This window comes from Homalodisca vitripennis, chromosome X (genome assembly GCF_021130785.1).
Source record: "Homalodisca vitripennis isolate AUS2020 chromosome X, UT_GWSS_2.1, whole genome shotgun sequence".
NCBI classification, from domain to species: domain Eukaryota; kingdom Metazoa; phylum Arthropoda; class Insecta; order Hemiptera; family Cicadellidae; genus Homalodisca; species Homalodisca vitripennis.
This window is the reverse complement of record NC_060215.1, coordinates 54,545,783-55,089,929: the sequence shown is the minus strand read 5'-3', so window position 1 is coordinate 55,089,929 and position 544,147 is coordinate 54,545,783. Positions and strand designations below refer to the sequence as shown.

Here is a 544,147-nt window from a genome sequence, read left to right as displayed (position 1 = left end):
TGGACAAGGGCGGTATCCAGACCCGTTTACATGAACCAACTTCCCAAAATAGCAATTGGACCATTTGCAATGTTAAAGGTTTATGTATACCAAGCGTGTTATTTTGACACCTTTATCTCACTTCGTCCAGGTGGTCTACTCCCATAGCCCTTTTTACTTAGTTTAGGAGCTGTTCCATAATTTTTCTCTTTGACAAAGACCAAGTTTCTTTACTGTGGGTCCTTTCGTCAAGAAAATGAAACAGGTCCACTACTTTTGTGACTTTTAGGGTAGAATTGTCTAGCTGTGGTTTAACTGGGGTATCACCTCCATCCCCTTAGCACCAGTTTGTTCCTGTGAAGATGACGTAAGCTTCTATTCCCCCCCCCCTCCTTCTTCATGGGGTCCTCAAATAACCTTTGGGCCTTCTTGTTTAGGTTTAGCAGGATTTTCCCAGACTTGTAGTGATCCAGGAACTCTTTTACTCAAGTTTCGCAGAAGCATAGTCTATTTCAAAAGTAAGGAGAGCCGACTTGTCCTCGTCTCTCCTATGGAGGATATTCCACTCTCCCACCAACAAGCCCATGTTCTGTGCCTTTACATGACCAAGAATTTCATTAGATCCATTATATTTACACGGTTTGGAAAGTAGGCAGTCTCAATTCTTGTGTAAGGGATTTGTCCTTCAAACGAAATCTGCTGATTCGTCCCTATCCATGGCTTGAAGAACTTCTGTTATTCTGTTAGCCAGTCAGCTGTCCATTGATTTTCATATGTGATAATCAAGAAACTGTAAAAGCTTTCACTGGAAATGTTGCGACAATGTGACTGCTGCAACGAATGCCTGGACTGGTACTGGAATAGATAAGTGACACAATATGTTGCAACAGTTTCAGAAAGGCTATATTTATTATTCCTGTCTTTCTTCCCCTCTCTTCAATCCTGTTTGTTGTAGCTGATGATTTAATATGTATTCAGAAGAATTTTAATGTATAACTTAACATCGTTTTGAGTTTTTATTTATCCAGAAGAGATTTTATTGGTATTCTGAAGTTTATACTATGTACCTTACCTTTGCTTTTATAGTTTTTATTTAGCCAAAATTTTAATCTAATTTTAAAAATTGTTTAAATAATTTTCACGTTTTATATCATCATCAATATTATTAATTTTCTTAATCAAACATATATTAATACTTTTAATATATTATATTTGACGTAAGTTAATACTTTTAATATATCATATTTTATGTAAGTTAATACTTTTAATGTATGATGTTTTATGTAATTTGTAATATTAAATCAGAACAAAACTAAATAAATATTTTAATTTCACATGTTTGTAAACATTTTAACCATTACTTATTAACTGGTACGATACGTCCTTTAGTTTAGTCACATTGCATCAAAACAAGTCCTATATATGCAACATGATTAATTGGTAAGAAAATTAATATTGCGATCCATTGCATTCCTCTTAACTCAAATCACTCCATGGCTGTCAAGAACTTGTTGCAATGGTTCCACCACTGGTACATGGCTTGTTACATCTGTAGTAACAAGGTACACTAAGGAGTACATCACACCATGTGTCACATAAATAAAAACGTTTATGTAACATGTGAGCTACAGTGTTGCTTTGCTGAGGTTGTTTACAAAATTTCAAATCTATAGCTTATTTAATTCTCAAAATGTCCTGTGGACAGAAAGACAGGCAATCAAACAGAAAAGAAATTGTTACATTTCCAGAAGACAGGAGAAAATGTGTCAGCTTTCTGAGTGATGCGCTACAATGACGCTCTGCAAAATTTAACAGTTGGACGTACGCTTGATAGAACTCATTCTTATCTATGTAGAAATGGTTTCATGCACAATTAAAAGTTTACAGATGAAATCTTTCTTGAGATATATTTCCACATTACACATTCAAATTTTTGTTCATTAAGTTAGGTTTCATAGCAGTGTTCAAATAATAAAAATTTTGGTGAATTAAGGAGAGTACTACAATGTAAGAATGCGCTGGAATCAAATCTTGCCACCGAATTTAACATTGGCTTTTCACTCAATTATTTGTTCTTTTAAGCCTATGAATAGAAATGGCACATTTTGAAACTTCATATGATTGTACTCATTTTGTTTACAAATTTATTTAATCTGCTATTAAATCTATTAATCTGCTCGTTGCCATCATGATTACCCATAATGTAAAAATATTTGCTAACGCTCAGCCCAATTCCATGAAGTGACATACACCATCACCGAAGTAAGTCTTGTTTATATAAAAATGAAACTTCATGCACACTTTCAAGTCTATACGTTAGTTCGTGTTGAAGATATTATGCTGGGAGAGAGACAGAAATGAAATTTTCAGCCTCTCGATTGATTGGCTTCACTAACTCTCACCCAACAAAGAAATAGTTTTCTAGATTCCTAAAAATAAGGAGAGATTTTTTGCCCTGCTGGCAATGTAATTCCTATGAAGGCTTTCATTACAGTGCAAGTGTAATCTCTGCCCATCAATCATACAGTGGACATAAGGGAGTGCCGATGGCCGTGCGGTCTAAGATATTGGACTTTGAGTCTGAGTTAGAGATAGCGCAGGATTGAATCATGTCTGTGACCCTTGCACATTATCAGTACCATCGACTTTGTACTGTATCGACTCTTACCCTTATTCTGTTTGATAAGATCCTCGCACAGGCCAGCTGCCCATGAGGACAGGGAGAATAAGGCTTAAAAGGGATTCGGCTTCTCCTTAAAAAATAGAAGGTGAGTTCAGTATTCATAAAAACTTGCTGCTCTGAGGCCAACTAAAATCACTTTGAAATTTTAAGTTCTATTGAATTGCGTCACACAATACGACTGTGAAAATGTTTTAAATGTTTAATGAACTTGTTTTGATATAATTCCCTATTAAATATTATAAATTAAATCTGAAAATGCTCTTGATATTGCACTTCTTGCATGGACAGTATTAAACATTGGTTGCAACATGTTGATGATGCTGCAAACAGGTACTGATTGATACCAGAACAATCAGATTGGTTATGACTAATGCAGGTCTGTTCATATTAGAGTGGCATTCATATAAGCATGGATAGGTACAGATATTTGATAAATAGAAAGTAATTGTAATACAAAATGTAATACCAAATTTCAAGATGTGCAATCCAATCTCTGGAAAAATCAGATTGAAAAATAAGCTAATATAGTCGAAGATTACAATAAAATTAAATCAAATAAAGTACAGATGTTTTTTTTGTGGATGTGAAATACAGCTTACATATCGTATCATAGTGCTTTGTCATGATCTTTTTACTTCACCTTGATAATATTATGAGCTGTTTGATTTCTTTTCTGATATAGAGATTGGGTTACATATCACAAAGTGTTGTGTTTCTATTTTTTGTTACACTTTATAAATGGCAATTTTCCTAACAATCCTTTTACCTCATTCAATCCTGCACTGTCAGATATAAACTAATCAAAAAATGTTTTGTATTTGTTAAATATTTATTACATACATAATATAGTAGCCATGAGTTAGTTAAGTATAAAGGGTGTGATCTTGAGATGACTGTATATGTACTAAAACCCCAGTACACTGTGAGATAAGTTACTGCCCACAATTGACCTGTAAAAATTCCTTAGTTCATAAGCTGAGGATTGCTTGATGCTAGATCCTTGTTTTAGTGTATGCTTGGAGTATATAGCCTCAGTCTTAACTCCGTTAAGTTCATAATTATAACTTCGCATCATAACTGCTACTCCTTGTTTACAGATAAATGGTTATGTATTTTATTTAGTTATGGTGTTTGTGATCTTTTATAAAGTACTTATTCGTACATTTTCTGCCAAATTTGTCTCAAATTCATGTATAAATTTTATGTTCTTATATTTAAAGTATGTTAAGGTGTCAAATTAATATAGTAAGTGCCATATATTGGACATTGAATGAATTTGTTTATTTCAGTTATATAATTAGAAAATGTTTCAGGATAAGTTTATTGTATCATTCATAATAAAGATTGGTATTTTATAGAGTGAAAATTTCCACCTCTTAAAATGAGAGGAGATACTACGCTTTCAGAGTGAAACATTTATTTCAACTTTATTTTTTTACATACCATGATTAGCTTTGTAGTGTAGAAATTAAAACACCAAGAAACAACAAAATGAATATACTTAAGTCAATGTTATTACATCATAAGATATAATACTCGTATAATCTTGTCCTGTAACAAAGAGATAGTTTTTATGAGTAAATAAAGCATTGAAAAGTTTTATTGTTTTTTAATAAATTAAACCTGGAGAATGGTATGCAACAAATCAGCAATTAGTGGTGAGAACCCTGGGCGATTGGTGTTCCATCTCAAACATAGACTTGATAAAAAAATATGTCTTTTGATTTTGTTTCGTGTAAGAAAACTTGTAATATATAGAAAATTGGTCTTTTTAGATGCGTAAATAATTAACTGGTATATATATATATATATATATATAAAACCAACTTCTATATATATAGCAAACTTCTATATATATAGCAAACTTCTGTGTATATAGTATTCATCAATTTTTAAACAATAAATGTCATAAACATAGGTGTATAAATGTCTTGTATAGCCACTAGCCGCCATGTTGTATTTTTTATAAAAAACTATTATAGCTAAAACTAGTAAAGCCAAAGAAACCAAATTTGCCACAAAGGTTTGAATAGATAAGAGGAAAATTCAAACAAATTATTGTATTATTTTCTTTAATATCAACTAAATGGTGTCTGTAGAAAATTTTTTAAATTGAATAACAAAAAAAATCAGTATAGCTATAAAAAATTTACTAGACATCAACTAGTTGAAAAATTTCATTACAATTCCAAGGATATTTGTTTCAACAAAATGTGTCAATTTATAAGCGAGCTAGATTTTCAGGTAGGCTTGCATTAGCTGGGAGCAGCACACATTTTGTCTTTTGATAGGGATCAGCTGTTTTACATAGGTTATACAAATTTTACAAGATACCAACTATTTTACAATTTTTATAACAACCCCAACTGTACTTTTTTCAATGAAATCTGTCAACGCATAAGCAAGCATGACCACTCTAAAGATATGCTTGCACAAGCCGGGACCAACAATCAACTAACATCTCTCAACTATGACATGTTTTTTTGCTATTTGGCTTTTAAAATTTTCAACAGACTATTTTGTTAATATTAAAGAAAATAACACAGTTATTTCTTCAACTCTTTCTCCTATCTATTCAAACTATGTGCTAAATTTGTTTCTATAGCTTTGCTAGTTTTAGATATAATATTTTTTTTATAAACAATACGTAATGGTGGCTAGCGGCTAAATAAGACTTCTATGACATTTATATAAATATTTATATGACATTTATTGTTCAAAATGATGAATACTATCACCCACAAAGGTTTATGACACCCTTTTGTGAACACCCTGTATATATTTACCCTATTATACCTGAACTTGATGCAGAAAATAATTAAAAAATCCAAAATTATGATTATTTATTCACAATTCACACATTGATATAAGAACAACAACTGTCTAGATACATAAGAATTAGCTCTTAAGAGAAAACACTTAGTACCCAACAAGGTACTATGCACGATCAGGTTATAATCTTCCTTGCTCTTGAGCATAAGATGTATGTTTAAATCTTAAGAATGTATCTTAATATATTCCAAGAATGGTGGTCAACTCCGTAATTTTTTCTAATAAAATGTCATATGGTAGGTATACAATCAGCTGCTTTTGCTAAGCATGATTGGTGCTAGTTATCCCTTGCAAAAGAATTTTTGCCACTCCACTGCCACAAGTTTTGTAAGATGAAGTTATAAGACAAAGTATCTCAAAGCAATGGAAAAATGCAGTTTTTATGCAAAAATCAGTCTAGGTTCCTTGCTTGTATGGGCTGTTGTATCCTATTTCAGTCTTGACAAACACATTTTCTTAGTTTAAAGTTCATTGTTGATGACGGATAACTTGGAAGGATAACAGGATTACCGATATTTGCCCTCGCCATGTGTTAGCATAACAGAAGCAATACATAAAGAAAATGGTATCTACCCCCTTCTTTGGGTATAAAATCTCATAAGGTTAATCATGTACCAAAAGAGATTAACATTTCAAGACCTGGCTATCCCTCTAGTCTGAAAAGTATCATATGAAGTGGGGTGAAAACATCATAATAAGTTACGAAAGGAATTTTTTACAAAAAAGTTTTCTTGGAGTGCTTGTGACAATGAAGGGGTTGATGGTGACAGCTGGACTGCATACTTAACAACACGCCACATTACTTTATCGTTTCACATGTTGCTTACACACAACACTATTATCTCGTCTTACGTTTTATGGATTAAATAAGTAATCATGAGCGAAGTTAATAATTTTATTTGCGAAATTGAGTTAAAAAAGTTAAACTTGTAGTAGTCCTTTTATTATTTTGCCTATTATTATTGTTTTATCCTTTTCATATTATCTGTCTCTCCTTTATCTGCACCTTTTTGCCCTCCGGTCCCCGCACCAGTCCTGCTATTGAGTCAAAAAGAGTAAGAACTTTTGTCCTTATTTTTAAAAGTCATTAAGCTTAAAAGAATTTTTAACAGCTGTTATAGTTGGCCTATTAGAGTAAGGTAAAAAAATATTTACCAAGACTATGTTATAAAGTTGTTTCCCTAAAATATTTAATTAATTGATTGGATATAAAATATAGGCCTTGTGGAAACTAGACAGTAATTCTGAGATAGAATTTTGTCTCCTTTTTAATTACCGGGACCACATTATTGTTAAAACATCAGTAAAGTAAGAATATTATACGTACTCAAAACTAAATAATCTAACTACATAAAAAATAACTAAATACTCAATGATGCTCTAAATAATCTGATTCTCTTTTTGAATAAATTTAACAAATTTAAGAGTTGTAGTCTGGTTATAACTGGTGACTTTAATTTGGATATTCGTTTTACAGATAAAAAAATAATTAATTTTCAGAATATGGTAAGATCTCATAACCTGTATTGTTTAAACAAAAACCCAACTCGATTAAATGCCTGTCTTGATAACATTATTACAAACAAACATAATGACGAATATTCATGTGAAATAATTCAGCCACATCTCTCTGATCATCTAGGATTAAAACTTAATATTAAATTGAAAATCAATACCGGAAGTTATAAAAATAATTGCAAGGACCAAACAACAGTAAGTACTTTTAGACCTTTGAATAATTATTCTGTAAATAGTTTTATAAGTAGATTAAGCAGATTAGATTGGCTTGGTGAACTGTCAAGTTTTTGTTCTGTTGAACAGGCTTTTCAATTTTTCTTGGAGGCTGTCTCTGATCTTTATAACCAATTCTGTCCTATAAAAAATAAAAAACAATCAAAACCTAGAGATTTTCGGTCTGTTTAAAACTGGTACACTCCAAAATTAAAGCATATAAAAAATTTACTTTTACTTTATTTTGACAAATCTAAAACCAACACAGTGTACAAAGGAGCTTATGCTAGATTAAAAAAATCTATAGTTATGAAATTAGAATAGCAAAGTTGAGAGCTAATGATAATTTTATAACTACTTCTGTCAACAAGTGTAAGGCATCTTGGAAGGTCATAAATTCAGAAATGGGGAGGGAGAGCAGCAAAAAAATCATAGTTTTCCTTTCTCAGCTGAAAATTTTAACGATTACTTTGTAAATATTTGTAATGATATTATACCAAATTCAAACCCAGCCAATATTGTAAATGTAGACAAAATGCTAGAAACAACACATGTTAACATTGTAAATAATTTTAAATGGAATGATGTAACTGTACTTGATGTAGAAAGATGTATTAAAAAACTCAGTAATTCAAAGCCCAAAGATTTTTACGGTTTATCAAATTATGTATTAAAGCAATGTTTTGCTATGTCCTTTGGCCTATTTGATAAACTGGATGGTTTGTGTGGGTATCTATCCTAAGTGTCTGAAACTTACCATTACAATACCTGTTTTTAAGAAAGGAGATATTTACTCTCAAAGTAATTATCGTCCAATATCACTAGTCCCAGTTATGTCAAAAGTTTTAGAAGCTATAATTAAGGAACAACTCAATAAGTACTTTGAAATAAATAGATTTCTATCATCAAGTCAATATGGTTTTAGGAAAGGTCTTTCTACCATCAATGCTGTAGAAAATATAGTGTCCTATGTATTTCAAGGATTGGAAGAAAAAAGTTATACTCATGCAACCTTGTTGGACCTAAGTAAATTGTTTGACATTGTGTCTCATGATATTCTTATGGCAAAACTTGAATTTTATGGTATTGTGCAAAATGAGCTAAATCTATTACGGTCGTACTTGATGGATAGATATCAAATGGTTAAAACTGGAGAACAACAATCAAGCATGCAAAAAGTATTAAACGGGGTTCCCCAGAGCTCAGTACTTGGGCCATTTCTTTTTATTATTTTTACTAATGACCTCCCAAGTTTCTTATCCAGGATTGTGTTTTGTATGCTGATGACACAACATTGTTAAATGCAGGAAAAGATCTTAATATATTACTCGAAGACAGTGAAACCACATTTAAAAAGTGTTGCATATGGCTTGAAAATAATAAATTAGTACTTAATAAAAATAAGACTGAAAGAATTGTTTTTGGGCTTAAAAACACTGAGAATAGATCTGTTAAACTCCTAGGAATAAATCTAGACTGCAAGCTCACTTGGAATGAACATACAAATCAATTGTGTAAAAAATTGGCTAAAGTTCTTTTTTTATTAAGGAAACTAAAAACATGTACCAGTATGGAACTTATTTTAAATGCTTATTACTCTTTTTTTCACTGTCACCTATTATGAATACGGTACAACTCTTTGGGGAAAACTCCTCTGGGGCTCAACAGGTTTTTATATGGCAAAAGAAAGCGATTAGATGTATAGTAGGAATTGGGGACACTGAATCATGTAGACCGCATTTTATTGATCTGAATATTCTAACATTACCCTGTGTGTTCATGTTTCAGTCAATTATGTATGTTAAAGACCATTATGAAGAATTTAATTTAAGAAGCAGTAAACATGTATATAACACCAGAAATAAAAACCTTATTGATGAAAAATTTGTACGTCTAAGTCAGACGAAAAGTAATTACATATATCGCTACCTCAGAGCAACAGTGGGACATGTACCAAACACCCTACTTTCGGGAATCAGCGATCAAAGTTTTTCATGTTAGATGATAGCAGTTTACTTCTTAAACATTTGCCTAATTGAAACTAAAAAAAAATACCAAAGTGTTTATCTGATACATCTTTAAACAGTTTTGCAACAGTTACTTGTAATTAGTACCTCAATTATGGACATAAAAAATATAAAATAAGACCTGGCACAGATGTCCCACTGTAGCACTAAATAAATCATAATTTTCCAAATCCATGTCACAAGTATATATATTTACACTATTATTTAGAATAATTATAATAAATAATGATAAATTAAAACAATGTATTTTAATAATTTTTTTATTTACATTTTTAGGAACTTTTGTACATACAACTTTAAAAAAGTATTAAATTTATCAAGAAAATATTGTTTTAATCATCTTCATCACTGCTGTCCTGGACTATTAAAATGACCTTCTTTGAGCTTTGTAAATTAACAAAAAAATTGGTAATGTGCTTTAGGAATTAAGTTTGCTGAACACAATGATAATAGATCCTTTTTCTTACTATCTGTAATAGGAGGTGCTTCGGTTATAAGATTTCTTCAAAACTAACTCCTTTGCACTCTTTCTAGATTTGTTTCTTGTGTCAATTTCTTTGAAATGTTCGGACGTCTTGTAAAAACAAATAATATTCATTTTATTTTCTAACTTCTAACTATCTTTACATCGTTCCATGTACATTTCTCATCATCCTTGTTTACAGAAAATTTTTTGGCTATGTCTTCAGAAAGCTTCTTCCTATCGTATAAGTCTAGAGTTCCAATTCATTTTACATTATACGGTTCCCCTGACTTTTTGGAGGTCATAATAAGCATGGATATTTTCATTAGGAATAAAATTTGTACCACTTTTCAAAATTCTTTGTTTTTCTCTTTAAATGAATACTGTCTGCTTCATTTTCCGAATGACCGACTATTGGGTATTTATGTGTAATACTTTCAATATGCAATGGTTTGAATGCAAAATAGGTACATGGCAAAGACATACTTGTTCTTATTTGTTATCACTTGCAAAATATTAAATTCTTGTTGTTCTTACAGTGTTCTTTAATGAATTCATAAACGCAGCTTGCAATTTCTACACCACCTTCGGTTTGCAATACCTTCGTGCCATAAATAACAATAACCTGTTCTTTGTGAAGTATCCTTATTAGAAACGTAAAATTATACTATTGTAAAATTATAAGCATTCAATGTAGACTTGTAATAAAATAGTGATGCTTTTACCCTGTGGCAACTGGAAGACTGCCTCTAAATCGTACACTGCTAACATCAGGTTTTTGTCACTAGCACATTTTTCCTTATCCTTCTCTTTTTCCATTCTCGAAAGTGAAACTTCTTCTCTGTGCTTTTTCAGATGATCTTCCTTTTCTATTTTTTCTTCATCGTTCAAGAGTTTGTACTCCTCGCATTTCACACATAAATCCTTCTTTGGCTTAAAAAAAACTTATATTAAACTTGGTATTGAAAATTGATTCATACAAATGTTTTTTTACGTAGTTCAAACCTTTAGTCTTGTTTTCTTCTTCATACACCCTATACATCATTGATAAGTTTAACCCAACTTCCAAGTATTCCTTATTAGTTCTTGCCCTATAGTAATGGGAAATTATTTTATGTCTTCCATTACTGAATTTTCTAATGCATCTTCAGTTTTCTTCTGTTTCTCATGCTTTCCTCTTGAGTCTCCCCCAGTAACAACATCACTCTTTTTCATGACAGTAGATATAAAATTGTTTATAAATAGCAAATGTAGATTTAAACATTAATTTACAAACTCACTCTCTTCTACCATCTATCTCAAGATGAAACGATGCGTTGCGTTTACGAGCTAGTAAGTGGTCGCTCATTATTGTTACTGAAAAAAGAAATGGGTTTTTGGTATGTAATCTCTTTTTCCTGTAATGTCACACAGATTGTAAAATTGATCAAAGATTGCCTTTCTACATGCATTTACCTTTCACAAGTCTGATTTTTTTTTCTTCAATATCAGCCAACCTTTTGGAATTATTAATTATTAATGTTCTGGAAGAAAACATTGCACAAATTGTGTTAAGAAAACACTTTTTATCATAAGAATAAACTAAACAGTAATGATCTTAACCTTATCTCAACACAAAAACAGCTGGTGTAATATTGGGACAACTTCAGTGCACTGAAGACAGAAACAAAGGAGTAAAAGAGCAACACTGGGACAACTCAGATATCCCACTGTTTCACTATAATATAATGGAAAAACAACTAAGTGTTACATCAGGATATCTTTTATATTGCTTTAATTGTTCTAGATATCTTGGGAAACCCACTGTAGCACTGAAAATCTACATCTTCAATAGAATCAAAACCTATCATAACCTCAAAACACTAAAAATCTCAGATGTCCCACTGTTGCACTGAGGTAGCGATATATTGGCATAAAGCTTTTTAACAAATTACCTCTAAATGTAAAGTCTTTGTCTGTAAATAGTTTTAAATTAGTTCTTAAGAAATGGTTTAAAAAAAAAGCTTTTTATAGTTTAGATGAATTCTACAATGTTTCATTAGATGACATAATATTTTAGATGTAATATTTATATATCATAATTTATTCTCATATTTTGTAATTTTTTAATTATTTGTTGTATTTATTGATTGTTAATTTTATTAATTGTTATGTTTGTTAATTGTTATAGGTATTTAGATTAAAACACATTGATAAACAACAAATTATCTTACATCAAATTTACACTGAAGTCAAATGTCTACTATTTTATTTATTTATATCATTGTGCTACCATTTAATTGAGTTATGTGACAAAGCCTATTGTAACATATGTTATTTAACGGCAATAAACAAATTGAATTAATAAAACATGGAATTTGGTCAAATAATTCATTATTTTTTAATGTGATTGGTTAGCGACAAGTAATGATTAATTACAACTCGAAAATTATAACTCAAATCAAATCGTAGGTAAATTAGGAAATTAAAAAAGAAATGCATTTTACTTTATTGTTCATGAACAAAGCCAACATTGCCTACAAAGAAAATTACTGTATAATTAAATTATTTGTACTAAAAATGCATCACTTCTTATATGTTTTGGCAAAAACTATCATCTTACTATAAAATGGAATTTCAATGAAACATTTAGCTGTATGTTCTGTCATCTAGGTTTCCCAGGTCAAGACTTGGTCAAAAATTGCTAACATTTGTTTATTGAAGAAGGCTCTTCACATCAAGGCTGAAATATTTCAAGAACAGAATTGTGATAGCAATTTTTCAACACTTTGAATCGGAAAGCCTTGATGATAGTCATGACATTGGCTACATAACCTTAACAATTTAGAATGATGTGTGTACATGAATCTTTAACAAAAGAAGTCTTTAATTATCTCATGCACTGGTGTTTCTATTCTCTCAATGAATATCTTGCAAACATGTAATTACTTAAGCCAATTGAAATGAGGTGTTAACAATAGTATACCTTGAAATTTTATTTTAGAATTTGTCTAGGTAAAGTAACAGTTCTCTCCTGATTCCATCTTGATGTAAAAATATCACTTCCATATATACCTAATAATAACATAAATGTATTAACAAGTTATATCCCTGTATTTGTCAAGTCGATGATTAATAAGGAATTTATTACTCAGTATGGTACTACTAAGCAAAATATTGAATTGTATATGTTTGTAGCAACTTTGCTTAATACAATAAGGTACTGTACTTTGAACAGAAACATAGGAGTATATTAGTGTAAATATTTATTTTAATGAAAAAGACTAATTATATTTTTGCAAGCCATAATAAATGGTATTTTGTATGTTTATGATAATATTTTCTTAATAATTTCAAATATAAGAGTTGTGTTCTCAAAGGGAAGGAAGAAAATGTCCCTATCTAGACTAGAATTAGCCGAACATGTGTTTTGAAGCCAACAAGCATTTTCCAGGTAATATTTGAGCCCTATTCTGAGAAGGCTGAAAACATTCCATATTCACCTACTTCCCTTATAAAAATTATAAGTGTTAAATTCACTTAAATATTTGAATTTTACATGTTGTACTTCAAACATTATACTTAAAACTCATTCAAGATTGCATTGTCATAATATTTTAAAGGAGGATTTTCAATAATAAACTGGTACGAGTATATATCTTGATTAGTTGATGGCTTTTTTCCAATAAATGAATCTAAAAGTTCCAGTTTAGAAATATCTATATATTTACATACGTATTATATATTGTGCATTTAATAAACATAAAATAATCTTATATATGTATCAACTGAAAGATAGCCTCTTACACATAAGTGGAAAAACTTTATACTTTATATAAAAAGCAAACCCTTTTTGGTAACCTTGAGCATTTAATCTTAACTTTGTTGATTATGGCTGAGATGACACGTCTGCCATGTTGAGCGCAAGCCGTACTTTTGAGTGGTTACCACTTTATGGTGCTTTCAGCAGCTCCCATAAAAGTTTATTGTAACAGCCTTTTACAAACGTTATTTGTGCAAAACTTGAAACATGAAAAGGTGTTAGTGACGGCTGTTAAATGAAATGTTGAAATGTTTCACAAGGTCACTCGATAATTCATTTTCCTGTAACATAAATGAAAAAGAATGTTTTATAACACAAAATGAAGTTCTGAGAGGGCTTATTATTCTCTGTCTTGAATGTAGGAAAGTGGAGTAGAACATGTTGTAAACACTGAAATTTATTTATTCTATCTAAACTGATGGAGTATAAAAAATAAACTAATACATGTGTTATTATTAATTGGTTGAAAGATTTTGCTCTAATTTCTTTCTATGCTTTGACCATGAGATCACTTTAGTATTCTTCTCATGAAAATATTTCCTTATATCTCAAAAATTCGTGAAATTCACACTTTTCAACCATACAGGCCTTTTTTTGAAGTTTGATAGCAGGTGAACCGTTAGAGCTAGCTTGTATCTAACGAAAAATCGTTAGTCAGGAATAAGGTGAACTATAAAAAAGATCCGGTACTCTATCTCCATCATTTTGGCCGCAAAATGTGATTAAGTGCAAAATTTGTCTAATTTTCCTTTGAGAATTTAGCTTTCAGGCTCAATAGCGGTCAAACCGTTGGTCATAGCTTACACAAATTTTCTAAGAGAATTGGAAAATCATGTGATCTACAGAAAAGGTGTGGTAACATTTTGCTCTATCCTCAGTGGTTTAGCCGTGAAATGTGTTTAAATACATTATTATGTGATAACTTTGCTTCTGGGCTTGATAATGGCTGAACTGTTGTTCATAGCTTAAATAGAAATATTTTAATAACTAGACAATGATAGAATCTACAAAAAAAGATCAAGTAGCTTTTTGTAGTATGTCCTTCTGTAAGCCTTAAACACTATCAATGGCAAAATCTTTGTCGTGAATTGGTAATTTTAGGGAGTTTTAAGTTTTATGTGACCACAATTTGTGGAGCTCGATCCAGTTCAGAATTGACCTTGTATTACTATGTAAATGACATAACCCATAGTTGTATTGACATTGTATACAATGTTGGTATAATTCATCTGGTAGCAAATAAATGTTTTATGTAATATTAATATGTAAAGATTCCTTCTTAAATAGCTCAGGTCCAATAAAACTATTTAAACTTCTCACTCAATATAACCCCCGGAAGATTTATTCTTCAGGTAAAGACCTATCCTTTTGTTTACATTCTCATAAGAGACACCCCCCCCCCCCCCCGGTAAGAATAAACTTCCCCTCAGAATCTCTCTGGTATGGAAAGATAATCTCCTATGTAAATAAAAACCCTTGATCAACTGATAAAGATTACTGTCTTAGATGAAAATCTCTTTAGGTAATAAATAGGCTTGTTCTTACTCTCTATGGCACTCAGTACACAGAATCCTGTTATGCTACAAACTTAAAATTTGCCTCAGTTCTAGTTTAGTCCATGTAACCTCTAGAAAACGCCTAAACGTCGCAATCTATACACTGTAATTACTCTAAAAAATTCAGAAGAGCTGACCTGTGCAGTTTTTTCTCCTAAGCTCTGTACCGAGAAAATCAGTGATCATAAATTCAATAGCAGAATCGAATGAACTTTTCATTAGTTAAATTCGGAAAATGAAACAAACTAAGTTCTACTTTTAACTTCCTGGAAAATATAATCTCGGACTTAACTTATCGCCAAATTCTTGTTGTCTCCGAGTTTTTCTAAAATATCACTTAAGGGCCTGGGTGGCTTAGGCTAAACACCTAAAAGTTGCAATTTATTCGCTTCAATTAGTCTTTTCTCCCGAGCTCTGTAACGAGAGGTCGTAGCACAAACGGCAGAATCGTTTAAGAGATTTACATTTCCTACAAAAAAGGTCCCTCAAACGTTAGCCACAAAACCAGTTTAAAGTAAAAAATCTAAACAATTTTCCATGTTAATCTGTGTTCAAAGGCCAATTTTGAACGATATAAAGGTCAGAACACAAATCTAACGCAATACCTTTATTGGAAATTAAGTGATCTTTTAAAAAGGTCATTTGGAATTTCCTTGTATCTCTATTTGTCGTCCCGAAAATACCCCTCAAGTTCAAAACTTGTAAATCCTTGTCAATTCCATAGTTTAAACCATTCTTTTACTTTGTTATACTAGCACATTCCGTCCAATTAGATTCGGTCTCTAGATTAAGTAAAATTTTCTACGAAATGCATTATTTATTTATTTATATCACACACCATTTGGCTGAGCGTTATCGAAGCATTACGACCCGCACGATTCTCAGAACGGATACAGCTGTGAACATGGAATTTGGAAACCTCATCTCCGAATTTAACTAATCACCAAATCCCTCTTATCCCCGAATCTGCCGACACCCTATCCAGGAGGCTGGGAGCGCAGGTAAGTCTTACATATATTTTAAGTCTTACATATATATTATTGCAGGTAAGTCTACACGTCATTTTAAATATGTCCAAAATTTAATCCGGTACGGACACTCGCAGTTAACCAAAATTGCATAGAGTATGAATTTATGCATGAAAAAACTATCAAATATGCATGAATATACTACATAAATGCAAAAAGAATATTGATATGTCTGTACTGGAGGTTTGTGAAATTTACAAGACAATAAAACGGGGCTCAACTGCCATCGTGAATGCCAGGCCAACTCACTGTATGAAATAATGATGGCAGACAGCAGAGACGCCAAGAACACCTGATCCGATCCGACAATCGGTCTCGACTAGCCGACCATCACGCACGTCTCGACTGGGGTAGATAGGCGCGTTTCAAATCAAGGAAGATAAGCTCACTTTCGTGAGCAGCTTTAATGCAGCCACATATTTGATTGTTGATGGGGTTTCCCTTAAGTGATTCAAATGATTTTATTAAAGCCATTCACATACAAGGAATAGGGAATGTCAAATATACATAATTGAGATAAAATACAGTTAGCTAGAAAGCAGTTAAAGTGTAATAATAAATTACACGTTATTTAAGAAAAACATGTTTCCTTGCTATAATAATAATAGCATACACAATAGTTATACACCATGTAAAAACGACATGCTGCACGCCATACAATTAAGTAATGGAAGTAGGAATAAGATTATACTTACATTAGTTATTCTATAGATATGATGAGATATTAGCATAGTTACTGTCCAAAAATTCTTTTATGCTATAGAAAGAATTGTCTAAAAGCCAAGACTTCATAACAGTTTTAAATCTATTCAGTGTTAATATTTTAATGGCTACTGGCAGTTTATTAGAATATTTCATACCAGTTACCGGTACATGAAATGATTTAGAGGTTGGGTGCAGTCTTCATCTATGTATACAAATGTTTCCTTTAAGCCAGGTATCATATGAGTGAACATCACTATTGAGAGGTAATGATCCTTTTTAATAGGTAACATGCACAAATATATAAAGGTTATGTATTGTTATAGTGTATTCTTCAAATAGGGGTTTACAATGCTTTAGAAAATCAGCATTACTTAACATTCTAACAGCCTTCTTTTGCAACAATAATATCTTATGTACATGGTAAGAATTACCCCAAAGTACAATATCATATGCTACAAGGGATTGTGAGAACGCAAAAAGCCTGTCTTACAAAGCTAATAGGCATATCAACACTTAGCCTTCTCAATAAAAACAAGGCTCTACTAGGGTTACTGCATAACAGTTCAACTTCAAGATCAAGAGTAAAACCTAATAACTTAGCAGTAGGCCTAATATTATCAGGTGGGGCATTTATATTATCCAGACAAATACTGAAAAACATAGACTAGTTTTTAGACGGGTTACAAGAGAGTTTGCTACTAGCGAACTAATCAGAGGCTCTTAAAAATAAAATGGTAACAGAGGCCTCAGGTTCCCTTTTAGTTGAAAACAACGTAACATCGTCAGCAAAGAGTACTAATTTATCATCAACACAATATAATAAAACGTTTATTGTTCCCATAAATAAGAATGGGCCCAGGACAGAGCCCTGGGGACACCATGTCTTACATTAGAAGAGTTGGAAGTAACACTTCCCCAACTTATAATTGTATTAGCAATTATTGTAATCAAGCTAATAGGACTATAGCTGGATAATTCATCTCTAGGTCCTTTATTGTATAAAGGAACAGTCCTTGTAGTCTTTGGTATGTCTGGAAAGTAAAAAAATTCCTGAATATTAAAAATACTACCATTACAATATATGTTTTTCTGCAGTGTAATGCGACTGTTCTATAATAGTAATGGTAACTTATCTCATAATATTAATGCATACAAATATAAACTTAGGAATAGAAATGCATTTTTGTCCCAAAACCTTGTACAACCTTTTTTCAAAATTCTGTATGCTATATTTGTTGCATCTAGAATTGATAATAAATTACCAGACTGTATTACAACTACCAAAAAAAAAGAAAAAAATACTCTTAAAAATATTTCAGCGTTAGCTATTTAGAATAGAAGAAATTAAAATACTGCTCGGTATTCTTGGATGAAGCAAGCTAAAGTTGTAATAAAATACATTTATATTACAGCACGATATTGTTGATTAATTCAGTAATTTCCTATATTTTTATATCCGTAATGACTGTATTAATCTTATTTTATTATTATAATATTGTACCTTGTTTTATTACTATCTATGTGTGTATGTGTGTTTTACAAGCAGTTACTTCATTTTACAATATAGAGCACATTTAAAGTGTATGAAATAGATACGTGTTTAAAAAAATATTTTTCCGAGGAATTTATTTTTAGTTTTCTGTTATTCTGAAGCAGGATTTTTTATATCTATTGTCATAATATAATGATGGAACCTCAAAACAGGCTTAGCCTTAGAGACCCCATTATTTCCTCAAAAATAGTAATACGGCCCTTTTATTTTGTTTTAAAACTGTTAAAGTAAACTGTCAGTGTGTAATGTTGACAAATGTAATTTAGGTTTATTCTTAAGTCAAGGACGTAGCCAGCAAAGGAATCCAAGGGGTATTACTCCAAATCCAAAGTTTTAAATTACTTTTTAGTAAACGATTATTATTATTTAAATAATTCAGTACTACTGACATGTACGGCTTAAAAATCGTTTTGAACAAAGAAACGGGCCAAGAACTTTTTAAGGAACAAAATGGGGAACTCTCTGTCCACTAAGGGAAAATATCAGTTGTCTGGATCCCCACCAAATTTGTTCCTGGCTACGTTCTTGTCGGTAGGACTTATGTAACCTAAAATAAACCTGGCAACAAGATAACTGACTTTTAGTATTAATTAAATTTTGATTTAAAATGAATTACGTGTAAATAGTTATTGTATTTTGAGGTAATAAATAAATTATACTTATATTTCTAAAACCTCCCCATATCAGACAACAGTTGATTAGATGAGCCTAAAGGGGGGCTACAGTACCGATCACGCGTTTTAATAAATTGATGGACATATAAAAAATGTCCTTGCTTGCTGATGGCTTAAACTGACTTACTATATTTGCAATATCAGAACTATTTACATACCACCATTCAAAAGAAGAGTTTGCTGCAGGAGCTAGCCTAAGATACACTTCTGAAGGGCAATGCTTTATTAGGCCTACTTTGAACAGGTTTTAGCTTTCCTAGAAAATAATTATCAAAGGTTTGCTTAAATAAATTAAAGAAAAATGTTAAAACTGCACCAGGAGGCAGTTGGCATGCAATATTAAACCAATATACTGTTGAAGTGCTAAATAGTTATTAAAACTCTGGCACTTATCCTCATTGACTTGCCTGACATATACCTTTTTGGAAATTATAGTTGCACTCATATACTGTTCAGTAACAAACTCCAATGTTGTTAAAAGCCCTTTCAGCGTCCAATAAGATGATTGTCTTACTTAGCAGTTGCTGTAACGCTTTTTATACCTAGTGGACCAATTGAGAAATCACAAGATTTCCCTGAAATATGTGTATGCTGGTTCGCTTTCAGGCGTATTAGAATGCCCCCTTTAAACCTCTCATGCAGACCTCAAAACCAGTTTCTTCAGTATTTAAAAGAAGAGGACAAGACATACCTGCTGAAAGGATTTAGTTTGGTCCACACTAAATCTCCTCCTCGCTGTGGCATGATAGTCACACCAAACACCTTTAAAGATAGATGAATATATTTGAAAATTTCCTATCTCCACAGGCGAGTTACAAGGAATAAACGATAGCCCACTCCACCGTACTTAGGGTGTGCCGTAATAATCTGGTGCGTCATTTTCCATTGTGAATGATTGGCATGCCACACGGAACCCATGCATAATTAAGAGATTGACCCTAGTTGTAAAACATATGTTTTCTAGAAAGTAAGTACTTTCTATCGGTACTTGCTCAGGATCCCTATAATAGCCTTGCACACCATCCTGGATACTTTCAACATCAGTGCAGAATTTCTTCCAGGTTGCCAAACATATTCCGGTTGTACAATAACAGCACTTCGTGATATGTCGAAGTCTTGGCACTCTTAAATAGAGCTTTAGCTTTTCTCCTCATCGAGGCAAGTTACCTTGGACTTTTCTCTCTTAAAAACAGGACAGGTCTCTCAAAAACGTTCACAGTTTCTAAAGCTGATAGTTAGCAGATTAATCCAATTAAACTGTATTGTTTATCCTACCATTGTTAAAAAAGAATATAATTATTGCTTTTAGATTCACCTACAAGAAAACTTAATTTTTGTTTATTTGGATTTGGTAGGTAACACTTTCTTAAAAAGTGAAAATTGAAAAATGAGAGCATGATCAAAGATTGATTGCTTGCCAAACATATGTATTTTTTCAACCATGCCTTCCATCATTAAAGATATGCGAATTATCTCTGTTCTAGATCTTAATTTCACTCAATTACTAATGTCCATTGGGAATGAAGAACTCTAAATTTATACTTACCCGCATTGTTGCTATTAGTGTTGTCTCAAATCTCTTTGCGAGTTGGCATTACAAGTTCAGATCCAATTCACCCGGCATGATCTATCAAGGCAGCCAGCTCCCTGGAGAGTGGAGGATACTCGTCATCATATGGCAGATTTTATGACGAGATCATCGGCAGTCACTCAAAGTCAGTCCTAAGTAGAATGACGGTAGAAAGGTTCCTAGAAAAATGATCGGATATGGTGATATTCTAACTATTGCCAACAACTATGCGTGCAATTTGGGAATTTTTAACAGGGGCTAAAATAGCATTACTTCTGTCGCCTTGCGTTGACAGCCCCGATCGCTTTCCCTTGCTATCCTTCCAGGATGCGTCTTCGGGGCAAATGAAAACAGGATCACCACACGCAAGCCATAACTAGGAGATGTAGAGCACAGCCAAAGAAATTCTATACCGACCTCATTAGAGTATCACAAACTAGGATACTCTGGGGAATTACATTTTTATCCCTTGGGAACCACCCAGGCAATCCATCTCCGATACTCCAGTCTTATCATTAGCTACACGATTTGTTCAAACTTCATCAAGACTTCTTATTTTACATCAAAGACCTTCCATGGTGTTCAAAGGAGTAGCAGCTCTGGATAAGTGGCGGTTTGAGGGAACAACGACCTCTGCCTTGATAGTTTCGTTCAGAAAGTAACAGCACGTTTTAGCTTTATATAAAGATAAATTGATAGGGTCTTTCATTTCTTGTTTCTTACTAGTAGATGCCTATTGATCTTAAACGTCGATGCTTCATCGCATGAAAAATGATTTATCATCATAACGTATAAGAGAAAGGTGAACTGGTGCTTCTGCAATTTCACATTGAATAAACACTTCCCACCATAGCTACATGTGTAGAAACTTCGGTTGCTCCACCGTGCTTAGAGATCGAAACATCGTAGCGCACTCATTTGTGTACCTGATGAGAATACCTCTTCACCTAGATTATACTATATTTTGCAGTCTAGGTGTTCTTAATGTCGATCTATGTAAATAGTTCATTTTAAGCTTCTTCTTTGTCGATTTTTTGGATGTCTTCAGAAGAACATGTCTCCATATTTCAGGAGTCAAGTGTGTGCCAGCGTCAGATTCAAAAGGTGAACTGAAGTTAAACTCAACATTCACATATAAGACCAAGATGACATGACACAATAGCTGATGGTGTGCCTAGTGTACAATTTGACATGGAAACGGTCTATTATTATCACTTGCCATGTTCCTTGCTTCCTCCGCAAGTAAACGTAGTTTTTACAAATATATTAGCTTGCAATTACACTTTGAAGAAGTTTCCTAAGAAAGTAGCACTGTTTAATATTATTTTTAAAATGTTGACAGGTTGTTTGTATCCAATTATTAATTTTGAAGTTAACTCTTAAGCAGAATTCAAGGTGAACGGGTAAATATACTGTTACGAGTTGCCTTCCATAAATATATAATTCACGGAGCCACTTGACAGAGAGTCCTGGCTCGTGCATAGAAACGTCACCAAATCAATTCATAATTCATATTTTGTTATTGATTACGTATTTAAAATTTACTTCATTAAAACTAAAAACTTAACAACAAGAACGTAACGAATTAAGAAATTTCTACATTTATGTGTGCTGTAAACGTACGAGAGAGGAAAGGATATTGTACACTAATAACGATTGATCTTTACGTAAAATTAAATAATTAAGAGTCCTGAAATGGTGTTGACATAACCGTCTTTAGAATTATGAGTATCCTTGCAAATAAGTATTGGATGTACTAAGAGTCTTTGATTACACTATACTGAACAAGCGTTACATAAGTTTCCTCAGAAACCGTGAGTGACCTTCATGTCAAGAAGTAAAGTCTACATTAGTTCTTGATTCTAACTGTGACGGTGCTATTTGTCACGTTGAACTGTGTGTAATGTCTACATAAGTTCCAGGTACGTCTGAAAAATTGCACATAACTTTCAATTTAGCGCCAATCCTATAATTTAGTTTCTTTATGTCATTATTGACGTATTTTACATTTTTAAGAATAGGTATTGCAGAATATCAATTCTGCAGGTTACTTTCACATTAGCAGATATGTAAAACATTAATAACAATCATGCAAACTAATTATTTTATATTATTTTAAGTTAGTTTTCATAAAATGTGTGTCGTTTAGTTGTAAAGTTGTGTGCTCTTTTGAAAAATTTACAAACCAACAGGAGGCTACACAATTAGAAACTTAATTAAAATATACGTCAAATATTAGTTTACTTTGCTGTTCGGTAGTTAACACTCTTTTAGAGTTTTAGCCCAGTAAAATTTAATCACAAACTATTTTAGAGACTAACTTCACTGGCTTAATATCCAACTTTTAAAATTATTCAAACATGAAATCATCATAAATATACGTATTTTGGAATGTTTTGAGAAAATAATTTGATTAAAATAACATAAACTCATAACATTGAATCTGAAAGTTTGATTAAACCTACAAGAGGTGCAGTTAATAGTGTAGCGTTATTTCTGCTCGATATTGTTTAGTTGTATTTGCAACCGTTTCTTCAAAAAAATATTGAACATAAAGACATTGAATTATGTGCGGTATTATTTTTTGAGATTCCTTTATTTTTAAAATAAAATAGCAAAGTTGTAGTTCTGTGAACTCGTTGAACTTTGTTTGTGCTTGAAGTTTTAATTAATTGTTCGTAACTTTAATACAAATATTAATTAGAAAAGTTATATTTTAGTCTGATTTATTTCAAAATCCACCAGCTTTTATAAAAGTAGGAATGTGGGTGCAACAGTTATAAGACCTGATCTTTTTTCAGTGAAGCTAAACTGACAGCTTTCAACAGACATGTTGGATTTCTTGGTATTGTCTATACTCGTCGCAATACTACCCAACGAACTGGTAATTAATTCTACGTACATGACAAGTATAACGTGTCACATCTTATCTACATCTCCTTTTTCTATGATTACATAATTACAAAATCTATTTATTGATGAATATTTAAATTTAAAATGTAAATTTAACTATTTCTATTGGCCGTTCCGTTTAGAACGGAAAGGTTGGAATTAACTTGCTCTCTTAATGTGATGTAATAAACTGTAATGAATCACAACCTTTCATGGATTAATTGAGCTTATTTCCAACATTTATATACAAAATACGAAAAGTAAAATTAAATATGTTTTTAGGAATTTATCCCCACATGTACATCAGCCAGTATGTGGGGAAGAGAGTTTATCAGTCTGCAATAAAGTTATACTGCAAAACTCTTAAATTAAGAATTCAAGGAATCGAATTAGTATTATTAGAAGAATTCTCATCAATAAATGACTTAATCCCTAAAATTAAACTTACAAAGAAAAGATACGAGACAAGAGCATGCAATACTTCTATTCATACAACCTATGCAGAAATAAAAACATTGAAGTTAGAAAGGATCATAGCACACTTAGAAGATGAAGGTGGAAAATAATAAAAAGTAATGTAAATTAATAGCGTAAACATTAGTACTATTTTGTTGGTCATTTTATCAGATATACATATGTAAAAATATGGCAATCAAAAAGAATACAATATAAAATTTGTCTAAAAATACCATATCAATTCAATTTATTTCTATTTAAATTGCATATAAATTATTGGACAATGGTCTAATACCATAGTTGTATTTTGAAAATACTGCCTATATGTTTTGGTATTTTAAGCACATATTTCAGAACCACATTTCATAAGAAAATGCATGGATTTTTGTACCCTAATTTGTTTTAGGCGTAAATAAAAATACATTTAATGTATGTCAGTGATATTTATGCAGCTGCATGTTTTATTTACCTTTCAAATGAACGTAATGTTGACCAAGTGAACTTCAGCCTTGTTTTCATCTTTCCAACACTTTGTTTAACGTAACTTAACGATAATAATAAGATTTCTTAATTCAGGTAAAACCACTATAACGTTTGGAAAACAAAATTATATGATATAGGTCCTTTTAAAAAATGTATAGGAATAATTAAAACATACATTCAATACCACTCTATCAGTCCTCAAATACCTACCCCAACAAACCCATAGTTGAGAATTAATTTCTCAACTAGATTAACATGTTTAACAACTAATCAACATATATTTTGAAAATAGGAAGAGATGAATATATTTATGAATTACAAACGACAATGAATTGTAATGTTAAGAAAACAAAGATAACACTTAAGTGAATTCAGCGAGATAGGAAAGGATGATAACTTACCCTGTTACCGGAAAGTTGGACGAGTTGTTCATACCAAAGATTGATATTACCAACTTTAAATTCCGATCAGGAGTGACGTAAGACAAACAGTTTTGAAGTTGGTATCAAAACAAAGGAACTTTAACTCAGTTGACTAATAAATAATTAGTAAGTGTTTCATCATTCATGTCCATTAGCATATTAACCACAGAGAGCGTGGTTCAAGAAGTATGAGTGTGCTGATATTATTCATAAAATTAAATTCATTCATTAAACATTATTAAAAATCAAAGGATATGTTCCATACGTTTAAGACAAAATAGTATATGTTTTCATGCACCTAAATTGCAATATATATATATTTTCTTTAATTAAATATTTTTATATCTGTCCAATTTTTAAATATTGGTAATATTAAATATAATATGGGCTAAGATAAGACCTGCATATTTACACATTAGTTTTCCCTGTTAATTTATGAGCCATTAATGAAGTAAGATGTTATTAAGTTACGGCATTGATAGCAAAAGTATTAGTGTATCGTTATTTGTGACAGATTACTAAATTAATGAAGAATCAGAAATGAATAAACTCAATTTATGAACTTGTAATACATTTATTTATTCATGAAAAAAATCAAAGGAAATATTCCATTCGTTTAAGAGAAAATAGTATAGGTTTTCCTGCTCATGAAAAATCCTTCCGAAGTGTGAGCATTCCAGTAATCTTAGTAAAATGATTTCAGGAGTTTCCCTCTATTCGTGAACTCTTTTGAACTGTTCAAACGAGATGTTGACCAACTTTGAACCTGTTTGTACACAACTTCTTTTCGCAAAGATTGGTTGATTAATTTACATGCAATGCGTTGTTCCTAGAACTGGAAGAACATTTCGAACTTTCGATAGTTGTTTGAAGCACGTTTGACAAATAATTCACGAACGTAGAGTAATAACGAGTATTTAAGTTCTGGAGTGGCGCCATGACATAAGTCCAGCAATGTTCTCACTGATATCGTCTGTACTACTGACACTAGTTTCACATTATTGACATACGACTCTCATTTATTACCAGTGATATCGAATATTTTACGCAGATAGTGGTATTTTTTTTACCACTGCATGAAAGGCTATAGCTTACTTAGCTATATTATTAGCTGTTTCTGGGTTGTTTTAGGAGGACTTTAATTATTATCAGAGCGTACCAGGTATATTTAGATTCCTTCTCAGTTGATGGCTTATGCATTTGAATTGTTATCAATTATAAGTGAAATATATTTTATCTACTTTCTAAATCGATATTTGGCAACTTTTACAGTTTTACTATCAAGTTTATTTTTATTTATTAAAAAAACACTGATGTACTGGTTTGATCTTGATTTTAGCTTGAACTATGCCAATCTTGAAACAATTTTATGATTTTATTTTTAATCGTAAAAATTATAGAAACTATCTCATTTTAAATATATTTATGATTAATGCGTATCCAAACACTATGGGTGTTTCCATATTTTTTAATGGTTAATTAGAAAACAACGAATTTTGTGTTGTATTTCACAGTTTAAATATTAAAAAAGTACACATTTTACACGAAAACTTAAAAGTAGTTAAACTTAACGCTAGTTAGTATTTCTTTTTTATAATAGTGTATTTATCAAGAGAACTATTTTTTATCGTTTTATTTTTTAGTTTACATGTAAGTAATAATTATTCACCATATTTACCCTGCATAATTTCAAACGGTTTCTGTTTTAAAATGCTAGATCTTAAGCTTTCTTTAATTATCGAGTGATATAGGGTATATTAGAGAGTTCATGAAGGTCCATAAACACATATGGTGTTTCAATTTGCTTGTCTTGTTGCTTGATTAATTTATCTATAACATTTAGGATGATCTGTATTGTCATCTTGAGAACGTTTCCTATTGGCATAAACTCATTTTGTTTTGATTTCTTAAAATAATTTATTATTTTTCCAAGGTTTTTTTCAAAGAGTTCTTCACGTTCCCCCATATTAATGTGTGACGTATTATCAGACGGAATATACCACTTTGGTGGAATTGTCATTTGGTCTTCCAGTAAATAGACAGTATGAGTGTTATAAGCTTCCCATTCTATGTTCTAGTATTACAAACTTTTGGTGATGATATCAACGATGTTAGCAGTGTGTAAAGTATGACTATGTATAAGACATTAGGTTACACATATTTTAATCTTTTTGGTATTTTTACTTGGTGGACGGGGGATTAGTGACTATGGTTCTGAGATTTACTCTTAGAACCATAGAACTCTTTTTATTTCTAAGTTTACTTCCAAGTAGGAGAGCCGTATCTTCTGCCCTGGGGATTTTATTACATATCGGATATCAAGAATGTGTGGTTTTCACACTGATAGTCTATTCCTGGAAGTGGTTTACCATAAAATTTCACATTAACAATAATAATTGCAGATCGTTGGAAGCCCGATAATATCTTTTTCATTTGACTATTGCAAAGACTATTGCATCTTTGACTATGGGTGCGTTTTTGATACTGGTTTAAAATCTACAGCGATTCATTGGTGAAGTAATAATGAAAGTATATAATTGAGATCGAGAGCTATAATATTTATTTGATTATTAAATTAAAGCAATTGAATATCCTGGGAGAGTTGACGCAATGTTTTGTATTTAATTAAACGTATACGCCAGTCACGTATTGATTACTGTATTGATTTATTTAATACAGATTTTATTATTAAATTAATTAATTTATTTACTTACCTATTTATCTCTCTATCTACCCACCTATCTACGTATTTCCTATCAACAAATGTAATCTAAGTATTAATAGTTTATATTATATTATATTAATACGCATTAATTCACGCATTAAAAAGTGTTTAATTGGATTTGCTTTAAATATTTAAATTAAATAATCATTGCATATAATTCATAGTCATAAAAATAAAATTACGTGATTTGGATATTTGCGATGGTAAACAAAACTAACTACGAATATATTAACCACCAACAGTCAAACAGCTGAGTTTGTGACCATCTAGGTGTGAGTTTGTTACATTATTACATCTGAATAAATCACTCAATGCAATTTAGGCCTGATTCTAACATTCCCATTCCGGTATGCAGCTGGTTGGTAGCTGTCAAGCTGATTAAATGCAAATAAGTGGGAGAGGTAATAGAAAACCTATACTGCCCCTGTCAATTAAGAGGCTAATTAATGAGAGCAAGTATCGATACGATGTGTCACCGAAACACCCATATGATTGCGTAATCCGGTTATTATGTACCGATTATTGGTTACTTACTACGGGAAAAATCACTCAATGCTATGTTAAATTACAAAATTGTGTTTTTTTTTCACCTGGCCACAATACTAGCAAAAGTGGCCAGGAAATTTCCAGATGATTTATGTATGTATAGAACTATGTAAAAAATAATTGGAAATAAATCATTATTTCATTATGTAGGTCTCTTTCTACAATTCCCATTCCGGTATGCAGCTGGTGGCTGTCAAGGTGATAAAATGCAATGTGAATGGAGAGGTAATAGCAAACATGTACGGCCCCCGTCAATTAAGAGGTTAATTATTGAAAACTCAGATCGATCAATAGTATCACCGAACGGTCATATCACTGGGCAATCCGGTCATTATATATCGATGGCTTGCACCATAGAGTAATGAGATAACATCGTTACTCTACAGTTTGCGCAGTGTATGGAGTAAAACGAGACTCAATCAGAAACTCATACTGGCAATATAATCAATAATCGTAGAAATTTAAATAAAGTGACGTGCACAATATATAATTGCTATTTGGGTTATTTAATTTGTATGACTAAGTTGTCTTACTAATTGCACTTTACTTTTTATATTTGTGGAGATTGAAGTTGTTTCGTTGGTTGAGCCTTGCAAACACGAATAAACTGGTGTATTATGTGGATAATGGTTTTATTTCTAATACTGATTAGAACGAAAATTTACTGGAGCTAGACGAATGAAAAGACTATGCTAAAGAAGTTCATTTAGTGTAATAATTTGTCTTCCTTCAAACTAACTCCGTTTTCTTCTACGGAAACCTTTTTCTAATGGAAATATAAGATGTTTTAATTAAATTAAATTCAGAAAGAAATATCTCTGCCGTAAAACACACAAGCACGTACAGAACACACATATATTTCATGTCTTAAAAAAACACAACACGTGTTCTAAAGCATTGATCCCATTACTATACGCTGAGCATATTAGCACTTGTGGAGGAAAGGTCCTCCACAATAATTTATTAATAAGCACATTAAAACCGTGCCATGTTGTTTTTTAATAGGGCTTTGGTAGATTTGTGTATACACATTATAGGCATTGATTAGACCGTTGTAAAATTTCATTATGTTACGAAACAACAAAAATTTATATTGATAGTGTTAACCCATTGATATAATCTTTCTGGGAATTTGACGATATAGTTGATAACTTAAAAATATGTGATAAGTATTAAAATTTTTAAGGAACCATGAGCGAAATAGATCCGCTTACACTCATCGCGACTTCAAATGAGGACAATTCTTAAAATTATAAACAAAACAGTTAATCAAATCAAATCAAATCATATATGCCTCGCCAATGTGAGGCATATATCAATTATTTATTGCCTTTGAAGAACGTACTATATTGTATAGCAACAGTCATTAGTCAATCTACTCATTCACACACAAAAAGTTCCTCATCCAGAAAAACATGAAATTCTTATATCAGATCCTGTTAAAACGTGTTTCGATTTTAATTTTGATTTCCATGCGGCTTTCTATGAACTCACCCACCGTGTAAAAAGCAACTGACACCAATAGGCGTTTAAGACGATGTTTAAATTGTTTGGGATCTGCCAATGTTTTAAGATCCTCAGGGAGCCTATTGATCAACCTAACACCAGCCTGCGAGGGCAAATGAGACACCACCGTACGATGGAGGTGACTGCGTTAGTTGTCCCTGCCTTTTGTCTCATACTGGTGAATGTTCCTTCCCTTAGCCAATGTGCTCTTTGATTTACAGAACACAGCCACCTCGAAGATGTAGAGGCAGGGCAAAGGAAAAAGATAACAAAACTGAGATCTAATGTTTTGAGATCAGGATCATCAAGAAGGTGATTATATCTGCCAAACACCAAAAATAAGAAATTCACAGACACCATTGTTAATGAAGTGGCGCTGCTGTGGATTGAGATAGTTGGGTTTAATAAATGGATGGAATTTGATACTGAAGTAAATTTAAAAAGTCAAATAGAGGAAGTAAGTGAACAGTGAGAAAAAACACTTTATGTTTGATACGAGGAAAAACGGGGTTTAAAAGGAACGAGACTCAACACCTGCATGTGACAGTAGAAGCAAAGCACTCACAGAATTTCTGATTTATTCATCAATGGTTTCCTTAACTTCAAAGAATCTGAAAAGTTTCAATGTCTTTTAATAAATAAACACACGTTATAAAGAATGAATAAGTCCTGAAGGCCTTCGTTCACTTGGGTACTGAAGTTTCCTTTTTTTTTACTTAGTCTAGAATTGTTAATTTTTATTTAAAAATCTGTCTTTTAAAATAAATAAACCATATAATGTATACCAATATTAATACTTCCTTTGAAATTTAATTTATATACTTTGAAATTGAATTATACGTTTTGAACGTGTTTTAAATGCACTTTTTTAGCTTGTAGTGAAACTGCTCATTCACATATTCATTCTATTAAAAATAAGTGTTGGCATTGTTATTGTTTGGTTCAATAATTTGAAGAAACTGAATATTTTTACAAGTGTTATTTTTTATTTAGAATATATTTTTGATATTACTGATTAACCGTAAAATTGTTGTACCAAACTTAACGTAACTCGAACTCGAAATATTACATATGTATTTTGTGTTACATGTCTTAAAATTGAATTGAATATACTTCAATTTCAAAACCAATTTCGAAATCATTCTTTCGTTTCTTTAGTCAACTTATCCCAAGGGACGTTCCATGCAATTAATTAGGACGAATTAAAAAATATAAGCTCAGTTCGTTGGGATGAAATTAAAATAACTGCCACAGACACCTACTTCACTAATTACACAGGTAATGTTTTCTTAAATTGAAGATTTTGTTAAAATTGGATTTTCTTGGAAATTATGGTTGGCGTTTGTAAATAGTTTCTTCAGTTATTCAACAATCCAAAGTATCGCAACTATTTCTGCTTTGCGCCAGAATAGTTAGTTAAAACTGCCAAAATGCCTTCTTTGTACATGTTATTATTATTTATACAGGCACAAGGTTTTTTTTGCATAAGAAATGGGTTGATTTCGAAGAAAATAAATAAAACCCAATGCAGTGATATTTTTATGGAGTATTACTTGTATTCAATGCAAATATATACTGTCTGTTCCACTATTTCAAAGCAGATACTTAAGTACTGCCGGTGGTACTATGCTTACTGTAAAAAATGAAGTTACATATTAATATCCAAATATTTATCTAGATCAGACCAAATACAACATTACTAATTTTCTGTGAACGGTATTCAGTAAAATACTAGCAGGGACTAATTAATTATTTACACTAATATATAAATATATTAGACAAGACTAAAAGACAAGTTAGGGACAGAAAAATATAAAATAAAACACTTAAAACTAATTAATAAAAATAGCCCACCAAGTTACTTTCTGAAATTGTTCAAGTACCCTTTGTACGTACAAATAATAAATAAACAAACGAAGGACTTCTGATTTTGAATTTTTAGTTTTAGTTAATGGGAATTTGGTACTCTAATGAAAAACTTGGTTGGAGGCACTTTTCTCCTAAATCTGTTTCAACCGATAACGATTACAGTACTTCACTTTATAAACATAACAAATGTACCGTCGCCGAAGTAACATTAATGAATACAGGGTCAATACCAAGACCATATTTATGAAAGAATGAACAGATGAAACAGGCTGCAAGCTGCTTAGTGCCATTAACAGTAAAAGCTGTTAATGCCATTGGGTAGGAAACATGTTTTCAATCATATATGCTTTCATATAAAACGAACAGGTTACTTCATATACTCATGTACAAGATAGTAAATCGGTAAATAAAAACGATCCATACGACATATAACACTGTTACATCCTTAAATTGTAAATACATTTTTAAAGACATATTTCCGAATGTTAATGTAAGTAATATATCGAAAACGAGTTCACGTAAACGACAAGTTAGCATTCTCAATGAATTTAAAACGGAACGCAAATTTATTTCAGGTGCCTGTTAAATATTTCAAGGGTGAATTAAGCGATAGTATTTTGAAGCAAACATTAGCCAGTTTATAAAATGGCGAGTTTAAGTAATTAATTAGGAATATTTTGATGATACGCCACATAATGCAGAGCAAAAATCTGTCCTTAGAAGAACAATAACAAATTCCCAGAAGAACATCCGAGTTGGATAACCAATTTCCATTAACGCGAATTCAGGGCTTTCGAATTATTCCTACAGGACAGGCAAACGTTCAGATCTGTAATGAGCTTTACATTAATAAGCATATCTACATAATTTTCTGCTTTTTTGGAATCGTTCATTACTTGAAAGTGATATATTTCAGAATACAGCGATAAGGGCCCATATCAAATAGAGCACGGGATAATCCCATACCTAATTAAATGTCCCAAATTAACTCTGCGTTGATAGGTTCAGAAGAGTTTTCAGTATCAAGGTGAGGTATCATGATTGTCAGACGTGGCTTTTGGAGCAGGAAGTGTATGCCAGTTTCTGATATCAATAGTTTCTTATCCCTGATTGTGATTTGGTGAAGGAGGGTTATTAAGGAACGAAAAGGAAGAGTAGGAGATTTATTTTTAATAACTTTAAACTAATGTTATTTATTTTTACGGTGGTCTTATAATTTAGTTTGCCGAATTTACACTTTCATACTTCCCATTTCTATGTAAGATATTTTTGCTAGACAAATGTCCAAGTTCATAGTCTGTACTGAGTGCTGATTGGCCAGACTGATATGACTACAGACATGGAGTTTATCATATTTCCTGAAAATCTAATACTTACGTGGTATTTAAAGTGCTCAAGCACATTTCGCTGTAGTTTTTTAGCGAAAGCGATCTCCAAATATCAATGGTAGTGTAAAGTAAAAGCATATTTAGAATAAAAATTAAAGGCCGTAATTTAAACTACGTAATAAAATAAAATGTATATCACTCTTGAATAAATAATACGGAACATCAATATAAATGAGTTTGCATTGTTAATACAGGTTAATACAATAATGCCAGTTTTTATTCGTTATGAAATTCCCCGATGATTATACAAATGACTTTCCATTATCCAGCTCAACCTTTGGACCAGCCATGTTTGATTCTGAGAAACACATCCAACAAATATTGATAAACAAATAACGAGACAGAATCACCATCTCTTCAATAGTATATTTGTCGTTTCCTACGATATTTTGACATAAATCAATTATATTCATGTATCTGTAGCTGGGTTTCCTCCACCTTCATCGTTATACGCAAGTACGTTGTTGCATGCAAGTATTCATTGTATTCCTTACATACTCTGAACATAATAACCCACCTCATCCCATCTTGTATGATCATCAACTATTGATAAGAAGTCATCGAAAGCGACAGGGTTTTTAGTTGGTATTGCTAATAAACTCCTTCATCGTCTTTTATATATTTAATTTTCCAAAGCCAAGATTTCCGTAACAGTTCGTACCTTAGCTAACGAAAATAAATATAAATAAAATTTGAGTTCTTCAGTACACGCACTAAAATTTTTGGCAGTTTAGTGGGATAAAAATCTTCTTTTCAAGTTGGTTTTATTGTTAGACTGGTAAATCTGAAATAACAAGCTTCGTTTAGCATTGAAAATGTACTAATCTCAAACATCGAAAAACAACTTTTCTCTATTTTGATAGAGGTGTTTGTATAGCAAATTCAGCTTCAGTTTTGGACTTGTTGATTTTAATTACTACTTTAAAAACTACTTTTGTATTTCCTATGGGAAAAACATTATGGCAAAAATAAGTTAGTGTTTAAAGCTTTCTTAAATTCAAAAACCTTTTTGAAAACACTCTCTTCCTTTGGTGATATTGCAATACGAAATAAAATGCTTTTTTCGAAAGAAATCTCTGTGGGAAAGTTGTAATGATATAAGTTATATTCAGCATCTTTTTAAGCTACAATTGCTTATATTCTTTTATTTGTACGAATTAAAAATTAAACATACGTTGATGTATGACATTTTTACCCAAGCTTAAGTTTGAAATATTATTTAGTAATCCTTTTTGTTACTTCAGTTCGTAATCTACTCAACTACATTTTGGATGGAGACTATTTCAGTTACCTCCTTTGCTGTTCCACATATTTCAAAGTTCGTCCATCTGGGCCACTATCGAACACCGTCCCACTTTAGAAACCAGGTCAGATATTACAAATGAACAAAAAGCATTGGATCTTATTTATAATGTCAATCATCTTTCTATAAATTATTTACAGTAATCTTCGTTAAAACTTTCCGATAAACTATTGTTTAGCGCTGCAACTACCACCTTTTTATAACCATAATTTGGATAGGTAAAATAAAAAAATATTATTTGACACTATTACTTGAAAAGTTAGTTTTTACTAAATACCTGCACACATAAGGCCAGAAGATGCTAGGAGTTAGAAAAGAAAGAGTAGCGCACTATTGTTATTTAGACGTTTTCATGACAAGGAAAAATTAATTCAGCTCGACGGCAATTACGTCCAACGTATTGCCTTAGTTATATCGGTTACCACGTATACTACAATGTCGTAGGTTTGAGTTTACTTTTATGGGTCATCATAAAAAATCAGTATAAATGTACATCATTATGGATATTAAATTACCGACAGCAAGTAATATTTGAAAGATATTTTGCTATTAATCTCCATATGTATTTTCACGCGAGTTTTGTTAAAAAAACGAATGAAGTTAAATACTTCCCTAGGTTACTTAAATATCCTAAAATTCAGAAAATGGTGGGGAGGGGAAATCAGAAGAAAGCGAATCGTGGACTTTACACATTTAAACATTTTACAACAGGGGAATATCCAGCTCTACAGGAGATGTTTCCAACTATAATATTCATTGCCTGGATTGCAGCGCCAAGAGATAGAGAATACCACAGTGGTGTTTACTGATAAAAAGTGGTACAATAAGGCCACTCAAGTTAGTACAAATTCCGACAACGGCGAGGGCTCCCCAAAGGATTTTTCAACATGCAGATTGGAAATAAAGTCCAACCCCCCTTCCTCTAACTTTTTATCGCGTTACAATATACCGGGTGTCTTAAAAGTCCCACCCCCATTAACTTTGTTATGAATATAGATGGAGTGATTTACATTGCGGGATGTTTATATAACCAATTAAGGAGTTTCTTGATGTGTGAAAATTGTTTACTCCTCAAAAATGGGGTATTTTAAGTCCAAATGTTTAAATAACAGGTGACACCTCATTTTAAAGGTATTATAAAAAATAGAAGAATGGTACAAACTAGAGGTCTCTAATGTTACTGTATCAAATTAAGCGGGCAATTAAAGTTTTAAAACAATAAATTTAAATGAAATTTAAACTGTGAGGTTTTGTAACATAATTGAAACTAAATCTAGATGAAAAGCAGTTTACCAGTCAAAAATCTCAACATTCAAACTATCCCAAAAGTGATTTAATGTACCGTTTCGTGTGAAGAATGTTCCATGTCATAAAAATACGACTTGTAGGTCCTCGTTTATTTGTTAGGGAATAGCATTTTGACTTTAAACCGTAGCTCTTGAATACCAGCAACGATTTTGTTTTCTTTTTTTAAATACACAGAAAAGCTCAACATAAGTTTGATAAAATGACAAGGACAGACTTTGCAGAAGGTAAAAATAATTATAAGAAGAAAAATCTTGAATATAAGGAGATATTACAACACCTAACCGTATCTCAGGAAAGTATGATGCATTAGTAAATTTAATCTCTCTCTCTCTCTCTCTCTCTTCTCTCTCTCTCTCTCTCTCTCTCTCTCTCTCTCTCTCTCTTCACTCGATATAATTTAAGCAAGATATCACAAGTGATTGGTTTAGATTTCAATAGAGACATGATAGTCTATTTTTATTATTTTGGGGCTGTGTCAGGATGCTCAGTTGCAATCGTTGTAAAATTTTTCCGTAAGCTGGATATGGAGGTGTTTCTGTATATGAGACGGCAGAAGAAAAATGCCAGTTTCCGCGAATTCGGCTTCATGGAAGGGAAGTCCACACCGGTCTACGTGAACGAGAGTCTTACGAAGGCGAAGAGACTGTTGCTGAATGCGGCGCGTCAAGTGAAGGCAGATAAACATTACACTTTCCTGTTCGACATTCCTCATCCTGCTGTACACTGTATATTTCTATGTATAGTGTTAAGTTGCACTCGAAAATGCTATTTTCGTTTTATGCCTTTCAAGTGTCGCTCTATTTGTATACTTTAAATTTATTGTTTTTATTCTGTGTTCATTTATATGAGTAATGTATTATTTGTTGTGTAGCTTTTTTCTTTACTGTTGATGGAAACAAGTGAGGAAATGTAGACGAGTGAAGGCATGAGTCCTTTAAATGAACCTAAAAGACCTAAAAGTTACTTTTGTACGTCTAAAAAACTTTAAAAGCTGAACATATTAATGTTGACAGTTTGAGCATACACATAGAATCTTTACTTCAACTATTCTATGATGACATGTTTGATATTATAGTGGCTACAGAAACATTTCTAGACCCAGTTATGCAATTGGGACATTATATGCTGGAGGGTTATAATAAATAAATAAAAATGCCTTTATTTCTTAAGCGTTTCTCAGTACATACAACTGTTTTTCAGAATAACTTGCGTCAAATGGTATATGCTTAATGAATACTTATCAACTACATAACATACATTACAACACAAAACTAAAACAAAGATTACAAAAACAGTTATAACGCTATAAATTAAATATTTTAAGGTAAGTCAAATACATAAATGAAAATTATATCAATAAAATATATAAAAGTTTTAAAACCTACAAACTAATATAACAAAATCACTACTTAATATGCAAATCCTTTATTAACATCTTAGTTGTTGCTGTTGTATAATGTTGTCATTTTATTTTTAAACATGCTAAAACATAAAACTATATGGTGTCAGGAAGGTTATTATACAAGGTTGGGCCAAATTAGGTGAAACTTTTCCTCCCGACCTCAAGCCGCACTTGTGAAAATGAAGCTTTCTGTCTTAATAATGTGATAAGGCATGGCATAGAAGGAAAAGAAGGAGGTGGTATACCTGTGTACCTTTGAAGTAATGTTAGTTATAAAATAATAGCCTCATCCGACCCCAAATATAGTAAGAAAGTTTAGTATATCGTATAGGAGGTTACGTGTGTCTGGAAATTATTATTATGAGCAGTATACCGCCTCACAAAAGCATCTAGGATGGCCGAGCTGTTTGATATTATAGCTAATGTCAAAATAATTTAATGACATGATAATTTATTGTTGTTGGGGGATTTTAATATTGATCTCAGCTCTAATAAAATGTTTTCAGCAAAACCACATTGTTGAACCACGTTGAAACTCTTAATGTAAATATTTTAACACTGAATGCAACCTACCATTTACGGAATAGCGTTACACTGTTGGATTGAATTATTGTAAATAAGGTAAAAAACATGGACCGTTGGCCGTCTCAGGGATATCTTCCCATGAATTGATTTATGTAGAATTACATTTAATAATTAAGTTCAATTTAAATAAACATAGATTGATGAAATGATCAATGTGTTTGAAGAGAGATTGTTGGAATGATTTTATGTTTATCAACACGTATACACACGTAAAAGATAAACCATACATCCATGAGTCACAGTTTTGTTAATAGCACAAAGAGACTCTAAATGTAAGCGGTATGTGAGAAAAAAGAGAGGGACTAGGAAGAGTATAGACAGGTAAGAAATAGAATTAAGAGGTTTCAGAGGGATGCGAGGAATCGACATTTTAGGTTGTTACTAGAGGAACAAAAGTCAGGCAAAGATATATGGAAGGTTTTGAATAACCAGGTTGTTGGTAAGGAACAGAAAAATATTTCAGATCCCGTTAAACATTAATGACCTTAATAATTATTTTTGTGGTGTTAATAATGGCATAAGCCTTTAAACTTATCGAATATTATAAGAGTAAGAGAGAACAAGGAGAGCCTCCGAATAATTTTGCTTTTACCGATGTCAGTGTACAATTGATTCATAGTGAGATCAAAAACATTTCCTCCAATGCAGTGGGGAATGATGGTATACTAATAAAATTCATCAAATTGGTGTATGATGAAAGACATATGTTCTATGTCACATTTTTAACTACTCAATTAATAGTAGTGTTTATCCTAGTTAGTTGAAGAGATCATTAATTCTGCCTTTACCAAAGATTGATAATCTTTTAGAATGTCAACACTACAGGTCTATAAATATACTGTGTGTTCTAGGGAAAATTCTTGACAAGCTTGTGTATGAACAGGTTAGCGCATATGATAGTGTAAATAATATCCTGTTCAAATACCAGTCTGGTTATCGCCCTGTATACAGTACTCAAACTGCCCTGATTAGAGTAACAGATGATATCAGACAAGCGATAGATCAGAGGAAGATAACAATATTGATGCTCTTGGACTTTAGTCGAGCTTTCTAGTGTGTCAACCATAGACTACTATTGTCTGTACTCGAATCCTATAACTTTGATGACATAGTTCTAAATGATTTTGCTGTCTTTTAGAAGATAGAGTTCAAAGAGCTAAAACTCAAAGTGGTATAATGTCTGAATGGAAGGGTAACCCTGTAGGCGTGTCTCAGGGGTCAACCATGTCTGCATTGATATTTAGTTTGCACGTTAATAGAATAGATGAATAAATTACTTTTTGTAAGACAACGTTATATGTTGACGTCATGCAAGTGCACACGCACTTTCAGTTGGATGATATCAATACTGATGTTGACCTCGTAAATGCTGATCTTACCATGTTATATAAGTGGTGCACTGACCATGGGCTAAGCCTGAATGCAGCTAAATGCAAACCAATAATATTAGGAACATCTCGTCTTTTATCTAATGTTAATTTTAATGAGATTTTGCATGTAACAATAAATGGGTTGCACTTAATTATTAGCAGGCTGTTGTTAACCTAGATGTTAGAGCTGTCATTAACCTAGACAGCGCGCTGTCATTGTCGGAGCAAATGAATTATACTCATAAGAGATTGTACCATAGTTTGTATAAACTTCAAAGAATCTGTTTCAATCCAACTGTAGATATACAAAAATTGCAAGTATCTACACTTATTTTTCCATAAATATTTCGAATATGCTAATGCCATATTTTGTGATTTAAACAATGAAATATTACAGAGGCAACAAAAGGCACACAATGCACGTATTGGATTCATTATGGATTTACTAATATATGCTCATATTACTGTTTATTTTAAGGAGCTATGTTGTTTAAAGAATTTAGTAAAGTGTTTTGTTACAGATATATACAATTTTGATGTTTGAGCAACCAGATTATGTATTCCATCACTGAACCGTGTTTTGAACGAGATTTTATAATATGAATTAACAATTTCCAATTCATAGAACAGTAACTTATAATAAATCTTATCATGTAAGAAGTAGAGGATTAAGAAACAACTTGGATGACAACATAAAATATGTCCCTAGTATGACTTTGTCTAAAAAATGCAAAAGAATGGTTTGTAGAATAGATATGAGTAACTTCTGAACCCAAAATTGTACATTATATTTGTTATTTATTATATAAACCTTCGCGTTTGTAAATAATCTCTCTCTCTTTCTCCCCCCCCTTCCTCTCCAGAGAGATGGAAGAATGAAATTTCCTAATGCATATTTTTGAGTATGTGACAATTTGAACAGAAAGATCTCGTGGAAACGGTTTTTATAGATTCTTATTGTAGATTTTTTACCATAAATGGTTCTGAAGAAAATTAAATCTAGCCAGTGTAACTGTATACTTAAAATCTTACCTAGCTAGTCTAACGTTGTTATTCAAGTTCCTCAACATCTATTCTTTGTCAAATGTTATGGAAAGTATTTCAGGTTGTATAGTTAGAAGTTGTCAATGAAATCTAGACAGACGTGATTTTATAATTTAATATTTTTTAATCGCTGCCCTTAGTTTCTCGGACTTTAAGGATACGTAAATGGTTTGACAATTGTTTATGAAAAAAAAGTGGTAGAAATAGTGCTTTTGAGGTTTTCAGAACACTGGTGTCAGCTATAGGAGGAATTACATGTCTTCAGTATTACTGATCGTGGGCACCAGCACTGTTGCTTTGACCGTGGTAACTTGTCACGTCTTTCAGGAAAGTTTTATTTAATTATTTAATTTTGTCTGTTCACAACGGTATACAAGACAAATTTAGGGCAGTTTTTGAGTAAAAACAATTTAATAATAAGAACATAAAAAAAGGAAATTTAATTAATGGGGGATCCCACGAAGTATAAAATAACCTCATTGGGAATCGATGTCATTAAATTGTACATATGAAACAATCAGCTCAATTATTTCCAAATTAGTCTATCAATTTATTTACACACCTATTTGACCCTTCCCATGGGGGGATAACAAATAGCATTTTTTCGACGATTTTCTGTTTTTAATTCAGTTTTATAGAACTAAACTTCCTCTTTCGGGATCTGTTCTTAGATTTTATGTACGATGACTCTAATTATACTTGTTTTATATAACAACATAGTATGTCTCAAGTTTTTTGCTTTATGGTAACGCCATTAGTAGGTCTCACTGTACAGTAATACTTACACAAAAATGTTGGTGTATTTTGATTATGCTATGTTGGTAGTACATCTGCTGCTAACATCTGTGATTGTCATTAATACTATCTAAATTAAGGTACGTTTTCAATAGTATAACATAAGGGTTTTCTACACATAACGCAGCTATGGTGAGAAGGGCTGATTCAATGCGAATGTTGAGTTTAACTCCAGTACATCTTCCTCTTACAAGCAGAGTCTGAAATCTAATATTGTTACAGACTTGATTCCTGAAATCTGATGTCGTGTTCATGTGTAGGGATTCAAAAATAGTCGGCGTTGAGGAATGATGTTTAAAACAACACCCCGCACCGTTTCGACATCAGAGACACCCAGACTTTAAAGAGTAATGCAATCTAGTTGAAGAGGTATTTTCATTGTCTCATCAGGTGCATGATTGCGTTCATAATACACAGCCTAAAATTCAATTTGCAAAGAATTCTGACACCTTTTGAGTTTTCATTTAGAATATTCCGTAAGACAAATGTGGATGTATCAGACCAAAGTAGGCCGTTTTTAATACATCAAGAGAAAATGTTTTGCAACGTTACGCAAAATATAAATGCCAAAAGCAAACGTTCAATGCGAACGATTTGTGCCCGCCTTTGATCAAGGTACGCATATTTCAAGGAACTTAACGGATTAGGCTTCTTCCAATAGAGCATCGTCCATCATCACCGCAGGACGTAATTCTTGATCTTTTTTATGTTCGATATAGCATTTGCAATCCGCACATATTGGTGTCTCTGTCTTTAAGATACGACGAGAGGAAATCGTACGGCAAACCCCTATACCACATAACTGTCCAACAGTATTGCATGTTGCACAGAGCCAAAAGCTTTAGAGATGTCGAGAAATATGCTCTTCACGCCTTCCTTCTCTCCAAGCCATAAGCAACATTATGAATAAGTTCAGTTAATGCATCGATGGTCGATTTGTTTTTCCTAAACTCGAACTGTTAAGGATAAAGAATTTCGAAGCGGTCAAAAATTGTTCCAACTGATTGAGGAAAGTTTTTTTCAAAAACTTTGCTAAGAAGTGGGAGAATGGAAATTGGACGATAGTTGCTTGAGATGCAATGGCCGATTTTTTTATAAATCGGATTCACAATAGATAACTTCAGTGAAGACGGAAAGAAAACCAGCACAAACTATTGATCAATTTTGTAAGTGATGTTACATTGTACTCGAAGCATTTTATTATTAACCACGCAGACATGTTGTTTATGTCACAAGACTTTTTTGGTTTGAGATCTTGCACTATATGGGCCTCCTTTACATCACTCACATGACGAAGGAACATGGACAAGTCCGATCTAGTCAATAACCCCCAGCAGGGGATATTCTAATTATTAAAAGAACTGTCGAGTTCAGCTAAGGTTGAAATAAATTATTAAGTACACTTGCCTCTTTGAATGGATCATCAATAATTTCATTATGAGTTTTAAGTTTCGGAGTTGAAAATTTGGAAATATTTTGTTGTTTTGTGTTAAATTTAATTATGTTCCTGAACTCACTATCTTAATAACAGGACTTTCCGCATCGTATTAAATAATATTCTTACTTAAATATTTACGTATATTCTACTAAATAACTAAAACTAAAACAAGTGCTGATATAAAAAATGCATTATTCAGTGCAATAAATTAGAATAATTTAGTTTATTATTTATTTTTATACATATATATATAAATCATTTACAGAAAAGCAAAAACTAAACTAAACTGCAAAATTTATAAATTACACATTCAATTTTACTAAGGCGATATAAAGAGTAGAAGATAATACCTGTCTATTTACATTTGTTTAGTATTTAGAAAATAATAGATGGAGTTTTAATGGTTTAACCTAACCTAAGTAATGAAATGTTTATCACGCGTTACATAAATGAAAACTTTACCTGAAACAAAAGTGTATTCCATCCCAGTTTTTTCATATGTTTAATTCAGAATAGGATAGTAATGTCAATATTGTATACGTTACTTATTCTATTTACATGCTAGTTCCTATATTAAATAAAAAATGTAATTAAGATCTTTGAAAATGATTGAAATTCAAAATACGGAATCACTGTTACAGCATTAACAGTTTATCTACCACTGGTGCGCCACATTTGCTCTGACGTGACCTCTAAGTTCATATCAGCTCAGTTTTTACATTATTTATAGTTCGGTTGGATTGAAACAGATACACTTCCAGGAAGAAACGGCCATTGCAGCCTCAGGATCGTGGTCGACATGACAATCACTCGTGCGGTAAATATTTTTCTTTTCCTTAACATAATTCACAGTTTCATTGAATGGGTTTGTTTGATATTGAGGACCCTTTTGCTCCGCTAAACAAAAGTTACCGCGATACCAGTTATTTTGTAGTGCATTGTGGAATTAGTATCGTCCACGTGGTGTATTTTTGGATATAATATTCAAATTTGAAGTTATGTTAAATTTAAACTCTAACTTTTTTACACTGCATTGTTTTATAATAAGTTATTTAGATGTGTTTAATTTTATTAAAAATCATCTAAGCATTTTTTTTTTCAATTTAAAGTGCCCAAAGTTCCTCACTTTTTTGACATTAGTTATAAAATATAAGTTATTATATGTAGAATATTAAAATTTTTCATACATAATTTTATTTTTAAGTATCGAACTTTTTGAAATATATCGATTTATATTGATTATAATAAATAATTCTGCTAAAACTCGTAAAAAATATAGTAAGCTGAAGATGTACACGATTATCGCCATAGTATCGCTGTTATTATCGTCCGCTTATTATGGTTATTGATTAATTTTGTCAAAGCTTTTATGATTATACTTCAGCTCATCTAATAACAATTATATTCTATTTATACGCGGAAGACCTGAGATATTAAGAAGTTTTCATATCTATCAAATATGACAAACATAACCTTTTCATGTTTTTTTGTAACATTTTTTCTGGACGTGACGAATTTGAATTAATAATACTGAATTTTCAATTTGTATTATACATTTTATAACTAATCTTTAGTAATAATTCTTGCTGTACGTAAAGGTATTCTTGCTTATGTATAAATTTACTTTTATAGATAAAAAACGAGATATTTTTAAAAAGGACTATCCAAGTTGTGCCTTTGTGGATGTATATTATTATGTCAAACCCAGTTTTCAGTGCCAAACGTTATGGACGGTACTGTGAATTAAAATGGGTGCATTATGCAGCTGCACGCTGACGTCATTACGAACGCATGTCGAGCTCGAAATTCCTCTTCCGATGTCCGTGTCACGTCTGGCATAAAGTGACATCGATAACAAGGGATACGCCATAAAGATCGTGGCTGGACACAGATTGCCCATGTAACATATACTAAACTAAAAACCAAAAAGAGAGCTTTACGAAAGATCATATATACTTATCATACGTCACTGTCATAACATTGAGAGATATAATGTTGCTATTCAGCCTGGTGTTTCGAACACTTTTCAAATACAATCTTAGGTTAAACTAAATTTAATCTTAAAAAGTCGTATATGGGCAGTGACAGTATAAAAATGGGCAGTGACATGTTTTCAATATTAACATGCCACTTTTTCTGCCATTGTTCAAAACTCTTTTAATGAACATTTTTATCAAACATGAAATCGTAAACGTTTCTCAATGAAGCCTCAGCTTATAAACATATTAAACCATACATACAAATCGAACCATCTCAAAACTAACAAAGAATGGATGCAAATTTAACTACTGCAAATATTTGGAATATTATAATTTCATTTAACCTTGTCTTAAGGTTGTTCTCTGTAGCCTTAGGATCTTGAAGTAGCAACACTTTGAGACATAAAATAGGACATTAGAAGAAATATAAAATAACATACAATATGAAACAAAATAGTGTCATTTCAAATTATTTCTTAATATTAACATGACTTTTTTTTATTAACACAGGCTAGAATTATATTACTGTTATGAAACCATGTATAGATTATATTATTTATAGGTCTAGAACTTTAATTAATAGTATGAGGGGAAATTTGAACTGAAGTGCCATAAATTAGAAACCTATACATAACGGTTGGAATTTTTCTAAACACTAACGATGAGTCTTCCTGGAACATACGTAAAAATAGTCAAGATATCCCACAAATTATATAATTTTCGAAAAAACGAATTCTTACTGCCATAATAATATTTTGTCATGTTATATGTACATAAGAACATTAAAAAGAATGTTCATTAGTTGTATACTTGTCTTAGAAGTAGTTTAATACTTTATTAATTTTAATGATCATATCCTTTCCAATGTGGTTGATCATATTCTTTCATCAATATGCAAGGTCAAGTTTGGTCTGTCATTTTAAACGTTTTTAAAGAAATAAAACATTTTTTAAAGTATATTATTTAGAATTTTAATTGGAAATAACATTACAAAAAGCTTTATTTTGAGACGACGTTAGAATTGTTAAAGTTCCTTTTTATTTTATTTGATTTGAATAAAATTAAAGCTTAAATAATGAAAAAATCAATGTAAAAACTCTGTGTAATTTATTTGCTAATTTGCTAACCGAAAAAATGTAAGAAGCTTAAATTAATAGTATAGGGTTACTGAGGAACACACATCTCAGACCAAATTCTAACAGGTTTCTAACAGATTCATTCTGGTTTTATTGGATGGTTAGTGAAAGTGGGATCGACAATTCCTTTGGTTAATCGCATACTTTTGACATCTTTTGCCAGTTCTAATATTGGCTAGTAACGTTATAATACTGCTTTAATGTTAATTAAAATATTTTAGTCCGTTTATTCACAATCAAGAATGAGGCTATATATTCCAAGTAGTATTATTTCTGAATGTGCTTTTAGTTATCATAGAGAAAGTAGTTCCAGATGCCTGGTAGTTGTCACAGTCCAATAGTCGTAGACAATTGGGTTTTCCTCTGGAGATCCCATAGCTAGTTGTTTCCAAATACCTGGCGGTTTCTAAAGGCCAATCATTCTCGTGACCAGATAATTCTAGATGCTGAATGTAAATCATAGAATGCTGAGACAAAAGACATCCAGAGATACAAATCACGAAAAGTATAACGTAGTTTTACTCAAAGTGCACAATGTTCCTGAACCCAAGCTTCCTGTGACAGTATCTCGTACAATATTTGTAGTGCATTCTGATACCATAGAATCGTATAGGCCAGTTACAGACATATGACACCTGTACAAAACCGTAGGTCTGGCTTTGTTGATGGGTAAACATCGTATATAATGCACTTGTGATAAGAGTTGCATTGGCTGATTTTTCACTCTTTTCCAGGAAACGAGTCTTTGTTGATCTACGGCAACCTTATTAAATTACGAGGAAACCACTCTTGTTTGATAAAATATGTGGTTGTTTATAATTCAGGAAACCAACACAAGGCATATAAATACCACTTTCTCATAGGGACTCATCCTTCTGGTAAGAAGTTGATTATGGTACTCAATAGGAAATGAATATCTCAGAGATCGGAGAACAGTGTCCTAGCACTAGATAAACCTAAACACCTATTGGATCTAAGTAGTTTAATTAAAAGGATTTGACGTGTTAAAGAATAGTGTAAACTAAGACAGGATTCACACCTCCAGGAGGGTTCACTTCTGGCTGGGTTATATATGAACGATGATACGTTCCATGATACGTACACTGGCTATAGAAAACCCAGAAGATGTCACTCACACATAAATAGCCTTTGCATGTTTATGAGTAGCACGTGACTAATCACAACAGTCAAAATAAGGGAGTAGAGTTATAACTGAATCAAAAAGGTCTAGTATACTGCGGAGGACGACCGTTTGAATACGTGTGACTGCATTATATTTCATATTTAATAGGGATGATTGAGTTAGATGATGGATAAACGTTGGAACCTCAGCAGGAGATGCTTCAATTCACACCCTTACTCATTCTGAGTATCTTGTCACTCCGATAGCTATGCCAAAGATGTCATAGGTTTAAGTGTAGTAGTGGTTTTCTCAGCTTATTGTCCTAATGACAAAATAAAACCTAAGTTAGGGTCATAAATTGTGTGCTGGGCTTTAGAGGTCCAAGAAGCAGGACGTCCGAGTTTGTAGACATATATATGACGCAAGGGAGATAAAACATATTGATCCTAGTTTCAGAAACGTCCATCAAATTCTCAAGAAAGATTAATATATTAACTGGTTGTAACAGTTGCAACGTTGATTAATTTAGGGTCGACTTGTTAGGATCTTATTTAACATATTCTGAAGAAATGCATTAACAGCTTATGCAAAATAGAACCAAAGACCCCATGATGCCTCTAGGGAACTTTGTTTGATGATTATCTTTCCTTTGATATCCTTGAGGTTTTATTTTAATGTATGGTTACAACACAAATAAGTAGGAACAGCTACAGAATACAACAATATAGTTTTACTTTTAATTACATTTCTCTTCGATAGCTAGTTTCAGATCAATAAATTGGCTCCAATAATTATTTGAGGCAGTCAGTTCAAAGTTTAATAAAACGTACTTTCGAGTCTAAAATGCTTTGCTTTGTGGAGAAGAGCTCCTTTAACAACACGCTGCCACTGGCGCTGGCGCCATTAACCTCTGTTGACAAGGAATAATACTTAAAGAATGATTTGATGAGAAAATGAATTAAATTAAATTATTCATTAATGGAATGTTAAATTAGGTTTTAATAGTTTTTTCATGTTTGTGAATGCAATGTTTAGTGTTCGGTAGCTATAAAATCGTAATTTTTGATTAGTTTAGAACGAAGGTATGTTGCATGTTTTGCCACAAATATGAAACTAACTTAGAGATGAGAATGACTTAATAGAATTAGTTACATCATAATGTTATTCATTGTTTTGTAGCTCACTATTTTGAGGAAAAATACTGTGGTTACCACAATGGAAACATGTTTTGTCATTTGATTAGGGAGATAAGACAAAAATATACAGCTTATTTTTTTTCTAAAATGGCAAAAGAAAACATTCCATAGAATAAAAAGATATTCTATGAACAAGGAGTACTAAAGGAATTTTCCTATAACGGTATGTGTGTGTTTTTGATAGATGGTGCAAATAATAAAAAAGTAATTGACTATATTAAACATATGTATTAAAACTAAGTTCTTTATCATTTACTAAACGCCACAATGCCTTGGACCTTTTATCAATACATTAAATTGGAAAAGTTTTTGCTGAGTAACAGTGGCCAATTATATTTATTATTATACACAGTATATTAGGTATATACTTACTAGTAGTTATGTGCTTGAACATCCCCAAAAGACTTGGAGTCTTACTGAAACTTACAACAGATGTGTGCGTTATCGGCATCAAGGCATTTATTATATCGTAGGCATTTAAAGTATACCTAATTTTAAAGTTGCTAATTACCCTCTGTTACAGAAAGTTTTACTGCTGAGTTTTTACCTACTGCAGAAGACATGGTTATCTCCTCCATATGTTTATAATAAATTTATGGAGTAGTTTAGTCCGTAATAATATCCCGCAGTATGCCAAGTGTTTATCATCCTCCATTGGTATTGGATGAAATATAGTATTAGGTAGATTTTAATTATTTTGTTAATTTTAATTTTTTCAACCATATTGAAACGAAATAAACAAATATATGTATACAATATTTTCAGAGTATTTTAAAACTGCCAGAGAGATGGTCAAAAGTAAATATTTTGGCTATATTACGTTTTTAAATAATAGTTTATTTAATTTTGCTTTGTAAACTTACATGTAAGTTTTATATTGCTTATTTATTTGCCGTTAAATAGAATATTACCTAAGGTTTATATCATTATTAAAACTTATGAGCGGCTTGCTTTATGTTAAAATTACACAATAAATTAATTGGTTATTGTTATATTAACGTTTTACTGCATTGAACATAGTTATATATCCTGTTAGAAAGTAATATACTACAGAAATGTGAGTAAATAAAGTTTGAAAAGATGAACTGATCGCTTCTTTGGCGCATGTGCATGTCACAAAAATACAATTTAAATGTTAATGGCAAAAGTTAAATTTATTATAGTTATTTTACATTTAACATCTAAAAGAACCACTTTATAGTTGGTAATCGCTGATCTCAATAAGATGGTTACGGCTTTTTCATCTAGTAATGCAGCACAAGACATCGATGAATGCTATCTGCAGAAAAGAAGGAGGAATCAGCCAAAATTAGCGGTTCGAAATTGGACCCATTCAAGTAAAACTAGAGTACTTATTTTTTGAGAAGTAAATTGGTATATAAAATAATTAATTATTGAATCCAGAAAGAATATAGTAGGTGTTTATGGAATTTTAAATAAAAAGAAAGACAGTTTTATGTGAAGGCGATAGACGTGAATTTATTCAGTGAACTTTAAACAAGGAAGTTCAAGACAATGATAGTTCTTTTGTTAACAAACTTTCTGTCTCAAACAAAGTTTAATAAGTGTTTCATAAATTGCTGCACAATATGGTATATTTACATTATAATTAAATTACTGAACTGAATATGAAGTTAACAATATATGATAAAAATACTCTAGCATACCAATGAGACTAGTAATGATACATTACTTATCTGGCCTCACTGGTTTCATTTTAACCCAACATTTAACAAGCTCTGCTTATATTCCCAATAAATTCGAAACCATCTTGAGTACGTATTAATAATAGAGTAATCCATATCTTGATCCAATTAAAGTTTTAGCATTATTACACCGGAATCAGAACATTTACTTATTGCAAACATACAATGCAATGTTTAGAAATAAGAAATACAATTCTAGTACAGTAGATAACATTTGTAATAAAAGATACATAAAATTTTAGACAACTAAAGGGGAATCAGAGTCAGTGAGTCAGAGCTGCTACACCACAAATTACTCTAATTATCATTTTCTGAAGACTAAAGATCTTGAGGACATCCCATGAGTTACCCCACAGAATATTACAATGTATAACAATCGTATGCAAATAAATATGTATCTTTTCATGATCTTTCATGATGAACTAACTTTATCGTTATAACTTTACAAACAAGCCCAAAGACATCTTCAAACAAATATGGAGAGATGTACCCAACATGGACCCCTGAGGCATACCACGCTTCACAAGTTAAATACATGGTTGGTGGACGTCAGTGCCTTTTGATATCTATCGGTTTATATAAGACTTTATTTATATACTCGTGCTACAAAATTCATCTAGGCAATAAAAAATTAAGTTTGTAAACTGTTATTTTCTGTTTTATTCTGTCCAATGCTTTTACCCTAAATGAAAATTCTTTTGCCGTTATTCACTTTAGTGTTTACCGTATAACAAATACCATTAACAACGATAAAGGGATATGGAGTATTTTTAAAATGTATTGTTGACATAATGTCATGTTAAACTAATTTTATCATGTCAGACCACAAACAGGTTCATCTAGATCACGTTGTAAATTAAAATGTCGTGACTGTTCTCTTATAAATACGTATAACTGCTTTATAAAATTTTAGTTGCAGAATATGCACCAATCGTATCAGACTAACTAGATTTGTCTTGACCTGGTCGGTTTAAAGTTCAACTGATAACCCGACTGTTATCACTTTAACGTAATATGTTCTTTGTTTTATTTATAAATCAATAAAAACCAATTTAGCTCCTACTGGATTAAATATTTGTCTTATGAAACATTGTATCAAGAATTAATGCACTATGAAATGATTACATGGCGTGTTAGGAACTACTTCCTTTAGTTTAATCTTTCCGTTTCCCTATCTATCTATCTATTTTGTGGAGAATGTATTATAAGTACTGGTATTACTACGTTCGTAATATACAAACAGATTAAATCTCGCAAATTTAAGTTTTCGTGGCTCCTTATTTTTGAAAAAAAGATTGGTGAAAAAACAAATTATACTTTCGGAATGTAATTTTATAAGATCGGTTATAAAATAACTAACTCAGTAGATCTTTAGTATTTTAAAGGTATGTGAGTATTCTATTTAAAAGAAAATTGAGGAAGGTGTGTTTTCACTAGCAGCGTACTGCATTTAGTAGCCACTTTCCTCCAATATAGACTGTGCCAGAACGACTTTGAGTTTTATAGACTAGACATACACAGTGGTGTCATATAATTTAATGATTTCGAACTGTCATTCGGTTTTCAGTTTAAGTTTTCTCTCAGTCCAATCTTCTCAAAGTTCACCGTGTGTGAATTTGCCACTACAAGTGACAATGGTTACTCTCTAGATGTTGCCGTCAATAACAAAATGGAAAAAAGTGGATTGGAGGCATATAAGCCTTTAGCCGATGCTCTGTTTATTTTGAAATTTTAACTTCGATAAAGAGAAATTAATTCTTAGGTGCAATAAATAAATAATGTTCATAACATCTTCATGTCTTATGTTTTCAATGACGGGTCTTGTAATGTCTAAAGGTTGAATCGATTCCTACACAATCAGATAATACATTAGAAACGTATTTCGCTGTTAAATGTTTTTGGATAAGTTGATCGGACATTAACAGGTATCATTCGAATGCCTTATTCATGCTATATAGGAAGCTCTAACAGTAGTGGTGATTTTTATTCAGAGATAATCCAGCCCCTATATGTTTATGTTGGATTTGATTGATTTATTTACTAATACGAGGTGTTACTATCGTAAATGAGGTGTTACGTTAGTAGGAATTTTTAATTCAATTTTCTAAGGTCTTTGTAGTATTCGGTTTTAAGGTCCATTATTAGTTATCTTACTGAAATTTATCTTTTTGAGTGTATAATTTCATACTCTAAAATAAAACCTTTTCTTGGAAATTTCACTTCTCTGCTTATATTAAACCTAATTATAATATTTATGCTAAAATGGAAATTGAAAAATAGTTTATTATCCAAAATTGATCGCTTTTGCGTTACCGACGTACTGACTTAAACCGTAATAATTTTAAATTATAGCTGAAACAAAAATGGTGATTGTACTTCGCAAGGAAAAAGCGAAAGTTCTGTTCTACAATAAAAAGGGACAATCTCGGAATAATTCCATAACCCTCAAGATGGATATTTGAACAGAATAAATCGTCTCTGTCCTTGAACTAATTCCGTGAACAGGAAACATATCCTTCTTTTCATTTGTCAGTGGTTTTCTTATCACTGAGACTCTTGTAACTCATGGTTAATACGTTTTATGTGGTAAATTAAATCTATAACTGCTGAATGTATATTTTGAAAAATTACACTACAGCACCGTGAAAGTGAGTTGGTGAAAACATAGTGATAACAGAGTGAGAATATAGCTGATAAAGTGAAAATATATAAATATTGATTGTTACCGATGGATGATGTAAAAGGATTAATTTTCGGCTATACACCATCCTTATGATGTACATTACAAAAATAGAACCCAACACTTCGAGGACTGGAATCCATCCCATTCTTCAAGTGTCTAAAAGCCTGACAACCAAGCTCAATAAATGCAAAAAATCAAAAGTGATGATGGCCTTGCCATAGTCTATCTTGACAACAGAGCAAGTTATTTGCCAAGAACAAAGCATAAACCTGAAAGCTAAACGCATACTACACATATCAGAGAAGGTGAGAGGAGTATGTAAAAAATGTAATAACGAGATATACCGTAATGTAGCGTGATGGTGCATCAAATAAAAAAATAAAAAAAATAAATAAACAGGATTGTGCGGGGAAGGCAAAAGAGGTAGTCATCTATGGCCTTATATTTCTTCTTAATCCCATAGTCATAATGTGAGTTTGAACTATATGGGTTAAAGTAATTGTTACAATTTGTTAAAAAGCATGGTTAATTACTTTTTAATAATTGTAATCAAAGTGGCTTAACTTAAACATACATTGACGTAGCAGTTGTTCTGCTTAATGTTATGTATGAAGATCCCATTGGTTTACGTTTAAAATGCCCTTAACTGTTTAAATTCATAACACTTTATGCCATGATTTTCAGGCAGCAATGTTGAGTAATGTTAAACTTTTCCAGTATCCATTTTCTGGTATTGACTTGTATTCTGTAACTCTCACATTTAGAATGGGCTTGCATCTTCTATCACATGAGCACGTATAACTGTAAGTAGTATTTAACATTCCTGACCGTTATTGTTTGGTTTCATTTTTATCAGGCTTTTTTTCAACAATTTTGGTTGGTGTATTATGTCTAATATTATAAATCTGCGTTAATTCTACCAAAAAGGATATGACATGTAGGTAAATTTATATGAACATAAAGGTATGTGCTTTTATTAGAGCTGAAGAAGAGGTTTGAAGATTCACAATTTAATTTATTTACAAACGTCATAAGTATACAATGTTTTTATTTAAAATATAATGCTATTACTAAAACAATTTTTATAGTTGAAATTAAAAGTTAAGGGTGTCTTGTTTTACCAAGCAAAAATAGAATTAAGAAGCCTAAAGGGCACTTTCAAAAAGCCTAGACACTTGTTAAAAGTGCCTTCTCTTTTGTTACTATTGAAAAGGATAGCAAGGTTTCGGACATTTGTAATCGTTATACCTGAATGTTACGAAACAGAATGTTAATTTTCGAGTTCTGAAAATCTGGCATTTTATTTATGTTTTAAAAACCAAAAAAATAAGGTTAAGCAATCGTAAAAAATTAAAAAAAAATCAGTATATGGCCGTGAAATTTCCCAGTTCAAACTTATCAACAGAGAAAGTTCAATTATATAAACAAAAATTTAAAGTACATAACTGAATGTACAGAACAGGAGGATCGCATACAATACCATTGCACACCATATTACCTTATTTTACACAACCAGAAAGGAATTTAATTGGGTTTTGAAGAAAAATTGCACATTTTATAATATATTCGTATCACAGAAATATCGAAAGTAAGGATATATGCCAGCATATTTAATAGCCAAGAAAGTAAGTAATCCACACTACTTCCTTTTTTCACTTTTAAACATTGGATGTTATGACGACAGCCTCCTTTAGTTCGTCCAGAAATACAGATTCAATTAAAAAAAGTTAAAAAGTCACGACCTTTGGAAATAAAATCTTTATGAGTGTAGGGCCGTCTATTTTTGGTTTAAAACAGTTGATCTATCATTTGTCTTTTAAACAGATAATAAAATGGGCTCGTTAATTATTAGATAACATACGAGTAAATGTAAACTTAAATGTTACTACAAGTGTTGGGTTAATTGTTTCATCATGCAGGTAAAAAAATTTGCTATTGATTAAGTACATATTTGGTTATCATTTGAAGTAGTGTTATTTGTTTCAAAGCTGTTATAACATATATAACACCTTTTTTCTTTCTGCCTAATTAATAACTCCCAAGAGGCTTTAGATTTACTCTAGCACTATTAAAAAATTTTCAAATAAAGCCACAAGAATAAAAATATAAATACATATATCTGTTTCAGTGTTGTTTCATTTTATGTGTTAAGTTTGTTAACACTTTTGTATTGAATCAAGATAAAATAGAAGTTTCAAATAATATGACTAAACATAATGAAGAGTTTCTTGGAGACAAACGGAAAATCTATTGTCCAGCACGCGGCCGTCCTTGAGAAGGTCATAGCGATAAGAATGTGGCGGAGCTCACCGACACCTAACTTGTTCTTAGCCTCTTCTGCAGAGATTATATTATAAATTGTCTCTGTCCTTCTCCACCACGATACACTTATCCGGTGTTAATAAGCTTCTGTCCTTTGCACATTACCCTTGAAAAACCTGCTCATTGGAAGTTTCCATGGGCTTGGTTATACTTGCTGTAGCACTAACATCGTCTGGAAAAAAACTATTAAAATACTGTTCTATTTTGTACTCGTCAAACAGATTGCTTCTTTGCAGTAAGTTAATATTTATCGCAGCAATAAATGTATATTTATAGAATAATAATCCATCCTTAGTTTTAGAAATACTGAAAATTTACGACTGATAAGTTACCATTAATAATAGTTAAATTCATATTGATTCAACCTTTGTATTAATAATTGTATTATTCACTTAAATTATATTCATTCTTGTAGTTTAAATTCAGGCCACTACCAGTTATTTTAGGTACAGTCTTAAGCGTGTTGAATGGTAGATGAGTTAGTCAAGGTAATGTGCTCTGGTATTTATATTATACTTATTGGATAAAATATGAAAATTATACTTTTATGAACGATGGCACTGTCTGCAATACACATATTTGAATTTTTTTATTTTATGCTAATACAAAAATATAAATTGCATTGCTTCTTTTGTTTCTCCAAATGTTTTAAATGTGTTTCATATGTGCTTTGCATTACTATACATCTCATGGTAATCAATAATTATTTATGTTCCATTTATTTGATAAATCCTTACTTAAGAATTTATCTAAATACTATTAGTTCTCCTTTATACTTAATTGCAGGTAACTTACAGACATTTGTAGTACTTACAAAGTGGTGTCCACTGCGGTAACCATGTTAGTACGAAATGCGTGCTAGATGAAGTTAACGTTTAAACAAAGGTTACATTAAGATTGTTCAATCAGAATTCGGTTGGAAAACTTTTTTATGTTTAAACAAAAATTTGGTCACAGTCCCTTAAGATAATTTTTACGAATACAGAAAAAACATGTTTTGATCATTCTCCGTGTAATGGTAGGCATTTGAAACAGATTTTAGTTATGGATAAAGCCCAAAGAAAATCTGTTGAAGATAAGGATATGATTGTGTTTAAATGAAAGATTGCTGGAGGGAATATCACATTTATATAAAAAAATAGAGTTCTGTTAGAAATATTTATCAAGAACACATATATTTAAATAAGTTATACTTTATTAAAAAAGAAAATTTTTGAAGTCAACAATAAGTGGAACATGCCACTTCCCGACCCTAAATCAGAGTAATAAATACGAGTTCACCGCAACCAAAGCGCAGATATTCATGCATCTTTATTTAAAAGGTGAAAATAAAGTTATTGAATATTGGTTGTTTTCAGGTGAAGAATCGCCTGCGACAATCGGATACTGTATTCACGGTAATACAGTCTTCTGATTATTCCGATTCATCATAGAAGATGACACGTCAGTCTGTCATTTTCAAACCTACCGCTCTAAAAGACCCCTCAACATGGGAAGTGCCAGAGCCAATCATCCCTGGCAGATGTGACATGTCAGTGAATGAAGAGAAATCACAATTAACTGAACAGAATTCTAATTTGGAAACCCTTCAAGAGGATGCGCCATTCGAGGATCGCATTAAGGGATTAAATGACATAAACGTTCATCTGAAAGCACTGACTAGTCTCAAATTGACACCATTAGATAGTTATTCTGTAAATAAAAATACAAATTTGACCACATATGATGTGGATGTAAACGTAAGTACTAATAATTATGACTTGACAGCTATCTTGGAGTTTGTAAATATTAGTTAGTAATAAATCTATAAACATTCCATCTCACGTGCAGACCTATTGTACATATGTTTTGAAATATGTTTTGTATGTTGCTTGCAATTCCAGAACTTATATTGTGAGATATGGTAAAAAACATATCTCATAGAACTTGCCACATTTTAAAACATACACCGATGTGTTAGCCTGATAAAAACGAATTTTATCGATGTGTGCTTGGCCTGCTTCACGTCATTGAATTAATTACTTGAAGTTAAATTCAACGTGTTGATTGTCCTATGAAGGCTTTTAGGCAGTTTTAAATTCGGGAAATAACACTGTTTCACTGAAAAAACTGCTGCACACTTTATTATAGCACGTATTGGGAAGAATTTGTTTCCCTATTCAGAATATAGAAGATTATAGAATAAAAGTAACCATTGTATGCATGTGTTGACCATTTAACTAGTTTCAGCCATTAAATCTAGTTAAGTTTGATTTTATCTAAGAAACTAGATTGTATTTATTTCTCATATTGTTTAACATTGACAGTAAAATATAATTTTGACCCCTTCAATAAATTTTTGAGAATACAATTTTAAATGTTGATGTATGGTTTCGTATCCTTTTAACCTACTTTGTTATATGAGCACTATTTTTTGGTTGTTATTTCGGATTTCAAACAGCGGTTATTTAATCGTCCGGAAAAAATTAAAAATTGAGTTATATTTTATTGAATAATTCAACATTATATTTAGTTTATTGCCGTATTAAATTATTGGTTACATGTTTGAAATCTATAAATAAGATTTACTTCTATTTATGGTATCCATTTTGAATTAAAAGTGGTCGTTTTATTCTCATATTTAAAATGTTAATAGTTAAAAAATACATACAATTTACTTCACTTAAAAACTTCTAAAAGTTTTAATTAAAGATTTTTAATAGTTGACTTGACTAAATGAGGGTCCAATTTAACAGAAGGTTTTAAATCAAACATCCTGGCTTATAAGTTAGTGAATAGGTTTTAGTAACTCGTACATAATGCACTCATGCGGTTTAAATTTGTTTTCCAGAAATCTAAGGGGATCAACAATAAAAACTTTCATTTACCTCAGAAATAAAGTCTCATGAGGTGCACTTAGAAGAAAAAGAAAGAGGTAATGTTTTACTCGAAAATGTTTTGTTTATTATGAAATAATATACTCGAATATTCTGCTGAATTTCTAATCAATTGCGTTACATACACATTATAGACCTTTACATATTTTCAGATTAAACAAGATCGGGAATTTGGAATATTTACTGTTAGTTGACAGAAGTATAAACCTAAACGAAGAAGTACAAAGATAAAAACAGGAAAGTAAATGTAAGATAGCCCATGCACATGGACTCACCAAGAATTCTGTGATCTGAGATTATAAAATTCCACGCCCAATGATTGTGCATGATGAGGGTTTTGTTTTTTGGTCTCGATATATACTTCTGACATAGGGCTAGCCTCTGTAATTGTCTATTTAATTTGATTACTTTATCAGTGTGCAGACTAATGGAGAAACGACTAGCATACTCGCATACGACATTCTTCCTAAATGACTGAAGCCAGTATTAAATTCTGTTTCATTTTCATATTATTTTTTGTTTAGTCCCGTAATAAAGCAAATTAAAGATAGTGTAGGACCAGGCGTTTTTTTAGTGTTAAAACTCGTACTAGGAGAGAGCATGAGTACACTATCGTGTTACACAAGGTTCAATCGACGGTAATGTTAGAACTAGACGTTGCATCCGATTACGTTGTGTTATAAAAAGCTGTCCCAGAGATATCTCTATTTTTTTCTTGTCTGTGCATCAAACCGTTGGGTTAATAAGTGAAACATCAAGTTGTGTTGTAACCAACTGTAGTAATCAACTGCGTAAGAAACCACAACACAAGCTGGTTTGGTGTTTTACTTTCTGAGGTGGGTACAAATCAACAGTATGTTCTGTTTTATTTCATTGTGTGACATTTATTTAATTAATAATCGAAAAAAACAGCTACAGGTATATTAAGAGCTACATTAATAATAATAGGCATGGTTATGTCCACTTAACAAAACTGATGTTAGTGTAAACCGGGGTCGTTGATGAAAACAACACAATAACTTCCTACCCAGTATCATGAGTTATATCTAAGTTTTCCGGTTCACATCATGTGGAAGCATTGCTTACAAATTGAATTCTTGAAATATTTCGTCCTCATCGTGTGTTGATATGTTAAACCGAATAAACAGAGTGTTGGTTTAATAATATCTGTCGACTGAAGATGTTCTCTGTTATCCACAGCTAAACCAAATATTATCTGGAGTATAATTTTGTAAGCAATTTTCGAAGTGATGTGAACCGGGATACTTAGATTTTAATATGTAAATTTCATTAACTACTAATTTTCAAACACTGACACTCTATAGTAGTAGTGCGTGAAGAAATATAAGAAAAAGTCAATGAATTACAGTATGTTACCTATGTTCAAATTGATATGTATTATACATTAATACATATACACACAAATACATACTGTAGTATCCAGCTATTAATCATATTTAATGGTAATATTTTATCTTTTATGTTTTCGGGTTCCAATCGAGTCAAAACATTGCTAATTTTAAAATTTAAAAAATCTAGAATCAATCTGAGTTTGACGTATTTCAATTGAAGACGGTTCTGCTTAGTGGGGCCGCAGTATTTAGACATTTTACGTATGTTAGCAATATTTCTAATAAGATTGAACCGGGAAACTAGAATGATAGTCATGACACCAGCCGCGTCAGCCGATGAACTAGGATTAAATAACTAGTAGACTATTAATAATTATTCAAAAGGTATGTTTTATTTAATTATATTTTTTAACCACTAACCTTTATGGTCAACATTATAAATAATATTATTAACTTTACTATTCAAAATAAATATAAAAAGAACTGCACTAGTAGATTTCTGTTTGCTGGTATGATATTAGAAGAAAATCAGTTATATTTAATCTTAGTTCTTAGAACGATGTCATAACTATCATCGTTATGAGTTTTCCGTCATAAGTTTTCCGTTTCACACCGCGGAGTAACATTGCTTTCACATTATTGACATGTTTCGACTTTGCCGTGACCAAACTATATACGTTACTAAGTTCCTGATCACATTAATAATATAATACTGTATTTGTACGATGTGATTGTTTCATCTATGTCACCACTTGTAAACCAACACAATGTTTACAGCTGCCTCTTATGAAGTGACACTAAGTGGGTCGGTCAGGGCTCAACTAGAAGAACCAAACCAAACCCTACACGTCCTGCAGCCCTTCCCCATTACCCCTCATGAAGGTCATATCACTGCTCAAGAACTGCTCAGCATATTTGCTGATTCCTATGTATTGAATGTTTCACATGTTGGAAAACCTACTCAGATAGCAGGAGAGATCAATGGTGGTATAAGAAACGAAATTCCAACAAAGTGGAAGATAACAGACTACTATAATATTAATAAAGTAAGTGTAACTTAAACAATAAATAGAGGTTCTTTAAATTGTGTCAACAGTTCGTTACTCACACTCTTTACTACAAACACAGGTTCTGTAATTTCTGTTCACTTACTACAAATGTATGATCATAAAATATAACATGTAAATCCGTATGATGGGCCTTATATTTTCAAGATGTCAGTTAATACAACAGGAAAAGTTTCATGCAAAGTAAACTATTTACATCAGCGAAAAAGGTGCTTTTTTGGTCAGTCAGCTGCTGTTCGCTTTCTCTGACCCGCTATAAATTGAAGAAAAGTATATAGTCCCAGACAAAATGAAACTTCATTTAGAGTATCTACACGAAACAAGGAAGGGTCACAAGACAGTTCAACTAAAAACACAAATAATGAATTTCATTGATGAGAGCAAACTTAGGACAGAACAAAACGGGTTTAATAAAGATTAAAGTATTGTAGTTTACTGATGCTCTAAGAAACTTTGGTATTCGTGGAAACGCTGCTTGTGTCATATTACTTTTTGGTTGTAACTACCCAGGTTAATCGGAGTTTAAACCACATAAAACAAATGTTATGATATATGTAGTATCCGAAATTCTATATGTGTAAAATAATATGCAACTTGACTTGTCCTGGAACATAATTTACTTATAGCTACTCTTGGGGAAATTGGTATTCCATAAGATTTATTCTGATAGAAAAAAAGTTGTAAAAGTAAATTAAAGAATGTCTTATTTTACCAGGCGAAGTTAGGGATAAGAAGCCCTCTCTAACACTTAACCTGGAAAGTTGTGTACGTTCGTAAGAGACGCTTGTTTCTGGAGTAATGGGCTGAGGAGAAAATACTTACTATTGAAGAGTGCATGTTAGTTGGGATGTAATTATATTGTCTGGAATAACAAACAATATGTTTCAGAGGTTTTGTGATCTTGTAGAATATGTTCTGCGCAATTATTTTCGTATAAAAAATGAAAAAGTTTTAGAACAAATATTTTACTCGTACCGATTGAAAAATTCTAAAACTATAATGTTTATTGACATAGTTTTACTATCATTATAAATTCTGAGTTAAATGTCTTACAAATTAACAGCAAGTTTTTAAAAGCTGTTTTTTAAGCATGATGTTCGTTTCAAAAGCTTTATTTGTACTAAAAGAAGTATACCATATGTAAATGTTGGAAATTGAACGTATTGGTATAAAAGATTGATCAGATTATTTAATGTTCAACCTATTAAAAATCGTTCTGTATAGAATTATAGTTTACCTATCGGCCACGAATCTGAGGTTCCACATGGGGCTCAAATTTAAAACTGTGTTGTAAATAAGAAATTATTTTAAATCTAAAAATGTCACGTATAGAACTTAGATTTTAGCGTCACAATGCAAATATGTTAAACATACGATTACTTGTTAATAGTAATGGTTTGTAATTCGTATTTGATAAAAATACAAACAATCTTTATTGTTTGGAAAAATTATACAATTGTATTACAATCGTCAAAATTAGTAGTTAATATTACAATAGTAAACATTTGGATCTAGACACCAGCATAACTGTGCAATATTTATTATAAGTAAGACTTTTGCCACAAGAAAATATATACAGGGTGATTGAAAAGTAAGTTGCACCCCCTCTTAACTTTTTTGCTATTTTAGATATATAAAATCTGTTTTCGGCAATATTACTAGCTACAAAGGACTACAGTAATAATGGTAGCTTTAAAATTTTTAACCCTCAGCGAACAGGGGGATAGGGGTAACTGAAAATGTTCAAATATCACTTATAGTCTTGTAACATTTCATTTTAAGGTCTTGGTTAATCAATCAATATTTGAAAATTTTTAGTGAACTTTTTAGAAAGTCTTTTAACAGTACGATGTTTCCATTTCCAGGAAGTTGATCACGAGTCCAAATTTTATATCCATAAATCAATGGATCTCTCAATGAAGACTCAACTCAAGTTTAGAGATCATGCATCTCCTGCAGCTTCTTCTTCTTCTTCAAACGATGGTGACAGTGAAGCATCTTCTTTGAAGCGAACGAAGCGGAACGGAAGCGACGATGAACAACGAGAGAAGAACAACTCTTCCTCAAGAAAGTCCAGAGAGAAGAAAGCAAGAGTTGAAAAGGAAAACGAGAAGAGGTGCTGGGAGTTGGAGAAGGAACACGAGTCTTTGAGCCGAGAATCAGAAGAACTGAGACAAACGATTGAACAATTGCAGGAATACCACAGTACGCTGTTGAAAGAAGTGAGACAACGTCTGTGGAGTGTATTTTAATAATGAAACATTGAAACACGTTCTTCATTGTTCGTTGTCAGCAACACTTGTTGAAACATTAAAACTAGTCCATTCTCAAACAATCTAAAATATGAGAGTTTCTAAAATAATGGTATAATTATTACCTTTCACATAATACTAAAAAGGCCATGAATAAATTGTGTTGTTATTTTTAAAATAGAAAACCTGTCTCAAGTGATGACAATAGGTATCCGTGTAATAAGTCTTTACCGTATTATCATACATTAAGCCATTTAAAGTAATCATATTTCTAACTAATCTACTGATATGTTTATCTGATACAATGTATTGGTTGGGAAGTTTAGAGTTAAAATATTAATTATAAGATGGACAGTTTAAGGTTATTGTACTATGTTATCTGGTTATTAGTAGTATAAATATATATTAAAATAGTAGTGCATAGTAAAACATATTAGGAATATAATTGATAAAACAGAAGATACTATGAGTAGTGATTGTAAACAAAACCATGTTAAACTTGCCAAAGTATGAAACAACCAGTTCCAAAACGTAAATAATAAATAGAAACTGATAAATACAACTTTATTCTTATTTGTTGTTTGTTTCGGTATAAAGTATTGCCGTAAGGTAATAGAATGTTGAATTGTGAAGTATTATTGTGATTTTAAAATGTGTATTTACAATAAATACTTAACTAAACCAAAAGCTGTCGAGTTCTTTTTTTGTTTTTCTAGTAGAAGGCGGACTTGCCTGAAGGTGGAATATTTAAAATGAGAATACAACTTTGGAATCCACACTGATCCGCCAAAGGTGTGTTGGCATAATTATTAGATAGCCTCACCTTGGACGTAGATACAGGACCAGATCTTATCAATTTTTTGCTGGTGGACAGAATTTGCCGTCGCGTGCAGGAATCCAGCAGTCGCTCGCCGTTTGGACCTGTATGTTTACCGATTGCTATGGCCTAGGGTAAGTTATACGTGAGCCTGTAGTTTTATGTTCATAAGTAGATTATATGTTTCATCAATTGTCATAAACATTTACTACGGTATTGTTTTATTAGCTAACTAGTTGCTGCCACTTGGTGCGACAATTCTATTGACTTTTAACGTTATTTGGATTATAAGCACAGAAATAGTAAAATGACCAAAACAGTTTAAAGTCAGTTTCGTTCAAGATAAGTTTCTGGGAAGCCCTAAACTCTGAAACCCTTAATCCAAAAGGTTGTCCAAAAGTTAATTTTTTAATATCTCTAAAGGTTTAATCAGTCAGCGGCTGATTACAATTGAGAGTTAAATGGTTAAAGTCGTAGAACCAAACTGTGAAATCTTTTAGAACTATCATGTAGTTAAAAATAACTTTTGTTGTTATGCTTTATTTCGTGTTGTAATATTTCGAGATAGTGGTCGGGAGCAGTTCTTAGGAAGTATGTGGATGAATCTTAAGAACAGTGTCACTTTGGAATTATGATTTTCAAAATATATAAAGTACTAACTTTGAATTGTATATGTGCACAATCTGTTTCTACTCAATTGAAGTACAATTTCACAAAGGAGAAATTACTAGCTTCTTATGCTTGTTGAAATTACTGATTATATATATATTTTTTTAATGCTGTAAATGTTACACATGAGTGAAATAAATTAACACATTTATTTATTTATTGATGATCAACTAAAATGAACTTTAATAATTAGAGCAAAATTCATGCTAGATTTGCACGTGCATTGCAATTGCAGAAATAAACACTGGTAGTGGCGGAACAAGGAACAAGGAACGCCTGATGGGAGGGGGTATTTATTCTTGTATCATACCGATTGGATTTGGGTAAGGACATCGACTGCTTCTGAATCGAAATCATACAATTCAATCACACTATATGACCAGTGCAAATTTGTTAGTTAGGAACATGAACTTAATTTTAAGAGTTAAGAGACCGGTTTTATCAGTGTTTATAATTTGAAATGTAAAGATAAAATAAAACAAACCTGTATGCTGATATTTTTGCTTGTAAACTTTAACAAAGTGCCAATTTTGATACGTAATTTAATACATACATTTTATGGTTTAGTTAAGATAGTTTAATTTGGACCCCGCTGACAAGTGTTGTACTTAGCGGGGCCATTGAAATGTAAGCTTTTGGAAATAAACCAATTCAATTCAATTATATATATATATATATATATATATATAATGAATGTTTGTCTGTATGCCCTTTATAGAATCGTAAACTATTTGTCTGATAATTATGAAAATGTGTATGTATATGTATTTTTCACGGAGAAGGATTATATTCTATATCCATTGATGTAAATCACCTCCAGGCGGAGCTGCAAAAGATAACAGGTTTCAAAGCGCACGCACACTATTAACTGTGATTACGAGACAGTTACGTATATTAAATAGCCAAACTTTATTTGAAGGCGGTAAGTTATAGTTTATATTTGTTTTTAAGATAAATGTCTGGTTGAACTTAAAGCTTGAGTGTTAGAGCACTTTGTAATAAAGTACATTTACGTGTGCAATGGCTATAAACATTCGCAGATTTTCTTGATCATGGCAGCAAGGCAAACTCTACATCGGCGTTGGAATTATAATTTACTTGAACCAAAAGTGCACATACACAGGCAAACCTTACGGAAGCGTGCGAAGCCGCGGGAAACAGCTAGTTACCAAACAAAAACAGTTTTACTCACAGAGAAATGGTGAATCTGAAAAGAGTTCCACTATTACAATTTAAACGTATCCGTTGCTATACAAGTAGAAAGCAACACTAGTAACAAGTAATAATGTTACTTACTATTACAACTACATGTAATAATGTAGTTGTAGTATTGAAAGTTTAGCAATTATACATTTTATTTAATTTGCCAGTACGCAACGTTGAAATTGTACAATATTGTTTGTAAACATTACAAATATTGTTGTTGAAATTGTATTGTATGTTGGTTGGTTGATGTTTATTTTATTATAGTTTTACGCAGGTATCTATAACATTTAATTTTAATTACACTAGTGTAAGCAAAAAATAAGGTTAATGATGCTCTTGTTGAAGAATTGTAATATATATATATATATATATATATATATATATATATATATGATTTTATATAATGTTATAGGATTTTCTGAAGAAATAAAAGGTACATAGTATTTGATAGAAATATGATGATCCAATTAACTTAAAACTCATATTTATTTTGTATGTCACCAAATAATTTTCTTTAATGGTTTTAACTGCAATGTTAATAGTTTGATTTGCGGCTGAGAAATATTGGGGTAGATGTATTTATTGCTTATGATTACACCATTTAATACACTGTAATTACTTGGGTCATGTATCATGTTAGTTAACAAAATTTTAATATCAATTTTAAGAATGTTATTTGTCGAAATTCTATTAATTCATTGTGTATGTATTAAATACTGAGACACTGGGCAATAGGTTTGATATTTACGGTTTATAAAACAAGGAAAATAGTATTAAACGAAAATATTGTTTATAACATATTTAGGATTTCATAACAATCATTTATGATAAAATATATTTCCTAGAATGTGTTTCCAGACAGGGGAGGGAGAACAAGAGGAATGACACAATTTGATTTATATTAACATTCTTTACACTATTACACCCATTCATTACAAATAGTGGTAATTAAATTGTTCATTGAATATTATGGTATTAAACTATTCACATTACTTACTCTGCTATATCAGCCAGAGGGATGAGAAAAGAAATAAAAACAATCTAGAACTTTCTGAAACAAAGTATCTTGTAACTTTTGTTTAAACGTATGGAATGAAATCCTCTGACTAACCTATCTAACATTACAGTTTATCCTGTACAAAGCGCTGTTTTAGTAAGATTATGCTACATTCACCTTCCTCGTTTGGAGGGAAATTTGATACAGGGAATGAGAAAAAAGTGACGTATTTAAAGTATATATTATATAATAAAATTTAAGAAGTACCTTTGAGCTATATAATTATCAAGGACATTAGTGAAATAGTAAATAAATAATAACATTTAATTTTGATAATACATCTTAGGAAACGATATGTTGTCTTGATATTGGGACAAAACAGCGAATAAACTTTGATCTTTAAATCTCAATCAAAAGTTTAGATAACATACCTGAATATGGCAACTATATGGGATAAATAATGCCTTTATTGGTACTAAATGTAACGCAAGTAGTATAATTTTATTTTTTTACACACATATGAAAGAAGGACTTGCTGTCGCTGTGAGTGATGCTTTAAAATATATAAAATATATATAGTTAACTAGATGAATAGTAACTTTATTAACAAATTTTCGTGGATATTACATCCACGTGAACATTATAAGTAAGTCAGTGGTTGATATAATGTTTGCTAAACACACACACACACACACACACACACACACACACACACACACACACACACACACACACACACACACACACACACACACACACACACACACACACACACACACACACACACACACACACACACACACACACACACACACACACACACACACACACACACACACACACACACACACACACACACACACACACACACACACACACACACACACACACACACACACACACACACACACACACACACACACACACACACACACACACACACACACACACACACACACACACACACACACACACACACATACGTATATATATACAGGGTGTCCAAAAAGTCCCGGGTCGGTTAAATATTTTTAAAAATATTTTAAATAGAGCTACAAAACCTTACACAAAGTTACTGGACATAAAAATCTATTTTATCACATATTCAGTGATCGGCTACTTCCTCAGGGGGGCGGCCCGCTAGGAGTCAGAAGAAAATCTTAAATGTAAGCATAGGTTGATATGCATATCAAATTAAAGGTCTATATTAGTAGAGTACAGAGCCGCAAACCCGACCTCAAACGGACAACCGAGTCAAAAATGACAGCTGTTCAAAGATGGCTAAGAGTTTGCAACTTAGGTTAATGTAACAAAATACACTGATGAGCTTTTTGATTTTAACTTTACTAACCCAAAACTGTTTACAATTTAATGAGTTATTCAAATGACCCTCAAACACCTCAAGAAACACCTCATGTCCATTTTTTAATGTTAGGAAAGTTAAAGTCAAAAATCTCATCAGTGTATTTTGTTACATTAACCTAAGTTGCAAACTCTAGCCATCTTTGAACGGCTGTCATTTTTGACTCGGTCATCCGTTTGAGGTCGGGTTTGCGGCTTTGTACTCTACTAATAAAGAACTTTAATTTGATATGCATATCAACCTATGCTTACATTTAAGATTTTTTTCTGACTCCTAGCGGGCCGCCCCCCTGAGGAAGTAGCCGATCACTGAATATGTGATAAAATAGATTTTTATGTCCAGTAACTTTGTGTAAAATTTTGTAGCTCTATTTTAAATATTTTGAAAAATATTCAACCGACCCGGGACTTTTTGGACACCCTGTATATAAAGGAAACATATCAAACAATGATGTACTTATAATGTTCTCGTGAATGTAATATCTACGAAAATTTACTATTCATCTTGTTACAACTAATTGTTCTCAAGTTAATTTAAGAACTTAAATAAATATAAGTTGTGCGTAATTAGGTTTGTTCCTATGTGTTCATATTTACAATGCATTAACAATACAAAATACTAAACCTATTTGAATTTAAATTTGAATTAAGGAAAATATAAATATTTTCAGCGTTTAATAAGGGTTATAATTTTACATGATATATCTGAAAATAATTACTTATCTTAAAGGAATGAAGTAAATAATATATTCAGTCAATAATATACATAATGTACTCGAATTAATGTTAGTTACAATTATTCACTAATAAAAATATTATATTAGTTTAATTTTACAACTAATGTCATTCCATTTAGGTTAAATTTATCACTCTTCATTTAAGACTTACACATAAAAGATACGTTTATGTGCTTAAGTGCACTATTTTAAAATTAGAGGATTAAATTCTCAGTTATGTCTGTAACCTGATAACAGACTTTGGTGCTATTTCCGGGAATTAAGTGACTACGGGGACGGAATTATCACCTAGTTAGTAGAGGTGTACTAAACCATTCCAGACGCGGAGTTTGTGACAACCGTGAAGCGGTTCCGGCTAACAGTCTGTAGCATCGCGTATATCGGACGTGTAGTATTGCAACGTTAAAACAAGTGCCAATTAATAATCTGTGATCGAAGATTTGACAACCTTTACAAACATAATATTAAATAAAAATATTTGTGTTAAAACTCTTATTTAGTATGGATTTCATATTGCATACTACATTAAATACAGTATATTAAAACTATTAATGCCTAGTTTAATTAAGATCAAACTAAAATGTTGATTATTACATAACACAGTGAAATATTATATACAAACCTTTTTTAACTAGTGATTACAATTTGAGATCAATAAAAGCTACCAAACATAAAGATGCGTTAGAGATTTAAAAACTGCTACATCCACGTACATTCCCAGTCGATAACAAATACTATTGGAAGGAAAGGAAAAAATTTAGCGTTCTGGACTTGTATATGTATAGCGTCGCGTGGTTCTCATCGTTCCAATAACAGCCTGGAATACGTTGCGACGGTTGCATTTGTCGTGACAACTCCAGTAGAACCTTCTATTTCTTCGTTTCTACGGCAGGCATTCGCTGCAACAGTCGTTATGTAGTGACCACTCCAGTAGAACCTTCTATTTCTTCCTTGCCACGTCAGACATTCGCTGCAACAGTCGTTATGTCGTGACCACTCCAGTAGAACCTTCTATTTCTTCCTTGCCACGTCAGACATTCGCTGCAACAGTTGTTATGTCGTGACCACTCCAGTAAAACCTCTATTTCTTAATTTCTAACGGCAGTCATTCGCTGCAACAGTCGTTATGTAGTGACCACTCCAGTAGAACCTTATATTTCTTCCTTGCCACGTCAGACATTCGCTGCAACAGTCGTTATGTCGGGACCACTCCAGTAAAACCTCTATTTCTTAATTTCTACGGCAGTCTTTCGCTGCAACAGTCGTTATGTCGTGACCACTCCAGTAGAACCTCTATTTCTTAATTTCTACGGCAGTCTTTCGCTGCAACAGTCGTTATGTCGTGACCACTCCAGTAGAACCTTCTATTTCTTCCTTGCTACGTCAAACATTCGCTGCAACAGTCGTTATGTCGTGACAGCTCCAGTGGAACCTTTAACTTATCGTTGTCACGGTTCCATAACCGTTCCAATTACGAAGAGTCACGACGAGGCAGTTCCAGATGGAACAATCCACCTCGATTAGTTGGTGGCTCACATTATTATAAATGCTTGGGACCCAAAAATGATCTTTTAGGCGCCATTTTAGACATCTCATAAAACGTTTATTTTGGTTAAAAACTTCCTTCCTAATTTGTAAATTGACATCTAAGTACTGATTTTATGTTAAAGACAAAATAAAAAAGCAGTTGGTCGGTTGAGATAACTGAAAACATCTGTTTAGTCACTATTATTGAGGAGCATAAAGCGAAAACACAACATTGAATATTGTAATAATGATTTGTATGATAAGCTGACCAGAACTGACAACAGTAGTCTGCGTATCCTGCGCACGCACAGACACGCGCAGCCACCACTGTCACCGAGTGATTGGTGACATCATATAAATCACCACCAACCCCGCTTCATCCTATCTTTCTTTGCCAGCTTTGCAAAAACATTATGTATGCAAGGCAAGGTCGTCTGTACTTTACATAATTACTACTCCGCTTCCATTATTAAAGTATTATTTTCTATACTTCGCAATGCATGGCATACGAGAAATTGCTTTCATATCGCGAAAATTCAATTTCGGTTGTAAAACTATCCGTTTTTGGAACTTTTGAGTAAAACAAGAGTATGTCCTCATGTATGTGTGGGTGCAGGCACACACATGAATGTAAATTACATACTATGTGCAAAACACGTATTTCACTGAGTTGAAGTTGTTAGATTTGTTTCTGATGCAATAGAAACATCAACAGATTACAATTTGAAAATCATAACACATTTGAATGACATACAGTATGTCAAATCATAACACACTAGAATAGCATAACTAAAACGGCATATCAAATAATAAATTACAACACAATCTGAACCATCTGGTGTGGGATGCTCTTTGCGAGCACTTTGTGGCTTATTGAAGCGTAAGCATAATACGTATACTGACGAAGGTCCCAAGCATTATCCTCTTTGATCGTTAAATATATTTAATTGTCTATACACGTTTTCGCTTCTTGTATACAAGATGGTCCAACATTGCTAAGTAATACGGCTTCAGTTTTAACAGTTACTTCGTAACAAGTGTTAGAGAATTCAAATGTTTATCCAAGGTTATCTACCAAACAAGTAATCTTTCTAAAAAAGGTTACAGTTGACAATTTTCAGCATATTTTCACTTTTTATTTTTACCTCAAATTTAGCTTATGTCAACCCGTAAAACCTTAACAATTAGTAGCAAAGTATGACTTTCGTTACACCTATCAATAGCTGTCTTAAAAATAGGGATTCTTTTATATAACATTTTTAAAACACATTTCGTATAAACGTAAGAGTCCTTGCGCTGAAACCGCCGCACTGTCACGAAGCTCGAGTGACTGAAGCTATAGGGGCGGGGGATAACTATAGGCGGGCGAAACTGTTGGCTAGTTGAAGTTGTACGCAGTTTATCCTACTATTATTAATTTACATGCAACATAAAGATAATGTAACGCAGTCTGATATAATGCGTAAAAATAACCTTGTCAGAGTAGAATAAATATAACTGATTTTTAGTAAACAACCATGATTGAATTAATTTTATATTTAATAAATTAATCTAATATTTAAAATTTTACAGAACACCTTAACTTCAATTTTAGAGGCTGGTATAGTTTTAACAGTTATGTGTCATTTGTAACGTTTACATAAATCATTAGGCAATACAAACTGCGATTATTTTTTTCTGGATATATCTTAACAAAAATTCATCCTGGAAACAAAAGTTTAATATGTGCAAGAAACTGGCATTCAACATATTAACCAGAATATCTCCCAAAACAATGCAACTAAATCCCTTATGAAATTGATCCGTAACGACTGATTTTCCATATACCGTGTATGGATTTGAAATGTTGGGTAGTACGAGTTCGGATTATAAAAGATTATTCGTTTTAAAAAGAAATTAAATAACAAAACACGAAGAAATAGTAAATAAAATTAAGAATTGAGGAGGAATTCTCCAACGAAGTCGATTTTCTACCATTACCTGAATAGGCGAAATTGTTATGCCATTATAGAGTAGTGTTGAAGCAGGACTGGAAAATCACGTGTATCTTATATTTTATTAGGTAAGAGTGTGACGAGAGTCAAGAAAATTCAGTTTTGTTGTATAACCTATACCGCTTACCTTAGATAGGTATTAATTAAATTGTTTGACTTCCAGTAAAGGTATAATATAAACTGTATATATAAAACCAACCTGCACTTAAAAATTCATAAAGATACGTCTTATTTCGTGAACAAGTTTGGAAACGCGAGTCATGAACATCAGGGAATACAGGGGGATTCTTCGAGCGTTCTAATCTCATTTGCTCAAAAACTACACGTTACACATGTTTTGAGCAATTCACCTTGCAGTTCACGACGAAGTATACTCTATAAGTAGCAGATAAGTTTTGTCATTTAAATATTCTGACATAAATACTAAATACATTCAGTTACACGCGCTTGTGTAGTATCATATAATTCAATATTTTTTATAATAATTGAATAAATACTATTATGACTAATTAAAACGTTGATATGGTATCATTATATCATTACAGGGGTTTTGGTACTTTTGGTCAAGAATTTCCTAAAGCTAAAGTCTGTGAAGATTGATCAAAATCTAATGGTGCACAAACAATTTTAAAGGCGTAAACAAACCAAAGGCGCAATAGACATGTCAATTTGAATTAAAATAATTAAGCGAATCACATAAACAACCTATATACTTTTTTCTGGTATCACTCCACTGCCAAAAAGGCATAAACATTTTAGGATAATATGACCACTTTTACCTAGATGCACGTGTTAACGAGCGTTAAACACGTAAACAACAATATACATACAGGTAAGGTTTCTCGTATTATAGCTGTATCGTGGAACTTTTGGCCTTCTTTACTTTTTTTGACACACTACGGCCGTGTTTGACCTTTAAAACACAACAATAAAACAAATTGAAAGAGCAGGAAGGAGTGGTTTCTGTTGAAACTCTACTCATATCAGCTACGGACATTTCCAGACCATCCACGATCAGAATTTCCATGACTAATATTTCTTCTTCACTTAATAAGTTTGTGGAATCCTGATCCTCGTTGCAGGCAAAGTAATTGCTGGTTGTATAATCAATGTAATTAGGGTTAACGATCTGTAGTATGCGTATACGTTTTTGCCGCAGAACTACTTGGACGTACAGACTCTTGCTATGAGGTAACGAAATAATGTCCTAACCTTGATTTTCCAGTTCTCCCTGGTTGACTGGTAAGAGGATCATACGATTTATAGTCTGAAAAATAGTTCCTACCATATTTTAGCAATAATTATCTAGTCTATTGCCCGCGAAGTGTAGACAGCAATTAGTGCTGACGTAGTAAAATGTTAAAAACTGTATGGAAATAATAGGTTTTTTGATAATATTTTAAATCATGCAAATTTCAAGTTCAAATCCGTCCTATTCAAGCGACATATCAAATAGTAACTTTAAAACGGGAAGAGTAATCGAAGATTAGACAAGTGAAGACGCGTATATAAAACAGAAACATCCCAGGAAATAATGGGATACTAGAAAGAGCCAGCAAGCTCTGTAAGACGTCAGAATATAAATCGCACTTAATAACGTGAACACTCCAACAACAATAAATTAGCTTTCACCTGAGGGGAGAATTTATAGGTTTAATTACTTAGTGACTATGGAAGAGGCCGTAAAAATATCTTGGCGTGTTTCACGGTTATTACATATTTAAAATCGTATAACACAAAATATTTATTTAAATAATGAAGGACTGATATCAGATTTCCTTATACGTATTTAGTTTGCACTTAATGTAATTAGGCCTGAATTGGTCACTGACAGTCAAACTAATTCTTTCACGAATTAATCACTGAAATAATTATTGAGATTTATATACTTACTCCAGACTTATAATTTGGCGTATAGATGTAGCTTAGTGTGCAAGTAAATTCTGAAAAACCACAAAACAAATATTTGTAATTTAATCTTAATTCATTTTCAATAAGGTTAATTTTTAAAGTCATTTTAAGTCAAATTTTTTTACTGGATTTGATTTAGTAAAGAGTAAAAAGCAACCCAATAATTCTAAGGAGGTTTTTGTACTGCAATGACATTTTAAAAGATTTATTATGTTCTTGTCATACCGGAGAAAACCTCGCTTACTGCAGTTATACCAACCTCACCCTCTCAAGCTATCCGATCACTGGAATAGGGACAAGAATAAACGTGAATGAATATATTATTTATTCAGTGCATATGACGTTTTGCAATAGTTGGTTTTTGTATTTAAATAAAAATTAAATTTAAATGACATTTAAATATTTTTCAATATATTAACGTATTGGTGATATACGTTTTTTAAGGGTTTCTAATTTTTGGTGTATTGAAACATGTATATAGAAATATTGTACCCCCTTTAAATTTTGTACAGTTGGGTATAGTTAAAATTACGAATATATAACATACACTTTTTATACTACAGCATTGATATTTTTGATAGATACGTCTCTTAATGACGTAACAAAGGGCCATATATATAGTTTTGAAGATAGTGACCACATTTACTATATATTTATGTAAAACATTAGATAGAATGTGTTTATAGACTAAAATTTTTAAAATAAAACTATCAAATCGGTATCATTCAACTTTTGGATTTTACATTGATGATAACAATTAGGTTAGTAATGTTTGGTAGCCTGCAATAACACGTTGTTGTAAAACATTTGTTGCTTATTATTAAAATAATTGTTAGGTAACTGTATTTTATAGGCTGTGTATTAACGAAACACAATTGTATTGGAATCACGTAAAATGCGGCAGCATGAATACAATATAGACGGAGTGAAAGTGAATTTCACTTTTGAGTCTTGCCATTGCCTCGAAGCGATATGAACACGACACCAGAAGGCGCTAATATTTAATCTCGATCGATAGCGTTACACCATTTCTTTATTGATATATCCCTGGGTTATTTTACAAAGAAGATAAAAACTTTCTCCTTGAGAAATATGCCGCAGATAAAGTGTTACAAAATTCGATCCTACGTCCAATTCGAAGCTAATAATTTCTCCATACTGTTGTATGATATCACAACCATACAGTTATGGTAGACTGGCGGTTATCCTCGTAGGCGTTAAGTTAACTGTGCGTTTCCATTATAGGGCACATAGATTGAAGAAGTTGTAGTTTCACGATGCCATTTGACTAAACCAGCGTTCGTGTAAAGGATGTAAGAATGAATTTAGCATTAACCATACTCATGTTTAAAATCTGAAAGAGGATCTCAACAGGAGGCAGCTCCCACTCGTAACCTTGCCCTTTGTAGGATTGATTGCAATCAGACGGTGTTTTAGCTTCTTGTCCCAAGTAAACAGAAATATATTATTTAGATTTGTTGGAACTTAATCGGCAATAAAAATTATCTGTAGTACATTGGTATTTTAATCCATACATAACCCTAAGACCTACAGGCCTTTATACTGGTTTACCTTACTTTCCGGAGTTTCCTGCTGCGCCAGTATGTTGGAACATATGAGTTAATCAAAGTTGAAGACACATATTTTGCGAGAAGTATGTAAAATACAGTTTACCTAAACGGTAATAAGTACTCAAAAAACAGGTAATAAGTACTCCACCGATATAATAATAATACATACCATTAATTCCATCATTAAATAAATAATGTCCAGATATGAGTTTTGTTTCGTCTATGGTCTAGGGACAAATGTGGAGAAAACAAAATTAAAGGTAATTTGTTTATTTGTTAAAATCAAGTGAAATTTTAAATAAATGGACCATTTAACCGTACTTAATGTGTCTGAAGCTAATCACCATAACTGAGCTGCAATCCCCATCCATAAATTATCAGGCCTAGCCGTATAATGCGGTCTTTCTCCATACAGTTGGATCAGTTTGCACGATATGATTTCTTTTATACAGGTACATTGTCACGTAAGCTATATTATTAATAAAACTTATTAATCGTGGCAATTGTGAAGAATACGTAATTAACTTAAAATCAATTAGTCATCCGAATCATGCATCCGAATAAAACACACACTAGTAATTGCAATTAATTGTGCACTTCCTCAGTGATTATCCTGCCCTAGTAGGGTTCATTTCTGGCTGGTTTAAACCTTCCAGTTGAACCTACACTGGGTACAGAAAACCCGATGTGTCACATATAGCCAACCCCATGAATATCCCAGACCGGCAAATGTCGAGTTCAATAACGCAATTTAAGTCAATAACATTAATGCAAAACATTACTAATCGCAGAAGTCGAGATATTTGGGCAATAGGGTGGTTAAATAGGTATAGTATCCATGGGTGTTGGTAACAACCTTCTATTGGTCAGCATTTACATTCCTCTATCTAGCGCTCCTTCGATATACAGTGACCTTAGTGACTCTGTCAAAGAGGGTACTTCAGTTGACCAAAGATCTAAAGAAGATTTTTATATTCGGAGACATTAAGCTGCCCATTTTCACTTTGGCACAGCAGCTTCATCGGGTATCTATTGTCAGGCAACAGAGTACATCCACGATCTGTTGTCTCTACAATCACTCTTTCAAATCAACCACGTGCGCAACTTTAGAGGGGTTTCGCTGGAGGTGATATTATGCTGATATTATGAGGAAGTACAGGTCAGCACATCATCTGATTGCTTGATTAAACCTGATATCTATCATCCACCTCTAAGTGCGGTTCTAGCAGGATACTTTTCTTCAATAACTGCTGAAATCTATGTGGGTCCTAACCTGTAGAAATGCAACCTCCCAGATGCCTTTTTGTTTACAAAATACCGACTTAAGCTTCGTGCACCAACCGATATCAATTGATGAAAAGTTCTTTCGCTTGAGGGAAGTATTAGAACTGATCACCATCAAAGCTAGTCCTACGAAAAGGTTTGGTGTTACTATCTATCTAAGGTGGTTTTCTGGCTACTTAAAGAAACTTATAACAAAGAAAAAGGTGGCTCACAAACACTGTAAAAACGTCTTAATCTTGTCGATTACTATGAATTTTATAAATTCAGAAAAACAAGACAATATCCCGTGATTGTTACAGAGCTTACATGTCTGATGTTGAATTGAATATATCTTCAAACCCTCGAGCTTTTTGGGGCCTAGTAAAGGCGCAGAGGTGATCGTCGGATTTGCCGTCTAGCATGTATGTCTTTTTTACCTACTTCAGCTCAGTTTATTCCCCTCCTTCACAAGATTCATCATACTTCGACTTCTTATCCATAGATTGTCTCAGCACTGTAACAACGAAAGACGAGGTGCTCCGTAAACTAAAAAGCTTGGATACTTCAAAGGCCGCCGGCGTGGATAATATTCCTCCTTCTATCCTCCGTTATTGCCGTTTTCTTCTTGTGGAACCGTTGAAGTTACTCTTCAATGATTCTCTTCAACAAGACATTTTCCCAGTGTACTGTAACAGGGATATATCATTCCACTTCATAAATGGAATGACCGTGGTTACATGAAGAACTAACGTCCTATAACTATCCTTCCTGCCATCGGGAAATTATTTGAAGGAATCATTGTGGACAAGTTTAACCATTTCTGTTCTAAAATGATCCATCCGTCTAAGCATGGTTTTGTACGTGGGAAGCCAACAATCTCAAACCTCCTTCTCTTCCCAGAAAACGTGTTGAGCGCCTTCCGCAAGAGTGAGCGAGTTGACGCAATTTATATTGTTATGGCGAAGGATTTCGATAAGGTCAACCATTCAATTCTTGCATCAAAGTTAAAGGTTACGGGATGGCTGATTTTCTATTGTATTGCATCTCCACTTACCTTGAAAATCGCTCTCTTACTGTCAAGATTGGCTCATCTACCTCGGCTTCATTTGCACCTTCTTCTGGAGTCTCGCAGGGCTTCTTATTAGACCCTGGACAATGTCATCGTGGATGCCTTGCCATGTTCTGATGACCTGAAGAGTTTTGCTCAAGTTTCTTCAGCTGAGAAATCCCGAAGGATTCAGGAAAGCATATATGCGGTTGAAGATTGGTGCATTGGGAACAACATGTCTATGAACCCCGCCAAGTGCTCTGTTATCACATACCACGGAAACAAGTCTCCTATGCTTGCATTTTACTTCATCTCTAAAGCACAAATATCTCGATCCCAAAATGTGAGGGACTTGGGTGTTTATTTTCAAAGTGATATATGGGTATGCACGTGGAACACATATGTAACTAATCAAACAAGATGCTGGGGATTGTATCACGTTTTTCCAGAGGCATCAACAGTCCTGCAGCTCTTCGCTTTTTGTACTGCTCTTTCGTGAGATAGCTTTTGGAATACGCCAGCAATGTGTGGTCCCCCTACACTTTTTATCCAAGGATGAGGCTGGAGGATCTGCAACGACGCTTTGTTCACTTGGTTGGGACGCGGCTGGGATATGACTTCCTGGAGGTCCCAGTGGGAGCCTTGTCCAGTGAACTGAATCATCCATCCCTTGCCTTGCGTCGTGATGTGGCTGATGTCATACATATGCTGAAGTTCCCGAGATCTGCTAAGTTGCAAACACCACAAAACGAACTTCGGCTTCTACAGTCATCTAGCGAGGTTCTTTCGCCTTGGGAATCGTATGGCTTCTAAGTGTGAATTGACCCTCAGATTCGCAGGCGTACATTTGGTATTCTCTCTACTGGTGCCTGAAGTGTGTACGGAACTTATACGCATTTTCTGCAGCATTCATCCATTTTTCGTTTTTATTTTTTTATTATATTCAATTTTTTTCTGGTTCTATTTATCTTTTTACTTGTTGTATTTATCGTGTTGTGTTTATCGAACTTACATGAAGCAATGGTTTATCCTCCCATCAGCGTATTTGTGGTTGTTGTAATCACTGAATCACTTGTTATGGCTTTTAAATCTTTACCTCTGTTATTTATTGTATAGTCTATTAATCTAAATATTTATCACTATAGTAGGTAAATCCTATGATCATATTACTATGAGTATTGTTAACTTTCTAATATTCATTATTCATTATTGTAATGAGTTATCAAGTACTATTCTAAATGTCCATCTTGTTATTATTTGTATAACTGGCTGTTTGCCGTTGACTAAATAAACAAATAAATAAATACATATAGCCTAGTGTGGAGAATTACTATTGGAGTGGATAAAGGGTGTTGCTAGCCTAAATAGTATCTTCCCATTACCCACTTTAACTGAAGGATAATAGCATCCCCTTCTTTTAAGGTGACAGTACTTAAATACAACGTCCGCTATCCCTCCTCATAGGATATCTAGAGGAGGTGGTCCCAACCACCAACATTAGTCTACCCATCCTGAAATTCTGGAACCAAGCGCAGATATCACTTTGGGACTAATTATAATTGAGGATGTCCTCAGGCTATTGTCCTAATTAAAAATCTTTATGAATCGTGGACTATGAATGAAATTTGAATTGAAACTGTCACATCCGAATATAGTTTATCGGGTGTTCCAAAAGCATTCTATATCAGTCCTTCTTTTTTATAACTTGTTCATTTAATAACACAGTGAGTACGATTCGGGCGAAGGTGATAATATGGTGCTCTGAAAACTCTTGAACCCAAAATTATGCCCAGTGCTCGTATATAAAAGAAGAATACAGTATATCCTTGATGGACCCTCTATTAAACGGGACTCTGGATTCAGGGACTTCAGGGAAAGATATTTTAGCTTCTCTCCTTGTTGAATATGGTTTCAGAAGAGAAAACTGTCTCCTTACTTGCAATATTGGGTCTACAAGGGACATTACAAAAAAATTAAAGTGTTGAATTCCATATGCTCTCTCATAAACTGCCTCTGAATTATAATTTTGGAATCCAATCCTCTGTTGCAGTTGGTTGACCATTAGAAAATGCAGAACGAATAATGGACAGTTCTGTACAGTTTTTGGAGCGAGAGGAGGTATCCATTACTTGAAAGTAAACACTATTGAACTCTCCGATCAATTCAGTGTGAGGTCTGTTAAAACTCGTCGTACTCTGTCCGACCGAACTGCATAAACAATTAAACAAGCTTGACTAACCTAATCTTATGGATCTGATGAAATACAGAGTACCTTAGGTTACATTATTTCTAAAATTGGTTGATCACATCAGTCAAAGTGTTAATATTACACATTTTTACAAAAGCATTTTTAATAATTATTTAATTAGTGTTCTTGATATCAATTTCCCATAAAGTTTTTATTTTAGCATGTTTTGTTCGAATGATGAGTTTGTTCTAATACACTGCCATTTAAAATCTAAAAAACTATTGTAAGTAAAATTTTAAATTGTTTTTGGCCGGAAATAAATAAATAAACAGCTCAAAAATGTTATCCATTTAATTCTATATTCTGCACAAGGTGTTTTAACTTGTGTTTCCAAAGATAATGAAGGATAATGAAATTGGGTATAGTTAATTGGTATACAAAACCATTTAATGTATAACCTAATATTATGAGATGAAAGGTAACTAAACAAGTTATAAAAATGTTACATCGTAAAAGTCTACTTGATATGTTTTCACTCTGTTAACGTCGAACTAATTTTGATATATAAAGGTTACAACAGCTGCGTATATTGGTACATAATAAACATTGGTTAAAAATTATTGTTGTAACAATGCGTAGTTTCTCAAACAGTTTTGTATGATTAAGAATATGTATTGATGTGTGTTATATCTCCGTTACCAAATGCTTTGTTATATATCTTATAGATTATCATATAGGTATAGATTTAAATAGGTTTTACATAGTTTCTGTACATTTTAACAGCATCTATACATTTAAGAGACCTATACGAGAACGCTCGCTTAAAATATTTGGAAAAGATTACGAAGAACGAATTAGCTGGAAGTGCAAATCTGATAGAAATAATTGATGATAATATAATTGGTGCAATAATAATACAATTATTGTCTACTATGATTAATTTCTTACTAATACACGCTTAAGTTGTTCAAGGATGCATAGAGAAAGAAATAAATGGTGTGCGGTAAGACTAAATATTAACTGATAATATGGGTATTTTATATTTTTATACAGATACCACTAGGATACTAAACTGAGTAAAGTTTTACTAGTAGAGAAGATAAAATCCCCACTGTAATGAACGTGTACCAAACCGTCATTTGCAATTCAAAACGTTTCAACCAGAGCTCAAACGTCCGGTTTAGTAATTTAACATTCCCCTCGATTTATGATGTTTATTTAAGTACCTTCCCTCTTAGAATAGAATACTTACTTCTCAGTAACAATACATAATAAAGCAACCACTATTCCACTGATAAAAATAAACTTAAAAGTACTTTGCGTGGTTAAATGTTTTCTTGTGCTGCAAGAAAAACGAGGTATTTTATTTACGAAAACTACTGTTCATTTCAGAATTTGGTACGCTAACTTACTAACTTAGAGTATAACCAAACACAGTTTTGTATAGCAGTATTTTTCTAGCATATTTATTTCTCTTTATATTTTTAACACGAGGAAACCAAAACTAATTTAGGCGTCCCATAAACCGGCGTCATAGTTTGTTAGTGAATTTTCTTTTATTAGCGTTATAATTACAGAATATAATACATGTTATGGACAAGATTTATACTCCAATATAAAAAGTACAATCACCCCATCGTACCGTCATCGGAACTAACGGTGTTGTCAGTTGATGTCATGTCTTATATTGCTCTAATATTGATAAAACTATTCATAAACACACACACACACACACACACACACACACACACACACACACACACACACACACACACACACACACTCACACACACACACACACACACACACACACACACACACACACACACACACACACACACACACACACACATGTATATATATATATATATATATATATATATATATATATATATATATATGTAGTATAATAATTTCTTAACAATCTTGTGATGTGATCAAATTAATTGTCTAGACGATGGTTACGTTATGGTTCTATTCGGTGAGTTACACGATTTGTATCATCAAGATTGATAGATAAATGCACCAATAAATGCATCAGCACAGCAATTTTCCATTATAATAGAGCAAGACATCTGAGAAATCAGCGGAAATCCGAGGCAGTTGATCAGAACAGCTTATTTATTGCAGGTTAAAAGCCTGCTAACAGAATATCTATGATACTTTTAAGCTACTTTAGAGATACCAGGGTCAGTTTGGTATTATAAGAGAACTCAGTAAACGTGTATGTCAGCAAAGAGTGCATTATAATATTACATAGTAATAACATATGTTGCCGCTAAACAGACATGCGTAGAGTCGATAGATAGGTCGAGTACCGAGCTCATGACGTCACCGCACCTTAGCGTCATCAGACCTGAACATGACACTGATTTAAGTTTTACTTGTAGAAAGTCCCCCTGTAAAGATCGTGTGCAAAACTGTCATTTGCCAGATCCCAAACATCAGGTTTAGTAACGTACAATTTTCCTCGATTTAAGATAAAAATTATCATCCTGTAATAATTGTGTAAGAATTCGTCAATTTCGAAGTTTCGTTCAACCAAAGCTCAAAACGTCTGAAATTCTAATTAAAAAGTTTCCTTGATTTAAGATAAAAATTTCCCTTTAATCATCATGCACCAAACCAACATTAGCCAAAGCACAACCGTCCTGTTTAGTAACTTATCATTCTCCTCGGTTTAAGAAACGATCCTTCTCTAATTATCGTGTATAAAACTGTCATTTGCAATCCTAAACGTTTGAACTAGAGCTCAAACATCCGGAATAGTAATTTAACATTCTACTCGGTTTAAAAATCGTCCTGTCATGATTGTGTACCAATCCGTTATTTAGAAACCTAAACGTTTCAATCAGAGATGATACATCCGGATTAGTAAATCATCCCTTGTAAATTTTTCAAATAAATATCAAAATTAGCATTAAAAAATGTGTGATAATTTACTAGTGGTATTAAATTAAATCTTTCCATTGCTTCATCAATCTTCATTCAGATTAATAATTTAACATTCTCCTCGATTTCAAATGTTATTTCAGGACATTCCCTCTTAGAACAGAATACAGTATACACCTCTCAATAATTATTATACATATAGAAAATTATACATCACCATATCACTGTTAAAATAAAAATAAAAATAGGTTTCAAATAAAAATATTTATTCATACTACATACTACAAAGGTTACTTGATGTTATTTTAGTAAATCCACTTATTTTTTTAAAATTTGACATTCCTAAATAAATCTAATGTAACTTAAAATAATACTTTACGGAACTTTTTTCTGCACTAATTCTATCCTTTAACTGTGGTAGTAAGTCATGGAAATAAAAATATTTATGCACCATTGTATAAATTAGTTGAGGAATAAATACTGCCTAAATTTAGAGTATCAAACTTTTAAATACAAAATTATAGATCTTATAAAAAGTTTACTAAAAGTATTGAACTTCCATTTAAACTAATTTTTGGATAAGATTTTGAAAGTTTGTATACAACTTAATAACCAAATGTACCTGGGCTTACACCTTGGCTGATTTGTTCAACACAGACAGTATGACAAATGCAATGGCTGGCATGTTAATAAACTCGTATCACTTTCAAACACTTACACAGTTCCTTACCTTGAAACCTTACACGATATCAAGGGACATGAAACAACAAACAATGTTGTAAATTACCTGAGAGTTCTAAAACACATTGTTTTATACTATGCGATGAAAACCGAAATATAAAAATTCCTTTACCAAATGTTGAACAACCAAAAAGCATTTATATTCCTTGAAACATATACATGGAAAGTGAGTAAGAGTAATAATCGTTACTTAAAATTAACTAAAATTTCAACATATTATGTTATTTTTGTCTTAAGTTATCAAATAATGGAAATAAATATATATCTAATAAAATTAAAATGCCCACCATTTTGAAAATTTTGATAGTCGAGAAATTTTGTTAACTAACTAACGAATTTGTAAAAGTCATTTGAATGAACTATCTGTGTAACAAGTGTAGCTTGAATCAATGAAAATTACGGTAAAATGTATAAACTATTCAAATTGTGGTGATTTTAGTTTTAGACGGCCATGATCGGAAAATAATGTTAAAAATATCTCAGAAAATTTCAATGGATTTTTAAAAGTAATTTGCACGTAAATCAGTGAGGACCGTGTGATAAAATACAGCATAAAACAAACTTAGGTGTATTTTAAATGCATCATCATAAATCTGAAGGCCCACTCCACGCTTAACAAACGTTTTCTCAATAAGGACAGTTTTGGATAGTATTCCGTACAATCCGATTTTTCATTTCACCGAATTACCTCGGTTGGATAATACTAGGACAAATGAGAATCTTGTTCTGTAGACGAAATTTTACTTTTAAATCTTGCAACAAATATCGTTTTTACAATACTGAAAATTCAAATTAAATTCATCCAAACCTACTATAAATAATATATTTTATTTTAATATTTTGAAAAAGTTCAACAGCTGTACACTGGAAACTTGTTTAATAATTGTGACCTTATGGAGGAACTAAATAATATTTTATAATGATGGATAATGATAAGAGTGAAGGCATAATTTCAACTAGAAATGAATTAATTCACATATTATATATCGTAAATAAATTCTTAAAGTAATAAATATGTTTTCCTGACACGATATTTTATAAAATAATAAATAAAGTAAACTCACCACAAAGCCATTTTAAAATCGAGTTCGTTTCTATTACACATCTCTTGAGAAATTATACCTTAATGCAGCAACGACATTTTTGCTGTTATATTATGCTTAATAAGAGATTTTTGTGTTACTTTTTCACTTTCACTAGATTTAACAATAGGCTCTTTTTACAAATAGATAAAATAAATAAATAACCATCCTATATAAAATAAATGAAATTTACTTATCGTAATCCTTTAATCGTAAACCTTTCCAAGGTTTTGGAATTCTATGATCACGAGAATTATGAAAGGATTACACTGGAAGAGACGCATACGAAGCAAAAGTTGTGTATTTCATATGTAAAGGAGATAACAAGAACATTTGGGGACAGAAGTATACGACATTTGGTATACAGAAATCCAACACAAGATTCTATAGGAGAATGGGTAAAATCCAACACATATACAAAGTCTTTGGTGATAGAAAACTAGGGGAACTAACTATGAAGATTTAACGATCAAATCACAGTTCCAAACAAAAATGAACATACTACACTTACATATATTGATTGAATTACAGGAACCATATATTGATTAAATTACAAGAAGAAGTAATAAAACAGGTAGGACATTTGTATGTATTTTTTTAAGGACAGGCCGATCTCCTTTTAAGGTTTATTCTGTCCAATTGTCATGAGCCACTGGCCTGTGCGTGGATCTTATAAAGCAGAATAAGGGGAAGAGTCAATACAGTAAAAGATCGATGGTACTGATAAACGGTGCATCGGTCACTGACAGGATTTGAACCTGCGAATTGATTCTAACTCATTTAAAGTCCAACGTCTTAGAAAGCTCGGGCATCGGCACTCCCATATTAGACATTAGAGAGACATAATATAAAAACGGCATTCATGTCACCTCAAAAGCTGTGTGAAGCCGGTGAGCAAATGACACAATAATGGCTCAATTTACACTGGGTAAATATACATGTTTATATATACAAATACTTAAAAACATTTGACACACAAAATAACTATAGGAAACCACAGTAACAAAGCAAAATATGGAATAGAATGTATCAAAACTACAGTATTTATAAAACTTTTGTGCTGTTAATCAAGGATAATAAACAATATTTCCAAACTAAGCAAGAAAGAGGAAATTCAATAAACAGAAAAACATTAAAAATTTGACATCCTGTCTGAATAAGTCAGTATTGATAGGTGGATGGTTGACCTTTATCCCACAACGAGATAAATTCGCCCTTCCCTTCATTTTTAATAAGCAGACGTGCATTGCTTGTTTAACCAGTTTCGTTTTAGAATTTGAAAGATCAATCTCTACAGGTAGGCCGAAATATCTTAGAATATTTAGGCTGCTTAAGGCTAACAGCTATGTATACAAGTTATGATTTAATTTAATAAATAATTAGAAAGATAAGTCCTATTTGAGACAGGGCCCGAAAGCACATTAAACACTGACTCATACAGAGTCTCAGTTACCCAAATCTAATGAAAAATACCAAAATTTAAATCACTTTAAAACAGATCAAAAGAAATAGTTTATTACCCTCGCCACCATACATATAAGGAGTGCAATATTATATCGCAAACGTACAGTAGGGGAGTAGAATGGAACTTAGTAATTTTAAAAAATCATCAAAGGTTAAATCTTCTGTGTAATGATACTGATTCACTGCAAAGTTATAATTTGATCTAAAAGTCTGTAAGGATTTTTAATAAATATTAACCTGATATTTTTAATGTTATTAAAACCAGAAAAGGGATGAAGGAGTGATTTTACTTATTATTAAATAATGTTAAATGAACAGTGATGGATGATTGCGTGACAAAATAACGTCATAGAAAAGTTGAAGTAGCTGTAACAAGATATATTGTGACGAAAGCACAGCGTGTATTGCTGCAAGAAAAGCTTGGATGAGGGGTAAGCCAGCACCCCATTAAAGGTCGATCTGCAGTGAATACGATGTGGGAGAGCAGGTGCGCGACTTAGAGGCTTTACTGATAAGCAAATTGGAGTAAAATGGAGCACAACCTCGGGGTAGGAATATGAGGGATTTGTTGAGGTAGAAACATTCTAATGTCCTGTTTCTGCTAATTAATTTTTAAAAGCGTACTTTGTCATCTCAAAAATGGCAAAACGCATTTTACTGTAATAATTCAAAGACTTTTAGGGCAATACAAATCCCCAAACCAAGGTAATCTAGATAGCGTAAATTGATTTAACTCTGTTAATTGTCCTTTACAATTGGCAGATTTCTTTAATGATGAGATCACAATGATGGCTTACGCCTTTCATTATCCAAGGATATATTTCCGAAATAATATAACTTATTGGTTTGAATAAAATTAAGGGAACGGTTATAAAGGAGAGATGTATTCGCGTAACTTACATGTGGGTCACGATCCTATTTCTATGGACGGAGTGATCCACCGTCGTGATTAGGTCACTACCTCTTTACACATGGTGTCCACGGGGAGGTACAACAAACTATTTAAAATTCTTTCTAAATACTATTCGATAACGGTTTAAAATGTTTGAAGTGTGTTTACAATAGTTAATAACCACTTTAAAAAAGCGTGTGGTTAAATCACGAAAACGCGAAATAAAAATAATACACAGGAAAACAGTAAATTACAAGCAAAATACTACAAATCTAAAATTAAATACTTTTAAATTTTTTAACCGAAAATGTACACAATTAACATTGAAATAATATAAAATTACTGTTTTACAACAGATTTACTTATCTGTTTTCAAACAAGGCTTCGTAAGGGACTGCATAGGCAGTTGTCAATTTTTAGCCATGTTTTTACTTCTTTATCCCTTACTTCCTCACCAAGGGATGAAGGGATATATATATATATATATATATATATATATATATATATATATACCTTTTCAAGATTTCTATCACAAAAAGCTGCGACTCACTGCGGTTAACGGCCCTTCAATAGTAGTAAATATTAGAAATCCGTTTTGCAATCCAACGACAACTATCATTCAGGTACAATATCCTTTTAGGTTTCATTGGAGATAAGTCAATAGTAATACTATTATAATTATGTTTAAAAAGAGTGGTAATAAAAATACCCAAAGGCCTCTTTGATATTTTGTCGAAATTTGACCGTCATTTTTATATATTACGATAGTTATGAACTTGTTTGGAAAATAATTCATTCTTAATCCATATGCATTTGGATGCGGATAGAAAGTAAGACAAGAAATCGGTTTCAGAAACTAGTTTTGATGCCAGAGGAGTGTCTGCAACAATGTGATAGTTATTTACTATCAATATTTCAATAGTAGATACATAATATACAAATTAAGTAGGCATATCAGTTCGTAGCAAAACAACATTTGATTAAAATCTGCCACAAACAATTACATTTATAAAATGGAAACGTATATGTTTTTCCACAACAAGCTCAAGGCCACCTAACTGTTAAAAAGGTGTTATTTAAATACAAAAAATGATCGATTTCCAACATATTACAGAGTTTAAGCTTTGTGGCAAGCACCAGAACTATACGCTTGAGCTATACTACTATACATTTACTTTCCAACACTATAGGTGTTGTACGTGTTACATATCAATATCTCATTAGTTGTCGTACACGATGTTAAACTATATATAGCAGTGATGTTGTATGATTGAATATATGAATGGATAAAATCGTGTGTTTACTGACACAAGTCTTCATATTTACATAACAACTCCACGCAGCAATCCGTAGCAACCTCGCAGTTTATAGCGATGGCTGAAAACAGTCGTTTACAAGGTAGATGAGTAGTTGCTTTAAACAATTCAAGTTTTAAATTATACAAACTCTATAAAATGAACCTTTTCTCGTCTCATAAAACAGACATAAACTAAGGAATCTAGTTCCCTTCTTTGCTGTTTTATGACGCTCACTTTGTAACAGTATTTGTAGAAAATATAAATGAAAATAAAACTGCTGAGTTTAAAACAAAATCATTTATACGTTGATTTATGATCTTATATTAAGTATTTATAAACAAAGGATGATATATAAAATTAAACACAACACACTAAATATAATAACACTTATACAGCAAATATACGATAAATCTTGTGTGATATCAGTATTTGTATTTAAGGCCAGCAACACATATAAATAACATGCAACTCTGAAGGAGCTTGTTTGAGCATTATTTTGTTCTCTAAGTTGTGACAGATTATAAACATTTTATATTACTAATAATTAAATATATAAGTTAGCCAAATAACACAAATCAAAAGTACCTATTTTTGTGTAATTGTAATTACGACACCTTTTGTGAGATGTCACTGTGGCTAGTTTTCCAAGATGTAACAGACCAGTATTTTATTCTCTAGAAAGGTTTCCTTCTGGCTGTAAAGTAGTAAAGTAAACACTGCACACGTGTCTGGTTCTGTGTAGATGCAGGAACTAAAAAAGGACTAAAAAAAACTAAAAAAGATGCAGGCTACAAAACAACTATGTTCACACAGAAGCTATCCACTGTCATTTTTGACAATGTCAGATTCCAGACGCTGCACTGAGAGTAAGGTGAGCTGGTTCTAAACTCAACAATCACATTGGATTAACTTTTCCAACCATAGCTACGTTATGAATATATTTGGGGTTTTATGAAGTTCGCGTTAAATATCTGGGGTGCCCATTACGGCTGCCGGGCGCATGGGACGTTTTACCGATATCACCTATTAAAAGGTCGTCGGTCTTAAAACAATTACACTATTCAATTTTGTAATCGCTTTGATTACCAAAGACAATATTAGTCTCATAGTTCATTGCAGACACTCATATCGCCAAAGTCAACGTCAAGGGTCAGTTTGTAATGATGATAAAGTGACTACGGGGCTGCCCTCATAGTATTCCGACGGATCTCTTCCTGTAAATTTGCTATATATTTAATACTCAGAGATTTCCTCCCTTTAAACTCAAAATTACACTTGTGTTTTATTTTTTAAACTACAATTCTAAGTAAGCGATATTCACATTTTTCACGACATTAGACACAGTTTCACAATACATTGAGAATTATTCTCAAAGTCTAGAAATATGTATAGTTATTAAAAACATGATTCGGAAAAATAACACATAATTGGGTGTGTTTTAGTGCAGGCAGTTTTTTAAACAACAAGCGTTTACTTTCGACGGATCTCCAAATGTTCACCTCATAACGTAATTGTCCTGTAAAATGTTCACCAAACTATTCCATACACAATTTTCAGCAAGTTTTCCTAATTTTTCTTCTTGGTATAAACGGTTTTCCTACAAAATGAGGTAATAATTACTCATTTTTCACAAATCATATGTTTATCTCATTTCAAGTGAAAAGTTGCTTTCGCGTTCGTCGAATTTACTTAAAAGTCCTAGTTTTCACTAGACCATTTCAATTGTGTGGTCATATTTTTATGGCCTGCACCGTATGAAAATAACTATCAAAGATAACTGCAAGAAGTCAATTGCTGATTCACACCATGCTGAAACCAGCTTACAAAATAACACACCATCTTCAGTCAACTAATGTTAAACAAAAACTTCTAAAATACATTTACAGGAAATTTTGCCAAATATAGTTTGGCAAAAGCGTGGTCGAAACATTACAAGAATTTAATTGAGTAAAATGAAGTTAATGTTTCACGGTGGAAACCCGAAAACGTTGAACAGTTTTTGGACTAATAAAAGCTTAGTAGCTAAAAATTAAACGTTCCACGCAGAAAACATGAAAGGATATACCTCTATTTTAGGGCTAGTATTATAGAGAATCTTTGTAGCATTTGAAATCCGCGACAAAATCTCGCATAAGGCAGTTTGAAAACTAACTACCATCTAATTTTGGTTATACCAGGACTTATTTCAGGATTAAATTAAGAAGGAAAAACAAATTTTTTATCTGATAAACACTCAGAGTCGAATGAAGTTTGTTAATTATCGGTCAAGTAGCACTATCCACATTCTGTAGACTACAGGCTGAATGTGTTATATTGTTCATGGCTTCTATGTTAGGAATTTCAATATCGTGTCGAAATTTATCAATTTCGTAAATTAATAAGGGAAGCGATTATTTTTGAAATTGATTGGCTTTCTCTCTGTTCGCACCTCACAATAACTGACATAGAAATCTGTATTTAAATTGGAACAATGTATATAATTACATTGATTAAGCTGATGCATGTTTTATAGGAGGATAAATGGACCCAAAATGGAGTAATTGTCCACGACTGTATTCTGAGACCTTCTAAAAATGTATAATCCTAATTTTGGAACATAGTGCAAATCACTTCACCCCCTATAGTTTATGCTTTATTGTTAGGAATATTTTTCTCGTTATTTACTATTTCTTTCGTAATTACATTTCGTTCATCCCATACTTTGTTTTAACCTAATCCTCTATTAAAATGTGAAGCTAATTAACCTACTGCAGAGTCAATACTTTCGTTCACTTGAATATCAAGCTGTTTATTCTAGATTGACTCTCCAAATCATATTACCCCTTTACATGATATATTTAGTGTCACAGTGGTGCAGAGCCATTCCTCAAGTGTCTTATTCTCATCAGTTAGTTCGGATATCCTTCAAGAAAAGACAAATAAATCTCCCTTCATACAAGTGTTTTTATCAAAAAAATTGACAAACTGGAAACGAAAGACCATGTGTTTTAATAACAGTACTCTTATTTTCCCCTTTCGTATCATCACCAACTTATCGTTTGTGTTTCCACGTAGCAAATGGTGTTTTTTACATTCCAAGTTTCTCAAGGAAATCAGCTGAAAAAGTTTCTATTGGTTCAGTATGTGACGTGATAATATTTGTCGAACTTTTACACTGCACAATACGGATTAAGATTGGTTGCGTTTTCATCAATGGCTTTGAAATTATTATAATACCAGTTCAATAAATCACACGATCTCAAAACCGATGTCATTCATAGAAAAGGTAACATTTTTGAAATGCTTGTAAGTTTAAATAAACACTACTGCAGAGTATACAGAAACTTGTGACCTCTAGTGGGAGTGTCAGGTTTCAGTTATCTTTGACCTTCGACGCTTTATCTTCTGTCCGATACAACAACTGTGCCCTATAGTCTTTATTTTTCAGTTCCTTTCTGTCTGTGTTTGTTACAGAGTTTGTATAGGTTGAAGCAAAACTTAAAGGTGTGTTTTAGTATTTAGTCAGTGTCAAAATCTTAACAAACCAGGTAAACTATAACTTACTCCTAAAAAAACAAAACTAACTACTCCAGATGTTCTATTATTGGAAGTAAGATATATTTTAAGACTGAAGATTATAAATAATGAAATATTGTAAATAACAAATATTGTATGTATATGAAAAAATAAAGAAGATAGCATGTAGAGGCGTAATAGAGTTGAATAATATGCTATATATGTATAAACCTTATACTGTACTCTGGAATTATATTAAACAACCTAGAAATGTTTTATGTAGTGATTATATATATATATATATATATATATATATATATTATATATATATATATATATATATATATATATATATAATATATATATATATATATATATATAAACTATTTTTATATTCATCTGCTGTACAAGATTTAGCATAATCTATTATTAATTCACTTGTAATAATTTGTTTCTTATATTTCCGATTAAGTTATTTTAGAATACTTTAAATTTATTAAATAATGAATGCTTTTCATATACTATGATCTACGTATAAAATCAAAATTGACTAAGTTATATTTAAATTATTGGTATTAAATTTAATACAATGATAGTAACGAAGGAAGTACATTTAAGATAACGTTAGCGTATTGGGTTTGACAACATAACAATTGTAAAATAATGTATCCGTATAGCTACACAACACAAAATCATTAAAATTAAATGCATTTTAACAGTTGCATGTACATTATTTACTCTATCACGTAACTAAATGCAGTAAAATAAAGTCTTAAAGTCATAAATATATAAGTTATATTCATTAAATTGTATAGTAGCAAAGTATAAAGTAAACGGATTAATCATTGAATAAGTTTTTAAAGTAGTTTGCAAACCTTGATGGATTTATAATAAATAGGTTAGTTCTTATAAATTTACAAGTCAAGTTTGCAAATGTGTGTTTACATTATTTTTTATCTGCGGATTGTAAACGATAATTAAGATGCACGGTGTATTATGGTGAATAACGCACTGTAAAAAAAACAGTATCCCTTACGTAATACATTCTGAACACTATCTTATCACTATAATACACTATATTACAGTAACTTATCGAATTTATTTTTACAACATTAACTGTATCTTGTTAATGTTGTATATTGTATGTTGTATATGTGTATATATTGTATATGTATACAAAAACAACACAACAATCTATCTATCTTTTTTTGGTAGATAGATTCAATTTTACATATCTTATGCGCCACATGAATTATATCTAATACTGCGATTTAATGTTTTATTAATTATTTCTGTAAATGACAAATTTCACTTTTAAAATTTCCCGTTTAAAAATGAAGAGAGTTACCGAATAGCTAACTCCAGTTATTTAGATAACACATAAATGAAAAAAGTAAAAGTTATTTTGGTAGATTTTGAAATATTAAATCACCTGCGAGTAGCCTTGAGTAACGCGTGCAGAGTTTTAAATAGATGATTATATTACTTAAAGCTATTCGTTTCCTTTAGTGTGGTAATAAAGTTGAAGCTTGCTTACGTTAAAGCTCTCAGGGTTTTAGGTTTCTATAAATAAATTAGTGATGAGCAATTTTATTTAACACCATTTTATAGAATTTTAATGTCAATACTGAATGGTACACACATATAAAAGTTCTTAATTTATAAATGTAATAAATCAGTTATAAAAGATTATAGAGAAAATAAAGCTGGATTAGGGGAAGTTGGCCTTAATCGGTGCATAATCCACGTTCAGAACGCATTACAACAGTGAATTACTGTGTGGAAGGATTTAGCTATTGTAAACTTCTTTAAATTCAGTGGATTTGCCAGTTTATTTACTACAAATTTATGAAAAAGAAAAATGTGGAATTATAAAAATTGTTTTTATTGTACCAAATAATCTGCTGATATCTAAATGGTCCAAAAATGTAAATGGTATTAAAACCTCCAAGTAAAATATGAGATTAGATTTGATATGACACTAAATAAAATCAAAACAATTTTAATAATATCGCCTAAAAAGTGATTTGGCAATAGTCAGGTACTATACTTAAAGTAAATCATCGTACGTTTTAAATATTAAGAATAAAATTCCCAGTTCTTTGCTACGTATATTTGTATACCTTATATATATATATATATATATATATATATATATATATATATATATATTAATATGTATTGAAAAGTATTTTTAATACTAACTTATTTTGTTTTAATATTTAAAAGATGCGTAAGTGATGATTTTTACGGATGTAAACCTTTATTTGCACAAAATATTTTTTTAGTTATGTATTATTTCAATTTCACCGGAATAAATTAATTTCTTCGTACGTTCATTAATAATTATCACACTGTTAATGTGTATATATATCCGGTGAAATTGAAATAATACATAATTAAAAAAATATTTTGTGCAAATAAAGGTTTAAATCCGTAAAAATCATCACTTACGCATCTTTTAAATATTAAAACAAAATAAGTTAGTATTAAAAATACTTTTCAATACATATTAATAAGTGTACATTGCTTATCCTCAAGAATAGACTTACGTAGCCGGGTACCTGTGTATAAGCTATATCGATATTTGCCTAGACTAATAACCGAGATTATTTTTCGAGCCTGTTCTAATCTGGAATTGCAGATGATTAGTTACGATTTAAACTATGAAATGGTTTAGTGTGGAAGTTTCATAATGTAAAAGCAACAATTTATTAGGTCAGTATTATTGCATGCACATATAATTATCAAGTGTAAATTTAAAACTACGTTGTTGCAGAATAGTTGAACATGTCTAAATCACATGTTGTCTCTAAAGTACTGTAGGCATGTTTAAGTCAACGATTCATTTAAGATAAACATTCCCTAAAAAGAAAATCGTCACTGATTTTATGGAGCACTTAAACAATTGAGTGATTACATCCATTGTGCAATAGATTAAATAACTTCTGTAGGAAGTCAGATGTTCTTGTTTTATTTGCAATCCACTCGGCTCCATGTTATCGTTAAAGATAAAAGATAAGGCGATAGTGTTGGTTATAAACTTCTTGATATTTAGATATATAGTGTAGTATATTACTTGTGCCTGCAACGGTCTCATCAGAGCTCTTTGTTCATAGGTTAGTTTGATTTTAGACCGGCTTGCTGAGTTGTTTTCACAGAAATGGCGACAAAGATAAAATCTATTTTCCTAACAGCGACAAACATGAAGATGCCGGTGGTCGGGCTTGGAACTTGGCAGGTGAGCAGTATTTTTACATGAAACAATCAACCTTAGTTACAATAAATACTTAAGTAATGGTATAAGTAAATGATGCAAATAATTGTATAAGTATTAATGCTATGAATGGTATAAGTAACGGTTTATTAGCTCTTAAAAAATACATTATGGAACAATATTCTGACATCAATGTCATAAAATCATCAATGTACCTTACGGATGAACTAGTATTGCCACTGACAACAGTATGAAGAATTATCAGGCATCATAAAAATGCTGATTTCATAAATGGTACCTTTATACTAACACATTTTCCGGTCAATGGTTTATTCAGGGTTTTATGAATTACAATCACTGTTTGGAAGATAAGATCAAAAGAGGATACCTTCAAGAAAAGTTATATGAAGCAATCGATAACCTAAATAGTAACTAGTGTTATAATATAGTAACAGTAACCAATAACCAATGGGAAGGCTTATGATGGTTTCTATAGAAAAATTACACTTATCTAAATTATTTAACACTCTGCAATAGTTCTTTCGCTCAAAAACGTTAATTTACACGTAATATCCTTAATCAAAAAATGCAAAACCTTTGGTATAAAACCCCATGGTGGGAGTGGCAACACTGGACTTAAAATTCTAGATTTAACACTCCCCATATGTCTTATGAAATGAAAGAAAATTTATAATAAAAATGTTGGGCCATAAACAGGTTATTGTTTGTGTGACTAGATAAAAATCATACATTTTCAACAGAGGGAATTAGTAATGCATTTGGCGTGCAAAGTTTTCCATTATTATTTTTATAGCTATTGCCTGCATGAAGAATATCAACTTAATACCAAAATATTAAATTTGAACCATTACTCCCCAGTTTCTTTTGTAGAGAGGTAAGGTAAAGGTTAAAAGAGATGCAGTTCCTTTTTATATTATTCAGTTTAATGGATTACAGGTAAATCGAAATTTATAAGAACATAATGACACATGTGATGTAATGAACTTAAGTAATTGAATTTTACTTATAATTATTGAACGGTTCTAAGACAGATTATTCAACCATCCTGTATATTTAACATATGTTGTCGTTGTCTTTAACTTCCTCGTCATGTTCAGTTCACCAAAGGTTTGCTTGCAGTAAAGCTAAGAGAACAAGGTTAAAAGTCTACGTGGTAGGAAAGCCAAGATCTTATGTAATAAACGTCCGCCGAGTTGGATAAAATGTAGGTTTTTATTACAGCTGTACTCTTACAGAACTATCCAGTCCATGTTCATTCCAACCACAGGAAAAATATATTTCACGAAACATTTGGTCTGATCTAAATTTGACTGACTTTTTAAGATACAGATAAACTATATATATAAGACTTACATATATATATATATATATATGTATATATATATATATATATATGTAAGTCTTATATATATATATATATATATATATATATATATATATATATATATATATATATATATATATAGTTATTGTCTATAGTCTTATATATATTGAAACTGATGAAATGCAAATATCAAGAAAGATTGTTATATAACAGGAATATTTATTACTCTGATCATCGTATAGTTAATAGTACAAAGTAAATGATTCGTTCTCTCGTACAAAGCAAATTATTCTGTTTATCTCATAATTGTAATTCTTGTTATCATATTTATTTTATATACTTACTCGGTATCAATGTTAACTAGAACACGGAGAAGTTTGTATTTCTCCAGCAATGAGCTGCCCATGAGTGCCACCAGAAAATGTTGTGGTGGCATTTAAAATTAGAGGAGGGGGTTGGGAGATATGGAATATACGAGGATATGGAATCCCTCGTATATCAGGGATGGGGGAACCAATGCGTACTCCCTTGAGAGCATTTGAAAAAAATAGACGTCATAAAAATTGACAATTTATTCTATTGAAGTGTTTAAATAGGTAGTTCCTTTATATTACTCTGTGAACATTGAAAGCTTAAAGTTCATGATAGTGGGGTGACGGAAAGTGCTGTTTAACAAGGAGGTATAGGTGCAACTCTTTGTACGCTCCTGCGCCGCCACTGATGACTAATAAGTTATATGAAAATTAAATAGTAGGTATCATTAAACCATAAAACTTCTTGGTAATGGCAATTACAAAAATTATTTTTTTCAGAATCGAGTTTCTTAAGGTATAATTTCTTTCCTTTATATAATTCAATATTTAAAGCGTCTTATTATTTTAAAACTACCAATTACAATTTAAAAAAAAGTATTGAGACACCAATTCTTTTAGTGTATTTAGCCGTTTAATTTATCTATCGATGTGAGACATGCTTTGTTTTAAGAATAGAATATTGTATGCACAGTTATTATATATTCATCTGTTTTAGGAACTTGTCAAAAGTGTTTACATCTAACATACTCAATTCTGCGGCAGTGTAATAGTTTAAGATATTATCTTCATAATTGAAGCAACACAATTTTAAATGGACTAGTTTTATTTGACACTATGGAGTAGTCTCGGACGAGTTATAGCTGCTTTTGAATACTCGTTTGATGGCTAAAACTTCAAATGCTCTCCAAAACCCTACTCTTTTTGCCACATTTTACCCGGTTTTCGAATTACGTGCTGAATTGCCCTACGACTAAATAGAGCATATTACCAAAACCTATAAAACATGTTGACACAAGTTTCTTGACTTCCATGCCTTTTTTGCAACATTTTTGCCAAAACTATAAGATGACATACATTTTACGATGTGCAGTATTTTCAGTTATAAATTAAAATAAATATCTTAAATATAAACACTCTTTATATATGGACTGATATAATTATACAGGCAATTAAAAATTGTGTAAGTACTAAATGCATTAATCGGGATCGTAGATAATGTTTTACAGTAATATAACTCATTACAAATAAATTCAATTTCTTACCAAGTATTCTGTATGTAAATCTGATATGAGACACTTGTTTTAATTGTCAGATCGCTATTTATGGAGATATTATGCACACTTGACCAACACAAAGTACCACGTACTACATCCACTCCAACGTTGAAGAGAAACTCAAACTCCTAGAAATGATTTACATAACCGATGCAATCTAAAACGGAAATGCTACGAGGTAGTAATAACTATTAGAACTCTCATGAATGTTTGCCATCATCTAGAGTAATAAAAACTTGACTTTTCGAAAAATGGCGTGTGTTGCGTTCTCTAGTTGTAAATAGTATTAAACATTCATGCTTAAACAAATATTAATATCCTGTTGTTTGTCAGAACGCAAATGATGCACAAGTCGAAGCCGCTGTGGATGCCGCTCTAGCAGCAGGGTACAGACATATCGATACTGCCTTCGCTTATCAGAACGAAAAGGCCATCGGAAGGGCGCTGAAGAGATGGCTTGACGATGGAAAAATAGCTCGAGATGAACTATTTATTGTAACGAAGGTAAAACTAACAAAAACCAGTTTGTACAGTATATGTTGATAGAAACACTTGAACTATTGTAGTTTTACTGGTTTTGTATGAACTATTCATTTATGTATGTTCTTTACAGTTATTCAAGGTTGGCTGGAAATTAATAAAGGACGTAGTTCAGACTATTAGTTATACAGAATAGACAGCTCTTTAAAACCGTGGTAAACTTTATTGAGCCAAGTGTTTTTGAAGTAAATGAAAGTTGTTTAGTTATTTTAGGGAAGGACATAAAGTTGGTTGAGGAAATGTTTTACGTATCTGTTTAAACTTACTTTCAACATGCAATATGTTATCATAGAAAATAACTGTCCCAAAGTGAAAGTTAATTTATTTGTATAGTTAATAATGGTTGAACCAGTAAAAGATTAACTTTAGCGGTAAAGTGTGTCATTAAACATTCATAGGTTTTTGACTATGTTGATCATGAAATATATATATATATATATATATATAATATATATATATATATATATATATATTACATAATTATGGCATGAAACATTTATCTTTGTAATACATTGATTTATATTATTTCAACAAGTTAAAATAACAATAGGCTATCCCACCTACTGAAAATAAAGTAGTTACGTATAGCATCCATCAGTGATATGATCTTGGACTTATACTATCGAAGGTGGTGAAATACACTTTTGGTTATTTTATGTTAAGAAACTTTTCTCGGACACGTTAAAATTAAAGTTTTTTTGATCACTCCAAATATTAATTACAGGCATATAGTGTAGGATGTTTAAGCAATTTTTGTAATCAGGTCCAATTAAAACAGCTGAAGATAAATATGTGTAGTAAAAACTTACGTGTTCCTACTGTAAGCACATAAATTAAATAGTTTCAGGGAAAAAATGTTGTTTTCATTTTTTCAATTTGGGGAAATATTTTTTTAAATGAAATATGATAAAGGAAGATTACCAGTTTTTGCTAACGTTTTTATCAATGATGAAAGGATAAAATACATAATTTCCTCAAGTCATGTTTTTATGTAAATACTGTACGTTCGTATTTATCATTAACAATATTTATTTCAGCCTGTTATAAGATTTCCCACAATTTTGCGTCACATTTCTAGGAATCCCCGAAGAGAACTAATATAAATAAATAAAATAACTTTATTAACAAGCGTTTCTCGGTAATATCTGTTTCCCAGAACAACTTAAGTGAACTGATGGCATAACTAAAAACTAAGTAAAAGATGCAAGTACAATATAAAAGAACAAAATTAAAACATAAAAATCTAACTAATTTTATTTATTTAGAAATACTCACTTATCTCGCTTATTCTAATTTTACATAATGTCTTATAAGAAATCATTAAAACCACAGGCCTATTAAGAGTAGTCATATTTTACTATATCAAAGATTAGATCCAAATGCACAATTTACTTAGATCTACGGGGAGGTCTTGCACAAATGTGGACTGAAGTATGAAACAGTTTTTCCTTCCAATTTTACGTTTTACTTTCCGAAAATTTGGCAGATAGCCATGGGAGATGATGCGTTCGAGACCTCGTCTCGAAACAACAATCTCTCATTCAGGTCATACAGCTTCCTACATACGGCTTCAATGTTTAACAAGTTGACAGCATCGCGATAAGGCGACACGTGATCGATTCCAAGCTGAAAATGAAAAAAAATAACAGAGTTCTAAAGTCTCTGAATCCAATCCATGTCATTCCATAAGATGCTGCTGCCGTACGCAGGATAGAAATTTAGTAAAGGACTGAAAAAAACCATTGCTTGCATGAGCTTAAGCATAGCAAATTCCGGCAGCAGACTTTTATATCCGTACAAGCCTCGCAGCCTCCTGAGAGCACGCTAGGTAGCTTGAATAAAGTGATCGAAGAATGTTAGATTGCTATCAGGCAAAACATCAAGAATTATGACTCACCGCCAAGAGCGATTCTAACACCTGTATCCGTCAGTGCTTGTACAAAATAGTGTGGAACAACATGAAGGACATCTAACTTGCCCACATTGAGCCTTAAGCCAGTGTATACAGAACATTCACTGATATTAATAAGGTTTGAGTTTATACCAACAATAGCCTCCCGATATACACCAGTCTCATATAGGTTTGAGAAAAATTCAATACTGGTTAGTGAGCTAGTAGCTTAACAATTTTTTACAGAACACCTCATGTAGGACTGAAATGTAAGTATGACCACATTTTAAAGTCACTAATAAAAATTACCAAGTGAGAAGTTTTATTATTAATTAGTTTACATAACGCTTGATAGCAACTTGGGTTTTGTGTATTGTTACTAGTTTAGCATATTTTGTTACAATAACAGCTAAAAAAATACGGACATAAGTTAAAGGAATATTTTATATATATATATATATGCAATGAAAATAATATTATCTGTATGATTTATTAATGCCAAAGAGTATCCAAGCTGAGTTTTATATACCACGGAAAGATCTTAATCCAAATAATAGCTTTAGCTGTGCTCAATTTCACTATTTTGTTTTAAGTGATTTGTTACTTCGAAATTCAATATTATTATTCGATACTTAAAATCTTTTATACGTGTGCTCTGAAAATGACATATCAATTATGAATATTAAATTCAGTTGAATGTCCAGTTCTATGAAGAAAGCTTGTTTCAGCTGCCCAGGATCGCCATGCATGAGAAGTTCGTAGAAGACTATCTGAGGCAATCGTTATCAGCTCTCCAACTCGCATACGTCGACCTCTACCTCATCCACAATCCCGTAGGCCTAGTCCACAGTACAGAAGCGGTTCTGCCCAGAGATAAAGACGGCAACTTAATAATAGATGTCAAGACAGATATAGTTGCTATTTGGAAGGTATGTCATTTCCTAAGCTTTATATTTGTGTACAATACATGCAGTGAATAACACAAGACAAAGGACGTTTAAAAATTTGATTTAGTCTAATTTTATTTTAGGACATAAATTCAGACAGAATATTGATTTCGGTAAAAACTCTTGCACTGATATCTATTACGATTTTCACTCCTCGAGAACAATGCAACTTATTTTTGGCCGTGAGTTTTGAGATATGTCTCATCAGGCAATGATAACTTAAGAGGATTTTGCCCTAAAAACGATAGGTTTTTACACTATGAACGTTTTAGATTCCTCTCTATTATTATTGCCTTCAATAATCAGAAGGTGCAGGTAAGAACATACTGAGGGAAAAATTACCCACATTCAGGCCGTGGGAACAAAAACACAGCCCTTACCAGTTTAAAAAATATAGGGGCGTAACGATTTTTTTACGTCTAAAAACTTTCAAATACCAAGTAAAATACAATAAACTTTTATTTATTTTCATAAAAAGCGGTGGTCTGTGACAATAAGTAGTTACAAATTATTAAAAAATAGACGTGTCCTACTTTAACAACTCTAATCATACAACGGATCAAAGACAAAGTCAACTATCCCATCAAATGTGATTATGGTCCAGACGGCTCAGGTAGTGCGGTCGGCACACGCAGCGTTGACGACTCTAAATAACAAAAATATACTGGAATTATTTTATTTCCCTCCACAGTAATAAAGATATACTATAAAATAAAGGACATTACTCGAATATAATTTAAAACCCTGTGCGTGTGTTCAATTTGAGTACATGTGTACAACGCAAAAATCTACTTTTTATTTGTCGTCTCATCGCCCGCGAGGACCACAAATGCGCGGAGGCCTAGGTACTGCCTTATTCCTTAGATACCTATTACGGATACTTATTAAACACACTACAAGTAGGATGCAGGTATCTCTATGCTACATTCCATATCTAATCAATGATTCAATTAGAGCATCAGAGACATGCTCTAATTGAATCATTGATTAGATATGGAATAATTACATATATGTAGGGATGCTAGTGTCAAACCTGTAGCATGTCTAATAAATAATGGAATTTTACTATTAAAATCAAGTTTTGCCTCTGTAATCCAAATATATAGATAGAATTACTAGATTTACGATGTTTAATTTGTATAACAATATAGCAACTGCTATTAAGTGCAGTTTTAAAAACTTTTATTGTAGGAAATGTTAATTCACACAAAAATTTCTCCATTTGTAATATGTTTTTATAATATGTTACTGTAAGTTTATTGTGTCTTCCTTGATAATTGTAAAAATTATTTATCATAATGTCAGAACAATTTTAAAATTAGAAAAGAATTATTTAAATTTTCAGAGTCGTAAACTATTTGTATACTTTTTGGCTACTTAACATTTAATGGAACTTTAATTTTCTACAAATGAGTAAAGATTGATATGTATCTCATTATCTCACCACAAAAGCCTAGTGAGTTGCTAGCTATATGATTGCTTGCAAAACGGGTAAATTGCACCTTAAAGCATCTGAATATACCACTACAACAAGCGACTGGCAGTCAAAGAGCTTCCTGTTCCCTGAAAGCCTTTGTACAACATAGAATTTTCTGACCTCTGGTAACGCACAACTTAAGTACGTTCTTGGATTTTTCCGACCTTGAAACTTCAGGAATCTGAGAGCTCCCAGCGTCTGGAAGATCTTGGGGTATGGAAGCTCACCACTCCTGGAAGGATTGTGACTCTGCAAAATGTTAATTTCTGGGAGTTCCTAGCTCTTGGACGCTGCCGCGTTCTAGAAGCTTACGGAAATTTGTTATATTATTCTGACGTTAGGAAAATTTCGATATATGGAATCTTAAGGAGAAATCGTCGCTAATGAAAATGTTTTAGCATCTGGGAGCCTCTAGAATCATTAGAATAATAAAAATTATTTAAGTGTTTGTTTATAATTGAACCTATCAACCATATTATTTGGACAAAAAATACCTGGAAAACGATTTCAGAATGTTCCCCTTAACGCTTCTATAATATGGATAGTCAAACTATCCCAAAAGCTCTAGTAATCTCAATTAAGTATGTTATTATTACCACTTTGATGACAGGCTATGGAAAAACAAGTAGACAGCGGCCGAACCAAAGCTATTGGTGTGTCCAACTTCAACATTAGCCAGCTGGAGAGAATACTGAAGATAGCAAGAGTAAAACCAGCCACCAACCAAGTGGAGTGCCATCTGTATCTACAGCAGAAGGAGTTGATAGCTTGGGGAAAGGCCCATGGAGTAACAGTCACTGCCTATTCACCCCTAGGCTCGCCGGGTACTTCTGAATCCATCAGACAGGAAGGGCGTACTGTTAAAAGGCAAGAGTTTCATTATGTTAATAAAGAATATATCAGCATTTGCACTTTTGGTTATACGGAGTGGAGGATTCAACCTGAATACGGAAAACTAATTTGGGAATAAGTTTTAAATAAATTATCATCGCTAAGATTGCTAAAAAATCTATGAATAGAATTAAATAAAAATATTTTACATTATTTTACACAAAACGTTCCATCAATGAAAGATTACAGGTTTGAATTCAGTGATTCCTATAAACACTGTGGAGTTTTTATTTTATTACGAATATATTTATAAGTATTAAAAATATAAAAACAAAACAAAAAACAATCATACAACACAACAAACATAAAATGTAAAAATAATCCGTTTTAAAATAGTAGATATAAGTGTAGCATATATGTGTAAGCTGAACATAAAGCGTCACTGTACAATTTAAAATTATGCACAGTACATATTTAGAATCAGATAAGCTGTTTATCAATGTATACATTATAAGACGACTTGAAACAAGTATTTATTTGTCTAAACACTGACTTACGTAAGAAAAATATATATTAGCTTAGTTATAATATAATAACAGGTATATGTATCTAAGAACATTAACTAGTTACCATTTTGGACAGGATAAACAATGAGACTTCTACTTCTCACCATATAGTTGTTACTCTTATACTAATGTGTTTGAAATAAGGTAACACAGGTTGGGGTAACATTTAAACATTTTCATTTGCTTCATATATCAAAATTTCGAAAGGAGGAAAAGTGTATAACTTACGAGGAAAAGCCATGTAGATCCTATAAATAATCATTGAAGTAAACGTTTCTACTGTGTGTATTATTGAAAAGGTTAGAAGAGGCCAAGACTTTGTGGTCACCTAATATTCTTGCCTCAATTATTTTTCAATGCATACAAACATAATATATTGAACTAATATTTATTATAAATGAGGGTTGAATTACAGGAAATCGAGTTTAATTTGATGGGGATGTGATTAGTGTATGTGAACTATTATAACCCATAACCAGATCGACATATCGTATGTTAATAAGCATCTAGAGTAAAATTTCTTCTCGTGTCTACACTTTGCTTATTTCGCAAATGTGAATTTACAGCAAGTTTGTGATTGTGTTATACAGGTTTTTGGCATGTATGTACGTTTTTATTTAATTACAATAGGTACATGCTTTGTAAAGAAAAATCAGTTTGCAATTTGGAAGTCTAGAGTTACTTCGAAGATTCGCCAGGAGAGATTATTGAATTAATTCTTATCATGTTGATAATAATTCAAGTGAATGGTATTTGGCGTTTACAAAAATATAAAAAATAATGACAACAACCTTTTTAATGACAATCAAATATCGATCTATAGTCATTTTACGAGTCGAAGGAGTGTTTGAAACGAAACATTGCCAAAAAATCCATGCTTAAAAGGGACCAATTTAACTGCCCTATTTGCGATTGAGCAAATTTGTTTTTGTATGATATATCCTAATATTGTATTCTCAAATTTGCAGATCCCATTATTTCATCTAAGAAAATGGGAGAAGCATAGGAAAAAATAAATCTTAAAACAAAATCTGCCAGCCTCTAGCTATAAAATGTGACGACCACGAGATCGACTAATGTTGGCTTGAGAGGGAATATAAAAGGGTCAACTACCTCTTCCGTACTCCCACACCAACCCTTTATAATCATCACTTCCTCCCGTTTTGGTCCGTCTTAGCAAAATCGTGCTTGCAATTTTTACCTACCGTCAAAACATTACAGAAACGAAACAGGATATCTTCCTGCTTGATAATAAGACATCATATGTTTATTGTCTTATGAAACCCTAAATATTTTACTGCTAACGGATTACTTAAATACCAATTTCAAACATGATATATTACAGCTAATTGAACCATGTTATAAAGTTAAACAATTGTATAGCTTTCATAATCAAAATCAGGTAACATGAAGTTATACTCAAAATTATTAAGTTAAGCATCAATACTAAGTTAAATTCCAACTAGATTTTACGCAAATGGAAAATATTTCAAGCAGGGGGATAGAAAAAAAACTGGTGATACGCATATTGTAAACCATATTCTCTGTACTTTATTGTACATAGTCTTAAAATTGTTCTTGTGTTATACCCACTTTGTTGAATTTAAGATTTGGAAACAAGTAATCTATCAACTTAACAAGTATTTATGTCTTTTTTCAGTCATAATCCACTGGAGGAGCCAGCAGTCATACGAATCGCAAAAGCCCATAAGAAAACTCCTGCCCAAGTTTTGCTAAGACATCTTATTCAACTAGGAGCCGGCGTCATCCCGAAGAGTAACAGTCCCGACCGTATACGTGAAAACTTTCTCGTAAGTTTAGAGTATTTACACCTTATAACTCACTGTTATATATTTATTAATGTTACTGTTTGGCACCAGGCAATCATCTGAAATAGTGACTCTATTTTATTGCATGTAGGCTTAGCGTTAACTTATGTAAACTACTAGCAAACGTGGAAGTTAATACAGTAAAAGAACGAATTTGGTATACCAGAGTTTCTATTGAGTTTAATGAGTTAGGATTATATTGTTGTTGTCCATAAAGTTCTTTAATTAAATCTTAATGTTGTTTTGGAAGTTCCTGGTGTGCTCCTTTAAGGATGCTTGGATTCGTTATCAAGATTTAAATATACCTTTCTTTATTCACTATCTCCTAACTATAGAGTTCTTGCAATATATTTATGCCAAGGCACACAACTTTTTAAGTTGGTGTTTTCTTAACTTTTCATATAGTTACACAAATATTTAAATAAAACATTATAAACTATTGCTGTAAAAATATATAATAGTTACGGTATTTTTTTTGTTTTTTGGTTTTTATTCATAATGATGAAATTTGTGTGAAGGTCGAAATCGTTATTTTTCATAAAATACAGATTTAGAATATTAAGTAATAAAGTTAATATACTTAAAAAGTTAACAATAAACGCCAACCATATAATATGCAGTTATATATTTTATTTGTGAAGTACCATAAAATGTATTCTATTCGGTTTTGAACGCAATCAAGAACTTGTTCTTATTTCATATTATTATTTATTTAGTGTGTGTCTCTAATTTATGTTGTTTGCAGGTGTTTGATTTTGAATTGAGTGATGAAGAAATGTCGGAACTGAACTCCTTAGACAGAGGAGAGAATGGACGCATTTTTGGAGTATCTGAAATGTTAAAAGGTGTTGACAAACACCCTGAGTATCCATTCCCTATACTAAAAAAATAGTGTATAAAGTTATTTAATACCATACTTGTTAAGTATTTAGAGCAAAAAATATGTATAATAAAACAATGTTAAAAAATAAAAGTTGCTTGTTGTTTTTATTTCGATCTTTGTTTATTGTTGAAATAAACATCGGAGATTGTGCTAGCAAAACTTTTAATATTTATAAAAGTAGGATATTTCCATTCGCAAACCTGTAGTTAGATGTTAGCCTTGAACACCAATTCCATTTGATAGTAGACTCTGAAAATGGAAATATATCAAAGTAAATTTTATTAGACATTATTTTTCTATAGCATTTGCTAAACTAATCAATATATAAAGCAAAAAATGCTATGAAGATCATAAAAACATTTCATAGCTCTTTTATGAGAGGATAAAAAACCGTCATATTGAGAGATAATGTACAACCTATGTGATATGTGGGAATATCATAGAACATTTTACTATTTTTTGACTTCTCATTAAATCATGTCTATTAAAAGTGTTAAATTATTTGGAGATTTCCTAAGCTAAGTGGAATTCAGAAATAATTCCTATGTGAGCACTTAAACCCAAGAATAAGTTCCAAATTTTTTATATTTCAAATCTCAGCAATTCAATGGTTTAACAATTTTCTACTTAATATCGTGATTGGACAAATGGAATTAAAAAAACTTTCTAATGTGTCATTATTTTTATTAGAAAGCTGTAAGATATTTTGTACGATTAGTGATGTATCACTAAATTAATATTTTGTAACTTCAAGAAGCACACTAGAGAAATATCTCATATCGTAATGGTCAATGGTGGTAAAACAAATTACAGAATAAAGAAATATTTGTTATTCTTAGTATTTTCAATGTTTTGTTAATATGTTGAATCTATTAAGGTAAGTACATTAACAGCTGTTAAATTTTAACAGGACATTTAATTCAAGGTAGTTATAAAATAGAAGATCTCGTAAAACTGACCTAGGGCTAATTTCTCACTATTTTTCACCAAATAAAACCCATAATAATATATAACATTATATAATTAGTTTTTATTTGTGACATTTGAATGTAATGTTTATGTAATATACAGGGTGTTCCAAACCACCCTGCCGCAATATCCTGTGGGTGAACCGTTTGACACAGAGCGATGCAATAAACTGTAACCCTAATAAATCTTAGACGGCGAACATAGAAAACAATTTTTGTCACATTTAAAATACAGGATGTTACAGTCAAATGTTAAAATCTCAAAAATGTAATTTTTTGTAATACATTATAAAATTACTTTTCTTCAGAATTTAATAATGTTACATACATTTGATAGCCACAGCATAGTCTCAATCTATAAATATTTAGTCTCAACCGTTATTGCTCTTAATTGTTCTACAGATGAGAAATTCCTTTCTCAAATTAAAAAAAAACAACCATAAAAAATCGTAGCTGGTTTAGATGGGTAATTGTAGTAAATGCCATTTAAACCAGATAGAGTTATCAAGAAATGTTAAGCTATCTAACTTAATACAAACAATTAACAGTTATTATCACTATTAAAAAGTATATATGGTTTTTGTTGTGGAAAGATAAGCCATACTACACGTTAGTTTTACCTGTTAGATAAAATTAACCCACTTTAATGACCCACTTGTATGGTTACTTGAAGTTAACCTTACTTCAAGTTTAGTTCTTTCCATGACTCTTCCAGGTAAAGTTATTTTTATGGATACCTTTCTTTGTGATGAAAAAGTTTGTTGAATATAAATGACACATAATTGGCATAGGATTGACGAACCTGGTCCAATTTTACCACTTTAGGAAAATTGAGGATTGTCTTAACATACTTACATTTACGTGTGGATAATGGGTTTAAGAAAGCAAAAGCATTTAAGTAGTTTAACCCAGCTACTTCAAATTCCTAATAATGTATAAATCATTGGATTTTAATACATTTAATGAAAAAAAGTAGCATAGCAAAACACAGGTTTGGGAAAACTGGCTAGTGTTACGATTATGTTTGTTATAATGTACTCGTAAGCACCTTCCTGTTAAAAGCGAGGTGCGTAAACATTACTTTAAATGTATTATAAAGAAAAAGGCTGATGATAGGAGTTCCATTTTCCATTTTCATATATCACAAAATGTACAACACACTTTTCGAGGACTGAAATCTACCCTTTTCGTCAAGTGAGAAGATAATTAATGCATAAAATTTAGAACGTGCGGCAATGGACTGCCATTAAAAAAAGAAATAAAAGAAAGAAAACCAGTTAAGGATTGGGGTCCAGACAGGATAAAATGAACCCAGGCGTTGTCACTGCACTGGAGACAAGTCATGAGGACAAGCCACGAGCACGAGAAGTCAAGAGCACAAACACTTGTCGCACCAGAAAGGTAAAGTGGGGCACTATCAAGTAAAATCAATGTCGGCACTTCTTGAGGCATCGCGGCGTGTCATGTGACACAATGAGACAGAAAGCCGATGGTCGTGAGGGGGGAGGGTAAAGACAGCCAGCCGCCTCTGGGCCTTATGTTTTGATTATAGACCTTTATGTGTGTGTTGGAATTTTATTAGTTATGGTTTGTTTGATTCTTAAAATATTTTTAGGTTTCCTAGTTATTTCTTTTTTAATATTGGTACCCAACGTAGCCTAACCTGAACCGAAGGTTGACTTAGTGATTGGTCTGCTAACATTATGCATGAAACCTCACTAAGTTTACGTTTGAATAAATTCTTCCCGGTTTATATAATAAGTATTTAAGGCAAGTTCGGCTCCATCCGATTGTTTATTTTGATAGCTTTTCTTTTTATAATATTTTTCTTTTACTTTGCATTTTTCTGTTAAGGATCTTTCCACGTTAGATTCCAGGTTCTTGCAATAAGACCACTGCAAGATAAAAATGAGTATACATCTAATTTGTAATTTCCAGACATGAAACTAATTGTTTGCTTTTTTGTACTGATACTAAAATGATTTTTGTACTACTTACTTTCAATTTAACCTGATTAAACAATTGAAGAGTGGAGATGTATAACGAACCAACTTGGAAAAGCGAAGACATTATTCAGGAAATGCAGAGAATCTCAAATAATAAAACAAATTTTATTGCATAGTAAAAACCAATTTACAAAGTTAATACGATTTTACAATCGTATCGTTTTAAGTGTTAAAACGTAGAACGAGTTACGTGCAAATGGATTTTCCCTTTACAATGGGCCGAATATCAAATGTATCTGGTCATCACTTTTCCTGTCCTTGCAAGCGTCGCCTGCCTTCCCGGCCATTGGTGGTGGTTCGGAAGTCACCTTTAAGCCGTTGGTCCCCAGGTTAAGTGTTAGAGAGGGCTTCTTAGCCCTAACTTCGCCTGTTAAAATAAGACATCTCTACTTTTCTTTTCCTGGGTTGCATTTGTTAATTGTAATGCATCAAACTGAAGAAATTTGGAGATTGTTTGTTGTGAGAGTAATCTTCAGGAGCAGTTTTAAAACAGTTAAAATCTATATTTTCATTATACAAGCGATGTGTGGATGTTATAGCAGAAAAATAACTCTAAGAATATCTAGGCGCACTTCACAAAAGGATTTTCATTTTATTTTTTTTTAGATTCAAGCGAAGTTTCTTTTATAACTCCAAAACCAAATTTGCATCTTCTGCTTTATGATGGTGTAGTTGAATACGTTGTTTGGCGTTGTTTTCTGTTGGATTAGTCTTCATTAAAGCTACATGCAAATCGCACATGTCACATGTATAATTGCGTGCCTTGCGAAACGTCAGTTTAGAAAACGTAAGCTTGGATATATGAAAAACATTTCCTTCCTACTTTTACCTGAATGTTTCGCGTGAAAGACTGATCTAACCTACTAGGATTTAGATTATAAAGTTTACGTTTTCTATAATCCGTTCCTAGTCTTTAGGAGTGTAACTTTTTCTACCTAAATTGCATCTTTTTGACTGTATATAATCACTGTTTGGTTAGCTATGTAGTTTTTGCAGTTCTCATATTCTTACGGGCAGTTTGCCAAGACGCTTCACCTTTTCTTTTCCTCTGAGGTTTATTCTCTACCATTTATCTAGCACAAAACTTATTTTAGGTATCCTACTTTTAGGTTTGGGCGTAGTAAAGTGGCGTCATAGGTATAAGAGTAATTTTATTTTGGGAGTAAGTTCTATTATTATTTAGGGGAATTCACGAATTTTTTGACAGTATTTGTCAAATCGACAGTCTTCTGGACTTGTCTGAACCAGTTATGACAGTTCTAGGGGTAGAAGAAAGTATAGCTGTGGTTGTAACTATTAGTACTAGAAGCAGTTTTGTACACCGAGAGTTGAAAACAGAAATACTGTCATAGTTGTAGTAATAGAACGGTGGAACACACCGAAAGTTGAAAACAGAAATACTCTGATAGTTGTAGTAATAGAACAGTATAATACCCTGAGGGTTTCAAACAGAGAAATACTCTGATAGTCTTAGTACTAGAAACGGAAACGGTTAATCCACCGAAATGTACTGAACAGCGAAATACTCAAGTAACAAGTAAAAAACAAGTTTGCATGGCGTTTTCTTGTTTCGTGCTTTTCTTCGGCGATCTGGCGTCTCTAGGAAGGCCTTGCAGCATAGATCGCAATTTTAATAAAACAGCAATTTAAATCTTTTGTCACTTATCCCGTTATATGTACAGGGTGTTTCGCGAGAGGTTGGCACAGTTTCAGGATTTGATAGTAGATACAAAAACAAGCAAAAAAGTTCATATGAACACATGTCCTATCTCGCTTCATTTGGTGTCTGTGTGTAAATATCTATTATCACTTTCCATTTAAAAATGGTGGCATTTAAAACTTTTCTAAGATACTCCAAAAATGTTAACAACTGTTAACTAACAATCCTAAATTTGTTAAAATTGGTTGAGAGATAAAATAATTACATTAGATTTAGTTGGTTGAATGTTTGTGCTTTCTTAAATGTAGAAAGAATATTTATAATTAAGTACAATCCAAAGTGTTCTTATTTTATATTTTATTACTGAACCTATTTTATCACATTTGGTATTGTTAATTTTTTCAATAAATTTGCAATAAATAGGTATTCTTTCAATTTTTACGTTTTTGGAAAAAAGTTTGAAATATTTTAAATGTCACGGTTTTAAAATTAAAAATTACTATAGGTACTTATTTGTTTTCATTTTTCTTTTAATTATATTAAAATAACTGCCACGTTTTATGTTATTTGCTTTAACGACATCTGATATACGATGTTTAAATAAAAAACACAAATGGACAGACACTAAATAAAGTGTGATAGGACAAATGTTCATATGAACTTTTTTGCTTATTTTTGTGTCTATCACATCCAACCTCTCGCTTGTTGTGCCAACCTATCGCAAAACACCATGTATATGCATTCTTGAATGATAATAAATCATTTAGAAGTCACAATAGAGGTCAGGGTCCCTTGAAATAGAAAATTCTGACACATTGAGGGCATAATTTCAGCAAAGACACAAGGGAAACCTTCTAATCAGAATTGATAATTAGTTGGAAAACGGTTATTTTTGTATTGTCTACCAATCAGTATGGATTCGCATTGGTTACCGGCGACTTTAGGAGAAAAGACGAGTTGAACGAACTAGGCACATATCATAGGGGGGGGGGGAACAATCAATCTCAGCGCTGCAACTTGACGTGTCCAAACCTAACTTAGTGACTAACCGGTACATTAATAAAACATTTGTACCCAACCCGACATGAAAAAACGATCCAGGTGTAATCACCATATTTCACAACGTACTGTCCATGATACACACTTACAATCGCGGAAGAAGGATGCCTGAAGCGATCACGTCAAGTAATTTATCATTTCGTTTAGTTTAAATAGTTTTAAGGTCGAAATTTATGACTATAGGAAATTTTAAGCTTTGCACCTTCATGTAGCTATCAATTGACATAATATGATTAACTGAGCACTTTAGTGAAGAATAAGAAAACAACCACGTATACATAACTATAAACACGTCGTTAGAATCATTGAAGGCTACAACGGGAGTAAACGTGATTGGACGTACTATTCTGTACCAGAATATCCGCTTTCTATGGATAAAATCTGATGAAATATCTTAATTCATGACGCTCTTCCTAAACCGTGAAACTCATTACTTTGCAGTGCCTTGCATCCAGAATTACCTCATTGTTTACTGAGCTATCAGCAATGTTACTTGACAAATGTATTTTTATATGCCGAAGTTCTATTTCATATAATGTAGGGGATATACATTGGAAGATTTCATTATAGGTGTCTGGGCCTAAGTTCGCGTACCTGGATGAAAGTACTTATTAAATTTACCTATGTATTTTACTTTATCAGAACGTACTAGACACTTGACAAATCGACACCATGAAATATAACATCTCGATGATCACAGTTTTCCAGATATTTCTTCTATTCTAAGGTACCAGTACGTTCTGTTTTATGTTTAATTCATTTATTGAATATATCATAGTTTACAAAAGTTATAATATTCTCTACTTCATCCTGAAGTCGGCTTTTGTCCTGGTTGTGTTGTATCAGTAATCAAAGACAAAGGACAGTCCTTTAAAAGCAAACATGTCATCAGTACTTCGCTATAAATATCTCCCGCCACACTTCCAGATCACTCCGATTGGGCAAAATAATTGTTGCCAAATCAAATAAGCACTTCTCTTGTATAATAATCTAATGTCCTAAGTATTAAATAAATATATAAGTACATACAGGCGTGACTTGAATAGCAGCTTTCTTCGAAATGGTCCATTGTGCCTGTCTCTTGTAGAACTTATGAAGCATACATTCTCAAAGTCCGTTTATGGATTGATATTCTTTTTAAAATCATCCTCTCACATGGGTTCTTAGCAAAAGTTTTGAAATATCTACGAGAAAGTCAATTGCTATTTTATAGAAGCACTATAACCTCCAATAGTGATTTTAAATTTATGTTATAACTTGATAAACGCATTGTTTTAGATCCGTCAAACTCCTTATAATATCCTACATCAAAATTATTTTCTGTTGAAATTACACTATTTTTTGTTATTTTCAACTGATACAAGATTAAATTACCATAAAAATATTTTATCGTAAGTAACGGATCCGGCCACACTGAACATTTTAAGTTTAATTAATATTGCCTGCATTATTTTTCTCAGATTTGGATCTATCTGCAGTTTATAAACTTAAAATAATTGAACTATTATTTAAAAAATACGAGTAGTATTGAAGTATACTTATATAGCAATAAAAAATTTGTTATACAGTTAAAAGCGTTTTCAATTATTTACAACTATTAAATTAGGCGCGCTTCAGGCCAGATTATAAAAAAACATTGTTTTTTGAAACGGCATCTCCAAATAAAGTTATTTCGTTCTCCACATAATACGCTTCATTCACTGGCACATTATACTCTAATACATATTCTGTACAGCTTTTTTTAACAGCTATACAGTTATATCAAAAATTATATTTTTCACAAGTACATACGTAGACTAATAAAATAAATAACTGCTTTAGCTGATTTGTTTCTACTTCTAAATATATTTGGAAACTGACAAGGTATTATATTCATAATTTCCTGCCAACTCATCAGAAGACGTCTTCTTAGGAATTTTCACAGAAAAAGTAATTTGTTATTTCCTGTGACGATTTGCGAATTTGCAGTTTCGTAAGTTCTACTTTAAACCTTTTTAAACTGTTTCGAAACTCTTTGACACTTTGTATGGTTTGAAATAATAATAAAAAAACATTATTAAAATTTATGAAAATTTTTCATACACATTTTGATGCCAAAAGTATGGCTTTTGTGTAATATCAGTTGGTATATAAGTATATAAAGAAGTGTGTATCCTCTTGCAACACACAAAGATATTTTTGACGTGACAACGTCTTAAATTAGGTTGCGGCTCGGAGTCACTCATGAAAAAGTGTAACGCCCGGTAACGTTACGATGCCCGTCCAGTGGGTCCGCCGCACGGGATCCGCACGGGATAAAGCAGATAACTGTGGGTCCGCCGCACGGGATAAAGCAGATAACTATGTTTATTCGTGAAAATGTGGAGTGCTTAGATTCGTCATTTACAACAACTACAACAATAAAGGTAAATAATTGTACACTGATATTTCATTATCGTAAACTATGAAAAATTTTGTGTTAGATTGACACAAAAGTTGAGAAACTGAGTTTATAGGTTATGTCATACTATTGACAAATGTTGATAGTGTTAAGTAAATTATTAGTTTAAATCACTCTGCAATCAATCGTAATTCAGTCGATTGAGAAGAAACAGCGCGTATTGCTAGTCAAACATTTAAAATAACAAATTATAACCTCTAACCTGTCATAACAGTGCGACCAAACAAACGAACTAAACCGACCAATCACCACGCGCGGAGTTAGAATTTAACTGTGTTTAGCAAGAATTTCAAATTCCAATTTTAGTAAAATAATGTTTTATTCAACTTTACCATTTACAATAACAAATTTTAATTAATTTCAAATTATGTACAATGTTTTAGTAAACAAAATATATTTCTATAGTTAAAATTTGTGCAATTCTTATTTTCATTCAATTCCTTGTTCCTATTGTGCAATTTAATAATATTCATATCAATAAATATTCTACCGAGAAAAAGACGTTGTCACGTAAAATCTTCGCCCGTAAAACCGACTTTACAGGCAACCATAATTTTTTTGCTCATAGTTCTGATATTTTCATTGGGTTTTAAACAACAAAGAACTTAAAATAAGTTGGTATTTTTAAATACAATACTAATTAATTTTAAATATTTGCTCAAAAATATATAGTAAAACATGGTTAATTGATATAATATCCAAATATGTGTATAAGCATCAAAACGCGGAGAAGTAAAGCAATTTTGTGTCTCTGTTCAGATATCTTGCGGCTTGCGTCACACAGTAAATCTATTTGTATAGTATAAAATAGATACAATGTTTAAACTGGATTAAACCGTAAACATTTAAAAGGTTTGATACATGAAATAGTTTTGAAAATGTACACATTTATACTGTATAGTGCCAATTTGAATAAGATATCCAGGACGAAACATTAGATTTACAAAAAGTTGAAATGGTTAAATAATACTGCAGAACAGGTAAGTTATTAACGATGATTTATTAATTATATACATTGATTCAATTACACAGTCCACCGGGTATGTGGAAAGTGACTGATTAAACAACGACAATAAACAATAACCAGTGTGGCATAAACAACGGAATGGAACACAACAAACAATACACATATAATAGGTACCTACTTTCAACTGAGGTGTATAGCAATACTAATGCTCTACTTCTTATTGCGAGTCAACTTACATAGAACTCTATGTAAAACTGTATGTACATAAAAATATGTTTTATATGCCAGAGAAATAAATAGTGAAAACACATTTCTAATGAGCTATGACGTTAAAATCGATGTTTACCTTATAAATAATTGTCGATGTCCTTTACAATTATAGGAAAGTTTAGTGCATTTTACTGCAAGAGTGAATACTAATGTAATAAAGAAATCAAATCCATGTATTTTAGAATCATGTACACATTAGTCAGTACTATAGAGTTAGATGTTAGTTCTAATTTCTATATTATTGCTTTTAAATAGTGCTTTTATAGTCGCTTTAAAATGAAATGTAAAATTTAAATTTCACTAAAATATATTAATTGATCTTGCAATGGTATAAAAATACTATAGTTAATTTTGATATTAAATTAATAGGACTATATTAGTACCCATCATTCGTGGATTATTAAGAAAAATAACGATATTGATTTCCGTTAAAGTGCATTATATATGTTTGATACAAGTGTCGATAAACTTTAACTGTGGCATTTTAATATGAAATTGTGCACAGAGTACAAAATTTCAAAACATTTATGCAACGTAGAGTTTTTTTTACGGTGCATACTCGAAAAATAGCGATATAACATGATAAATGACTATTTAAGTATTCAAAAACAAAAAAGTTTAAATTAAACCGACGAAAAAATTGTAAATGAAGTATTCGTGAACTTGGGGAAATAGTGACTGAAAAAACATTAAATGGACGGTTTTCTCGTGTGATGGGAAAATAATGTTTGTCTTAAATAGAGTGTTTGTGCAAATTTACAAAAACTATTGGTGTATATATGAACAGTTGCATAACACTCAATAGACGCACTTGCATATTAAATATCTCTGGAATGTACAAAGTATAGTCAATACTTTAGTGCAAATCTACTAATACAGTTGAAATAATCACCTAGTTATGTAGTGAGTGATTACAAATTATTAAATCAGATATCAATTAATATAACATTATTCCTCATATTATTTCTCGCCACTGTCTCTGAAACAGATATTGACTCCGTGTAACAATGTCGTAGAGTTAGGTTTCTGAATTCAGTATTTCCATTATCTCTAACCCATAGAAAATGTAGTTTTTATAATAGGTATTGAAGTGGAATTTGAAAGTGATTGAATCCTTAACAAATGTTTAACACGGACTGGTTCGCTGCTGACAACCTCAAAAAAAGAAAACTCATCAACTTTAATTCTTTGACTCAAATGTTTATTTAGTTCATATAATATACCAAGTTATATTCTTACGTACCAGACGTTTTTGTACTAAAAGTTCAAAATTTGATTATATGTTTAAAAATTCCCTTTTTTGTGTAACTCTACAGTTAAATAGTGCGTTAATTACAAACGCTACAATACATATAGTAAAAAATTTCTTACAAAATGTAATAAAACCTAGAAAATTGTTTCAAATCCGAAGTACTTCAATTTAAAATTATAAGAGAAAATAATAATAATAATCTTGAAAGGCCATTTAACCTCTTAAATTGATAACTTTTATTAAAAGTGTAGTTTAATGATGAAAATGTTGGATAAATATTTATAGCAGCCTTTGCTCGCAACTAGCAATTAGCTTAAAGTATTGTAGTCTTTTTAAAAGTGGTTGTTTCATTAAAAAGTATTGATTATGTTTATTAACTTCTACATTTGTATAATAGGTGGAAATCATTGGACCGAACATCGATATCAAACTTCAGCAATAATACTGTTGCTCAAATAATAATTTAGTAATATGGTGTGTTTATATCATATTTAGTTCAGTAAGCCTTTTAGTTTAGTGAAAGAAATCACATTTCAAAAATATTTTGTGTATTAATTTAAATTAGGTGCTGTCCCGAGGAAATATGAGTTTTGAATGGGATCATTGGCAAATGTTTTGCTATTTTTACAACGAATTTGAGTAATCTTTGCCAGTTAGAAATATTTCTATATTAAAGATGCTTAGCTTTGAAGCTCACAACGAAGTACATTACAAGGTTCTGGAAATAAAGTAAATACTAGGAAACGGTTTGAATTTTACAAGGAGAGTGTTTTTGAACAACTAAGGATATTTAAATAAAAAAGTAAGTAATACCTACATTTTCAAAATTATCTAAGACTTGATCCACGAACTTTGTACTCTTTAATGTCTTATATGAATACCATAAACACTTCAGTCTGTAATGTATGTAATTTTAAAATAAAATATATGTAATGGAAGATTTTTGGATGGTTAAGCTATTATCTAAAGTTATAATAAGATGCAACCTGAACATCATAAAAACTTGTTTTTGCAAAACCTACATATCTACGACTTTGTTTTGCAGAGATTTTGCAGACTTTTACTTTCTTATGATAAACAATACCTAAACCACTAAAAAAATAGCTTTTGTCTATAAAAATAAAAACAACACCATTAACGAGTTTCTACTGTATTAGTAGTATTAAAATTGGTAAACCTTCATAACAATCTCACACCAGGGATACTATAGTAAAACAAAAGCAAGACAAACACTTAAACATTTCATTTCTAAACTATGATCTACAACTGAGAAGACTACATCAACACAGAACAGAACTAGCAATTGGATTATTATGTAAAAAGTCAGAATTGTCTGATAGCAAAGCATTGAGCACTTCCTTAATCTAACTTGAGAAACGCCGCAAGCCTCCAATATCTAACCTTAAATCTAACTTAACAACATTGTTATAGTTTCTGAAATCATTAGTCTGTCAAGCTTTCCATATAACTATTCCGAAGTTAAATTTCACATGGCTTGTCATGATTGCTAGTGCCAAAAATGTTCTTGTCCTAACGTAAGTGTTGCTTTGAATTTAACAACGTTCATTATTTATTTACAAAGAAAAATGATTTTAGTAGACATATCTCACGTAGAGTAAACAAAAGCGTATATGTATTATATAGTCAAAGATGGGAAAATTATAATCTTAAAGGTTTGTTGACCAGCCAACAAGTAATTGATGAGCAGCACATGAAACAAGAACATTTGTAAATTAAAACAAGGCTTTCAATTTCAATTTTAACTTCAACCACCATTTTTCACATTCTCTGTTGGTTTTGAGCCCTCTCTCAACATTCCCCATAGGGCCTTTCTGTCCAAAACCAATACTTTTTCACTCGTAGATTTTGCCACAGTTGCAGATTCCTCTAGCAAAGATGGCCTGGAAGTGACTATCTCATCTTTTATTACAGATACACCATCGATGCTACTGTGGTTAATACTTTTAAGCCCATTGGCAGTTTCTGTATTGTTAGTAACTTCTCCAGGTATATCCTGTTGTTTTGGATCTTGAATCACAATTTCTCCTTCGTCAGATATTGGCTTTGGGCCCTTCTTTGGAACTGACGAAGTGAAGTTGCTCGGTTCTTCTCGAACAACGAATACTATTTCTTTATTGATAAATTTATCCTCTAGCTGTTTAGCACTTTTTGTTAAAGGCTTGGTTACTCTTTTTTTGTAGTTTTCTAACTTCACCTTCTTTACGTTTTCCTTATTCTCATTATTCTTTTCGGTCTTTTGAAAAACTTTGATTATTGGTTTCGGCGGAGGCGTGGTGTCTGGAGGCAATGTAGTTTGTGCCTTTGGTTCCGTTATGATAGTCTGCTCTATTGATTTCACAGTTGAAGAAATATCTGTGGATGGAGTTGTTACGTGCTCTTCTGAAATTGCCAAGTCGGAAGTGAGTTCCTCAACCTTTTCAGTTGTTTTGGTTTCATATGTATTTGTACTGACTTCTATTATAGAAGACACGGATTGATCGTTGGTTGATATACTTGAATCATCCGGTGAAGATGTTGTGTTTGTTTCTGAATCCAAATCGCTAAGTATAATTACATCTGTCAAGGTCAAATCATCATTAAATGCTTCCGGATTGCCAGTAACAATTGCTAGCTTTGAGGCTAAGCTGTCTTCTTCGGGCAGCCCACACTCTTCGAGCTCTTCCAGTTGGTCTTCCGGTGGGCCTGTAACATTAAAATAATGAAATACAGCATTAGCATTAGAGCATTAGAGTATTTAATACAATGTGAAATAGGATCACAGTATTACATATATCACTTATAACAAATTATTAAGCAGTTGCTGTAGTACCAGAGTGAGTGTTGAACCAGGTAATGTAGTCTTCATCTGAGTCCGTCAGCAGGGGACTAGTAAAGAAAGTCTCAACGGCTAGATCAGGGCGCAAGGCGGGGTAGACCCGTGCTAGAGCAGGTCTGAGGCCGTGCACCACGAAGTCGCTATGGATAGTGAGTCTTACGCATGTAGAGCAGGTTGAGTTCACCTGCAAAATGTGTTTCAAAATCAAACAATCAATTGTGATCAAATGGTAAATCCTACAGTTGTTATAATGTATTAGAATGTTTCCTAAATCTGGATTTTCAGAAAGCACATATTTTTATCACTTTAATATTAATTTTTCGTTACTCATCATTAACAGGAACTTTTAACATACTATGCAAAATGTAATTTCTGTATTTTTGTACGTTACTAATAGTGGCATTACACCAATTTTCTACCAATTTATACCACTTTCACTGTAGAAGATTTTTTAAATAAAATTCTTTCTTGATGTTTAAAATACGACTTGTCATTATATTTTCAAAGATTTGTGACAAAAAAGGTAAAAGCGATATTGGTACATGTATCCCTTTTCACCCTTTTTAAAGAGAGGTTTTATTATAGGCAATTTAGTTCTTTCGGAAAGTTGCATTTATTACACCTGCCAATAGAACAGAAATCAAAAAGGCAGACTGTTTAATGAAAGAGGTTGGGATGTCATCTAATCCAACCGAGTTTGTACTTTTAAGGCTCATTATAATTCAATGAACTTCCTCAGGGTCAGTTCGGGAACAAAATCATTGTTGGGTATGTCTTTCCTGTTTTTCTGCAAAAGCATTGCAGAGGTTAAGTAATATGTTTTTAAATATTTTGCAAAATGTGTTGAAATAGTTTTTAATTTCAATAGGTTTAACGATTTTCTCGTTTACTACCAAAGTTACATTTTCTTGCTGTTTACTGACCTGTTTGCCTGTTTCACGGTGAACAACCTCCCATCCAGCCTTAGATATATTTCTGTCACCCAAGATGTGCCTGTCGTGTGCAATCCCCTTAGCAGTACTGATTACCTTTTTTGATATATTACAATATTTCTTATAGTGAGAGGTAAGCTCGGGACAGTCGACGTGTGTGTTTTATAGTGTGTTTCATATAAAAGACTTTCGCTCACATGTTACTTTAATTGCCACAGTCATCTAAGAGCTTGTTTTTAGTAGAGGTTTCAGGGGGAAAGACTCACAAAAAGCTACACAAGCAAAATTATAAAAAATTGAAATTTATAGAGAGAATTAGCCCAACTTTGTTGTTTTAAATTAAGTAGTTATATACATATTCTAACATTTTCTTTGTAAACATTTCTCTTGAATTGAGTTTTCTTATATCCAGGAACGGTACATGAAAGAAATAATATTTTGTGATCAGGTAAACTGGGTTATAAGGTATATGTCTGGGCTGGGGCAATATTATCTATAATTAAATATTTTAGTATAAAATTGTATCATGAAAAATATAAAAAATGTAATTAAGATACAATTCAGCTATACGCTCAAAAAGGCATTCGAGTAATTTATGTATTATTTTAATTTTCACTCAGTTACACATTTAGAACACTTTTTGTCCTCATGTGGTCTATTTGAAAACGCATCAAAGACCGTCCTCGATTCAAATAGAGCTAGTGCACGAGAGTGTTTTTCACGTTCAACAAGGCGTACACTGTCTGTCCATGATTCCGTAATTCTGGAGCACCCATATGGTCTGGGCTGAAAACCATTAGGTTTAATATTCCCTTCCATTAGTGATAAATTATTGGAAAACTAGATTCATTTTATTTTTAAAACTGATTAGAAATTGGGTTTATAGTAATATTCATGTAACATAGTAAAACTGAGATGTATTGTGTATGCATATCAATAAAATATTCAGTAATATTCTCTGTAAATAAGGAGTGGATTATTATTTTATATTACGTAACAATATTATTATAATTATATATTATTAATAGATATTAAGTAGGATATGTATTTAGCTGTTAAAGAATACTGGAGTGTTGAAACATTGAATTGACACATATGATCCAATTCGCTGATAAAACAGACGAATTGACATATAATTTTATATCGTATTATTTTTGTTCGCACTTCAAAGTATGCTGTACATTAATATAATTTATCCCCTCCTGACTTCTTTAAATCTTAACAAGTTATTTTTTAACAATTATTTATATCCTGACTGTAAAGAAATATTTGTTTAAACTGATTTTGCGTTGTTTTCGAAAGGCAGTGATGATGTTCCTATAATGTTAAACAGTTTTATTTGATACTTCAAACTTACTTACTATAAATACATTCACGCATTTACCATTTGGAACTTAGTGTACTTTTCTTATTGTAATTATTAAAATTATTAACATATAATTATAAAATAGTATAACAATAGTATATGAAAATCCTTATGTACTGCAAAATAAAGTATTTATAATAAGTGTACAACTATCCTTAATAAACTTGAAAGATTTTTATGTAGAATTTTAACATTCCTTGATACTCGAAATGCTAGGAAGGGAGCCCCACAGAGATGGGACCTAAGGATTCATTCATTAGTATCAGTAAAAGATTATGGAACTAGTATCGATCATTGTTCAAATAGAGCACCTAATAATAGCACTTACGTAAAACAAACATTTTAAAAGTAGTTACAAAAGCTCCGTAGGATATAAAACAATTTATCACAGCAAGTGTTATGGAATACTTGAAATTACGTATCTTGAAACAAAATACAACCGTAGACAAAATTTATATTCCGGAAATTAGTTCCAAAACGTACTTATTATTTTAAAGTTAATTATTAGTATGACTCCGAGAATGAAGAAACCACTGAACCACCATTATTGAAGGTTATCGTATATAGGTTTTCTAGCTAGCCCACTGTTGATTTGGGTGAATCATCATCCCTGGTCTTTTTTAAGTTCCCGATCTGGCTGTCTCCAAAAGCCAATTGCTTGAGGCTCGGAATTATATTCTTAACAAGCAAAGCAATTCATATTCTTATCCGTTCTCTACTGTGGTGCTAAAAGTTCTAAAAACTGCATATTGAGATGTGATGGACTACTAGAGGGTTTGACGGGACTTTATCAACTCGTGTTTGTTCGCTTTTTTGTAGTTGTTAAGGCTATTTGCTTTTCTTGAAATCCCGGAAAGGCTTTATTCTCAATTCACTTTTGGAATTCAAATTCATGGACCTGAAATTTCAACAGTTTGGAAAAATTATGATTGGGGAATTCAGTGCATTACATACAAATGTCATATTGTTGAACAAAAAGAAAATCAAAATTGTTGGGACTATGCAAAGCCCCAGAAATTCAAGGATTCGTCCACTATTCCAACGTTTGGGAACGGGCGAATTCAATGCTACCCCTATAATTTCTTTCCTTCCCTGTTTCGTCATTACTCACACTCATTGTCGTTTTATGTAAATAATGCTACTGAAAATGTCTGAGTTACTACCATAAATCAATATTTTTTAAGGAGTTACACATTTTGTGACAAACAACAACATGTTTATTTAGAGTTTACTTTAAGGGTATGGGTGTAGTCACATTAATATACAGGATGTTTCAGACGACCCATCTCAAATGTCTAGCAGGAAAAGGCAAACTGCGTAGGTTTATTTTAAACGAATTTACAACGAAATTGACCCCAAAGAATTAGTTTAAAATAATTTAAACTCTGTAGAAATACAGGGAGCCCAAAGACAGAGAGTCGCATGTTCTAATCTAAAAAGTTTAAAAAGCAAACATAGGCCTAGTTGTACACTATTAAAACAATATTTGTATCTGAAAGGTTTTGCACAAGAAAACATTACAATTATTTCTATTTGTTTTAAAATAGTGATCAAAAGTTTAAAGTATGTAGTGTTTTTATTTGTTTATTATTACCACTCCTGTTATACTAACCAACACCATAACAAAAACTTTTTTCAATACTTAATGACTCCAGATTTCAAATGATAGTATGCATGCCATATTTTTCAATATATTAATGACTGTTAACCAAAAATTTAAAATAGTATGAGGTGACTTATCTAAATCAATTTAAAAGCCGCACAAAACTAAAAAAATGTAATTTAAGATTTTTAAATCTATAACCATTAAAACTGCGGCAAATAAACTATAGTTATGGGTACCAAGTGGAAGTGTACATTGTCTCTTTATAATTAGTTAGGCAATTAATATGCTAATAAATAAAATAAAGTATTAAAATAGCTATATTTTGTACGTTAGTAAATACTACTTCATCCATGCGCTCGAACCTAGCGACATTTCTAGCGTATATACAATGGTAAGTATAAAAACATTGTATTACTCGAATTATCAATAGTTATCAGCCTTGATACCATATATTATTGTGTAACAAGACTGAACGTTATCCAGGTCTAGATTAATTTCAATCAGTATAGTTTAATTAGAATATAGAGGATATTAAAAGAACATATATGCTCCCTTACAAAATATCACTGCACGAGGAGTTTCAGGAGGGTGATCATCAACGTCTTGATCTCAAGACAGACGTAAACACAATAAATCATGGTTTAATTACGTTATCCGGTGCGATGATGCAACCTTTGGAAGTAGTGGGAGAGTAAATGAACGTAACGTGAGGAATTGGACCGTAGACAATAAACACTGGATGAGAGATGTAAACCAAAAAGGATATTGGAATGTGAAAATATGATGTTTAGTACTTGGAAACAAAATTATCACTACTAAAGTACTCCAGGGATCGCTTATTAGTCACGTACAACTATTTTTTCCAAAATAAACTGTCAGGCTGCTGAGAGATGTTCCTTGAGAGGTGAAGGAGAAAATGTGGATTCTCCAAGATGACGCGCCTCCTCACTACGCTACAAATAATCGGGAAATCCTCAACTGTTAATTTCCAAACAGGTGGATAGTAAGAAGTGTCAGTGTCTTGGCCTCCTAGGTAACCCGATCACAATTGTGTGGACTATTTATTACCTGTGGGGACGACTGCATAGACAAAATACGACCAATAACTGGAGAGGACATGCAAATGCGGACTGTAAATTCAATTACTGGGCTCAATGGAGAAGTTTTACGGTCTATAACGACAGGATTCAGCTATGCCGGGGAAAAACGGAAAGAACTTCGAGCATTTTGTGAGGTATGAAAACACCTTTATGATTTTTCATTAATTGCACTGTAGATTGCTCTTGCTATACATTTGCTGAATAAGTGTAGGAGTATAAATAAAACCAAAATTGTAACCCACTGATATAACGATAAGATATAAAAGTTTTCGACGAAAGGTTGAAGTAATATTATTAAGGTAATATATAAAGCATCAATAATATTTATTTATAATAATAATTTATTTTTTTGCCTTTTAATTGCCAATATACTTATAAAGAAATATACATTGCTTCTTCCCCTTGTTACCCGTAAGTACAGTATATTTGCTACGGTATAGTAATGACTAGAGATAGAAAATAACTTGAAATATGAAGTATTTAAGGCATATAAAATTATGAATGGACAAGATGACGTATGTTTGTATTTTTATGTTTGAGATGTGTACATAGACCCCTCTGAGTTTGAGCAACCAGTATTTTTAAAAAGTTAACATTATTTTAAGCAAATTATTTATGGTCTATTTAGAGGGAAACCGTTCAAACTAAATTTCTACAGTCATCGTTTTGGCCGCTAGTTTGTGGTGGGATGTCTGAAACAACCTGAATATAAATTCAGTTGAAAATTCAAAATTCGTTATCAAATTTAATCAAATTGTAATTGAGGTACAAAAATTTACAGTATTCGTTGCCTCCAACCATTCTGTTGTTAAATTAGGGTTAATTTTAAATACCTTAATTGAATTGAAAATAATCTATGATTCATTCACCAATTAAAGAAGGGCATAAATGTGAGTGACCTAGAAGTGGTAGGTATAAAAGGAATTGAAACAATGGTCATGCACCCTTTTATTATGAATGAGTATGGAGTAATTGTGTGGGAGCAAATAGGTCTATTAACGGTTAAGTCCTAGATACGTCCAAATACATAGGCGCGTGGTAATAATTGTAACCTACATAAACTACCTTCTGTATCCTTAGGGCTAATAAGCAGTATATATGTATTTTAAAATTTCAATTTCTTCTTCTCTTAAACATAGTAGCATAATAATGAACGTAATGTGACATGAGTATGTGATAGTAACTTACATTGAGAAGGGAGAACCACACTTTGTCCCCATCCGCTCCGTAGCGTAAACTCTCCAACTGCTTGCTGGGTTTGAAACAGGTCAACTGGAACCCGGAAAAGAGGTGAAGTTCTCCTCTAATCACTCCAGAAGGATCGGAACCTTTCCACCTAAATGCAGAAACACTAAGTGTTTAAATAAAGTCTTTATTTAAGATTTTATAACAAAGAACTTAAGAGCTACAAGGATTAAATTAAATTCTTTAATGAAACAATACAATACAGTTGTGGTTATAATTCAGTCTAGGAAATAGCTACTTGAGAGGGAAAACTAAAGGTCTTCTTACAGATATACCGTACATACATCTAATCTTTCAAAAGCACTAGTAATAGTAATAATATTCTGTAAAAATATAACTTTATAATATAGATAATAGTAGTTTTATCAATGGTTAGAATTTTAAATACCATAAACAATCATAACAACAATTTTGATGAAATAAAATAAATAAATGTATGGTGCTTATATGAACGTATATCAACCTATTATATATATATATATATATATATATATATATATATATATATATAATATACTTTTTGTGATTTAATGTTTATTGAAATTAAATAAGGCTATTGCCATTTATACAGTTTAATGTAAATAAAAGTCATTTGACAGGTATTTGGTCTTCCGATCATATGTTAGTTTGCTTATTTAAACGCATCTGTGACAGATAAGGCCAAATACAAAATAATTTAATCGGAAAAAGTAAGCGCTCTGTGGTGTAATGGTAGCACATTCACCCGGCAATTGAGAGATCCGGGTTCGACTCCAGGCGGAACAAGTATTTTTTGTGATAAAATGTTTATTGAAATGATATATACGATATATATGATAACTGATATATATATATATATATATGATATATATATAATGTTTGAAATCAATTCTCAAAAAAAAAAAAAAAAAAAAAAAAAAAAAAAAAAAAAAAAAAATCTCCAAATAAATCACTGGTGAACTTTCTAAATCACTCTGTGGCATTTTTTTATTTCAAAAATTAAGAAATATTCACATCAAAATCAACTGGACTATCATCAGTATACATAACCTCAATGTAAATAAAGCGTCAGAACACAATAAGCAGTATGAGTCAGCTGATGCATTATTATTTATAATAGACAGTAGAGCTGACACCAACAGCTGATCATGCAGCTGGAACATTGTCACTTTCGTATCTTTCGTATCTTTGTGACGTGGTGAGTTATTAAAATTGTTTTGGTAATACTGGCTATTATTTCGGATTAGGAAAGAGATAGCAATCTCTGGTTTTCACTACTATTTAAGTTTTTTCATGCTCTTTAAAATGAGGGGTCACTTGATAGGGGTTTACATTTGAAATTTTTGGGTTGCCCCCAAAATTTCGCATTTTTGGGGGACAAAAAAAATTTTCAATGTCATAAAATGAAACTTCCTTTCCACATTGCACCACTACCCAAAGGATATCTCCTTATATTACCTATAGAAGAAAATAGAGGGGGGGGGGTCCTGACTTTATATTCACCCTGTATATATATATACATATAAAATAAATTAATCAAAATTGTATACGAGTCAATGCATCAATGGAAGTAATAATGGTAACAATTACAAATAATTTCAGAGAAATGTAATATTTCTCTTTACATTGTATTGGTTGTACAATCTGTCTTTAAGCTAGGCAAGTATTAAAAATAATCGATAATAGGTTAAATTGAATTAGTTGTTTATAATAATTCTAATTTGGTTTGGGTATACAATTTTTCTTGTTTTTATTACAATATATGTACACTTTTTCTTTTGTATTTTAAGTTTTAAATTCATTTTAATATGTAGAATTTACTTTTAGCTCATTTTTTTGTATAGGTTAAGCGATGATGTTATTTTTTATTTAAAGAATAAGTTAACAATTTAACATACCATAATTATACCAAAGTATTGTAAGTTTACTGTATACAATATGAGGTTGAGTGGTATAGAGGGCTTTTAATAGTCCTAACTCCGCCTCTTTAATAAAGGCATTTTTCATTTCATATATTTGATTGTTTTTTTGGGAGAATAGTACTAATTTCCTTGAGTCTATACTATATCATCTAAGTAATCAGTCTTATTAACCATTAAGTCTGGTTTTAGTGTTCTGAATGCTTTTCTGGTTTTTTTTGTTATTTTTTTCAAGTAATTTTTATAACATAAAGCTTATTATAATTATATTAGAAAAGTGAGTTTTAAACAGTTTACCAATGAAAAAGAATACTTCAGATATATTGTGTTTGGAATAAAAACTTACCGTAATACGTAAATAAGAGTAATGAATAATGTTTAAGTATACAGCTGTTTCATTATATTAGTGTTTTTCATTAAGTTTAATTACGTTTGTGTACTTGTAGTAATAAAGACACACGTTGGATTTATACGACAGTAGGAAGCCCAGACATTCCGTTAAATATAATAGGATATAGGACATGACAGGAAATCTTGCCACCGATGCAAATCACCAGGGAAATGGGAAAATTTGTGATGCGGTGATAGAGACCAAGTACTAACAAACAGATGAGGTGACTAACAATAAATGTCACCCACACACCGCCGTCTAGGTCTGCCAAATAGCCCACCTGGTAACCTATAAAGAGTACCATTTATGTTCGTGTAGCTTGCAAGGTATATACTAGGCTCAAAGCACTACAAAGCTTCATACTAATAAAACTTAATGATATTTAAAATTAGCATTAAATTCCGTGATGTCTGCAGCCAGGAGGTTATATTGAAATTTGTTTCCAATTAACAAGCTCAATTAATGCTACTATACATTTATTATTTGCAAATGACAACAAAGCCAAACAATAACGAGTCCTGTAATAAGTAAGTTGCATACTCCAATCATTGAAGTACCTCTTGTTACACTGGTTATCTTCCTTTCTAGGATAAAGTGCTTTCTCAAAATCCTAATTGGATTTTTAGTGAATCTGATGCTTAGTATAAGCACTAAAGTTTATAACTCATGTACGTATATAAAAAATGTGATGAAATTAATTAAAGTTTCAATTTACGTAAATATGGTTAAAGTGCAGTTGAAAATTCCTGTTAATTTTATCAAAGGTTTTATAGGTATTGCGATCATTATCAACGTTTTAGAAATTGTAATTTAAATGTTACACGGCAAATTAAACAAACTTTAATCCAGTTTCATTTAGTGACCAAAATAAAAATAAAAGTATTTACTCCCTTTAGTAGTGAGGAAGATTTCACATTAAAAAACTAAAGTATAACCTAAATAAGGGAACATAAAATATATTATTTGCAACATAGTTACGTTAATTATTATTCACAAAGCATACGACAAACCAAAACAATGTTTGTCTTTTAAGTACGTTTTTCAAATTGTTATATAAATGTTATATTATTTTACAATTGTTTCTAGTAAAAATCCAAAAAACTAGTTTTTTAAAAAGTGAAAACTGTTGAAAACCCATATTAATGTTTGTCGAATTTCCCGAGAATCGTAGGGGAACTTGCACCTGTGCCTAAAATGCACCACTGGTGTTGTGGCAAAATGAACATACATACAGCGCTCCACGAGGGACCAAGGTGAAGCTCTAACAGTAAAAAAGTCACGCCACTCACTTGGGTTAATGAGGGAGTTGATTGCTGTTCGTATAAAAAACTTTTGATTTTTCACAGTGCGCCTGTTATTTTTTGTGATTTTGACTTTATGGTGCCACGATCCTGTGAAGGGTGAATAAAATTCTTATTATATCACTATATAGTAGGTAATCATAGCTTTTAAATGAAACGTAGTTCGATTTAAAATATGCAAAGTTCGATCAAACACGAAGTAGTTAATTTCAATATAGCGATTTGCCTAAAATGCACCGCACCGGTTTCCCTAAATTGCACCACTTTTTTACTGGTGCAATTTAAGCTAATATTTTGTTCATTTCAGATGGCGAATAAAGGCAGAAAATACGGTATATGGAAGAAGAGGGTATGGAAAGGGCGATTGCGTCATTCAAGAACGGTGATATGGGCATTAATGCAGTTTGTCGGGTGTACGGGGTACCGAAAAAAAACGTTAAAACGTCGCCTCGCCGGAACAAATACCTATGCAACTGATTCTAAACGGGTGTTCGGTCGTCCCCAAGACTTGCCAGCTGAGTTGGAAAATGAATTGGTACAGCACGTATTAGATTTAGAGAAAATGTTTCTTGGAGTTACCCGAGATTTTAAGAAGTTGGCGTTTCAACTAGCTGAGGCTAATGGTCTACAGCATAGATTCAATATGGGAACTAAAATCGCAGGGGATAAATGGTATTATTCTTTTATTTCAAGGCATCCACAGTTGTCTTTACGAAAACCGGAGGCAACATCAATGGCTATGGCCAGTGGGTTTATAAAGGAGAGAACGGATATTTTCTACGCTACCCTGACAAAAATAGTTGATGAAAACAAGCTGCAAGCCTCTGACATTTTCAATGTCGACAAGACTGTCCTTTCAACCGTCCAGAGGCCACGTAAGGTTTTGGCTCAAAAAGGCAAACATCAAGTGGGTGGGGGGGGGGGGGAAGGGGCTTGATTTTTAATATCGTAAAATGGGAATTTCAGCAATATCAATTTGAATTTGTGACCATCAAAGACAATCTAGGTAAGATCTACTATTTTCAACACTACCCATTCATTTAGATCCGGGAGGAGTAACTTAACATTTTATACAAGACGAAGTTTTAATACTCCTTTAATTAAAAACATTGAGTGGGAACCATGAAAACGTAGTTAGACTATAGAATAATAGTTGACTACTAGGTGTAAAACCACAAATATGAGTTCTAGAAACATAGAATATATTAAGAACCCCTTTAGTCCTACGTATTTTTTCGGCTCCATGAATATTTCTACGAATATTATAGTCAACGTAGTTGTACTGTTAATTGTTTTTGGCATATATTATTGCAAGTATTATTTTATGAAAACATTTATACTTGATTGTCATTGCCGAAATAATCAAGAGAGAGACATGTTTGGCTTAATAGATTATAGTTTTTACACTTGGTTTTAAAATATTCACTCTAATACGGTTTGAAGAAAAATTTAACGATTGACTTGAAACATGGCACTGAAGATACAAATAGTTTTGGTTAAGCCACAAAAAGCCATTATTTGACTAATATCTATCTATGGCTGACTAATAAGCCGATAATTTTAACACCTTCAAAACATAATTACTAATATGAGATGAGACAGGGAGTTCATGGTAGAAACAATAACGAACGGACATGACACTTCACACTTTGTGACGGTGTTTGCAGTAATATTGACGCGGGCATAGTTCAAACTCTCATGTCAATATCTCTCACATTATTGGCAGTAATATTTTAGTAAATCTAGATGTTCATTAAAACAGTCGTCATTACATGAGTGTGCTACTTTTAATAACGTTGAAAATATATTTCTAGCATCAGCAATAATATTACACATTTACTGCACCCTTCTTCGTAGATATTATCTCAGTATTTCTCATGGGGTAATACATGGCACCAAGTATCGAAATATATTTTTACTTCCATAACTATAAGGCGGCCTGGTATAAGGTAGCGGTTCGTTTTAAACAATGTTTCCCTAGTGTTTTCACTACTCGGTCAACGTAATATATTTTTAAAAACCTTAGAAGTGAAAATTTTCTTCATACCTACCTATTACTATTAACAACACATACAATTTAGTCTAGAAACTATTATGAATATTTTTTTACCGAAAAAGTCTAGGTACACATTTGTAATCAATATTGGTTTATATTAGTGTAACTCTGAACATGCTTTCTTCAATACAGCAATCGTAATTTACGAAAACACGCATCACATTTAGCTCTCAATAATCACTAGTACTTCGTTTATAATTTATTTTTTTGATGGATGATTAGAAAGTATAACAGGATTTCGGTCATTTGCTATCGTTATATGTTAAAAAATAGAACACGACGTTTCGAGGATTAAAACTTTCTGCTTCAGGTGTCAAAAACATAAGCTTTTGCAAGCACAAACCAATGATAATGAATTGACCAAATTTGTTCGTCCAAAATGTAAGTACACATCTGAGATTTATAATAGTTAGAAGAAGCACAAGCCAACAATACACTACTCTACAAACACTTACTCTACACACCAGACTTGGTGAAAGGTTTAGTTTGACGAGTAATTGCCTTAAATTCATTTTTGCTTGTATAATCTTATGTATTTGACCTTATGAAACCTGGAATGAAGAAAAGGATAGATTCTTATTCTTGGAAAATACTGTGCTATTTTTGTAACAAATAACGGTGCAATATGTCTGAAGTCCTATTATGTTCTAGCAATCTTTCATCCCATCAAGAGGACAAAAGTTTCAGACATTTTAAATTTTCGGCATATAATATATTGTAAGATTTTAATACTATGTTGTTTAAATATGAGCGGAAAAAGTGTCGCTTTGCAATATTTTATTAAAATTTTAATCTTATGGAGCATAACGCGGGCTCTTACGAAGGAGATTTTAGAAAAAAAGAGAGATTTTAGAAAGAGGGTGTCATAAGGTTATTTACACAAAAGGGTGATACAAGATTCATAATTTTATGTTGCAACTGGTATTCTCGTAATCTAGAAAAGACTAATTATATTTGGAACTCAGAACTTTATATTCACACGTCCCAGTAGGAATACTCTGAACAATGTACTTGCTAACGATAATGTCACATATAAGCGGCAGTTTCCAAAACGTATCAGTGCAGTTTCAAATTCTCTACACAAATTTTGCTTGCCTTGTAAATGGTGGTAAATAATGTTTGTTATATACTAATAAAAAGCCATATTGTCACTATATATAGTACTTTTACTAACCTAAATAGTTAAATAGTAACCTTAAACCCCTAGACAATGTATATTTCCCTCTGATTTCCAAATTTCTGTTAATATATTACTATGACAAACATTCGTTCCACATTGACCTGCGGGTAACCTTGACTGCATGTATTTAAGCAATAAATCGGATACCAGCTTTGAACACCTGATACTGCTCGACGACTTTCATGACACGTGACTTGAACACCTGCACTTGTTACGTCATTAGCATATAATCTATTGAGCGTTCTCGTATCACCTCTCATGCTCTCAGTTGTACTAGTATGGCGTACAGTATTCATAGCTAATGATTTAATACCTTATGTGATTCTTAGCCACCACTGTTTGTTGACAAACTGAAATTAAAACTGAATTCTAAATCATATTATTTATTATTTTTAATGAATATATTTACACTACATTGGAGTATTAACGGAAGTTATTGAACACACCGAAAGTTATGTTATTAATAAGCATTATTGTAATTGTCAACATAAAAAACCAGATTGAAACATTATGGGTAAGATTGACAAACAAATTTTAATTGTAATAAGCAAATCGTAATAAATTGATGTAGTTGTTCATAGTACGGGTATGTATTTCAAAAGAGATATTAGGGCTTTAGTGTTTGTTGAATGTAACAGTTTAAATGATAACTGTGTGCGTTTTAGTGAATTTAAATGCATGTTTTTAAATACAAATAAATGCATTTGGACCACAATATCTTTAAAAAATTTCGATCCTTCTATAACTTGGCAGGTTATTCATTGAACTCATCATGGTTGATGATTGAGTTGTTGTCAGGCAACATACAGTATTCTCGTACACGTAGTTTCATGGAAGGCCTCATTTTGTGTTGATCCATTGCACAGTGAGTGTGAGGAATCAATGAAATGTACTGATAAATGAAAGTCTCACTTTATGAATCTTTAAAACCTATTATTAGTTTTTTGTATTTATAAACACAATTATATAAAGAACGCAAATAAAAAAAAAATGGCGTTGAACACTAGTAATGCTGCAAAGCGAACTGTTAAAATTACATCTAAAACATATTGTGAGTTAATTTCTTTACTTAGTAACTATTAAAAATCATGGATTTTATTCAAAAACAATAATTTTCTTCAAATCTTATGGAATATGTTTAAAAGTGTAAATCAATTAAAATTCATATTAAAACTATTCTTTAGAATTTCAGTATTTCTTATTATGGAGGTTTATTTAACGCACTTAAAACACAAATACACATAGAACATAGTTTCCTTATATTTTAAATTATGCTGAAGGGGGAACAAACCTGAAGCAAGCCTTAATGTCGAGTATCGGAAGTTTTCCGTCCATTTCTTGAAGAGCCGGAAGAATCTCTTGCTCAACGACTGCTGAGACCTCTAGAACTGCGTTACTCTTCGGCGGAGAATACGTGGCGAAACTGACTCGACCCTGCACGAGTTATAACACAAACAAATCAGCAACATTTCTTCAGAACCAGATATCAGAACCTAACATATGATACTTACAACTACTTAACACACACACACACACACACACACACACACACACACACACACACACACACACACACACACACACACACACACACACACACACACACACACACACACACACACACACACACACACACACACACACACACACACACACACACACACACACACACACACACACACACACACACACACACACACACACACACACACACACACACACACACACACACACAAACAAACATTTAAATATGCTCAGCGATGGCAGTAAAGCTCCTTTTGCGATATCACTATTAAGAACTTAAAATCTGGGTGAGCTATTACACAACTCTTCAAGTAATGTGAGTCTATTTTTAAAAGCCTCAGTTGATGATTCTCGATGACATCTATGATAGTCAGTCAGGGTACATCTCTGATTGAGGATACTTCAAAGTGACTCTGACCATGTATAAACCGAAGGAAAACCCAGTTGGAGTTATTTGTGAGTTAGTAGAAGTCACAACTCAAGATCAATGGCACATTTCCTATCAAGCCTCCTGTAGTTTGTTCTTAGAATACATAGTGTATTTGTTAAACTAGTCATATTCTGAATAATTATATCACAATAATGATTGCACATTGTGTTTTCTTGTGTTAGTTTATATTGGTGACAATTGCACTACCTGAACGGTGGCACATCCGGCACCGGTGGCATACACAAACACTTTGGTGGGCAAGGACGGAAGCGGAAGTCGCTGGAGACCTGATTCCGCTCTCAACTCGATAGTGTCTGTAAGTTCCATGCCGGATGTGGCTAGAGATAGAGTCAAACTGCGGTGAGGGTCAACAGCCAAGGAGTTGAAAAGGTGGAATGCCTTCAGAGCCGTGAACACCAACTGCAAACGGAAAGATAGTTATGTGTGATTATTCGTCTGAATTGGTTGGAATGGTTCACTAATCGTTTGAGTCTTGGTGTATATACTGGTTATGTTCATAATCTAGATTTTTAAAATTAATTTTAATACTTAGGTTTTGTAATTTAATACCAACAGACGAAAACAGTAACAAAACAAAATATATTAAAAGATAACAAGAATCGGATATTTGCCATTGTTATAGGTTACAAAAGGATATGTTACCGTTTTTTAACAAATAACGAAGGCAAATGTCCGAAATCCTGTTATCCTTGCAAACCTTCCATCGTCAATAACAAACTTTAAACAAAATATATAGTTGTTGCACTCACCTCCATAGTAGTACAATAAAATACTGGATTAGTTATATTTTTTTTGTAAAGTTACTTTAATTAGAGAAGTTTATTTATCACAATCTCTTTTACTTTAGAAGCCATAACATACAGTATAAGTAACACAAAACTATGAAAACACGTTTTGCAATATGATGAAACAAATTTGCTGTACTTTTAACGATAGATGACTTAAGTACAGCAAAATTGCTCAATAAGTATAGTCAATAATGACACAGTTATGGAAATTGTAACGTTATTAGTATTACACCACATCATACATTACTGTAGGTGTAATTTATTCAAGCGAGATCAGTTTAACTAAGAGATAATACTCTCGCTAGAATGTAATAAAAGGAAGTGTGCCGTAAAACAAATACAAAGGACCATAACTGATTTAACGATGTCTTGGGAAGGTGCGACAATCATTACCAATGTAGAGCGTGCTTTGTAGTATAGACGTACAACAAACTTTACCTCGAGCGTCAGAATCGTTGTTTCTGCATTACTAAGGCAATGTAATTATTTTAACATTGACTTCGAAAAGCGACGACGTCTTTATTACAAACTAGATTATAGTGGGGTTGTTAGACAGTATTCCTTATTAAAAGTAGTTTAATTTTAAATTACAAAACCTTAGTGCAGATCTTCAAATTAATAAAATACAAACTAGTCTACTATTTTATAATTCTGAAAACGCAAAACACACGACGCATTTATGAGATTCTACGTTAAAAATTTGGTTTCAATTGGAAAAATGTGTATACCCTTGTTTTAGCCAAATAGAGGTTTAATTGAATTTATTTTCCACTAAAACGAACAAAAATTATTGAATTTGACAAAAATTAACGACATTGAATTGTATTGCCAAACACCAGCATTTAATACTAAAAAATAAAAAAATCTAACAAAGATTGTTTTTATAGTTAAAGCCTTTCAATAGTTTAAAACTATTCATAGTGCATTTCTCTTGGAATTTAAATTTGGAAAAGAGCTCGAAAACAATACAAATTTGATTTCTGTTTGTTTTTAAGTTTAACTAAGCTTTGGTAGATATTATATATCTGGTCCAATAAAAAAATAGATAAGTAGATCTAATTTATGACGAATTTCAAAATATCTTTTTATTGTAATATTTCAGGAAAACTGGTCTTTTTGTATTGGAAGCTTTCTTATAAAAAGGTAAAAATGTGTTGTAGTAAATGTTATGCACTTTTATCATGTATTATTACACATTAATCTAAAAATCACCTCCCAAATTCCAATGGGTTGCCTGCTACTCGGGGTATATGACGCGAAAACAAAACTTTTAAAAAGATATTTAATTTTGTTTTTGGTAAAAGATTAAGACTGTTTGGTTGAGATGATGCGGAGATTGTTTCCGATATTGAATTTCCAGTCCTCTAAGGCAGTACGTATGCATGAAAGTACGCAAGGCAGAAGGTTTCCACTATGTCTTGACACTATTTGTTCAATGCTATGAACCTGTTTTAGAACACAAACGCACAGTCGGTCGTAGGAAACCACCAGAAATGTTTTCTTGACCTATCTCCTAGACCATGTACGAGCATCGTAAAGGCACACTACACATATTTGTTAATCTTAATTGTAAAATTTTCTGTAATTAGTGAAATATATTCTATGGTTTAACGAATTCAATCATATTATACTGGTTAATAATATTTCATTGATCAAAGAAGCTTAGGATTGGGGCTCTCGCAGGCTCAATCATGAAAAAAATAAACGATAATGTAATAAAATACATTAACCCTTTTATTATATTAATGGGATGTAAACCTTTTTTATACTTATAAAATTAATACTTGCCACCTTACAGGAAGGGAATGACAAGAAAGGGTTGCTTTCAGCCCAAATAACAAAAATAAGAGTTGAAATTGTAACATTTAGCACAAATTAAACTTAAATTATACTATTTTAGAAGATATACGATCGATATCTTCGATATTACTTTTGTTACATTATTATTTTCTTAAAGTATATCGTTTTAAAATAATGTAATTACTTTTGATTTGTATTGTTGGTTTAGCACTACAATTTTGAACTGTTTAATGATAATACAAAACAACAAAGCTGTAACAACACAACAATGTTGGATATAATCAAAGCTCCACCGGAGAACCAAGTGATTCCACAATAATTCTAAAACTTTTCACCTTGCAACATTAAACTAAGTGGAAGAGAAAGTTCTAGTGGAGGATAACATCTGCTCATATTGTCCAAAGTTAGGACATAACTAAATGGAGAACTGTGTTAGCGTCGTTTCGCCGAATTCCCCCAAACTCGCCCACCACAAACCGAGTTGATTACATTATATTTATTCATCACAGAAATTAACAATTACCATTTCCACTGTACGGGGAGTATTTGTTTCCTGATGATATGCAATCAATTAAGATTCATTCAGTAATTAATGACAAATTGTACCTGTTAGCTACCACATTGATCTTGTCCAATGCGTGAGGTAGCAAGTTTTAATTTAAACATATTTAAGATAAAAAACTAATATTACTAAATATTAGGGGTAAACATTTAAATTAAAATTTATAGTAAAACCTACGAACCCATAATCTTTTGAATATTATGATATATTCATTAGGTTTTTATACAATATGTAATAAAACTGGTTCCATACTGACGTAAATAGCATTATTTCTAACCCGAGAATTTGTACCAGTTTTCGTATTTCACCACAACGAACACTAGGATTCATACGCATAACTCGTACTAGAGTCCTAACTAGGTGAGATACATAATCTCTGTCCTAAGACGATGGTTTGTTTACTCATACAAATTTTAATGCTTTCCGTGACTAAATCACAATAGAGCTTGGAAGATCGGTGGCTCGGGCAACAGACTCATTAAACTAGGTAGATTTAATATAGTTTAATACCAATCCTAGTAATGGGCAAAGGACATACCATATGTATTTGAAACCTCAGGAATAAGCGATGCCTCCAGATTAACATTTAAAAAATTTAAAATAGAATTGTTGAATTCGGGGTTTTTATATTAGGATCGATGCCGTTAAATGGATCCTTCTCACATTTTGAAAAAACAATTTTTTTCTCCAGCTACTATCGGTATTGCATTGATATTTTTGTTAGTTACATTGAACAAAATGTAACACTAATAATGATGATCTCACGGCTTTCCTTCTACAAGGGGATGAGACGGTTTGGTGGCATGGGGGACGAGGGCAGTTGATGATCCACACCTAGGAGGGAATGTAAGTTGTGTCTGGATATTATGTAATTCTGTGACTGATCTTGGTGAAGTAAAGATGTCTATTCTTGTTCCTAACCTCAAACATGAGTGAATTTATCGTTTGTTTAAGATGTTGTTCCTTGAGAAGAAGATGAGTACGCTTAATATTTGGAAATTACACTTTGAATGTGCAGGCATGTCCGATCAGACCTGGACAAGCATGGGACTAAAGATATCTAATTGGCAATGCAGGATCTGTTCTTCACCACCCTCTACAGGTATTGTTGCAGATTTGATGAAACATTGAATGAAGAGAGTACAATTAACCCTCCAAGTGGTAATTAAATCACTTTAAAGTGCTGGGCTGTTTTGAAGCCAAATTCAAGGTTTCTTAAAAGCCACTTGTTAGATACAAATATACATTCAAAGATCATGTGTTATATATAATTCTTTTCAGAAAAACATGCTTAAGGAAATAATGATGCTTAAGGATAATTTAAAACAATTACCACTTTCTCTAAAAAAAAACGTCTTGATGAATAGTAATTTTTTTTTCTTTTTTTTTAGATGGTGAGGTTGTAAATGATTTTAAAACATGGTTATAAATATTTTAAAATATACAAATTGTTTCCAATTTCATTGTGAACAGTAAAAATGTCATTTCAAAGCCTTTTGAACAGAAACTACACACACAAAATATAAAAACTAAAAAAATGTTTGCACACCAAAATTTGCACAATGGACACATTCAAAGTAAACACTTCTCAAACAATATTGGTTTGGGTGTACATATAACCTCAAAAAAGCTAAATGTCTGTTATAATAATTATGAATAGTAAAAGAAAATCCTATTATGGTCCGTTTTGTGTATACATATGTATATATACATATTTACATTTGACTAAAGAAACGTAGTCAGAGTCAGATTGTGATTGCTGCGCTACCCTCTTTCTTCTGCCTCCCCCTACGGGCCTCCTGAAGTGCTCTAAAGCACTGTAGCAACTCATAATAAAATAGAAAATACACACACAAGAAGCAAGAATCTATCGCACAGTGAATAATAACACTAATCAAAACAATACGTCGCGGCCGAACGATAAATAACCTAGACGAAAACTACAACAAAGTACTGCACGGCGAACGCGGCAGCAGCTGACAAAATCAGCTGACTGTTATTTTCCATTCTACTCAAAGGCTTACAAAGTAGAGCCAGTGCGTAGAGAAATCTCTCCTACGTTGTACTATGAAAATCATGGAATAATTAAATAAACAATTTTACGGCAATTTAACAAAAACGAACATATCGCACAGTGCGATAGTAGCACTTGGAGGGAGAACAGCTAATGTTACATACAAAAGAAGTAAAAATGGAAATTGAAGAAAGTTTTACTTATATTTTTTCTGTCAAGCTTGATGAATATAATAAAGAAATAGTTAGTTATACATCTAAAGTTAGGGAAGTTGATACACGTAATGATAAATTAAGTACGGAGAACAAATAACTTAGAGAAGATTTGGCTGTAGTGAGGTTGAGATTTGAGGAGCTTGATTAGTATAATATGAGTAGAAAACATAATATTCAACTTTATGTAGTTCCAGAAACAAAGGGTGGGAATATACATTACATTGTTAGTAAACTTTCTGAGATTATTGATGTTATTATTGATTATAAGGTAGATATCCAGACGGATACAGGGTCCAGCAAAACAGTGGAAAACGAGCCTAAAACCAATTATTTTGCAGTTTCTTAATAGTCAAAAAAGAAATCTGTTACTTACAAACACTAAGCAGAAGAAATATCAGTTAAAACCAACTAGTTTTGTTGCTGGTGTGCCTGATTCAAAAGTGTATGTTAATGAAAATCTCACTGCATATAACACAATGCTTTTGTACTGTGTATAAATCTAAAAAGTGGCGGATACCAATTTATATGCGTTAAGGAAATGCACATTTTTGCTAGGAGGTCTGCTGGAGAAACATTGATCATAAACATTCCAGGCTGATATTGATAAATTATTGGTGTAGAGAAAATACTAAATCTTCTTTACGAATAGACAGCCATTCATTTTCTTCAATATTTGAATAGAGCATAAATGTCTACATTACATTTTGTGTACGACACAAAAGTATTTTAAATCAATATAAAAAGTATTCGCAAACACTATAATTAACTGAAATTATTTATACAATTAACGAAAAAAGTTAGTATTTAATAATACTGACTGAAAATGGATCAAGGCTGGAGAAGAGCAACAGTATGTTATTCCAGGTTACATCATGTTAATGCAACCAGGACTCGATAACCAGTGGTGGTGTGCTTATCTATGTGGACACACAACTCACCTTTGACCACCAACTGATTGCTTGCTGCCGAGATGATCAAGCTGGAACTGCTTTTAGCCACTAATACGTTTAAGTTAACAGTTTAACTACTTTCAGATCCTTTATATATATATATATATATATATATATATATATATATATGTAATCGTATATACATTTAATGAGTAGTGAAAATAAATTGAAATTATCAGAAGATCCATTTTTAATTATAGGGGGCGTGAATATTTGCAATTATAATATACTGGTTTCGGACGGAATTATATTATCATGTATTTACGAAAGTACTTAAGATTATATAAATGAAAAAAAAAAAAAAAATTATTTAAAAACAGTGTTTACAGTTTAGACCATTTATTAGTTCACAATACAAAGCCAATAGAAATTAAATTAAATAATCTGAAAACTAGTATTACTGACCCCTATGCCTTAAAATAGATATATAAAATGTAAAATTAAAAGTTAATAAGATTAATTTTCCAAGGTAGTTGATCATGATTGGCTTTACCACAGTTTAATTCAAGCAGATTGGCAGACTTATAAAACACTATTAATATGTCAGGAAGAGTCACGAAATATAAGTACATTTCTAAAGTTATATGACTGTATTTCTAATTAAAGAGAAAATATACGCAGAACGACGATTGAAATTATAGACGATCTTGCTCTTGAGATTTAATTAATCACGCATAAGATCGAATATTTAGAAGTTTATTTCACAATTATAAACTGTGTTCTTCGAATAACAACTTGCTGGCTCAAGTTCAAAAAGAATTTCGGGTTATTTAAACTTTCCTCAGAAGTATGAATCATGCAAAACCTTCCTGTAAACATCATTCTTTAAGTTTGCTCTTTCAATAAGGTGATCAGTTTTTCGTGGGGGTTTATTTTGAATTACTGATATCTGCACTTGTGAAATAGACTCATCTTCAATACTTTACAGATAACTTCAAGTATTTTTAATGGGACAATGGAAACATTAATTCTTAATATGTAAGTTATGGAGAATATGGAGATTAAGAATAATGTCGATTTTAAAAATAATTAATGTATGTAATAGTAAACGTCGACTATGATGATATAATTGTGCAGTCTTATTACGACACTTAGCCATAGCTTTGGGAAGAACATAGATTTCTAACAGCATGACTTTGAGTTAAAACCTTGAAAATGTTGTGTAAGTTCATTGACGATGTTTAAGAGCTCCACATAATGAGTAAAAATATTCGAAACTGAATTAACTTTCGTTCAAACACTTTAAATTACTCTCAATTAAAGCAATCAGTTGACATTAAATTCAATACAAAATATTTCGTTTGCGTTTTTATGTTGACGATAACCGTTGGTCATAATAAACGCAGTTGATTTTTTTTAAATTTTGTCACATTCTTGCGACTAGTTCAAATAATTAATGAAACTTGTAAAATATGGGTTTAAACTAGAATCTTCTTGTGTTGTATATAAATAAAAGACACTGTAAGAAAATGTTTTCTATGTATTCTATCTGTAAATTTCCAGCCTCCATTTATTTCCCCTACCGGCCATGTTTACTTTTTGTACGAAGGGAACGGTTCCTTTCAGAATAGCATTTTATAATGCTTGGAAGAGTCATGAATGTATAAACATGCCCTCTAATCCCATGCTTAGGTTCATGAAAATTCCAGTAAGGTAGAACGTGTCTTAGCAACAGAATGATTTATTATAATAATATTTGTATATTTATTCAGCAGGGTTTACTTCTGGATGGTTAATACCTTCGGCAAAACCCGATTTGTCACTTACATCTAAGTAACCGTGGATGTCCAAGAGTGGTACCTCACTAACCGAAAATGATGAGATATAGTGGTGAAAGGTTTGATCTATATGTCTAGTTTACTGTGGAGGATCTTTGAGTAGGTTGCGTTATTTAGTGTTAAACATTTTTACGCCTAAACATAGGGGAGTAGCATTCTCTATCCCCGTTGATTGAAAGTTCGAAATAGAGCTAGCCTAGACTTCTGTTCTTCCAAGGTGACATGCCTGAGACATAGTGCCCGCTATCCCTCCTTATGGTGAATGTAACTTGAGATCTTGACAGGAGACGACCTCCACCCATCCAATGTCACTCCGGAAGCAGTGCAAATGTTATTTTTGGACGAAGTGATAATAGCTTTCCTGAACTTATCGCCCTAACGGTAAAACATGTTGGTGGGTTAAATATGTTATGTACATATATAGTAGTAGTTTAAAAATTATAGTTGGATTATAGAAATTGAAATGGTTTAAGTTTTTCTTATAATTTTTCTCCCAACATTTTACATTTTAATTAGATACCGTAGTTTTAACTCAAACAAATACTACTGATTACAATGCTAAGAAATGTTTATATACACATAGAATTGAAGCTTGAAAGTGTATAAAAAGATGAAGAAAATGAGTTGAATTATTACAGATGCAGATAGCGAGATAACATACCTCGGGATGCCTGTCCAGAACATGTGAGCGGTAGAAGAGATATCTTGCCACCTGCTCAGCGGACTTTAGGTCTGACTTCAATGTGTAAGCCATCAAGGTAAACAAGGATGCCTTGTAGTCTGTCACTGATGCTGAAACACAAATATTGAAATTTTAATGCAAAAAAGGACTGAACAGTTAATCATCGACTTCAAATACATATTTATCGACAGAAAACTAATCTTTGCACAATATAAGTTTTTACTAATTTAACATAATGATTCTTGCCCAGTGCAACTCTATAGCAACTCAAGTGTCCAAAAAAGGCTAAGGCCTAAACATACAACACTTGAGACAATGAGGCCTTACTAAAAACTGTGCAAGGGTTTGTGTGTCTCACAGTCACATCTCACACGCCCTTTCACATTTCCTGAAAACTTACTAAAGTTGTGTTTGAAAAGATGTTTGCGATGCAGTGTCTCTAATTATTCTATTAAATTTCCAAAAATAGCGATTAGTAGACGGATTTCTATGAGAAATGTTTCATCTAAATTTTAATACCCATACTATCCCTTTGGTCATGGGAAACGTAGAAGGAACCCTTGAAGTCAACAATGTGATAATGTAGATACATTCCATAGGTATCGTGTACGGTGTTGAACATGCCAGTTAGTAAACCTAAAATAGTTCCATTGAAAATGAATGTGTCACAACTGTACTTTTCAATGAAAACCAATTTCTTAAATTTACACCTCAGCTATAAGATTAAAAAAATATTTCATAACTATCTTAATCCGTTTTCAAGAGTGATTATTTTTAAAGCCGCGGTACACTCTTTTACTCAAGATTAATTTATATTATATTAACATACACTCGGCGAAAGAATAATGCTAAGATTTAATGCCGATCATGCAATAAGTATGATTGGAATTCCAGGCTTGGCATCAAACTTTTAAATAAACAGACCACGAGGATCGCTTTTAATAAATCTAATCAATATTATAACGCGGGGGCGTGGCTACTTTGAAAACAAATCGTAAAGTTTTGTGTTACCCAATATTGCATACTTGGTGTTGGGCTTGTTGGCCCCGAAGTGTTATTTGTTTTTGTACAAAATATACTTCCCATGATGACGTGATATAATAAGATTACTTCAAATCAAATTTGTTAATAAAGATACTTCTTTATTCAAGATTTATAAACAATATCCTAAGAGCCTGCTGCACTTGTATTTATCTTAAGTGTTGCCTCATAAGAAATATGTTAAACTCGTACGCTTTTACGACCTCATTTATAATTGTGAATATTGAGTTTAGCTCCAGGTCACCTTCCTCGTAGTGCAGCGTTTGGAATATTACGCTGTCACAGACTTTTGACTGCTGGAATCTGAAGCCATTTTCGCCTGAAGAGATAAAAAGGTAGAAACTATCATTTCATCATCAGAGAAACCTAGACCACAAAATATAAAAATATAGTGTATTCTAGGTGAAGAGGCAAGATATATTGTCAGATTCACGTAATATGTTGTCTCATTAGGTATGGCTAAACAAAATGAATTATTCCCTCCCACCGTAGGTACCTTTTTTAGTATTAGAAATAAAAGAAATTTCTCACTTTAAAGATGTAATTAATATGCACCTAAATAATGACGTTTTTGATATTTTGAAATGTTATTAAAATAATCTCTCAATCCTTTGGGTATTCTATCATTTAAATATTAAAAAATTAAAAAAAATTAACAACCTTTTTTATGCGTATAGTTCATTTCTTTAAAATGAGATTTCACCTATATTTCTCACAATAAAAATAAGGTGCAAAAATAAAAGTGCATGAGGTTTAACATTTTCCTTATAAGGAAAAACTTAAACTAGTTTTATTACAGCCGGTTTTTAATACCACATTCTGGAAATATCTGGAGCACAATCATATATCAATAGAAAGACAATAGTCAGAGATACCCAATTTGGGAAACAATTATTACTACATAAACACAAAATCCAATTTTTAATAGTTTCTTTAAAAATACCCCGAAGAAAGATATCAGTCAGCCGCTTTGGTTTTTATGCATGTCGAAGTGGGAAGTGTAGTAAGAGATATAACACGGGTAATCTGTTAGAATAAATCGCGTCTAAGAATAGTTCAATCAGCATGATATAATCAGAGAAGAACTCAAAAACTGTAGTTGGTTTTTATCTTGTTTATTAGGGCTGAACAAAGTTTTGGTTTTGGTACACTATAAAACATATATTGCATAAATGTGCATAAATATATAATTTAAAAACAAGCCTTTTAATACCCCTCCAGGAGTTGGCCCACCAAAAATAAAGTGGGTAATTACAGATTTCTTTCTTAGGAAAATCCCACTATGGAACTAACGAAAAACTAGATTGTATGCGTATGGAATCCAAATTGTCTCTCGGGTGTCTGTCTGAGATCGAAACTTACTTGTCAATACAGGTTTGCTAGTCTGTGACACTCCCTCCTCGTACAGCCAATCGGTGTTTTCAGGTGGACGAGGCCAGCCGAAGTCCCCCTCTTCATTAGTTGAGACGTTACCCAACCGTTCCATAGCTAAGCTAGCCAACTCGCTGTTGGAGAGGACCAGGGCATGGCTCATCATAGCCAGAGGACAGCCATCATTTACATGGTAGATGTTTCTTTCCAGAAAATATCTCGCCTTGAGAACCAGTTCGTTGTCTTCCTGTAAAAAATACAGTTTTTATTATTTATCCGTAAAATAATTGCCGAAGTTTATCTGGCCAAATTAATATGCTCTTACCTCACTCTCCACCCCAATTGTGATCATGGTGCTCAGTGTCTCAGCTGTCGTTTGGATCTTCTGATTCATCTCTGTAGCATTATCAATACTCGCTTCGAGAGCACACGGGGAGATACTGCCATCTTTCTTTTGCCTTTTCCTTATCCATTCCTTTACTTGAGACAGAATATCAGGATCTATCCCCAGATAAGATTGGGCCTTAGAAAGGATGTCCAGACTTTGAAGAGTTGCCCTGGAACAACGATTTAATAAGTGAAAGATGTGTAAATTAAATAAGCATTAGACTCATAGTGGTCAAATAAACACGAACTACGTTCCAAGACTACCAATGGAACTTTTGTCCGTTTTACGTTTTATGTTTGTTTTGAAGAACATTTTTTGGGTTATTTAAACCAGAGAGTTCAATCGAGTAATATACCCAATGAATGTTTTAGGTTGCCGGCGGGGACAATGCACTGAAGATTTCAATTTAAACACCATGATTACGTGATTTTATTAAGTTCACCATGGAAATAGGTCGTACAGATGATTAATTTGTCCACTGGTTTCATTCAAGACGGGGCTTTGTCGTCAAGGGACTGTATTCATTAAATGGTTAATTGGAACAGGAGTTGAAGTGGTTGTACTTGGCCCGGGATAAAGGGCAAATTAAATTAACCATGCGATTAAGATGACCGACGGATAAAGTTGACCAGAGCGATGGACTAACGAGAGAATTAGATTGAACAGTTGTGCGAACGGAGGTGGTTTGACGAAGGAATTAGTTAACCAGGGAGTTAAGTTAAAGTTTCTCACGTAGTTGTCTTTATTAGAGAATTTTAATGATGTCAATTAAATATGCATAGGTTGTCATTAATTATGAACCATTTTTTACAAGTGACTAGGTTGTCGGGAGGAAGTGATCAAATTGACCAGGAGATCATATTAATAACAAGATCAGTTTTACGAAAACGTCTTATAATTACACTCAGTAATACATGAACGCAAATTGGCTAGGAGTAGGAACGTGTTAAATATTTTTTAAAGTACGAAACTGTAAAAATAGCTTGTTGGAAGTTTTCAATGATTTTACAGCATGTATGTCATATTTGTTTACTAGGTCAAGGTGGAAGTCGGTGTGATACGTGATAAATGAGTCAACGCAAACATTTTCATGTTATTTTTTATATTTGTGCGAGCGAGCTACATGAATATAGCTTTAAAATAGTAATGCCTACATTAATTTACATGCTTATACATGAATATATTAATAAAAAAATATCAATTTCCAAATAAAAATGTTTTGCCTATTAGGTAAAGCTTTCCTCAAGAAGAAACGCACTTATAGAGATTATAGTAAGAAGCTAATTTAAATCTAAAAATCGTTAATGTAGTAGTTTTTATTATTATATCGGTCAGGTGATATTTTGAAAAATTTATAACTGATATAATAATAGGGTTTTGGACATTTGCAATCGTTACACGTTATTAACACAGAGCACTAAGTTTAAAAGATTGACCGTCTTCCTCAAGTGTCATTATCTTCCACCTTCCGTAGTACGTGCGACATGTGTTGTGTGGTGCTCTTTGTTCAGTTCAGTGATATAGCTTGTGTTCGTTTTCACTAGTCTGGACATTGTGTTCTTGTTTTACCAGTCAAGTTCATGATTGATGTTTTGACGTACAACACACTTTATTGTCAATTTTAGTTTATTTTGTGTCAATGTCATCGTCACATCTTTATTTTTTTGCTAGTTTTTTAAAACTAATATCTTAAGATTAACATCTGATGAAGAGGGTACATTTCAATCCTCGAAACGTGGTGTTCTGCGAAAACATATGACGAGGGTGATTTGTTATCGTTTAACATACAATAATTACAGTGAATTTTTTGCAGGGCTGATTTAATATTTAGCGTATGTCACAAAAAGAAGTGTATTAGGTTACTCCTGTCTGATCTAAAACAAATGCTGTAAAGTCAATGCATACCATTGAGGCATGCTAATGGCTAAGTTTTATTGTAAAATACAAATATGACAGGTTATACAAACCAATGGCTTGGCACGTTATAATGGTCTCCAAAAGAGCCATCGGCTTGTCTGAAGACCAGCAAATTCTGAATGTGGGTAGAAAGCGTGTGTAGTTGGTCATCCGAGGCGTTACTGGAGATATTGCCCAGGATCAATGGGGCCAGCCGCGCTATCGCTGTTGCCAGGCTATAAACAACCAATACACACAGATAATGAAGGAGAATAATGAATAAAAACTCATTAAGAAAAGAAACGTACTAAACTTTGTATATTATAACAGATTTGGACAAATGAGTAGCCTATTGTTAGCTTAATTATTATCCGTTCAGCCTTTAAAAAGAATACTTTGATTAACTCAGGTTACACGGAAAGACCATTTTATAGAATATACATAGAATAATAATATGTGAATATATAATAGAAGTGGCATATATAGCAAAATTTATTAATTAAAATTCTCGTTATCAAGTTTGTAGATGTTGATATATTGCTGCAATTCTTCGATTGATTGATGTTTTTTAACAGTATACATCTTTTTAAATATAAGAAATAAACATAAGTAATTTTGTATTTTTAAAATTTTAGGTACACTCCATTTTCAACTAGAACGAGAAATATTTGCTATTTATTTATTCTTCCAACGGCAACCGCCAGTTTACAATAGTAGCTTATGAAAAGACAATACAAATATAAAAACAAGTCATTAGAGTCAACAAGTAACATTATATAACAATATAACAGTGATACTATTCAATAATAATTGAGTAATAATATAATGCAACTTGATAAAATCCATTCAAAAATGCTAATAAATATAGGTCTACAATAAATGAATTAGTAATACATTCTAATTAAAAAAAAAACAATTATAAGAAACTAGTTTATAAAAAAACAGTAGGCTATATAACAGTTTGTACGTGTGTGGCATGGTAAAACAAGAATAAAAATAGAAATGCAAAGGCTGAAAAATAGCAAAGAAAAGAACCACTACAAAGAAAATAAAACCAAAGATCATCATAAATAAATGTTTATAAATGTACCAATATATCGTTATATCAATTATTTAAACTATTGAATACAACATGAAAACTAAACTTAATAATAAGTAATAGTAATAAACCAATGACTGACAACAATAATAAATATCTAAAAAAATAACAAAAGGTTTAACAACCTTTCTATAGATTTCTTAGAAAATTATAGATTGAGTTAATATACATTTGCTCTCTTCTGCAGGACTATCACTCGTAGACTATTCTTAGAACTGCGTGTCTTGTCTGACAAACTATTTTTCGTGTAAACGTTGTGTTACTATTTTTAGCAAGAATCTTTTAGTAACCAACCGACTAACTAAAGAGGGGCAGGGGAAATTTAATTTCATTCGAGATTTTTTTTCGTTCCAGGCAGTTAAGAAATAAAATATATAACGTATTAAACATGACTTTTTCATAAATTCCTTAGCGCACCTCCCTGATTAGAGTTTTTGTTTTAATAGTTATGACTCAGAGACAGATCCCATAGTAGATCAGCTGAGTTTCAGCTCTGAACAAACTAAAGTGACCCAACACTTGAGTAATTGGTTCAAAGTTTGTAATGGTTTTGATATATTCTCCTGGGATTATGTATTGCAGTACTGCTGGTATCGACTAAACGATCTAATTTAGTTTGTAATAAGTGAACGTCACATATGCGAAGATTAAAAACATCCGATCCAGCTTAGTATGAACGTGGCTTAAAATATATCTTAAAGAGTAAGCAATTCAAATGAATCATATTTTTTATCCATAGAAACAAACTCCGCTCTTCTGGAATTGACAATTGTAGATGAGAATCTATTATAGCGAAGTACCTAAGTATATTATGATAACAAAGAACAAATTCGGAACTACTGAGGCTCTGAGTAGGGTTTTATTTATATAATAACAATAATTTTAAAAGTATAAATATCAACACTCGTTTAAAAAATTAATTTAGGTATTATGCATGCATATTTAAAAAAAAGTTCAGATACTTAGATGCAGATTTGTGTTGGAGCTGTATCGTTTCAAAAATGCAGGTATGCATGATAGTTCTATTAGAGTTTCTTCTAATCCTGTACAGCTTAAATCCGAGCTAATCACCAGTACAAAGTTACTAGAAGTCTTTAGTTTAACAATTATCTTAGAAGTACGTCGTGCGCTTTACTGCATGTTTCTATCAGACCGTATAGTATGTAGTTGTTTTAAAATGTCGTGTAAGAAACATTTTAAATTGAAGAATACTTTTAGAAAATTATGAAAAAATAAAATTCCTGTATTATGACAAACATCATTGAACTACCAGAACTTACATGTTTTATTAACCATCTCATTAATAACATCAATCCATCATTCAATAAAGATTTTCTTATCCGTTTTAATGTCATGCAAAAGTAGACACCTTTCATCAACTTGTTTCGATAGACGCTATCTAATAATTAACAATAAAGAATGTACCTTTATCAACTTCGAAATAAAGGCTATTAAAAGTTAAAATATCAGACTTCTGTTATTAGAGTTCGGTAAGGCACATAAACTGAAGCTGAAGGCTCAATTTACTATTTAATTTGTTTACATTGTGAAAATTATTGCTAGTATAATAAAGTAAGATGGATTTTAGTTTTATTTCAAAATTCCCTTATGTACATAAGTTACTTCGTGATTTTGCAAAGCTTTGCCGAATACCTCAGGCCAATCATATGTATACGCTCATAACACTAGTCTCTCTAAAAAAATAATTCTAGTTTCTTACATTTTGCATACTGGTATTGAGTTTACACTTTTAACATGGGGGCTAAAGTTTAAAAGCATATTATAAATAGGACTTTGACTTAAATACAAATAAGTTTTTTCACCATATAAACATAACTTTTGTAACCTCAGTGCTAATAATTGCAAAAAATACAATTATCTTTTATACTACAGTTTATATTTAGCATATATTTTCTCATAAGAAAGTCCATATTCAATATAAATTATAAAACATTGGTATTAACATATAAGATAATAAAATCTAAATTTCTACAGTGAAACAAAATTTAAGTTTCAGCCACATGTTAAAAGAGAAACCTCAAATGCACGGGCACTAAAAGGACTAAATGTCCTTTTAGTTTAGGTTAGTTATTAGGTTAGTTCTTTACCTGAAGAAGAGATCAGATTGCAGATCTCGAAACGTAGTGTTACTGATTTCTTGTTTCACTGAACGATGGCAAATGTCCGGAAAAATCCTTCAGGACTAAATGTGTTAGTCTAAGTTTTAAAAATCTATTCCAAAGACAAAAGGGGCCCTTAAATTAGAAACGCCCTTAACCTGATAATAGTTTGATTGAATATGTATAATTTTTTACAGTATTATGCCCTTTATTAGGTATCATTGTTACAGTATTATGCCTTTTATTAGGTATTTAAATAGTTCATAACGTTTTCAATCTACATCGGCCCTAATCTAGGCTAACATGTACCTATTTAGTTTCTTCAGTCACATTTACATATTTTCTTTCAACAAATCCAGTAACAAGTTTATGCGCTTTTGGTTTAAATTTTACCTGCATACTGACTTTGTACTATTTACATCGTTAACTCTCTTAAGGGGATGTGTTTATGACACGTCACAGATGTGTGTTGATCTGAACACGATATATCACATGTATACTTAAAATTGAAGAGAAACACACGATGCTGACCTGCTGTACTCGACCAGTGACTGTGGGTTAGTGGAGGGGAGACCGTCGAGGTATAAACCCCCGTTCACGAGAAGAGTGCCGACCTCAGACCCCGGCAGCACAGAATGGGGCACGTCCAGGTGCAGGACTTGGGAGAACCCTGCCTCGTCGTTGTAGTTCCATATTCTGTGGAGACAAACATACATTTGCCTCAGTGAGAGGTAGTCAACATACATTTAATCTTGAGTCGGAAAATAACGTAAAATATCACTTCATAAATTAAACGTAACAGAATGTACTGGCCTAAAATAAAACTGTTATTGGACATGTATTTGGAGGATAAACTTGAGTTGAAAAATTATGATTTAGGGAAATTCAAAGAAAAACTTCTATATGCAGGTGTAAATTACAAGCAAACCTACTTTTGTTTTAAAAGTAAGTTAAAATAAAGATCAAACTTATTAGTCTATACAAATTTAAAACGTGAGAAAATAAAACTGCCTTATTCTTTAGATACAAATTCTCCGTGTATACGACTTATATGGCTTGTGGTGTAAACAGTTGTACTCAGTTTGTAGAGGGTGAGTTTTGTTTGTACAAACTATCTTAACCATCAAAGGAGATCACAAAGTTCGGGATTTCTTAATTTTACAGCCTTGTATAGAACCAGTATTACGTTATAAATTCAAAAGTCTGTCCTCCGCAAGGAAGACTGTAGTTGTACCTCACTCTCTGTTATTTATTCAAGACTGTTTCTTGTTTCAGAGCACCTTTTTATGTTTCTGCTACTGCAATATTAAGGCGGATCCACGTCTACCTGGTTATAAAACACGCTGGTTTATACATGTCCCAAGGTTTACTGCTGCTGTTTTGTTTTCTTCCATGAAGTTTCTGCTTTAATGTTTTCTTTAGCCACGTTTATAATACCATTAAAAGATCAAATGCTTTTGTAGTTGAAGTGTATCTGAATGTTCAATTTAAAAATTATACCTGGAATCAATTTGCAACATATGTTTCTTGGTACATATGTTGCACGTAATTATAACGTCTATGTCGGAAAATTTTATTTTATGTTATTATAATATTCATCCATGCAATAGAACACAGACACTGTATAGTTAGTTTTCAATAACTGATCAGCCAAAACTGTATATTTATTCTCGTATTGATATGTAAATTTTGAAGGGAACTAAAAAGGATACAAAGGACCATTACGGGTATAACAAAAGCAATAGCTTATTACACATGAATATATTTTACATTATGGATATTACTAAGCATAAAGTAGTTTATGTCCAATGAATATCTTACATTGTAAAAAATAAACATTATTGGAAAAGGCGACTTCCAATAAAGTTATACTTGAAGTTAGTCTTAACCACAATGTTATACCTGAAGTCCGCCTTCTGTCTCCAAGAAGTTGCAAAACCAACGAATGCGACTTTGGTTTTCTTATCCATCTTCCACTTGAGCAGCGTGTTCGCATGGAAGACGAACCCTCTTCCACAGGATATAGCGCCGCGCTCCCAGTTTATCCAGAAGGTCCTGCTCTCCTCGCTAGATAGAACTCCACGCGTCTCGGCGCTTACCAGATGGACGCCGTATACTGGGACAAAAACCAAATTATCATATAAATATGCAAAATGAGATTTTATTGTGCACAATACAATACTTCATAAGCGGCGCTATTGCCATAGTAAAATTGTACTTTCTTAAATAAACTGTTTGTAATCTTCCAAAAAACGTCGTCCATTTTAATGGTGGATGATTTTAAGATCTTTTTCCTGGAAACATACATGAGAATTTATTGTCTTTTTAGAGGAATACTACCAATTATACCACTAATTTACCAACTGCGTATGTGTTTAAAGTTTTATATAAACTCATATACGTTTTTATACCTATTATTATTGTCGTTGAAAGTACTTTTTATATATTTGAATTTTAAATTTTCTATCATTTTAAATTTATTGTTGTTATTTACAGCAATATTTGATTGTTATTATTCGTATTAAGAGTCGTTTCAGAACACCTATCGAAATGTATTATTTCGTTTTGTTTCAGTGGTATTTCTATAACAGAAGTTCATCGCATTTCTTCACGTTACAGTTAATTGCAGTTTATTTTATTTTCATTTCATCTAAGCTTTTTATCAGATTTTATTTTTATAAACAAAATTTACAGGATACCAACTATTTTGAAATTTTCATTACAATTTAGTAGTTTTTTAAACGAAATCCATCAACGCATAAACTAGCACCATCACTTTAAAGGCATGCTTGCACAAGCCGGGAGCAACAAACATTTTGTCAGTTGAAAGGCATCAGCTGTTTTAACATGTTTGTTGCTCCCGGCTTGTGCAAGCAGACCTTTAAAGCGGCCGTGATGGCTTATGAGTATGGGATTTCGCGAGAAAAAGTATGGCTGGAATTATAAAAAAGTTGTTAGTATCTTTCAGTTTTTTCTAATAACACTGTTTTTTTAATAATTTGACATAAACATTTTTGAACAGACGTAATTTCTTTTAAATATTAATGCTAGTCACAATACTATTTTAACAATTTTCTCTTATTTATTGCAACCTATGTGCAAATGTGGTACCTATAGGTTTAATAGTTCTAGAGATAATAATTTGTTATCAAAAAAACAAAATGGCGGCTAGCGGTTGTACGAGACATTTCTCAACTTTTGTTTATATGACATTTTTTTTGAAATGATGAGGAATGCTATTAGACACAGAAGTTTGTGGCACCCTTAACTGAACACCTTGTACTTAAGACCTTATACGTACATGAGTTTAAAATAAATCGAATTGTTGTGAAGTGCAAACAAGTATTAGTATATTAGTGGAAAATTATTTATTGCACTCAATATACTATGTAGTATAATATGTAATTATTGAATAAAAGGGGATCAAGCCTAAACTAGGAATTAGTTTATTAATTAAATGCAAAAAAAACCATATACTACATTATATACTAATAACATCATGGACAATAAGATAGTTCCAAATATTACCCCTTATTTAAGACACAGTAGTGGTGTTAGTACACGGTATTGCTGACAGCACATTCACCATGAACCATGAACCAGTAGCCAGTTAGTAATTAAAAACTTTCAAAGGGAAGGCCATTGTAACCGTCTTTTCATGGAGCGTATTATGGAGTGAAAACTCGTGTTCCATCTGTACAATAGGCAAACTCACAATAGGTCATTTCTATTTGCAGACTTCGTGAAGTGATATTCTAATCAACAGATGGAGAGAATATAACGCTGAACTTAATATCCATAATAAAATGCATCATGGTATTAAAAAGTTAATATTAGTTAATTGAACAGTTGATATTATTTTAATTTCATATTATTTGTACATTTTATACCAGTTTTTTTAATGCTAGAGAAAATACATGGAAATGCATCGATTACTTTTTCTAAGGAAGTAAAAGCATGAAACTGGTCTAAAAAGAACGTTACTTTTAAGTTTGGACCATCTGTTGGTACCTTAAAACAAATTCACCCAATTAAACTGAAATAAAATTTACTTAAACATAGTTGAATTGATTTGTATTACAGGTCACCTCTTTGGAGAGTCAAGTAGCATCCGGCTTCTAGTTAATATAACAAAAATGTTAATATAAATAAAATAACTCATCATATATACAGCATACGAAGATGAATTGAAACCGAGATCTCGATATGAAATCGAATAAAGTATAATATCCAGTATGATTCTGTAGGAAAAGTAGAATATTCCTTTGAAGGAAATGTGTTACAAAAGAATCGAATCAACAATATTGATTCCATCTGAGAAGTTTCAATCATAGTTTTAATAGTATCAGTAAATAACTTTTACTTCAATCTAAAGATCAAATTTCAAATATAGAATTAGTAATACACGAGTTCTACTGTACCTGATTAAATTATAAAAGGTGTATGTGATCTTATATTTTCAATATTATTTAACTAATAGATTGTGTATAACATATAATGCAGTCTATTACTCTATTTTAAATTACATTTCATACATATCCAAATAATACTAATTATTTTTTATAACATAACTCATTATAACAACATAAAATATGTATATTTCAAAATAACTCCAACTGGTCAAAAATTTAACCTTGCTAAATGTGGTGTTTGTTTAGTATTGGTTATTCTCGAAATTTAATGCTATTTGTAAATTAAAAATATTTTTTCCAAACGAAATATGATTTGGCAACGACAAAATATGCAACATAATTGATACGAAACTGGAGCTTTTATTAACTAATAAGAATTTATGTTAATATAAAATATACTACTGAGAATGAGTTATCTGGTAAAACTGATCAATGCTATATCGATCTGTTTTTTGCTATTACGTGTTTAAGCTGGATATGTATTTTTAAATAATTAAGATTTACAAAAAGAACTTAGACCCACCAGTATATTGGTTTGTAGTGGGCTTGTAAAAGATAAATTTGTAATATACATGCACAAAATTAAAGCTCAATTTAAACAGGTTAAAATAAAATAGCATTGGACCGTACACTTGGCATTACGTCTTAAGTAACTGCAGAACAATTAAATTTAAGGAAATATTCTTTAGCTTGTAGTTAACATTGGAAAATTGAAGGGAACTGTACGAAATTAGAACATGTATGTACAATATTTATAGCATGGTCTTAAATTAATAATAATACAACTTGAAGAGAAAATGTTGACTTGATTATAATATAGAAGTACGCCGTTGTAGGTTAGGCTAATTAGCTACTGAAGACCGTGACATGGCATACGAGAGTACACTTTGAAATTTAACATTCTAGGCTAGTGAATCCTTTCTGAGAATACCTACCATCAACGCCCTTTGATGTAAAGATACACAAAACCACTCAAAGTGTTATATTTCAGTGAATTAATATGATTTGAAATAAAGCTAAACATTAATTTAATTTGGTGACAAATAAGTTTAAATATTACTATTAAAGTTGGACTACAAACTTCGGTATTTAATCTTTCCTAGGGCCAGCGATACGAGGGGTTTAAATGAAACAGCATGGACAATGTCAACGAGATGAGAAGGAAAATAGATGAACATCTTTACTAGGAGTGTAATTTTTTATAATAAGATATAGGTCAGGCTTCATGTAGAAGTTATATGAGGTTTTTCTTTTCCAATTGCTTTCTTGAATTTTAATTAATAAAGCTGTATGGGCTAACAACGATATTTAATTAAATACCCCATGGGTTTTCTTTGCTTATTCCACATATAAAACTGTTTACCTTCACTAAGCCTCTATATTGAGTGATTTTGATTACTCTCAGCTTGTCTCCGCCCCGCACCGTAAAGCGTCTACCACATCAACGTGTTAATCAAAATCTGATAACAAATTCTAAGTCTTCGTATATTTAAATTTCTAGTAAAATATTTATCAAAACTTGCAATAAATATTAAAGGGCAAAGGTTTTTTATAGAAAAAAAATTTATAAAAGGGTGACAAACATAGCAATAAACATAGAAAATATAAACATAGCATATTTATAAGATACTAACCATGCTTTCCCCTTGTAATATAGCTGACCGAGTTGTCCAAGTCTCCCAACACAACCTGGTACATGAGGGGTGTGGTAGCCTGATGTTCGCTCAGAGCGATGTGGATCCCCCCGCCAGACCTCACCTCGAACACCAGACCCTCCCTGTTGCGGGGTGCCGGCACAAAGTCGTACCGGAATTTCTCCGGTGATGATATAACCATTTTCTCTGGAACACATAAACATATGCTCGTAGCTTTTATTGATGATAAACATTAAATATTAAACAAGAGAATAAATATTATCTTATAAGATTGGTAAGCCCACACAACATATCAACTACGCATAAACATATGAGCAACTCCACGTTTAACATGATTTGGTGAAATGTTTTCCAATACAATTCAATATAAAAAAAAGTACTTACACATCATTTACAGTCAAACCAAACACGACGTTAAAATAAATACCACCATAATAATATAATTATCATTACAGTCGAGAAAGCAAAACACCATCTTGGTTTAAAAGCTTAAAACGGTAGATAGTTTAAATTTACTTATTTCTGGTATATAATAACAAATAAGGAACTGCATAGTCACAAATATTCAATTGAGAAAATGTATCATTAATAATCCAGGACTAAAAACCTTGAATGATATTTTATATGTTTACGAATTTAAAATATATTTAAAATCTTTTATACGCACTCATTATACACATTGAAATCACAATTTATACGTTTTGTGGACCTGCCTCAGTAAGAGAAACGCAGAACTCACGAGAGCTAAAACCTTTGTGCTGTACTCCCTAACCAGTTCCAATTAAACCTCCCCTTGCCATATGTGGAAACCTAGAAGGCAACCTCATCCCGTGATGTCTCATTACGGTGCAGCCACATTTTGTCCTGCAATATCTATCGTCAAAAAAGTCTGTAAAATATTTAAACACAGGTTTATAAATATGGGCGTTCGAAATTTAGAAAACCTTTTGGGATATGGCTAAATATGTGAAAATAAAAGATATTCCTTTAACACTATGGTCTTTTCCCTTTGTTTAGCCGCTATCTGTCTCTCTGTCTACAAAGCAACACCACATAATAGACAGGTTGCACAAACACAAACGAATTAATATCTTATTTGTTGTGAACGGATTATAAATAATGGAATAAACGACTGTTTAATACTCCGTTCAATCCATTTGAGTCAATAAATGTATGCCTACAGATATACAGCAACACACACACACACATACAGATATACTGTATGGTTTTACATACAGTCGTGACAGTTTTTTCTCTACTCATCAATTTTCACAAACATTTGTTTGAACATATATACAATGTTACTCACTACTTTGAAACTATTGATAATATTTTTTTTATTTCAGCACGAAGTAACTAAAATCATGCAAAATTTCAACACCGCAACTTAAATAATCAATTAATACACTCAAAGGACAGACATACATAAGCTAGATGTGAAATAATGTTAATGTTAAAATGATGTATTTTCATGTATTGAACCATATCCAAAAATATTTTCCTACTTTTTTAACACCCTGTTTAGTCTTGTCATAAAGGATATAAAAACAAAAAGATAGTTCTGCATAGGAAAGAAAAACATATTTTATTAAATTTACATATAGAATATTCGGACTATTCCTTGATTCCTTGTACATTTTTTATATAATCTGTTATATATGAAGTGTGTATGTGTACACATACCTTTAATTACGTCATTGATATACATACATAGGAGTGATTACTTTTTAAAAGATAATCTATAAAATTTTAAAACAATTCTAAACTACAAACAATAAAAAGTTCACTAAGATCACTTTATATTCAGTTTTTCCATACACTCATCATTCATTCCAACTTATATGACTACCTTATTTGTGCAGCATAAAAATGGTCTAATCGATTCTAAAGAATTCCTGCAGAATGAATAATTTAGTTTTGAAATTCGTTTGTAAGTAAATTTAACAATAATGTTTGGAGGGCATTCAAACAATAAATAAAGATTATTAATAAAAATACGTTATGTGAAAACTGATTTAAGCCTAATTGTTTCACGAATAGTACAATAACAAATTGACAAAATGGGGCGTAGAAAGACCCTCTAGAAGTATCAAACGTTCCTAAGACTGCATTCAATTGGATTTTACTTTAGATTAAGAGGAATGTATTTGGCGAGTTTTACGTCTCTAGGACTCCAACCGAGCTTTCGCATTGTTAGACATAAGACAACTACAGGGCTCTAAGAGCAACCTGTCGGTTCGGCAATAATCACCATTAGCTCACCATTAGCGCAGAAGTAAGCACTCTCAGTGTGTGTTCTGATGAGGCCTTCGTGGTACACCATCAGACTCCCAGAGCGTACCACTGTCCCCACGAGGCTGTGGTTGCCTCGGTTGCCCCCCGAGTCGCTGATGGTCTGGCAGGTCTCGCTGATGAAAGCTGACACTTCAACTGAAACACGTTCAATAAAATCAGTCAAAGTCCACGACCAAATTACAAATGCACAGAAGTATTAACCATAACTATAGTTTCTTCATCTATGGAAGACAGTACAAAACGCCTTACCTAGACTAACACGATGATAATCGTATACCTTTAACGTACCTTGGATATCTTTTGTTTTATTTAATTTACAACAAACGGTTTTAATAGATCAAAGCTAAATTTTCTGTTTGTTATGTATGTGTAATCTCATACTTTTGTACTGTACGTGAGTGCCAAAATAAAGAGATTAAAGAAAAATTAAAATCTAATAGTATAAGCTAATAGGATAGATGAGATTTTGATAGAGTTTAAATTATATAAAACTTTATGAAAAGTGTCCTTCTTCTGTTGTATGTTGAAACAGAAGTAGGATGCTTGAAAATCAGGTAGCTCGTAATAATGTATAGGTTTTGCAGCCTATGGAATTGCAAGGGTTAAAACGCAATTTGTCCTAAATATAAAGAAATACTTAAATGATCAAAAGGTTTCATGTGACGTTAAAACTTCATCAAATTGTGCGTGTCGAGGGTTAACTGACAAATTAGTCGTTGTAGGAGACGTTAACCCTTAGAGGGGTACACAGGGATATGTTGCGTCTAGAAAGGATTCATGTGATTAAAATAATTATAATTATACCGTGATGAGCTAAAACAGGGACAAAAAAAGACTTGAAAACTATTTTAACATTTAACGTAAAATTCGTTAATGTTTTCACGGTAGAAGTAGATAATAGACATTTATAGTTGGGTATGTCTGAAAGTATCGAGCTTTGATGTAAAGTAAACAGATACAAACTAATTTATGAAAAGGAAATGACCAATTTAAAATCACCCAGAATGACATCGAATCAGAAAACATATTTCACTTAACCGTTGAAAATAGTATACAATCTGAGAGAGAAGCAATTAAATTAAATTTACTAAAAATCGCACTTTGGCTGAATAGGAAGAATGTCAAGGTGTGGTTTAATCGAAATAAATGTCTCAAGTACATATACCATCACTTTGATTGAGTTAATAGAGGAGAAACCGTCTAGTTGATCAAGGTGTAACTCAAAGTACTTGACTAATGGAAGAACAGCACACGCTCCGAGAAACTCCCTAGATACTTCATTTAACTTTATTGCACAATGGGGTGTGGAAAATGTACCGTCGCGATCCCTAAGGATTTGAAAAGCCAGCGCTGCACCGAGTTTATTTGTGTCATGCTTCATACCAAAATTTAACTAATTTAATTGGTTTCTACTTAAAAATTTAAAAAGTTCTTATGCGCTTTTGTAGTACCTATGTTTTTGGTGGGGTAAAATGTTAAAATAAAATTATACGGAAAAAATAACTTGCTTTAACATGTTACTATGTTTTAATCGTTCTTTTACATAAATATGCGTATTAGGGTAATACAATGTGATTTGGCGAGAGATCTTTGGTTGTTATAAGTTTTAAATTTGTGTTTCTTGACCGTTGAAGGAAAGTCAGTTATTTTAGTGTGATAGTATATCCCCTCTTTTCTCACAGAATTTAGTATAACACTGGAAAACTAATACATTGAACAAAGATTCGTGACTTATGTATATTTCATGTAACATTTATGTAACACGTAACATTATGTATAAGTAACATTAATGTATAATTAATTTAAAATACATTAATGTTAAATAACAAAATACATATTTAATGGGGTGGAGCTTTAAAATAGCAAGTAGGTCATATAACTAAAAGAATACGGACTAAATAACCGACAAAACCGCATAATATAACCTGCTGAAAGACATAGATAATAAATTTTAAAATGTAGACCGTCCCTGTAATATAATTATTGAGGTAATTGCTCCATTTTTGGTATTTTAAGAGTATATTTTCCAAGAATGAGATCTTTACAAAATATTCTTATATGCGATGTACGCAGTGAGCTGTTAAGCACTTCGCCAACCTTATATAAAGAATGCGGCTTTGTCAGTTAAATAAAAATGTTCTTTGACTGTAGTATTTAATTGCTATGATCTTAGCTGAACAGTATTAAAAATATTACATTTGGTTAAATAATTATTCTGAATCTTTGTAGCACATTTTGTAATAATTTATTGCGTAGGTTTATGATAATTATAGTGTAATAAATGGTCTTTAATAATTCTTTCTTGTGCTTTAAATGTATGTAAACAAATAAAACATTAGTCACCGTGTAATTAAATCAGATTGAGTGAGTCCAAATAAGTAATATCCATTTATTAGAGTGTATTGTTAGAAATGTCGTCGTTGTATACTGTATTATATAAAAGTCGTCTCTGCCTACTATTGTTGCATGTCACTGCCTTGTATTTATAACAGTTGCCCACAATCTCAAGTAGTACCACACATGTGGTTGTATCAGACCAAAGTAGGCAATTTTTAATACATCAAGAGAACAAACTTTTGCAAAGTTGCCAAACTATAAATGCCAGAAGCAAACTTTGAGAAGACGCTGTCAATGTGAACGTCCCATGTCAGCCCTCGATCAAGGTACACCCCATGGCCACAGATTCGGCTTCTCCCGAGAGAACATCGACCATCGTCACCGCCAGACGATATCATTGATCTCGTTGATCAAATCGTTGATCAAACATTTAGCCATTTCAGCTCTTTGTTTGAGTCTTGAGAAATTTTCCATGCATGAATTTTACTTCAAGACCATTTTTACAGTTTTGATTTCGATTTGATACAGTGAGTCGTGTCATCAGCATATTATATAAACTGTCTGGATTGATAAATTCAACGTGTGGAGATGAATAAGGAAGAAGACTGGGCCTAGTATTTCTTCCTGAGGAGCATTATAGGGCATCTCGATCCTGTTTGACAAAGCATTCGTAATCGGCATGTATTGGTATTTGGTATTCGGTCTTTAAAATAAGACGAGAGCCAATTGTAATGTAAACCCCTGATACTTACTAGTCCATGACAGTGCAACGGTATTGGATGTTGCACACAGTCAAAAGCTTTGGAAAGGTCGAGAAACAACTCCTTATTTACACACACTACAGATGCCTTTTACACATTTGATCTGAGATTAGCTCAAAATAATGCTATTAAATGTATGGAATACTGTATTCGAATGCTTTTGTCAGTATTAAAATACGAAAAATAACATCTTCAGATTTCTTGTGATCTAACCTAATTGGTATATTAAAGACGAATGAGTTTGGAAGTTGAAATTTTTAATTTATATATTCTTTATTGTATAAATTACAAACGATATCTTGTTAAATTATCACTATTGCACTATAGCTATAGGCCTACTCTTAATACAATATAGCTACAAAAAATTTGGAAAATATTATCCATTAGGTTATTTTTGGCCACTATGGTTTATCAAACTCAAAATATAGCTACGAAGAACAAAGTTTACACCATTGAACCTGAGCAGTTTTCTGAAACACAGTAAATGTTAGTGTTTTGAAGATACATTGGCATCAGAGTTTGCAGTAGCTGACGGGTGCATCGATTAATCCACTAATAATCCACTTAATTAATTACGTCTAGTTGCAGGTGTATTAAGATCACACTCCTATTTAAATAATTAATGACCACACTCCTATTACTATTACTATTTAACTACTTTATGCTTAAAATGTATGTCATGTCGACTGATTATAAAGCCGCACAGGTTAACCATACATCCTTGTTACTAATCATACTGATAACATCATATCTCATCTTTTCATTAATTGTTAATGTATTTAATCTGTGGAATCATTTTCTCTATAGTTATATAATTATCTGGTGACACATATTCATACATTACATAAGAGTACTTAGTATGTAGAGGTTTGTGAAGTTGGGAGCTATATTATGTTGAAGACTAATTACTGCATATGTTCTCTAACTTATCTCAAAATGCGTTTCGCAGGTCTCAAATGCGTTTTATTCTGTTAAAGAGTTTATGACATGCGGCTGGGCAATTCATCAATAAAACAAGACAACGGCACAGGTGCTACAGTTTGGGTGTATCGTATGAATGCCTTGCAACGTATAATGGAAGATCAAGTGATATAACTATACGATGGAGTTTGATTTATTTGTTAATATAAATCTCATGATTAATTTATTTTAACTTAAAATTCAGTATATGACTATAGTAATGAAGTGTTAATATTTTCAACAACAAACATATTTTTTGTTATTAAAAGTTCCCTTAAACCGCACATTACAAATTAAGAGTAAAAATAGTTTTAACCAGACAGATCTAACAATGAGCCTTTGTATTACGCTAGAAATTTATATCGCTAAACTAAGGATCTTTATGGATGATCCAAGCTAATTTTCGAACAAATCTTACTGTATTCAAACCCCACATCGTACACCACACCGTTTGGAAGAGACACATTACTTAGATTTCAGCTTTATGACAGAAGTATGAAGTTCATGACGTTTTTATTTTGACAGAGAGAATGATCATAACCCTAGTTAGATGGTTTAGTTTAGATGGTAAACGCTTAAAAGTTTACTTCTATTCTCCGGGATCAAATGTAAAAGTGGATCTCCAGTTTTTCAGCTACATTATTACTGGCTTTGTCCTGAATTCTATGTTAGTCGTGTGGGCATGTGAAGTACAATGCATCTGGTGAGTTATTCATCTAGATATTCCAACAGCCACGTGCAGATTTAATAATTATTATTCATCGCTGAATGTAGAAAATAATCTATAATATGAAATTATAATATCAAAGTTTGGTACGAAGCAATATCCAGGCAATTTCGCTTGATTTGATTGATCACTAGGAGAGATGAGTTGCATTCCATCCATCATTCAGAAACAAGTACTGCAGCATCACGTACAAATGAATGAATAAACGTACATACGGCGGATGCTTTTATCCTGGCTATCATCTGTTAGACAAAACCAAACCGGACAGGTACATTAATCTTAGCCTGTTGTAGTGCACTATGGCTGAAGCCCATTTTTCAGTGCCAAGGCATTCACTGGTACATTTTTAAATTAAAAAGACTGGTTGTGTTGAGTCCACAAATATTACTAACATTTACAATTCATGTCTACTCTACTCTAAGTGAATAATAAACCAAAAGTTACGATACAGAAATCGTGTTTCTTTATTGTTCACCAAATAATCTATTGTAAACTCCAATAAGAGGGCGTGAATATAAAGTCATTCAAACTTTAAAACTTGGTCCTGAGTAATTAGGAATTGTTTTTATTCCATACACCTGTAAATAAATATAGAAAGAGGATTATATTAACTATAAATCTGACAAATATGTTTCATACCCAATAAAGAACACCATTTAGTTATTTGACCACAAGTTCACGTTATTTTATCATAGTAGTTCGTGAGTGACCTGGGATTATGTAGGTTACCTACAAGCATAAATACATTGGTTTATACACTTGTTATTCTCCAGGCACACTCAGCTTTAGCTGCAATTGGCTTCTGTAACTCTCTAGTAACAGTAACTATCCTCCAGCTTCTACGACAAATCGTACTTGTGTTCATTATGTTAATAGCAGGTTTCGAAATGCTAGAGTGGAGATATGGTTCCACCAGACTTCAATAGGCCACCATCATGTAGCATCCGGCCCATGGTGGATTCCACCAAAATATGAGATCTAGTGTTCTGAATTTGAGTAATAAATATGATCTAAAATTATTCGATATTTAGAAGATTTAAGGCTATAGAAGTGAGCCTCCCATAATCCGGGGGCTCCTAACTTCTAGGAGGTCCATACCTTTAGAAGCTGCTGGTCTCTAGAAGTTTTCAGTACCCAAAGGCTTTTGACTTCTACAAGCTCTCAACGTTTGAAGTTTAAATCCTTTAACATTTGAAAATGGGTAGATGCTTTTATTTTCTAGAAATTTTCTGATCTTAGAAACTCTCTGTACAATAAATATTTTCATTATCTGAGAGATCCTGACTACTAGCAGGTTCCGACATTTATAAGTTGTAGCACAAAGATTATTCCAGCCTCTGTAGGCTTTTTATACATGGAGGCGTCCAGGTTAGGTAAAGAAATATTATAAACCCAGTTTTATAAGAGAAATATGTTTTAGTATATGCTTCCAGTCTCTAAACATCTTCCAACTCTAGGATCTTCCATTATCTACATATTCTTTCAATCTGCGGATTTCCTGTCCTATGCGACTATCCGCTCTTGTTTTGTGGAAGTTATCGATTTATGTGAGTTTCTACTCTCGTTCTTTGGTTATTGGCCTTGACAGCTATTGAGCAATGGGAGATTATAATTTAGAATTCCAATCTAATGAAGCGTTCGAGCTATTGAAATTGTATTTTGAAATTTGTATCTTTGAAAGTTAACAGAATGTTTCAAAATACGACGGTTTGCAAATGCCCTCACAAATATTTTTTGAGATCTAAAACTCATTTCCTCTTTTGAATTACTAAATAGCCGTTTTGTTTGACTACTTTAGGAATGCGTTCGACGTTTTTAATATTTTTTCTTGTGAAGGTAGCAAACACTAGAGCAGCAGCACAGCAAGTAGTCTGCATTTAACTGCAGGCATCTATAATTTATCGCAACTATTCCCTGACATAGAAATCCTCGAACAGACATCAATGAATGTTATCGTGAACGTTAGCTTTGGATGAATAGCTAAATGTCTGGCCAAACTGATCCATGAATACGTGCGGCCATTGTGTAATTTGACGTTGTTTATATACGCCATTGTAGCAAGAGAGCAAGTTGGCAGAAATAGTGGTGAGCACAGTGCTCATGATGATGTTGGATGTTGTCGAAATAACTGCAAATATCTATTCTCCATTTTGTATATTTGTTTGAGACAAACTCCTTACCCTCACTTTAGCTGTAACTGAATATAGGCTACATTACGGGAAAAACTAGTATGACCTATTCAATACACATCATAAATAGGCCATTATTAGAATGGTAAAAACGAGAATAAGTCAGTCATCTCTCTAAATTATTTAAGATCAATTTGCAATCCACATAAGGATCATAAGTACTGTTAATTCCATAACTATGTCAATCCTAAGGAGTATATAACTTAAACAAAAAGGTATGACATTTTCTAAATCTAGACTCCTCAACTTTTATAAAAGGGTTTTAAGTTTACGCCGTCACCTCTATCCATGGTGCTCCTGTACATGGTGTTTAAAACTAAAACCATCTTAATATTTTATCTAATTTAAAAAACACTATATCCAATTATTACAATGGTATATATCACACTTTTTAAACTAGTATGAAAAAGTCCGTCACTTACAGGATGCGTGATTATACACTCAGCAATCGAAATAGGAATTTTATTAAATAAGCTGGAAAATAAGCTGGAAATGAATGCTTTTAGTCAGAGCTAACACATGGGCCAATAGAATAATCTTCAAGATTATATTGTGAATAGTAACTGCTACAGTATATATTAAATAATATATTTATAGTACATGTTATAAGCATATAAATAAATGAGATATATACTCATTGCTGTTTGTTAATTACATTAGTATGATACAACAAATAAAAGATGTGTGTTTTGGTGCAATATTGAGTGACGTGGTCACTATGCCTAAAATTGAAAATAAATGGATGCAGTAGAGCAGGGCTCGCTGAAGCCTGTCTGAGAGAGAAACATCCATTTCACTGTTTACTGTGACACAGTAATTGAAATGGGGTGAACCTACGGTCTTTGCAAGCATCATATTTACACCACGTGACAGGTACAGTGCATATCGTATACGAATACCAGAATACATTTCTCTGTACATGCTAGTAATTCGGTAGGTTAAAACAAGTTTTTTGTTTGAAATTATCCAGCTTATTTTACTCTATTAATTGATTGTAAAGTTATAAAATATATTTAGGTCTACCAATTGATATGGTAATTATACAGGATAATGTTCTTGGTGAGACAAACTTCTTGGGGTTATAATACAATGAAAATGTAACACAATGTTGGATAATAAGGCTAATCCATAAATTAGTCTTTGAGTAAATAATTTTTCGTTTTTCTAGAGATAAAAGTGTTTTTGTATACTAATCCTGTAGGCATTTATAAAGAAATTAAATAATGTTTTCATTCTAGGTTAAAAAGGGTAAGAAAAAATTCATCTTTAGGTTTAGTGGAAAATTTCTGTTCTACAACTTTAAGTTAAACAGTGAAAAACATTTATTCTGCCTTGTTTACAAGAGATAATGTGAAATTTAAAACTTTGCTATTTAATATTTAAAAAAAGTTGTATACCACATATTTAAGGAAGGGGAGGTACATTCTTTCATTTTTCATTCATTTACTTAATTAAAATTTAATACAGAGTATTAAACATCGCTGTAAAATGGCATCGGCTTTTACACAATAGTATATATTCAAATTGATTTTATTATACATCCAATATTATATTTTATTTCTGTTATGGAAGCCATCAGCCACATTTTATATATATACATTCACCTATAAAACAAGGACCTTCTAAAAAGTGTTTAAATGGCATAACACAAAATCCAAATGAAAGTAGTAACAATTGAATCTGGAAAAGGTTACCAATAACCGATTTTGTGAGCCCAATAATCCAATATTGTGGTTCAATGCAGGATCAATAGCTGTGGTGAATTTCTTTAAACACATTGCTATTGACCCTGGTAAATTCACGATTAAAGGAGCGACAGTCACTGAATTAAAAATTCCAATTGTTTGTCAGGAACAAAATAGAAAAGGGGGATAAGAAGAGTGGTTCCCATAAAGACCCAGAAAGGAAGTAAAAAATTAAGAAAATGAGTATTTTGTTGGAGCATTTTAAGATCTTGATAATACAAGTGAGCTTTACATTAATGCTTTTTGTTCATTTTCATATACTCTGTTTTCCCGGAATTTGGATTTTTCACACTTTTCTCCAGAATCGTTGGGAGTAGTTGAATGAAATTCGTTGTGCTTCTGTACATTCATGATATGCCTATTAGGTTGCAGCTATATAATCGTAAATATAAAAAAGTATTATGTTTAAAAAGTTACAACTTAGAAATATATTAAGGCAGTGTTCAAATTTAAGTTTAGAGGTTTATGAGAAAAATGCACATAAACATTTCGTGTTTTCAAATTTAAATAACATAAGAACGAGAATCACGTTTAACTCCCCTAATGTATTCGGTTAAGTACCTTTAGCATACACAAATATATTGAAAAATAAACTATACAGATGTTTTATCCTTTTTTCATATTCTGGGCTTGCTGTATTCATCGTGACTTATAGAAATATTTTAATTTATAGTAATTTTACTTCATAAATGTAAAATAATAGTATAAAAGTACAGTTAAAGTTCAGCTTTATGTAGCAAAACTACACTACAATGAGTGTCAAGAAAATATTTAGTGTCAAGCATTTAGCGAGGAACTATGAAACAATGGCGTACTAACAACAAACATGCTCAGGTGGTCATTGACCATGCTAATGTTAACAGAGAACCCAAGCTGGGATATATTTACCAACATGGCCGACATAGAGAGTGTTCTACACGTTATCCGTACCCGATACAGTGGGCTCTAGGGGATTCCGAGAGAGAATTCAATTAGTGCTTCAGTCTGATCCCTCATAAGCGTTACTCACATTTCTAATTAATTTGCTACCTTAATCGTTTTTCCTGAATGATTTACTAGTTAGAGTTAGTATTATCTATGATATTTATCTGTCTGGAATAAAAATTCTTTGATTTAAACCGCAATCAATCTATTTCAATTAGCTCTATTTTTACACTAGATGTAACTAAGCAGCATTTAAAAACACCCGTGGATTATGAAATATCGACATCGACAAATAGTTAGAAAAGTCAGGGCTGATAAAATGATGAATAAAAATACACTCTCTCACGCACGCATTCTCATGCATATCTTATGGTAAAACTTATTATTATAGAGCGTAATACGTTCTTCTATGAAGACTTAAATTTTAAATATTATTCTTTTCTTATAATATTATTTTAACTGTAACATTCAATATGATGGTTGATGTCACATTGCTACGAATGTTATTATTATAAAATAGTGGTTAATTATTTAGTGGCCACTCTTTGTATGAGCTGTAGATCAATACTATCAATTTGGCCATGGCATATATATATATATATATGTGTGTGTGTGTATGTGTGTGTGTGTGTGTGTGTGTGTGTGTGTGTGTGTGTGTGTGAATTTAAAAATGATTTGCCATCGCTATAAATAAATACATTATATAAATAAATATCAAATATTATATATAAAAGTAAAAAGTAATTCGGGCCGTTCTAAATGTTTTTGTCTAAGCGCACGCGCGTTTGTGTAGATTCATAACCACATGGTTTCTCTACAAGTACGAGTTGTACGGTTTGACATCAAGAAACAAACAAATGTGCACGTCTTTAGTACCAAGCGAATTCATTCTGTGTTTTTCACGTTAAATTCGTCTTGCTAACGAACCTAAATTTGAATTTAATATGAGAATAAAATTAAAATTCTAAAAGTATGATAAAAATAGTGGAAAGAGGAGTAAAGTATGATAATTAAGAAGAACAATAAGTATAATTATACTACATTCAAAATAGTTTATTCTTATCGTGATCCTAAATCCCTATTATGTTTGATAAATTCCTCACACGGACCAATAGACCATGATGACAGGCACAGTGAGTCTTAAAAGGAGATTGAACTGTTTTGTTAAAACAGGAAAAAGGAAAGACATAATAATGAAATATTTGATAACTGTAATCTTCTAATATAATACGAATTACTGCACACGCTGTTATCTAATTGTAGGTTTAAAACTAATAATACTTTAAGTCTTAATGCAACAGGGTAGGTCATTACACAATTTCTTCCCAAAATAGAAGAAACCATTTCTACCAACTTCAAGTCCCACTTGGAGAAACTGCAGCTGGTCCTCCTCCTGAGTGCTGTGGAGAGTGACCTTACCCTTTGATTGGACCCTGTCCACAGATACCCTCCCAATGTCAGCAGACGACGAACAAGGAATTTCAAGGTTCTGCAAACCAGCTCTGTCGCCTTTATGTTATACCTACTCGAGACGGAGATACGAGTCACGCTCACATAAATTATAAACAAAAACTCAAAGATTAGTCTATTGAATAGTAAGCCACATTGAAAAGAAGCATTTTGCATTATATGCTAATGGCGTGGCCCAGCGGATACATCGGTTATGGAATAGTCAATTATCATATCTTCATTGCAGCAACAATTCAATTGTATAGCAAACGTCATGTTAAAATAACTTAAATTAAAATTTGGACTTTCGCTGTCACATACACACATTTTGTCCCTTTATTTACCACCTTTTACTCTCATTTCAATCCGGGGTTATTTTAATGATTATACTGTCTCTCAGTGTATTGCCAAAAATATTTAACACAAACAATAGAATTACAGTACAAAACAGTAGAACGCTAAACAGTGTATCAATCGGGTCTTAAACGCTTTGAGCGTCGGGGCAATTTATCATTTGCAAATCCGTTCATCAAATGAACTCTAGCCTGTGAGGGCAAGAGTTCATGAACCCCGTCCTTGTGCCTTAGAGTCCGGTTGTTCTCCCTGCCTCTAGTCTGGTCCTAGTGTATATGTCTCGACTAGACATTAATGCACATTTCAACATACAATATAATTATGTTTCTAGAATGTAGAGGCTTGGCAGAGTCAGCACTTTCAAACTTTTAAAAGCTAGCCCTCACGAATCTCTTAACAACTTTCCAATAACGTGAATGGATTGCTTTTACAATTTAAACATTCACAGGAACTGTGTGTTGGAGCAAGGACCAAGATAACCGAATCAAGCATCTTCGAGCCTGACTGATGCTTGGACGGGTGACGATGAGTGATCCTGCCCTAGCAAGTAATTGGTGATTACCCACAGGTTGTGTTAGAAAGTAATTCTTAGCTCCAATTTTGCCTGGTACTTTTCACATTCTTTACTTTAATTTTAGACGAAAAGTAATTACAAAGGGCCGAAAGTAGATGCTTTTTGACCGACGTATGATTCTCAGGCATATGTATATATTGTATGATATTAAGACAATTAGTTTGTAGTGGAAATAAAACTAGATAGAATTAAGAATAGCCCAGTAAATAGAATAAGTTTTATAGGTATTCAAATAACATTCAATGTCATGAAACACGCTATCCCCGATTTTTAATCAAACTATTTTGAAATATATAAATTGTCTTAATATAAACATAATTCTATCCCATTAGTTGATTTAACTATAGACAGCTCTGTCCTCTCCAGAATGTTAAATTACAACAGAAATTGAACTCAGATAAGCTCCCCTAATTAAACCTTCCTTAATTCTAGTATTAATAACAATGGAATAATAGAAAACAGTTATAAGCTGCATAATAATACCAATTCGTTACTAAGTCCCAAGTAATGTCCTGTGAGATGTTATCGTTTAAGCTTCTATACCGAGTTGCCATTCCTTGTGTATTTTAAAAGCGTTTTATAGAATAATTTAGATATTGATTAAGAGTGACTGCAAGTACTTGTTGGGAGGCTGATTCTTGTTAAAAGCACTGAACTTTGAGCTCGGGCGTCATACAGCGCAGGTTCAAATTCTGCCTTTGACGTGAAAGCTTTGTATCGGTACTGTACGTTTGTCTCTCTTATTCAGTTTCATAATATGTTCACATGGCTCGAGAGGACAGGCAGAACAAATCCGGAAAATAATTCGGCCCTCATTGGGAATTTTTAAAACAGCTCAGGCAGCACCCAAATTTTTAAAACATTATTGAAAAATAACTTGTAGATACAAGTAATTGTAGTATTTACGTGAATCATCATATAATGAACAAAGTCCTGATATCATGTTGTAATTACTATAAGACTAAAGGAAACAATAACATTTACAATATCACTTTTATTAAACAGCTATAAGCTTAAATTTAAATTATAATTACTATTATTAAAGTACAGGTTTTCAGTCTCATATGCTGTATCTAAGTACATTATTTAAAGAATTTCTAAATTTATTTATCGCAATTTTAGGAATCTTAAACTGTTGTTTTATGAAAATATTAGGATCAATCGAAAGCGCTTACACTTTAGATGTGCCTTTTGTGGACTTAAATGAATCCGACTATTATGACTCTGAGCCATTGCCTTCTAAAGTTCTAATAGTAGTGTTATGATAGTATTTTTGTTTGGTTTCAAACAGAGATTATAAAAAACACACTTCACTCAGGTAGTTACTGTAAATCAACTAAATAAATTAATATATAAGATATTTTTGTATGATGATGTATATTCGAAATTGTTATAAAACAATGCAATATGCGATGCAAGGTTTTTTTAAATGTTATGGAATGAGGTGTGGGCTACTATAATGTTATGCATATGATCTATAGTGCTTACTTTCGTTCAATACAAGTATGGCATTGGGAAGTTGCGTTATATTGCTATCTATTTAAGAGTAAAAAAAATACTTAATACAAAATAAACCACCAACAGAGTATTTTATACCTTGTGAAATTGAGTTAGGTTTTCAAGTTTCAACAATGTTTCCTGTATTGTTAGTTGTAATTAAAAATACACACGTTTCCTTTTTGCAAAGAAATAAATACAAAACATGATATATTGAGATATTCAACTGATTTGGTTGATTAAAGTTTGATTTAAAATTACATGGATCCAAATATACGTAAATATAAATATAGTTATAAAATATCAGTTCATACACAAATGTGAATTTAAAGGTTTTCCAAAAAATGGGTAAATATTTTTGGAATATAGGTGAAAATAAACAAAATATTCGCTGTAACGGAATAAATGGGTGTTAATGACCGGAAAAAACGGAAGAAATGACCGTGCGCTACTCGACTGAAGTGGATTGCACTAGAGTTGTAAACACGTTTATTCCGTTATTGTTCATCCGTTAATTACAATTAGAATATTCCAATTATGTATTGTAAGAGGCTATCTTTCATGTGTCTTACATTTCTTTTTCTGGTGGAATTTTATAAATTTATGATTTGAAAAAAGGCTATAATATAATCTTTGTAACTATAATTAATAGATATTAAATTTTAAAATTTTTCTTTTTTTGATAAATAATTTTTTTATAAATTTTTGATTGATTATTTAAGCAGCAGATAATTATACTCCAATAAACACACAAAAGTGCAAGATTGCAACGCCATACTTAATATTTTTTACCATACATTTTTACATAAAAAAAATAGAGACAGGCACTAAGCGAAGTAAAATAAACCTCACTCATAAAGGAAAGATTTGGTTTATTTTTACCTATTTAATAATATCCCAAAATATTCCCCAAGTATTTTAATACCGTGTATAAATGTAAATAATTAATAAAAATGGTACTTATAAAACTAATAGAAATGTGGTGCGTCAGCGTTCAGTATAGTTTGGAATCCCTGTGCAGGTTTATATCCAATTTGGCCTCTTGGCTGTACCGCTTTGATGGACCTAAGCTGTATTGGATGTATGGGACATGCACGTCCCTAACACCCCCTGAGTGCAGCTGTCGGCCCAAACAGGATTTTAGCTCCCAGCTATAGGTCACGTTAAACCGGCGCTTCGACTTTAACACGTTTATTCTAAAATTACCCTTTACAACATAATTATGTTTTAGTCAAAATTGCGAGGTACCAAGAACTGGATTTTTTATTGTAGTTATGTAATTAATCGTCAGCAAGGAAACGAATAAACAAATAACTTTTTAATGTATATCTGAGATAACGAAAAGCTTTAATAAAAATATTTAAATTTTCAAAACCTTTTAATAGGTAATATTGGAACTATTCATACAAACATGAAATAAGCTTAAAATGGTGAAGATAGAGCTTTTATTGGTAATTCTTTATTTCAATTACTACATTGAAAAACACAAGAACCAACATTTATAACTTTTTTATTTTTTTAGACCTTCGATAGCAAGGATATCTTCTTCAGACATGTCACAAAAAATCACTCTTGTATTTTCCAATGTAGTAATTGAAACGTAAAATACTTGTTTTTCTATATTTTTTTTTAAAGTTTCCAAATTTTTGTTATAAAAAGTATTTTAATACATTAAAGTAACAAAATGAAACGGTAAACAGAAATAAAACAAATCTTAATACAGTTATAACTACGCATTAACGTATACAGTTTAATTTAACATATTACATCGTTTTAATAATGTAATAATTAAAAATTTATGTTTTCAGGTACTTTACAAATACCTTTATTGAATAACATTTTTAAAAATGTCTTTGATGGCTAAAAGTGTGCTGGAAAGGTTTCGTCTTGTTTTATTACAAGAAAAAATATTATTCATTCTTAAGTGCAATCGGTTTGTTGTCAATCCAACACAATACATTGCACAAGTATTACATGTTAATAAATAAATTACATTTGTAATTGTAAAGTTAGTTTCTCATCTAACTAGATAAGTGTTAATGGAATAATGCTAATAAATATATATTAAAATATTAGAACATTTGTTTTTACAGGGCTGTCACTTATAATATTGTTCTTTTTATTTTCTAAATTCTGTTTTCATTAGGTGAAAATCTGGACCGTGCCAGTAGATATTTTCTGGGTGGCTTTGAAAATAAGCTTTTTTGGCATTTGTCAATATTCGAGGATTTTGTACTCAGTACTTAGAATGTTTTTCATACAAAGTAGGAAAATATTTTGAATGTCTAATTTGGCTGTATAAGAACTAAGGAGCTTCATATGTTCGTTTGACAAAAACATTTTCTAGCTTTAAAATGTAATGTTGAAAGTCTGTACTATCATACGTAGTTTTAAGTCTATGCATTTTTAAACTACACCTAAAATGTTTCTATCGTGATAGTGATCGAAGTCTACCTGTATTGTAAACGACGTACATTAGTTTCAGATGTATCCCTTTCACTTTTTGTGGCTCTAGTAAGCTTTAATTGCTGAGAATTTATATTTTTTAAATGCATACGATTTAAAGTATTCGTTTATAACTATATTTCCATGAAGTCTAGTTACATACATTACAATGAAAATAATTATTCACAAACAATCTTTATAATGTGAAGGAGGGTTAGGTAACTATTAGCTTCATGATACTTTTATTATTCATTATTATTAATAATATTGTTCATTAATATTATTAGTAGTTTTAGATTGATTAGATATTTAGTATATTTAGATAGATAAGTAATATTCATCAACTAATTAACTTCATTATAGTTTTATTCTTATGAGGCCACTACCGAAAGTACACGTGCTTCGCACAGGTATAATAGCATACACGATGCACGTGTGACGACAGATTATGGTCCAAGTAAATAATACTGTCACTTACACCGGCGGGAATATGAAGCTTCTGATTGTGAACTGCTGAAAAACAAATTTCATAAAACCCCTTGATAATAATGTTTGTGTTTTCGCCTCAGACTGCAACACTGCCAGATTTTCATGACAACTCACACATTAAAAGGCTACTAACAATTAAGCCTTGGGAAAAATAGTAAATCCTTAAACACTCCTGCCGCTTTCGAAGATTGACATTGGGCTTTGCTATTGTCGCGACGATACATAACTTAAAATAAAACTGCAGCATTCTTAAATTGAAAGTGGTAGCCGCATGGAAGGCGAGTCTAGATAGAAAAGAAAAATCGTGTTTCCTCTTACCACAGCCTGTGAATATAGTTGATTCAATAACGATTTAGTGTAAAGCCTGCAGTAACGACTTGTAGTCGCGTGCAATTACAAAGTTTCGGAGGAATCAGATTTCGCAGAAGAATTAATGGAGCACTAACTTTCAACTGAAGATTGTGAGATGGAATTCTACTTGGATTTAGAATGTAGATAAACTCTACAGGATAGTGAATTATGTTCTCAAGTTCCACATCAGAGTTCACAGATTGATTTTTCGCAATCTCAGTAGGAACTTAGTCCAATAAAGAATCACTAATGCTTGCCACCGTTTAATGTTTCGTGTAAGAATAGCTCTTTACTTCATTTTTAGATTATCTACATGTAATGTACTTAAAATAGGGGAGAACATTTGCATTTAAACTGTTTAGCTTCTTGCCGACTGTACATTATTTTTTGGGACCTTTACACTTTCTGCATTTACGCACCTACATTTACCTCCAATATTAAGGAAATAAGATGAAACCTCCTCTACTCCAAATACGCCTTATATAAAAACCCTTATGTTGGCTCCAGAGTATCTGATTTGCTCTTTCATCTTGAGGTAGTATGCTTTAAGTTTATATTAAATAATAACTTTGTGACAAAACTAAAATTTCTCATCAAAACCGGTCTAGTACAATACAATTAAACAGTACATTAATATGTAATTCAAACCTTTTGCTTGAAATGTTTTAAACATTTCTCCTCAAGAACACTCAGAAAAAATAGAATAAAGCGTATATAAACAATCGTAAAGTTCATAGAGTAAAGTACTTGACGAGAAGTAAGAAGAAGAGCATTGCCACCCGATATCTTTTATATTTTATTCATTTAAAAATACAATATTGTGGAATATTTTCCTTAAAATTAACGTTATATATTTATATGAAAGTGGATATTATCAGTGCTGTATCACGATTTTTTGCGAGATTCAGCGACAGGTACGAAAACTTGAAAAAGCTCGTTAGTTTACGTGAAGAACTTATGTGGACTTACATGACTATTCAAAATTTGTATTAATCCTGAATGTAATAAAAATTGTCTTTCGCAGGTTTAGAATTTCTGCGGTTAGGCTGCGAAGGTTTCAAAATAGTTTCTTAGTAAGCACCTAAGTGTTAAAGACGGACACGTGTAAAAAGTTTCATAAATATCTGTTTTTTCAGTTCCGGAGATTTCGTGATGATGAATATCAATACACCTTAGGCAGTAATAAAATAAATATTTCGTGCTTTAGATAAGTGCCCAAGTTTAGTATAATTGAGAAATCAATGATCTAGGTATGTGTAGGTTTACCTTTTGAGTAATGTGTCCTATGTATTTATTTTACGTGCATGTTTTATGATTTCAGATAAAATTCTTACCAGTCATGTTCTTGACACCAGGACCTGTTGCTATTAGTTTGACAACCAAAGACGTTGCTCCTTGAGGCCCCAAACGGAGCTTTTCTGCCACAAAAGGCTGGTTAACTCCACCAAAGTGGGCTCCTTCATTCAGCGACAACAGGGCATTGACCTGTCACATACACGATGCTGTGAGGTATGATAATAGTTATACGTTCAATTTTAATTATAATAGGTCAGAACAATGTTAGTGGCTTAATGGATATAAAATAAAATGGTAAAAAATATTTCTAAAATCTGATTTTTGATATCTCAGGTTAGATATATGTATTTAAGACGTATATAAATTCCAGTTAGTTCATTTTAAAATTATTGTACGTTTGCTGAACAATACCAGTCACTCAAAGGGGATGGAAATTGTTTAAAATGGTCTTATAGTTGTACATGATGAAAACATGAAAATTGCATAGTAAATACATTTCAAAAGAAACTGAGTACAATAATAAGAAATTCTAACATAGTATCACATTTATTCTAACTTTATGAATGAAATTATCTATAAACTTCAAATTTTGCACACCTTTGCAAAGTCTGTTACACGACACGTAGTGTGGTTTACTCCTATCATGCATATACAGTCATACATTTGGTGTAATTAGTGCAAATACAATCGCAGAAAAACGAATAAAGTACATTTAATACAGATATGTTAATGAAAAATCGAGGTTAAACGATGATATATTAATTATTTATATTGTTATATTAATAGACTAATAATTACATATACCTTATTCCATCGTTTAATAATTAATCATTTCTTTAATTGGATATTATTTATTCGGAAAAAAACATAAATATTATAAAATAAGTAGAAGATATTAAGAACATTGTTTAGTAAATAATAATTATTTTGTTTGAAGATTTATTAATTTTTGAAAAGCGAAAACGGGAAAATATTTGAGAACGGGAAAACTTCTTAAATTTGGTATACATAGTACATAATTTAAAGAGTCTCTAAAGACGTATAAATTCGGAGCGTTATAAAATTATATAAAGTTAAATAATGGTTATTTACATATAAAGGGTGTCGTAAAACATTGGCGATTTTAATTTATTATTAATGTTGTAAGGTGTTACGTTGTGGTTTTATAAACGTTATAAAGATGTATAACAAAATATAAAATAATGTATATAAATTGCTAACAATTCACACTTCTACCATATACTAGGATTTATACACGTAGTTGCGGCTTCGCCCACTACAGTTCAAACTTTAGGATTGTCAGGAACGTTTAGATTGGTGTCGACCAGTTCCCTACATCGATAGAATGTATGATATTCATTAGAATAAGTTATCATTTTTGCACCCTTCTCATTGCAACAGGGACGTCATCTCGTGAGTTCAAATCTGAATATTATCGAGCACCATTACATTCATCATTCAAATGCTTTTCTATCCATGTATCAACACTTTTTTCCACGAGTTCTTGTGATTTGTTTTGAAATCATGAAAAAAGGCTGTTGTGAGAGTACCTATGGGACAACGACCCTAATGCTGTATTTAATTTTAATACTTCTCAGCCGTTTTACGCGCAATTTTTATGGTTGTAATGCGGAATTTAAAATCCGTTTCTTCTAGGATATTCATGATTCGATTAAAATGAAAATTTAAAAAAAATATATACATTACGATTTTCGTAAAAAACAAATTAAGCTGTTGTAGAGATTAATTATTTGGAGATTTCAATGGTTTTCCGTTGTATATGAATTGGAGATTGTTGTAACAGATTTATTATGCTTATATTTAAATAATTTAAAGACCCAATTTATGAAGATTATTTAAATTATTTTACTAATTTATACAGTTGTCAATGTCAATCATCAATGTGTTTGAACCATCTTATTTTAATGTACTGGATGTTAAACGTTTCTATATTTGTACATCGCTTAGAAACTTTGTATTGTAGGCTTTTATAAAGTGTTCAGTGCCTCCGTATAAAAAATAATTCAAATCTTTCTTTCCGGTTGAATAATGTATAGGTTATCGAGTAAACTCTAGAATAGACTATGTAAAACTGACCATGAGAGAAACATTGAGTCCTAAGATCCATTCCAGCCACTTTCAGTCTGCCACTGAAAGTGAAATCTGTTGGGGTCAGAGGAATTATTGGTATGGAAACAGTTTTTAAAATAATTTATGCGCGTAAAATCGTGGCTTGGTCATCGTGTTTCTTCATTTAAGTGTGATGATTCTATGACTTTGGGGGAGGATTTAGTTTCCGTAATTGCATAATTAGTGCACTAATCTTGGGATGAAGGATACAGGTGTACCGCTAGTGGATTGCAGTATGCGAAAATTCCTCAAGGTAATGTACAAGATCCTCGACTTCAGTTACAGAACCCATGTATTGGTGCTTCACGAGTTCAGTTAGACACTTCTTTAACAGAAAATTGTTGATGCAGATGGACGAGTGAGACCCATGAAGAGCAATCCGTGCCACCCTGTTGAATGTTTGGATATAGTCTGTCCACAAAACCAATCATTTGCTCACAAAATCAGAAAGATTACCTGAAATAATCCACCCATTTTTTAGATCCTTTCCACCCACTTCCAAAGTTTGCCGCTGCCGAAATCGAACAGTAAGATAACAAATTTCTCTGCCCTCAAGTCATGAAGGAGGTGGGCATATGTCCACTGTCAAAGATATAACTTATAGATATAAGTAGGATGGCTCGAGGCATGTCCTAACTCCTTATGATTTTGGTTCCTTATATCCTGGAGTGTTATGTCAAGAGCCTCAAAACTTCCTTTTAAGTCATGGCGCGTTCATCCCACACCACTACTTTGACTTCTGGTAAAAGCATATCACTCTGCTTGGCGATGTCACACATTTATGTCTTGAAGCAATTCAATGTTAGAGATAACTTGAAGGCAGGAAGCCGTTTTCCCTCCATCGATCAAAGTAGGTGCAATGCCTGAGGATATAATGATGAAACATTTGATTCTGATTGTAGAAAATAACAGATCATACGCTATTCTCTACCATTTGATTAATTTTTAAATACTAACGGAAACGGATTTAGATAATGGATATTACAGTTAACTTGAGTATGTACGGATGACAACAAAATTGGTTCCACATCATAGAAATCACAACACTCGAGACGTATCAAGCATTAGTTGGAAATGATTTAAAGCAAAAATTGAACATCCCGACACTCTCCATTTGCCATTCAATATTTTTTCAGGTACAAGTTCTCGGTATTTCTTCAATAATGGAGTTTGAATCTTTACAAAAATCCAGCATAACAGCAAACAGCTCACGAATTTTGTTAGGAGTGTGGAAGATTAAGGCTTTTTCCAGAATACGGTCCAAGCATATCGTCTGCAAGCAGGCTAAGTACTCTAGACGCTGTTTGAGGTGTCAAGTGGTCCATTACTTTAGAGCATCAAATGAGACTGAGCTACAAACCTCGTGCAAAAAGAGACGCAGACTGCAGCACACATCATTCCCGTGATGGACGGTTTACACTACCCAAGAAATTATCTGAACACCTCGATATCTTGGAATAGGCCTCTCTTGTCTCATACTGCAGAGATTATTTCTATTCCATACTGAATATCCTTGTACTTTGCAACACATAAGCGTCCTTGCAAAGAAATCAACTGCCAAGCGATTGTTTTTGGTGAATTATTTATTTTATTAGTAATGTTATCTTGATTAAAATAAACTCTCTGCATGGTGAAACAGAGAACGTTCCAGGCTGCTATAGAAATGCTTATGTATCGTATGAGAAGATCAATATGAACCATAAATCACAGTAGTCTTAACAATTTCATAGAGCAATAGATCTATTTTAGGGTCATATACGTCTTAATTTATCGATGAACTCAGGTCTTATCCTATCTTCTAATCAGAGGAGAATATAAAGGACGAGTAGTCCACGTTTCTGCCATTCAACAGAGTAGGTGTGATAACTGGAGGGGAAAAACTGCAATATTTAGTAAGCGACTTTAATATGTGCTTAGCTTAAATATCAAAACCCTCACTAGTACACCAGGTGTATAAAAGCCCGTTAACTTTGTTTTAAGAGATGTGTGATTTCTGGCCAAATCGAATTGCAGTTAAATGTAATGGAAAGATAAGGTCATTCGAAATGTTTCATGCATACAGCGGGGTTCTCCAGTAAAAGGTGATTGGAATAAAACTATTTTTTGTTATGGAATCTATCATTTGCTCGTACTTCTCACCCTTTTTTTAGGCAAATCCTGTTTACTCTGTCTAAATTTTCACGTATATATCAACCAAAAACTGATAAAAGAGTTACAGAAGAGTATTCTTCGTCATCACGCTCCATTATTCTATAGCTATAGAAATCTAATGCAGATATGGTCTTTTTAACAGATGAATTTGCTTTCGGGTCGCGTTGTGGAATATTCATACAGTAGCTATCTTACCCACGGCAGAACATCAGAGGATACTGCAGTGTCACAGACATGGTGAGTCTCACTGGTTCGTACTACTTTATTGCCTCCATTTTTAATAACGATATACCCGCTTTCAAAATATTGAGAAAAATTGAGATTCGCTACCTCTTTAATCGTGCACGCATTGAAACGACAACGGTGCAGCCCAGGAGGTGCCCAGAGTTAAGGGCCGAGGTCAAGGATGGGTTTGGGTTTTGGATTTTGCAACTACCGCAATAGATTCCGGAGGCATCTTACTTATATTTCATTGCACGACACCAGGCACAGGGAGACCGAGGATCAAGATCAACATTCTAATCCTTGGTATAATCAGTCTGACATAAACCAGGCCGAAATTTGTCAGTACAAGGCAGTGATCGTTTTCATTGCATTTACCTGAAGCTCGGGGGCATTATCACTGCGGTTGTCTTCATCATAATATATGTAGTACATGTTTTGTGTACCACCAGGTAGCAATAGTTACAATTTTGAACAGCTTTCGGACTTGTTTACCTTTTTGAATCTGTAAATGTTTCTCTACGTTTTTCTCTTTCTCCCTGCAACTGGCACTGTGGAAGGAACAGATTCATTTGAACTGAGGGTCTCTTCGTATGGGTTAAGTTGGGGCTGTGATAAGACATAGAAGGAAAGAGATTAAAATTCCATAGTAACTGGGGATGTGAGAATTGCCGGAAAGTTATCCGAGTTTATTGGAATAAGGACATGCAATTTCTCTCTATTAAAATGCTTTGTGAACCTACCATGAGATCTGAAATTGAGTGTCAGGTCTAGAGATATCTTGAGATATAGTGCTTACATAGTACGGTAAGGGGCGCTGGTCTATAGCTAAGGCATTGAATGCAACATTTGACAGTGTTTGCTCACATGAAGCACAATATCAGCCTAAATTCGGCCTGCCATTGAGCTGTGTCCGTGTATTATGACAGAGCTGAGAAGATTCACAAGTCAGAAACACGAATCTTTGGTACTTGAATAGTAGGGATCTCTATGCCGTTAATAACAATAATTTCTTTCTCCATGTCATCACGTTGGTTTAATCGTAAGAAAAATAGTAAAAGATTCATGTGGAACCAAATAATGGAAAAAGGAAATAAAATATTTCTATTAGGACTAGTGGAATTAAAATAGAAAAACTGAAAGCTATATTACCTGATAAATTAACTTTTGTAAAGTAAACATAGGGAAAATCAACCAATTTGAAATACGTAACGTATATACATAAATACACACATAAATTAAATTCTGAAGGAAATTAAGGAAAATAAAAGAGACTTGTAAAGATAGAAATAATAGGGACAAAAGTCAAAAATTTACAGTCTTAACGAAATAAAACCAATGTAAGATCTCTTGCAATAGGCTGATACATCATACTACAGCTGAATGTGGCCGGGGGTTATATCTGGTAAAGAATAAAGTGACTGTGGAGAAAGGAGGAGCGAACAAATAAGAACTTAACAGAATAATCACTTTCTAAAAGTCAAAATAAACTCCAAAAGATAGTAAATTAGGTACAGGTCTCGACAGTTCTGCCAGAGTGTCACAACAGGACACGATTTCTTAACAGTGTGAACAGACACATATGGTCAAAGTCGGTAAGGTAAGACGGGAAGGGCAGCTGAGTAGACCTTGGGCTCTACCAGTGAATACTAAAACTTCTGCTCATCAGTTGTTGCAGACATGCACTTGAACGGTTTATTGTAGTTCGCTATATATCGGGAGAACATTCTGTTATAAGGATAAGAAAATTGTTCGTGAAGAAAGTGCTTCACAGGAATTACAAAGAGTCTCGAACGAAAGTTGCATATGCTGAGTTATTCCGAGCAAGAACACAATGTCGCTTGCTTTCATGACAATGCTTTCAACTGTATGTTTCGCATGCTCAGAAGGTTGCTGCACTAACCCCAAAATCATTTGACTTTTTACTTTAAAAAATTTGCAGAGCCCTTTTGCGCTACAGTCTGAGGTTGGTTTATCGTGTTACTTCAGAGGGAAACGATAGGTGTGAACTATTTTCACTATTCTTCTCTTCAGTGTTTACTATGTGCTCCTACTGATCCATCATCCTTGTTTTGAACTTTTCATGACTGGTTCCGGAGTTATCTATCGGATCACAAACTCATCGTAGGTTCGCCGGATCTTTTTCGGAGGAGTTCTGTGCCTTATCTGGTGGGCCTCAGGGATCGAACTTGAGTCCTTTACTATTCCGTCTCTTTATTAACGACATTAATTCTTCAATTAAGACTGACTTTATCCATTTTTACACGACGACATCAAGCTTTTTTCAGAATTTCCAGCATTGATGATTGTAGGAACCTACAGGATAGCTTGGTTGCTATAAAAACTTCAATAGATTTGTTCTTAAACTTGGAACAAATGTGTGCCCTTGAACTTGGGAAAGAGTATTAAAGGTAATCGAGTACAAGCATTACCTTTAATAGAATAAAGTCTCCGATTGTTTGTCATTACCACCTCAAGGGACAAGTACTCGATCGATCAACTTCCGTTCGTGACTTGAGTGTGATTTTGACCAAGGATCTAAGTATGGCTGAACATATCGACCCCATTTTTTCTAAGGCATACAGAGCTTTAAGGTTTTTAACTAAAACTTCACGCTACATGGAAAACCCTTGGACACTAATGTTGACTTCTTCTCACTTGATCTACCTTCTTTTAGCACATTTGTAATATTTAAAGTGTAGGAACCTAATCTGTGATCATCGATCGGAATGGGCAGGCTTTTAAATAGTTGGCACAGGTTGTTGCCGTAACCAACATAAATGAAAGTTTAACCTGTCTCACTTGAGTTTAACATTCATTGTAGTTTTTCAATCAGCTTGCGTAGTAACTGTTTAACATTAGATCTTCTTTCTTGAATGTCAGGCTTGATGGTCTTGTGCATTGTTGTGCTTATTAGATCTTAGCCAATTAGATCTTATTCTCTTAGTCAATTAGATCTTATTCGGTCTAATTTCTGGAAAATTAATGTTTTTATTTTTGCACGACGCAACGTGTACTCATAGGATGTCGTTATGTTAAGTTTTCTCTTTTATTTAATCTTGAATTCAAAGAAGTGTTAGTTTATATAATTCGTTATATGTTCTTGTTACTTATTCCCATTAACTATTTAGTATGTGGTTCTTGTTGTGTATTGCTATTTACGGTAATTTATTCTTTAACTTTTTCACAACTTGTTATTTGTATTACGTAATCATCTCACTGTGCATGTTATGAATGTGGGCAGTTCTTGCCTTTTGTCAGAATATTGCAATGACTTGTGAAAACGGTTATGACCGTTGAATAACAAAATTAAGAAGTTTATGTAAAAAATAAAAATTTAAACGTACAAATATCAAGAGATTATTCAAAACAAACTCAACATTTCAAGTTATGTTAAAAATGTTTAACAATTTTCTCTTAAGATCAAAAGGAACGCCTAATAAGAGTCTTCCACGTTTCAGGCCGCAACATATGCAATATTGACTAAGATTTCGTGATGAGTTCATCTATGAGTATCGCCAAGCTTATTCGTTAATGTATGATATAAATTTTCGCTAATGTGCAAATGTATATCTATAGAACTCATGTGGGTTCCAAAACTATAGAAGTTGTTTTAATTTAGTTTAACGAAAATTAGGATTATATTTTTGTTGTTTTATGTTACCAATTGTAGGGAGCAATTAATAATAAATTTTAATTTAACTTTGTAAACTTACGTCAACACAGGAGTTGACATTGTTCCCTATCTTGACGTCAACTTCTAGTGATTCGCCTACGTTGATACTGGGTGCCAATCGAAACTCGACTTCTATTGGGCGAAACACTGATAGACTCGTCGGTGGGGAGAATTGGAGTGAACGACTGGAAGAGGGCGACAGAATCAAGGCGAACAAGGTCCATTTTCCCGGTAAAGGGGGTGCTGGCAGTGAAAGGCCAGTTGCCTCGACTTCGGCTCTGAAAGCATAAAAAGGAATCAAATGATAGAATACAAACTTATTCTTAGGAACAATGAGTTAATGTGTGTTTAAAATAGTGCAACTCTACAAGATAGTAAAACTCGGGTCGTGGTCGCCATACTCACGTGATAGGTTAATGTTAACTCTACATATTTCATTAGTTATTTCGTTCCATTGAAATGGTTTAACACCTATCTCTACTGTCTGATTCGTGACTTTGAAACACCTTTATTGTTATTTTTGAATGTATATTCAAGTTTAGTAAAAATAACTACAGATATTTTAAAATATTAATGACTAGGTAAACCTATCCCAAATATTAGTAACTTACAGTAGGAATGTGTGTTAAGTGGGTTTTTTATACCCTTTATATCTAATGCCAACTATCCTTATCTCACTTTATCGTTAATAATTTCACTTTCTTTAAAAAAAAAAAAAAAAAAAAAAAAACATCAGAGTAGTACGTACACGGACTATCGGCAAAACATTGGTTACATCACTGAATTTACAATGTCTTAGTGTAAGTTAGAATCACAAGTTAGTCAATATTGAAATATATTTTCTCTTATCTGTATATGATAGCCTTAAAGTTAATAAACTGTTCACTACGTCACACAATTTAAGCACAGACTCTACTATAAAGTAAGGTTTCAGAAACTTTCAAATTTCTAGGAAGTATCGAATAGATTTAATAAACTTCTAAATAATATAACTTATTAAAAGTTATCAGAAATAATAGAAAAACCTGTTCCATATATTTACCTATTATTGGATATTTGTATTTACTATCGGCACTTTTTGGGGTTATCTGCAAATCCCTTATATATCCGCGTTGGTCAACTTCGCAGGTAATGGAGCATACACGTATATCTAATTATTAATAATGTATTTATTTTGATTATAAAACTAATATTTTAATTTTTAATACTTAAAATATTTGATTTTGCCTAAACTGCTGACGATCGATATTTTTTAAGGTTTGCAGTAAAATGGTTAAAATCTATAGAAGAATGTCAAACATCTAGTCAAAAACACATAAAAATTACAAACTAAAGGTTAATAACTATAGTGGATTAGTTATGTGAAACATAGATATATTTCTCTTATAAGAAACAATACAATAATATTTATATTATTTTAGTTTTAAAAACAACGAAGTTTATAATAATTACTTAACACAGTGTGAAAAATGTTATAGTTAATAATATATAAAAAATATATAGTTAATTATAAGTTGTAGACGATATTGCGTCATTTAAGGGACAGGGCTTTGTACATTTTGTTATAACTGTTATTCTGTTAAGCATTGTTATACACGGTAGTTAAAGGACCATATTAGGCAAAAATGTTAAATTTTTAATATGTATTCACGATAAATATGTATAATATATTTGGAAGGTAAAATAACACACTTATTTCATTGTATCAAACTTGCTATTTGAACTTTAATTCTATTTTATTGACGACTATGTTTAAAGTACTATTAAAACTTAACTGTTTAGAAACGTCAATTCCAGACCTTTAGCCATTTTATGATTTGCTTACTGAATTTATAGAGATAATACTTCTATGATATCAATCTTAGAACAAATTAACTGTGACTCAATATTTGGTAATCAGTTCTATAATCATAGATTTGGGCACAAAGTACGGCCTCATTGGTTTTACAAACGCCTTGTTCTCTCCATAAAAGAGCAAAATATTTTAGTGCAATCCACGCTCCCATGGTATATCCATACCATATACCGGAGTTTTAGCATTAGTTTACAATACACCTGGGTATGTTACATTTGGGAATACAAATTGAAACAACATGTTTGTTTCAATGGGAATACAAATTGAGTGTTATATGTTGAGTTTGCTATGCTACGTTCATATAGAGAGAATCCTAAAGAGGAACCTTATTTAGGGGAATCTCCGGGTGAAAATATTCACATTTTATATTGGTGTTACTATAATCATATTATATGAGGACTTCGCATTATTGCCATAAGCCTGGTATATACTCCTTCAAACCTTGAGATACATACATCCTTGCGGAAAATTGGAATACCTTTGCGAAAGAGCATTCATTTGGTTATGTAGGTTTAAATAAACCTGATGAACTTAAAAAAGTGAAAATTGCGTCCAAAATCGGAACCAGGGAAATAGCCACGATGCCAGTGGTAAAAGGGAAGTTTACACTGATTTTATGTCATTTTAATCCAGTTAAGACTATTCCATTGCTGTTATCGGGCTGATATCCTAACTGGCTATGGTGATCATTACAGTTCTCAATAAGAGGATGAGATTTCTGAATGTTTGCAAGTATTGAGTCAGTTCACTGGCTGTTGGTGGGAATGTGAAGGTTTGTTATATAGTTGGTAGATATCGTCAATGCAGCTTTTGTGGTCAATTGATATATCGTCAACGTCCTGATCACGTACACGGCATCGCCACACTATAAGCCCTGTGAGTAAATAGTATTCTAACGCAGTGTACTGCTTCTTGCACTGTTCTAATATCATCCGTAACGAATTTCTGGGGAAGACGTTTCTGATAAAACATACCTACATTTGCTTCAATATTATCTGGGCCTGAATAAAACCTGTATTTATTACACGATTACTATTTTTTATATAGTAATAGTGGCACCAAGATTAAGCTACTTAAGTTATTGTACAAGATTTATTGTTCCCGGTAGAAAGGAATGCGCCCGTTATTTTTACGCATATCGATTGATATTTAAAAAATGAGGGAAATTAAAGAAATTTTAAATCCTTGTTTATATGGCTCTATAAGGACCTACATCGGTTTCTGGATTATACAATGATAACAACGAATTTTAGGCCATATCTCTCTTGTGTTAATGTCAAGAGGACGTCAATAAATTCAAAATTAAAACTTAACATACGCTAGTCTACCTACATACGTTAATTTAATAAACACGAGTTCCCAGTCTGTTAACGACACTTACGTGTAGTTAAAACATTTCCAAAGCCAGAGTTGTTCCAAGCCCGAATGCAGCATGACTGTACGACGGGGCTCCTGGGGTACTGGATGTCGGACGGTTCTCGCCCTCCTGCTGTTGGTGGTCAGGCAATCGTACTGAGACAGAGACAGTCCGGCCTGGGAGAAGTCCACACTCTCCGTCTGTTTGCTGGAAAAAAAATTTTTAATGTAAATAATATACAATTTCAATTAAAAGTATAACAATTAGAACGGCCGAAAATACAGTGGGCAATAGATAGTTCAGAAGTAAATATAAAATTAAAACCCGAACAATGTTGCGTGACTTTATATTTTGACAATTTTATTGCAAATTATCTACATTAAATACGCCACAAGACTTAACTAAACAACTGCGATTTAATATAATCAATATATCTGAGATATGATAAGTTCTGAAAACTTTTAGGATTAAACATAAAATATGAGTAAAATACGAGTATAATAATTAAGAAATCACGAGAAACAATAAGAAGGCAAAACTATCGATCTGAGATAGTAAAAATTATAACTTTTAAATGCATTGATTTATTTTGTGAGCGATAACTAAAAAAGAATAGATTAAAAATTTCATTTCTGATATAAGCTGAACAATGTGCTATATTTTACTGATCTTGTCTTTTAGATTTTTTAAATTAAACAGCACTTGACCTGCGCTTACATTTCAGATTTTTATCAGAGTCCTCGAGGCCGAGTGGAGGAGAGTCATTGATCATTTACTTTGATCAGAAGAATTTTACTTTTATCAATGATCCCTTGTACAAAATAGTATGCCAAGCCGGTATTTTTATACTTATAAATAAATTAGTATACTGAATACTCATAATTGTTAACAAATTATTATTTAATTTAAATAAGCTAAAATGCTTACAACAAATTCTCTTAAACGTATATGTGTTCTTTCAGTAAACATTGAATCATAAAAAGTACTTGATCTGCAGGGACTCGAACACGGATCTATCGCTTGCCTGGTGAGTGCGCTACCACACTCAATGCCCTTAACTTTTACTATTAAATTATTTTGTATTTTGCCGTTTCTGTCACATATGTGTTCAAATTACTAAAGAAATCAATATAATATTCTATTTCTATGTAAATAAATCTAAATAAGTATTCATCACAACACTAAGCATATTCTTATGTGAAGATTATAATTCGAGTTTCTCGCATAATTATTTTATACTAATTATATTGGATAGTAATATGAATAAATTACAGTTTGCAATATTTTACTATTATTTGAAACAAACAGATTGAACTTATATAGCCTATAACTATACAATTATGATATTGCGTTAAGTGAGAAATAACCATACATATAGAATAAAAGAGTGGCCATTAATATTATAGACAGTGCATACTTGAAGTAATTTTAACAGTTATTTTTCAAATAAAGAAAATATAATAAAATTGTATTAGAATCAAGAATATATAAAATATATTATGATTCGCCCTTTTTATAATGTACAGCATAGACTAGCTAGTTGCATTAAACATGGAATTTAATCATCTAAATTATAACAATTTTGAAAGAATGAAGAAGCCAATTAGCTTAAGGCTTTAATAACTTCTTGTTACTGATGAACGATAGAGGAAGACAATTATAAGGGCATTTTGAATCGGTATGGAATTTCATTATATTTTAAAACAGCCGAGCACAAATAATGAACTTCATTTAATTCTGAAACATCGGTTTTGTTATCTTAAACAGGATATTTCTCTTTTCATAGATGGGTTTCTTAAATAAGGAGTTAACTTATAATGCTCATGAATGTGAATCATTTAAAAAATGTATTCTCAAGTAATCTTCCCTTACTCTTTCCAATGACGAGACTACAAAATGATGATAGATGAAAATTTTTATGATTGATATAACAGCCAAACTGTAATACTTATTTTACACTCAATTACTAAACAGGAAAATATAAGTTGATTAAAATGGTTTAAAATGTACGAATACAGTTTTTAAATAACTTATTACTCTAAATCTAATTATAGACTATGGAAAATATGCATAACTAAGTTGGTAAAGGTATAAAATATGCATGGCTATCAATACAGGTCAGCGTATCTAGCTTTGATGAGTTTGTGAATAAATGAACAAGTTTACCTTTAAGCTTTGAATATTTGTATTGAAATTATTATAGAAACTATCTCCGGGATATGTGCTGAGCAAAAATTTCCGAGCAAAGCAATAATAATTAAACAATATAAAATGACAAAATAATCGAACACACATTTTCGGAAGGATTTACTGCAGCTTTTTAGTCGAAAAATATATAGTATTATCTCATGGAATGTCTTCAGAGCAGATTCCTTTGACATTTGATATATCCAAAAAGAGCAATTTAGATAATCTGATGATTGGATCAACATGACACATGTAGCAAGTTATTTTAACCAACTTGTACTTTAAATCTGGCAAACATTTTTTCCATATTTACATTTTCCATTTCCTTGACGTCAGTCCATTCCAAGAAATGTCGCAGTTGGTCAATAGTTCAGTGAATACAATAGGTATATGCGAGTATATAATATTAATATAACTGTATATATATATATATATATATATATATATATTTATATATGTGTATATATATATATTTATATATGTGTATATATATATATATATATATATATATATATATATATATATATATATTGCCATTATTCTACTTCATATTAGTTGAGTACTTAATTTTTACACTTGTTCAAGGTTATTGGTAATCTGGTGCTTTAGTTGTTTGCTGATAAAATGGTCTTGTTAATACTATATTTTTTTATTGGTTTTAGTTGCTTTTTTATTGTTTATTTTTAGATGCATTTATTTAAGTTGTTTGCCCAATGCCTGCTTTATTATAATACCACATAGTTATGCGCATGAGGAAGCAAACTAGAACATAACCATAAAAGTTGGTAAACCTGAACATCTTCTTACGTTTTTTATTTTAATTTCACATTTTATTTAATTTTGTTAAAAGCTGAAATGATAAAATTTTAAACGGGTAATATTAAACCATATTAAAATGTTCAGTAAAAAATATAAGTGAAACGAGAGAAAAGATATAAAACTCTATCTGCAATATAAAAATTCTGATTATGCAATTGAAAAGGGATTACTTCGTTTTGTGTGATGGTGAATTATATTCTACAAATATTGTTTACTTCTAATTTGTTTTGAGATAAATTAAACAAGACAAATAATAATTGATATTCTTATGAATATCACGTGTTAGGATTACTAATTAAAGCAAGACAACTAATTCACAGCAGTTTATTACCATGCTCGTAAATACAAAGTGTAATAACCGGTGGGTAAATACAATAACAAGTACATTTTGTATCTAATATTTCCCTCAGACTCCATACTAAACAATTAATTTGGCATGTAAAACCTGAAAAATTTGGAATGAAATGTTCTTGAGGGCTTTGGTACCTAGCAAATGGGATGTAATAGTAATATGAGAAAGTATGTTTTAAAAATATTTAAAAAAACTATTACAAAACTAATTATTTTGAGAAATATTGCAGTACAAGTTTTAAACAAGGCAATCCAACCAACACATTTACAAAATATTTTTAAAGATATAAACAGATTTTAAGCTACATTTCCATTAATAATATACTACACAATACACGCTATTTTGTATATTAGAATAAATGCTCAATTTAAAATAAAATAAGGATTAAGAAATGGTATTTTACAACCGGTATTCGAGTTATTAATGATTAATTTTTCTCTTTAATAATATATTTTAACAATGGTTATTAACAATTTGTATTAAACATGTTATTTAATTGTTAAGCACTACTCTTAAGAATTTATGGAGAAATAAATCGGCCAGTATTCCTATGTTCAAAGCATATTTAAATAAAAATAAGATTTTGTACTTACTTTTCCTGTATCTCTCCCCCTCGACCACCAATGAGGCAGAGGATGGAGCCGACATCAGTAACGACCTCGACGTCCATCGTGTCTCCAGGGTACCATGCTTTCTTCTTCTCGATGTTGACACTGGCCTGTGGGAAAAATTCAACATTTAGCAGAGTTTGTGAAGCCTAAGGGACTAAAGATGTTTTCTGCCTCTCACTGAACATGATACCTGAGAGGTCGCAACCTGTACTTTCAATTAAGACTACATTTATTACATAGTGTGTAATATACTTAGTAATGTGTAATATCCATATTTCTATAAATATTGTTTTGCCGTGTATAATTGTAGCCCAGGAAAAGTAAGGGTTGAAAAATTTTACTAATCATTAACACAATTTAAAATTAATAGCCAAGTTGATTATGGGTTGAAATGTACTTTTTTCATAAATATGTGGTATCAGATATTTTCATGAACAACAAAAAATAATCAAATGGAACAAAGATGAATGAATTCCAATTAGTTTTGGATAAATGGCAGGACTTTAACAGTTCTGTAATGTTTTTAAATAGCAACATACAACATAGTGAACTTTGAACACAGACAATACAGAAAAATAGTAAATGAAACATAGCTGTAATCCATACTTCAGTCTAAAATTGTTTATTGCTCGTACATTAGCATTAAAAGGATATCCATTAGATATGCATAGCTGTAATCCATATTGCAGTCTAAAATTGTTTATTGCTCGCACATTAGCATTAAAAGGATATCCATTAGATATGCATAGCTATAATCCATATTTCAGTTTAAAATTGTTTATTGCTCGTACATTAGCAGTAAAAGGATATCCATTAGATATGCATAGCTGTAATCCATATTTCAGTCTAAAATTGTTTATTGCTCGTACATTCGCATTAAAAGGATTTCCATTAGATATGCATAGCTGTAGTCCATATTTCAGTCTAAAATTGTTTATTGCTCGTACATTCGCATTAAAAGGATATCCATTAGATATGCATAGCTGTAATCCATATTGCAGTCTAAAATTGTTTATTGCTCGCACATTAGCATTAAAAGGATATCCATTAGATATGCATAGCTGTAATCCATATTTCAGTTTAAAATTGTCTATTGCTCGTACATTCGCATTAAAAGGATATCCATTAGATATGCATACCTGTAATCCATATTGCAGTCTAAAATTGTTTATTGCTCGCACATTAGCATTAAAAGGATATCCATTCGATATGCATAGCTGTAATCCATATTTCAGTTTAAAATTGTTTATTGCTCGTACATTAGCATTAAAAGGATATCCATTAGATATGCATAGCTGTAATCCATATTTCAGTCTAAAATTGTTTATTGCTCGTACATTCGCATTAAAAGGATATCCATTAGATATGCATAGCTGTAATCCATATTTCAGTCTAAAATTGTTTATTGCTCGTACATTCGCATTAAAAGGATATCCATTAGATATGCATAGCTGTAATCCATATTGCAGTCTAAAATTGTTTATTGCTCGCACATTAGCATTAAAAGGATATCCATTAGATATGCATAGCTGTAATCCATATTTCAGATTAAAATTGTTTATTGCTCGTACATTAGCATTAAAAGGATATCCATTAGATATGCATAGCTGTAATCCATATTTCAGTCTAAAATTGTTTATTGCTCGTACATTCGCATTAAAAGGATATCCATTAGATATGCATAGCTGTAATCCATATTGCAGTCTAAAATTGTTTATTGCTCGCACATTAGCATTAAAAGGATATCCATTAGATATGCATAGCTGTAATCCATATTGCAGTCTAAAATTGTTTATTGCTCGCACATTAGCATTAAAAGGATGTCCATTAGATATGCATAGCTGTAATCCATATTGCAGTCTAAAATTGTTTATTGCTCGCACATTAGCATTAAAAGGATATCCATTAGATATGCATAGCTGTAATCCATATTTCAGTTTAAAATTGTTTATTGCTCGTACTTTCGCATTAAAAGGATATCCATTAGATATGCATAGCTGTAATCCATATTTCAGTTTAAAATTGTTTATTGCTCGTACATTCGCATTAAAAGGATATCCATTAGATATGCATAGCTGTAATCCATATTTCAGTCTAAAATTGTTTATTGCTCGTACATTAGCATTAAAAGGGTATCCATTAGATATCCATTAACCGAAATATGTGTGTATAATTACAAAAAGTTTTAAATGTGATTTGAATATGTTGCTGAAGTTTTATAAAAACTACTATCTATATAGTTGTTTTTAATTCAGTAAAATGTTATTGTAAAAAGCTATATTCTAAAAAAAATCGACAATCATGGATCACTAAGCACTGTTTCACCAGAATTGTCACCTAGAACAAGATATTTTCAAGTTGAATTTATAGGTTTTCATGTTTTATTTATGAAAAAAAATGTTAGTGTTTTGTTCTAGCTTTAATATAATTTTCTTAAAACATTTTTGTAAGCACTGTCTGTAAATATTAAAGAACAAAGTACCTTATAATGTCACTCTCCAGACATTTCATCCATAAAATTTTACAAATATTTTGTATTTCATAATGTTTTGACAAGTGAAATAACTATGTTTACCCACTTGTAAAATGGGTTTTCAGATCTAAAGCAGTATTTTGGCGTTTTTCAGGCTTACATATTTTGAAGTAATGTCACAACACTTGTCCGTAGAGGGTTTCCAGATATACTGAAGCGATAATTTTCACCCGTTCTTAAGATCATGTATAGGTTTATTCTATGAAACAGTAGGGACTATAAACTTTATGAAGTATACGGGAATAAAAACAAGTTACGTAGTTTCATTTTTGGTTTTTGGTTGATAATCTATCATGAAAAATAAATAAAAGTAATTTATTATTTTGCAACCAACCGGCCATCTCCACTACCAATAATTGCAGTTTTGAAATTTGTTACAGGAAAATAATGTCTTGTGACACGAAAACTATGAGCTGGAGAGAAAAATAAAACAGGAGATACTGACGGGGACACATATGGAGAGGAATTTTTGGCCGGTCTGTCTGATAAAAACACATCCCCGAATAGTTAATAATGTTAATTGTTTTTTTTTTTTTTTTTTTTTTTTTTTTTTTTTTAACAAAAGGAGATGCCGATCCTCCTTTTATGCCTTATTCTGCCCGTCCTCATGGGCTATTGGCCTGTGCGAGGATCTTATCAAACAGAATAAGGGGGAGAGTCGATACAGTAAAAGGTCGATGGTACTGATAAAAATTGCAAGGGTCACAGACAGGATTCGAACCTGCGCTATCTCTAACTCAGACTCGAAGTCCAACCTCTTAGACCACTCGGCCATCGGCACTCCCAAGATGGAAAAATCATCTCTGGATGGCTTATTGTGTTAATTTTACAGTGTTTTACAAGTTTGGTTGCATATCCAGGGATCTTCGACCAACCTTCCAATGGGTGGAATCCTGGATTTGGTGACTCATCTTTGGAGTGATCTATACCACTTGTCAGGCAAGTTAGGACCACCCTTTTTACGTCTTATAATAGTGACGATAAAACATTTGAAAAAGCCAAGTATGATAAAGAAATGTAAACAAAGCAATATGTAAAATAATAATTTTTCATCAGTAACCCTAATACTAGTACATCCTAATTAGTAGCACTAATGCATGATGCACAATTACCAAATACTATTGATTTATTCGATTAGTAGTTACACTTTATTATTTTCATAAATAAACTAATTCGTTTTATTCATCATCATCATCATCTGACGTTTCCGTTATCACGGGTCGTCGTACACAGCCTCCTCCACTTTTGTCTGTCATTCCAGGTCTCCTCTTCCTCCACCTGCATTTTCTGTAGTCCCCTTCTCTCTATGTCTTTCCACACTTGGTCCTCCCATCTTCCTCTCGGTCTTCCTCTTGGTCTTCTTCCTCTTTCCTCCTTCTCCAGTGGTATTCTAGGCATTCTATTATCTCCCATCCTCTTCACATGCCCCATCCACTGTATTCTTCTTCTTTCCATTGTCTCTTGCAGTGAAACTACCTTCAATCTTTCTCTGGTTATTTCGTTCATTATTCTATCTCTTCTTGTAGTCTTCTCTATCTCTCTTAAAAATCTCATTTCTGCAGCTTGCAATCTGCTTAAATCATCATCTGCTTAAGTCCACGTCCACGTCTCTGCTCCATATAATAAAATTGGTTGGAGATTTTATTAATAATTAATAAAATTCGTTTTATTACGCCTTACACACAATGATTTCGATCAAATATCTCGTTTTAAAAATAATTCTAAATCAGAGGTTATAATCTACTGTTACGACTTAAAAACATTGAAAAAAATGAACAGCATCTGAACAGTTTTTTTTTATAACAGAAGCTGAAGCGACGCCTTTGACTGTCGCAATGGGCCTAGTGCCTTAAAAGAAAACAAATCAGAAAATGATTCAGAATTTCAGAACTCCAACAATGAAAATGAAAACAATTGGACTAATGAAATATGAAAAAGGTAAAAAAAGTCTTAAAATACACTTTTTAGTGCGGCTATCAAGCGAGAAGCCCGAATCCCTTTTGTTTTCACAATTGTCATAATATTGTATGGGTTTAAAAAGGCTTTTTAGAAGGCATGGCTTAATATAAATGAGTGTTAGGAAGGTGCATGGAAACTTTTATTTCAGTTTTATTCTTCTGGAATCAGGACAAATACTGCCTGTAAACATAACACTGTTTATCGCTAACAAATTTACCTACTACCGTATGCATTGTAAATTTCCTTCTGCTGTTGTATTTTGAAATAAAATATATGTTTAATTGATTCCCTCATATTCTCTTCTTCTCGTTGGCAAGACATCCATGAGGACGGACAGACCATATTATTACGAGGCAAGGAATACAGTGCGATAAATAAAGATTTGCTTTTACTTGAGAAATATGGAGAAGATTCTCAAAATGTTGTATATAATAAGGTACATAATGTCTTTATAAATGCTATTCTATTCACTGGTTGAAGGATTGTTAAGGTGTAGGGCTTCGTGGAATGTTCAACCTTACTCGTAATATATTTTGAATAATCAATATTAAGAATTAGTTTAAATGCTTCAGTGCAGAGCTTTTCTTGACTAACAAACATTTTAGACTGGAAACGATTTTCTGGAACCAGAATATTTGTTTCAAATCGAATGTTACTCGTATAAAGTGCGATATGAAAAATAAAAAAATTAAAAAAAATATATAATAATAGAAATCGAGGCATCAACGTTTTGAAGTTACGATTTGAATATTATTCCATTGCTTTGATGAAGTGTAAAGCAAGAAGTTAAATTGTGCTATAATAAATTTCCTGGGCAAACATTTGAAAAAACCTTTTAAATTTAGAAGTTTTAAATTAAAATATTTATGTATATACAAGATGCTTGGTTTTACATGTTTAGACTTTAATATAATAGTGAATTATTGCTAGTTAACCAATACTGAAATTGCCGTTTTTTATGCAGCATATTTTTTTCTTTTAAGAATGTATTAGTGAAAAATCACAGGCTAAACTTATTTCTTGAAATGTTGAACTCATTGGAACTCAATATGAAGACATTTAGTGTTAGTAATCCCACACTATAAGAAGGTAAAATACAAGAGATTTGAAGCATTCTAGTGTTGGCTTTATTATGAATGATTCAATAAGATCTTCAATGAGTCGATGGACGCACGGTCTTAAACGTTGAAGTTGAAGTTAATAATATCCTGCACAAAGCAAAGTGGGCGCTCATGACGTCCAGGAGACTTGCAGGAATCTCATGGGGCGTAAAAACCCCATATAGCACTATGGCTTTACAAAGCAGTTGTAAGGCCTCAAATCACTTATGGTTCATTAGTCTGGTGGACAAAGGTGAATCAGGTAACTGCCAAAGCCAAGCTTGAAAGCTTACAAAGGCTTGGCACAATCTTTGTAACCGGAGCATTTCAGGAGCAGTCCCTCAGCGACCCTCGAGGTGGCTTTAGGACTTCTACCTCTTGATGTTCATATAAAAGCTGAAGCGCGTAAGTCAGCTTATCGGCTGATGGTTGCTGGCTTGTGGAGGAATGGCGCGTCTAACGCGAGCCATGGCGCCATCACTGAAGCTGTAAACCCAAGCGCTATTCTCGAAATGGTCTCCGACACAATGAGAACGGAGTTCGTATTCAATAAGCCATTCTCTGTTGACTTCTACTCCAGAGATGAGTGGAAATCGCAAGACAACATCCCAACAATAAGAAAGAGCTTTGTCTGGTACACGGATGGCTCGCTTATTAAGGGTAGAACTGGATATGGAGTGTTTAGTCAATCCCCTAGAACTGCCCTTAGCGGCAGTTTGGGTCGGGAACTGCTCCATATTTCAAGCCGAAAATCTATGGTATCCTAGCCTGTGCCAACCTAGGCCTCACCAGAAGGTACCAGGAAATGAACATCTGTATAATGTCAGACAGTCAGGCAGCTCTTAAAGCTCTTGACTCCAACAGCATTTCATCCAAGCTTGTGTGGGAGTGCTTTAATCACTCTCTGCAAGCTTGGATCACGCAACTGTGTGCGTCTTGGTTGGGTACCGGGCCACACAGGCATAGGTGGCAACGAATGCGCCGACAGGCTTGCCAAAAGCGGAGCAAGCATACCATACACCGGTCCAGAACCGAGTTGTGGTATAAGCAAGTCAGCCGCTTATCAAAGTATAAACAAATGGTCCAGGAAGACACACCGCTTGCGGTGGCAGAGTCACCAAGGACAAGCACTCGGCAAAAGACTGCTTGCCGATTCTGCTCCGGATTCACCAGATGGCTGATGGGGCTGGGGAGGGATCGGGTTAAGCAAGTGATTGCCTTGATCACTGGACACGGCCACTTCAGGAAACACCTAAAACACTCTAGGTTTACGAAATGAGGACTCGGAGTGTAGACTCTGCAATAAGTCTGAAGAGACTGCAAAACACATAATACTGGACTGTGAGAGACTGGGAGCAAGGAGAAGGGCTCTTTTTTTCGGTGATAAACAACCAGGCGACGAACCAGATGCTAGTATCGGGGAAAAGCTTCTTAGCCTAATTAAGGGCACGAAGATAGGCTTACCCCTCTAACATCAAAGGGGCACACAATAAGCTCAGGTTGACGTGTGAGGATCTAGGAATCCACCCCAATATCCCAAAGGAAAAAAAAAAAAAAAAAAAAAACGTTGAAGTTGAGTCTGAATTAGAAATACACTATCCTTCAATATGCAATTCACAAACAAATCGTACTAAAGAAGTGAGGGTCTTGACTGCACTTTCTCAATGCAATGTGGTACTACGTTTCTTTTAGGAAGACTAACTATAGTGCCACACTCCACTACAAAAACCGTTATCTGATCTGACAGAGGAAAAAAGTTGCAAAAAGGAAAATAGGATAAGAGATGGACATTACATTATGCTTGCTTTGGAATTTTTTAAAACGAAGAAAGGTTATCTGTTATAAGGAGAGGATTTGTAATCATTATATATGCGAATTGGAGGAATGTTGCTTTCTTAACCTCTTACTTGAAAAAGATCCCTTATATTTCAACTTTATTCTTCAGAGCACATCATTCAATCTTTATGCTAAAGGCTTGCTTTTTAAAGAAAACTGAACTTTCTTTGTGCATCTATAAAATATCTATACGGAAAGCAAGTTCTATTCATATCCGTTTCTTTTTTGCTTGAACATTTATAGGATTGAAAAAATATTGTATAGATTGTTTGTAGTACAATAAAACCATTACTGTCTTCGCACCTTCCTTTTAAATTTGCGTTACCATTTTATTTTATTTTAAACTTGCTCTGCCGTGTAATTGTATTTTAAAACCGCGCTACAATCTCAATTACAATTTTTAACAGTGACGGCGTGGCTTCCAGCTAATCTATGCAAATTTGCATGTATTACTATCATACATTGTAATGTTGCGGGTTTAATGATGTTTTATTTACAGAAGTTAACAATCTATGTTGTGCTGTTAAAAGTCAAAAGAAAAGTAAAGATGTCTTATTTTACCAGGCGAAGGTAGGACTAAGAAGCCCCCTCTAACACCTAACCTGGGGACCAACGGCAAGTAACTTCTGATGTTGGTTTGTTTAATCTATTTTTTGTTTTGTTTTTAAAATCTTAATCGCGTTTAGTGTTATTTTATAAGTTACCAGGTAACAACTAAAGAAGAGAGTTGATAGCAATGTTTCAGAATCGAATATAAACTGGTTATGTTACATTATTTAACGAAATAGATCAGTTTTATTATAGAAGTGTTTTATGTTGTCAAACCATCTGCAGTAGTTAATAAACATAAAACGAAGAATGTTTCAGTATATCGTTATTTTTTGTGTGAGTTAATAATGATAATAATACCTTTCTGTTTCAATGTCTCTACTGGGTCTGAATTATATTTTTCATTGTGAGCATTTTTTTATATAAATTTTTCATTATATAAATTCATTTTATTTATAACAATATGTATTTACCTAGACTAAAATTGAAGTTGAAATTCAAAAATAAATGCGATGGTAAAAGTGAATGTCAACAAAGGCAAATATTGTGGCTTCAAAATATTACGTAATGGAACACGTAAGGACAGTATAATATTTCAAGATTAACAGATAGAATGAATAATGTGGCATGGGGAATGAACAAATACTTATAATCCCCCTCCTTTCTAAGTACCACCTCATTACGAAAGAGGATGACGGTGAGGTATTTCACGCCTCATTAATCTGGACAGTTTTGTTCTTTTCAATATTACTCCTTATGAAAGTCGGAAAGAGAAACTTATTCAGTGGTGGTTTTTTGTTTGGCGAGCTATTGTTTTATTGCAGTGAATACAATCATCACCACCATGTAGGTTTATTACTTCCAAACTAATTAAATTGAAAGCAACTACAATAAGAAGACCTAATAGACGTGATAAATAGCAAGTTAAGTTCTGCGAAGTTATAACATTCAAGTGCCATCAATAAAACAAATCGTGATAAAAGTACAAAGTTTGTAGTTATTAAAAGTACCTCACCTGCAGTCCGTATTGGCGGAACTCACTCAAGATCCTATTCTCAAACTTTGCTTAGATTTGTATGACTTTTAAGTTATTTTATTTTCATCGGTAAAATGCATTTCAGGTTATTTTATGTGTATGAATCTATTGTAAATACTTTTTAATATATTGTAAAATAATTAGGTAGAAACACGTATTAGGATACTCATATAATAGTATGGTAAATATGATAGATATTGTTGTGCCAAAACATTTAAATTTAATTCTCAACTCAGAGTGTTCAGTGTTTGCGTGGTTAGAATATTTAGGTGTTACCATAGATAATGAAGTACTTGAGTTCTTTTTATTTCTTCTAAAGATCTTTTTTTACATAAATTTGAAAAAGACAGAGACCAATAGATGTTCTGCCATCCTCACAATAAAACATGTCAAAAATCCAATACCGTATATGCCGCCTTTTCCAGAACCGTATTAATTTTATTTAAACGCTGTTTCTCAGGCACTTTATCCTCGTATCCTGTTTTCAATACTAATAAAAATAAGACAGTTAAAATGACCACACATTGTTAAAACTGTAACATATTTAAAGCGAAATAATGCACTTTTTCTATTAGATTCTAGTTCCACAGATACTTTGTTACTTAAACAGTGTTTTAATTCAGTAGGCTTAGTAAACATCTTAATATGGCTTATTTAACAAAATCGCTATAATAAGGAAACTACTTAGCCTAATTCATACGATAATAAGAAATATTGATTTTGAAGTAGTTAATAAAAATACGAGTAGTAATACGATAATAAAAGTAAGTTGCCTATGTTCAATTCCGTCTTCAAGTGTTAAGTTTCTAATTTTTTTAAAATAAATACGCACAGGGAATCCAAATTTATAAGACGAGAAAAATTATGAAAAACCTTACATACTTTTTGTTTTTATCGGTATATTTGGATAATTCTAATTTTACGGATGGTGATATGTGAATAAGTAATACAGAGAATGTTGCCACAAGACTTGGATTTCATCTAAAGTGCAAATTTGATTATAACTCTTGACTTGGAATTTGATATATGCATGTGTCTGGGAAGTTATACCACGACAAATATCGCTATACCAAATCATGCCTATTTATTTCCATGGTATATTCTTAGAGCAATATATCTAGCGAATTTGGACCAATTGATTAGTAAATGTTTAAGTGAGTGATGGTCTGATTGGGAATAGGAAGCTCGTAGTAAAGGTTGCAGAGTTGTCTCTCGAGACAGTCGGTCGATAGGAGTTGTCTGGAGTGTTATTGGCAAGTCGGATTGGCCGATTGCTGAAATTTTCAGAACAACCGTAAAAGCGAGTAAATTAGTCTAAAGTTCAAAATATAATTTTGATTTATATTATTAAAGACACATTAGTATTTATAATCACGTGTAACTAGATATTGTTATTTATAACGGATGTTTAACGGCTACGCAGCGGGTTGAATAATGCATGATTTATTTATTCACTTATTTATTGACTAAGATAAATTCTTAAAAGTAATTGTTTAATTGTAACATTAACATTCACTTCTAGATTTCGAGTCTCTGGTAATTTGCACGATTGTACCTTCACTTGTCTGAATTGCAGTGGTGGGGGTACAATAATAAGAACCAAAACCAAAAACTGCTTGATTTTCCATCAGCTAAAACAAAAATTTTTAATCAAATGAAATAATAGTCACTACATACTTGCGGATGATAAATTGAAAAGTACTAAGTAGGAATTATTTCAACTTAAACAAATAATCTATTCAATTTGGCAAATAACAAAAATGCCATAAGTGAGTACTAAATTGATTTAAATTTTTCCTCCATTACTGAGGAATGTAATGCGTGTCCCTTGAACCCAAAACATGTTAGGTCTATTTAACTTTAATTGATAGATTAGTCAATTTCAGAATTCTACTCATGACTTTTACTTTTGTCAGCAAGATACCAGTGCAGACGTTCCTATTTATGTAAAGTTTCAGTGTACTTATTTACTTATGTTTAAAAACTGAAAATAATCATACAAGGCATAAACTGTAATCCGTCGTATGCCCTCTTAGCAAAAGTTATAAAATGGCAAAATGTGGAGTTTGTCCATCCAAAATAATTTCAAAGCAGCTACGGTTAGCCTGTGGTGATTGTTAAGATATTGTGGTGATGTAACCCTTGTTCCACCGTTGGACGAAAAAGTATGACCTTAGATACAAATAATACTGAGGGTAAAGTGACGCTGGAAAACTTGAAGCGAGCTATTGAAGAATTCAAGACAGAAAATAATAAGCGAGTTTAATAAATCATTTGAACTCATGAATGAAAGGTTAATTGACCTAAATAATTTTGTGAACAGTCACAGTAAGAGAGCCTGGAAAAGTACACAACCTAAATAGATAGACTAGCCCAGGAAAATATAACACTGACAAAGAAAGTAGCTCAGCTTGACAGAAAGAATTGAAGATTGCGAGCAATACTCAAAACGCAATTGTCTAGAGATACACGGTATCCCATATCAAAAAGATGAAAATATTATACAAACAGGTAAGCAGGTAGGCACGGCACTGGGTATGGAGGTGGACGAGTCTACGATTGACGCTTGTCATGGGTTTGGAAGAAATACTGACAATCGTGGTCCACGTGGTATAATAGTGAAATTTGTCTGAAGGTTAGATAAGGAGAAAATACTTCGTAAGAGGTGTGAGAAGAGTGATTTGTCAACTCGCAACATAGGCCTAGCCTTAGACTCGCCGAAGTATCTCAACGAGTTCCTGTCACCCACTCGGAGAAGACTGCTATGCTTCGACAGGAGAAGAAAGAAAAGAATGGCATCAGAATGGCAAGATTTTTGTAAGGGAGAACGATGGTCATTCGGTTATTCCAATGAGCTGTTCAGCCGACTGAATAAAATAAGTTATTACGCCTAAATTAGCTTGATCTAGCTTATATAAAAAAGATTGTTAATTCCCAGTGTAATAAATTTTTGCTATCTGTTTTCATTTTATATGGGGATATGTAATGTACTTTATGTAAGCCTATATTAAGTATATAAGATACCATCAATAGTTTAATAGTTGCATTTTTTATATTATGAATAGCCTGGCTTATGGCAACAAAGTATACATGTATGAGAGAATTTTGTGAAGATTAACATTGTTATGAATTTACTTACCTACTTATAATGAATATTTTGCTGTCCTGCATTTTTATAGGTATGTATTGTTTACTCTGCTTATTGGTTGAAATTTAACATGTGTGTGTATATTATAACTCATTAGGGCCTATATAAAGCCAAACAGATATGAAATACCTCACTAAGTTGATATTTTTGTAGTCTCAAATTATTAATAACTTGGCCATACTTTTAATCAGTAGCGTTTAGCGATTTGAAAGTTTGTTTATAACTGTAAATTGTTATGCGAAAACTAAATTCATGTAGCCGACTTAATAAAATGAGTGTTTTGTTCTTTTGCGGTTTTGTAGGTATTTATGAAGTCATTTCTAATTTTATTTGGTCTCAATTTAAAATGTGTATATGTAAAATGTTTAATTTAGGCCTATGTTAAGCCAAATTAATATGACCGACATTATTTTTCAGTTGAATAATATTAATAACCTGGCCTTCAACAAAATATTAGGAGTTTAAGAACAAACCTTGATGTATTTGTAGCAGAGATAGAATGCCGAAAAAAATGTCCTGACATTATAATTTTAACAGACATTTGGGTTAAAAATGAAGAAAATTTTATAACAATTACCAAAATCAAAGAATTGTTCAAATGCAACCAGAGTTATAGAGCAGGTGGAGTTGTGGTGTTTGTCAATATCGATATAACTGTACTGTACTGTAATATATATGAATGTAGATCAGCAGATATACTTACATCGAATATTAACACTAAAAGCACACAATTAGCATCATAGCACTATTCGTTGGACGTTTTTATGGAGGAATTGAAGGATCACTTTAATTCACAACCTAATTATACAGACTAAAAACGTTGTATTTATCGGAGACATAAACATAAATTTACTGGGTAATAGTAAGACTGCGGACTCTTATGAAACACTACTGGCATGTAATGGATTGGAGCCACTAATAAATACTGCAACAAGAATAACAATAGGCACAACTACGGCCCTGTGGCTGATCGGTGCTGAGGTCTGCAAAGATACTATCTGTGTCTGGCACGCAGACTACAACAGGGTTCACCGGCTCCTTGACTTGGCTCACTGGTTTGCTGTATACAGCTCATCGGACGCTTCCGTCGCATTTGAAAAATTGAGTAATATAATTAACTACTTAATTTTGAAAAGTCATAAAAAGTGGAGACAACATAAATTAAAAACGTTTACTCATTTGCAGACGTATAAAATACAGACACAATTTATTGAAATAAATAAAATGGCAGTTAAACAATTTTAAGTTGCTGAATAATTTTAAAACTTATAGAAATAGATTAAAAATTTAAATAACAATGGCAAAAAATGACTACTGTTCTAAAATGGTTTTGGAATGTCATGGGGGCTCAAAAAACACCTGGAATATACTTAATGAAACAACTGGCAAACATGAAAACTTAAAGATCCAATAAAGTCTCTCATATTAAATAATAACTTTATTAGTATTAGTAAGGAAGTGTCAAATGAATGAAGTAAGTATTTCATATCGGTTGCAGATTGTGTTTGTATAGAAGAAATTAAACCAAATATTTTGATATTCTGAATTTTAAAGACAACTTTTCATTGAAAAATGAAATGATATCTAGGCTACAAGTATGTTTTTACGATATGTTCATGAAAATCGAGTTCAATAGGTTCTGGAATCTTTAAAGAAGCGAAGTCTCGAATAGATCAAATTAGTTCTGAACTAGTAAAAGGACATTTTCCTAAAATACATTGTATATTTATTTTAATTGTAAATTTAAGTTTTAAAACTGGAATTTTTCCAGATGGAATAAAGAAAGGTCTAGTGATACCTATCTAAAATAAGGCCCTAAACAGTTATACAACAATAATTACAGACCCATACATTTACTAACATGCTTCTCTAAAATAATAGAAACAATTATGAAACGCAAACTTATAACTTACCTAAAAAACTGTTTGTTTAGCCACACTCACTTTGGTTTTACAAGTAAACAGAGTACAGAATCTGTTCTAGTGCAATTTATAAAATATGTATCGGCAAGAATTAATGAAAATAAAAAGGTCATGGACCTGTTTCCTAATACAAAGGAAGCCTTCGATACAATACTACAGATCGTACAATACTACTGCAAGAATTTGGAAGCGTCTGGAATTCGTGGAAAGGTGCTCGACTGGTTCGAAAGCTATTTATCAAATAGGACACAAATGGTTAAAATAAACGACGAAATCATTGGAGAAAGAAAAAACTAATATTGAGTACCACAAGGATCTGTATTGGGAGCCACTCTCTTTTTATTATTTTTGTCAATGAACTTTGCAATAGAACTTGTTAAGGTAAAGTAACAGCTTTCGCGGATGATATGCCGGAGACAGTTGGGAATAGTACAGAGGTTCATATCTAAAGTTCTACGCCACTTAAATGGTGGTTTACCAAAAACAATATTTAGTATCTAAGCCCAGAGAGAACAGCTTACATAAATTTAGTCTAAGTGGAAGTTATTCTTTTAATGCATCTATTAAATACAGATGTATATAATGTTTGTGTAAATACAATGAATGTGGTAATAACTGTGTGGAAATAAAAAAGTGAATGACATTAAACATTTAAGAACCATTTTGCATAGAGAATTATATTGCTATTTCACGTGTTTTAGTTTAAGGGAAATTAAATTCAAGAGTTTTATACCATCAAATAAAAAATATCTCTTATTTTGTTTATGATGGAACACAATTTGTATAACACCAAGATTGTATTGTCAGTTATATGTTCTTATTTATTTTTTAATAAATTTTGAAAGTAATTGTATTACTTTTTTAATTGTAACGAAAGTTACACCGTACTTTTCGATAGACTTAAACAAATTTAAATATTTGTCGTCAATTTAGATTTCTCTTGAACTACATTGTGATGTACTTGTATATTAATATTCGTATATATTTCTATGCCTCTGTTACATTTTCTACTTACCATAAGTACTTTACGAGTGGTATTGGTATTGAAATATTTCTTCAATTTTCAGTTAACCAAGGGATTAAAATATTTCTTCACTTTTCAGTTATCCTAGCGATGAAAATGTTCCTTATAGAAATCTATAGTCAATATTTTTATTGCCTGTTGAGCATTTAATTAAATTTAGAATCATCGTTGTCTGGTGTGATATTAAGAAGACATGTTTGGTCTCTTTTACTATATTTGCCTTTTTGGGTCAATGAAGTCTGCCCGTGATGCGGAATACAATTATTTAGCCATTTATGTTTGTATCAAATATAACATTCGACTTGTAAACAACCCTACAATTTTTAATTTTTTTATTAGTGTTAGGAAGATTATGAATGTGATAAAGCGGTGCCAATCTTGCGTTAAGAATTAAAACATAACTATTTAGAGTAATTTAGATTTGTTCCATAAATAGAAAGTGTATCTTTCCGTAGTCTTTTTAAGGGTGACGAGGGTGAAATATCTGTAATGCCTGGTTACAGCATGATTAAAATCTTAAAATTAAAAGTTATATAAAATTAAAAACTTTTGGGACTACAGTTAGAGTAAAAATCGTAAAGGAACTCCGATGTGTTACTTACAGCAGTGGTTCCCACCAGGCGGTCCCATCGAGGTCCGCAACATGCTTCAGAGAAATTAAAATATTTCATATTTAACTTTACTTTCAGTAGCATTTATTGTAATATAGTTCCCGTGTAAGTCAGAAGACCACTCATCATTAAAGTCAACTGGCACTAGCTCTATATAGCCACAATGCTAGTTACTACTTCTATTAAGTATTATTTTTGTCAATTCCCACTAGATATCTTGCGTGCATCATAGTTGACATGTCTGTCCACTTCAGGCAACAACACTGTTATTTACACTTGCTCATAGCACACAATTTAATTTGTTGGGCGAGGTTCTTCAAGTGACAATGTATCGTTGGTTAAAAAGTGGATCGTTAAAACGTGATAGGCATATTAACGAAGAGGATGAAGAGTTATTTTATGTGAATGTTCAATGGGATACGTCATTGTCTGTTGAACCTAACTCTTTCACATCTAAGAGTTACAGTATCTGTAGGCTTACTGTGAAAATAAGGAAATACAACAGTGAAACAGTGATTATTTGAAGATCGATTTTAAATATATTGGATCTGTACATGAACCTAATCCTCAATGTGAGTTTTTCTATGAAATTCCTTTTAATGATCTTATAAAGCCTGCAAAACGTCGTCGGGATTCAAAGACAAAGCACTCGGAAGAAAAAAGTACGTTAAAATTATACTATGCGAGCTCAAATCATTCTGAAAAGTTATTTAAAATACATTCTCGTACAAATTTAAATGATAAAGCAACCCTTGCTTCGTATGAGGCATCTAAAAATATGGTAAAACCCATAGCGGGAGCACTTATATTACCATCGGCGGTAATTATTTGTAAAAGAATATTGGGTGATGCAGCCACTAAGGTAGTAACTAATGGCCCAGTTTCAAACAATACTGTCTAAAGACGAATTACAGGTATGGTTAGTAACGCTGAAAATACCATGTTGGTTAGGCTATGCTTAGATGACATGTTTACTGTTCAGTAGGATGGCAATACAGAAATATCAAATAAACCTATTGATGTTAGTTTTTGTTCGTTATTTATAGGAAGACCATATAGGAACTATTTCATGAACTTTCATGAACAAATATCACGACAGTGTGATATTTTCATTGCATTAAATGAGCTTTTTACTAAACATAACATTGACTAGAGGAAATGTGTGGGTTTGTCTACTGATGGAGCAAAATCCTTGGCTGGATACAGTACAGATCTTCAAGCTCGTATCAAATCTGTAGCTACTAACATGCGATAAAAGCACTGGCCAAGTGGCCAAGAGATTGCCTGAAATGTTGCATCTTAACGAAGTAGTTCAAATTATTAACTACATTAAAACTCAACCTCTGCAGTCCAGATTGTGTTCTTTTTTGTGCAAAGAGATGTGCAGTGAGCATGAACATCTTCTTATTCACACCGAAATAAAGATTCCTCTCGAGGAAGTTTCTAGACAAGTTTTTTAAGCTCAACGATAAGGTCAGAATCTTCCTTCTTGACACCAAGTATGCAGATTTTCACACAGATTTTTCTTGGCTTTGTAACTGCTTATTTAGCTAATGTGTTTGGACATTTGAATGTTTTGAATATAGGCTTACAAGGTATCGATATACACATGTTCAAAGTTGAATATAAAGTTAGTGCCATAGTTAAAAAGTTTTCAGTTGTTGGCAACAAGGGTCTATAAATGCTCTTTTACAAATTTCCCCACTTTAAAAGCATTTTTACAGTCATCTGATGAGAATTTAATCAACAAAATAAAGGAAAACATAATTGCTAACTTCAAAGTTTAGCAACCAGTTTGAGGGAATATGTTCTCGTGCCGGAGCCTAATAAAGGTTGTATTAGAAATAAGTTTTGCTTCATAGAAATAATGATTTCAGAGTGAAAGTGTCTTGTACGGAACCGACCAAATCAGAAATCATGGTTCCAACAGATAGATTCTACGTATATAACTGAAGGGTTTATAGATTTTAGTATTGCTTTGTTTATATATAATATTTTTTATTTAATAATATTATTCATTATCTTACTAGTATTTATATGTGTAATCAATAATTTTTCTTTATATATCGCAATTAGAATAGACTTGTGATACTTCATTAACACCTTGTTCTAAGTTTATTAATAATATAAAAAAAGTGTACTGTATTTTGCCTGAAACTATGCGTTCTTAATATTGATGCTATTACGTGTTTATTTCTTAAATAAACATTATAATATAACTTTCTTTGAATAAAAAAATCAATTTGTGCTAGAATCAAATTAAATTTTCGTAAGAACAGTTTCTATGTTAAAGTAAATGGGTAGCTCGTATATTTTATTTAGTAACTAATGCAACTCAGATTATTATGCGTGTAGTCTACCATTTAAGTTTAAGAATTTGAGGACTCTTTGTCAGTAAAGTGACTAATGAGAGGTCCTTGAAAACGTTTGGTTGAGAACCATTGACTTAAGAGTAAAAAAATGACCGGTAATTTTGAACTATTATAGTATCTACGCTGACGTGTGTTCAGTTACACAATCAACGTGTCTGTCAACGTAGTTGGCCTTCCAATGCTGGGTTGTACATAAATCACTCAATGTATACACAACACATTGCTGACGTTTGAATTTGCTCAGTTGTTATGTATTTCAACATCATCGGTTGGTCTTAATAGCTAGATATAACGTAAAACACATTTTTAAAATGATTTAATTACACTATACGTGTATTCCAAATTTATTATAAAAATTTGTTATATTGACCTTATATAAGTCGCAAGGTTTTAAACTCACAATAATCTTAACGTATCAGACAGAGCTCGTAGTATTTGATTACTGGATTATGCACATATTGTTAATTATTCCTTGCGGGGAGAGGACCTGTCACTGGAGTATGAGTATTACAATTGACTGAAATTTTAACTTATTCATAATAATAACTGTTTACTAATTTTCTGCTTTGAAATGTTTGGTCTTAATTAAGTTACATTATAAATAAACTACAAGATATAAAATAATACAGTGAATGGAAAATTAATATGGGTTTAATAGAATAACGAATTATAAATTGTACAGGACTAATTTTTAGTCCAAATACGCTTATAGTTATGCTTTGACGTGATGAAGATTATCGTGGTTTTATAAAAGTTTAAGCATTAATGTATGGAAAATGAACTACGTGAAACTGAAGTTTTTTGTTGAACCAGATGACGCTATAGGTGAGATATGTTTGACTGTGTGTGAATGAGTCTGAGATGTGTTTTGTTTACATTACTAAAAGCTGTCACACTGTACGTTGCTATGTAAAAATAAAAAAATAATGTAACCCTGCCAACTAATTTACTCTCATTACAAACAAGTTACCAAAATCAAGCTAAGCATCAAAGAAATTGTAAAACCAATAACAAAGATAACCAATGCGTTACTTTTATCGGACTAATGTAAACAAAATCCTTATTTCTTTACGTAGATCTGTAGTGAGTTCACCACGACGTATTTATTAGTTTACTAATTTCTAATAATTTAATTTTTATGTATATGCTTATGTTTTTTTGGCATCTGATGAAGAGGACAAATATTGTAACCCGTGAAATACAGTATTTATTTTTGTAACATTAACGACGGCAATTATACGAAAATCCTTTATCTTATTAAAGTAAAAACTTTGTACAGGGAAATATTTTTATCGAATAATAGTCGAACTAGGCTTTATCAACCTCCTATAGCAGGGCGGTTAAAAATCCATCAAATTTTTCAATCGTAATAAATAGTTAATTAATTTATTACATACATTTCAGTTGGATATTAGTACCTTAACCCCAATGAGGAACCTATTTTAAACCAATGGGGGATCAATGAAGACCCCTCGGTGCCCATTGGAGCACATTTGCTGGTTAAATACTCGCACTGACCCACAAAGACTATTTTAAAATGAGTCGAGTTGTGGAAAACGATCGTGCAAAAATGCATCAAACTTATGATGAAAAATCATCACTGATTTGCAAATGACGCACAACAAAATAAATAAATTGTTTATATTCATAAAACACGGAAGTTTTATATGTTACATAACCAATAATAAAACAGCTATTCGTCTCTTACACTTTTAATAATTATCTTTGAAACTATATATGGTAATAAACTATCAAAAAATAGGCAATAAAACATTATAATTCAAGTTAAAGACGTGTTGTGTGGGACTCAGAGAAGAGAATAAAGCAGAATGACATGTTTCTCTCGCAGACCGTGTTTTTAATGTCTCTGGCTCAAATTGAATAACTGTCAACATAACAATGATAAATGAGCTCGTAGTCAGTTCAACGCCTCTCGCAGTAACAGGAAATTATTTTTTATCTCATGTTGTATTTTGTGGCCTCTCTTTTGCTTTTGCTTGTTTTTCCTTGCAATGTAATCAAACAACACATGAAATTTCACATTGTCAAACTACAAAGTACAACGTAATATTTTACAAAGTAAAACTAATTAAAGCAATAAACGTATAATATGGTGAAAAATACTGCATTAGCTTCCTTTACCTTTTCATACGTTTGTTTGGTAATTGAAAGGTAGTTATTTAGGCTGCGATATATTCATGCAGTTTTTTGATAAAAAATACAGTTATTTAGGATATGTCATTTTCGTACATCTATTTTTTAACCCCGTTGTCATTTACTATAGTATGCGGTAGGATATAAAACGCTGTAAAGATAAAGCCACATTTTCTTGTTTACAATATAACTAATATCTAAATAAGGCATATTACAAACAGTCTGAACTTTTAGAGAAACAAACATTAATTATTGATATTACACACTGATATACGTAAATGCTTTAAACACTCAAACGCATGAATGGTAACTGAATGCACGGTTAAAAAATTAAATATTCATAATCATTTTAAAAATTAACAAATAAAATAATACAATTCTAAATGATTGCAAGCGAACAGGTTCATCTAATAAATTATGTATCAAACTTAACATAATTTTGAACCAAACACGAAATAACTATACTTACACTGAGAAATAAAAAAGAAGCGTAAAATAGTACCAGCATAAATTCTGAATCTACTGCAGTAGTGTTTAATCTTGATGGTTTTTACATGCCAGTAGAACTTTCACTGCTTGAAGACTAAACTAATATTTCACTTAAGTCTTGGACAACCCAATTAAAGTCTTGAGGGGCATATCAATAACAAAACATTTTGAGATATTAGGTTAAAAAGGGGTATTTTATAGGTCTAGTTTACTACGGAGGGTTGCTGTTAGAATGGGTAGGACTCCCTTAATCTTAAAAACCTTTATCAAGCTTAAATATGGGGCAGTATTGTTTTCAATGCTCGCTTTGATTGGAAGAAGCTGGAATAGAACTAGCCTTCCCTTTTTCCAGGGTGGCATTACATATATAGTGCCCATTGCCCTTCCTCTTGGGATCTTGACATCTCTAGAAAAAGATATCTAGTCCCCTACCTTCCTCGTAAATATCCTGTCACTCTGGAAGCAGCGCAAAGGCCCTTTTAGGACTAAGTTTAATGAGAAGTTTCCTGATATTCTTGTACTAAGACTAAAGGTCTTATTTAATCTACAGATAGGCGTGCTGGGCAGTGAATTTTAAGTCAAATAAAGAAGAACAGGCTGCAGTCGAGAGTTATATTGGACCGATCGAAGCGGTTTTCAAACTATTTACCAAAAAAAACTATTGTTAATTTAAGATTTATTTTTGTTGTTGAGGACTTCACTTGACTATATGGCCAATTGATGATTAAATATTGTTACCTGATTGTTTTAATTTTATCAAAAGAAGTATTCTATATTTTATTTTAAAACGTAATGAGATTGTTATCACACTATTGCAGAGCACATATTAACAATTTATGTTTTGTCACGTTACTACGTTGCCATAGAGATACATTTTATGATTTTATGACATCGTTGGAGATCGTATCATAAATTTATTGAGTGAAAGTGACGGGCTTCCACTCAACTTTTCTCTCAGTATTAATTAGTCTAGAAAGCTGATTACTGTATGAGATATTACCTAACTTGAATACATATGTAAACTTTGCAAATCTTCACGAAAAGAGAATATAATCATTCCTGAGTATTAGTTTCCATATACGCTTTAAAATTGTAACTTGTTGATGATAGTTCTGCTTGTGATCCTTCTATAACATGATTTACACACAAGTGATAAGTTGAATCATGCAGAGTTCCTAATGCATGTTATACAAAATGTATAGCATAATTGAGGTGTCATTACCTTTTTCTGTAGTAGTTTTACGTCAAAGGTTATGACATCAGAGATGGGTTCCCCAGCTCTGGTGACGTAGTAGACAAGCAAGTGACTGACGGGAGCCATCACCGTCTGTACGGTAAAGCTGAAACAAAGTAAATTTCTGTGTTACTAGACAAATAGGCTCCATCACTCTGGTGACACAGTAAACAAGCAAGTGACTAATGGGAACAATCATAGTCCGTGCGGTAAAGCTGAAACAAAGCAACTTTCCGTGTTACTAGACAAATAGGCTCCTTCACTCTGGTAACACAGTAAACAAGCAAGTGACTAATGGGAGGAATCATAGTCAGTGCGGTAAAGCTGAAACAGAGCAACGTTCTGTGTTACTAGACAAATAGTTTCCTTCACTCTGGTTACACAGTAAACAAGCAGTAGTAGACGAGAAAGTGACTGACGGGAGCTATCACTGTCTGTACGATAAATCTCAAACAGAGTAACTTTCTGTGTTACTAGACAAATAGGCGCTTTCACTGTGGTGATGTAGGAATCAAGCAAGTGACTGATGGGAGCTATCACAGTCTGCTTGGTAAATCTGAGAATGACTGTGTTAATAGACTTATAGATTTCCTTACTTTGGTGTTGTAGTAAACATAAAAGTGACTGACGGGAGCCATCACCGTCTGCACGGTAAGCTGGAACAGAGTAACTTTATGTGTTAATAGACTTATAGCTTTCCTTACTCTAGTGTTGTAGTAAACATACAAGTGACTGACGGAAGCCATCAAAGTCCGTGAAGTAACGATGAAGCAGAATAGTTTTCTGCGTTAATAGTTTGATTGCACTTTACTTCAGCCACGTCCACTATAACGATATGAAACTATTTTCAGCAATTTCTTATGATAGTATGTTTTTATTTCTAGAAAGAAATTGTAGGCGATTGCGATCCGTAATTGCATAGTAACTGATAATATGTTTGAAATTTTAGGTTATATCTGGAATAGTCTACTTGTCAGGGAGACCGAGGGAATAGGAGTTTCTGGGGCGGAGGATAACAAGGTACGGAGGGGTAAAATGGTTAAGGAGGGGCTAAACGACCACAACACAGGACAACAAATATGTGAAGGGGGAGTACTACCCTAAAAAATATACATAAAAAGGGACAATAAGATTTATTACAACACATCACATTGCTATATGCCTTGGTACGCATGATGAACACGATCCATCTGGTTTGCCTGCCATTTAAAAGTTTTGAAACCCTCATTGAGGTTTCGTACGCAGTCTATAAAATCACTTTTAAATCCAGTTATCAAAGTTACTCAACTGTCAAACCCATGGAGCACATCTAAAGAAGTTACATGCAGCTGACGTGATTAGTTCGCGCTTCCGACAAGAATATGGATCGGATTGTCACATTGTCATCAAAGCACACTGGTGCACTGTAATTACGTGATTTCCTCATTCCGCTGCGCCACGATTTTAGTGATGGAGATACCTATTAGGCCGTATTATTAATATAGTTCTTTATTGCAATAAACAACGTAAAATCATAGTATTGCAACCGCCATCTATAATCACTTATTACCCACCTTCAGATTTTGTTTGTGATAGGTTTTAAAAATATAGTTTAAACAGAAAAATCCGTCATAACAAGGAAGGAGTTTCAATAAAAGATCTGAATGAAATTATTGTATCTATGGGTTACACCAACAAATCTCGATAAAGAAAAACACGTATATTGTATATGACGTCCTTGTAACATTCACTAGATCGCAGTGGAACGCCAAATCTGGCTTCTAAAGAATGGGTAAATATGCTTTGATAGGATTTTATACAGAGGTGGTGGTTGCCAGTATGTGGGGTGTCCAATGTAGGGGGTGTGTTGGGTGCGATAGCCCTGTGATTGGTCATAACAGTTACGGGAGAAATTACCTCTGTATTCGCATCATTTGACTACCGATCCATTCACATATCGAATATAATTCCCAGTATTTCATCCTATCCCCCAGCCTTACCACTTTATTTCAGTGGTTAGTGAGATAATAGCCCACCCTCGATTGATACATTATGATACGGCGGAAAAGGCGTAGCATATTTTTCCATGCCCTCTCCGCTAGAAGTTGTCTAAAAAATCTCTTATTAGTTGATTCTAGAAATCTATTTTGTCGGGGCATCGATATTAGTCGACGCTACACAGTACATCCGTACGACAAACGCTATGCATCTACACCATTCATTATTATTTTAAAATGTGTGTTTTTAGCCATTTTGTTGTTGTTTTATTCATAACAACAACGGTAAACTACAAACATTTTGAAACCCTTATTATCGATTACAGCAAAAAGGCTAATCATCATTTTAAACATATGTTGGAACCTTGTCATTATTGACGTGGCAACGTATTATAATTCGGTGGAGCCGGCTGCACGCACCAAAAAACATGACTCATGCAGCGTTACCTAGCTCTGAGGCGTTCCATTTAAGGCTTGAAGTGCAAGCGAGAGCGCGGAACGAGCGACAAAGAGGCACAATCGTCCCCCGCGTTCAAATTCAAATTCAAAATTCAAATTCAAATTCCTTTAATGTCGTAAGACAACGTTTGTTGTATGACAGAGTCAAGTACATGCTGTATATACATAGGTTATAAAGTAAAAACAATAAAAATACAATGGTTATACAACAGTAAATATTATACTAAATATTTTTTTATTAGTCTACATAATTATAATTGTTGTAAAAAAAAAAAAAAAACTTAAAATTTAGAATTTAAAACGTGTCACAACTTTACACTTGTTAGTTTATGCCCGATTTAAAATAAGTTTACAAATTCCAACTAATAATGCAAGAAAAACAAAACAATAAAAACAAAAATATCATTATACTAGAAACTCTCCCACCGTGTAAAAACAACCCGCCACTAAATGCTCCTTTAATTTTTTTTAAAATTCTTCCTTATTTTGGATGCACTTCAGCGGTTCAGGAAGTCTCCAAAAGCACCTGGCACCGACATTGTGCGGTAAACTCGCTGCCCAAACTGTCTGGTGTGGAGTTTGGCGGAGGTTTACTCGAGCCCGGGTGTTGTGTTCGTGTACTGCGGATCCATCAGTAACTGCTACACTGTTAAATTTTGCAAACATTATTGTTTCAAAAATATACAATGACGGTAGCGTTAAGAGGTTCAATTCTTTAAAAGCAATTTTGCACGATTCTCGTTTTTTCAGTCCAGCAAGTACACGAACAGCACGCTTTTGCAACACAAACACTCTATTAATTTGTGCTAGTGTAGCTGAGCCCCAGACCAGCAGGCCATATCTCAATCGAGACTCAACGAGAGAGCAGTATACAAGTTTAAGAAGAAACTTGTTACGGTATTTGGCAAGTTTGGGACATGAGGAATACAGTCGAAGACAGCGACTGGCATACACAGTTGATATGAGTTCGCCAGCTGAGGTCATCATCTATTTGTACCCCCAAATATTTGACACACCTTCTTTGTTGTACTACTGAATTATTAATTAGAATAAAAGGTGAATTATCTTTCATACGTTTTGAAAATTCCAAAAAAAACTGTCTTTTTGAAGTTTAAATGCAAATTTAAATTATTTAAAAATTGGTACAGCTGTGTCAAAACTATATGACTATTAATTTCTAAGTCCTCGACTGTCCCGCTAGAAAACCCGAGGGCTATGTCATCAGCGTACATAACAAGCTGGTTATGTGGGATCGCTTGGGGTAAGTTGTTTACATACAGGTTGTAGAGTACTGGTCCCAAGATCGAACCCTGAGGGACACCAAAATTGACTGGAGCCCACGATGAACGACTACCCTCGACCTGCACACACTGCTCTCTCTGAGTTAGGTAAGAGTTCAACCACTGTAGAGCCAAGCGCCCCAGACCGAGACACCTTAGACACTCCAGAAGCTGTGGGTGACCGACACAGTCGAACGCTTTTGTCAAATCCATCATAACCCCCACAGTCCGCCGATTTTGATCCAGCTCGGTCACAATATCCGACACGAAAAAAACTTATTGCCTCTCCGGTACTTTTACCCGTCGTGAATCCAAATTGTTTCTTATGTAGAAGTTCATTCGAACTCAAGAAAAAATTTAAAAAAAAAAAAAAAAAAAACGTTCGGCAGCGTTGGACATCAATCGGCCTCCGCGTTCGGCAGCGTTCGACATCAATTGGCCTCCGCGTTCTGTAGCGTTCGACATCTGTCTCTCTCCTACTTGAGTGAGCGATGCGTCCGGATGGACAGCTGCTATACAATAATACATTTACATGTTTTCGTCAAGTATGAAGTGCAGTGAAAAGTGAATGTGGTGTCAATTGTTTATAGCAACGATAATTGCGGCGATAAAGGTAATGATTCTTTCGATATTAAATATATGTCCAGTGATATATTTTCGAATATTCGTGTTTTTATCATTAAAATAAACATCATCGGTCCGCTAGTTCAGCGATTGTAGGTTATGCTATAATTTACAAAACTATAACAATCAGTTAACAGAACTATTTAACGATGAGTAAAAAGTCAATGGCTTTACTATTCGATCAAAATAATTATCGAGCTTAGCTATGATTTAAAAAAATTAAAACATAAATGCTAAATCTTCCACATATCATAACAACGTGTCTGAAATGACAGGTTGGACCAGCCAGCCGTCAAAGGGAACAATTTTCTCCTATATCAAACACATTGAGGCGGGCTTTTTAAAAGCTAGAGTTACAAAGATTTAATGATGTTTCCAAATTTTAAATTTAAGATGTATGAAAAATAATTTAATCACAGTTTATCCTTATAATAAATTATTCCCAGTTATTACTTTTTTACAACAAATTACAATTAAATTTGCAAAAATATAACCGACTTTACGGACAACGGGGTTTTTTACTTTATAACTTTTAAAGTGGTGAATACCCAAACGATAAAGTATACAAATATTGTGAGGTTTCCTCAATAACCAATAAAAATATCGAACAATCTGAAAAGAAATGGGGCATATATCCGTTTTTTAAAATAGCCATCTTACGTGTTCGACAAAGCGTGAGGGCGTAAAAGTGATTGAAAGTTAAAATTGCTGTTGTGGGGCTAAAATAAAGATGCGCCTCAATACAGCTGGCTCGAGTTAACGGAAAGAGGAATAAAGGAAGTATGTGGGATGGAATTTGTAATCATACTATATCAGTTTCAAATAATACTAATTATTTATTATTCTTTCACTTGAGTTTCATGCCAATGTGAACAAAATGCTCTGTAATATGAGGAGACCAAAATAAATGGAGTAGAATATAAAAAAAAACTATACTGTTTAATAAATAATAATCAAACTTAAAAAACGAGCCTCGATAAGTGTGTACATGACTAATGTAATGCGTAAGCAACTTTTTGTTCTATTACGCATACATGTCATTAGCAAAACGTGGAAATGTAACTTTCTTTCATTAACTCCGTATAAAAAAACTCTTTGATAATTAAATATATGTAATTATATTAGATGCAGTTTTTAATAATTAGTAATAATTGACCAATCCCGATAAATGTATAGCATTTGGAATGGCTATTTTATCATCGTGAAATAGACCATCTCGTATGTGTGTACTGTACAAATACAAAACTAATTACTCTTCAGATCTCCTACCAAAGGTACTGGAGAACGAGTCAATACTGCGAAACACGTTGATTGCCTCGGTTAACTCTAAACTCAAAGTTTAAATAATTTTGGAAGGACAAATTTAAATATGAATATGAAGAATATAAATATAAAGATAAGTAGGAGTATAGTCCATATGTTAAATATAGTCTATACTGTGATAAGTCTTGCCCAGCAAGTGAAAGATCCGGGTTCGAGTCTCAGTGGGCGGAGGGATTAATTTTGTTCATCAACGTTTCTTTAAATGAAATTAGCATATTACCAACAAAAACATTTATGTATGAATATATGTGCATATATTTTATATTTATAATATTTCATATACAAGTATAACATAAATTATTAAGTTTAGTATACTTTCCTAAATAAAACATTTCTCAATTACACTGGATTAAAAGGTATTGTATTAGATTTTATTGGAAACAATATATGGCAGTTGATTATAGATTTTATGATCGTCGTAAAACTATGGCACGACCACCGCTAATTAAGTTTTAACTATTGCACACATACAATATAATTTCTGTTTTTAAAAAATATGTTTGAATTACTTTTATACAAAATAAGATTTTATTAGTTTTAAATTAAATTTATACTAATTAATCGTGTTTTTTTCAATAAATGTAGTTTATTAGTGCATATAAACATACGTTCACAGAAAAAAAAACCAATTGCTTGTTATTTTTGTTTACATTTGACATTGCAATACGCCTGAAAAATGCGGAGAAATTTTCAGAAATATGATTAAGATAATGAAGTAAATACAACTGTATGCATTACAGTTGTATATTTTAAAATTCTAAATGTTTAAATATTCGAGATTTTTTTAATGTATTTTATTTGTAGTTAGTTGAATGAGTAACACAATCACATTCAGACAAAATAAATGTACCTGACAAAAATCAATAGTATTGATGAAAGTTTATTGTATTTGTATTAATGGTACTGTTGTTATATTACGTTTATTGCAGTTATTAATTTTTCAACAACCGGATTTAATTGAGAGTCTGAAGTAAGAGGTTGTTTTCGCAAACAAGAGGATTACGAGTATCCACATTATTTTAAGCCTCATTCTTATCTTACTTATACTAATTTACATATCCACTAAGGATAATGACGTAGATATTAAACACTGTTAATAATTAACGTATAGTTCTAAAAAATTGAGCATTTCTTAGATAATATATTTCAGGACTAAAAATTGGTCTAAATGCTGCAAAAAGGCAGCATACCAATGGTTTATTCTTATTACAAGAGAGTTGGCTTTTACATTACATGGAAAGAACCGTAGAGCAGAGACAGAATCATTAAACACTCTTGAATAAATAATGTGGGACAGGTGTGAAATACATTCTGGGTTTCAAAAGTAACGTGTTTGTTTTAAATTTATTCTACTGGACTTACTGACATGTTTTGAAAGAGGTTAATTTATGAAAATTATTTCAAAGAGTTTTTCATAATGATAAGTTAGTATTAAAATTGTTTGTGTTATTTTTGCAACACGCCATTCTTCCCAAGCAGAAGTCCACGGTAGAGGTATTTCTTAAATTGAGAACAATAAATGATTGTTGCCAGTTAGTAAACGAAATACCATAGGGTCTGACAGTTACTTTGATGTTTACTACCTAATTGCTTTGTACTTCTGTCAGTCTTCTGGTCTCCTGTAATATAACATGTATTGGTGACAAGTATTAAACACTGTGTATTGATACCTATATTATACACAATTTTTAGATGAATTGCAGTAATGAACTATTATGTAAATCTAATCATTATAAAACAATAAATTTTATATAGTTCAAAACAATATTTAATATTTTTCATTATTTGTATAGATTACTATATCATTGTATAAATATCACTGACACATGATACTCCGTCAAATTTTTCTTGAGTGAATTGCAATAAATAAATTAAATGGATTACAATAGGTAATTTAGTTGATCTCTACATGCGTTAAGTATAATATCCCATTCAGATTTTAAAGATTTAATACATTTATTTCTTCTTCAACATATTTTTAATCCTGTGAGTGTTCATTTAGGTTTCGTCAAATTTTTAAAATAAGAACTTTTAGATTTAATTTTTTACTTGGAGTCCTCCATATCTAAATCATCACACATACATACATACATATTCTTTTCCAATATCTTAAAACAGAAAAAATGCATACCATTATAAGGCTGACAGTGTGTACAGATAATGTACATTTGATTATTCTTCAATTACCTTCTTCTCAGTATTACATTTACAAAGATAATCAAATATAGTTAGAAATTACAAAATAAACTAAAAGTTTATTAAACTGTGTGATTATCACACGGCACGTGTATGTTTAATATACATTGAAATTTAAATGACCCTGTATGTTCTAAGATGTAGCGCTTAAATTCCTCACGTCATTTATATGGGAAAGAGATAGAGATAGTAATGTAATATAGGGATAAACAAATTGCTTAAATAGAAAGATTGACACTAATGTAATAAACCAAATATAAAGCAGCAAACTTAATAACGGATTCCCGCATGTTAGCCTGTTTATTTCACGACTAAGACATAACGATCTTGGTTCAGTGCATGGCAAGACAATTGTGATATATTCTAAATTCATTCTATACCTTAGGCTATACCCACGCGAAAGATGCAAGTATATGGACTCCATCAATTTCAAATTGCTTAAATAGAAAGATTGACACTACTGTAATAAACCAAATATAAAGCGGCAAATTTAATAACGGATTCCCGCTCGTTAGCCTGTTTATTTCACTACTAAGACATAACGATCTTGGTTTAGTGCATGGAAAGACAATTGGGATATATTCTGAATTCATTCTACACCTTAGGCTATACCCACGCGAAAGATGCAAGTATAAGGACTCCATCAATTTCAAATTGTTTAAATAGAAAGATTGACACCACTGTAATAAACCAAATATAAAGCAGCAAATTTAATAACGGAATCCCGCATGTTAGCCTCTTTATTTCACTACTAAGACATAACGATCTTGGTTCAGTGCATGGCAAAACAATTGTGATATATTCAGAATTTATTCTTTAGCTTAGACTATACCAACGAGAAAGATGCAAGTATAAAGACTCCATCAATTTCAGTTCTCAGTATTTGGAAATATACGCCAGATGAGTATTCCAAGTGCTGTAACGAATAAGAAGACGATGGAAACCTGTTTTTGTTGTTTGCTTTTCTTCAAGAATATGAAGAAAGGCACATCATGTTCACCGACCACATGATCAAAGACAATGTGGTTCTAAGTGGAAAACGGTAATAATTTCGTTATTTTGTTTCTATTCATAATTCAGCCTTAATTATTGGATATTTGGATACTATACTCGTTTACGTACCATATCAGGCTTCCAGCGTTCTTCTCCACTGTCAAAAAACAGCTCATGTGCCTTAGTGTAACGAACACAAACAAATCCAGTTATACTGGATCGGATACATATCCTGAAACTTGTTGTGACCTCTATGATTTTCGTAGAATATATGAGAGCGGCAAATCTCAAGATGATCCAACCAGCTCTGCACTGGAGGTACGATTTTGGTCTTCTTTATCCATCATATCATGTTTGTTGAGAGGTACTCTAAGCTGTGTTGACTAATGAATCGTGATTCCTATTATGGATTGAGTGGAAACTAGAACCGCCGATACAGTAGTGACAGCGACATCGGAATTGCCATTCAAACCACTTTTTCTTAGTTTCATAAAACTATTTTCCTCTGTTACGAAGGCGGCCAATTTAGGTCCAACTAATATATTTCTCAAATCATTTGGAACGGATCACCACTGTAACCACTGGGAATGAAGACTCTTAAAACCTTTGCAGCCTGTCAAGCTTCCAACAGAGATGGTAAAAGCCAGAAAGGGACGCTTAGTATACCACCAAGTATAGTATTGTGGTAAAAAGCAGTAGAAACATACTTTAGCAGTTGTATGATAAATACGGAGAACTTGCAGGGAGATCTGAACTTTCCGTTTCTTTAAAATAAATCAAAACTGTGATAAAGATAAATCATAGTTCTGCCCGTAAACCTGGGATAGGTTGTAAAAGCGGTACCATCACTCATGAAATTGCTGATACTTCCGTATACCAATTCCTTCTAGTTCCGTTCATAAATCCTTCTAGTATATTATAGCAATGCATATAAATTTGTCTGTACACTCATGCCTAACAAGCTTCAGACCATTACGCTGATTTTCACTGGAAGAAATCTTGGTTTCAGTTAAGAAGTACATCTTTACGAATTATATTTTTCTAGACATCTTTATACTGCCCAGAGAGAAGAGGGTAAGAATAGTAACTTTTTTATTAATATACCACAGTCTGAGGAGTTTCTAGTTACGCATGATACTATTACATGCAGATAATACGTGGAACTTTTTTTGGCTAAGATACATGTAAAATTGATAAAGTTTGGGTATAAAAAACGTTTTATAAACGGCATATTCGAATCATACACGTCGAAAATGTGTACTTGGGTAAGATTTAAATACAGGTCATAACGTTTAAAGGATGCTCCCGTGTTTATAAGGACATTTTGAAATAAAGTGTACTTAAAAGAACGTAGCCGATCACTATATTAAAGAAATGTCTGATAAATACTTGAATTCTTCCACGTGATCAGATTCTATTAGAACGGGGATTTATATAGTTGATTTCTATTTAAAAGCGTTCTACTAAATCACAAACAGTTCGATATAACATAGCTTAATTTGTTGAAACTGTTGGTATATTACAATACTATCGGATTATATAATGATCGATGTACCGTAATCTCACGAGTTAGTTGTGTAAGTAGGTCACCAACAATCATCATGTAATTTATTAGCAAGATTACCATTGTAAACCTGCATCATCACATAGCTTCCATGTGGCTGTATTTATGAAGGATGTAACCATCCAGAATGTATAGGAATTCTCTAGGATAGAATGCTACTTCTAACATTAAGAAATATCCATTATTATAGAGATTTTGCCATCAATTATCATAAACTGACTATATAACAGGTCATAATACCTCTGCCTGCAATAACCAACTAATGGTAACTGCCCAGAATCCAGTCGAATAGTAACTGGATATTGCAACTTCAGAAGCATTTGTTGTTTTGAATATTGAATTTTGTTCCAGTTCACCTTCCTTGTATTGCAGCGTCTGGTGTCTGACGCTGTCTCAGATTTTACTCCTAGAATCTGGAGTCATGTTAGTCTAAAGAGATCCAAAGACAATCGACGATGATGATGCTCGAAGCGAACCTTAAATCGTTTCGACATCAGAGACACCTATACATAGGTGAAACGCAGTCTCATAGTCTCAATGCACCAGATGAGACAATGAGACTGCGTTTCACCTTAAAACCCTATTGCGACTGCGTGTAGATTTATTTGACCCATCTACTTTGTTCAATTAGTTAGGTTTTATTTTTTGTTCGTGTTTCAGTGTCGGCAATCAAAGAAGTCTAATTTCACCTGAAGTTTGATTAATTGGTTAATTTAACTTATGAAGCCTTCATTAATTTTCTTTTTTAAATGAGGTTTTCGATTTATTATGCCAGCTTAATCCCACTAAAAACAAAGCTAAGCTAAAGCGTTGACAGTTGCTCCTCATTGTTAATTCTAAAATCATAATTAATGTTGTTGGTCGAACGAAGGCGAATTAATATATCTGATGTGTATTGTTTGTATCATAAAGCTGGTAATACTCAGATCACATAATAAATCAGTATATAAAAAGATAGCAAAGTGTTTAGTTATCAAATAGAATGGCGCTACTCTGTAATCATTCATTTTCACCAATTAGTCGACTGGTGGTTCGGGGAAAAGAGTTTGTTTTTAATTGTCTCTAACATCTGCAACAAATTACTGTCGTATTGTTTAAAGACATTCATTTAACAGTGTGGTGCAAAACTAACAGTGATATGGAAATATTTTTATTGTATTACCAAAACTATTTTAAAAGTGAAGTTATGTCTCGAAATTACGAAGTTTTGAAGAACTATAAACAGCTTTTCAATGACAGAAAACAATAAAAAGCATTTTAAAACGTATTATGGACACGTTATACTTTTTTTAACTCATACACCGTGTGCTCAATGTAAGAATAAGGTGAGATTTCATTTGATACCCATTCACATTTTAATATGTTTTAAAATATTTGGGACGCAACATAAGTCATCATGTCGATTGGCTCAGATCATCAAACAAGTCTTTCCAGAACAGCCACATTATATACAAGAAAATTTTAAAGATTTATTATCTAAGGTAGACGAATCTGAAGAGACCAAAGGGTTTGAATAACAACCTTCCAAATTTCGTGGATAATAAAACAAATCAAGATTGAATTAAGTATATCTTTGTATTTCGTTGAGAATTTTAAAACGTTTTAAAAAAAGTAGAAAGCTAACTAGTAGACCATTATGTTAGGCAGCAGGCACAAATTCTTTCTGCTCATTCAAATCCGTGTCCTTGGATATTGGGTAACGGAGATGGGAAGTCCTGAAGGAGGGAACTTTAGGTTGGCGCTTGGGCACATGCTTTGAAGGCCAAGTGTGATGTGAGAAGGCTGTGGCGGCTACGAAAAATTGAACCACATGAAAGTTGGTAAGTAGAGAGGAGCTAATTACAGTATTCAGAATCGCTGAATATAAAAGATGAAATTCCTTATCTCAGTGTTTTTTTGTTTACATTATAGAATTCGAAGCAAATAAATACCCGATAATAGAAAAGCGTGTAAAGGAACAATTTTTTGTCATAATCATATAAAAGCTGGAAACATATACCGAATATCCCTTGTTTTAATATGGAATGAAAGCTACTTAAACGTTAACTAGGTTAAACGTGTTAGAGCTGAAGTGGTGTGGGATAGCGCAGGACATGGTGAGTAGCCTACCTATCGTGTCATATATAAAGTCAACTTGCTTCCAAGCATCCTCCAGAATTTAGCTATACCTTTGAGTCTGTCCCTATGGTAGTAATTTAACACCGATTCTAGTCTTTGTTGTAATCTTATATATTAATAAAATAATCTTATAATTATTTAATTTAAATGTAGCCACTCTATATCATCTTTATCTGTTTTAAGATTTTTTCAGTTTCTGTATGTATGTATTGCATGTATGCTGAACATTCTCAGCAGGTTGTATATTAGGGAGTACGTTGGTCTCTCATCAGCCTCATTACCATGCCATTTTCTAATAAAAAACTAATTATAAAATTAAATAATTTTCAATATGTATATATATATATATATATATATATATATATTATATATTAAAATTTATAATAACATAGTAATAAATAGATAAACAAGTAAGTAACAATATAATACATAAGAACAGTGTATAAAATGAAAATGTATTACTTGAAATAATTTATATACTAAAACAATATTTATAATAAAAACAGTACACTAATTTATTAAGTTACAATAAGTTTTTTTGAGATATTAACATTTAATTTCTGAGTAAAGATGTAATATCTCAAATAGAAGGGTAATATATACTATCAAAGAAACGCACTGTGATGGACATGATAACTCTTTATTTAGTAAGTGAATTAAACGATCTTATGCGAATATAAGCCTTAATTATGTAACGAAAATTATTTTAGAGCTCGGTTTGTCTGGCCGCAGCCTAAGCTGAGCGTGAACGGCCGAAGCAAGATTACAGTGATGAGTGGGGTGTGAGGGAGGATGGGCGAGGGTGGAGATAACGGACATGTACCCTCACTGCTCAACGGTAGGCCGAGCTCCGTCCCACACAGGGGTAAGGGTGGAAAAATTCAATTTTCTGACAGTGCTGATTTAAGATATCATATTCGTGTTTCCACTATGGTATATATATTAACATGAGAATTTATTTATGCCTAAGAAAATTACCTTTATATTAATTTTTTGTCTCTGAGCAAGGTCTGCAAGCCAAAATAATACATTTTTAAGTAAGTTAGATTCAGTACGTGCTAATAAATAGGAAAATAGGGAGAACATTTTAAACTTTACTTTTATAGAACGTCCAACCATGGTGTAAACACTCCACACTGCAGTCATATTCGGCAATTGAGTAAGTGCATTAAAGAAATAAGTTACGGATTTGTAATAACTAATTTATTAATTATAGTTTTGAAAATTAAAAGTAGGGCTAAAATAATTCTAATCTTGCCCGTATAATGATTAAATACTAAGTGTATAAAGTAGAAGTAAAGTTAATTTCAACTGCATATAGATACGAGTTTGGATTCGCTGCGTAGGAGGTATTTAAATAGTACGTGTTCAAACGCCGGGCGTTGTTTGATTAACTGGTCGAGGTTCATTGGTACAAAGTGAACTTCTTTGAAGATTATTTCTTTAATCATCTGGATCAGAAACGACTCGGTGAAACGTTAAGTCCGTTAATTCAGAGAATTCGTAATGGAGCCCGCTAAACCACATTTATCTCTGTGTGAAGTGTTTCTCGACGAGGATCATGTACAGCTTAATTAGAAGCACAAACGTTTCGTTATCACAATTCAACAAAACCTTGAAGGTTAATTAGCCTTTAATAATGTTTTCTGCTGATTTTGGATACAACAGTTTTGACTTCGAAAAGAAAGCGTTTAGAGTAAGCAACCGGACTAAGTGAATTTGTTCAAAGACATTCAAACGATGATGAATACAAATGTGAACCATGCACAATTTTTATGTCTATAGGTCACTCTGTTTTCGATTTATCTTGCGAACATTGAACAGAAAGACATACAGATATGAAGTATTCCAAGTCTCTCAAGCAATATGCTTCGCTGAAGCTCAGCTAATAAATTGAGAAAACCGGTGTGGCCATCTTAAGTTAAAACTTGCTAGTTGGACGTCATTTCGTCCAAGCCGTAGTGGAAACTTAGTGATCCAGCAGTTATTTAATTGCCTTGATCGGCATTTGAAATGATGTTATTTTGTATTTTTATACACTTAATTCTTTAAGCGTTCTTGGGATGAATACGTCTTGTACTTAGAAAAAGTTACATTTTGCATTTTTAGTCTCTATATTAAGACGTCATAGAGGCCTTGAGGCTATTCAACAAAGTTGAACAGGAGCAGGAAAAAGCGAAGCTCTGCCTGTACGCATGCACGAATATGAATTCACGGAATAGATATTACACTTACTTACAATCGGAATTTATAGCATTGTGAAACTCAAATCATAGTATCGGAATAAGAGGCAGAGAATAAATGTACTCAACGGGAATTTTTCAATGTTAGAAACTCAAGTCGATTTCATGAAACATAGTAATAGCTCATCCAACACAAACATGTCCCGTATGTTTCGTTAATCAAGCTTTGACAAGAGATATAAAAAAGACGAATAACCGATAAAACTATGCGCAGCCATCTTGTCGGTAATAAAAATGTTTCCAATATCAATTCAGATACATTTGGATTGCATTCAAACTAAACTGCACAATTACCAAGTGTACCATTCTACCCCATTGTACGTGGGGTCAATGGTCCCGCATTTGAGCAATGTACACATTTACATTTGGCGCAGTGGACTGAATATTACAATTGTGCTTCAAAACTTAAAACTAACAGGTGTTTGTATATTTAAATAACTAATATGTAATATTTACTATTAAATGACATTTTTGAGTTATTGAAATTAATTGTGAGACATTTGTTAAAATAATAAATTTTTTTTAGAAAAAATGCTTTAGTCAATTTTATATATAAAAATAATGGATATTCCCTTAATATTTTACTTAAATATTCTGAACGGTTTTAAGCTGTTTTTTTAATGTATACATATGTGAAACTTCTAATAAGTATTGCGCTCCATAATAGTTTTAAACTAAATATGTTTATTATCTGCATTGTGAGGCCTTAATATAGAGACAGAATGCAAAATGTAACTTTTCCAGGCAACAAGGCGTATTCGTCCCAAACAAGCTTAAAAATTACTTTATGAGTTACCATTGAAGTATTTTAATTTGAAAACTACTAGTGATTAGTACTACTATTATAACACTTATAAATAGTGTAGTATGTCTGCAATGAATGAAAAATACACGAATTTTAAAGCTTACTTTTCTGTAGTAACACAAACATCACTTAAGCTTGTGGTGACATTGGACCGATTATTTCTCTAATTAAACCTTTCAAAGAAGGAAAATGTACAGAGATTAGACTTAATTTGCTAAAGCGTGGTCGAATATCAATGACTATGACGTTACTAAATCAGTAGTTGAACAATTTGACTATCGAGTTGCGTTGCATGTTGTATCTCTTACTGCGCCACGTGGTCGGATATTCAACTAAGTGACCTACTAACCGGCAGCTACTAAAGTGAAAACGATAAAAATAACCACTACCAAGGAAGCGACCCTGTTGAGATATCGCGCATTGAAATCTGTTTTATTGTTAACAATCTTCTGTAAAATGTTTTACATGAAAGAAATTAAATATACTGTAATATTATTAATAGTTAAATATTATATTTATGTAGATATCGGATCAGGGTTGGTGTTTTATAGTAGTAAGAAATATGAACGAGAGATATACAGCGATAAAAATATTTAATTAATTAAAGATATTTGAGATAATAATTGTGACGATTCTTTAAGAGGAAGGTCCACCTAATTCATCGGGTAAAATAAGACCTTTAGGAAGATATTAGTGATCGATAATTAATTTAATTAGCTCAATATCTCACTTCATTCATTTTCATTCAGCATTAAAGTTTAGGATATTAGTATAATTTAATGCATAGAAAGCCAAGATGTCATAATCTAGTATACATTTGAATAAAATACAACCTATTTGAATTATTTCAAAAGCCTGTAAATCAAGTTATAATTAGTTTTCCTCTCGGCATAAACTGTCACGCTAAGCACCTTTTATAATACACATTCAAATACAACACTGATGAAATATATACATATTTAGTCCAGAAACAGATTCAGCACAGTTTCAGCAGATTCAGATTTATACATTGCAATTCTGTTCTACTCAATGAAATAGTATTATTATTATACAACACTTATCACCAATTTAATTTGAAAGATATGACGAAATTATTAAGACTGTCTGCTTCCTATTACTGAGGTGACAGTTGTAACATTATCACTAACTTAGAGTACTAGATCTAAAATCGCTATCTTAGTTAAAATACATCTTGAGCATTAAGTATTCTTTAAATCGAGATTGTGTTGTTCAGGATTCAAATATTGCAAAATTTTAGTGTAACTTTATAGTAATAATACGATTAAATTTTGTTTACGTTGTAAATTATAGAACCCAAGGTATCAATAGTTCATGGTTACACATAACGTAATCTCAATCATCAAACTTTATTATACAAGTAGGTTATTAGTGTTCTGAAAAATTACGAACTAATCTAATGAAATATAACTTTTTATTTATTTAAAATACAGGAAGAAAATGTTAAAGGACAACTATGGGAGTAACTGTGTAGCGTGCTATAAATACATACATGAAATATCGTGTTGGAAAGTTATGTTTATTCAAATGTAGGAGTTTAAAATAGTTTAACTGTGACTAAAATCAAATATCGATATTACTTTAAAATACCTGAAATTCATTCTGCATATAGCTGCGCCGTCAATAGCAACCGAAGGTGGGTTCTGGTCTTCAGTGCTTGCTTCTGATTGGCTCCAATATGTCACGTGACCTTCCGTAGTTATCACATAGTGCAGGTCGTGGTCACAAGGGCACGAAGACAAGATTGTTGCTTTTGCCACATCAGTTGGCTGAAATATACACACACACACACACATATATATATATATATATATATATATATATATATATATAAATATTCATAAATTTTACGATTAAACTGGTTACGGATAAGAAAAACAGAAAGTAATTTACACAACAATCTACAGGAATATTTTTGTTTCACAGACTTTGAAACAGACTTTGACAACAGGATAAAATTTGCTTTCATGGCCTGGGAAAGGCAATCTTTCTGTAACTGCACTAAGCTTAACTTCCTATCCCGCGCTAGTAGCCTTTACTCGTTCCTCCTCTACAAATTCCAAATAGTAGTAGAGCAAGTAGTATTATTCAATATATATATAATCAGTCAGTAGTCATAATTTGCCTCACTAAAATACATTTATAATAATGTAAATTTAGTAAGAGGTTGAAGACTTGTTGATGAAATTTGAAGTTATTAGCTCTTCTTATTCATGAAATCACCAGTGGAGTAAAGGAGCTTGAACAGTAATACCTTCGAAGTAAAAATGGCTTTGATCTTTATTATTCTTTAGGTCCACAGAGAGATAGTTACTTAACATAAACAGAAGACTTCTCTTGCCTCTTACTTTACATTGGTGCCATAGCTTAATTAACGTTTACTGCACAGTCTTAGTCACTCCTAGCTTCCGACATATCTACACGATATGGGGCCTCTAGGGTTAGGGAACTATGCAAACATACACATTTTCTGTGGCTCAGCTATATTTCCCATGTGCACTTGTCATATCCTCTGTAGAAATTAACATCGTAATTTATTTTATACCGTTTAACGTTATTGTAGAACTTTTGAAGTACTGAAGTCTCAAGTTTAAAACGCTCAATAAATAAGATGGTATTCCTTTTGTTTGAATAATATTTTTAATTTTTTAAGTACATTTTGGCTACAGCTCCTTTAAGACAAAACTTCTGACGAGAAAAAGAATAGTACACCTCGTATTGTTCAATTCTATTGAATCTTATAAATTTTAAGCACATACATTTGGGACCTCTTCTAATGAATCCTAAAGAGGAACTGTTTAAAATAGAGTTATAAAAGTGTTTAGTGTGTTCCTACTCGAAATGCTCATAAGAGTTCAAAGAGCTCATAGAGAGATCAAACGTTACACTACAAATTACTTTATGAAATTAGGCCGTGAACATTAGATTACACTAATATTTGACTAATTATATGGACTTTAAATCGAGATCATTTATATCAAACATATATTATCAGAGCCAAAGAACAAAAGGAACATACTACTACTCATCAGCGATATTCGTAAGTACCATAGAAGTTTAGAAACCATTTTTAATAGTAACAAAACAAAATTAAGAATAAAGATTGAGATGTATGCCAAGTCGCATGTGATTGTTGAGAAAATTATGCTTAAGGTCATTTTTGCTCTGAATAAAATGAAAAGGTCCACTCATGTACTTCATGGTTAACTATGTGTTCCATCTTGAACTTCAACAACTAAAATCAGGTTAATAAACCTTTTCCTTTGGCATACTCCTGCCGTCCTTTAACTTAAACTGATTTCATATTTTTACAGTCACTAAAAAGTCCAATTATAGAAACCATGACAATTCGTTCTATGAAAATACAAATATTTCATCAGTGTTACAAGATTTTACCGATATAAAGGTGATAGTTTTCCATAATTATCTCTCGTTATATACCATAAAAAATGCCTGTAAAGGATGATATCGTCATCCCTTATTACTAACAAGACCTAATATATACTGTACAGGTAGCTTTATTCGTAAATACAGTATAAATGCAGTGATACAATACTTACCTAAATCAAAACATACATAAGAGTTGGTATCGTTTTGCTGATACTCATTTTCAATTTAAAAAAGTAAAAATTCTGTTATGCTGGTATTAAAAATACTAAGATTTTGATGAAAACCAAACATATGCCCTGAGAATCAATGTCAGTTTATAGATTTTTACACTGTATCTTATACTAAACATGATGAACCTATGGACTGATTAGTTACATTTACATAACGAAAACCATTAGTTAAAATTTTACAAGAAAATACTTGAGTTCGGTAATTATAGATAAAAATGTATAATCAACAGGAATAAAAATTAGTTTTGAGTACTGAGTATAAATTGAAGTTAGAAAATTTGCATAAGTAAAATATTAATACGGCATCAAAACATTAATGCAAGTAGTATAGCGTTGTATATAAAACATATCCCAAAGTTATACTCTGTTTCAGAAATGACAAATGGTTTAGATACTAGATGAAAGTTTTTATATTTAACTATATGTAAATGATTGAAACCTTGTATTCGATCTAAAAATGTAGTTTTATACTCAATTACCATTCTTTCATACCAATTAAATAGAGCATACCTCCATAAAAAAAAACAAATATAAAAAATGTTAATATGTTTGTTTTCTTACCTCTAAAGTCCTCTCCATGCCTTCAATGAGCAAGTAACATGAAGAAGAGGAGTTCCACTTGAGAATGGGTTCTTTAGCCAAAACGTAGTGATTGTCGGTGTCCTTCCCGGCCACGGACACGAGCTCCGCCTGCAGGACAGATCAGTATTAGTTACTTGCTTGTAGCCATATTTGGTAGGAAACATTTTGTAAAACTGTTTGAGTTTAAAATTATGAATTCTTTTCAAACTAAAACAAAACAAGGACCTGTGAACTCGACGATAAAAAACAAACGAGGATTATTTCAATGCATGTATCCACATTATAAAACAGTAATTAAACAAATATTTATAATTATAAAATTAATGAACTTGAATCATAATAAATTATTATATTCAATATTTAAAACACAAAATTGCATAAAGTATTGCCAACAAAAGTCTATAGGATATTCAGTATACATTTGGAAAAATGTAAATAACATAACAATTGAATTAGCACTTAAGGTAAAGTGCTGATTCAGAACAGTTTATTATTTTAATAATAAATAATTTTTACAGCAGTTTTTAAATGTGTAATTACCAAATATACACTTACCCTCTATTTTAGTTGTGGTTATAGAGACATCGGGTGAAATAATTAGGTAATTGTAAGGTAAATTACTTTGACTAAGTAAAATTGTAATTCTTGTAGGATCAACAGCATTTTACATATATTTATTTCATTTTATTATCCTTTACTGTCAGAGCTACAATAATAAAACTGCATGATTGTATTCTGCATTTTGTATTGCTAAACGCTAAACACTGCACTTTATTGCCAGTGGCGATGTATAAGTGATGTATGTAATATAACAATTTGTAAATCATTAAACGTACCTTTTGTTTAAAATTAAAACATTAAAATTCCAAGGCGATTTATAAAATAATGCAGGCACTTGGTTATAAGTAAAAGAAGAGAAATAAATATTTTACCATCCAATTTTTATTAGTAATAATCCTAACTTTTATTATTTATTTGTTGGTAGACAAATCTAAGGTTACAACTTTAAAGTTACATCTCTGATACTGCATGAGCAACTCTTGCATGAGTACAATTTTAAAGACGTTACTTTGAAATTCACCTTTAAGCATGTAGTGCATTATAGATTCATTACTAAATTCTAAAAGTCAATCGCTTTCACTTTTCAGCAAAAAGATTCTTTTCCTTCGGTAATTTACTTTGAAATTTGGTTTGTGCCTGTAATAATAAAGTAAGTAATAGATATATATATATATATATATATATATATATTATATATATATATATATGTACATACATATATACACACATTATTATTATATATACATAGTATTGTGTATATATATATATATATATATATATATATATATATATATATATACTGATTTTGAAGAAATAGTTGACACAATTTCAAACTTTTTTAAATAGTTTTTGCAGTCTATGTAAATAAGGAATACATTATTTTGGTAATGTAGATTATTTATACTGATTATTAATATAATTACTACGCCAAATGAGCGTTTGGCCTTTGACAGTGTACAATTAATTACGGTCTATTATCTTCAAAATGGAAATTATTACTAAGGAATCCAGTTCACTGTCAAGCGAGAAAAGTCAGTAAAGATGCAACTTTTATTGCTTATATGAATTTAATTAAAAACGGCTATCAAGTAATAATATTCTGGATGCTCTTTTGAATACTCTCAGGTTAACCCTCCCACTTGAAGTCTCTTAAGAAGAACTTCAAACAAATGTCTAATTAATTTAAAGCCAGTATTTTCATAACTTTCAGTGGTACGGCTTTTCACTTTATTCCGACTTGATAAATACATTTCGTTTTAAAGTGAATAAATCAACGTCATTATTCAAGTACAAAAAAGCAACAAAATTGTTACTGCATGGTAAAGCATAGAAATGTAACTTTGTAAATTGTTTCGTTCCGTTGGATATTTCTTGGATTGAAAATGAATTAAATTAATTAATATATCCACAGAAGTTTATACGCAATAATTTATACCAAATATGGAATGAGTCATAACAACATGTGGGTAACAGAATGGTTTATTGTAACTACGCAACGATGTAAAATCATTTAGACAATACAAACATTTTCTCACACATTCAAATGTATTCATACATTCAAATAAATTCATACATTCCCTCACCTAAAGACCAGGCAGGTTAGGGAAGGTTACATGAATGTAAATTTTACTAGACAATTACAGACTGAGAACTTGTAGTTTATTTTTGCAGAGTGTACACAAACTGGAACTAGTTAAATAATTTTAAGAGTGTATTCTACATAATATAAGAAGACAAAACGTAATAATCATAAATTTGCATTATGAAAGAAAAAAAATTTCTATTTTTTTTAGCTTAATTTGGGAATAGGTCTTCAATTTAGTGCAAGATTATGATTTATTTCCTTGCATACAAAATAATAAGAACCATTAAAAAAATTCCACGTTTGGGAACAATTGCAGTAAATTATAACTTATAATAAAAGTGTATGGTCATATGTTATAACCATTGCATATTCGAGCAATATTTAAAAAAAATAAGGATTAGATGTATCGTTTTTATTTATCCTAAATTTATGGGGGTATGCTGTTTTTGTTCAAGTTATCCATATTTTATTTATAAATTAGTAAATATGAGTTGTTGCAAACAAGTGGTGGTTAAGTGTTAGGTATGGAAGGAAACTTGAGAAAAGTGCCTCTTTAAATGTAAAAATAAGTAATATTATTCGAAAATATATCCCTATTCATACAATAATTTTATTTTCAATAAATTTTTATAGTGTGATGCTCTCATGGTTTTATGATGTTACGATGTCCTTTTAATATTTATTCTTAACAGGACATCGTAACAGCCATTTGAGTTCTCCATTTTCCTTACAAACCAATATTTTCTAGAATAATTTCTAAGAATAAGTCTTTTACTGTTTCCTTGAATATAAGAAAAAATCTCCGAATCTATCTGTATTCGGAAGGATATCCTTGATTAAATCTACAATAATTCTATTTCATTATTCAAATTACTATGAAGAGTAAATGGGAACAAATAAGAATTATATAATGTCACATGTCGAGGCACCATCACATCTTAAGTTACGTTGTGTCGCATAAGTTTAATCCTCTCATGATAATTTAAGGGAAAAAATGTTCGTTATTATTTGTACATACAGTTGCAAGAACTATTTACATAAAACCTATATGACCGAACTAGCAAACATTGTTAAAATGTTTTATATGGATCCTTGTAAGATCGTGTCCCTGGGACGTCATTTATACAGTTTTGCTGTATTGAAGGATGTGGAAAGAATATACAGAATTAATATAATACCAGTTTATATAAAATACGCAGAACTCCAGAGGCTGATAGCGCATTATACAACCAAGTAGAAAAAGATTACTTTTTTATGTGACATATTTTTAATTTTGAGCTTGTTTATGAATGAAAAGGTCAGATAGAAGCTAAGATATAAGTCATCCATTTAAAATTAGAATATGTCTTCTAAACCTGCAAAGACTAAAGGTAAAATGGCAATAAATATTGCTTTTTAAATTATTAGATTTTAATCATTGACTATTATTAAATTATTCATGATTTTCGTTAATAAAATATTATATAGTTGAAGGTATATTCAGTGCTCTTTGAGTTCTTTTTTAATAATAATAAAATAACATACGATCTCATTTAATATTTTGGAAAAGTTTGTAATCATCTACCATTCAAGGTAGACAAACGAAGTGTACCTCTACATGAAGTCTCGATTGTTTTCACATCGAGTAAGGAAATAATTATAACAAAACTTATATCCATGAATATTAAATTGACTATCCTTTTTCTGAAAAAGTTAAAACTATAAATTGAATTAGCATATGATTAGAACTTAATTACGTAAATATTCTGCCAATGATTGTTAATCGTCTCAATTGTTGATACTGATATTTAATATTGACGTGATAATTGTTTAAGTATATTATTAACTTTTGAACCTAATACGTGGACAAATATTTAAGTAATAGTTATAACTCACCGTATATAAAATTTACTACGTATGTTTACAATGTCCTATGTCCATTATGGCATGGCTTAGAACCCATGCTGTATCTGAAGCTGAAATGTTCAATGATTATAGATCTATTAAACTTTGAGTTTATATTCATAAATTGGTACTAAAATGACAGTTCATAACAAATTTGGTTTAAACACCATAAGAACCAATGTTAATCGAGTTGAGTTGTTGCAAAGTAAAACGAAAAGTGTTCACAAGAGAGCTCTTCACTCTCAGAGAAAATACTTTGCAAACCAACTTGCATTGGAGCGTTTGCAGAAAGAAAGTTAAGGAAGTGCTGCCAATGAAAGTACTCAGTGCTTTAGTTTATTACCGTGTAAAATAGAGAACTCATTCTAACACGAATATCGGATGATGGTAAAAATTCAAATATTGCTTCAATATTGCATAAGTATGTTACTAGAATTAGATGTAAGAACGACTAAAACTAGAGAGGAGATGCTACCGCCAGATGGTAATTAGCGCTAAAAAATAGATATTATCGGTTGAAGTTAAGAAAATTTTACTTACATTGAACAGTGATTTAAAAGACATTATAACTATTTTTTCTTCTGTGAAGAATTATTTTACATTATTATTATAAAATGTAAAATATGTTTTAGAATATATTTCTGGAACTATTATACACCACAATCACACATACTGTACTATCAAAAAAGGGATAGAGTAACTTCGGTGTTTCCCAATCGATGGTCTGATTCTATAGGAGCCCTCTATTGGATTAAGGCCATGTCACACTGCCGTGGCGTCGCGTCCGTCCATCCATAGTATGAACGTCCGCGTATGCCGCGACGGTCTTGAATCCCGTCAAACTACCAGACACGCGTCTGCGTCCGCGGCCAACGCCACGTCTTTCTAGGAGTTGCTTATGCATTTCAACTACTTTGAATTTGTTTAGTTATACACTGATAGTGGAATTAATAGTTTGTTATAGCTCTACAAAATTAATTTATTGTTCTGGAGCGTATTCATTAATAATTATTATTATCAAAATTATATTTTCGTTATTGCATGCAATACTATTTCTATTATGACCTTAGTAATTAGGGCATTCAATACTTTGATATACCTTTTTAAAACTATTGGTTTTTATATATAAGATGCACTTGAAAGGATTATTTTGTAATTTTTGTGTTGGTGTTTTCAGTTTTGTAATAAGTCTTTATGTTTTTAAAATAAGGCCTATTTAATTTTGTTATAGATCAAACATAATATGAAAAATAACAAATAAAATGATTGCATATAAACATGACACCAGAGTATTCAGTAACCCTAGAACTGGCGGTCATTTCATCCTGGAGTGTCGGGTTGTTTTAGAGCTTTGCGCAAGGGTTTTTTAAACAAATTATTAAAAATATAAAATAAAAGGATTACAAGAGCGCGCGGTGCCCCGGTGAGGGGGTTGGGGAGGTGCTTTATGCGCATGCGCGAGCGAGCCTTCGTAGCATCGCCGACGTCGGCCAAGGATCGCTCCAGCCGCATAGCGCAGCAGACGGTGGCCGACGCGACGAACGTTGCGCCACGTCGGTTATGTCAGTGTGACTTATCCTATTTGACAACATGGTCAGCGATTATTTTAAAAATCCATCCGCAGATGGACGGACGCGACGCCACGGCAGTGTGACATGGCCTTTAATTAGGCATCCTGTTGAAGTAATGCGGTAAGCTGTCTCGAGAAGAAATGGTGCCTGGGCAGGTGGGATTTTTAGTGGGTGCGAGTCCCCCACACACCAGCGAATTTTGCTGACGGTGCATTAGCATTTCCCCATCGATAAAAATCTACTACTATTAAAACTACTACAAGTAATACTACTACTACTACTATTAATACTACTAATACTACTACTACTACTATTACTACTACTAATACTACTACTAATACTATTACTACAACTTCTTTGGAACGTTGGACGGACCTCGTAGTAGGGAAGTGACGGCAGGTGCTGCCCAAGGCTCGATTCTTGGCCCAGACCTGTGGAATATCATGTACGACGGGGTTCTTCGTATGGAGATGCCGCACGACACCTTCCTCGTTGGTTATGCAGATGACATTGCCGTAGTCATAACCGCGAGAGAGTTGGATGAGGCGCAGAGATTGCTAAGTCTAGATCTGAGGCGAATACTCTGATGGATGGGTGAGCATGGACTGTCTTTGGCCACCGAGAAGACAGAGATCGTGCTTCTCACCAGGAGGAGGATATATCCCGTCGTGCAGCTAAACACTAACACTAAACACGGAGCTCATCGATACCAAACGCTGCGTCAACTATCTAGGAGTGAAGAATGGATTCCCGTATGACATTCTGGGACCAGATCACCTGTGCGGCCGAGAAAGCTGAAAGGATTGTGGCCAATCTGAGTAGGCTCATGACCAACGTCGGTGGACCCGCGGAGGCTAAGCGCCGAGTCCTCATGTCAGTGGCGAACTCGGTTATCCTCTGCGGTTGCGAGATATGGGCGGATGCCTTGCGGCAGAAGCGCTACAGGAGGTTGGTCGTGGCGGTGCAGAGGAGAGGAGCTCTCCGGATTTCATCTGCCTATCGTACCGTTTCGGAGCCGGCCGTCCTTGTGATTGCGGGGGTAATTCCCATCGATCTTCTTGCTCTTGAGCGGAAGCGTGTCTACGATGGGAATGGCACTGTCAGCCGTGCTGCTGCCCGTTCGCACACAATGGATGAGTGGCAAACTCGATGGGAGACGGAGAGTCGAGGACGTTGGTCTTTTAGGCTCATAGGTGATCTGAGGGGATGGACCGAAAAAGAGCATGGAGAGGTAGACTTCTACCTTACCCAGCTTCTCACTGGGCACGGTTGTTTCGGCTTCTACATTAACAGAATGGGGAAGATCCCGAGTCCGGAATGCCAGTACGGGGATTCGGATTCGGACGATGCCCTGCACACCTTCTTCAAATGTAGAAGGTGGGAAACGGAGAGAAGGGAGCTGGAGGCAGCTATCGGGCGTGTTTCGCCGGAGACCCTTATAGAAGAGATGTTGTCCAGTCCCGAATCGTGGAGCGCTGTCGCTGCGTTCTGCAAGAGGGTGAATACATAAGAGTCTATAAAGCACCAGAATAGCTAATGTCGGTGGATTTTAGAATGAAATAATGCCCATTGTGCGGACGATGGCACCCTCTTGAAGTAGTTGCAGAGATGCGTTCCCGAGAGGGTTTCCAATGTCTGGACCGGTAGGTTTTTAGTGGGTGAGAGTCCCACACACCAGGGCGAACATCTGTCCCTGACGGTGCATAATGCATTTTCCTATCGTAAAAAAAACCAACTACAACTACTACAACAACAATAACAACAACAACTACTACTACTACACCATTAATATGTATAACAAAATTAAATATATTAAATTAACAGGTGCCTTTAATACCTGCAACGTAATGACGTCACTGTCAGATAAGATTGCAGGCACAACGAAAGCACCTTCCCCTAACGTCATCTCGATGTCTTGGCTGTATATGGCAGTCTGGTTATCCAGCACTTTAACCCGTACTCGCACTGCTCGCTCTGAGCTAACCGCTTCCACCTACAAGCATCATGAGATTTATTACTTGAAATAGTAATAAATTTTAAGTAATCTGATTATTTTTCAAGTTAAGTATAACCAGTTTTCAACAAATTCTATATAACGTTTACTTAACAGCATTTGTTATCACAAGAAAATACGCTGCTTTTAATTTAGAACTGTTTTTTGTACTCGTATATTAGTTGCAAAATGTCTAACCATGTTACAATCGTTCTCTTAAGGTTCTCTTGGAAGCCACAAAAACTTAAGGATTCTTATAATAATTTATTCCTTTACAAAAGCCAAATGACGCCTTCAACAACGCTCGATTTTAAGTTTCGAAATTGTTTGATTTTGAATAGGTGATATTGACCTCTGAGATGTGTATTTTGTATATCAATTCAGAAATAAATGGATAATTGATTGATTTAACTTCTTCGCAATATATTCACAGATCCAAAATATGATCATGATAAAAAACGAAAGAGTTACATGTAAATCTCTTAATCACTGTATTAAATCCTTTTCCGATTATCATTATACATAACAAAATCTATTCCTCGATGCTGTCGTATGAAACATTTAAGTTTGACGTAAAATTCTCATTAAAATCCTACTTTTGTTTTTTTTTTTGTTATTAAATATTATTCATACTATATTTTGTCGTATACATAATGTTTTATATACTAGTAACAGTTTTTGGTCATGAAATATATCGCATTTATATTTTACGTAATTCGGAACTATATTTAAGTAATTTAAATATAATTTTAGTAGGTTATTCACTATTTGTTTTAGTTCTCGATGTTATTCGTTGAGGTTCAAAGCGTAATCCCAATATTGTTATATTCAAAATTTGTTTTTTGCCTGTTGTGGAGTGATTAAAGATAACATACTTTCTTTAGACCTTTAAGTAAAACTAGGTATGATTTGAAATTATTCAAGCAACTTTAGATCGCTTATTATGAGGTTAACAAATTGACTATTATGTATTCTTGTAATTATTCAAAACTATAAGTATGTTTTATATCACTCTTAGAAACCGTGATCTATTCCATATTAGTCACCCCATTTAAATGAGCACCCATTAACGTGAATACAGTCTAATTACTACTCACGATTCATTGAAAATTAGAATAGTTGAAATTGATTGCTCAGAACTAACTATAAAATTCTCCAAAGGTTATTTTTTACATACAGTCTCGTTTCTATCAATAAAAAACTTTATTTTAAAATCGTATGGTTAAAAACATATTGTAAAATAAAACTTGTTTATAATAGCTCATAATATTATTGTATGTTCGTACAAATAATATTTCTAGACAAATATTAAAAAAGGGGTTGTAGGAAGCCGTCATTAAACTGTATAAAATTTTTATATCTTCTTATGAACAAAAAAGGGATATATGGATTCCGTCCCTAAATGTTCATAAGCAGATCTAGACTGGACATAAATTACTAATACTAAGGTAACTGGTTCTTAAAATAATTTACTTTTTTACAATAAATGAGATCGTGGATATTACCTTCCCAACAAAAGGTAAGCCGGGCTTGTATCTACGCCGCATTTCCGGTGCAAAGCGAAGCTCTACAAAGTGCTCTTCGGCAATGACGAGATCTGGAGTGAGCGGATCCCTGCTCCCTCGAGACAACGAGACGTTGAGACTGTACGAGAACACAGAATCTTCGACCTCCACTCCTAGCGTCCAAGAACCGGGGGTAGCAGATTGGGACAATGGGACGGAGAACTTTTGTACACCTGCGAAACAAAAAATATACATGTCGTCATACTAGGATTATATAAACCATTAGAAATTTCTAGCCTCCATTAGGTGTTCGACATATCTGGTCATATTGTTAATGAATTAAAAGATTAATACTATATCGACTGCATTCAAACAAACAAGTATAAGATCTATTCCTTAAAATAATTATAATCTCTCACCAATTACAACCCACTTTCGGCACTGGATTCTGTTTTTTTTTTCATGCGGTGGTACTTTAGTCAAATTCTAGAAACATGTCAATGTTGTGAAATTCGTACTCGTATAATAGCAATAAGAAATTTTTAACACATAAGCCTTATAGAATTTTTAATCGAACTTGGAAATGTGTAGACAAATGTTTATAAAGAAGCGTTTTGTGCATCCCCGTCTGGTAATTATGACCCTATTCACGTATGTCCTACCTCTGAACCACAAGACATACATACAACGTGAAATTTGGCGCGTTAACTCTCGATAACTCATAATAAAGCATACCTATGTAACCTTCAGTGTAAAAATGCAACACAATGACAGCATAACACTCAGTATCAACAACGCAGTAAACAGTTCAGTATTTCAGGTTTTGATGAGTTTATTTGAAGATTGATGATATTGACATTTTAGGCAAAAAGGTTAAGATAAAAAACGACTGTAGGTACTAAATCTGGAATTAGATTTTTCATAAAATTAACATTTTCGTTGACAAATTAGTGACGTGTCTTTACGCCATTAAAGCGGTAACACTCAGACGCAATTGGATTGTAATTCATGAAATTAAAGCAATGTTTTGTGGTCTACTAAAAACATATAACGGTCAATAAGTCACTCTATCTACTATATAACAATATCGATATGTTTGTTGTCAACTTATTTTGTGTAAACGGATTTTCACGTCGAGTTACACGTTTTGTGTAACGTCAATGCCTGAAGGAGATTATAATTTCACAATTCTATCTCCTCATGATAGTACTAGGATATTAAAATACGAAGAGACATGGTACCTGCTTATGGATGTAAGCGCCACTACTGAATCATTTGAAGTTTAATTACAGTATTCGTGATCTTTAAATGATTAAAACTACGCTAAAGCTCTACCAAGAAACGTATGTTCAACCCAAAATAGATATTATTTTACAAATGAGATTTTTAATAAAATTATATGAGTACTATATAAAATTATGGAAACTTAAATTTAAAAACTTTTGCATTTTTTAAAACTTATGGTTTATTTTTAAGATATTTTAAACAGAAGTATCTAAATATCAAATTTTAAATATCCAAAATGCTTTTAAATGATTGGTTTTCAATTTAATATGTGAAAAAACGTGTTTTCTTGTATTTTCATTATTGTAATAAGTATTTATAACAAAATAATAAGTACAAGATTTAAAAAGAATCTGCGTAATTAGATGGAAAATTTGTCTGCTCTAAACGGTAATCATGTAAATGAAACTTACGTCATGAGAATCACTACCAGTTAAAAAGCTTAAACAAAGGAAAAACCAGCGAAGTACTCATAATTTAACTCGTTAAAAACTAATTTAAAGAAGGAGCGCTACCATAACTTTTGATTGCAAATCAGATTTCTTTAACTTCCATCTCACAGAAATGATATTCAAAGTCAGTTTGCAACAGATGTGGTTAGTTTTCCAAAATTAACGTCACTCAGTTTCTTGGAAAAAAAACGTCACACTTATTTCAATAAATTACGTAACCTCATAGCTGAAGATGCTGATACAACCAGTTAAAAGATATTTAGGTTTAAAACAGTATAAAATTAATAAATAAACGAAGTAAATTTAGTTATTCACGTTGGCATTACCACTTAAAACACAAACAACTAGAAGTGGTCTGTAAAAATACTCATAAACATGTAATTTGTTTCTCGAAATGCATTACTCAGTACAGTGTTTATTATTCTCAACTTTACTATCATATTTTATTTTGTCCTTACACTATCATAGTTTGTAGCATGGTCATATTGTTTCATAATATAAATTTTATGTACCTAGCTCTACATCCAAGTTGAAATATTTTATTTACGATAAAAAAATAAGTTTGAAAAAAATGTCCACTGCTCATTATTCTTGGAATTATGATAAACTATGAATACGAAATATTGAGAAATTTACACATTCAGAATATTAATGCAACGTTTTATAAAACATGATCTTATTTAAATCTAAATAGTATTTTGATCTAGAAATCCAAAAGGATTATATTTAGTCTAGTATCGATTTTGTTTAAGACTTTGACAAAAACAATGTAAAATGGAGTGAATAAGATTGACTTGAATGGCAGTCCTGAGGGAATGAGCTCCCGTAAGGGGAGATGTCTATGTTTTAAGTGCTTGAAAAGTGATTATATTTCTAATATGTTCTTATTTATATGTGAATATGTTTAAAAATTACATAATACAAAGTCTTTGGAAAGTTTTTTAAATATTAATTGTATAGTTAAAATTAACCCCTTATTGCCCAGTTGACCACGCGCAGCATCGCTACATTAAATGTGTATCATCAATATTTATATTTGCATCCGTAATATACAAAAAATAAAAGAAGTTAACATTGTATAAATAATCTTACATTATTTATAATAGACTAATGTACTTTGCGAAAGATTTACGATAATGTAAACACTCTTTAACAGAACCGTATTTTTGTTGTATTATTTGACACTTCTAGTATTTTAATTTTTTTAAACAGATGTTCATATTTAGTTTAATTTAGTCAATGATTGCAGTTTTTGGCACGAGTGCTATAAACTCTTCAATTATTTCTTAAAGCATACCCAATACTTATGGGCCGGTCAATTTTAGTGAATTTGTTAGATTCTTAGCAGCAATATAGTACAATCTAACAGGGTTAATTGTAAGACAGGGCCTTATGGCCCTAAATTCGCCTTTTTGTATATATGATACAAATACAAATAAAGTATCAAAACCTTTATATCACAGTCATATAACGTTAATTTGTAATTGGTTTAGCCTGAAAGATTTGCGAATTTTTAATAATTTTTTATGGGTTTAATATGTGCACAAGATAGAACGTAAATAGTAAGCAAAATCCTCAACTACACTTAGTGGCCTGAAGAAATAGTCGTAATTAAATATTCAGTGCCTACAGACAGAAGTAAAGTAATTATTTTTTGTTTTGGAATAAAGAGATTTGAGATATGTGGTATAAATCTATGGTACAGAAGTACTTGTCAGTAATGTACTTATTAGGATATTGGTTTTGCTATAATTGACAATGAATATAAAAATATGGATATTTTCGTCCCCCGTCTTGATGAAAACCAGAGCCCAAAATAAAGCAATACATTGATAAAACACGGACGTCTGAATTAAAGCAAATAATCTGAGGGTAAGTGATTTTAAACAAGTAAGATTTGTTACCGCTTATATGTTTGCATAAATTATGTATTCAGACAATAAAAACATATGTGCAGCGTCTTACAAACCAAAGAATCAAACAAGAAATGATAAAAACGTACATCAGAAATCATTGAACTCAATAATGGGTAGTCCCTAATCACTATGTAAAATATGTATACAGTTATTTCTTTATATCTTACTAGCACCTGCAGTCTTTCAGTTTTATAACTTGCATTACCAGGTCAATTATCCAGCATTGAAACACAAAATCCCTTTATATATTTGAAGCTTAGAAACCGTACTTGTGTAGTTATCTAAAAGGGCATTCTAAGGTTATTTATGAATAAATTACTAATATTTTAAAACTCTGGATTAATATGAAATAGAGAATTGAGATACCTTGATCTAAGGATATTTCTTCCCAGACTGCAACTTTGGTCCCTTGCGGATCTGCCATGAACACCTTTCCTCTGGCATCTGTTGTAAGTCCAAGATCGTGATCCACGGCCAGAATCCAAAACTCGACTGCAAGCATTAGGAGACTCAAGATAACAAAAAATATAGCGCGTTCTGATGAAGTTCTAAACAATAATCACCATATCAATAACAAAGAAATGAGTTGGTCAGTTCCTAAATGAGTCTTGTCCACTTTCCAAAACTTTCGATAAAAAAAAAAAAACGTTTAAAATTAATTCTACGATACAATTTTTCTTGAATTATTTACTAAAATATTTTTATGCATGATCTGAACATTTTATATAAATTTTCAGTGGCCTACATATATATATATATATATATATATATATATATATATATATATATATATATATATATATATATATATATATATATATATAAAGCAGTTATAGCGAATTGTATATTGGGCAAGATTCGTTTTGGAACGTCACTTTGGACAAGACTCGTTTTGAAACAGCTGGCTATGGACAAGACTTACTATGGAAACAAATACTATTAAATACAGGAAAATAAAAATAGTAAACAAATCTAAAGTTTTTTGTAATTTAGATTTCATACTAGGTAGAACTGATTAATAATTGTGTGATTGTGATACTAATATTATATCTACCACCATGAAATATCCTATAAAAAATAATTATACATTATCATATTACTTTTTATTTGGCAGTTCTTTAAGGCAATTGATCTTTTTGAAAACCTTTTCAAAAGATTTCATTATTAAGTAAGTTTTACTCTATATATTACTGGAACAGATTCCGCTAAAACTTATACCTTCGAAAACATATTGTAGATCAAATATATAATACTACTAAATACTAAAATTGTATAAAACTTAAAAAAACTAAATTTACGGGAATGTTTTCTTATATTACCGGTACTAGCATTATTGTAAGGATTCATTATTGTAAAATTTATTCATTAAATGGCGTAGCCCTGCAAAAGTGGCATCACTGGAAACTCATTGAGTGGTAAGATGTCTTAAGTTATCCCTATATCTGTGTAAGAAACTCCTACTTCAACTTCTCCTTTTTGCTGCATTAGGTCCAAAAATTCTTAATATCTAAGAAGTCCTAACGGAATCTTTTACTGAACGGGGAATAGCATCCCTTAGGAGCGACTATCATCACTGTATCCACCAAGTCCTCCAATATGAGTGTATTTGAAAAAGCATTTCCTTCACTATGTTTCAGAAAATTTCTTAAATCTGCAAAGGCTATGGTAAAACCCCTGTATGTACTTTTTTCTCATTGAGGAATTCTTGGAAGTCATAGCCTCAAAAAACACGAAAAAACGCATTTTCATCTGTTTCCAAACAACTCGGCAGGTCATTAAACGTTAAAAAAGATAACTTTTCCTGCAGGACTTTCAATTACATTACACAATGGAAAACGTACTACCGGTTGTATTAAATGCCTATCCATAACAGCGGAAGCATACAGCTCCTTTTTGCTGAGTTTATGAGTTCAGAAGGATATCTTAAAGACTGTCTGGACATAAGGCATTTCAAGGGCTTTATGAACAGCTGATTCGAATGTCCATCCTATATTATGACACATGTTATTTGTTTATTTCTTCCGTCGTACCTACACTCTACCCTTAATTATAAATTTCAAATAGAAATACTTTCAGTTACTAAACGTATAGCTTTAAGACGAAAACTAGATTGATATCCTTATTTTAACCAATTAGCTATCTTCTACTGGAAGCCATTTCCTTAATTTCCACAAATTATTTTTATGATTCTAAAATAGTATGATTTAATACTTATAAAAATATCAGCCATATGGAAGTAGACATATGAAATATTTCCCGAGTAAATAATGACTTTGTAGTCTCTAACGCTTCTGTTATTATTATATATGACTCAGATATAGGATCCTTTCAAAATGTTTTATAAAGTAAAAGAATTTTGTCATTAATTTTGTAAAAATTGTGTAAAACAATTCAAGATAAATGAAGTTTAAAATTCTTCAGAATATTTTGAGAAGCAATTAATTTTATGTATAGCTTAAATTTTGAAGTTTGCAAGACATGATTTAATTAGCTTTAAAAAAATATTATATAACATATAATTACAAAGAACCATGAGTAAAGGTCTTTAGTTTATATTAGTCAGTAAAAGTTTTAGATTATTTTTATTTCAGAGCAGATTTTGGTTTATATAGTTTAAGTATGTGAGTGTAAATTTTTCCTGTGAAATACTCTTTTACAAAATTTTGAAAGAGATTTCAAGCTTGAGATGAAAAATTTTGTTCTTTCATTTTTTGACAAACATAAAACTCCTACTAATAAATTAATTGGGTTAGTAGCACAAAATGTATTAATTCAATTTACTTTAGCTGTGTAAAACCTCAGGACCGGAAATATTTTGCTCGATTGCTCCATATCTTGCGGTCTAAACTATTTTGAGACATATGATTTAGAGATGAAATGTCCCGAGAACTCCTGAAATCTGTTGTATTGTTTTGAATAAGTTCTGAGATTAGTACCCCATTCCGCTTTGCTACATAATTTTGTAGTTATTGTATGCCTTGGATGAGTACCATTATAGGTAAACAAATCCCAAGCCATTCGTGAAGTCTATTAACATTATTGTGAATAATCTCCTTCATTGAGGTGCAATGTTCACTATTGCACCAATCCAGTCTTAAGATCCGCAGTTGAAAGTTTGGAGTCTCATTAGACTCTTTTCTGGAGAGATAAACATTCTTAAGCCCCTCTGAAGTGAGTGGGAATTAATGTCAGTAATCTCCAGCTATATAATCCTCATCACTGGAGAAAGTTCGAAAACCTAGCCTGTAACTGAGGAGCTACCGGGTATTGCAGTAATATTACTCGTGGTAAGAACTCCCATATCATAATTACCTTTACTGGGAGTATTTTCATTCTTATTGTAACAGAATTCACGAGGTTAAGGTAACTTATTTCTGAGTTTCAGCGAGAAGGAATCCTATTGCTTCAAACGAAGTATCATTGCAATAAGTTGAGATTCCATCAACAACATACATTCATGTGTAAGACTGAGATGCCTAGTACAGTATAAATATGTCTTATTTTATTTATTTTGATCTAGTTCTAGATTATGTTACTCTTAACTATGTTTGCTGCTCCGATTAAGAAGATATATACATATTACATCTTAGTAGCATATTTAATCAAAAAGTGTCTATTTTCAGGCTTTTTCAAAAAGGCTACTGTAACCTTTACGGTATACGTTTTGTTGTCAGGGTCATGAAAATACGTATATCAGTAGGAATAATGAGATTTATGATGTCAAAAAGAATTTAATTCAGCCTTTGTAATCTATTCTATCTAGTTAACACTCCGACTTCACTCCCGACAGATGTTTCCGCTATTTCTTACTTAACATTCAAGAAACCAAATTCAGTGCTGAGATAATATACCGACAAATCTTCGTACACATACAGACACACGCAACCAATAACTTCTCCAACCGATTCGATTTACTAATTCATTAATTATTAATTGATAAGGTTAGTGATAACTGTTGATAAAACTCATAACCACTACAAATAATCTAATCGGTCTCCCCAGAAAAGTTTGCTTATATGTAACTCGATGTTTATAATAAAGTTTGATGCCCAAACTGAAGTACGAAATACGTGTTTATAGTTGTTATGTACAAACAAATATTGTGGGTACATGCAATAGATGATTCGTAAAATTTAATGAAAAAGACTCATTGCAATGAGGTAGTACGGTAACATTAACTAGTAACTGACCACAGCTGCCAGTGAATATCAAGTATCTACATAGACCACCATTTACCACACTGGTTTGATTGAAACAAGACGAATACAAAAGTTCTATGTCAGAATTTGTTGATTATAAATATTCTTTTAGTTAAATAGATTTATAAATCGTGACTTTAATCACATTCAATCGTGTCTGAACTAGTCGTATCAATATTTGGATGCCTCAAAATTGTATATTTTGGCTAAAATAGTAACAAACAGAAAAAGTAAAACAGGAAAATGGTGTACCAACTAATTACTCAAGGAATTGTCTTTAAATTATATTTACAAGGCAAGCATCAGAGGAACAAATTGAAAGATCAGATAGATAAAACTATTGCTCTGATTGAAACTAATTCTAGAGGATTAGGTTTCATAGAGGTTTTCAGTACTCGAAGATTGCGAAGATATATTTTTAAAATGACAATAATCTTTTCCATTAAATAATATAGTGACATGGATGAAAACACTCAAGCACTGGTTACATTTTAGAACGACACTTATTAGACTACCTTGGTGATGATCAACACACAAATAGATTACTACAAGCTTAATAATCTATATTATCTTATTAGTAATCATACATAACATAATAGTAAAAGGAAAACATTATTTGCATACATAAAACAAAACGTAACAATTCCGCTGCTTTTAAAACAGTATGGTTATATTAAGGCAATATCTATCAGAATGATTAACAATATTACGTAATGTAGGTACATAATGGTAAGTCAGTAGAGAGATCTTTATATATATGTACAGATAAAGAAAACCATTATTTGCTTAAAATAATCTTTTGGAGAACCTTCTTTTCAAACTACACAATATAGTTCATAAACACGTCTTTCACCGTATGTGCTACCTCGCTACAAGTGTATTCACTGGTCATGTTAAATACAAAGAGTTAGGAAATATTAATATTAAAAAGTCAGAAAAGCTTTTTGACTACATTTTCTTACCTTCCCTGAGTATTCCTTCATTTCCCCCTACCCAGCCATCCCTTATCCCCCGCATCTCTCTCCTTGATGAAAATTGGAAACTTGAGATTCGCAGAATGTATTATGGCCTCCTACCACCTGCATGTCCTCCAACACCCATTACTTCTACCACTATTGTTGGGTTTTGTAAAATGTCATAGGTCATGGCAGTTCACGAGTTCTTTTCTAAAATATACACGTGGTAAAATTTAACACAAATCTTTAATGCGCAAAATTATTTAGTGATAGACATTTAGTCTTCACGAAACTGAACAAATATAACTTCCTTGATATAGTGGACTCGAATGATTGTTTTACAGAAAAAACCTGGTGATACTTGACGTTAGCTGTGTTAATTTTTAATTTAACGTTTGGAGTATGTAGCTCGATCAAAAAAATACTTTTCATCAATAATTGCAAATTATTTATTCTAACCATTGTTATTCAAAATTTATCTTTACAATTCCCAAATTACTCTTTAATTTTTTAATAATTCTTAATCTATCATTTACTCAATATTAGACGTCACCAAATATACCACTTCTTTATAAGTCATTTTCTGTTTCATATTTTGGATAATTTAAGTTATTTACAAATAAATTTCAAAGAACTTTTCTATACTTGCGATTACCAATAAAAAAATAAAAGATTTATATTATTATTTTTTAAATTATAATAGAGAACCTATTTGTTTCCTGCGATAACATGCCAAACCTAATATTATAGTATTCCTAGGCCCGTTAAAAAAATCTAAATAAAGATTTTTATTTGACTGAATTTATAGAAGGCAATTGATATTATCCCAAACCTTTCAGCAAAAGGAGGAGAGTACGGAAGAACACTTTAAGATAGTAACGATTTGTTTATAACTCATAAGTACTTAATTAATATTCAAGTGGATTTCAGAAACATTTGATGTTCATTACACATTTTGTAGAAAAATGAAATATTGAATATCAGTTCCAATTGTATCCACCATTTGTTTGCATATGAATACGCAAATAACGACGCTATTGCAGCGCTTATTTTATGTGTTATTATGAACTATATTGTCATTCGTCTTTTTTTAATAATTCAGATTGTATGATAAGTATTAAAAGTAATTATGTTTTATTTTGTATTCCCATTAATTAATTCTAAATTATAAAAAATAAGTAAAAAATTTCAATAATTTTTATCTGTTTACCTTCACCTTTTCTTAAATTTCAAACTCATAGTAAGACTTTATACCAAGTATCTTTTCTCTGTCAAAATATTTGACAATAATGATCAATATGTAATAAATCTGATATGATACTAAAACTAATTTATTGTTTACAACAGGTAAAAATAGTAAATATAATGGCTAATATAATAAGCTAATATGTATATTTTAAGCAAGTTACACTGTAACAATAAAAGTTCAACTACATTTGTAAGCGTTTCTTAAACTGAAACTCACCTGTTTCACCAGGCTTGTAAAACTTGCTCATGGGCCTAACTATGACGTCACGCACCATGCCCACCACTTGGATGATTGAGGTGGTCTTTACATCAGTAGTTCCGTCCAGAGTCGCCTGCAGAAGAACATTTCCCGAGACATCCCTTGGAATCATGAATGGAATGATACCATGATCTGAAATGGTAAAAGATATCTCAGTGAGATGTAATAATTAGAATAACAATACATGAACTTTGATTAACGTCCTGAATTTTGAGTAAAAGTGTGTATTCCTACAAAGTTGGAAAATATAAGATTACCATTACAACTTTTTAAGATGTTTGACTCAGAAACCACGCATAGTAAACCCCTATAGCATTTGTGAGGTGTATTTATAAAAATGAGGTTTTAATACTTATCCATGGCTTGCATTCGCCATTGTCACTGAATTTCATTGCACTACAACAAAAAATTAAACAAGTCCCTTTATTGAACATTTTGCACCAGGATGACGTGCGTACAGTATTAAGCGTACTTGCTCGTAGACTAGCTCAACCTTTTCTATTTTAAATATAATACCTAGATGACAGAAAATTATCATTTACTGTCTACATGTTACACGTTTAGAAATATTTACATACAACTAAAATCATTGATGATACATTTGAGAATTTTAGAACACATATTAGGTGTGTAAACTGTCTTCTTGTAAACTATTTCTTATACTTGGATTTTTGCCAAAGTTTTTAATTTTTAGAAATATATGACATAAAATAAAGTTATAGAACACAGCAGATTTTATATTTTACAACATGAGTCTAACAGGTTAAGTTATGACTGAATAAATATATTTTATATGTTTGGTAAGCATGTACGAGTAGATGTTTTGACGACAGGTATAGACATATCGGCAAACGCGAAATCCACCACAAACGCGTACTGCTCATACTAGTCAAATATGAATGAGAACATGTAACTGTACACCATATAATGGATAGCACCACCCACTGACTAATGGTTGTACTTCAAGGACAAACTAGACTACTGACTTAGCTATCTAGATTTCTGCCTGACTGTCATTACTGTTTGCTACTAGTTTAAGTTAAATTGTATTTATAATTGATGATATTCCATTTAATTATAGAAAGTGTATATTATTAGTACGAACTTTTCACTTAACTATTCCTCTGTATATTCTCCTCATATTGACGACTGTTCATTGTAAGTATATGGTAAAAATTAAGTTACCAAGTACTTCATGATCAATTCATTCCATACCTCGATTATGCCATTGTATCCATGCTTGTGCATAAAATGTACCAATTGGAATATTAAATTTATAAAAGCTCCAAAAAATGTTTTAAGAGGTCATTTAAAATAGTACTACATTTATATTTACTATATTTCTTAATTTAAGTATCGTAATAATTGTTTACCGCTTCATGCAAGTCCATTAAATTGATATAACAATCAAGTATGGAGCTTTCATATAGTAAAGGGATTAGCATACAAATTGAATTATGACACAATATTTATTCGCAATGTTCTCATTCCCGATAGCCATTAAATTATCTCTTGTTTATTCCTCTATATTTGGTAAATCCAAATTACAGTCGTACGGATTTTTTCAAATACTTGTACTACTGCAGTTTCTAATCAATATTAAATTAGATTATAATGTCATTTAATTTTAAAGTTAGTTCTAATTCATATAAGTATAATATTTCTCTGTTCTAAGAAGAAAGTTATATCTAGTCTTTCCCTATTTAGGATCGGCATTGTTTTTATATTATAAAATCAAACTATCACTATCAAGCTATGAGTACTCTAATAATATTATCAATATTAATGACAGAATAAATTTAACGGGGTTTTCAAAATCATAACTACATTTAACTATTATACACATAACATCGATCAACTACATTCAAAAATTAATTGGGGTTTTAATTAATAGTTGCAAGGTCTTTTAATTATATTGCAAATATGATTCGAATGTTGTATATTGAAATATTATACAGGAGATATATTCTATTAATAATAGTAATGATTAAAATAATGTGTTAATAAACATAAACATAATTTTTAATAATGTTTTTGAATATATTTTATTAATGTACAATAAAGTATACTGTTTAAATATGTTATATATTACGTAAATACATGACTACTTTCCATTCACCAATTGTAATAAAAAAAGTGTATAATAAAGATAAAAATATAACTTCACTATGTTGTGTACTGTTTTTTGTACTGTAACTATGTGAAAAGCTGTTAATCCTTTTATTGAAGGAGATACATCTGGAATCTCGGAGTTTTCTTATTACTCGTATATCAAATATATAAAAATATGCCTTGTTTTTTCATGTAAAAATGTATCAAGAGGTCAAAAAACAATGCAGAAAATTTATGAAAAAAATATTTTGAATATGTATGGAATTTTAAAATCAGCTTTGTACATCTTGATATTGTGTTTAAATTGCGATTATTGGCGAATACTAAACGGAAAAACGCGAGTATGACATTTATACGAAAAAATTATGAATATGTTATCTGCATCCAGTTGTCATTCACCTACATCAAGTATGCCGAATGATGCTAAATTTATGGAATAAATATTATTATTTATTTTAAGCATCACTGGAATTTAAAATAAACTTTTTTGGCTTTTGAGTAAAATTTAGAAAACGCCCATAGTTTTGTACGGTCATTACCAACAAGTTCTCTTATTTAATACAAATTTAAAATAGTTCTTTTCTTATAGAAGTCAAAACTAAACACTTTTAATTTTCCAAAGTTTGTAATGTTTTTAATTTATTAAAGTATTAAATTATATGCAACAATTATTGTTGAAGCACAATTTCATACAAAAATAAAACAGGATAATTGAAACGTGCCAATCAACTACTAAGGGGGTTGCGTTAATGAATCAAATACCTAAATAAACGACTAGAGAGGTTTTTCTAAAACTATGCGCTTTGATGATACACCGCCTTGGCAGTCCTAACTTGTAGAGTAAATAATGTTAAGCATCGATAAAGTTGATAGCCCTAATTTTAAAATAGTAGCAATGTAAAATAGGGGTGAATGGTGTTAGGCCAGTTATAAAAATAATTGAATTTATTACACTTATTACTCTCAATTGGTTCTTTTAAATATCGATATTGGGTTTCATAAACAGTCTTTTGCGTTATGAGGATAAAATATCAAGTTCATTTTTATTTTACTACAGGAGGTAGTAATCGTGTGTATTATTTTTTGAATATACTTAAATACGTTTTAGAAATATTATCTTTTGTGATATAAGTATATAATTTTAAGTTATTTTATAATTTTAATTCAAATATAATTATAATAATATGTCTCGAAGTATTTATTTCACAATTTACATTCAAATCGGCACAGTATATAGTCTATAATTATTATCTTTCGTAAGGTCTGCAAGTGAATGAGAATATGTTAAGAAAGAACAGTAGTAATTTTTATATAGCTTTTTAAAAAGTTATTCTTATTTATAAACTTTATTAAATGTTTCGTTTGTGATAATACAAAGCTTATTCTTTAAATTATTTAGTTATTAAAATGTTATTTATTTAATTTTTCGTCAAAATATTAATCTTGTTTTATAAAATCTCTATGATAGGTTTTTTATATTTAGTTTAATTCGTATCGTACGTAATAGTGCATTTTAAGAAAAGTGTAATATATTTATCAATATCTTCAAATAACACGTCTCCATTATTAATTTATGTATAATGTGTTTCAGTTCTCGTTGATTTTTTACACGTTTACGTATGAACTGAAGGAATTTTTGTGTTTAAATACTTACCAAATGTGCAATATTATTCATACTTAGGATAAAATTATCTGTGCATAGCTTTAATTACTGCATGTATAAAATGACTGTTTAAACACTAATTTTTCGTTTATTTTACTGCCCATTACAATCAGATAGTCCATAGTATTTCAAGTGGACAGGTGGTCCATAGTTTTAAATATTCCTCATGTACCTTTAAAGTTTTTTCAATAATACGAAGAACATATACATCAAGACTCCCTAACTTAATTATTTTATAATAAATAAATATATATATATATATATATATATATATATATATATATAAACTTATTATGTTATAAACTAGATTTAAGAATTTAGTAATTATTAAAATACGTGTAGTTGGAATATATATTATTTATTTAAGAAGCACTAACAGAATGTTATTTGTTTTCACTTGCTACTACTTGCTGAAGTACAGCTATAGCTCGTTCCGATGAGTCTTAAACATTCACTCAAACATTCACTCAAACAAAGGCCTACATCATAAGCGTTTGTATAAAGGATTAAATTTTTGAAAACGTTTCTTAAAAAGACCTTTATAAATAATTCAAGTTGCATGATTAAAATTTAACTATATTTATATACGCAATCTACATGGTGTATTCACAGTTAGAGTTGTGATATACAAAAACATAAGTTTTTAAGCTCTGCAGTAAGCTTTTATAAACAATAATATTGATGTCAAATATCGAGTTTAGGAACTGGAAAATGTGTTAGTTGGTATTTAATCTTGACATTTAAAGATACAGGACTTAATTATAATCGTACTAGCACAGTGTTACTTAATACTGTTGGTAATAAGACTGCCATTATGCCACCAATCAAGTATCTTATCACTTAACATATCATAGCCTTTTGATTAATAGTATACCAAAAGAATTTTTATTTGTTTATTGGAAGCCAGTGTTTTATTTCGAAATATAAACTTTGTAAATTTCTAAATATTTATCAATAGAATCGGACCAATGATGCTTCCGCTAGTACACATTTAGTTCTACATCCTTTACAATAACTGTCTAACTTCGTTAACCGATCTCTTAACTACCAGGAAATTTGCTGATACCCTTTTTTCTTTAGTAAGCTAATAATGTTGTAAAAAATTTTATAGTCATTTTCAAACTTCAATAAAAGTAATAATTACCTGATTTATGCATACATTTCTTCATTTACAGAGTTATTACTAGGAATGTGTAGCGGTACATATGAATATACTTGCTTTTTGAAGTTTTTCAAAGAAAGAGGGTGGTGGTTATTTTTAGAATTAATGTGATTGCCACAATTTTTTAAATATAAAAATATTTAATTAATAAATGACCTGCCTGTAAACGAACATGGCAAAGGAGCATAAATATAAGATCTTCGATAAAGATCGCAGGCATACCATAAACCAAAAATGTAAAAAAATAACGAATGTCTTATTTTACCAGGTGAAGTTAGAGTTAAGAAGCCCTCTATAACACCACCTAGGGACCAACGGCTTTTAGGTGACTTTCGAACCACTACCAATGGCGGCGCAGGCAGGCTACTTGCAAGGACAGAATCTCTCAGCGGTCACCTATCCAAGCAGCGACCACACTCGTCTTTGCTTGACGTGGTTATCTCGCGAAAACCGCATTACTCGTTACACTGCGCCATTGGCAAAGGTGAGTGAGTTTTTAGGTTCTTGATCGCTGACTGGATGTATTCCCTCTGCCATTCTATACATATTTCGTTATATCAGGTTCATTTCACAACTGATATTCATAAAATATGGACACACGGATGTACATTAATATCCTTGAATTGTGTTACCTTGAATGTAAATATTAGTCTCTGCGACGGGTCGCGTAGCAGCATTGTAGGGGGAAGAAGCGTCTGGGAAGAGTCGCAATGTAACATTGGCAGCGTCGTGGTGGCGGGAGTCAAGCTGCTTCAGCGTCACCAGCACGGGCGTCGTCTTGGCGGGCACGGCCACCTCCGGCGCCACCACAGTCAACCGCCTGCAACAGTACGGGTTAGTTCTCCCTAGACTACACAGTACTTACAATTGTAATAATTTAATAGGCTTAATTTCATTTTGTGGAACTATAATTTAATTTTCTGTAAAATAACGAGTAAGAACTCAGCCTTTCATAAGTTTCAGAACAGGCAACAGGATTCGAAAAATTAGTAGCTCATATACACCTATTCCAGACAAGCTTCACTTAAACGTATCCGTGACACCTAGCCTTGAAATTTCATGATACCATGTTCCTCTAATTATTTATACGCTAGTCTATGGAATAAAAAATAATAAAATTTAGGGCCTTGAATTTTATATCATACATTTTGTTTAAAAATTCCTTTAAAACATTCTTTACTCTTATTGGACTAGAGCAGTAAGGCCATTAATCAATTATATTGTACTAAACATTCGTTAATTACTATTTACATAAAGTTAATCCGAATACCTTATCATTTAGGCACCACTATCTGCAAATTAGTCTCATTAGAATTAATTATTTCATTTGAGGTAATAATTACTCAGCTTATTTCAGTGAGAAAGTGCAAATTATTGAACACAAAATTGAATCGAGTATTTAGTTTGCGCACTGCAAGTATTAACACTCTTGAAGGTAACTGGTTTTAAGCCACTAATTAATTACCACTGTAAATCTTTACTCAGACTTAATCCAACTACCCAAGAATAATTAAACGTCTTCTAAGCACTGTAAAATTTTATAAAAAGCGTGACATCTTTATATTCTAAAGGGATAAATACACAATAAAAATTAATTTCTTTGCATGATGTTTATTTAATATCTCACTTTTTTTAATCTTAAATGATTAAATGCCAATTTAAGTGTTAACCTTCTAACGCCTAATTTGACAGCAACCAATATATTGACACGATTGATCGACTTAAATAGTGTATCGTCAATAGTTACTGTCCTATAGACAAAACTAGAAGGGTTTCACATGTAAGACGTTCATAAAAATGATTGTATACTCACAGGAAGACTGGTAAAGCCAGTTGCTTGAATCGATTTTGTATATTTTTATTTTATGGAAATATTATTTTCACAAAGTATTTAGATAATTTCTACAAATGTATGATGTAGTAGTTCTTAGAGTAAATAATGAATTCTGCAACGGAAGTGTTTGAAAATGAAATGACAGAAAGTGAAAATTCATTAACGAGTATTTTAGTTCACACTTGGAGATTCCAGTAATTACATATTGTATATTAAGAATGTTTAGACTAACCATCAAAGCTACATTTCCTTAAAGATTTTATGAAACAAGTAGCGCCACCCATCATTTTACTGTACCGCATTGGATCTTTCTATTGTTCACTGCACCGAACTAAAATAACTTTTCCAATGGCCATATATTAATAGTAATGAGGACTCCAAGGTTCAAAAGATACAACAAAAGATGTAATACGACGTTAAATAATAATCTCTGTTTACTAGTGTATTTAGAATAATTTTCATATCCTGGCAATGCAGATAATCTGGCCTCGCAGCGTCTGGAGGCGGGTTACGCGTGTGGTGGTTTGTCAGACTTGTCACTTGTTTCACAAGTATTGACAAGCGTTGCGGATTCGCTCAAGTCACAAAAGATTAAACAATTCCTCTCGAAGTAAAGTGTCATTTTATTTGCAAGTACTTGACAGCCAGAGATAACAGCCAATTTGAAAGTTATGTAGATTATATTTAACATATATTATGAGTATCTAACAGAGAGAATGGATTGAATCTTTTGAGATCTGAATAAGTAAACTTTTATAAGGCTCACTGAGATTTCAGTTAAGACAAAATTATTAATAATTATCCGATTACCAAGGATATTAGAAATAATGCATAAGAAATAATTAATATAATGAAATAATTGCATAAGAAATAATGCAATTGCAAGGCACAAGTTGTGAGCTCTGAGTATAACATATATGTATATGAGGCTTTATTAGCTTTCAATATACATATTGTTTATGGCTTAGAGAACTATACCAACACAGTGTAAGAAACAAAAATATTGCAAATTACCTGATATTGAGAAATAACGCAAATTCAAGGTACGGGTTAAGAACTCTGACGATAATACAAGTTTCAGGCTATAGTACATTTCATTATAAATATTTTGTATGGCTTAGAGAAGTATACAAACACAATGTAAGAAACAAAGATACCAAAAATTACCTGATTATTAAGGATATTAAGAAATAATGCAAATGCAAGGTACGAGTTAAGAGATCGATAATACAAGTTTCAGGCTATAGTAGCTTGCATTATAAATATTTTGTACGGCTTAGAGAAATAGAACAGCACAGCGTAAGAAAAATACATATAGCAGAATATAACAAAAGGCATTAATAACAGTATTATTAAATAAGATATCAGAAGATAAGTATCGTGAGAATTCAGAAGCTATTTTTTCTGACTCTCGTCGGTTTATAGTTGGATTCCCAGGTTCATCACGCAATCTGGTGAATGTTCTTCTAACCCTGATGTAGTTACGATGGTGGGGCATTGAAATTTATTCAGTTTAATTTTTTTGTTGCATTATGCTGTGGTATTTTATAGGGCGTTTCCGTAGTCACAGCCGACTGAATCAGCATCTCTCTACTTGCGTTACAAGAAGGTTTTTTACATGTTCAGTTCGTATGTATTAGAACAATACAAGATTTTATTTTAAAACTAAATCAGTCTTTCAGTATTAGAACAATACAAGATTTTATTTTCAAACCTTTAAACACGAGTGAATTATTACAATATTTTATCAGTTAGTTACAGGTACTGCAAGGTTTTTTAAAAACTACATATTAGACTACTACATATTTGTCAAAAATATAACACAGAGATTTTACACAGTGTTTGTTCGAGCTTTGAAACTTTGAGACCAAGAACAAAAACTTAAGGCCGATGGCCATTGCTTTTTACTCCTCCCTCCTTAAATATCCTTTTTTGTTTCAGATGACGTGCTGCGGTGTGAAAGGAAGCCATATTGATTCTAAGCAGTGCCTCACCTTCTATGGTGTGTTCATATGAGTTTAGTGTGCTTGTTCTTGTATGTGACATCGTTGGGGCTTGCTTAAGCACTCTGGACTCTCTTGTACGTGCTTGAGTGTTTGACGTAAAACGATATCGGTTATTAACTGAGACTCGGGTGAGCTTATCACCATATACTGGTTAGCTTTTTATTTTTCTTGCTTAATGTTATCGTTTCGCATCCTTACGATTTTTGATACCGCCTGCTTAGGATGGCGTAAGCGCTATTTCACGTCATTAAAACTCATGTTTACGATATCGTTGGCTGGCGTTCGTAAGTTGAAACTCGTAAATAAATCCGATATTTTCACTCTGTTGGTGTATCTTTTTAGCAAACTGCAGTTTATTGTTCTTTAAGGCCATTTAATTCCTTAAATTCTTTCTCGTATTTTGCGGTTAAACGTTTAATCTAATAGTTTTGTTATTATGCTGATAAGTTTACATAAAACCCAACTACAAGCCATTTGGTTGATGTTTTCTTTTTCATGCATGTAAACTTTATGATGTTTGGGGAAGGTAAATCAGTATAAGGTTTGCTTTTCTTTCACAGTTATTTTTAAGGCCCATGCAATTTAAAAGAACACTAATTATTGACTCTATATAACATAAAAAAAAACTTAAACTATATAATATATAGTGAAACTGGAACATTCATAATAATTATAGCTTATAAAAAAAGAAGGAAATAATATGATGAATACTAAAATGCATGTATACAACGTGTGAATAAATCTGTAAAACAAAATATCGAAAAGCCTGAAGTTGTTAAACGAAATTCTTCTCAAACATTCCAACAAAGTAACTTTGTATTGGTATAACATTAGTATAGAATAAACTGTTATTCATTAAAAGAGTGGTTTCAATTTTAAGCTTAAATGAAGAATGCAATCTTTTTCCAAGTTATACATTAAAAAAAACTAAATTGTACAATTACAAGTAATATTTAATATTGACTCAGCAACATATATTTAACTTAAAAAAGGAAACGTAATATAATTTATTGGGAGAGTTAAAATAAAGCCTGCATTTCAATTGATACAACGTTCTCCCTATATTCTACCAAATTCTGGCTCAATACCGATTTGGCTTCCTTTCAGACAGACGAGGTCCGTTTATCAAGAGGTCGCTACTGCCTCTTCTTGTACAAAACAAACTACCTCTGTTGGGTTCAGGAGGACTCCACTTCAAGGCCGCATAATATATTATAGCCCTTGCTTTCTACATTACGACCTTATCGTGTTTGTTTCATTCGATATTGATAATCTTCCTCAACTTCTGTAATAACGATAGTAATAAATGTCCTTAGTATACAAGTTGTGCGTTATAATAACTTCATATATACGAACAGAAATTATTTTTTAAACTAGATTTATCCTGAAAAAACTTTGTCTTATGCTAAGGTTGTGAAAAAATATATTTTTCATGTCTACATCCAAATTAATGCCTATAATATCAGAAAAACCATAAAATTTTCCGACCTTTCAGGGGTTGTAGCCGCTTGGGGGTCCTTTCCGCACATATATTCGTACAAAGAAAATTTTATTTTAATTATAATACTAGTTTTATTCCTTAGTTATATAACGTAGTAATAAAAGTTTTATAACGTTACAGACAATTATATACAGATAATTTTAATTTCATGAATTTTAATGAGGGAATGGTGTCACTGGAAAGAAAGAAAGTCATATGAGGATTGTGTGATTTTGTCTGATTATTGTGTTATTATATGATCTATAAAAATATCCTTATACTATGTACATATTCTAGAACAGTAAAGAAGAAGATATCTTACATTCACACGGGGTATTGATGCGCAATCCTTTAAGCTCTTCGTACATTCTGGGTTCTAATTGACTATTAGTAAATATTCTCGGTAACTGATTTTCGTCATATGCTTTTAGATTTCCCAGCTGTGTCAATTACCATAAATGCGCCTTTACGACCAATCAGCATCCCAAACAGCAGTTGTGGTTTTGGATCATAGTTTGAGTTAGATGGTGGTTACAGGGATATAGACGTATAAGGAGGACTCGCCTTCGGCTCGCTGGGGGCTACGCCCCCAGGCCCCCTTTTGGGTGTTAGCCAAATTGGGGGATAAGCGGTATTAGGTGAGAGGTTAATCAGAGAATTAGATTAGGGGTCTGGGAGTTTCAATTAGACCAATTTTATTGAATTTTCATGTTTTAATCAAAGTTTTGACTTTAAGGGCATTTTGTGGCTAAACCGTTAGAGATACAAGAAAAAGTGACTGGACCTTTCTTGTTGGAAATTTAGTTTTGTCTTTCGATTATATCCTCGGATTTGAGGTACGATCTCTGTTTAGTCGGTACAACGCTTGGGATAAAAGTCTGCACTGGTCGGCTGTTGTGAAACAGATATAGTGTAAATAAATTAAAAACTACCTTTATCAGATTATTAAGTTGATCAGGGGGTTTAATTTAATCAGGTGTTCATCAACCAAGAAAGTCCCGGGAGAGGGGGTTTTATGTTCTCGGGGGTTAAAGAACGCGTGGTACTTTTATAGTAAATTTGTGTCTGGGCACGAGGAATTTTTATAAAAATAAAACGTTGATCAGGGGGTTTTAAATTAGTTCAGAAATTATAATTCCACGCCAGAGTTTTGACAATGAACTAATATTTCATAAAATTAAAAAAGAAACACTCTGTCCCTATCTACTATTGAAGCTTCACTAACGTTCAGCCAACTCCCGATGTGGAGGCGTCACTTGTTAACGTAGTAATACAAGGTCAATATGGAACCAGCATGAATCGCACTAATTATAGTTTTATAGCAAATTATAGCAAAATTTAAAACACCTAAAAGTGACGACAAAGAATTAGCCATTTAGAGCATTTATAAGGCATACGGAAAGATAAACGATAGAAAGCTGCTGGGCCTTTTTTGTAGATCCTATCAATAGCTACTTACAAAAAGTTTTACATTTAAGCTAGGGCCAACGGTTCGGCTACTATCGAGCACGAAAAATAAGTTTTTAAGTGAAATTTTCAATATAATCACGTTTTACGGCTAAATCATGGAAGATAGAGTAAAAGGTCACTGGACCTTTTGTGTAGATGGCATTATTTTGTATTAAAATAAAATTTTTAATCTGAGCTAGAACTAAGATTTTGTCTGAAATAGAGCCCAGAAAACAAAATCTCACGTAAAACTCAAAAAATCAAAACTTTAAAACGCGTTATGCGGCCAAACCGTTGAGGATAGGGCAAAATGTTACTGACCCTTTTTTGTAGAGCACGTCATTTCCTAATTCCCGTTGAAGATTTTTTTTGAGCTACGACCAACCGTTTTAGCCGTTATCAAGCCCGGAATGTAAATTTGTAGGCGAAAATTTCCAAATATTTTCACTTAATAGCGTTTTGCGGACAAACCAATGGAGATAGAGTAAAATGTTGCTTGAACTTTTTTGTAGATCACATTATTTCCTAAATCTAACCTTTGATTTATTTTGACCTCCGACCAATGGTTTCGCCGCTATCGACCTCAAAAACAAACTTTTCACGTAAATATTACAAAAAAATTGCACATAATCACGTTTTTTCGGCCAAAACAATGGAGATAGGGCAAAAGGTCACTGGACCTTTTCTGTAGATCGCACAATTTTCTAATTTGATGGGTCAATCAGATTTGAGCTACGACCAACGGTTCGGCCACTATCGGGCTCGAAACATTATTTTTATCGAAAAAATCTCTGGAATTTCAAATGTTCGAGCGTTTTGTCGCTTAACCATGGAAGATAGACTAAAAAGTCACTGGACCTTTTTTGTAGTTCACTTCATTCCTGAATATTGATTTTTCGTCAGATCGAAGCTAGCTCCAACGGTTCGCCCGCTATCGGGCTTACAATAAAGGTCTGCAAGGGTAAAGAATGCGCGATTTTTCGGGAATTTTTTTTGAGGGGTTTAAAAGTAAAAAAGTCCGGTTTTCAGACTTTTCTTGTTGGTTATACGGCAAAAGGTACCTGCGTGCCAAATTTCAAGTTTCTAGCACTTCTAGAAGTAGGTTAGAATTTGTATACATCCATCAGTGAGTGAGTGGTTTCACATGCGGCTGTATAGTATATTAGATAATATAGTTATAGGTCCTTATAAAAATTCTACGTCCTTATACATAGAATAATATCCTTTCTATCTGGTGCCCCCTGGAAACCAGATGGAAATCCTGCTAAGCGCATCACTTCATATGTAAATATTTCAAGTAGATCCAGGACAGTTTTTATGATTTTATGGTTGAAACATATTATAATTTTGGTAAAGAACGATATCTTCTTCTACCAACTGGATATAATACAATCATGGCCAATAATTGTATACTAGCCCTGGAAATAAGAAGCGAAATACAAAATATACTTTTACTTCCTGCTCCAACATAGAAAGTTATAACGTAAACTGCCAGAGAATATATTACATGATGTATTCTTTATGATATGATTGGTTTGAGTTTTCTCTTATTATTAGAGGTAAGCTCTTCTAAGATTATTTTTATTTTGAGGTTCATAGGCGAAGATCCCTGCCACGACTAATCATGTTTTAAAGCTTAAGCCACTTAGGATTACTAACATATTTGCTTCTTTATCTCATCACTCAATTTGTGTATTACTTCCTTAGGTTTTTGAATGACATTCTATATACCTCACTAATAACTCGAGAATCAAAATACAACTCTATCTTGCTTACAGTCAGTCACAAGCAGGTAATTTTGAAGCGCGCGCTTTCGATGTTTAGGGAAGCAACATTAGAAGAATATCATCGGTTATTGTAACCATTGGTACCCAGTATAATTTTGATCAGATTCGCCAGGCAGAAGTCTCGTTGCTGTAAGAATACTTTGAAAATTCAACGTCAATTTTGAGAATGGCTAACTAAAATATTTTACTCGTAATATTTAGGGTTTATGGTTATAAAACTGTAAATACAAACATTTTGATCCATTATATTTGTCGATCGATCATCAGGCTCATTAGAATTGGAAATAATAATGATGATAAGTAATTGATATAGACTTTGCGTTTTCTTCGAATAATTAGTTAAAATAAAAAAAATTACAAAATGCATATAAAATGTTCATTCGACTTATCTCGTATAGGTTGATTAGAGTTTTCCAATTTTGTCGCTGTTTGAAATTCACAAGTAATATAAGCTGTTTTGTTTTTGGACTGCTGATGGCCCAGCACCTAAAACGTAAGAATTTGGAACTGAGTTAGAAATAGCACAGATTCAAATCCTTTATATAACCGAAGCACGTTTTTCAGTACCAACGACCTTGCACTGTATCGACTCTCCCCTTTATTTTTTGATCAGCCTCGCACAGGCTAGTGGTCCATGATAGTGGGCAGAATAAGGATTCTCCGGACTCTCCCTTTTATTTTTTGATCAGCCTCGCACAGGCAGTGGTCCACGATAGTAGGCAGAATAAGGATTCTCCGGACTCTCCCTTTTATTTTTTGATCAGCCTCGCACAGGCAGTGGTCCACGATAGTAGGCAGAATAAGGATTCTCCGGACTCTCCCTTTTATTTTTTGATCAGCCTCGCACAGGCAGTGGTCCACGATAGTAGGCAGAATAAGGATGCTCCGGACTCTCCCTTTTATTTTTTGATCAGCCTCGCACAGGCAGTGGTCCACGATAGTAGGCAGAATAAGGATTCTCCGGACTCTCCCTTTTATTTTTTGATCAGCCTCGCACAGGCAGTGGTCCACGATAGTAGGCAGAATAAGGATTCTCCGGACTCTCCCTTTTATTTTTTGATCAGCCTCGCACAGGCAGTGGTCCACGATAGTAGGCAGAATAAGGATTCTCCGGACTCTCCCTTTTATTTTTTGATCAGCCTCGCACAGGCAGTGGTCCACGATAGTAGGCAGAATAAGGATTCTCCGGACTCTCCCTTTTATTTTTTTATCAGCCTCGCACAGGCAGTGGTCCACGATAGTAGGCAGAATAAGGATGCTCCGGACTCTCCTTTTATTTAAACACACACAAAAATTACAGTAAGTTTAATTTTCACGATTTATGGTTGAAACATATTATCATTGTAGTAAAACTGTTTAATGTTCCATGATTTAACTTAAAGTGGGCATTATATTAAGCCTAACTATAAATTTCAAAACACTTGTTAATAAGGAAAATGTTTAAGAAACAACATTACATGTAACACAATATAACTGTATAATATCATTAGTTACGTTGAAACAGTAAAGTAAATGTTAACGTTCACAGTACGTACACATAATTAGAACTATTTAAAGTCATTTAGATGTGTTCCTCAAGGATAATTTACCGCTGAAAAACCTTAGGCTACGTTACCTGTAAAGAAGTTTTTTGTTATTAATGTTTTGCTCAAATATTATTCTTAAATAATTTGTATGTAATTTTGCGACATTTTAAAAATTCTCCAAAAGGACTTCCGTGCAGCATTGAAATAGGATTTTGAAAAGCAAATTAGAAAATTTCAGTACATCATAATTCTTTATGAGCCATAAAAATATTTTTTACACAAAAACCACAGACAGACAGTTACTAAACGAAGCGGGACAGGATGTATGATTTAATGGCCTTTTCGTTTATTCTAACCCATTTAACAGTGCCTGAAACGTTAATTCGCTCTTTTCAAACATCCATTACTTAGTTTCTGTCGGTTACAATTGGTTATTATCTATACTATAAAATACTACATCTAGCTACGGTTGAGGCAGTAATTTCGGGCATGTGACAACAAAGTTTAAAACTGTAAAATTCCCCGCTTTAAATATTTATGATTTAATTAATTACAATGATTATTTGGCTGAAAGTGTATTTGTTTAGTTTTTATGATAATTAAAAAAGTTCTAATTATTTCTCAGCGTTTGTAAAAGTTCTAAATGTAATAAAATTGTAATTTTTAACCCATAAATTCAAGTATTACATATGTGAATGTATATAAATAGTAATATTTATAACGTTATTATTAAATCAGACCAGTCTGAAAAATTATGTTTTCTTATACCTCCATAAGCCATAGTTTGGCATTTCTTTGTTACTCATTTCTTTGTACTGGAATATTATTAAAAAAAAATTCAAGATACCGGTTTTCTGTATAAATTCAAGAATCAACTGTTTCAAAAGAAGCGATCTTTTTGGAATTGAGTACAACAATAAGCAACTGAGGATTATTATATATTCATGAAAAAGAAATAAATAAAGAAAACTGTAACAATTATATATCACTGGCTGTGGCATATTCAGGCCCTACATAAGGAAATCATGTTACCCAAAATCAACTATACTGCTCACTATTGCGTGTAGTTTGCAAGTTTCTAAGACGACAAAAGGGATTTACAAAATAAGTGTCTTTATATGTGATTGGGACAGCAGAGCAAAGGATTGGTACTGTTCCACAAAACACTGACCTCCAAGAAACACCTTATCAACTTGAGAGAAGAAAACATACTACACATTTTAGTAATAAAACTGTTTATAAAAGACTTCGCTAATGGTTGTGAGTTGTTTTACGTATTTATGTGAAAAGTTTCGTCATTAATGAGACGCCAAACAGAATTGTGAATTATACCTGTAATTAAACAAAAGTTCATCAACTAGGTATTTATATTATCGGCATTTTGTGAGAGAACTTATAGAAGATTACGCTAGATTTGATTTTAGTATCCAAGCATATACAACATGCACCTTTATATACTTCATAACATTTTTGTAAGACGTTGTTTTTTTCACTCAATGTCACAACCAGAGTAAACCATAAGACATTAAGAAATGAGATATACAGAATAAATCTATATTTTGAATTACGGTAATTTTCAATTCAAAATTACCAATCAAAAATCGATTTATTCTTTTTAGATTTTATAACGTAATAAAATACAATTTATTTCATAATAGTTTATTTATTAGTGTTAAAAATATTCTAAGCAGTGAATGTTCCTACGTTTATTGAGTTGAAACAAGAATATTGTGTATAAAAAAGGACAATTACAATAGGATATGTCGTCATTCTATGAAATGTTTACAAGGACAACACATGACCATATCATGTAATATGGAAACTACTTGTTGACTACACGTAAGTTTCTGTTATGTAAGTTATTGTGCAATACCTCTTAGAAATAGTGCAATCTTCTAACCGTTTCCTCGAAGATTTTCATTTTAATACTTTTAATATGAAATGTCTTATTAAATTTAAACCTTTCAAGCTGCAATGACAATAATCTTATCATATCTGTATAAGAATTTAATAAAACCTTCAAAGTGCTTTTATTTTTGTAGAACACATTCAAGTATCTGTAAACGAATATTTTCGTTAATACGCTTCTAGTTTAGAATTAAACATACACAACTAAATTAATTAAGTATGTTGAACATGGAGTTTGTATTGGCTACTGTTAACTTATTTACATGTAAACACTTAAACCAATATTTAAAACTTTTATTTTTTTAGGCCTTTCGATAGCAAGGCTATCTTCTTCAGACACATCCCAAAAGTAAATACAAAAAGTAAATTTGATTTTTAATAATAGTTCAACATATAGTATAATTCCAGTAATGATTTAATTTCATTTACACACTACACCACACATGATAAATTAATATTAAAATCACATATGTTTAACTACTAGCTTGCTATCAAAAGGTCTTACAAAAATAAAAGTTTTAAATATTGGTTTGAGTGTTTTAAATGTAAATAAGTCAAATCATTTAAGCATTAAAAAGGTTGTAAGACTCACATTGTTAAATAGGCAAGTAATTTGTTTATAATAGGTATGGCCTGACCACATAGTTCAAGGGCGAAATACGCATTTATTATAAATCAGTATAAAAATTTCCTGGTGTATGACATTTGAATGCTGTCCATTTAGGTGGATTTTAAAAGCAACAATAATTAATCATGTAATAAACAAGAAAAACTAATAATAAACTAGCAAAACAAAACCAAGAAGTTAATTTATTTGTACACTAAAATATCAGTTGAGAAAGACGAGATGGAATCGTATATTCATTTTATCTATGAAATAACAATACTTCTCCTCAGTTGTGGAACCCAACAGTAAAAATTGTTGCCTCGCAGGTTAGTAAGTTAGTTTCAAAGGTTCATGTAGTCAAATCGCGGTTTTTAATTTATTTTAATAAACATCTGAGTCATAGTTTCGTCTGATAACTTTCCAGAAGACGGATAACTTAAAATAGATCTTTTTGAAAACTTATAGGCATTTTAAGTAGTAATTTTTGATACTTTTATAATCAAGACCAATGAAATACGGGTAAAGATAAAAGTGTGAACTTCTACATTATGCACATGAATTACGACTTAAAGCAATTATATTTTTGTATTGAAATATACAAAAATAGTGCTGTTATTAAAATAAATCTTCTTAATGATTTCATGAGTCATGGAATGATTTCTAATAAAAACTATGTTATTCCCCTCAGTTCTATTTTTAATAAATACCATTATTTCATACAGTTATAAAAATATTACCTTAGATGTTTGGAATTCTTCGTTAAATGTTTTCTTATTTACCTGTCCAAGGAAAGTTATCTGAAAACGCTGTGATATTGTTTTAGTTCTAAAAATGTTACTAGAATAAATACCGATTTAGCAACCTTAATACTATATAATCTTTATTACCAAGAGAGATATAAAGTGTTAACTAAGCCTTCCGCCGAATAGCTGTCACTTAGTCCTGCAGAGAGTCTCCCTCACCAGTATGACAATCAGAATCCAGGGAAAAGAGACTCTTCACTTCTGAGTGTAATTCAGAGTAAATAATAAAAAGAAACACATAGTGTTGTTTTTACGATTTATAATGGATCAGAGAAGAACCTATACGGGCAATTTCGGTGTTACGTCCAGGATTAGACTTTTTATTTGAGGGAGAGAGCCACAACTTCTCACATTTCATCATTGGGGAAGAAAGTAGGTTTTTATCTCTATGATTAATGTGGTTTAAGAAGGGTTCCTTATACAGGGTGTTTCTAAAATGTAGATTAACAGTTTGAGTCACGGAAGGATCCATTTCATTACAATATTTCTACGTCGTATCCCCCATAGGAATTGCTTAGCCTCTGTCCCTCTCTGGTACGTAGCAGTGTCCTTTACTGGCATACGCTTCAATAAGTGCTTTCTTGTTCCTGAAAGTCACATATCCTTCTCGATTGAGAGAACTATAACTATATCCTATAACGCGTCCAAGATAATTCAATTAAGAAAAAAGTTCTGAAACTAAGATAACATCTAAATATAGTACATGAATGCCTGCCAACCTTAGAAGGAAGTTATTGTAATCACCAACAGCTTTCCTGAATCCTAAAAACCTCATTAAAAATTCGATTGAAGAGCTTCTTCATACCAAAGGCCTTATACTGTTCCTCAAAAACTTTGGCTCGATCACAGTTTGTCAAGCCAGGTGTAAGAACAGAGTAAGAGAGCCTGGTATATTTTGTTTGTCTCATTTACAAGATCTCACAAACTATGCAACGCCTCTGATTATTTTCGCTTCAGAACCTAGAAATGGATTTTCTTGGATATGGTTTAAGAGTAATGGAATCAGGTTTATTATTTTCCGTATATTGGAAAAAAGTAGCATGGGTATAGTATATGTAATTAATCCGAATAATTTGAAATATAAAACGAATTTACAATTCAATGTTATTAACTGTGTCAAATAATGCTATTGTGGCTGTCATGTTAATAAATGTATGAAATCGTTTCCTTCGAGGCAAACAAAGGCGGAAACGGAGTGCATGTTCCTGACGAAAATTGCAACCTGACACTTTGTCAAGTTGTCACTATTGATATTTATCGACTTGTGTGAGTTTCCTGGTTTATTTAGATTTATAGGAGAAGGCAAAAGAAAGGATAAGCAATGTAAAGGGTGACCTAATTTTTTTCAACATATATAAAGCAAAAATATTACAAACCAGTAATGTTCAGTAAATCTTCAGGAAATTAAACTATTAAATATTCCATTTCGTAATTTTACTTTGTTTTGAGCCAAAATAGCATACTGACCTTAATGATCATAAATTGAACATTTCGGTCTAAAATTATATGGTATAAGCACTTTACATTTTAAAAATGTTCAGTGATAGTTAATCAAGAAGTATTCATCAACAGCTTATCATTTGTAATTTTAGATCAAACGTTACGTTATCAAGGTAGGTTTGAAAATTAAATATCAAAATTTTTGTACTAATTTACCTAAGATAGTTCATAAATCTATACACATTTAAAAGTAAAGACATAATAAATTACACTTCTTTGAAATCTGCCTTGTAAAAAAATTTCTAAAGTATACGTACTTTTAAGAGGCTTCTATTCAAAACTTTACCAGCGCAACTGAAAAGTTTTTAAAGAATAGTGTTGAAGGCAGGTACATTAAGCCTGGCTTTTAACTTCCAGTCGAGGTGTTCGTGAATCACCAAGTGCGTTGAATAAAAATCCAATTTAAAATCTCTGAAAACATCCAGAATTCTTATTCCTTTTCAAGCATTACCTCCATGGTTACTTGCAGTTGGCGGTTAAGGTCCCATGCTCCATTCATGTGTTAGCGATTATGAAGGTAGTTACAGACACACCGTTTCTGAGTCTATAGGAATTATAGAGTTTGGAAAGTTCACAACTCGCAGTATTTTTTATAAACTTCATTCATTAATGAACTGACTTATTAACTTTTAAGAACGAAAAGGAAACTTTGTAGGATATACACGAATAACAAATATGTATAAGACCTCAAAACGATAATACTAAACACTTTGCCTATATTAAAATGTTTTATATGTGGGATCGAGAAGCTACAAATATATTTGTATTTTTGGAATATTAAATTAAAACTGTGTTTTGATTGTTTGTTACCGATATAACAATAACTGTGGGAATGATTCTATATCCGTATGTTGTTTAGTTTTTCCTCTTATATAACATCCTCAGGTCTTGATTATTACCTCATGCTCGAACTTACTGGAGAGGTGGTACGCGAAATAGAGTGATAAAATGGGAACATTAACTGAGTGTGCTGATTGGAATGCATGAAAGCAAATCAGCATATTAAAAAAAAGGAAAACGTGTGACAGTAGGTAATGCTGCGATGGATATCCGTAAGGTGACAATCGTTGGTTAAGAGAAAGCGATATTGTCTGATCTTGCACTCTTCTGGTTCCATTTTACCTTTCCGGCCATTTTTCAACTTCAACATAAGTAATCAGGGCAGCAGTTCTCGATGTTTCCCAGAAAGACACACAAGTCGCACATCCCCTCTACCAGGTAGATGCTACAGACTCGTTCCCTAACAGCTTTACTAATGACCGGCAGTGACCACTAGACCCGAATTCTGTCACCCTACAGTCACAAAGCAGGCAGAACCTCGCGGTCATAGAGAGAAGCCATTGGCAGAGCAGTGACAACGGCTAGAGATTAATGGCATCAGATTTGCGATTTATGCTATGATTTCATTTTCAATAGGTTTAGACACTGCAGACTCGTATTTTCCAGTACATACGGGCGCGTGCATGGTCAATTTGATTTATCGTGTGAATATGATGACTCATGAGTTCTCATATATGTCTACAGGTTGTGCAATACAAAATATAAACCACTGTCACTTTCTTAAAGTGAAGTGAGATCACTTGAAGGATATACGAGTATTTAACACGTTGACTACGGCAGATGCCCTAATGCGTACTGGATTGCTAAGAGTAGTAGCCTACTGTGTATCACTCAGTGTAGAGCCGCAGTGAATGTGTTGAAGCCAAACATTGTCAGAATAAATGTATTTAATAGTTAACAGATATTTTCTTTGTTAATTCACTGTGCATAACTTAAGGATTAAAATGTATTCTATCTACACTGTTATGAACAGGAAACATTTAGGAATTCAAAAATTGTGAACCAACGCCGATATCCTGCCCACAAATCTTCAACGATTCATATTGAGTTATTGTTAACGACCGTCTTTTTGCTTTTATACTAATTGCATGGTATGTAATTTATCTCAGGCTACTTCCGACACACACCTTTAGATCTTGATTTCAAGATATAAAATAATGAAAACTGTAATGACTATGATTATAATAAATTGGTCAATGCAATTGGTAAATTCGTCAGAGCATTAGCAAGTAATGCAGAAAGCTTCAATAGTGCTACAATAGTTGGTGCTACTATTATACCACTAGGTTTACTGTAGTAAGAACAGTAATATAAAGTCTGAACACATCTAGATAGAGTACTGACCTAGAATAAATAAGTGGACAATGTTTGCTTAAGTTTTCACCTGGGTTTTATTCCCTTCATTAACTAACGAAGCTTTGTCTTCGAACAACACTTTTCAACCTGAAAATTTGAGTAGAATAATATTTGCAGTTTTGCTTGGAACAAGTATTACAGAGTTTTCAGACTTACAAAGAAATCTGTTAGAGTTATCTAAATCCTTTTTTATAGAACCACACAGATGTGCCTTTCTGAATCATTGATTGGTTGTATATATACAGGGTGATTCGGTTAGTGTTACCGGCACTTTCTGAGCTGATTGTACTATAAAAAATAAAGAAAAAAGTTCATATAAACATGGGTCCGGAAATGCTTCCTTACTGGGTTATGGCCAATTGAAGATTTCACCCAAAATTGTGTGCAGGAGGTCAAATGATGATTTGCCGCGTGTTTATGAAGAGATATTTATAGGCGAATGCAACTTTTTCTAACGGGTTTTTAGATGAGAAATTGAATAAAGTTCATCTCATAGCTGTATCTCATTTAGTTTTTTTGTTATACTACAAAAAACATAAATAAAATAATTTTGAAAACACTTTTTTTAAGGTTTAACGGACAATTATTTTGTTAAATAGGCATTGAAGACCCACATTTTTACAAAGAAAATTGCAGAAAATTTAATTCTGAATAAAATTATGTGCCACACGGCTATTAACAGCGAAGTATTAGTTTCTGGAATTTAATTTTACAACAAACATTCTACCAAGCAAGAAATACGTATTTAGTAAATAAACACCGTAATGTAATGATATAAGGTACACAAATAATTGATTAGCATACAATTGTAAATACGATTTTAATAGATTAATGCTCAACTAAAAAACAATAATACTATTACTTTTTAGGACTATCCAAATGGTTACATCATGTACCTACATATCTTTGTCACGTTAGCTTTACAGAAGGTAAATTATGTTTTTATAAGTTGGTATCACAAATCAGCTGTTCAACAATACACTGCAATTTATTGAGGAATCCAAATTATTTGTTACCAATTCTGTACTAGTTTAATGAGTGCAATTTAATACAATTAATTTACTACTCGTTTGTTAGTGAAGTGTATTTTGAAGTAACTTACTATCACAATTGCAATGCCTTTGTTATTTACAACGGAAGAATATGCCGACATGGTATTTGTCTTAGGCGTTTGTGACGGAAATGTAACCGCTGCTACTGCAGAATACCGAAGACGATTTCCTAATCGCAGAGTTCCAAACCCAAAAACGATCAGTGGTTCATTTCGTACCCTAAGAGTAACAGGTAAACTTCCTAGTAATTATAATTATCGGGATCGCCCTGCCCAGAATAATGTAGATATGGAAGAGGCTATAATCATGGCTACTGAACGCAGTCCTGGTGTCAGTACACGGCGTCTTTCTAGGCGATTCGCAGTGTCTCAGTCTGAAGTATGGAGAACTTTGCGCAAAAATAGCATGTTCCCTTACCATAAACAACAAGTTCAAAGTATTCAACCAAAAGATCGTCCTCTTCGATTGGAATTTTGCAACTGGTTAATTAGAAACCGTCAACATCATAGAACCATTTTATTCACTGATGAAGCTCAATTTACCCGAGATGGCGTCAACACAACCTTCACAATGAACACACTTGGGCAGAGGGAAATCCACATAGTACAATCGTGCGCAACTTTCAACACAGATTTAGTGTAAATGTATGGTGTAGACTCATTCATGATCGATTAATAGGACCATTCATTCTCCGAGGACATCTAAATTCCCGCATGTACCTAGAATTCCTTACAGAACAACTACCACTATTATTAGAAGATGTTCCATTAGCAGCAAGGTGCAATATTATTTATCAAGATGATGGTGCCCCTGCCCACTTTTCCCATAATGTAACAATGCACTTAAACGAGCAGTTTCCCGGGCGATGGATTGGTCGCGGTGGACCACACACTTGGCCACCAAGATCACCAGATCTAACTCCATTAGATTTCTGTATATGGGGTTGGATGAAGAACCTGGTGTACCAGGAAAAAGTAAATACACGTGAAGAGTTAATAAATCGAATTGAAGATGCCACCGCACAAATCAAAAACAATCGTGCAGCGTTGCGGAGGATAACTCGATCAATCAGAAAGCGAGCTGCTAAGTGTGTTGAAGTACAAGGACTGATTTTTGAACACCTGATATGAAAGTGGTACGTAGTATTATAAACTTTAGATGAAAAACAATAATTTATTTAAAACTTAATTTAAATTACATCCTAATAAATCTTATGTGTAGGCTACTCTATGTCATTAAAATGCGGTTTTCCTTTGCTTTGGAATTTCTTGCTTGGTAGAATGTTTGTTGTAAAATTAAATTCCAGAAACTAATACTTCGCTGTTAATAGCCGTGTGGCACATAATTTTATTCAGAATTAAATTTTCTGCAAGTTTCTTTGTAAAAATGTGGGTCTTCAATGCCTATTTAACAAAATAATTGTCCGTTAAACCTTAAAAAAGTGTTTTCAAAAATTATTTTATTTCTGTTTTTTGTAGTATAACAAAAAAACTAAATGAGATACAGCTATGAGATGAACTTTATTCAATTTCTCATCTAAAAATCCGTTAGAAAAAGATGAATTCGCCTATAAATATCTCTTCATAAACACGCGGCAAATCATCATTTGACCTCCTGCACACAATTTTTGGTGAAATCTTCAATTGGCCATAACCCAGTAAGGAAGCATTTCCGGACCCATGTTTATATGAACTTTTTTTCTTTATTTTGTATAGTACAATCAGCTCAGAAAGTGCCGGTAACACTAACCGAATCACCCTGTATATATATATATATATATATATATATATATATATATATATATATATATATATATATATATATACAGGGTGTATATTATGTCTGGAAACACCCAAATATATCCTTTAATAATTTAAATATAAATTTGAAACCTCTTACAATCGTGATAGAGATTGGGCATCTACTTTTTGGAACAATGTTTTGTTATGTCACACCAACGGGGGACGTCCTGCCGAGGGTATCGTGAATATTCTTAATGGAAGCCTATACCTTGTGATACATAATTTTAAAGGTAATATCTTACTGAATTGAATGCCACAAACCGCATCTCAAGGGAATTATTCTATCAGAAAATAGAGCATTTTTAGTATTGAAAATTTACTGATGTTCAACAATGTAATTTTAACATGGTTCTTGCCACAAAATGTGTTACACTAATTTTTTAGCATTTTATTAAATGTTCAATTAAATAAAACAAAAATTTCATTTTAAGCTGGTTCTATTAGCACAAATTTGCCAGTTTTTATTACAGTACAATTATGGAAATACTTATGTTATTGATTTCTTATTACAAATAAAAAATAATGTATGCTGTTAGAAAAGTCTTACAACAAACGTTTTACCTGCATTTGGTGTCAAAGCAATTGTTCGAACTGTGTTCCTTCTACGGTTTGACAATGAGCCAATCTTGTGTAAAATGATTCGACAGAGTTGCCTAACATTTCTTCAGTTATCAAAGCAATCTCCTCTATAATCCTGTTTCTTAGGTCTTCCAAATTATGAGGCTTTCTTCTATAAACATTGGATTTTAAATGACCCCATAGGAAATAATCGATTGGTGACAAATCCGGAGATCTTGGAGGCCATTCGATTTCTCCTCTTCGGCCAATCCATTTATGAGGAAACCTTAAATCCAAATACTCTCTTACCTGTCTCCCATAATGGGGTGGAGCACCATCCTGCTGAAACCATACATTATCAAAGTATTCTCCTGATGCAATTTGAATAGCTGGGATTATTTCATTTTGGAGCATATTGTAGTAAAGTTCGGCATTTAAATTTCCATTGATGAAAAAGGGTCCAACAATTTTGTTACCTAAAATTCCACACCATACGTTCAGTTTTTGTGGTTGCTGTGAATGGGACTCAGTAATACAATGTGGGTTTTCACTAGCCCAGTAACGGCAATTGTGCCTGTTAACATTGCCATTTAGGAAAAAAGTTGCCTCATCAGAAAATAGTATGTTGGTCAGAAAATCTCTATTGTCATCACATTTGCGCATCACAAGTTCACAAAACTCAACTCTTCTGTCGTAATCATCCTCACTTAACTGTTGGACTAAATGAACTTTAAATGGTTTGTATTTATTAATTTTCAAAATCTTACTCACAGACATAGGGTGCATATCATGTTGCTGTGCAGCTTTTCTGAGCGATGTATGTGGGTCTTCAATAAATGTTTGCAAAACATCTAGTGCATGTTCTTCATCTGTTGCAGATTGTATCCTACCCGACTTTGGCCGATTACGTACACTCCCTGTCATTTCAAAACGCTCAATAGTTTTTGATATTGTTGAAACACTTATGGGATTCCTTTCTGGGAAAGTGTCATTAAACAAATTACAAACTTCCCGATAAGATCTTTGACGTTCGCCATATCCTCGCATCATCAACAGAGTAATTCGTTCTCTTTCAGACAATTCCATTAAAATGCCAAATAAAAACTGAACTACTGTAATTAGATAACTTGTTGACAGCAATGCTTCAGAGACACTGATTAACTCGACAGGAATGATATGACCTTTGTCCATTTGTAATTCCCAAGCTTAGACCTGTCTAGTGAAAGCTCCATGCTCAACAAACTGAAACCTGTAGACCAGATGATTAATAACACAATAATGTTTCTCATAGGCTAGTGACCTTTGTCTCTTTAAACCTTCCTGCTGACTGGAAAACACCAAGTACAGATTCATAAGTAATCAGAGAAAGTGACTCATAAGTTTTATTCATTGTAATAAAAACTGGTAAATTTGTACTAATGAAACCAGCTTAAAAATAAATTGTTTATTTTATTTTAATTGAACATTTAAAAAATGCTAAAAAATTAGTGTAACACATTTTGTGGCAAGAACCATGTTAAAATTACATTGTTGAACATCAGTAAATTTTCAATACTAAAAATGCTCTATTTTCTGATAGAATAATTCCTTTGAGATGCGGTTTGTGGCATTCAATTCAGTAAGCTATTACCTTTAAAATTATGTATCACAAGGTATAGGCTTCCATTAAGAATATTCACGATACCCTCGGCAGGACGTCCCCCGTTGGTGTGACATAACAAAACATTGTTCCAAAAAGTAGATGCCCAATCTCTATCACGATTGTAAGAGGTTTCAAATTTATATTTAAATTATTAAAGGATATATTTGGGTGTTTCCAGACATAATATACACCCTGTATATATATCCTCTAGACGATCATGAATTGCAAAATGGGTTTTGTTGTAGACAGGGATATTCATCGAGGAAAGGTGATAACCAAGGTTCCCTTTACCAACACAAATAATTAGCACCCTGTGAAGTTTCAGGACCACAACCTAATGTAAGGCTGATCAATATAGTTCCTGAAACCGTACAGTATATTATTTAATCAGTTAAAAGCTGTGCTGAAACATATAGTGACGTTAAATGAGGTTTATTCGGTGATGATCGCATGGAAAGTCACTGGAATTGGTAATTTAATCAGGAATTGGACAAGGTGGATTTAATGGCAATTGTAAGTGAAACAGTTAATGATGAAACGATTTATTTGTTAGTTTTAATGTACTATTTAATTGTTTATAGAGTCCTACTGGATTTAAATTTCAAACTAGTAATACTAGTTTTACACATGTGAGCCTCAAGTATTATCTTCGTACTCTAAACCTTTTACAAATTGTTTCCTAGTCTAAGCTGAAGAGTTTTAACGATTGGTGAAGTCAGACAGAATACAAAGTTTACATGGGTACTTCGCTTAGTGACCAGCAATGTCTAGGGACTGCTAAAGGACTTCTCGCCGGCGATTTAAGGCCACCGATGATTTTTCTATTGAAGCTACAGAGAGTGCAACAGGATATAACTTATTATAAAGCTATAAGAAGCAATGTGAATATTATTGCCATGGTAGTAGGTTTTGTAGAACCACACACATATGCTTTTAAAACCATTGATTGGTCGTGTCTATATCCTCTAAACGATCCTGAAATGCAAAATGGATTTTAGTGTGGCTAGGGATATCATCCACATGACTTGCAATAAAGTGCAAGAAAATTTGGCATGGTCCTCTGGTGGTGAAATAGAGTCACACAACAAATTTTAGAGAATGCTTGTGAGTATATATTCTATACTTTTAGCTAGTATGTGAATTCCTCTGAATTATTATCTCTATAATACCAAATTGAAATGTAGTATTATAATTAACTCGGTAGAAATCAAAACAATGTTACGAGCCAGATAATGAATGTACTCAGGATTTGATTGGACAAACAACAGAATGATGCTCTTTCCGAGGCCGCAGGACAACTAAACCAGCAACAAGAAAAGTTTTGATACGCAAAGGGAGTTTTCGGCACCAAACAGAAAGTCCCTGTTATTCACAAGTGTGCTCACTGTCAGGTTTCGTTCCTCAGTGGCATTTAATTTTAAATACTCAATGATTCAGAAGGGCTTATTAAATACGAACGACAATCAAGTATCTTAGGAATCTTTAAGTTACCATTATAATGGGTTTGGCAGTAACCCTGTCATACTGCGTGCGAAATCACGGGTGCAACATATGGGGAACAGGTAACAAGTCTCATTAATATCACTCAGAGAAATGTAAATTAATTGGTGAGTGGGATGAAATTATTATATTTGTATTATACGTTTTAATAACCTGTAACCATTTTTGTTTGAAATTGAAGCGAAATAGTTTTGGAATATTGTATGAAAAAATACATATCAAGTAAGTATTGTTATATGTTATTATTACTACAGCTATTAACAATATCATTTCCGTACTGAAATAAAACGATTCTAGCACAAAAATGTAACATAAAATAATGCAATATGTCACAAGATAAAATATCCTATGGACATAATAGAACTGCAAGGACTATAATAAGCAATCGAGCTGTAGCAGATCTGAAGGAATTTCTAGTTGGAAATATAAATACTTACTGTCCTATAGAGTAACATTTTGGCCATAACAAAATTAAGATAATATCTTAAATTATTTCTTTTAGTAAAGATCATATAGGCACTCATTTTCTACTTAATTCTATCAAATAAAAAAAACACTTGTTATTAGTAGGCACAATTTATATCCTCTTAAATTTACTCATTGTAGTATAATTATTATAACTCCTACCTACCAATAGAAAACTCATCCAATAACGTAATAAAGTAAATGTACGATTTCGAAAATTTCAATAACTTGCTATGTTAAATATATACATCTGTATCAAATAATACAACGTAGAAAGAGTAAATGAAATAAAGGAGTTTTGAACGTAAATCATGATATCAAGATATCAAGTTGACTATATTTGAGCATTACCAGAAATCATATTACAGTGTATCAGTAGAGGAGAGAGCCAGATCACTGGTAATAGCAGTAAGTATCATTAAACTTAATGAGTTTATATGAAGTGTCAGTATCCACGTTTGTACCTAGGGGAGGGCAATAATCCGATGGAAAATGACCCGTACGATCCATTGTTCACGTCCAATAACAACAACAGCTGTGCAGCAGCTCGCGTTCTGTGGCTGGCAAAACTACGCTATTTATAGAAAAGAGACATTCTAAAATATTCTATATCTACATTTGTGAAGGGAAATTGCTTTACCTGGTTCTTGGTTGAAACAACTTAAAGATTCCTGGGTCGGTAATATTTACATATGATTTTCACTGGTTCTCTGAATACCATTATATTAATAATTTTTATAATAGTATATTAGCAGATTGAGTTTCTGCTGTAGATTACAATTATGTCTAAAGATAGGAAGATGCGAAAATAACAAAAATTCAGTACGAACACTGACAGAAAGGAACAAATGTGACAGAGTTTTCAGACTTACAAAGAAATCTGTTAAATTTATCTAAATCTTTTTTTATAAAACCACACAGATAAGCCTTTATAAAGCATTGATTGGTTTTGTATATACAGGGTGTATATTATGTCTGGAAACACCCAAATATATCCTTTAATAATTTAAATATAAATTTGAAACCTCTTACAATCGTGATAGAGATTGGGCATCTACTTTTTGGAACAATGTTTTGTTATGTCACACCAACGGGGGACGTCCTGCCGAGGGTATCGTGAATATTCTTAATGGAAGCCTATACCTTGTGATACATAATTTTAAAGGTAATAGCTTACTGAATTGAATGCCACAAACCGCATCTCAAGGGAATTATTCTATCAGAAAATAGAGCATTTTTAGTATTGAAAATTTACTGATGTTCAACAATGTAATTTTAACATGGTTCTTGCCACAAAATGTGTTACACTAATTTTTTAGCATTTTTTTAAATGTTCAATTAAATAAAACAAAAATTTCATTTTAAGCTGGTTCTATTAGCACAAATTTGCCAGTTTTTATTACAGTACAATTATGGAAATACTTATGTTATTGATTTCTTATTACAAATAAAAAATAATGTATGCTGTTAGAAAAGTCTTACAACAAACGTTTTACCTGCATTTGGTGTCAAAGCAATTGTTCGAACTGTGTTTCCTTCTACGGTTTGACAATGAGCCAATCTTGTGTAAAATGATTCGACAGAGTTGCCTAACATTTCTTCAGTTATCAAAGCAATCTCCTCTATAATCCTGTTTCTTAGGTCTTCCAAATTATGAGGCTTTCTTCTATAAACATTGGATTTTAAATGACCCCATAGGAAATAATCGATTGGTGACAAATCCGGAGATCTTGGAGGCCATTCGATTTCTCCTCTTCGGCCAATCCATTTATGAGGAAACCTTAAATCCAAATACTCTCTTACCTGTCTCCCATAATGGGGTGGAGCACCATCCTGCTGAAACAGTACATTATCAAAGTATTCTCCTGATGCAATTTGAATAGCTGGGATTATTTCATTTTGGAGCATATTGTAGTAAAGTTCGGCATTTAAATTTCCATTGATGAAAAAGGGTCCAACAATTTTGTTACCTAAAATTCCACACCATACGTTCAGTTTTTGTGGTTGCTGTGAATGGGACTCAGTAATCCAATGTGGGTTTTCACTAGCCCAGTAACGGCAATTGTGCCTGTTAACATTGCCATTTAGGAAAAAAGTTGCCTCATCAGAAAATAGTATGTTGGTCAGAAAATCTCTATTGTCATCACATTTGCGCATCACAAGTTCACAAAACTCAACTCTTCTGTCGTAATCATCCTCACTTAACTGTTGGACTAAATGAACTTTAAATGGTTTGTATTTATTAATTTTCAAAATCTTACTCACAGACATAGGGTGCATATCATGTTGCTGTGCAGCTTTTCTGAGCGATGTATGTGGGTCTTCAATAAATGTTTGCAAAACATCTAGTGCATGTTCTTCATCTGTTGCAGATTGTATCCTACCCGACTTTGGCCGATTACGTACACTCCCTGTCATTTCAAAACTCTCAATAGTTTTTGATATTGTTGAAACACTTATGGGATTCCTTTTCTGGGAAAGTGTCATTAAACAAATTACAAACTTCCCGATAAGATCTTTGACGATCGCCATATCCTCGCATCATCAACAGAGTAATTCGTTCTCTTTCAGACAATTCCATTAAAATGCCAAATAAAAACTGAACTACTGTAATTAGATAACTTGTTGACAGCAATGCTTCAGAGACACTGATTAACTCGACAGGAATGATATGACCTTTGTCCATTTGTAATTCCCAAGCTTAGACCTGTCTAGTGAAAGCTCCATGCTCAACAAACTGAAATCTGTAGACCAGATGATTAATAACACAATAATGTTTCTCATAGGCTAGTGACCTTTGTCTCTTTAAACCTTCCTGCTGACTGGAAAACACCAAGTACAGATTCATAAGTAATCAGAGAAGGTGACTCATAAGTTTTATTCATTGTAATAAAAACTGGTAAATTTGTACTAATGAAACCAGCTTAAAAATAAATTGTTTATTTTATTTTAATTGAACATTTAAAAAATGCTAAAAAAATTAGTGTAACACATTTTGTGGCAAGAACCATGTTAAAATTACATTGTTGAACATCAGTAAATTTTCAATACTAAAAATGCTCTATTTTCTGATAGAATAATTCCTTTGAGATGCGGTTTGTGGCATTCAATTCAGTAAGCTATTACCTTTAAAATTATGTATCACAAGGTATAGGCTTCCATTAAGAATATTCACGATACCCTCGGCAGGACGTCCCCCGTTGGTGTGACATAACAAAACATTGTTCCAAAAAGTAGATGCCCAATCTCTATCACGATTGTAAGAGGTTTCAAATTTATATTTAAATTATTAAAGGATATATTTGGGTGTTTCCAGACATAATATACACCCTGTATATATATATATATATATATATATATATATATATATATATATATGTATATCCTTTAGACTATCATGAACTGCTAAATGGAATACTGACAGAAAGGATACTTTGTTACTGATCACAGGCAAGAACTAGTGATAGTTATTGTTTACAACCCTCTTTGAAGATCTTAATCTTTCAGCAGAGAGAATGGATTGGATATAGGATAAGGATTTTTCCCAACGGCTCTCAATGTTATCAGATATACTTCAGTACATTTAATTATCCAACAAAGCAATAAAAGCATTTCTATTTCCCTCTTTAGACGTCCAGTTTTTCGTGACCAAAGATTGTGGTAATTTTATAGTTACTTACTAGTTACTCAATGACTGAAAGTAAGCTTTAAAGTAGCATTCGCTTTTCCACCAAGAACGAATAAGAACGATAATTAATATTTTTAGACTATACGTCCATCGAAGGCTAAAGACTTCCAAGATATTCCAGGCGGACAGATGTAGTCAAGAGTGACAGAAAAAGTTTCTATTCCTTCTAACGACAAGGCCTGTTATTTTGAATTTCACACTTACGTAATATTTCTTGATGACAGCTCATACTTGCTGCTGGGGTGGTACAGGGAAATGGATGGAATTGCCTTGAGGAGATGAATTTGCCTTGTAATGACCAAATTAAAAAGGTTTAGTGTTAGTTTTAAAAGGAGTAAATTATTATATTGGTTTACAACACAAAGAGATTTTCTTAAGAAAATAAAAATTGGAAACGGGTACCGAATTACAAATTTTTAGTTTAACGCATGCCATTGTACTTGGTAAATTGCATTGTAAAGTTACAAAACAACACGAAATTATTCAATTTCATACTTTAATATAATTTGTGATAATGTTTCTGGCATTTCTAGTACTTAGGATCTGTTGAAACATTTTTAACAACTCACTAACAAGACCAGTTTCTCAGAGCGAATGTTTCACTTCAAGGACTAAAAAGCATTTGAGCTTTACTAGAACTGACGACATTTCTAGTTGAAAATAGATCTTTGGTTTAAAATTACAAAGATCTTTGTATTGTTCCAAAAAGTAAAACATAATTGGTAAGGCAATAAGAACATTAACCGCAGACCAGTTAACAGTCAATCGTCTACCACCATGAACAGTATAAAAAAGGCTAGTTGCTTAAAGGTAACAGCCGAAACTACAACAAATCTTTGGTAGAACGACAATTCGGAATTTATAGAAATTTTGTGAAACCGATTGATAAGAAGTCTAAACCGCTATTACAAAACCTGGTCCCAAGAATTACCTTCACGAGAGTCGAATGGACTAGTATCATATATCACCGTAAGAACTTAAACATTTGGCTTTCATACAGATTTTAAAAATTTCATCATTATCAACAATTTTTTATTGCTCCCTTTACTGATGGGGATGTCATAATATTCTGTCTACACCTAACATTTCTTTGGGTTTCTTGATTTATTATTTTCAATCTATGAAGCATTCTGAAGTTATTCAGTTTACATGTGAATGAGGACCAGCTTCTCCCCACATATTTATGTAACTGAAAAGCATCCATTGGGTTAGTTCTTTAACTAGTTTTTTTAATAAACCAATCGATTCTTCTATTGTATATACCAATAAAATATATGTTTCTGTATAAATTGTAAATTTAGAAAGATTGAAATTTAATTTTGAATATTAATTCGTTAAATGAAAACTCTGACTATATAAAAAGTCCCTTATATTCACTGCCAATATTGAGAAACTTAATTATAGCATTTTGGTTTTATAATTACGTAGGCTTTCTCTGCATTTATGTCATGCTTGAATGCAGTTTCTGAGAACAATCCACTGTTCACGCAATGGATGTTTCACATATTCTTTTGCAATTAAGTAATAATAAACCTACAACAGAAATATTTTTAAGATGGGTAGTTGACAAAATTAATCACAATTTGCTTTTGTGTAATATTTGGTAACGTATCTCAGCCATGTGGTTCCTTTTCTGCCTTTCACAAACGTAAAATTGTGTTTGATAAAAGTGGCCCTTTAATTTTCTTTCACATGAGATATAGCGTTATTTTGTCAACTGAGGCTTAGGTTGAAATAAATAGGCAACAGTCTAAAACCTAAAATACTCATCGATTCTTAAGAATAAAATTAATTACATTCGGCATTGGTATAGTGCTATCACTTCACAAAATATAACTATGTTGTTACAATACTTTAATATTAGTTTGGTTTCCTGCAGATGTCACAGCCATTATAATATAATGTAGTAATTTAGTATAAGCTTGTGGTAAGACTCAATATAAATGCAAGTAAGGTCTACGTGGTAGAGTTGGACACTCGAGTTAGATAAACGATGTTCACTTGTGGTGGCACAATTCTCTCCCTCTTTCTCTCTCCAAAGCAAGTCGATTTGTCTCTTCGCTTCCCTTAGCTTCACTTAAATTGTACGAAATTCGGAACTTTTTGGAACTTATATTCGTGAGTCTTGTAGGCGCGATGTATATCCTATCTCCGGCACTCTCATTCAAGGCCTTACAAAACTAATTCACGTTTTGTGCACTGGTATAATCTCATGACCTAAACAGTAACAAACAAGTAATAGATATTAAGATACACGTTTTTATAAATTTATTACATTTATTATTAAATTTATTAACACTATTGCATCACATTCATTACATTAACTGCCGATATTCATTAACTAGTCGTATGAAAAGTGACTTGTTACTGTACATGACTTTACAACCTCATATAACTGATAACACATCAATCACAAGAAAACATCCTTGTCCTACAAGGTACAAGGTACAGGGTTTATGAACTCTCCAGATACCGTTGGGTACTTGTACAAGTCAAAGCAATATAAAGTATAGTATAAATATGGATCATAAATGCTTAGTTTTCATCCTTGTCAGTAGGCGTTTTTAAAATTTATTTTTCATTTCCGAAACCAGTAAAGATAAAACATTGTTTTGCAGTCTCAAATCAAGCAACAATTCATACCACGTTTCAAGATGTTGGACGTAAGGAATTTAAGAAAAGTAACAACATAAACACTATTAATATTATAAAAGCTGTGAAAGAATAAAATCAGTTCTTAAATTTAATTTTAAAATTATTTACACCTGGAAAAAGAACTATTCAATAAATAATGTAGTAGTGCAGGGTTGATCATGGCGTAAACATGTAAACAATGAAATATTTTCTGAGCATTGCAACAGTTAAAAACTTACATCTACATTACTTATTGTAATGTATCTCCAAAACATATCTTATATCTTAAATATCTTTTTTTGTAATGTAGAAGATATCTACATTACAATAAGTAATGTAGATATTTTCTACGTCAAAAGTTTTGTACGTGAATTGGACTAATCGTTGCAAAGTTTCATTATCTAATTAAATTTATGTTATTTAGAATTATTACGTTGTAGCATGTCTATATTACATTTTTCGTTTGCCTTGATCCGAATAAAAAATTCTCAACATAACTTCGGAGAGTTCTTAAACACCCTGCAAAAGTAACTATCACCGAACATACATAAGAAATTTTGTGAGATAACGGTTACCTAACACTTACTTGGTTAATGAAAAACAGTACGAGGGAATGAGCTATTAAATTAAGAGTTCAAAGAGTGTGTATGCAATGGGTAGCATACATTTTACCACATTTTATATAACGCCATATTGAAATTTTTTTCTGGGTCCGAATCCAGGTGGTTAAGGTGATTCAAATTCACGAGATTCCTCACAGGCTGTGTAAGACCAGTTATATCTGAGTTTGGTGGTACCATGTAAGTCGGAAATCTGTAAAAATATCTTTTCTCATGTCATAACAGTAGCAGGAACTTTTGAACCTTAAATATTTCCAGTAACCACGAAAATTAACTTCCCATGTTAATGTGTTATACTAAACTAGAAATCAGTGATTTATGACTAATGTGTTTATGTGTCATTAAACGTGTGATTAATAAATTACAAATAGTTAGTAGAGCGTGACTACTCTTTTCAATTTAGGAAAGAGTTTTCCGGATATCACGGTGAGAGTAAGAGCAGAGTGAGTTATTTAGCGTGGTGATTATGGGTGGGTCATTAAAAATAAACACGACAAATATCAGGCTCGCTGTGGACGTTGTGTAAACTCAGTGTTTTCCCTCTGAGCCAAATTTCAATTTCTTACATGTATACTTATGTATATAAGAACCACACACATAATGTATTCGGCAAAAAAACACCGTAATAATATAAATATTGTTATGAGAATGAATTAAGTATTAAATAGAAAAATCACTATCACAGTAAAAGAGATTCAAAAACTAAAAAGCAATAAATTAACAGAACCTGACGTGGGCTTTAAGAAACGGGAGGAAGTATCATTCTAAGTGTCGCGCTTTTCCGTTAGAATGTTGGTAATCTCTTGGCAACGACCAGGTAGTCAGAATTTACATCCACTTTGCCCGAGTTACATTTTTTCTGAGGAAAGTAAAACAGCTCTTGCCTGTCTCACAATGTTCTTTGATCAATCTATACTTTCTCTTCTATAAATATACTATCTACGGCTCGATTATATAATGTCATTCCTCAAAATGTAATGTAACCATGCTTACCAGAAAACATGCAAATATTCACATCTAGTGCACGTCAAACCCTATTCATAACATTGTAAAATAATATTGCTTCCCAAAAATACTGGTTATTTTCTATTAGGATGCTTTAACCTCGTTCAGTAATATCAGAGCTATATTGCCAACTACATAATAAGTGTATTGCTCCATGGCTCATTCTGTTTTTGGATAATAGCAGCATTTCGATCTGTCTGATGAATACCGTCATATATTCAATCCTTATAAAAATAAAAATACTCAAAAGTTATAGGGACGAGTGAAGATATCCGAAAGCAGGTAATTCAAGTTATAGGCAATTTTTAAACAGCAACCATAGTTATCTTGGATGTGATCTTGGTCCGTATTTAAGGGTCAGTACTTGTCACAAAGCATGTCTGTAGTAGTGAGTGTGAAATATAGAGGGAAAGTAATTGTCATGAAATGGAGTGAAGCTCTGGTTGTTTCATGTGATGAGGGTAGGAATGCATTTTCTTCACATATCATTTGACACACATTAAGCGTCACAATACACATGTGTAACCTTACAAAATATTTCTCAATTAAGGCTGTCAGAAGTAAGTAGTGATATTTTTAAATCCAGTTCTTTTCCGAATCAGTGAAAAGAATTAATATTGCATATATTAAACTAATTAGTATAACAGTTATAAATAAATAAATAAACTTTCAGAAAGTAAATATATTTTTTCTCTGTCATCACCGATTCCAAGGATCAAGATAAATATTAAATAAATCGTTTTTTGATAATATATTTGTGTAGTAACTTATTGTTTTAAATATTTAGAATTTGTATAAATGTTTTAACATTTGTAACTGTGATCACCACTATGATAAAAGTTGACTGAAGATAAAACGATGTATTTTTAATTGTGCTAGGATTTAATATAATTACTGAATTTAATTAGATGCAAATACTCTAAGAAATAAGTAATCAGAATTGACATATTAACTTGGATAGTGACAATATATGAATTAATATTATATTACGTTTTAAGAAGGCAGACAGTGGAAAGTTTTTACAGCCTTATTCCGTGAAAAATATAAATATTTTGGCACATATATAATAAAAATCGGGCAGTAAATAATGTAACTGTAAGCTTTTAAATGTCGCAATGCAATGTTAATGAAGCCGAAAACATGAAGCAAGAACTATATTCGTGTATAAAAGTTAAACGCTTATTTCTACATTAGTTACTGGCAGATTTTTATTATCTAAGAATCAGCATGTTTGTGCTTAAATTTATTATCTTATATTATTCATCCTATATTTTGTGTAGTACATTTTTCATTCTTTAAAAAATTGCATATTCGTGTTAGAGTTTACGTTAATAATCTATAAATATCAACCGTCCACCGTCTTATAACGTGATATGATACTTTTCTTGATTTGAGACTGCAATTGTTTCCCATTTGTTATAATCGGTTGTTCCCAAAGTGATTGTTTTATCTTTACTGGTTTCTGAAATAAAAATGTAATCTAAAAACACATACAAGCAGAGAGTCAGTTGACTAAACATTTCTGACTCATGGCTACATTTTTAGTTTTCCTTGACGAAACTGGCAGAATATCCTATGGGGGAGTTTCTAAACATTCTGTGTAAAGATAGCAAATGTTTGAAGTCCTGTTATGCTTTAAAATCATCAGTCGTCAGTAATAAATGTAAAAAAATGAAAATTGTTTTACATACTATTTGTTTTGGAGAGTTTGAACAAATTTATTATTTTTTTGTAGATGGTAAAATGCAATTTCGATGGAATAGTTCTGCTAGTCTAACAGTTCACTTAACTTTATCTGGTAAATGATGAAAGCCTTCGTGGCTACGAGGCGGCATGTCACTACACACCTCAGGCCTGAAGTCTAGCTACTATTGCTGTCTCAATACACAATAAATTTTGTTTTAATTCAGATCGGAGTATAATAGAACACTTTTAGTCATATTTTTAATCATGAATATACTTAAAATTTAGTATACACTTATGCACAATGGAAAAGAAAATATTTTCCTTGAATACATTAATCATAGTACCGTAAACTTAAAAAGCAAACTTTTCCTTTATATTTTTGTAAATTCAAGAATTTTAATAAAACTTTGAAAGTGATAGGTAGTTTAAAAGTCATGCTAATCCATTTTTATATATCCAATAAACATTTTACTGGCTTACAAAATAAAATACTAAAATATAACTCGTTATTTGAGCCAATAAAATTATTTTCATTTATTATGAATTTTGAACATTTTACAATTCAATAACAGATAGAAAATTGAGAGAAAAGATGGAGATGTAAGGGAAATGTCCACGAAAAATAAAGTAAGGAAGAGCTGGTGAAGAAGTTGGTCTTCAGAAATTACCCCCACGTTCAGAAGCATAAACTCGGTAACAATAGTCTAACAAATGTATAATAGCTCGCTGAGTTACAAGTAGCCTGTGATTATCTATAGCCGTTGATAATTATTTAGACATAAATATTTAGACTTAAACAGGTCATAACTCCAACACAAATAAAGATATCTCAAAAATAGATTTCACGTTTGCATTTCTTAGAATGGTACCACATGACTGCCTTACTCTTTTGAAATATTCTACCCAGATCCAAGATGTCAGATCTGAAGAAGGCCGCCACTGTCACCATACTCCTAAAAGTTGTTCCTCTTACCTCCAGTCACCCTATACCAGATGCCGTTATGATTCCTCGCACAACTGGTCTTTTATAGGGGTGTATCAAGACATTTACTCACTCTGTAGAACAATTATTGTCCATTTTATAAATACAGATATAAGTGAAAGAGGATACATAAGTGAAACTACTAAACAAGTACAACGCAGAGACTCCATATTCCATTTTATTCTTGAGACAAGTTGTTTATTAGTAATTTTTTGTTCAGTTATAAATCACCTAATTAAGGTGTTAAATATTTAACAAAGGGATTTTAAATTTCTTAGAGAAATGAGTATTGCCTTCCGGACATACTTACGTAGTAAAACTCAGAGATGGAGAATAAGTTTTAATTTACTTGAATTAAATAATATAAAATCAATCATCTTGAGTTGTAGTTTGTAATATGTTTATGAAGACCCCTTACAGTTCGATGTAATAACTTTGGAACAATAAATCATCAATACTCTAAACGCAATAGGATTTACTATATTTTCTTCATCCAACTTTTAATCCATCATTTACATAAAGGAAACCCCCTTTAATTTATTTCACAAAAATAACCCTACTACATACCACCCAACCATAACACCGCGACTTATGAAAAGGCCTCTTTGAATTACTATCTACATTTGTCTTATCCTAAAATAATGTTTGAAAATATATAATTTTAGATAATCTAATACCCTACTTGTTCATTTTTAAGCACATTGTAAACAACACAATAATTAATTACAATAAGCATCAAAATATAATAAATATTATAAATGTCAGACTACTTAATTGTTATCGACTTTGCCATGTTACTATTGTATTATTGCACATTATATCTTATTTGGATGAGATGATCAGATAATACTCAACTTATTTGAAGACGCTTTCCTTATTTTGCTGACTGAGAGGATGTTGTCATCCAATAAGGGAAAACAAGAGCGAAGGAGGAAAAGTCTCTACAGTAAATACACGAACACGATACAAAAACAAATACAAGACAGTATTCTCAGAGACCTGTATCTCTCAGTTGTATAAAAAATCAAGGATGTTGTCGTTTGCACGTGAGAAATAAATTCAATTTTATAATGATTAGCAAAGAATTTTACAAACGACTGATTAAATTCTATCTGTATACAGATTATACTCACCATGATATATATCAAGTCAGTATCTTTCAAAGGTTCAAACAGCGTTTAATACCACCTCAAACATACCTTAATGTATTAAGATGTCAAAATTGTGGACGTCCTCATTTTTAAAACCTCTCTCGGCTTTCATTATTTAGAAAATTGTAAATATTTTTTAACTCTTAATATTCTTATGAGTTTTACAAAATCGTGCAAAAATAACAAAGGAAGTGTGTTGAAAAAAGTTAAATTAAATATAACAAATTAGGTCAGATTCTGTCTCAGAGGTACAACTTTGAGGCATATAAAATTTCATTTTTGTCTTGCACTGTTATTTGACACGATATAGCCTCAGGGTATACAGTTTGTGATAAGGTTCACTACATGTATCGGTTCTTCAGAGAAAGCACCATGAGGCCTGTCCGAAGCAGCTATATAAATATTTCTAGTAGGAATAATCCAATACATGGGACTAAACAAGAACCTGATAGAACCTATCCTGCAATGCTTTTTATTACAGTGTTGCTTGCAAATTTGCTGCTCTTTTAAATGTTGGCCCTAAGATTGAACCAACAAATTTTTACTAAACCAAGATTAGCGTATGTACTAAGTTAGGACTAACTAACTAGGACTTTTCTACCAATATTTATTGCACAGACAGATAGATAAAGCCACTGACCTTTCGAGGCCTTAATACCACCAGAAAGGGTTTCGTGGAATTAGATAGTCCGTACAGCTGTCCAACATGTTGGAACTGGAATTAAGATACGCTTATTCTGTAAATGAAAGACCTCATACTAATACTCTGTTCCTCTCCTATTACTAGCTCATTTTTTGTATAAGTCCGTTTTTGTTAATTGTAAAAATCTGAATGTCGATATTTCTTTAAGTCGAGGCCGATTTTCTTCGAAGCCTTATTCTACCCTTAGTCATGGGCCTCTGGTCAGTGTGAGGATCTTAGTAAAGACAATAAAGAACGAAGAGCATGTCTTAATCTTATTTGGACACGAAGATTTTTAAGAATCATTATCCACAGTTTACAGCTTTAATCACTATCTTTGACATCTTCAAAGATTAACTTTAATATTCAGTCTTATATAGAAGCTATATTTTGCAAAGAGTTAAAAGGATTAAAATAAAGAGTCGTAAATCCCATAATAGAACATTAAACGACAAATACATGCAAGCACGTAACACCAAACATATTAACGTGTCTACAAAATGCGAGTAAATTAATTTAGACGCAGTGAAAGAGCAGAATGAGATTCACAGAAACTCATTTAGCGCACAGCCTGAGTACATCTGGATCATGGAACTAACACTAACCTTGATTAAGGCAGTGCACATTGTGAACACCGGTGTTATATTAGCTACAGTTACAGTACAACTAAACTGTTCTATACATACTACTGCCCATTTCATCTTGCGGATAATCTACATACATTACTCAACAATCAACAACTGTGTTTTATATACCCATTTAACTGTCAATAATATAATATAACTTTGTTAGAGGTGTTTAATTCATTCTTACTACACTATTTGAAAACAAATTTAAACTAAATAAGTAAAAAAATGTTACGTATTCATTTAAAACCTATTATTTTACGATTATTCGCTGTCGTGAGTTATATGTTTTATAACGGCTAAACACAGACCTTCGCTATAAATGACGAGAGCTAAAGAAATCCGGTCAAAGAACCGCACTTCCTCCCATTTCTCACTTTTGAAAGCAAGGATAAGTCTTTTCATGCCGGGAAGCTCCGATAAACACATTTCCGTAAAAAGACCTCGAAGATAAGTTAAAGAGAGGATTATTCACCACCACTTTTCAGAAGCTTTTCACAAAAGAAACTTTCAGAAATAAATGGTACCTCCAGACTGACACAAACTTTCTTCCATTCATATAGTTATACGAAAACAACAAAGGTGAGATGGTTGGATAGAAGAATTATAAAATAACGACCAACTTTCTTTGGGCTTACTGAAATAACTCGGATTAAATGTTTAATTTAGCTGTTACGTATATTATGCTATGTGCACCTAGATCTAAAAGGTCCAAGAACGAATAGTTTTGCTTATAGTGTTTATTTAAAGTTTTACACAAACAATATTATTAATTAATGAAATTAACAAAATTTTCAACACAAGAAAAGTAAGATATGGTATTAAAACTTTAGTGTGTGCTAAGTTATTAAGGACTTTGGATCTGTGCTAAGATAGGCTCATGAAATCCAGTTTCTGACTGTAACACTTCTTATCAACACAATCGACCATGACTCCCTTATTTTTATTGATAATTGTCTCTTACATGAGGATTACTTTCTCTTTGTAGTACGTAATTACTAAGAGGACGGCCTCCCTAGCCCCCCCCACCCAAAAAAACTTCGTCATATTATATTAATAGTTTGTTTTCTCGTGAATTTAGGGGAGTCGGTTGACAAAAAAATCTAAAAAACCCAAAAAACGTTTTATTTGCTTTTATTAATCTTTAGACCCTCCTGTTTAATTTGGTGCAATTTTTATTCAAATCGGCCAACAATATCACACCCAAATATAATATTATATAAATGGCTTCAGTATATTTTGGCTCGTAAAATTCATGTACTCTGCATCATTGTCATACATAATCCTCGTTGAAGCGCATATTTATTATTAGGCTTATGTTAGCCAACCTGCTTTGTGCTGCTTTGAATATACAGGGTTGTCAACCCATCTGTTTACAGTCAGTTGAGATTTGACATAACCCTAATTGTTGTTTGTTTATTATTGTCACATACATTGTGTTTCTTGCTTTCATTCAGTCTAAGTTATAATATTTAGTTATACTGTGTAGTTTATTGTTTGTGAAAATGCCTAGAGCACAAACCTTCAAAAACAAAGCAAAGTGCTTTACCGGGACAAGAAATCCAGGTGGTAAAAAAGTAATTGTGCCTAGTGAATGTCAAGAACCAGAACCAAGTACTAGCCTGATATAAGTACTAGCCAAGATACCTGGTGTAAGTACCAACTAGCTAAAATAAATGATGAAACTTATGATAACAACAATCACAAACACATAGATCCTGCTGTCATGAAAGAGGTGAAACAAATATTTAGAGATTTATCAGATCCATCATTGTTATCAAAATGTTTGCAAGGTGGTACTCAAAACCCCAGTGAATCACTGAACAATATAATTTGGTCGCGAGTTCCAAAATCAACCTTCGTGATGAAGGAAACATTAGAACTAGGTGTATTTGATGCTGTGGCAAGTTTCAACTAAGGGAACATAATAAAATGTGAAGTGTTGAGCAAACTAGGGATCACACCTGGATGCTATTGTTGTGAAACAATGAAACAATTTGATGCCACCCGAATCAACAAAGCGCAGAAAGCTGTGGAAGAGATCGAGAAAAAGTGTCGCGAGAAAGTAAGTGCAGCTAAAAGGCATTTAGAAGACTTATAAGAACAAGAGGAGGATCCTGACAACCCTAGTTATGGTCCTGGAATGCATTAAATGCTGTTATGTTTCTGATTAATGTATATGCGATCTTTAAAAGAGTTTTCTGAAAATTCTTGTTTTTCTTTGTTTAGGAACACGTTTCTCTAGAACCATTCAATATATTTTGATGATTTTTTAAAATTTTGTTCCTCGTAATTAGAGCAATGTTTATAGCACAGCAAATTGTTGTATGTAGTCTAATAATAATTAAAAAAAAGTTATGTATTAAAAAAATTGATAAAAATTGACTTTTATAAAACAAAATATTTTTAATACTTATATTTATGCTATGGAAATTTGCTGTGCTGTAAATGTAGGTAAGAAATAGCAGATTCAAATAAAACAAACCTTATCTTGATGTGTTTATTGGTTATTGAGAAACATGTTCCTAAACTTATCTAATTTAACATGTGCGCTATATAGTCAACCGACTCCCCTTCCTTTAACTTTTTTTACCGATAACACTCTCCATTATCGTTGAGCCAAAGGTTTATGTTTTGGTTAAGAAGATAATCTGTTGGAATACATTTTCTGTTCCATAATATTTAAAAACAACGGCTTGATGAACAAGTTCTCCAACTCATCTTTATGATTAAAATCGCAGCGCTATGCTCTGATTGCTTAGCAACTTGTACAGCACTTAAAAATATCTTGAAAGATTAAGAAAACTACAAACAAATGTTAACAACAATTAAATTACGGCTCGAGTTTTGAAACAAAAGTTGATAACTCAATATTAGTTTGGGACACGCTCCAATCAGCGACGAGTCATTCAACAAATAATTGTCTTTGAAACTTTAAACATCTGTAGAATGTTACGTTAATGTAATCCAAGAAAAGTTTTTCTTTCTTGGTTTAGTTTTGACTAGAATATTTTGACTCACAATTTTTTTAAATGTAATCTAATTTGTATGTGTTTGAAACGCACCCATACACGCGCACAAAGTGAAGCAGATATTTTCTTAGTTTATTCAAACATCTATACTACGAGAGTTACTTAAATCTCTTCATGTCAAGTTTCAAAACAGAAATCTGTTACAGTTTACTGAATAGTAAACCAATGAATGTGAATGTTTGAAACCAACAATTTAACCTATTTTGAGAAGATAAAACAGATAAAATTAAGTATAATATAAAGAAATTTTGAAAGTATATAATACACATTGCACGTGTTGTTCATAGTACATATTTGAATTTAAAATTAAGAACTAAAGTTTATATATATATATATATATATATATATATATATATATATAAACTAATATATATATATATATATATATAAGCTTATATATATATATGTACATATATATACAGCTATATATATAAGTGTGTGAACCAGTGATTTTTACGTAAAATAATTATATTACAATATCCAGTAAACGAAAAAGGCGATAAAGATTGGCACAAAGAAAACTCAATGTCCGAACGTAGCACATAATACAGATCAAATAACATTAGGAACTGTGATTTTTAGGCATCATGTTCAATTTGTTTCTAATACAACAACTAACAACTTAAGTATAACTTTTAGTGAACTGAAAGAATTAAATCAATGTAATAATAATGTTATTGAAATTTGCAGCTTAACTGAATTATTGAAATAATATGTAAAGCAAAATTTCCTTTTACACACGCGTTGAAAACTGAAAATTAGCCCTTCATTACAATTCGAAAAGTATAGAACTAACAGTTTGCTGTGTCATTAAACATCAAACTCACAATTAGGTAGTATAGATACACGATTATAAAAACATAAATGTGAGTTTAAACAAATGTGAATGTTTGAAACCAACAATTTAACCTATTTTGAGAAGATAAAACAGATAAAATTAAGTATGCTATTCATTTCCAAGACCATACAAGTTGATTTATGAAAATAACATGTTAAGTTATTTATTGTAACTTTATATCAAATATGTTCTCTTGGGGAATGGCACGGTATTTTCACACTTCTATTCCCTTACAACTCCAGGATCATTGCTGAGCTCCTCTTCGCTTATCACACAGCTTCCAATAATACAACCAACTCAACCGTGAATGAACTATGATTTATTTAGTGCATTTAATTATTATATCTATAATTACATTTATATTTTAATAGATAAACATATTTTTATGAAATTATTAGTTTAATACATACATTCAAATTTAGTTCTCTTTAAACTTTTTCTATAATGCCTGTTAAAAATCCTATCGTTCTCTTAAAATACTATACAGTGTGTTCCAAATGTTATGCATACTAAAGTTATCTTGGAAAACTATAAGAGATACAGCAAAGATGAAATGGACAAAGTTGTGCGTAATAACAAGACCAACAATTTAATGTGGCCAAGTTGATTATTGGTTGCGGCCTTCACTGGCTGCTCTCAAATAACTGATTTTGTAAATTTAAAACAGTCAAAGATAAAAATCTATATTAAAACTTTTTTACGTGAAATCTCCATGAAATTTCTAATAGATTTTAAATATTATAGTCAAAACATTTTCAAGATCAGTAAGCAGGAAGTGTAGGGTTCGAATTAATTTATTTAAATACAACGATCCATTTTTTAAATTAAACCAAACAAAGTACATTTTTTACTAATTTCAAGTGTACCATATATTACTTACCTCATGGTTTTCATCAAATAATTCATATAACCCGTTTTTGAATGGTTGTGTGAAGGGGATTTTTACTATACTATTCGAATAGTTATTAGACCTGACTGATATTTCCCTGACACAGGCATTAGCTGTTGAGTGAAATATAGAAAATATCTGACAAGATCATTCTAAAGTATTAAGCATTTGCTTTATTGTTAGCTACCTAATAGATTACATTAAATATTCATCAAAGAATACAGAATGTAAAATTAACTAAAAACTAAAAAACAAGGTTTCTTTGCTTAAATTATTACGCTCTGAAAAAAAACAAAAATTTTGATTTATAATAGAAATAATTTTTTTTTTTTTTTTCAGGTAAACCAACAACATAGGATTGTGAACCATTCCACTGGGGTGTCAGGACTGTGGCAGAACGCCCACTTGACAACTTAACAGGTTGTTACTAAACTGTCGGAGTAAAAGTAGTTCTACTCATGTACTGTATGTTAAGTTATTTCTAAATTATATATTTATTAAAGTCAGTATTGAACTAAATATGTGTTGTATATATAAACCGCAACTTATTTGTTTAATTAAAACCTTTATGAAACTGGTACTCGTGCATTGGCAATTGTGGTATAAATATAAACTATTACCATAAACCGTAGAATTAAAAAAATTTAAAAAAATAAAAAAATAAGGAAGAACTACGATATTTACCTGATAACCAGATACAATTCTTTTAGAAATTTAACTTTAACAAATGTTATTCCAATTACCATTGCATTATAATTGACGTCCAACTATTACAACAAATCGAATGTGGTGCGCTGCATAAACTAGTGTGAAAAGAAAACAACTCACAGCTTAATAGAAGCAAGAGCTTATCTAACTAACTGTACGAAAATAACTTCATCAGGAGCTTGTCGAAAGTACGAGATAGGTACTGACAGCGTTCTGCTCTGGTGTTGTTAACTTATATGGTGAAAACTTTTTACTATCTTGTCTTTGATGATTGTTCACTTTAGTTGCTTAAAATAAACTTATACGCAAAATAAATAAAGGACTACTTCTTTGTTACTCTTGATACCCTACTCACGTAATAATTATGGGCTGTAGAGAAAGAATTATAAAATTGGCTATACCCTAGTTAATTTTGCTTTTACTATAAACGTACTTTTAAATGATCCATACGCGGTGGTGGTAGTAAAACATTTATATAAAACCTGTACCGATAAACATATTTGTTTTAAATAATTCTAAGTACGTTAGGAGTAAAAGAAAATATACATTTTTCCCTAGTTATTTTCGCATTATAACATCAGTATAAAAGTGGAAAATAGAGTAGGATGGTCATTGATGGAGAAAACGAGGATGAAACGTGAGATGGCACAACTCCAAAAAACTATTTACTTTAAAAATATTTTATTTCGAACTTGGATAAATTATAAAATGATAATTTATATTTTTAGGATAGAGATTTCAATCCATTGCCCACATATTGTCCATAATATTTATTATTTGAAAATTGTAAATTTTATTATTGCTTGTCAAATATATTAAATTTTTTAATGTTTCCAATATTTTAAGTGTTCATGTTTACTCGTGGTAGAGTATTTACATCACTAGATTTATTAAAATTAATCAAATGATTGGTGGCCAATTTGTGGGTAGTACCAACGTCCTTGTAGATCTCGATATGATAATACGAGAGTGTATCATGCGTAGTAACGTATCCAATATCTATCGTAATAATGTTATAACGGACATTTTACCGCTTTCAAAATACTTTCAAGAAAGTAATTATTAGTTTCCACGAAATATTCCAGTTGTTATAGTGTGGAGAGTTAGTAATAACAATTTTCTATGCAAAGCAAACTTACTTCTATAAGAAGAAAGATAATTTCTCTGAAGAGAATTGATATTAGGACAATTTGCCTTGTAGATTTTTTAACTAAATGGCTAACATAAATGTATGTTGTTTATGTATTCAAACCTATCCAGGTAATAAAATCACGTAAACTCAGAGGTTTGGCGTAATCTACGCAATGTTTTTTAACCGGTTCGCATCCGCATTCTTGGCAGACCATATATTTTAAAACATGTCTTAATTCTATATGATTCGTGATTTAGTTCATGCCATCAAGCTACTTTTACAGAAAGAAAATCATGATAAAAATTAATTGGTGAAATGTTAACCAATTAGCAGCGAGATTCCACTACTCAAGGTTTTCCAAAGATTCTAAACACGACTTTATAACCTGGCCCGCAGTAATCCGTCTATCCAGGCATCTATCCAATGAAAACCAATATGGTAGTGACACACGAGTGACACACGATAAGTCAGCCAATGTGTGAAACACTATAATAGCATTCGGTGCAATTATAAACCAACCATGACAAAATATTTGCACTCTACCCTTCAATACTGGTAACCGGTCTACTGAGTGTCGCATTCTGCAGATTTAGTTCTGGACTTATTCTTGTTGGTATTTAGTTGACTATAACTTGAACAGAATGACTACTATACAGGCTCAAAAGATTCTCGAGGAAAGAGTACATTAAATATGCCAATGAGATGGGTCTTTTTGTGTCTTCCTTTATAAGCCACAGTTTTTTTACGCCACAATGAGCTAAGAATTGCCTTAATTATGCGCTTCTTGGCGCAATATGAACAGATAGCAGAAGCAACTAAGGATGCAAGCTTTACAAAATCCATAGTATCAAAATTAGGTTGTCGAAAGCAGGAGAGGAAGTTCACCTATTCCGCCGCCAGGTTAGAGTGCATATTTCAGTTCATATTATAAAACAGTTCCCATAGGCATATTGTGTAGGTAACCAGAATCATCTCTGTACTAAGTATCAGAAAATTAATGATTGATGTGAATATTCCTGATGAGACATCGTTGGAATATGACTTTCATAAGGTGGATTATCGATAATTCTGGATTTTAGGAAGCCTTTACTGTTTCTGCTTCGAACATCGTTATGTTTGACGTTACAGCGAACACGTGAGAACAAAGATCTTTTATTTTGCTCGTCTGAAATGTTTAAGTTGTGAATAAAATGCTCATAGAGGGAATAAAAAACAATCGTAAGTTCTAAAATAAAAATGGTTCCCCCATCGAAAGTCTTTATGGCGTCTAAAATACGCAATATAAGACAGTCAGAAGTTTATTTTGACCACATAAATCACACCAAACGCTCATATTCCAGAAATACTTTGAGATTATGACCACCAGATATCAGGCATATCCATCAGCTTAAGTTTTAAAATCCTCACTGATTCACTATTTGTATGAAATAACCTTCAAATTAAAACAAACATCATCATCATAGTTAGAAATTTTTAGACACACACACACACACACACACACACACACACACACACACCACACACACACACACACACACACACACACACACACACACACACACACACACACACACACACATATATATATATATATATATATATATACATGGGTCAAACTATATATTATTTACCAACTGCACAGAAAACAATATTTAAATTAAAATTTTGTCTTTTCAAGTAGTGCATCATTTCCTAACCGGATGTATCATACCAAAAATTTAAATTTAGATTTTATCTTATCTTACTATTATAATTCTCTATAATCGGTTGAAGACTGGTATTTGGATTGTGAAAAAACACATCACAGGTTCTTATAGCATACATATACATTTTTAATATATTATGTTTATGTTTAGATACACAGAAAATTATGTGAAATGCATTTATATTAAACTCAATATTCTAACAAATTACAGGACGAAAAACTTGCAGTGTTTAAGTTATTCATGGCAATGTTCCATATGAAAGAGCTCATCTACATTTATATAGCCTTCACCAAGAAGTGAATGATGAAGACATTTATTCTGCCTTTGAACCTCCGATGACTATAGTCCGTTCCACGCCGAGAAAACACTATTTGAAACGCATTACTGGTGCTAACGTAGATAGAGGAGTTCGAGGTACGGTTAACCTTGTTGTTAATTGAAAATGACAAGTAAATGTTTTTACCTATTTTAATTAAAAATGTATTTCGAAATAACATTATGAAATACAAATATAAACTAAAGGACTGCAGTAGAATATTATTTCTTGCATGTACGGGAGGAAAATGTTGGACATAAAAGGTTTGAGTAAAACACTACTGCGGATTCTATTATTATACTCAGCAAGTGTTTTAAATTTTATTATGTGTATGAAAAGACCATATTATGACATTTGTTTTGTTATATATTCTGCTATAGTTTAATTCAAACATAACCAGTATGATTGTTCAAACACTGAGAAAGGGGTATATTCGGTTTGACACGTTGTATAAGCGATGAAGTTAAGATATTGAATAAACGAGCAACACTACACATTTAAATAGAAAAGTTACTAATGGAAGTGTCTTTGACAGTATTAATATTTTAAATTTATTTGATCTATTCTCAAACGATCCAAGTGCCCGACTTGGACATAATATCCACTAGCACTTTATTTGTTCTACTAGAATATTTTACGGTTTATTTCTACGACTGCATTGCTCACACACTAACGATTACGTTTCGTCACAACATCCTCCCCAGATAAGGCTTTACATATTTAGAATTAAGATCAACAAAAGTGATTTGTAGTAGGGTTTACATGTCATATATCGTTGTTCTTACTGCTTATATTTACCATCAATGTCCGATTTACCACAAATCGCATTGAGAATAGCGTAGTTCAATAACTTTTAAGAGGTTTATTTGATCAGATTTCCTAAGTTAATAATATCGATAAAGTTGACATATTAAAAAAATATATTACACATAAGATTTAAAGTTATGCATGAAGTTCTAACTAAGACGGTCTTACTACGTAACAAGAAATCTGTGTATGGATATCTAATGACGTGGGATTTTTCCTCTTTGTGGCCTATTGAGGTTTATCCTTACCTCAGTTTTTGTAAATTTTGGGGTTAAGAAACAACAGACCCTCAGAGCGACGGCTATCCACAGGGGATATTCTCTCGTGTCCGCCGTCCTTGCATGAAGGCAGTTCTTTACTAGTAGGACTTTGTAGCAGCAATTACACAAGTACAAGTACAAAGTCAGTTTAATCGGGAGGGCGAGCAAATAAAAAGCTGACAGATTTAAATTTTAAAATCATTTAATTTTAAAGTATTAACATAGATGAAATTGCAACATTCTTCTTTAAAGACATCAATATAATGTACAGTATACTGAAGAGACTACACAAAGTCTTCTTTAATGGATTCCTAAATAAATAACAATATTTTATTACACTTTTAATGCCCAATTACGAAGTATACCTTTTGAAATTATTCTGATTACAAGAGGAGGCAGACGAGTAAGTTGGCCGGGGTATAAAGCCGTCGGAACAATCACTGATTAGTTGACTTCTAAGAGTAAATTTGTTCCTGTAAAATCAACTTGATATCTATTGATTTTTAAAATTTGTGTCTAATTACGAATTTTAAAACGTGTTAAATATTTTAAATTATTTGCATCTAACCCACTAATATTAAACTTTATGAACATATCACAATAAAACTGAGCGATTCAAAGTTAAAGAGGGGACACAAATGTTTAGATCTGTAATAAACCAATAAAAATTAAAACTATCTTGAATAAACACTCGGCTGCTGTTTGGAATACTTCTGAGAAGTTGTTAATGTGTTAACTGTTTGTTGTCACATATATCGGCTTAAAAACTTTCACTTATTAATGTATGCAGCTCAGTTACAGAAGAACTAACTTACATTTACAGACATAAAACTCATAAATGCATTACTTTCACATGAGTAATGGCTACGCTGTATATCGTAAGAAACGTGGCAACGTAATAAATTAGTCTCTCAGCAACCTAAGGCTGAGGAATATAATGAATGAATAGCCTTCTACAAAACGTATCAGAAATTCCAATGCCCACATGTTTACTAGACGATGCGTGACATTGGATAGTCCTTGATAACGTAATTAGTCTGTCAGAACATGTTACCCATGAGTGAGTGTTCACATGTTGAGGTATAGAACACTGTTCTGTTCCTTCTCTTCTAGTTGTTGTTGGGTTAACAAATCTGCAAGGGACGAATTACATGTATTATTACATTTAAAAAGAAGAAAACAATAGTGTTTATGTACGTGTTAAATTAAAATTATTTAAATTTAATAAAAAACATTTGTAGTAGATAGAACTTCAAAATACGCTATTTACCACTCCTATAATTGTAACAACGTCTTTAGTTCCAAATCATTTGCCGGATTTTAATCCCACAGCGGAAATGTTATACATACAAGATTATGAATGCACAATTCAAATGTAGTATAGGCTAATGGTTAATACTATTGCATTTCACAGATCGTAGTAAAACACAGGAATGGTAGGTACTAAGAGAAAATGTTTATTTTAATTGTATAAAAAATCCAACTTTTAAGAAGTTAAGTTATTTTTCTACGTTTTATCTAAGTCATTATTTTATTCTGTATCTGTTGTTAGGATTCGTACAGTAAGTTGACATTTTTAGGAGTATTCAGTTTTCAAACAGATATGTTACATCCTGTTACATATGACGCGAATTACGGCTGATAGATTGTAAACATAGGAAAGGTACATAGGTTATTTAATGTTGATTTTCGGATAACAGGTTTGCAGTAAGAAATTCTTCAAATTTAGGGTACGTGTAATTAGAACTATCCCTAGATACAATTCCTATTATCTATGAATCTTTCCTGAGTTTCAGTATTCCTCATTTACATCAGACCTCTTCTTACAAAAATTGTAAAGAAGTAAAATTAGAAATAGTTATTTATTACTATAAATAGTTTGTACCTTTGTAATTGTTAGAATTCCTAGGAAAACGAAAACTATGAGAGTAAGAAATTCTTAATAATTTCAACCAGATGTAGCAACAGAAAAACTAGATATGACAAAATTACAAATATTTCGCAGGCATCAGTATTCATACGAGCAGCAGACGTGAGGTGGATGGCCTAGGCGGCGGCGTCGCGTCGTAACGTCACGGCCGCTTTGTGATGCGTAGTGATTTGAGATCGAATCAGTTATCCAGTGAAACGTATAGTCTGGTCTCGGCTAGTGATAGCAGTCACGTTATAGTTGAAGACTTATAAACGACTGGCTGGGATCGAATAGGCAATTTAAAAATGTAAGTAGGGTGCAATGATGTTACAATAAGGCCGATACTTATAGTTTCCCATATTTAATAATACGTGATATGGCGAACGTAGTAGAAATGTAACACGCAGATAAAGCTAATGGTAGACCTTTTATTTTTTATATGGACAATGTTTTAAGTTTCTACCAAGTTCCAACCTTTATTACAACTCTAATACTTTAATACTTTTAATATTAGAAATATTGTAATAGAATAAAAATTACACTAATCTTTAAATTAATAAAATTAAAAGAGAAACAACGTATTTAGTAAATGTAGAAATCAGCTATAGTTAAAAATTACTTTTAATAATTTAATACAAGAAATTAATATAATAGTTCGTTTTTTCTCAATTGACCAATTGGGTTTGGTACAATTCTTATAACAAAATGCAAGAGAGAGGAGAGACCGAAATAATTTATGACAGTCATATATTACGGTTTGATAATAAAACATTAATAACTATTATGTATCTTAAACATATCATTTTAGGTATCAACAGCTTTATCTGAAACTCTTAAGAGTCAGATGGTTTCCGAACACTTTTATGCCTTTTAAGATGTTATATACGGGGTGTTTTGCCAGATATTGCACAGCTTCGTAAGACTTCATAGAATATAGGAAAACAGGCTGATGCCTCGTCTTAACTCGCTTCGTTTAGTACTTTAAATCCATATGTTTGAAAATCGCAGAGCGTTCTATTAGAATTGTCTTCTAATACAATAATCCTGAAACTTACCATTTATTTTAAGCTAATTTTAAAGACTTTAAACAAGAAATTAAATAAGTAGTACTACTTTCCGTTTGAAAATTGAGGTATAAAATAGTTGTTGAAATCAAATATCTCAAAAATCGCCAAATGTATATAAAATATGCAGGAATATTGCTTTGTGTTACGTTTTGTAACTAATGTATTTGTATATTTAACACAGTTTTATTTTATTTTTGTATATTTTAATAGTTATATGTATTTGAAAATACATTTCTTTGTACATAGAAATGTTCTATTTCAATTAGTATATTTTTAATGCTGAACAAACATTCATTACAAAATTCAGACATTGCATACTTAGGTACCTTTTTAACATGCTAGAAAGCATAAACATTAAACTGAAATAGCCATCCCTCTATTCTTATGCCTATTCACGCAAATAGGATACCATTGTATTTGTCATTAGAATTGCAATAATCCATTCTTTATAAAAGGTTTTAGTACAATTAACGCTTAAAAATGTAAGTGCCATCAATATTAAGTGGAAAGTATTATGTACTTCATTTGTTGAGAATGTCTCTTTCAAGCTTGAAGTACTTGTAAATGCCAAGTTTCAAGTGATTCGCTTTCACCGTTAATGAGATGCGATTTTGTAAATAAAAACCTACTGTATGGAGAAACATACAATAAAACCTAGATTTTACTTCTGTTTATACAAACAATCTTTCTTTTTTTCGTTTTTAATATAATTTTTTCAAGTCGTGGAAACCTCTCGCAAAACCCATGTATATAGCAAATATCCTATTCCAAGGATGTTTGTATTGTTTCTTTTTATATTCTTAAATATAAGTATATATTAAGATATATTACGAGATTATTATTATAATATACCCATTTTGAGAAAAGAATGTCGACAAACATTTTCAAAAATGTTCTACAAGGTAATCATTATATTTATGGTGACTAGTGATTGTTACTAAATTAATCTTGTATTGCAGATGATTTTCAATGTTGTATATGATTGTGCCTTCAATTGTTTAAAAACATGACAATTATAAATGGAGAACATAATGCGACCACCTCTCATACCGCATTGGTTTTTATGTAATTAAGGTTTCCACTAGACTGAACTAATATTAATGAACAGTTATTTATTTGTCGGATGAAATTAGATTAGCTCTAGATTAATTGGCCTCATGTTATTTAAAAAAAAATATTAATTGAATACTTGTTTGGCCTGCAGTATTTTTGAAACGCACTTTAATATGTCATAAGTATTATTATCGTACAAATATTGTTTAATATAAAACAATAATCTACTTCCTTTTAAGGAAATTGTATAATAATAGATAAACCAGCATGGGTGGAAAGGTGTTTCCGTAAGGAAATATGCAGCAATGAACGAAGTCAGCATTCCAATCTGCTTTTAGTAGCTTTCGGTTCGTTTAGCTCTATTCAAATAAAACGATGTGGTGGAATTCTTCAAAATGCGCTGCTATGTTTATGCAGCTACAAAATAAATCGATTTATCATATACAATATGCCTTAACAACGTATTTATTAAATAAACCAACGATATTTCTATTAGTACATTAAACCCAAACCAATTGATATAAAGATCGTGTAAATAGCTGTAGTATACTGTGGGTACATCTTAATTTTGTTCGTCTGTTGTAATTGTAGACAATAGAACTGATAGCAAATTAATTCGTTTTTTGGAGTTCTAATATCTCTTTTGTATTATTACGATATTTTATTCAACTGTCCATTCAAACAGTTGTGGAGCTTGATTTGAATTAAACGACAACTAATTATTGTGTAGCCTATACACTAAAGGTAAAAATAAAAAACACATATTTCATTGTTCAAATTCTTTAACGGAGAACCAAAATCAAGAAAATCATTAAATGATGAAACCAAAATCCGTTCTAATACATTATGTGCCAAAAAACTTTGCCTGACTGTTCATTCTGGTAAAATATTATTTTAAAATTAACAGAGTATCCCCGAACCTGAAGTAAAGAAATAAAATTATAAGTATTTAAATATTAAATAGAATATAAAACACATTAACGTATCAAACTACTACTTAGATAAGTGAGTATTTAGTACCTAATTTGTGTGTACATTGAAACTTTAAACTTGGAATACTACTTTGTTTTAAACAAAGTAATATTTTGTTATTTAGATCTTACTAGTGAAATAAAAATATGTTTAATGAAAACTTGTATATTATATTTAAACTACCTAGTAGTTCTTATGAAATTACAAGACAAGAGATAAAACCAGGACGTTTATAGATGAAATTTATTACATCTGCCTGGTTTGCCGTACATTAATATTTACAGTCCATTTCGTTTGAATATCTGTTGTTTGATTAGTATTTCAATGCAATTAAAACGTGATATTAAATTCACAGACGTTTGTTTTTAATCAACTGTTAGCTCATCAGATAGAATTTTGTTGTTAGAATCTTTATATTTATATGTTAGTTATGCATACAATGATATATATATATATGTGTGTGTGTGTGTGTGTGTGTGTGTGGTGTGTGTGTGTGTGTGTGTGTGTGTGTGTGTGTGTGTGTGTGTGTGTGTGTGTGTGTGTGTGTGTGTGTGTGTGTGTGTGTGTGTGTGTGTAGACAGATTCAAAACTATTCTGTTTAGTGAGAGAAAATTGTCCCATATTTTATTCCTGTATTAAAATAAGCTATCTTTTTTTGGGGAAAGGGGTCCATAAAATAATACATATTTGCTAAGGATACTAAAATTATAATACTTATTGCTATTTTTAATATTAAATTTTGATAATCCTCATTAATATGGATATATGCAATATATAGTTTGAAATATTATACAGTTTTAAATGTCTAATACTTCATTTAGGGGTTGGATAAAGTTTCTTTTAAATCATTGATTTATTTTCAACAAGGCGTTTAAAAAGCTTGTGTTTACATTGGCAGTTTTACACTCATTCTGTCTTAGCCTGTAATGATGACACAGCAGATAATTTAAAAAAAAACTTTTGAAGGACCTTTATTGATGTGTATAGTTAAGTTTTAATGGTCCACCTCTAGTTTGGAACTATAATAATAGCATGACATGTTACATTCCAAAAAATTAATATATTTAATAGTGGAATAATTAGTAAAAACTCTTATTTGAGGATTTACACGTTTAATATCTAATAGAATTGTACATGTGTATCGAGCACGTCTGTAGACTTAAGTCACGTCGTGGCCGGTAAATGGATTTATTATAGGACCCAATCCAACTAACTGACCAATCCAAATAAAATTCATGCACTGAGTGACATTACAGTTTACGAACACAACGCTTAGTTTAGGAAGCAAGCAAACGTTGGTAGCCTGGTGGAACGGCTTCTTACGCTTGTCAAGCAGTTACACATCTCAATCTCAAGGTAGAATTCCCTCTTTCTATAGGTCCTCAAATCTCTTTAGTCTGCGAGCAGTCATTCATTTTGAGAAGCAACAGATAACTGTTCCTTTACAGTATTTTATCCTTAATTCTACCTGTCTGTTTGGGTATCCCGTTAGGACTGGTGGAGAAATTAAGGTCCGACTTGAAGTGATAAGTGTGAGGCTCATGAAAAACAGTTACTATAATAGTAGTTACTATACAATCACGATTACAGTCGTATTTTAGAATCCTAAAATTTCTGAATGCTTATCTGAAAACTTCAGTGGTGCTATGTTTATTATTTTGAATCCTGAGTGCTCTTTTCGAATGCAGAACTGTCCATTGGTGCTAACTGTTTAATTATAGACTATACACTAAAGAATAATTGGATAAATTTCTTACCTAATTGACTTAAAAAAATTTTGATGGGATACTTGAAAACGCCCTCTAACTCTACAATAGAAGACTAGATGTTTACGCTGTATAAATACAAAATTCTAATTAGAGATAAAAAATGTAAAATGTCTATCATATAATGCAGGTTTTTAACTTTATAACTAAACCATTAATAAAAGATAAGCAATACAGCATTTTTATCGTTTAGTGCAGGTTTTTAGCTCTATAAATGTTCCATAAAAGAATCTTCTACTAAATAAATTGTTCTTATTTTGCACAAAGAAAATTCAAATTGCTTGTAAATCTTACCAAAATAAACCTTTTCACTCAATCATTACACCCATTAAGAAGTAAATAAGTATTGTTATAAGTAACGCGTTAAAAACACTAATCTTACCCATTCTTTTATATGACATACTTATCGTAAAAAGACTTGGGTCTTAGGGAGAAAAGCTCCACGCCACTGCATTACTTTATGTTTTGGAAGTAAAAATTTCAAATGCTTAAAAACGCGTTGTGGAAGGATTGTTTCAGCAGCTTCACGTCTCGTAATGATTGCGGGTGAGACACGGTTGCTGCTAAATCTGTAGTATTGGATATTTTAACAATGATTGTAACAATGATTAACTGTTCCATTTAGATTTAGAATCTTTCATGTTCAATGTGTGAGAGTTTGCACGTACTTTATTTTAAGTAACACAAAAAAACTAAATTATGACAGAGTATGTTACGTACGAACACAAGATTTCCATGATAGTTCTTATTGAAAATTTTAATATATGTAAAATTTTTTCATATGAGAGAAGAAGTGTGCAAATCCATACGCTGATACTACATAATCTTCACTAGATTGTATTTTCCTGTTGCATTACGATGTTAGTTTAAAACCACATAAATGCTTGCTAAATGATATAAAGATTAAAGGAACCTAATTAATAAAGAATTATTAACATACAATTATACAATAATTATCCAATTAATTTAATTATATATTCTCCCCGCAATTCAAATTTAGAATTTATACAACAGCAAATTCTTGGTGTTTACGATTGTTTTATCTGATCCTACGAAATCCAAGAATGTGAAAGTTTCGTACAAATCAGTGAACGCTATCTTGATTTATCGTAACAGATAGACAGATAAGTTACACAAACGACCTGCCTTGCGGTAGTCTTTACCAGTCTTGTTTATACACAAGTCGTTGTATCTACGTATCTTATAGTGTAAAATATAGGTAAATTAAGTAGTAAAAATAGTAATTAAAAGTTATTAATTGTGAATAGGCCAACGAGTTTAGTGCTACTATTGTTATAAACGTCAATAATGCATTCAAAATTATTATAGAGAACGCTTATTTAATTTTATTAAATTTTACTCACTTATTATCTTTCCAATAGTTATAAATTATGATTGAAGAGGTTATCGATTAAAAGTGAGTCGTGATACTTTAATAATTTATACACCGTGAAACTATTATAAGATGGCCTAAATTGATAAGGATAATGAGATATTATTCAACATTAAATTCACGATTAAATGTACCGTTAAAGAGCTGTTATGCCTTCTTCTATAGCCTCAAAGATATTTTTCGTATTTCAATAAATATAATTTATTTACATATCGTAAGGTCCATCCTCTTTTACACTCAGTTAGTTATACTACTCATATTTTTGTGCTGTAGTTTAAGAAACGTTTTTAAACAAGTTTTCCTTCAAGTTAAAAATTCTTATCCACTAACATTTTATTTATTGTTCTACTCTCCAATAATTATCTACAAGAAATCTCCAATTGGTAAATACGTATACTTTATGGAACGAGCGATGCTTATAATTCTGGAATTACAATTTCGCTTTTTAACTTCATTTTTATTATTTTTACCTCAAGATCAAATTATTCCTATTGCATTATTTGTATAGTGTTATTTTTACAAGGGCAAAGATAAGGAAAATATTTGTTTTATTTTGAAATTTAACACTCTTAAGTTTAAATAACGTGTTATGGTCCTTGTTTTCGTCACCTACGATTCACCTTGTTGGACAACTTCAATGCAGATTATGTCAGACCTTAGAGCTCGTGGGATCTAGCCCGACCAGAAAACTATCATCTCGAAGCTGCGGCTTGAAACCGTTGGGGATCGCTGCAAAAGCGGAACACCTTCCAGCGGGGGACTAAGGTACTAGGGATTATAATTACGGTGCGGCTGACTGAAGAAGAGGAAGACTGCGCTTCGGAGACGAAGAGGCGCCGGAGAAAGCCGAGAAACCCGGCTGCCTCACATACCGAGATCTACGGAGGACAAACCGGTCACCCAGAGGCCCAGAGCGACGCCGAGGCAGAAGTTGGAGTAGCGACCTGCCTACAATTGAAGAGACATCGACTGCCGACCCAGAAGCGAAGAGAACCGCTCCCGCTCAGCGCATCGTCAAAGTCATCATGGCTGAGATCGCTTCGCAGTTGACTTCCCTCACCCAGCATTTCACTAAGGTAATCTCCCATCGGCTGCTACACAGTCACAGTGACTAAGGGAACTCAGTCCACCGATGAACCATTGGGCTTGTTGCACAGAAGCTTCCCGAAGACGTGGAGGAAAGCTCATGAAACCACCCGGAGACAATGGCACTGGTATGTGGCTCTCATTCCCATCACACGGTATGACGCGCTCAAAGTCCTCGCCGTATTGGTTCTCTTAGCCCATACTCGCTTTTGCTACATGTTCTGAAACCTGCTGAGCCACTTACAATATAGACAATAAATAATATTTATAACATTGATGGCTGTTAGAAAAAGTATTTTACATAGAAAAAAGAGCAACAACAATAACTAAGTAGTTAAATAAGATTATAACTTTTTGAAAGTTAGAGAGTGTGTACGTTAATTTTTTTTTTACTTTATCGTATATTTTCGAGACCGCTGGGTCGCTTGAAGTACGTTGGCACCAGAAAGAGCAGGTATCTCTTGAAACTTTTATTTCAGCTTTTTGTTTCTCTTGGAAATGATAAATAACTATTACACACTTACGTAATTTCTGTATCATTTAAAGTATTTTATAATAAACACTGTAAATAATTTTATCCAAGAAGATAATGAACATATTTACACAATTATACAATTTAGAACAAAAAGAGATTGAGAAAACAGTCGCATAAATACTTAATTCTTAATCACTCACATAATTTTTCATTAATCACTTAAAATTACAGTCAACTTGACATAAACATACTTACAGTTTTCTCTGAAAACCGATGTGTAGTTATGATGCTAAACAATAGTAATATATGAATATATGCTATGTTCTTTCTTAAGTTGACTAACTGTTATAAAATCAGTTAGCCTGTCAACTTGGAAGGGAATGTTTTCGACCTCTATATTACATCTCACACTCAGAAAATTTTAATTTTCCAAAGCACTACGAAATATGTATTTAATGTCACTAGAGAAACAGCTCATGTTAAGATTGACCGTGTTCCAGCAGTCTAACTACATATATATGAGAAGCGGATAAAAAGTTGTAAAAACATATTATGAGATTTTTATAACCCTATCTCTGCTTCTATTCTTGTTTAAGTATTGTATTTAAGTAAAACTTTAATCGTAGTGGAAGTTTTCTAGACAGGAGCAAGGAGATACAGTGCAGAATAAGGAAATTTAATAGGTTAAGGTGAGTTGAAGTGGGAAGCTGGGAGTGGGTGTAATTGACATACCCTACGGGACAGAGAATAGTTGGTTGTTGCCTGGACACAGATTGTGCAACACATTCACGTTACCTTGTTCTATTATTCTTTATTATGTATTATTCTATGTTTTACAATACAATCAACACCATACATTGAAATTTATAGATTTTATGTTATGTTTTTTGCACAAGTAATATATGTGATTTTTATTATTTTGATTTGTAAATCGAGCTATATTGAGCCAATATGTTAGTTTGGAGACAGGCTAATTAACATCCTTGTATAATCATAAATCACCGAAGTAACATACTGTACTTCAATTTAGCTTCCAGTTAAATATATTATGGTTGAGTATTGACACTTACTATTTGAGAGTGTAACTTTCAATCACGTTGAGAATATTGTTTTTGGTTTTGATTACAAAGATTTTTACTGAGAATTGAATTGTATGGTCTGCTTTAAGCAAATACTTATTTTTAAATAATTAAATTAAATTGTATGCCACACAACATGTACTACATATTACAATTTTAATTATAAAGGAGTATCATAAAACCTAATGATAAGAAGGTTAGACATTTATAAAAACCCTTACGTGTAGCTGAGAAACAAGACTTTTCGAGAACCGGTATCTGCTCTCCTCTTCAGGTGTCTACTCTAAAAAATAATGTTAAACCTGCAATAAAGCAAAGAAATCAAACACGCGGTATTACACATACTACAGTTTGTCATCTTGAAACGCAGCACGAAAGTATCGCTCAGAGTACGTTACGAAATTACGTCACGGAACGTCATCATCATGACAGCCTGGTTTGGTAACTTGACGAAATTCCTGAATGCTGAAAATGCAGGATGCCGTAGCTTGGCACATAACGATGATAAATATCTAAAATCCTGTTATCCCTTCAAATCATTCATCGTTAATTATAAAACATAAACATATAAAAAAATTAATATAATATAATTTTTGTCAGGTTTTTTGAATTTATTCCTATATTCCATCTATATGTACATATGTCCATTTCATATTTAGTTTGTGTTGTATGTACATAAATGGTTCATACAACAAATCAAAACTTTTTGTTTTCCATCACTACAAAATATACTTCTGTATATACTGCCCGTCTGTATAATAATATTTGTTTAATTTACAAATTATCACCTTGTGTATAGTAAATTAAATATGTATATACATATAAATAGGTGTTTATTAATATATTTGAAATTTATTGTAATGGGTAATGTAATTAATAGACAAAAGATAAGTAACATAAAGCACTTTAATCTATTTTATTATATGACGCATATTTTGGCAATGAATGTATATTATACAGTATAAACGTCGAGGAATAACGAACCGAATTCGTAATTTTTTATTGTAATTATATAAAACAATGAAAAGAAATGAAAACCAATGTGTTTGATTAAAAGAGTGAAACATTATATTGGAAATAAAGTCGTCACATTGTTATAAATATAAAATAGATTCAATTAGTATCTTAAAAAGTATGAATTTAATAAAATAAAAAATATTTGATTTAATATTAGAATTACATTATTATAACAAAATCATATCAAATTATTAACAAAGACTTATAGTTCATTCCATACTATGAACAAAGTATAGTTAGATTTTGGGAAGTGAAGCTTTCAAAATAGTATTGTAAAAAATAATGCGTTATAACAATTATCTTTATCAATGTCGATTTATGTACCTAAGTTTTACATTTTTATAAGCTTAATAACCAATAAGATATAGGCATTAATTTGATGATTTTGTGAAGGTACAGTAAAAGTGAAACATCCAATTGATTTTTTAATTTTAATTTTTTACAGCTAAATGTGTGTGTGTCCTTACAAATAAGTCCCAGTTTAAGACAATACAGGTACCTCCCGCGAACAATTCTGACCCTTGCGAGATAAGGCACGAGAGGGAATAAGAGCTCTTCTTCCAGGCAAAGTCGCAGCATCTCCTCCATACGTTGAGATTTTTACAGTCAATTTATTTATTTATTTGCGTTATAGAACATAAAAATATGTTTCGACATAATAATGGTAGGAAGTCGAATGGGTTATACTGATAAATAGTTACAGACGGTGAGGTTTAAACAATATTGTTGCAACATTCAGTGTGAGCTCATAATCAGAAATAGGAGTGGTTGAAGTGCACTTTGCCATGAAAGAAAACGATGAACGATGCAACCTCTGAGACAGTGCGGAATGGGAGTAGAGGTGTGCTCGTCTGGCACTACAGTAAACAGAGATTAAAGTCGGTCAGTGCAGTGCATTTCCACCCCCACTCAGTACACCTCACACGTCTTTTCCACTTACATTCATGCCAGGTTTCCTTTTTCAAACAGTTTTAAGGAATTTAAAATTCATCTGAAAATCTGGTCGTTAGAATAACTTTCTATAAATCTCCAGAAAGTCTCCCCACACAAATTGTTTTTTTTAGCATTATGAAAATACTTATGGGTCTTTATATGAGTTTTAAAATTATAAAGTCTTACTTCGTATGTGTTTAACCAACGAAACTAGTGATATGATGTAGTTGGTTATGAATGATTTGATAGATGGTGCGGACACTTTGAAATATCCCTTTTCTATCCAATTGGTTACTGCATTTATAAGGGACAAGTTATCTTAGATTTTGAAATTCATTTTTACATGTGCCATATTAAATCCTACAATCAAAACATAGTCAATTTCAAATAAAAAGAAGGGCCAACATGTAATGGTTACGTTAAACAAGTTCCTTCGTAATAAATCTTATTAGTATTCAACAGATATACACGAAAGCTATTTAAAGTTTTATAAGAGTCCTGCACACAGAAATAACTTGAAATGGCGTAGTTTTTATACAATATTAAGAGTAGTAGTAACTGATTTAATGGATTCTCAAACTGTTTTTGAAAACAATTAGAAAGAATGGAGGAAATGGATATTGGATTAAATGGAAGTGATGGGCAATTTCTCATAGTACAAATTGTTTAGTACGTAACTATGAGGCGAAAATTAGTTTTTAAATTTATTACTACAATTATAATTACGAATTTTTTGAATTTATACCTAAACCTATAAAATTTGTTTGAGTCTGTTTTCAAATCATGGAAACTTATGTTTTAGATAGCTTTCTCCAATAAATATACAAATCTCCAAATGTGACCATAACATGAAACAAAATAAACTACAACAACATCATTTGGTGTCGTACACACAAAAAAGATAAGGTCAAATCGTAAGAAAGTAGTTTAGATAGAAGTGATTGTAGTTGAAATAAGGGAGCCAAAATAAGTAAAAATAGGTTTTGCATTTAAGGCAAGGAGCTGACGTAACTTATTACTGCGTATAGTCAAATAATGACTTCTGCACAACTTCCGGAGTAACAGGATATTTTATGATCGGTAAGTGTGAGGTCAAGTATAACCGTCTCCTGCCAAGATCTTACATTGAATCCAAGTGGAGGGATAGTGTGCACTAGCTCAATAATATTACTCTGAAAGAATGGGAAATTAGTTCTGTTCCAGTTAAAGCGGGCAAAAAATTTCTTTCTAACGCTTACTCGTATGTTTGCAACTTTAATGATACTGAAACACACTCACACACTCCAACAATAAATCTTCATAGTAAACTATATCTACGGATCTACCGTTTATACAACATATTTTCTGCTATTTATCTATCATTCATTGGATTGTCTAAACCCAAGAGACCAATAGACTTTTATTGTATCCAGTTCAGGATATCCAGGCATAAACAAGCCAGAAGTGGATCCTTCAGAGGAGGGTGTGATATATAAATTATTACTACTTGTAAAATATTAAAACTAAGTTTTACCATAGTAAGATTTAGTTTCATTACTTATATATGCTTACACTTATGCTTATATACTTATAATAATTTATTCGGCATTTGTAACCCAGGTGTAAAAATCAATAAGCTGGCCTGAATTATACCTTGAACCCAAACGATAGATTGGGTGATCGTTTCCCATTAGCCGATTGACAATTAACATGGCGTGATTGTCTGATCGTTTAGAATAGCGTGTGCTGGACGCTCCTCGAGTAGTATCCCGCTGGAGTGGTCTATGATATGACCTAGCTAAAGATTTGTGGAGGTCCGCTAGCCATGTGCATTTCTTTCTACCACTTGTCCTACCCCAATAGCAGTGACTTTTATGAAGTGATAGCGTTGTCGCCAATCGTCCAAGGCCCTGACAGAAAATGCCAATCAGACGTACCGTCCGGCGCGTTTGACCTGAAGCGAAAACTACACCGGTGAGTTGACATCGTTCCATATAAATCCTTTTTATACCACTACTCTTGACCCATGCCAGAAGATCCATGTTTTTATTTTTAGTTTAAATATCAAACACCATAAGATTCACTTATACAAAGATATCATTAATATTTATAGCTTTGTATGTCAATAATAATACAATTATAAAAGGCTTTTTTAATTTCGAATAATAATTATTTTTATATAAATTCAAAGGACGGGGAAACAAATTTTAAGCGAATAATTTGCAGCTTTTTAAGGGCTTTGTTGGAAAGAGCTTGATGCACTTACAGTCACCACGTCCTAAATTTTCAATTATACCACATGGTTACACCACATGCGGCACATTATTATAGTGAATGAATAATGTCCCATGTTATTGGAATAACCCTCAGGGCAACTTAATATCTGTGGGTTTTACCATTCATCATTGTTCGTTGCCGTCACTAAGTGAACCATAATCTATTTTATGGCGTTGGACCAACTGAACAGATGTGGCCACTAAATTACAAAAACTCCTCTAACTTATGCATTTTACCAGTGAGCTAACGTCACTTTCAACTTTAATCTATTTGAACTGATTATTTTGGTACAAGAGAACACGGCAAACGTGTAATATCACACTTCTCTGCATGTATATAGTGGACCTGAACTAGTTGTGTGACTTAAGTTTTAACTTAGCATCTGCATGGTCTAAAAAATTCTAGATTCTTGAGTTGTCCCTATGCCCAACTTTTCTGATCTTTTCTCACATTTAACTTCTAATCACAAATATAGAAAGTATATTTAATATATTTTCATTATTGAAAACAAAAATAATTTCCATCATACAATGTAACTTGCATGTAGAAAAGCATTGCATCTAATGACAATTCCACAGATACCTAGCAAACTTTTTTTGAGAATAATAACAAAACAAGAATAGCTAATCTGATCATGCAACTGGGTCGACTTATTCTCGTGTAATAGATCATTGAGTGGACCAAGAATTGTGTAAAAGTGGACCACTGTGGCCACTGGTGAAATTGACACAGTTCGTGATGAAATAAGAAACTAACAACTACAACAACAACATTTGACAACCTCTGTTGGTGAAATCTCTTTTTATGTCTTATTTTAAAATACTGCAACTATGTGTTCAATGGTATGACGCTGGTGCTCTGGGAAAGCCCCAAACATTCAAAATTACTGTTTATGTGATGATTACGATTTGAAATTTGAAGAGAACATCATGTTGTACTACAGAGCAGCCACAATTTTAAACATTACAAATGGGCAAGAAGTGGTCATTTTTTAAATTAGGTTTTACTACTCTCAACACGGGATTTCTGAATATTTGTTTACTGATTTTTAGTAATTTTTTCATCACGGTTCAAGAAGTACATGCTCTACTCATATATCTATTCTAAATGCCTAATCACAGACTGCTTTCCTTTACATATGTTTTATAATTTCTGCATGCTGCTTTTAGGATTCCTTCGCTCTCTTCATCATATTCTATAATCCATCATATCCATCATTAAGAAGTTGTCTCCATCATATAGAGCGGATGAAAAAGACCTGCCAAAAGTGCCCTGGCCTGTATCATAGACGGGTATTTCCATGTGTGAGTGATTGAGTATGGTATTTTCTATTTTTTGATAAATGGTTTTATTGAAATATTCTAGTTTAAATTTTTTTTATTTAGTTTATATTATATGCGGTTTTAGTTGTTAAAATATGTTAAATCTACTTTTAGTTTATAACACAATTTTAGCTTATTCATTTTATTGTGATGGAGGTTAAGAAAGGGCCATTGACCCTAATTGTAACTGTCGGGATAAAGAAATTTTCATTTAACTTTCATTTAATTTAACCAAAAATAGCCGAACATATGAAATACACAGGGGCATAGGAACAATTGGAACTTATGAACGATATAAAAATATATGAAATAATTCAAAAAGTTTAAGAAGAAACAATTCCACTCAACCAAACCAAAAATAGCCTAAAACATTATTGAATTATACGGGGAACAGCTGTTTTAATATTATTACATATTTAAAAATGTTTTCTATGCATAAAGTTTACAATGTTTTAAATGTTTCTTAATGTAATACTAATGAATATTCAATTTGAAGATATGTTAAACATGATATTATTCTTTATTGCATTTCATAATATAAATTGCCAAATAAATAAACCAGCAGATGTAAAACTGCTGAAAACATGGCTATTGTTTAATGGCACTACGTTGATATAAAACTGTAGTAATTTGCGTGATTGCCTACTGTGAACATTAGAGTCAACGTATATGAATTGCCTTATGTATTAGGTGATATGAGACACTTAATACATATAATGTATAATACATCTAGTGACGGATATTGTTCACATTATCAAAGGAAGTGGAAGGTAAACGTTAAATGTTTGTGTAACGTAAAACGGAATTAGTCCACATTGTGACTTTCCACTTACGTATTCAAACAATACCATTTGTTCTCATCACTTCTGTCAGATGAATTATTCGGCAACATTGTTACGATCCAACGTCGTTTTGTCGGATCAATACACTAACATTACCATCGTGTCGTGTTGGACTTTCCACTTGCAATGATGGGCCTACTCCCGCTTTTTTTATTCAGGGTTTTTTTTTAGATCTACTTTCCTTATAGAGTTTAAGAGGTGTTCTATAATAAGAACATCATTTTCCAACAGATCTATCAAAATCTTTAGTACATTTAAACCTTGATATTTAAATGTATATACATAGAATGGCTTTCATAATTTATAAATTGGAGCTTGGTTCAATATTTGCAGCATAATGTAAAGTTATGAATATTAAGTAGAGAATTACTCAGTAGTAATGTTACTAATATAAATTGAAATGTTATCTGTAAAATATTATTGCTAATTCATACAGATATTATAGTACATTACTCAAACCTAACACCTTTTTTTCTTAGAGTTCTATTAAAACTCGTTAATAATTCTTAATCATAACAATTTACAAATACAAACAAGGAAATCAATGATATTGACAATAACAAGGTATTGATGGTACTTTAACGTAGTAAATTTGAGTACCTTCATTATTGTTACTTAAAAGAAGTAAATATTTAAACGTCAATAAATTAATAAATAAAATAGATTTTTATTTCCAAGCATTTCCCAGTTTATAGACTGCTTTATAGATTAAATAGACAAATAAATGAAAGTAAGACTTCATACTACACGAATACTAACTGAAAATTAAAAAAAAAACTAAACGAGCAAATAATGGTCCCAACTATGTATAATCTATTTATTATTCTTGTTATTTATAATTTAATTAGGACCTGCTGTAAAAAAAATTTACATAATAAATTTAAATATGCAAAAAATTATTCTTTTTACAAAGTTAAAATTTTAATTCCAATTTTAAAGAGGTTATAATGGAGAAGTAGGATAAATTTCTCCTCTCTTACTCCAACTTAAATTTATAAAAGTGCAGCGAATGCGCGAGATGGCGGGTCCCGCATAGAGAGACCTTCTTCTTGTACAAGTCTTCCTTTCTGATACTGTGACAGAACGTTGTGGATCATAATGCAGGTCTGCATCCTGCATATGGCTTCAATAGGCAAAAGACCAACAATTTTGCGAAAATGAGGCACATGGTCGAATTGTTTCAATTTAAAAACAAAACGAGTTTTGCAGTTTCTGGATTCGTTCGTGTCTCCCTTAGAGATGATACTACCACAAGCAGAATAACAATAATAAATATCAAAAAATGCGAAAGCCTGCATTACCTTAAACTTTTTAGAATCAGGCAGCAGATCTCTAAAACTGTAGATGTGCCTTAGTCTAAAGATTGTACGGTGAATAGTGAGTGTAACATGATCGGAGAGTTAGGTCTCAGTCCAGCACGATAATGAGAGTGTTCACACTTTTACACACAGCCGAACTCTTAACACCAACAGTGACCTTGACACCTCTACTACTTAGGGCATTCACCAATTTTGGAGGAGCTAAATGAGAGCACAGAGCACTTGCCCACACTAATTTTAATGGCATTATCTTCAGACCACGTATTGATATCGTGATATATTGATATTACCAAAGAAATTGGCCTCATCATAGGACAAGTGTATCTTTGTGTTGTCTGCATAAAAATGTACTCCGCAACTCCACACACAAGTAGGAAAATCAGCAGTGTATAGGTTGTAGAGCAAAGGGCCGAGACAACTCCCCTGAGGCACCCCTCTCCGTTAAAAAAAGAAACACATGTCCTCGTTGCCAGTCTTGTCACCAGGCTTCTATCTGCCCGATACGACTTTCGAATCAAAGTGCTTGTGAGTAGTTCAGCATTAAAATTGAATATGGGAATTGCAGGTTCTATGGCCTTTTCTGAAACACGATTGTGTGGTTGGCAAAATGCGTTCTCTTTCATTGTACTTTACTATAATATATAGAACTGCAAATCTTTCCAATATGTTAGAGATAGCAAGCAAAACGAGATGGACCCTAACCGTTGGACACTTTTGGGAGCTGCTACTTTCGGTAGGTAGTGCACAAAACTTCCAGTCCTGTGTAAACAGCACAACTAGCCAACGATTAATTTATGAAATGCGTGATTGTGCCATGACGTACTGACGCACAGTCTTGATCATGCCATCGATATCTCATCGTTTCCAACTATTGATTTTATCTCGCTTACTGGAGATATTACTTCATCAATCTTTGCTGAAAAAATGAAGTCTCTTAGCACTCCATTCCACTTTTTCTCGTTTTAAACATATTTAGTCTTAACTGACCTCTTTTTTTACAAGCAATGTTATTAAAATATTAAATAATTTCATTAATATTAATATGGTGAGGAACAACTTCGTTTTTTGTATTCCCAACAGCTACAAATATGACCAGAATAAAAAAGGACTTCTTTCTTCTTAACAGAAAACTATGAAGTCGATTTCATGCCATGTTAATTTCTTCCAATTGACACTGTTCCTGGACATCCAATATTTATTTAAACTTATAACATATTCATTCATATTATTTAACTTTGCTAGCTGTACTTTAACATTATTTTTCCACGTAACTTTTTCTTTAACCCTCCAATTAAGAACTACTGGCCTCATCATCAAATAAATTTATAATTTGGGTGGTAAGAAACTTTTAAATTTTATCGACAACTTGACTTTTGAGTGGCCAGTCAATATCACCGATCGCAGCGACTGCTCGGTCTGGATCGAACTTAGAAAAATCGCTATAGGTGATCATTATTGGTTCGCTTTTTTTCTTTTCTTAAACTTTAAGATGCAGTGTATCATTCTGTGGTCTGTTATCTTCACCCTATTGTGGTCTACTACACTAGGTGCATGAATTACGCCGGTCCTCTTGACCTCAGCCGACCTGTACAATACAATGTGGTCTAACAAAGTGGTAGAGGTAACTTGTTAGCTCGCTAATTAATGCAATTAAATTCGTCTTTTTAAAGAGTCGAGGTGATTAGAAAGATTATTAATATTCAAATATATTAGAATTACTGTGTAATATAAAATGTACTATTGTGAAAATTCCTATTAGTTGACTTTATTAAAAATTAAATTTTTAATTTTGTAAAAAGAATAATTTTTTGCATATTTAAAAATCATATTAAAAATATCTACCTCCAAATCCATATGCAATATTATGACAGTATAGTTAATTGAATTTAAATAGGTGAAGAAAATGAGTATAAAATAATATAAATAGTATATTAATAGTTGTTGTGGAGAAGTCAAGTAGTAGACTTTATTAAAAAGTAAATTTTTTATTTGGTTAAAAAATAATTGTTTGCATCATTAAAAAGCATATTAAAAAATCTGCCTCCAAGTCCATATTTAATATTATGAGAGTATAATTAATTGAATTTAATAAGATGAAGAAAATTTTAAATATAAAACCAAGCAATTGTCAAATTTAAATGAGTTAATAAGAAAATGTGCCCCTACAGATTTATAAAAGATGAAAAGTTTCAATGGATTTGTCTAAGCAGAACCCAGCGATAAAGAATACAAAAAAGACACAAAAAAGGAATAAATAACCTAAAATTGTCCAAAATCCCAAAAGTAGATTTCATGTAAACGTTTTCAGACTCGTATTACGTGTTATCAGTCTGATAACATTGTAATTCTTTTCCATGAGTATTATTTATATATTTTCACAACCCCGTTACTCGTTACTGGTTATTAGTATATTCCCGATGTTCTTGGAACTAAATTTATGGCGGAATGATAACATAATTAACATGAGTAGTAATCTTTGCTCAACTGAACTTTGTTGTTGACAACCTGCCTACCGGGAAGAACCTTGTGTGCCTTGCTCGTAAGTAAAACTAATGTTTTTCGTATCATAAATTAGTCGTTTTATGCAATACATCTATAATTATGTATTATTATAAGGTAAATTCATAAATAATAAAGTCAATTACGTGGAATTACCTTTTATTTCCTAGATTAGAAGAGTTAAAATTGTGGTGATGTACTTCTGACAAGACCACTCATATAAATTTAAAGTGTCTCGATAAATGGCTAATCCCATCGCGATTTTTTTTAGGAGGGTTCGTGTCCTGTTCTTCACCCTTGTTCGTGTTAGAATATTCTTTCTTCAAGTTCACCGCGATTTATTTGGACTACAAACCTTAGAGGTCTGATGTAGAGGGTTAAACGTTTCCATTTAAGGCAAGTCTTAGTGTTTTATTCATGATTGATTTCGTAGGCAATATTCTAAGGAACAGTGGAATCACTAGGCCTTCCTCAGTTCGTTTTTATTCATTTTGGCAGCAAGGTGGCAATGTTCTATTTGTATTTGAGGCCAGGAAGTGGTGGGTGTAAACTTTTCTTGCCACAGTTAAACTTGTATGTAAAATTTGCAATTTTGGTCTTTATTACTACGACCTCAGACTTTTCTACTCCATATGTAAAATAGACTAACAATTCGATACTAATAATAATTGTGCGAATCTGACGGCCTCAACCGCCACAAAACAGGGAGATACTGAAGGATAAAGCCGCAATGCCTGTCATTTAGTTAGAATATTTACTAAAGGATGAACTAGTTTTCGAACTGTGTTCTAGAAGTGCCAAAGTAGTTGAAATTTGCAAAGTAAACGAACTTATAAAGTTCCTGAGATAATGCTTAAGAGACACAATTTTTAAAAACTCTGTGTTTTGTATTTAAGGTAAATCATTTGCTAAAAACATTTACGATAAAGAAGCGTCAGGTGTACTAATTAGTATAAAAAGACATAAATTTGTATTTATACAATAAGAATGTAAGCAGTAAAATTAGGATACTTTTGCCTAAACAGTTAGTCGGTTTAATGTATGACTTCTTTTACAGATTTATATATATATCCCAGACAATTGGCCCCATATTTATTTTGACAGTGATAGAAACTACGTAACAATGGAGAAATGTATTTCCGATTAATTTCTATTTACTCTGTAAGAGGCTAGCCTACCGCGTTCAATAAAATTCTTAAATAAGAATTTTTTAAAATACAGTTATGATAGTAGGCAGCATAGTCTGACACCAATATTTTAGGCACAGAAAAGTTGTTAAATACTCGTATAATGCGGTATAATTCATTTTACCTTTTTGCTCTCTTACATTACCTCAAAAGGGGTGAGTTATGAAATTTGCTAGCGGCATTTGCGGCTACTAGTAAATATACATTACGGTATCTAGTTCTTACTAATGGGCCTAAAGATCTAAAAACAAGTCAATCGCTGTTGAACGGCACTGACACTAGTTCATATATATACAGTCACTAAATACTGAACTAATGCCATTCATTATTCTAATACTAATAGAAGTAATATATATATATATATATATATATATATATATATATATATATATAAGTAAGCTTAAATGCATTCAATAATGAAAGTACAGGTTATTCTGCCTTGGCTAAATAAGAAATGTCTTCCCAAAATAAACTTTTATTTAATCTTTGGATCTTCGAATGATTATTAGTACAACCTGAGACGTACCCCACGGGTTTCGTTCAATCGCTACAAAGAATATCAAATACAGGTCATTAATGTCGGTTAACTTGTTCGACCTGTAGGCTAAACGTAAGAAAGGCCAGTTCTACGTACGTACAGGCGTAACGGACACCAATTCGTGATTTTACTGTCTCCGCTTAGAATGGCCTAAAAGATTATATAAATTATATACAAAATTTCTCTTAAATAAAGAAGGGTAGCGTCTCGCCAAACGCGGGCGCATTTATTACTTAGGTCGTAATAACACAAGTTTTGATTAATCGAAAAATAATCTGACATATTTAAACTTAATGGTCATTCTAAGGTGATTTTTAATATGAAAAGAAAACTCAATAAAAATAACTGAAAAGCTTGTTTACGTATGATATATTTTTTAAGGTATTAAATTTATTTTAAAACTATCATTTATTTCTGTATATTTATTTTATTGTTATAACTGTTGTGACCACACAGATAGAAGCACAAACATAAGTACTACTACAAGGCTGTGCGATAGAATATGCAAGATATACAGAGTAATCAACAAACAATACTTCACCAGTACGAAATCATGTTGTTCTGTATTCGTATATCGTAATGGATGTTTGGTTGATAACAAATTTGTATTTCATTGTGACCACACAGATAGAAGCACAAACATAAGTACTACTACAAGGCTGTGCGATAGAATATGCAAGATATACAGAGTAATCAACAAAAATACCTCACCAGTACGAAATCATGTTGCTCTGTATTCGTATATCGTAATGGATGTTTGGTTGATAACAAATTTGTATTTCATTGTGACCACACAGATAGAAGCACAAACATAAGTACTACTACAAGGCTGTGCGATGGAATATGCAAGATATACAGAGTAATCAACAAAAATACCTCACCAGTACGAAATCATGTTGCTCTGTATTCGTATATCGTAATGGATGTTTGGTTGATAACAAATTTGTATTTCATTGTGACCACACAGATAGAAGCACAAACATAAGTACTACTACAAGGCTGTGCGATGGAATATGCAAGATATACAGAGTAATCAACAAAAATACCTCACCAGTACGAAATCATGTTGCTCTGTATTCGTATATCGTAATGGATGTTTGGTTGATAACAAATTTGTATTTCATTGTGACCACACAGATAGAAGCACAAACATAAGTACTACTACAAGGCTGTGCGATAGAATATGCAAGATATACAGAGTAATCAACAAAAATACCTCACCAGTACGAAATCATGTTGCTCTGTATTCGTATATCGTAATGGATGTTTGGTTGATAACAAATTTGTATTTCATTGTGACCACACAGATAGAAGCACAAACATAAGTACTACTACAAGGCTGTGCGATAGAATATGCAAGATATACAGAGTAATCAACAAAAATACCTCACCAGTACGAAATCATGTTGCTCTGTATTCGTATATCGTAATGGATGTTTGGTTGATAACAAATTTGTATTTCATTGTGACCACACAGATAGAAGCACAAACATAAGTACTACTACAAGGCTGTGCGATGGAATATGCAAGATATACAGAGTAATCAACAAAAATACCTCACCAGTACGAAATCATGTTGCTCTGTATTCGTATATCGTAATGGATGTTTGGTTGATAACAAATTTGTATTTCATTGTGACCACACAGATAGAAGCACAAACATAAGTACTACTACAAGGCTGTGCGATGGAATATGCAAGATATACAGAGTAATCAACAAAAATACCTCACCAGTACGAAATCATGTTGCTCTGTATTCGTATATCGTAATGGATGTTTGGTTGATAACAAATTTGTATTTCATTGTGACCACACAGATAGAAGCACAAACATAAGTACTACTACAAGGCTGTGCGATAGAATATGCAAGATATACAGAGTAATCAACAAAAATACCTCACCAGTACGAAATCATGTTGCTCTGTATTCGTATATCGTAATGGATGTTTGGTTGATAACAAATTTGTATTTCATTGTGACCACACAGATAGAAGCACAAACATAAGTACTACTACAAGGCTGTGCGATGGAATATGCAAGATATACAGAGTAATCAACAAAAATACCTCACCAGTACGAAATCATGTTGCTCTGTATTCGTATATCGTAATGGATGTTTGGTTGATAACAAATTTGTATTTCATTGTGACCACACAGATAGAAGCACAAACATAAGTACTACTACAAGGCTGTGCGATAGAATATGCAAGATATACAGAGTAATCAACAAACAATACTTCACCAGTACGAAATCATGTTGTTCTGTATTCGTATATCGTAATGGATGTTTGGTTGATAACAAATTTGTATTTCATTACAAATTAATCTCTGTCACCTTATCATTTATGCCACAAAATATAACTACTATATTACTGCTTTAAAATGTTTATACAACATATGTCTTTGCACTGATGACGCAACCAATAATCGGGCAAATAACATTTATACAATAATGTCATATTTCAACCATGTTATTGGTTCAAAACCATAAAGACTACGTAAAATGATTTAGTAGTCAATTTATATGATATAGTCAGAATCAATAAAGTATCTAGTATCTATGAATAGGCTTTTAAGCCGTTCCATTTAGAAAAAAAGTACTTTTAGCTTTAATTAATCTGTGACAAACTTTGGTGATATTTAAAACGTTTTTAAGAATAAAAATACAAACATATATGTATATATATGTTTGTATTTTTATTGTAAGTTTATATATATATATATATATATATATATATATATATATATATACAAATTTAAGGAATATAAAAACTAAACACTTTTAACGTATAATTGACCCTTTTTAATAAATATTTCTTCAAATGTAGAGGCACATTAATAATAATAAAGTAAAATAAATGTAAAAATCAAATTCTTAGATATTTCTTTTCTTCTTATAAAGAGTTGAATTCTATTGTGCAGTATTGGTAAAGAAGAAACTTAATTTTTTTTATTCAGGTTGAACATATTCGCATTTAAAAGATTTTCCAAGAAAATAATTAAAACTGTAACTGCTTCTCAAAAAAAAATAGTTCATGAAGGAATGTAAATATTTTTAAATTATTAAGGACTTTTCAAAAACGAAGCATTTTGGAAAGCAATCCTTTCCAAACATAAAACTCGGTAGGTGGGAACTAAATGAAAATAATTTCAAAGTAGAAAATGAGCTTAATAAATTTTTCTTTTGACTGAGGAAAACAAACTCACATTGCAGACATACTCCTTCTTTGTTAAATAATGGATGTCAGGTTCTGCCGTGAGAGTGAGGACCTCGTGTCACGCGGAGACAGAAATAAAAAGGACTCAATGGAATCTCAGTTGGCTGCTCAAATGTAGCTTCCGGCACATGTTGACGCCATTCACTAAGCTGATCAATCTTTCATTGTAACAGATACTTTGGCTTTTAAAGACGTTTTTACAAATAATTTAAATATTTTACAACAATCCTTGACAATATTTTTATAGGGGCTTGTAAGTTTTCTACAGAAATTTTGAATCAAAATAATCTAGGTTTTACGAAATATTATTAATACGTTTAACAAAGTTTTTGATTTTGACGACGATTTTGAGAGGCAAGAATGGTTGCTTTATCGTTTATAAACCTCCATAGAACTTTTAACATTTTGGACTATGAGACATAATATGTTCGTTATAAATATAGTACTTGTGTTTACTAAACAAATGACCTGTTTTTAACTAAAGGGGAGATAAGAAATTTAATATTTGTTATATTAACAGACGAAGTTAGGGCACATGTACTTTTCTTAAATTTAACACGCATTTAATAAATTAAATAAATTACAACTAATTTTCTATAATTTGTTGTTAAAAAAATATAAAATATAAGAAAATCATAACAGAATAAAATAAAAGATTTGATCACATAGATAAATAAATTAATGCGTGATACAATCACTCAAACATGTACACATATGCGTCAATAGCACAGTCCAAGGCATTTAGGACGTACCCTTTCCGGTCACCTGCTCTACGTATATCTACCTTAGTCCACCTATAAATCTTGTACGGCCTTCATTAGATGTAATCGACAGAGGAAAGGCTTAAGTGGATAATTGGCATGGGATAGCTGAAATATTTGTCAAAAATTGCAGATCCGTGGTGAAGCATACCTGGAAAGTATGAGACAGAGCAAAATTCTTGAAATGTTAGAAATTTAAAATATTTTCCAAAGTATTTAAAGGTAAGGCCGTAGCGCAAAGATCTTAGATGGGCTTTTCAAAAATGTTAATAACCCACGCTGTCCACCGGGGGGCCCAGTCTTTGAACTACGTCACAGATCGAAGATAGTAGCCCAGGATATAAATGTTATACAATATGTTGACGATATATCAATCGGAATACAAACACTCTGCATCCCAGTACCAGAGTAGTGTAACTGGATAAAATAGATTTACCTTTTAAAGGTCATGCACAATATCATGATTCAATGTATAGGATTTCCTTAGATATACACTTTGGGAATCGGTCCAGGCTGTTTCTTGTTCATCTCTTGCAGTTCGTATTCATAATTATTGATGGCTTTTAAGTATAAACATGATTTAATTATTCTATGAACGTTGAATATTTTTTATTGGATAGACCTGACTTATCTTGCACTCTTCAACATAAGGCCGCTTATTATGCTTATGTTTTGGTGCTTATTTACTTTATCCCTTTGCCCTATGAGGAATTTTATCTCTGTTTAGAGTATTGGTTACTTAATAACTGTAACAGTCTAAACACTGTATCTTATCACAACAACTTTACTGCTCAAACTGGGAAAATGAGGATTTGAGGCTAACAATTACAGCTATGTAGAATAGAGCTACAAGAGCGAAACTCTACTCTCTGTACTTTGGGAACACGATAATTGTCCGGACTGTAACAGAGTTACAGCGTTCTGGTTTATATACACAAGTGGAGGTGTTTCAAACCGTTCTAATTTTCTATGGGGTATTTTGGGAACTAACGTTGTTGTGGCGTTACAGACTTAATCAGAATGTACATAAAACAGGAAAAGTAGTAATCTTAAGAAATATATGGTTTTCAACCTACGATAAGTTTAATTTAAAAAGGCATCCCTGGAATCCGATTGAAATGGGAAGAAAAAAAAATTCAGTAGAAAACGATAAAAGTACAGTACACTAGTTTACTTTACCATCATATGGCTGTCTACACAACCTAGAACATTCCCTAAGTTATATCTGCTAAACTGTAAACATTGAAATAAGCTATACAAGATCCTTAAAAAACAAGTTGCATGTTATGGGAAGAAGTGACATGTAGTAGAGAAGAAATGGGGGTAAGGGGGATAGCTCTATACAATTTCGAGCGTTTTATATTCAGCCTATCCCAGAATGTTGGAATAACACAGTTTAATTTTATAAATTTAAGAAGTGATAACTTTATTAGTCTCTTCCCAATGATGTGAACATTTTAGTAAGAAGTACTATCAGGTAAAAGTCGATCAGAACCTATAAGTATTTTTACAAATATAATTCTTCCATATGATATCGTTCAAAAACTAGGTTTAGAATGGATGTTATGTTAATATAGTTCGAACGAAGAACAATATTATAATAGTTTTATTTGTTATTTTAAAATTCTATCGAAGAGTTAACCTAATTCTATGTAATCGTGCTAAAATCCTCAAACATAATTAAAGCTAAATACAACACAAGTGGTTTTTCTTACTACCTCTTATCAAACTTATTACAAACATTATTTAGGTACCACACCGTTACGACTAAGTATTTTCAAAATCGTAAATACAGTAATTACTTTCAAATCTTAAGGTAGTATCTTATCAGATTTGTATTTCATCATAGAAAAATACAATGAAAACACATCTTAGTCTGCTATTTTCTTAATAATTGTAAAACAGTGAATTGAATTTTGTTTTATTTGTAAGGTAATGAAAGAGGTTTTGGTAATATTTCAGACAATTTAGTTTCTTCCAATTTATGATTCGATTAATAGATATCATGACTCGGTTCTTAGAAGTTAAAGGATTAGATGTTAAATATTTTAAACATTCAGAGCTTTTTTGTGTCTTACTTGAACATTCACATAAACAGATACAACTATTGAAAGTATCAATACTTTTTTGACAAGAATTCAATAGATACACGATTCACAAGGATTCGGAAGGTTTACTTCCAGAATAAGTATTGATTTCCACCTCTACAGCAATAATAATCACGTTATCGATTCAGAATGATCTACAAAATTATTGTATCAATTATGTTATATTACGGTTGAATTAAGATTTATGTATACCAACAAAGAAATTGTAACTATTCAGACTTTTTTCCAAACATATATCAAAGACAGTCACACGTAAATCAGATCCAGACGATAGATCTAGTTTTCACTGTTAACATTTACCAACAGCCCATCGTGAACTCATCAGCAGAGTAAAACACATTTAGCACCAGATGGCGTTCACACGTGCCCTTGAATTGTTTCGAATCGTTCTAATATATGACTGCCACAGGGAGTTTGTTAATTAGTTCCATACAACCTGCCCTATTAAATGTTCTTAAACCTTAAATTTTTAACCGGTTAGTTCTCTTAATAATTTTTGTATAGCAATGACCGTGCCTGCCTTAAACTGAACTGTATTTAAAATGGCAAGACACAAATAAGTGAAAACATATGACTAAGGCGAAGTCGGAAATCCATGCTTCCTGAATATGTATATCTGACCGACTCCTTTAAATTTTACTTAGCAATAATTCTGTGGTCAATATTTTGTATTCTGTATTCTGTTCAAAAATTTGGACAACCTGTACAAGTACTACGTCGGATTAAAAATGTAGTCAACCATAGTAAACTATATGACAGCTGTGGTAGATTGTTTTACGACTTCAAGGGTGTCTTTACTACAAGTCTTCGCTGTGTTACGTAAAGGAACATGTTAGAGTCAATGGCTAAAAATTATGTAAAACCAGTTTCCTGAAACAATACTCAAAAACTTTCTTTACACAGTTTACCCTTTTATACCCTTCTTGAAAAAAATTGATCATACAATTTTATTTCGATTTATTTGTTTTCGAATTTAAATAGTAAAACGTTGAATAAATAAGTTCACCTCAATAGATAATTTTATTTATAACTATATAAATCGTTCCTCCTACACAGAGAAGTCAAACAAAATATAGATTTATATGTATATCCTTGGTGAACCAAGAGTTAATCTCTTGGAACACCACGGCTATTTTTTTTTTATTTTTATGCCCGGCAATAATGTTCAAACGGATCTCGAACTTGATGTGTAAAACCTACGTGTACGGCAAACTCTGAATATCAGATTCACAACATTTCCAGTCATTTACCGACTCTTATTTAGTGACGATAACCATTTTCACCCATTACTAAAGCTATATACACTACGTCTTTACTTCGTTTCGGCATTACACGTTTTATTAAAATTCGTATTTCTTAATTTGGTTTAAAAATGTGTTGATTTAATGTATAAATAATTTTTTATACATAAAATATTTACTTTCTTATTTACTCGTATTGATGATTCTTTTATCACAATAATTTAAAACATGTTCATACAGTAGTTGCTTATTAACATGCCAGGTAAATGGAGAATATATATTTTTTAATTTAAAAGAAACATACAAGTTTAGTATTTATATGAAATAAAAAATAGCAATTTAATTTTTTTACTTTATTCATGAAATTAAAGCCAATTTACTTTTAGGCACTTTTTGGGTTTCGTGTTTTATCTTTACTACTTAGTACCAATGAACACTCCCATAAATATTAACTATAGGCATACCAAAAAAAGACTTATAAACTAATTTTTTTTTAACTGTTTTACATTTTGGCAAATATAAGTAGTTTTTATGTATTATAAAACATATGTTGTGGTGTGAAGTAGTACATAGTTCAAGTGTGTCATTAAAATAATACTAATATTGTAATCATAAAAAGTGTATATCATCAACAAAAAAGGTTTTATCAGAGTTAAAGGACATATGATAAAATTTTTGAATACAACTATTGGTTACAATAAGTATTATATTACGTTTGTTAATACTGGGTGTCCCAGAAAGGAATGCACTTTTATTTTGGGGAAAGCCGAATGTTCAAGAGAGATAAGATAAAGAGCTTATCAGGGCTTTGTAGCCATGCCCGCAGAAAATCATTTGCCATGGATCGCTTTACCGGTGAGCAGCGTGCTTTCTGTGTACGCGAGTATTACCATACGCTTTCTTATGTGACAGTTCGACGACACTTCCGCGCTCAATACAGACTTCATGATCTCAACCAAACGCCATCAGTGAACATAATTAAATGCTGGGTGCGCAAATTTGAAGCTACAGGATCAACTATGAACCCTCGTCCCATCGGTCGCCATAGAGAAGTGCGTTCTGAACAAAATATCGAGCGTGTCCGAGATGCTGTGGAGGATAATCCACATCGATCAGTAAGAAAACACGCTGCTGCTTTGAAAATACCCCGAACCAGTATTCAACGCATTTTGAAACAAGATTTGAAGTTACACCCGTACAAAATCCAGTTAGTACAGGCATTGAAATAGACTACTACCCGCTTCGGCTTAACTACGCAAACGAGATGCTTCGTAGTTTTAGAAATTTCAATAACATAATCTTCAGTGATGAAGCACATTTCCATGTCGATGGATATGTGAATAAGTAAAACTGCCGTTATTGGTCTGCAGAAAATCCAAGGGAGAAACACCAACGCTGTTTACATTCCCCGAAGGTTACTGTCTGGGCGGGAATGACTCAAACAGGCATCATTGGGCCGTATTTCTTTGAGGATAACCAAGGGAACACTGTGACAGTAAATTCCCAGCGATACATAACAATGATTAATGATCATTTACAGCCGTTCTTGCAGACGTTACCTCGGGCAAAGATTGTGGTTTCAACAGGACGGAGCTACATGTCATACAGCAGGAAACTCCATGACTGCAATAAGGCAGCTGTTTCGTGGGAAAGTCATTTCCAGATTTGGTGACATCAACTTTCCTCCGAGAAGCCCAGACCTAACTCCACTGGACTTTTTTTGTGGGGGTATCTAAAAATTCGGGTGTACAACAACGCTCCTGCTACCCTCGATCATCTGAAGCAAAATATTCGTGAGGGAATTGAAGACATCCCACCAGAACTCTGCCGTCGAGTTTTCGCAGATGTAAGGTTTCGTTTGGCGGAGTGCCGGCGCCGGAGGGGTCTACATCTGGATGATGTAATCTTTCACAAGTAATTTCCCTGAAGTGTAAAAACAGGTAATCCTGGGATAATTGCTGTAAATAAAGCCATTTTTCTGTTTTTTCTTTTTAAAAGTGCATTCCTTTCTGGGACACCCAGTATATTTGGTAACCAACAGTAAAGTATGTTTCATTGATATTCTTGGATACGATGATTCCCATAATAACGCATTATCTATTCAATCGTCTCCATTTCATTATACCTTTAAAATAAATGGTTTTTCATCATTATTTTTCAATATTTCCCAAATTATTTCACAAGTCGGTTTTGTAGACAATGAGAACAAATTAAACTTTTGTTATACTTTTAGGACACTATTAAAGTTATATATTACCATAAATACCTAAGGGCTGAAACACTACTGTGGACAAAAGTTAAATGCGAGCTTGTTACGCATGAGTGAATTGCACGAATATACCCTAAGGGCACACGAGTGAGTTTGCCGCCGACAACTTGTATAACTAAATGACGCTGTTTAACTTCATACCATAAAGAAAGGGTTGTTAAGCACACACTACTTAGGACCATACAAACATTAGATACAATTGTAGTATTATGTAACTGAAATGTGTTTAGGTTAATTTTGTGTAACGCAAAAGTAAAATATTACCGTGTACGAATTACTGCCTACAATCGATACGGCGTGGAACCTATAACATATTTATTGCTTTTGTGTAAGGGAAGGAAATGGTGGAAAGGAATTCTTCTCTGGAGGTATAATAAAAATGAAAGATAGCGTTTGTAAAAGCACAAGTGCATGGAGAGGTCTCTAAGGGATAGGAAGTGCGCTCTCTCCCCCGGATGCGAAGTAACGGTATGATCAGTGTGCTTGTAAAGGTTTTTGAACTGTACTCCGGGACAAAGGCTACAGACTCGACATGAACATGTTAATATTTTAAATTTCTCAAATCAAAAAGTGTTCGTAAAATTAACAATTCTAATAAGCTTCCACCTAATAATTAAAATTGAATATTTTACGACGTTATAGAAGAATTCCGTCTATCAAAAACCATTCGAGTACATCATTTCAACACGCAAAACTATCCAGTAAGTTATGTATTATATATTTTATAATATCTTGTAATAGTGAAAATATAAATATACGTATTATATTTTCAGCGGGTAAATTTAATAAAATTATTATTACTGTTAGAGTTAAATATTTCAAATCAAATCAGTTTTATTATCGTATGGCAGTTACATGCAGTGACATAGTCAAATTTCAGTCAAATGCCTCGTCAAGGAACTATTAATAAGTATTAATAACTTATACTTAATTAATATACGTAATTTTCAACATAATATGAGTAAGCGAAATGTACCACTGGTTTCATACACATTGTTGTAAGCCGGGGTCCTCCATTGTCTTTAATTTTGTTTTAGCTTATTGTGGATATTATTTTGAGGCGGACGAAGGTCTTAAATAGCTTAGGATCTGTAAAGGTTGCAGATTCAACTCAGCCTAGTAAACTGTTTTAGACTGTAGCGTATAAGTTGTTGTTCTAAGCAAAAGAAGGGTAGCGCACAGTGTTTCCAGTATGGTTTGTAAAATCAGGCCATTGATAACTCATTTGGAGTTACAAAGCTGAGTAGTTTGCATTCAGCGAAAGTGGCTAGGATTAGGTATTAGTGTAGTATAGTATAGGACAAGAGTCATTACGACCGCTCTGTATAAAACGTACAATGGCGATGTAAATCTCATCGTCTTCTTGCAATGGATGACCATGTGACGTGTGTATCAGAACCTGTCTCTCCAGAACGCGGAATTCTTGTTGAGTATTTAAATCAACATCTCGGCTGATTAGGAATATCTCCAAGAGTCATATGAACTGCAGTTACTGGAATGCAACGACCACCAGTGCTAGAGAGGATGTTGAGGTTCAGTTATCTTTTCCTCGTAGTTTACGATTACGTGAATTACACAAGGCGCAGTGTGAAGAATTTAAGGAATCATCGTTTAACCTATTTCAAACACCAATCAACTTCTAAAAATTAAAATTACATCATGATATGTAGTGCAAGAAAATGAACAGGAAACTATTTATGGTTTTTTTTTATATAATAAAAGCTGGTTAATGGTTTCTGTACATTATAGAAGTTAGTTATTTTCTGACACTATATTGTGGGATATTTATAAAAATAAATTGTACAAACTGTTCAACTTGCTGACATACTTCGTTGGTTTGTTGATATATAATTACACTCGATTGTGAAAGCAAACAAATGTAATATTTATTTACTTGACTTGAACTTTTAGTTCAAGGTACGCAGACTCCAAGTCTGAGCTTGAACAATTTTGACTGTAAATGAGCCCAACGGTGCCGGGAAGAGACTGAGTTAGCAGGAAGACTAGTTAAGACATACTGAAAACTAAAATGAGGACCAAAGTGAGTGGGATTACCTAATTTCCAATTCATTTTCCACGAAACGTCAATATTTTTAAATCAGAAAAACTCTGAATCCGTGACCAAGCATCACAGCCAAGAATAATATTCTGATCGTGATCAACAATCGGTACAAGTTAACAGGTGAATCAGTACTCGAATATTGAATCCAAGTGCTAATGTGATAGACCCTACACAATGTGGAATTCAAGCTAATTAGTATTGTGTAATATCATGTTAACGGTTTTTTCATTCATAACATTTTAGAATAAAACACTACTTGATAAATGGTTTACCAATTTATGAACAAGAGAGCCAGCTCGTTGTGAAACTTAAGGGGATAAAATGTTTTAGGTCATATGTCTGGCATAGCGGTCCACAGTAGGAATCGCCACTTCTTTGAGCTAGTTTCGTTTTTGAAGATTTAGTTGTCTTGGTTACTGGAAAATCAGCTGGGAAGCGTGGTAGAGTGTGTGGAACTGATAATCTCAGCACGAGAACACCAACAATTCCATTTTAAAACTCAGATAGAATTAAAAAACTACTTTCGTCAGCAACAACAGTTGGATTGTGTGATGAAGAGCTATACAATAACTTATGTGTGGACAGCGCCTTTGAAGTTAAAGTTTTAATTTTCGAAGTGCTTTTTAGCCAAATAACAGTCACAATCTTTTCTTAGAGGATTAATCAGTTCTAATTCACAAACAAGGTAAGTGTAAATGTTTACTCATTTAATATACAGTAATATCTTATGATGTCTCTAGTTAAGCATAACAGTTTAATGCTCGATGACTTGCGCTTGGTGCATTTATCCAATGAAATTAAAATGTCATCAGTGTTTATTTCTTTATGTGATTTGGTAAACAGATATGAAATTTTATTGCTTTTTGTTTTACATATTTTAGAAGGTAGAAGCTAATAATCATAAAACTAACCCGAATACAGCTTGGAGACTAAGTAAGATGAACATCCTTAAAAACCCTGCTGAAACCGAACTATTACTAAATCTTACCATTTTGAATTTCAAATTGAACTCTCGATCCATTACAAGTACCGCAATTTTCCAACTCTGTTCAGAAGTGTACCGTTAGAGTAAAATGTTTTCTCGGCATATTCTCGTATCAGAGCAGAGTGCAGAGCAAACTGGAAGCGTTTGTTTATACGAGAACATTGGTAAAAGCTTTCAATTCCATTATTTAGTCTGCTCAACTTGTCAATTACTTCAAATGCCATGCTTTTAATTTAATAGATGGTTCAATAGTTTGTAGGGATTTTTCACATGTTTTTCGTCTATTACTAAAAAAATAAAGATTAAATTGACTCATGCTATAAAATGTTCAGTCTCGTAACAAGGGGCCCATACCAAATTGTATTAAGGCTTGATTGAAGTATAATCTACTATTGCAGTTTTGACTCACAGTCAGTTATGCTTAGAAATATTTTAGAAAATCTTTTGATCACATAAATACAAAAGCTTTTATAGTATTTATCAAAATATTTCTTATTATTAAGCGACCTTTTCGGTTTGCCACTAACTTTGAAAGAACGTAAAAACATTTTAATTCATTTAGATCAATTAAAAATACATGCAAGTCAATGCAAAGTTAAAATGATTTATCCTATGCGTGATGTAAACCGAATGTTCTTAGTGGTGACGTAGCAAGCGAGTGACATTTTGGGTTCGAAAGTATGTTACCACATGTATTGTGAGTGAAAGATTATTTAAAGCTATAGTCCGTGTACTTAAATTACTCTGAAGTGAAATTAACTGCTACCATTTCGTGGGCTAGCCAGGTCCACATTTTGTAACAATTTAACACCTGATTTTAATAACACTTTACTTAATTTTACAACTCAATGTAATTTAAAAACTCTGACTTAACTCATCTCTGAAGTAACAGGTTTAATATGATTTAGTAACTTATATTACGTATACCAAAAGGTATAAAGTTTTAATAGTTGAGTTTAAATTATCCACATAAAGCCCAATAAGATATCTCGTCAAAGAGTCCAACTGCTTTTGCCAGTGAATAGTATCATGACTTCGAACCCTGAATAGGACGGTAAAGTATACTTACTCAGGAAGTCAGTCTTCGTTTGAATGACTCCTTCACAGTCCCGAGCCTAATATGTCTGACCCCATTTCAATTTGCAACATCCTTTAATCAATCAATATTCCCTAAGGAAATTTCTCATTTCATCGTGTTCTTTGTTCTATCATCGAGTAAATTTACCTCTTAAATGACTTTCTCTTATTCTTCCAGTTGGAATAGAGAGAAAATTGGGTATGTGTAGCTGTGACGTTGATGTAAGAGGTATTTTAAGGGACAGGGAAGAAGATCTTGCAAAATGGGAAGATTGAGTGCGGAAAGATCTTATAAGATCCTCCTATCAAAGTTTTCTTGCATCTTATACTCTAAAAACTAATTTACATGGTACAGTTACTAACCGAGAACCGATTATAATTTATATATTTATACTCTTTATAGTGTTGTTAACATTTTATGCCATACTTTAATTTGTTTAATTGCAAGCAACATAAAATGAAACTAGAAAGAAAAAGGATAACAAGAGGGAACATATTACAGAAAAAGTACTATACGCCAACAATACTAAACAATATCTAATGATCTTAACTCTAATTGTCAGAAGAATAGGCTTAACCACACTACCAATCAGGTCAAGAAACTATTCTCAATTAATATTTCAACTGGCTGACGTTACCGTGTTACATTTTTACATCATGATTATAATGAGACTACCAAGCGTCACGGGACAACTTTATAGTACGTTCCTTGCATTCCCAAACACGTCATGACAATTGCTAATGTACAGTATATTTAAAATCCTCCTTTTATTTTTTCTTCTCCACGAACGGTGCAAACATGGAGAAACTGAACAAAGTAGAAACTCAATTCCAAGTGAATTACAGTAATACAGACTGTTGAGAAGGTGGCCCTTCAGTTATTATCGAATCCACAATTGACTGTTGAACTAATTGAAATGATTTGGCTCACTAACATGCCACACACATTTAATAAACATTGCTCCTACACAATAACAAATAATAACACTCCCAACCGAAGCAATTTACCTACCAACCGAGATATCTCGATCCATAAAAAGGAAAACTGCTGTAAAAACCTGACATTATAAGCACAAAACTCAGATATATAGAATATCTGATTATATTAAAAAATGATTTTAACCTTGAACCATCAATATTTTTATACTCCAAACTGTACAAGTTAAACTGTCATTGGTTAAAAGCATTGCAGGGATCGGTCACAACTGTCTATTGTAGGAAAGAATGTAATCTTCTGACATTATTAAGACGCTTATAACCTATATACATCCCAATAACTCAAATTAAAATTACGTTCAGTTTTATACCGAAGACTGGATCGAACAAGTGAAATCTCAAAGAGAAAGTCCTCTAATCGAATAAAGTGATTGGTTACAACTAAATCAAAAGTAAATAAAATATTCAAAATTTGAGGGAACTAACATAAATTGGTATTGTATTTGTGGTTGTAATCATGGCAGTAGCCATTTCTTGCCGTCACTTTAGAGGAAGTCAGTCATTCACTTAATTTAGCAAACACAGCCATTGGATTTGTTAATCATCAAAGACGCGACACATCAGACAGAATGCTGAAGACAACATGAATCCTTCCTTTTTAGTGGTATTATAGGCTTTATACTAACGGGAATCTGAGTGTTGTCTAATCATATTGTATTCTCTAGAATGCAACGTTTCAGCCTGGAGATTGTGTAGATTGTTCACCAGGAAATCAGCTTTTTCTGAAAAACAATACTTACCGGTAACCTTTAATTTACGACGCTGTAAAAACATTCTAGAAAATGCTATGTTTCTCCGCGTCAGTTGTATAATCCACTAATCGTATCGCCCACAATGTTGACTATCATAATCGTAATAATGGACCATCCATAAATTTCTCAGCTTATTTCTCTATGTGACAGCAATTTACTGTAATACTCGACTAGTTCAGCGCAGGATTGTTTCGAAAGGTCGTCTTTATATAGTTGTTTTTATATTTTTGAACGTGAGAGGAACAACTTTATCGCGATGGATGTATTTTAGAGTTCTCGCTCTTCGTTCTACAATGAATATCCAGATTATGCAGTAGTTCATAAAATATTTTCGTAACTAAAAACAGAGAGATATGAAACAGGGGTTTAAATATGTATGGTAACAAATCTTACGCCCTTCATTCTCATTTTATGAAATTTCAGTTATTCTATCCCTTATTTTTTATTTTTATTAGAAGATTTTAATTTTTCGGTAAAATAATGTTTTTAAGGATAAACACCGAATTTATGTTATGTTAGGTTGTCGATTCAATTGTTTGTCTTTAGTTCATCCCTATGAGCTGAAGAGTTGTTTGAGGCATTCCACTCTCTCCAAAGTGTATATAGCATATTCAGTAACAATTTTTATTCTTAGGTTATACAACCGCCATGACAATTGCGTGTTTACGTATACCACGTATGATTGTTTTTCAACAGATCTAATTTTCTTGTGTTTTTTCGTTACTTTTTTTTAACAATAATGTTTTCTAACTTCCATAGCATTTCTCAATATGTTTCTTACAATTGTAAGTTCTTAGTGTCTCCAAATTGATGGATCTCCTTTCCAAAGCCAAAAAATAATCTATTTCAATCATATATGTGCTGTTTATCATATTGTTATATTTCAAATATTGTAAGCATGGCTTTTCTCTGTAAATATTTCCACTTTTTTCTAAGGTTGAAAGGTTTTCCCACATTAGTGAAATTTTCATATTATAAAAAATCTTCGACTCCTTTACTAAACTTATGACAATTGTCTAAAGCCCACTTTTAATTATCGAACTTAATTTTTAATAAGTATTTGCTTTATATATATTTATTTTAATTTTTCATAATATTAATTCTATTTTGTTTAATATTTCTATTGATTCATTTTATTTAAAATAAATTTATGAATAAAACATTATAACAAAACAACCTGCTCTGAATTAAGGTCTGATAAAACTATAAATTCCTTCTTCTAGGCCACTTAGTGATATAACAACTTCATGTGAAAATTAGCCATTGAAATCATTATTCTCTTGTATGTTAATATTTTTTCTTATCAGTAATATATTGGAGTTTCTACTCAGTTACGAGAGTTGAATTTCCTTGATGTATGACCTAGGGTTGTGGAGGGATCTGGGAGATCTATATATGTTATCAATTAAGATTTAGTAATGTCCGTTTATCAATTTGTTCTATCATACGCCGTGATGCTTTCAAAAAGGATAGGTTTTCTTACTGAAGATGGATCTCCACAACAAGACCAAAATATGTTTAAGAAGTCAGTTGTGTGAGTAATGTTTCGACTCTGTGTACGGGAACACTCTGATGTTATAGTTACATATTTGAATGTTGATGCACTTTTTACAATAATAAAATACCGTTAACACTTTTATTATGTTTAATGTGGATTCAGTGGATCCATCACCAGGACCCTTTAGTGGGTTAAGATAAATATAAATAAAACAAAAACAAATAATCAATATCAATTATCATGTGATAGAACTAACTTCATGGCCAACTATTGTATATCGTTTACTTGTGATTAACTGCTTTTCGTTTTCCACATGACACTGTTGAATTCCAGGAGAGTCGTTGAACACTCTAAACTATAAGGTACTTATAAATATATCAAATCGTTACTCGTTGTTGATATTGAACAGAACAACGCATATTTATCGTTATTTCGGTATCATTTAAGTCCGTCTCACGAAATTACTGAGCCAATAGCTAGATATTAAAGAAGGTGTCAATGACAGATACTCTTGTGCGTACTACCTGAAAGGTTGTCTGGAATGGTTTGTAAACCAACAAAGAGTTGTAATAAAAGCGTTATATGATAGAGCACATGACGCAGCTATGGTGGAAAGGATCAATTCTTTTAAAATTTACAATACACGACTATGGTGGGAAGGATTGATTTCTTCAAAATTTACAACAAGGGATAAATTCAACATTAACATATGCTAGGATATTGCTATAATAAATACCTAAGTATAGACAATAGAGTTATGTCAGTTTAACAAATCTTCGTTACAATACAAGTTACAGATAGGAGAGTTATGTTATTTTAACAAATATATGTACGGAAAAGAAAGGGGTATTTTGCAAGTTCTGATACAGAAAAGAAAGGGAGGTTTCTTTGACAAATGTAGGTACAGGCAAGACGAAGAGATTAATTTAATAAATCTAGGTGCACAAAAGCGGAAAGGTATGTTAAGACATTTAAGCAAAGCCAAGTAAGGGTTGAAATTTGACCAAATCTATGTACAGAAATGTTAGGAATATAGTGGTCATCATTTGTCAGGAGTCATAGGATGTCAGAGAAGAACAAAAAAGAAACTCTACCAGTAGAAACTTTTTTGATTTAAGGAAGAAATGCATAGTCAGGTGCTAAATAAGCTTTTAATTAAACCACCAAGTGTTACGACAGACATATAGACAAATTGTGAGAAAAAAGGAAGACATGTATAAATTTAGTGAAGGGCTATATTGTCAGATTGCACTGATTAAGTAAACGGTTTTTGTGTAGTGACTATCGTTGTCTCGTTACTTATTGATTGACCTGTGTATGTTGATAACATTCTGACTCATGAATATTTCCATCACTTTGAAATCATAATAAAGGGGTTAGTATGATAACGCAATTTCGCTTGGCAGCAAACTGTCCAAACTAGTATTACAATCGATTATTCATCATGGAGTGGGCTTTGATATTTAGAGCCAAAGGGCCTATCAATTTATCATCAATAAAAGCATAGTTTCCAATCAAATATACAACAAGAATAAGATTAGAACATATTTTGATAAAACATCTGTTTTGAATGATAACTCTTTCATTAATATGTCAGTAATTTAATAATACATGACAACAAAAGTACTAATGTTATGATTTGGAAACTGGACCGAAGTAACTAAATATTAAACATATTGATTTATCGAACACGAACAATTTATAACATCACTTGAAAGCCAAGAAAAGTTCAAAACATTTAACGTTGAAAACTGAGCAGGTGAAAGATTTGAGCGGGATCTTGTTCAGTTTTTCGCGCATGCTTTAAAAAAAAGTCCGAACAATACTAAACTTTATAGGTTACTTTATAATATAATGAAACCGAATAATACATTTTATTGAGAAGTAGTGTTTAGTACTTTTTCAGATGGAGATAGAACACTAGTTATTTATTGCTGTTAAGCCCGTTATACCCGGCTCTGACGGCTTAAGATAGTTCAGAGATTAAGCCAACCGTACATTTTAGTAACTGAATGCGTTAGTGGAATTACGTTTTCTGACCTGGTCTATCGTCGAGAGGTAGGAGCCAATTGGCAGCCTTTAGGTTATTATTCTGAAACGCTACCACAAGACCAACGCATTTGGCAGCTTTATACTAGAATCAGAAAATAATCGTCTTTTAAATGAGTCTCAAATTAGAGTAATAAAGATAAATGTGAGATCACGTTTGTACTAAACTGTTTTCTAACTATTAAGATAATAGCTAGCAAAACTGTTTATTACTGTTACATGTATGCTCTGATGCACTAAAAGAAACAGATACTATAATAAGTTTAATTCGTTGACTCATCTGCATAAGTAAAATTCTCATCAAAATTATAAAATAACTAAATATCGATAGAATGACTGGATATCCTTATTCAACACAATATAGTTAATTACAGTAAATAATAATATTATTATTTAGCTATTAAATTAAAGATTCCTAAATACGAATTATTGGTCAATAAATAATGTTTAAATTATATATTAGAGTTTATTGCATTATTTGGTGGTTTAAGTGGATTAGATTCAGCCCCCAGTGGTTAACTAACCATTAAGTAAGGCAGATGTAGAAAACGGGAGGCAGATGAGGGTAGCGAGGAGGTAGCAATCATAATGAGAAGGGGAGATGGAATTGAGTGACCCAGTGTTTGTTCAAACGACTACGCCATTTTATTGTCATGTTTTATACCACTAGCTTAACCTTATTAATACATTATTCTCTAGATAAAAACGGCGAATATCTAAATCTCAGCAATATAAATGCAAAGAAATCTTGTATGCACATTTAAATTGCATTAAATAACAACATTGCTGGCCGTGTAAATGTATACAAAAATTCAACGTTTCAGAGTATAATCATGCATATCTCACATTAGGAATACGTATCAATTCTTTTAAAATATACAAAGTATTATTATTAGAAATAATATATCTTTTTTAAGATTGTCATCCTTTGAAATGCAGTTTTGTCCTTTAAGACCATTGCTGGCTAAATATTTTGAAATGCACTCATTGATTTCGGAATTGTTGGTCATTTTATCTCCGTAGGTGAATATTAAGTTTATATATTTTTCCAGTCGATAACATATTTTCAAGAGTAAAACATTTACCTTATTGCGCTATAAGGCCAACAGTTAAAAGATTGTAGGGTGTAGATACTTTTGATTATTTTCAATTATTATGATTGGTAGGTAACGTGTTATTCAATTAGAATCTTTCTTGAAGCTATATTATTTGAGTACGATAAAATATACCATGTATTAATAAATTTAATTTAATATGGTATTAAGTTACCGTAATGCCATTATTTAAGGGATTTCGTAATTTTGTTTGAAAATTCGACAACAAATTGTTATTGATAGTCCTCAGCAACATAAAGAGTTTACCAAAGTTGGATTTAAGTTGGTTGATTAGGTTTTAAAATGTGATTTTTTTAAACAAAACGGCAGACAGACTATTAACGTAATTTGACACACCATTGGTTTCACTTGATTTTTTTACTTCACTTCATACAATGTAAAATATCTTAAAGTTCGCGTAGAAGGTTTTGTTACACTCTAAATATGTAATCATATCACGGTCTTGAGAGCCAATTGCCGAGCGGTCACATGCCTAACTCAGACTCAAAGTACACGACCTAGACCGCTCGGCAATTGGCTCTCAAGACCGTGATATGATTACATATTTAGAGCGTAACAAAACCTTCTACGCGAACTTTAAGATATTTTACATTGTATGAAGTGAAGTAAAAAATTAAGTGAAACCAATGGTGTGTCAATTTACGTTTATAGTCTGTCTGTCTTTTTGTTTAAAAAAAATCACATTTTAAAACCTAATCAACCAACTTAAATCAAACTTTGGTAATCTCTTTATGTTGCTGAGGACTATCAATAACAATTTTTTGTCGAATTTTCAAACAAAATTACGAAATGGGGGAAATTAAAAATATTTACACTAAAATATCTAAAAAAGGTTTTACAATAAGTAGTCAAGAGTAACAGTTTAGTCCATTTATCACCCGTGAGAAATGTTTAAATCACTGACTTATTAACAAATAACTGACTAATTGCAAGTTTAGTTCAACTACGCATGTCCAATCTCAAATTTTTTTCACAAACAGTTTGACAATGAAACAAATAACAGACAAAATACAACAATGAACTCTTACGTTACTGTGAAGAAAATTTAGAATGGAACTGCATGTTTCAATTTATAGAAAAATCGTCAATAAAGTTAGTAATATCAATTTATTTAAAATGTGTAGTTTTTGGGTATTGTATTTTAAATGAAGATGCCATTTTGAAATGTATTCTTTGAACTTTTTTATTGATTGACCCAAGAAACATAAAGAGTTTACCAATGTTTGTTTAACATTGATTAATTATATTTTTAAATCTAATTGTTTTTATAAAGGAAAACACACAGTCAGACCGGTAAACGGAAAAAGACGAAAGTTCCATTTAATTTTTGCTTCATTTCACCCACGAAACAATACCTTAAATTTTGTATAGAAAGATCTGATATTGCAAGAATTTTTTGTAGTTTATTTTATGTATGATGCTATTATAAAATGGTATATTTTTATTTACAGAATTTCACCACCACCATTCTTTTCCAGATATATAAGTACTAAATTCTGTACAACACAATTACAGATTACAGGGGTAATAAAAATATTTTATCGTATTAAGCAATCCGGTCTCAAACTATTGAAACAAACGCATCGCTGCTGTGTATTTGGTTTTGAAAGTTTCAATTTATAAATAACAAAATTTGAAAGACACACAAACATTAGACACTAAATTGATTCCAAAACCAACACACTGAACAATTATTTTCAAATTAAGTGATTAAATTAACCCTAAATTAAACAGTTAATGTTAATCAGATTTGATATTATTTCTCGGTTTTGAATATCTATCGATAATTTAAGGTATTAACTTTAGTAAAACTTTTTAATTAATTTTGATACTTTATGACTGAAACATTCTCTACCTATAGGCATATTTGTGAAAACTTATAAAGTACAGTTTTCTTCTGATTTGCATAATTTAGATAACACATAACACAACACAACAACAACATATAACATTTACAACACATAACACACAACACACGATATAACATTTGCAATTAATTTAAATAAAATTACTATTGAATTGGACAATTTATGATACCGTTATTAAATTGAAAATGTTTGATAACCGTTTTAAATAAAGGTTGTATTAAAAAAGCATTATAAGCCACATGGCACCTGTAGATTTAGTTACTGATTGAGGACACATAGAAAATAAATTTAAATTTAGTTTATTAAGTAAAATGTTTTCACCATTATGATGAAGGACCGAATACACATTTTATGATAGGAGCAATTGTAATACACTCTTAACAGTACAGAGCTGTGAACGGTTATAAATTGACACGGTTGGCAGCAATGCGCTGTTCCCGGGCAAACAAACAACCTTTGTTCCTGTCCTCCCGGCCTGGCGCCATCTGAAAAATGGTGCCAACGTACAGATATTATTTATCTCCCTGTTTCTAGTGTGTTTTGAATTTCCGTCTTACATTCCACACCCAAAAATTTGAAAACATCACAGTGCTAGTTCATAGGCTTATACACATATCGATATATGTGTGTTTTGTGAATATGTACGTGTGGTTAAATAAACTTTCTCTGAACTTAAATGTAGTATGAATTTCATTCTATTGTGCTTTATTTTATTGTTTCTAAAATTGTATTTTAAAAACACTGTGGTAGTATAATCATAGCTATATCAATAATTCAATATTATGAATAAGTAAGTAATTTATTGTTTATGTGGAGCCAAAAGGGCCGTAGGAATTAACTTGAAATAAAACATTGCTTAATTTCTTAAGCAATAGTGACTTTTAATTAAATTTGGCCAATGTTTAAAAAATTATTACTATAATCATTATTTTATCCACTCATAATGTTTATTGCAAGGCTTTACAAAAGTATGATTTCTCTATAGAGCTATATACTATTTGCTGCTTAAAAATACTTCAAAACATATAAAAATTATACGTAACGCTTAAAAATAGAATGCATTATGATATAAAATCTGTCATTAATTTCTCATGATTAACGATTAATATTTTAAAGTTGATTTTAACCATGCTCTTGGATAAAATTTTGTTGACATTGAAAAGACACACTTTTCAATAAAAAAAGTTATGTATAAACGATAAAATTACTCCATCTGCCAAGGTCATTGACAAGTGCAGTGTCAGTGAAAGTGTAAATTTTACTTCTGAGTTAGTGGGTATTTTTAATTAAATGTGTGTGTTTGGTTATTTGAAAATATTTCTGCGTTAATATTGGTTTTCCTACGGCAATTTTATTAAAGTAGAGAATGTTTAAAACGGATCTTATAAGCGTTAAAGTAACAATAATAAAGTAGCGACTCACAACAAGGAGATGACATACAGGACACAATGTCTTTGCTATACACAATTTAAGAGTATCAAGGTAAGCCTATACGACAGATATAAGACAGATTTATCCAAATATAGGAAAACATAAGCATTATAAGCAGTAATAAAATAAGAATCAACTTCACCTCGATAAATCTACATGCGATCAATCAAGTTTGAACTTCAACAGAGGTACCCCAAGAAAGATTATATATCTAATATTGGCACTTCAAATTTACACAAGTTGGTTGGTATTTTCTAAGGAATCTAAAACATACAAAATATTAGGTATTAAAATAACAATATCAGTAATAAATATGATATTCTCTAGAATATTTACTATATAAATAATTAAGGGCATAACAGAAAACTTATTTGAAAGTTCTAGTTATTTTATCGCGTGTGAATAAACCATTTAAGGTTATTGTTGGCAATTAAGCACTACCAAGTTATCTACTACAATAAAGTACACTCCAATAACTATTTCTATAAGATTACCGACAACTCCTTTAGATGGGTAAAGTAGAAGACAAGACAGTGGTCAAGAATATAGATGTCTTTGTGTTATATCTTAACACAAAATCTAAACATAAAAATATACAATATAATCTTCTTACACGACCCTGTACTATCCTCTTGCGTCTCCATATTTACAAAGTATCGTTTTATTTATGCACTAATAATATAATAAAAAAACTTTTCATCTGTATGTTATGACACATTTACATATAAACAAGATGTTCTTATCGTTTTTGAGCTCTAATTTCCTTTTTTTTAGACAAATGCTCTCAAACGATTGATTGGAAAATCCCCAAAATACCTGACTTGTACCGGTTAGCTTTATTGTTTCATCGTGTAAGCGAAACAATTTTCGATTCAAACATAGACATTAAAACGCTTCAATCAGATTTCAACAAAGATAGTAATTGCTCAGAGCGCAATTTCATCTCTAACCCTGTCTTTGAGTCAAAGAAAAAGCCTCATCATCTGTTTTAAATTACTTCTCGGCTGTTTGAGTTGTTCTCCTCTTACACGTAATTTTGTATTTTATACTGCAATCATTTAAATTATTCGGTAAAAACTAAGAACAAATATATAAATGGAGAGAACTGTAAAAATAGACAACTAGAACTTATAACATGCCTAAAACTAAACTGTTCCTGTAATAGTTTCAAAGTAATAAATTTGTATTTAACAGTAGGAAATTGCTGCAAATGTTTTGTAACAATGACATTATAGTATTAGATAATATTAATAGTAGTAGTAGATAATATTATAAAAAATGTTCGTTTATGACTGAGCAGAAATCCCCTTATCGCATGATAAAAAATAACTACAAAGAAAACGAACACATTAAACATCCAAATAATGAAGAATCAAAAGAACTGTGATGGTGGGGGATCAAGTTACCCCACCTTTTTAATCCGGAAAATAACAATACACACACACACAAATTAATATACGTATATATTAACTCGAGAAATATTGTTGACTTTGCGGACGACAATGATCCATTTATGTATTAGTTTATTATACCAATGTTTACTGTCCTGAATGAGCTTTGTTCGCACACTGAAAGTATTCAGTGCTTATGAGTAATTTATGTCTCGAATTTGATTGAAAAGAAAATATTTATAATTATAAATGTAATCTTAGTGATATTTATATTTAATGTTAAGAATAAAATAAATGAGATAACTGGTGACTTCACGCATAATTATTTGTTCCAAACGGTATTACCAACATTCTTTAGATAATGTTTTATATATGGGTTATGTTAAAAAATATAAATAACTCAATTGAAAGACCAGTGGACTAGCCTTAAGGTCGGGAAGCAGAGCTTTTCTCAATAATCACCAATTAAGTGGCAAGAATGGTTATGCTATTACATTTGGTTGACTAAGTTCAATTTAAATAGTTGGCTTTTATATTTTTCATCATACAAAAATAATTTTCTGAGATTTGATATAAAGAAATCTGTAAAATATTTCATGATGTTTGTTTCAGTTTTCTAATACCTCTTTGAACTCTAAAATATATTTAAGGAAGATATTTAGTCAGACAGTAGTCCCATTTTTGTAAACATCTGTAAGGTAAGGCTTATAGATATTAGGTTTGGTAGTTTCAGAGATTGATGAGTGAGTCAACCCATGAGTTCAGTTATAATTTATGAATGATAAATTCTTTACTTAATTCCGTGTGATTTAGGCTAGCGTTATAGCGAACTTTTACATGAAAGTATGGACAAAACCTGTGACTACATGCCTGGTACCCTTGATTATGGAACCTCCCGAGGGGTTTAACCCTCAGAAGGTTTAATAATCAAGGCTGGTACTGAGAACCTAATTTGTGTCCCAAACAAAAGCTTTTCGAGCTCTCTACTTACCCCAGCCTGCGGCCTCGAGAAGAATATCACTGCTTGTTAATATATCCAGTACAAGCCTTTGCATGACACTCAGAATCACAACAATTAAACTGCTCGCTATTCAGCCTGAAAACATGTAGAGCTCGAAACCATTTCAAACTGTGTGTGAAGTGGTATATTTACTAAAATTGTTTAAAACATTTTTGGAATAGACGTAAATTATTATACTAACAAATTTGTGGTTAAGGTTGATACATTATTTTAGTTATTATGAATAATTTCAAACACAATGTTACGTCATATTGTTACTCTAATTTTGTAATATAATTCACTATTTTCGCTTCAAAGTGCCATACAAAAACCTCAGATAAGTATAGAATAAATGTTAATGTTTAGACGACGATGTTTACGTTTTATGGTAGTTAATACCGTCATCGAGCTTTCTGATCAGTCTAATTCCACCTTGCGTTTATGTAAATGTAATGTCAGAGTGCGATGATGGGTTAAAGATTGCCTTGCCTTTGGTTTCATACTGCAGAACGTTTCAACTATAAAGGAAAGCACACCTTGATCTGCATAAGCATAATTGCGTCTAAGATTTAGAGGAAAGGCGAATTCACCAAAATCCAATTTCTTCAAACGAATCCCCACAAAACTCAGTATTATAGAACTGTTAATTAAACAAAAAATTTGCAGGATATGCCACATAAGTTTTACTTGTGAATAAATGTTTTGGAAGAAATCATACGTAGAGTGAATGCTTTTTTTTATTACCTAACTCTTCATAAAACACCAAAACTGCTGAATGTTGATTTTACGGCTTTTCTCGTCAGCTTGTCTTTACATTTCTTAATAATGGGTATATAATATTTTCAGAGCAACATTTTAGTTTTGATAAATAATTTTTGTACAACCTTTTTATCTGAAATAACTCTTTCTGTACGACTACTTTTACAATTAAAAATATATATTCTCCCTCTTAACAGGTTGCGCCTACATTGGATGACAGGCACACTGCGAGTGTTGCACTGCCATTCTATATTAAGATTATAACTATAATATTTATTAGATTTATTTCAATTATCTTATTTGCTTCACGTTGTGATATCTCCATTGTTTTAATTTCATAAAATAGGCAAACAAACCGTAAGGGTGAACCAATTTGTTACGCTCGTTTTCATTCTCGGTTTGCATCCAATTGTTTTTACCAGGGATTTGAAACCTCAAATCAACCATGTATGTGGATGTCCCCTATTGTTTGCCCACATTGATGGTTTGTGGTGCTGGGAGTGGAGGGAACAGGTGGAGAGAGGGGTCTGTTCTCTATAGTTACCCATACAATCTGAACACCCTTTACCGTGGCTAATTTCCCCATAGAGAATAGTAATATCAAAGGCTGTGTTCACCACTACTACAGTTACAGTGCTACTACTTATGAAAACGTTACTACTTGTAGTCAAAATTTTTGGCTTTGTAATGTAATAAGTGTTAGTAAGCAGCATGAGTTATTTTCATACTTACATAAATATTCGGTGTTATCTACGGGATTAGTTATCATCGTGTTTAATTTTAATTACTACTAAAGTTTAATAAGTATACTGTAGGTCAAATCAAACCCCTTTCATAAAATAATGTGTAAGCCTTGCTTACGTATACTACAATATATTGTATGAGTGGTGATCTTGAACATAATTTTTATCTTTTTAATAGTTTAGATCCCAAATTGTAACGTTTTTATGTTTTGTAGAATTTACACATTACATCAAGACTGAAAGAGAGAAATGATGGCCATGTACAAATTTAGAAGCCTAATTTAAAGAATTACTTAAATGAAAATATAAACTTGACAATAGCTCTTTACTTATGGGACGTTTACTATAAGTAATTACGTAAATATTAAATCTTCACATATAGGTGTCGGTAAAGGTGCAATACGTTTCTGAAATAAAGTCCGGATTACAGAAAAGCTTAATTAATAATATAATGCACTAATTTAAAGCTTAAATTTGGATTTACCTTAATTGGTTCATTAATGTAAATTTAATATGTCGTAAGAAATAATAATAACTCTATTAACCGTTTATTATTGTGTCCTCACTGGCGTAAACTTTTTCCATAAGCTGGGAGAGGTTAAAATTTTACGTGTAACAGTTTATTAAACAACTAATTTTAGTTGAAAGCTGAAAATAAATTAGATGACATCGTTGTTATCATTATTTTCTAAGTGCTTTAGAAATAATAATATTTTAACTTCCTGACTTTGGAGTAGTTATCACTTCATTCTGAGAAATCGATCTATTTTAGTGCCATATGAAGTATGCACTGCCGATATTAATACCTTCTTATAAAATAGTATTAGTTTTAATACCTAATTTTCGAAACTTTAATCAACAAAAATTTTACATGCTCTTCTTATCAAATGCTGACCCGCGAAGGGTCATCGACTTCTTCAGCAGTTCTCTATTTAGGAGTCCGTAAGTTGGATATGCATAGGCAATCAATGTTTTATTTTATTTTTTCTGGAAGGAGACATATACACCGAATTTGCCATTCTGTATATCAGCATCTTTAAAGAAACAGTGGATATACACATAAGCACATAAAGCACATAAAGAACCATCTCGTTTTCTGGGGAGAGACACGTTGACTTTGCAATTCTCTATTTCAGCGTCCATAAGGAAATAGTGGGCAGACGTAAACAACCATATCTCTGTCTTGATTTGCCGGAAGGATACATACACCGACTTCACAACAATTCTGTATGTCACCGGGATTGCTTTGACTGTTTATCTGTCAAACATCAGGTGTTTGTGTGTTTCAACTAAATGTGATTTATTATAAAACATGCACTATATTCTTTTATTCTAAAGCTCTGTATTGATTATTACGTGCCCTAAGTAACTAAGAAGACATAAGTTAATGTACCGTATACACGCGCTGTGTTTTCACGAAGTAGCCCTAAGTCCAACCCACATCCAATTTTAACAGAGCACAAGTTATAAACAATTATTAGAACGGAAAATAGTAAACATAACTTACGTTAAAACTATTGAAAATTCTAATACGTTAAATCCCAAATGGGTATCTAATTTTTCTTATTTCAAGTAACTAATTTTTGTATAATGCCTTATTTTAGATTTACAGTACATAAAACCTTTACAAATGTACAATAATGTGATTTTAAAATATATAAAGTAACATACATTTTATGTGGATACTGTTAAATGCATTCGGTTACAAATTATTTGCTTTGTGTATTAGTTAAACAATAACTCCTTAATATTGACTATAAATTGGGGTTTATTACAAATACGGATAAAAAAGAATGGCATTTAAACATATTTTCAACATGGAGTTCAACATTTTAGTTTTATGATGTAACTTGAAAATTTTTAACCATTAAAGTTCTCTCTGATTAGATAACACCAGCGACTGGAACAACTCCAGCTAATAAGTCCTCTATATTTACAGACTAGTAACTTCATACTTACTCAAAAGAGATCCAAAAATATTTAAAGGGGTGAGGTCAAGTGAATGAAAAGCAATTCGATGGGTCCGCTACACTTAATACGCTGTTGAACATAAGTTACTGCTTATGCCAAGGATGTATTCACAGTCCACATCAAGAGCACATCCTGTTTGAACCATAAGAAATTTGTTTTATCAGGGTAGTTTTTTTTAGAAAGAGATATTTTTAGATTCTTATTCCGGAAGAATATAAGTTCTTATAACGCGAGAGTTAAGCTAATCTGGAAAAATATACGGTCTGATTTTATAGGTAACGCAGAAACCAGTGCACACATTATGGAAAACTGACGGCTACATTCATCTACTTTTTGAGGAATAATCCTACTTAATTTTTTTAATGTTCAATCTCTTATGAAGTATGACTTATGACCTATGACTCGCACAGTACTTTGATTATGCTTCTTGACACATTAATGTTGTGTTCATATAGTTATGTCAAATGTGTGTAACGTTTGTCACTTATAAAGAATGGTAGGCATTCCATTCCCAAGTATCGTGTCCACTTCAACACACGTCCAAATGTTCCCAGTTAGTTACTTATTCTAGAAATTATATCTGAAAATAGTTGGTATATTTTCCAAGCTGTCTTCAACCGTAATACGAGTATTTTACTCATCGTTAGCCACACCACAAATATTTATACTACATAACTCATATGTATAGTAAATTACTAAACCATACCATAACCACAGAATATTAGTTACAAAGTTCAAGAAACAAGTAATTATTTTTTTACAGATATTAAACAAAAACTTTCAGCTACAACAAATAATTATAAAATGTAACAACACAGCAAAATAAAGAAATCCGGCTCGATACAAGTAAGGAAACCAGCACAACTCCTAATAATACATTGCTATGCCTTTTAATAATCTTTTGATAATGTTTCGCCCTTAAATGTATTTTTATTTTAAACTTTGCTCTTGCATTCTATTAGTTACTATGATATTGTCTGTACAATTGAATAATTTATCTTAAATGAATGGGCAATTGATCTGTTTCATTTCATTTTCAATCCAGCTTCGATGAACGGAGCATTATTGAATTTTAGGGGGGAAATCTTAATTTTAAAATTTTTGAAAAAAAGCATATTAATGTAAATATTTCAGTAACATGTTTAAAAAGCCGTCATTTAAAAAATTCATAACTATATAAATTGAATACACACTGACTCTAATAACATATAAGCCATGCAACGTGTAATCGCATTGTGTCTTGGCACTCCAATATAAAACATTTCTATGGTGTCAGTGTAAGGGCATACGTAATTATCTTTAAGACCTTACAGTACATTCGGTTGGGGAGTAACTACAAAGAGTCTCCCCCACACTTGAGAATGTACTCGTATTTAGGCCCACACCCTCTCTAAAGGGACACGTGATGGAAGTCCACATGATACGGTGGTGAGAACATCAAAATTACTATTAACAATGTTAAGAGTTAATTCTCGTTAATTCCAAGCTTGAACTAACAAAAACTATTTTATATCTAGTGATAGTTGTAAGTTAAATTATAAAAATAAAAAGGGCGATTGAAGTATGCAGAACATTACGAGTAATAAAAAAACGTGGTTCGATAATGAATGAGATATGTAGTGTGTGTAAAGTTGGAAGAGGGGAGATCCCAGCCTCTAAAGCAAAGAACGAAGAGATGCGCCGCGCGAGCTCTTAATTTTCTTACTTTCCGTGACATATTACTCTTCAGAACTTCCTTAACTTGATTTACTCTTTCAAAACTCAAAATAAGTTTAGTTTAATCTTGTTGTACACTGTTACAGTTAGCTAAGTCTCTTTAACTGTAAATTTAATATACTTTTGCATCGTTCAAGGTTCTTATTCCATAAAAGGAAACCGTACCCATTATTTTAAATGTAGCGTAGAGAAAGCTAAACGTATTTCATAGAATTTAATTTTGTAGTGTTGCATGGAAAATACTGTATTCCACCAACCTGTGTGCATATTAAATTTAACAATAGTTAGTTTTGAGATTAATTTCAAACACATTTAAATGAATGAAAATAATTAATATTTCTTAATCATGGGCCATGACAGTTCATCCAGCCGAGTTCATATCTAGCGAACGCCGTGTTAAATTTTTAGACAATCTCTGTAAACATATTTATAAATACTGAATAGTTGTACAAAAATAGAATTCAAACAATGTTAAATTAAATTTAAATTTATATGAATTAAAAATACTTTATATGTCATTATTGTATTAGGTAGTACTCGTAGATCTCTGTTATGACATACAATCATAAACTTGTCTGTAAAATTGTTAAATTAATTCACAAATTTTTATTTACTATTATCAGTTTCTCAGTTTTCACTGTAATATTTTATCATTTACCAAATATAATTTATTCAAATAAAATAATAAAAAATATCTATAATAATTAATATTTTTCAACCCATTGCGATTCGAACAGAGATTTGGAATAGGTTTAAATTATTCATATTAATTTATTATATAATTTATAAATATTTGAATTAAAGTGTGAATGTTGAGTTTATCTCTTGTTCACCTTCCTCCTAGTGCACCCGATGAGACCTTGGCCTAGATTACACTATATTTTGTAGTCTAGGTATCTCTGATGTGGAAGCGATGTAAAATTTCATTTTGAGCTTCTTCGTCGGTGACTTTTTTTATCTCTTCAGACGGACATGACTCCAGATTCCAGAAGCAAAGTGTATGATAGCACTTCCAGATGATAGATATGATAGATTCCAGACGATGCACTAAGAGGAAGGTGAACTGAAGCCAAACCAATTCACATTGAATTGAGCCTTCCTACCATATTTAAGTTGCCCCAACGTGTTTATAGATCGTGTCTATAACATTGAAGTGCACTCAATGGTTTTTATCTGGAGTTATATTCAATATTTATATTGACTAAACCTTTCCAATATAGCTAAGTTACGTGAAAGACAGTTTTATTTTGGGAATTTGGGGTTCTTATTTTGGATAAATCCAAGCAAATGCTAAGCAAATGATCCATTGTATAAATTAAGATGAACAAAGTTAAATAATTCCGATCCGTGGGGGAAACTTGAGTTACCAATTTAATGTGGCATTTCCGTAGCTTTAAATTCGAAATATATTCGAATTGAAAGTGGGCAAAATAAAATGTAGGCTTGTTGGTTTGGGTATTATTAGTTCCTTATTCAGGTTATCCAAAGGTTTACTATTATCAAATAATACAAGAAATGCATTTTCTAAATAGATTCTTGCCAATCTCATACATTATATATTTGCGGAGTCTAAATTAATGTGTATATAGTACATAATGTATAAATAAATATTTACAACTGTGTTAAGAAAAACCTTTAAGGCTGACTAAAACTCCGAAGCTTTTTAAGAATATCAGAAGTTACTAACCTCATAGTTATTCTAAAAGAGGGAATAATGTAAGACGATATAATAATATTTAGGTTAATATTAGTTACAATATAACAAATTTCAAATCATAAAACAACAATAAAAGCACATAGGAAACAAATGTGTTACAACAAAAAATCTAGTAATCATTAAATTAAACTCCCTAATTAATCCAACCATTTAACAAATCAAGTTGGCATTTGATTAGATATTAATGACTATACTCGTAAAGATATTTTTAATAATTTTAAAATTTACAGACAGTTAATTTTGTTTTACAACGATGCTTAATTTCTTATTCCACAAAAACTTGTAGCAAGAGAGTGGCTAGTTGATGGAGATAGGACGTTCATCGTGGCGAACGTTGGTAATAATAGAAGGGTCGAAAACTAATTAATTTTGCTCACGAGAGAACCATTGACAGTTTGATGTTACAGCCCGTTGCTATGACTCTCAAACGGCAACTATATCCAGGACCCGTTCACGTACATAGGTTTTATAACTATAGAGTGTTTTTAATCTTTAGTTAAATAATTAAACTTAGGTTCTAAGGCATTAAGTAATTAATTTTAAGTTTTAACACGATTTAAATTGCGTATCATTGAAGTAATAAAAATAACTATTACATTAATTTTATGTTTAGTTTTTTGTAATTGTCGTGAATTCGTAACTTAATAATTTGTTCCTTTTGAGGAATAATTTGTATAAAACTTCCATAAGTATATCATACGATGTTGTACAATTAAACTAATCGAAATGGTTCGTCCCTTTAATGCTTTTTAAAACGATCACACTGGAATATTTAATGTACGCAAGAGTAAATTTAATAGAAATTATGACCATGAGATGAAAATAACTGGAATTCTGCAACTTTAATATTCGTGCAAATTGAGTTCGATATTAAGTTTTCACGTTTTGGCAGTGAAGGAAAACATGCTTTATCTTATTAACTTTATAATTTTAATATACGGATATTAACGGGCTGTAATTCTGAAATATACAAGAATGTTTTTATTTTCATAACAAGATGTATTTAATTCAAATAGTCATAAGGTGTTGCACAGTAATAATAATAATTATTATAATTAAATAATATCTACCTATCCAAGTACCTTTAATTACCATTACAATCTATTATAATCTCGTTATTAATTTGATATCAACATAATTGCTTGCTGTACAGGTCAAGCTTCAATGAGTTTATATTAAAAATAAATTTCTTTACGTTATACACTGGCCATGTGATCCAAGCTGTGAGAAAATGTATTTGGCGCGGTTTTCATGACTCAAGCTGAACTAAAATTGGTAAGCAGGATGAGGGTCATATGGGTCAAACAACATAGATGAAGATTTTCAGACTAAGGCAGATTAGTTCTATGATTAAACAGAACAGCTTCAGAAATCCACTTCCATAATAATAAAGTCTCCAATAACATGAAAACAGATTCGAACTTCCGTACAGAAATTTAAGTGAGGGGGAGCACAGGTGATACACAGGTTCTCTTAACCCAACTTTTCTCAACCCGAAATCTAATTCATTAAACTTTTTGTGATTTTTTTTAGATGGAGCTCTCTTGCAAACTTTCATCCACTACGACAAAGTACTTGACATAAGTGAATTTTTCTGAAACCAATAAAACAGTGCTCACATCGGTAATGAGTACTCATGATGCGTTTTTTACAACTATTTCACTTATTTAATAATGGCAAGATAATAATGCCAGCTCATTTTTATCTTAGAGTTGAAAACTAATAGCCGAAACAATATGATCTGTCTTAAAACCTAGGTTTGCCCACGGATGGAAAATACAAGCAACACTTACCAGCTACAAGATTGCGATGTCAAGGTCAGGGGTAGCAGACTCAGCAGGAGATTCAGCGTCAACACCGCCATCCTCCTATTAAGACAAAATGATAACGATAAGCCGTACATTGTCTAAATAAACTCTTTATCTTTGTTAAAATTTTAAGGATCGCAATCATTTGTATGGCGGCAGGAATTAAATTCTACGTCGTCCACAATTTCTAATTATGACAGACTATTAGAATAACTATATTAGAACAAGCTTATGCCTAGATTGAAGTAGTGAACTTAGTGTACTGGGGAAAATATTTATTAAGAAAATAACAAAGACCATCCAACAGGTGTAGTTGTACTTTGAACAGTCTGCATTCACAAGATTTAAAGTTAAGACTGGTCTGTCCAAAATCATTCTACTGATATACTTGCATATGTTTATTTGTTGTGGTTACATGAGGTTTAATGTAGCTGATATCCTTTACCCAGAATTGGTGTTGATATCATTTACATCTAATATCTGTTTATACCCTTTAGTTTTTGCCAAATGTTTACAGTGAGAAAATCACATTGAACATTATTAACGTATAGTCATTATTTTGAATAATTAAAAATCACGCATTACCATACAGAGAACCTAATTTACCAGTTACACAGGTTCTGATACACATTTAAAAACAAAAATAAGTTGTAAGCATACTGCGACCGATTGTGTGAATTAACAAGGCGTATTAAACATATTCATACCCATTGAAGAATATTTCCTCAACTGGTGCATTAGTTGCAGTTTAAATTAAAGACTCTTTTAATACACAAACACATTAGATAACTCATTTAAATCTCCAGTTTTGGGCTCTAATAATAGCAGGATTATCGAGTGACCGGCAAGACAGGTAGGAAAGATTGCATCAGTTTTATATGTCAATTAATAATCACTAACTGATTTTACTACCAATTTTCATTAAGAATAAATCCTTTGAAACAGTCTTAAGTTACTCTTAAGCACGTTCAACATGGAATAACAAAAAAATTAATTCTTAAATCCTGTTATTATTGTAAAAGTGAAGAACTTCTTATTTGTCTAAGGTATGAATAGTTTCGATTTACCTTACATAAAATAATAGGCCCTATAGTGATGTGTCTAATTATTCCTGTCTTCCAGCCCATTATTAAAATTTCAAATCAATGTGGCATGCTAATGTCACATATTCAACTGATTGTTATTATTTTTTACGCTTTGTTTACGGTTTAATACAGAAAAGGTGTATTTTAACTAGATCAAATCACAATTCAGGACAACTGGAAAGATTTATAACTATGACCTTTTAAATACGAAAATTTTGTTTAGTTTATTCAGGAATTTTAGAGCATTCTTTTATCACTTAGTAGTCTCTTAAAGGAAAATCGTTATCCAAAGTTAAGTGTCGTATCAAAAGCCTTTTAGAGTTTGAAATCTTTAGTTTCATGATAAAAATGCCTTTTTGTACAATATGCAAAAAAATCAGAAATATCGATTTCATATTTTATGCTAGGACAACGGGTACTACATTTAAATCAAGATTCATTTTACATCCAAATTTTAACAGTATTGAATCCGCGCAACAAACATATTTTTTAGTTTATTCAGGAATCTTAGAGCATTCTTTGTATATGTATCACTTAGGCTAGTAGTCTTTTAAAGGAAAATGGTATCCAAAGTATAGTATAATTCAAAGCCTTTTAGTGTTTTAAATCTTTAGTTTCAAGATAAAAATACTTTTGTTTACAATTTTAAACAAAATAATAAATATAACTTTTTTAATTTATGCTAGGTTACGGTAAAAAAGATTATATCCAAACCTCAAGATGCATTCTACATCCAAGTTTTAACAGTACAGAGTCAGTGCAACCGCGTGATCAACAGTTTCGTAGTTAATTATGAGTTTGTTACTTCTACGAATGGGTTCTTTATGGGAGTAAATAATATAAAGTTATAAATTGGTATCTTGCAATTTCAAGTTCCCTTAGAAATAAACTGTTATGCTGTATCATATGACTGTAACATTTTTCATTAACAAATATAACTCATGGTTTATTAGTATTAGAACAATGCATTGGTCACTTATGTTTGTTTTATCGAGTTAGGTCAAATGTCTGCTTTATGACCGTAATTGATTTATCGTGTAGACACCTGATAATACTGGACAATTAGTAATTTATAAAAAAGACCATTTCTGATAATTGTATAAGAAATTGAGGCTTAAATGGGTCACTACTAAGTATAACAGAGGTTGCAGTACAGGGGTAAGCTGGATTAAAACGGCCGGTGCTGGTGGTTGGGAAAGGGGCTTACCGGGACAAATTGACGGATATCTCTGATTAGACTTCCGCTATTACTGTGCGTCAACCGGAACGTAGCGTATTTTACTTTCTCTTTTGACGAGCCCTGTAAAGATTCTTTTGCTCCTCTCTCGTGTAATCAATCAGACTTTATTAGTCTGTCCTTCCATTCAGGAATATTATATTAAGGCAATATTAAACATGTTAAGAGACGGAACATTTCTTAATAATCTTATACCTTATATTGTAAATATGATTTACAAGCTATTGCTAAATGTTTTTTATGAATGAACAGACGCTATAGCCTGTTTCATGATATCTTTTGAAATATTTACAACAAAAGACAGCATATATAACAAGTTTTTCCTGCTGTAAAATCACAAATTAAATTTTAATGAATTAATGTTTCCTCTTTTAAAGCATAGTGATTAAAATTAATGTTATATTTTTTATTGTTAGTATATTGAATTTTTTGATGTAACGTAAATAATCTAGTAAATGCTAAATAAACAAAACAAATTACTGGAATGAGAACCGTACTAAACTGATGAATTAACGTAAACATAATTATGAAAGTTGTAACATAACTATGCTGTAATGTAAAACGTGTGTGGAAAGCTCGCTTCATACATCGTGAACTATTTACACACTATCGTTTAATTTCAAAAATAATCGACCATTATGAACACGCCATATTACAACATTTCTCAGTGAAGTTTAGTTTAACATATCAACATATTCGTTTTATAAAAACATATTTCATATGTTCGCAATATTTTGTATTCTGTTAAATATTATATGGCTTATTTTGGAAATATTATTCGTAGTATGTTCTGCCACAGCAAAACAAAATCGGCCTAAATTCTAACCAACTTTATGTTTGCTGTAAATACATTGTACACACCTAAGTATTTTAAATAATTAAAATTGAATTATTGTCTTTAAAGTTTCAGTATAATTTCACCTACATAAATGTATAAGTGCTATTTATAAAAAAACCCTTTTTAATTGTAGGTTACTCATAACCAGTATGCTTTTGGTATATTACAAAAATAATTAGAGCCATTAATCAAGTTTTACCTTTTTTGTGACTTTATTTGATTTTAGTGAATTTGTTTTATTTCTCTGCTTCTATGTAATCTGATTAATTGTTTTCAAGGTACTACTTTGGTTTTCAGACCGCATAAACCACAGTGCAACACAAATGTTTGTCATTTCTAGCATGTGTTTTCAAGTGTGTGTTACACAATCACGTAAAAAATACTGGACTGACTGTACCAGTTTTAAATGGACACTCCTAGGACCCCTGGTATGAATATATGCCTATACCAACTTCGTAAAATTTATCCGTACTATACTCCACTGGTCTCTCAGAGTTGCGACCTTGGTCTTTAATTCATTCAAATTTTCAATTTGTTTACATCTATAATCTTGAAAACATAGAGCACCCTGGACATGCTTTGACATATTATTTCACCTTTTTCTGCGACCTCTTTTGAGCACAGAGTAAGAAAATATCCATATAAGATAATTAAGTGTTTTAGTATAACTATACGTTTTAGCTAATATTAAATATGCAGTGCTTGATCAGTAAGGTAATGCAAATATAAAGAAAAAGTTACTTACTAACTTTTAATATTAAATCACTTTTATAAACTTATCTTAGTTGTCTTTTCGCCGAAGTAGTGTTTTCGTACCTGTATATGTATTCATATTTTCATGATGGGGGAAACAAGGCAAACTTAACATTGGCGTCGGAAATATAATTCACTTGAAACCAAATTTCATGCGAAATAATATGTAGCTGCTAATTTTTAATTACATTAAATTTATATTTCACAAATTTTACTATAATTTTTATAAAAGTTTTATATTGTTTTAAAAACACATACATTAAAACATATTTTTTATAATTTACTACTTATGCATTTCTCCCTACCTTGTATACTTTTGCTCTTAGACGAGTTTCTGACTGACATTCTGATCTGGTTCAGTGCTATAATTTCATTTTTTTAACATAGTCATAATCTTAATCTTATTCCTTACCACAAACACTCCCTCTCTAATTCAATAAAGTTCTCCAATTATTTCAAAATAGACACTTTCTCTTAGCTTGAATATTTCAGTCCTTACTCTGTATCAATGAGAATCCTATGGTGTACCATGCCTTCCAGCAGAATCGACTTAAGGTGAGGCGAATTGGTTCCTACGAACGTTGTCACGACGAACCCGTCGTGGCTGACACATGACAATGTTGTAGCCTAACGTAATTCACCACAATATTATACTGGAAGTTGATATATAGCTTAGCCACGAAAAAATAAGAAGCTGAATTGATTATTTTACTGTACCATTCCGTACTATGTTTTATTATAATCGATATATGCTCTCTAAGGTAAAGTTTCTGTAAGGGATTTGTGTCAGTTATATTAAAGACTACCTAGTCTTACGGACTGTAGTCGCTTCCAGTACAGTACAGTATGTAAGACACAAATGTAGGATAGACCTTGTTTTACACCAGCTGGAAATAAAATTTATTACAACACACAGAATTTATTTTATTGCTGCTGTTATAAATTCACATTCCGATATGAATTAATTACTCGGATTGTTAATTGTAAGTGACTTTCATTAAAACTCGTTTTATGATAGCAGGTATACAGCACAGCGTATTATCGAAATGTACAATATACCAGACCAGAAATCTTATCGAAATATATTTTGGATCTTAATTTAATATCAAAGTCTTAGCTAAACAGTTTATTTTTTATACGTTGATAATTTATAATAACTAGATTGAAATCTTTAAATTTTTCTTTTTATATTATAATTCACAAGTATTAACGTAATATATCAAAATTTAAATATATTCAATGTCATTTGCCATCGTTATATGTTACAAAAGGTATAACACAACGTATCGAGGATTGAAATCTATCTTCTTCGTCAGGTGATGAAGGTAATAATACACACAAAAATAAAGAACACAAAGAAGAAAAGAAGGTAAAGAAAAGGGTTCAAACATACCCAAAAGCTACTTAGAGTCCAGTTCAGGCGTTGCCACTGCACATGATGAAAATCCCGAACACAATTTACGAGTACTAGAACCACAATCAATAAGTGTACGTACGCGGTGCAGTCGGAAGCCGACAGCAACATTCTTGTTAGTATCCCACTGTAGCCTGTGCTGGTGTGATGTGTGATTGTAGTTCTCGTATTCGGGAATTGTGCTCGGGAGTTGAATTGTGCAGTGAACGCCTGGACTGGACTCCAATAAGATTTTGGGTATTTCTGAACTTTCTTTTCTTTCCTTTCTTTTTTCTGTTATTTATTTTTCTATGTATTAAGAACTTCTCCACCTATCGAAGAGGATAGATTCCAATCCTCGAAACATTGTGTTATACTCTTTGAAATATATATCGATGGCAAATATCCGAAATCTTGTTTCCTTTGAAACCTTCCATCGTTAATAACAAAAATTAATCAAAGAATACTTAATGTAATGAACAGTTACTTATAATATTTCATATTTTAAGTACACCACAGCACATGCTTACATTTTGAAATAAAAAAGGATTAAATTTAACGGATGTAATAAAGTTAGATAAATTAAAACAAATAAATTAACGATTATTGTTAAGAAAAGCAGGCGGAAGAGTTACAGCACTTTTATATTTCATTTCTTCATCTTCCCCACTGAGACTCAAACTTCGGCTGTGCCTGTCAAACTCTGCTTGTAATACCCATTGACATCTGGGAGGTGAATACAACTTTCACCTCTCTGGAGAGGCCAGCAAGGTATTCAAAATCAGTTGGTTACCCATAAAAGTGTCGTAATTTTCTAGTGTCAAAGAAACCAACTTCTAACACCTTTCTTTAAATAATAGATTCCCAAAGTTGCTAAGTAACTTAATTACTAAATCAACACCAAGATAATACTTGATAATAAAGATAGTCCTTCTTAATGTGAGGAATAAAATTATTGTGTATTATTAAATGTATTATTAGAGACAGTTCCTTATTTGAATTATTTAATTTCTTCGTCGGTTATTTTATTGAATGATTTATTCTAGTGAGAAAAATAAACCGGTACCACAAAAAATCATATTCTCAATATTTACATTACAAATTTTATTTTGTAGAAACATCCGAAATGAGGGAATTTCTCTGGTCTGTAGGGATGCTTTGATGTTTTTATGGTGACACGGAACCACCAAGAACTCTGGTTTGGGCCCTTTTTAACTCAATTTAGATGTTGAATCTTTAATACGATTCCCCCATCTCCTGCTGATTTACTAGTATGGGACTTCCTTCCCCCTACTGTACGTACCGTCCTGGAGGTAGAAACATGTATACGGCCAACATTTCCTTGGTTATATTACCGTCGACTTTTTCTCCTCTCTCGCACGTTCTCACCTGACGTTTGTACGTCTTGAGTAAAATTATATATTTTTTTTTACTTAAAAAGTTTGTTTATAGTTCGTAGATGTATACAGTTGTCGATGTTATGCTATGGTTTGAAATCCGTACTATGGCATTTTCATTCCTAGCTTCTACTATGATCTCAGGTATTACTGTATTGCTTGTCACCAATAAAAGAAATATTTAATCACTCCCTTGGTCAATCTTTTATTTCAGAATTCATTATCTCGCTTAAATACATCATCACCCGACTCGCAAAGCATTCTTGTTGTTCATTATAGATATTACTGCTTATTATATAGTTATATTAAAAAGAAATAAAGTATCATATTTAAGTATATTTAATCTTTTACAATACAATTGTCTTTTTAACACTTTATTTATTTCGTGTACATGTATTACTTTTCTATTGGTATTTAATTTCATCAGCATTTTTCTACGAGATCCCTAACATTTTTCTTAGTTTCATATGTCTGTTTTTGAATTTATGTTTTTTAATTTGAATAGCTTATACCTTTCTTTTGTTATAACATAAACTCAAATAAGATTAAATTATATAATATCGAGTGCACTTCATATATTATTTTCCACCGTCGAACAAAAACAGTTACAATGTTTTTTCTTTTCCACTGCGAAAACATTTTTATTCATTCTGATGTTATTTATGTTTAATTTATAAAATGACATCAGTATAAGTCACAAAAAACTACTTATCTTCCAAATATCGTTATTGATGCATCTCGGATTGTAATACCATAATAGGATTCTATATGGCAGATAAACACAGAAAAACTAGATTACAACGAACGTGTTTATAAAGCTTTGTCTAATATGAGTATAGTATCTGCTACTGTTGCAAGACTTCTATGGGTTTTGTAAAGTTTGCAATTACCAAGAAAGTCACCGGTCTGCCTATAAATTAGATTATATTCTTGCAAGATTGTTCATGTCCTTTATGTGTCGTATCGTTATTTTATTTCGTTATTTGATTCTGTTCTGTGTTAATATAATGTTAACGAGTAGCAAACAAATACAATTTTAGGATTATTTAGGCCTATAATAACGTTAACAATTGTACAGTATAAGAAAATAGCTATTATTAAAAAATGTTCTAAGAATCATTCTCATCTGCTTTAACGGATATACATGAATACGAAAGTGGAACGGAATATATTACTTTCAGAATGAAAAGAAACACCGGTGAATTTCGGGAAACAAGAAGAAAAGTATATTGAGTTAACGAAGAACGGCAGCCGGAGCTTCACACACCATTGCCTTGTCTGTAGTCTTGATTCTGTCAATAGGAGTCAAGCCGAATGCCTTGTCTTGCTAACAAAGAAAGAGCTCCGCGTTTCCTTCACGATGAATATTAGGTGTAATATAAGAAGAAACAGAGAAATGTTTTTTCTCTTAAAAGAATGATTGGATTCTTACAACAAAAATCTCTGATAGTACAAGCTAAGATTAAGTAATGTTAGATTTTACATTTTCATTAGTTAGTCAATTTAATATAAATATTATTAACAAAGCCTAATTTAATTAAACGTTTATTTACTTGTTTATACCTAAGTTTGTGGTTAAATTATTCAAAACTACAGGATGCTATCGACTATATTTTGACTGGAACACATTTACTAAGATGTAGTGGTATATATCTAATTCAATCCATCTAATTGCAATGTGTTGGAACCAAAACATTTCAATATTTCTAACGTTTATTGAGTACTGCCATGCTAAAAAATGGTTTTAAAAGTGTTTGGCTAGAGTAGAGATTTTAGTTTTTATCACAATTGCGTTTACAACAAGACAAAAAAAATATAAAAAATAAGATCTTTCTTGGAGGAGTGGTAGAAATAAAAATAAAAATGAAGCTCAAAGGAACAAAGTTGAGAATAAGGATTTACGTAAGGATGACCGAATGGAATGACATGAATTTTTTAAATTTTATATTTCTTTTTTATGAAAAAAAGTATTACAACGATACAATTTTCCTAAACTTTTTAAAATAAAGTGTATAATTTCCTAGTTATAATTTAATAAAATGTTATCACTCCTTGCAGCTATAACTAATTGATATACTATAAAAATTTTACGATTTTATCTTTAGACGTTTTATTTGTTCCTAAGTACAAAATGTCATAGATTTTTAAATAAAATGCCTGTAGTTCTTCGTGGGTGAAAAAGTTTCAACTTTTTATGTCATCACAGAATTATACGTTAGAGGTCTAAGAATCCACAATAAAAACACATTTTCATGACCACAAAAATGAATTCATTAGCCTACCCTTAGTAAAATAAATCTGTTTGGTTTTCACCAAACTTCAAAAGATGTATTTTATGAGTACGGGGTTTTCTGTATTATTGACATTATTGAACATCCAATAACTTATTGTAGTAATTTGCATAATAATATAATGTGACAATTAATAATGTTAAAAATCAATTGCTTAAAATTTTTATTGGCTAATGACTTCCTCGTGTACTAAATCTCACACACACGCACTCTTTGTAAAAACTACTTAAAAATTCAATTTGGGTTTCAGAATTTAATATTAGTCTCTTCTTATGCAAACTGAAAAAACGTACTGAAAATTACTTATATATTCGATCATACTTCATAGTCACTTTGGTTCTACCGCAGCCATTTAACCTATTTTGCAACAAAAAATACTTAAGAATTTATGGCATATAGGGTATAATATGCCATCTTTTATCTAGAAGAAACACTTTATGGATCAAAATTGACAGAAATTATAATGTTTTTAAGAATATATCAATCTCAGTGAAAGACATGGATGTTTTCTTAATGTTTTACAAGATTTGTTTTATTCTCAGTTAAAATTACGATGTCGGATTAACTAACAGTTAACTTATGAATTTATTTTAACTTTGATTTAAAGTTATATCATATTTAATTTTGTGTTTCAATTCGAAATTATGATTAAGCATGTTATGTTTTTGAAATCTAAAAATGTTGATATTAGCAACAATATTACCAAATTAAATTATGTGCAATAGTCTTGTACACAGGTAACCTTTATCTCAAAGACCGTTTGTTCATATTAGGCGTTAACTTGGCATTTTGTGCATATCCTAGGATTAATTTAATATCGATATATCTATATTAATCGAATATACGAGTTTGTATCATCTCATACATTAATATTTGTTTTGATAGTTATTTATAAAATAAAGTAGTATAAAAAAGAAAGAAATAAAAAATCCTGGGATTAGTTTCAATTCAATATTTGTTATTAATATATTTATCCAAAAATATATATAATTGTTGTCCCTTAAATGGTTAAATAATGATAGGATATTATATTTTTACAACATAGTTTATCATGTAATTGTCATTCGTTACGGCATATTTTAAGTATTGTTTCTTTTATTAGTATTTATCATGGTATATTCACATTTTGACCACATATTAAAGGAAAGTTTTACAGCTTTAATGTTTTTATTGCTTTTTAGTATACCTGTATTAATCGTTTCTATACCGTCCAATACGTTTAAAGAAGTTTTAAAAGAAAACTGGTCATGTGACTGTCTGCCAGACATTTTTGACTACTAATATAAAATAGAGGTTAAGTTTAGAAGATAAGCCTTTAAAACTTAAATTAGAAAATAATAAACAGGTAAATAAACTATCCAGTTTTCATGTCAACTGAATATCTAAACGCCATTAAAGTCCGCTAATGCACACAAAGGATTCTTTAAACAATATTAGTACCGTACCTTTGATTACATTATTAATATAAAATTTAATATGTAGGGTAAACCATTTAAAATGCTAAGTGTAATGGTGATGTGTTTCCTTGAAACAAAATGTTACCGTATTATGTTAAATGTTAGATAATATTGTACTGGTGATTTAATGGAAATTTTCTCAAAGATATAAATTTAAAAAGTGATCACTTGATATATGAAGTATTACTTTTTAAGATTTGCCTGGTTCGCATTGATACATTAAATACACTATTGTATATGCAAAGTAGTAGATTTGATTGTTAATGGAAACGATTTCAGAAAAAATGCTCAGTACAAATTAAGTTAATATATTTTTATATAACTATCGAGTTATTTTATTTTTTTATTACCTGGAAGAACAGTTTCAAGAACCTAAAGTTAAATCAACTCACAGAAGTAATTTCAACTCTTTTGAAAACCTTTACAAAACCAAGAAAAGACTCGAAGTCTATGAAAGCCATGTAATTCCACTAAGACCGAGCGGTCGATTCAACCAAAGCTCTCAAAAAGTTCTTTTCCTGTTCTTTCTTTGATTGTACGATTAGTAAAGTTCCGTCATACCAAATCTTAACTACCACGAAGATGACAAGAAAAAAGATTATTAGAAATATCTGCACGTTAAATAAGAGAAACTTATAACAAACTAATCTGATTTCTATAAAATAACTCAATGCATAGTAAAGTCATACGGGCAACATTTGATCGACAATAATTAATGCACGTAATAGGCGACTACATTAACTTAGTTTTAGTACAAATATACATAGATAGGTGTAATTTATATGGTAAAATCATAATTTATCATCGATCATAATTTATAATTTCTAAATGAATTATTGTGTAGTTCGATGATGTAACAACTCTCTGTTTCAACTTAAAGTTAACATTATTCTTTGAATAACCCGCTCTTTTGTTTAATTTAAAGATAAAGAGAGAGGGGGAAAGAAAGAGAGAGAGAGAGAGAGAGAGAGAGAGAGAGAGAGAGAGAGAGAGAGAGAGAGAGAGAGAGAGAGAGAGACCTGGAAGGATTCGGGCAACATAATCCTGCCGAATTACTCTGATCTATTTGTTCTATGAGGTCTTAATATCAATTCTAGTGTCTTCAAGTATTTATAAAGCCCATTACGGATCCCTTTACCATAATAATTCAATTACGGGATCAAAAAATATTTTCCGAGGACAACTTTTATCACTAATATAGGGTTATAATTCGACTGTTAAATCGGTAACATATAAACCCCCCAAAAAAAGTTAATTTTGTTTATACACCTTTAAATTATCTATAGCCTAACTTGTGAATAAATAAATCAGCATGTATCGACGCACAGCCGTGATGTATCATTTTGAACGTGATTCTACCGATAACTGGTTCAAAATGAGCGAAAGAAAGAACTGTCGGGTGTTGTCAGCTCCCAAATCACGATGAGTCTGTCGTAACCGGTACTTAATAAAAGATTTTGGAAACAATTTTATTTTTCACCTCTTTATTTAGTTATACAGTTTTCTTTATTTATATTTGTTTTCATTCCTAATAATATGCATATATTACCAATGATAGTATTAAAATTATATAACAACCGTGTACACTATTATCAATTAGGGAAGGTGGTTGAAGGGTCAGGACAGGTCGCCCCACACGTACAGCACCTCACACTTCAGCCCAGAGGATTGAGGCCATCCCCGCACCTGGCTTTTCTTATTTCCGTCTTTAAACTTTAGTGTCATTCTTATGAACATGCTAAGAATAATATTTATTGTAATGATGTTTACAATCCGTATATTAAATTAAATTTTGGGTAATACGAGTATTAAAAATACCATAACAACCCAAAGAAGAAGTTCAGTAAGTAACTAACTGGGCGGAAATACAGGATCCTAATCCTCTACGCTTGTGTTTAGTGAGCTCTGCGTGTGTGTGTGCGTGTGTATGTGTGTGAAACTACCGGTGACAGCCGCACTCCCTTGATGATATAATAGGCCTTTGGTTTAATCTACATATAACATGATAACTTAGTACAGATGGAATGTTGGGCTAGTCTAATATTTTAACCCCTTATTTATAAGGCTCCGTTAAAAAAATGTCTATATTATAAAAAATTATTTAACATTTTTTATAGTCAAATAAAGGCTTAGTAGGTAATACTGCAGACAATTTCCCAAGTCCTCTTTTAAATATTATATATTTCCTTTATATTTTTTTCCTATGCGTTTGAGCTTAATGTTTCTTTGTATCACAGTTAGTGATCAGGATCTATAACAATAAATATCCATAAAAACGACCAAAAACTTTTCTTTTGCTATAATGTATAAATAACGAGATAAAAACGGACCATTTGTAACTTTACAAATTTGGCTAGTAAAAATTAATACACACAGATGCAGGTGACAGTCGTACAAAAAATTATGAAACTCTATATCCTACCTCAAACACCACTGTCAATCATCATAAGCCTAGTTGGCCACCCCGGCATCTCCCTCTGTAGGCTATAAATAACTCCTCTCATTGATTGCTCTCTGGACATAACCTATATTTTACTTAATCAATCAAAAAATTAAGTAATGTGCTGTATATCATATCCTTGCAAATTAGGACACTGCAGACAGGAATATTTATTTTTTTATATATTAAGTTTCAGGTTCGTGCTAATCATACAACACACACACACGCACGTTTGATTATTAAAATATAGAAATAATCCTTTTTTGCCGTTTTAATCATTAATATTAAAAGTTAAGGTATGAAACAAACCGCAAAGTTTATGGTTTTTTATGTTTATTATTAAAAATAGACGCACGTACCATTGGTGTCCTGCCACATCTACTTGTGTCGTAAAGGCTGTAACACCAAGCTTACTTAATTTAAGTATTATAGACCCCCCCCCCCCCCACAAGACGAAATGTCTAGCCTTGCCACTGGAATAGCGTTGTGAGAAGCTTCTTCAAATCGTTAATATATTATTTTCTTGTACAGTTTTACGAACAGTTAAATTATAACGTTTACATTCTGAGGCATGTACTCATATCCTTGCAAGTTAACAGATTAAATAACAACTTTACTGACGCTCCCTCGTTAAAATGTTATTTACAACGCTTCTTTACTTTATTCGTTCTGCAATATTGACGACTTTTATATATTTAACTCTCAAACAAACATTTTAGAGGATGAAATCCTGTCCTTCAATTTGATAGAAGTGGCAAGGAATGAATGAATGATCGGTGAATGTATCGCTAAATATTTATTTGTGGTTTGTGTGGTGAGAGTTTACACATTTAGATTTCAACCTGATGTTTGCCAAGCGATGTGTATTTATCTTGCAATCAAACTATTTGAACTGATTTCTTATTGTTGGTATGAAATATATATTTTTTGAAAAATGTAACCATAAATAAAGAATTCGTTATTCGAAAATGTAAGGGAACATTAAAATAGTAAACTTTTTTAAACTAGTACAGTATATGACTCTGTTATGGGGATTTTAAAAGTAACATTTTAAAACAAAAAAGTGTTTCAGAAGAAAAAACAAATCTGCAGAGTTTGAAAGACAGGAAACTCTAAAACAAGGTGTAAGCCCTGGGGAAAGCCACCTCGTCACCATTTGTCATATTTCCATCTCGTTGATCTTTTGAAGTTGAGGAAGCAAATATCCAATACAATATTCCAGGCAATTAATGAGTAATCGAATATCCGTTTCAAAAATTTTATTGAACAATATGTACTTTATTACACAATATTTGCTTGAAACAAATGATTTGTAAATTACGAAACAAAGATTTTGTTGCTGAACGATTTATTTGTGTGTTTTAAACAGTAAAACGATTATATTTATGCGTTCGGATAATACATAATATATTTAAACCCTAATAAGAATTTGAAGTTTAAAATAAAATAAGTTTGATATTAACTTATGGCTGGCTATATTGTCTACTGGTGAAATACGATTTACTCTGCACAATAATTTTAGACATCCCCTCATCCTTACGTACACTTGTTGTGAACAATACACCATACTTTTCCTGCAGTCTCTGTTCAAACTGTATACCCTTACTCATATCCTCAACTGCTACACCGCCACATCCGCTGTTCATGTGAACTTTCCTCATCCGTTGTTTCTGTACTCCTCGCCCCAATGTTCTATTCTTCTACTTACTGTTCCAATTGACGTTTTTTCTAAGAGTCGCCCCAATATTAGGTTTATACACACCATATAAACTGAATACTCATCTTATCATTATTTAAAGGGAGGATTAGAACACTGTTTCCCCATGTGCGCTCATTCTAATGTGTTTTGTATTGAGTGAAATATAGGGAAACTTTATTCTATTGTATATATAGAGTGTTTCCAATCTCAGGCAGATATAGATTCTCCCTTTCTAATCATTACTTACTTTAACAAAACTTACTTTAAAACACCCAAGTTGAAAAACAAGATACATCTATACTCATTTCAAAACTTTTCTGGAGTAACTTGCCACTCCCCATCAGTTTCCTCAAATATTGGAAATATTGGTTAAGGGTTTATTTGAAATATTTACAATCCTGACGATTTTAAACATTCGGACAACAAGTAAGGCACGATAAGTATTAATACATAAATAAAGTGTTACTCATGTAAAAATGAATTATTTATTCGAATAGACATATAATAAGAAGTCATTCATCTATACTCTTCTTGCTAGGAACTAAGCAGATTCTGGTAATATACAGGGTGTTTCAGACTTCCCGTTTCTTTACTTTATTTTATGTCTAACGGAAAATGGCTAACTGCAAATATTTAGTATAAACGGATTCCTATTAAATAGACCGTAAAGAATTAGCTAAAATAATTTCAACCATGTAAAATTACAGAGTGTTCCTATAACTGACACTCACACGTTCGAATCTCAAAATTTTTCAAGTAAAATACATATCATGTTGTACATAATTGGGTCTTTGTATTGTAAATATTTTGGCAACGAAAAATTGTATTTCTCTATTAGTTTCGTTATGGCGCTGGTGGTCTAAAGTGTATGGAAAACAGTGATTTTATGTTTTTTCGCCACTCCTTAGATATGAACCCACAGTAAAATAACGTCGTTTTCAATACTTCATGACACTAGCTTTCAAATGATACCATGCATGGCTGTACTGTTGAACTATATTCTCTTACTGTTAATTATACTTTATAAAAAAAGAAAAAAAAGAAATAAATAACCATAACAAAAAGATTTAATAGTAAGGGCAGTTTCTGTCACATGAAATTAATGGCAGTAATGATTGAATAATTGGACTCGCTCAAAAGTTTGACTTTCACACTTAAAGTGGTTTTCAACCTCTAACCATTACAAAACTGCTGCGAGTGAACTGTATTTATGGACCAAGTGGAAGTTAACATTGTCTCTTTACAAGTAGTTTAACAATGAAGAAGCCAAGACAAACAATAAAATATTAAAAAGTTTTATTTGCTACGTTTATAAATATCACTTCAACCTGAAATGTGTTGTGTAATCCAAGAACAGACCATAACTCTTCTGTGCATGCTAAGTCTAAATGAAGAAAATATATAAGAATAATACAATGATAACCGTATAGTTAATATTATTTTCAAACTAAACATGTGCTAGCAGTATCAATGATATAAATCTTGAATGTTTTATTTTACGAAGTCAAACATCATGGTGTTTAAAAGTAATAGTTGAGAAGTAAACTAGTAAAATAGTAATCTAGTAAACTTAATTTTGATTTTAAAGTTAAAAGTTTACGTGTACGAGTATACGTTGGATCTAGAACTAGTATTGTATAGCATAAATCCTATAATGTACACAATGTTATCATATATGTAATGATGTAATGGTAGTAGCACTTAGGGTTATGATGATATATGTTGTATGGCCGTTGTGACTTAATCTGTTTGACACCGATGAGATTTTCCACACATTAGGAGATATTGGACAATGATGAGATGTTCGATACATGAATATGTGTTTGACGCTGTTTATGGTTTCTACTCATGAAGATAAGTTTGGCAATTACAAAATTATGCACTTGTGGCATTAAATGGCAGAATACTGAGCGACCAATGTTATTCCAGTATCGTGGTTTGCAAAAGACCAAGTTGAACTGCTGAAGCTATTAACATTGCCATTTTCATTTATGGTATCTTTTGTCTTAAAATGTTGTACATATGTAGTCTCATATCTTAGCTTAATAGAAATATCACAATTATTATGGTTTTACTTGGCACCCCTAAGCCCATATTGCTAAACCAAAATCACTAACAAATTAGTGAGATCACCAGATAAATTGCTCATATATATTACAATGTGAACGTAGTAGATTAAGACAGGAACAAGGCCGTTTTGTTCTGGAAACTGGTCTAAAAACCAGTTTATGCGTCATAGCCAACAACAAGCTTGTTTCTCTGTACGAAATGTTGTCCTTGCAACATGTCTATAGACATACATGTTGGATTAAAATGATAGTAGTAAGTGGGTAAAACAGTTCGCAACGAACGCCAAAGGAACTCGAACATTTACTGAAAGTAGATAATTACCACCAAAAGATCCCTCATCAGATGTAAATAGTACGAAAGCACTCAGAAAGTATTGCACTGCTATCTGATCCATAGATTCATTTCAGGTAGTTATCATGATCTGATTTATTGATCCTATGAGTGGACAAGTTTAAGAACGGCTTAAAGTGGTTTTCGTATGCAGAAGTAAATGTAAAGCTTATTTAATTAAGGACATTATCTAAGTTAAATAAGTGAGGAGACAAGTCACTCCCATTTCACAAGGTTATGTTGATACCAGTGATAACTTTCATCAATACGAATGGGATTATACAAAGTAGTGCATCTGTACAGTACAGCGTTTTATTATATGTGTGTGTTTGAACGTAACTAACAGTGCCTCTAGAGTGGTCTATGTCAGAGTGAATCTGTTCGCCACTGGTTGACACATAAAAAGTAACTAAACAAAATATGAACTGTTTAAAATTGACAAACAATCCTTAAAAACAAAAGCAAATAAGATTTCACAAATAAAAAATAATTACGAGTAAGGCACGTCAGGCAGATACATCATAAACGTTATATAGGACGTTTTAGCTGACTATAAATAATCTATCTATAACGGTGTTCTGATTTACCCGGTAATTAGGCTTGAGTTCAAAGTCTGGATTATTGGTAGAGACGAACAGAGAAGCCTCAAAAGTATTTTCTTTCAAATCTTTGTGATTATAAAATAAATACTATTGCAAACCGTTGATGAAATCCTCTAAATATTGTTTGTTAGTTTTGTTATACCTTTTTGCATTAATATATTGAAGAGTACTTAAACCACTCCCATTTATATATATATATATATATATATATATATATATATATATATATATATATATCATACGGCGGTCTCTTGGACTCGATGGAAAATTTGAGTTGTGAAATGTTTTAACAATACTATTCAGACGACAAGCACATGAGAGTAATTCACTAAACAACCACTCTACATTGAAAAGTGGAGCCTTTTGAATAATGAGATATTCAAAAAGAGTAAGTTGATGGCACTTAGTAGTCATTAGTTGAATAGAATGTATGTCAGCTGCAAAACAAGTGCGAGCACAATAGACACGTAACAAATAATGAGACAGTACTCTAAAAACATATACGTTAGTGTTCACATGAAATGATGTTATTGTAACAAAAATACCATTGGTTCCCTTTGTAATACAAAACTCTTACTAATGTGTATCTCATAGTCTTCAAGATCGGCCACAAACCTCTTAGATTATTCAATGAAATGGGCCATCAAAGGCACGTGGTAGCAACTCATGGATTGGAAAGTGCTACTTTGGCACTTAGGTATTCCCGAACTTCTGTAGTAATCTACTTATACATCCTTCTCTCTCTCTCTCTCTCTCTCTCTCTCTCTCTCTCTCTCTCTCTCTCTCTCTATATATATATATATATACATATATATATATATATATATATATATATATACATATATATATAATATTATATATGTATAATATATATTCAATATTATATATGTATTATGTTATTAATACATATATAATAACATAATATATTAGATCATAAATAAATATATATATATATATATATATAGTTACTGTGAAAGCTATTACATTGGGCAAACTGGTAGAAATTTTAATAAAAGGTTTAAAGAACACATACAAGCTTTGAAAACCAATAGCATGTCTACAATAAACACTTATTGGAAACTGACAATAAGTACACAATATTGGAAAGAACATGGAAATTGTAGATATCGAAAGGAAAGGAGAGAAATAGAACACAAAAGAAGAATTACACATCTATCTAAATTATAATAAAGATGCTCATAACGTTTTAAATAGAAAAAATTAAATACAGATTACTAATCAAAAATTAGAACTGTGTCATTTAAATTTAACATATGTTTAAAAGGTCCACATGTGTTTATTTCATTGTTTATTATTTATTTATTTAGAGGTTAATGTACACTGAAGATGGTTCAAAACAGAAACACGTGTATGTCAATAAAAACATTTTAAAAGGGTTTTAGTTACTTTTCATTACATTAATATATACATATATTTATATATGTATGTATTATATATCTGTAGTATATACATATATATTACTATTATTTAATTTTATCTGTTTATGTATGATCTAGTGATTCTCAAATATTTCCCTCAAATCTATAATTTTCTGCCTTAGGTCAATCAAAGACCAAAGTGACCGTCGTACACTTAATAAGTGTAGTTCATAAAGAAAAGCTAAACATAGTTATTTGTTGTGTAAGAATGCAGACCAATAATTATCAAATGCTACCACATTAATTTAATAATTGGGTCAGTCAACTTATCTGTTACACATTGTATACATTGCATTTTTAATAAGGAAAAGGAGAGTAAGTAAAATCATTTACACAGTTAATTCATTAAACACTGCATTAATAGTTTATATTATTGAATTATAAAAATTTAGTTTTAGAATAGCTTGAATTATTAAATATAGATTGTGTTGTAAATATAAAAGAAAATCTCTGGACTCCTCAGGTTTAAATTATGATTTAAGTGTATAAATTTACAAATGGTCAGATATATAAAGCTACTAAAAACAAAATAACATATTTTTCAATAAAGCTGAACTTTACTTTCATACAGACTGATAGAGCAAATCAGAGTATACTCCTACGAGTACTTACTAAGCACCCTCTTGAAGTAGTGTGGATAGTGGTCCCGAGAGTGCTACAGAGTGAGATAGCGATGCCTGGGTCGGGCGGTGTCTTAATAGTGACCGTGCCACTCACCAATGGTGTACTCTAGGTGTTTTATTATTTCACCAAGAATAAAAAAAAATTGTCTTCAAATATTTAGGTAAACTCCAACTCACTGCATTCGATCGTTAAGGTTCTACCAACTGAAAAGTGTATCTCTATATGCCTGGAAACCAATGCCGGTACGTCCTATCCGTGTTAAACCCGGCACGTTCTCCTCCCTCGACAATGCCTAGTGCAATGTCATAAAGCCCTTTGTGAGTCAACCTTGGGCTGCATTCACAATAGCTTTCTCAATCTTCGTCCCGGAAACGTATGTCAATTTATGTATAGTGCATTGTCTTGTACAGAGGTGGTATGCCAGTCCCAACTCCTTGGATCCATATACTACAAACTTAAACGTTTCCTTTGAGCGTTCCCTTTGAATTTGTTCTGAATACGACAATCTGCGTTTAAGTATATTATACTGTTGACATAAACGATCGATAGATTAGTAATGAATTTACATGTATTGATATAATTGTGTTCACTTTTTATTTATACCGTTATTTAAAAAAAGATAATTATAACTACACTTGGTATTCAGCTTAACTGTTTTTCCACAAGGAGTAAAATCTTGGTTTTAGCATAACAGAAATACAAAACTGATAGGTTTTCGTAATTCGTTACTGTACCATATTAAATATAACAACTTAATAGTGGTAACTTTTTTATTATAGATGTCTTAAATTTACTCGCTCAAAAGCTTCCTAGTGCTTTTTTATATTTTTCAGGAAGCTGCGAGGAAGTAATTATTATTATTACAGTAGACTTAACACAATTACTTTCTCTAAAATATTGATATGGTATGTCATGGCAAGTTATATTATTGGTTATTCAATTGAGCTAATCTACAGAAAACTTTGGCGTTTCCGGTAACAATGAGTTTTCGTGTATATGTCAATGTTACGATAATTTATTGAAAGAAAATGAAACACTGGCATTTAATTTTATACATTTTACATTTGATACATCTCATAATATAAAATAATGTATGGATTAACTGACATGATGTATCAAATTATTGTTTATAATTAATTGTTATATTGCATTACAATTATTATTATGTAGTTCATAAAACACCACTATTGTGTTTAAAACTACTGCAAAACCTAATATTCTATATATATATATATATATATATATATATATATATATATATATATATATATATATATATATATATATTATATTGCCAGATTAGTGCTTGCTTATTAAAAATTGTATAGTCTCTGTATGATTGCAATATTAAAAACTTGCACTATCGATGAATTAAAATTGCGAATAAATACAACTCTTTAAATAGACAGTATGGAAATAGAGTTTTTAAGTTTACTCAATATTATACACGTATCTTTTTTTAAAAAAATAACCATTTAAGAAGTTCTTTAGTTCTTAGTGGTTTAAGATATAACATTGTGTTTAAAACACTGAAGAAAAATATGAACAGTTTTCTAGCTTTTGATATTTTAAATAACTAATTTCTCTAAATAATTCTCTATTAGTATTACTATTTTTATTATGTCTTATAAAAATAGATAAGTACAGAAAAAGCAATTAAATCTAACCTACTAACCTTAAAAAATATTAGAAGAAAATAAATTTTGAAAACATTACTAAACATAAAAATTCTTTACCCTATTTTCTATTTTTTTTTGGTATTATACTCAGAAAGACCAATTATTAAAAAATAATAGCACAATATACCTGAACATAATTTTGACGTAAGTATCCACTTTGAGAGTAATTAATTGGCATATTTTCTAACATGTATCAGAAGACATCACATTTTACCGCTAAAACTTAAGCTGAAATTTGATCCTTTTAAAACTATTACCCAATATCCTAGTTTAAAGTTATGATGTGGATGTAGTAAATTTCATAAAAATATCTTCATGTTTATGAAGCGTTTTATTTTTTGTTTAGTATCATGGGATTGTTGCTGCTGCTTTATAGTTGTGACCAGAAACGACAATAAAAGGTTATCAATATAAAAATCAAAAGAAATTTTCGAATAGGATTTATTTGGCAGGCCAATGTATTGGTACCACTTCGTTGTATCACACCCTACGTTGGTCCACTACATGGGTGACAAAAACAAATGCTTAGACTTAATTCAAGCACTTAACTTAAGAGCCGGCTGTAGTGGCGGCCATCTTGATGTTAGCCCTTACGAACAATGTTTCTACTACTACATTTCTAGATCCTTATTTTTAGTTGTAGAACTATTAGACTTGCCTCATTATAAATATATGATTATTACAAATCCAAATACTTTTTACAATCTCAAGGTTGATTCATTACAGCTGGCTCTTTAAATAACATTCAATTCAAATACTGCTTTGTTAATAGTTATAATTATAACTTTTGCAACTTTTGAGAATCTTATATTATTTTCGATTTGAAGAATATTATTTATTTTGTAATCAGACTGAAAACGAAAGTTTTTGTACTAACGCCTTGATATATAATATGTCATTACATACCGATTGATGTTAAGTATGTATGTTTTTGTTTTATAGTTTGTGTTATGGTTGATTTAAATATTAGTCATTGAACTAAACTTATATTACTTGTTAATCCATACATCGTAACGAATCTCTGTTAAAACATTTTTTTTTAATTTGGTTCTAAATTTATAGTTGAAGTTTTATCTTAAATAAAATCCTTTATTAAATATCAAGAATATAACAACCTATGCAGAACAAACATTTTGTTTTTTAAACTATTTTTAACTAAGTCTTACCTACTACTCACACAGGAGGTTCATAAATTTTCCAGAGAGGACCAAGAGAGACCGTTTAAGGTGGAGTGTATGATCTAAAATAGTCATATTCCTATTTATTTGTTTCCTTATAATACACATAATTATTAAAGCTTATAATATCACAAACACTTGTTAATCAGTTATTTGGTTTTCTCTTTAGCTACCTTTTTCATGACTCCCAGTTTTAAAAATGTGTAAGGGGACAGAGTATAAAAATAAAATGGTTCATGTCAGTATTTAGAGTAAATTTCAAGTAACAAATTTTATACTACGTAGAAGTAATACTCGTTACTTAACCACTGAAATAAACCTGTTGCTTACTATAAGTGCATAAAGAGCTGAACTTATTTTATCTTAAATAAAAAAGATCAAGGTTTAGTATGTTTTCCTCCCTTGTACTTCTGAAGATTTATGCTGTAAACTATAATTTATATTTGTTTGTTTTATGCATTTACAAAACACCTTTAAAATATATTTCAAATATGACTCGTTTTAAGTCTGTCTACGTATAACAGTAATTTAGGTGTCTAAAGGGTTGGCAAGTAGTGATAATAGATAATTGCGTACTACTACAGCAAGTCAAAGCAGTCGATGGGCACAACTTCATACGAATTTGGAAAAAGCCATCCGATGCAATCGAAATATATGTGAGTATGTTGAATGACAAGTGGACCATGTCAGAGTGAGCTAGTTGTAATACCGTTGGAACAGATTACAAAAGGTGTTGGAAACTTAGAGAAAGAATCTTAACCAGATTTATTGACAGGATAGAATTAACTGGTGACTAGGATTACTCTTTTGGTAATTGTCTTTGAATCTTAAAACCAATAAACAGTGGTAAATTCATTATTTTCTAGGGTACTAGGATAATTCACTATTATTTTTACAAATTTTAGAAAATGTAGATAATAACAGCTTTCTTTGCTTGTAGCGTGAACAGTGCCATCCGTGGTCACCGATTTTGCTATGCATTTGAGATTGAGCAACCTTTAATTTTATGATTTTAAGATCAAGAGCGAGAAGCAAGTCTGGCTTTTACTCATGATTTTATCTTATTTTTTGTCGTAGTGGGATATCTGGATAATCAGGCCATGGAGTGGAATCATAAGTCAAGTCGGAAACAAAGATTCCTATTACATGGATATGGGTGTCAAATTATTTGCATAAGACCTTTTTACAAGCTCCTATTTGAAATTATAGTAGGCGTTCCATTTTTTTACTTTTGCCATCTTGGTTACGTGTTTGTTAGTTTACTAAGCTTCCATAAGTCATCTTCGGTCCTTTCAGTTGCTTTCCATTCTGAGTGGCTCGAAAAATTATCTTATTCATGGTAGAGAACAAACTATTTTTTTAACTTGGTAAGAGTCCGAATGCTTTTGCATGAACTGGTAAAATGAACTCTTCTTTCCTTGGAATCTGGGGTAGGAATTATGTCCATTTCGGTCACGATCGTATTGAATGCTTCGCAACAAGAATGGCTCAAGCTAGTTTCCAAGTGCCACAGATTTCCTCTCAGGTAGTATTTGAATTTGAAAATAGAACAAAAATCGATGTAACAGTCATTGACACTACGTCTGTCAGATAAAAATAATGTCGAGGCCACTAAAATCGTCTTCTCGTCGCGGTCTGGCAAGATTACGAAGGATCTGACTGTTTCAGAGCGAGTAGTTCTTATTGAGAAGCGAAACTATTAGGATTCTCCATAGCAACCATAGAACTTCAGTCCATGTAACTAAACGAGAGAAGGTTCAGAACTGTAGGTACCATAACCACCCTGCTATGCCTATTCTTTACCTCATATAATCTTACTTTTACTCCTAATCGTCGCCTATTTCGAGCAATTTGAAACAAAGGGAGGAATCTCTGGATGCAACATGATTTCCAAATACAACAAACCGTTAAATTACATTTCACATAATTATCGACAGATTTTCTCATCAATTATGTGAAAACACAGTAATTGGGACGAGGACATCTGATTGAAGTTCAATTGGCCGATACATTGAAATGAATTGACGGAATGACATTGTTAATGCTGTACTCGTATTTTACTCCTAAAAATGTTAATTTTGGAATTCATATTGAAAACTCTAAGGATCATGATATTATTTTACATATTTGTAAATGAACACATACATGTTTTTACATAATTTTAATCCTAATTTAATATGTATATCCTTGTAAAGGAATATGTACAAAAGTTTAAAATTCATTACGCTTAACCTAGTATTGTTAAATAATTTTTCCCTGTGACACAATTTTCATTCAAAATTATAAGAAAGTTATAGCTTATTCTATATTACATCTTCTAATAATTTGAAAAGCCACCGCTTTTTAAAGAGTTTTATGCATTAGATTTTAAGTATAATAAATATTTAATATCATATGCAACTTGACGTTAGTATATATTTAAGAATTACTTGAATTTTTCGTCTATTTCATAAAACAACTAGGTTATAAGACCTGAAATTACATATCAGCGTATTAACTTGATTCGTATTTTAGTTTTTAGAGTTCCCTACAGCCAACATATTTTTATGGTAAATAAATATATCCAAAGTTGTTTTATGGAGATCGTCTATTTGGAACTACAGTACGTGCACCTTTCATGAGAGGCATCTGACGATTACTTGAGAGTAGTAATTGTGATACAGCAATCCTTAGCAAGACGCCAGCCTGTCTTATGCCATCATGTAGAGGCAAGACCTAAAGTGGTTCTTTCAAAACTACAGATTCAAAATGTTTCCCCTGAGTCAGTTTTGAGTATTTTACTATCATGATGATTTTGTTTTAATACAATTTAATCGAGTTTGATGGAGATATTGTTTCTACGTATAACAGCCTAGTTATGTCATCAAGTTTTTGCTAATTTAAAACTATTGACTCCGAATTGAAAAGCTTGAAAATTCCTTGATTAAATAGTATAAATAATAATTTATTCATCCATGTATACATATGATTTTCTTTATTTATGAAACTGTTCAAAATATTACGAGGTTACTTCAGTTCTCAATAATAACTAAATATGTTATTTAAATTGATAGAATTTGAAAAACTAAAAGAAATAGAAGAGAGTATATCAAACGTAACGCGTTTTGCGTTATCCACATTACTTACATTGTGCGGGAATGTATGAAGTAACAAATCTCCAGCTTTAAGAAGATTATACATGTTTCATCGTCTGTAAGCCCCTTGTGGAGGATGCAGTTTGTTGGTGCTATGTTGTTCACCGGTTGATGTTCCTTTGTGTGAGCTGTTAGCACGCCTTCATGTCTCAGTAAGGTGTAATGGTGCATGATTACACAAACACTACTACTTTCCTAGATGTCTTTTCTCCCATTTTTAAAATTTTCAATGGTAACCTCTTCATATCTATCTATCTTGATATTATTATTGGTTTGTACTTTAAAAGGTCACTTTTATATGATACAACGAAAAACTGAGTATGAAAGGACCCGACTGAATGTCGTGAATATCTGAAAATCCAATCCAACAACTTAAATTGTGATAATGTGTTACTATGTCACAATATAAAATGTTATAAGAGTGTACTCAGTTTGTTTAAAAATGGTTTATTCTTCGTTTTCATTTCAGTAATTGATAAAAATAATATTAATATAATAATGTAACAGTTTTATAACTTCAATTCTTCCTTTTTAACTAAAATCTAATAGAATTCTTCTATAGACCAAGAGAAAGCTACGTCCTGAAAGCTAAGTTTCAAGTGTTCAGGACTTTTCTATCGAGTTATCACATGGACGGACATTCAGGTGGACAGACAACTATATGACATTAAGAAGTCCCTACCGATTCCATTAGAACCATTCTCATGTTTTTTCTAATATGTAGCCAATGCATGATAGACAAAAATGATTAAACTAACGTTATTACTTCGCTTTATACTTTCATACGCGAAAGTTCTAACATACTAATTACTTTGACTAATAAGCAGAAGTAATCATTTCATAAAAACACAAATTATTTTGATTGAAGAAAATTTCAATATTATAAAAAACCTTTTTATGAAGTGCATACGTATGACGGTAATTTCATCAACGTCTATTAAGATTTTTAAGTATATTAGTTTGTATCTCAAATTAACGTCAACTGGGGTAAATAATGATGTATAACGTCTTAATTACAATGCTTCTTCCACTTTTTTTGACATCCATAATCACTAAGGTATAGTTCTGAGGTGTCAAGAATATATTTTGAAAAATACCAAAATGCACAGCGTTTATAAATGATTTTTTCCTAAAACTAAACATATTCAATCGATCCCTACTGTTATTATAACAACTCCGTTAACAGTATATCAGAAATCAAATACAATACGAATTGTAATTTCCCCCATATATCAAATAGCAAAATAGCCAGTCTCACTTTGAGAGATTATAATGGACAGCGAATACGCTGCCTTCCTTGTACCGCACTCCGAAGACATGAGTCTACAATGAGGGCCACATTTGTCAACCCGACAGTCCAATTTTCCCCTGTCTTCAGGTAAGAAATATGTCCTCTTGAAAAACCGGTGTTACTTCACTGACTGAGAATCAATAAGCTTCTTGAAGCACTATGCTTTTACCATTTATATTTTGCTACCGTTTTTAATTCTGTATCAACAGTTTTACTGATCCTAAATATTTGACAGTTAATATTAATGCAGCAGCGTAAATTTTATCTGTTAGTGCTAGGTGAATTAAGTGCGTTTTGTTTACTTTGTATGATTCAATCCTTACTGTACAGAACAAGATCTTTGGTTCTAAAATAATTATAATACTATTACGTATGATGTGTTCAAAGTTTTACAACACCAAACTTTGACAATAACTTAATTTAAGTTTTGAGGTATTGTTAATTCTAATTGTAATAGGAATGGTAAACCACTGCCTGGTAAAGATATTACAAGATTCATTCTCTCTCTACAAGACAAAACCCAAAACGAATTATTTTGCATCGAGCTACAAATTAATGATATTTTTTATTTGTATATACGTCGTATATAAGACTACAAATAATATCTTTAACATAATATAAGGTAGTTAAGGTTGCCAATAGCGCAGTCTAGCGGGTATGGTTATGACAAGATAACTGAATCTAGCAACGTGGAGCGTGGCTGCTGCTTGGATAGGTGACCGCTTAGCTATCCTGTCATTGTAACCAAAGTAGCCCGTCTACCCGGCCATTGGTGGTGGTTTGGATATCACCTCTAAGCCGTTGGCCTCCAGGTTATGTGGTAAAGAGGGCTCAGCAGTAACTTCAACTATTAAAATAGGAATTCCTATTTTCTTCTATTTTTTTAAAGATTTTGCGGTAATGTTCTTCAAATACTATCACATACGGCATCTAATTGTAGTTACAGAAGATTGCAGCAAAGCTTCAATTAATACAATTGTATATTAAATTTTTATGGTGATAAGGTCTTCACTTTTGACAATGCAATTGGGTAGTTTTTTTTAAGTAGTAAGCTAAATTAAATATGAAAATACACTGGATGTCTGAAAGTAGTTCAAGTTTTGCACTAAGCTTTGCACGTGTAGCTCACTAATATATTTTATTCATTCCAATGGGTTAGGCAGTCGTTATAGAACACAATGATATAAGAGGTGCATAAAAGTTGTTTCAGTTTGACTATTGGTAAAATGCTTCATCTATTGTTTATTTAGATTTTGAGGGATAATGCTTTGAAATATATGTAGAAAATACTAATAAGTGCATTAAAAAAATAAAAAAAGCTCTTTTTGTTCATGAAGTACAATTTCACTTCATGTGTTCTTTTACTGATGTGTCACCAAAATATGGTATTAAGAAAAGAGAACAAATCAATACATACTTAGGAGCAAACTTCAAAAACTGTAATGAAAGTCCTCTAGATCTTTTTATTATATTTTCATACTAAAATTTTGAGAACGGGATTCGGACTTTGTGTATCCTGTATAATCATTATCCCACTCTACCTTACTATTGGATATAACTGTGCACAATGTGTGGTGCAGATGAACAAAGGCGATTTCTATGTTGGTGTAAAACATCATTCATTGATATTTCATGTAACCATAGTTTTACATGGGATTTACTGGCCAGAAATAATATAGTTGCATTCTTTATACTTATTCAATCCAAATTGACACAATTTATATATTAATTCATTCAGGAAAAGTATCTCACATTCTTATTTTTTCGAATCCCTTAGTCTTAAATCCAGATTTGAACCTGATAAGCAAAGATAGGTTGTTATTGTTTAGCATGTTTTGTTATTTCTAACCAACAAAGATTTGATTATCATAAAATTTTCACGTTCACAACGCATCGATCGTACCATACAAAATTAGGCAGTGCTTCGATGCGGGATGAACCGGAAGATTTTATATCTATCGTTTCAAGAACTAGATGGGGGAATATTAATTTAAATGTCTGTTTTTTTTTCTTTTTGGGTGCCAAGATCGATTAATAACAGATGATTTGTATCCATTGAATTTTGGCAATTATTGCATTTTGTTCAATAACTATTAGAAAAAAACAGTAGCTACGAAAATACTTTATAATATTCAGGTGCTTAAAAATAACCTTTTTGCTGAAATTTTTATTGCAGTTTTAAAGAATAAATTAAAGGTTGAAAACATCTTCAGGATTTATTCAGCATATAATATCTTAATAATAAATAACAAAATATTCTTATAAGTGTGTCAATGTGGCATCACTAGGCTGTTACGTGTTTAACTATTGATATACTAGCTGGTTTAACCTATCACAGCCGAGATTAATATAGTCCATTACCATATTCTGTGTAATTACTGTACTTACAAGTGTGTCAATGTGGCTGCACTAGGCTGTTACGTGTTTAACTATTGATATACTAGCTGGTTTAACCTATCACAGCCGAGATTAATATAGTCCATTACCATATTCTGTGTAATTACTGTACTTACAAGTGTGTCAATGTGGCTGCACTAGGCTGTTACGTGTTTAACTATTGATATACTAGCTGGTTTAACCTATCACAGCCGAGATTAATATAGTCCATTACCATATTCTGCGTAATTACTGCACTTAAAAGTGTGTAAATGTGGCTGCACAAGGCTGTTATGGGTTTAACTATTGATATACTAGCTCGTTTAACCCATTACAGCAGAGATTAATATCGTCCATTACCATATTCTGTGTGATTACTGCGATTACAAGTGTGTCAATGTGGCTGCACCAGGCTGTTATGGGTTTAACTATTGATATACTAGCTGGTTTAAACCTATCACAGCCGAGATTAATATCGTCCATTACCATATTCTGTGTGATTACTGCGATTACAAGTGTGTCAATGTGGCTGCACTAGGCTGTTTCAGATTTAACTATTAATATACTAGCTGGTTTAACCCCTCACAGCCGAGATTAATATAGTCCATTACCATAATTTGTGTAAATACTGCGCTTAGTACTGTGTCCATATAGACTATTGAGGTAAAAAAAAAATTTTTTAATGGTAATTATCTTTAAAACAAAAACCTATTGCTACTCAAATGATCTACCTGCCCCGAAAGCAATAACGTACAAACCAACGAAGGTCCTGCTACTCATTTTTTAACATAGGTAAATGTGCAAGATTATTCTCCGTAGTTCAGATGTACAATTCAAGTAGAATATTCCGTAGTACTCTTATCGGGAATCTTGAGGGAAAGCAGTTACCTTGAATGTAAATTCCAGATATAACATTGTAGGAGATTTGGCTGCTTCATTGATCTTTTTAGGACTGATGATGTTAGATGAGATACGCTCTCAGTGTCCAATAAAAGTAACAGCATCGTTTATTTAAGTTATAAGGATGTTGGGACATTTCCCATCGTCCAGAAACGTAGTTCCAAGACCTGCTATCTGATCTCTTCCTCAAATGGATAAATAAACTAACATATTATAACTACTATTTAGATTAAAATAAACAAATCACATCATAGCGTTGTGAACCGCATAAGTTAGTTCCAGAACTTACTTTTATTATGTCAGTTCCCTGATCACTATTACAACACTATAACGTGAGTTTTTAGTTTAGCTCGATCAGGCCCATACTATTATTCACATTATATCAACCCTTTCCATAGCAACACTATCTATAGAACGTGTACTTAATAAAACAACCACTTATTATTAAACACTAAAGAATACCGGTCACAATACTTCATGTAACAAGAGCGCAATAAACAAAAACTTACAGCTGATTAAAACTAGAGAAACGATTAACTACATCTACGTACATAATAAACTGCATGATAAGTCAGTAAAATGGTGCTTCATTAGGTATACATGTCTAAGCCTTTTTTCGGACATTTTCATAAATAATAATGGTGTATCTTGTGATACGAGTGATATGCAAAGAATTCCAAGAGTATGTATTTTATAAAAATAAATAATTGTTATAAAACAATTTTGTAAGTGTTGAATGTTTTACGAAAATAAGTATTTCAATACATTTTATATGTTTCAAGTGAAAGAATACATGGTAAATATTTAAGAATAATTTAAGGGAATTACAAATAGTTTAATTTAATTATAACGCAATAATAGCAAATCAATTTTCTACCAAATTTAATAGAAAATAGTCTAATTTAATGAAAACAAAATTTTTGCTTGTGGCTACTGTTAAAAAAATAAATCTTTCCAAACTTATTAGTATGTTATATTAGACTAAATTATTTTTTATTTGTTTGCAGTTAGAGTTTTTTCTTGTCGTCGATTTTATTGTTGCAGAATTGATATATAAAATTGAATATATAAGAAAATATATCCAAACTGAATTTATATAAAAAATTATTCATACAATTATGAAAACAAATAACAAAGCATGAAAAATACATCTAGAAACAAAATCACCAGTAAAAGGATAATATGTTAAAATGAGTTAATATAACAAATCAGATAAGAAGTATGTATCAAGAGAATTTATATACATGTTAGTTTTATTTAAATAATGGTAAGTTATGCTAGGATTGTAAAACTTACTTAAATATATTTCTTTAATATCACAGTTACCAATATAAAATAAAAGCAAATAAAAATAATATATTTTTTAAAGAAATTACTAAATAACAAATGCATATATTTTAGTTCATACAGAAAACAGGGACGTTGAAGGAATGTTGTAAAGTAAGTTTTATATTTTTAGTATAATTTGTAACTTTGAAATATAACTAATATGTATATAAATTCTTTAGATAAAAACTTGTTTTGCCTAAAGATGTCTTATTGTACCTGAATTTAAAACTTAGCTGAATTCTACTTTTTTATTATTTATTCATACGGGGTTACAACTTGAAGGTTTGTTCAAATGGAACTAATGTTTCAAAGTTTCTAAGACAAATTCAACGTAATATTTGCCTTGTATAAGAGAGGCCATTAAATCTGGCATACTCCTTGTGGCTCTTCACCTGTAAAGACAATAATACTTAGTGACCATACTCTTTGTAACATTACCAATACGAAACTGTTAGAAAATTATAACGTTGTAAAATAAAGTAAATCTAACATATTTATACTATAGCGGTAGTTTATTTCCTTTTTTTGTAATTACCGTCCAAATCTGTAACCTTGCATTTAAGATCTTGCGTGCATGTAAGAGTACAACAATCTAACTCTTACATCAATCTGCGGCTTGTCAACTGACAGCCTTTGTTGCTGATAAGCTTGTCAAGACAGCAGATGCTCCAATCTGTCAAGTTCCCTAACCCCTCACCCTTGTTGTATTCCAAGTCATGCTGAACAAACACCGCCTCTAACATCGCCTTGTATTGTCTTCTTGAATTGCTCCAACAATTGATGCTAATATGAATTTTCATCTCTTAAACATTCTTAGAAATTAAACTTCATTTCGTTTCACGCTTCGGTGAAGCGTGTTGAACTTATATGTTGAACTTTGGGACAGTAATAGGTCTAGTTTTGTGTAAACTTAAGGAATCGTAGAAGTTAGGGAACTATTTTAAAGCATTTTATTAATCTAACAAATATTTTATTTATTAAGCAAATTGTATTTACGAAGATCAGCATTTGTTGTACTGTTCTATATCTCATTAATGTAAGGTGTTTTCATGTATATCCCCTTCTTACAAGATGGCACGATTTAGATAGTAACTATTACGTCTCTTTATGCTGAACAATGTAGTGCTAAACTTATAGAGCTGTAATTCATGTATATATGACAGTGAATATGCTTCGTAAATAAAAGTTTTACATTATGTATTTCTTTGTATAGAGGTTTTAAGTTTATTGGCATATTAGGCACTACATTCGCCCCTCTTCCAGAACATAGTGCCATAGTGTATTATTTGTACACTAAGTTCTGATAAATCTATTTTCGTACCATGGGTTCTCGGCCCCATTTACGACTAATCCTGATTGTCATGACCTTCAGGAAGCAGCGCAGATCACATGTAAACACATACTTTTCAACTCCAATTATTTTGAAATTGATGGTTTCTAGTAGACATCAATATTTTTGAGCGCTTTCACGGTTTTGTCATCCAAAGCATATGAAAGACCGGTTACGGCCTTACATGATAACACGTCGGTTACGCGTTGTTAAGTGACATTACGTTTTTATTAAAGAGAATAGAAGAGTTTGTTAAGAGACAAATTATGATTATTCGTCCTAATGCGGATATTTGCTTGTATAGAATACATATTTTATACTACTATCCAAAAACATATACTTGATGGATATCTTAGAGTATACTTTGGATTGAAATCCTCATATATAAGACAGTATTGAAGACCTTGTTCTATTGCAGTTAAAACATCTTTATTAAAGCCTCAATCAATGCGGAAGCAAATATTAAACGATAATAACTAATTAAATATAATTAGTTTTAGAACAAAATATTTAAACTGCTAAAACCTGCAGCTTACTGATATTTGGTAAGGGTATTATTAATTAGTGGTTTAGTGGCCAGAGAAACTAGAGGTCCTACAGCGGCTTAACGAAGTTTGTAATACGTAGACACTGGACTGATTGCATTGGCTGACTGACAATGTAACCTTAAACTTCCTCGTCCCTAGACGTTTTATAGCAGCTTTGTATGGCCGTAGAGTTGAACATTACGTCCCTCGCCATCAGCATTTTAGCTGCAGTTCTTGCAGTTTCCAATAGAGCTCAGCTTGTGTAAATGGGGCTTTTACAAAACATTTGAAACCATAATAAGCTTTGAATCGTGTAAGGAGATATTCACAAACGTTAAAAAAACTTAATGAGAGGACCAAACGGTATAAAACTGTTAGATACAAGAGCAAAAATGTTTTTAATATTACATGTTAAGCGTTCTAACTATGAGAAAATCGGCTTAAGGGAACAAATACTATTTACTACAAATATTCGCTTTAATAGACTCACATAGTGTACTTACCTACACTTAAACATGGTCCAGGTAGTATTTACAGTAAGAATGAGAGCTCCTGAATGGGTAGAATGCCGATTTGTCCTGAAACTTGATATTACGTCAACGAAAAACTGGAATTAAGTTTAAGACTTTCAGATGCAAGTAGCCTCGTAAAGCCTTATTCCGACATGTATACGTTTTTAGAATTAGGTTTATAATACACAAGTTCATAATCACCCTATATTCTTAGCATTTGTTCCCTCCTTCTGTAAAACACAGTAGAAGTATTATTTTTCATTCTAGTTTTCATTACTCAAGCGTGGGCTTTATTAAAACGCACACACACACACACACACACACACACAGGAGAAAATATTTGTTTCTTCTACAATTAATCTTGAAAGTACTTGATTGAGATGTTGTTAGATTTTTTGCGTATATAAATTTATTATAAAAGAAGTAATATTTGACGTTGGTAAAGTCTATTCTTATAAAATATAAATTACACGATAAATAATTGGTTCATCTCTCGTTCGAAAATAAAGACAACCATTTAGAATCAATATTACATGAATTTGCTTACTTTGCGTTAGAAACCGCAGCTGTTATTTTAATGACATCGTTTATACACTCAAATATATTACGTACGTTATGCATCCAGACGAATTCTTTTACTTTTGTGAAATCAAAGATACTGACACAATCATCCTGTTACAATATACTACTTTTAGGTTGCAGAAAACCCTGTGATGACAGCTAGAGAAGATCTGTCATCCTCGACATTTCATCCTACAGCAACAGATTCTCTCTAGCTTTCATGCCAGAGCACTGACAAAGGAACTTTCAAAAGAATATTGTGTAACATACAATGAGGATGCCAAGATGAATGAGGATATTCTACGCAGGCAGGTAGATTCTAGTACGTATTCATTAAGTATATTTTTAACTAATATAACAAAATCATTCTTGAAAGTTTATTGGATTAAGATATTTTGTTAGCAGTAACCAAAAAATGTGAATGAAACTGAATGGGAATGGGTGAAGGATTGAATTGTATGTGGTTTCACATGTTTGTTATAAGTGATAAAAGTCTCATAAAAGTTTTTTTTTGTAAATATTTAACATTTTCCTAAATAAAATTAAAAATATTTTAAAAAGTGATAAACATACGAGTAGCTCGATCCCAAATATTTTGGTCGGGGTTTTATTTGCTTATGAAAGATGTAAAACGATGAAAAGAGTTATTTCGTGTATTTATTTTTGAGTATGTGATAAAATAACATAATATAAGAGGGTATAAAGGAATTTATCTCTATTCAAACTAAACGGTATCGGTAATCCATATATTGATCATACTATGACTATGTTATTCTTTATTTTAAATTAGTTTTATTTTTCCGCTGTTAATATTGTATGAACGTTATAATTGTATGGAAATAATTAGAATACATTAAATGGAGATTAGAAATTGTTGTGCATAAGATATATTTTATGTATTATATTAAACTAAACTACAAAATATTCCACACACTTTGTGACTCACTTTATAAGAATGTATTGCCATATTTTTAATATGAAACATTTTTATTACGTAGTTGCTGGGTTCATAGATTAAATATTAACAATAACATTGCATTCAACTTAGATGATTCACCTTCTTTTAAAGTAGGTTGCTTTAAATTCAATAGCAATCTTCAAGGACATTGAAGACTTCATCTCATTGAAGAATATACGGTACTTTCGTCGTTAATGTTGTAGGAAAGAACCGAGCTTTTCCACCGTGCCGGGTAAGAAAACTTCACTAAGGAGATTATGAAAGTTTGATCGGTTTGTAAGCCTCTTGCAGTTGATTGGTTGAGCTCGCTCTCTTCTCAGCTACAGGTATTTTCTCTGTGTTCATCTGTCTAAAATATAGTTATGTATTTTTTTTATTTACCTTGCAAGAAACTAATTATTTTCCTAAGGAAGTTTTGACGGCGTTGACCACAAATAACACTGTCACTCACTGATCCTTTTAAATAAAACAACTTTTAGATATATTATCTTCACAAAATAAGGCCATATCATTTTCCTTTTAAATTAGATTAGAACTTATATTCTATAACCTAAAAAAACACAATTTTTAAAATGGTTTATGGCCATTGAACTTCGCATAAAGTTTATGAAATATCATATTCATATTGGCACATTGGCCTAAATATATTAATATTATTGTTTGAATACGCCAATAAGAACAGCTTTGCGTAATTTATGGAACTCAACCTATGTAAAAAATATTGTTAACCGCTTCACCTTAACCCTATTAGCCTTTTATGAATCTACTAAAAAGTTATAACATTAGATATTTTATTAAGCAGAAGTTTCCACATGTAAGGTTGGTACATTTGGTATATAAGTGAAAACTATAAAATAATCCATCAAACCTTGGAACATTATAACCACATAGAAAAAAGAAAAAATTTTCTTTAAATTATAGTTTTAAAAAGCAAGTTTTTCTTTTTATCTGCCTAATTGTGTTTTTTACATTTTAGAGTATTTCTAAGTGACCGTTACAGCTCACATACTAAAAATGAGACCTGTAAGAGACACAACCAATAAAACGTTTTCTTACCAAAATCTCAAAAGATAGTTTCTAAATTCTGTAAAAAGAAATAACATTTCACAAACATCTTTCAATACTGTTTTTTTTTCAGTTTTACGTTACAATCTGCTCTAATTAAAAGGTTATATTAGTTAAATAAAATGTAAATTTTCTTATGCCAGCCACATGTGAAATTATCAATTTCCCATATTACGTTAATCACTAATATTGTATATGTTCCCTAACCTTGAGGCATTGTTTAATACAGTAAAACAAGTAGAGTATGAAACATTTTTCATTGTAAAATAAGTGGGTATAAATGTAAAAGTTAGACGCGATAGAATGAGGAATGGGAGATTTCGCACAATTAGACCTAATGGTTATTTGCAAACATTTCTATATCTGGATAAAGTAACCTGGTACCTAATAAATTAACACCCTTGTCTCTTAAGTCTGTTATACAAATAAAAGGGTTGGCTTCTTTCATGATTTATGTTCAATAATTTTTGTTTAAACAGTTTAAAACGTACAAACTGCACATTTTCACAACATTCACTGATAAAAAACTTTAATTTTATAGATTTTTATAAATTGAAGACCCTATAATGTTAGGATGAACAAAGGTAATATAAACGTTAGTAGCGTTATTAGATTTAGTGACACAAAAACGATATAAAACAATTACGTTTAATCTGTAACATCAAATTCTAGAACTACGCAAATCTCTATGATTCTTTTTATACTTCTTGTTCTGTTATTATTCTAAGGGGAAGATTATTTCAAAAACCATGAGCTACAGGGTTGTATTGGATAAGCGAGATGCAATCATACGTCATAATTTCAAGGAAACGATAACAGTTTACAGTTTTAGAAGTATCACAGTACGCCTAAAGCAACGACCACGTCTTTCTTAGCAAACTTACAATCCTGCAAAAAGTACCAAAGAGGAGAAAATTATCCATAGATTACACATAAATAAAAAAAAGTGTTCTGCAGTTACGATTGGTTCATAGCATTACATATTAATCGATTATCTTAGCAGTTCCTAAGCTTACGCGGTGGGTGTAATAAATGTATACATTTCTGGTTCTCACCATGATGGAACACTGTTCACATAACTGTATTTTAAAAATGTATATGCCTAACTGTGAATAGCCATTTAGATCTGACGAAAGGCAATTAACCGATATTAATACGAAACTAACAATAAAAGCATGTATCTATACAGATGACTTTAAAGGGACGGAGCTTTATTGGCTGAAGCATAAAAGTCAACAAGAAATTAAGGCTAATATAATTTAATATAGATTGTCTTTCATAGGCAGCCATATTTTCGATAATTTCACGGCATCTTCTTTGTTAAAGTAATTTTCATTCTTATTTTGTTTAAAGAGCCCTCGGATAAAATTAGGCAATATTTGCAAACCTGTTTTATTGATTTCTATTACATCTTTGGTTTTAAACTGTATCCTGCTGTGAGAAAATATAGTATCTCGATGTTTCGTGTGCCAGTTCTAAACTTTTTGAACTGGCTTTAAAACGGTTTTGAAATTGACTCTGTTTGAGACTAGAGAAAGACACGATTCCGCTGTGAATACGGGAGTCTACGAATTTCCATGTAGTTGTGGTGAGGCAGAAATATTTCATGGGTGTAATTGCGTAAGCAAAGTTTCGATGAAGTATTAACCAAAAAAGTTAGATGATAGAACGATCTTTAATGATATCTACTCTGTGAATGCGTTTCCCCGGATATCCATACCCTGTGATTCTGCCTGTTACCATAAAAATAAGCTATCTATATAAATTTGTATAAAGGAGATGCTTGCTCGTACTTAAACCCCAAAATAAACTGCAATTTCCCATGTGTTTACTGTAAATCCTAGAGAAAAATACCTAGAGATTCCAAGAAGTGGTCAAATTCATAACATGTTTGATCCTGAAAGCATTATTTATAAGCATATTTCCTACAATCCTCTCATAACCTTGCTGATTTTTTAAAACTTTTACTTACTCTCATAATTAATTTAATATCCAATTAAGTGTTAAAGCACCATAGAAGATATGTCAACCGCTTTAAGCATAAAACCCATACGTGAAACATTCCATAAGAAAACTTTATGATACGAAAATATCTGAGATATCCAAAACTATCGTATTTCATGCAATCTGTTTTACAAGACTCTTAATAATAGATAAATTCTAAGGAAAAAGGGATTTCCTGATAACCTCTTTAGACCTGTGTTTGAGTTTAAAACCGTTTTTATCGATATATGTAAGAAATATGGAAGTTTTTTAATCACGTTAAAAAAAATGTTTCTTTATTTTACTCATTTAAGCGCAAGCGTGGCTGCTTGGATGGGTGACCGCTGAGTGATCCTGTCCTTACAAGTATCCTGCCTGTCCGATCATTGGTGGTGGTTTAGTAGTCACTTTTGAGCCGATATGTGTTAAAGAGGGCACCTTAGTCCTTACTTCGCGGGATAAAATAAGATGCACGTGGGAGTGTCGATTGCAGAGCGGTCTAAGACGTTGGACATTGAGTCTGACCGCACACTTTGTTTTTTTACTTTGAGTAGGAGATAGCGCAGGTTAAAATCCTGTCTGTGTCCGTTGCCTTTTTTATCAGTACAGTAGAACCTCGATAGTTCGACACTTTGTGGACTAACGGGGTGTCGAAACTATCAAGATGTCGAACTATAGGGAGTATATAGATTTTAACACAAGGAATATTAAAAAGGCGAGTTTATGTTAAGATGGACTGTAATTTAATTAACAATGTACAACTAAACAAATATTAAACTGATGAAACAAAATGTATCAACTTACATTGTTTTACAGTGCTGTACTTCTTCCTCTTAAAATAGTTAATGATTAAATGAATAAATATAAAAATAAACAAACTCAATTCATAATATAGGCTAGATAAAAAACAAAATGTATATACAAAAAATAAATTAATATGGGACAACTATAACTTGTAACATGGTTACATCATGTTTTACTTTTTACAACGCAAAATAGTTTGTGATTTTTAATTGTTTTTCACTTTGGTTTCTTCGCCGAGCCGCCTCGTCACGTAATCGTCGAAGAAACAAAATGTCCATTCCAGTCGTCCCTTGTTCCTGTAAATACTACTGGATCGCTCCCTCGAAGAATTTTACACCTTCGCTGTGTGTCAGTTTTGATTTTTGAGTGGTATCTTCGTCGTCTTCTGACTCTTCTTCACTATCCTCTCTTGATTTTAAAGCATCAACTATTTCTTCCTCTGAAGTTGGTCCGCTTTCTTCATCTTGTTCCATCCACTCGAAAAACATCTGTAGGTGAAGCTTTCTTCACAACCTGGGATTTTTTCCATTAAAGTGGCTAGCTCGTCATCTTTAATTTCTTCGTTGAACTCATTTCCCTGGTGGTCCAAGAGCTTCCTCCAAGAAACGCACGAGCGTTAGGGGATTGAGTTCATCCCATCCTGAGAAATCCCAGCCAACAAACATCCAGCATATCAATTTTTTTTAACTTATCCACTAATTCGACTCCTTCATCTAGGGCTTGAATGAGACATGAAAGGAGTTTCTTCCTATACAACTTCTTAAGCGTTACCAAAACTCCTTGGTCCATAGGCTGGCAAAGGGAGGTTACGTTAGGGGCAAGAACATAGCTTTTAATTTCTCCGTCTTGAATGACATCTACAGCCGGGTGCGTTGTTGCGTTGTTGAGGATCAAGAGTGCTTTCATTGGAAGGTTCTGGGACTTTAGATGCTTCTTAATTTCGGGCACAAACTGTTTGTGAAAACTATTCGTTAAAAATGCTCTCTGACATCCAAGCATTTGATTGGTGTCTGTAAAAAACGGGGAGGTCAAAATGGTCACCATTCATTTTAATATTTTTGAAGGCTCTAGGTTTCCTGGCCTTTCCTATCAGAGCCAATTTTAATTTATGAGTTCCTGTTGCGTTACTGCAAGCCAACACAGTAACTCTGTCCTTACTTTTTTATTATCCTGCTGCAGCTTTCTCTTGTTTGAGAGCCAAACTTTTTGTTGGGAGCATTCTAAAATTCAGACCAGTTTCATCACAGTTATAGATTTGCTCTCCACTAAGGCCTAATTCTTCAATCAAAGCTTGAAATTTCATTTTAAAATCATGTGAACTATCGAGATTTGCTGACAGTTTTTCTCCACAAATGCTCAATTGTTTAATACCATACCTCTCTTTCCATCTGTCCAGCCATCCAGAGCTTGCTGTGAATTCAGGCTCTCCCTCTTCTTTAAAGTTTTGATAAAATTTCAAGGCCTTTTCCTGTAAAAATCGGTCCTGAGATCGGTGTCCCTTTCTCCCTCTGAATTCCTAAAACCACTGGAAAAGAGCTTCACTTACTTGTTCATACTCAGACCTCTTCATACGCCTCCTCTTGTCTAACGATTCTGAACACACGCTTTTCACACACCAAGACTCAATTTCATTTCTAGACTTCCTCCATCCAATCACTGTTGGACCGACCAACGTTCAAATCACTCGCCACTTTCTGTACACTTTCACCTTTGTGTCAATCCTTTTTAGAGCATCTAATTTCATTTCCATCGTAACAAAGCACCTTTTACGTTTTTTATCTGACATTTTAAAAAACAAACAAATTACAAAGCAGTTCAGTAACACCAACTACGTATGTCTAACGATCGTAAAACAGTAACGTATCACGAAAGGAACAAAAACGCGTCTTAACTCCCGCAGCGTCACGAGCGAACTGAGTTGATGACTAAGAATAGCGGGTGAGTCAGGGAGGGGGAGGAGGATGCGCTATACAAAGGGCAGTGGCGCGCGTTCACGGCAACAATGGCGGGCCCGTCAAGGACACCACTTGTCCCTGCTGTCACGTTATGTTGGTCACGGCTGGTGTCGAATTGATACGGACTGTCGAACTATCGAGTGTCGAATTAACGAGGTTCTACTGTACCATCGACCTTGTACTGTATCGACTCTCCCCCTTACTCTGTTTGATAAGATTCTCGCACAGGAGACTTGCCCATGAGGACGGTCAGAATAAAGCATAAAAGGAAATCGGCTTCTTAAAAAAAAATCTTTTACATATTTAAACCCAATCTTTTATAGAGCCCACATTAACAGTCTTCCATCTCACTTCCTTTAAATAAGACCCCTTTACCATCATGTTCTCATTATTTTGGACTAATCAGTTTATTTCCAACGATTAAAAATAGCGAGATCGACTTGTGCACTGTATCATGTATGGATATCTTATTAAATATGACGTTCTGTCGTGGTTACGACAGAAAATCCACTGTTGTTAGTAGCAGACTCTATTCCCTTGGCTAAAGAACGAGGGTAGTGAACAATTCTGGTCCCATTTCAGTTTCTGAATATATTGATTGTTTTTCTATTCTTTATTTCGTTCTTAAGTTAAATCAATGGGGTTTTCTCGTGATATTCTTGATTAGAAAGGATCTCATGTTCAGATACGACAGCAATATGTGAAATTGGCCAAAGGTATGTCATAGTGAAAACAGGTTACTACAGGCGTTCCTTGAAGATGTATATTATATCGTTTACAGTTCGCTCTTAGAGAATGACTTTAAGGAGTTTACAACAACCTAAAGCCCCATCTGTACGTTTACGAAAAACAAATTTAAAACAAAGAGTCAACTGAAAAGAAGAAAATATACTAATACTTAACTCAAATACGGATTATGAATAAATAACATTTCTGAATGTTCGAAGAATAAATAATATAAGAATAATAATCATACAACCGTCATGAAATTAGTTGACATAAGAAATTATTCATACTTACAAACGTTAAAATCTGGGATTCCCCTTATAAGACCTATAAATCAATTTAAAATCTTCCTCGGTTTGCTGGAGAATTGAAGGAATATTACTGCGAGAGGGTGACTGCAGGGATTAGTGTGTGGCGTTGGGGTGCGCTGTGGTGGGCGGACGCAGACGTGAGCGTCAAGTGAATGAGTTTATGCGGTGGCTGTACTTCTTTATGAATCTATTACTCTTTGGTGTTTTCTTTATTTTTAAGGGTTTATTGATTTAAATTTTACCTGAAAATACAACAAAATTGTATTACCTTCATTTGGCTTTATAATTTATTTAAGATGAGTTGAAATAATTGACTCTTACTAGCACTCTCGTTTAATGGTGTGAAAGGTTAAATATGCTGACAGCGTGTATATAACGTGTTGTGAAAATAGATATATTTTAAACATTTATTATTGTTTCATTCTCGTGACTCACATGTTGGGTAGGACTCAGATGTTTGAATTTGAACCTGGTTTAGATTTCTACTTAGTAAGTGTTCAAATATTGTATAATCATTCTTATCAGTAATAAATACCTCAGGATTATCAATTCTCTCACTTATACTCCTGCGAAACGTTTTGGGGACGGCCAGCATCATCCTAAAAGATTAATATCTCTATTACTAATATTTTCCTAAACAATGTGTCTCTAAATAATTTAGACAACGAATGTAATTAAGCATTACTTGTGTGTCTACCCAACATGTGAGTCACGAGAATGAAACAATAATAAATGTTTAAAATATATCTATTTTCACAACACGTTATATACACGCTGTCAGCATATTTAACCTTTCACACCATTAAACGAGAGTGCTAGTAAGAGTCAATTATTTCAACATATCTTATCTTATTTCACATATCTTATTTATCATCAATAAGATGATCCCCCTTGAAGTTCTGGCGATCATCAAATTTGACTTCACTTCCAATATTACTTCGGAGAGCACTGATCTTGATTTTTAAGAGTTCAAGATGACTCACTAGCCCCTTACAGGCGCTAATGTTTTTTTATGAAAATTTTTTTGTATTAAAGCTATTTTTGTGCTTTATTGTTGTTACTTGAAAATACTTAATATAAATCTCAATTCCCATTATATTAAACTAATATATAAAATATGTACACTCCTGTAAATAAATTTCTTTTTCATTAAACAAGAAAGATATATTAATTAGTAATGCTTAATTACATTCGTTATCTAAATTATTTAGAGACACATTGTTTAGGAAAATATTAGTAATAGAGATATTAATCTTTTAGGATGATGCTGGCCGTCCCCAAAACGTTTCGCAGGAGTATAAGTGAGAGAATTGATAATCCTGAGGTATTTATTACTGATAAGAATGATTATACAATATTTGAACACTTACTAAGTAGAAATCTAAACCAGGTTCAAATTCAAACATCTTCAATTGCATGGTGACCCGTTCATCTTATTTACATTTTCTGCACAAATTTTACAGTTTTACATAAATTACTATGGACATTAAAAAATTCCAGCAAACCATTTGTTTTCAAACAATCAAATATACAGCGTGTATCAAAATGAATGACCTGATTTTAAAACTCAATATCTATTGCTAAAAATGTACTACAAAAATAATATTTATTGCAAAATACTCACAAAATCTTAAATTTTTAAGAATGTTTTTACAAATGTTCTATATGTCCACCAGCAGCAGCACGAACAACATCCAGACGATAGTTAAATTCCTCATAAACCTTACACAACGTATCTGCGCTCACAGACCTTATTGCGACAGTTATTCTGTTCTTTAGTTCTTCGATGTCATGAGTTAGATGGGGAAAAAACACTGTTTCTTTCACATATCCCTACAAGAAAAAGTCGCATGGGGTCAAGTCTGGTGATCTTGGAGGCCAAGAATGAAGGGCATTGTCTCGAGGTCCCGTGCGCCCTATCCAGCGGTGGGGCAGAGTGTTGTTGAGAAGCTGCCGAACATTGTTGTGCCAGTGAGGCGGAGCTCCATCCTGTTGGAAAATGAAGTCACCAGAGTCTGCCTGAAGTTGTGGGAAAAGCAAATTCTGCAGCATTTGAAGATAGCTCATTCCATTCACAGTGTCTCCCTCAAAAAAGAAGGGGCCGTGCCATTTTTTACGAGAGACTGCACAAAAAACGTTCACTTTCGGTGAGTCTCGTTCATGCTGAATAACGTCGTGAGGTTGTTCGAGTCCCCATATGCGCACGTTATGTCGGTTTACTTTACCACTTGTATGAAATGTTGCTTCATCACTGAAAATTAATCGTGATAAAAATGTATCCACTTCCATGTCCTCAAGTAGAGCATTACTAAATTCAACACGTTTCCTTTTATCACCAACCCGGGGAGCGTGTGCTAATTTTAGTCTGTATGGTTTGTACAGCAAATAACGTTTTAACACTCGCCAGACAGTCATGTGAGGCATACCCAGTTGTCTACTTGCACGGCTAGTAGACGTTCGTGGACTGCGCTCATACGTTTGCCGAACTGTTTCCACCATTTCGTCAGAAGTGCGAGGTCGGCCTGAACTTTTACCTTTGCACAAGCACCCTTTCTCTTCAAATTGGCGATACCATCGACGAATGTTTTTAGGTGAAGACGGATCAATGCCGAAACGACGACGAAAAGAACGCTGGACCGAAACAACTGACTCATCCTTGGCAAACTGCAACACACAAAACGCCTTTTGTTGAGCGGACGCCATTTTACTTCAGACTGACTGGAAACGAAGAACACTGACCGACATCTAGCGGCGATTTTATTAAACTTTAGGCGACGCCCATTCCAAATACACAGCTTTCCTTGCCCGCACGCCTTATGTTTCGTAATTATTACCGTACAAAATCAGGTCATTCTTTTTTATACACCCGGTATTTTTAATTCCTTAGGAATCAATAAAACAATTAAAAACGTAGTTGCAATAAAACATGTAAATCCTACATGAAGTAATTAACAATTTTACTAAAAGGTAATTAAGTTTTAAATCCAATCTCTTTCTTACACTTATATTTACTTACTTCTATCAATAATTCATTTTTCCCATTTAAAAATGGGCTAATAATGTTATAATCATGAAAGTATATCTTACTATGTTTACGCATAATGAAAATTATTAAATTATTTCTATATAATAAATCTGGATTTTAAATCAAAGACGTCTTAATAATATCGTTCTGATACGGAAAACAAAAGTTACGTTTCAAAAGTAAACTAGTAATTTGGCTGCAAAGTACCACCACTTTATAACAAGATATATTGTATCATTTTAGAATCTCTAGTTGGTTACACTAAGTTACACAGTAACTACTTGATCTGAAATGTGTTATTGAACTTTGTTTAAAGCTAATTTCCGAGTCTGAACGGCACTTGGATGCTCCAAACTTTCTACTATATTTTATATTACAAACAGTTATAATAATCACACAAACACATTATATACCCCTTGTGTTCAACTACTAGTTTTTTGTTTACTAAAAGTCCCCCTGATTAAACCTGATTCATTTAAATATTCAGCCTTATAAATGTTAATACAATATTTGTTCATGATTGCAAAAAGATTTTTAAGTGGTTCTTTTAATGAATCTAGTTTACTAAGACGTTATATACTGCCATATGAGCGTAAATGCAGGTAAAGACAACAACAAATAAACCCTTTTAATTTGAAAAGGTCATAAGAAGATTCATTTGCTTTGTCGCTTGACATTGGATACCAACTACTAAGTTAATATGAATCCATAGTAATTGGATTCCCTCTACTGTCAAAGGAGTATGTAGGTATAGACGGTTCCGCTTGTGTGTGGGGCACATTCTATGTATGTGTTGTATCTATGTATCTTCTATCATTCCTGATTACAAGCGATAAACAGAAAATGTGACGTTACCGAACGTTTCTCTTGCCATATAACTATTGAAAAGTTTTTTTAATAAACTCAGGAATAGGGATAGGACATTTTTTTGAATTGTATCAAATGTTTATAAAATAATTCCCATTTCTAGTAAACCACCACTTTTAACTTAAAACCTAACCGAATTTCTAGCAATAAATTTTATTTTTTTGCTGGTACCATTATTTTTCCTAACACCTTATTAGTTTCCTTATTTACTTTAAATCATAATATATAGCCACTGCATTCAAAGCTAGTGTTCTTTGTACATGTGTAATTTTTAAATGGTAAAAACATGATAGTGCTACAATATTTAAGTCCTGAGCTATTCCGTTTTGTACCCGTATTAAATTATAATTTTGAACATTGTAAGTCTCTTTTAATATACTTGTAAAATCATGTTTGCCTATACTTACTTCAAATTAATATGTATGGCATATTTACATTCCTAATAGAAGCTTCTTGAATAGTTTTGATCTTGAACGTGTTAAATTTATATTTTAAAATTAAATCGTTAAATTTACCACTTAATTAAAATCAATTTGTATACAAATAAAACTTATTATAATGCGCGTAAGTAATAATAGATAATGATTTATCCATTTTAATAGCAAATCATGTTAGTGCATGATAAGAGTAATAGAGTAAATTTATGTTCATGCTAGCTGAGTTACGAATGACATTGGTAGGGGATTGATAAATGGCATAGCAATTACGCAATAAGGAAACGTTAATGGGCCAACTATGTACATCAACAAGCTGTGAAATACAGGAAGCCCCAATCCAGGTTTATCAACTTACACTCTTGTTTTCTTGCAGGAGTGTAAATATTTCTATAAAATTAAAACTAAAAAAGTACTTAAAATTTATAGATAGCTTGTATTACTTGAAATAGGAAATATATCTATGAAGCTCTAGAATGTTGCTCAATAAAGGACGTGACAACAATAATTGCTATAAGCGGTTAGTTGTTTTCTTGAATGTAATAAATAGGTTTCAGAGATTTCCAATATTAAACATTGCCAATAAACGGCTTTGGTTTTCTACAAGTTAATAAATCATTTATAATTATCTTCAATGTCTTATTTTTAAACTGACCTATAAAACGGCCAGCTAATAAAAGGTTTATTGAGTAATTTGTAAGCTAACTAGTGGAGAAACTATGAATGGTAATGTTATTGAATACTTTAGAGTAGGGAGAGTAATTACATATAAACAATGTCACATGATGCTTAACCTCTGTATATGGTACATTTCACATATTTATAAAAGATAATGCTGTTTAATTATACCTTGTTTAATTGAGGTGTATCACTAGCGTTATGTAGTTTTTGTGAATTTAATTAGAAATATTTCACGTTTAATGTCGCCTAGAAAATTAAATGGAATTTGATTTGTTTTGCTTCTGATATTGAAAGCATCAACACAAATGTGGCCCCAATCAGTTAGTTTTGATAACACATGGTTTATAACAAAGCAATCGTGCTGTTATTACTCGTATTGACAAAGTATTCAAACATTATTTCGTTCGTTATGCATTCTGAATGCATTCCCATTAAAATGTTTGTTCCATTAATAAATGATTATATAATTACTATTTGATGTACTTTTACTGCCTAATAGTTTTATGTTTTTGTTCATATTTTATTCTTATGGAAGTAATGAAAATCTATTTATGTTACCATATTAAAATATATGGTTTTAATTATATGTATTAGACATAATATATTTTTAAGCAACAACAATTTGATTAAAAAAGTAATTTAAACACTTAGATGCAGTGTTTTTTACCATAAAATAGCTTAAAATTTTCGATTCAAGATTATATTTATCACAAGAGAGCATTATTTTATATTACGAAATTTATTTAAATGTAATAACATTGTTTTAATGTAATAAATACCAATAGAAAGAATTCCTACAAACTGTAAGTAAATAAGTGTAGTTGATTGTTTTATGCAGAAGACATATTTTTTAGTTGTGTTATTGTGGTACACGTATAAAGTAAAATTCTTTAAAAACGTGTACGAATAGTTTTGATGAGTAAAAATCAAAATTTATTCATGCTGATCATGTATGAATTACTTAGTTAAAAGTGGGAGAAGATTTAGCTTAGCAGGAAATAATAGTTTATACACGTTTATAAATAAATCTGTATGACAATTTTTTCTATTGAAAATGTAATTTCTGTACGCAATGAAAACACTACACTATCAATATATATATATATATATATATATATATATATATATATATATATATATATATATATATGAGCATTTCTGGTTGAAGTAAATTATATTTCCAACCCCGATGTAGATTTTACCTTGATGTCACGATCAAGAAAATATGTCAAAAATGTATTGTACATGCATAATGTATTTTATTACAAAGTGGTCTACCACTCAACCTTTAAGTTCAACCAAAAATTTAGTTTAGACAATTATACATCATAACTTAGCGCCTTCAAATAGTGTTTCACTGTTTAATATACGTATCTATCTCGTAATTGCAGGTTATAATGTGCAGGCGCTTTGAAAACTTTTCTTCATTTTATTCGTTTATATTCACGACATAAGCGAATAATTCAGATAATAACTATCCTATCTTCTAAGTTAGACTAAATTACGGATACATGTGAAATTTGATTGAAATTGGTTCAGTCGTTTTGGAGTTTATTGGCAACATACATCGTGACTCAAGATTTTTATATATATAAGATATATATATATATATAACCAAAATAATTCCAAGAAGCGAAATTAAAGGAGCCTATTGACGTCTGGTCAACATACATCTTAGCGTGGTAATCCTACTTAATTAAGCTAATGATGTTTAATGTAGTTTTTATATCATTTTTAACTAACTTTACATTATTTTTTTAATGACTTTTAAAGTTTTTACATGATTTTTTACAAATATATAGATTAAATGTCTAACACATAGGTTGATCTGTATAAAAAGAACACTCACATTATTCATAGTGGTTCAAGAATTTTGCTAGAAATATAGCGAAAATGTGTAGGGTAATTACAAAATCGACTGCCAAAACTCATAACCTCATTCTATTATATTAATTATAGCTTGAAAATTTAACTTTTTATTTAATAAGACGTTATATAACGTAAAACAATTCAAATACATTGTAAAAAGTTTAGACATGCAAGCTTCTGATAATGAACTATTTGCAATACAAGGAGTGGGCAGATTTAAATAGTATTTGCCATTCTATGAGAGTTTAGTTTCCTAGAAACAATACTCGAAATGTAACTGAAGGATTTGACACTTTGGATCTGGGTATCCGTTTGACAACCTAGTATTTTACCGGTGACGCGAAGAAGGCTTAAAGAACGGTGACAGCAGCGATAAGTAACAGCTCCGCAGCCAGCGACAATGTGTCACAGCGACGATTCCATACATCTTATCCCCAGAAGACATAGGCAACTACTCACATAAATCTCATATGTAATCGAATGACATCCAATTTACCTATTACCTTAAAATTTTATTTTTGAAGAATTTAAAATTTACTTCGGTATGGGTCGGAAATGAACTTTTATATAAAGCGATTGTTCTATTCCTTTTTAACTGTACATGGAAACAGAGATGACCAAGGATAAGGATGGAAATAGGGCAGAATTGGAATAATGGGAAGGGGACTGTTACCCACAATACTTACCCCTTTTAATTGGGTGGGATGAGTGGTCACATTACTCGACTCTCGACCCTCAGCGAGTACTGCAGTCGTCTTGTTCAAGCCTAAAGAAGTTCACGGGGCTTTGTTGGATAGCTTCCACCATGTTTCGTACAAGTATCCTAGACCCGAGTATCCGTAATTACATAAATCCATGTCCCTCACAGAAATATAGAACAGTTTTATCACTGTTAACACATAATTTCGGGGTTAGTTATTTAATAATACTTTCTTACCGTGTAAGCCACTTAGTGCAGAAATCCGAATGTCAATAACACACGTGTCGTCGTCTGTTTTGCTGAAAATGGTGCTTAAAACCCATTACTGAAGAATGACTAGGCCCTTCTTAGTATCGTGTCGTATGCGAATTCTTCATAGACGTGTCCTAGAGACTAGAAACTTGGTGCATATGAACACATCGGTAAAAGAAAGAATTATATTAATGTGGTGGAAAGTCAAAGGGCATCAAAGTTGAAATAGTCAGGGGAATGTCACATTCATTTTCGTAAATATTTATATTCTGTCACGTTCTTCGACATTCCGTACTATCGGTATATACAATCTACAAGGTGAGATTCGCTACAGTATTAGCTGTAAAAAATGTCTTAGAAAAAAACTCCCACTTTTTCGATAATGTTAATGAAATCATAAGCTTTGAGTTATATATATGCCTTAGCTCAATTTCTGTTTCTGTAAGATTCTCCCCTTTTCCATGCATGATTGTGGTTAGCGAAACTCAACATTTTCAAACAGCATCACTCATCATGTGACTCTCGACACAAAACTATATGATTTATAACACACTGGATATTAAAGTTAAAAATCTCATATTTATGTTTAAATGACTGTTAAATACACTTTTTATTAGAACAAAACAATATTTATAATGTTTAATTCAAATCAATTCTTCCTTCCCAAATTAGTTTTCCCTTTCTATTGTACGGTTTAATAGTTTACAATTTGTATTAGGGTATTACAAATTATCTTTTTTTAATCTGCAAATATACTTTAATACTTTTTAATCCCATGAGTCAAAGGCTTAGGTTTGCATATTTTACATACATTTTGATAGCTAATTTGAGAGGATATCTAAATACGGATAGCCATAATTAGTTCCCTTTACGGTAAACTGTTACAGAATAAATTTGGCTCACCTTTAACTTTGTAATGAAGGTATATCAAAGACTTTTGTTTTAATTGCACCAATCTAATCAATAATATAAAATAACAAATACATACTTGATACAAATACACAAAATGATTTGACTTACGCATAAAATATAAGAACGCAGACGTTTAATCGGATGAAATTATATGATATGGCAAGATAAAAATACTTTAAAACTGATTTTTTATATTTTTATTTGTTTATTCATCCTTTTATCGGTTCTAATGGGATCTACATGGAGTTTTAAAAAGTTTAGTTCATTGCTACCTCAGAATTAATTACGTAAAAAGGAGAAAAATGTAATCCCTACAAACCTCCTTTAAGTCTTCTATTGAAAACTTTTTGAAACTGGACTCTATTTTCAATTTAACGAAATTTTGATGGTTCCATTTCCACCTAGTGTATAGGGGAAAGGGAATATTTATTTTTACTCATTCTGAGAATATTTCCTATACTCACAAGTATGATGGCGCCTATACTATCCAAGGACAACGCGGGGAGGATATTTATACTGATAAGGGCTAATATTATAGTTATGCGTTAGACCTACGTTACCACTCATCAAGTGAGCTATAAAATAGGAAGGTTTTACGAAACATTTGTAAGTTTGTTTGGTATGGTGTTTGCATCAGCTCTAAGGATTTTCATTGAAAACTAGTGGGACCATTTCCCACGTTATTGTATTGCTTATTCTGTTTCACTCTCACACTGTATAAAACTTTACCAAAAACCTTGTTCTTTTTTACTTTTATCACATTCTGATCACAAGAACGTTATTATTAAGCTGTGCTTTTTATTTATATATTGAACATAAAGCTTATATTGGTTTTTGAAATCACTATATTGATATGCTTTATTTATACAAAAGGCGGTTTTGTACGACATCATGGTAACACTCATCAGCTTTTGTGTTATGAAGAGTTGTCCCCAGCCAATGCAAGTCTTTGCTGTTTAGTCCCTTTGTTCCTTTGCAGTCCTCATTAGTAGATATTTCTTCTCCCGTATATTAACGCATTTTTATAAAAATACTTAAAGGATTTATATGGAAGATTAAGGTTGGATAGAAATTAATACAAACATTAGTTATAACTACAACATTGGGTTAAAGCTTTTTTTATTTATCTACTTCGATGTCTGGGTTTGATTTGTAAAAAGTGCAAGTCCCTATACCCACAGAATATAGTACATCTCCACGTTCGGTTCTTAAGTGTTTACGGCTAAAAACGTCACTATCTATTAGTATTCGGTAATATACATACTAAACTTTATCATCACTGTTTATAAAAAAATTATAATTATTTTAGATTGATGATCCTAAAAAATTATCTTGCTAATAACTGTATCTGTAAAAGGAACTTAAAATGAATTCAGATACATGCTGAGGAATATAATTTAGTTGCATGTATTAAAATATTACACATTATTTTAATAAATGATTTAGTCATTGGCATATTACAACAAACAAGCTTTATAACCAGAAAACAACTACTACGAATTCAAACCAATGTAAATATTAGATCATGAAGTGGAATTGAACAAGGAAATAAAAAACTGTAAATGAATAGTGGTGCTAGTGGTGTGGCAAGAAAAAATAATATAAATATAAAGCTATTTTATATCTACAAAAGACTGGCAATTACTTTTTTTAAACTTATACAACTCCTGAATTGCCTTCTTTTGAGATTGATTCGAGTTTTGATCATCACTGAAATAATATTAAAATGGATGGATCCAGAAATTCTATTGTTCTGTGTTCTGAGAAATGCTATTGTCCTGTGTTCTGAACACCCAATCTAAACAGATTCGAACTCACTAACACCATTAAACGTGACAATGTATTCAGCAATTGGCTGTGTATGGACTTTTACTAACATTCTCATAACATAACACACTTTTTACTAAGTTGCCAGAAAATAGCCGTGCTTTACTTCACAGCATAATAATTGAGGACCTTGGTTTGTCTTTAGTTTACAAATGGAACTACAAATGGAGAACTACAAATGGAGCCTGCGCTAATATTTTTGCAACTTTTGGAAAATGAAAGGGAAGCTCTGTTTAAAGAATTGTTTCTGAAATTGAAACCTGCGTGTAACAATAAAATTCCGAAGAAAATAGGTTGTGGCGAAAATAGGAGATCAAGCAGCTGAAAACCGAAAGTTATATGACCTTTTCTTCGGATTGCCAAAGTATATTGTTGGAAAACTACTAGACAACAGGCATGAAGATAACTGTAGAGTACTAACATGAATTTCTTACGAAACTCCGTTGGTATATACGTTAAAAATGACAAGGGTTTTGGTCAAGAAGAATTTTGTTCATCCACGTTTACTGTCGCCTCGTACTGTTCGAGCAACCCGTGAATATGTTTATAAAAGTTACGATTAGTGGGTAAGTGTTTCGTCATCTACTGTATGCACCTAATCTGGCCACAAGCGAGTTTTATCTTTTCCCAGAGCTCAAACGCCATCTTGGTGCCAGACGCATTGTGAATAAGAATTGGGTGAAACATGCGGAGGATATCTGGCTGAAGCATATGGTGGAAGATCATTTGATCTTCTGATTTTTGAACCGACATACCAAAAAGTTTTTGATCGAGAGAGCAATTAGGTATAAAAGTAAGAAAATTAAAAAACATATACATCAATAGTTTAACCATTAACAATTTTTTGTAACTTAAGGAAACTTACTTTTTTGACACCGTCATACTTATATACTTACGCTGTGTCGCAGTTACGAGTACTGCGATATGTTACTACTTTCATTAGACAAAGGTTCGTGAATTAATTATTTTGAATGAAAATTTTAAAAGAAAATGTCAATTATGATTTGATATGTGTAAACGAAATAACCATACTTATCAGATGATCAAAACTTTTATTGAATATAAATGATAAAAATCGTAAATTAAGTGATGGTATCGGAGAGAAATCCTTATAATTATAACAGAACTATAAAGAACAAACAGATGTATCCTTAGTCCCGCCATTATCCTTAGTCCCGACACGGTTACCGACAATCTTGAGTAAGCCAGGTTATTTTTGAACGTTATTTGGTTGACCAGACAGGTTTGTCAGTAAAGTGGTTTGATCTCAACGCCCCCACATAGAGATTAACGAGAACGGAAGACAGTATTTTAATCTCGTCGTTTGATTCACGAGACAGGTTTGTCAGTAAAGTGGTTTGATCTCGACGCCCCTACATAGAGATTAACGAGAACGGAAGACAGTATTTTAATCTCGTCGTTTGATTCACGAGACAGGTTTGTCAGTAAAGTGGTTTGATCTCAACGCCCCCACATACAGACAAACGAGACAAGTAAAAAGTATTTGTAATTGCTTCATTTAGTTAACGTGAAAGTTCATTTATTTCTGCAATAATATAAAATTTAAATTTATTTAATTCTGCAACTTTTACGAAACAGGGTATAAAGTAAATAGGTATTTGCCCAACACCCTTATGTAAGGAAAAACGGTATTAAAAAACCGTGTTTTTAACCCTGTCATTAGATTGACAAGAAAGGGTTACCTAATGTTAGGAGTGCCTTAACATAGAGACTAACCAGAGTAGCAAGACTGTATTTTTAATCCTGTCATTAGGTTGACGAGACAGGGCTACCTGGCTGTAGGCGTGTCTTAATGCCCCACAGAGAGACAAACGAGAGTAGCAAGACATTGTTTTTAATCCTGTCATGAGGTTGAAAAAAGGGTTATCTGATATTAGGCATGTCTTAATGCCCCCACATAGACTAACGAGGGTAGCAAGACTGTGTTTTTAATTCTGTCATTAGGTTGACGAGGCAGGGTTACCTGGTAGTAGGCGTGTCTTAATGCCCCACATAGAGACAAACGAAAGTAAAGACAATTTTTAATCCTGTCATTAGGTTGACGAGGCAGGGTTACCTGGTAGTAGGCGTGTCTTAATGCTCCCACATAGAGACTAACGAAAGTACAATTTTTAATCCTGTCATTAGGTTGACGAGGCAGGGTTACCTGGTAGTAGGCGTGTCTTAATGCTCCCACATAGAGACTAAAGAAAGTACAATTTTTAATCCTGTCATTAGGTTGACGAGGCAGGGTTACCTGGTAGTAGGCGTGTCTTAATGCTCCCACATAGAGACTAACGAAAGTACAATTTTTAATCCCGTCATTAGGTTGACGAGATAAGGTTACCTGCAACACGGCTTATTCTATACACCTCCATATAAAGAGTAACGTGAACATTAATGTAACTTAATTTTATCCGGAAATTCCTAGTTTTGGTGTTTTGTTGTAATTAGGGTATTTAATTAGTGGTTTTAGCAAATTGTACACACTATTGCCTAAGTACCAGAGATAGAAAGATTTACAATATAAAAAAAAATTAAATTCAAAGCAGTTGGTAGTCTTGTTTCCTAACACATATGTTAATTAATGTCCTGGATTATCTTGTCAGTACCGACATAATAAATTCTCTATAGTATTGTGTAATAACACTCAATATAAAGCAGTATTTCGGTACAGTAAATATGTTGATCGGAGTTGTATTTTAAAACATTTACTAAACATATTATTATTATTATATAGCAAAATTATCCGTGCTTCAAAGTAGTACATATGTCAATCTTACATTTAATTGATTAATAATCAATCATAAGTCAAGAAACTATCGTTTGGTCCTAATAAGTAGCTTTATCCAATCTCACAGGGCTTACAATAAAAAAACTTTTGGTACTTTTTAAATTTATTCATTAATAAAAAGAGGAACATTAAATATTTAATACTAAGGTAACTTTCCATGATGTTTTCAGTCATTCTTAGAGGGTTTTACTCACTCAACTTATTTATACGGTACCTGAGAATATTCCATTAGGCTATTTAAATGCAAAGCACCGCCTTCAGAGCCGATTTAAGAGCTTAAGTGCTGCATTAGGAAACTCTGCTGACACGGTAGGACTGTTCATTTACGTTAAAGTTCTTTGAGAACTTAAAACAATCAAGTAAACCAATAAACACAATGACATATGCTCATTTATTATAAATGTTACGTGCAGTTAAAATTATATTGCTTCATATTAATTATTTTATACTGAATTAAATTTTTATATAAAAAAGGTTTATTGAGTTTTTGTAACAATGGCAAATGTCCCAAAAATCTTGTTGACTTCACAGACCTTCCATCTTCAAAAGCGAACTTTGAACAGAGAATCTTAATTTTATCATTTACCTTATATCTGAAAAATAATGTACATTTTAAATTTTCAATCGTAGCAGGATATAATGGATAGTGTTTGAATAATATAGTTTTATTTATTTTGAAAACTTAATTTATAGAATATGTTTTCTTTAACTTCAAGTAATGTTATCTTCATTCTTATAAAGTTTATTCACAACGAAAATGCAGGTCTATAACATATAAGTATAAAAAAGACAAGTTAATATCATGTAATTTTCGATAGGATAAAATTTTTACCGAGTATCAAAATATAGTCTTCTAAATTTAAATTTTAAAGTGATATGCTTACTAATTTACTGATATCAAATATCGTAATTATGATTGTCACATGTGGCAGATAAATATTTTTAGAACCGCACAATACTCGCTATTTTCTTGGTCATCTATTTTAAGTGCTACGATTAGTAATTGTAAGCATGCAATTTGAAGCTTTGCGTTCAAACCATCCTTGATTTTCAGTAACAAATAATAACAAATTGATATTTCGTCATTATATATGAACTACGTCATCACTTTCAGCTCACAGATGAGAAGACACAAGGAAAGCCTAAAGGGATGTTTGTTACGTGTGTAAATTCTTAAGTAGGGAGTCATCAGGCTCATATCCACCCCTACATCCCCCAGGCTATGTGACAGCCCAAACAAACCCACAAAAATGGTTTCTCTTACACCGAAGGTAAAAGCGTACCACCTTTTGCTCTGCAAGCTTAAAAATGTTGTTTAAGGCAAAGTGAATCATAATCGGAAATATTGTTCGTTTTCGGTACGAAATAAATATTTTCACACTGACCTACAGCATTATTCCGAGCTTACAAAATATCTCTCAGCATCAAATATTTATACATTTTTACAAACAAACTCCTATATTATTGTTTAGTAATATTTGAATCACAACTGAAACAGATTCATGCCTCAATTGATTGTACATCATAATTGTAAAATCAATGTACATCGTTGGTCTTCAAGACATAGTTACTTATATATTTACCAGTTTTATAACTGTGTAAAACTGTTTCAGAATATGCAGCAAACAGAAAATGAAATTAATTAATATTTTTAGAGTTTTCGACCAAGCAGAGAGAGGGAGCGATCGAGGTAATTAAGGAACTTGTATAGAAAAGTACTACCACCCCTTATCCTCAAGTACGTCTGTCCCCTAGGTTTCTGAGAACTTTGTGGTTGGAAGAAAATTATATGCATATTAAATAAATGTTATCCATTGAAGGAAGATACAAATATATGTCTCATAAAACGTATATGGATTACACTCAAACGCATTCATTTTATAAATAAGGTAATTTGTTCATTTTTAATTAATTCAATACACCATCATTACTTTATGATCACGTAGCTTTCCAGGATTTTGAAACTAGATAAATTTAACCCGCGCTTTTTATCTAACTGAAAAACAATGATTTATTGTAGAACGTATCCAACTTAATTCGAAAAGCATGAATTTTATTATAGGGATTCACATTTTGTACAGTTTTTACCTCTATTAAAGTATATATGATCACCTAAAAGTATGAGGGTAACGAAGGTTTGTTGCCAGTCTTAGATTAGACAGATATTAAAGTGGGTTCTCCCTTTGCCTCATTCAATCTCACTTCAAGGATATTACTTTCATCACAATAACCTCCACTTGAAAGTTTTGCACAAACAACATCATATCAAGCAATATCTAGACTTGACTTAGAGAATTTTTTTACAAAATGTAACAGTATCAGAGAAACCTGTAATGAAATGAAAAAACTACAATTTACAAAGTAACAAATTAACATATGTGCTACGTAAATCCACAAAACGTTGTGGCTGGATTTACAAAATAATAAAACATAGTAATCCGCATTAGTTTAATTGAGGTATATCGTAAATACTGGAGTTCACTGGAATAGAGTAGACGACTTGCTAGTAAATTGGCAAGTTAAAACACTTTCGACTGTTTTACTCACAGGTTTTACCCACACAATTTTGAAATGGCTTAATGACTTGTTAGTCTAGTATCATTCCAAGGTCTATTTTAAGAACGTCACATTACATAATTAGCCTAGAAAGCGTTGTATGAAAATGTGTGAATCATAAGAGAAGAATTCCAGTATATTGTAGAGCAGTTCATTATTTGGACAATACAACACTACACAAAGCGATCACAAATGAAAACATTTCTCTCATTATATTACAGTATGGGAGGTATATAGTTTTTATTTGATTTATCTCTTTGAACACTATCAAAGCTTTATTTTTTTACTACAAAGAATGACAATGAATACGTATAGAAATTATATTATAGGGATTTTAAAAAGTTGCGTTTTTCAAAATATTAGAAAATAGATTATAATTGAAAGGTAAGTTGCCACTGCCTACTGACGTGCCTTCCTTATTCTTCTAAGAATAAAGTAATATATTTCAAAAGTAAAATTGAGGTAAATTGAAAGAGAGGACTTCATAGTCCTACCTTCGTCTCAATAAAGCAGTATTTCGTTTCAACCATCTTCAGCTAAAGACGAATAATACGTATTTACAATTTACGTGTTAGGTTTCCTTTATAATTCTTCCATCGTCAGCAAAGAACTTTAAACAAAGAATTATACTGTTGCCAAACTTTACCGTAGACAAAGGAATATACTTTTTTCAAATAAAAAATATAAACAGCGCACACACTACAATTATACTATTGTAGTTATCAACCAAATGGCAATTTACGAAATCACAAACTCATAAAGGAAGCCTGTCATGAGTCATAAAAATAGATTAGGCTGAAAGTGGGGAAGGTTTAACCACAAATTATTTACTACGCTAAATTTGCTATATTTTTAAAATAGTTGATTATTTCAGCAAATAAGAATTAAAAATAGCGTGACTGTTCCTTGGTATCATCACTAAATGATAAATATTGATAAATACGTAGTGTTAGAGTTTAAACATAAATGTTCATTAAGACCCATACTGATTGTATTATTCTATATTAACCCCTTTTTATTCAATTTAAACTAAATCGAAAATAATATAAAAATTACCTTAATATCTCTTTTCTATCAAACCGTTAGTCCATAAATCATGATATAGCTGTATTTAAAACTATCTATTACTGCATGATTATGTTTAGTAAATTAGGTAGTAGTATGAGTACGACTGAAACTGCAATATAAATCCAAAAAATAATATAACTACTTAGGTTCAACTTATATGTAGGGTGTTTGTATTTTATCTTGACATATTAGCGAGTAATAACAGTGTAAATATAAAAGTTAATAAATATATACATTCTAAAAAAATTAAAATAGTTTTTGATATATATTTCCATCATTTCTGGTCTCATACATTTTAAACCCCAAGAAAACAAAAACTTTACTACATCAACTAAACATAACAGTGTGGAAAATATAAATAAGCAGAAATATGGAATAATTGTAAAATGTATTTTATGTAACGTCTATCAGGCAAATAATTCTATTAAGGTTGTGTTTATTTCACATAATTTCAATTTAAAAAGTTCCAAAATATTTTTCTTAATGCGCCATTTGATGTGCACACAAAAGGACTTTCTGAATTTCGCATTTCGCTGAAAAATATCAAAGCAACGTTAGCCCTTATTCGAAGGGCATTAATGACTTTAGCAATATATATATATTATATATATATATATATATATATATATATATATATATATATATATATATATATATATATAATATTCTAACGTACAACCCCCCAATTTACGACGAAACGAGAAAAGAAAGACAATTCAATCCACGACTGTACTTCTTTTTTACCCCGAAGAAACGACTAACTTAATTAACGTTGTGTCATTGTGTCCATGCTTCCTTTGTTTTATCACCCTTGATTCGTAGCTCTTCACATTCAGTTCAGGTTTTCCTCTTGGAATTCACAAGATACATCACTAATCTAATCATCGTACTCTTTGATATTGATAATTCATAGTTAATTGGTAATAAACAACTTATCCCACCAATAAGTTATATTAAGAAAATATGAATTGCTATTTTTAAAACAAATATGTGGAAAATCTTTTATAAATTATAATATGTCGTATATAAAATACGAGTATATAGCAACTTGGACAAAGGAGCGCGAACACTCCCCACAGTGCACGTGGGAAAGGCTTAACCATTGTGGACACATGCTATCAGAATGAAATATACATCATTAATTGTAAATTAAAATATTACTTTTTACTTACATTTTTTACTTAATGAATAACGAAACAAGAACGTTATTTGAGAAAAAATGTTAATTTCATCATCGGCAACTTTATGACCTTAACTCTGTAATTTAAGAAACATTTGTAATGACAATAAAAATATAAAGTTATAGTATACACCAACCCAGTACAAGAGAGTTTTTAAATTATAAGTGATTTTAAGGGCACTTTCGAACTTTACAGTGTCGTTATCAGAAGGGGCAGATGTTGGGAGTTTTTGATTTATGATTTTGAGGATTATTAGTTTTGATTATGATACTTTTCATAAGCGTTTATAACCTGACAACAATAACTTAGATTTCTTTGAACTTCTTTCAATAGAAAATCTTAATTTACTCGCCTAAAGAAAGACTCTATAATTTTAAAAATCAATAATTTTAAAGAAATATAATTTCGTTTGAGAAAGTGCCCTTTTATTGTACAATGCTCAATTGCTAGCATAAAACGTATACCTGTACTGCTGGAAAATCATTACTTCGGCAGTTGTAAAGTAGGGGATGTCACTTGGCTCAAGGGTTTAAAGGGTGTAGATACTGGGTCTGATGACTTCCTACTTAAGAATTCACGCACGTAACCAACATCCCTTTGGGTCTTTCCTGTATCTCCTTCACGTTTGTATGGTGAAACAAACTGCACGAGATCATATAAAGTTATTACTACGTCATATGGTGACATTTGTATTCACTACTGTATGATAATGTTTAAGTTTAACATTTCACGTCTGACCAGTGTTTATCAACAATATTCATACGCTTTCCTTGTACTTCCAAAACTATCTTAATGTTGGCTGACAAAAAACCGTAAAATACATAGACTCGTTGTAATATACCATGAGCCAAGTATATTGATTAATTTATACGCTTTTATTTAAAAATTTAACATCATTCAAACATGTTCATCATACCCTTTGCGACACGCCATTTTAATTGTTACTGTCCTAAATTAGGTTTTATTCTAGTGACATACGTTGGTAAAGATTTAGGTTTAAAGAAATTCATTTTTGTTGTCTGAAGTGCTTTATTTTATGATATTTTTATCACATTAATATTTAATGATATTAGAGTACTAATTTATAGGTAGCCATATTTACACAATATTCGCAGCGTTTCTTTAAAAATTGTATTTATTAGTATTTGTAGCTGTATACATTTGTATGCACATGATTGATTGAACATTCATAGATTTTACTTAAGTGTAGTCAATCATATACATTATTGTCATCCATATAATAATAAAAAAATGTACACATATCATTTGTTGTAAATGAATCTTTATTTTAACTAAATTAGGTTATTGCAGTTAACACAAATAATGAATTATAAAAGCCGTTTGACGGGTATTTGTTCTTTCAATCATTTTTTATTTAAACACGTGTATGACAGAATAGCCAAATGAAAAATAAATTGAATAACAAAGGTAACGGCTCAGTAGTAACCTAGTAATGTGCTCGCCTGACAAGTGAGGGATCTGTATTCGTACGTGGGCGGGGCAATTACTTAAATTATATTTAGCTAATGCCTTTTAGTGAAATGAATATTTGTTAAATCACAACATACATGAAATATCTTCCTCCAAGTCAAATTAAAGGTTTTTTTAGTGATTAAGGTTTTAAATACATTATTTTCTAAATGTAGGAACATAATTTAGTTTATCACATAAAACATTATAACACACTTTTTATGAATAGAATTAACTGGTTGGTATCACTGTTTCATGAAAAATGTAATTTTATTAAATTTCTGGATTATTTTATAATTTACAGTATATGAATATTACTCAAAATTTCTTTATACTATTGTTCATCATTTTAATGAATTAATGTCAAAATTTACATATTGAGATTTCGTTTCCATAAACTTTTGCTTGAATCAATTTGGTTCAAGCTTGCACGTAGTAATTGTTTTAAGGAAACATCAAGTTCAATATTGACGGACATTACAGAACAATTTTATATTTTCAAATATGAAACTGATGAAACTTTTGTTTTATTTCCAACAAGTGCAATACTAAATTGAACAAAGCAGTATGTTGACATTTCATTGTCAGCAATTATATGATAACTGGCATTAATTATTTGGAGATTTTAAAAGTTGTTGGCAATACGTATAGGACTAATCTTTAGAATTTCTTTACTTATTAATTAGTATTAGTATTAGTATTAATCAAATAATTTTACTTTATTTAAATTGTTTCATAATTTGATTTTTATTTTACTAGAACATATATACAATTAAATATACTTGTATCGACTCTTATACTGTTGCAAACTTTTAAAATGTATTAAAACCAATAAGAATTATCTTAAAATGGAGATTTATTTGAATATGTTGTACAATACTTTAATAAACTCGATATGTTAGAAATAAATAGGTTTGGTACTTTAACTACAAGGGTAACTAACCAATGTTACAACAAGAGTATACGAGTTTACATTTTCATGTATAGTATAGATCTTTGTGGCGCGTCATGAAGATTATTGGTATTAGCCAAATCAGATCTTAAGTACTTTAATTGATAATTGGAGACATAACCTAATGTAGTCGCTTATCATTCCTAGCTTACATAGTTGACTGTTACATAAGATTGTGTAGATGTTTGTCATTGTATGTTTTTCTGGACATAATATAATTATATAAATATAAATTCCCATTTCTAAGGACACAACATGTACTTCATGAAATCAATAAACACGTGTAAATGATAAACTAACTCGTATTCCGCTACGCTTTTTCAGGAACTCTAATACTCCGTTGATTCGGTTTATATATATTACGTATATCTACAAACTAGGAAAACAATTATTAAATAGAGTTCGAAATATTTTTTACTATAAAAGTTAGAATTACCGAGTTGAATTATTTCGCAATCAGTTGTAAAGTTGATTTAATATTTTCATTTACTGTCAATTTTAAATAACAGTTTATAGTAGCACATCAGACTTTTTGATGTATATTTATACAAATGTATTAATATGATGAAAAGAAATATATTTTTACTCACAATATACTATAATATATAAAAAAGGTTGTTTACATATTTGTTTAAAAAAAGGCAATGTATATGTTTTAATATAACTTATTGGCGTGGTGTTGGCGAGGATTATCAATTGACTATGACTTCTGTAAATTATAAATATAAAAGAGTACGATTATGGGATTAATGATGTATCTCGTGAATTCCAAGAGGAAAACATAACTGAATGTGAAGGGCTACGAATCAAGGGTGATAAAACAAAGGAAGCATGGACACAATGACACAACGTTAATTAAGTTAGTCGTTTCTTCGGGGTAAAAAAGAAGTACAGTCCGTGGATTGAATTTTCTTCCCTTGTAAGCTTAGTTTTGTGTTGACATCAAAATATGTATAAATAAAAGCCTAATACAAATTATTTTTTACGATTCTTTAATAAAATGTAAGTTATACTATTACACCGTTGTGAATGTAAATATTTTAAATTGCTACATATAACAAAAATGTGGTGTAGTTAAACTACCACATTTGCTATCCATTTTCCAACAGCCTAATTTGAGCAGTTCAGTGGTTATAGTTTAAATTATGTAAAGAAACAATGAGTGAACCTGGCTATCGTTCAATGGTGAAGAATCGTGATTGATACTAATGCTAGAAAATAATTTCCAGCCAAAGATTTGTCTTGAGTATTCACATTTCTATTTTTCAACCAGCGTGTTTTGGCCACATCATGTTTTGTTTTATTTCAGAATAAGAATCATCCAGGAACGCCCTAAGAGCTAGTTACATTTCAAGCAGTAAAATAGCAAGTATATGTTTAAATAAGTAATAAACTTTAATGGAAATATGACATCTGAAATTTGATATCGTAACGTGACACCGTTATTGCATTTTTAAGGACACAGAACCGCGGTGGTAAGTCGGCAACTGACATATCTGCTCTCTGTGGAAAAGTGTACAAGGAAATTGTCTTGACCAGCATTCGTAGGATATATTTGCTTTTCTCGCATATATGCCAAGGTTTAAATGATTTTTCGCATATAAATCTCAGTAGTACCTATCGCTCTTGTAGCAACAATTGGTCAATACTTCTGATAAACTTTCACCTTGGGTGTTGGGACTGTCATTAGTTTGTGGTATGTATCACAAATGCCTGAAATAAATGTGTGAAACAGTTGAAGATCTAAGAGTGGTACTACTGGTAGCGGTGGCCTGAGTGTGTAGGTAGCCTTAGTATTAATTACACACTTGGTGTCAACAGATTATCTTACGTTATCGGATCAGGTCACACTTGATTTCCAGCTTGACACTGGCAGGCTTGGATACGTGTTCAGTATAAAAATTTGCATCTAGGCAGCAAGTTTGCATTTAATGCAAGGCTTCGTTTTATACATTTTGACGTGTTATAGTGATAAAAGCGTTAGTGTTTTAAAGCGAATCACTGGGTGAATTTATTGATTAAATCCTACAGGTTCGATCCTCAGCTGTCAGTGGTTCGGTGCTCTTATTCATGTTGAGGTCACTTTACGAACGATCTTTAGCTGTGTCTATGATGATACCTTTACTGTGGTTAATATACTCCACCAAAATATCGCAGCACCTAAATGCAACGAAATTGTTTACTTTCAAAAAGTCTAAATGGTTACGGAGATAAAAGTTATTTTTCAAATAGAATTTATTTTCTGAACTATAATTAAACTATACGATAATTTCCCCAAAACTTTTACTTTGCCCAAGGTAGGAACTTTGTTAAATAAAATTTACAGTAATGCCTTAAGATCACATAAAACTTCAAGCCAACTCTCTAACCAAATTACTCAAGAACTGTGTTACGTCACATATTTATATAACTGAATGTCCTATTCATTGGAATTATTATTATAATCAAAATAGTTTCCTGTTATGAGAAAATTTGAATGTTTACATCAATGTGAATTGTACTTCAAATTATTAAGCAAGTTCTTTCTATTCGCTGACTAATACGCCACCTAAAATTAATTACGTGTAGTAAAATATATTTTAATAGGTAAATATAGCCCACTAAAATAACATAACGTCTTTAATGCTATAAACTTTGAATGAAATGAATGTAACAACAGCGACACGACATAACAATAATTAGTGTTTCATCCGGTTCAATTTTATTTCTTGATTTTCCTATATTTATAGGAAAGGTAACTAGAAGAATATAGAAAATGTCTATCCAACAACCAAAATATCACAGGCTTTACGAATGTCTACTAAAGTAAATGTGTCAATTTACACTTTTTCATATTTCTGTGAGAGTGAACTGATCCATAAGGTCTTATGGCTATCCGGTACGTACGAAACAAATTAGAGATTTGTGTTGTCTAGTACCATTGTGATTAATGTTGTAGATACAATTAATTTATCTCAAAATAGGCATAGTAATAGTTTTGGATTCAATAAAAACCTCATTTGGACAAGAAGTCTCAAACATTCTATTAAAACAACACAGTATATGGACAAAAAGTGTTACGTATGTGAATTCAAGTAGAAAAAATTAAGATCGCAAATTGTTGGTTCTGTTGATTAACAGTTCACCAATGAAAATATATGAAATAATGTTTTGTAAATATTGATGGTTCTGTTTAATTAATGAATGTACTGTATGCTGCGCATCTAAGTAATATTTTGCAGAGATTATAGGTAGTATTTAACTAATTATTATACTAACATTTTATTTATTTATATTTATTATATTTTATTTGCAATTGATTTAGCAGAATTTTACCTTGAATAACTCTGGTGATAAAACTCTAGGTTTCATATGAAATATTTTACGCTAACTTTTATTAAATTTACATATAAATTAGTTACACATATATTAGAAAAAGTTTTCAAGTAGGACTAGTGATATATTTTTTGTTCTGATATATTTTTCGTGAGGAGTTTTCTTCTACATTTCTCTGTTCTTCGTCAGCATAGACCCGAGTTTCCAGAATAACTCCCTGCGCCAACTTCCCTTCCGTTTCCGAAGTGCTACGGACATGCCAACTGGTGTCGTCATCGTTGGGCGTCGAGATTATTCAATTATATTTTGTATAACTAACATCAGTGTTTTCCTTTCCACATCACGTCAAACCATTGCTTACATATTACATTGACTGAACATGGATTTCCTCAGCGAGGCTGAAATATTTCAAGAGGATAATTCTGTAAACAATGTTTCGACCCGGTTATGACTTCGGCCACGTAAGCCAAAGGCCCAAGATTATAATTGGTATAATTCCAGTGTCTTCTAATACACAGTTCTTTTCGGTTTATGTCCTTTTCTTGGCTTAAAGTTATGTATCCCTTTAAGAGAAATATTATTTTTTAGTTTTACCAACAGCAACTAATATAGAAGACGTTACTTCCCCTAGGACGACGTCTGGTCAGTAACATTAGGAGACGAAGAAGCTGGACATTAAAGAAATAAAATATCTTCTTACTTCTAGATGTATACATGTGTGTTTGAGTACAATTAGTATTAATGGTAAAATGTGTTTTTCTTTTGATGTACTAAATCTACAGTTTCAAATTTAAGCCAGCAATAATATAAATTATAGTAATTACATAATTATTTAGAGCTTCAAAAGTATGTAGGGGAAATGTTGGTTTTTGATTAATTACGCTTTTTCCTTATCGGTCCATAACGATCCATTGTTGCCTTCGAATTTCCCGTAGTAATTTAAAGAAGATGAGTATTTAATGTAAAAATGTTGAAATAATATAGGGCAGGCGCCTTGAATCCCTACGGAATAAACATCCCCGCAAGAAGACTTTTATTGCAGTGTTTACTGTATTTTTATGTTTCAACAGGGTGTCTTCTGGTGCAAGTAAATAAAAAATATGCCCTTTCACTTTGGCATCTATATAATTCATAAAAGTTAAAAAAAATGTTTTAAAACTATAATTTAATCAGTGGTTAACACCTTTACATTATTATTGAAATCTCTTAACATTAAACGTGTGAGTAACATGGCAACTCATCGGTATAAAAATATTTAGTTTCTTTATTATTAGCTTGTGTGATACTGTAAAATGGTTCCATTGAACGTTGACCGTATTATGCGGTTAATGTCTTATATATAGAAAAGAAAATATTATATTGTATGTGTTTTATTGATTACATAGTTAACTAAAAAAGCATAATCGTTAAACAAAGATTTTAAAATCACAGATATTGTTGGATATTGCTCAATAGGAAATTAAGTTTGAAAGGCTTATAATAAATAAACTACCTTATTTAAACATGAATATACATCGATATATACTGTGTGTTTGGAAACATGTATGTAGACATTTTATTAAAGCATGTTTTGTATATATTATATATGTATTTAAATATATTTATAAATAATTTTCACAGACAAAACTCTTATATCCATAAAATAAAATTTTAAAACGTTGCAAAATATAAGGTAAATAGGTTAGTGGGCAAAATTAGTTTTTTGAAGAATATTGATGAAGAATACTGAAATTCCGTTAACCATTTACTCCAATACTATTGAACACATATGGTCACAACACACACTCAAATAAATTAAATATCACATTTAAATAAGTGGGTTAACACTAATCTTAGAATCACTTATAATTCGAATTTAATATTGCTTCATGGCTATCACATCGCAAAAGGATGTGATAACCTCCACGTAGACTTTAGAGTGCTCCTTAATAGTTAGAGTGCTTTGGTGCATCGCGTTTGTAATACGTCTCAGTTACACAAATTACATGTCTGCTTACACATATAAAATTTCTTACGTTGTATACATGTATGATTTCTTTGTTTTCCATGTATTACGCGAATTAAAATGTTATGTAGCTATTTTCCAATAAAATAATGCACTATCATCCAAAATGTAGCCCTAAGGAGAGCAAGAAATCAGTAGTATGTAAAATAGGATCCAAAATAGAGCACTACATGTGAAGAGAGTCGTGAAACTAATTTATTCTGATACATGCCACCAGGATACTATGTAGAGCACTGCATGTGAAGAGAGTCGTCAAACTAATTTATTCTGATTCATGCCACCAGGATACTATGTAGAGCACTGCATGTGAAGAGAGTCGTCAAACTAATTTATTCTGATGCATGCTACCAGGATACTATGTAGAACACTGCATGTGAAGAGAGTTGTCAAACTAATTTATTCTGATACATGCCACCAGGATACTATGTAGAGCACTGCATGTGAAGAGAGTCGTCAAACTAATTTATTCTGATTCATGCCACCAGGATACTATGTAGAACACTGCATGTGAAGAGAGTTGTCAAACTAATTTATTCTGATACATGCCACCAGGATACTATGTAGAGCACTGCATGTGAAGAGAGTCGTCAAACTAATTTATTCTGATTCATGCCACCAGGATACTATGTAGAACACTGCATGTGAAGAGAGTTGTCAAACTAATTTATTCTGATACATGCCACCAGGATATTATGTAGAGCACTGCATGTGAAGAGAGTCGTCAAACTAATTTATTCTGATTCATGCCACCAGGATACTATGTAGAACACTGCATGTGAAAAGAGTTGTCAAACTAATTTATTCTGATACATGCCACCAGGATACTATGTAGAGCATTACATGTGAAGGGAATAGTGAAATTAATTTATTCTGATATATGCCACCAGAATACTATGTAGAACACTGCATGTGAAGAGAGTTGTCAAACTAATTTATTCTGATACATGCCACCAGGATACTATGTAGAGCACTGCATGTGAAGAGAGTCGTCAAACTAATTTATTCTGATGCATGCTACCAGGATACTATGTAGAGCATTAAATGTGAAGGGAATAGTGAAATTAAAATTTTCTGATACATGCCACCAGAATACTATGTAGAACACTGCATGTGAAGAGAGTCGTCAAACTAATTTATTCTGATGCATGCTACCAGGATACTATGTAGAGCATTACATGTGAAGGGAATAGTGAAATTAATTTATTCTGATATATGCCACCAGAATACTATGTAGAACACTGCATGTGAAGAGAGTGGTGAAACTAATTTATTCTGATACATGCCACCAGAATACTATGTAGAGCACTATTTTTCGCAACAACTGGCCCATGCCTAGGCCTCTTTATTGGAATCACGCAAGGACTTCTTGTCATGTATCTGTCAGCAGGCCGTTGGCTGGGTCGTAAATGCGGCCAAACCTAACGGTCGATCCTGCTCGTTTCTCTGTTAAACCATGTTCTTCAGTGGAACCTGACCATTTAAACTTACCTCTCCCTGCCATAAGCCACACTTCTTGTGGCACAAACTGATGAACTGTCTTAGTGTACGATGGACCATCAGTAAATCTAAGTGCGCGATTCGTTGGGCCACAGATTTTATTGTTATCAATAATAAATAGCCGTCTGTTCCATTACATAATTTTATTTTAATATTTGCATGGTTATTAAAAAATAAATTTTTCCGGTAATTTGAGAATCTGAAAAATGTTGTTTTTAAGTAAAAGGTTTCTTATTTAATGTTGGTTAATGTGAAACGTAACGGTTTGGTTTCAGGAGTCTTTTGGGCTAATTTAAATCGTTATAAATTTAAATCTTTTAAATTTTTGATTTTCAGTAATTGTTATATTTTTCATACATTTCATTATTTGTTGGAATGTTTACGAGTATTTAATTTTAATTTTTTAATATTTAATATTAAATCTTTTTAATAGAAATTACAGTTTTTTTATAAAGATTTGTAAAAAAGAATGATAAGTATTTTTGAGGGGTTTTAAGTTGAATTTTAGTACAAGAAATAAATTTCATTTTGGAATATAGCCATACTCCTTATTTAGTATTATGTATGCAAAATTTTAATTTATATAACAAGAAGGATTTTGAAAATCTTGTAAAATATCTTTGGTGCTCTAAATTGTCTTAACATAAAACAGATCCATGTGTTTTCAAATTACTTTCATTTTTAATTCAGTTGCACCATTGAAATTAAAATACTGAATAAGGTACATTTTTAGAGCAATACATGTCAGCAGGACTCTGAGTGGAGAAATACAAGTCAGCAGGATACTATGTAGAGCAATATATATCAGCAGGATACTATTTACAGTAGTAAACGTCAGCAGGATACTACTTAGAGCAATACATGTCAATACAGTCTTGAAACTAATTGATTCTGCTACATGTCCCTACATGCTAACCCGGTCCTAAGTAGAGCAATACATGTCATAAAAGTTCTCTTAATGGGTTAATCAAATATTGTACTCTTAGAATAATTCAAAATTAAATTATATTAAAACATATTCAACCTGATATACAACTTCCCCCCAGTATGTAGCAGTCTATTATTATGGACTGCACAATAATATAAGAAATTGATAAGATATGAAGACTATTAAATTTGTGCAAAATAAGAAGTGAAAAATGTATACATAGGAAAACCTGCTAACCTACGAATTTGAACTAAAATAGCCGCATGTTAAACATCACTTCTATTTGAGGGTATTTTAGCCGATCCATTATAAGTTGTAAGAATAACCTGTAGCAGATACTTGGACCATCATACCTCCCCCCGCCCAGTCGAATGGGTGAGAGGGAGAAGGACAATGCCCGCTTGAGTAGAACTGGACTGAATTATTCTGAAAGTGAAGAGCGTCTGAAAGGAAGATTGCTCATCCGCCATACCGTATTTGCGTTTAGTTTTATTAATAATTTACTGGAATAAAAAGTTCAGTTATTTTTCATATTTACTCGTCCTATTGTTTATAAATCCCTATCCCTTGTTTCCGTCTCATTTGTACCTATTAAGTTCTTATATTATAACGTATTTTGTGTAAATACTACATACAACTGAATAGTTAATTGTGTGTTAACAGTCATAGTTACTGTATGCCTAGAATAAGGCGGGATTGTTTCCATGTCTACTTGTAAGAGTAATATCACGTATATTTCGGTTCGTTGATTTCTTTCTACTAACATAATACTTACTTGAAACGTAATGGTTTAAAAATTACCGCATTTCAGTTGTTAACAGGAAGGTAAGCCGATGTTGACACCTTAATGTTTATCATTGACAAATTCAATATTGTTCTTCTACGTATACTTTGAACGTATTTTGTATGTAATCCTTTGTTGCATTCTATTTAAACATATACTTATGTAGTATTTTATAACAGGATATCTATATTTATTTATAATAGAAAATTCTTTACTTTTAATTAACAGATGGATTCAACATCTCCACATTAAACCATGTTTTTGCTGCATAAATGAATAAACCTGTGTCATACCTTACCATTTATAATTGATCTATTGAATACTGAGCTATATATATATATATATATATACATATATATATATATATATATATATATATATATATATATATATATATATATATGGTATATATAGAAATATTATGTAAATTAGATCGTATAATTGATTGCTGTTACGGATCAAGTTTATAAATAAGTAATATAAACTATATGTGATGAGTTATGTCAATTAATATTATACGCTACCGTTTAACGATGGGAGCAACTTGAGTATGAAATAGGTAAAAGTTTATAATATCTTAAATGTTTCCTGTTTAATTCAAAAGTGTATCTGGAATTTGATCCTCCATATCTAGACGTGAAACCAGTTGAGTTCAATTCAAATTTGGTACCTCGCTAGTTCAGTGTATATAGAACACACACAGTCCATTATATTATTTTATGGTTGTATATGGAGCTATAGAGTGTGTTATGCTTGAAAGAATAAAAATCTTATGCTTATCATAATCATAAGAATCTTACCTTGAGAAGTCTATATTAGATATCACTGTTTCAATTATGCTGGAAATTTGTGGAGAGGACGATACGCCGATCCTGTCCGTCTTCATGGGCCACTGGCCACGTGATGATCTTATTACACAGAATAAGGGAGGTGAGTCGATACAGTACAAGCTCGATGGTACTAATAACAAGTGCTACGGTCACAGACAGGATTTGAACCTGCGCTATCTCTTAACTCGATGCAAAGACCGACTTCTTAGCCCGAATAGGTGTTATGCTTTAAGATTATAAGTCAGAATAAGGCTAAGTATTCTGTAACCTAGATACGTTTTTATTAGAAATTTATCATGTAGGTAGACAGTTCCCAATATCTTAGTTTAACAAAAAAACACTATTCTTATTGTTTATTATACCTTAGAAAACTGTCACTTCCTACTCTTTCACCGAAAATTAATATAAAATACTTTGCCGTTAAATTTCTTGTAAGTTTTTTGTGATTTCTAATTTAAAAGACGGTCTATGACGATAAGCTGACATTCATTTTGTTGCAGCACCGTAATAAAAATGAGTTTTTATCTAGTTTATGATATTTCCGAGTTGTAAGAATGACGTTTCATTTAATATTAGTACACCGGAACAATAATAGGACCGCCTTAAGAGACCCTTTCATTTCGTGAAATCATTGAGAAAGCGTTGAAACTTGAAATTTAGCCATGTGCTCTGTGCAAAGCAAAAATTATACAAACAATTTGTAGTTCTAGATGCAACAAACAAGTTTTCTAATCGATCTCTAGTGGACGGTTATACTAGTAGCTACATATAAATAATGTATCCGCGTTTTTGTCAGATAGGGATGAGTTTCTTCTTGAAGTGGTGGCAAACATTATATTTAGGAAATTCAATAAGGCATATTTTAATAATTATAGCACGATCTCTTACTTTAAAAAATAAATGCTTATATAGTTATTATAAACATCGTGGACGGCTAACGAATCAAAGTGATTAACATGAGTAAGTAATACGAAGAAGGAGTAATTTATTACACCTTCAAGATTTCTCTTAATTGCATAATTGCATTTTCAATAGAGAACAAAAGAACACACTTCTTTGCAACTAAATTCAACTGCTGGGGTTTGCTACATTCAAAGATCTGTTTTAAAACTTATAACAGTCCAATATTTAAAAAAAACTAGAATATCAAAATATTACTCTTACATCATTTAGGAGATTATTGTTTATTAAAATACTACATTAATTCCTAGTAAAATCAAATATAATAAAATTTTAACTCTAATTATCTTCTTATGCTGTTTACTCAGGCCGATTAGCACGTGGCACTATTAAAATAAGAACTGAATACATGATAATTAATATTACGTTTGGTTTATAATAACTAAGAACTACCTTGAGAAACTTTTTGAAGAAACTCATTGAAATAGTATGAATTGAATCAAGAGAGGGCGTCAGTTATTTCAAGAATAAGTGATAAATGTTAAAAACATTTCCAAATCAATTATTAATTATTTTTAATGTTGTCGATATTAGAGGAAATAAAATTGTTATCAATATATTCATAGTATTATTTTGATTTGAATCTGAATAGACGCAAGAAGCAATAATTAATTTGTAACTTCTTGATGATTGCAAATGTATTCAGAATAATTTATTGAAGAACGGTTTATTTTATTTGTAAATCATTTCCACAAGCTCAAACAGTATGGATTTAATTAGTAATAATTTTTAGCAATTGTTTTCAATATTCTGAAATCATCATATTGTTATAGATATAGTACGAGACGTAGTTTAGTGTCACGTGATAAAACTAGTATTAACATTATTAACTGAGGTCTCCTTACATTATTAATAAATAATTAAGTCAAACGGCCGGGGTTACAAAGATTTGTCTCGAAGTATAGCAAAATCAGTTATATACAACTATTTTTTTGATTACTGAAATCAGTATTAACATACTCTTGTAACTCCTTGGTTAACTTATTTATTACAGAATTGTAGTTCTGAACATGTTATTAAACTGCTATGAAAAAATGGCGTCGCCGGGTAACCACATATTTGGTAACGTCTTCAACTTCCCAGAAAGGAGTTAAAACGTTTGCTAATCCTAGAGTATTATTTTAACAAAGTAATTATTTGCAGACAAGCAGTGTGGGCGCGAAGAATATGCCACTCCACCAATCATGGGAGACGAGTTACCTCATACAGTATGTCATCTCGAAATTTAAAGAAAGGGTGTCTTATATCTGTTATCTGATTGCAAGGTCAAATTAGCTTTTATTCTCACAATCTATTAAATAGGAGTATCGCAACGTTGTAATTGTGCAACCTATCTCTTTTCTAATGTTAAACTAAAATAAAAAGACAATATAGAGTGTTTATTTATTATTAGATTTTATTGCATGCTACTTTTATAAAATGGGAACAGTTTGCACATCATTATGAACATATGTACAAATAGAAAATTACTATTTATTTATTTTGTATAACTACCGCTATTCTGTTTGTAATGATGTACACATTGTATTCGAGTGTTATGAACGTGTCAAATCTTGTATATTGCAAGTTCGATACAGAATTCTAGTGAATCCTTGTATACAGAACCTGCCTGAAAAATATATGTATACTATATTAACTCTTTCATACAAGAATATACATATTCGTTTATAGTTAAACCACATATATTTCTCATTAAAGTTCTTCATCGCTTAAACTCATGTTTTTTTTTTTAAATAAACTAATATTATATCATTGTGAAAGCATAAAATATTGATTTATATTTTTTTGTAAAGAATATTTTAACGGATTCATTATTAATTATGGTATTCACAATAAAAATAATTGTATATTTCATTTCTAGTAGTGAATGTACGCAATGTGAGTATATTTCTCATTATTTTGTGTGAGAATGATATGATTATTGAGTTTTAAGGAAAGGAAAATGTTTACTCTGTTAATATCAGTGAGAAAATTATTTATTTAACCTGTGACAGAGAAATTCCTGTCCTCACAGCTACGGGATATCGCTGAGGTATGGACACAAAGAACTTGTGCACAAGGCTTTGTGCCCGATTCGTGATCAGACCAGATGGGCATGCTTTGAATAGAAGCACGATTCAGGCTTGCTACTTTGGCCTAGTCGAGCATGCAGAATTATGCTCAGTTTGCGATAATGTTGTAATGAGAAGCATGGAAAAGAATATCATCATTAAAGAACTATGGCTAACTACTAACTAAAATAGTGTAAATATTTAGTCAACTAAATAGTATTTTGATTCTTAAACCAGACATAGAGTTCTCACACAATCATTTAAGGATGTTTATTATTGTGGCCAGATTATCAAATTGTTCATTGTTTATATAACTGGTATTAATTCTTTATCACGAAACATATTATGGAGGGGCTTACGAATGAGAAGGTTGCAAAATGTTACACACACAATGTTTTGTGATAATAACACGGTTCTATAATCCTACGTCGCGTAAAGTAAAATATAGCACGCAACAAATTCAGAGAACCTACATTCAGCACATTTGGTTGATTACCTCAACTGGGCTTGGTTTCATTTTTCCACTTTCACTTTTGTGCACCAAAAATGTCTTTACTTTAAGTTTTCATGAAATAAAGGCACTAAAATGGGTATCACATTACAGTTTATGTTTCGTGTCTCATATAAACATTAAACTAACAAATAAATTCTGTATTTCTGTAGGGGATAAACCATAACGTTTGAATGAACTCAACCTAAACTTGATTTTAAAAGCTCACTTCTTGAGTCGTTAGTATATATTTATTACTTTATTTGAAGTGGATATTGAGAATAATCTTAAAAGAGACATGGTTCTACATTTTAATGAAAATCCAAATCCCACACGGGTGCTCTCTGAAATGAAACATTGAGAAACCTCACAAGGATGGTAAACTTTAATATTTCTTAAATATGAACGTAAAAATCTAGAATCCGGAGTGGATGCTGCTACTATAATAATAGAAAATGTCAATCAAAACTATGAATTTCCTGTGGGATCTAATACATGTGTATGTTTTAACTTATATAAATAAGATTTCTCCAAAATGGATATCTTTGACTATTAGAGAGTCCAAAACCAAACTTAAAACATAGAAAATTCCACTTTTAACAAATAAGCTTGTATCGTCGTAAATTAATATTATATACCATTTTCCGCAGCCAAAAGTCAGTTGCGTTTGTACTAAGTATAACATTCTTTTGTTTTAGATAAAAACAGTAATAAAATATCTTAAATATTTCCATTTCATTTTTATTGTGAACAAAATTAAATTTGTCTTATATTTTCCTAACGCCCAACAATCAAGGAAATATTTTTATCGAATCCTTTACCTTCTGTTCCCTAATGTGATGAAAAATATTAAATTTTGTAAACAGGAAGTTTTGAAATGTGTTTTAAAATAATTTCGTTGATTTAAAAATAATAATTTATTGATTACCAAATTATTTTGGAAACACGAATAGTATTGTTACAACAATAATGTGTCATAAATTTACATTAATTAAAACATGGTTATAGTGCTAAAGGTTTCAGCTTGAGGATGTTTGAGAATGCTTATGTAATATAAAAAGTAAGCTTCTTAAGTTTAAATCTGCAGTTTTAACATTTACCAATAGTAATATTAGTTTACCATTTATGTTACACGTTCTAGAAGCAGGGAATTGAAAGCTATTTTATTTCAATGGGTGCCTTTTCAGTATTTTCAACATATAAAAATTTTATATATTTTCACAACGTATCATTAGGCAACATATTTATAAAATTTTATTTGATTATAAGCTATCTAGAAATAATTACGTTTCATTATGAATTGCAACAAATGAAATCACTAAAGTATTATTCATCGCTATATGCAATTTATGTTTTTTTGTTACAATGTGCTAGTGGTCCACCAGAACTTTATTATTGCAGTATAGTGATATCCTTTTTTAATGAATGAACGAATAAGCTCTTAAATTTCAGTTTTAAATTTAGGACCATAAGTTCCTTTCTTACATTTAACTAAGGTCAAGAAATATAAATAAAAAATTACTTGTAATTAAAAATATGTTTCTACCAGAGAACAAAAATAAATACAATTTAAGCCACCAAAACTAAAAACCGTATTGTAACTTTATATCCATATCCATGAATTTGTATAAATTATATTTATATGCAACAAAACTAAAACTAACAATTGCTTCGTATATGTATAAATGATAAAATGACACTCTTGCTTATTTAAAATAATTTTAAAATATTTTAAAATAAAAAAATAGGAAATAATTGGTGTAATAACAGTTATAAAGAAAATAAATGTAAAAACATAAATAAAAAAGAGATGAGAAATAAGAATTTAAAAAGGTAAAATACTAGTATTTGTTTTCAGAATACGTGTTTTAAATAATGTTTTGTTATTGATCACTTTGCAGTTATCATTTTTATTTGAATCTGATATGTGTTGTGTTACAGATGAAGAACAATATGGTAAGTGTTATAGGATTCTCCCGATCTGGAGTCATGCGTATGCATGTACAGGGAAGTGGCTCAACAGAGGACAGGCAAGTGGCTATCCGACTTCCGGTAGGAGACGCGAGGAGACGTGGAAACACCCCAGAGACCCTGCAGGTTGTAGTGCCAGGATTGACATGTGTTAAGCTTCAACCTGTCAGGGGGAGTAGCATACAGTTACGTTCATGGGTGACAAGGGGAGAGCAATCTCCAACCGCTGCAATAAAAATATTTATTTGTTGCTTAGTTAATAACATTTTCTGACTTCCTCTTCCCCTTGTTAAAGTGATGTAGCAATATTTTGTTAGCGTAGCGATACCACTGTTTTTTTTTTTCAAATTTAATTTGAATGTGTTCGACACTGTGTGTTTTTATTTTTTAAGGTATAATGTCATGATTTAGTATTCCACAGCTGAAGAAGAGGGTTAGTTCTTGAAACATCGTGTTTTTTCTGTTGCAACACAAAACGCTGAGAAATTCCCACAATCATTCTATACTTTCAAATCATCTATAGAAAGTAATAAACGATAAAATTATTATTACGTAAGGAAATGGCTGAATTAAGATGGCCTGTGATAACGTGAAAAAGTTTTAAAGCCGTGTAGGAGGAGGACGTAGATTATTTAGATCAAAAGAACGGCTCTGTTGATACCAAGAAATGGGTTGTTCCTTACTACCTAGACATGCAGTGGTATTTGTAAGGTACGGTCATTAACACCAAGGATATTACAGTGACCATACAATACGTTGGATAACCAACATGAGTATCTGTGTAAGATAATGTATAAGTAGGAAGAAGCAGTCTAGAAACACATGCATGACATAGTACAACTGTGTTCAAAAGTTGACAATGATATAACTGAAAGAAATAAATAAACCTGTATTGAAGGTGTATTGAAAGTATTTAAACCTTCTTTAATGGAAACTGTTACGATTTAAATGATAAACTAGACAAAATCATTTGCGTATACTCAGAGTATAGCTTCATATCTGAATCAAAAGAGTAATCCAGTTGAGATAGAGAGTATAGAGAGTTAAAAGGTTGTACGAGGCAGTGCGGAAGGTCAGCTCTGCCCTATCAGAGAGCAAGATACTTCTGAATTTACCAAGATCATCATGAAGCTGTTGCATCAGCAAAAACGCAGTTTATTATCTGCTAATAAGTACATAAGCATTAACCATAGGTATAACCGTGGACAACGAGGGAGTACCAGAGGCAGAGAGGGATAGTGATGTTCGAAAATAAACTGCTATTAGATCAAGGAAGTATAGCATTATGCAAAGGTATGCAGCCATAGTGCTGGATTTCCAGTAATATTAATATGGATTAGTTGAGTAAGCAATAGATTTTTAACAGCGCACTGAACCTGTACATGGCAGAGCCTGTGACCAGAAGCCCGTCTAAACTATAAGTAGAACAGGAAATGCTTCATGGATTTGGATTTGTTATTAAAAGCAACATTTTATGAGTATTATATTACGGTTAATCACCTGTTACACGGCATCAGGCCTTGTATCAAAAATCTGATAGTATGAGGGCATCTCATAACAGTGATAATACCATCAATCGTAGAGGTATAATTATTATAGTTTAATAAATAACTTTCTATATTTACACGATATATTTTTTACACAAAAAAACGTACGTTATAGTAGTATAATGACACTCTTATTTACTCACAATACTTTAGCACTACCGCATGGGTATGGGTATTATATTAACACACATCCGTCAGCTATTATTACATGATATTGCCTGTTACAATTATTAAGCGTTTCATAATATGAGGACAACGTAGATCAGTTTTATAACCTACTACTATCTCTAGAAAGTCAGTTTCTACGTAATACTAATCCATATCACAAACAGTTTTTAAATACTACTTGTATGCAAAAGTTAGAGTTGATAATAACAGTTGTAGGGTCGGACAAAATGGTAATTTTCACAGAAATGAGACAAGACGATTTGTTGGAAGTACGGGATGAAGTCATGAGTATGCATGAGAGGTTGTTCCTCCCTCCCCCAGAACGCTCCCAAGCGGAGTTATGGAGACGGCTCCACTATTTATATTCCATTAACGATTATAATCCTCCATTTCGGTTCCAATTGCAACCAGAGGCATGTAAATGATTCTACCTCCCAGCCTTGCATATTGATGATACTAACTTCCCTTTGTGAATAGCCTCCATTTTCGGGATCTGAGTCACCCTGTGTTGGAGTATTATAACTTTATATTAGATTAAGGGGGCAATACTGCTAATTAATAAATGCAAGGTTGTATCACATAGTAGAAACTTTGATGTATAAAACATCTTGTCACTTTATTATACCGTATACAGCACGGAGAGAAGTAAGTATGAAATAATATTGTACAAGAGTTACAATATCAACTTAAAGTACTCTCCTGCCAGCATTTACGCGTTTCCTGTCAAATCAGTGTCACATTAATGTCTTCCTAGAAATTTGTTATTCAGATCTCCTTATAACATTAAGTCTGAGAGAGACAATCCTTGATGGGTTAGAATTATTTAATCTTGATTACAAGATGTGTGGTAATTTGAACATATGGTAGGGTTAAGCCACACCGCATGTTGCTCGATAAGCTTCACTAAGGTGTTCAAGTCTATAGCCCGTCATTGTTGACAGACAGAACAACAGAGAAACCTAATTTAAAGAAGTGTTTACATCCCCCGGTACACAAAAGAGAAAATTAGGTCAGCCTCCGCAGAGTAATATGTTTAAACGATGCTCAGCCAAATTCCATAGTTGAACATGGAACATATTACTTATCCTCATCTATGAAGAAATGAAGTTTCATGAAACATTTCATGTCTACAGATGAAATATTTTTTGAGATGTCTTTCCATAAGATACATTTGCGTTTTTTCATTAAAAAAGGAGGGAGGGTATATCAACATAAGAGTACGCTAAAATCAAATCATTTCACCGACCTTTAAGTTATCATAAAATTATGTTGGGTGTGTTGTGATAGTTAGGATACGTGTGTTAAAATTTCACACGTTTAAATTTTTATTTATGTACTGAGTTTATCTACATATGTATTTCTCGTTTACAGTTTGGTTACCCAAAAGACCAAAATGAACATTTTCGCTAATGCCGAGGTATGATGTGCACTATAAACGAACTCAGTGTTCCTGGTATATAAATTAATCTCCGTGCACAATTTCAAGTGTATTGGTCAATTATTTTTCGAAATATCGTTCGGACAGACAAATAGATAGACAGATAGAACAGAAATAACTTTTTCCAGGTCCAAGAGTGATACGCTACGCTAAAGTTCAGCCAATGATTTACTAATATAATTGATTATGTATCTTTATTTAAATCCTTACACTGCCTTATATATGACCAAACACAGTAACAGGCAGAAATAGGCCAAATAAGGCCAGAGCGGGGTAGAGTACAATTCTGCGCCAAGTAAATTTTGTATGCACAATTGAGAATTACTAGGGCACTGATTATCGGGGTTTGGTTAACATTTACAATTGACGATGGTTTATTGCAAAATATAATAGGATTTCGGACACTGTTATGTATGTCCCCGTCCCAACCGTCGCCATCCAGGTTATTATTACAAAAGTACTGCTACGAAATTGATATGTCCGCCAGTCTGTTACCTTGAGATGGCATGTTATGTTCTGTCCATGGTTCGTCATTCTCCACACAGCTGTGAAATTCAGATATATCCCTATAATGTTTTGACGTACAAATTCGTTGTCAAGGGTCTTCGACATATATACGGACTGGAAAAGTACAATTCCAATCCTTTAAACGTAATGTTCTATCCTTGTAATGCGGTTTGCAAATCTTCCAAATCCGTTAACATTTTCAACCGGGCTGGAGTAAATATAGTGAGCTTATGTTAATGATAGCACGTTGATAAGTTATAAAGTATTAACGTGTTTCATTTATAGATAATACAGAGCATTGTAGAGATAAAATCGGTCACTCAATTACCTCGGAAAACTAAAGAAAATAAATGTTAAAGCAGATTTGGTTAGTGCCCTTTCAACAATTTGATCGCTATCGCTCTAGAGGATGACATTTTTTGTTTTAAACTAAACATTTTATTTTAGTACATTTAAAACCACGTTTGTTCGGTCATATACATGTTATTGATTCACATACACACGAACACAGACGCGTGAACTTTTTTCAAATGACAAAATTTTGTTATGACACGGGTTAAACTTAGACATTTCCACTGAAAACCAAATTCTGCTTCAGTCAACGTTTTAACCTATACTAAATATGGAGTATATATAAATATTATGTACCTAGTAAATGTTTCATGTATCAACAATGTGGAACGCAGTTGTGAATATATACCCATTGAATGGATTCTTAATTTTTAAAATTAATTTTCATGAATGATGCGTTAAACGTTATCCTGGTATAATTTGTCATAACTATATTATTGATACAGTTATGACAAATTATACTAGATATAGACGTCAATAATCAGACTTCTTATACTACTTAATGTTTCATAAGAACATGTTTACAAAAACATAAATACTTTTGTATGCCAAATGTGATAGCTATTTTTAAATATGCAGACAAGATTTATAGTTTTATATCATTTAAATAAACTTGTGAATTTTGTTACTAACAAGATCAAGAAAGGAGTTTTTATTTCTTCCGATACCGAATAGGTTAAATTAAGGTTTATAAACATAATTAGCATTTATGCTCCACGGTAGATAATGGCGATAATCTACGGGAAAATATAATAAAACCAAAATTCTCACAGTGATCTATTGGTGGCATCATCGCGATTGTAGATGAAATCTCGGAGGAGCGTCAACGTGAAGTTTTGTCAGGCACTCCTAATTACTTGGAAACACAAATCCGCTAATGAACCGAAGGTGTGAAACTCAAACACACTCAGCCAATCAGGGAGGAGAGTCTCAGTAACTGATTGTCTTTGCACTCACCGAGCAAAAAAGAAGTTCTTGGCTACTTTTGCTTTACAAAATACGTTTTAGTACGGACCTTTAAGAGTTTCAAATGTCGCAAGAAGATGTAACTTCCTCTTACAAATATGTTGGTTTAGGTACACATGAAGATGTTTTTACATGTAGTAACTGGAAGTATCCATCTATACGTACCACTTTACTTAAAAATACTAAACTGTTTTCTTTGGAAACTATTTCTAATAACCCTAGATGACATTTTAAAGAAATACCGTTAATTTTTCACGTGTAAAAAATTATTTTGTGACCCAATATAAAATATAAAGATTTGGTTTTTCTGTCTTTGGTAGCTATCACTGCTGAAACTGTGATAATGATTGAACAAAATGTTCAATATAAATTGTATACTTTTCAATGTTTGAATATAATTATTTCATGCCATTTTACTACAAACAATAATTTCATTGAACACAACACTAATAAATTATAACATAGTTAACAAAGGTACTCACAATATACCCTATAACTAGAACTCCAATAACATGCTTTACTATGATATAAAGCACATCCGTTTTATGTCACTGACTCGCAAACTCAGATATTGACTGATGCTAAGTATGAGACGTTTATCACGGAACTAAGAACATCAGCACTCAAGACGTCGTACCCGTGACAGTTGTGTACTATTTTATATTATTATGATTATTAATATTATTTTTTAAGCTTTGGAAGTGGTTTTATCGCTTTTAAAATAATTAGCATTTTACTGTCTCCTCTACCTAATTTGCAATATTCTCTAATACAATCATTAATATTTATGGATGGAAGCATTCATTTATAATAAACACAAGTTCTATTTTGAACGTTATTCATGTATTAGACAGATTTTCTTTTCAAGCAATGTACAATAAAAAGGTAAGCCTGAGCATATTGCCTTCACGCGACCCAGAAAGGACATCTATTTTCTAAATGTTATTTTGCTAACGCCAGCAAAATTCAATATGTTTATACTTTTTCTGATTACATTATTGGGGCCAAATGTGTTCACATATAAGTTACGGAAAAGTATCTTAACGTTTTAACTAAACTAGTACTCGTAACCGTCTTAAAATATACTCATTGTGTTTGTGGATAATGAGGAACTTATGAACAACAATGAGGAACTTATGAAAGAGCTGTGGAAAAACGTAATGTTAAAGGAAATCTGTCCCTCCGCTGATCCACCTTCGTACACATCTATCAGTTACTGCTAAAAAGTTCAGAATTTTCAGAATATTCATGCACTTGCTGGGTTCAAAAATCTGTACTTTACGCGTTTGAACATTATTCGACCATCTAATTTTTTTAAATAACAGTTTTTTATTTGTTTTGTAATAACGTGTAGTGGGTGTTCTTATTCGTGTTTGTTAGGTTTTTAATGACTGTGCCTACATTTATAACTTTACTAAGGCAACAAATTTGTTGCATCATAAACTTAAATTCTTGCAACGCTTCAGAAGAAAATATAAAATTTTCTTTATCAATTTATACAAGTGTAAAATGACATTCTTTAGTTGGAATAATATATTCCATTATTGAACGTAAAATTTTATTTTATAAATAAGGTTTATATTACCTTCCTAATGTTTATAGTTATAAATTATTGGGGAATTCTTTTATTAATACCTTAAAATAATTGTTTAGTATTGTTGATGTATTCGTAAAGTTTCACGTATTTTTAGTGATTTTATTACGATTATAAATTACATAAAAGACTCAGAAATGAGTGTAACTAAAAGATTTTTTGAAAATTGAAAACTTATACATTCTTTAACAACAGCTTAAAGTAAAATCAAATAAAAATTAAAATATAAGGGTCGTTTTGAAAACCCCAAATTTATTACTGCTGAAATGCAATGATTAAATTAGTAGCCAATAAATCTGGGTTTTTCACCCGAGTTCATTGTTTTGTATAAGATTTTGAATTAAGTATCAGTAATGTAGGTCGAACTCCAAAAAATATGGTTTACGTTTTCTTTCAGCCTTGTTAAACAAAATAAACATATTAAAACGCGTTTATGAATTTTACACGGTTTCTACAACATATATTCATCATATATCGAAATTATATAAGTGAGAAATATTGTAGGAAGGTGCGGTATAAGGCATTCCAACGTGGTTTGGAATGAAATTAAATTTGGAAATCAATATTAGTTTAATGATAGTCACAAACGACTTGTGATATTTCTTTCAGTAAAAATCCTGTCTCCCTCGGCTTTCGTTGTAAATCCAAAAATTGGTGATCGTAAGGGTTAAAAACTATTAGGGTAGAAGCTAAGCTTGAAATATTTAATATCTAGCTGTATCCTGCGGCGTTCCACGCTTTCCGTATGCATTGTCCCTGTATGCGCATTTCTAGTTCAAGTGAATTATATTTACAACTCCGATGTAGAGTTTGCCTTGCTGCCATAATCAAGAAAATCTGCGTATGTTTATAGCCATTGTACACGTACATGTACTTTATTATAAAGTGATGTAACAATCAAACTGTAACTTAGAAATTTATTCTAAAGACAAATGAATATCATAACTTAGCGCCTTGAAGTAGTGTTTGGCTACGTAACATACGTAACTGTCTTGTAATTGCAGCTTACAGTGTGCAGGCGCTTTGAAAATTGTTATCTTTTGCAGGGCCGCCTGGTGGTACCCATACCGGTGGCACCGCCTGGTATATAGATATACCCATTGTAACATCAAGCAGGTTGCAATGGGTATAGCATATAAACCTTCTACGTAGAATAATACAAATAGTTTACGATTAACAAAGTACATTCTAAAAAGTACATTCATATATATATATATATATATATATATATATATATATATATATATATATATATATATATATATATATATATATATATACAGGGTGTATATTATGTCTGGAAACACCCAAATATATCCTTTAATAATTTAAATATAAATTTGGAACCTCTTACAATCGTGATAGAGATTGGGCATCTACTTTTTGGAACAATGTTTTGTTATGTCACACCAACGGGGGACGTCCTGCCGAGGGTATCGTGAATATTCTTAATGGAAGCCTATACCTTGTGATACATAATTTTAAAGGTAATAGCTTACTGAATTGAATGCCACAAACCGCATCTCAAAGGAATTATTCTATCAGAAAATAGAGCATTTTTAGTATTGAAAATTTACTGATGTTCAACAATGTAATTTTAACATGGTTCTTGCCACAAAATGTGTTACACTAATTTTTTAGCATTTTTTAAATGTTCAATTAAAATAAAATAAACAATTTATTTTTAAGCTGGTTTCATTAGTACAAATTTACCAGTTTTTATTACAATGAATAAAACTTATGAGTCACTTTCTCTGATTACTTATGAATCTGTACTTGGTGTTTTCCAGTCAGCAGGAAGGTTTAAAGAGACAAAGGTCACTAGTCTATGAGAAACATTATTGTGTTATTAATCATCTGGTCTACAGGTTTCAGTTTGTTGAGCATGGAGCTTTCACTAGACAGGTCTAAGCTTGGGAATTACAAATGGACAAAGGTCATATCATTCCTGTCGAGTTAATCAGTGTCTCTGAAGCATTGCTGTCAACAAGTTATCTAATTACAGTAGTTCAGTTTTTATTTGGCATTTTAATGGAATTGTCTGAAAGAGAACGAATTACTCTGTTGATGATGCGAGGATATGGCGATCGTCAAAGTTCTTATCGGGAAGTTTGTAATTTGTTTAATGACACTTTCCCAGAAAGGAATCCCATAAGTGTTTCAACAATATCAAAAACTATTGAGCGTTTTGAAATGACAGGGAGTGTACGTAATCGGCCAAAGTCGGGTAGGATACAATCTGCAACAGATGAAGAACATGCACTAGATGTTTTGCAAACATTTATTGAAGACCCACATACATCGCTCAGAAAAGCTGCACAGCAACATGATATGCACCCTATGTCTGTGAGTAAGATTTTGAAAATTAATAAATACAAACCATTTAAAGTTCATTTAGTCCAACAGTTAAGTGAGGATGATTACGACAGAAGAGTTGAGTTTTGTGAACTTGTGATGCGCAAATGTGATGACAATAGAGATTTTCTGACCAACATACTATTTTCTGATGAGGCAACTTTTTTCCTAAATGGCAATGTTAACAGGCACAATTGCCGTTACTGGGCTAGTGAAAACCCACATTGGATTACTGAGTCCCATTCACAGCAACCACAAAAACTGAACGTATGGTGTGGAATTTTAGGTAACAAAATTGTTGGACCCTTTTTCATCAATGGAAATTTAAATGCCGAACTTTACTACAATATGCTCCAAAATGAAATAATCCCAGCTATTCAAATTGCATCAGGAGAATACTTTGATAATGTATGGTTTCAGCAGGATGGTGCTCCACCCCATTATGGGAGACAGGTAAGAGAGTATTTGGATTTAAGGTTTCCTCATAAATGGATTGGCCGAAGAGGAGAAATCGAATGGCCTCCAAGATCTCCGGATTTGTCACCAATCGATTATTTCCTATGGGGTCATTTAAAATCCAATGTTTATAGAAGAAAGCCTCATAATTTGGAAGACCTAAGAAACAGGATTATAGAGGAGATTGCTTTGATAACTGAAGAAATGTTAGGCAACTCTGTCGAATCATTTTACACAAGATTGGCTCATTGTCAAACCGTAGAAGGAACACAGTTCGAACAATTGCTTTGACACCAAATGCAGGTAAAACGTTTGTTGTAAGACTTTTCTAACAGCATACATTATTTTTTATTTGTAATAAGAAATCAATAACATAAGTATTTCCATAATTGTACTGTAATAAAAACTGGCAAATTTGTGCTAATAGAACCAGCTTAAAATGAAATTTTTGTTTTATTTAATTGAACATTTAAAAAAATGCTAAAAAATTAGTGTAACACATTTTGTGGCAAGAACCATGTTAAAATTACATTGTTGAACATCAGTAAATTTTCAATACTAAAAATGCTCTATTTTCTGGTATAGGCTTCCATTAAGAATATTCACGATACCCTCGGCAGGACGTCCCCCGTTGGTGTGACATAACAAAACATTGTTCCAAAAAGTAGATGCCCAATCTCTATCCTAACGTAAGAGGTTTCAAATTTATATTTAAATTATTAAAGGATATATTTGGGTGTTTCCAGACATAATATACACCCTGTATATATATATATATATATATATATATATATATATATATATATATATATTAGTTTTATATATAATTAGTTAGGCATATATTACCTAACCTGTAACCTGGTTATTAACTTTACCTGTCTAAATGTAATTTTGTAAGTGCCATGGATTATATTTATCCTAAACAAACGAAACGCGGTTTTCTTGCAGAATTTAAGCTCGGTAGTCTCAATAGTCTAATCTGTATCTGCAAATTATGAAGTATTTTAAATCTCATGGAAGCATAAGCAGTACTCGCTGTGGATCGTATGTTTTACGAATGGCTCCTCAGAGGGCTGCAATGTTCTATAAATCTTTTCGTTAATGGCTTGCAGTTATGGAACGGCCTCCCTCATAGTATCACTTCCATGGACACCCGTCCCCTGTTCTAGAGACAGAGAAGCTTAAAACATTTGTAAATTCATAACAGTTTCATTTATTAGAGGTCAATTCGAAACACAAATTTTATGGCAGTAAGGTATAATTAAAGAGGCTAAGTTCCTAGGTATTAACTATTCCTGTGTAAAGGCTACATAGCACACAAAAATTTACGAAGATCGTTTTAGACCTCATACCAACACGTGGAACCAGACAATTACCCACTCAATCAGTTAAGGTAAACTCAGACTAATATAGGAACTAAAACCGAGGGAGTACCGTCACCTGTCCACTTCACTAGTATAGACTGAAACAGAGAAAGTTGTCTAATCTTCCAAGGCTGAATGACTGAGTTAGTGACTACTGTCTCTCCTGATGGTGGATGCGTAATGGAAGATTGGCAGAAATCTGACCCAATTTCACACCCTTACCATCATGACTATTCTGCCACTTCGAAAGCAACGTGAACTTAACTGGGTAAAGCGCGGTGAGATAATTCCTCAGCTCAATGTCCTAATGCAAAATATCACAAGAAGAGCACTTCATGAAGTGGCCAAATCCTACCCTATAAGATTTATCTTAGTTAAGAAAATGATTAAATTTGTCCTTTCTCTGTTATCTTTGAGCTTCATATGAAGCTCTGGTCAGCCTTAGATATTAGGAATGAGGTTGCAGCATTTCTTGTTGCTCTATTGAACTTTACTAATATCTATGGAAGATTCTCAACAATCTTTTGGTTAGTAAAGCAAGGCCAACTAGGCAACAACTGCTGATTTTTCTTCCAATTTTACAATTCAGTGGTAATTTCACAGTCATCTGGCACAGAGCATTTGATTGTGGACCCTAGATCACAAAGTTTTAACGAGGAATGTAGTGGGATTTCAACGGTATACTAAGCGCGATCGAAATCACGCCTGCTTCAACTAACTTCGTTCGGCGTCACATAATACTAAGGCCATTGTCCTTTCTATCGTTTGGCAGAGTTAGGAGTGGGGTATGGATTTCGAGTGTACGTGATGTTAACTACGTTTGAAGTGGCAGACGAATCGTCACAGATATGTTGTGTTGTCTGGGGCGTTTACTTTGAGACTGAGAGCCTGCAGGACGACTGTTCGGTTTATGCAGATGCTATTTTCTTATATATTGAGTTTTTATAAATTTGCACAGACAACTCTAGATTGGATGGATTAAAACTGCAGGGGGTTACGTCATCATGGCCAAGTAAGTGTCAGCTGGTACTTCTCTGAACTGGAAATGTTAAAAAGACCACGATGAACTACCGAACAATATGTTCTATACCCGCACTCACATTGAGATAGTTTGATTATTTTCCGAGCTACACCTTGTATAACTTCGTCTGGGCATCAAGAACTAGTTGGGACTGGGGTCCTGTGGATTCTCGTCAATATTGAATAACGAACACTCCTTTTAATCTGGAGGTTTTTTTTTTATTTCGTCTTTATAACGGTTTTACTCTGGGATAGCTAAGAGCGGTTGATCTTTCTCTAATTTTTACAGCTCGATAACAGCCGCAGTTATCAAGGTTGTACCTACGGGGTTCTGTATCTACTGCAATATGCCTTTGTGGTCGTAAAATGTATTGGACTGTTTACCATGGACACTTCGGGATGGTGGAAATTTCTGTCAGTTTACGATATCTTGTTGTGTTTTATGTGCAACACTGGGGAGTGCTCATCAGTTAGGATACTTCCATGTTTATGGCAGTTATGTATATTATGTCATTATACTGTTTATGTTTTTACATGTACTACTGATTTTGTTGTATCATAAAACATGTAAAATGTATGAAATGATACCTTATAAACAATTTCAGTCATAGCATTGTGATCTTGGTACTGTATTGTATAGTAATAGTGCTATGGGCTCATACTTGAAAAGATTTCTGTTACTAAATGAAGATGTAAATATTTATGGAAATACTTTATTCATATTAAGTTCCAATTCAGGTAAGAGACACTTCTTATATTTCAAGTCATACTTTTCATAGCTTAATGATTAGTAGTTATACTGTGCATATTCATTCAATGGTTCTTACTAAAACTGCAACATAATATAACTTTAAAATTTTCATCGCTGCTATCTTGATTGTTAGTTTTCTACTGAAATGATGACAGTACTGGGTATCTTTAATAAACGATTACAACACTTTTAATAAAGAATTATGAATTAGGTTCTTATAATAGGCAACACGCCAAAGCTGGACGTAAACGTACGATATTCGTCCTTTAGTAAAGGTTGTATTAAAATCTTTTGAGATTTAATATCTCTGTATATCAATAAGTTTAAAAAAAGATTTAGCAGTTTAAAAACATGTGCTCGTTATGTCGTGCGATATTAACAAGATATAAAAACGTAATAACTTACGTATAAACAAGATATAAAACGTAAGTATGAACAGCATCCATCTTGAAACTATTAACTAATGATGACCACCATAGATAATCTTTTATATTAGTTGCTGGTTTGTGTCGTGTGTTTCAAATCTTAATTTATAATTACTCGATAAAAATAAAGTAGACATGCTAATGCTGACGTGACATGAGTATTAACTTTAGATGGTTAGATAATAACAAAATATTTAGTTTCTAATACAATGCATGGCTCCTCAGATATTATTAAAATTTTTCGTTCCACACATAAGAAAGTCTGCTTCATTATTAGTTAAGTTTTGTTAAATTAACAAAACAATCTGTGTTAAATTTAGGATAGTTTTAGACGATCCAAAGCGTGAGTATCGTAGACGTTTTGAAATAAAATTGTTTTATATTTATACGAGACAGGGAGAGCTTCCTAAAATAACATCTCAAAATGGCAACATCTGAAAATTCACTTTTAAACTCGTACAGAAGTAAAACACTATAGTGAAAGTACATTTGTCCGTTCCGAAACAAGTACTTGGAAGGGTAATAAGTATTTTATGTGCAAGCTGGGATATGCTTCTGATAAAATATCAGAAATTTTTATATACTGTACATTATTCTAAGAATAAACATGTTCTTATTCATATATTTTAATTGCTTAAATTTTGTACATAAATGTTTATAACAGTTTTTCCAGGTAAATAGTGGGACTATGGGAAACAGTCATTCGGGTTTCTATCGCTTATTTCAATTATTATCTGTCATTCAATAAAATTTATGTATAAATTTTTCTTTGAAATTTCAAGTTCCAATATCTTTCCACGATTTACCATTTCTTAATCGTTTAATCCTGATTCATCAGTTCGAAGATGTTCACACAAATGTGGGCCAACTGTGAATTTTGTGGGAAATAACCAAAAAGTTAATTCACTACTAATATACAGTATACTACTATTATGTACTCGCATAATGTTTTCAAAAGATATCTTATTAGTAATAATTAGTTAAATTAGCATTATTTTGTAAGCCACTGGTATAGCATTGTTTGCTTTTTGGAAATATTATAATGTACCTCAAATCTAGCAACGGTTGATTTATTTGGAGCTTTAAAGATTGTTGTAAGAGGTCTGTCTGACTAATAATATAGGACTGTGGTATAGGTATGTCAAGTGGGACACTCTAGAGTTATCTAGAGTGTTGTAAGAGGTCATAGGCTGTCTGACTATTAATATAGGACTGTGGTATAGGTATGTCAAGTGGGACACTCTAGAGTTATCTAGAGTGTTGTAAGAGGTCATAGGCTGTCTGACTAATAATATAGGACTGTGGTATAGGTATGTCAAGTGGGACACTCTAGAGTTATCTAGAGTGTTGTAAGAGGTCATAGGCTGTCTGACTAATAATATAGGACTGTGGTATAGGTATGTCAAGTGGGACACTCTAGAGTTATCTAGAGTGTTGTAAGAGGTCATAGGCTGTCTGACTAATAATATAGGACTGTGGTATAGGTATGTCAAGTGGGACACTCTAGAGTTATCTAGAGTGTTGTAAGAGGTCATAGGCTGTCTGACTAATAATATAGGACTGTGGTATAGGTATGTCAAGTGGGACGATATGTTGGACAAAAACATTTTAATTAGAGTTATCTAGAGTGTGGTGAATTGTTCAACTTACAAAATAATCGTATTTCAAAATATTTACGAACACTATGAAAAAATAAATATTTCATGTATTTTAAATGTTTCTGTTATTCGTTTCCTTTTTCCCAATGCTTGTATAGGTCAGTTGTGATTTGTATTAATAATTGAAATGCATTAACAGCACTAGCACTGGCAGTTTTGAACTCAAAATGTATACAGTTAATTAGTAAAAAGTTTAATTTTATACTAAGTGTTATTTAATTTATTTTTTGCCAAGTAGGGCTGGCCTGACCATGTGTAGTATGTAATCCCTTTAAACATATTTGGCCAGAGTAAGCAAAAACAAAACAAGTTATCTGATTTCTTTCTCATATCGCCCTGGGCGAGTGAGCTTTCCTTGCGTGCCTTGGAGAACAATTTCTTGTTCCACCCTCAGACAACCACATTATAATGTATATAGGCCCCATGACCTGTCAACGTCGTCGGACGATTCCCACTCAATTCTGCATATACGATAAGTAGATGTATTTCAGTGTATCAAAAACTTTAATTTGTCTTCCAAATTTATTGTTTTGTAGGGAGAAATAAAATATTTTTAACAGTAACCCTGTAGAAAAAAAACAAACTATAAGCATAATTTGTAATTCAATTTGACAAAATATACAGTTGAACTTTACTTTTGTAAAAACGCCATCCACTGTGGATAGAGAGGTCAGAAATAGTTTTTTTTTCTGGGTAAAATTGAATATCTGCCATATAGTCCTGTGATTAGAGGTATTATTCAAGGAGTCATCATATTAAAAAGTGTACGTTTCCCACTGCTCTTTTTGATAACCTTCAGCTAAATTAAAAAAAATGAGTTCATTACATTAAATATTCTAATGAGTTTTGAAAATTCTCAACCTTTTAAGAAAGGGAAATAAGAAAGGGACTTCAGAGTTTGGGTATATACCTGGGCTGGGTATATAATTATAAAGAACACTTTTTACTCTTTTTACACCTTTTTAAACCGTAAATAGTCGTAACGATCAAGTATAAAGAGCATAAGGTAAAACATATCGTAGTTGGCTGACAGGTCTACGTGTAAAATAACAGTAACGTCTTAACTGAAAACAAACATACCATATTTATGTACCGATTTTGTACCTTTCAGTACCACCAATTTTATTTTTGTGCCTATAAAATAACGGCTCAGAAAAATATATATGCTTTGCTTACCATGGTGGAAAAAGAAAATAGGTGTGTCAATGCTCATGCATTGCGGGATTGCAGCTGATTAGTTGCAGGGACGTGACGGATTTCCTGCGCCGTCACGCGCTTGTTGTGGTTGATATTTATGTTTATTGTTACAAGCGATGTTTTTGTGTAGTTTAATGTAATTTAGTTCTATGTTTTTGTAAGTTAACCATACTTTACCATGCCGGGATCCGGATGTCTATTTACGCATGTTTAATGCACAGCAGAAATACAAGGTGGTAATACAAATTATTAAGAATTTCCCGAAAACTGTGAAATTACGGCATCATTAGATAGTTGCCCTTTAGGAGGTTAGACCACATTAATTTGAAAATTGTTACAGGTTTATCTGGAAAATTTACAGAAGGCTATGTATTTTCTTTAAAACAATCGCTTGCTTTTTAATTACACTATCTTATAAAATCTTACAGAGACCTTCAACAGTATGCACTCCCTAGACTAAAGATTCCTAAATCTAAGAAAAAATGTATGATACAAAAAAATTACAACGGAATAATTTAGGTTACAATGTCGACTAAGGAAAAGTATTTGAAAGTCGATTCTCAGATCTATGTGTAAAAACACAACTATGACTTAAATGAAAATAATGTACGTTATATTTTGTACCGATTTGTTCCATTTTATACGACAATTTTTTATGTAAGAACCTCTAAAAATAACGGATCGGCAAAATGTATAAACTTAGCTTAACCCTGTGAACCGAGTAAATAATTTAAAAAAACAATAATATACGTGTGTTGCCTTTTTTAACTATTTGGTACCACCAATATTTATTTTGTACCCGTGAAACAGCAGTTCTTATATTAGATTCTGAAATAAATTACATAATATACAGATATATTCATTAAATATGTATAAATGCGTATAATTTATCATCTTATTTCAACTTATGGCTATATCATATCTATTAAATCTAAATTTAACATACAATAGTTGTTATACCGTACAAGAAACATATTGCACTTAATAGAACCATCTTACTAATACAAAAATAGCACTAATCTTAAAAAAAGTTTAGTTAAAGTCAATATTAACTTTTAGTCTTTATTAAAATACAAAATCGTATTGACGCTTCAAACATATTACTTCAATCTAATTTTAATTAAATTTACTCGAAATTTGGTTACAATTATATTTAATATAATGTCACACAATTTAGCATATATCACTTTACGGTTTTAATGTAAACTGTACAAGAAAAGTAACGCACGAAATATATATATATATATATACATATATATATATATATATATATATATATATATATATATATATATATATATATATATATATGAATCTAGGTTATTCGCGGTGCCCAAGTAACGTTTGAACTGTTTCTTTGATCAAGAAAATATCTACATATGTTGGTCTGAAAAGTCTACTTCAGTCACAAAGCGTCTAATTTCAGTCTATGGTATTTTGGGTACCCTAGTAGCGTTTGCATCGTTGCCCCACTCATGGCAACATATAAATAACAGGTATGAACACTTTTCTTCGGGAAAAAAGCGTCTACATCCAGTCAATGTAATCTACTGCCGGAGCCGTAGTAGCGTTTCCATTTTTGTCTCAATAAATAAAATATGTTTAAAATTGGTCTGAAAAACTAACGGCCGTTAGAATCTATTTCTGGTTTAATATATTTCTGGTACCAATAGTCTGTCGAGGACATAATATACATGTGTGACAAACAAATATTTCTTCTACGGTTTGCAACCCCTTTTCACGCCATATGGTTAGTTGACCTTCATAAGCAACCTTGATTTGTCTTTTGAGCATATAAGACGCGTGTCTATCAAAAACTCTTCAAAACATTTCAACCGCTATGAATGTTTGATCTTTATGCAAACTCTTTTCTATTGAAGTTGTGAGACGTATAGCTATTTTCAACTTTTTGGAATATTTAAATCTTCACAATCTTTTAAAATTGATTGGTATAAAATTATATTTTGCAGTTTACAAAATTTAAAAATTTGTACCAAATTGCGATATAGTTTTTAAATCATTCGTGATCATCGGCTCACACTTTATACAACTGTTATGTAGTCACCTTCAAGTCGTTGTTCCTTAAGTTGTACTAGATAGGGTTTCTTAGCACTAACTTCTCCTGAAGCAAAATGTGCTATTAATTGTTTATTGTAGTGTATAAACAATTCTCTACTTCACCTTTTTTACAAAATGTACCTGACATTACAATCATATTAGGTAAGGCATTAAGGCATAAAGCGTAAGGCATGACCCAGAATTCGTCATTGGTATTTATTCAGGGATGTGAGTTTAATATTTAATGATTCTGCGTGATCGAAAATCGGTTATGTTCGATAACCAAGAATGCATTATTATTTCTATTTAGTCCAAGGTCAAAATGATTTAGTGCATATTTTTACTTAGGAATAATACATGAAATCTATTAATGATTACAAATTATGAATCATAATATAAACTGATACAGCTTTTTTTATATTGATACATATGAACTTGAGTTTGGTCAGTAAGTTCATATCATTTATGCTATTGGTCATGGAGTCTCATATATAAGGCTTCGTCAATATTTTTGAATTTCTATAGTTTACAGGTTGTTATAACATTATCATTCTCTCTCTTTGTCCTAACCATTTTGTTACGAAAAACGTAATATTATTTATTTGTTGATTTATTGAATTTTGGATTATTTTTATTTAGGATAAAACTTGTTTTCATGCATTGCAAAATGTATGTAGAAATTAATGGTTTGGCAGAATTATATATGTATACTAGTGATTTGTTGTAGTAGTGGTTACTATACTTATTTTATGTTATTGTTAATGTAAAAGAATAAAAAGAATGCGTATACCTTTAAGTTTAAGAGGGTGTATCTAGGGCACACATTCCTCTTTATGCAATACAAGTTAAATGTAGTACATGTTTAAAAAATATATACCACATAGTGTAATGGGAACTATTAGTATATAAACTTTAATTCTACAATTTCTGCATGGAACAGTAGGTGAATGAGTGTGGTCTAATTTTTTCCCAAGTCTCTTGGCGGTATGTAAGTTATGGATGAAGTATAAATTTGTAAATATTTTTTTCGGAATGTAAATATTTTCAATTCATGATATTGACATATACTGCGTATATTTCGGAAAATAAGATTACATTGCAAGTGAGTTGGGTTTGATTGTAGTAAAACCCATTTAAATGCATCTAGCGTTTTTGTGCAAAGCAATTTGCAACAGTTAGCAGAAGTCAAATAACATGAAACATCTGCAAATGTAATCACGAAATAATAATTACAGCTTGAGGTGGTGATGAAAGCTTTCGCCTAATGAGATGATTACAGCTTCTAGCGTGCGAATCCTAGCCAATATTACGCCAGATATTGGATTTTAACCGTAATCTCGAGTATGTGCTCAAAGTGAAACATCTATAAATCCCAAACGACTAAGTATCGTTTTAATACTATACAGGGTGATTCATGAAGTTCTCCCCCCCACTTCTACAGCACATTTTACTAGTAAAAATAATGAAAAAATGTTATATAAACATAGGTCCGAAAACGCTTCGTTAGCGAGTTACAGCTAGCGAAAGATTTCGCCTGGATTCCTGGGTAAAGAGTAAAATAAAGCCATACAGAACTTTTGGAAAGGTTAATTAAGTAAGAAATATCGTGGATTCTTATGTATTTTTTACCTGATAAAGCTAATAAAACAGGTTTCAGAACTGTACCTGTAGTAGTTTTTGAGGGATTTCAGGTTAAATGCAAAAAATTGGGGCACGAAACAATGGTTTTTTAAGTTTTGATGTACAATAACTTTGTTAAATTGGTAATAAATACATAAAATCAACAGACATTAATTGTAGAGAATTTAATTCTGAAAAAATTGATATAATCAAAGTCTAAAAATAAAACAGAAATAAGTACCAAAAAATCGATTTTTTATTCAGTATAATACATTACTAGCTGTAAAGAAATACCGTACGGTATTTAGTTAAAATAAAACAAAAACAAAATGTTTTGTTTCCTTAATGATGAGATAAATTGAGAAAACAAGATTAACTGTTAAATAAATTTGTTTTGTAAATAAAAATATCATGTTTTATTACGTTGTATTTTTTTTAATAAAAATTTACATCAAATGTTCGAAAATAAATTAAGCAAACATTTTCCCCATTATTGTTTACTAATCATCGAAATGAAGTTTTTTGTTTTATTAATTTCTAAGTTGGTAACGCACGAATAACAGCTGATCAACAATGGTATTCTGTACTGTTACGTTAGAACTGTGTATTAGTGGTGTTTTGCAAGCTACTGCAGAGATCGGGTTTCTGTGAATCGTGTTATTAAATGCAATTTTTCTGTGAGTTATAATTCGATTGTTTATTCAGCGAAAATATGCCTTACTTATTTACATCAGAGGAATACGCTGATATGGTTTTTATTTGGGTTACTGTAATGGTAATGCTAGAGCTGCTGTAGAAGAATATGAACTACGTTACCCTAATAGGAGGATTCCAGATACCAAAACAATTTCAGGAACTTTTCGTACTCTTCGGGAAACAGGATCACTACCAAGTACTAGAACCAATTATGAACGAGCTGTCCAACTTGATGATGATATTGTTATTATTGCTGTTCATCGCAGTCCAGGTGTAAGTACACGACGTATTTCTAGGCGGATAGTATTTTTCGCAGTCAACGGTGTGGAGGTCACTTAATCGAAACAAATTTTATCCGTTTTCATAAACAAAAAGTTCAACATCTACAGCTAGGGGATGGTCCCGCTTCGCTTGGAGTGTTGCAACTTTTTGAATATTAATAATCAACTCTACAAGCGTATTTTGTTTACGTAGGCACAATTCACTCGGGATGGTGTCAATAACTTGCACAATGAACACTCATGGGCAGAAGAAAATCCACATGAGGTAGTGGAACAGAACTTTCAACACCGATTTAGCGTCAATGTCTGGTGTGGCCTTTTGCACACAATCGGCCTGATTGGACCTTTCATATTACCTGGACGCCTAAAATGCTGAGTTCTATTTGCATTTCCTTCAAGAAGAGTTGCCGCAGCTGTTTAGAGAATGTTCCTTTACATCTCAGACAAAATTTGTACTTCCAGCATGACGGAGCACCTCCCCACTTTTTCACGTGCCGTTTCTGCTTACTTAAATCATCAATTTCCTGGACACTGGATTGGTCGTGGAGGGCCTCACCCTTGGCCACCAAGATCACCAGATCTATCTCCATTGGATTATTGCATCTGGGGATGGATGAAAGACATTGTATACAAGACAAAAGTGAATTCTCGTAATGAATTAATTGCCCGTATTATGGATTCGGCTGTGCAGATACAGGGAAGTCCTGAAAAATTAAGAAACGCAACAAAAGCAATACACAAACGTCATGCAAAATGTATTGATAATGATGGCCTCATTTTCGAACATCTATTATACAAAGGTGCGTACGGTTGGCCCAACCTCATTAATTTTGCTTAAAACTAGTAATGTATTTAACTGTATACTGAATAAAATCGATTTTTTGGTACTTATTTCTGTTTTATTTTAGACTTTGATTATATCAATGTTCTCATAATTAAATTCTCTACAATTAATGTCTGTGGATTTTATGTATTTATTACCAATTTAAAACAAAGTTATTGTACATCAAACTTAAAAAAAAAACATTGTTTTGTGCCCCAATTTTTGCATTTAACCCTGAATCCCTCAAAAACTACTACAGTAAAGTTCTGAAACCTATTTTATTAGCTTTATATCAGGTAAAAATACATAAGAATCCACGACATTTCTTACTTAATTAACCTTTCCAACAGTTCAGTATGGCTTTATTTTACTCTTTACCCAGGAATTCAGGCGAAAACTTTCGCTAGCTGTAACTCGCTAACAAAGCGTTTTCGGACCTATGTTTATATAACATTTTTTCATTATTTTTCGTTAGTACAATGTGCTGTAGAAGTGGGGGGAGAACTTCATGAATCACCCTGTATAGTTGAAACATTAATGAAATTGGGTTTGCTTTCCTTCATTAATTACTACCTAAACATATACAGTACAACTGTATTGCTCATACTTGTGTTAAGGACACACAGAAAAATCCTATATATTAAAATAAAATACGATTCAGTACCAATTAGTTTTCTTATTACTTTGTACATTCTACGCTAAACGGCACAATGAGTCCTCAGAACAATATTATGAACACCACATAATGTTTTATAGTACTATATTTTATAATACTGAACTGCAGTTTTATCGTTACTAAATATACATAATTACGAAATTATTTTAGATTATTGGGTTCTGAATAAAAAAAATTCACATGATTAAATACATACAAATGATGAAAAAGCGAGTTTTAATGTAACTCAGTAGTTTTACCTGAAAATTTCACTTCATAGAATATAAATTCTCAAAATACTATTGAAATTAGTGGGAAAATGTATTAAAATAATTAAATGTTTCATTTATATGTAGCCTATACATTTTGAACAGTATAATACAAGGTGTAAGATAAATTCCTATCGCTAAGATCGTATATAGATTATAGAATTTAGCTCGCCGAAATAAAATAACACACATTTCAATAAATCTGATTGATCTACAAATTTTATCATAACACAGTTATTAAAATCTCTATTATTTCTTAACATACATTTAACGTCACCTCTATTAAATACTACGTGTTTCATTATTCTTTGTATTATCTAAAATACCTAAATATCTAAATATCCGATTGTCACATGTCACATAATTTACATTGTTACATTACCCAAATATATCTTTATTTTCCACATGGGCCACAATTATGGGTTTTTTTAATGTATTCAACTTGTTTTATTGCATTTTGGCAATGGTTCACTACTTTTCATCTAAAAAAACCTATATTAAAATAAAACTTTAACCTAGTTTAACTGTATGAAAATTATAATTATTTATATACGTTTCATATATGATAAAATATATCTTAGTTTAAAATATTCTAATAATTTAATTAATTATTTGTAATAGATTAGTTATTATCATAAAATATGGTTCATTATAAGAGATTGAATTAATAATTAGCTTTGCTATGCAATGTTTTCTATGTTCAACGTGTCGTGAAAAAGAATTAATTATATTTTTATTAACATTAACATAAAAAGTAGTGCGTCAAGTTAATTAAAATGTTTATAATGTATATATTTGTATACTATTACATACATTCTGACGGTGTTTACAAAACTATTAACAAAAATTATATATTTAATGAAGGTATTCTACACATTTTTGTAAAAAATATATACAGTGTGAGATTAGTAATATAAATATAAAACTGATTGAACAAACAAAATTATATTTTATTACGAGTATAAACGTTGTTATAAAACATTTGGAAATATTATTAATTATTATTAATGAAATACATTTGCAGTTATTTTTATATTCACAATTAAATTTAAATGATCTATAAAATGTATAGCAAAAGGAATTCGCTACATTTCTGTTGGTTGGTAAAAAATAAATTATCATAAAATAAACCTATACGCATTTTTAATCCATTAATTTTAATAATAGTTATGAAAACATTGTCAGTTTAATTAAATAGTAAAAATATTTATTACCTAAGTATAGATACCAATTTGTATCACAGTTTAAAATATTTGGTAGGCTATTAACATTATTGAAGGTATTATTAAAAATGTGTTTTATTTTAATTAATATACTTTATGAAAAACGTGTACACAATTTTAAAACTGCTTCATTAGAATGAACTCATTTTGATTGTTATGAAAACAAAACTAGTCTTGCTTTGTAAATTTATAGAATTTTTTTTAAATTTATGGAATTCAACAAAAACACAAATATTAGTTTCATTTATAAAATATTATATAATATTTCACGTTTGAATTAATGAAGTTTTCGTCAGTATAACTTACTATTTAAACTTGTGTGCAGAAAAATATAATAAATATTTTTTTTATCCTACATAGTCGCTGTTATAAGTACTCTTCTCATGAACGGATTGCAGTCAAGAGAAAAGGAAAAAAAGGATTAAATATTCTGAAAAATAAACTGTTTAATTTAAAGGAGATAACTACGGTTTAATTTAAATTTAATATTGTTTACACAGTTAGCCTATAACTCCCGGTTGGCGGTTTATAATACCTGTAGTTAAGTAAACTTTACTTTGTTTTTTTTTTATTTAAATAGCAATGGAAGAGTGCTACCGAGACCAATGCGTTTGGTTGGTAATCATAACAAACTATTTTTTACTGAGTAAAATTAGTATTTAAATGGCTAATGAGAACTTATTTTATCACAAATTATCAGAAACTCATCTGGCTCTTGCAACTTTTAAGTTGTACATTTTGAGTAAACATCTATTTTAATATTGTTCCGTGAAAGTTTTGAACATTTTCCACCAGTTAGTCAAACACTACTTAGAAATTTAGAGACACAAAGCGGGTGAAGTCCTTAAAACACTTTCTGTTTTTAGAAGTCTTTGAAATTTTGAAATGGCAGATTGATTCAATATGTTACCACTTGAGTAAAGACTCGCCTTACCCAATAAATAAGCAAGTAGTTTGAGTAAGACTTGGAGACGACAGCGACGCCATGGAAGGGGGTGTAGAGGGGGTGTGGAGAAGCCACGAGGGGGAGATCAATACACCTCAGACTCCTCATCAAACTCACTTAACGCTTCTTTAAAATTTACCGCTAATGATAACACCATCGCTCATTGCTTCCGACACCACGTTGGTTTTCAGGCTCTCACTTTGTAACTTTTCAAGTTCCATGTGGTGTATTCATTTATTACTGTTGTGGAATTATGTTACCTCAACGATGGCATGCGTTTAGTCGACTGTGTTGTCGTTTCTTACGGTTTACTAATATATAACTATACTCATATATATTTTTGGGCCATTCAAATTTCAAAAAAATACTGTCTAAAATACAATTAAAATATCTAAAAAATCATGTATAAGGTAAATCTTTTAACTTTAAAACACTTTTTAGGAGCTTTACAAAGTTTTATGAAAAATCTATTCATAAAGAAAATTACAGAATCTGGAAATATACTAAATATTAATAAAGTTTAATAGTATTTTAAAAATTAATTTAATTTGTTTTAACTCATAAAAATAGTTTCAAAAACCTTATTATTTATGGAAAATACAACAAAAGTTTATAAAAATATTTTAAAATAAAAAAGTATTTTAGTAATTTTTTCAAATTCATTCCTAATAAATGGATCGTTAGAAAATTAATTATCCTTACTGCAATCATGATATGTTAAAGAAAGATTATACTCGATATTATAACTCTAAGAAACGTCTAGAAAAAAAGTCAATGAAATTAATTATATTCAAAATTTGACCGAATAACACCAAATTTATGATTATGATAAACTAAACGCAGAAAATTTTAAAGATTTGAAGATATTTTTAAAAGAAAAAAAGTTATGTCTTTTTAATCCTGAAAAATGTCTAGATATCAGTAAAGGATGTTCTCATATAAAAATAGATGTTTCGTTGCAAACCACCTTCTATCTATCTTTTGTATATTTTATAGAAAGTATTACTGAAATCAGCCAAAGCATCTTGGTTTAAGAAGTACTAGACATATTCATAACTTAGCACTTGAGAATGCTGTAATGATTTCAACAAAATCTCAAACAGAATTGATTGATATATTATACAATCAATTTAAATTTCAAAAATATTTTCCCAATCAAAAAAAAGTTATAGACGTTTATAATGTATCGTCTACAAAAGGATATATTAAGAAATTAGTCTATGTATTTCAGAAGAATCAATTTTTATATTTCTCCATATTTTGAATGTCGAAAAGACGGAATTAAAAATTATTGGAAACATGTTAGTATTGAAAAAGTATGAAAGGTCAAAAAAAGACCTTTAAAGGTGATTAAAATGTTAATACGAAAGACAATTAATAAACAATGATCCTCAAACTGGAAATATGTATTGTCAATATGTCTGAAATAATTTATTGTTGATAATTTTATTTCGTGCCAGGTTCAAACAATATAACCAACCAAATTCAGGATCTTGGTAGAAAAAGATGCACTCAAAATACTTTAAGATAAAACAAACATAATTCTTTAAGTGCTGCATCATACATCGAATGACCAAAAACAGCTTTGTTTATTTTCAAAATAAATATGAATACTGTTTTATTCATACAATTATATGTGCTTTAGAAAGACCAAAATCTTATTCAGAAAGAGTAAAATGTCATTAAAAAGGTTTCGATGATATTTTCTCTAAATATGTAAAAGCATTACGACAAAAGTTTTAATTCTAAATATAGGTATTCGAAAATATATATAAATATTTATAGTTTCGTTAAATCCTTAAATATTATTCTATTGTGAATTTCAGAGATTTATGACACTGAATTTAAATGTTGATTTTTTTGTATACAATAAAGGACTATAAATCTCACTATGTTTTCGTAACAGTCTTTAATAAACTCGCATTTTTTTACTTTTGTAAACTTTTGTAAAGAAAAAACAAAAACATTATTTATAAAAGGTGTAAGTCATTAGCATAGGTGGGATTGATTAGATAATATAGAAATGTGTAAACATGAAATTGTGCCATTTTTAGGTCAAACGACAAAGTTTTTTACTACCAAGAGAAATTGTATCATCCTTATGTAATTTACATGGATTTTAAGAATAGTTTAGAGAACATTCCAACTTGTAAGAATACTCCTGTAAAATGAACATCTAATAAAATTCAAAAGAGTATTCATTATAGGTTTTACTTTATATTTAGTTTCAAATGTAACAAGTACAATACACACCTATATATGTTATAGAGCAAAATCTGAAGATTGACTTAAAGTTGCAAAACAATTATTCGAAGAACTCAGCAAGTTGTAAAAATAAGCATGAACATTAATTCTAATACAAAATAACTATTATTTTAACTGAAGAAGAGAACAAATTACATTTAAATTTTGACGTTTGATAGTAACAATGTTAAAAGTAAGAGATCATTGTTATTAAACTGATATATTTAGAACAGCAGCTCAATTATTTTGTAATTTAAATTTTAAATTTCCTCAAAATATTCCTGTTTTCTGTCACATGTAACACTACGACACTTATTTGTATATAAAAGAACTATCTAAAGAATATTGAGATATTGATCTAACACTGATGAGATATATATAAATTATTCTGTAAATTCTGGTTATGATCGAAGGTAATAAACCAAGGACATTTATTAATTTCTCATGCTTTGATACATTTAGCTTTTTAGATTCAAATATATAAAAATTAAACAAAATTAAAAACGAGAGATCATCAATATTAATATTTTTTTTAGCTATAACATTTTAAAGTAAATTAAAGACGAAATTTTTCCAGTGGACTTGTAATACTGTCCCGTATCATAAGTTAATAGGGAAAGTTTTTTATGATAACCTTTTTAATGAATTGTTTTGTTATAGGAAATTTGAAGGCCGGGATTTTCAGCAATTCCGTTTAGTTTTTCTATTCCAAATTTTGCCTCTTCTGTTATTAGTAATAACAATTTATTGCAAGAATTATAAGCATTCAATTTTATTTTATTCCACCATACTTTAACTCACCTTGACGGACACCTTCAATATTTAAAATGTTTTTTGACATTTCTCCCATTTAACCTTTGCAGTTGTGTTAGTATCTTTTCAATAATTGATATAGTTTTTTTTCGATCCCAAACTCTTACAGTGTGTTTAAGACGGTCTGTCTCTCAATAGAGTCATAATCTTTTTTTAAATTGGCAAAAGTCACGACTGTATCAGCACCTAATCTGCAGAATTTCTTTTAGGCTCCAAATTTGTTCGTTAAAGAATCGAATCTTAAGGAATCCTTTTTAGTACTCTCTTACAAGTGGGTCGGCTTGTTTTTCCAATCGATTAAATAGAGCTTTTGTATGTAACTGGAAGAAGTGAAATTCCTCTGTAATTATTTGGATTTCTCTAATCTTCCTTTTTTTGTATATCTGTACACTCCCATTCTAAGGGAATTTGTTGTGTTCTCCAGATTTCCATTATTGTGTCGAGGGTTCGTTGTAGGATATGGTCATTGTGTAGTTTCCAGAGTTCGGCAATGGTCCCATCTTTTCCAGAGGTTTTCCCGTTTCTAAATGATTTAATAATGTCTCATATTTCCTCAAGAGAAGTTGGTAAGGTCTGAATTTGTTATGGGCTTTTTCGAAAGAGAGTTTGTCACTGGGAGGGTCACAGTTCACCAGTTTGTAGATATAGTCTGCAAGGTTATATATGTTGTTTCTTGTATTAGTTTCCAATGAACTATCTGCTCTACGAAAGCACAGAGTAAGTGGTTAGTATCCACTAATATTCTGTCTGAAGGTCCTGTACCGATTTTGGGTGTTATTGTTAAGAAAATCCTGTTCAATGTCTGCGAGACAATTTTGGCGTAGTCCTATTTTACTTTTCGAATTATTTTTATCCCTGTTATCGGGCTATTGGTAATTAGTGCTATTTTCCTGTTTTATTTTTCATTTTTAAATTTTTCTTGAACTGATTCTTTAACATATCACTTTTGTAGCATGTGCTGTTCCACCATATGTGCTTTCTTATTCGTGGTGGTTGGCCAATTTTTATTGTATTCTGCAGTTCTGACCAGTGCGTGGCTAGGTTTTGACTGATTTCTTAGAGGATTTTTCTTTGTCGAGCTTCAAGTACTAAGAGTCTGGTCTAAACATCTTGACGGGTTGGTGTTTCCTTCTCTTTGTATGCAATGGGTTTTTTATATGTAGAAGGTGGTAGTCGAAGAAAAGATTTCTCGTTCTAACATTGAGTATTTCTTTCGTTTATTTGTCAGAGGCAGGAACATGACGGAAATCGCCCATTAAACACTATTTATAACGTTAATTTTTGAAACATTTTTAATTGATAAGATTACATCAAACAATATTGTAAGGATTTATGTTGGCAGAGAAAAACGATAAAGAGTTGCTCTTTGCACTCGTAAAACATAAACATGAACAATAAAGTTAAAAAATTTAAATCGCTTTTGAAATATGTGTTAATGGGGATAGCTTTGATTGTGTAGCCACATTATATGGATATATCTGTTATTTGTGAAGTCCAATTTATTAGACGTCATCGCTTTCAACATGCTACTCGTATCATCGGACATTCTCCACTTGACGCAAAAATTATTGATGTCAGTGATAACAATTGTAAGAAATCCTAAAATCTTTCTTCGCTGCATAGGATGCCATGCTTAGGATGCACGCAAGCTGTGACAGAGCCACATTGGAAACCATTACAGAACGGCAGGTTGTCCGGCGAGATCTCCGAGGAGCAATTATCACGTCTTAAACAATAACGTCTTACTGCACCAGTCTCGGCCATCAATTGTGGTAAACTGGACGAAGCTTAAGTTTTACTGAAGCATGTTTTCAGTAATTTAAAGCTCTACTTCTCTTCATCCAATCGCTCAATCTTTAAAATACTCAAAGCTTATACTAATTCTTTACGTGGCAACTCTGAAATCAGGGATATTTTTGGGATAAATTCAGAAACTGTCTTTCACAACAGGACCAAATGCACACGACCAAATAAAAGGATACCGTTGTTAATACAAATATTTTTACGAAGAGGCCCTCTGTAGCATATTGCTCCGAATCATTACTCATCCCAATATGTAGATATCCTCAATATCTATCTAGTACCTCAACTTGCACTTTACCAAGATTGAAATTCTGTAGCGTCCGACAGATGCTTTCATATTATATATTTAATGATTAATCACCATTTTCAGACTGCCTTAATACGATCTTCTCGATCAACTGTAGATGTTTCAAAACCTTGCGGCCTTCAATTTTCAAATGTCCTCAAGCATCCGTGGTAATCATTGTTAAATATCACTAATTTTGCAAAATTTCCTTCCTGTTGTACCAGGTCCGAAGTCTTGTAATCTGAGAAAGGGACTTTCAGGCATCCCCACGCATCACTGACCTTGATATCGTGATCTTCAACCATGTCTGTTATAACAGGTTTGAAAACTTAGGGAATTTCAGGTACCTAAAAAACAGCTGAATATTACAATACCCAAAAGCTCAAGGACTCTAAAAGAGAACGATTAAACACTTACCTTATACTGTGAAGCGCTAAGTAAAAATGAGCGATCGTTAATTTTAATACATTTCCATTACAGCAATCGTTCCATTTTGCTACGTCATAAATGAAATTTCAGGACTTCCAACGGCAACAGTTTTATTAAAGTTTCTACTATCCTAAAAGGTTTTGTAATTTAAACTGTGTAAATGCTGCAAAGTACGTTATTAATTTTTACTTACAAATTGTAAACGTTTGACACAAAAAATTTGATTTCGTAACTATTGGTTCTTTAAAATGTTTTTTTCTGTAATCAACCTGAAAGACATATTTATATTTAAATTTAACATCTAACAAGTGTTTTATTTTATATGTATTCTATTCAACATAATTGTTTATTCTTATTTTCAACACAATCCGACTTCATTTATAATATTTAATCGCTTAAAAACAACACCTTATACAGAGTTATTAAAATTTTACATTTAAATTTTTCTATTAAAAGTGTGCGAAAATTCTAAGTTAATTGAGTTATACACTTCTTAACACATGTATCAACTGACACGTCATCAGGCTTAAATTTAATACATTAATTGTAACGACAATGAATGTTTCCAGTTTACGATCAAGGTATTATACGCTTATGCTGCCAATTAATGGAGTCATGAATTTACAGTGCTCCATAACTTTGAATATACTGTGTTCCAGGTCGGGATTGAACGTGATACAAAAGCTACATTTAAAACGTATCGTTGTTTATATCCTTGTCGTGATGTAGTAACAAACACGATGTCGAGCGTTGTCATGAGGAATGATATCTCCAAATAATATATACTATTTGATGATCTGGATATCCTATAAATCTCCAGAACAATCTATACATTTTATACCAACTATCTTTGCATTAAAAAACAAAAGACTTTGATTCCACTCTAATGGCAATTTTCTGTAATGCACAAATTAACTACCAAACACGCCATTTTGAAATGTTGCTAATAAACATTAACTGATCATGTACGAACAAAAATAAATTGTACGTAACTGACAAGTATGCATTCACCGTGGTGGGTGTTTGCGCAAGGGTTGCAAATGCTCACCATTTGCCGGACCATCTTTTACGATGTGAATTATTGAAAATTATATATATATATATATATATATATATATATATATATATATATATATATATATATAATTATAACCTTGTTGAGTACAGGCAAAAATAAAATAAATGTTTTTCAAAATTGCCCTCCTATAAAGTTGTTTTCAGTTAGGTTTTGGAATTCATTAGTACCGTAGTCATTCGAGGAATATTCAATACAAAATTAAGCTTAATTTGCATAACTCCTTTGTCATTAAGGTAAAGGCAAGAGTTTTTTCCGAAGAACTCATGAACCCACTCAAAAAATAAACTACAGGTTTGGTGTATAAGGACTAAAGACAAGTTGCTTTTGTCCTAACCTATCTGGTCAAATGTCCAGCAAAAATGCCAACAAGGAATTTTGCAGTCCAGTTTGCATCTGTGCACAATAATAGAATTGGTAATCATAATAAGTCAAAGAGTAAACCCGTGAATGCAATCAAAACTATGCTTATTAGAGCATACTCGTAGATTTAATGACTACAGCAGTTATCGATAATTTGTTGTGTTTTCTCAGTTTTCACACTTTGATGTCAAATATAGTTTACAAAATGAGTTTACTGTACTTTACAACATAAATTTGCGCGATTTTTTAAACTTAAATATTACACTTATCAGCAAAGATATTTGTGTAAAGCGAGAATTTTCTCATATTTATTACTGCTAACTATAGGACCTGTGTGAGTGCAACCAAATGTAGATCCTTAATATATATTTTACAGGTTTAGGAAGCATCAATATAATCGATGTTTTATTGTTATCGGTATTAATGAAATAAAACATGAGTTTTTGAGAGTTTTCTTATTCGTACATAATATGCGTGCGAAGCCCTGTGTATTTATGACAATAAATAGATCGCGAATTAAACTTTGAGCTTCTTAAGCTTCTTCTGTCGAAAAGACTATATTTCAAAGAAATATACTTGGGGTTTAATTTTTTCACTAAAATATTTTATACAAAAATATTTTGTATATACCTGTATATAAAAAAAGGTTTGACCATTGATTAATGATGTGGAACTCAAGTAGACATTTACTGCTTAGAGTTTAAATGACTAATGGTTATAGTTTTAATGGGCATCAAAGAACAGGATTTAACCTTGAGCATTAAAGTGTTGAGTGAGTTAATTAACACTTACTTACGTCATCAATAGCTGCTAAAATACATTCTTTAAAGCAACGAAATTAGAAATTATTTTTTAGATTAACTATGAGAGCGTTATTGAGTAATTTAGCTTTGGTCCATTAAATAGAGGTTTTAGGGTTAGAAGACCCTTTCAAGTGATATGGGAGGGTTGCAGTCGTTACAGGGCTCTTCGGATCTGTATGGTTGCCATACCAACAAAAAACAACTTCAAGAATTCCTATGATCCATGTTAAATCCATGTATCTCCTAAAATTAACATTAAAAATTATACTAATAGAAATAAACAGGAAGACTAATTATTTTTTGGTTATTGAGGTCTACCACGGTTTTCATGTTTATAGTTATACATTACCATAGTCAACATATGAAGTAATCATTTTAATAATACCGCGGAGGTGTTTAAAAATTATATCACTGTTTTAAGCAGGTTGTAAATTATGTTATGATTACTGTTTACTAAAGGTATAATAATTGTGTGAAAATTTTTATCGCATATTAATATTGTTGTTGGAATAAGATATATATCTATGCATATAGTAAAGGAACGTCGCGTATATTTTTGCACTCTACAACTTCAAATATCATTATTAATTTTCCTACAGAAGGCCGGGCGTACACTATTGTAATATTACAATTACTCAGGAATGTGAAGAATATTATCATGAAATCATAAAATAGATATTCTCTAATATTCTTCAATGGTAGGCAAGAGACAGATTTTGGTTGTTTATTTTGAAATAACATGAGATTACGCCGAATATCATCGAGATTCTGGAAAACGACTTTGTTACACATCTCTTGTGCACATTTAAAATGTGCTAATACTGTATGTATTTAGTACTGTTTACAGCATTTACACACTTTTAGACTTTAGGAATCTATATAGTTTGTACAAAAAATTATTTCATAAGCAGAAAGTAACAATCCATATTTGTAACATAGTACCGCATAACGAGTTTTAAATTGATATAAGTATTTTAGCATTACAGTTAAGACAAATTTTATACAGCATTGATAGCACACCTTTGATAGTTAATTATTTGGCTGAGCATTTTTAAAAGGTCTACGCATATAGATAGTTACATTTTCCAGTAACGACGACATGAACAGAAAAGCCCGTATTTATTAGATATGTATGGCCCTAGTTGTAATAAAAGATTAAATGAAAACGTTTCATTACATTATCAAGAACTTTGTTAGGCCATCTATATTTCTCTAACAAATAATGGAATGAAACGTCTTCAATTTCATCTTGAAGTTTATTACAGATTAGTTTTTATCTTAAGACGTCTTACATTTTCAAAAAATGTTTCAGGAAAAACGTATGTAATTAAATTTATTTTAGCTTAAGGTATTCTGAAGAGTACATTTAATATAGAAAATAGTTTAAATTTTATGTACTAAAATTATATATTTTAGCTGATAAAGTACCCAAATGATCAATATCTAAAATCAGAAAAATAACAAATGTGAATAAAACTTATGTGAATTCTACTTACTCTAAACATATATCTGTACCAGAATTTCCTACCTTGTTGATGGACGTGTGAACTTCTACTTCTTCACGTTATAGTTACATCCTGAAACAATAAAAATGTTTTCACTATATACTATTATCCCTACTAGCACATTTTAAAGGAATGCACATTTTGTCATCTAATTATAGATGAAATTTATTTATATCGCGCTGGTTACAAATATACAGTACATTGCTTTAAAATATATTTATTTATCTCAAAAGTCGTCAGAATTAAATTTTTATCTTCTTAAGGCCTTCTGTGCTTATTTTCTATATTTCTATATGGCCTTAATAAAGAATTTAAATATATTAACCGACCAAGATGGGATTTTCACAACTTTACAGACCAGTGAGGCGTATCTCGTAGTGATTTTCAAAATAATAATAATATATATATATATATATATATATATATATATATATATATATATATATATATATATATTAACCACAGACCTTAAGAATGCTTAAGTAAAATTTCAGAGCAATCTGTCCATTAGTTGATACACAATTGAGTAACATACACACGAATACATAGACAGACACTATTAGATTTGGCACAGTAGTATAGATAAATTAAAAATATTCTCAAATTCATCGTACACAAATCTATTCAGTATTAAAATAAATAATATGCATACAAGTAAAGGGGCAAAACATAAATTTACTCAATGTTAGAAATTACGTTGCACATATTGCTTGGATCAGCTGTTACAAAATACACCATTATTTTTTTATAAAAGGGATTTTTGTTATTCCAATAGTTGCAGGGTTGGTAAACTTGAAAGGTTTTACGATCACCTGTTTAAAAATAAATAAATATATACAAACATCAGATAATCAGTCAGGTTGACAAACAATACGATTAATAGAATAACATTTCTCTTCTAGCGACAATACAAAAACGGGGTTTTATTATTTATTTGATGAAAATCTCAAGGAAAGTATAACATATATCGTATCTTTCAAATCTGTAAAAAATATACTTTCATTTTAATAAAGTAAAAAAATGGGTCATCGCATTGCAAAACTTTACTCAAAAACTACATCCGTACTTGCAGGCATTAAAAAAAGTATTATAACATTTAAAAAATAGAAGAAATTAAATTCAGATGTCATGTAAGAAACGTTAATAATAAGAAAACAGTAACAGTTTAACAATGTTGACCAAAACAGTTTTTTGAGCGCAGCGAGAGAACGACACAACCAATAATTAATTTAACCAGATTGATTTGTTGGTCTTGTTATTATACAAAACTTTGTCACTTTGTATCTAATCTTTGATCTATCTCTTATGGTTTGCAAGATCCCTTCAGTTTTCAAAACATTTTGAACACACGGTAAGCACATAAATTGTAAATGCAAATAATACGTTGCTTTCAGGACAAAAAGGCGAAACTCATTTTTTGCTACTTTTCAGGAGAGCAAATGATGTGATTTCACTCAAGTTAATCATAAAGTCATCTATCAACAGATTTTGCTGAATTATTACAAATAATATGGATAGTATATTGTACTTTTATACTATCCATATAGCTATATACTATATTTACAACTATATATACTTTTATAACGTTTATTAAAAATTTATGAAAGTGTTTGTTTTTATGCATTGAAGTATCTTTTATACTGAAATTAATTAATTAAATGGTAATTCTACCCGTGAGATGCGCCTATTTCTAAGTATCTAATATTATACTTAATTTCTTAAGTGTAAATAAATAAAGGTTACGGTTTAAATCATTTGAATGAAAATAATAACGTATAATTTTGTTTATTACAAAATAATATTTGAAGAGAATTTTGTATGTTAAAATAGGAATTACATTGCCTTCGTTATGAAAAAAAATATTTAAAATTTTCTTCAAGTTATTATAATCGTAACACTTGTATTAGTACAATAGTATGAAACTTTAAAAATATTGAAATAGTATTAAGGAAGGGCAATGCTATATTCATAAAATATAAAGTAATATTTTATAATAATAAAGTATACAATAACATTAAAACAATACAAATTTTTTTTGTAAAAAAATACCAGTTTTCCAATTAGGCTTATGATTTGAAATTTAATATAAAACTTGCTTATGAAAAAGGCTAATGTGTGCATAGTATTAGCTAGTAACAAACAACACAAAAAATACTTATATATAACTTTGCATACTTATTTCTTATTATTGTTTTGCATACTTGTTGTAGTTCACTACACTTAGAAAGTAAATAGTAAATACTGTTAGATACTTCCTAGGGTTACACCTAGAACTTTGTTTAGCATCTTGCTGCTTGATTCATGTACCCGATGAAGCTGTAAATTTCCCATTTTTTTATTTGTTAACAAAAAATTTCTTTTACCTGTGAGCTTCATCAAAAGACTTACTGAACATGTACAGCAATGTAAAGCGTTCTGCCAAAATCTCTTTGAAATTGATGCGATGTTCATATTTTCATAACGAAGAAGTATTTTGAGTTATGCCCCTTGCAAATGGAAGCCCCCCCCAATTCCACTCCTCACAAACTGGCTTATCTCAATATACACCAGTTTCCCTTGAAACCGTTCCTTGAAGTAGTTAAATAAGCCAATCTGCTAGGATGCAATATCTCCTCAACAAATCCTTACTGAGATACACTCACTCTATATATGAATAGAGCGCGTCGCCATTAATATGTCGTATCTCAATTTCGAATATGTTATTAGATACGCCATTTTGTCCTGAAAGCAAAGAATATAACCATTTTATTCTATAGTATACCCATTTTCATTACAATTGCTTAAATTACTCGTTAATACAGTTTTAATTGAATAGATGAATTTCTATTTACCTTCGAAACAATTATAAAACTCTTAGTTAGGGTATAAACTAAAAAAGTTCGGACTTTTACTTGGCTCGTAAATGAGCAGTTGCGGAAATAACATTAGAAAAAGTAGTAAAATATCTAATGTTATATGTGGTATAGATAACACACACATATTTTTGCTGCCATTTTGAGCTTGTATTAAATTTTATAGAATATAACAATACAAGGTTTTAAATTCAGGCAGGTTTTTTCATATTAATCTACTATCCCCCATCAGTCTTAGTTTATGGTATTTTCTAATTCCATTAGTATACATTCTGTCCATTAAGGCTTTCGCTGTCGTGATACTTAATAATAATTTCTCCGTTAATTGTTATTTTATTTTTACATAAATGCATTAAAACTATTTTCAAGTGATTTTCATGAATCCATTATTATGAGCTGACTTATTAAATACATTAAATTTGTATTTTTTTAAGATTTGTTATGCAGTAAAAATTTGAAATATATACATCGTATTATGATGTTTTTATTTCCCCTCTATCATGAAAAACCGTCATTAGTGTATTTACAATAAGCTGATATACTGTGTTTAATATAAATGTAAAATAAACTAAGATACTAACTAGTTTAATATAATTTAAAGTGTTTTTATAACTACAAGGCATCTTACTTTGATTTTAAATTTGGTTTTTTACGGGTTTTCTTAATACGGTATTTTAATGGGCTATATTTAAAGTTTCAAAGGAAAATGTACTAAATTTATTTGAACACTGCTGTTACCCTCATAAGTAATCGAACCTAGGTCCTCTTGGTTATGGAAACACCCGGTTAAACCTAAATCCTAAGCCACGAAGATGGTCGTGGTGTGGGTTTTTATATCACTATCACAATCTACTGAAGTAATTATATCTGAACTACTTATATTACTGAAGTATTATATCACTACTACAATCTACTATATGAAGTAACCCATAACAGAGCTTAAACTTCTAGTGTGTATCCTTTATGTGATGTATCACGTATGTGATTTATTCTACATTGTTAAATTTGCATACTTCAGAATAAATGGACATTAAATAGTGCACTTAGTGAAAACTAATTACTAATAATTTCATGAATCTGGCAAAGGGAAAGTTCAATCCCTTGAAAGCTTGAAGTTATAATGAACAAATCTCTAGGACAAGCCTGAGCGCAGTAGTTGACACCCAGATTGGGTCGCCCTTCAATATTTTCCTTTGTACTATAAATGTTTGCGGCGTTTGAGCGATTGGTTAGTACTTGTACCAATCATCTCTGAGCATTGACTTCTCAGTGTTAGTTTTTATTGTTACCAATAAGATGTGGTATTTCTGAACTACACGTTTAGTAATCAAACCTGATTATTGATGTGATGTTTAACTAACTAAAAGGGCTTTTTATGGTTTAAAATCAATAAGAAAAATATTTTCATTGCTTACATACGCATAAAACGTACAACAGAAATACGATATATATATATATATATACAGGGTGTTCTGAAAAAAGGTGCCCATAAGTCAGGGCGTGATTCCTCACATCAAAATAAGAAAAAAATGTCTAATTAACATAGGTCCGAAAATGCTTAGTTACCAAGTTATACAGGGTGAAAGATTTCGTCTGAATTTCAGTTCCCCTGCTGCAACGAAGCCCTACGGGTATTTGTTGGCTGTTAATTAAGATGTACAATTTAGCGTACTTTATGTAAAATGAACTGAAAAATTGAATAAAACCGTTCCCAGACCTGTAGCTACAGTAATTTTTAAGATATGTGACGAAATACGCGAAACTTGGTCCCGAAAAACAAGTTACATTTAGGTTTGAAGCAGATTTACTATGTTAAATGTACAATAAACACAAAATATTTTTTCACGGTACTTGTAGAAAATTTAATTTCGAAGAGAAAGATGTAAAATAAGTCTATAATAGACAAACGCAAACTTTAAAAAATAATCCTTAATTACATACAAAACGCATGAAAAATAGACAAAATCTGTTAAGCTCTCTACTGTTAAGACTGATCCAGAATGGCTATGTTTAAAATGATGTCATGGCATTACATGTTCTATGCAAATATAGAAGGTCTTAATTTTCCAAGATTCGAAAGTATACACCAACATGTGCGGACCAAATTAGTTGAACTAAGCATTATTATTAAAATCTTTACACACATTTTTAAATATATAAAGTTAAGATTTAAAAGCATTTTATTTAAATCTATTTGTGCTTTTAAATAAAAGCACATTCTCTATAACAATTTCAAGGGTAAGTATTGCAATTAATAGACCATCTTATGCAAGTATTTCAATATGTAAAATTTAAATGTTATGCCAAGTGCGCTAATGTTTCCAGTTCTGACAAAAGCCGAAAGGCATTCTTCAATATATAGTAGGAATTCTAGTGGGTTCGTAAGCTATAATTTGAGTGATAAAAGTTTATATACCCTATCAGCATCCATCGGTGTAAAAATAAAATCAAGTACTGTACAAACATAATTGTTGTAGTACCCCTACTTTTAGTCTGTTAATACTAATGATCAGTTTGGCTCTACATGTATTTAATTACAGTCACGAAGAACAAGTATATAAGTAACCCAATGAATGGTACAATATTATTCAAACTTTAATCTCCCCTGTTAGGGAACACAAAACAGTTTGCTAAGTGGTTTAACACAACATTTGTTGGCAAGTCAAAACAAGCTATTGAATTGAGCGTTGTATTAGATACCGTTTTTACGCTGTATATGTAAAACATAATAGTAGGCAAACCTGTTTCTACTAACCGGAAATGGTTACCACACAGTTAGAACCAAGTTGTAAAATGACTCGAAAAAAGTGTGGGGCAATCAGTGATACACAAAATTTTTGGTAATAATAATTCCTTTGTTATAACAACTTAGCAATATTAACTGATTAATTACTAGATAATATCAATATTTTTATAACCATATGGATAATCATCAATAGTATAATCGGTTAATGACTGCTTCTTATATCCTAGTAGTATATGGTATTACCTGGGTTATTTTTACAAAATTAAAAACTTTATTGCAATTTATAACAACCAAATACGCACTGATAGTCTACGTCAGGCATTCTCTGTATAGTTACGAATGTTGTCTAAGAAATATTGTTCATAAAAAGTCTTAGGGATTTTAGAGGCATTTGCTTTTATTGTATAATTTTCTCAACACCGGGTACGATGCTAGTTGAAATTAGGACGATTTCTATTCTTCTTGCAATAGGCTGCTTTCATTTTCAATAACAGTTTTCAATAACTTTACTTTAAAAACCGAGCTGATATTCTAGATTCGTATTTATGCAGCTTACGGACGGGGATTACAAAATGTAAATGTCGCTCCAGATTGTTACAGGTTCCAAAAAAAGAGAGTTTTTGCATGATAAAAATAAGTAAACATGGTTCTAAAAGAGAATGAACTTTAGTGATATTTTTTTCTGTACACAAATTCCAATTTATTGTCTATTTACTAAACATAGATTCATTTGGATTCTTTTTCGGGTCCTTCTCTTCATAACAATGGGAAAAACGTTGAAGTTACTCAATACATTTTTGAGTCAAGTATATAACTTTAAGCACGTGTATTCTAAGAATTATACACTTCAGCAAAATATAGATTAGATTTTTATGAAAAATCAGACTTTTGGGCAGATATGTAAGTACAATTGTGATATTCTGAGTTATTTTACTTTTGGGTAGTTGTAAAAGCTTGTTGGGAAGTAAAACATAACAACCATGGGTTCTTAGCGAAGTTTTACTTCTGCAGTAAATCCTTACAAGATAAATCTCAAATTAATTTTTTTTAAATAGAGCAAAACGCACAATTTCTCCAATTACAATAATCCCTAAAATTAACCAAGCTCCGACCCATATAACGTGAATGACCATCACTGGACGGATTTATGAACACTCTTGTATAGCATATTAACAGTTACCATATGCCCTGCGCTTACATCCCGCATATAAAAGGAACGTTGTAACAGCCCCATTTTCATTTAGCATCGCCCAATTACTAAGTTAAACGATTGTCTTTCGCAGATACCTCCAAGAAATCACTCACGAATTGTTGAAATCACTGCTATTCAGGTATACAATCCAATTGACCTGTTAGCTAACTATTACTGCCTGTGGGGTGAGTTGGAGAGCGAAATACCCTTTGCGTACCATAAATAAGCTTCTTGCACTCTCGCTGGTTAATAGGCCTCGGGTCTTGTAAAGTATTAAACAACTGGCAATTCAATCTCCAAAACGTTGTGCATGCAACATTCCGTTTATTACCCTCATACTTATCAGCAATCGTCTCTAGAAATTAGTATGTTTCAATTCTAGTTTGTATAGCGTATAAAATAAATGTTTACCAGATTTTGTATCTACTCTTTGAAGATGTCAACTAAATACTATATTAACTGCATGTATATAGAGTCCAAAGTAAGGCTCCCTTCCGCTGGATCTTCAAAAGATATGTCTCGGATGTTCCACGTACTATCTTGCAAACTTGTCTGAGTCTCTAATGGTCATTATGGCCCACTCTGTCCTGTCGCGTGCTATCCTATCTACATAATCTGCATAATATTAAGGCCTTGCAACGTGTGGGCTCCATCCGCAATGCCCCTAGAAACTATTATGAGGGCAATATTTACAATACATAAACTACTATTGCTAAGTTTAAAAGCCAGTGGGATGAAACCGTCAAGACTGATAGTACAACTATTTTAGGGAGTTCCTACCATAGTGGTTCATAAAACTTCTTGCTGTAAAGGTATCAGTTTTTAAGGATGACCATAATAAGGTTGCAAAATTGTCCAACCTTTAGAATTGCATTCAACGCTTAAAATTATTCAATTCGATTAAAACCTTTAATACTAAGGTAGCCCCCACGCACTCCAGCACTCGAAAAGTCACCCTCCACAAAAAAGCTACCTACAATTAATCTTTTTATTCCAATATCTTATTTGTGTGCGACTCCTAGACATCCATTGAGTTGCCTATATGGGACTCATCGGTTATAATTTACCTAGTACAACATTTTAGAAACATGCAAAAGGGTTTCAAGATAAATGCCGTTCCTACAAAATACCTTTAACTCACAAGACAAAATGTGAGTCTGTCAATTTTATTCATCAATTCTTATAATCATTTTCACTACATTACCGACAGTTTATGGTTTATGTAAGGCTAGAAATAGTATTGAATATGATAAAAACATACATTTCATTAAGTGCTGATAAAAACATTTATGTCTTGTAAGTGAAAGGAAATCTGATAATTTACCAAAGCGAAAAATAATACAAGACAATCTGTGATTAGTGAATTATTTAAATGTAAATAGCATAACCGAACACGTTTTAAAAATTTTTAAATTATATTTCAATGGTGATTCATGGTGCTGTCTCATGCTAAATTAAAAAAAAATATAAAAAGATTATAGAATAAGGTTATGCCTTAAACTTTTGAAAGAACTACGTGGCTGTAACTTTATGTACTTCTGTAGATCATGGCTTTGTCTGTTTAGTATAATACTGAATGAAATATTTGTGTAATGCATTTGTGAACTGTCTGTGTACAGAGACGAATCCGTACGCGTGTGTCATTATACGTTAGTGTGTGTGTATGTGTGTGTGTGTGTGTGTGTGTGTGTGTGTGTGTGTGTGTGTGTGTGTGTGTGTGTGTGTGTATGGGGGGGGGGCGTTATTAATTTGATGGAGTATTAATCATGTCTACTGCGATTGTATCAGTGGGTCTGTGGCACCCACCCCTGCACGAGCCAATCATTCACTCTCTTATACCCGGCAATACTACTACTCATGTCTGTGCAATATGGTCGAGTACATTCATCCGAATTGTGTGAGATAAATTCATTGAATAATTAACAAGTCCGTGATATTGTTATAATTCGAAATTTCTAAATCAACTTTTTTTCTTGTTTCGCAAGTTAATAAATAGTTTTTTTTTGGCAATTATAGTAAACGATTTGGATATTGATGAAGAGTGATTTTGATAGTTAATTGTTTTCTAACAGTCAGTGCCTCCAAGACAGCCAAGAAAGCGCCGTGAGCCAGTATGCCATTCTGCAGTAAGCAATCCGTGGACAGCAACCCACTCAGCTGATAATAAAAACTTTGATGAACGGTACACCACAAGATATTGCTCTTGACGATCAATGATGCCACAACCACAGGAATCACTAGACCTCGTATAATCACAGGAGTGTAGCGGAAGGTCTCTCTGGACAGGAACATTCCAACAAATCTTGTAATATATTTATTTATACTGATATTTAAATGTTGAAATATTAAATTATAGTTTTATGGTAAAGCCAATTTTTTACTCGACTTAAATCAGTGGATGTCTGGGCCTCATGTGCCGTGTCATACCACTCACAGCCAGCAGTCCGCACCGCAACACTGTGTCATCAGCGAATCAAAAGAGCTTACCTTGGATGTTAAATTTCGAGATATTATTTATGTAAATTATAAAATGGAGATGGTACTTCCCCGTACTATACTATACTTTACAGCTACCACATTACTCTTGAATAAACTTATGGATACGAGCTGGGAACGAGGTTCTACATAACTTATAAACCAATGCAGTGATCTGCCTGTTATGCCAATTAGTTTTAATTTAAAATATATTAAATTAAATTTATTAGATTTGAAAACTGAAATAATATTGTAATTTTTAATAGGAAATGCTCTTAAAAGCTCAAAAGTAAATATTATATTACGTGTTAGTGAATTTATTAAATACTGGTCCACATCCTTAATAAACTTCGTAAGGATTTCATCCCATTCCGGTGCAGACTTTCCCTTTAAGGTTTTAACTACGGTATTCCTGTTGAGTAATCTCCAATGGAAATCCCACCATCGATTGCCTGCTGTATCGCCAATTGTGGTTTTGTAATAATTAAATTTACACGCTTAATGAAGCAACTATGAATTTCTATACGGGATGAAATATGTTTTAAATTGTACGGTTTTTTCCTTTTTTGTATCTCGGTTATGACAGGAAGTAATACGGTCAGATGAAATTCAGGTTCAGTTTGCTTTCTGCAGTGAGTTTTACAATTTTAAAGGAAGATTAAACAGTAAAACTTCTTAATAAATAAGTGTGCACACAAGTTTCACAACTTCACAATTTTATCCATATTCCAATCTCCTAAAATCATAATGTTTCCAAATTATGCAAGAGATGTACAATAAAAAATAAATTCCTTTTGATTTTTAGTGGCACAATGTAGTGATCGCTTACTGTTGATTTCAACAATACTAACAATTTATAACAGGACCTGTCTCATCCAAGCGTACATTTTCTCCAGCGAATTTGAAAGATAATTTATTATATTACAGTTCATATCACTTGCAAAAAGATGTACGTTAGCTGCTGCATACACTAAAGTTGAAATATTCGTAAAATGTCCAAATAAATTGGGGTGGACTGGAGTTAGGACTACGAAAACGGCCTTTCAGTTCACAAAAATATAAAAAGTATATTTCGGTTAGTAAATTAATTACCAATCCATGTTATGATAATATATGTAGGTGATAAAAACCATACCATAACATACGACAAAAGCCACATTATGTGTTTCCAACAAATACAGATTATAGAAATAGAACGGGGTTGCTCAATGATGATCGTTTGGTATATTTCTTATTTTATTGTAAACTTTATTCCGATTTTTTTTATTGACACACGATAACTTGTTGATGGCTAATTAAGTTCAATATAATTAGACCAGTTCTGCCTACCTGCTTGCTATGGAAAGTTGGCCCGAAAATAGCTAATGACTCATTAAATACAACACGATAAATGAGGCAATAGAAAAAATGCAGTGAATCACGGTAGAGTTATGGCCAACAATCGTCCACCTCTGTCACGTTGGGCCGGTAATTATAGAGCCGGTAACTCCGATCGGCTAGGAGCCGTCCTAGGTTTTTATTCCGTGAGATTTTTAAATGGGATACTGCAGTATATTAGATGTTATTATTTATGTGGAGGTAAATGGTTACACATTCTTTGCCTTTCGTATTAAAATTGTATTCTTAAGACTATTACTCATTATGTCTAATTGGGTTAATTTAACTAGAGTTTTAAGCATGGAACTTGTAGGAATAGCATGATTGTAATTTTAAGTAATAAGTATATTTAATTAGAATAAATGTTAATGTGTCGATATTCTCATCTGTTTTATCATTTTTACAATGAGACACAACAAATATCATAGTAGCCACACTAAACGCTAGATACATAATGTCGGATCCACTACTTGTTTTTAATCTAGCTAAGTGCAGGTATTGCTCATTATTCCAATGTGTGAAGAAAAATTAAAAATTGTCACGGGTACCACATTTTCTTTAAACACAGAAATACTTGTCTTATGTATTGTGAACTAAGTGAAGAGCTTTAAATATAATTGTTTTCTATTAAGTCTTTTATTTTATATACTGGTTTAATGTGAATGTAAGGGTAAGATTTTAATTCCTCCTGATGATAGCCCTGAATTAGAACATTGGATTTATTTTATCTATCTCCAACGATCCCAACTACACAATTGTCTCCCAAAACCAAGTAACCAATAATAACCATTCACTTCATTCTGCTAAACATTGCATTTCTCATCCTCACTCTTGGGTTTCTTTTTGGAAAACAGTGCATCAGATTTAACGATGTTGTTGTTTACACATAACGTAGCTATGGTGGGAAGGGTTGTTTCAATGTGACTTTTGAATTCAGCTCCAGTTCACCTTCATCTTAGTGCAGCTATCACAGACTGAACTCCAGGAATCTGCAGTCTTGTTCGTCTGAAGTGATCCAAAACAACTGTGCATTTGATGTGGCAATGAGAGGAGAACCTCTTTACCCAGATTACGCTATATATATTTTTTTTCTAGGTGTGTCTGATATCCAAACGATGTAAAAAGTTCGTTTGTAGCTTCTTCCTACCGAAATTTTGTTATCTCTTCAGACGAACATGAATCCAGATTCCAGGAGTCAAGTACGTGGCAGCGTCAGATTCCAGACGTTGCTCTAAGCTGACTTACAGCTGAACTCAACATTCACAATGGTGTTTATATAATTATGCAATTTGGAAGGGCTCAGATAAAGTTATTTAATTTACCCAATACTTTAGGAATTATGAAAAACCAGTTGTGTAGTAAAAAAAGTAGTACTTAGTAGAAAATATTAACTTTACCAAATGTAAATTTTCTTAATTTAGTACTTAGTATTTAAACTCCAATGACAATGATCAATAGAAATAATAGGAACCAAACTACACACTTAACTGATAGAAACACGTATAGAAAAATATTTAAATAAAGACACATCTAGAGAAGTGAAATTTTTTTATTGAGTTGAAAACTATAATAACAACAAGTAGTAAAATAAAACCGTAACATAATTTTACCCGTTAAGAACTTGTAACGCAGCTATTATATATGTTTGCCGTTTCTATTTTGAGGGTTTCTATTTTGAATTATGAACCATAATTTTGAATTAAAAGAGCTCTTAAACGGTTTTATTATGAATGTTGGCTTTATTATTGTATTGATACGTACTTATCTTCTCAAATTTACACTGCTATTCAGCTTTAAAAAGAAACCCTACAAGCCTCAAATTTTGAGAAATATATTCACTAGCAAAAAAATCTAATTTTTATATTCTAATTTAAATGGGTAATAGTATAGTTCAAAAGTATTTTTAATGTATGTTTATCATACGGTATAACTTAAAATTTTTCAATGAATCCGTGCTTTTAAAAGATTCTGTTCTGTGCTACATAAGAAGATATTTAATTCTCTTTATTTAGTACAATATACAGTATGTACGGAAGAGATAAGATTCTCGAGTTCAAAATGGAGGTTAAACCTATAAAGTTCACCATCTTTCCTTCTTAAATACATAGGAAGGTCTAGTGTAGTATTATCAATTTCAGAGTACATATTAATCCTGAATTCTCTTAACAATAGACATTTTCCTAATCTTGTTGGTATACCTATTTTGGCTTCAGTTCTACTTCACAACAATCAAAAGATTAGCGTTTAGTACATTTCCCTTGAATTTCATAAGTCATTTATTAATTGCAGCTTATTCAACTGCCTTTGATGTTAAACACGGGTACACGCACGTAAGTTTTTACTGTGAAGTTTAATTGTACATCTCCCCTTGATCATAAATAATAGTGAAAACCTACATTACATTTACTATATATATATATATATATATATATATATATATATAGTCTGTAATATTAGCTAAGATATTGTAGCTAAAGACGTGTGATTCCAAAATTAAGTTTACGACGTAGGGAACCTTTACGCAGATGGCCCTAACAATTTTTTGGTTAATATTAAACGCTAATTTTACACCCATAAAAACAATAGTTTTTCTTTAATAATGCTGTATTTATTTTAAAAAGTACCATTAGATTCATACCAGAATATTATAATAACCATCACGCCAGTGGCATTTATCGAACAATGTACTGTTACAACGAGTTGCAGAGGTTTGCGAGATTGGCGGTAGATTGCAGCAGCGTGCTTCACATATCGTTCATTGTGAAAATGAATGGAATCTGTACATCAGAAATCTTTGTATGTTACGTGTTTAGTAAGTGTAAGTCTGTGATGGTATTCTTATATGAGTTTCGACGACGATGTTGTGCTGAAACTCCTGTCACTCGTTTTATTAGTCTACGATATGAACAGTTAAAAAAGCAATATACTCGTGTATTATAAGAAAATGTTGAAAGAATGCAGAGAGTCTTACATTAACTACAAAATCCACTCTTCGTGGAAGAATAGAACTGAACATTTCCACGTCTGCTAGTAGTACTCATATATTGCCCGACAACTAACTGTGATATTGTGCAAGACTGCGTTACTTCAAGCAGTTTGTACACATAAACGGTGCGTGGATGTGTGGGAATTCTTACTCAGCAAGAGGCACAAGATGACAGTTTTCAGACTCGTCAGGGATTACTGATGAAGTCATTTGAATGGCAAGTCAAACCCTCACTATGTAACACGGTCCTAGTGTAAACTCTTCAACATGGAAGAGAATGTCCCAACTGGGTGAGTTTTACACTTTGAGTATAGGTGTATTGCCTAAGGTAACAGGCTGAACCCACAACTCGGCACAGCAAAAACCGATGTGTTACTTAAATCTGGGCAACCTTATGGATGTCAAGGAGCGGCACATCACTAACCGCAATTGTCGAAATTCTGGGGTTCATGGGCACCTCTATATGTCTATTCTTTTGTGGGAGATGACTGTTGGAGATGGTGGGGTTTGTTCCCTAACCTCAGAGATTCTTGCTAGCCTCAACAAGGGAGTGCCAACCATTCCTATTTTGACTGGAGAGGCTGGTTCAGAGCTGGCCTCCCCTTCTTCCGGGGAGACATGACTTTGAGATGTATTGGACTAATTCTTCCTCATGGATCTCGATAGGAGGCGGCCTCTACTCTCTAACCTTACCCATCCTGAATATCCTGTCAATCCGGAAGCAGCGCAAAGGTTCTTATAGGACTAAGTGCAATTTATAAACTTCTTATCCTAAGGGAACAAAAGGTAAAAGGCTTCACAAACCCCTACACGCTTGAAAACTAACTGATTCTCCATTTAAAGACAGGCTTGGATAACTTTTTTCAGCAGAATAGGCCACATCCTCACTGGAGAATTGAAATCAAAGAATTTTGAATAAAACGACTTTAATAATGAATCGGGCACATGTGACCTACTATCTTGATTTTAACATACTCCATAGGATCCGTTTGTGTTTTCCTTCCAAATACAGACATAACAATATGTAACGCAGTAAAACGCCGTCGAAACAGTAGGTTCTGACCTCTAAACAGTATTCTATTTCAAAACAACGTATAAATTAGCCTCTAGTCAGAAGTAAGGTGCTTTCTTAAAAGCGTAACTTTTAGTTAGGTGTAAACAATCTACATTTTATCTGTGAATAAGAATTTATAAAAGTGTATTGCCTAATTAAGTACATTTATTAATCCATCTTATTTCAAAGATAACTGAAGTATGATATAACAGTTTTATAGTTATTAACATAAAATCTAAAGTAACACAATCGAACGGTAACTTTAATTGGGTCATACACTAGTCTGTAACAAGAGATTTACCGATGTCATTACGTAACTATGCACTAGAAACCTCCGTTTCACACACTATACAACACAGTTATTCTCTGTGCTTTGAATTAATTGCAGCTTGAAATTCATATTACCATCCTTGATTATAACAAATTATACTATGTTACATAACATCCTTTTTTGTGTCATTGTAAAGATGATTAGAAAATTTAACTTATAAGGTAGAAACCTTTCCTAAAATGACACTTAATTTGACAGTTTGTCATGTATTTTATTCCCTACGATCTCATGTTGTACTTGCAAAACACTAACAAAAGAATGGGTTGCATCTGATTGCTTTTAAAAATCTATGATTATGCTATTTATATTTTACATAAAAGTGCACACTTTAACAGTCACAAAAACTGATATCCAGAAAATTATTCTGTTATAGGGTGTAAAATAAACACGAAAAGCAAACACAACCTAATATTTTTAAGTAACAACCAATCAGTCTCAATATTGAGTAGCAATCTTATTGGAAGTGTATGTTTTCTTTGCTTTACATGAAATTATTTTTCTAGGTGGGGTTACAATTTTGTAGCCATCCATGTCTTATGTTCACGACCTGGCGGAGAAACCACAAGTGGACTAGTCGTGAACCATTCCATAGGATTCTTACAACGATAAATAACCCAAACACATTTCAGAATTGTCACAGTCAAAATAGGAACCCAAACGTGGGGCACGTACATGCATGGCCTTGTATGTCCAAGAGTACTAAATCTCACTATATTTGATCATTATCTTTTACGGACAAGTTTTTCACATCGTTTAGGAAGATAGGCTCATTTTACATTACCTCACTGCATGCGAAACTTGATACCAGTTTACCCAGTGAATTTGCTAATGTCAATTTTATTCAGTGTTATACATCTTATTAAGGTGCATTTTCTTCTTAAAAGTATTCATTGCGGAACTTGATAGCTTTAAGAACATTTTTATCGCACATTAATATAAATGTATGTAGAAGGAAGGAGATTATTATTTTCATACTTCGTCACTAAACTTAGGAGGACAGTTGATCAACCATTGATACATTACTTATTAACAGTTAATAATTTTGTAATAGGTCTTTTTTCCTTTAATTAGTTTCAATAAATGTTAATAAGAGTATATAATGTCTTCTTATAAGTTTCAGCTTCTTAAGAGAAGTTGGCAACTTTTACCGAGTGAAGTGAAAATATTATCCAGTCAACTTATAAAATTAACACGTTTTTAAAGCTATCTTTACTATCAAACTTTTTAGAATTCTAATTTATAATAAAAGCAGACGAAGCCGCAGACGTGTTAAAATATTTATCCATATTTATAATAGAAACCCCAGGAAATGAAACCGGATATTTATATCAGGAGTAAATAATGTTTAAGTAAATATGATGTTTCTCTCGTTTAATACTTAGACATTTTCATAGCAATTTATATTTGCTGACTACGTAAGTTAAAGGGAAGGAAAGAGTCTCTGTAAATACTTTGTGCTCGCAGCGACGTATCAAGAATCCTTTCAAACAGTGACGAGTGAGACTACAAGAAACAAAAACCTTTATAGAACATATTTTCTTTTGAGTGGCAACCATTGAGGTACGTATATTTATCACTCTTCTTCATTTATGTCGCCTTAATTTTTAATTTTTACACATTGCTGTTTTTGCTCATATTTTACACAATTTCAGCATTCATAAAAATAAGTGATTTCATGTTTTGGGTAAATCTACCACACATTAAACCAAATCGAAAATATCATTTTTAATGTTTGTTCATTAGGTATAAACCTAATGAACAAACATTAAAAATGATATTGATATATTAAAAATGATATTTAATCCGAACATAAGTTCGGATTAAATGTGTGTGTTTATTCGCCCGATAAAACAATTAAGTGTGGCAAATTGAGGTTTACTACGGCTTTTAGTAGCTAAATACGTATTAGTACCTATTGTATAGTGGAGTAGGAACACAAATAGAGAAGTCGTGTCAGGATCATCCTGCACCTTTATGTATTATTTATAGCTTTTTTACCCACATGGATGTTCAAAACATATAGTAGGTAAGAAATAACAAATTTTCCATCTTGTTTCAAGTTCTTAACATTTTCAAAGCATTGTGCAATATTTAACTATCAGTGGGCCTATCCACAATGTTGTAGTTGCTTAAAGTAAATGTGGGATAAACCATGAAAATGTATTATCCTAAATTTCACGTATTAAGCCAATGCAAATTTAATTTATCGTTATTATTTCAATACTACTACATAGGCTAGCTTGCTATATTTAAAAAAATATATAATTATCTTTAGAGATTCTCGAATAGATTGAACATCATTACATCAATAATGTATATGCCACAAGGGTGTACAACCAATGTTGTGCTTAAGAGTTAATACATTTGGCAAAATCACAATAAAGTCATTCCTTTATGTAAAGCTATAAAAAACTATTTTATTGGACTTATTACATATGGATCTAATTTTTAATACAATTTCGGAGTTTTCGATGTTGAATAACGCTGTTTATTAAATTTAATAAGCAGATTATATTCATAAATAGTTTTGAAAGGAATTGATGCCATGTTTGAATTCGATAAATGACAGTGTTTTCTTTTATATTAACTGTATCCTAACAGCATTGTACATACAGAATACGATGCAACACTGTTATTATAAAAGGTATACAAAATGTAAATGAGCCTTAGAATATGTATAAATTATACAAAATTACTATCCAGCCACCCAAATCGATGGCACGTTTCTATGTTGACAAACTGGTGAAGTATACAGATAGACAGTCAATACGGTTGACTATGTCCCCTCAATGTCTAAGCCAATAAACAGCTTCGTGCACAATCACATGGCACAGGATCTAATCGTCTCAGGGCGTTGAGGTTTTGCTGGATTGGATGTCGCTGTTCCGTAGAATAACCACGAGTTTTGCACGAGACAGCCACATGAACTTGAGTGCTGTAGCACAGTTTCCACCAGAGGTACAGGAGCTGCAAGAATCAAGTCTGGTCCCTCACGTATGGGTCCTCAGAACTATACATGGGTCAGTACTGCGGGTCACATTAGCCATCGGTAACTCTCTTTACACATTTTGCTCTTATATGTTTATTCTTAACGCCTTTGTTTCAGTTTATACTTATGGAAATGTAAACCAATTAATGAATAAATTTAATTTTTAATAGTAGAACTAACAATAATAGAATTGATAAAAATATAATATTACCAAGAAATGGCACGTATATATCGATATTAAGTGTAATGATTAAATGATTATGCAGACGTTGATTGGCTATATTAAATTACGTAACCACTCAACTATGAGATTGCCCTACAGATATGACGTCAATATCTAGCATGACATGACAATCAAGGGAGACTCCACCCGCAAATTGACATCATTGACGTTTCATTATTAACCATATGTTATTTTAACCAACCTCTATCTTTAATATGCAACGGTAACCTAATCTTTTAAATTCTTAGTTTTAGTTAAAATTTTTTTACAATTTATTGTTAATTACTGTTAAATCACAAGGATATTATTTACCATTTATTAACAACCATTGATTAGCGTTAGAACTGACAGACGGACTGTTAAATAAAATTATGGAATATTGGCTTTAATTTACGTATTTAATGTAATGCATTTATGAAAATAATTGGCTTGCAAGGATTAATGGCCAATATATGCACATGTGATAAATGGAGTCATTTGAATTACCAGGAAACTTGATAATATATCATGTACCTCTAATTAAATTATCTGAAAGATCAATTTACATTTATTTACGGAGTTTATAATATGTACTCTACCTTGAGGAACAGCTAAGTTTTAACTTATTTACAGTCAATGTAAAATTCGAGATGTTTCTAGATACGGATTCTAGTTACTTTTCACAGTTAGCTATCTACATTTATGTTATCTTCATGTATTATGATCCGATTCTAGCTTTGGACCTCCGGTATACGTATTCATGTTTTCATTTTCTATACGCTGAATGACATGAAATCCCGCATACAGAACGATACAGTTATATTTTTAAATCATAAAACAATTTATTTTGAGCTTGTCAAGAACTAAGCTGATTTTTTATGTGTGATATTCGACTTCCTCTATCTTTAGTTTTTACTATCCCAAAAAGTTTTGTAATTTGGTTAACTCTTTACGACATTTGGAATACATCAGAGAAGTCATAGCGGTGTCACCAAACATATTTCATCAATACACCACTCAATGAATCGACTTTTATATGGTTCGAATTCCAGATTGAAACACGATATTACTAGAAAATTTTGTTTCTTTTTACGCTTAGCCTTTACACTGGACTGCGTCATCCGTGTTAAAATACTAACGTACAGTACTAAAGTAAAGAGTCTTGGGCTAACTATCAGCATAACACTAACATGCTGTAGTAGAGATCTGCAATAAACTACTTTCAGGTACGCACTGGCTGAAAAGATTTTAAAACGTTTTACCAGCCGTGGTCAAACTTATTCTGGTGAAATCACTAACATTCCTTTACTTTACTTAGTGCGACTCTTAAATGTCATGACTATATACTTATACTGTTTACTGTACGCTTTTGACGTACCAAGAGATAAGCACACAACTCCATACTGTATATGATTAAATATTTTAAAGCTAGCTGATCAGAGACTTAAAAAAATTCTTTCCTTTAGTCATTCTTTTATTAACACAAAATTGCCAAAGTATTTCTCTGACGATTTTGAGGTTGTAGCCCAAAGCAGTGCAAGTGTGTCCTTAGTCCTGAGTATGTTTCACCATAGAACCATTGCATATGACAAGTCTTTTACAGTATCGGCTTGCCGGCTGTGGGATCCCCTGACTGTTCAAGTCACCTCAATATCCAGCCACCCCCGGTTTGTAGCGTCATTAAAACGGTATTTCATGAAGCGGATGATCGCGGGAGGTGCGCCCTAGGTCTCGGGCTGGGGTGAGCTGGGGAGCAAGCGGTATGATTGTGAGACTGAATGGTTTATGCTTTATCAAAGTTTCTGTTTAAATATAAAGTGTAATAAATTTATGTAATTTATATCATCCTTTATATGATTATGAAGGAATTTTTGGATTTTAGCTTTTGAAGATATATTATTGTTCATTCTTTATGTATGATTGCTTTGCATATATCCATTTAATTGATATGATTAAGTGTAAGAAAGAACCTTGAGGTCCTAACTTACAAAAAATATACATTTATAAAACATGTTATACATAAAATTACAAGTTTCTACATATGATTTCAGATTCATATTGTCATAGATAAAAACGATTATTTTATTTAGCAAATTGAAAATTTTAGTTTTGGAAGAATGTTATAAAGTAATTTTACACCAGACTCTTCTATGAAACGCCTCGAAAGTTAGAAGTAAACTACAAAATGACGATTTAAAAATATGAATAAATCATTCTAATTTTGAATGGCATAGTAATCTTGAAAAGTTTGTCATATTTCTAAATGATTTGTTAGGCCTATTATTTATATAAATTTGTAGCCTTTTAACTAATTAATTTTTTGATGTTATCCAATGTTTGTGAGTTTACTTAAGATGTTATCAAAACATAACAGGATTTTTCTTCTCTGCAAATATAGAATAAATCGATGTCTTTATTTGTATAATACATTTAATATATCTTTATTGATATCACTCTTCGTTTATGTTATAATTAAAGACATTTTTAATTATTATTTTATATATAACCCTGAGGTTTAAAATTACTTCATATATTTTTGGAAATATAAATATTTCAATCCAAGAAACAATTTTAGACCTACTTTTTGAGTTAGTTTCATTATAGGATGATGATTTAATTATGATAATGAACGCACTGTTTTAAATACATTTAAAATGATTATTAGGTTGACCTGTGTAGATTAAAATAACATTTAGGTGTCGGGCAGATAAATTTTGTTTTATAGTTCACCTTCCACTAACGCTCTTTTATACTTCCAATCTACATTCGCTACCTCAGAGCAACAGTGGGACATGTACCAAAGACCCTACTTTCGGGAATCAGCGATCAAAGTTTTTCATGTTAGATGATAGCAGTTTACTTCTTAAACATTTGCCTAATTGAAACTAAAAAAATTACCAAAGTGTCATCTGATACATCTTTAAACAGTTTTGCAACAGTTACATGTAATTAGTACCTCAATTATGTACATAAAAAAAATATAAAATAAGACCTGGCACGAATGTCCCACTGTAGCACTAATAAATCATACTTTTCCAAATCCTTGTCTCAAGTATAATATTTACACTATCATTTAGAATAATTATTTTTAATGATAATAAATAATGATGAAATAAAACATTGTATTTTAATAAATTTTTTATTTACATTTTTAGAACTTTTATACATACAGCTTTAAAAAAGTATTAAATTTATCAAGAAAACATTGTTTTAATCATCTTCATCACTGCTGTCCTGGGCTATTGAAATGACCTTTTTTGAGCTTTGTAAATTACAATAAAATTGGTGATGTGCTTTAGGAATTAAGTTTTGCTGAAACACAATGATAATAGATCCTTTTCCTTATTATATGAAATAAGAGGTGCTTCGGTATAAGCTTTCTTCAAAACTACTCGTAACTCCTTTACACTCTTTCTAGATTTTTTTCTTGTGTCAATTTCTTATGAAATGTTCGTCTTTATAAGACGTCTTGTAAATCAATTAATATTCATTTTCTTTTCTCACTTTTACTATCTTTACATCGTTCCATGTACATTTCTCATCATCCTTGTTTTATAGAAAAATTTTTGCCCATGTCTTCAGAAAGCTTCTTCCAATCGTAGAAGTCTAGAGTTTCCATTTCTTTTACATTATACGGTTCCCCTGATATTTTGGAGGTCCTAATAAGCATGGATATTTCACTAGGAATATAAATTGGACCACTTTTCAAAATTCTTTGTTTATCTCTTTCAATGCAGGAATGAATACTGTCTGCTTCATTTTCCGTATGACCGACTATTAGGTATTTATGTGTAATACTTTCAATATGCATGGTTTGAATGCAAAATAGGTACATGGCAAAGACATACTTGTTCTTATTTTGTGGTACAGTGTTATCACTGTAAAATATTAAATTCTTCTTGTCCTCACAGTGTTCCTTAATGAATTCACAAACGCAGCTTGCAATTTCTTCTATACCTCGGTTGCAATACCTTCGTTCCATAAATAACAATAACCTTTTTCTTTGTGAAGTATCCTTATTAGAAATGTCAGCTATTGTAAAATTAAAAAACATTCAATTTAGAATTGTAATAAAATAGTGATGCTTTTACCCTATGGCAACTGGAATACTGCCCCCTAAATCATACACTGCTAACATCAGGTTTTTGTCACTAGCACATTTTTCCTTATCCTTTTATTTCTCCATTCTCGAAAGTGAAACTTCTTCTCTGTGCTTTTTCAGATGATCTTCCTTTTCTATTTGTCTTCATCGTTCAAGAGTTTGTACTCCTCGCATTTTAAACATAAATCCTTCTTTGGCTTAAAAAAACTTATATTTAACTTGGTATTGCAAACTGATTCATACAAATATTCATTTACGTAGTTCAAACCTTTAGTCTTGTTTTCTTCTTCATACATCCTATACATCATTGATAAGTTTAACTCACCTTCCAAGTATTCCTTATTAGTTCTTGCCCTACAGTAATGGTATTCAATCCGTGGGAAATGATTTATGTGTTCCATTACTGAATTTACTAATGCATCTTCAGTTTTCTTCTGTTTCCCATGCTTTCCTCTTGGGTCTCCCCCAGTAAAAACCATAAATATCACTTTTTTTATGAGAGTAGATATAAAATTGTTAGAAATAGCAAATGTAGATTTAAACATTAATTTACAAACTCGCTCTCTTCTAACCATCTATCACAAGATAAAACGATGCGTTGCGTTTACGAGCTGTAAGTGGTCGCTCATTATTGTTTACTGGAAAAAAGAAATGAGTTTTGATATGTAGTCTCTTTTTCTTGTAATGTCACACAGATTGTAAAATTTATCAAAGATTGTCTTGCTACATGCATTTGAAAATTTCAAATTACGCTTTAAAATGCATTTGTCAGTACATGATACTCCTATAATTACAAGGTCAAAAGCATTTACCTTTCACAAGTCTGACTTTTGTTTATTCAATATCAGCCAACTTTTTGGAATTATTAATTATTTTTAATGTTCTGGAAGAAAACATTGCACAAATTGTGCTAAGAAAACACTTTTATCATAAGAATAAAACTAAACAGTATGATCTTAACCTTATTTCAACACAAAAAAACAGCTGGTGTAATATTGGGACAACTTCAGTGCACTGAAGACAGAAACAAAGGATTAAAAGAGCAAAACTGGGACAACTCAGATATCCCACTGTTTCACTATAATATAATGGAAAAAACAACTAAGTGTTCCATCAGGATATCTTTTATATTGCTTTAATTGTTAGATATCTTGGGAAACCCACTCTAGCACTGAAATCTACATCTCCAATAGAATCAAAAACCTATCATAACCTCAAAACACTAAAAATCTCAGATGTCCCACTGTTGCACTGAGGTAGCGCATATTATATTTATTTTGCTCAAGTATCCATTCAATAATGTATTGATTTCATATTATGGTATTTCAAGAATGAAAGTCATAATTCAAATTGTCGGTTTACTTCGCTAAAATGGTTTCTGTGATATATCTCATACGGATGATGTAAGCTTACAGTAGTATGTTACATTACAAGTCGTTTTTTATGAAATGCAACAAGCGCAAACGTTGTTATTGTTGGCATTTCCAGATCCCGAAAAGTATTATTATAATTCTTTGTAATTTACAGAAATTTTATATACACAATTTTTAAAACTCTACTTTGAATGAAAGGTTATTTAAAATTTGTATTAAATCAAGCTAGTTCCAATTACTGTTTAAACCAGAAAACTGTATTATTTTATTTTATAAATAATTGCCGTGTATAAGCGATAAGAAGTTAACTATATAAAGTGTTATATATCAATAACAATGCAAACTAAGTATTATGTGAAGTGAACTACAAATACCAGATTAATGTTTTACAGTGTACTTCATGGTTGAAAAAGTTCAATTCAAATGTTTTTCTTGATTATTAGTTGATACTTTTATGTATATGTGTATCACAAATGCTATCAACAATCATAATTTATTCGTTGTAGGAGTTTGGAGTCAAAAGAAAGGTCTACATTATTTCTCCTTTCCTTTAATCTCCTCAATTACTTCCAGTTTTCCCTAATAATTCAGTTCCTATTTTTCGCTATTTATTTTAAAATAACTATGACTGCTGTAAAAATTGTGTTCCTTTTAACGTGTTGAAAATCTTAAAATTATGAGATATCATTACCTAAAACCATTTCATGTTGAAAAGCTCGACAATTAATGGCTACAATACATTAATGTAGGTCTATCTGTTTTATATCATCATACAAATTCCTAACTATTTTCTTCGGATTAATTTGGGAGACTTTTGGTTGAAAATAAATCTAAGTAATAAGAAACGGAATTTTTCTCCCTTCATTTCCAAGTGTAATAAAAACCAAATTGGAATCAATTTAACTTTATTAATCGATATGTGGTTATACAACATTGATAGGCTTAAATTTAAAGCAGTTTTGAGACAATATAAAGAAAGTACTTTAAGACTACTATAAGATAACGAGTACTGTATCTCCTTAAAGTATCACTGATAGTAGGACTCAACCATTTCTCTCTCAATCTGTTCATTTCTCAATCTTTATCAGTATTTAAGAGTCAGACGGGTTTTGCCAATTGTGAAGCCTTGTCGGCGCGGTACGGCCTCTCTGTCCCTTACACGCTACGTGACTAGCAGTGCTACAATTTCGCTAGTTGTTGATAATCCAGTTAGTACAAGTATTTCCGGAGGACGGCCCTTCTGTCCCTTACACGCCACGTGACTAGCAGTGCTACAATTTCGCTAGTTGTTGATAATCCAGTTAGTACAAGTATTTCCGGAGGACGGCCCTTCTGTCCCTTACACGCCACGTGACTAGCAGTGCTACAATTTCGCTAGTTGTTGATGATAATCGAGTTGCAGTAGTACAAGTATTACTGAAGGACGTCCCTTCTATCCCTTCCACGCCGCGTGACTAGAAGTGCTACAATTTCGCTAGTGGTTGTTGATAATCGATTTGCAGTGGTACAAGTATTACTGAAGGACGTCCCTTCTATACCTTCCACGCCGCGTGACTAGAAGTGCTACAATTTCGCTAGTGGTTGTTGATAATCGATTTGCAGTGGTACAAGTATTACTGAAGGAAGTCCCTTCTATCCCTTCCACGCCGCGTGACTAGAAGTGCTACAATTTCGCTAGTGGTTGTTGATAATCGATTTGCAGTGGTACAAGTATTACTGAAGGACGTCCCTTCTATCCCTTCCACGCCGCGTGACTAGCAGTGCTACAATTTCGCTAGTTGTTGTTGATAATCGATTTGCAGTGGTACAAGTATTACTGAAGGACGGCCCTTCTGTCCCTTCCACGCCGCGTGACTAGCAGTGCTACAATTTCGCTAGTTGTTGTTGATAATCGATTTGCAGTGGTACAAGTATTACTGAAGGACGGCCCTTCTGTCCCTTCCACGCCGCGTGACTAGCAGTGCTACAATTTCGCTAGTGGTTGTTGATAATCGAGTTGCAGAAGTACATGTATTACTAGAGGATACGATTTACTGGGCTTGCCGATAGATTTAATGCAGTCTTCAGGTTGCTTAAAAATCTCACCTTATCCTAGCCGAGATAACGTCATCGGACTTCAATAAAATGCTAAGGTTACTTAGTTGTAGTTGAACGAATGGTTTTATAGATTTAAATATATTGCATTACCTGTAAAGTGCAAGTACTGTCTTTAAATGTACATATAATATTTTTATAGACGCCAAAAGCCAGTTAACAAACCAGATTAGCTATAACTTCTAATATCACACCACCACTGTAAATGTTGCCCCAACTAACCTTGTGGAACATTTCACTCCAGAAATACCACGACAACAATAAATCCACACAACATCTTAGATTCGATAAGCAGCGACAATGAGGGATAAGAATGTCTCTCACTGGCCTGCAGCAGCAGTTAATTGACAGCTACCGTACTCGACTTGTTACCTTTATTAATTTTATGATGGATACATAATTTACGAACTATAAGCAATATACATTATTATAGTTTTAATTTTTCTTCGTCATAATACAACTTAAACTTAAAAATAGATCTTGATTTATTTTGTTTTTACTGATCGTCTTTAAAGGATAGAAAAACTATTTTATGTAACAAATTGATTTATGAACAAAGATTTCCAATCTAAGGGATGTTTTAATCCTGAATTTTATAAATAAACAAACATAATCAACTGGAAGATTTTTCTCTCTTTTGCACCCTTTACTGGAAAATAACTCTTGTTAGGAGTTAAAATATTCACACGCCATCGCGGCGACATTCAATGTGGCTTAAACAATTGTCACTTGGTCCACTCATGTGGTGAGTGATGGTATTGAGAAAGATCCCATCTCGATCTATAACTCATACCTTCTCAGTGCAGGCCCAGAACTGATCGAACAAGGGTATCATTTGGCAAATTTACAAGTTTAGCTGGTTGGTAAGGTGTCCCTATGGATACTTGATGTCAGTAACGGTTATCGGGAGAAATCCCTACTCTAGAACCTATCCACCAGGTATTGACGTAGCCTCCTCTGGACCTCTAACAGGAATATTATTATTTAAAACAATTATGCGTAGAATTCTCATTTCCTTAACCGAGTTATCTGTAATTCCATCTTGTTAGCTACAAATCACGAAAGCCTGGGACCATGACACAAGGAAATCGTTTAACAAATTGTATAATTATGTTCCACATATCAGGTAAGGTTGCAGACAAGCGCGCACTTTAGTTAGGGTTGAACAACGTTTACAAAAATGTATGAACGTTCGTTATAATAACGTTTTTGGAATTATTATATTATAATTCATATATAAAAAGTGTATGGAATCGTACATTACATATTTATTATGTAAATGGTCAATATATATTGTTTCCATCAATAAAACTTGCCAAATGTTTTATACATAAAATCTCTAAGTGCAAGGACGGGACAAGGTGTATAAGACTTTAGCAACAACAGCGTTGCAAGTTTCCGCGAGCGGCTCGTTATTTGTTTATGGACGGTCGGTCCAGTGGTTTATACACAAAATCTGTAAGTGCAGGGCCGGGACAAGGTGTATAAGGCTTTAGCAACAACAGCGTTGCAAGTTTCCGCGAGCGGCTCGTTATTTGTTTATGGACGGTCGGTCCAGTGGTTTATACAAGTGCTTGTTCTTTAGATGAGTGTTGTTTAATTAATTCTTTATTTCTAAGCCAATATCAGAACTACTATCAGTCCATGCCGTAATTGTTCATATTATTACCTGAACTTTTGTGACACTATTTCATAAGTAACGTATTAATTTGTCTCATCCTACAATTTTAGTTTTCCACCAACAAGTTGCTGCTATTTATACAAATATTATCAAACAGTAAACATCCAGTTATTGGGATAGTTGTTGAGTAGATATTGCCTCAAGTTCATTAAATGAGGCCTGTGTATCAAGTATATCATCCATTTTAAAGTGTCTGATTTTACTTTTGTTATAAATATTTTTATTTTACAAATAATTGAAGAATTGTTTCTACAATTCATCTTTGCCGATAGTTAAAAAACCAATGTGATGTGTATATTGTTCTAGTTTTATACTAATGAAGTAGTATTGGTACTGTGTTTCTCAAAACTTATAGTATAACCATACCAAATATACATTTTGTGTACGAAATATACTATGTATTACACATATTATGGTAGTAATACATTACAATATTATGTATTATTTGATAAGATGCCAAATCAGAATAACAATATAAGAGGTGAGCAAAAACAAGAACAAGGATCCGGCCTGACCGTTAGAAAACAGAAGAGTTAATTTAAGGATGTATCCTATTTCTATACATTAAAAATATCCCAAAAGTTGCGGTTGTATGTTTGTGATTTTACTATGCAACAACTACCATAGTTTACAACTGTTTTAAAATGTATCGTTAACTTAATTTATTTACTAGACTATTATGTAAGCTAAGTAAGCATATGACCGCTTGAACGAAATCCTTCACAAGCGCAGTAAAATTTCAGTTTTTTATTATTATCTTTTTATAAATCGAATTTATTTACTAAATAATTTGAACATTTGTGTTGGCGGCTATATATATATATATAAATATATATATATATATATATATATATATATATATATATATATATAGTAATTTCATTTGAAGTTTTGTGCTAATAAAACTGTTGGATTAAAAGTATACATACATGTATCGATAGTTATGCCTCTAAATTATCGTATGATTACATTTAAGATTGTAATAAGAAGTAGCTATGGATTCTTACTGAAGTGCTATCAGTTTTGAATTAATAATCACTATAAAAGTTCATCAAAGTATTTCGATTTTTTTTTAATTTGACATAAACTTTGCGTATTCGTAGAAGCTGTTTTGCTTTTTTCCAGGGCGACAACACATCGGCCCTTAATTTTTAAATCCAATGATTGAAAATTTGATTTGAGGGAGTAAATATCCATTCAATAGCCATCACTTTCTTTTCAAAGTTATTGTACGTCATTTTAAAGTAGGATTTTATATCGACGCAGTTGAACCGCTGAACTAACTCATAAGTTGTGCAACTGAAATATTATTTAAATTACACAATACTAATATTCAAAATTATGATATATTTGGATTTAGCTAATACAATTATTTGAAAAGAAAGATTTTAGAAAAGAAATAGCGTGAGTCTCAGGTAATTCTAAGCGAAATGATTAACTTATTATGTTTTATATATACACGTTTGATGGATGTTAAATATTTTAAGTCACGTAGCATTATTTGTAAATCAATTAAAGAAAATAAGAAGTTGAAATCTAGCTGTGTTTAGTGAGATTTTACTAATAATGTATGCATATTTTTATTTATCACAAAATTGTATTCCTTAATAATGTTCCTTTTGTAAAATTAACAATGCATTTGCTGTTGCATAAAGTAATTATTACTGTGAATTCTTGCTTGTAAATATTGCTTCTGATATTATACTTTTTAAATTGAAAATTAAACTACAGGATTTACAATTATAAATTTTAACTCAATTGAAACATTTGAGATTAATATATAGGGTCTTTAATCACTACTTTTCCCTTATAACATAACTTACATCTGCATAAAGATGTAGTAGGATAAATTGAAGCATACATCAATAATAGTGCCGCTTCACCAATGCGTGCAATCATCAATCATTTTAGGAGTGCTGATATAAGTGATGATATTCGCATGTATATATTGATTATAACCAACCAATGAAAGCAACGTTTACGAATTATCACTTATTTAGATACTTTTTATACAGTTTATGGTTGTGATAACTTTCAAACTATCTGGTTTAATAATGCCATAATTAATTAAAATCTGTTGGTACGTACAATAAACGAAATATCATAATTTTATTAAGTTTACTATAGTAACATTATGTAGCTTAATACGCCAATCACAGGAAATGATTTATAAGTGTCATAGAAGACATACTAATGTACAATATCTCTCTTTAAAATAATATAAAAACACTGAGATTTGAATTATTGTAGCTGTTCTACGATCCATTCTAAAATACAAAGTAAACATTTATTAGGTATTTTACACAAGAAGGAAATAGGATATCGAACTTTATGAATAATATTGATAAATTAGACATATTTTAAAAATAATTGCGCTGCTGAAACACGGTTAAGTTTAATCATATAAATCACTCTGTAAGATTTGTAGAAAATATTTTAAAAGAACGCGTTTTCAGCATTCTTAGTCTAGCATTAGTAGCAGCACATTTGTAGAGTAAGGTAGATTCGCTTAATAATGAGGCACCGGAATAAAATAGTTTGATTTATTTCTTTTTACAACAAAGTGCTACATCCAGAGCTAGAAGTCTAGGAAAGGACTATTATTTTTCTCCTTTCCTTTCTTCTACTCTACAATATTTGATTTCCCAACTCTATTCATAAGCAAATCATGGTAATTTAAAATAATAATGATAAAGTAATTTATGTTAGTATTTCTCATAAATTAACTTTATTTTAGATAATATTTGATTTTTTTAACTTTGTACATTGCTCAGTTATTGTGTAGCAGTAAGTTTACACCGTTACATAATATGAAGCTGTATAAGTGAGTATTGTTACTAACTCAGTATTAACCAAAGATAGGAGCGTAGTTGGCCAAAATTTTTAAAAAATTAATTATAACATAAATTACTGTGAAAGTTCCGATAAACATAAAACACAACAGCAGTGAATATAATTAATTTTAATTGATGCGCCTATTTTGAATAGGATCTTCGTCGGATTGTCGCCATTTTGATGAGACGTCTCAACATCCAAGCTTATCATAGAGAAATGCATATTGTTTGTGAACGTTGTTTGAACTAACAAACGGAGGCGCTGTATATTACAGGTAGAATGGAAACGTCTAGAAACTTCCCATCCTGTACTGCTTTAAATGTTATTGTGCAATGTTTCCTCATGAATTATTTCTTCGTCAATTAATTCCAAACAGCAGAGCTTAACTCCACAGCTACACAAAGCGTACAGTCTTACGTTGGTATTTTACTGTATTATAGAAGTAACTGCGAAGCAACATATGTTTGGTTATTCAATGAGATGTTCTTTAAATAAATTTACTGATTTAGTCATGCACAACGTACTATTATCTACAGGATTGAAGCCACCAGAACAATTCATAAACTCAAATATCTATCTTGAAAAAGTTCTTTTATTTGGTGTAGATTAAAGATTAATATTTAAAAAGCGTGTAATTTACCTCAACAAGGAAGTTTTTAGCGAAATGGTTATTAGTAATAATGTGAACAACCCAAAATCCTGATGTTAGCGTAGGTTGTGTTGTATTAAAATGGTAGCAATATAAAATTAAGTTCATATTTTTATTTTACATAGAGAAGATGTCTTGGCCGTCAAACAGGATGATAAATGATAAAAGTACGTTGTCGTATGAGTAAAAAGGGCCTAGGTTTCAACTGAAATACAGCTGGGTAAGAGAAAGGACCTAACAGAAGTAAAAGCTGCATTTACTTAACAGAAATGAAAGGGAACATATATTTAATGTTCGAGAAATACAACGGTTTTTTAAGCTAAGCCCGTTGAACATTGTGGAGGATAAGCCGTCTCAGGAGCCACTGGCTCGGATGTATTCAATTGTATTATCCTTCTGGGGTGGATGGCTTTCAAATACATTACACATGTGTATTATGCCCGCTGCAGTTGCAAGGAAGGTTTTTGCGACGTCAACTTATTCTCGTTGTGAGTTTAAATCGAATAAGTCTTCATTAAGGAACTCACGTAGTTCTGTTATAGATTCTCCAACTAAACCTTTATTGCCTCTAAAATTATGTAAAATCTGTTTTAATTATATTTTTATCTGGAATTGCATAAGTTATAAAAAGCGTAAATTATTTTTAACCTAGGATCATTAAATTTGTAAATCTTTGGTAAGAAACAATGCTTTTATACGATTTTGTACTTATACTATGGTGGATACCGACTTACACTCGTGTTAAGAGAGTAGTTAAAAACATTGACCAGTTAAAGTTGTGATAAATCAAGTCCTTGTTGTAGCAATGATTGTAAACACACTGAGAATTAATATTAATTATTAATGAATGATAAACTATATATGTAGTGTCAATTCACTGAATGAACAAAACTTTAAATGGAGCGAAATACTGAATTGTCCGTGATAACGTCGGCAATTGATTAGTGCCTCTGGTGCGGTTGGCGTAGATTAACAGGCAAACCAATGGTAGAAATAGATCAGTGACCAACAGATAGGTTGGATCAAGCCGTTGACCGATCAATTGCACTCTGGGGAAGATATATGTGCCTTGCTTTATCAGTGAGGCCTTACACACCGAAGTTCTCTGGCTCTATTCATCCCTGACCATTGATCAAGATCAGTCTATACCAGATTTAAACCAAAGTGGGTCAAACCATAGTTTAATATTGTCAGCGGACATAGTCGCTAACCTTTATCGTATATTTCAAATCCATAAATAGAGCATTATACCTTTTATGGATTTAACTATGATAATTTATAGGTGCACTGACCATTTACAATTAATTATCAGTGTTACCACAAATCTCAGTAAACCCTAAATATTTTAAATTATCATCTCTAAAATGTATTTTATCTCTTTGAAATATTAGTAGCAGTCCTCATATACTATACTTACATGACAACTTACAATTTTTACGGCTTTATAATTAAAAAATGTATTCTATAAAAACATTTAACCGATACCCACTGTGATAACAAGTGTGATTTTAACATAATTTTCTAGAACCAAACACTTCTTACTTTTGTTTATAGCGCATTTCTTCTATCAGATTGTTGCGACTTGAAATAAAGTTTCGCCTGTGTTTGTTTATATGTATTTTCCATTCCCGAGGAAGTACTTTTTAAAATTAATAGTGTTGAAAATTAAATTATGTACTGTTCATTCAAATTTATGAACATATACTTTAGTGTTGTACTTTTCCACTATGTACAGTTACTGCTTTAGAATTTGATTTCTTCCAATGCATATGCAGTTGTATATTTCTTCAATTTAATTCATTTAAAGAAAATATTCTAGATTTTTAACTGCCTTATTTTTATTTATTTCCTTTTGTGATTGTAATATAGTAATCGTATTATAAGCATTGTACTAAAATATTTAGAAATATTCTTTAATTTACGATAATGATGTCAAAATTTATAATATGATAACAATGTCAGTTTCTTTATCCTATATAAATATATGCATTGTGGTATTGTTCTTTAAAATAATTTTAAAAAATCATTGATAAGTAATTTTTAAATTGTTTTAGTCAATGGAAATATGATCATTAATAAAGCTAACACTGTTTACTGTACTTTTAAGAGTAATATAAACTAATAATAACATTAACCAAACACACATGATACACAACATTATGACATTCAAATGATGCATTCTTCTCTTGTAGTTGACACGCTGAACGTGAGTCATAGCGTTAGCACCCCACCCATATGTTTATTTATAAGCGAGACTTATATTACTTAGATCATTAATAGCAAATTGTACGAGGATATAGGATAACCACAACAAAGAACATTGTTTATTGTTGTGAAATATACGTTACAATGCAAAAATAACCTATAACACAAACACACCCAGTTTTAACCTTGCCGTTTTTTGTAAAATATTAAAATGGTCGCTTACCGTAAAAGCTCGGACGGCAGTATTAAGTTCCAAAATGGACACTGGCCCTAAACACAGCACTTCGATCACAAATTTGAGTATGTGGAGATGACACGAGAGTCGGAGAGTAGAGGGAAGCTGACTGGCTGGACCACTACTGTGGCGATGCAGCATCCCCCGCCTTGCTGACGCACGCGCACGCGCCCCGTTTCACCCTCTAACACGAGCACACCACCCCATCTTACACACGCACACTCACTCTGCCAGCACAATTAGTCCTGCAAGTGTTCGCAGTACGCGACCCACCGTTGTCTAATTCACCCGCCCAGCTTTATGATCTTTATTTACAGCTGACAGAAAAACTACGTTCACTGTTGAACCAAGGGTCGGTTGTCAATGAAGATTTATTCATTGTTTGGTGTTATTTATTGGTTAATAGACATTGGTAAATAACAGAGTATTATAAAACAAGTTTATACTATTGTTAGTTAATATTGGATATATTTAAAACATGTCCGATAAGTATTATTGAAAAAACTATCATCAACGTTAATCACTTAAACTTAAAATGTGTAAGTGTATTAATATTTTTAATATTTTGAAATTTTTCTTAATTGTGTATAATATATATGTAAACATATAGTTGTTAAAGTGAAAATGTCATGTTAAGAATTAAAATTTAATTTAATAGTATTGATTTTTTTAAACATTTTTATTAACATTACTACTTTATCTATTTTAAAATATGCATATATAGGTCTATACTAAAATAGATTTATCGTGATTAGATTACTTAGGCCTATTTTAAATAACTAGCACCAAGTGACTTCTCGGTAACTAAAGTAGTAATGTTAATAAAAATGTATATATATATATATACTCTGAAATAACAAATTCTAATCTAGGACCTGTTTGATATAAGTTACAAGTTAACTTTTAACAATTTCGCAAAATAGTTTTTAGCATTTTTTGTTTTTTATAAATACAAGGATAGCTAACTTTACAGTCTCGGTCTCGCTGTAGCCACCCACCTTCAGTCAACACATAGTTTCATCCTGAGCGATATGAGGTCAATTGAAGTTAGTTTCACACCGTGGCCGATATATCTCAAGAAGTTAATTGGGTAAGCACTGTTTCGGCCTCTCTGTGGAAACCCACCTTCAATTAACATACAGATTCATCCTCTCACCGAGCGATATTAGGTCAATCGAAGTCAGTTTCACACCATGGCCGATATATTTCAAGAAACGTGTAAGGGTATTTTCCCTCTCGCACTACAGTTCTATCCTGCAGGAACACCTACTTCCGCACCAGTCTTTTGTAAGGGAATTCTAACCTGGGTTACTAAAGTAAAATGAGAAACACAGATTAAATAAAATACTTGTTTGCTTTATTAAATGATATAATTATGATGACATTTCCCCGTCTATGTACAATATATACAAGTAAGCTCTATTTCTTTAACCCTAAATATTTACAACTTGGTGTTCCCTTGAGAATTCCCGCACTGGACCTGAGCTGGATGGCCGAGCAGGGTATCGAACCACGATCTGGTCATGTGCAGTCCTGGGATAGACTGGTAGCCCCCGTAAGCTCCTGAATCTCCGTTGAAGTACTCAATGTCTAGTAGCAGGCTTCGGAGATCGGCATAGCTGTCATGACTATGGTCCCTGGTTGATACAACGGCGTATAATGTTCCCTAGCTCTATGTCCTCTCGACTGGCTCGCAACCATCACAATAAACCACAATTCCTACGAGTAACTCTGATCAGGTAGAGAACCTGCATCAGAATCCATCTGAAACACACAAAATCTATTGATATGTTTCAGATAACATGTGGAGGGAGTGGTTGGTTCATCCAATCACATCGGTTACTAATGGCACCGGTGGCTGATCACGCTCTTCCTAAGTCCCGCGGGCTAAAACACGCACCTGGGGAGTTGTAGGTGGCTCAATTCGCCCATTCGAAGTAACGGGAGCTCAGCATGGAGTCCGGCGGGCTCAACACGCCCATGCGGGGGTGTCGGGGGCTCAACGCCCGTCTACTTGTCGCGCCCTTGCCAGCTCCATGCCAACAGTTTATCTAGTAAAGAGTGGGGGGACGGGGTAGTCTGGCATGGTGGGCCTGGTAAGCAGTAGGGCAGAGTTTGACTTCGTATTTTATAAGTTTCGTAATTTCATTTAATTATGTAATACTATTTATATCGCTTTTTGCGACCAAGTATTGTTCTCCCGATGCAAATACTTGGGGATATCAAATACGTACTTCATTAGAAACGAATTGTGTAAGACATTTCTCGGCCCAGTGTGGACTGGAAGACTTTGATATTAGGTACCCGTCATGTGCTTAAATGCTAAAAAATGCGGATTTTCAAGTCAGAATTTTATTTTTGGTATATTAATTGTGTTGACCAGTTATACTGTAAAATCTAACAATACTGTTTAAGATTTGTTTGCTAACATATTATAATGTTGTTTTTCAATGTCATGTTACTTTCCCTTGGCCAATTGCATAGATGTTACATTCAAATTGTAAGATCATCAAGGTATAAAACCAATAAAAGTGCTAAAAATATTTGACGTAGTAATTATTAGCAAAAATAATTTTTTTTAATTTTTAAAATTAGATAAAAGTCATAATGAGTTCTTTTTTAGTTCTAGAATAAAGAGAAAGCCGGTTTAAAGCGGTGCGTAAAAAGTGGAACATGCTCGACAGGTTTCACCCAACGTCCAACTAAACAAATTACGTATCGTGCATACGAACAAACGGTCGAGAGAGTTGGGTTCAAATTTTTAAAGTTAATCATATTATAATTTTAATAGTAACTAAATCACACTTAACACTTTATTAATATCCCTCAGCAAATAACCTTCTAAGATATTTGAACTTTGTTACATTAGCGGCATGCATAAGATATATAAAGTGGTACAGCGGTTTTGTTGTTTTAATGTCTTTAGTTTTTGGATGCTCTCAGATGTATAATTTGATTGAAATTTTCTTAATTGTCGCATTTTGTACTTTCTTGACATGAAACCTATAAGATATTTAATATGCCTGAGTTCAACCAAGTTCATAGAGTGACTATTTAGGTTAAAAATGCAGTCATTACCGATTTGCCGGCTTTAGTACCAGATCTTAAATACAAGTTTGTTAGTTTTATATGAGAGAACGAAGGCCTTCCTAGGCGAACCTTCGCTAAGGTTCACGCTAAGGTTAACCTCTATGCATGTCCAGACGCGTTAGTCCAGCAACTCAAGTTGAGTGTGTCAGTCGAGCCGAGCGCCGAACCTAACATATCGACCCAGCATAAGAGAAGGAGCTCCTACATGGTCGGTCATGGTGGCCCAGCTTTGTTGGGATCGAGCGGCACGACCAAAATTTTGAACATGTGCGCGGGCTTGGGAGGGAGGTAACGTAGGAGATAATATTTTATAATTCAGGATATAAGAGCTGATAAAAAGAAATATAATATTTTTATTCTTAGAAAGGTATGCATTACTCCACACAACAGCACAAAATTAAATTTCTATAACTGTATTTTCAGTATAGATAAATAGCGAATATACGAGTAGATTGAGAGATCTTAACTACTCTCACGGTAATGCATGCACTATGGCATATGAGGCAGTCAACGTGTTGAACTACAGGCACAATTACGTTTTGGTTTGTCATTCAGTTACGTTATTACAACATGTAGTACATTGTTTGTGTTAAGTATATAATATTTTATTCAAGTTCGTTCAGTAATAAATACGTAACTAGCGGCTTTCAGAATACACCTTCCTGTTGCGTATTTTCAAGTAAAGAAAACATTTTACAATTACTTAGTTTATTGTTTTAAACGTGTAATAGTACTAATATTTCATTACTATTATTACTTACCCGACGGATTCTTCTTAAGATCATTTCGCTGTCTGTCCCTATGTGTGATAACTCTCAATGAAGTTTATATAAACTTGAAACCTGGTATATAGGTTCCTCTTGATTCAAGGAAAAGCCCTATTAATTTTGGGCCAAAAAGCAGCAAAGCAATAGTCATTTTTAATCAGGAATACATATCTCATTGTTTCTCTATGTAATGTGGACTTTATTGAAATTGTTAGTTAGAAAGTAAAAACTACTTATATAACCAAACGTTACACACAAAAGTTATTTATTTTGTTAATTTCTTGATAAATCAACAGAAGGAGAGAAAATAATGGAGTGTAAAAGTATCCATGAGATACCTGAAACACCATTGATGGCTAACAAGGGCTATTTTTACACAATAGACTCTTCCTAGTAAAAGGACGCATGACAGTACGGACGTCTTTCCTTTTATATTTTCCGGTGTGGTAAATGATAGAAGTTGAATGTTGTAAAATGTTTACAAAACACACAATGGTATGTACCTCTTAGCTTTCTATACATAATAAAATTGTACAACAACTTTTATAGCAAAACGCCACAAGAAACTAATCCCACTCTATTCCATTTAGTATATGATAATACATAGTGTGTATCATAGTGTGGCATAAGCTTTTTAGTTTTTATATTTTAAGCCTTAACCTTTATATTAGTTTATTTTAAATATTTTTATATACAAAATTTAAGTAACTGGATATAACTCATATATTTCCACTAAAAAGTAATGGTTATTACTAAAATAATAATTTAATGGATAGGTAAATTATATAGGTATATTTATTCTATGTTGATCTCCCAGTACCACGTTGGATGGGCGTTTTAAACCCCCTACACTCTCGCATGCACGTATTGAGCTCTCGCCTCCTCGTTTGTCGGGCGTGTTGAGCTCCCGGACACTCCCGCACGGGCGTGTTGAGCTCCCGTTGGATGTGCGTATTGAGCCCCAACATTTCATTAATAGAGATGGTAAAGTGTGCAAATAGTCAATAAATTAAGCCGTAATACTAGACTGTAACATTTAAAATACTATTGAATGGATAGTCAATCTAAAAAATAACAACTAAAAATTAACTGGGATCAATCCATCAAACCAAAATATAAGAACTGCCAAATTCCAATAATAGTACCATCTTAACTCATTACGTTATATGTGTTTTTCCATTTTTTCCGAATAATCATTTCTATATTTTGTTCTGTATAAAATTCCTGCAGATCGAAACTAATCCTATTTAGCCATATAGAAAATAGATTTAGTCATGCTAGTTGTATGTTTTTTTCTTCTAATCCATTTTCTTCTGTTAAGCTATTACGATTAGACTTTTTTATCACTTTTAAAGGTCGTAGTTTATAATTTTCAAAAAGGTTGCCAAGCAATAACTCCTTAATAGGAAAGTTTGTTTATGAAACAAAATATATAGTAAACATGTAACTGATTGAACAGTCACAATATTGTTTAAATTGTTGAAACAACGTACTGTGCCATAAATCGTCATACGAGTACGTTACACACTTAATATGTTATTAAAATATACATTTCTTTCCGAAATCAGGTCTGCGAGATTAATCCATTTCATTAGTTTCGGTAAATAAATTTCTTAACACGTTGTTGCTTAATATTAAGTAATATTCCATGAACAACTCTTTCAACGTAAATTAAATTAGTATATTAGCTATTCCTTAATACTGTAGGCTGTATAATTCATATAGATGTAAATTAAAACACAAGAATGAAATAAAATAAAAATAAGTTTTGGTAAAGCCTTGTTTAAAACCTGAGTGGAATGCGATATACAGCAATATTGTACAAGGCACTGTAAGTAGAACGTTACTCATAAAATATTCATAAGGAATAACATTTATTGAGTCGTATATTTGAATTATTAAGTAACACTTATATGTTCAATCGATATAAATAATCAAATAACATTCATCATTATTTCGATTTCTTTTTTTAAAACAACCGAAAGATTATTATACGCCGCCTAATAAAGAAGCACATGTCCCACGTTTTATAAGTCAACATAATAACAATACACATTCAAATAATAAAAATATGAGGATTTATGGTTGAGATAAAATGAGTGACGCTCCGAATATGAGTGTCTAAGAATATTCATTTAATCTGTCTAAGGTCTTTGAGTGGCCATTGATGTTTCCATAAATATGTTAATGATTAAAGTTCACAACACTCACTAGTTTGTAAATATTTAATTTTAATATGGATTTTTTGTTACAGTAGCCACAGACCACCTCTAGTAGCCACTGTAGCCACCTCTAGATTCAAGAAGGTGACCTCCTTAATTTAACTCAGCACTTGATTTAATCCTAGAATAATTTAGCATTTCATAAGGTTGTTTATGAAAGTAAAAAGGTTATTGTGCTTGTCTAAGAAAATAGTTTAAGTTGGTACTCCACTTAAGAATGGTTCAAAATGTTGTGCTGTACCATCACTATTGCATATTGTTTTTTTCTTTAAGGGTCCTATAGCTGCTAAAAGTTAAAGTTTTCTAAGTAAAATGGTATTTCCGACCTTTTCTAGGTTCTACGAGCTTAAACTGTCACCTCTATGAAACCTTAATCAAAGTATTTTGTGTACGAGTAATTATAAAGTTTCTTTCTGATCTTACAAATATCTTTGTAACTACCCAATAATTCCAGTTATGTAATTCAATTTCCTAAAAACTCTTACATTGAACACTATTATAGCATATAACATTAAGACTTAACATGTAACTATAGCACAAGACATATCATTGTAAACCGGGTTGTTGAAAATACACGGTATTTTAATGCACTTAGGCCTGAAATTTATTTGTTAAAATCGCATGAGTATTAAATATCATGGTTTTTTTGCGATACAACTAGTATTACAATTACTAATTTCGATCTCTTTACGTTGTTAATAAATTATCCAAACGACCAGTCTTCCAATGATATGTCTTGTAATACAGCTAAATATATCAAGGGCGGTTAAATTTACTTAGATAAGGTATTTATTTTAGGCTAAACACTTTTCGGTAAACGAATTTGAGCTGATCCCACTGAAACACTTCGATACCAAATTTCAATTACACTAAGAAGTTTATCTTAAGTACGTGAATATAATTTTCAGTTGAGCGGTTTTTGTAAATCCAAGTTAATTTACACAAGAGAAACTTTGCCACACCAAAATCTGTCTTTTTAGACTTGTTAACGTGCATTGTAATTTAGTCGCCTGAATAGTCTCGCAAACGAATTGTGTAGTTCCGATGCGTATATCGGTTTTTCTTGTCAATTGGACATTTCTTAACGTATGCCTTATGGAAACTTTCAGATTATTTTTGAAAATATACTGATGTGTCTTGTATTAGGCCTTTACCATCTTACTTGTTTAAGAGTGTAATATGGATTTTTGTTATTTTCAATAAACATTTATAGTGTATGAACATAAAATGTATATTATTTTATCTATATATCATTGATATCTATGCCAGACCCCTACTTATGATACACGTATGGTGGTTCTTGGGTAGTTTAGCACATCGTCCTGCCACCTACACTAACGCACACATTCAGAGTAGACACAATCTTTTTTGACGGATCTTTACCTTGGCTCTCCAACAAATGCTTCTTCCGTGTACATGGCTTTACAATGTCCTAAGCCAGCAACCGATATAGCAATAAAGAGGTTTCCTGGCGTAATGCATTTCCCCAGTGTAAGAAATTCCCGTGAATCGTTTAAATATCTTTGCCTTATCGAAACTTTCCTTTCCCACCGACTACAGACAAACATCCGCTTTCTTACCGCACCTTTCCTATAAACTCTCCAGAGTAACCCAATTTCTGAATATGCACTTATCACAGTCATTAAGTATTTTCTACCCTGAAACTACCGAGTTTTGCAGACTCTTTATTCCCATGTAAATTAACCTCCACGTGCATGCTCCTTACAACCACTACATAATTATTGGAATGATATCCCCTTATATGGCTTCCTTCAGACAGATTTTCTTGTCAACCAGTGATATAGATGTATTGTATTGACAACCAGTACAATGTACGTTGGTTTTGGTAGCATATGTACGTTGGTTTCCAGTGTGACGGCTCAAGCGTTGCATACGAGGTATATTTCTTGAGTGCAAATCTAAGATGTAAATAAACTACAAATTATGTGAGAACATAATGTGAGAATATTAATATTAATATCTTAGTAGTTAAGTAATTAATAATAATTAATTTTTAGTAATGAAAGAACTAGTCATTATTTTTAAATCTGTTATTTAAATATCATGACAATTCACAACTTAAATTCAATTTAAATTTATTTATATCTTCTAAATATCGTGAAATTTAATACATAATCAGGAATATAGTAGTAAATTATAAACATGTGGAATACCATTTATGCCTTACATATTGTAATTTGTAATACTGCTAATTTATTACTTTTCTATAAAAACGAATAGATAATTATTCGAGGGCTTTGTTTCTTTAAGTGTATAGTAAGCAATAAAATTTAAATATTTTCAAATAGAATAATGGTAATTTTGTTACAACTAAATGTTAATATAAGTATAAAGGCAAACAATTTTTGACACTAATATCTTATACATGTTAGTAAAGTATCAGTATTCTTATTATTGATTTTATTCTACAAGATCTATTGGTTGGTTATAAAATAAAATAAACTAAAATGTATTAATTTTTAAGTAACCTAGAATATTTTAAATTACTTTCATTAAAGCTTCCTTCAACAATGTTAATCTTTGAGTCATTTATATATGAGCCTTATAGTTTTTAAATTCGTATTTTATTTAAAAACTCAAATAACGTTTTATTTCATGTACAAGTAAATTATTTCACTTCCCAGGTTTCATAGTGCCCAATATGTACCTCTCTTATCTTTATGGCGAGCAGCTCATTTTATAGTTTAAATCCCTTATTTCATTCTATTCCAAATGTAATAAATTCGTCTCGAATGCACTTCAAGCAAAGGGTTCACAATCACCTGGAAAACTGCCTTCTCTGAGATAACAGGATTTAGTAATATGATTTGAAACATCGGTTTTGTAGTATTAAAACACAATCATATGCACCACATCATGCCACCAAGTCGTTTTATTTATTATTTATATCAATATTATTCATCTCCGTGGTTTTATTTTTTAGTAGCTGTATTTCTGATTGCCCTCCGTTAAAATACGAATGAGTATTTTATTATTGATATCTAGTTTCAAGGTGACATTAAATTTTCAATCGTAGGGCTATTTAATTTTTTTATACAACTGATACTTTTATTCATCAATTTAAGTGTCAAAACCGTCTTAACCATGTTATATAGAGAAATTATCAAGCAAGATCATAAACAAGAAATTCCGAAGATGTATAATTTAAATTAGCCTACATACAAGCACTGTAAGCTAAAAAGTTTTTAAGTAGACTGGACATTAACGATTTAGTTATTATTTAGTAGCATCCTAACATTTTTACAGTAGCGATAAAATATTCTTTTTAATAAATTTTGCAATCTTCTTTCTGCAAAAGTTTTCTGCTTTTTTTTCTAAGCCATAACGTCGCAGCTAAAATGATGCAGTTCTGCCACATCCCGCTACCTGAGCGCAGTACAAGTATTAATTGAAAACCGAAGCTAACTCAAAGCCATGTGTTAAAATTTCATAAGGAAACCAAACGGACCTACACCAAATCCGCATACAGAATATTCTAAAAATTGTTGATCTATTGCAAAATGTATTCTGTATTTATCCCGTAGAGTAGGAGGCGACTATATATGGGCCGCCTGTGAACGTATGAGAGAAAGTCGAGGGCTTATTTATAGTTGCCGTTGTTTTGTGCGAGAGTCCCTTGGCAACTATTTATAAACCGCCGCTGACGTTGTCAGCCTGCGATTGCACATTATGTTTTAAGTTCCATAAAGCACATTTTATACAGCAACGTTTCAAGAAACAACAGATTTTAGTATTCAAACAAACATATAAATCTTTCAGTAGCGTGTGACCAGTTTCAATACACTGCTTTGTTGGAATAACTGATATGCACCATTCAGCAGCTGATTGTTATCAATAATTCATTTTCGTAACTTTACATTTCTACAATAACCTATTATATGTATTAATCGTAAAAGTTCAACGTTTTTGTAACTAGATCGTGATTAAATATGAGAGTATGCAGATATAAGTATTGAAGAGTTAGACTATAATGTAGGTCTACATAATTCATCATATTTACATAATATCTCATTACTTATAAATATATTTGTTCGTTAAATACACTAATCCGAAAGCATAAAAGTATTAATACTGAAACACGTTATATATACAGGGTGAGTTTTTTTAAAGTGATCCAATAGCTAACTTTTTAATTACATGACTTAGCACCACACTTTAAATTTGGAACTTGCTCAATTTTAAGTTTCACTCAGGAATACACTTTTAATTTTTTTGAAGATGGCCGCAATTTTCCAATATGGTGGCCAACTTTAAAATCTTTTATGGAACACCCTGTATATTATGGTGTTTTTAGATTCTACTCTAAAAAATAAAACCTTTTTGTACTTGAGAGTTTTTCCATATCTCTAATGGTTCAGGAGCTACGTGGACTGGAAGTTTTCGGATTTTTTCGAACTGATGGTGAAAACTTTCAGTCCACGTAGCTCCTGAACGTAGAATCTAAAAACATATATATATATATATATATATATATATATATATATATATATATATATATATATATATATGTATGTATGTATTGTACAATTGTAAACAAATCGTGATCTAGGCAGAGCATTTTTCTCCGAAATCTTTTAAAGTCATAAAATTTTAAAATTTTATTGCGTGTTTTGAACATTCTGTACACACGTTACAAAACATAGCCATATAATATAAAACTATTCTAATTGTTTCAGAAATGCATTTAATTTTCTTCTAGACGAATCGTTAAAATAATGTTTAACGCTTTTTATTTTACACTCATTTTTTTATTTGTTAAAATAGATACATTCTGTTATCTCAACGGTTTCATGAGAAACATGTCACATATATATATCTCCAGGAAATACTTTTCGAATAATCCAAATTTGATCTTAGTACTAAAACATTTCACTCTAAACATAAAAAATGTATTTCTAACACTACTTTACTAAGCATATAAACTATGATTGTTTTCTTACGATTTTTGTCAATCTGTATGTTTCATACGCAAAGTTTTATAAATCCATACAAAAAATTAAGATGCGTATAAATTTTGTTCAAATATGTTTTATGTACTGCCTTCAAAAAGTTCAATTCTATAAAATCTAGCTCTACGATAGCCACATGTAATCAAATCAAAAATCCCTAAAGCTAATTTTTACGATAAAACTTTATACGATAACCTTTTCGTAATCTTAGCACTAACGAGGTATTAATCATTTTAATTTCCGTTTTTATAACTAATAAGTTTCTATAACCAATAAATAACATAATTTTTATTTTATAAATAAATATAAAAAATATATAAATGAACGTGTACAAATAATAGAATCCCAAAGTAGGGGAACAGAGAACAGAGTGAACCGATATCGACGGCAATTCAACAAGAGGTGATATTTTAAAAATACAACATCAGTTATTCATCTCAATGCTCCTTGACGTGGCGGGTTTCCTATTGGTAGTACAAAAGAATAAAGCACTCAATTACTTTTAAATCGTAGTTTTTATCGTATAAATGGGCAAATTTATTTATAAGTGGTGGAGGATAAGCCTTTACTATAAAAACCTCTTTGGACAATCGTATGTCGTCATGCTGTTTGTAAACGTTAACTGAAAACATCAATTTGTTTAAGAAATTTGAGAAACCGGTCCAATTTAGAAACATTTAAACTAAAATTTCAATGAAATGCACAAAAGCATAGGGCACATCTGATTCTAAAGTGTATTGAAACATAAAAGACTGACGTCTGATCCCTCTGCTCTCCTGGTGTACGTACCGACATTTTCCCATTTACAAAGTTAATGACAACATTAATCGACTGTCAAGATCAAGATTCAATGAAAGAGCTTCACTCTATTCTTCACAAAATGACTTCCGGGAAGCATGCTAAAAGTTTAATAGACGTTGGTTATTAAGATGAACAGTCTGATGAGCCAGCTACCCTGTAGAGGCAGAACTGATAATGTTGTACTCGTATGCTGTGAGGAGGAAATGTATGTCTTTCTTTAGTTGATTACTGTGTTTCCGGAGCCAAAGTCATTTAGGACAAAAATACTAGAAGTTTTATGTAATCTTTAGTGGTAGCTTGCTTACTTTTTTAATGTATCTCCGCGTATGTTTTTCATAAGTTACATAAAAAACTACTTTTTATTGCCATTCTATCTAGTACAAGTGTTAGTATGGGTTAAATTAAATTATATATTCATATGGAAATTGTATGTCATAGTAAAAATAAGTAAAATAAAGTAATTGTATAATTGCAAGTAATTGTGTATTGTAATTGTGTATTGTATTGTATTGTTTTTGTAATTGTATATTAAGTAAAAATCCATTTTTATTGCATCTTTTGGTATACATAGAAAATCGACTCAGTTGTTAGTCTTTTAAAGTCACTCAAAGATCACTTCAAAATCGTAGGTTTCAAAATGGAGAACCCTATAAGGTAACCAACCGTGCAAGAAGCCCTAATATAACCAATAACTATACACTTATGTTTGATGCTGATGTTTGAACAAAAACCCTATACAACATAAGGTTTATGTATTAAATAAAAGTGACGGTTATAATAATTTACTTGAATATAATTGGAAGAGATTAATAAATACGTATTACCTGCGATTTTACATCCGATTTTAACAATACAGGTAACAAATTACTTTTTGCGGTTACCTTATGTTGACGTTATCCGATTGTAATTTATGTTTTCATTAAATAATTATCAAAGTTAGTATTGTAGTAAACAATAAATCAGATGTCCTGTATTCTTTAAGATAAAAAATTATCTGGTAAAGTCTGTTTTATCATTATGCAGGTAAAACAACTCGAAATCTGAAGCCATCTGGTCATATGTAGTAAAATAAGACCGACCATTTTATATATTTGTTTTCTTTTTTTACATTTATTTTTATTAGAAATAAATAGTTGTCGACGAGACCAGTGTAGGTGAGTGTTCTTTTATGTATACATTAATAATATATCAGTAAACCATCAATACATACTTGTAGATCAAGAATATTAAGTAAGTTATATAAATAACCGATTAGTATATTTAATTAGATATTAAAGAATATTAGTCATAAATATACATATAGTAATAACATATCAACTGAGTATATTTATTTTTGCTAAATTCCTTTTGAAAGTTGCATGTATGATTAATCGTACATAATCCTCACCGGGATAGCATTAAAAAGTAAAGGGATAACACAGTTCAAGTTATAAAGGTATGAACAAGAATAAGTTATTCTCTGTTATGTAGAGCTTGTCTAAGGAATGCATTAAGGTTCACTCCATTATGTGAAAGCTGAACTTTATAATGTTCCAAGTTTGAAAATATCTTTTGTTACCAGAGACGTTTCTTATCAATAAAACTGAAACTATGGAAAACTTTTGCTGAGAAATACGTGATTGATAGTGATGTTACAGCAAACAACCGATCGTATAATAAAACAAGAAATTTATTCCTCCTAGTGATGTTATATAATTACAAATATAAAATTGATCCTTGTATAATGCGTAGAAAATTTGCTTATTCTGAATTAATTATAACACTATACACTTTTTATATTATTATTTTATATTATTGCTGATAAAATATAAACCACACCAGGATCATTTTGAGATGTAAAGCTCAGAACTCTAAACAGACGAGTCCTTGTATTTCCATTGAGCAGACAGGCAGGTCGTTCGGACAAAGATATAAAGAACATTGCACAAACACGAAACATGAATTACACAAACAGACTTCATCATTTGCTCAACACTTGATGGATGAGAACCACACAGTAAACTGAATTAATGACAACTCGGAAAGTTTACGTCAATGTCACAAAGGCAGCAAACTAAACAAGCTTAAAGAATGCAAAATTTATTAGCATTTTAAAAGGAATCCATTAGGTATTAGGTGAACTCTTGTTAAATGAGAAGCTACAATTCAGCTAAAATTATTTTTTAACACATTACTCCTTTGAGACAGCGTATCGCCAACCGACCGATCAGGTGATAAAAACGATGTACCGATAACTGGAATCACCCAGTGTCAGTTTTCCTGTCTTTTGCCTGCCCCGATGTTGTATCATGTTATATATTCGTGTTCGATAGGCCTATCAAATGTTGCGTTTTTTCGATATTTATTTATTTATTCGTTGTGTCTTGTGCAATATTTTTAAATTTCAAGCTATGGCGAATCCAAATGAATGGATAATCGTCGCTTTTATTACTTATTGATGCCAAAAGATGACTTACTGAAAGTCTAAACTATAGTCGTGTTGTGACTAAAGTATGAACTATTTCAAAAAGGTACGTGTAGATTTTGTTTAGTCAATACATTCATTATAATTTAAATGTTATAGATCTACAAATGGCTAATGAACATTAATCGATATTAAAATATCTATTATAATACGAGATATACTAGAGAGACATTACAAGCCTAAGTATAGAAGATTAGTTCTTGTGATAAAATTAGCATTAAAATTATGAATTGAAAATTTTAAATTATTAATAAATAATAAATAAAGTCAAATAGTCCGGCTTTAAATTATGTGTCTCGTAGGGTAGACCGGGGCTAGTTGTGCCACTTTGGATATTATATTTTTTTTTAATGTTGCCTTTATTTTTAGACCTTTACTAACACTTCAGTATGTTACTTTATTTCATTAAGAATAATTATTTAGTACCATTTGACCTGTTAAAAAAACATTATGTAACAGTATATTAACGGTTTTATGAACTCATACATTTTGTAACAACATGCCCCAATGTGGGGTAAGTTGTGACGGGCTTGGGGCAGATTGTGACATATACTATAATAAGCAGCAGGTATTACAAAATAAGGCTGGAAAGTAACTACACTGTTATCATAAGTGTTATATTTTAAATTTGAGTATATAAGGGTACATAATTAATAGGTGAGTGTAACAAGAAGGTAAGTCTGGAAATGAAAAAATATATATAATTAAATAAATAAAAAATAATAATAAAATAAAATAAAAATAGATGTCTCTAGTCAGATGTAACAGAATACAATTACTCATTATCATCACTAGATGAACCCATCTCCATTTCTGAATGGCAGTTTATGCAAACATAAAAACGTTCATTCTTTGTGCATTTAACATGAGCCCACTTTTTACATTTCCATACACTGCACCCAATCGTCTCCAAGTTTTGACTCTTTTGTATGGACCTGTGCAAACTAAGCAGAAAAACAATATTCTTCCTCATCGTCTTCAGAGCTTTCTTCCTTTTTTCTTGAAATAAGTCTTTTATTTTTTCCAATTCTTTATTTTTAGGTAGGCGTTTTCTTTCTTTGTTCATATCAAACAGCTTTTTTTTTATTTTCAACTCCTTGCATTTTTTAACTTCACGCCTCCTTCATCTCTTCTATGCGAATGTTCTCCTTAAACGGGTGTGCTTGTCAGAATTGCAGACTTTAGGCTCTTGCGTTTTTTGACTTTTGCGTGGACCAGCTTTTGGTAGAGGTCTTATATCCATAGGGCTGACTGACAAAACCTGGGCGTTAGATGGACATGGTTGGTTGGCATATGATGTGCTGGGTTGAGGTTCTTGGTGATTGCTGAGACTCTTCCATTTCCCTAATGGTGGCATCATCTCTAGGCCTACCTTCTTCAACCTCACATTGGCCCACTTCTACAATAGGGCTATTCAATGGACGGTCGGTTACTGAAGAAACATAGAAAGTCTTCTTCAGTAAAAATATGTTTATTGAATTCCCATATTCCAGTAGAACGAAAATCCTGCCTGTATGTTTGATGGTGTTGCCGCTTTTGGCAATGCTGTTCTCACTATAGTTGGGATGTCATAAATAGAAGACTGTGTTTCCAGGATGACATTTCATCCACCCACACATAGCATCGTTGAATAATTTCTTAAATGGACCAAAAACAGAGACGTCGAGTGGTTGAAGTCTGTTTGTTGTGTGGGGAGGGAAACGACAGCAGAGTAATGCCATTCTCTTTGCAATAGTCAAGAACGTCTATATGCTGATGAGCACTATGGTTGTCGAGCAACACCAACACTGGTGATTCTTTTGAGCACCTAACCTTTTTGACAAAATGTTTCATGTAAAACAAAAAGTCAGGGCCTGTAATCCAAACCGCTTGGATTAGCAGTGCCACAGCAAACCTACTGGTCCATCACATACAAAATGATCCTTGTAAAAAACTTTCTAGGAAATACAAACATTGGAGGAACTGAATTTTCCCTCTGCATTTACAGCTAGAAACCATAGTCAACATTAGTCCCTCTCTCGGCTGAAGTCATACCTCCAACTCTTTTCTCGCCTTTTCTGTGCGATATTATTTCACCGGTTTTTGAAACAGTTCCAGTCCCTGTCTCGTCAATATTCCAAATGTCATTTAGCTGTAAATTTGTTTTTGATTCAACACTAACTCCAGGTTTTGAAAAAACAAATCGACATTATGTTTATTGAAGCTTGTACTACGACTTAAGCTGGTGGCCTCAGGAACTCGAATGGAAACATTTTCGTTGCGCTGCATAAACTTTGTAAACCAATCATTACTGGCTTGCCTATTAGCAACCCAATTCTCAGGGACAGGAACTTTGTTGGCAATAGCAAATTCAAAAGCTATATTCCTCATTTCTTTTGGGCTGATACCATAAAATATTTTCGCTGCCTGAACAGAGAGTTGTTTTTCTTGTTTCAGCCGAAAATATCAGTCTAGGTTTTTTGTACCCCATATTAACACATTTATCTAGGTTACTCTCTTGTTTCTTAATAAAACCTAAGTAATGACATTCGGTTAACACCATGTTTTTCAGCTGCTTGTCTTAAGCTATATGTTCCAGATTTTACATCTAACGACGCTGACTCGTAGATCTTTATATTACACTGACCACGGGTTGTTTTCCTTTTGTAATTTCTCACCATTATCTGTAATCTGAAACAAAACCCAATAAAACACGCATTATTATACATTGGGGCATTGTTGTGACATGTCACAATGTGCCCCCAGCCCGTCGTCACACAACTAGCCCCACCGTCCGCCATCTTACTATATGCGACCTGCACGCAACTCAACCAATCGTAGGGAAAATGTATCAATACCGTACGTAGGGAGAATAAACAAGCTATCTAATAAAAATAAAATGAGTTCCTTACCTTGTGGTATGTGTGAGATACACCAAATCTAAGACAACAGCAAAATTTTACTTTTTAACTACGAAATTACAAAATTTTTTTAAAGACTAGCACAAAACACAACGCATCACTGTCAAACTACACCAGCAGACTGCAGGTAAGAAGGAGGATATGTCTACGTGACGGGTGGTGCTGTACCTGTGGATTGTCCTGAAAAAACTATTTGTCACAACATGCCCCTGTCACAACTAGCCCCGGTCTACCCTACTCTAACTAAACTAATTTACCAAATTATTATTGTGACACAAATTAAATTGGTAAATATCATGTAACTGACCTACCTTATTGCATCTATGAACCAAAAATATTGATTTCCCTGATAAATTTTCTCAAAGAATTATGTAAATGAGAAATTGTTTTACAAAGTGACTCTCGATATTGGACACTTACTTTGTGCGTTTTAATTGTATTTACAAGTTGTATAATTACAGATGTAAACGTATAAATTTAAAAAGTCATGTATAACATTCTTAATATATCCACTCTTTCTCCAACACTATGTCAGTAAAACAATACAGCTACATCGCAGCACAAAAGTGAAAGTTTTATCCAGGTGTTTTACAAGGGCTTGTTTAACATGTCATGTATTATCCTCAGCCAATGTTTATTTTGAACTTTTTACAGTTAGGTCTCAAGAGGTTTTTACATTTTGTTTTCCTTATTAATACCGCCAAAATTACCGGTATGTGTTTGATATTTTGCTTTTGGCTTTTGTTGCTTTTATATCTCAACAATTTATACAAGGAATATCACAAGGTAATGGAAAATAGATGAGATGCACTTAGCGTAGATCAATGTAAATTTAAATGTGAAAGCATGGTTATTAACGGACCCAACATTTGGGAGATTCAAGAAATTATGTAAGGTAAGTAAAATGAAATTTTGAAGAAGAGGAATCAATGATTTGATATGTGTAATGAAACAACATAAATGCATTAGTAATGTTATAACTTATTTATAATCATCACGGAAGGTTATATGAGTAAGTATAGTAGGAACAGGGTGGCCACTAATAACACTTTTTATCATCTTATATTTGGATGTCTTTACCGCTGAAAGTTCGAAATAAAAGTAAAAAAATATTTTTGGAGACAATTATTATGTACTTAAAGTATAACTAAGAAATATCAATAAGTATAACATGAATATTCTAGTGATTTTCCATCGGTAGAGTACGATTCATGAAGCACCTGTATACCCTCTCAAATCGGTAGAGTACGATTCATGAACCAGTATTGCCTCTCATTGCAACACATCAGTGGGCGAAGAGCTGGCACCAATAACCTGCATTCCCTCTCAGAGTTTATACCAAAAGCCGACTATCGTTTAATATTAACCTAATACAACTGCAGAAGTGTTATAATAAAATATTGTTACATATATAAAGGAAGGGTGTTTTTACCTAAACAATATAATTTATATAACAACGAAATAAAAATTTAATTTTGACCAGTTTTAGAAAACCTATTCTATATTATTTGCACCGCATATAATATTCCAACTATGAATTCACATTGATTCGGTCTAGGAGATAGGTTTTTAAGAATAAAAATACTATATATATATATATATATATATTAAAAATTGTTCATACTGGTAGCAAACCCAATCAAATCTTTCAGTAGAATAATAAGAGCATGCAAAAGATTTAAGGCCCGGCTAACTATTTACAAAATCAATTATAACTTTCATTAAAATATTATTCTGTCTTAATAATAATATTTTAAAAATCTTCCTGTTCAGTAAAAGTAAGCCAGTGGGTAAGAATATCGGTCTCCTGATAGAAAGTGCATAACAGTTCAAGAAAAAAGGACAGAACAGAACACTAACAAGTGTAACCCCTCTAAAAATTTAATTATCACGGTATAAAAACACAAATTTCTAGTATTAACATTTTCTTACAAATTTTTAATTTTGTCCCTACTTTGGTTACTTGGCTATGTCGGTGGTTAATGTTAGCTTTACAGCAAACATTGAAGTATAAAGAGATTGTTTTACCTGAAGGTCGGTTAGTTCTGGGATATTAAAAAACATGGAGAAAGTTTTTAAAATCCATAAAGTTTTAAGTACACTTAAGGGAAGCAGCCCTCTTTCCTTTTATATGTTAATAGAAGTACACTTTTCTCAGTAACCATTGGAGATAGAGTGACGATACTTGTTAATGTGCTATTTGAACCTTATTTAAATTGTATCCAATTAGAATCTAACTGTTATTATTGTGTCCATTAAATAAGCTGGAAAAGTAGAATTTTTGTAAAGAATTTTAAACATACCGTACTAAATAACTACAACCAATGCCTTATTCTGAAGCCCCATAACATTTAGTTTAGGTGTGCCTAGATGATTTCCAAATTCCAGCCTTCTAACTTAAACCGTTTGTAAGAGAAATGTTCTTAAGGATTGAATTTAGAAATGTCCTTTGGAATAATATAGAATCTCTACATTTTAATTCTGTTCAGATTTATCCTCAATGACATTTCACTACACTTTACCTATTTCTGTTTCTAGTATGGCTTTTTCGGCCATTCCGAGAGGTTGATCATCAAGAGGATTAATGACCTAACGTTTATTCTGACATCTTACACCCCTTAAATCCAGTTCATTCATTCTACTATGAGTACGTATAATAACTGTCAAATAATCACGTCACTTGATCTAAATGGTTAGTAAAACAGAAGTAAATAAACAATAGTACAAAGTTGTTGCCTTCTATATATTGGCATTACACAAACATTAGCTATACTGTATGAAATCTCATGGTAATATGTAAAACATAAGTTCAACTTTTCTGGTGAAAAATACTTATTTTGTACATAAGTAACACAATAATTAGGTGTTCTATATCATTTTTAAAATAAAGATAAAAGCTATATAATAACATTATTATCCAAAATTTTTGAGGTCTGCTTCTTAAAATCCATATCACAGAATAATTTATGAATATAGAAAATATACTAGCTAAATTTTAATGCCATCATCGTTATTTTAGAACTTAAATATCGTAACAGTTGTTAATATTACAGTAATAAACCGACATATTGTTAGCAGATAGCTGTTTCATAGTACTCAGTAACATCATCTACATTGAAAATATGTTTGTCCAATTTTAAATTTCAAAATAAAGATACGGTGTATCGATCTGTACTTGCCACCGGCCAATAGCTGTTACAGGCTAGGGAGTGTTGGGGTTGATAACCGTGAAATTACAATTTGTGATGGGTTAGGGAGGGGTGGAGAGTGAAATGAGGGGCGGGTGTATAATGCTAGAGGCATCCATCTTGAGCTATTTAATGGGAACGTGGCGAAGCACAGCAAACAAGAAAAATAATCCTCGGAAACTACTCATTAAGCTTTGATGCAGTGTACCTAATATTGAATTCTCCGTAAACCTTTATTGGACTTTAATTCGATTGCAACATCTATATTGAATACTGCAGTCGTCGGTTTCTGTGATTTTCTATTTGTAAAATTTAAATAGTAATGAAATACCACAGGATTTGAATAATGTATATATTTGCTATTTAATAGTTAACTGTACTAAATGTAAACTACTAGATGTGAAACGAAAATCAGTATCCAAATGATGAGGCCAAACCCAACCATAAAGTTTATTCAAAGCAATTAATCTACAGTGGATTTCTTAATATTGATTAATCTTATGAGTTTTTATCTTAGAATTTTTCCATCTTAGAAATCATCCGTTTGAGTATTAAAACTTAGTCAAGTGTTTTAATCTAGATTTGTGAGTAAGTTTTGTCATAAATTATAAATAAGTCGTACAAGTACTTGTGAACGTAATACATATAGAAAAATATCCATTTTCCTATTTTTGTAATTTTTTTGTAATGATAATGAGAATAAATCCAAGAATTATCAATTTTCGGAGTAACATTACTGACGAATCGCATATCTGAGAAGAATTTAATACTATTCAGAAAGGTACAGCTCTGTAATAGACGTAAAAAGTCACTTAAAACCTAAAAGACTGTAAAAGGATCCCAATGGTATATTTATTTAGTAAGTACACCAATCGTACCTTTAAAAAATTTTCCAAAAAATTACAGACATATATAGAACGAAAAATTCAACACTCTTACATAAATTACCAGAAAAAAGTACCAAGTATGACCACAGACTTTTGTCTTATACAGATATAACGTTCTAGTGGCACTGATATTATTTACTTATTTCTATAGCTAAGATTAGAAGGAAGGGCGTTAAGGGCTGTCAGATGGTACTCTTTTCAAAAGGCCCTCGGCTCCTTGTGAGAAGTTTGCGTTGGAGATCGATATTTGTATTCTTAAGTAGATCCACTCAACCATAAGTTACTAATTCTATCAATAACAGCTTTATTATAAGGAGAGCACGAAACAGTTCCACTCTACCTTATCCCTATTGTCTTGCAACAATACCCTAATGAATATTTAACTCGTTCTTATATCGTGCATCATATGTGACATGGATAATCTCTGTTACGAAAGGTCAATCCTTTATTTCCCAAGTTGACCAATCAATTATTAAAAGCTTTCCTTAGTATAAAAGCGCTACTCTTAGTAGCGCCCTGTTTAATTAAAGAAGGGACTTTGATATAAAAAAACATGTTTTAAACCAATATTCTGTTATCATAATATCTGATTATATATTTTCTCATGTTATATGGAGTTTTATTCAACATCGAGATAGTGTGCTTCACCAACTAGTCTCCCTTTAGTCACTCTTAGATATGAATGTATGTGCTATTATCTGTAATTATGGATTAAGGACCATGGTGAGAGGCAAAAGGTTGAGTAATACTACCTCAAGTGCATAGAGGTAGTTCTATACGGGAGAGACGTGTTGATATATATGCAAACATTCAATGTAAAAAACTACTTTGCGAATATGATAGTCCTTCAACCACTCAAAGAAAGTGGTTGGTATATACGATTTGGACTTAGTGGACTTGCCACTACTATTCTTTGACTTGTTAAACACCTCCTCATACCCTCTAATACTGAGGTACATAGAAAATTATTCAGCAATATGAAACAGTATGCTGAACCTGTTGTACTTATACGTACATTTGGAGAGGTTAGTGTTTAAAATTTTCTCGTGCCCTTTTAAGAACGCGCATTTCATTGAAAACGCTGGAGTCATATTGAGAATTTGCCCTGAACCAGAGATTAAACACTTCCTGTGCTGAGGATGTATACCCCATAAGCCATTTTATAGGTAGGTATTTTGCTACAATTGTATTTTATGGATGTTCTCTTCCAGGTACCCCCCCCCCCATAGTACTCAGAATAAATTTAATTACTCCTTCGTTGTTTGAAAAACTGTATAACGTAGGTATATTTTAAATTTAATCCCTATGGTCAATATTGAGTTGGTTTACGTTCACTATTTGTGTGGATAGTAAAGAAAAACAAGCAATGACACCCGTCTGAGGTTGCCATTACTTAGTATCACAGCCTACGCTGCCCACGAGGTTGCAACCAGGATTTCATGGTAGAAGTTGTTAGGTACCGTAGGAGATAGACATAGTTCACATATAGGTCTTATCTCATCTCTCCACGACACACGTGGATTTTCCCCATAGTGATCTCTGAAACAGAATTCCATATATAGTAGAAATTTCAAAACCTACCTAATAAAATTATAACCAAAGAATTTAATGCTGATATCTTTTAAATCACGAAGGTTCAGTTTTTTTGTGCACGGTATCTATTATATGCACGTTCCAGGAGCCAAACAGTCTACCTCGTTAGCATAAGACCTTAGGGTTTGCTGGAAGAAGACCGAAAGTAAAATAGAAAGTAATAAAATGAAGTAAAACGAAGTGATGGAAGAAAATGAACACTTAGAAGAGATATGCTGACTTTAGAGAAAGCTCTAAACATCAATAGCAGGAGATCTGTTTAGCAGTGATATGAGGATTGAAACACACGTTTGATCATAAAGATGGTCAGTGATTGAGCATACCAATAAATTTAGCAGTGTTACCAATTTTATATGTAAACCGTATTTTTTTATTGGAAGTAAGTGACGTGCTTTAAATCTCCCTTATAGAAAACACGGATTTCTAAAATAACGGAGGGTCCAAAAATATTTACACACCAGGCAGAATTAGACCAATCCGTTTGGTCGTTGAAACTGGCTTTTTCCAGGTTTAATGATGTAATCACCAACAATGTTTTGTTTATAAATTTGGAAATAGATTCAAATGTGTAAGATTTTTAAGATTTAAAGAACGAGGGGCAATATGCATGTTACTATCTCAGTAAATCCCATCTCATGCACTACCGAAATCGTGCATAGATATATCAAGAGCAAATAAACATTTTCTGCATTTTATACTTGATAAAAGAGACACGGTTTTAGTATTGGATATTTTTTATAATCAAAAAAATGCCTTCAATACTAAAAGCAATTATCAATATTTTATTCTAACCTTCTACACTATACCGAGCTGTAACAATGTTACATGGAATATGTATGTATGTAGACAAGTATAAAGAGTAAACTATTGAAAAGTACAATACATCGAAAAATAAATAAAACAATTAATTAAACTACGTCTTATAAAATATTAACACGTAATCATGAATACAAACTATCATAAGACCCATCCTTGTATTTAGAAAAACATTTATTTCTGTTATGTCATAACATTAGAACATTATAATTGCATTCTTTGTTCATTGTAGATGGAAAGATTGTGAAGAAAAAAGGATTTTTTCCGGACATTTGCCATCGTTCAGTAATATAAAATATCTGTAACTCTACGTTTCGAGATCTTCAATCTCATATCTTCCTCATGTGGATAAATAATAACACACACATACAATCTAGGTTAAAATGAATATATCATACCAGAGTGATGTGACACGATTAAGTCATGAATCATAACAATCATCTTGTGTGTCATCTTCATACTCACTACCTTTAAAATATGCACTTAATATAAGAAATAAACTAATTGTTAAAACTGACATAAAGAATACATGTCACAATTGGTCTACCACGAACGACCAACCACAAAGAGCCATGTACATTGTTAATGTTTGTCTGATGAACGGTTAAAAAGTGCAGGAAACTAACTTCAGGGTAAACTAACCAAAGGAAACTTCCCAATCTACCGATGTGTGAAGGGTAGGCGGATAGTTAGTTGTGAAGTTTAACCACATAACACTGTTGGCGTAGAGTAATATTGGAGTTCGCTATTGTTCGAGGCCGCTCTTTTACACTTTCTAACTGAATTCCTTTCTAGGAACTTGTGCTCGATATTTTTATAATTTGATTTTTTTATAAATAAAGTGGAAAGTTCTGTTTTTAAACGTTCTAGACCGTGATGACATTTCTTCAGTAAAATATAAACTGTACAGCTAATGAAAGTTAATGGTTAACTGTAACTTACTCAATTTAAGAATGTCATTTAAACTGTATTAATCTTGATAATATGAATATTAATAATTTAACATAATCTTAAAAGAAGTTCAAAATGTGTCTAGTATAATTCATTTTTAAGCTTTACAGAATATAAATTAAAGATAGTGTATTTATGATATGTAAAATCGTTCATACAGTTACGTTTTACGTTATAATTAAATAAATAAATATATATATATATATAATTGTTTTGTATAAGAAAACAAATAAGGAAAAGTGTTCTTAAGTGTATTTTAAGAATAAAACTAATTGTATGTGTACTGTGTAAGTATGTGTGTTAATTTTTTAAACATACACTTCATTTAATTTTTAAATTACACTTTTATTTCTTAATTAAAAATTAAACTCGTATAAAATTGTAGTACTTATCATAAATTATCTCATTTATGACGAAGTAATAATAAAATCAAAATACTTGTGCAAGCACAGAATTTAGTAACATATAGAATCCGTCAACCCAAAGAGTTTTAATAACTTGTTCTGGCCAGCATGTGATGTTGACTGAACTCTTGTAGGAGCCTACATCCTCATTCACGGAGAGAAGAGCTTTAGTTTACTAACTTAATGAAAGTATATTTTAACAACACTTTGATTGAAAATCTTAAATTATTTAATTTCCTCTTTAAAGAAGAACGAACTACGTGAAATGAAGCACTTTTTATTGGTTATAGATGTAAGGTTTACTCGTCTCTCATTTGTACAGATCAATTTCGTGATATGAATTTGTTTTACGTTTCAGAGCATGAAGCTCATCATTTTCAAACGAGTAGGTCAAAATTACTCAACTTGACAAAATATTTGTAACCTATACGTGTACAGTATTGCTCAAAACTGACCATATTTACATGTATTAGTTGGTATTGACTTCTTTGCTCTACCTTAAACTCTCAATAATATATAATTCATATGTTTAATTTAAAACATGTACTGATTTGTGTACGTTACCAACCAAATAAAAATACTTTGAAGGAGCTTCTAATACATGATATTGAATCAGAATATAAGGAAGTTTATTACATTGTAAATGCCGTTATTTTTAATGAAACATGGGTACTTTATATTATCCGGAGAACCGATCGTCATGATGACATCGAAGTTTCACAGTAAGTCACATAAAGTCAGTTCCTTTTAGTAATGTAATTATTTTAGATCTGCGGAATGAAAACCACTTCCAAGAATAGTGACCTCCGGTATAAGAACATAATATGTATTCTTATGTATTAATATGATATATTATATCATATATGTATAATAACATATATAAGAATTCATATAGTAATGCACAGTTTCCTATGTATAAGAGATAAATAATACTTTTAATTACTAATACATTTAGTAATTCATAGTACGTAGTCTTCTAACTGCTTGCTTGGAATATCCTATTTTTAAATTTGTGTGTTATACATAAAGTAATTGATAATCCCAGAGAAAAGCTCGATGAATTCTTCAGATAGCCCCGTCCTTCTCAATTATTTCATCAAGTTTTCATGTTGATAAACAGTTGTATAAACTGAATAACACCCAATTAAAATATCACTTACTTCTATTGTTCGTCTGACGATAGTTTAATATTGCAATAAAGAAACATTAAAAGTTAGTGACCTAAATGATTGGTAATTATATAGACCTGTAAGGATGCTTGTTCAAAAGCAAAGGTATAGTTGCTTCTCAACTCGTTCATAGCAATAAATAAATTCATTGAACTAAACATACTTTACTTAGCATTTATGGGAATTATAGTTGTTCCAAAATTAATTCTCGACTAAGACGTGTTCGATTATCGTTTCTAACGTCTTGCTGAAATCGTACTTGGACGTTATATTAATGCCATCAAGAGTGTCCCAATTTATTCTCGTTATACAGCATTCGCTGAGATGGCTATTTTAGGCTTGGCTATTGTAATCCGTGCGATAGAGTCGCACAGGATTTCCTCTTCCTGGTTGTTGTCTGGTTCAAGAATTCATCACTTGAAGCATGTTATTGGGCTATCCCTCACGCCGGCTATCCCCCATACGAGGATCCTCTCGTTGATGATAATAACACATGTGCTTTTATAACTACACATCCATAGTAATGTGTTTATTGTATTAATAAGACAGGGATTTATTAGATAATAGTTTGGTGTGGTACGTGGCAGACAATATTATGTCCCATAAACCCCCAGTTAACATTGTGTTGCATACAATTATTGCTCAAATAATGTAACTATAATTAATACTCCTTACAAAGTAGTGTTACTGATTTACCCTGTATATATGGCGCTGGCCAATGAGAACCACTTTTTTGTTGTTAAACTTAAATTTAGAGAGAATAATATAAACTCATTACAAGGTGGGTCGAATGTAGTTTGGCGTTGTTTGAGGTCAAAATGACAGGTGACAGGTGAATCACATAAGGCCTCAGCCGCCATCCATTTTGTTTTTCCCCGTTGTGAATGTTCATTTGAGAACCGTATCCTGAGATATTTTCCTCAGGACCAAGAGCAAACGGGCTGTGTGGAGCACATGGGTTTACTGTAAAAGCTTGTATGTTTTTGAGACAAAATCGATTTTAGGCCAAACAAAATGTTGCCTTCTCTCGCAAATGGCAGAAACAGTATACTCCACTTGGGATTTTAATATAATAAAACTACTGTATATGTATTATAAATATTAAGCCTGTCACTTTTTATAAACTTTGTTATTTATTTGCAAAATTACGGCCATATTGAAAGGGATATTAAAGAAATATTTTAATTTTTAAGTTTAGCCATACACAAATGGTCACTTTATTGCCCTGCATCTCTTACTTTTTTTAGTTATTAAATTGCGAAAATTTTTGAACTCTGACTAATTTTCTGAACTTTTTATTTCAAGCCGATTGTAGCCATAGTATAAGTTACTTTGTTTCAACTACAACCTCTATGACTGGCTGGTTAATTTGGACTCAATAAATTAAATAAACATTTTCATTCTAACCTTTCTCGTCTCTCCAATATTGATTTTTACCATGGGAAAAATTTTATTTTTCCCATTTTATGATATATACGCCTGAAGCAAAGCGTATGAAAAATTATGTGCATTTGTGTTCAAATGTTTGTACGCGTTTTACCCACCCACAGAATTTGGATCATTGGATTTTTATCCCAGCCCTCATTCGAGTATTAAATCATTTTCATTCCAATGCAAATGAAAAGACACTTTTGTTTTGAGCTTCCTAATTGGTTACAATATGAGAGACAAAATTTCTACAAATGTTTCGACCCCATCTCCAGGTTTCTTAAAGTTTTGAAGTACACATTTGTATCATATGATCAACATAGCAAGAAATCGTAATACCTAAACAATTTTCTAAACATCACTTTCTATTTTGAATTGGTTTATTTTACTACTAGATACGGCTAGGGTTCAATCCTAATTCAATCCTAATCTTCTACGTGTTCCTAAAAAAAGTATATTCTAAGAATAAGATATCGTAAATGGTGGGCGAACTTTCGCCCTCGCCATTGTAAAATCACCTACAATGTACATAATTGGGAATGTAGACGATGTTAACTAGTCTAACAAGTAACATCAATATGTATATCACGTATATATACGTAATCTGTTAAATGAACTGATAGGTGAAGTTCAAGTGACATAGTTCAGTTATTTATTCAACGCCAAACCATCAGCATTTCCATTATAATTATTTCTGATAAACCTTCAAATAAAGAAGAACTAAATAAAATTTAAATTTTCAAGAATATGTGGAAACTTGATATATTTAAAATATTTCAGACTGCACTATTATTTAAATGGTATGCATTTAGTTGTGATGAAAGGTTGTGTCTAAGATTCAATAACTCTCTACGATGTTTAGTTAGAACATGTATTGTTCTTGAATGACAATATTGTTGGACAATATTAATACATGTTAGACAATAATTTATGTTTTAGCGATATTTTAATTTGGTCATTTTGAAAGTGAAAAATAATCTCTTTCAGACCTTATGTCTCGATTTCATTGCAAAGACTATCTCGCCTTTGTTAACTTCCAAAGGGAGCTCACTAAAAGGCAAACTCTGTTTACCTAAATACTAACTTTATCACCGCTGCAGCACCGTCAGTAGCTGCTTCTCTGCAGGAGAAATAAATTGACGTCGTTTTATCAGTCTTAAGAAGTATGTTATGCCAAAAAACCACTCGGCAGCCATCTTTTAGTTTTGAAATTCCTTGCTATTAACAAGAGGATTTAAGACAATAAATCTTCCGCAAGTAAGAAATATCTAAATTGTAATGCATGAGTAAACAAGAAAGCGCTAATATACCAGCACTAGTACTTGTACTACTAGTATTATTTGCTCGTGCTACTTGCATAAGTTTGTATGTAATTAGTTTTTAATTATGAGCAATTTATACATTTGCAGATGTGATACCATTACTGTAACCGTTAGCGAATATTCAAGAAACTAAATTCAGTTTCTATAATGTTTAAAATAATGTTTATAAGCAACAGTTAATATACTAACTGTGTAAGAATTTGTTTCATTCCAAATATTATTTTCCGTATATTCTACTGTTATCCACTACGTCTATCAATATCCTGAAATATTTATAGTTGATATGTGTTGATATTGATATGAAAGCAAGGTTATTCGAGAGTTAAATTTTGTTTTATTTTTTGATAAATATGTTTTGTTCCATTAAAATAAAATAATAAATAGCTATAAATATTTGCTCATAAATTAAGACGTTTTGAGTTATTGCAACGTATAACTTAATTTTTGTGATAAACGAATTAATTCAGTATTTAAATTGTTTGAGTTAGGTAGCTTAACTATTGTACTAAACGATGGCCAACCACAGTTGTTGTGCAAGATAAGACTAACGTTAACATACAATTTATATGCATATTAATTTGTATTGATTGCATGATGCAATATAGATACAATCAGTTGTTACTCAATTATAAGGATTGTTCTTAATTTATCTTATAATTATTTTGTAGGATCAAAATGCGTTAATACTTTACGTTACTTTATTACTGTTAATTTTTATTTGTCAAATATATTTGAGATTGTATAAAATTAAAGAACAACGCCATTAAAGCGATCGTTGTAATAATAACAACGCAATGGTTTGAAACCTGTTTTAAAATCACAATGGTTTAAAATAAATCAACAAAAACACTACGTAAAACAACACAGGGTTGTTTTTAACGAAAACTGAGCGGTTATTGTTGCTCAACTTGTGTAACTTTCCAACTTTCCTCTCGTTGTCAGATTAGGCAACTTTCCTTCATTATTGTTTAATAGTTTATTTTCAAAAATGTATAAAACATAATCACTAACAAAATCCCTTTGTTACAGTTAGAGTATTTAGTCTCAAAATACTGTAAATTTAAAGCGTCTACGACAAAAGCATTATTAATTTGAATGTATTTTTCCAGCTAAATGATAATTTCGTATCTCTATGCATACCTGTGAGAATTTATTTGCATACATTTATTTTGAAGCCTATTGTGTATGTTTTCCCGTAAGCATTAATACTGATTTCGAAACAATACTTTTCTAGTATCCTATAAAGCTGAGACAATCAATAAAAAATTAATAATCTATTTATTTGTGAGTAAGAAAATAAGAAAATAACCCTCGTGAAATGTACACTGCATAAACATGATTCAAGTATTCCAAAACTTGTTAATAGTAGTTTGTTAAAATTGTTTTTTTTTTTTAGGAGTGGACGTTAAATCCCAATATAAACCATATTGAACCTTTACCCACTAGTACCACATGCTCAATATAAATTATAGGTATTAAAGTGTTCTATATTCGGGTTTTATATTTTTGCTCTTTTTACCTATCTTTAAAGTATTTTTAGTAATCAAATATTTATTTCTGGTACCTTCTATTTCAAACTAATATTATATTTGCACCTTATTCCACAGATGAAGTTTTTACCAATTCTATCAGGGTTTAATACTGTTTATGTAATAAAATAATACAAATAATGTTACGTTGTTAAATAAGTTATACTAGGCAAACTACTATTTTGTTACTGAATATTTGGAACTATTAAATATAGCTGTGTTTTGAAATTTATATATGCCACTTACTTTATTTTTATAGCAAAATGTATAGCAATTCTAAAATATTTATTATAGTTTTTTAGTGTATGATATTAAGAGTATAAGAATGTTAGAGCATTTAAATTATACTTTAGCAGGAGTATTTGAAATTCTCATGTGGTGTCTAGGCATGAAACACTTTTTGGTGTTTCCACTTAACTTTCTTATTTAGAGTGAAATAAACAGAAAGCTCATAAGAGGTATTGTAGAAAAACTTATTTGTTAAGAACATATTGTAATGGAAGGATTAAATAACTGTATTCAGTAATAAGCGAGCATTTAATAAAATATTATTTGGAAAAATTTGCATCAGAGCCATTGTCCTGAAAATACATTTCAGCCGACCTTGACTAATATGTGTGAGAACCCCACTCCTCATATTGATCAAACCCAGTTTTATATTAGGACGATTTCTAAGTCTTAAACATGACCTTTGTCAGTCCAACTCCAGCCATTGTCAAGTAGTCAGCCAAACTGTTAACGGAACTATTCTTATCTCGTTCAAGATTTTAGCGGTTTGACTCCCCAAACGCACTATTACATTATTCTTCCAACCTTTGGAAATACACCGACAGGCTAAACTCGAGTTTATTTAGTAATGTATCAAGTCCTCTAACTCTAAAATTTACCTTGCTTTTAGACATTTGCGACATTTTTACTTAACAAGTTACGAGTTATTTGCTTTTGTTTAAACTCTTACAGTTAAACTTAGATACGTTGACGGAAAACTTCAACGTCGAAAAATGATGTGATCCATAGCTGTCAACGTCAAAAAATATCCATAGCTGTTGCCTAGTTATATTTTATATTAATTTATTTGTAAATAAACTTTAGTGTACGCAATAACTTTTAAAAGTAGGTTTCGATATTACATGAGAAATTTTACCTAACACAATGTAATAGATTGTAAAAATAAACACTCGCAAAAAACGATATCAAATAATGATAATATAAAAATTATACCATTAAGAATAAGACTGAGAGTTAAAATGTAAGAATAATATATATTCACATAGTATAGTCCACGTACTATAAAGCAACAATGTTACCCACCTTCAGGCTTTAGTAATTTTTATGTTATTATTATTACTCAATCTTATAAATCAAGAATAATTCCTTGTAGTTTTTTACATAGGAAGACTGGTGAGAAGTCGAGATATTGATATACTAGATTTCTCAGGCACTGTATACTGGATTTGAGTTGATAAATCAAAGGGGATTGGGAGCGAATATTCGCAATTTACTGCATCGTTCACTATATGGTAACAGACTTATCTTTCTTAGAAACTTTTACGGACCATTTTAGTAGTTTTATAAATAAAGATACATACAATACTATACGTTTATTGGTTTAAGAAGACACGGCATAAATACTTAAAAGTACAAATAAATATATTCTGGCCACGGCGTTAGACAACTGATAGGGAGTTCCTAGAGTGAAGCGTCATTCACTGAAGAGAAAAACTTGTTGCTGTAGGTGACATTCCGTAAAATAATTACTAGTAATCATAACTCATAAACTTACAATTTGGCTACCCATTGAAGACAAACATTAGCCATAATTTTCTTGACAATATTAGTTATTTATGTAAAAAGAAGTTTTGAGTTCAGCTGATTAAAGCCTTTTGCCGATATACATGTATGTAACAGGCATTCATTTTTTAGTTAAAATAATACAGTAATAGAAAATGGAATATTGAGAAGCTGGATTTTCCAGCAGAAAAGTGAATACTATTTATGGAAATGTTGCTTAGTGATTTAGCCTGTTTTCTTTAGGGATGCAATAAACCAGTACTCTTTAAGCGGGGAGAGTATAGATTGACAGGTTGACAATTTTAAATTTCTAGAGTAGAACTATAGGTTAAATTTTAGTTTCACCGATATAGATGAATAATAATCCCAAGGTGGGATCGGTGTACAGACCATTTATAAATATATTTGCTTTTTTAAAAGGCATTTTTAATGGTCTTGATAAGTGGTCTTGATAATGTATATATTATAATGGTCTTGATAAGTGTACATCTAAATAACATACCAGATATGTTTTGAAGCACTGAGTACACGATTTTAACTACATAAATATTTTACTCACCTCTAATAGAGGAACTCTATAAAACGTAAGAGTTTTAACGGGCTAGGCCACACATAAATGTGAATTACCTGTCTAATTACCTGTTTCTGATATTTAGAATCTCTACGGTCAGTAGATGAGGAATAAAACACAATATAACTGTGTACTCCCATTGATAACCATCAAGACAGATATATTTACATAGTCAAAGTTTATCAACACAAGTTTCTAATCCATGAATTCTTGAATTGTATCTGTTTTTATTCTTTACTAGTTTCTACTAGATTCCTACGAGTCCTTTATTTTTTTTTAATATTCTCCTTATATTATTGCTATGAAGACCGACTGAAAAATATTTTACAGACAACTTGGTAAGTGTTGATAAGTTAGAAACACAAGGAAAAAGAAAATCCATTTTAAAAATAAGCCTTCCCATTATGTAAATGTTACATCAATCTCCGAATAGATGAACTCCCTAATTTATAAAATAATAAACGTTGAGACCCGAAATGTGTGAGTTGCAAAAAGATTATCATCTTCGTCTTAAAGTTTCTAAATCAAGGAAGAAACAGTATGTCAGGAAGGTAAAACGCTGCAATGAAGTTTACCAGCTTAATGCTGCCAACTTTGGAGATAATGCATCCGGTGCACTTGACCAAGGAAATTACTTATCCACTCTAAGTTGTTGGCTTAGCACACTAGCGATATCTTCATTGGTTAAAATACTTTGAGGTATTTAATAATATATCCTTTAGTTTTAGTAAACTTGTAACCATATCATGTCATGCAGTTTTTAAAACAGTTTTAAATGTGTTGTATACGTTTTACTTGGTTACAGAAGGAATTTCAAATATAAATAATAAAAAGTTTCACTAAATAATATAAATAGTTAACCATTAAGTATTTTATGTTACTTTCTAGTTTATATATTACATATTATAAAATTTCATATTATAAAACAATATGTATTTCATACTTAAACACAACACATTTTATCATAAAATCTAGCATCTTATAAAATTATATTTTCAGCTGACGCCATTTAATAATTTTGTAAAGACAAATAACGAAATAAATTAATAAATAAACAATGCAAAGTTTACAAAATACTAAAAGATTAAATATACAAGGATATCAATGTTTCGAAAACAGAAACTAGTTAAAACGCCTGTTGAAAGGTGTGCGATTAAGAGGGAAGCTACTTATCCACAGTATTACTAAAATAATTGTGTTTTAATTAATTCTGTTAAGTCAGTTTTCCTACAATTTCACGAAATAAATTTAAAACTATGGTTATCTTGAAATCAGGGTTTAAAAAATCTACTTCTATGTTACGCTTTAGTAAGTCTAGTTTACACTGTTTAAATTAAATTTATGAATTTTCAAGTAAAAAGAAGACCACTGAAAACACAAAACCAATTGACAAGACAACTCAAATATCTAATCCTGCTATATAACAGTAATATGTCTTGGTTATTTGTGTCCTTGTTAGTGATTTTGAATATTAAATTCAATTATTATTAAAGTTTCATTCTGCTATGATTTACGGTATGAATCAAATACACGAGAAATTTGCATAGTATTATAATATACTATTTGGTTTTGAAGCAATATTTGATCATGAAGAGGGACGATTTTTGTTGACGCTTGTCAATATGTAGTACTTCATAATCTAGCTACATGATTGCAGTATGTGTGAATGTGTCAATACTGACCTAGATTACTGGATGAGGTTTCGTATCATTGTTTTTTTCATTTTGGGTTAAGAACTCAAAAGGAATTGTGAATAAATATTAGAGAGTTATTGCGACGATGCCCTATATGATAATGTAATCACAGGTCTTAACTTCTATAAAAAGTTATATATTACTTAATAAAGAGTTAACTAATACTATATTTTTACTATCCATTTTGATTAGATTCATTTAGTTAGCTGTAGTTTTCCCATTTTCACAAGATGTAACACATTGTTAATATTTTATTTATATTGTCATATAGATATTCTTGTTGTTCAGGAAATATGTTATAGGATCTCTTAAGCATCTACTACAGCATGTAATTTGACGTATAAAACCTGTTTTATGTAAGAATGTACTAGTCATATATTATTTTTGACTAAATAGTAATAATAACAACCACAGCTCCAGTATCCAGTAATTTGAGCCACTGGTCTATTAACACGCGTGTAACAAGGTGTTTTAATCACAAGTATATTTAATCTTTTAGTAAATGAAAAGAAGTATGAGGTCCTGTAATATTCTAAACACGCCCTGAAAAAGTACGGGGTCACAAACATGCTAAATTGAAATGTTTGAACGTACACGAATAAATAACGCTCGTTTGATCAACGGTACACCGGTACACAGAGGACTGTCAGCTATTCAATATGCAGCCGTCACACCAAACTCAATTACAACAGCACAACTGAACCTGTGGGTGTATTGTTCAACTTTTTATCCGTAACACGAGCTGAGTGTGCCACATTAAATACTCTATAAACCATTACACGTGTTTAAACCTGTATCTTATATCGAGTGCAATGTGTGTTACATACTATAGTTTTAATGTGAAAACAAATTTCGTCATAAGAATTCAAATACATTGTCTTATTTTCATTAAAAAGATATAACAGTGGCCTTTATCACATTTTATAATATCAAAGAAAATCAAAATAATTTATGGTTTTATTCTACATCAATAGAATGTTTATTACATGTATTATCTAAACATAACGTAGGTGTGGTGAGAAGGGTTTATTCCCAACCTTTGAGCTAACTTCAGCATTCGAACTTACACTTTGTTACTTTAAAACTTTAAAATATTATAGAGTTAACACCGACTGTGTAACTGTACAATAGTATCTTCTTATTGAAATTTATGTTTGATATTACTGGGATGATTTCAAGTTCTAGCCCGACACTGTTTATCAAATAATCTCAGGTGATTATTCTTTAGATATAAAAATAAGTGCCCAAACCGGGATTCGAACGCGGTTCACTTGGTTGAACCCACTAAGCTACCAGGCACGATTAGTTACTACACTGCACAGTACACCACTGTCGGCAACACCTCAGTTAAGCTGCAGTTACGACAATCTCACATACTTAATTCCAACATATGTTTGTGTATAAAAAGGTTATTTTTAATATCTTAGCTTGATTACGATTAAAGAATAGTGCGTGTAA

At 31.8% G+C, this 544,147-nt stretch overlaps 4 protein-coding genes across 5 annotated transcripts; 3 read left to right on the top strand and 1 right to left on the bottom strand.

Annotated features, from left to right (window-relative positions):
• Window positions 1–42,833: 42,833 nt before the first annotated feature.
• LOC124369000 lies at window positions 42,834–57,180 on the top strand. Its single transcript, XM_046826600.1, has 3 exons — window positions 42,834–42,951; window positions 55,638–56,018; window positions 57,110–57,180. The coding sequence occupies exons 2-3, from the start codon at window positions 55,716–55,718 to the stop codon at window positions 57,155–57,157; spliced, it is 351 nt and encodes a 116-aa protein (XP_046682556.1). The 5' UTR covers window positions 42,834–42,951; window positions 55,638–55,715; the 3' UTR covers window positions 57,158–57,180.
• A 2,094-nt stretch (window positions 57,181–59,274) lies between these two features.
• Window positions 59,275–62,513, top strand: LOC124369451. Its single transcript, XM_046827458.1, has 2 exons — window positions 59,275–59,553; window positions 61,440–62,513. Exons 1-2 carry the CDS (start codon window positions 59,275–59,277, stop codon window positions 61,824–61,826), a joined length of 666 nt encoding a protein of 221 aa, XP_046683414.1. The 3' UTR covers window positions 61,827–62,513.
• A 28,366-nt stretch (window positions 62,514–90,879) lies between these two features.
• LOC124368999 (1,5-anhydro-D-fructose reductase-like) lies at window positions 90,880–106,201 on the top strand. 2 transcript variants are annotated; one of them, XM_046826597.1, is made up of 7 exons: window positions 90,880–91,012; window positions 94,100–94,221; window positions 97,464–97,634; window positions 100,290–100,490; window positions 102,596–102,852; window positions 105,043–105,193; window positions 105,957–106,201. In XM_046826597.1, the coding sequence occupies exons 2-7, from the start codon at window positions 94,144–94,146 to the stop codon at window positions 106,101–106,103; spliced, it is 1,005 nt and encodes a 334-aa protein (XP_046682553.1). In that variant the 5' UTR covers window positions 90,880–91,012; window positions 94,100–94,143; the 3' UTR covers window positions 106,104–106,201. The 2 variants fall into 2 exon arrangements, with proteins under 2 accessions (XP_046682553.1, XP_046682554.1); XM_046826598.1 differs by having other exon boundaries at window positions 90,936–90,968.
• A 9,007-nt stretch (window positions 106,202–115,208) lies between these two features.
• Window positions 115,209–508,287, bottom strand: LOC124368998 (C3 and PZP-like alpha-2-macroglobulin domain-containing protein 8). Its single transcript, XM_046826596.1, has 28 exons — window positions 508,121–508,287; window positions 474,778–474,826; window positions 363,358–363,432; window positions 259,877–260,064; window positions 254,266–254,439; window positions 248,012–248,137; window positions 243,994–244,226; window positions 242,333–242,488; window positions 234,874–235,002; window positions 232,283–232,461; window positions 215,082–215,199; window positions 193,109–193,233; window positions 189,182–189,364; window positions 185,986–186,223; window positions 177,805–177,955; window positions 159,636–159,803; window positions 157,353–157,559; window positions 153,209–153,422; window positions 151,838–152,002; window positions 148,159–148,323; window positions 146,129–146,360; window positions 145,795–146,050; window positions 143,371–143,501; window positions 134,789–135,001; window positions 133,919–134,061; window positions 125,745–125,892; window positions 119,547–119,736; window positions 115,209–119,419 (listed from the first exon to the last, which is right to left on the bottom strand). Exons 3-28 carry the CDS (start codon window positions 363,426–363,428, stop codon window positions 118,482–118,484), a joined length of 5,241 nt encoding a protein of 1,746 aa, XP_046682552.1. The 5' UTR covers window positions 363,429–363,432; window positions 474,778–474,826; window positions 508,121–508,287; the 3' UTR covers window positions 115,209–118,481.
• Window positions 508,288–544,147: the final 35,860 nt, after the last annotated feature.

Coding starts and splice junctions, on each gene's coding strand:
- LOC124369451 (XM_046827458.1), top strand. CDS start 59,275: ATGTTTACAGCTGCCTCTTATGAAGTGACACTAAGTGGGTCGGTCAGG. Junction 59,554..61,439: donor ACTACTATAATATTAATAAA/GTAAGTGTAACT, acceptor TTCCATTTCCAG/GAAGTTGATCACGAGTCCAA.
- LOC124369000 (XM_046826600.1), top strand. CDS start 55,716: ATGACACGTCAGTCTGTCATTTTCAAACCTACCGCTCTAAAAGACCCC. Junction 56,019..57,109: donor CATATGATGTGGATGTAAAC/GTAAGTACTAAT, acceptor TTTGTTTTCCAG/AAATCTAAGGGGATCAACAA.
- LOC124368999 (XM_046826597.1), top strand. CDS start 94,144: ATGGCGACAAAGATAAAATCTATTTTCCTAACAGCGACAAACATGAAG. Junction 100,491..102,595: donor ATATAGTTGCTATTTGGAAG/GTATGTCATTTC, acceptor CTTTGATGACAG/GCTATGGAAAAACAAGTAGA. Junction 102,853..105,042: donor GAAGGGCGTACTGTTAAAAG/GCAAGAGTTTCA, acceptor GTCTTTTTTCAG/TCATAATCCACTGGAGGAGC.
- LOC124368998 (XM_046826596.1), bottom strand. CDS start 363,428: ATGGCGGTGTTGACGCTGAATCTCCTGCTGAGTCTGCTACCCCTGACC. Junction 248,138..254,265: donor TTACAAGCCTGGTGAAACAG/GTGAGTTTCAGT, acceptor TAATGCTTGCAG/TCGAGTTTTGGATTCTGGCC. Junction 146,361..148,158: donor TATAACGTGCCAAGCCATTG/GTTTGTATAACC, acceptor TCGTTGTTCCAG/GGCAACTCTTCAAAGTCTGG.